General features: G+C 48.9%; 196 protein-coding genes across 196 annotated transcripts; 98 read left to right on the forward strand and 98 right to left on the reverse strand.

Annotated features, from left to right (window-relative positions):
- Nucleotides 1-3,929: 3,929 nt before the first annotated feature.
- On the forward strand, nt 3,930-4,599 carry N7503_002976 (LysM peptidoglycan-binding domain-containing protein; the record flags this gene model as incomplete). Its single annotated transcript, XM_057062523.1, has 3 exons — nt 3,930-4,083; nt 4,190-4,396; nt 4,463-4,599. Coding segments are annotated over 3 exons (498 nt in total), but the record flags the coding sequence as incomplete, so codon positions are not given.
- A 3,493-nt stretch (nt 4,600-8,092) lies between these two features.
- On the forward strand, nt 8,093-9,742 carry N7503_002977 (MFS transporter; the record flags this gene model as incomplete). Its single annotated transcript, XM_057062524.1, has 2 exons — nt 8,093-9,370; nt 9,440-9,742. The coding sequence occupies 2 exons, from the start codon at nt 8,093-8,095 to the stop codon at nt 9,740-9,742; spliced, it is 1,581 nt and encodes a 526-aa protein (XP_056923439.1).
- Nucleotides 9,743-10,296: 554 nt separating this feature from the next.
- N7503_002978 (Cytochrome P450) lies at nt 10,297-12,097 on the reverse strand (the record flags this gene model as incomplete). Its single annotated transcript, XM_057062525.1, has 4 exons — nt 10,297-10,623; nt 10,696-11,662; nt 11,723-11,910; nt 11,975-12,097. 4 exons carry the CDS (start codon nt 12,095-12,097, stop codon nt 10,297-10,299), a joined length of 1,605 nt encoding a protein of 534 aa, XP_056923440.1.
- Nucleotides 12,098-12,570: 473 nt separating this feature from the next.
- On the reverse strand, nt 12,571-15,008 carry hasF (Zn(II)2Cys6 domain-containing transcription factor hasF; the record flags this gene model as incomplete). Its single annotated transcript, XM_057062526.1, has 4 exons — nt 12,571-13,015; nt 13,169-13,836; nt 13,917-14,393; nt 14,496-15,008. The coding sequence occupies 4 exons, from the start codon at nt 15,006-15,008 to the stop codon at nt 12,571-12,573; spliced, it is 2,103 nt and encodes a 700-aa protein (XP_056923441.1).
- Nucleotides 15,009-16,121: 1,113 nt separating this feature from the next.
- On the forward strand, nt 16,122-17,000 carry N7503_002980 (uncharacterized protein; the record flags this gene model as incomplete). Its single annotated transcript, XM_057062527.1, has 1 exon — nt 16,122-17,000. One exon carries the CDS (start codon nt 16,122-16,124, stop codon nt 16,998-17,000), a length of 879 nt encoding a protein of 292 aa, XP_056923442.1.
- A 1,303-nt stretch (nt 17,001-18,303) lies between these two features.
- On the reverse strand, nt 18,304-19,732 carry hasE (7-dimethylallyltryptophan synthase hasE; the record flags this gene model as incomplete). Its single annotated transcript, XM_057062528.1, has 2 exons — nt 18,304-18,427; nt 18,495-19,732. 2 exons carry the CDS (start codon nt 19,730-19,732, stop codon nt 18,304-18,306), a joined length of 1,362 nt encoding a protein of 453 aa, XP_056923443.1.
- Nucleotides 19,733-20,242: 510 nt separating this feature from the next.
- Nucleotides 20,243-26,838, forward strand: nrps5 (nonribosomal peptide synthetase hasD; the record flags this gene model as incomplete). Its single annotated transcript, XM_057062529.1, has 2 exons — nt 20,243-20,912; nt 20,963-26,838. The coding sequence occupies 2 exons, from the start codon at nt 20,243-20,245 to the stop codon at nt 26,836-26,838; spliced, it is 6,546 nt and encodes a 2,181-aa protein (XP_056923444.1).
- Nucleotides 26,839-28,033: 1,195 nt separating this feature from the next.
- On the forward strand, nt 28,034-28,490 carry N7503_002983 (EthD domain-containing protein; the record flags this gene model as incomplete). Its single annotated transcript, XM_057062530.1, has 2 exons — nt 28,034-28,192; nt 28,254-28,490. The coding sequence occupies 2 exons, from the start codon at nt 28,034-28,036 to the stop codon at nt 28,488-28,490; spliced, it is 396 nt and encodes a 131-aa protein (XP_056923445.1).
- A 1,658-nt stretch (nt 28,491-30,148) lies between these two features.
- Nucleotides 30,149-31,487, reverse strand: N7503_002984 (uncharacterized protein; the record flags this gene model as incomplete). The annotated part of the gene is made up of 4 exons (XM_057062531.1): nt 30,149-30,638; nt 30,689-31,065; nt 31,120-31,224; nt 31,281-31,487. 4 exons carry the CDS (start codon nt 31,485-31,487, stop codon nt 30,149-30,151), a joined length of 1,179 nt encoding a protein of 392 aa, XP_056923446.1.
- A 2,360-nt stretch (nt 31,488-33,847) lies between these two features.
- N7503_002985 (uncharacterized protein) lies at nt 33,848-34,714 on the reverse strand (the record flags this gene model as incomplete). Its single annotated transcript, XM_057062532.1, has 1 exon — nt 33,848-34,714. One exon carries the CDS (start codon nt 34,712-34,714, stop codon nt 33,848-33,850), a length of 867 nt encoding a protein of 288 aa, XP_056923447.1.
- Nucleotides 34,715-36,938: 2,224 nt separating this feature from the next.
- On the forward strand, nt 36,939-38,792 carry N7503_002986 (Ytp1 family protein; the record flags this gene model as incomplete). Its single annotated transcript, XM_057062533.1, has 3 exons — nt 36,939-37,206; nt 37,262-38,586; nt 38,637-38,792. 3 exons carry the CDS (start codon nt 36,939-36,941, stop codon nt 38,790-38,792), a joined length of 1,749 nt encoding a protein of 582 aa, XP_056923448.1.
- A 2,369-nt stretch (nt 38,793-41,161) lies between these two features.
- On the forward strand, nt 41,162-42,389 carry N7503_002987 (glycosyltransferase family 32 protein; the record flags this gene model as incomplete). Its single annotated transcript, XM_057062534.1, has 4 exons — nt 41,162-41,440; nt 41,491-41,646; nt 41,703-42,062; nt 42,114-42,389. The coding sequence occupies 4 exons, from the start codon at nt 41,162-41,164 to the stop codon at nt 42,387-42,389; spliced, it is 1,071 nt and encodes a 356-aa protein (XP_056923449.1).
- Nucleotides 42,390-43,419: 1,030 nt separating this feature from the next.
- N7503_002988 (uncharacterized protein) lies at nt 43,420-44,746 on the forward strand (the record flags this gene model as incomplete). Its single annotated transcript, XM_057062535.1, has 4 exons — nt 43,420-44,009; nt 44,077-44,217; nt 44,282-44,582; nt 44,636-44,746. 4 exons carry the CDS (start codon nt 43,420-43,422, stop codon nt 44,744-44,746), a joined length of 1,143 nt encoding a protein of 380 aa, XP_056923450.1.
- Nucleotides 44,747-45,930: 1,184 nt separating this feature from the next.
- N7503_002989 (uncharacterized protein) lies at nt 45,931-46,735 on the reverse strand (the record flags this gene model as incomplete). The annotated part of the gene is made up of 2 exons (XM_057062536.1): nt 45,931-46,648; nt 46,704-46,735. The coding sequence occupies 2 exons, from the start codon at nt 46,733-46,735 to the stop codon at nt 45,931-45,933; spliced, it is 750 nt and encodes a 249-aa protein (XP_056923451.1).
- Nucleotides 46,736-47,274: 539 nt separating this feature from the next.
- Nucleotides 47,275-47,898, forward strand: N7503_002990 (uncharacterized protein; the record flags this gene model as incomplete). The annotated part of the gene is made up of 1 exon (XM_057062537.1): nt 47,275-47,898. One exon carries the CDS (start codon nt 47,275-47,277, stop codon nt 47,896-47,898), a length of 624 nt encoding a protein of 207 aa, XP_056923452.1.
- A 94-nt stretch (nt 47,899-47,992) lies between these two features.
- N7503_002991 (oxidase ustYa family protein) lies at nt 47,993-49,054 on the reverse strand (the record flags this gene model as incomplete). Its single annotated transcript, XM_057062538.1, has 6 exons — nt 47,993-48,195; nt 48,249-48,321; nt 48,368-48,398; nt 48,451-48,547; nt 48,603-48,761; nt 48,814-49,054. 6 exons carry the CDS (start codon nt 49,052-49,054, stop codon nt 47,993-47,995), a joined length of 804 nt encoding a protein of 267 aa, XP_056923453.1.
- Nucleotides 49,055-50,530: 1,476 nt separating this feature from the next.
- On the forward strand, nt 50,531-52,097 carry N7503_002992 (M20 family metallo-hydrolase; the record flags this gene model as incomplete). Its single annotated transcript, XM_057062539.1, has 4 exons — nt 50,531-50,694; nt 50,759-51,076; nt 51,140-51,967; nt 52,022-52,097. 4 exons carry the CDS (start codon nt 50,531-50,533, stop codon nt 52,095-52,097), a joined length of 1,386 nt encoding a protein of 461 aa, XP_056923454.1.
- Nucleotides 52,098-52,826: 729 nt separating this feature from the next.
- N7503_002993 (serine hydrolase domain-containing protein) lies at nt 52,827-54,038 on the forward strand (the record flags this gene model as incomplete). Its single annotated transcript, XM_057062540.1, has 1 exon — nt 52,827-54,038. One exon carries the CDS (start codon nt 52,827-52,829, stop codon nt 54,036-54,038), a length of 1,212 nt encoding a protein of 403 aa, XP_056923455.1.
- A 2,816-nt stretch (nt 54,039-56,854) lies between these two features.
- Nucleotides 56,855-58,554, forward strand: N7503_002994 (sugar porter family MFS transporter; the record flags this gene model as incomplete). Its single annotated transcript, XM_057062541.1, is given in 3 exon segments — nt 56,855-56,949; nt 57,041-58,013; nt 58,024-58,554. The coding sequence occupies 3 exon segments, from the start codon at nt 56,855-56,857 to the stop codon at nt 58,552-58,554; spliced, it is 1,599 nt and encodes a 532-aa protein (XP_056923456.1).
- Nucleotides 58,555-60,447: 1,893 nt separating this feature from the next.
- Nucleotides 60,448-62,131, reverse strand: N7503_002995 (putative FAD dependent oxidoreductase; the record flags this gene model as incomplete). Its single annotated transcript, XM_057062542.1, has 5 exons — nt 60,448-61,245; nt 61,296-61,442; nt 61,492-61,765; nt 61,818-61,943; nt 61,998-62,131. 5 exons carry the CDS (start codon nt 62,129-62,131, stop codon nt 60,448-60,450), a joined length of 1,479 nt encoding a protein of 492 aa, XP_056923457.1.
- A 619-nt stretch (nt 62,132-62,750) lies between these two features.
- On the forward strand, nt 62,751-64,028 carry N7503_002996 (TauD/TfdA dioxygenase family protein; the record flags this gene model as incomplete). Its single annotated transcript, XM_057062543.1, has 3 exons — nt 62,751-63,194; nt 63,253-63,794; nt 63,845-64,028. The coding sequence occupies 3 exons, from the start codon at nt 62,751-62,753 to the stop codon at nt 64,026-64,028; spliced, it is 1,170 nt and encodes a 389-aa protein (XP_056923458.1).
- Nucleotides 64,029-64,442: 414 nt separating this feature from the next.
- Nucleotides 64,443-65,639, forward strand: N7503_002997 (calcium-dependent phosphotriesterase; the record flags this gene model as incomplete). The annotated part of the gene is made up of 1 exon (XM_057062544.1): nt 64,443-65,639. One exon carries the CDS (start codon nt 64,443-64,445, stop codon nt 65,637-65,639), a length of 1,197 nt encoding a protein of 398 aa, XP_056923459.1.
- A 609-nt stretch (nt 65,640-66,248) lies between these two features.
- idi1 (isopentenyl-diphosphate delta-isomerase IDI1) lies at nt 66,249-67,223 on the forward strand (the record flags this gene model as incomplete). The annotated part of the gene is made up of 3 exons (XM_057062545.1): nt 66,249-66,489; nt 66,597-66,935; nt 66,988-67,223. The coding sequence occupies 3 exons, from the start codon at nt 66,249-66,251 to the stop codon at nt 67,221-67,223; spliced, it is 816 nt and encodes a 271-aa protein (XP_056923460.1).
- Nucleotides 67,224-67,477: 254 nt separating this feature from the next.
- N7503_002999 (DUF202 domain-containing protein) lies at nt 67,478-68,335 on the reverse strand (the record flags this gene model as incomplete). Its single annotated transcript, XM_057062546.1, has 2 exons — nt 67,478-68,006; nt 68,238-68,335. 2 exons carry the CDS (start codon nt 68,333-68,335, stop codon nt 67,586-67,588), a joined length of 519 nt encoding a protein of 172 aa, XP_056923461.1. The 3' UTR covers nt 67,478-67,585.
- Nucleotides 68,336-68,966: 631 nt separating this feature from the next.
- N7503_003000 (MATE family efflux transporter) lies at nt 68,967-70,977 on the forward strand (the record flags this gene model as incomplete). The annotated part of the gene is made up of 2 exons (XM_057062547.1): nt 68,967-70,112; nt 70,171-70,977. The coding sequence occupies 2 exons, from the start codon at nt 68,967-68,969 to the stop codon at nt 70,975-70,977; spliced, it is 1,953 nt and encodes a 650-aa protein (XP_056923462.1).
- Nucleotides 70,978-71,248: 271 nt separating this feature from the next.
- N7503_003001 (uncharacterized protein) lies at nt 71,249-72,165 on the reverse strand (the record flags this gene model as incomplete). Its single annotated transcript, XM_057062548.1, has 3 exons — nt 71,249-71,956; nt 72,018-72,109; nt 72,162-72,165. The coding sequence occupies 3 exons, from the start codon at nt 72,163-72,165 to the stop codon at nt 71,249-71,251; spliced, it is 804 nt and encodes a 267-aa protein (XP_056923463.1).
- Nucleotides 72,166-72,572: 407 nt separating this feature from the next.
- On the forward strand, nt 72,573-75,335 carry N7503_003002 (ATP-dependent RNA helicase DBP10; the record flags this gene model as incomplete). Its single annotated transcript, XM_057062549.1, has 1 exon — nt 72,573-75,335. The coding sequence occupies one exon, from the start codon at nt 72,573-72,575 to the stop codon at nt 75,333-75,335; it is 2,763 nt and encodes a 920-aa protein (XP_056923464.1).
- A 3,040-nt stretch (nt 75,336-78,375) lies between these two features.
- On the forward strand, nt 78,376-80,082 carry sclB (uncharacterized protein; the record flags this gene model as incomplete). The annotated part of the gene is made up of 2 exons (XM_057062550.1): nt 78,376-78,939; nt 79,030-80,082. The coding sequence occupies 2 exons, from the start codon at nt 78,376-78,378 to the stop codon at nt 80,080-80,082; spliced, it is 1,617 nt and encodes a 538-aa protein (XP_056923465.1).
- A 2,304-nt stretch (nt 80,083-82,386) lies between these two features.
- On the forward strand, nt 82,387-83,961 carry N7503_003004 (uncharacterized protein; the record flags this gene model as incomplete). The annotated part of the gene is made up of 1 exon (XM_057062551.1): nt 82,387-83,961. One exon carries the CDS (start codon nt 82,387-82,389, stop codon nt 83,959-83,961), a length of 1,575 nt encoding a protein of 524 aa, XP_056923466.1.
- Nucleotides 83,962-84,789: 828 nt separating this feature from the next.
- N7503_003005 (mitogen-activated protein kinase HOG1) lies at nt 84,790-86,253 on the reverse strand (the record flags this gene model as incomplete). Its single annotated transcript, XM_057062552.1, has 9 exons — nt 84,790-84,826; nt 84,879-85,062; nt 85,113-85,191; nt 85,253-85,609; nt 85,661-85,760; nt 85,812-85,855; nt 85,905-86,034; nt 86,100-86,147; nt 86,198-86,253. The coding sequence occupies 9 exons, from the start codon at nt 86,251-86,253 to the stop codon at nt 84,790-84,792; spliced, it is 1,035 nt and encodes a 344-aa protein (XP_056923467.1).
- A 1,014-nt stretch (nt 86,254-87,267) lies between these two features.
- Nucleotides 87,268-90,374, forward strand: N7503_003006 (cleavage polyadenylation factor subunit CFT2; the record flags this gene model as incomplete). The annotated part of the gene is made up of 2 exons (XM_057062553.1): nt 87,268-87,416; nt 87,482-90,374. The coding sequence occupies 2 exons, from the start codon at nt 87,268-87,270 to the stop codon at nt 90,372-90,374; spliced, it is 3,042 nt and encodes a 1,013-aa protein (XP_056923468.1).
- A 241-nt stretch (nt 90,375-90,615) lies between these two features.
- Nucleotides 90,616-92,612, reverse strand: N7503_003007 (uncharacterized protein; the record flags this gene model as incomplete). The annotated part of the gene is made up of 7 exons (XM_057062554.1): nt 90,616-90,706; nt 90,764-90,835; nt 90,886-91,530; nt 91,581-91,758; nt 91,816-91,931; nt 91,985-92,385; nt 92,466-92,612. The coding sequence occupies 7 exons, from the start codon at nt 92,610-92,612 to the stop codon at nt 90,616-90,618; spliced, it is 1,650 nt and encodes a 549-aa protein (XP_056923469.1).
- Nucleotides 92,613-93,277: 665 nt separating this feature from the next.
- On the forward strand, nt 93,278-96,573 carry N7503_003008 (Sec23/Sec24 family protein; the record flags this gene model as incomplete). Its single annotated transcript, XM_057062555.1, has 6 exons — nt 93,278-94,576; nt 94,626-94,723; nt 94,783-95,123; nt 95,190-95,627; nt 95,686-95,877; nt 95,939-96,573. 6 exons carry the CDS (start codon nt 93,278-93,280, stop codon nt 96,571-96,573), a joined length of 3,003 nt encoding a protein of 1,000 aa, XP_056923470.1.
- A 1,871-nt stretch (nt 96,574-98,444) lies between these two features.
- Nucleotides 98,445-98,990, forward strand: N7503_003009 (putative extracellular thaumatin domain protein; the record flags this gene model as incomplete). The annotated part of the gene is made up of 1 exon (XM_057062556.1): nt 98,445-98,990. The coding sequence occupies one exon, from the start codon at nt 98,445-98,447 to the stop codon at nt 98,988-98,990; it is 546 nt and encodes a 181-aa protein (XP_056923471.1).
- Nucleotides 98,991-100,498: 1,508 nt separating this feature from the next.
- N7503_003010 (putative ABC efflux transporter) lies at nt 100,499-104,466 on the reverse strand (the record flags this gene model as incomplete). The annotated part of the gene is made up of 3 exons (XM_057062557.1): nt 100,499-101,187; nt 101,236-101,349; nt 101,463-104,466. 3 exons carry the CDS (start codon nt 104,464-104,466, stop codon nt 100,499-100,501), a joined length of 3,807 nt encoding a protein of 1,268 aa, XP_056923472.1.
- A 1,289-nt stretch (nt 104,467-105,755) lies between these two features.
- N7503_003011 (HpcH/HpaI aldolase family protein) lies at nt 105,756-106,857 on the forward strand (the record flags this gene model as incomplete). Its single annotated transcript, XM_057062558.1, has 5 exons — nt 105,756-105,823; nt 105,889-106,009; nt 106,098-106,226; nt 106,300-106,642; nt 106,703-106,857. The coding sequence occupies 5 exons, from the start codon at nt 105,756-105,758 to the stop codon at nt 106,855-106,857; spliced, it is 816 nt and encodes a 271-aa protein (XP_056923473.1).
- An 806-nt stretch (nt 106,858-107,663) lies between these two features.
- On the reverse strand, nt 107,664-109,626 carry N7503_003012 (Zn(II)2Cys6 transcription factor; the record flags this gene model as incomplete). Its single annotated transcript, XM_057062559.1, has 3 exons — nt 107,664-108,868; nt 108,941-109,029; nt 109,103-109,626. 3 exons carry the CDS (start codon nt 109,624-109,626, stop codon nt 107,664-107,666), a joined length of 1,818 nt encoding a protein of 605 aa, XP_056923474.1.
- Nucleotides 109,627-116,568: 6,942 nt separating this feature from the next.
- Nucleotides 116,569-117,909, reverse strand: N7503_003013 (camp independent regulatory protein; the record flags this gene model as incomplete). The annotated part of the gene is made up of 1 exon (XM_057062560.1): nt 116,569-117,909. One exon carries the CDS (start codon nt 117,907-117,909, stop codon nt 116,569-116,571), a length of 1,341 nt encoding a protein of 446 aa, XP_056923475.1.
- Nucleotides 117,910-125,314: 7,405 nt separating this feature from the next.
- N7503_003014 (asparagine--tRNA ligase SLM5) lies at nt 125,315-127,043 on the reverse strand (the record flags this gene model as incomplete). The annotated part of the gene is made up of 3 exons (XM_057062561.1): nt 125,315-126,535; nt 126,603-126,723; nt 126,787-127,043. 3 exons carry the CDS (start codon nt 127,041-127,043, stop codon nt 125,315-125,317), a joined length of 1,599 nt encoding a protein of 532 aa, XP_056923476.1.
- A 600-nt stretch (nt 127,044-127,643) lies between these two features.
- Nucleotides 127,644-130,561, reverse strand: N7503_003015 (RNA recognition motif domain-containing protein; the record flags this gene model as incomplete). The annotated part of the gene is made up of 2 exons (XM_057062562.1): nt 127,644-130,331; nt 130,388-130,561. The coding sequence occupies 2 exons, from the start codon at nt 130,559-130,561 to the stop codon at nt 127,644-127,646; spliced, it is 2,862 nt and encodes a 953-aa protein (XP_056923477.1).
- A 528-nt stretch (nt 130,562-131,089) lies between these two features.
- N7503_003016 (putative histone acetyltransferase (MysT1)) lies at nt 131,090-132,133 on the forward strand (the record flags this gene model as incomplete). The annotated part of the gene is made up of 1 exon (XM_057062563.1): nt 131,090-132,133. One exon carries the CDS (start codon nt 131,090-131,092, stop codon nt 132,131-132,133), a length of 1,044 nt encoding a protein of 347 aa, XP_056923478.1.
- Nucleotides 132,134-132,448: 315 nt separating this feature from the next.
- On the reverse strand, nt 132,449-134,427 carry N7503_003017 (chaperonin-containing T-complex subunit CCT6; the record flags this gene model as incomplete). Its single annotated transcript, XM_057062564.1, has 7 exons — nt 132,449-133,675; nt 133,738-133,911; nt 133,966-133,986; nt 134,045-134,086; nt 134,157-134,178; nt 134,235-134,329; nt 134,386-134,427. The coding sequence occupies 7 exons, from the start codon at nt 134,425-134,427 to the stop codon at nt 132,449-132,451; spliced, it is 1,623 nt and encodes a 540-aa protein (XP_056923479.1).
- A 340-nt stretch (nt 134,428-134,767) lies between these two features.
- Nucleotides 134,768-136,432, forward strand: sik1 (snoRNP complex protein NOP56; the record flags this gene model as incomplete). The annotated part of the gene is made up of 3 exons (XM_057062565.1): nt 134,768-134,931; nt 135,003-136,122; nt 136,184-136,432. The coding sequence occupies 3 exons, from the start codon at nt 134,768-134,770 to the stop codon at nt 136,430-136,432; spliced, it is 1,533 nt and encodes a 510-aa protein (XP_056923480.1).
- A 693-nt stretch (nt 136,433-137,125) lies between these two features.
- On the forward strand, nt 137,126-137,965 carry N7503_003019 (uncharacterized protein; the record flags this gene model as incomplete). Its single annotated transcript, XM_057062566.1, has 1 exon — nt 137,126-137,965. One exon carries the CDS (start codon nt 137,126-137,128, stop codon nt 137,963-137,965), a length of 840 nt encoding a protein of 279 aa, XP_056923481.1.
- Nucleotides 137,966-138,190: 225 nt separating this feature from the next.
- On the reverse strand, nt 138,191-138,872 carry N7503_003020 (COX20 family protein; the record flags this gene model as incomplete). Its single annotated transcript, XM_057062567.1, has 2 exons — nt 138,191-138,447; nt 138,524-138,872. The coding sequence occupies 2 exons, from the start codon at nt 138,870-138,872 to the stop codon at nt 138,191-138,193; spliced, it is 606 nt and encodes a 201-aa protein (XP_056923482.1).
- A 319-nt stretch (nt 138,873-139,191) lies between these two features.
- Nucleotides 139,192-146,079, forward strand: N7503_003021 (DNA polymerase epsilon catalytic subunit POL2; the record flags this gene model as incomplete). The annotated part of the gene is made up of 3 exons (XM_057062568.1): nt 139,192-139,886; nt 139,950-140,089; nt 140,144-146,079. Exons 1-3 carry the CDS (start codon nt 139,276-139,278, stop codon nt 146,077-146,079), a joined length of 6,687 nt encoding a protein of 2,228 aa, XP_056923483.1. The 5' UTR covers nt 139,192-139,275.
- Nucleotides 146,080-146,613: 534 nt separating this feature from the next.
- On the forward strand, nt 146,614-148,034 carry N7503_003022 (serine/threonine-protein kinase; the record flags this gene model as incomplete). The annotated part of the gene is made up of 4 exons (XM_057062569.1): nt 146,614-146,781; nt 146,864-146,954; nt 147,044-147,374; nt 147,431-148,034. 4 exons carry the CDS (start codon nt 146,614-146,616, stop codon nt 148,032-148,034), a joined length of 1,194 nt encoding a protein of 397 aa, XP_056923484.1.
- A 377-nt stretch (nt 148,035-148,411) lies between these two features.
- On the reverse strand, nt 148,412-149,461 carry N7503_003023 (AMMECR1 domain-containing protein; the record flags this gene model as incomplete). The annotated part of the gene is made up of 2 exons (XM_057062570.1): nt 148,412-148,871; nt 148,935-149,461. The coding sequence occupies 2 exons, from the start codon at nt 149,459-149,461 to the stop codon at nt 148,412-148,414; spliced, it is 987 nt and encodes a 328-aa protein (XP_056923485.1).
- Nucleotides 149,462-149,952: 491 nt separating this feature from the next.
- N7503_003024 (phosphoglycerate mutase, 2,3-bisphosphoglycerate-independent) lies at nt 149,953-151,685 on the reverse strand (the record flags this gene model as incomplete). The annotated part of the gene is made up of 4 exons (XM_057062571.1): nt 149,953-150,163; nt 150,220-150,802; nt 150,862-151,599; nt 151,661-151,685. 4 exons carry the CDS (start codon nt 151,683-151,685, stop codon nt 149,953-149,955), a joined length of 1,557 nt encoding a protein of 518 aa, XP_056923486.1.
- Nucleotides 151,686-152,028: 343 nt separating this feature from the next.
- N7503_003025 (mediator of RNA polymerase II transcription subunit 9) lies at nt 152,029-152,562 on the forward strand (the record flags this gene model as incomplete). Its single annotated transcript, XM_057062572.1, has 1 exon — nt 152,029-152,562. One exon carries the CDS (start codon nt 152,029-152,031, stop codon nt 152,560-152,562), a length of 534 nt encoding a protein of 177 aa, XP_056923487.1.
- A 581-nt stretch (nt 152,563-153,143) lies between these two features.
- N7503_003026 (glycine hydroxymethyltransferase SHM2) lies at nt 153,144-154,769 on the forward strand (the record flags this gene model as incomplete). Its single annotated transcript, XM_057062573.1, has 4 exons — nt 153,144-153,179; nt 153,242-153,292; nt 153,386-153,750; nt 153,809-154,769. The coding sequence occupies 4 exons, from the start codon at nt 153,144-153,146 to the stop codon at nt 154,767-154,769; spliced, it is 1,413 nt and encodes a 470-aa protein (XP_056923488.1).
- Nucleotides 154,770-155,616: 847 nt separating this feature from the next.
- N7503_003027 (guanine deaminase) lies at nt 155,617-156,408 on the forward strand (the record flags this gene model as incomplete). Its single annotated transcript, XM_057062574.1, has 3 exons — nt 155,617-155,857; nt 155,928-156,061; nt 156,133-156,408. The coding sequence occupies 3 exons, from the start codon at nt 155,617-155,619 to the stop codon at nt 156,406-156,408; spliced, it is 651 nt and encodes a 216-aa protein (XP_056923489.1).
- A 375-nt stretch (nt 156,409-156,783) lies between these two features.
- Nucleotides 156,784-157,330, reverse strand: N7503_003028 (tubulin-binding prefolding complex subunit YKE2; the record flags this gene model as incomplete). Its single annotated transcript, XM_057062575.1, has 4 exons — nt 156,784-156,840; nt 156,897-156,957; nt 157,011-157,206; nt 157,273-157,330. The coding sequence occupies 4 exons, from the start codon at nt 157,328-157,330 to the stop codon at nt 156,784-156,786; spliced, it is 372 nt and encodes a 123-aa protein (XP_056923490.1).
- A 171-nt stretch (nt 157,331-157,501) lies between these two features.
- Nucleotides 157,502-159,205, forward strand: N7503_003029 (AAA family ATPase VPS4). Its single transcript, XM_057062576.1, has 4 exons — nt 157,502-157,957; nt 158,062-158,397; nt 158,457-158,907; nt 158,969-159,205. Exons 1-4 carry the CDS (start codon nt 157,662-157,664, stop codon nt 159,188-159,190), a joined length of 1,305 nt encoding a protein of 434 aa, XP_056923491.1. The 5' UTR covers nt 157,502-157,661; the 3' UTR covers nt 159,191-159,205.
- Nucleotides 159,206-160,001: 796 nt separating this feature from the next.
- On the reverse strand, nt 160,002-163,761 carry N7503_003030 (putative spindle-pole body protein (Pcp1); the record flags this gene model as incomplete). Its single annotated transcript, XM_057062577.1, has 3 exons — nt 160,002-160,242; nt 160,308-163,120; nt 163,171-163,761. 3 exons carry the CDS (start codon nt 163,759-163,761, stop codon nt 160,002-160,004), a joined length of 3,645 nt encoding a protein of 1,214 aa, XP_056923492.1.
- A 238-nt stretch (nt 163,762-163,999) lies between these two features.
- N7503_003031 (putative regulatory factor Sgt1) lies at nt 164,000-165,947 on the forward strand (the record flags this gene model as incomplete). The annotated part of the gene is made up of 3 exons (XM_057062578.1): nt 164,000-164,277; nt 164,333-164,532; nt 164,598-165,947. The coding sequence occupies exons 1-3, from the start codon at nt 164,016-164,018 to the stop codon at nt 165,945-165,947; spliced, it is 1,812 nt and encodes a 603-aa protein (XP_056923493.1). The 5' UTR covers nt 164,000-164,015.
- A 3,799-nt stretch (nt 165,948-169,746) lies between these two features.
- N7503_003032 (folliculin domain-containing protein) lies at nt 169,747-171,110 on the forward strand (the record flags this gene model as incomplete). The annotated part of the gene is made up of 2 exons (XM_057062579.1): nt 169,747-169,758; nt 169,815-171,110. The coding sequence occupies 2 exons, from the start codon at nt 169,747-169,749 to the stop codon at nt 171,108-171,110; spliced, it is 1,308 nt and encodes a 435-aa protein (XP_056923494.1).
- Nucleotides 171,111-172,001: 891 nt separating this feature from the next.
- Nucleotides 172,002-173,002, forward strand: N7503_003033 (CSN8/PSMD8/EIF3K family protein; the record flags this gene model as incomplete). Its single annotated transcript, XM_057062580.1, has 2 exons — nt 172,002-172,168; nt 172,432-173,002. The coding sequence occupies 2 exons, from the start codon at nt 172,002-172,004 to the stop codon at nt 173,000-173,002; spliced, it is 738 nt and encodes a 245-aa protein (XP_056923495.1).
- A 466-nt stretch (nt 173,003-173,468) lies between these two features.
- On the reverse strand, nt 173,469-174,865 carry N7503_003034 (small subunit rRNA maturation protein TSR4; the record flags this gene model as incomplete). Its single annotated transcript, XM_057062581.1, has 3 exons — nt 174,718-174,865; nt 174,339-174,660; nt 173,469-174,307 (listed from the first exon to the last, which is right to left on the reverse strand). The coding sequence occupies exons 1-3, from the start codon at nt 174,835-174,837 to the stop codon at nt 173,469-173,471; spliced, it is 1,281 nt and encodes a 426-aa protein (XP_056923496.1). The 5' UTR covers nt 174,838-174,865.
- A 124-nt stretch (nt 174,866-174,989) lies between these two features.
- Nucleotides 174,990-176,750, forward strand: N7503_003035 (putative prenylcysteine lyase; the record flags this gene model as incomplete). Its single annotated transcript, XM_057062582.1, has 2 exons — nt 174,990-175,122; nt 175,216-176,750. 2 exons carry the CDS (start codon nt 174,990-174,992, stop codon nt 176,748-176,750), a joined length of 1,668 nt encoding a protein of 555 aa, XP_056923497.1.
- A 410-nt stretch (nt 176,751-177,160) lies between these two features.
- Nucleotides 177,161-178,913, reverse strand: gua1 (GMP synthase (glutamine-hydrolyzing); the record flags this gene model as incomplete). Its single annotated transcript, XM_057062583.1, has 3 exons — nt 177,161-178,209; nt 178,274-178,761; nt 178,846-178,913. The coding sequence occupies 3 exons, from the start codon at nt 178,911-178,913 to the stop codon at nt 177,161-177,163; spliced, it is 1,605 nt and encodes a 534-aa protein (XP_056923498.1).
- Nucleotides 178,914-179,255: 342 nt separating this feature from the next.
- grc3 (uncharacterized protein) lies at nt 179,256-181,886 on the reverse strand (the record flags this gene model as incomplete). Its single annotated transcript, XM_057062584.1, has 4 exons — nt 179,256-180,848; nt 180,910-181,221; nt 181,272-181,792; nt 181,850-181,886. 4 exons carry the CDS (start codon nt 181,884-181,886, stop codon nt 179,256-179,258), a joined length of 2,463 nt encoding a protein of 820 aa, XP_056923499.1.
- A 241-nt stretch (nt 181,887-182,127) lies between these two features.
- On the forward strand, nt 182,128-183,210 carry N7503_003038 (DNA-directed RNA polymerase I subunit RPA34; the record flags this gene model as incomplete). The annotated part of the gene is made up of 2 exons (XM_057062585.1): nt 182,128-182,413; nt 182,487-183,210. Exons 1-2 carry the CDS (start codon nt 182,193-182,195, stop codon nt 183,208-183,210), a joined length of 945 nt encoding a protein of 314 aa, XP_056923500.1. The 5' UTR covers nt 182,128-182,192.
- A 246-nt stretch (nt 183,211-183,456) lies between these two features.
- N7503_003039 (uncharacterized protein) lies at nt 183,457-185,533 on the reverse strand. Its single transcript, XM_057062586.1, has 4 exons — nt 185,174-185,533; nt 184,680-185,118; nt 183,980-184,621; nt 183,457-183,925 (listed from the first exon to the last, which is right to left on the reverse strand). The coding sequence occupies exons 1-4, from the start codon at nt 185,248-185,250 to the stop codon at nt 183,530-183,532; spliced, it is 1,554 nt and encodes a 517-aa protein (XP_056923501.1). The 5' UTR covers nt 185,251-185,533; the 3' UTR covers nt 183,457-183,529.
- A 1,216-nt stretch (nt 185,534-186,749) lies between these two features.
- On the forward strand, nt 186,750-190,948 carry atg26 (uncharacterized protein; the record flags this gene model as incomplete). Its single annotated transcript, XM_057062587.1, has 3 exons — nt 186,750-188,018; nt 188,079-190,568; nt 190,629-190,948. 3 exons carry the CDS (start codon nt 186,750-186,752, stop codon nt 190,917-190,919), a joined length of 4,050 nt encoding a protein of 1,349 aa, XP_056923502.1. The 3' UTR covers nt 190,920-190,948.
- Nucleotides 190,949-191,362: 414 nt separating this feature from the next.
- On the forward strand, nt 191,363-193,660 carry N7503_003041 (putative C6 transcription factor; the record flags this gene model as incomplete). The annotated part of the gene is made up of 4 exons (XM_057062588.1): nt 191,363-191,616; nt 191,665-192,088; nt 192,141-192,517; nt 192,565-193,660. The coding sequence occupies 4 exons, from the start codon at nt 191,363-191,365 to the stop codon at nt 193,658-193,660; spliced, it is 2,151 nt and encodes a 716-aa protein (XP_056923503.1).
- Nucleotides 193,661-194,210: 550 nt separating this feature from the next.
- N7503_003042 (tubulin-binding prefolding complex subunit PAC10) lies at nt 194,211-195,090 on the reverse strand. The gene is made up of 4 exons (XM_057062589.1): nt 195,047-195,090; nt 194,688-194,928; nt 194,403-194,636; nt 194,211-194,351 (listed from the first exon to the last, which is right to left on the reverse strand). The coding sequence occupies exons 1-4, from the start codon at nt 195,067-195,069 to the stop codon at nt 194,247-194,249; spliced, it is 603 nt and encodes a 200-aa protein (XP_056923504.1). The 5' UTR covers nt 195,070-195,090; the 3' UTR covers nt 194,211-194,246.
- A 112-nt stretch (nt 195,091-195,202) lies between these two features.
- Nucleotides 195,203-196,184, forward strand: N7503_003043 (TMEM199/VMA12 family protein; the record flags this gene model as incomplete). Its single annotated transcript, XM_057062590.1, has 2 exons — nt 195,203-195,472; nt 195,567-196,184. The coding sequence occupies 2 exons, from the start codon at nt 195,203-195,205 to the stop codon at nt 196,182-196,184; spliced, it is 888 nt and encodes a 295-aa protein (XP_056923505.1).
- A 317-nt stretch (nt 196,185-196,501) lies between these two features.
- Nucleotides 196,502-198,073, reverse strand: N7503_003044 (allantoinase alX; the record flags this gene model as incomplete). Its single annotated transcript, XM_057062591.1, has 2 exons — nt 196,502-197,521; nt 197,576-198,073. 2 exons carry the CDS (start codon nt 198,071-198,073, stop codon nt 196,502-196,504), a joined length of 1,518 nt encoding a protein of 505 aa, XP_056923506.1.
- A 1,398-nt stretch (nt 198,074-199,471) lies between these two features.
- N7503_003045 (uncharacterized protein) lies at nt 199,472-201,003 on the reverse strand (the record flags this gene model as incomplete). Its single annotated transcript, XM_057062592.1, has 4 exons — nt 199,472-200,109; nt 200,162-200,710; nt 200,764-200,879; nt 200,936-201,003. 4 exons carry the CDS (start codon nt 201,001-201,003, stop codon nt 199,472-199,474), a joined length of 1,371 nt encoding a protein of 456 aa, XP_056923507.1.
- Nucleotides 201,004-201,372: 369 nt separating this feature from the next.
- Nucleotides 201,373-201,885, reverse strand: N7503_003046 (mitochondrial 37S ribosomal protein uS14m; the record flags this gene model as incomplete). Its single annotated transcript, XM_057062593.1, has 3 exons — nt 201,373-201,435; nt 201,490-201,661; nt 201,764-201,885. 3 exons carry the CDS (start codon nt 201,883-201,885, stop codon nt 201,373-201,375), a joined length of 357 nt encoding a protein of 118 aa, XP_056923508.1.
- A 604-nt stretch (nt 201,886-202,489) lies between these two features.
- Nucleotides 202,490-203,117, reverse strand: N7503_003047 (F1F0 ATP synthase subunit i). The gene is made up of 4 exons (XM_057062594.1): nt 203,034-203,117; nt 202,927-202,956; nt 202,745-202,795; nt 202,490-202,603 (listed from the first exon to the last, which is right to left on the reverse strand). Exons 1-4 carry the CDS (start codon nt 203,068-203,070, stop codon nt 202,548-202,550), a joined length of 174 nt encoding a protein of 57 aa, XP_056923509.1. The 5' UTR covers nt 203,071-203,117; the 3' UTR covers nt 202,490-202,547.
- Nucleotides 203,118-203,252: 135 nt separating this feature from the next.
- Nucleotides 203,253-203,886, forward strand: N7503_003048 (DASH complex subunit SPC19; the record flags this gene model as incomplete). Its single annotated transcript, XM_057062595.1, has 2 exons — nt 203,253-203,429; nt 203,491-203,886. Coding segments are annotated over 2 exons (573 nt in total), but the record flags the coding sequence as incomplete, so codon positions are not given.
- A 1,300-nt stretch (nt 203,887-205,186) lies between these two features.
- On the reverse strand, nt 205,187-207,691 carry N7503_003049 (tRNA methyltransferase RSM22; the record flags this gene model as incomplete). Its single annotated transcript, XM_057062596.1, has 1 exon — nt 205,187-207,691. The coding sequence occupies one exon, from the start codon at nt 207,689-207,691 to the stop codon at nt 205,187-205,189; it is 2,505 nt and encodes an 834-aa protein (XP_056923511.1).
- Nucleotides 207,692-208,038: 347 nt separating this feature from the next.
- On the reverse strand, nt 208,039-209,248 carry N7503_003050 (uncharacterized protein; the record flags this gene model as incomplete). Its single annotated transcript, XM_057062597.1, has 4 exons — nt 208,039-208,419; nt 208,477-208,779; nt 208,856-209,041; nt 209,183-209,248. The coding sequence occupies 4 exons, from the start codon at nt 209,246-209,248 to the stop codon at nt 208,039-208,041; spliced, it is 936 nt and encodes a 311-aa protein (XP_056923512.1).
- A 588-nt stretch (nt 209,249-209,836) lies between these two features.
- On the forward strand, nt 209,837-210,813 carry N7503_003051 (SUR7/PalI family protein; the record flags this gene model as incomplete). Its single annotated transcript, XM_057062598.1, has 4 exons — nt 209,837-209,849; nt 209,931-210,228; nt 210,302-210,484; nt 210,543-210,813. The coding sequence occupies 4 exons, from the start codon at nt 209,837-209,839 to the stop codon at nt 210,811-210,813; spliced, it is 765 nt and encodes a 254-aa protein (XP_056923513.1).
- Nucleotides 210,814-211,631: 818 nt separating this feature from the next.
- N7503_003052 (ribosome-associated complex protein SSZ1) lies at nt 211,632-213,433 on the reverse strand (the record flags this gene model as incomplete). Its single annotated transcript, XM_057062599.1, has 3 exons — nt 211,632-213,193; nt 213,246-213,282; nt 213,338-213,433. 3 exons carry the CDS (start codon nt 213,431-213,433, stop codon nt 211,632-211,634), a joined length of 1,695 nt encoding a protein of 564 aa, XP_056923514.1.
- A 531-nt stretch (nt 213,434-213,964) lies between these two features.
- On the forward strand, nt 213,965-214,789 carry N7503_003053 (exosome non-catalytic core subunit RRP40; the record flags this gene model as incomplete). The annotated part of the gene is made up of 1 exon (XM_057062600.1): nt 213,965-214,789. One exon carries the CDS (start codon nt 213,965-213,967, stop codon nt 214,787-214,789), a length of 825 nt encoding a protein of 274 aa, XP_056923515.1.
- A 1,163-nt stretch (nt 214,790-215,952) lies between these two features.
- N7503_003054 (Rieske (2Fe-2S) protein) lies at nt 215,953-216,507 on the forward strand (the record flags this gene model as incomplete). Its single annotated transcript, XM_057062601.1, has 2 exons — nt 215,953-216,198; nt 216,256-216,507. 2 exons carry the CDS (start codon nt 215,953-215,955, stop codon nt 216,505-216,507), a joined length of 498 nt encoding a protein of 165 aa, XP_056923516.1.
- Nucleotides 216,508-216,974: 467 nt separating this feature from the next.
- Nucleotides 216,975-217,479, forward strand: N7503_003055 (uncharacterized protein; the record flags this gene model as incomplete). The annotated part of the gene is made up of 2 exons (XM_057062602.1): nt 216,975-216,996; nt 217,058-217,479. The coding sequence occupies 2 exons, from the start codon at nt 216,975-216,977 to the stop codon at nt 217,477-217,479; spliced, it is 444 nt and encodes a 147-aa protein (XP_056923517.1).
- A 19-nt stretch (nt 217,480-217,498) lies between these two features.
- Nucleotides 217,499-218,869, forward strand: N7503_003056 (MYB DNA-binding domain protein; the record flags this gene model as incomplete). Its single annotated transcript, XM_057062603.1, has 1 exon — nt 217,499-218,869. The coding sequence occupies one exon, from the start codon at nt 217,499-217,501 to the stop codon at nt 218,867-218,869; it is 1,371 nt and encodes a 456-aa protein (XP_056923518.1).
- A 223-nt stretch (nt 218,870-219,092) lies between these two features.
- Nucleotides 219,093-223,708, reverse strand: N7503_003057 (putative UDP-glucose:glycoprotein glucosyltransferase; the record flags this gene model as incomplete). Its single annotated transcript, XM_057062604.1, has 4 exons — nt 219,093-221,930; nt 221,988-223,083; nt 223,149-223,502; nt 223,563-223,708. The coding sequence occupies 4 exons, from the start codon at nt 223,706-223,708 to the stop codon at nt 219,093-219,095; spliced, it is 4,434 nt and encodes a 1,477-aa protein (XP_056923519.1).
- A 599-nt stretch (nt 223,709-224,307) lies between these two features.
- Nucleotides 224,308-225,636, reverse strand: N7503_003058 (uncharacterized protein; the record flags this gene model as incomplete). The annotated part of the gene is made up of 1 exon (XM_057062605.1): nt 224,308-225,636. The coding sequence occupies one exon, from the start codon at nt 225,634-225,636 to the stop codon at nt 224,308-224,310; it is 1,329 nt and encodes a 442-aa protein (XP_056923520.1).
- Nucleotides 225,637-227,832: 2,196 nt separating this feature from the next.
- N7503_003059 (putative beta-galactosidase) lies at nt 227,833-229,533 on the reverse strand (the record flags this gene model as incomplete). The annotated part of the gene is made up of 1 exon (XM_057062606.1): nt 227,833-229,533. One exon carries the CDS (start codon nt 229,531-229,533, stop codon nt 227,833-227,835), a length of 1,701 nt encoding a protein of 566 aa, XP_056923521.1.
- A 550-nt stretch (nt 229,534-230,083) lies between these two features.
- Nucleotides 230,084-231,950, forward strand: N7503_003060 (sugar porter family MFS transporter; the record flags this gene model as incomplete). The annotated part of the gene is made up of 7 exons (XM_057062607.1): nt 230,084-230,234; nt 230,292-230,360; nt 230,415-230,495; nt 230,546-230,687; nt 230,736-231,030; nt 231,086-231,480; nt 231,530-231,950. 7 exons carry the CDS (start codon nt 230,084-230,086, stop codon nt 231,948-231,950), a joined length of 1,554 nt encoding a protein of 517 aa, XP_056923522.1.
- Nucleotides 231,951-231,977: 27 nt separating this feature from the next.
- On the reverse strand, nt 231,978-233,388 carry N7503_003061 (fungal specific transcription factor domain-containing protein; the record flags this gene model as incomplete). The annotated part of the gene is made up of 4 exons (XM_057062608.1): nt 233,329-233,388; nt 233,092-233,264; nt 232,235-233,040; nt 231,978-232,085 (listed from the first exon to the last, which is right to left on the reverse strand). The coding sequence occupies exons 1-4, from the start codon at nt 233,364-233,366 to the stop codon at nt 231,978-231,980; spliced, it is 1,125 nt and encodes a 374-aa protein (XP_056923523.1). The 5' UTR covers nt 233,367-233,388.
- Nucleotides 233,389-234,691: 1,303 nt separating this feature from the next.
- On the reverse strand, nt 234,692-236,803 carry N7503_003062 (uncharacterized protein; the record flags this gene model as incomplete). The annotated part of the gene is made up of 1 exon (XM_057062609.1): nt 234,692-236,803. One exon carries the CDS (start codon nt 236,801-236,803, stop codon nt 234,692-234,694), a length of 2,112 nt encoding a protein of 703 aa, XP_056923524.1.
- Nucleotides 236,804-237,748: 945 nt separating this feature from the next.
- On the forward strand, nt 237,749-238,466 carry N7503_003063 (ribonuclease P subunit p20 family protein; the record flags this gene model as incomplete). Its single annotated transcript, XM_057062610.1, has 2 exons — nt 237,749-237,821; nt 237,883-238,466. The coding sequence occupies 2 exons, from the start codon at nt 237,749-237,751 to the stop codon at nt 238,464-238,466; spliced, it is 657 nt and encodes a 218-aa protein (XP_056923525.1).
- Nucleotides 238,467-239,216: 750 nt separating this feature from the next.
- On the forward strand, nt 239,217-239,516 carry N7503_003064 (uncharacterized protein; the record flags this gene model as incomplete). Its single annotated transcript, XM_057062611.1, has 1 exon — nt 239,217-239,516. The coding sequence occupies one exon, from the start codon at nt 239,217-239,219 to the stop codon at nt 239,514-239,516; it is 300 nt and encodes a 99-aa protein (XP_056923526.1).
- Nucleotides 239,517-240,575: 1,059 nt separating this feature from the next.
- On the reverse strand, nt 240,576-242,265 carry N7503_003065 (leucine-rich repeat domain-containing protein; the record flags this gene model as incomplete). Its single annotated transcript, XM_057062612.1, has 2 exons — nt 240,576-241,539; nt 241,610-242,265. Coding segments are annotated over 2 exons (1,620 nt in total), but the record flags the coding sequence as incomplete, so codon positions are not given.
- A 1,016-nt stretch (nt 242,266-243,281) lies between these two features.
- N7503_003066 (uncharacterized protein) lies at nt 243,282-243,626 on the reverse strand (the record flags this gene model as incomplete). The annotated part of the gene is made up of 1 exon (XM_057062613.1): nt 243,282-243,626. The coding sequence occupies one exon, from the start codon at nt 243,624-243,626 to the stop codon at nt 243,282-243,284; it is 345 nt and encodes a 114-aa protein (XP_056923528.1).
- Nucleotides 243,627-246,338: 2,712 nt separating this feature from the next.
- N7503_003067 (MGR2/ROMO1 family protein) lies at nt 246,339-246,986 on the reverse strand (the record flags this gene model as incomplete). The annotated part of the gene is made up of 5 exons (XM_057062614.1): nt 246,339-246,462; nt 246,576-246,666; nt 246,732-246,761; nt 246,829-246,855; nt 246,935-246,986. 5 exons carry the CDS (start codon nt 246,984-246,986, stop codon nt 246,339-246,341), a joined length of 324 nt encoding a protein of 107 aa, XP_056923529.1.
- Nucleotides 246,987-247,670: 684 nt separating this feature from the next.
- N7503_003068 (uncharacterized protein) lies at nt 247,671-250,121 on the forward strand (the record flags this gene model as incomplete). The annotated part of the gene is made up of 2 exons (XM_057062615.1): nt 247,671-248,911; nt 248,967-250,121. Exons 1-2 carry the CDS (start codon nt 247,799-247,801, stop codon nt 250,119-250,121), a joined length of 2,268 nt encoding a protein of 755 aa, XP_056923530.1. The 5' UTR covers nt 247,671-247,798.
- Nucleotides 250,122-251,147: 1,026 nt separating this feature from the next.
- N7503_003069 (uncharacterized protein) lies at nt 251,148-252,348 on the reverse strand (the record flags this gene model as incomplete). The annotated part of the gene is made up of 5 exons (XM_057062616.1): nt 251,148-251,470; nt 251,552-251,815; nt 251,864-251,965; nt 252,019-252,189; nt 252,243-252,348. The coding sequence occupies 5 exons, from the start codon at nt 252,346-252,348 to the stop codon at nt 251,148-251,150; spliced, it is 966 nt and encodes a 321-aa protein (XP_056923531.1).
- A 1,344-nt stretch (nt 252,349-253,692) lies between these two features.
- Nucleotides 253,693-254,798, reverse strand: N7503_003070 (HNH endonuclease signature motif containing protein; the record flags this gene model as incomplete). Its single annotated transcript, XM_057062617.1, has 3 exons — nt 253,693-253,835; nt 253,919-254,374; nt 254,456-254,798. The coding sequence occupies 3 exons, from the start codon at nt 254,796-254,798 to the stop codon at nt 253,693-253,695; spliced, it is 942 nt and encodes a 313-aa protein (XP_056923532.1).
- Nucleotides 254,799-255,713: 915 nt separating this feature from the next.
- N7503_003071 (PA and RING finger domain protein) lies at nt 255,714-258,411 on the forward strand (the record flags this gene model as incomplete). Its single annotated transcript, XM_057062618.1, has 2 exons — nt 255,714-258,013; nt 258,069-258,411. 2 exons carry the CDS (start codon nt 255,714-255,716, stop codon nt 258,409-258,411), a joined length of 2,643 nt encoding a protein of 880 aa, XP_056923533.1.
- Nucleotides 258,412-258,852: 441 nt separating this feature from the next.
- N7503_003072 (Short-chain dehydrogenase/reductase SDR) lies at nt 258,853-259,796 on the reverse strand (the record flags this gene model as incomplete). Its single annotated transcript, XM_057062619.1, has 2 exons — nt 258,853-259,241; nt 259,301-259,796. The coding sequence occupies 2 exons, from the start codon at nt 259,794-259,796 to the stop codon at nt 258,853-258,855; spliced, it is 885 nt and encodes a 294-aa protein (XP_056923534.1).
- An 812-nt stretch (nt 259,797-260,608) lies between these two features.
- Nucleotides 260,609-261,912, forward strand: N7503_003073 (uncharacterized protein; the record flags this gene model as incomplete). The annotated part of the gene is made up of 3 exons (XM_057062620.1): nt 260,609-260,690; nt 260,747-260,944; nt 261,059-261,912. The coding sequence occupies 3 exons, from the start codon at nt 260,609-260,611 to the stop codon at nt 261,910-261,912; spliced, it is 1,134 nt and encodes a 377-aa protein (XP_056923535.1).
- A 338-nt stretch (nt 261,913-262,250) lies between these two features.
- Nucleotides 262,251-263,594, reverse strand: N7503_003074 (uncharacterized protein; the record flags this gene model as incomplete). The annotated part of the gene is made up of 1 exon (XM_057062621.1): nt 262,251-263,594. The coding sequence occupies one exon, from the start codon at nt 263,592-263,594 to the stop codon at nt 262,251-262,253; it is 1,344 nt and encodes a 447-aa protein (XP_056923536.1).
- A 388-nt stretch (nt 263,595-263,982) lies between these two features.
- Nucleotides 263,983-264,660, forward strand: N7503_003075 (uncharacterized protein; the record flags this gene model as incomplete). The annotated part of the gene is made up of 1 exon (XM_057062622.1): nt 263,983-264,660. The coding sequence occupies one exon, from the start codon at nt 263,983-263,985 to the stop codon at nt 264,658-264,660; it is 678 nt and encodes a 225-aa protein (XP_056923537.1).
- A 157-nt stretch (nt 264,661-264,817) lies between these two features.
- N7503_003076 (Short-chain dehydrogenase/reductase SDR) lies at nt 264,818-265,898 on the reverse strand (the record flags this gene model as incomplete). The annotated part of the gene is made up of 2 exons (XM_057062623.1): nt 264,818-265,645; nt 265,707-265,898. The coding sequence occupies 2 exons, from the start codon at nt 265,896-265,898 to the stop codon at nt 264,818-264,820; spliced, it is 1,020 nt and encodes a 339-aa protein (XP_056923538.1).
- Nucleotides 265,899-266,937: 1,039 nt separating this feature from the next.
- On the reverse strand, nt 266,938-268,198 carry N7503_003077 (Zn(II)2Cys6 transcription factor; the record flags this gene model as incomplete). Its single annotated transcript, XM_057062624.1, has 3 exons — nt 266,938-267,955; nt 268,005-268,075; nt 268,106-268,198. 3 exons carry the CDS (start codon nt 268,196-268,198, stop codon nt 266,938-266,940), a joined length of 1,182 nt encoding a protein of 393 aa, XP_056923539.1.
- A 508-nt stretch (nt 268,199-268,706) lies between these two features.
- Nucleotides 268,707-270,401, reverse strand: N7503_003078 (MFS transporter; the record flags this gene model as incomplete). The annotated part of the gene is made up of 3 exons (XM_057062625.1): nt 268,707-269,537; nt 269,589-270,045; nt 270,187-270,401. 3 exons carry the CDS (start codon nt 270,399-270,401, stop codon nt 268,707-268,709), a joined length of 1,503 nt encoding a protein of 500 aa, XP_056923540.1.
- A 794-nt stretch (nt 270,402-271,195) lies between these two features.
- Nucleotides 271,196-271,848, reverse strand: N7503_003079 (GPI anchored serine-threonine rich family protein; the record flags this gene model as incomplete). The annotated part of the gene is made up of 2 exons (XM_057062626.1): nt 271,196-271,533; nt 271,623-271,848. The coding sequence occupies 2 exons, from the start codon at nt 271,846-271,848 to the stop codon at nt 271,196-271,198; spliced, it is 564 nt and encodes a 187-aa protein (XP_056923541.1).
- Nucleotides 271,849-272,915: 1,067 nt separating this feature from the next.
- Nucleotides 272,916-277,510, reverse strand: N7503_003080 (ubiquitin-binding TORC1 subunit KOG1; the record flags this gene model as incomplete). Its single annotated transcript, XM_057062627.1, has 6 exons — nt 272,916-273,105; nt 273,168-273,505; nt 273,568-273,901; nt 273,956-274,206; nt 274,288-277,008; nt 277,076-277,510. The coding sequence occupies 6 exons, from the start codon at nt 277,508-277,510 to the stop codon at nt 272,916-272,918; spliced, it is 4,269 nt and encodes a 1,422-aa protein (XP_056923542.1).
- Nucleotides 277,511-279,571: 2,061 nt separating this feature from the next.
- N7503_003081 (putative cell polarity protein (Tea1)) lies at nt 279,572-284,133 on the forward strand (the record flags this gene model as incomplete). Its single annotated transcript, XM_057062628.1, has 3 exons — nt 279,572-279,820; nt 279,878-280,271; nt 280,328-284,133. 3 exons carry the CDS (start codon nt 279,572-279,574, stop codon nt 284,131-284,133), a joined length of 4,449 nt encoding a protein of 1,482 aa, XP_056923543.1.
- A 1,774-nt stretch (nt 284,134-285,907) lies between these two features.
- On the forward strand, nt 285,908-287,472 carry N7503_003082 (casein kinase 1 family protein; the record flags this gene model as incomplete). Its single annotated transcript, XM_057062629.1, has 4 exons — nt 285,908-285,919; nt 286,078-286,150; nt 286,216-287,236; nt 287,376-287,472. 4 exons carry the CDS (start codon nt 285,908-285,910, stop codon nt 287,470-287,472), a joined length of 1,203 nt encoding a protein of 400 aa, XP_056923544.1.
- Nucleotides 287,473-289,045: 1,573 nt separating this feature from the next.
- rsmA (putative bZIP transcription factor (Fcr3)) lies at nt 289,046-290,179 on the forward strand (the record flags this gene model as incomplete). The annotated part of the gene is made up of 3 exons (XM_057062630.1): nt 289,046-289,165; nt 289,238-289,515; nt 289,618-290,179. 3 exons carry the CDS (start codon nt 289,046-289,048, stop codon nt 290,177-290,179), a joined length of 960 nt encoding a protein of 319 aa, XP_056923545.1.
- A 616-nt stretch (nt 290,180-290,795) lies between these two features.
- N7503_003084 (phosducin family protein) lies at nt 290,796-291,762 on the reverse strand (the record flags this gene model as incomplete). The annotated part of the gene is made up of 4 exons (XM_057062631.1): nt 290,796-290,932; nt 290,993-291,348; nt 291,439-291,621; nt 291,725-291,762. The coding sequence occupies 4 exons, from the start codon at nt 291,760-291,762 to the stop codon at nt 290,796-290,798; spliced, it is 714 nt and encodes a 237-aa protein (XP_056923546.1).
- Nucleotides 291,763-291,944: 182 nt separating this feature from the next.
- On the forward strand, nt 291,945-295,183 carry N7503_003085 (coatomer subunit gamma; the record flags this gene model as incomplete). The annotated part of the gene is made up of 5 exons (XM_057062632.1): nt 291,945-292,235; nt 292,344-293,621; nt 293,679-294,026; nt 294,078-294,893; nt 294,951-295,183. Exons 1-5 carry the CDS (start codon nt 292,160-292,162, stop codon nt 295,181-295,183), a joined length of 2,751 nt encoding a protein of 916 aa, XP_056923547.1. The 5' UTR covers nt 291,945-292,159.
- Nucleotides 295,184-296,131: 948 nt separating this feature from the next.
- Nucleotides 296,132-297,418, reverse strand: N7503_003086 (F-box domain protein; the record flags this gene model as incomplete). Its single annotated transcript, XM_057062633.1, has 2 exons — nt 296,132-296,912; nt 296,997-297,418. 2 exons carry the CDS (start codon nt 297,416-297,418, stop codon nt 296,132-296,134), a joined length of 1,203 nt encoding a protein of 400 aa, XP_056923548.1.
- A 765-nt stretch (nt 297,419-298,183) lies between these two features.
- On the forward strand, nt 298,184-299,510 carry N7503_003087 (putative HAD superfamily hydrolase; the record flags this gene model as incomplete). The annotated part of the gene is made up of 3 exons (XM_057062634.1): nt 298,184-298,308; nt 298,377-298,679; nt 298,736-299,510. 3 exons carry the CDS (start codon nt 298,184-298,186, stop codon nt 299,508-299,510), a joined length of 1,203 nt encoding a protein of 400 aa, XP_056923549.1.
- Nucleotides 299,511-300,029: 519 nt separating this feature from the next.
- Nucleotides 300,030-301,745, forward strand: dps1 (putative aspartyl-tRNA synthetase Dps1; the record flags this gene model as incomplete). Its single annotated transcript, XM_057062635.1, has 2 exons — nt 300,030-301,016; nt 301,068-301,745. 2 exons carry the CDS (start codon nt 300,030-300,032, stop codon nt 301,743-301,745), a joined length of 1,665 nt encoding a protein of 554 aa, XP_056923550.1.
- A 691-nt stretch (nt 301,746-302,436) lies between these two features.
- On the forward strand, nt 302,437-303,764 carry N7503_003089 (SIP1 domain-containing protein; the record flags this gene model as incomplete). The annotated part of the gene is made up of 2 exons (XM_057062636.1): nt 302,437-302,663; nt 302,783-303,764. The coding sequence occupies 2 exons, from the start codon at nt 302,437-302,439 to the stop codon at nt 303,762-303,764; spliced, it is 1,209 nt and encodes a 402-aa protein (XP_056923551.1).
- A 54-nt stretch (nt 303,765-303,818) lies between these two features.
- N7503_003090 (uncharacterized protein) lies at nt 303,819-304,334 on the reverse strand (the record flags this gene model as incomplete). The annotated part of the gene is made up of 1 exon (XM_057062637.1): nt 303,819-304,334. The coding sequence occupies one exon, from the start codon at nt 304,332-304,334 to the stop codon at nt 303,819-303,821; it is 516 nt and encodes a 171-aa protein (XP_056923552.1).
- Nucleotides 304,335-304,503: 169 nt separating this feature from the next.
- Nucleotides 304,504-305,704, forward strand: N7503_003091 (Qc-SNARE protein; the record flags this gene model as incomplete). The annotated part of the gene is made up of 2 exons (XM_057062638.1): nt 304,504-305,594; nt 305,653-305,704. 2 exons carry the CDS (start codon nt 304,504-304,506, stop codon nt 305,702-305,704), a joined length of 1,143 nt encoding a protein of 380 aa, XP_056923553.1.
- Nucleotides 305,705-306,029: 325 nt separating this feature from the next.
- Nucleotides 306,030-308,738, reverse strand: N7503_003092 (ATP-dependent DNA helicase 2 subunit KU80; the record flags this gene model as incomplete). Its single annotated transcript, XM_057062639.1, has 11 exons — nt 306,030-306,047; nt 306,095-306,564; nt 306,626-306,837; nt 306,894-307,279; nt 307,334-307,879; nt 307,933-307,993; nt 308,041-308,209; nt 308,263-308,330; nt 308,384-308,450; nt 308,505-308,559; nt 308,610-308,738. The coding sequence occupies 11 exons, from the start codon at nt 308,736-308,738 to the stop codon at nt 306,030-306,032; spliced, it is 2,181 nt and encodes a 726-aa protein (XP_056923554.1).
- A 331-nt stretch (nt 308,739-309,069) lies between these two features.
- On the forward strand, nt 309,070-309,793 carry N7503_003093 (DUF4149 domain-containing protein; the record flags this gene model as incomplete). The annotated part of the gene is made up of 4 exons (XM_057062640.1): nt 309,070-309,101; nt 309,183-309,216; nt 309,289-309,577; nt 309,627-309,793. The coding sequence occupies 4 exons, from the start codon at nt 309,070-309,072 to the stop codon at nt 309,791-309,793; spliced, it is 522 nt and encodes a 173-aa protein (XP_056923555.1).
- A 1,730-nt stretch (nt 309,794-311,523) lies between these two features.
- N7503_003094 (sugar porter family MFS transporter) lies at nt 311,524-313,566 on the forward strand (the record flags this gene model as incomplete). Its single annotated transcript, XM_057062641.1, has 3 exons — nt 311,524-311,911; nt 311,962-312,038; nt 312,094-313,566. 3 exons carry the CDS (start codon nt 311,524-311,526, stop codon nt 313,564-313,566), a joined length of 1,938 nt encoding a protein of 645 aa, XP_056923556.1.
- Nucleotides 313,567-315,041: 1,475 nt separating this feature from the next.
- Nucleotides 315,042-316,262, forward strand: N7503_003095 (uncharacterized protein; the record flags this gene model as incomplete). The annotated part of the gene is made up of 1 exon (XM_057062642.1): nt 315,042-316,262. The coding sequence occupies one exon, from the start codon at nt 315,042-315,044 to the stop codon at nt 316,260-316,262; it is 1,221 nt and encodes a 406-aa protein (XP_056923557.1).
- Nucleotides 316,263-316,521: 259 nt separating this feature from the next.
- On the reverse strand, nt 316,522-318,651 carry N7503_003096 (DNA topoisomerase 3; the record flags this gene model as incomplete). The annotated part of the gene is made up of 6 exons (XM_057062643.1): nt 316,522-317,299; nt 317,353-317,812; nt 317,862-318,031; nt 318,080-318,258; nt 318,313-318,513; nt 318,565-318,651. The coding sequence occupies 6 exons, from the start codon at nt 318,649-318,651 to the stop codon at nt 316,522-316,524; spliced, it is 1,875 nt and encodes a 624-aa protein (XP_056923558.1).
- Nucleotides 318,652-318,902: 251 nt separating this feature from the next.
- On the forward strand, nt 318,903-320,064 carry N7503_003097 (DUF1295 domain protein; the record flags this gene model as incomplete). The annotated part of the gene is made up of 2 exons (XM_057062644.1): nt 318,903-319,271; nt 319,336-320,064. The coding sequence occupies 2 exons, from the start codon at nt 318,903-318,905 to the stop codon at nt 320,062-320,064; spliced, it is 1,098 nt and encodes a 365-aa protein (XP_056923559.1).
- Nucleotides 320,065-320,853: 789 nt separating this feature from the next.
- On the forward strand, nt 320,854-321,162 carry N7503_003098 (YbjQ family protein; the record flags this gene model as incomplete). The annotated part of the gene is made up of 1 exon (XM_057062645.1): nt 320,854-321,162. One exon carries the CDS (start codon nt 320,854-320,856, stop codon nt 321,160-321,162), a length of 309 nt encoding a protein of 102 aa, XP_056923560.1.
- A 430-nt stretch (nt 321,163-321,592) lies between these two features.
- N7503_003099 (ATP-dependent metallopeptidase FtsH/Yme1/Tma family protein) lies at nt 321,593-324,331 on the reverse strand (the record flags this gene model as incomplete). Its single annotated transcript, XM_057062646.1, has 2 exons — nt 321,593-322,380; nt 322,444-324,331. The coding sequence occupies 2 exons, from the start codon at nt 324,329-324,331 to the stop codon at nt 321,593-321,595; spliced, it is 2,676 nt and encodes an 891-aa protein (XP_056923561.1).
- Nucleotides 324,332-325,109: 778 nt separating this feature from the next.
- Nucleotides 325,110-327,954, reverse strand: atrR (transcription factor atrR; the record flags this gene model as incomplete). Its single annotated transcript, XM_057062647.1, has 4 exons — nt 325,110-327,055; nt 327,119-327,480; nt 327,555-327,682; nt 327,751-327,954. 4 exons carry the CDS (start codon nt 327,952-327,954, stop codon nt 325,110-325,112), a joined length of 2,640 nt encoding a protein of 879 aa, XP_056923562.1.
- Nucleotides 327,955-329,067: 1,113 nt separating this feature from the next.
- On the reverse strand, nt 329,068-329,578 carry pam18 (putative mitochondrial DnaJ chaperone (Tim14); the record flags this gene model as incomplete). Its single annotated transcript, XM_057062648.1, has 4 exons — nt 329,068-329,206; nt 329,272-329,325; nt 329,383-329,456; nt 329,528-329,578. 4 exons carry the CDS (start codon nt 329,576-329,578, stop codon nt 329,068-329,070), a joined length of 318 nt encoding a protein of 105 aa, XP_056923563.1.
- Nucleotides 329,579-329,770: 192 nt separating this feature from the next.
- On the forward strand, nt 329,771-330,418 carry N7503_003102 (Ribosome biogenesis protein RLP24; the record flags this gene model as incomplete). The annotated part of the gene is made up of 2 exons (XM_057062649.1): nt 329,771-329,775; nt 329,845-330,418. The coding sequence occupies 2 exons, from the start codon at nt 329,771-329,773 to the stop codon at nt 330,416-330,418; spliced, it is 579 nt and encodes a 192-aa protein (XP_056923564.1).
- A 672-nt stretch (nt 330,419-331,090) lies between these two features.
- N7503_003103 (putative C2H2 finger domain protein) lies at nt 331,091-333,529 on the reverse strand. Its single transcript, XM_057062650.1, has 3 exons — nt 333,261-333,529; nt 332,692-333,170; nt 331,091-332,531 (listed from the first exon to the last, which is right to left on the reverse strand). Exons 1-3 carry the CDS (start codon nt 333,273-333,275, stop codon nt 331,676-331,678), a joined length of 1,350 nt encoding a protein of 449 aa, XP_056923565.1. The 5' UTR covers nt 333,276-333,529; the 3' UTR covers nt 331,091-331,675.
- A 2,576-nt stretch (nt 333,530-336,105) lies between these two features.
- On the reverse strand, nt 336,106-337,244 carry N7503_003104 (putative S-adenosylmethionine-dependent methyltransferase; the record flags this gene model as incomplete). The annotated part of the gene is made up of 2 exons (XM_057062651.1): nt 336,106-336,985; nt 337,186-337,244. The coding sequence occupies 2 exons, from the start codon at nt 337,242-337,244 to the stop codon at nt 336,106-336,108; spliced, it is 939 nt and encodes a 312-aa protein (XP_056923566.1).
- Nucleotides 337,245-338,036: 792 nt separating this feature from the next.
- Nucleotides 338,037-340,130, reverse strand: dspD (putative protein-tyrosine phosphatase; the record flags this gene model as incomplete). The annotated part of the gene is made up of 1 exon (XM_057062652.1): nt 338,037-340,130. One exon carries the CDS (start codon nt 340,128-340,130, stop codon nt 338,037-338,039), a length of 2,094 nt encoding a protein of 697 aa, XP_056923567.1.
- Nucleotides 340,131-343,402: 3,272 nt separating this feature from the next.
- Nucleotides 343,403-345,871, forward strand: N7503_003106 (putative LPXTG-motif cell wall anchor domain protein; the record flags this gene model as incomplete). The annotated part of the gene is made up of 2 exons (XM_057062653.1): nt 343,403-343,915; nt 344,009-345,871. The coding sequence occupies 2 exons, from the start codon at nt 343,403-343,405 to the stop codon at nt 345,869-345,871; spliced, it is 2,376 nt and encodes a 791-aa protein (XP_056923568.1).
- Nucleotides 345,872-346,942: 1,071 nt separating this feature from the next.
- On the reverse strand, nt 346,943-349,518 carry N7503_003107 (Zn(II)2Cys6 transcription factor; the record flags this gene model as incomplete). The annotated part of the gene is made up of 5 exons (XM_057062654.1): nt 346,943-347,801; nt 347,869-348,485; nt 348,551-348,631; nt 348,716-349,014; nt 349,080-349,518. 5 exons carry the CDS (start codon nt 349,516-349,518, stop codon nt 346,943-346,945), a joined length of 2,295 nt encoding a protein of 764 aa, XP_056923569.1.
- A 758-nt stretch (nt 349,519-350,276) lies between these two features.
- Nucleotides 350,277-351,801, reverse strand: N7503_003108 (NAD(P)-dependent alcohol dehydrogenase; the record flags this gene model as incomplete). The annotated part of the gene is made up of 6 exons (XM_057062655.1): nt 350,277-350,357; nt 350,424-350,495; nt 350,551-350,601; nt 350,651-350,953; nt 351,037-351,464; nt 351,591-351,801. 6 exons carry the CDS (start codon nt 351,799-351,801, stop codon nt 350,277-350,279), a joined length of 1,146 nt encoding a protein of 381 aa, XP_056923570.1.
- Nucleotides 351,802-352,323: 522 nt separating this feature from the next.
- On the forward strand, nt 352,324-354,371 carry N7503_003109 (cytochrome P450; the record flags this gene model as incomplete). Its single annotated transcript, XM_057062656.1, has 7 exons — nt 352,324-352,732; nt 352,801-352,983; nt 353,039-353,373; nt 353,442-353,563; nt 353,629-353,912; nt 354,006-354,107; nt 354,175-354,371. The coding sequence occupies 7 exons, from the start codon at nt 352,324-352,326 to the stop codon at nt 354,369-354,371; spliced, it is 1,632 nt and encodes a 543-aa protein (XP_056923571.1).
- A 931-nt stretch (nt 354,372-355,302) lies between these two features.
- On the forward strand, nt 355,303-356,709 carry N7503_003110 (putative secretory lipase; the record flags this gene model as incomplete). Its single annotated transcript, XM_057062657.1, has 2 exons — nt 355,303-355,731; nt 355,810-356,709. 2 exons carry the CDS (start codon nt 355,303-355,305, stop codon nt 356,707-356,709), a joined length of 1,329 nt encoding a protein of 442 aa, XP_056923572.1.
- A 1,823-nt stretch (nt 356,710-358,532) lies between these two features.
- On the forward strand, nt 358,533-362,252 carry N7503_003111 (G-protein beta WD- 40 repeats containing protein; the record flags this gene model as incomplete). Its single annotated transcript, XM_057062658.1, has 3 exons — nt 358,533-358,621; nt 358,678-360,223; nt 360,279-362,252. The coding sequence occupies 3 exons, from the start codon at nt 358,533-358,535 to the stop codon at nt 362,250-362,252; spliced, it is 3,609 nt and encodes a 1,202-aa protein (XP_056923573.1).
- A 2,170-nt stretch (nt 362,253-364,422) lies between these two features.
- N7503_003112 (KH domain-containing protein) lies at nt 364,423-365,662 on the reverse strand (the record flags this gene model as incomplete). The annotated part of the gene is made up of 2 exons (XM_057062659.1): nt 364,423-365,123; nt 365,269-365,662. The coding sequence occupies 2 exons, from the start codon at nt 365,660-365,662 to the stop codon at nt 364,423-364,425; spliced, it is 1,095 nt and encodes a 364-aa protein (XP_056923574.1).
- A 1,440-nt stretch (nt 365,663-367,102) lies between these two features.
- Nucleotides 367,103-368,484, reverse strand: N7503_003113 (alcohol dehydrogenase family protein; the record flags this gene model as incomplete). The annotated part of the gene is made up of 6 exons (XM_057062660.1): nt 367,103-367,205; nt 367,271-367,392; nt 367,443-367,907; nt 367,958-368,054; nt 368,116-368,262; nt 368,339-368,484. The coding sequence occupies 6 exons, from the start codon at nt 368,482-368,484 to the stop codon at nt 367,103-367,105; spliced, it is 1,080 nt and encodes a 359-aa protein (XP_056923575.1).
- A 958-nt stretch (nt 368,485-369,442) lies between these two features.
- On the reverse strand, nt 369,443-369,835 carry N7503_003114 (putative Yippee zinc-binding protein Moh1; the record flags this gene model as incomplete). The annotated part of the gene is made up of 2 exons (XM_057062661.1): nt 369,443-369,676; nt 369,737-369,835. The coding sequence occupies 2 exons, from the start codon at nt 369,833-369,835 to the stop codon at nt 369,443-369,445; spliced, it is 333 nt and encodes a 110-aa protein (XP_056923576.1).
- Nucleotides 369,836-370,831: 996 nt separating this feature from the next.
- ura7 (small subunit rRNA maturation protein UTP4) lies at nt 370,832-373,765 on the reverse strand (the record flags this gene model as incomplete). The annotated part of the gene is made up of 3 exons (XM_057062662.1): nt 370,832-372,355; nt 372,419-372,651; nt 372,709-373,765. 3 exons carry the CDS (start codon nt 373,763-373,765, stop codon nt 370,832-370,834), a joined length of 2,814 nt encoding a protein of 937 aa, XP_056923577.1.
- A 9,959-nt stretch (nt 373,766-383,724) lies between these two features.
- N7503_003116 (G1/S-specific cyclin) lies at nt 383,725-385,052 on the forward strand (the record flags this gene model as incomplete). Its single annotated transcript, XM_057062663.1, has 2 exons — nt 383,725-383,934; nt 383,991-385,052. 2 exons carry the CDS (start codon nt 383,725-383,727, stop codon nt 385,050-385,052), a joined length of 1,272 nt encoding a protein of 423 aa, XP_056923578.1.
- Nucleotides 385,053-389,664: 4,612 nt separating this feature from the next.
- On the forward strand, nt 389,665-391,866 carry N7503_003117 (uncharacterized protein; the record flags this gene model as incomplete). Its single annotated transcript, XM_057062664.1, has 4 exons — nt 389,665-390,168; nt 390,219-390,492; nt 390,565-390,921; nt 390,989-391,866. 4 exons carry the CDS (start codon nt 389,665-389,667, stop codon nt 391,864-391,866), a joined length of 2,013 nt encoding a protein of 670 aa, XP_056923579.1.
- A 688-nt stretch (nt 391,867-392,554) lies between these two features.
- N7503_003118 (glutathione S-transferase family protein) lies at nt 392,555-394,030 on the reverse strand (the record flags this gene model as incomplete). Its single annotated transcript, XM_057062665.1, has 3 exons — nt 393,851-394,030; nt 393,641-393,779; nt 392,555-393,572 (listed from the first exon to the last, which is right to left on the reverse strand). The coding sequence occupies exons 1-3, from the start codon at nt 393,999-394,001 to the stop codon at nt 392,555-392,557; spliced, it is 1,308 nt and encodes a 435-aa protein (XP_056923580.1). The 5' UTR covers nt 394,002-394,030.
- Nucleotides 394,031-399,974: 5,944 nt separating this feature from the next.
- Nucleotides 399,975-400,730, reverse strand: N7503_003119 (uncharacterized protein; the record flags this gene model as incomplete). Its single annotated transcript, XM_057062666.1, has 2 exons — nt 399,975-400,441; nt 400,502-400,730. 2 exons carry the CDS (start codon nt 400,728-400,730, stop codon nt 399,975-399,977), a joined length of 696 nt encoding a protein of 231 aa, XP_056923581.1.
- A 1,035-nt stretch (nt 400,731-401,765) lies between these two features.
- zrfB (low-affinity Zn(2+) transporter ZRT2) lies at nt 401,766-402,824 on the forward strand (the record flags this gene model as incomplete). Its single annotated transcript, XM_057062667.1, has 1 exon — nt 401,766-402,824. One exon carries the CDS (start codon nt 401,766-401,768, stop codon nt 402,822-402,824), a length of 1,059 nt encoding a protein of 352 aa, XP_056923582.1.
- Nucleotides 402,825-403,444: 620 nt separating this feature from the next.
- On the forward strand, nt 403,445-405,253 carry N7503_003121 (Glycerophosphoinositol permease 1; the record flags this gene model as incomplete). The annotated part of the gene is made up of 6 exons (XM_057062668.1): nt 403,445-403,600; nt 403,676-403,725; nt 403,782-403,898; nt 403,949-404,100; nt 404,154-404,522; nt 404,574-405,253. 6 exons carry the CDS (start codon nt 403,445-403,447, stop codon nt 405,251-405,253), a joined length of 1,524 nt encoding a protein of 507 aa, XP_056923583.1.
- Nucleotides 405,254-405,501: 248 nt separating this feature from the next.
- fkbp3 (peptidylprolyl isomerase family protein FPR2) lies at nt 405,502-405,991 on the forward strand (the record flags this gene model as incomplete). The annotated part of the gene is made up of 2 exons (XM_057062669.1): nt 405,502-405,728; nt 405,823-405,991. The coding sequence occupies 2 exons, from the start codon at nt 405,502-405,504 to the stop codon at nt 405,989-405,991; spliced, it is 396 nt and encodes a 131-aa protein (XP_056923584.1).
- Nucleotides 405,992-406,265: 274 nt separating this feature from the next.
- Nucleotides 406,266-407,030, reverse strand: N7503_003123 (peroxiredoxin-like family protein; the record flags this gene model as incomplete). The annotated part of the gene is made up of 2 exons (XM_057062670.1): nt 406,266-406,757; nt 406,842-407,030. The coding sequence occupies 2 exons, from the start codon at nt 407,028-407,030 to the stop codon at nt 406,266-406,268; spliced, it is 681 nt and encodes a 226-aa protein (XP_056923585.1).
- Nucleotides 407,031-408,762: 1,732 nt separating this feature from the next.
- N7503_003124 (cytochrome b5-like heme/steroid binding domain-containing protein) lies at nt 408,763-409,786 on the reverse strand (the record flags this gene model as incomplete). The annotated part of the gene is made up of 2 exons (XM_057062671.1): nt 408,763-409,139; nt 409,327-409,786. The coding sequence occupies 2 exons, from the start codon at nt 409,784-409,786 to the stop codon at nt 408,763-408,765; spliced, it is 837 nt and encodes a 278-aa protein (XP_056923586.1).
- Nucleotides 409,787-410,371: 585 nt separating this feature from the next.
- Nucleotides 410,372-411,523, forward strand: N7503_003125 (PP2C family serine/threonine-protein phosphatase; the record flags this gene model as incomplete). Its single annotated transcript, XM_057062672.1, has 5 exons — nt 410,372-410,419; nt 410,475-410,584; nt 410,641-410,935; nt 410,990-411,092; nt 411,153-411,523. 5 exons carry the CDS (start codon nt 410,372-410,374, stop codon nt 411,521-411,523), a joined length of 927 nt encoding a protein of 308 aa, XP_056923587.1.
- A 1,104-nt stretch (nt 411,524-412,627) lies between these two features.
- Nucleotides 412,628-413,572, forward strand: N7503_003126 (acetamidase/formamidase family protein; the record flags this gene model as incomplete). Its single annotated transcript, XM_057062673.1, has 1 exon — nt 412,628-413,572. The coding sequence occupies one exon, from the start codon at nt 412,628-412,630 to the stop codon at nt 413,570-413,572; it is 945 nt and encodes a 314-aa protein (XP_056923588.1).
- Nucleotides 413,573-414,014: 442 nt separating this feature from the next.
- N7503_003127 (ATP-dependent helicase) lies at nt 414,015-417,050 on the forward strand (the record flags this gene model as incomplete). The annotated part of the gene is made up of 2 exons (XM_057062674.1): nt 414,015-414,383; nt 414,438-417,050. The coding sequence occupies 2 exons, from the start codon at nt 414,015-414,017 to the stop codon at nt 417,048-417,050; spliced, it is 2,982 nt and encodes a 993-aa protein (XP_056923589.1).
- A 1,084-nt stretch (nt 417,051-418,134) lies between these two features.
- On the forward strand, nt 418,135-418,406 carry N7503_003128 (uncharacterized protein; the record flags this gene model as incomplete). Its single annotated transcript, XM_057062675.1, has 2 exons — nt 418,135-418,219; nt 418,270-418,406. The coding sequence occupies 2 exons, from the start codon at nt 418,135-418,137 to the stop codon at nt 418,404-418,406; spliced, it is 222 nt and encodes a 73-aa protein (XP_056923590.1).
- Nucleotides 418,407-421,471: 3,065 nt separating this feature from the next.
- Nucleotides 421,472-423,357, reverse strand: N7503_003129 (cytochrome P450; the record flags this gene model as incomplete). Its single annotated transcript, XM_057062676.1, has 6 exons — nt 421,472-422,006; nt 422,069-422,279; nt 422,331-422,634; nt 422,690-422,730; nt 422,787-422,980; nt 423,035-423,357. The coding sequence occupies 6 exons, from the start codon at nt 423,355-423,357 to the stop codon at nt 421,472-421,474; spliced, it is 1,608 nt and encodes a 535-aa protein (XP_056923591.1).
- Nucleotides 423,358-423,650: 293 nt separating this feature from the next.
- Nucleotides 423,651-425,332, reverse strand: N7503_003130 (uncharacterized protein; the record flags this gene model as incomplete). The annotated part of the gene is made up of 5 exons (XM_057062677.1): nt 423,651-423,667; nt 423,800-424,549; nt 424,609-424,908; nt 424,952-425,185; nt 425,251-425,332. 5 exons carry the CDS (start codon nt 425,330-425,332, stop codon nt 423,651-423,653), a joined length of 1,383 nt encoding a protein of 460 aa, XP_056923592.1.
- Nucleotides 425,333-425,796: 464 nt separating this feature from the next.
- On the reverse strand, nt 425,797-430,200 carry N7503_003131 (DUF3433 domain-containing protein; the record flags this gene model as incomplete). Its single annotated transcript, XM_057062678.1, has 3 exons — nt 425,797-426,658; nt 426,723-427,770; nt 427,827-430,200. 3 exons carry the CDS (start codon nt 430,198-430,200, stop codon nt 425,797-425,799), a joined length of 4,284 nt encoding a protein of 1,427 aa, XP_056923593.1.
- Nucleotides 430,201-431,710: 1,510 nt separating this feature from the next.
- aspf4 (allergen Asp F4) lies at nt 431,711-432,796 on the reverse strand (the record flags this gene model as incomplete). Its single annotated transcript, XM_057062679.1, has 1 exon — nt 431,711-432,796. The coding sequence occupies one exon, from the start codon at nt 432,794-432,796 to the stop codon at nt 431,711-431,713; it is 1,086 nt and encodes a 361-aa protein (XP_056923594.1).
- A 1,687-nt stretch (nt 432,797-434,483) lies between these two features.
- N7503_003133 (isocitrate lyase/PEP mutase family protein) lies at nt 434,484-435,455 on the reverse strand (the record flags this gene model as incomplete). The annotated part of the gene is made up of 2 exons (XM_057062680.1): nt 434,484-435,260; nt 435,321-435,455. The coding sequence occupies 2 exons, from the start codon at nt 435,453-435,455 to the stop codon at nt 434,484-434,486; spliced, it is 912 nt and encodes a 303-aa protein (XP_056923595.1).
- Nucleotides 435,456-436,194: 739 nt separating this feature from the next.
- On the reverse strand, nt 436,195-438,219 carry N7503_003134 (fungal specific transcription factor domain-containing protein; the record flags this gene model as incomplete). The annotated part of the gene is made up of 2 exons (XM_057062681.1): nt 436,195-436,705; nt 436,760-438,219. The coding sequence occupies 2 exons, from the start codon at nt 438,217-438,219 to the stop codon at nt 436,195-436,197; spliced, it is 1,971 nt and encodes a 656-aa protein (XP_056923596.1).
- Nucleotides 438,220-438,977: 758 nt separating this feature from the next.
- On the forward strand, nt 438,978-440,474 carry hosA (histone deacetylase HOS2; the record flags this gene model as incomplete). The annotated part of the gene is made up of 1 exon (XM_057062682.1): nt 438,978-440,474. One exon carries the CDS (start codon nt 438,978-438,980, stop codon nt 440,472-440,474), a length of 1,497 nt encoding a protein of 498 aa, XP_056923597.1.
- Nucleotides 440,475-441,353: 879 nt separating this feature from the next.
- On the reverse strand, nt 441,354-443,126 carry N7503_003136 (OSBP family protein; the record flags this gene model as incomplete). Its single annotated transcript, XM_057062683.1, has 8 exons — nt 443,023-443,126; nt 442,902-442,970; nt 442,746-442,851; nt 442,567-442,677; nt 442,232-442,510; nt 441,927-442,176; nt 441,558-441,871; nt 441,354-441,507 (listed from the first exon to the last, which is right to left on the reverse strand). Exons 1-8 carry the CDS (start codon nt 443,057-443,059, stop codon nt 441,354-441,356), a joined length of 1,320 nt encoding a protein of 439 aa, XP_056923598.1. The 5' UTR covers nt 443,060-443,126.
- Nucleotides 443,127-443,412: 286 nt separating this feature from the next.
- On the reverse strand, nt 443,413-444,538 carry N7503_003137 (GIG1 family protein; the record flags this gene model as incomplete). The annotated part of the gene is made up of 3 exons (XM_057062684.1): nt 443,413-443,924; nt 444,001-444,183; nt 444,262-444,538. 3 exons carry the CDS (start codon nt 444,536-444,538, stop codon nt 443,602-443,604), a joined length of 783 nt encoding a protein of 260 aa, XP_056923599.1. The 3' UTR covers nt 443,413-443,601.
- A 302-nt stretch (nt 444,539-444,840) lies between these two features.
- On the reverse strand, nt 444,841-445,650 carry N7503_003138 (nicotinamidase; the record flags this gene model as incomplete). Its single annotated transcript, XM_057062685.1, has 2 exons — nt 444,841-445,500; nt 445,573-445,650. The coding sequence occupies 2 exons, from the start codon at nt 445,648-445,650 to the stop codon at nt 444,841-444,843; spliced, it is 738 nt and encodes a 245-aa protein (XP_056923600.1).
- A 537-nt stretch (nt 445,651-446,187) lies between these two features.
- Nucleotides 446,188-447,033, forward strand: ssuA (RNA polymerase II subunit A C-terminal domain phosphatase; the record flags this gene model as incomplete). Its single annotated transcript, XM_057062686.1, has 1 exon — nt 446,188-447,033. The coding sequence occupies one exon, from the start codon at nt 446,188-446,190 to the stop codon at nt 447,031-447,033; it is 846 nt and encodes a 281-aa protein (XP_056923601.1).
- Nucleotides 447,034-447,260: 227 nt separating this feature from the next.
- Nucleotides 447,261-450,514, reverse strand: N7503_003140 (putative DNA excision repair protein (Rad26L); the record flags this gene model as incomplete). The annotated part of the gene is made up of 2 exons (XM_057062687.1): nt 447,261-450,361; nt 450,409-450,514. 2 exons carry the CDS (start codon nt 450,512-450,514, stop codon nt 447,261-447,263), a joined length of 3,207 nt encoding a protein of 1,068 aa, XP_056923602.1.
- Nucleotides 450,515-450,896: 382 nt separating this feature from the next.
- On the forward strand, nt 450,897-451,758 carry N7503_003141 (exosome non-catalytic core subunit SKI6; the record flags this gene model as incomplete). Its single annotated transcript, XM_057062688.1, has 2 exons — nt 450,897-451,183; nt 451,251-451,758. The coding sequence occupies 2 exons, from the start codon at nt 450,897-450,899 to the stop codon at nt 451,756-451,758; spliced, it is 795 nt and encodes a 264-aa protein (XP_056923603.1).
- A 413-nt stretch (nt 451,759-452,171) lies between these two features.
- On the forward strand, nt 452,172-453,176 carry N7503_003142 (high-affinity Cu transporter CTR3; the record flags this gene model as incomplete). Its single annotated transcript, XM_057062689.1, has 4 exons — nt 452,172-452,330; nt 452,391-452,421; nt 452,480-453,071; nt 453,140-453,176. 4 exons carry the CDS (start codon nt 452,172-452,174, stop codon nt 453,174-453,176), a joined length of 819 nt encoding a protein of 272 aa, XP_056923604.1.
- A 153-nt stretch (nt 453,177-453,329) lies between these two features.
- Nucleotides 453,330-455,374, reverse strand: N7503_003143 (fungal specific transcription factor domain-containing protein; the record flags this gene model as incomplete). Its single annotated transcript, XM_057062690.1, has 3 exons — nt 453,330-454,292; nt 454,361-455,160; nt 455,209-455,374. 3 exons carry the CDS (start codon nt 455,372-455,374, stop codon nt 453,330-453,332), a joined length of 1,929 nt encoding a protein of 642 aa, XP_056923605.1.
- A 662-nt stretch (nt 455,375-456,036) lies between these two features.
- Nucleotides 456,037-456,673, reverse strand: N7503_003144 (MAPEG family protein; the record flags this gene model as incomplete). The annotated part of the gene is made up of 3 exons (XM_057062691.1): nt 456,037-456,236; nt 456,326-456,618; nt 456,669-456,673. 3 exons carry the CDS (start codon nt 456,671-456,673, stop codon nt 456,037-456,039), a joined length of 498 nt encoding a protein of 165 aa, XP_056923606.1.
- A 1,856-nt stretch (nt 456,674-458,529) lies between these two features.
- Nucleotides 458,530-460,015, reverse strand: N7503_003145 (endo-1,4-beta-xylanase; the record flags this gene model as incomplete). The annotated part of the gene is made up of 10 exons (XM_057062692.1): nt 458,530-458,619; nt 458,681-458,746; nt 458,809-458,897; nt 458,967-458,996; nt 459,050-459,138; nt 459,193-459,338; nt 459,394-459,515; nt 459,577-459,625; nt 459,675-459,715; nt 459,772-460,015. 10 exons carry the CDS (start codon nt 460,013-460,015, stop codon nt 458,530-458,532), a joined length of 966 nt encoding a protein of 321 aa, XP_056923607.1.
- A 1,200-nt stretch (nt 460,016-461,215) lies between these two features.
- N7503_003146 (uncharacterized protein) lies at nt 461,216-462,199 on the forward strand (the record flags this gene model as incomplete). The annotated part of the gene is made up of 1 exon (XM_057062693.1): nt 461,216-462,199. The coding sequence occupies one exon, from the start codon at nt 461,216-461,218 to the stop codon at nt 462,197-462,199; it is 984 nt and encodes a 327-aa protein (XP_056923608.1).
- A 1,840-nt stretch (nt 462,200-464,039) lies between these two features.
- Nucleotides 464,040-464,538, forward strand: N7503_003147 (uncharacterized protein; the record flags this gene model as incomplete). Its single annotated transcript, XM_057062694.1, has 2 exons — nt 464,040-464,353; nt 464,412-464,538. 2 exons carry the CDS (start codon nt 464,040-464,042, stop codon nt 464,536-464,538), a joined length of 441 nt encoding a protein of 146 aa, XP_056923609.1.
- Nucleotides 464,539-465,057: 519 nt separating this feature from the next.
- On the reverse strand, nt 465,058-466,535 carry cyp4 (peptidyl-prolyl cis-trans isomerase). The gene is made up of 5 exons (XM_057062695.1): nt 466,509-466,535; nt 466,114-466,305; nt 465,768-465,937; nt 465,562-465,668; nt 465,058-465,465 (listed from the first exon to the last, which is right to left on the reverse strand). Exons 2-5 carry the CDS (start codon nt 466,262-466,264, stop codon nt 465,279-465,281), a joined length of 615 nt encoding a protein of 204 aa, XP_056923610.1. The 5' UTR covers nt 466,265-466,305; nt 466,509-466,535; the 3' UTR covers nt 465,058-465,278.
- Nucleotides 466,536-467,378: 843 nt separating this feature from the next.
- On the reverse strand, nt 467,379-469,985 carry N7503_003149 (putative cell polarity protein; the record flags this gene model as incomplete). Its single annotated transcript, XM_057062696.1, has 1 exon — nt 467,379-469,985. One exon carries the CDS (start codon nt 469,983-469,985, stop codon nt 467,379-467,381), a length of 2,607 nt encoding a protein of 868 aa, XP_056923611.1.
- A 1,400-nt stretch (nt 469,986-471,385) lies between these two features.
- hmg1 (HMG-CoA reductase) lies at nt 471,386-474,917 on the reverse strand (the record flags this gene model as incomplete). The annotated part of the gene is made up of 2 exons (XM_057062697.1): nt 474,490-474,917; nt 471,386-474,424 (listed from the first exon to the last, which is right to left on the reverse strand). Exons 1-2 carry the CDS (start codon nt 474,820-474,822, stop codon nt 471,386-471,388), a joined length of 3,372 nt encoding a protein of 1,123 aa, XP_056923612.1. The 5' UTR covers nt 474,823-474,917.
- A 1,462-nt stretch (nt 474,918-476,379) lies between these two features.
- Nucleotides 476,380-476,671, forward strand: N7503_003151 (uncharacterized protein; the record flags this gene model as incomplete). Its single annotated transcript, XM_057062698.1, has 2 exons — nt 476,380-476,489; nt 476,578-476,671. The coding sequence occupies 2 exons, from the start codon at nt 476,380-476,382 to the stop codon at nt 476,669-476,671; spliced, it is 204 nt and encodes a 67-aa protein (XP_056923613.1).
- A 661-nt stretch (nt 476,672-477,332) lies between these two features.
- Nucleotides 477,333-478,430, forward strand: N7503_003152 (uncharacterized protein; the record flags this gene model as incomplete). Its single annotated transcript, XM_057062699.1, has 1 exon — nt 477,333-478,430. The coding sequence occupies one exon, from the start codon at nt 477,333-477,335 to the stop codon at nt 478,428-478,430; it is 1,098 nt and encodes a 365-aa protein (XP_056923614.1).
- A 1,327-nt stretch (nt 478,431-479,757) lies between these two features.
- N7503_003153 (adaptor protein NBP2) lies at nt 479,758-480,963 on the forward strand (the record flags this gene model as incomplete). Its single annotated transcript, XM_057062700.1, has 1 exon — nt 479,758-480,963. One exon carries the CDS (start codon nt 479,758-479,760, stop codon nt 480,961-480,963), a length of 1,206 nt encoding a protein of 401 aa, XP_056923615.1.
- Nucleotides 480,964-482,087: 1,124 nt separating this feature from the next.
- On the reverse strand, nt 482,088-484,089 carry N7503_003154 (uncharacterized protein; the record flags this gene model as incomplete). Its single annotated transcript, XM_057062701.1, has 5 exons — nt 483,869-484,089; nt 483,739-483,770; nt 483,552-483,631; nt 483,418-483,499; nt 482,088-483,353 (listed from the first exon to the last, which is right to left on the reverse strand). The coding sequence occupies exons 1-5, from the start codon at nt 483,948-483,950 to the stop codon at nt 482,088-482,090; spliced, it is 1,542 nt and encodes a 513-aa protein (XP_056923616.1). The 5' UTR covers nt 483,951-484,089.
- Nucleotides 484,090-484,635: 546 nt separating this feature from the next.
- On the reverse strand, nt 484,636-486,053 carry N7503_003155 (uncharacterized protein; the record flags this gene model as incomplete). The annotated part of the gene is made up of 6 exons (XM_057062702.1): nt 484,636-485,245; nt 485,301-485,355; nt 485,410-485,546; nt 485,601-485,772; nt 485,823-485,862; nt 485,913-486,053. The coding sequence occupies 6 exons, from the start codon at nt 486,051-486,053 to the stop codon at nt 484,636-484,638; spliced, it is 1,155 nt and encodes a 384-aa protein (XP_056923617.1).
- A 1,153-nt stretch (nt 486,054-487,206) lies between these two features.
- N7503_003156 (uncharacterized protein) lies at nt 487,207-488,244 on the forward strand (the record flags this gene model as incomplete). The annotated part of the gene is made up of 3 exons (XM_057062703.1): nt 487,207-487,240; nt 487,306-487,773; nt 487,826-488,244. The coding sequence occupies 3 exons, from the start codon at nt 487,207-487,209 to the stop codon at nt 488,242-488,244; spliced, it is 921 nt and encodes a 306-aa protein (XP_056923618.1).
- An 815-nt stretch (nt 488,245-489,059) lies between these two features.
- On the reverse strand, nt 489,060-490,059 carry N7503_003157 (Short-chain dehydrogenase/reductase SDR; the record flags this gene model as incomplete). Its single annotated transcript, XM_057062704.1, has 3 exons — nt 489,060-489,282; nt 489,337-489,938; nt 490,018-490,059. 3 exons carry the CDS (start codon nt 490,057-490,059, stop codon nt 489,060-489,062), a joined length of 867 nt encoding a protein of 288 aa, XP_056923619.1.
- Nucleotides 490,060-490,583: 524 nt separating this feature from the next.
- Nucleotides 490,584-492,724, forward strand: N7503_003158 (peroxiredoxin prx5; the record flags this gene model as incomplete). The annotated part of the gene is made up of 9 exons (XM_057062705.1): nt 490,584-490,712; nt 490,772-490,923; nt 490,979-491,033; nt 491,085-491,183; nt 491,236-491,456; nt 491,512-492,197; nt 492,247-492,466; nt 492,523-492,613; nt 492,671-492,724. The coding sequence occupies 9 exons, from the start codon at nt 490,584-490,586 to the stop codon at nt 492,722-492,724; spliced, it is 1,707 nt and encodes a 568-aa protein (XP_056923620.1).
- Nucleotides 492,725-493,146: 422 nt separating this feature from the next.
- N7503_003159 (putative Ras GTPase activating protein) lies at nt 493,147-498,667 on the reverse strand (the record flags this gene model as incomplete). The annotated part of the gene is made up of 3 exons (XM_057062706.1): nt 493,147-494,036; nt 494,092-494,370; nt 494,422-498,667. Coding segments are annotated over 3 exons (5,415 nt in total), but the record flags the coding sequence as incomplete, so codon positions are not given.
- A 2,582-nt stretch (nt 498,668-501,249) lies between these two features.
- On the forward strand, nt 501,250-501,720 carry N7503_003160 (DUF952 domain-containing protein; the record flags this gene model as incomplete). The annotated part of the gene is made up of 2 exons (XM_057062707.1): nt 501,250-501,540; nt 501,607-501,720. 2 exons carry the CDS (start codon nt 501,250-501,252, stop codon nt 501,718-501,720), a joined length of 405 nt encoding a protein of 134 aa, XP_056923622.1.
- A 987-nt stretch (nt 501,721-502,707) lies between these two features.
- On the forward strand, nt 502,708-504,619 carry N7503_003161 (putative IMP dehydrogenase; the record flags this gene model as incomplete). The annotated part of the gene is made up of 3 exons (XM_057062708.1): nt 502,708-502,897; nt 502,963-503,271; nt 503,478-504,619. The coding sequence occupies 3 exons, from the start codon at nt 502,708-502,710 to the stop codon at nt 504,617-504,619; spliced, it is 1,641 nt and encodes a 546-aa protein (XP_056923623.1).
- A 556-nt stretch (nt 504,620-505,175) lies between these two features.
- Nucleotides 505,176-506,359, forward strand: N7503_003162 (uncharacterized protein; the record flags this gene model as incomplete). Its single annotated transcript, XM_057062709.1, has 3 exons — nt 505,176-505,240; nt 505,337-505,689; nt 505,749-506,359. 3 exons carry the CDS (start codon nt 505,176-505,178, stop codon nt 506,357-506,359), a joined length of 1,029 nt encoding a protein of 342 aa, XP_056923624.1.
- A 222-nt stretch (nt 506,360-506,581) lies between these two features.
- rps21 (40S ribosomal protein eS21) lies at nt 506,582-507,970 on the forward strand. Its single transcript, XM_057062710.1, has 3 exons — nt 506,582-506,676; nt 506,943-507,217; nt 507,277-507,970. Exons 1-2 carry the CDS (start codon nt 506,645-506,647, stop codon nt 507,175-507,177), a joined length of 267 nt encoding a protein of 88 aa, XP_056923625.1. The 5' UTR covers nt 506,582-506,644; the 3' UTR covers nt 507,178-507,217; nt 507,277-507,970.
- Nucleotides 507,971-508,283: 313 nt separating this feature from the next.
- N7503_003164 (phenylalanine--tRNA ligase subunit alpha) lies at nt 508,284-509,870 on the reverse strand (the record flags this gene model as incomplete). Its single annotated transcript, XM_057062711.1, has 2 exons — nt 508,284-508,377; nt 508,435-509,870. The coding sequence occupies 2 exons, from the start codon at nt 509,868-509,870 to the stop codon at nt 508,284-508,286; spliced, it is 1,530 nt and encodes a 509-aa protein (XP_056923626.1).
- A 1,232-nt stretch (nt 509,871-511,102) lies between these two features.
- N7503_003165 (uncharacterized protein) lies at nt 511,103-512,441 on the forward strand (the record flags this gene model as incomplete). The annotated part of the gene is made up of 3 exons (XM_057062712.1): nt 511,103-511,892; nt 511,943-512,310; nt 512,433-512,441. The coding sequence occupies 3 exons, from the start codon at nt 511,103-511,105 to the stop codon at nt 512,439-512,441; spliced, it is 1,167 nt and encodes a 388-aa protein (XP_056923627.1).
- A 745-nt stretch (nt 512,442-513,186) lies between these two features.
- On the reverse strand, nt 513,187-513,553 carry N7503_003166 (uncharacterized protein; the record flags this gene model as incomplete). The annotated part of the gene is made up of 2 exons (XM_057062713.1): nt 513,187-513,470; nt 513,526-513,553. The coding sequence occupies 2 exons, from the start codon at nt 513,551-513,553 to the stop codon at nt 513,187-513,189; spliced, it is 312 nt and encodes a 103-aa protein (XP_056923628.1).
- Nucleotides 513,554-514,076: 523 nt separating this feature from the next.
- On the reverse strand, nt 514,077-519,045 carry tcsC (putative two-component osmosensing histidine kinase (Bos1)). Its single transcript, XM_057062714.1, has 3 exons — nt 518,949-519,045; nt 514,659-518,726; nt 514,077-514,581 (listed from the first exon to the last, which is right to left on the reverse strand). The coding sequence occupies exons 2-3, from the start codon at nt 518,718-518,720 to the stop codon at nt 514,555-514,557; spliced, it is 4,089 nt and encodes a 1,362-aa protein (XP_056923629.1). The 5' UTR covers nt 518,721-518,726; nt 518,949-519,045; the 3' UTR covers nt 514,077-514,554.
- Nucleotides 519,046-520,771: 1,726 nt separating this feature from the next.
- Nucleotides 520,772-521,657, forward strand: N7503_003168 (uncharacterized protein; the record flags this gene model as incomplete). The annotated part of the gene is made up of 4 exons (XM_057062715.1): nt 520,772-520,817; nt 520,879-521,021; nt 521,082-521,181; nt 521,242-521,657. The coding sequence occupies 4 exons, from the start codon at nt 520,772-520,774 to the stop codon at nt 521,655-521,657; spliced, it is 705 nt and encodes a 234-aa protein (XP_056923630.1).
- A 1,002-nt stretch (nt 521,658-522,659) lies between these two features.
- On the reverse strand, nt 522,660-524,241 carry N7503_003169 (MCT family MFS transporter; the record flags this gene model as incomplete). The annotated part of the gene is made up of 2 exons (XM_057062716.1): nt 522,660-522,825; nt 522,887-524,241. 2 exons carry the CDS (start codon nt 524,239-524,241, stop codon nt 522,660-522,662), a joined length of 1,521 nt encoding a protein of 506 aa, XP_056923631.1.
- Nucleotides 524,242-526,846: 2,605 nt separating this feature from the next.
- Nucleotides 526,847-528,563, forward strand: sxa2 (putative pheromone processing carboxypeptidase (Sxa2); the record flags this gene model as incomplete). The annotated part of the gene is made up of 3 exons (XM_057062717.1): nt 526,847-527,045; nt 527,099-527,381; nt 527,444-528,563. The coding sequence occupies 3 exons, from the start codon at nt 526,847-526,849 to the stop codon at nt 528,561-528,563; spliced, it is 1,602 nt and encodes a 533-aa protein (XP_056923632.1).
- Nucleotides 528,564-528,971: 408 nt separating this feature from the next.
- Nucleotides 528,972-531,384, reverse strand: N7503_003171 (uncharacterized protein; the record flags this gene model as incomplete). The annotated part of the gene is made up of 3 exons (XM_057062718.1): nt 528,972-531,018; nt 531,097-531,247; nt 531,300-531,384. 3 exons carry the CDS (start codon nt 531,382-531,384, stop codon nt 528,972-528,974), a joined length of 2,283 nt encoding a protein of 760 aa, XP_056923633.1.
- Between the last annotated feature and the right edge of the window lie 1,694 nt (nt 531,385-533,078).

Here is a 533,078-nt window from a genome sequence, read left to right on the forward strand (position 1 = left end):
TCGCTGGACTGCTAAAACCGCTGCCGCTAGTGGCTATGCTATTAGTGGGCTCTATAGTGGTATGACTATATATTATCCTAGCTATATAGAATGAATATAGGGCTTATAAATCTATAATATGCCCGCTGAATTTATCCTTATCTATCCTATCCTTATTATCTAGATCGTACGCGGGCTACTTATCGCTAACTATCCTTTCTAGTACTAAAAATACCTAGAGGGTGGTTAGAGATATATATAAATTTAACCACCCTTAGGTCTAAAAATATAATAGTATTTAACTTATAAAGGGTAGTACCTCTATAAGGTCGTGTTAGACTACTTAAAATATCTAAGATTTCTATAGCTACCTACCTAAGATATAAGAGACCTAATCTATCCCACTATTTATATATTTTATATCTAGTCTACTAGAAAATATAGCTATTCATCATCACTTATCTTAATAGTAATATACTCCTAGTGGCGTTTCTGTGATTACCCCTCTTCGCTATTCCTAAGCTAGCTATATTAACATTTCTATACCACTAGCGCCTTAAATCCTAGGAACTTATACTACTCTAGACTAATACCCTAGAATTAAATCTATTTCGCCTCTATCGCCCCTAGGGCCTCTTTAAGACTATATATATAGATAGTCCTAGCTATCTATGACCTATGCGTAGCCTACTTATTAATAATAGGGTTATCTAGTCTATAATCACGTCTAAACCTACTATATTTAAGGTGAATTTAGGAGATCCCTATCGCTATATAGCGCTAACTAAGTATATTAAGCTTAGTTTATAGGTATGCTTTACTCTATGATTATATTATAACTCTAAGACGTGTGGTATCCTAATGCCCTCTTATCTTAGGCTAGAAAAATACTGATTGGATATGAGAGTCGCTTTAGCGAGTAAATATATTAGCTTACTTTATGAATAGCTAGATTAGCTATAAGTAATAAACTATAAGCTCGCTTACTACTTATGGTAGGTACTAGTAGATAATCTTAATAGAGTTTATTATGCTCTAGGACTTATAGTAGCTAGTGATAATATAAACTAGCCTATATTTAATAAAGATATTCTAATATCGCCCTTCTAGAGTATTATAATACTAGATAGATACTAGTTTAGTCGCGCGTGTAGGCTAACCGCTAGTTATATAGATAAGTAGTAGAATCCACTAGAGGAACTTATTAACCTAGATAAGATATGCCTCTAGTAGTGCTATATTCTACTTAATATAGGGATCACGCTTATACTAGATCGCTAGTGAGACCTCAATAAAATCCTTCTAAAGGGACTCCATCATTAAGATATAGTCTAGTATCTAATATTCGCTAGAGATAGGTAGTAGCTAGCGGTTTTTCTAGTCTCTAAGAAAATTCTAGCTATATTAGTTATTAACTAGATCGTTAATTAGCTAGTGTAGTAGGAGCTAAGGTATCTTATTAGTACGCGATTTATCTTTATCTAATAGAAATAGCCACTCTAGCTTATATTATATAAGCTTAATCTAGGTATAAATAAACTTTATAAGAGAATCTATAGTAAGTTAAAGGTCCTAGTAGTATAGTGCCTAGTAATTATTACTCTAAACTAGAAACCTAAGACTAATAGACGTATTTTAGATTCTTTTACTATAGGTCTAGAGTTAGATAATCTAGCTAAATAGATATCGAACCCTATATATTAAGAAATAAGCTTATATTTCTTTAAGTATATCACTAGGATATTTTACCTAATAACTATTAGTAAGATTAACCATATATTATATAACTAGTATCTATAAGATTTTAACTAAGGTAGATAGATAGGTTATATAGCTAGTAGGCTTATAGTATATTTAGTTCTTACTATTAATCCCTAAAGCCACTATAAAGCTAATTAGTAGACTTTTAAAAAGATTACTATAGAGTTTATAATTAAGAAGTATAATTAAGAGATTAAGGTAGGCTTAGTTAAGGTCTTCTATTACCTAACTAGCTAATATTTAAGTCTTACTATAGGCTTAGGGCGTAATAGAGTTAATTATAGTATTTAGCTTTAAAGTAATTTCTCTATCCTAGAGAAGTCTCTAGTAGAAGGATTAAATATTATTAATAGTACTTAACTAGGATATTATAAACTAATAGCGAAGCTAGATTAGCTAGTTAGGCTAACTTATACAATACATAAAACTTAAAAGCTAGATCTAGATCTAGCGGTAAGTATAGTAGGTTTTAGGGCGTAGTTTAATCTAGATTAGGCGCTCTTAGATTCTAGGATTTTGAATAAAGCTATTAATACGCACCTAGTTAAACTTATTAATATAGTAGGATAAGATCGATTTAAATACTTAATTAATAAGTCTTTCTACGCTATACTCTATAGTAATAAGGATTAGCTTTATTATAGGGTTAGGTAAGGAAGCGAGCTTAGCGATATTAAGGAATTCATACCCTTAGATATACTTAGGCTATTAGGTAAGCTTAAGCTATAGGGAAGTCTCTATCTTATCTTTTTCTATTAGCGTAACCCTATCCTCTATATTAGCGATCTTATTAGAGTAGAAGAGTATAGAGTTAACCTAAGCTTAGATAAATATAGCTTCGTTAGTTTCAGGTATTAGAATTCGCGTATTTAGTAATACCCCTAGATCTAGCGTGATAATAAAGAAGGAACTATAGATCCTATATAGAGTTAATCGCTAGTAGTATACTAGATATAGAGTAGTTAATAGGTCTTTCTATTAATTAGCTTTAGGCCTTCCTTAGTAAGCGATAGAACTACCTAGTTTAGGAGTAGGATAAGCCTCTCTACGATAATTCCTTATAGTACTAATTATACACACTATATATTAATAGTCTTTAACTATATAGTAGTAGCTATAATAGACTTATAGCCTAGGGATTAGTTAGGAGCTTAGGGTAGATAGGATAAAAGGCTTAGTATTTAGATTCTATATTTTAGCCTTAATAGCTTTAGTATAAATCGCTACTTACTATACCCTAGTAAAAGAGGAAGGATACCACTTATGCTTTATAGCTAAATAGTATATAATACTTTAAGCTTCTACTAGATATTAATAGGTCTTATAGATCTAGAACCTATAATTAGTATTAAATATAAAGAGTTCTCTAACTAAATTTATAGTAGTAGTACTTAAGAAGGAGGTAGTAAGAAATTAATAGAAGAAGAAATACTAAGAAGTATAATATAGTAGAGGACTAAAGTCTAGATTATTAATTTAGGGATATTTTAGAAGATAGGGGTTAGCTTATTAATATAATTAGAAGAAGCCCCTAAAAATATAGCTATCTAGGTAAGTTCGCGTTACGATATATAGGCGTGAATATAAGAGCTACCTATTCCTTCCTTAATATAGCGTCTAATGAATACTATAAATAGTATAAAAATTATCGATAAGTTAGTATCTATAGTATATCTATATCTATAGATATTCTAGGTATAAGGGTAGTGGTAGATTATACTATAGAAGCATTTACTCCTATATATATTTCTAATCTTTAAACGATATATTTAGCTTTTAGTAAAGTCTTATTATTCCCGCCCTCTTTATGTTATTTTTCGATGTATTTCTACTCTAAATATATTAAGAATAATAAACTCGCGACTACTAAGAGCTAAAGGATTTAAATAAGGTTTACGGGCTAATGGACACGCACCACGGGTGATAGGTACACGTAAAATGGACTAATCAGGATGTCAAGAAATGCATTGGGGTCGAGTACACTTAACCACTACAGTATAGGGTCTTCCTCTTCCACTGCAATAAAAACGACTACCTCGTCTATTTCGGCTAAATCAACAAGCTCGACAACGACTTTAGCATCATATCCAACAGGCTCCGTAACTGTTTCAACATGTAATAGCCATTCCGTCTCCTTTCCGATATTTCGAAAATCTCCAGGGCTTGAGCTAACACTATGTTCGATAGGCGATGAATATTATCTCGTGAAGTCCGGTGATACCTGCAGCGCTATTCTCTTAGAGTATAGCATCACTATAGCCCAGTTCTATACCTGGAATCCATCCGTCGGCTCTAGCTGCAATTATATGGACCTCGACGAATATTACTGCGTTGGTATCTCTGGTAAATTATCTTAGTTTAACTTAATCTCCCACTTCTCTTATATTTTTTTCTCACGGCTCACTCCCAATAGGTTCCTAAACCACGAGTACATCCGCTAAGACAACAGCGACTTCAGCCACCTCCACTAGCATAGGTATTGGACCAACCCAGACTGGTATTGCCTCAAACTATGTGACATACTATAAGACCCAAAGTGGCGACAGCTGCTGGGAGATCGTAACTGATAAATACCCCTATCTGAACGAAACCCTTTTCATTGAGTGGAATCCCGCTGTGGGGTCAAGCTATTCTATTCTGAGTGGATACTACTACTGTGTGGCGACGATAGATGCTTAGCCTCTGCCTAATATTATCAGTAGCTGTACTTCATACTATCTAGTAGAGAGCGGCGATAGCTATTGGTCTATTGAGACGGCATATGATATCTCGGCAGCGAACTTTGTATCTTGGAATCCTAATATTGAGTCTGACTGCAGTGGACTGTGGGTAGATTACTTTGTTTATGTGGGTGTTTAAGTAAGCACTTAAGGGGGCACCTACTAGTTAGTCTCATTTATATGATTATGGAATCAATACATTCGAAGACCTTAGTTGAACGGCATGTAGGCTATAAAAGCACTCAACTTCTCCCGCCTTGCTTTGCTTCATCTACCTTCGCTCACGTGTTTCGACTTTTCTCCAGGTTATCTTTTAGTATATGAATAAACCTCATTTGCTCGACTTTTACCTTTGTCAGCGAGCTCAATATGTAGCATAATTACAGGATTGTCTGCCAGGATGAACCACCATCGTTAGTAGACATAGCATTACTGGAGAACTTATGTGTATGTTTGCTCAGAATCATCAAACCAAAATAAGACGATATCTTCATGCGACGTGAGGACACTCTGCTCGAAGAAGAGGATGTAGAAGCCCTGGCATCTTAGATGTATGATCTGCTCCATCTCGTCTGCAATATTAGAGTGCTAGATCAAGATCTCCACCAGAGAGCTCGGAAATAGAGCCTCGAGGTGAAACTCGAATGTGCAAGAACTCTGGAAGAAACAGAGTAGGCTTATCAAGAGTAAATGCATCATTTTGGTCTATGGCTGAAACGCAGCGCTGTTGCCGACGCATTATGGATATGGAGAGCTTAAATAGTGATTGAGGCAACGAGACTCTTCCGCGAAATTTTGCTGGATAGATGCGCGGAAATGAGAAGGGTCTCTATTTGGACATTTCATCCGTAAGATTTTTACGAGTATTCATGGATATATCTACGGGGTGGATAGCGTGTTCGGGTCTGGGAAATGTATCAAGAGTCCTCACCGTCACCACCGTTGGGTCTTTCAACTCAAGAGTAAACGGATTAGCTCTATACCACAGCGCGCGAGTCTTAGTACTTAATTATTGCGCAATAGCATAGCGGCAAAATGCGTTCGACTCTTAGTAGCAGGCTTACTTTTAGGTCGATCTGGCTACGCGGTGGATGAATATATTACAGAGGGCTTGGTCCTGCATATGTCTAAGACCAGGAAATCACACTTATGTATATATGCTATTTAGTAATCTCCCAAGCAATAGATCTTTTTGTGCTTATTCCCTCGCGATTATATTACAAGATACAATAAAAGTATATACAGAATCTAAAAGTAGCACGGGGAACTTGAATGCGACGGTATAGCCGCAAAGAGTATAGTACTTATAGCCTAGGGAAACAATGTCTATAAAAACTATATCCAGTATTCATGACGGATCAGATGAAGCAAAGTTTGGTGGGATAGATGAGGAGTAGGAACTCAAAGGATACAAGGACGCTCGTTCTCATATATGTAATTGGTTTCTCGCGCTCAATTACAGATTGATAATATAAATTCCTCTAGCGATTCAAATCTTGTGCTTATGGAGTACAAGAGCAACGCCCAGCCACGTTAGCTGCCAGCAATACGCTCCAGAGGACCAAAGGACCGGCCGCGCGCTATGTGGCTAAGGAAAGCGCCAAACAAATTATATACCAGTCCTTTCCCCTTCGCCATTCCCCGAGCCTACACCCACCATACTAGCAGGGGAGCCCGTCCCAGGCCTCTCTGCCCAGCTATTGACCGTCCAACACCTAGAGTAGTCTCCTATAGAGCCCGCCTTATATAAGACCATAAGCCAACTATCGCATTAGAAGGTCTGCATTCTTCTTAAGATCTATCGTCATACAAACGAAGCCTATACTATAGTGGTTAAAGGCACTCGACCCTAATGCATTCCTTGACATCCTAATTAGTATATTTAGCGTTTAAATATCTAGATACCTACTTTCATCTTTAAGCTCTAATTATAGCAGATTTCTTTTTTCTTAATACGCGTTATTATATAGGAATGCATTAAAGAATAACATAAAGCTAATAGGAACGATTTATAATACTTTAATTAAGGCTAAGTAGATCCATTAGAGACTAGAAATATATTTTTAAATAGTTCTAAGGTTTAACTTACTACTAACCTACCTAGCATATATAGATATATATAAATACTAAATTTATTTATAGATTTAATTAAAGCTCCTATTATTCTATCCTATAGCGGTCCTCTTAATTGGGCTAACCAAGAGACTAAAGTGGATTTAGTATATAGGAGGAATATCAAGGAAAAAGCTAATCAAGGCTAACTTTAGGAGCTAACTAAATATTTAAAAAGCTAACTAATTTATATTAAATTTTTTAGAAGTCTAAGTTAGCTATTAATCTTTCTGATTCCTAACCTATAGGGGTAATTATAATATACTATATTATATCTAGGGTAGATTTCTTAAGTATAGGGAGAAAGAAGTAGGTTAGTATTATAAGAGAAAAGATAGTTACCTATTTTTCTAAGGTAGAAATCATAGGATACCTTAGATTTAGCTAGGCCTATTTCAAAGGTGAATAGGGCCCTATTTTTAGGCCTACCCTAACCTAACCTATTAGGCCTACCCTATTTACCGAAGCCTAGGCTAGTTAAAGAAGCACGGACTAATTAATTAACGCGTTTTATTTAGGGTGTCCCGCTCACTAGAGTGTTACATTAATTATAGAACTTTCTATATTTATTCTATTTATTGGCCCTTAGAATAATCCGACGGCCACCCTCTAAGGGCAAGGTAGAAACCTGCCCAACCCGCGGGCAAGAAGAGCCCGCCCTCCGCCCACAAAAGTGCGGGTCCGTGGGCGGCTCGCGGGCCATTATAAGGTCTAAAAACCGGTATCAAAACGTAGCCGCTGAAGTAATTAAGATTTTAGCCTAGGTCTTAAAGCCCTAGGACCTCTGGTTAGCGAGACTTTTCAAGAATTCGTTTTGCCGTGGTAAGGATTCTCTCTAGCTACAGAACCGTATATATCTTTTTGGGGCCTGGCTGGGCCCTGATACTTCAAAAATGGGGGCCCATTGCCGAAGCCTACTTCATACCTTTCTTTTACTACGAGACTTTTTCCATCAATTTTCCTATTATTGACATACTGAATTGTTCCTACGCTTCACAGAGACAGTAAGGAGCTTGTGTGTGTTGTGGATTCTTACTACTTCAACTGGTGCAACCCAACCGGAACCCCCTAAAGGACAAGCCAGGCCTTCACCAGAGCTGTCATGCTGATACACGCTTGAAAGTGGTATCAAAATGGAGCTCCAGAAGGAATTGGAGACCTCCCAGCGTCGGTTAATTGGCGTGTTTGTGGAGGAATTTCAAAAATTCGATTTACCAAGAGGTTCCAAATAAGCGTATATATAGATGGTATCATTTTGCGCCACCAGTCTACATTCCTCGTACGAGGCAGAAGTCACCGAGCCTCATAGGCTCAGGACCAGCCCTACGATCGCCGATCACAGTCAGAATTGACTCCTGATTTGATCGGACGAGGTGGACTTCGTGCGAGAAATGGATCTCGTGCGAGGCCCCACACCCTCGGCCGAAGTGGGTCTAACTGTTCTAAGCCATAGTTTTGAGGATTTGATTATATACTGCTTGAAGGGAGCTAGGAAATAATTCAGCAAACCAACTTACAAGATGTCCGACATGTACAAAAAAGACACGCCTGAGTCTCCGACGGCATTCAACATGGATGCCCAGAGAAGCAAAGCACCAACACCACGGCACGAGCGAATCAACTCCGAACAAACTACGCAGAGCGATATCAAGGCAGAACTTGGAACTAAACAAGAAGAAACCGACCCTAATGAAGCCGAACAGGTCCGCAGAGGATTTCTCCCGTGGTTATGCTTTATCCCGGCTTTGCAAGATCCCAGGCAATACAACTCAAGGATGAAGTGGTTTTTGACTTCGATCGTGGCGATGGGAGGACTAGTAGTTCCCCTGAGTAGCGGTGTCTTGTTCCCCTGCCTGATTATGATAGCCGACGATATGCACACCACCGAATCGGTTGTGAATTTATCTATTGCCTTTGGTTCGCTCGCGGTCGCCATCACGCCCTTGTGGTGGTCCCACCTGGCCGAGATATACGGCCGTCGACTGGTATATATCTTGTCATTCTTCTTGCTCGGGATTTTCAGCATTCTGGCCGCAATCAGCCCTAATATTGGCATGTTCATCGCCATGCGACTCCTCGGAAGTGCCTCCAGCGCATCCCTACAAGCCGTCAGCGCCGGTACCATTTCGGATATGTTTGAAACACACGATCGTGGTAAGGCCATGGGCGCATTCATGCTTGGACCCATGCTGGGGCCTATGTTTGCCCCCATCATCGGCGGCGCACTCGTCACCCACTGGAGTTGGCGCAGCACACAGTGGTTCATGGTAATCTATGGGTTGGCGGTGTTCGTGGTGATGGTCTTCTTCATGCCGGAGACGGCCACAAACCTCGAAGAGAATTGCCGCAAGTATCGTAATGACGCTCAAAGCCCCACCAAGAAGGTCTTCTACTTCCTCCTGAAACCTATGGAAGCTGCCAAACTCCTCCAGTACCCACCCATCCTCATTACGGTCTACTACACCAGCATCGTCTTTGCGACATATTACCTAATCTGCGTCTCTATCGAAGACACATTCGCCATGCCGCCCTACTCCTGGAGCTCTGTAATCGTCGGGGTGGCCTATATCCCGGGAGGTCTGGGTCTGTTGGTCGGCGCGATCATTGGTGGCCGCTGGCAGGATTATATTATGATGCGAACTGCTCGAAAGGAGGGCCGATTCGACGCTGAAGGGGAGCTGATCCTGCACCCGGTCGATCGTCTGGGCGAGAATTGCCTCCTTGCGGGCATTCTATTCCCGGGAGCACTGTTATGGTGGGGGTGGACGGCCTATTACCATAAGTTTTGGCTAATCCCAGTAAGTCCATTGATTTCATCTCTACCTTCTAGTTGTGAGCAGGAACTAATGTAATCTACTGTATGATAGCTCATCGGAAACTTCTTCTATGGATTTGGGGGAATGGTCCTCACCAACGTGACCATGACAATGCTGACAGAATTTACACCAAAGAAATCCACGATCGGCGTTGCAGTGAATAACCTCATGCGAAACAGTCTGTCGTGTGTGAGTGCAGTGATTGCGCAGCCGCTTTTTGATGCAATTGGCACTGGTTGGTCGTTCACGGCGGCTTGTCTTTTCTGTCTGCTCAGTGGCATTCCGTTGATCCTTCTGCGAATGAAGAGGGAGGAATGGAGTCAAAAGATGAGAGCCACTTTAGGCAGTGAGTAGGAAAGTTTCCTGAGTTTCCGGGGAAGACGAAGGGCGGTAAAAGGAAGCCTGATATCTATCTTCAAGAGTTAGATGACGATTTGTACCGTATTTCGCTATAAAAGAATCATAATCAATCTTCCACTCCGAGTATACGTGAAAGGCTAAGGTATGGCTGCTGGATGATCGAACCATTATAAAATTTCCACTATAATGATTTACAGTACTATCGGTTCATGCGTTTTGAAAGGTTTATTGAATATTTCGCTTATGCTCACAAACCTTTGAAAGCCACCTTGTCACCAAAAATGGTGCCGTGGAGAGAAGCACTTGCGTGATACCATCACAATTTGACTCTATATTGGTGCATTTGCAGTACAAGCTGTAGTACTAGACACTGCCCAACTAAGCGAAGACAAGTGTCCTCTTAACAGGGTCTAGCTCAAACAGTTGATTAACATTGCATCTTGATTTGAATGGACGTGAAGAACATGCGAGGCTCCCAAAGCCGGACAATTTGATTACAGATTATTGAACATGCTACCACGAGAGTTTCCCACACACCCTTTGCCATCTCACAGGTTTCTTGGCTTCATCTGGATATTAGCAAGATACAGGGCAAAAAAGCTTGACTGATCCGTCTTAAACTGAGACCCGTCCTTCGTCTGTCCCTCCAGATCCACATCATACTGTCGAAATAACGCAGTCAGAATACCACGAACCATTTTACCACCTAGGTGAACACCTAGACACTTGCGGGAGCCATATCCGAAGGTGGATAAGTTGTACTTCAGTTCCCTTGCACTGAGGCCGTCGAAGCGCTCTGGTCGGTATTCCTCTGTATCGGGACCCCAGTAGGGGTTGTTGATATTGATAGCGTGTGCGTCAATGACAATGCTAGTCTGTATACAATCGTGGGTTAAATTGTATTCGAGAAAGGGAATGGGTCAAGCAATGATGAGAATGCTACTTACATTGGCCGGAATGTGATACCCTCCTAGCACTTTGTCTTCAGAACAACGACCCGCAAGGGAAAAGGCTAGTAAAGCAGGCCAGATTAGTGGCGGTATTTCAAAATTGTCAGACAGACATGGGTGAAGGAAAAGCTCACCAGGAATCGGCTCCAGCCGGATGGACTCAAGAAAACACCAGTGCATGAAAGTATCCTGTCGCTTGACATAGTCGGCCAAGTTCTCCTTGTGGTCATCGATTTCTTGCTGTAACTTCTTCTGGATCCGCTTGTCCTCGGCAATATGTAGTATGCAACCCGTGATGACGGACGTTGTAACATCCAGGTTTGCAAAGATTGACTCAGTGAACGTGTGAATTAGCTGGTCTTCTGTCATCTCGCCCTTTCGGATATTTTCCCACAGACTGATTATTGGAAGTTCGGTTTCTGTCGCCTTTTGTTTGACAACATCCCGGTTGAATGTACGCCAACGCTGATCAAATTCCCGGATCAGCTTCCACGAGTCCCACGAGTACATCCATTTTAAGGCCCGGCTACGTGTGAGGCCTTGCTCCACGGTCCAGGTGGAGAGGACAAGGAAAATCTGGCCAATTGCCCAGACTTCATCTTTCTGGGCTTGAGTCAAGGGTCCATAGAATGTCTCCATTTGCGTGAAAAAAGGATACCCTTGCACGGCTTGGTATGCATTGACGATGGTCTTCTCTTTGGTGGGATCCAGAGTCTGTGTGGGGAGTGTCTGCACATGCTCGATTGCCCGCTGGAGCACCATTGGGGTGAGCTTTGTCGAGTTTGAGAAGTTGACATAGGGGTCCAGCAGCTTGCGCAAGATCTTCCAGTCGTGACCATTGATCAGCCCAACGGCGTGACCCATGGCGTAATTGAACAGCGCTCCGGATGGCTCATAGGAGAACTTGCTGTGCTCTCCCTTCCCGGAAAACCATGCTTCGACGTCTTTGGGATCAGTGATGACGCTGAAGAAATGGAATATCAGTATTGAATTAATTATCGAATGCGGACATGGGAAAATGCACATTTCAGGCCACACGCCGTTCCAAACTCGGTAGATCGATCCATATTCTGATCTCCACTTGGCACTCATCTGAGAGGGGGCGATGATTTTGCTCCTTGCCTGGCCTTGAGGCAGAACATATTCAGGACCGGGCATCTGCTTCTTTTCCCCGTTGATAGGCTTCACAGGCGATCTGGCGATATAGATAGACTGTTTCCATGATAAGCGTCCGATCCTACCTTCTTGCTAGTTTAGAGCCAAGAAAATCGCTTACATTCAGGTAAAGCGTGACAAAGCGACCACCGAAGAAGTATGCAATGAGGAGAGGCAACGAGACAAACAGGACGAGCCATTGTAGTGTGGGGAGGTCCACCGAAAGAGTCTTTGAAAAAGCCATGGGGTATATAGAGTACTGAAATGACAATGTTCAAGGTCCTAGCTTAGCATTGACGGAATGTGTGTTAATATATAAAGAATTCGGCACCGGGCTTATTTTGGAGCACGAGTTCATCAAGCCTCTTGACAAAAGCACAAGTTTGCCGTGCCGAGTTTATGCGCCGAGAATAGATGCCCATGATTTCATCCCCAATAGAGAATGCCAAGCCGGTAGGAGAAGAGTACTTTCCTTTCCTGCCTTGGTAGATGTCCTACCTCATGTGAGTGCTTACATTGTACGTTTTCCCGTAAATATCGAGTTACACCTCAACATATCCGGCTCACATCCGACGCGTCCATTGAATTCAATCCATTCGTTGACTGCCATCTAAAGTCTGGCCCCAAAAGCACAGAAACAAACCAGGCTATTTCTTACTCATCTCCCACAAAAGAGATAAGAACACTAACCTTCACCTCAAGCCCAGCAATGAACTACTATGCCACTCCAGAAAAGCCCATCGAATCCAAAGCGGTCAAGTCCCCAAGATCAAAGTCTTCCAGATTGACCAATCCCATGAAATCCGCCGTATCAAAGTCCAACCCCGCTGAGCCCATAGGAGAAGCAGCAAAGGATCGCAACATTATAGAGCGAGGATTACCAGATGAACCGGGCCCTGGAGGCTGATGGGTAACGTCGGCAGAAGCGAGACCCTGCTGAAAACGAATTTGATTTACCAGCCAAATGATTGCGGGCCATGCGCCCGTGGTATGTTGGCTCCGGATCTCGTAGATGGCGTTCGCTAACTGAAAACCTCGCTGGCGGAGATCAGCCCACTCTAGAGATTGGAAGCCAGGGCTACGAATCTCGACGAGCACGTAGAGAATCAGGTAGAAGCCGGCGTGGGAGGCTATATGCCATTGAAAGGGTTCGCACACCTTGCTAGAGGTGATGTTACACCAATTCTCTACGGTTGTGGCGGCATCTACGAATATCCTTGACGATGGATGCTGTCAGCGGAATCATTTCTATTCTCCCTTTTTTATAAAATAATGGAAAAAAGCAGGGTTAGGGGAGGGGTAATGAAGAGCTCACTTTCTTCTCATTGCGGGACTGATAATCTTTTCGCGATCTTGTCGAGAGAGTTGAATCCAGAACATGACCCAGAACTTGGATTTCAAGTGGTTGCTCAGATCCAAGGCCATTGATTGCATACTCACCCTCTTATCACAGTATCGAACGAGGTCATCCAAAATACTCTCAAACTCGCTGGCCAGAGTCTCAGCCATGTTCAACAAGCCCTGGAGCTCTGCTGATGCTTCAACTTCGCCTACGGGGTGGCGGAGGGTGGGGCGTAATCGCTTTCGTGATGCATGGGTCATTTGGATAATGCGTCCGTAATATTGAGCAGCGGTGATTCGCAGGAGATATATGGTCATATCGGTGAATTTGGGGGCATCCGTTAGTCCGGCCGAGGGCGCTACTCCTTGGATCAGATCGACATCATCCAGGCTGACGGGTCGACGCGTATCGAAGTCCGCCTCGTGAATTGAAGGCGCAAACCCATGATCCTCTGCAGCGTGAAAATCCAAGTGACAGATTTGCGCCCACAAGCGACGACGTAGCTCTACCTGCACGACGTCGACGGTCCCCAGTGGTAGAGCTAGAGGGTCCCGGTGGAGCCCCTGGACCGTCGCCATTCGAATGGCCAGCCCAGTCAAGGGCCACACCTTCCCCATATCATCTTCCCGATATTGCGCGGTCTATGCAGTTGAAATGGATTACTTAGCTCAATTCAGCGCAAAATTTGGGGCGGTCTTTTTGCTTTCCTTCCGAGACTTACCAAGAAGATCACAAATGCTTGTAAAACCTCGAAGACTCTCGAGGTCATGAATTTCTGTCGTTTCAGAAGGACTTCTGTCCCCGTTCGGTATCGATTTAAGAGGTAGGACTTGTCTGTGCCGAACACGGTGATTGTGTCGGTATCCTTCATGGTATTGACAGCCGCGTAGAAGATGGACATGGCTAGCGGCTCGAAAACATCCATATTATTCGGAGGAAAAGTTGTACTACCGTCAGTCCCGGTCATGACGGGTGTGTGATCATTCTCTAGGGAGTAATGGGAGTGAACAAATGCATCAAAGCGACGGGCCAAACTCGGACGATGAACAATTCTGACAATTGGGTCCACATTAGCCAGGAAAACATTCAGGAGTAGATAGCAATCATTCCGTGTATCGGGCCAGTAGGTGGCCGCGCTAGCCGGAGAAAAATCAGCATCCCAGATGACATCTTCGAGGCTTTCCTCGGGCGAGGATTTCTGAGATTCCGCGAGAACCGATTGTATGTCTTGAAGCTAACTTGCTCAGTATCTCTCTTCATTTGCATGAGCGCAAGCTTCATAGACAATGAAAAAGCATACCTCGGCTGCCATCCAGGCCCAGTGCTTTCCGGAGATAAAGTGGGGGACCCCGTTATCGAGAATTAGTGCATCTTCGTGCGGTCGCGGCTGTGGGGTTGGCACATTGTGGGGTGCGGGCGTCGATCGCGTAGGAGTGAAAGAGTCCAGCGACGCTGGACAATGCTCTGATGCTAGAGATGCCCTCGCTTGTGCCATGAAATTACCAAGACGCTGCAGACCTGGGTTAATTCGGGCCAGGGTGGATGAAGACACTCTGGAGGCACTGCTGGACTTGCTGATCCGGCTCGACTCCGAGGCCATTCCTGGCGACTGAGGCTTTGACACATAGGAACAGGCATAGTCTCCTCGCTCACAAACCAAGCAGTGGGGTTGTCGTCGGTCACATTTGACTTTGCGACTGCGACACGGCAGACAAGAAGTAATGGGACGAGAGAAGCAACTCAGGGCTGGAGACGGAGCGAATTCCAAAGGAGATGACTGGGTGGATGAGGAGTGAAGGGAGGAAGCATACATGACGATTAAAGGAGAGGAAAAATGAGATGCGGCATGGTATGATGAAATAAATGCGCTGGTCTAGGCTAGTATTAAACCAATTACTAACTATTAGTGGCAGCAGCTACCCCTAGTGGTTGAGCTTGGAGTAGCAATGTCTCGAGTTTCATTGGATGTTGCAGAGCCCTGGGCTTCAGGGCTATAAACGAATCTGCTTCCGATCGAAAGCTTTTTCTCCTTGATGTTTCCTGCAGATTCGGACGAAAAATTATTCAAATTGTAGGTAATGGGGGCCAATTACTGCCTCTAGGAACAGCAGCTACTAAGCGCTTGTATTACCAAGACATTACGGCCCCATTCGGACCTATTCCGCTCGGCTGTTAGGTTTTACGGCTGTACTGTATGAAAAGAACGGTAAGTTACAGAGATTACTCACAGGCATTACGTGTCCACCTAATTGCGTTATGTCTCATCAGACTATCTTGAAATATCATTAGTGAGGACCCAGAAGACCGCATGAGTGGGGGGTAAGCACCATTGGCTCGTACGAAGGGATTCAGATGGCGTTCCAAGTGGCCTCACGACTCGGCCGATGCCAATGTTGGGTGTTCCTTGTGGTGAATCCTTCGCCAGTGCTAGGTCGGCGTAGATGTGTCCCACAGTGTAAATAGAACGAGATCACCCATGAGATTCAAGAGCGATCATTACTTATACTGAAATCAGGTATACCTCTTCTTCTTTCAACATGACGGATTTTTTTACTCGTCCTCCGAGCCCACATAGCCGATTACGCAAAGCTTGCAACTTCTGTCATCAGTCAAAGGTGAATCTGGTGTGGATTGTATATTCAATCTGACATGGCTAACGTCTCCCAACTATCAGGTGAAATGTACAGGTGATAGCCCATGTGCTAGATGTACAGAGCTTGACATACCCTGCCGATACGGATATGTGGTTCGAACAGGCAAACCAAAAGGATCCCGCAACAAGAAAACTCTCGAAAAGGCACAGCAGTTACGACAAGAAGCCACGATGAAAGCCCGTCCACTTCATGTACAGCCACATGAACAAGTTAGCAGCAGCAACAGCAGCACGAGTAGTGCAATCAGCGAGAGGGACTGCTTGGGAGCTGAGATGAGCGCCGGAGATGACATGCTGATGCCATGGGACCTGGACAGCAAGTGGACTAGAATTCCTGGTGTAGATGGGACCCGAAAACATAGCGAAATTGGACGAAACCCCGATGAACCAATGGGATGGGAACATACGGACGAGCTCCTTCAACTTCCTCCTCTTTCCGGCACTGATCTCACATTCCTTACAAACCCCCTACTACTCAACGCCAACCAATATGATCTACCTGCTCCAGATGAATTCACTCTTAGCTTTACGAGCATCGCTTCACAACAACGCGCGTACGTCAGCTATCTCCTAGAGAGCATGGCGCAATTGGACAGCTTGATATTAGATCCGTGCGAGCTGGGCCGTTTCGATCGGATAATGCAAGTGATCAACAATGTCTGGGCGACTATTCGAGCCATTCTACAGTGCGATGGTAGCAAACCCCCTTCTCAATTGTTTTCTTCCATGTTGTCGTGTATTCGGTTGGCCTGTGGCTGGTTTCAGTCTAGAGCATCTTCAAAACAGCGAGAAGCTTCGGTATCATGTTCCCCGCCCTCCGTGAACGGCATTGATATTCGATATGGCGAGTATAAGATTCCCCATACGCAGGTCCACGTGATGCACGGACTGCTGATCCACATGGCGGTCCAGGATGGGATCGATCTTCTAAGAGGAATACGTTGCATGTTGGAGAAGGAAGCTTTGACACTTGGTATTCAGGCCAGTGTAGCATCGCTCACACCAGTGGATGTGAATTACTTTGTATCCGTTCTGGGTCACTGTGAAGAAGAGATGATGAGGATCTTGCATGTAGGAAGAGACCTATTGACGATGGATTCGACCTTGCCGGATGTAGCTGGGATAGAGGGAGAAGATTTCATGTTTGAGTAAAAGGGTCCATAAAAGACTGTTTCATTCTAAATTTGTTCCAAAAGAATATTACCAAGGCAAAGATCTTCTCAAACACCTCATTCTTGGCTCCTGGGCTAATGAGCGGGTCTTAGTTCGGGGTGTTACCGCATAGTGGATCCCGGCTGTCTAGACTATTACAAAAAATTTCGGCCGGGGCCAGATGGTTTGAAGGCCTAGTCTAGCCTACTCATCGGGCCAGCCACGTCTTTTGCCCCACGTGCCTTGTACCGACAATCTTGTTTACCAGGGGAATTACAGGCGGTTGGAGGCCTTACTGCAGGGCTGCTTACACCGTACAATGCTCATAGTGCCACGTGGTGGAGAAAGGAATACTTTCGGGAAAATCTTTCAAGCGCCAAGACAAAGGCCACCTGCAGGTGAGTTTCGGGTATCACTGCCCGCAATGTGTAAAGGTTGCACCGGCCGTATTCGGCCCCACCTTATGCGCCAGATCGCGTGGGGAGTTGGTCTTTACCCGGTTGCAACATCCATGATAATTACTATTACAAACCTTATGCTGAAATGGGGAATACCAACCATTCAAGTTGGTTCATCCTAATTGGTTCGCAATCCATACTATTTCAGCAGTGAGGCCTTACTAGATGCACCTACCTTCAGTTAGCCACTCAGCGCCAGTCAGCAGTGATCCAATCAAACCGCCCCTGTGGACATGTGGCTTTCGGGGACCACGTCACGCATCGGCCCGCGTGAATCTTGGTGATCAAATTCGCACGGTCTTGCCCCTTGGATTCTTTTAGGTCCTATTTATCCGGCGATGTATGTATCGAATGTAGTTCGTGTGAGACTGCAACATATTACCCATTACGGATCAAGTGGAGAAACGAGAACCAATCCCCGCGGATTTCAATTCCCATCGCCGCAAATATAGTCTGTTAAAGAAGGCTTTCCGACTGATGAATTCACTGATAAATTCACTGATAAATTCATATACACTGACTGTCTGAAGTTGACGAATGATACTGAGTACGAGAGGCTTAGGTAGCCGAGGTGATTTTTGAATGTCGAAGCCGGGCGAATTCCATATAACGTGAATATAAGAAGAGAGGAGTCTAGCAAAATGAAGTAAAGACCAGCCAAATTTACTGGAAACCAGGATCTTGGAAGTATGGCAATCAGGTAGATGAAAAGAAAGATAGAAAAGAAAAGAAATAGATGCAAGGAAGAAAGGAAACGAAAAAAAACAGGGGAAGTAAGATTGGGGCGAAGAAAAAGGAAAAAGAGCAAACCAAAATTTGACAAAGCAAGGACCCTTAAGCCCTTATTAAACTGCAGGTGAGTAGACCTTAGGACAATAGTAGGCTGTCACATACGGACCCTTATCTTTCTTGTAGGAGTAAGAGACATATGTATGGGTCCCCAGCTCTGTGTCAAGTGAGTGTGAAGGACTAGTTACAAGGCGATTGATTAGTAGCAGCTCCCTAGTGGTAAAGCATTATTAAACAAGAAACTCACAATCTGGCTTGAAGGTCTTTTGGATATGATTCAGCGAGACTATTCCACCCTTGACGACGGAAATACGTCGACAAACCCTGTGCCACTGCCATGTCATTCTTGCCATAATGTCTGACAGGGATATAAATCTGAGGCTCCGGATAAATCTTGCCTGGGCGGATATGGATATTGTAGAGGAAGCCGGCGGTACGGTGAGTCTTGCTTGGTAACGGATTTTCATCCTTGTAATTTTCAGGCACATCCAGCAGGAGGGGCCAAAGCTCACGAAGAATCCGTATACCGGCGATGGTAGTTTCATCCTTCAAACGACCACCAAGGGTGTACACATCAAGCACCTGGCTCAGGGAGGTGTGGGGCGCTCGCAGGTACAGCTTGATTCGGGATTTGTGTGGGTCGGCACAATCCAGAGCCACAGCCTCTGCCCGCACTTCTGGGTGCGACGCCATATATGCCTCGATCAGGGCTAGGGCTGGAGCAAGTGGGGCTTCCACGCGGTCGAGTTTCAAAATAGCGTCGAATATCAAGCGGCTTGGGGAGATGCCCGTTTCGACTGATTTTAGCAACGGCATGATATAAGCCTGCATCGGGGCTTGGCCTTCGCAAAAGCCGAAAGCGAACATGTTTTGAGTCTGGTGCTCATGGGATGGGAATTTGGCCAAGACGGCTGGCATATGCTCGGGGGCGACTAGAAGTTCCTGAGCAAAGTGCTGGTACCAGGTGAGATTGATGCCGAGCCACTCTTCCTTCTTAAGTGTATTCAGAAACCTTTGGCTTGCTAGCCGGTTTGAGGGATCCCGCTCAGTGCCGGCTAGATCACAGATTGGCTCGAAGCCTAAGCGAACGGTGGCCTTGCTGTCATGGAAATTGACACTGACCTCGAGGGGAGAGTGGTCGTCGGTCATGAAAGAGCGCCAGTGGGGCTGTCCATTGGCCTTGGGACGAGGGCCGAGTCCCGGGAGAATGTAGCGATAAATGAAAATCAAGTGCTGGTATTGATGAGCGATGTCGTACTCGGATTTTGTCATGAGGTCCTGGATGGTTGGAGCCACAACTTCCCACCAGAAGTATTGATCTTCATTGGGAAATTGAAGTCCATCACTAAGGATGCGATATGGCGAGTTCTGTAAGACCCACTGAGTATCCTTCAAAGTCACTTCGTCGACGGATACTATGGCTTCGGTCGCCTTGATATCCTTGTGGGTGAAGGTTGTCGCGGCCTGTGGGGTAACGGACAACATTCTGGTCTCTTTGTGGTTTAATCTTTATTTTTTGGAGCCGGTTCAAAACGGTGACTGGAGAGGATCGTGTTCCCAGTTATATTTGATTGTCTGAAAGTTATAGGTACTCTTTGGTAGAGCATGTACTTATAGATGCATGGTTTATATTGAAAGTTCCCAGCCGGGCCCTAGTCTCGGGGCTATTGTATGTAAAACTCGCCCCGAAATTTCCATCCGAACATCCAGATGTGATGTGATCTTCAGACTGCACTAAACTCGGATCAGAACGCAAGCCTCATCTTGCGGGGTGAGGCTCGAGCTGCCCGAGAATGGCCTGCCGGGCTTTCGCGCCGATCCAACCCAATAATTCCAATACGAAACATTCCTTCGTATTCGGACTTGTAGTTTAAATGGATCGTTCATGTCATTCTATGCATTCAATTCCCCTGTTTATAAATAGAGGTGTGCGACCAGCATAATCTCATCACCAACCTCACACCAAGTCATCGACTCTGTTCATTACTTCGCACAATGTTGAACAATGGGGAGATCGACTTGATATCGCTGTTCCAATCATGGGCTGCTCTACACCCAGATTCCGTTGCAATGGAAGATTGCACGCAGTCCGTCACAAACCCACCGAGAGTGACATACCGAGAGTTGGACGAGTGTTCGAATCGATTTGCTCGGAAACTAAAACACAATGGCATTCGATACGGAGATGCCGTTCCTTTGCTTTCTCGCCGCAGCCCAGAGGCTATCATCGCGATATTAGCCATCCTGAAGTGTGGAGCGTGTTATGTTCCCATGGATGCAGACACCTGGGCGCAAGATCGAATACAAATGACGCTGCAACAAATCCAACCACGTTTAGTCGTCTCGACCAATTCAGCACACTCTACCTTTCCGACGAGTCTCTGGAAGGTACTAGATATGCCCTCTTGGAAAGAAGTGCTTGATTCACCCTTTGCTCTGGAGCATCAGACCAATACCTGGGAGGACGTTTCTCAACATGTATCTCAGCTTGATCGGCTGGCGTATATAATTTTCACCTCCGGTACTACGGGAAAGCCGAAGGGAGTTATGGTGTCTATGCGATCGATTACTGCATATTGCAGGGAATGTGACCCTAATCTTCCTTTCAATCTAGCTTGTAATCCCAATTCTCGCGTGCTATGCGTGGTATCCATTGCGTTCGATGGTGAGCTTTCCTTTCTTCTATGTTTAGACACAACTAATGGGATTAACTAGCATGTGTCGGCGTCATCTTCAGTTCCATGACCAGTGGTGGCACATTGGTACTCGCCAATCCGTCTACCTTCACAGCCGCTGCCAAATTATGCTCCGTGCTCCCACTCACACCCAGCATTCTCTCATCTCTGGACCCGAATGATGGATTTGAAAACATCAAAGCTATCTACATGGGGGGTGAGTCCCCCTCGCCAGCATTAATTGAAGCCTGGTCCGGGCCAGGCCGTCGCATATTCAATGCATATGGCCCAACCGAGGCCACTTGTGCCACCCTGCTGAGTGAGCTGTTTCCAGGGGGGCCCATTACTGTCGGTTGGCCGATTTGGTACAGTAAAATTATTTTGGTGGATTCGGATGGAAGGACCACTAAGGAAGAGGGTGAGATCTATATTGGAGGTGATGGTCTCGCAGTTGGATACTATGGCAACGAAGAAGCCACAGGCAAGGCGTTCGTGATCCACGACGGGGAAAGGTTTTACAAAACAGGAGATTTGGCTCGTCTCACCGATGATGGCTTCGTTTTCAGAGGACGAATGGACAGCATGGTGAAGAACCGTGGCTTTTTGGTTTCACTGGAGGCCGAGGTAGAGCCTGCTATCCTCAGCTGTCCAGGGCTTACGGGAGCTGTGGCGATGAAGATTGAGAATTCCCTTGTGGCTTTTATCTCGCCAGCCGTCCATTCGAATAGAGTGAGGAAACACCTCAATGACAATTTTTCGACATTTCTCGTACCTGATACAATCTACGCGCTGGATGAATTCCCCCAAACAGCCAACGGCAAGACCGACCGCAAGCAGCTTCAGTCATTTCATCAAGCCAGGTTGACCGATTCGAATATGGATTCAGCTGTATCACCCTATTCCAGCCATTCACTGTCCCCATTGGAGGCCGCAAAAAAGGCCTTTGCCCTTATTTTGCGCCTACCAGAGCCTTCTACTGGCCCCGACACTTCATTCCTGCAAAATGGAGGCCATTCTCTTAGTGCAGTGCGTCTTGTCTCAGCCCTCCGCAAATTAGGTTTTGCGACATCTGTCACCGAGATCCTTGCAAGGGATACTGTAGATGCAGTTGCCAAGGCCCTCACGCCGCTCATGAAGACTTTTTCCGCTTCGTTAACTTCGAACAAGGGCAACGCGCCCATGACGGATCTTCAACTACGCATGTTGCGGGCAACAATGCAATCTCCAGTTTTGCATTACATCAAAATTGGAATGACATTTGAACACAGGGGTACTCACGCGATATCCAAAACGTTGCGGCGTGTATGGAACACTATTTACCAGACACATGAAATACTTCGAACAACCTTCGATCTCTCAGTGGAAAATGGCGTCCAAGTGATTGATGAGAGTTTTCATCTTGATTGGGACGAAAGCGTTGTCTCGGAAGAACATTGGGATAACGTGTGTGCAGAGGCGATAGATATGAATCGTTGGGACCAGAGCTCGTCCCACGACACAAGGCCTTTATCATCCACACATCTCATCATCATTCCTAGCTATCGAACTCGCCTTATCTGGACTGTACACCATAGCTTGATTGACGGTTGGTCGGCGGCAAAGCTGCTTGGGGACTTGACAACTTTACTAAACGACGGACAGCTCCCCCAGGACTATCCTCAGTTTGGTGATGCTGCCCGGTTGGTCCATGAACTGACCATGGAATCGGATAAACAGGCTTTCCAGTACTGGCGATCGATAGCCCAGGGGTACTTTCCAGCAAAGAAAATCCTCCTTGCTTATCCTCATGACAACAAGTCGCTGGCCAAGGTTTCTGCCCAGGCTGACGTACACGAGTCGCTTGGTCTCCCAGTGACCGCATTGGAGGGGGCTGCGATATACTTTGGCGTTACTTCATCGACAATCATGTATGCTGCGTGGGCACTGCTACTATCTCGATACTGCGACTCAGAAAAGATCGCCCTGGGGGCAGTGGTTGCTGGCCGAACTCTACCGGTTGATGGTATTGAGGATGTTGTGGGACCTCTTATTAACACGTTACCGTTGTGTGTTGATACAAACCAAAGTGATGTTGGTACCCTACTGAACGCTGTCTCGCAATCTCTTTACGGGCTGCTAGATGTGCAATACTCCACGCACGCGCTTATCCAAGAGGCCTGTGCCACCAAGAGCAGTGAGCTCTTTGAAACTGTCTTGGCAATCCAGTACGACTTTCCTACTTTCGGCCCCACAGGCAAGAGTGAGATGGTTCCAACGGAGGTCGAATTTCGAGAGTCGACCGAGTTGCCATTGACCGTGTTGGTCAACGAAGTCGATGGAGTTCTCGAAACGAGACTGTTGTACTCTTGTCACTCTTACGACCGAGATCAGGCGACCAAAATTCTCCAGCAATTTCATAGTCTTGTCCACGCTATTGTGCAGACAGACTCACAAGGTTCGCTTGACGAGATCAATTCACACACTTTCGACGGCTGTGATGAGCCGTGTGCTCGGTTGACAGACACCCCATCCAAAAAGGAGGTAACGGACGCTGACTCTGAAAATTTCGATGGGCCACATACAATTCAGTTGGCGATTCAAGATTCCATCAGTCGCTTCCCGGATTTTTGTGCTGTAGCGACAGCCTGCAGATCCCTCTCATATCATCAACTGGACTGTGTTATGAACATTGTCGCTTCTCAGATCAACGAAGTCACTGCCCCAGGAGATGTGGTGGGAATCATCAGCGACGGATCTATTGAATGGCTAGTGGCCATTCTCGCCGTTATCCAGTCGGGCTGCACATACTGTCCAATTGATGTAAAGCTTCCCAAGGCGCGGCAACACTACATGATTAATTCAACTTCCGTCAAGCTTGTTTTATTGCCGCATGCTAGCATGCGTTCTGAATACGCCTTTCTGGGAGATGTCAAGGTGTGGGACATTGAGAGCCTGGTCACGCAGAAGGCCGCTCGTAAAAACTACGGATATCGTGCCGTTGAGGAGAGCGATATCGCAGTAATCATATTCACATCAGGAAGCAAGGGTGTTCCCAAAGCTGTGCAGCTTACCCATAAGGGTATCATGTCTTTGCTTTCTTCTCCGGAAGGAAGATTATACTCCAAGCCCGGGTGGCGCATTGCACAGACATTGTCGCTCGGCTTTGACTGCTGCGTGCTTGAAGTCTTTTCAGCCATCGGCTTTGGAGGTACGCTTGTCTTAAAGAATATTGATGATCCGCTTGCACACCTTAGCATAGTCGATGCGACAGTCGCGACTCCCTCTCTCCTAGCGACTTTGAGTCCCGAAAACTATCGAAACTTGCAGGTAGTTTTTCTTTTGGGAGAGGCACTTCACCAGAACCTCGTCGATCGATGGCGCCCGGGTAGGATAGTCCAAAACTGCTATGGTCCGGCAGAATGTACTCTTTTTGTCACCTACAAACGCTTCGATGAAGCTGATGAACGGGTGAGCATCGGCAAGCCTGTGGGCCGAATGCGCTGCTATCTCCTCGACAAGAAGCAACGGCGCGTTCCGCTGGGAGTCAAGGGTGAGATCTACATCTCCGGGGTCCAGGTCACTCCCGGATATCGAAATGATGCGGTTCAGTCAGCAGCTGCGTTTCTGCCTGATCCTTTTACCCGGGGATGTATGATGTTCAAAACCGGTGACATGGGACGTCTGTTGCGGGATGGGAACATCGAATACATTGGAAGAGAAGATGACCTTTTCAAAATCCGTGGCTTTCGGGTTGACCTGGGTGACATTGAAGCTTCTATCCTGGTACTTGCCCCAGACGTGCAAAACATAGCTGTCGTGGTGCCCCCTGCAGCGGACCTTCTCCTCGCTTTTGTCACTCCAATGTCTGTCAACATTTCTGTGCTGCAGGAGAGGATCAAAAGAAACCTTCCACCCCATATGATTCCAGCGCGCATAACGGCTCTAGCTGATCTGCCTTTATCACCAAATCATAAAGTCGACCGTAAGCAATTGGCATCTATGAGCATACCTTCAGCACGTGCTATTGTACCACTAGCGACTCCTACGGAGAAGCTTGTCGCGCGCATCTGGCGAGATGTCCTTGGAGAGTCCCCCTTGGCGCATGATATCAGTGCTTCCGATCATTTCCTGACTATTGGAGGCCATTCACTGCTGCAAATCCGAGTGGCACAGCGCCTGGGCCAAACATTTAACATTCCTTTTCCTTTGGTGCTGGTCATTCGACATCCAACCCTCCAAGACTTGAGTCGAGCAGTTGACAACGAGGTTCTCGGTCAGCGTAAGCGCAAAGCAAAAGATAGCTTCCTTTTGATCAAGCCTTCATCAAGGGCAGTACGCTTGCCTGTATCATTCTTGGAAGAAGAATTACTGGTAAACGACCTTGTTTCCGGATCTTCACCCGCAATGAATATTATCTTCGCGACCGAATTCAACAAGCTAGTGTGGGTTGAGGTCCTGGACCAGGCATTCAAGGAATGCGTCAAGGAGCGTGAGATTTTTCTGTCGCGCTATGTGCAGATTGAAGGCAAATATGCCCGGACTCTCGTTCCCACCCCAGCTTCCATCCACCGATTCACTTCGGCAGAGCTATCCTTCGATGAATTCTTAGACGCTGCCAAGAACTACCATTTCAGCCTTGAAAAGGAACAGCCTGTCCAAGCTTATCTATACCAACATTCTACAGGCAAGGTGACACTGGTCATTCTCATGTCCCATCTAATCGGCGACGCCATCACAATTAGCGGATTCATCAAGTCGTTCTCGACCCGGTACAACGCGTTTCAAAATCGAGACCCTTATAACCCAGCCTTCCACCTCGCAGACCTGAGGGGAAAACGCACATACATTGACTGGACAGCATGGTCAATGCCGCAAGAGAAAATCCCAGACGAAGTATCCTCCTTCTGGGAGAAATACCTTGCTAGTCCACCTCTACACGCCCGTTTGAACAAGTTCCATCGGCCAAGGTCCTACAATGGTGGATATCAGTCATGGAAAATCCCGTCTTCTTGTTCTCAGTCTCTTCTTGAAATCTGCACCGACATGTCCATAAGCCCTCATCAGCTCATGCTCGCTGCAGTGGCGATGACAACCCAGAGTCTTCGCCCCAGTCAAGACATCATTATGATGGCCCCATACTCACTTCGCAACGAACCTGGGACCGAGAACCTTGCAGGCTGCCTCTTAGATCGTGTACTCATTCGCGTGCGGTGGGAAAAAGCATATACTCTCCGCGAGTTTCTCCAGTCTGTCCACCAAGCCTCTCAATCAGCCATGGCCCACTTCGTCCCATGTTCAGCCCTCTTCAAATCCCTCCAGCTGCAACCTTCTCTCACCGATTCCCTCGCAGAGATTATGGTGACTTTTCACTCCAAGACAAGTCTCGATAATCCGTTAGACTTTGGCCAGACACTCACCATCCGACCAACCGGCGCCAAATTCCCTCTCTTATTCGAATTTTTCCAAAGCAATGAGGATCAAAATCAAATCTCCATGTTTCTCGAGTATGACGAGGCGATCCTCACCTCCCACGAGAGCGAATGCCTGGTTTCTGCATTCCAACTAGTCTTAACACTCATAGCTGAGCACAAGAACATTGATGAGATTGTGTCGACTGTTTCAAATACTTCCGAGGATGTCCACCCTGTGGTCATTCATGATACTTCGACGAAGTCAGAATCTGATCGGGCTTCGGATCCCAGCTCCTCCGGGACACAGCCACATTATGTGGAAGCTATCCGCGAGGCCTTTGCAACATGTCTTGATATAAATATGGACAGTGTCGACCCGGAATCGTCTTTCTTTGACCTGGGAGCGTCCTCAATTGATGCGGTGAAACTAGTGTGGTTGCTAGCTGAGAAGGATATCTGTATTACTGCTCGTCAGGTACTGTTAGAACGATCTCCTGCTCGCCTTGACCGGGTGCTTCGGTCTTGAGAATTTTCATCATCGGATTTGTGTCTTCAAGGATTCATCCAATTGATACATATATTTATAGCTCTGCCTCCCTTATAGTTTCATATGATGAAGGCTCTCTGTCTCATCCCTAGAACGTTGTACATGATTAGCTTAAGTAATTCTTTTATGAACTTATGCCACGACCTTAGTAAAAGGTCTAACGTAAAGTAGATAGGTAAGGCTTGTACGAAAATATCAATAAGGATTATTTGGAAACATATTACCTAAAAGATATCGTCTATTACAAAATAATATTTATAAGAAGTAGATTACATTTTCTCAAGTTGCGCCGGTACCAAGAACGTTGGTTCTGGTATGAAAAATCCGACTCATCCTTACAGCATGTACAAGAGATTTGGGCATCTTATTGACAAGTTGAGTCGCGGACAGTTGCCAAAGCACTGGTGAGCGATCAACTAGTCGTGAGACTGAGCCTTCAATCTCTGCCTGTCAAAAGATGTCGGGTTCAGGCCAAACGCTATTGATCCATCAAATAATATCGGGGCTCATCTCGTCCTTCATTTTGAATGATTGCTGCCGCATGGTGTTTAATACATCTGGTATTATATTATATACGGTCTGGCCTGCTACGCGATGGAGGTATAGCTAGAGTTCAAAAGAATTAGTTCCCCACTGCCAAGACCCAACGCCAAGCACTAATCACCTAACCATTTCCAAGTTGGATACGCTCTTTCTGCTCCTTTTTCCATATAATTTTGTCCCCATAGGAACATTTCATCATGTGACTCAACAATGATTATAATCATTGGCTAAGAGAGATTAAATCTTGCATCCACCGCAGCGAGGAGCCAGTGGATGACTCGAAACTTGCCACTCGCGGCTAGCGACACTTTCTCCATTAAGAATGGACAATCGGCGGCGATGAAGTTTAAAACACATCAAAACCTGTTCGATAGATGACTAAATGCCAGTCCAGAGTTCCGCGATGGAGATAGTAACTTATATCAAAACACCATGTTATATGGAAAACAATAGAATCAAGGAAAGGTAGCTACGTTATCTTACATCAGCTTACGTCACGTTACTTACTTCGGTCTACGAAATAACTGAGGGGGGGGGTAAGGTTGAAATTTTGACCTTCACCCTTTATTCCTTCTCGCAAGAAGAAATTGGCATTTTCAGGCGGTATTACATTCGGAAAGGCCTCACTAAGATGTCTGAAGCCCCTGAGAGCCAGCCCGTGAAATTCACCATCACTCATTACCGCCAACTACAACACTCGCACGAGGCATTCATCAACTGGATCATCCAGGAGCATCTGCCTCTCGCTTTGCCCGTCTTTGAAAAATACGGGATGATTGTATACAGCCTAGTGAGTACTTATTACTGTGGCTTTTGCCTCTGCACACGACTACATCTAATGGGTATTCAAGTTCGTTACGCCGCCTTCTCTCAACAGTGCACTTAAAAAGGATATTGAGGCGTTTCGACCTACCTGGGATTTTGCTCAATTCGACTGCTTTATTGAATACACGCTTCCGAATGTGGAGACTATCATGAAAGTCATGACAGATCCAGATTGGCAGGTAGCAGTGAAGGACCAGGATAAGTGGGTAGATGTCCCGAAGGCCCTAGTTTCGGTGGGTTACAGCACAGGGAATCTACTCTAACAGGCCTAAATTCCGACATCAGATTATAAATCATTGCGAAAGTGAAGGGCAGATGAATGGTGTTTTGCAGGAAATATAGGAAAAGGACACAGGATGTTACTTTCAGCCGCGCCCGGCCGCCCCGCACCACTGGCATGACAACGATGGTTAGGCAGCCAGCACAACGTATTCCTACCAAACATCACGGATCTCCTTGGTATGAGGAACAATGTACATACTTAAACCTCTTTCATTTCTATCAGTGATTTAGAATGACTATTTATTCAATTTTTTGATGATGAAATTTTAGGTATTAGATAGTGGAAGGAAACGGGTTGGAGGGAGCAACTGATTTTGCCGGCGCGAAAAGTCCATTTAGTTCAAAAGCCGGTCTCTCCTCTTGACTATGAGCTGGCCTCATATGATTGGCTATTTTCTTACTGTAAGCAGTCAGCAACGCATAACATTACCTAGTGAAGGGGGGGAACGCTCGAAGGCAGCACACTCGAAGATGTGCGGGTCGATTCAGCTGTGCAACACAACAACACAAGCAACCGCAGAGTATACAGGATATCCGTGGTAACAGCTATATTTGCAGTATGAGAGAGGTGTAGAAGCGTGTTATTCAGTACTATCTTCGAACTGCTAGATATACTACCCGTACCCAGTATATCAGCGTACTGAAAACCGGGTGTCACAATACAGGTCGGAAAAACCTCTTCCGGTCTATCCTGTGAATAACAGGTAACAGGGGACTCCCCACTACACTAGATAGGCGACGTGCGGGGTAAGCTGGATAGTATGCTAAATCAGACGTATGTGGCCTTACGATATTTGGTCGGGATCCTATGATAAAATCGGAGGTTGCCTTCGGATCTACATGAGAGTCGTTCCCAACATGTAAGTGTCTGACTGCGAATGTTCCAACGGACATGAAAGTCCGAAAATAACGTATCAGACACTCCTTGAGCTAAGCTGTACAGGCGCAGGTCTCATAACCTTAAGCCATTCAGAACAAAGATTTTGACCCAACTGATATGCGCAACAAATTCACATGGCACTCTATCTAGCATTAATAGATGTATGACTGAAATTCTCCAATAACGAATACATAGAAAGCCCAGGATGAACTAAGTTTAGCCTGGCAATAACGGCGTTGCTCGCCACATCAATCATCATTAAGCGTCCTGTTTAGAAGGTTGACACCAATGAAGACAACCTCTCCTACGGAGTTCTCAATCTATAAATTGCCTAAATTGTCAAAGCCCGGACAATGTTTAGCTGCACTATGCTCGCGGAGACGTGGCTCAACTAATTGTTGAAAGGCATTCCAGCGCGAGGGGTACCTAGTTGATACATAATATGCAGATCAGTGCTCGACCATAAGGGAATCATATTCTTCGCTTCTTGTATCTATACAATAGGGATATATATAGATTGAAACCCAGTACGTAATAGTTTTTAACACGAGAAAACGCAATTTAAAGGCTGTCCGTAGAAGATACAGAATACATGACGAGGTTTAAGCCTAGTAAGCTCGCTGAGAGCCCTACGATCATCAGTTTGATGAAGGTGCTGAACATTTTTTGGGCGAACTAGTAAACTGTGATATTTTCTTGTCGACACATTACCATGGTCTCACCATTTGAAGACCACTGAAAAGGAGAAATATTGAAGGCTTATCCCACAATATGCACGTGAGTTTCCGACCATTCAACATCATGTTGCACCATGATATACATCGGACCCAAGTATTCTTCCAGGGTTTTCTTCACTTTTGGAGAATGTTTTGGTGATGCAGTGTTCACAGGAGCACAATGAGTCTCGATCTCAGCACTAGGTTCAACGGATCCAGGCCTGAATATCGAGGGGTCCATAGGCCGTAGCCCATGACTGCTACTGTTACTGCTATTGCTGAAGTGCTTTTGTAACCGGCCAACTTCTCTAGCTCGTTTGCTAGGGTGGAGGCTGGTGCGGATGTGGATTATGTATTCGAGTTTCATCGCTGATTGAATGACGGGTTGTAGGGCGGGGAGGCAGGCGCAGATGATAGCTATACAGGGTTCCAGTGTTGACCAGACGTAGACGCTGGAGATGGTCCATGTGAGATCGATGTTGTTTTTCAGGAAGGTAATGTAGTGTAATCTGACAATGCTAATTGCGCAGACGCTGAGTTCTATGTTAGCAATAAACAGGACTCTGGATTGGAGGGAACACACAAGATACCCAACAGAAGAACTCCAGACACCATAATTTTCTGTGTAAAGCGCATTCTGAGCCGCCATATAACGGGAATCGGGACCAGCAAAATAAGAAAGTCCGTAACAACATTCGATGCTGCGTTGCCGATGTAATAGTTGTAAAAGTCGTATCTATAGTGTCCACCACCAGGGTTCGAGATTTCGCTCCAAAAATATGACACAGGCGATGGGCATGTCAGAAGAGCGATCATGCTTCCCGTAGTCCAACCTGAAGCTAAGATTATGCAGATCCAATAGCTGCCGCTTGAACCAAAGATGCGACGGTAGAACATAAGCAATGATATCTTGACGATGAAAAGCTCGAAGATGTAGATAAATAGGTACGAAAATAGGATCTCAAAAACAAGGGGGAATTAGCCAGGGTCTGTGAGAAGGATGATTGTTCTCACCTTCTTCATTATCATCATATCCTCGACTGTTGTCAACCAAATGTGTTTCCCCATTCCATAGTGTCCTCCTAAAAGCGCAATAGCTAGCAGCGCAATCAGAGGGATCTGGCCAAGTATCAGCTGCCTGATTTGATGTGTCAAGAGGACACGGACCAACTCACAAGTGCGACTGCAACCAAGCAATCATCAAGATGTAGCTTCCGGAGATCCGGCTTCCCCCCTTTCAACCTCACGTAAAATCTGATCATAACTGCGATGACCGCAAGCCCAGACAAGCTGATCACCACCGCGTTATCTGTCTTGGTTCTATCCGCAGAGAGATCCACGCCAAGAGGGGCAGGCCCGATAACCTTCTGAATACTTACCATGTGGGCTCACACTATGGTCAGAGACCATGCAGATCAAGGATCATGCAGACTTTGTAAACTGGGGGCGACGTCGGATAATATAGGCCTCTTGGATAATCTGCATGTTGAAACTATTTGGGGAGTTTCATATTGACTTCAAAAAATCCACCTGAACGGGTCTCCCTCCCCCTGAATTGGCCCATATGGTCAAGTCTTAAACTTTTCGATAGTAGTTTGATCCACAATTTCTCCATATTATCTAGAATATGCTGACACAATCCAATTGGATTGCGAGAAAGTGTGTAAAAGCTCCTGGTTGGGGCGAAGGCTTATCAAGGGAGTCAACAAGTCCGAGAGCTAAGAATTACATGCTCGATGATGAAGTCCCTCGCCTACAACACTATACACATTACGCGTGTAGAATTTCATATTTAACGATACAAAAATTATTTAGGCGCAGATCCTTGGTATTCTCGCGTGTGGGGGCAGCGGTTCCTTCAAGGTGGTGCAAACGATTTTGGTAACCCAATCCGGACGTGGTCCGTGAACTTGTCTCTCTTAGGAAATTATCCCCTTCGGAGACCGTTCCGAATAGAGTGCCAAGCCAACGTTGATTTCTTATCCATATTCCTAGCTGACTAGGCGTAGCCTTGTCAACGCTTTCTTTTTTCCCCACTTCGAAATGTCGGATGCCACCGGTCAGCACTGTCGCGGGGGCCATGTGGGGGGCTAAATTTGTATCCATGATTGTAGGAACAGCAGGACGTTCTAAGCAATCTCTGTCATTCTGTCATGTCCATATCCTTCCATCACCTCGTGTGATTATTGCATAAGGGTATGCCTATGTTGACAGATTATGGATAAGCCGATTGTTGAACTACATTAGACGTTGACTACGTAAGCCCTTTACATGGGGGGCTAAGCATTTGGTCGAGGTGGGCCTAAAGGATGATCTTGACTGATCTTGACGATCTGTCCATGCATACTTGGCTATAGACGTATGGAATACGAGGAGAAGGCTTAGATATGTTACAGACATATGAGAAGGAATGAGATCCCATACTAAGATTTTTGAAGCTGACGTGGTTGGTAGGTAACTGACGTACCCGACCACTTTCACGCGTCGATCTGCGTCGATCTATCCTTAAATCGAACACCACACCTTCGGTTCGCGTCCAAACAAGCTGAGCTCCTCTAGAGAAGGAGAGTCGTATATTGCTTGCTAAAAAAGCTTTTATTGAGGAGGAAACGGTTTTGTACATGGGTCAGCACGTCGTTTTAACATGGCTGAAGCTACGCTTCGACGTTGTCTGCGCGGGACTACACATCGCACAGAATCTCGCATGAATGACACAATCGGAATAGAACACACTGCAGCAACGTATCAGATCCCTATATCTCAACGGCAATCAGCCCCTTCGCAAGCTTACATAGGAGAAAGGGCCATTTTACTCACAGGACGTGTTTTACCCCCATTCGAACGGTCGGCAAAATATGGGCATACTACTGCGCCTAAAGCCACCAAGAGCTAGATTCTTCGCTTCTCATAACCATACAGCTACCAGCTATCAGTCCAAAATTATCCAAAGCAAATTCAAGGGTGGTTTCACCTCGTCAGGCTCTTATTTTGGCAATATGGTATCCTTGCGGAAGATATCTATATTTTTTGACGAGGTTGACCTCGAGATTAGCCTTTATACCAACTCAAAGGTGACTACCTGTGTAAAACAGATTATTCAAAGATTATTCTTATAGCCAGCAAATCGTGAGTGGATAACCGCAATCGAGCCATTGAGCGCTTTAGGGGAGGCGCTTCCACAAATGAGAATCCTCAAACACAAATAACATAATCAATTACTTTTAAAAGGGCTTACGCAAGACTGGAGCTTTAAGTTCACTGCGAATAGGTCAACGAATACTGAAATAGGGGCCTGCGCTGGCTTTTGAGCTTGGTGATTTTGTCAACAATCAGTCGTTAGCGCGGCTAATATCGTGATCTTGTCCTACATAAACATAGAAGCTATCTTATATCTTACCAGTGGACTTTCTATATGTTATTATCGAATATGTTTTCACAAGTGGTGAAAGGCCCCAGAGACCAGCGGTTTGCCAATAAAACTATATTGGGTCCAGTGATTGGCTCAGACCTCGGGAGGGAATGGAAGGAAACAATTGGCGGAGCCATATAGAAATCTGGGAAATATGTAGGCATCGGCACGTCAGAATGTCTCATTTATATCATTAGGATACTTAAAGGCCATAATGTCATAGATGAAAAACAGTGTCAATCATGGCTTTTGATTGTTGCTACATTGTGGCAAATATAATATATGTACATTTTGATCACATCTCACCGACCTTAACCAAGCGTAAGCAATGTTTCACGAGGATCCACCAAGATCCTCGCGGAGAAATAGTAGGTCATCACTATCCTGCCAATTCAGATTCCACTCCATCGGATCCCATATCGAGAAATTGAGGTCGAAATTCGACTCCACCTCCAGCGGATCTCCTGCTGCCATCGCTTCCCTACAATCGCGTTCGGTTTGTGCGGCCGTATGCCGCATATTTGCTTTTATCATGCCCCTGGCAGCAACATCTGCAACATAATTATTGGCCATAAATGACTCAGCTTTCCCTAGGAACGGCGTGTCCTTGTTCCAGTCTTCGTAGTCTATCATGTGCTCGATGATTCTGCAAACCCGTACGCATTGGGACCGTCGGTCATTCGCTGTTTGAGACACGTCCTTTATGAGCGTGAAGGTCTGCCTGATGATATTTCTGATACCCGTCTCATCTATACACTCACTGGGCGCCGTCCCAAGAATGCGTAAGAGGAAGAAGACTGCGTAGCTCGCAGAGCGAAACACATGGAATGTCCCTTTTCTGAGTGCGTCGGGAAATGTAGTCAGCACGATGAGAAGCTGTCTCGCCGTGCTACTGCTCTGGGCGATTATTTCATTCTCTGTGTAGAGTATTCTTGGGAGCTCGGATTTTTTTTGATCGAGAACGTAAGAGTACAGGCTGAGCCGCGCGTCCAGAAGTGACACTTCATCGGCAGGAGACCATTCGCAAGCATATCTGTTTTGTATCATGCAAAGCTCTGTTTCAAAGACCCGCACAAGCGGAAGGGGATCCACTGTGAGTCCGGTGGCTGATGTCTCACATTCTCCCAGGGCAGCCGAAATCTTCGAGGTGGCAAGAGCGATGTGAAGTTGAATCCTCGTAGTCGCTGGTATCCCTGGCATTGATATATTCAGGGCGTGAAGGACTGTGTGGTCGATCCTGATGGAACTTGGAACCCCGAACCTTGCGGTGTGCCTGAAGACCAATTAGCGAGCTTCTGAAAATCGGAAGCGACCCTACCATTGATCTACGATGAAGCAAGACAGCCAAGTTGCCGTCCGAGTTTCTATGTTCCCGATCTCTGATGCCTTTGCAGCAAACAGAAGGAATGGATACTGTGGACGATGCAAACCAAGAGACCGTGCCATAGAAATGGCGACCGCACAATACATTGAAAAGGGCTCCTTGTTCATGTCTTCTTGGGGGAAAGACCAAACACAGAGTAAAAGTAGAGCCTGAACAAGGTAGATGGACCGAGTACCAAGAAGAATAATGTCTGCTACCAATTGCCTTAACAGAATTTGTAACCGTGGGTAGTCGGATACGTACTTGTCCGAGTCTTTGCTTGCAATGGCCAATACACTCCAGAACAACAAAGGTGCTCTTTCGTAGCTATTGAGTATGGTGGCAGGTTCAAGCAACAGCGGGAACCTTGGGTGGAGATGAGAATAATAACTAAAGATGTCGTGAGCGGGTAGAAGAGAAAGATACCACTGGCTTGCCATACTCTTCTAGTAGTTCTGCCACAACACTGGATGTGAGGTTGATACCGGTTGCCTCATGAATAAAACGAGCAGATCTAACTCCGCCAAGGCGCAATTCAGCAGTTATGCTTTGTAGGGAAGAATCCGAGCCAGGTAAAGGCCCATCAGGTTTGGACGACAAGTCAGGCGGCTCATGATCTGATCCCTCGGAATGGGGTGTCCTGTATGCAGGGCCACCTTCACATCCATGGCGGTGTTTCAGACTATGTTTGATTAGAATGAAAATGCCGCACAGGATGAATGGGCACTGGACCGGTTTTACCTTCTCTTGGATATCCGCTTGAACAAAGGGTCAACAGCGCACCGCTCACCCGCCTTCTCACAAGCCGAACAGGATGCAGGGAATCTTTGACTGGCATTGCATTTCACCTGAAAGCATAATTAACTTAACAACCGGCAGCGTTGGCTCCAAAAACAAGAGCCGGAGAGCGTTCCGAATCTTACCTTCATCTGGCGACATCGGACACAAGGAACGCCAGCCCGGCGCGGCTTGATATGAGAGGTCGAGTTTGCATGTGAGCGAGCTGCTGTAGATTGAATGTTCTCCATTCCGATAGACGAAAAGGCGGTGGTCACTGGCACTTCGCGTCCCGTTATCTTGTTGATCGATGAATGTCCTAAATCAGCTCTTTGACAAGCCAAGGTGGTAAGCCTCCATCAACTGGTCATCTAACAAAAAAAAAATGACAATCCAACACCGACAGCAACATGGATGTGTGTGTCTCCTCGACATGACGTGTGTTACGAGTCGATCAGCACCGGTTCCGGCCATTTTCGCTGCATCTAGCGCGAAACCGCTGCCACATCTGATTCGCTGTTCGAACAGGCCCCCACTACACAACTAGCTGTCGCCCAATTTTCGTTATCATTAAGAAGTCAATCCTACAAATAGTAACATGTTCACCATCCACCCGTCACGGTAGCGATTGTACCCTAAAAGTGAGTGTCGATAAGTCTTGAAGAATCGCAGGGTGCTCGCAGTGTATTTTTTACATCGTGAAAACGGTTCCTCAAACTACACGAAACTGAAACACCCTACTAATATGAATATCGATGCGATGGGGCTGAAAAGGAACAGCGAAATGCTTAGATCATCCGCCGTCCGCCGCGTCTTTCGTTATTCCTGCTGCCTCCGAAGCATTGGAATTCAGCGGCCATGAGCGTTTTGTGCCTTATCATATTTTGTTTTAATTATTTTTTCTTAACAGTTCCTTTTTTTGGTTTCAATCTAACAGCCTGTGACGTAGATATGGCGCTTTCTTTGTTATTTATTAATTCATTGCGTTCTGCTCCGCCGAGTCGGATTTCTTAGATATACAGCGACCACACTTATACTTTTATCTTCCTCCCTGTCCTATACTGAATTGAGTCCCAGCACCACAGTAAGTCTGGACACTTGTGTCAGTGCGACCTTGGTGATATTACAGACAGATAGTCCGGCTTCGGAGCGAAATTTTAGAATCTGGCAGCGTCGGTACCTCACAATTCGACAGAGCTTCGATCTTTTGCGCCGATTGAAGCTCTGCCTCCATTTTGAACTCCTTTACCCGCAAGCCTCTAATTCCGTCCCACGGTTTTCGCGATGCAGCTGTTGACCTGGGCTGCCTACGCTGCGCTTATCCTAGCGTCCCTTTCGATCGCCCAAGGGGACGATAAATCAATGGATATAGACATGGCAACGGATAAGGTTATGCACGCTACTTCCAGCGCAACTGCTCCAACAGCTTCTGTCTCGGGTAATTCCCAAAACGAAGGTCACACGAGCTACTTTTCTTATGGTCAGCACTCGAGCACCATCCTGGCCCATATTGCGCTCATGACCCTAGGCTGGTGCTTTGTTCTTCCTGCAGGTAATCCACCCCAAATGATTTGCAAATATCAAAACCACGACTAACTCCGCGAAAGCCGTCCTACTTAGCATTGGCCGCTCGCGGCTGGCGCTCCCGTTGCAGTACCTGTTCCTGATCTTTAACTCCCTCGGTCTGCTCTTCGGAATGATCTACAATAAGCAAGCGCCCGATCTGTACGAGAACAACGTGCACCGCAAGATCGGCTGGATCGTGACATGTGTCATCAGTGCGCAAGTCGCTCTAGCCTGGATATTTGCGCATGCTGGTCGTGGCGATTCCAATCCTTCGCTTTCGGGATCTTTTAATCGCGCCACGTTCCTCCCTATCACTACTGATGAGCACGAATGTTCCTACCGAAGTAGGGATCTACACGAGTGCTGCTGCTCTTGCAATAGCAGCCAGATAACGGAATCTAACTCTTCCATTCGCAACCATGTCTCGCCACCCTGCCAGTCGCAAGCCGAGGACGACGAATTTGAAATGCCCGAGGAGCTTCATCCTAAGCATTCTAGTCTGGGTGGCTGGTTCTACAGCTCTCTTGTCGATCGGATTCTCTTAAACTCCGTGCCCGGAACATTCTCGAATCGTGTCCTGCGCTTTCTTGGCGGCGTGTATAATGTGATCGATCGGACCATTCTCCCCTTTGGCTTTATTGCTACTGCAACTGGAGCTGTTACCTATGGTGGCATCTTCCACGGTAACGAGATCTTTAACGGTCTGGCACACTTTATCAAAGGAGGGATTTTCTTTTGGTATGGTGTTCTTACTGTTGGACGGTTTATCGGAGCCTGGGCGGACTTAGGATGGGCGTGGAACAAAAAGCCTCCAGCGTGTGTTGTCGGCTGGAAAGCAAAGGTCCCTTCAGGCGAGTTTGTGGAGTCGTTTGTCATATGGCTGTATGGTGTTACCAATGTTTTCTTAGAGCACCTGGCCGGCCGAGGGAAAGAGTGGTCTACGGCTGATCTAGAGCACGTCGCAATCTCTATTATGTTCTTCGGTGGTGGTCTTGTCGGCATGCTCATTGAATCCCAGCGTATTCGCGATGCGCTTAACGATAGCCTGTTCCAATCCCTTACCTGCAAGCCTGTAGATGAGACCTGGCAACCTCCAAGGTCACAGGGTGTTCCTCTGAACCCGATGCCAGCTCTTGTCATCCTACTCTTAGGTATGATGATGGGATCGCACCACCAGGACAGCATGACTTCGACTATGGTGCATAAGCAGTGGGGTAATATGCTCATTGGGTTTGCGATTTCTCGCGGAATGACCTATATTCTCCTGTTCCTGCGCCCGCCAACCTCATACCTCCCGGGTCGTCCTCCCACAGAAATCCTGGCTGGATTTTGTCTTATGTCTGGGGGGCTTATTTTCATGCTAAGTGTAATTACTTTCCGCAGATCCCTTATCGCTGCCTTCCTGACATTGAACAGGCCCGCCAAGTGATCGAAGCCATGGAGTTTTATGAGTTGGATGCTATGTTTACCTTTACCGTGGCCCTGGGCTTCACAGCCTTCATTATGTCGTTGGTTGTTCTGACCATCACAATTAAAGCGTGGGCAGTGAAGCGCGAGCGAGCACAGGAATAACGGGTGTTCTCAAAGTGATGGGTAAGAGCGGTGAAAACATAGAAGTTGCCATTCGTGTTTCACGATATGAAACTGAATTTTATATACAAAAGCCTAACTATAGAAAAGGAAAAAGGAGAAGAAAAGGGTGGGAGGCGGGAAGAGTGGAAGAAAACAAAATAAGCTGGTGGATACTGAAAGATTGAACCCATAGCCTTCGACCTTCATGGATAAGTTTGTGCCGGAATTCATGGCCGTAAGCAATTGTACCTCCCCTAAAATAATGACAAGGGAAACCCTCAGGCTCAACATTAATATCAAAAGATCTGAGTGTATGTTGAAATGCTAGATGCAGGACTTTTCAAATGGCCCTATACCAACCCCAGCTAGTCATGAATAGGTGTGTGTAGAGCCAAATCCCTGAAAGGGTGTAGTTCGCGCGACTCAAGTGCACGTGCCCTCTCTTCCTCCTATTGTAGAGAATCGCACACGGGTTTGTTAGATTTTGTCATGCTGTCAATCAAGCCTTAACAATTGGACAGATTACCCCTCACCAAGACCTCAGAAAGACGTAGACTCCGGGTTTCATATTTGTCCAGGCCACTCCATGAACGCAAATAATTGATTGAAAAGAAAACAAACCACCTAATCCTTGGTGAATGCTGCACTTACGTTATCAAAAATGAAATTGTTAATACGATTCAAGCATTTGCAAATCTTAAATTCTGGTTGAGGTGCTTAATGTAACAAATCCCAAGCCAGAAACCATCAAGATCAGAAATCCCAATATCATCCCAAGAACCATCATTTCAACCTTGACACCAGAAACTGAGAACGAAGTTTCAAGATGCGACTAAGACTGCAAGCACCAGAGAAAGGGCTTTTGACTGGATTAATGACAGAATACTTAGAGGAGCATCGATTTTTCGTGAACATATGCGCTGTACTCCAGGGCTAGCCTCAATATGATAGATGAACCCAAGAACCGATGATTGATGATGATTGTTCACCATGATTATCCATTGTATAGACAGCTTTCAGCACGTGGTCCTGCTCGACTATCAGAGGAGACGAGGCATACCTTGTACAGGGTGTGTGGTAGGCAGGAACGATCGAATAGACAGGTAGACATGCTAGCATAGATGTGGTATGAAGAGAAGAAGGAAGAAGCAGAGGAAGAAGCGCTAGTATGTATACAGCGTTTAGTCACCTGATCTTTGATGATAAGGATGGCCCGAGGCTCATGTGTTAGGATCGAGGTCGTTGAGTGCACGCATTGGCGAACCGATCTCATGATAGTTCAGTAGTGTAGATAGAAAACCGTGATCACCTCTTCGTAACATCAGGTCAGTAGGACAATTTCTACCATGCACTAATGGGTAGAACCTTACCAAGGAACTTTCCCCGTACATATTTCGGATTCCAGATGACTCTTCAGGTTTGATGATAAAGAATATTCTTTTCCTTTAGAAGAGAACCGGTCGATGCCCGTGCAGCCAGCCTCGCACGTACGTGCGCACACGATATAATTCCCCAAGGTCTTGAAGATGATTGTTTAAAAGATATAATGAGAAAAAAACCGTTAATGCGACTATCAGTGCGATGCGCATGGCATTATGCATGGTGAAGGCAGAATCAAGAATGCAAACTGCTGTCGCCGACGACAACTATGTGTTCACCCTGGCAGAAACTCACTTTCCCTTGATTAATAAATCCTGAGCTGTCGATACCATAAAGTAAGTGGCAACTTGGATGATAAATAGGCAGCAAGATAAGAAAATATAGCTGATTTTGCTCCAATACTCATTCGGATATAGCGGCAAGTATCCCTTGGCCACTGGACCGTTACATGTACATGTATGCTCTCGGCTTCTCTTTTCCATACCTGAAATCTATTGTCGCCTCTTTAGCTACACCCCATCGCAATACATACTGGGAACTGGGACAGATCAGCGCATTCCTTGGAGCGGCCGGCGTAGCATCCAGCGAACATCCAGCGAACATCTAGCGAACATCCAGCGAACGTCCAGCGAGCATTTAGTCCAATTAATTGACTTCATGGCATTCCTCATTCTTACTTGCCTTCGATCTACTTTCCATTTTTGCCCCTGTGAAATCATTTTATTATCCAATTGATCACTCCTTGTTTATTCAATATCTCCGTTTTCTCTCTTGCGCTCGAGCTTAGGCTCTAATATATTTGCCTCCTTTGACTCTATGTCCCAACACTAAAAATGACCAATCGCTCTTGACGCGACTGTGATACCTTAGGCCCCGGAGCCCCAGTGATACTAGTTCACCAAAGCGATTTGACGAATACGGGCTTTCGGACCAGTTGACTGTCACATCTATCTCCCGACTCCACCACCCATAACCACCTGAACACCATCATGAGGCGCGGTCTTTTGATTTTTCTCTTAATCGACTTTCTCATTCTCTTCCTCCTGATTCATAAGGTCTCGACGCTGCTGTCGCTACTCTTTGAAAATGCCGCCGCCGACGCGATTCACCGCGCCGAATTACCCTTGCCGAACTCCACCCTGATCGAACATCTCCCCCAAATAATCCCTAAGATTATTCACCAGACCTACAAAAGCGAAACCATTCCAGAGGTCTGGGTTGATGCCCAGCAGAGCTGCATTGAGCTGCACCCAGACTACGAATATATTGTACGACCTTCGTGCGACTCGACCTGCATCCGTACTGACAATTGTTCTAGCTATGGACGGATGAAAAGTCGCGCGACTTTATCGCCGCTGAATATCCTTGGTTCCTCGAGACTTTTGATGGCTATAAATACCCCATCCAGCGCGCAGACTCGATCCGTTATTTCGTTCTGGCACACTATGGTGGAACTTATATCGATTTAGACGACGTATATCTTCACTTAGCAACATTCACTTTTATTACGAATAGTCTAACTCTCACTAGGGCTGCAATCGTCGCTTAGACCCCCTGCTCACTTACCCCGCATGGGTGCGTCGCACTGTACCCACTGGTATCTCTAACGATGCAATGGGCTCGGTGCCCCAACACCCCTTTCTTCTGCGTGTGATCAGATTGCTGCAGCAGTACGACCACCGCTGGCTCCTCCCCTATATTACCGTGATGTACTCTACCGGGCCGCTGTTTCTATCCGTCATCTGGAAAGAATATATGCAGGATGGCCCGTCCGAAATGAACCGTGTCCGCATTCTTATGCAGGATGAGTACAAGAAGCACTCTTGGAGTTTCTTCACCCACCACACTGGAAGTAGCTGGCATGGTGAGGACGCGCGTTTCATTTTCTGGGTTAGTATGTTCCGAAGCCCCGGACCGTTTAACTACCACTAACAAGCAAAGATGGGTCAACACTGGATGTTCATTACCTTCTGCGGTATCCTCCTCACCGTCGCCGTCAGCTTCTGCCTCTTCTGGACTTATAGTCGAATTATGCTTTTAGATGCTCAGTATCGCTACCGCTATTCCAAGGTACATTCAGTCATCAGCCCCTTTCGCTTGTTATCCTCGCCCTCGAGACGCGCCGGTCGCATGATTCCGACACTACTACGCAGCGTAAGCTTTGAGGGAGACGAGACCTCCAAGACCTTTTATGAACTCGGTCACCATGATGACTGAAGTGTATGCGATTTTACTAAGACTATATATATCCATGCGGCGTGGGACACGATTCAAGTGTATCTAACAGCATTTAGTGTATAGTATAGTTTTCTTGCTTTGTGGAAGCGGTATATATAGCTTTATCCTCCTCCAGGCCACATATGGTATCTTGGGTTACTTTCACCTAATGTCTGTAATCTGTATTATTTTGCACCGTTCATGTTTGCAATTTCTGTGACTCAGGTTGGGTCCAGGTTAGGTCCGGTTTTCTTGGGTCGTGCTTCTTATCGTGCTCACAGGGCCAGCTCCCGATTGGCACTGGACCCTGGGCATTTGAAATGCCGTAAAAGCGTTTGCAAACGCAATGAAAAAACATGAATCCTAATCAATCCGGCACTGGTATTATTGCAACTATAGTGCTATTGAGGGTTTGAGTAAACTTGCAGCTCGCGTACGAGTCTGGGGCCTGGCCGACGGACACAATGAGGGGGCTGTTAACACGGAACTCGATGCTAAACACTGATAGTGTCGAATCTGCTGTGAGAGAGGAGGGGAAAGACTTCCACATGATTTTATTTCCGAGATACAACAGAACAAAGAAAATGCGGTAGGCAAACTCATTCCTTGATCCAGGAAATTCTTACAACCTTGGAATTCAAGTTTCCCGCATATTCCGCGGGCGCTAGACACATTAAGCGTCGGATGTTCTAATTAGGAAATTGTTTCGTGCGGGAACAAATCAGGAAGTATTTACGGCTTAGTCGATCGTCACAACGATTGGGTTGTATTAAGGTTTGGTCCACCCTGCAAGTTCCCGCCCGAAATACCTGCCAGACATGGTTCATCTTGAGCCCTCAACTGATGTTCGTGCACATGTGGCTGAGCCGACGAAAAAGCAGAACAGAAGTAGCAACCGTTTCGTGGACTTGCACATATAAATAGCCGTAAGGCCGGTCTTCCAGGTTTCATTCCGATCTAGCATTTGAACAACAATAAAAACACATCCCGTATATCCTTGGAAGTCGCTTTTCATCTCCAAATATATATCATGGGACTGATTCGTGATCTCATCGGTGCAGGTCTTGGTTCCGACCAAGTGAACAATGGCTTCAACGGGCCTAAGTTGCCCTTTGCGAACAAAATCAACCGCACATCGCTGTCACCGTCCTCTCGCCAGAAATTGGTTTCTGACGCCCGATATCAGGATGAGAGGAGACCGTACTCACCAGATGATATGCAGAGAGGAATGATAAGACAGCAGAGGTACATTGGTGATCAAGATCGAGCCCCGGTGCTACCACCCCGTTATGAGCCTCCTGCATATGAAAGCGGCCCTCGAGAATGGTACCAAGGACAGTCTTACGATGGCCAACCTTGTGATGGACAACAATATTATAAGCGTCGCGCTGTCACAGACATGAGGTGTCCTAGGGACGCCAAATTTCGCCCAATCGCGCTGCCCCAGCTTTCTTATGGAGATGGCCAACCTTTCCTTCGGGGATATTCAAATGATCTGGTGCGATATGGGATCTCTGAAGGCGAATTTATTCGACTGGTTGATGCCATTAACGTCGCCATCATTCCCAATCCCGAGAATCAAATTTTCCAGAAGGGAGCAAACATTGCTGGCTGGTTTATGTAAGTCACGAAACCTAGCTAAGTTACGCTACATATCTTGTGTTTTGACTAATACATATCTCAACAGACCTGGTGCCGCTTCAGTCGCTCTCACAGTCGGACAAATCGGTATCGGAATCGGCGCAGCAGCTGGTCACGCTTCTATGGTCGCCAAGCACCTTTCAAAGGCCAATCTTGATTTGTTCCTACCTAGTGGTCTGGAGATATGGTAATTACGAATCCCTTTAAGAGAAATCATATCTAGTCTTCTAACATCACATCGTATACTATAGTATTGGAAAGACGAAAGATGTCGACGAAGTGCTCGGTCTTTGTTCATCAACTGCACGACCTCAATCTCTACATAGTGTATCGCCAGAGGAGAGACGCGCACAATATGGTGACTTGGTTGCACCTCTCTCTCGAGTGTTGTCACCATTGGAACAGAGAGGTCGTAGTGACCCTATTGCCATGCTGGGGCGGGGTATCGCCAGTCGAGGCGATCAAAAGAAAATGCAAAAAGTGCAAAAGGAGCTCTCAAAAGGAAGGGGCAAAACCAAGAACCTTGATGCCTTGGAAGGAGGATTGAAATGGGTGAGTCTGATGGGTATCCGCGGTTTACGAATTAAAACTCACATCTGTGGCAGCTCATCGTTCGGGAAGCTTCCGCAAACGCAGTGGCTCACTGGGAGCAAACTCTTGATCAAAGCAATGCTGCCCTACAGCAAGAGGCAAGGGTAGCTGAGCAGCGCAGATAGATTAGGATATACTAAATGGGCGGTCAGGCGTAACTCGATTGGATTTGAATATAGATGATCCCTACTATTGGTACGCATGAGCTGTTTGACTATCAACTTGTAAGGTCTACCACGCCACCTTTCGTCTGATCTTTCTTAAAAGCCTTTCCGACCGGGTAATATTGTTTAAGAAGCACAGATACAACCATATCATCTTTAATTACAAGACAGGTTGATAAAAAATGATATTGGTATGCGTTGCAACGAAAAGAGAGGGGTTTTTGTACTTCAATCTTTCTCTAAATGTGCAATGAACTATGTACGAAGTCAGGCAACATCTGATGGACTTCAAGCATGTGAAAAATCGATTCTATGTTTCACAATTGATACAAAAAATGGACATTCAAATGTCAAACGCCTATCGATAGTTGAGATATGTTATGTTATATGATTTCTATCTTCAATCATTTCTCTAGCTTACACATTTTTTTGTCCGGAAATCCCACTCTCTGGCATGCTCTCCATAATACCAAGTCAATTGGGTGTTAAACAACTATATCCCTAGTATTCCTGGATGGTTAGCCATTGACAATCAGCATCGTAATACTCCTCTTGAGCATAGTTTCTCTTCATGATCGAATTAATATAGAATATTTCCTTCTCTGTTGCTCAACTTAGCGCGTCAGCCTGTGTAGTATATGAGTGAGGAGACATTTCGACTTTCGCAGAATTCATCTTAGACTGATTATGGTAGCGGCGGGGGGCACACTCGTTATTCGCTAAAACATTCTCCCAAGCTTGTATTGACGGCCTACCAATAAATCACCCTAACCAGCTTCTCCGCTATTTTCGGGCTCAGGGACGCGTGTCAAACGAAGGTTCCCCTCACTTCCCGAAAGCCCGGGGCTCCGTCGGTGATAAGCACTTGCTCTACTACGCCACCCGCAATTCGTGGAACCCCGAACTAGTGCTATTAATGGCGCGATCAGCTTTTAGTAGATATCATTCTAGGGACTGGCGAGCAATACGAGCTTTTGTTCATAATACATCTAAACCCAAGACCAGTCACGAGAGAGGCAATGGGGTCGCTTTGTTATATTAGTGAATTACCTAGGTTTTGCTGTATCTTTATGGTCTTGACTAAATTAACGATCTTGTTCTCTATCAACTGCGAAAATCAACTCCCTAGAAAGTAGACACAAGCTTCATCCGACTAGAGATGCCCCGGCGGAGGTAAAGCTGTGTGTGTTTGTCGACGTCAAAACCATCATACAGTGAAAGATGTGCTCATCTGAATCTGCTCGCGGATCAAAATACTTCCCGTTGATTTTGAAACGGTGTTCTTTCAGCCACAAGTATAAACAGTGCTTCACGTGCCACTCCCGACTCATGTAATATGGCTTGGGCTGTAGGTCAGAATAAAGGGATGCCTCGTGGACAGTGAGATTCACTGTCCGGCTTTTATCTGCCCAGTACATCCAACGCCCGTCCGGCCCGTCACCCAATCTCGCGAACTCGGCTGTGAGCTCATCATCACGGCAGCGTTCTGGAAGCCAGGCTGCTGATAACTCATCATAGATGCATCCGTTACTCAGTGCCTCGGCCACGGAGTTTCCGCAGTCGCATGGATGCACTTTAAAGTGCACTGCTCCGTCGTCATCGTAGGAAACCCCGAAAGTGTCTTTTCGCTGCCACGGTTGTTGCAAAGACGAAGCGCGCGGGAAGATGAAACCGACTACTCCGAACAGGGCAAGCCCAATTAGAGCAGTCTGGTAGAGCAAGTAGAGTGGTCGATGAAACTTCACTAGAGGCCCCGTAGAACAAAGGCGGAGGGCATTTTTCTGAAGTGAGTTTTTTTCAAGATCGTGCTCGTCTGCCTTTTCGCTCAATAGCGCCTCCGAAGATTGTCTTCGCTCGAGCGAGCTATCAAGTGTCAGTAAGGTGAATGAGATGGTTTGTATTTGATATCAAGTCTTACTCTGTTATCAGAGAGTCGTTGGTCGTCCTCATCTCGTTGGTGCGTTCAATTTGTCAATCAGGAGAGCGGATGCTTAGAAAGATGAAAAACCGATTACTCGATTCAAATGCTAGCGATGTTTGTTCTAGCCCTCAGCTTACTTGGCATCTTTTTCTGTGATGTTTTAATTAATAAATCAGTAGAGCTAGTCACTAGTCTAGTGCATAGCTGATGCTATGGTAACACTGCTATTCTCCACTTCAGTTTAACCGAGTCGATGGACTAGACTATCTTCATGACACCCCGCATCAAGATTGCTCCGAGCTACATTCATGCATGCCTCATCACGCAACTAGAGCAACGAAGTGGGCTGTTCGGTGGCGACTCATCTATAATCATGTATGTGAATCAACATGCATGATCTAGGTATCTTACCAAATTCTGAAAGATAAGGTATCATTCACGCAACGCTAGGCGACTACTCATCTGCGCAACCTGCTACGATTAATTCATTTCGGATCCATAATCTGTACCTCCTTTGTGATCATCTCAGCCGACTCAACACTTCGCCATTAAATAAAGCCCGGACATCATGGAGAAAGCCTTGCAGGATTATCCTCGCAAGAAGACCAGATGGGAGCTCATTTTGGCTCTGACATGTCTCGCCCAAGCTATCTTTCTGACTGGCTACTTCTTTTCGAGCGCACATGACCACCATCAAACACCTGCTCTGCCGGGCCAACTCACCTCCTGGACTGATTGCGGTCTCTCGCCCAGGGAAGCGAGGGCCCGTAACTGCCACTTTGACTCGATGCTATACGCGTGGATCCCTGGCGAGTGTTTTCACCCAGAGCCATTAGACGAGTACAGGCCCTTCAAAGATCGCACCTGGTATACGGATGTCAATCTTACGCAGCCAATGAGCGATGTCGAGATTGAGGAACTGTCGGCAGGCAACATGCCGATCGCATATACGCACACCTATCACCACGAACATTGTCTTTACGCAATGCGCAAGCTTGCCATGGCCACCGATAAGCGTTGGCTGCTGATTGATGGCAAATCAGCTGACGTGCATCACGCGACACACTGTGGCAAGCAAATTGCTCAATTTGTCAAGGGCACGATCGATCAAACTTTCAGTCCGGGGAGTGACCACCATGCCATGGCACGCTTGCAATTCCCGGGGTGTGTGGCTATGCCGTGGAGACTGTGATCTCAATATTGATGTAGTACATAGTCATATCCGGTCAATGAAGCATTTGGGAGAATAGAATCTAATTCGTTGCAAATAGTTCATTTGTGACATCTCACTCATTCCCTACAGGCTTGACAGCTAATCGTCCCATAGCCCTCTCTTTTGCCCAGCGGTCCAAACGATCAAAGTTTCGACAGGTGTGGGAGTAGTCTTCATCGATGTAGTTATGGCCTAAGCCTGGATTATATCGCGAAGGACTTGGTGTCAGGTCGGCTGCACACATAATAGATTGGCGGATTCTCTCGATGCAGTGATCTAGGTATGTCATTTCTCATGTAAGAATGTATCTGGCCAGAGTCATAACTCACTGGCTTTTGATTTGGTGTCTTCTTCATCGGTGTGACTGTAGTATTCTTGAGACAAAGCGCGGCGTAACAAGTTCTATACTTGTCAGATTGAAACAGACTGAAAGAGAATCGAAACCCACCAGACAGTCCAGTGTCCGATAAACATCAAGACTAAACGCCAGAATTATCAGATTGATTCAAAGCACTGATCCAGCTCACCAACCTGATCATATAACCCCCTTTATCTTTGTCCCACAACTCACTATATTCACCCGGCCACTGAGAGTTGATTTCCTCCTCGGTTGCTAGAAAGATGCCCCCTATTATTGAAAATTTTAGTAACTCGATCGTTGGCTTGCAAGTTTAGTTATATACCGGAGGTCAAATCCTCCCAGGCCTTGTCAATCTCTGGGCTTGGCTCGCCAACATATCGGACCTTAGGTGGGTGGTGCTGGAATTCAACACCCGCATAAGTAAATGATGAGGATCCTGTGAATATGACCTGTTGAAGCTCAATATGCTCTCGCGCCGGTCCTTAGAATAGTCAGATCCACCCACTACCCATATATATCCTCTATAAGCATACCGAAGTCAGAATGATAACCCATCTCGAACCCCTTTTCCGCGTGGTCCTCATGACGGATCAATATCGCAATGATAAGTAAAGCTGAAAAGAAGTTTGAGACCACTAGGGTAAATGTCACTCCAAATCGCCAAAATCGTGGAAAGTCCTGAGGGCTCGCATCCAAGAGGACATCGTTCCGCTCGGAATCGGCATCACTAGTGAGCTTGTCGTACTTAGGCTTTGTGTACGTGAACGGAAACATGGTGGGCGGATATTCTTTCTAGTTATCTTCCCAATCACTCAAAAGTGAGCACTTTGCACTTGAGAGTTTCTCTGGGGTCGGTTTCAAGCTATCTTAGACCTTACATGAGTCTATAATCTCGACATGGTAATTCCAAGATTGCCAACATATGCCCCTCAGTCTGCGCCATTCTGAGTGCGGACTCCGTACTCATTCCCCTGCAGTGGTCTTATGACTCTTTTCCTGTATTTTACTTCTCGCTAATGTTTGAAATGCATTGCTAGCATCTTTTGGTAGATTGGGCGGGGTACAAGCTAAGCTTGATCTGCAACTCAAATCTGCAAAGCTAATTTACATTATACTTAGTTAGGACTAGTTCCCTGGCACCGGAATTAATTTTAATCTACTAATTATGGCCGAGCGTCAAGGCCGAGGGAACGATGTTACCTCATTTCAGCGCTAACAGGGGCGTCGACTAGTTTTCCTTATCAACATCTATCCTCGGGGTCTTTTCCCGCACAATCGTGCATTTCTTGCTTCCTATCTATGCAATACACGCAAGTCTCCAAAGTTTGCGCATCGTGCTCTAATTAGTTACTCGTTCATAGATAGGAATGTAGGACAGGGATCGCCTTGGTCAGGTGCCTGGTAGGTATATATATATCTGTCAAGATTCCAAGATTATCTTTCCAAAAGCCATCTCAAACAAGTTTTCTATCTATCACCTCATCCAATGAAGCTCAACATCTCATTCCTCGCCCTTGCGGCTTTTGTCATGGGAGTTATTGCAGCTCCCACCCCCGCAAATTTCAATGACCTTCCTCTTCCTCCTGTCATTGAAGAAGATACTGCCTCTATTGAATGATTAGGTAGGATGTCAAGAAATGCCCCAATGCCAACGTCCATCTGACTTCTCGTAGCACTTCAAACGCCAAAGGCCCTTCGTCCAAGCTTGGCTAGATGAATTCTCATCAGGCGGAGGTTGATTGGTTTCATGAAACGAACGTCGGAGGAGGCGGTAAACCAGAGTAGCCAGAGTTGGAATAGAATGAACCGCTTTCATGTTGGGAGAGCACCCCATTTATTTCAATTTGAGCAATTCTTTGAATTTATCTTCTTTACAAACCTGAAATCGCTTGGCCTACTGCTCATTTTAATCCATCGTCCACGTGGAAAGCGCCGACACCGTGATGACTTGAAAGTTGACTCCTGACCCTTCAGGCATCAAGTGGGCAAAGTGGGCTTGGCGTGCTTGGCAATGTTGCCGGAAGGCGGTGCTTACCACGTAGTTTGCTAAGCCAACCGCTAATTGGATCTGTCTTTGTCCCCACAGTGTTCATAGAAGGCGCCGAGCACCTCACCCATCCTGGAACCATGAGAATAAATTTTCCGCTTTTTAATGGAAGCTAGAATTATGACTTATATATGTCGAGCAGCCAGCAGTGGCCCTCTCTTGCTGGAATTTTCTCAAATTCGATATCAAGCTTAGCTTGCAGTATGCACGCAACAAGGAGCGTGACTCACACCCTCCGCTTAAGCGCCAGGGGATTTTCTACTGTCACTCGCCGCCAAGCGCCCTCGGGACTCAGGATTAACCCCGATCGATTATGGGAGACATTGCACAAGACTTGTGAATGGGGAGCAGCCCATCGCTATGGCGAGTGTGTATCATCCCTTTTTTCGCTCTCGCGGTATATAGAAGACTAATCCCTAACCCGATTGCAGACAGCCAACGGAGACTGGTATGGCTCGTCTTACACTCACGGATGAAGATGCCCGTGTCCGCTCGTGGTTTGCTGCCGAAGTCAAAAAGCTGGGATGTACACTTTCTGTCGATCAAATGGGTAACATGTTCGCACGGCAGCCAGGCTCACTGAAGTCGCCTGCACCGATGATTGCGATGGGTAGCCATCTCGACACTCAGCCTCGGGGTGGTCGGTATGATGGCATTCTAGGAGTGATAGCTGCGTTGGAGGTGCTACGGACAATGAAAGAAAGTGGGTTCGAGACTAATTACGATGTTGGTATTGTGAACTGGACTAAGTATGATTTCCTTGCTTTGTTATTGTTGACTTTCTCTTTTGACTAAATCGATTCCAATTTTAGCGAGGAGGGTGCTCGGTTTCCTTCGTCCATGTGTTCTTCAGGTGTTTGGGCTGGCGCCATTCCAATCGAGAAGGCTTGGGACTTGCGCGATATTCACAACCCACACGTGACCCTCCGGTCTGAGCTTGAGAGGCATGGATATCTAGGCGATATTCCCTGCTCGAGCGATGAACAATTTGGATATCCTCTTGGTGCTCACTTTGAACTTCACATTGAGCAGGGTCCCATCCTTGAGGAGACAGGTCGATCGATCGGCGTTGTCCAAGGAGCTCAGGGATACAGATGGTTCACCATAATTGTTCATGGAAAAGATGCTCACACCGGAACGACGCCGCTCAGTACCCGCAAGGATCCTGTACTCGCGGCCTCTAAGATGATTGCCGCGTCAAACGAGATTGCCTCCCGTCACAACGCGCTAGTCTCGACGGGAATCTTTAGAGTGCCATCGAATGCATCGACCAACACTCTCGCCACAAATGTGACTTTTACCCTTGACATCCGACACCCGAATGACAGCGTTGTGTCTGCTGTGCAAGAGGAGATTTTCGAGACCTTTGCTACTATCGCTTCTCAGGATGGCAAGGGCGTTTCCTTTGACTGGACATTGGATACAGACTCCCCAGCCGTCAAGTTCGACCAGAACTGTGTTGCATCTGTCCAGGCGGCAGCAGACCACCTCGTTGGTCCAGAAAAAATTATGCTCATGACCAGTGGCGCCGGTCATGATACCGTGTATACTAGCAAGCACTGCCCATCGGCTATGATCTTCGTGCCATGCCGAGAGGGCGTCAGCCACCACCCGACTGAGTATTGCAGCCCCCAAGATTGGTAAGACCTCATGATACTTCGAACATGTATCCTGATATTAATATATGACAATAGTGCCCTGGGTGCCCAGGCCCTCCTTGAAGCCGTGGTGCATTACGATCAGTTCCGGACGAAGAGTGAGAACCCTTAGGATTCAGATTTTCTTGAATACTGTTAAGTAAAGCATCAAGTAAAATGGAGAGTTGTACGTCGATCCTACACACCAACTACAGAAGAGTGAGACTTGTCGAATCCTCAAGTGAGTAGAAATATTTGCTGCTTGAGAGGGAAATTCAACCCCTCAGAATAGAAGAAGATAGGCTGTCGACTTAACATGTCAAATTTATAGCAAGGCGGCATTACCTGTCGATTTTCGGTGTCCAAGTTGCTCTCATTAGGTTTGTAACTTGGAGGGATGTACAACCTCTATTACCAACAGGCGCCTTCATGTCCTTGAGACGAGGGGGACACAAGCTCTCATCTAGTACAATAATTCCCTTGGCCAATTTAATCACAGATTGACCAGAGTCACCGCGTCATTCAATGGGAAATAAGTTGTTAAAAGATATTAATGTCGCGATCCAGGGTAATCTTATTTGGCGCTTCTAATTGGCCTAACGTGCCACGTACGTAGCGCTCGGTCGATCCTTCCTTAACGCCGTGAAGTTTAAATAGCCATAAGCTAATAAACCGGCAGCATAGAACGGAGACGCCTGGAATCACATTTTCACTATTCCAAAATCCAAGCAAACCGCGATAATTCCGAGCCTTTCCTTGTTTATAAGAAAGCGCTTCCTGAACATCCAAAAGCTCTCACATCCAGCTTATACCCAACGGAACAGAGTACCAACTTGAGTCATTTGACCATCTTCTCTCCATTATGGACGATATTGAGACTAGCCTTCACGCTGCTATCAATGCCGGCAAAATCCACGGAGCTGTCTTATGTGCAACCAACTCCGAGGGTTCTTATGTCTTCAACAAGGCGCTCGGCAAGCGTACTCTTTTATCGGGCGAGACGCGACCGCAAAAACTTGACGATGTCCTTTTTCTAGCGTCGGCCACCAAATTGCTTGCCACCATCGCGACACTTCAATGCGTCGACGAGGGGCTTTTGGCTCTCAATGATGACCTATCTTCTATCGCACCCGAGCTCGCCGCCAAGCAGGTCCTGACTGGCTTTGCTGAAGACGGTGAAACACCTTTGCTAGAATCTGCGACTCGGCCGATCACTCTGGAAATGCTGCTCGCACATAGCTCAGGCCTTCCTTATCATTTTCTGAATCCAAATGTCGCCAGGTGGCGTGAACGATTCGCTGGTAATGGAACCGACCGTCGAACGGTTGAAGAGCTATTCAATTATCCACTCGTTTTTCAGCCCGGCGATGGCTGGATGTATGGCCCCGGACTTGATTGGGCCGGTCGTGTGGTAGAGCGGGTGACAGGCTATACGCTGGGAGAACGCATGCAGCAGAAGATGTTTAAGCCTTTAGGGATCACCGATGGCCAGTTCTATCCGGTCACACGCGAGGACCTTCGAGCCCGTTTGGTTGATCTAAATCCTGATGACCCTGACGCCCTTGGTCGTGCAGTGCTCGGTGGTGGCGGTGACATGAACAAGCGTACCAACGGTGACTTCGGTGGACATGGCTATTTCTTGCCAGGTGCCGACTACGTGAAGGTTCTACAATCTTTGCTGGCCAATGATGGCAAGCTTCTCAAGCCCGCCACAGTGGAAAACATGTTTCAGAACCATCTCAATCCCCAAGCAATGGCTAGTTACCAGAGCGCGCTAGCAAGCCCCCGAGGGCCCTTTTTTCGTGTGGGAACTGACCCAGGAATGAAGGTGGGCTATGGCCTGGGCGGCTTGCTGACGCTTGAGAATGTTGATGGGTGGTACGGTGAGCACACACTTACCTGGGGCGGTGGTTTGACATTTGCTTGGTTCATTGATCGTCAAAACAATATTTGTGGCCTATGTGCTGTCCAGGCGGCGCTGCCGGTTGATGTTGAGCTAGTAGGCTCGTTGAAACAATCTTTCCGTCGTGACATCTACCGAAAGTATGCGGCGTGGAAAAAGCAAGAAATCTAGAAATATGTAGATATCCACTTCTTGCGAAATTTGTGCTTACAGAAATAAAACTTGAGCCATGCACTCAGGTGTTATTGCCCATGATGAGCCCCTAAACAAAGATGATTTCTCCCAGACATCCATCTCGACATAGGTACCACTTTATTGCATTTTCATAGATCTTACCAAGGCAGTTCCAACCTTAGTTGTTTTGGCGCCCAAATCATTCAAGCATAGGCGCCTTTGTGGTGAAGAATCTTTCTCCCACTCGGAGGCCCAGGCGGCTCGATGATACTTCCAAGTTTTACGCTGTGAAGCCGCCTGATTCGAGGTCCTCGGTCGACCCCAAAATCGATAAGTCGCATGGGCCTATTTTCTACAATGAATATTCTGAAGCTCAAAGTTGGGTATGATAAAATCGGCATCACAGTACCCTGTGTGCGGAACAAACATAACAATAGTTTGACTATTCTATCTGAAAGGATGATTTTGAGCAAACCTTCCATATGCAAAATGGCAATAATTGCTTCCTCGAAATGAGTGTGCATTATTCCAAGGTAAAGGCTGTGGAGGTTTCAGGTGGTTATCGTACCGAGATAAAAGATAAAATTAAAAACACACAAAAAAAATGCATCATCCGTGAATCGAACACGGGCCTCGTCGATGGCAACGACGAATTCTACCACTAGACCAATGATGCTGGATGATATCAACCAAGAGCCATTGGTGCAATATGACGCAATATTGCAGATTCAAGATCCCAGCGCGTACCAAATTTCCAGACATGATCGTCAATTATGTCACCTCAGCTAGGACCAAACAGTCCAGCACATGAGCATCCTTGCAAGATTGGCTCTCGGTAACTAAGCGAGGCCAATGATAGTTATCTGTCAACGTTCTGAAAATTCAATAACCTCATAATTGACTCACAGGAAGCTTCGGAGCCGCAGAGTATAGGCAAATTATGTAGCTCGGTTGACTCGAACATCCTACTGGTCCTGAAATATACTACGAATTATCGATAGCTTAGATGTCGATTGTTGACACAGGTAGAATCGGCGATGTATAAAGAAACACTCATAGAAGCGGCCACCCAAGGATCTACTAAACTAGTGGCATTGGAGAATGTCAAATACTGGCAAACAACCAGAACAATCCGCATTATAACTTCAGATCAAATTAATCATACATATTGGGGAATCCTTATCGAGACGCCTGGCTTTTTCGCTATAAACAAAGATGTCAGCTCAATATAACGACTGATACCCAGAGTGTATGTCTAAAGACGTACGCTCTTCATATTTCCCCCTTCCGAAGTCTACCTCTACCAAGGGAATCAGGGGTGTGACGTATCGGACCAATCGATAAATTTCCGATCCAAATCTGATGCCTGAACCGCAGCTTACATAGTCACCCACTTTTCTCACCCGGTCACCGGGGCCGGTGACACAGACAGCACCACTCCAATCAGGGATCCCCTGGGATTCGCCACCCGTCGAAAGTTGTCGCAAGTGATGTGTAGCGGGGCAGGTGAGTGTTGAGTCTATTGGGGAAATGCCTTGTAGGCTGGATCTCCGTCGAAATCGACCAAAGGGGAAACCGCAAAGAAGGGGACAAGAAGGCCCAAGACGTCGGCGCCTCGGCATTGTACTCTCAGACCCGAGAAAGTCGATCTGACCCGAATCTGTTTCTGGACCAGACCAAGCTCTTGGCTCTAATTGGTGGCACTCGAAATGTACGGGAATGATATAGTGGTAGTAGTTGTCACCACTCTCGTCAGCGGCTTGCGGTAAGAATCTGCTGGTTGTTTCACGCTATGCACTTTGGTCCTCTGGGTCAGACCTGGGCCGCCTGACCGCAATGCTTTGATCCCCTGACCCATTCATATCCCTTGTGGGGAAAGGCCGACAGATGTGGTGAGTCATTTTCAACCTGGGCTAAAAGGGGACCCTGAAGAGGTAGATTGATGAGGTGTAGGTCAGTGCCATAGAAGCATGGGAAAGTAGTGGTGGCGTCCGGCGCCTACCTTTCATAGGGTCACGCCATCTCTATGGGGAACACACCCGTCTCGTGGTGACTTCCAGCTTGCGTGGTACCACGCGAACGCCACGCGGGACTAGTGAGACGGGAGGCTGGGCAGGTTGTGGTGAAACTCTCTTTTTTGTCGATCGTATACAGATTCGGGGACCGAGTCGACGAGTCAGCATTTTCTCCAACCAGAAGCGAGAAGCCAGCGAGCCGAGCGCATAATCAAGCAAAATTCAGATTTCGCCGGCTTGGCAACCCCGAGTCTCAAATGGCCCAAGCCCTGTCGTCGTGGTAGTTGGCAGAATGTGGGGAGAGAAAAGAGGAAAAAGGACAGATGCCAAGATGTCAACTCCGGAACCAATCATGGTAAAATGCGGGAGCGGGTGCGGAGCTTCGAATATACAGGGGAAGTGTGTAGAATATATGGGATAACCAGTGGAAAGCACACAGGTAAGTCGATTTCGAATTTGAACAAAGCGTAAGGCCATTCCGTGGAACCAAAGACAAAATCTACCAGAGGCTTGATTAGGTAGGATTGAATGAAACCATGAGATGAAGTTGCATGCGCTAGGTTAGAGTAGGAAATTGATAGCTCACTAAATACGCTCGAATGACTTTCGATTGGTTAGAGTTGGACCCTTTGTATAGTTGGTACTTACTTCCCCGCATTGTCTCTACCCCGTTTTTGCCATTTGTCGTTTGTATATCTTCACGTTCCTTCCCCTGTCTCTTTTTCCCCTTTTCCTTTTTCCCTCTCGTCATCTTCTGTTTCTGTAACTTCGCTGTATTTGACATCACCATCACCCATCATGGGGTACGTGGTCGGAAATATCTACGTTATCACGGCAGTGGCCGTCATTGGCGGTGCGCTGTTTGGTTTTGATATTGCTTCTATGTCAGCCATGTAAGTCGTGCGACGCCCCCAGAACCCAGAACAGCTTCGTACTCCACAGTCGAAGATCATATCCACTGACCTCGTCAACCACTTTCCACAGTCTTGGCACCCAACAGTACAAATGCTTCTTCAACCAAACCGGTCGCAATAGTGACGGGGACTGTGGTGGTCCAACTGCCTCCACACAGGGTGGTATCTCCGCGGCCATGCCGGGTGGCTCGTTTGTTGGGGCTCTGATCTCGGGATTCGTCACGGATTATTTGGGTCGGAAGCGGGCTATCCAGACCGGTTCGATTATTTGGTGTATTGGAAGTGCCATCGTCTGCTCATCCTTCAGTATTGGCCAACTCGTTGCCGGTCGTTTTATTAACGGTCTGTCGGTCGGCATTCTCAGTGCCCAGGTCCCTGTCTATGTCGCAGAATTGGCCCAACCCAGCAAGCGTGGCCAGGTCGTAGGGGCGCAGCAGTGGGCCATCACCTGGGGTATCTTGATCATGTTCTATATCTCCTATGGCAGCAGCTTCTTAACCGGTCCCGCTGCCTGGCGTCTTCCTTGGGGTCTTCAGATGGTTCCTGCCGTCTTCCTCTTCTTTATGTTTTTCTTACTGCCCGAGAGTCCGCGTTGGCTGGCTAAGCATGATCGTTGGGAGGAAGCTCACGAGGTGCTGGCATTGGTTCATGCCAAAGGTGACACGAGTGCCCCCTTCGTCTTGACTGAGCTGCAGGAGATCCGTGATATGGTTGAGTTTGAGCGTCAGAACGTTGACGCATCATACCTGGAGCTCTTCAAGGGCCATATGATCTATCGTACTCATATCGGCATGTTCACTCAGATCTGGTCGCAGCTGACGGGTATGAATGTGATGATGCTATACATTACCTACGTCTTTGGAATGGCTGGCCTCTCGGGAAACGCCAACCTGGTTGCCTCCTCCATCCAGTACGTGATTAATGTCGTTATGACCGTGTTCGCTTTGCTCTTCATCGACCGTTGGGGTCGTCGCACCCCCCTTACTGGTGGGCTCGACTCTGATGATGATCTTCATGTTTGCCAATGGGGGTATCATGAAGTCGTATGGAAAGCCCGCGGGGCCGGGTGGCCTGAACAATGTTGCGGAGGAGTCCTGGGATCTATCTGCCGCACCTGGAGCGGCCAAGGGAGTCATTGCCTGCACCTATCTGTTTGTCGCCAGTTATGCGCCTACCTGGGGTCCCGTCAGCTGGATCTACCCGCCCGAATTGTTCCCGTTGCGACTGCGCGGCAAGGCAGTTGCCCTCTCCACGGCCTCCAACTGGATTTTTAACTTTGCACTGTCGTACTTTGTGCCACCAGCATTTGAAAACATCAAGTGGAAGACATACCTGGTGTTTGGAGTGTTCTGTTTTGCAATGACTATCCATGTGTATTTCTGTTTCCCCGAGACTGCCGGCAAGACCTTGGAAGAAGTGGAGACCATGTTCACTACTCCCGGAATGCGGCCTTGGAAGACCAGTGTCCAGTTCCAGCACGTTCGTCAATTGGAGCAGGGTGCAGTTCAATCGGAGAAGCTGGCGCACTTACAGACAGAAACGGCAGGAGAGAAACGCGGCCCTGCGGTGACCCAGGTGGATTGAATCTTTTCTCTTGGGGATGAATCGAGGGAGGCTTTGAGATCACCTCACACATACACTTACGCGTGGAATAATACTGCTTTTGCCCGCATTCAGCCCTCTGGTTACGGTTTTCTCAGAATATTCGGGTTGCCCTCCCAGCTTCCTCAGTTGGAGCCAATATAAGATTGGAATCCTAGTGTTTGACCATATGTTAATGTCTTTCAAACTTTGCCTCGGTGGCACCACTAGTACATAGTCTTGTTATGTCAGCATCAGCCGCTGTTAGACACGACTAATATTTGATCTACTGCTAAGGGCTGAAATCTGCATATCTTAGGGCTCTTATGGATTCAGTGGCAGGTAATTCGAGGACTACGATTGAAGTGATGCTTCTGATTGGCCAAAGCTGTGGACAGATTTGTAGTATGTAAGCAGAACTTCGGCTGGCTAATTAATCAGACCAATGTTTTTGACATGTTGCAACTAAGACCCACTCCCCGCTTGTCAAAATGTCAGATCCACAGTGTGCAACTTGTCGTCAATTAATGAGATTAAGTCCTGCATATACGAAACCTACGTCCTCTAGTCCGCAGTGCAACAACTTACACTTTTTCCTTTTTTGTTTCACCATCTGAGATCCGCCAAGTTCATCGAGTAGATATATCAAAGTACCTTGAAAATCAAATCTAGTGGTCGCCTCTTCAATGGTGTCCATGAAAGTTGCCGCTTTCTAGCAATCTTTCAATATTCCTTCGTCAGACCATACCCCCCATGGCTTCTGTGAATCCGTCCCTCCATATGTGCCGCATCCATAAGGCCACTCTCGGTTCATCATCATCATCTACATCGGGGGCGAGGACATGCTTGAATATCTCCTGGCCATCCCCAGATGATATATTGATTTGTGGAATTCTTGCCCTCGTTCGTCAACCACCACTATTTCATCGGGTAGAAGACGCTTTCGGAGCACAAGTTGCATGTTTCATATCGCGTAAGTGGTGGCATGGGGCTTGACGTGAGTCGGTGATAGGAGAGTCAACAACGCCATCGTATTTGGCCATTCGGGTGGCAACCAGCAATTTCCAGCTGCGTTAGACGATACTTAAAACAAATCGTATCGTAGTGTAGGAAGTTAATAATTAGACTCACCGTTGTAAAATGGTGTGAAAATCTTGTAAAACAGCTGGCCATGAGAAACCCCCCACGATTCAAGAAGTAAGTGTCTGGGATACTGATCTTGAATGGGGTGCTTTAGCAGGCATATTCACACAATGAAGGCCAGTGGTGAGCTAATATGACTTCACAAGACCCTCCAATATATTGACGATTTGACTTGTGATGGATGGTGATATGTTATCTGCCCAGCAAACTCCATGACGATCTAGCCGATTATACTCGGTAGACATCTCGGAAGAAAACAGGAAAAGAAATATCTCAATCACTACCAATTTCAAGTCGGGCGTAGCTTTGTAGTACTTGGTCGGTGGTTAGTCAAGTCATCGCTGAATTAGGTAGCTGCTTGGAATTTTAATACGTAGAGGTTCCAAGGTTTAGGACTTGAACTCTAAAACCATCAGTATCTGCTTGGCATATTTGCGGCCGTGAGAGCTATAAGAAGTGTCTGAAGGCTGATGTATGTTGTTATCTATTTTGACTACCAAGGTTGATGCGTATATCTCCAGGTGCTCCGTTGACCAGATCGAGCCCAAGCAGATGTATAATGACGTTTCGCAATCTCCATTACGTGCACAAGTCTTTCCAGCGATCAAAATGATCGTCAATAAAGACAAGTCTCAGGTATTCTCCTCGTGATGAGGCCATTTCTTTCCTCCGCTACTTGAACGCCGCATCATGGCTCAAGGCTCGACGGGAGCAGATCACTGAGAAATCTGTATAATTGATAGATTACCAGATCTATGCTGACACTTGCACCCCCTGAGCGCCAATTCCGGGATTGTATATCTTCAGGGTCCCTTGGAAGAGTTGACTCAATCGCTCGACTTGTTCCTGCTTTGCCTCCATCCAAGAGCCAGTATGTCCTTCTATCGGTATCAAATTTCGTTTGGCTCTATCGCCATTCACCCAATCGAGAAGTTGGCTCACATAAGCGTCTTCTTCACCCTTCAGCGAATGAAAGTTTCGCCTATATCCCTTTATGCGAATTCTTTCCAGGTACTCTTTTTTCATCTCCTTGGCTGGCGGTAGCTGTGCATTTCCTGAGAAAACCTCCGCGACGGCGATAGCTTGGAATTCAAATAACGTAAATGTAGCAGTATAGAAAGGAATGCCCACGAATACCAAGGTCGGATCGGGGATGTAAAAGATGTCGCGATGCAAATTATGGATCTGTGTGCCATCTGTGACAAGTGTAGAGTCGTCTGCTTCTGTCACAGGCACAGAGCTGTTGTTATACTGGGGAAGGAATGGGAAGGCCATCTGGTAGCCCGTGCAGAGGACAATTCTATCAATATTGTGCAGGATTCGACCAGACTTCAAGTGCACAATCATCGGTAAATGCTCATTGGAGTGATATGGGGACTCGTTCATCTCGAAATATGTGACCTCCTCGATTCTTGAGGCATTTTCGGGGAGTGCAACAGCGGGGATGTCAAATACGCCACCTCGGGTACTTTGATAGATGGCTTGGGAGACAGGACTGATCTCTCGAGCAATATCCATTGAAGAAACCCCACCTCCTATTAGAAGTACATTCTGCTATAGTGTCAGTACTTAAGAGTAATAAGTGGTGTCGTTCTCCTGACCTTTCCTTCAAACCCATCGGCGTTTCGGAATGACTTTGAATGAGTAATCTTCATTGGCCATCTTTCTTTCGCGTGGGAAAGGCCCGGGATATCTGGGACGAGAGGGGTGTGGTAATGGCCTGATGCAACAACAACGGCGTCAAATGTCTATTTTTTTTTTAATGAGTAGTTCTCCAGCTCGAGGCAGAGCACTTACCAGCGACTTGCGACTTTCAACCATTCTCCCCGTTTCACAATCTTCCTTCAATAAAGTCCAATCAACATGCCACTTTTGCTCCTGCTTGTATACCTTGGTGACCAGGGCGCCATAAATGGTCACATCACAGACGCCTGATTTATAGGAAGTATCTTGAATGTAGTCTTTCAAGACGCTATGCTTGACATAATGCGGAGTTCCTTGCGGCCAGGCATTTAGCTTGGTGCGCAGCAATGGCGTTGATACGTTGTTTGTCAAATTTTCATAACAAGGACTAGAAAAGTATCAGTATGAAACGTACAATGGCCAAGTTGGACTTGCTCTACCCTGGTGGTGCATGCAGTAAATCCTGCCTTTCTTTCCCCTCGCGACCATCTTTGACGTACTGCTCCACATCAAGTGGCTTGATTGATGGATATTGGGCTTCAATCGGCACTCGCTTATCATAGAGCCTAAATAATGGTTGGCTTTGATTTTTTGCCTTTCCGATCAAAATGAGTTCCTACCATACTCCGCCTGCTGCTTGGCTTCTTTCAAAGACCATTACCTCTTTTCCGGCTGCCAGTAGATAGGCGGCACTAACAACCCCCGAAATACCGGCTCCGATAACGGCTACACTTTGGATAGAACTGTCGACCATGATGCTTTGATGTGAGAAAGATAAACATTGAGATTTGGTGGGGTTACCACTATTTGAACTACTTCATTCTTCCTATCCCCACTATTGGCCATTATGAAAATTTTCTGACTCAAGATTTCGCAATCCAAGCTAACCATGAACCATACTACCTCCCCTCCTATGATATGTTGGATTACGCACATTCAAGGTCCAGCGACAGAGAAAGCTTTTCGGATGAAACGGCAGTGACTAGATTATAAATCATCCAAAAGTTCGCACCATTTTGTCCGGAATTATGACATTAGGGACTTTCCCCGCCATTAGCATCATTGCCATGGCCCAATTCTAGGTGGCACCAAAATAAATCTCCTCGGGAGATAGATGAGGGGTATGAAGTACTCCTGATTGGATGGGAAGATGTTACAGTTCACGACGGGACTTTGAAATTGGGGTGGACAGAAGGCGTAATGCATTGCGACAATGATGTGCTCGAGGCCCATAGTGTCAACTGACACGACGGGCTTGACATGTGTCTACCTCCAAAATAACGGATAAAAGTACAAAAATATCGCTCATCGTCAGAGGTACTCAGAATGATCGTTTGGTACTTTAGTTTTGAAGAACTTCTTAAACTGTCATCATGGCACCCGCCCCCATCGACCCTCGCATTGTAGACGTTGCGCCGCCGAGAAAAGACACCCTCAATCTACCAGCTCCTGCAAGGGAGCGATTGGAAAAGTCAGTTGTTGATCTCGACGCTGGATATCCCTATCGACCATCACGTCCACTCTATCTGGATGACGTTTACAATGTGCGAAACTATCACCGCGAACATGTAGACCCTGGAAGCCGCGCCGATCCCGAAAAGAAGGCACTCCTGTCCGCCGCTAAGGAAGTGATTCCCCTCACAAGACATATTGGAACCGAAATTGTCGGCCTACAACTCAAAGATCTGACCAACCAGCAGAAGGACGAGCTGGCCTTGCTAATCGCCGAACGGAGCGTTGTTTTCTTCCGGGACCAAGACATCTCTCCCCAGCAACAAAAAGACTTGGGTGAATATTTTGGGGAAGTCGAAATCCATGTATGGCAATCGCAAAACCGCCTTGGGAGGATTTATGAAGCTCACTCTACTCTTACAGCCACAAGTGCCTCAAGTCCCCGGCATCCCCGGCGTATCCGTGATGTGGCCCGCATTGCAAGCCACGGAGACACCAGCCAGCTTCCGTCGACCAGGTGGCGCATCTAGATGGCACAGCGACCTAGTTCATGAAAGGCAGCCGGCGGGGGTAACACACCTACACAATGACACCGTTCCAACTGTAGGAGGAGATACGCTCTGGGCAAGCGGATATGCGGCATACGAGAAGCTCTCTCCCGAATTTCGCAAGTTCATTGATAGCAAGACCGCCATATACCGATCTGCTCACCCTTACCTTGAGCGCAGCAACCCTGAAGCTGGGCCTAAATTTGTGGAGCGTGAGCATCCTCTAGTCCGTATTCATCCTGCAACAGGATGGAAGGCGCTTTGGGTTAACAGGGCGATGACCGACAGAATTGTCGGACTTGATAAGGCTGAGAGCGATGTAATTTTGCGATACCTGAACGATGTCTATGAGAAGAACCCAGATATTCAGGTTCGATTCAAGTGGAGTCGGCGAGCAAGCGCCCTCTGGGATAATCGGTACGTTTCCTTGCCTGTGTTTCTACCCTGTTTCAGTGCTCACAATACAGAATCACCATTCACAATGCCAGTTGGGATTATGAGGGCTCACAGCCTCGCCACGGTACTCGAGTTACCTCCTTGGCGGAGAAGCCACTTTTTAACAGCAGTGCCCCAACTCGGAGAGAGGCGTTAGGCCTATTGGGACCCGAGGAGATTGAGGAGCTGGCGAGCATGAATAAATTGGAGCTGTAGTAAAGATTTCCTTAGGCTGTATGTTTGTAATACAACTGATTATGGGTTTCGTATAGTTATAGTTGTTGTGAGCACCCTTACATTCTGTGTTCTATGTTATGACAAGACTCGAAAGTTCAATCTTAAATCTCAATGCCTGTTCTGAGTAGATCCTCAAGCTACGATAAGATCCAGATTATCATCATCATGAGGTTTAGCCAAATACGTAGCAGACCATAAATCTTCTGATTGGTCTTGAGATCGGGACTCGGTGATCAGGCTTAGCCGACGGCAGGAAGTTATGCCGATCGAGCCTTTCCAACACTTTGATAAAGATTTAAGACTCGGAGACATGTGGGGGACGTAAGCCTTAGGAAATAAATAAAATTCCCTACTACAATCAGCATGTCGATTTTCAATTTTCCGTCAAGGTACATGCTGAGTGTTGTTTTACTGGCGATCGCGATTCCTTATGGACTACGTATCTATCGGATCATTTTCTTGCTCTTTCCCATTGCACGCGTCATCCAACCAATTGAAGATTTCCCATACAATTGTGAGCGCTTTGAGCATCCTCTTCTGGAAGGATGCGAAGATATCTGGGTAGACCATCAGAGTCGAAAGCTTTATGCAGCTTGCTCAACGATCGCAACCCGAACAGGGTGGAGCCCTGGTGGAGACATGTTTAATGTCTCTGCAAGGGACCAACTAGATCACATTTCGGTGATGGATATTGATGAACCTGGATCGGATGGTTTGTACGGAGTTCGGCAATTGAAAGTCGGGACCGCATATAAAGACAGCCTGGATCTACATGGATTCGATGTTCGTCGAATTGGAGATCAGCTTCGATTCTGGCTGATCAATCATAGACCGCCCATGGAGCCTGAGACTGGGGGGCCCTTGGACGCTTTCAAGGTTGGTGCCAATTCGACCATCGAGATTTTTGATCTGAACCAAGCAACAAATACATTGGAGCATTTGAAAACCATTGTTAGTGTCGCAATTGTGACCCCAAATGGACTGGCCGTCGATGCGGATGGAGTCGGATTTGCAGTCACCAATGACCATACCACCAAATCCGGGCTGTATCGGGCCCTGGAATTGCTAGTGGGGGGCGGAAGTGTCAGCTACTGTAATTCGGACTCTGGGGAATGTCAGATCGTCACCCGAGAGAACTGCAATATGGCTAATGGAATCGTCAACATTGGCAATGGACAATTTCTGGTTTCACAATCCGGGACAGGTGTTGTGGTTGCTTATCAATTGCATGGCGAGAGGATGATCCAAACTGGTATTCTGGATCTTGAAGTCCCACTCGATAACTTGTCACTTGACCCCGAAGGTAATATCTTTGTCGCTGCATTTCCAAATGTCCGATACTTGTGGGAGGCGATGCGGAACCCCTACACCGTTTTCTCACCCGCCGCGGTCTTCAAGATCTCACCGCAGGCCTTGCGAGCGGAGAGGCAAAGTAACAAGGAGTTCCCAGTTCTCAAGGTTGTGGAGGACCGAGACGGCAAAAGGCTACCAACGACCACGGTAGCCGTGCACGATGCAAAGACCAATCGATTGTTCTTGGCTGGAGTCACTTCACCCTTTATAGGGATATGCATGATGGGGAGTCTGTAGACTGGACGTCAATGTTTTTCTCTACTTCACTCGTTCTGGTAGCCAAATTATGTATACAAATAAGGGTTTTCAATTAGACCATGCTTTATAGACGCTGTATATTTTATGAGGGCTACCGGCTCTTTGAACAATATACCTAAAAGTATTCAACCTTTGCTGGTCTAAGGGCTAGAAGCTACAGGGCAGCTGGTGGCCGTATACAATTCATAGCAAAATACATGCATACCTATCCGTCTATATCAGCATCAGCCGGTCCATCGTTCGGATTCGATTGTGGAGACGTCTTCGTCTTGGTTTTGCCAGTAGAGGGCACCGGTGGCAGATGCCAGGTAAGCACGCAGCCAACTTTTACCCGGGCCTGGGTTGGTTGTGCAGGCAGTGATGTTTATGGAGTAACCAATTACAGCCAATTGTAGAACGAATAATCAAATCATGCGAGATTACTGTATGAATGCATTCGACATTGCCCCACCCGTGTTGTGATGTTCGTACAGAATGGAGAACGAGTGGCAGATCATTACCGCCCTGAGCACATGGCCCCGTGATACCGCCCGCATTTCGTTTTTTTATCTTCTCCTTGAATCTATAGAGTATTCAATTGCTGCCAAAATGAGTGCGACTACAACAATTACTGCGCCACCGGAGATCACAGCCGACAATGTGGCTACCCTGTTTCCCGAGGTTGACACCTCGCTGGCTCGGGATATTCTACCCACTGCAAACAATAACTCCGCGCGCGAAGGCACTGAACTTGAGGGATATGACGAGGAGCAGATTCGCTTGATGGACGAGGTGTGCATTGTCTTGGACAACAATGACCGACCCATCGGCAGTGCCAGCAAGAAGATCTGTCAGTTATTACAACCCCAACTTTGGCACAAGTCCATCCAAGGAGGGGTAATCAACTACACCAGATAACCAAGAATCAATACTGACATTGCTCTTCCTCCTCCACAGGCCATTTGATGACCAACATCGACAAGGGTCTGCTCCACCGCGCTTTTTCCGTTTTCCTGTTCGATTCCAACAATCGCCTTCTGCTCCAACAGCGCGCCACCGAGAAAATCACCTTCCCGGACATGTGGACCAACACCTGCTGCTCCCATCCTCTTGGAATTCCTGGAGAGACTGGTGCTGAGCTTGATGCTGCCGTGTTGGGTGTGAAGCGCGCTGCTCAGCGGAAGCTCGGCCACGAGTTGGGTATTAAGGCCGAGCAAGTGCCATTGGAGAAGTTTGAGTTTTTCACCCGGATTCACTACAAGGCCCCCAGTGATGGCAAGTGGGGAGAGCATGAAGGTATGTCTGGCCATTGGATGGTGTGAAAGTTCTTTTTCTAACCCGAATTTAGTCGACTATATTCTCTTTATTCAAGCGGACGTTGACCTGGAGCCAAGTCCGAATGAGGTGCGGGACACTCGCTACGTCTCCGCCGACGAGTTAAAGGAGATGTTCAAGCAGACCGACCTGAAGTTCACTCCGTGGTTCAAGTTGATTTGCAACTCCATGTTGTTTGAGTGGTGGAGCCACCTCGGCACCTCAGCCCTTGACAAGTACAAGGGTGAGAAGGAGATCCGCCGGATGTGAGCTTGGCCGATGAATACACTTTGTGCTGGCACTTGTCTCTCCATAAGCTTTCATTTTGATGCATTGGCCTGATACCTTTTCGTTTTCCAATCACCTGCATATTTCCATATTTCGGCACATAAGATCTTAATTCAAGTCATTTGGGGATTACCCCCCCCCCCCCCCCCCCCCCCAAAGGTATCTACCCTTTCCAGAATACTTCGTTGTAGTCTCGTATTATCAGTTCAATTTGCTTGAGCCAGAAAAAAATGTCAATAAAGAAGCTGGATATACGCAAATGCACCGCTAAAAGACAGTCAGAATAGATACAATGCAATGCAACAAACCCAATGTCACTTTCAAAGCCAGCCTCGCAAATCCAGCTACCCCGTTTGATCCGTGGACAGGAATAAGATGCAACTCCCCAGAATCACCGTCCCAACTACCGTAAAAACCACCTGGGTCTTCCAGCCACTTTGAACCAACGCGGCCTTGCGACTGTACTTCATGACCGTGCGCGCGTAATTGGCGAACCCGTTAGCCAGGCACGTGATGCTCAAAACCCAAAAAACGATGCCGAGGGGCAAGGCCATTCGCCGTTCCAGGACAGTGGGTTGTTCTCGGAAATGGAAGGAGATGATGATGGCTAGCGAGACCACTGCCAGATACATGGACAGACGCAGCCATGACAGAAAGGTGCGCTCATTAGCACAGTGATCACGCGCATCTGAACTGGTATTCTCGAAGAGAAGGGCACCGAAGATGGGCGGGGAGCAGAGAATATGGTGTTGATCTTCGACATGGCTATATTAAGTTAATGGGAAATGCGAAGCACGTGCGCGGAGATAACAATCTTGAATAAATTAAGCCAAGCCGAACTTGCAAGCCGAAGTTTTGAGAATGGGAAGGTGAATGAGGTAAGGAGACAGGGAAGGGAGAGATGGATATAGAGATAGAGATAGAGGAAGATCAAAAGAAAAAAAAACAGTGGAATGGTCATGGAGCTCGGCCACAGTACTGGTAGCTTTGACTTACTCTTCCACCAACGCGGGTCGACAATGTGTTGGATTGATAATCGGATTATACGGTCCCCGCAAGCTAAAAGCCGCATTGCTATCATTAGGTCGCGCCATTTCTGCCTAGAGAGAGAAAAATCTTTTGAATGAGGAAATGGAAAATGTGGAGGATCAGGAGACATGCATCAGGTGACAGCTCCAGCTAGACCGCTTTTAACTCGATGACATCACAGCGATCTAAGATCTTCTTTCGAGATTACATGCATGGATACATATGCACCAAGAGATATACTCCCATCTACCACAAGCAATGCCAGATCGTTGTCAGATGAGGGGGTAACCAAAGAACAGTGAACAGTGAATAGTGCACAGATGTGGGTCATCCCAATTGCCGGAGTCCCTCCGTCTTTGAGGTGAACGCGTTGAGTCATTTCAATATTGTGAGAGTCTAACCTTTCTGCTTAGACCTCCCTATTTGAGCTTTGGCAAAGCAATTGGTCAGACTTATAGACCAATCATCCTATCGTCCTATCAAGTTATCCTATCGAACAGCGCTAAGTCCGGCACTAAAACGGTCAAAGTGGTTCTCCCCCCACTTTACATTTCCAAGGTTTCATTTATAATCTTTTCGAGCTTCCCATTCTTCCTTCTCTTTGTTTTTAGGGTTGTAGAGCTTCCCTATAGATCATGGTGAAGGTGCTGTAAACAAGAAAATTCAAAAAAGGTTTTCTTGCCCTCTTCTCCCATCATGCCGCCCCGCAATGTGTACTCCGCGGACTCTGCCGAGCATCAAAGCCCGTTTGGTCGGTCTTTCACCTCCAGTTCCCCAATCGCGGAAGCTGCCATTTCTCGCGACTTAGCCCATTACACCGATGATGATTCCTTTGCCACCGATACTTCAGGGTCCTCGACTGTGCGTCCATCAAGCAGCTATGCCGGGACAAACCCGCACTCGCTGGCCGGGTCTTATCGCCGGCCAGGCTATTTCACCACCGTCAATCACGCCACCACCGTTCCCGCCCACGGCGACTACCAACCCTTGACCCACAGTGAACGTGAACAAGCGATCCAAGAAGAACACGCTTTGTTAGGCGACAATAATGTCATTCCGATCGCGCAGAGACCTCGACGACTGTCGCATAAACTGAGCAGTCTATTCTCTACCTCTCCGGGACAAGTGCACCCAAGTTCATCAAAGCCGTACGGCTCCGTCCGGACCACATCAACACATGGAGGCAGTGGAGCGGCACAGGATCCTACCGAGGCCACAGCCTTACTGGCCTCCGGTGACAATGAGATGGGCCCGGAGGAGATCGATCGAAAGTGGGAAGAAGCAGTGATCGCAGGGTTAATTAACACCACCTGGAAACGGGAAACGGAAGTCATCGCTAGATACTCCCTACCGTTGATGGTCACATTCTTGTTGCAGTATTCCCTGACGGTCGCCAGCATTTTTACGATAGGTCATTTAGGCAAAGAAGAGCTGGGGGCTGTCAGCCTGGCGAGCATGACCGTTAGTATCACTGGAAATGCAGTCTTTTCAGGTCTAGCAACAAGCTTGGATACTCTCTGTGCCCAGGCGTATGGGTCAGGCAAGCGGAAGCTGGTGGGTCTACAGATGTTGCGCATGGTGTATTTCTTGTGGATTGTGACGATCCCCATTGCCGTGCTTTGGTACTTCTCTGAGCATATCCTCGCCAAGATCGTCCCCGAGCCAGAAGTGGCAAAGATGGCCGGTCTGTACTTGAAGGTGGCCCTCCTAGGTACTCCTGGATATGCGTGTTTTGAGAGCGGGAAACGATACCTGCAGGCCCAGGGCGTCTTCTCAGCTTCTCTCTACGTGCTGATTTTCTGCGCGCCTTTGAATGCGTTCATGAATTGGTTTTTTGTCTGGGTAAGTTGACGACTCTTCCTGTACCTCAACAGATAAGGGCTAATAGGGACATGCTCAGAAATTACAATGGGGATTTATCGGTGCGCCCATTGCAGTTGCTATCACGGAGACTCTCCTCCCCATAGGCCTATTTATCTACGCTTATTTCTTTGTTGGCAGCGAGTGTTGGTGCGGCTTCTCCAGGCGAGCTTTCCAAAATTGGGGCCCCATGATCCGCCTTGCACTACCAGGCTTGATCATGGTGGAAGCCGAATGTCTGGCTTTTGAAGTCCTCACATTGGCATCAAGCTACCTTGGCACCACCGAGCTGGCTGCACAATCTATCCTCTCCACTCTCTCCAGTATCACATGGCAGATCCCCTTCCCCCTCTCCATTGCGGGTAGCACGCGAATTGCCAATCTGATCGGTGCCACGCTGGTTGGTGCCGCGAAGACCTCGGCCAAGGTGAGCTTCTGCGGAGCCACGATCGTCGGGCTGTTCAACATGGTTTTACTTTCCAGTTTACGCTCCTATATCCCCAGACTCTTCAGTTCTGACCCAGAGGTCGTCGACTTGGTGGCGCAAGTACTTCCTCTGTGTGCGGCGTTTCAGCTCTTCGATGCATTAGCTGCCAACTGTAATGGCATCCTTCGTGGTCTGGGCCGCCAGGAGATCGGTGGTTATATCCAGCTTTTCTGTTACTATGTCATCGCTATGCCGATCAGCATGGGGACAACCTTCTGGCTGGGCTGGGGGGTCATGGGTCTCTGGACCGGTGTAGCGTTGGCACTCCTGCTTGTCTCTGCAATTGAAGCGATTTTCATTACTCGGATAAGTTGGGAGCATTCGGTCGAAGAGGCTCTGCAGCGGAATGAGCTAACCTAGGCTATTCCGGAGCTTGTATCCAATGATTACCCAGCTGTACTTACCACGAAGGCTTTTGGTGAAGACCCTGTTTGTGTTAGTGTATACCTATATTTTCCCCCTGCTGCCTCCAGAGCTGGCGTTTGGGCTTAAGATTAAAGTCGATATCAGTTTTGCTCTAGAGCAAATTAGAAGTGAGAACCAGCTACGGTCGGGTTGCGACCAGATGAATCATGATATCATTTTAAATTCTACACAATGAGATTATGGAGAACTGCTATGGGGAGGGGAACTAATAGTCGAGGATAGCCCATGTTTCCTCATCCAGCGTAGAAAAGATCAGACCCGCGTTGAGAAGCTCATTGCCGGCCTTGCCAATATCCATGGCAGGAAGGCCCAGCCTCGACGCAATTGTCTGCAAATGAAGACCGGTGGCATCATGGGATTCCGTCTTCAAAAGATTGTACATATCCCTCGCGAAGGGACTCAGGCTTGAAAGGACCCTGTCGTGGCCGTTGTAGTTATCCCCTCCATCCACCCCCGCGCCACCAGCGCCGCCGTCACCACCACCATTACCGCCAGGGGGGCCCCGAGTGAAGAACAAGTGCGCGGCTGTAGCGTCGAGCATAGAGCAGAAAAATTGATTGACATCAGTCACCGGCTGGAGGCTGTGAGCAGCAATGTATCGTTTGTTGCCGAATGACTTGATAGCGCCGAGCACACGGACATATACGCCGAGCTGGATGTCGCCCTTCGTCTCATCGATGTCCATGTACGCCGCGTCAACCCACTTCTTGACCTCCACTCTGCCTGAATAGTCGTCGACAATATATGTGATGTTGGTACTCTGCTTGCTGATATTGCGCACCCGGCCTATGAAAAGCACATTGGCGACATCTGCATTGTCGACCTGGAAGGGAGCTTCGGGGTATGGAGAGGTCGCATCGTTGATCTGCTTAATTGTGACAGGACGGAGAGTCTTGTTGTCACCACCGCCATTCTGATTTCGATTCCGTGTTAGCAGAGTACTCGTACACGTCAAATCACGATTCATTCGTTACCTTGCCCCCCGAAGGACTATTAGTCTCGCCGGACATGAAGCCGCCGCCTCCACCTGCACCCCCATAGGGGTTGTAATTTTTGGATGCACCGTCTGTCATATTTGTCAACACTGGTCAAAGGTACCAATTTCAAGAGTGACCGACCCATGATATGTGTGATTGTGTGTTGTCTATGCGTGCTGTGAGAGTTGCTGTAAAATCATTTTACTCAATCGGGAGCGTGTTGAGCACGCGTCGCGGGGACTTTGTTTGCACTGTTTGCCGCCTAAAGAAACACGGCCTCACCGCCTTTCGGATTTGGAGATTTTGAGATTTTTTTTTTGCGGTGAGAATCGATAATCTTCTATCGCTCTGGAAAGTATTTTTAATATTTCCGGGTTTGGATACAGCCTGGTCGACTTTCTTTTTGATTGACACAGTCTTGTCTCTGTGTTCTTCTTTTAAATTCTCTTCTTGTTCTCCCAACCATACCGATTGATCTGTAACGTCGTCATCTACTTCTTTTTTCCGCCGGATCGGCATCACTTGGGTCTCGACATCCTCAAACCCGCAATAATGCCTCGTCGCGAAGCTTCCCCCGCCTTATCAGAGAATGACTTTGACATTACAAGTGCGCTTTTCCAGAATGACAATGACTCCGACTCCGACTCGGGTGTCGCAAAGTCCCAACAGAAGCCCACCCCGACACAGGACCTCGACTTTCTTGGCGCCGATGATGATGGTGATGAAGCGTTCATTGCCACACAGCAGGCCTCTGCCAACCGAAAAGGATCCAATCTCAAGGGCCGGACTGTGAAGAAAGGTGGTGGCTTTCAAGCAATGGGTCTTAATGGCAAGCTGCTCAAGGCCATCACCCGTAAAGGATTCTCCGTCCCCACTCCGATTCAGCGCAAGACTATCCCAGTGATTATGGAGGACCAGGATGTGGTGGGAATGGCTCGAACTGGTTCTGGAAAGACCGCTGCCTTCGTCATCCCCATGATCGAGAAGCTGAAGAGCCATAGCACCAAGTTTGGAGCCCGCGGACTGATTCTGTCGCCATCTCGCGAACTGGCTCTGCAGACATTGAAGGTAGTGAAAGAAATGGGACGTGGAACCGACCTGAGATCAGTTCTCCTAGTTGGTGGTGACAGTTTGGAAGAGCAGTTTGGACTGATGGCCGGCAACCCGGATATTGTGATCGCAACACCGGGTCGATTTTTGCATCTTCAGGTCGAGATGGATTTGGATCTCTCGAGTATCCGCTACGTGGTATTTGACGAGGCTGATCGACTATTCGAGATGGGTTTCGCCGCGCAATTGACCGAGATTTTGCACGGCCTGCCCCCAACCCGACAAACTCTTCTGTTTTCTGCAACACTGCCCAAATCCCTCGTCGAATTCGCACGCGCTGGTCTCCAGGAGCCAACCCTGATTCGCTTGGATACTGAGGGTAAAATCTCACCGGATCTGCAGAATGCATTCTTTTCCGTCAAGTCTTCAGATAAGGAAGGAGCTTTGTTGCATATTCTCCACGATATCATTAAGATGCCTACGGGCGACACCGAAGTCACCAAAAGATTCAAAGAGGAAGGTCCTCCGTCAAGGTTTCCCAACAAGCGAAAGAGGGATGATGGGAAGTCCAAACCACACAAGGAATCGCCGACTGCACACTCGACGATCATTTTTGCCGCTACGAAGCATCACGTTGACTATCTCTACTCTCTCCTGAAGGAAGCCGGCTTTGCCACCTCCTACGCGTATGGTTCCTTAGATCAACTTGCACGAAAGATCCAGGTTCTGAATTTCCGACGAGGCATTTCCAACATCCTGGTTGTTACTGATGTGGCCGCCCGTGGTATCGATATCCCGGTTCTCGCCAATGTCATCAACTACGATTTCCCCTCACAACCCAAGATCTTCGTCCACCGTGTTGGTCGTACCGCCCGTGCCGGCCAGAAGGGATGGAGTTACAGTCTCGTCCGGGACTCGGATGCCCCCTATATGCTGGACCTTCAACTTTTCCTTGGGCGACCACTCAAGCTAGGCCGTAACTCTGGCCCTGTCAATTTCGCCGAGGATGTCGTGGTTGGATCGCTCCCAAGAGATGCCCTTTCTCGCAGCTGCGAATGGGTCAACAAAGTCCTGGCGGAGATGCATGATATTATTTTGCAGCGCCAGGTGGCGACGCGAGGTGAGAAACTATACATGCGTACTCGAAATGCTGCATCGCTCGAAAGTGCCAAGCGAGCCAAGCAGGTCACGGCCACAGAAGAGTGGTCTACCATTCATCCCCTCTTCAATGACCAGACCAGTGACTTGGAGGCCCAACGGGAGAAGCTCCTGGCCAAGATTGGTGGCTTCCGGCCCAATGAGACCATTTTCGAGGTGCACAACCGACGTGGCGGCAAGACCGAGGAAAATCCCGCGATGGAAACGATCAAGCGGCTCCGCACAACGGTGGATAAAAAGAAGCAGCGCGCCCAGGCTAAGGAGCAATCGGAGTTGAACGAACTTGGCATTGGAGCAGACCAAGAGATAGACTCCGCCGACGAGGACATTCCCGAGGCTGCTGGTGACAACATGTCCGAGGCCGACGAATCTGATCTGGAGGTCACCTTCTCCGCCTACTCTCAACCCAAGAAGAAGCACGACAAACCCCAAGATTCAATGACGACCTCGTTCCAGAATTCTGACTACTTCATGGGTTACACGCCCAACAATACCGACCTCGCAGAAGATCGGGCCTACGGTGTTCACTCTGGTACGAACCAGAACTTCACTCAGGCCTCCCGCAGTGCGACCATGGATCTCAACGGCGACGAAGGTCAGCGTGGGTTTGGAGAGCCTCGATCCACCATGCGCTGGGACAAGCGACACAAGAAGTACGTGGCCCGGCAAAACGACGAGGATGGTTCCAAGGGCACGAGATTGGTGCGCGGTGAAAGTGGTGCCAAGATTGCCGCCAGTTTCCGCAGTGGTCGTTTCCAGAGCTGGAAGAAGGGCAAGCGCATGGGTAATATGCCTCGTGTGGGCGAGGCTGAGAACCCTGGCCTTGGAGATGTCTTCAATGGACCTGGTGGCCGTGGTGGTGGTGGAGGCGGTCCCCGGGGTGGTGGCCGATTCCGGCACACGCAGCAACGGGCGCCTAAGCGCGCCGATCCCCTACGTGGCGATTACGACAAGATGAAGAAGAAGAACGAGGCAGCCCGCGAACGACAAGGTGCCGGCTCGGGTGGCAAGAGTGAGATTCGTTCGACCGACGATATCCGCAAGGCGCGCAATCTGCAACAGAAACGTCGTGACAAGAATGGACGGCCATCCAAGAAGAAGCGGTGATAGAGAGAAATGGGAGTCTTTTGTAAACCTTGATCTATATCTACATCTTATATGTACGGAGATACCACATATTACGTTTCAAAATTCAAAATGTACTTTTTCCCCCTTCAGACTGGTGAAGTGACAGACCCACAGTTGAGCTTGAGCTTGAGCTTGAGCTTGAGCTCTGCGAGAGCTCGTGTGTAGAGATGGGTTTATCCCCGCACCCCGATCCAATCATAGCCGAGGGCAGATCAACAGAAATGACCGTTGGGCTAGAATCTTGAATATTCTCCTCAGAATCAAATTATGGACTAGTTTACCGGCGAATTTCATGACAAATTCCCGGATTTTCTCCCGTGTCATACCACTTCAGGGGAAGAGGAGAATGGTTCGCACTATTGAATCCCTCGTGCATGAACGGGGTGACAGACCCCTTACTGCTCCGCGTGCCGCATGTTCCACATACTGAACCCCCTTGCCCCTTTCAGGAGAGCCGCTCGTCCTCGGCAGCTCCCGTTTATTATGATTGGTTTGTCCTTCACCTGTCAATGACGTTGGGATTTTCCCTGCAGTTTTCAAGGGATGGGCAATGCGCATGCGCTGTGATCATTCTGCGCTTCACGGAGGCCCCGGAAAATAAGGGACCGAACCGGTGTATAGAGACTCTCCCTCCTCAAATCCCGAGTAAGTAGGTAACAGAGAAATGGGAGGGGTAACCAGTGTATAAAGGGGGGGGGGGGGGGGTATCACGACAGGGAAAGCCCCCTCTGCTTATTGATTAACCAAGCTTTCGTCATCGGTATATCACTCTCACGAACCATTGTCGATCTAACCACAGATAGAAAACCCCCCAAGTTGCCCCCCCCTGCAGCTGTCCGACTCATGGTTCATAACCATAAGACTTCCCACGACCCTGATCTGCAGTGTTGGGCTCGACTGTAACAGTAACCCCTTGTACAACGGAGCATAAAAACCAAAAAAATAAAAAGTAAAAAATAAAAAGTAAAAAATAAAAAGAAAAACAAAACAAAAAGGGATCGAGTCGATGAATCTACGGAGAATAATAGAGCACGGTAGTAAACTAGTGGCATATCGATACGGGGAACCACCTGATCATTGGGTTCTCGTCTGGACTTTCTACAGTCTGGACTCTCGGGGGTTTTTATCTTCGTTTATCTTGTTTTGATTTTCGTTTTTAGTTTTATCTTTTTTTTGCCCCTAATTTTTGGTTTTCTCTTTTCTATTGCTTATTTTCCGATTTATTGTTTTCGATTTTTCGATTTTTCCCTGTATTTATTGATTTTCTCCGGTTTAACTCTTCCCCCTGATTCGTTCCTTGGATCCAAAAGCTGGAATTTCCAGGAATTTAGCCTCGTCCTCCCCGAAAGGTAAGACGATGATCAACACCTGATTCTTGTGTGATGGATTTTCTCATGTGCTGTGCCAAGAAGTACTTTGTGCATGCCAAACGGAATGTGCATTTCATTGCCGAGCCCGACTATTGGCAATGGCTGCGGGCGCCGACGTCGATCCGTCAATCCCTCGCCTTGCGTCCTCGGTCTGATTGGTATCGCGCCAAATAGTGCCCCCTCTTGAGGAGAAACTAATTATTCCTCCGTGCCATTATTCATGATTCCCTCTAGGCTTACCCTTTCCATTCTAGCGGGAATCTGATCCCTTTACTGAGAGGTGTCACTGTCACTTTCCCCATCTAATGCAAGCCACTTCAGCCAGAGAACCCCCCCCTAACCCTACCCACCACAACACCCCACGATTAGGAGAACTACTCGGTACAGCTCTGGTATCAATCTGGTTTTTTCTTTCTTTTCCTTTGAGCTTCGTTTTCTTTTTCCGGGCATAGGAGGGAAAAAAGCCAAATCTCTATAGCATAAAACCCAGAAATACTCCGCCCTTCCATCTACTCCACCAGTACCGTACCGTTGGGCACTCCATTATTTGAGAAGATCTACCATGAACGGAGATCAAGTCTATCAGCTACTAGTGTCTTTTTGCACAGACCACTACTTTCCTTCCTTGTACCCAGGACCCGCCCACTTCACTTGGTATAAGCCCTGAAGGCCCGCAGGTCGGGTGTGCTACTCTAAGTTAGGGAAAAGACTTCGATTTCTCCTGGACCGTTCCCTATTCTCTGCCTTGTATCAGGGGAGATCAACGTCCTTATTGTTGGGGTGATCTTTTGAATTCTCAAGGTGAGTTTGGAATAAAAAAAAATAACCCCCATTTCCTCTCCCTTTATTACCTTTTTGGGCTTCATACTGCAATGCTGCATTGAACGTGCGTGAACCGAGACAGGAGGTAAGGTGTGGTTGGGGCCCAAAAAAATGAAAACAAAAACAAAAATGAAAAATCCGAGAAAAATACAAGCAAACCAATATTGACTCCAATGGAGAAAGGGAGAAGAAAAGAAAAAAAGAAAAAGAAAACCCCCCTATGGAAAAAAAAAAGAGGAGACCGGGGGCAAGAGAGGGGCTTTGACAATGGGCGTTACTCCTGCACCTTGATCCTAGCTCGATGATCGACCGCCATCCTGCAATACATCGCCCTGGGAGGGGAAAGACATGCGCGGCTATGAGTAACCCTGCTGTCATGATCTGGAAATCTCCCGCTGATCGATGCAGTCTATTTTCTGACTCCTCCAATAGCGGATCTCTCTAGTAATCGATTATAAGCTTGGGTGGTCCTCGAAGGAGCTGGATGACGGATATTGAACCTTCTTGCCCAACCCCTACACCGCTGACCTTGAATTTTCCCCCTTCCTAGTCCAGGCTGCCAGGGATTCGTTCGTCAGATATGCTGCCCCAAAGTGCAGAACCGAGAGTTAGTGGTCCCTTTTTGTGAGCATCACGCCAATAGAAACCGAGAGCGAAAAGCGCGGAAGCGGAACAGAAACAGCAACAGGGAAAAGAAGAAGACGATTGAGAAGACGAAGACGAAGTACAAGTGGAAGGGGAAGTGGAAGAAGTGAAAGTGTTAGAAGTGAAAGGGAATAGAGGACTTGCTGCCCCGTGGGACTATCCTCGATCTTGCTTGACACCCGATGCAACCACTCGTGCTTCCTCCACCGAGCCTCACTACTGCTCAGTTTGGACAATCCCGGTTCAACTCGGGCCCAGACGGGTTTCCGTTGAATCGACCTTGGTCGACCAATGCTCGAGGGTGCAGCCCACGGGCTCCTCTCCCTCGTCAATCTATGTCTGGCTCGCCTCTCGAAGAGCCCGCGGTGACATCCGAGGAGTCTCGGCCTCGATACCCACAGACTTCTCTACCTGCAGTGACAACAGCTGGGGAAGCCCTCTTTACTACGTCTCAGCTACCTACAGCGATTCAAGATCCTTTGCCGGCACCGATCCGGTCACGGTATGGAGACCCGCCGCCTGTCTTTGCTGGCTCTCCACAACTTCCACCAGGAGCACTGGCACCTCAGTACCCATTACCAGGCTTGGAAACGTCCCTCCCTGGACAGCCAAGCCGCTCACTAGCACCAAAGTCCACCCGACGGACAAAGGCTCATGTAGCATCAGCGTGTGTGAACTGTAAAAAGAAGCATCTTGGATGTGATCCAGCACGCCCATGTCGAAGATGTGTTCTTGCGGGCAAGGCTGTGAGTATCTGACGTTTGATTTTGAAAGTTTTAGATTGCTGTTTTGATGGTAGTTCTTCGATATGAAATAAGACTGACTCTCAATCCAAGGCTTCTTGTGTGGATGTCACGCATAAGAAACGAGGACGACCCCCGCTGAAAGCAGAAGACTCGTCAATTCGACCATATACGACGCACACAGACCATCCAACAGTTCTGGCCGAGTCGCAGTCATCAATGACAGCTCATCGGACTACCTTGCATCGGCCAACATCATCCCGTGAACTTCGACCGATGACCGATCTACACGCCATGGGCTCTCCCGGCGCCACAGCCGGGATGAGAGCACCACGCGCTCAACAGCAGCGCTGGTCAGCATCGGTATTTCCACTAACTCGACCGATGGATCCGGCTTCTGCAATACAGAGCCCTGGAGTTCGGCGACCATTCTCTTCATCTGGTGCGCCGTCGGATGCATTATTGGCACACCCACCGCCTGCCTTCGTTCCCATGACCAGTGGATTCAACCCGGTGATTCAAGCAGGACCTATGCCTCCTGGGATGGACAGACGGTTTCCTGCTTATGCTGGTCCAGCGTTGCCCCCACCAACTTCTCCTCCACAGCATCACCACCCTACAGGAGTTCCCTTCGCCCCATACGCTGAGTCTCCCAGTGGCTCTCTTCACCCTACGATAGCAGACCCCCGATTACCACCTGGACCTCGTGAGCCATACCTAGAATCTCCCGTGCGACTTCCTCCCATCCATCAGGCCACAGCAAGTCCTGGTCCTCCGCCCCCAGGTCCACCACCAGGAGTGCCTCACCATGCACACAGACTCAGCGATCCCTATCCTGGGATCTGGACTACTGGACGAGAAGAGAACCGCAGAGACCCCCGTGCCTCACTCTCATCGCAGAGGCCCATAAACTCCATGTTCGCTCACTCACCCAGTCACCAACGCTCGTCCTCATCCACGGCGGGGGCCCGCGACCCGATTCCACGACACCTCGGTCCGATCGACCTCTCAAGCCCTTTGCAACTAGGCCATTCTCCACCCATTGGAGCTCTTACCGCTCCATCCACCACAGAATCCGACCCTGAGCCTGAACCCCGACCAGTCAAACGCCGCAAAATGGCTTTAGATGACATGGTCAACGGCTAATACGTTACCGGGAGTTGTTCTGAATACCAGAATACCTGCCAAGTTTTCTACCATCTCCTTTGTTTGCATGACTCTTCTTCCCTTACAAATAATCCCGATTTCAATCTCAGCTGCCCCGGAGGCGTCTTGTATTGTATAATTTACAATTCCTTGTAGCAGGGCCTACGAGAGGTGACCGATATACCCTTTCCAGCGTGGCGCTTGTTTTTCTTTCTCGTTTTGTTTTTGTTTCTGTCGTGTATCTCGGTGTGCGCAAGCAGCAGGAACTCTTTGCATTGTCTTCTACATTTCCTTGCGTTATCTGTGCCCCCTCTGAATGGTCTTCTCTTAATGATTCGATTGACTTGTGCAGGAAGACGATTTCCTTTTGTTGCTTTTCCATTCTTGCGAGTACCCCCTATTGTTAGGTGTTTCTGAAGACATGGCAAGGCGTTTCGTGGATTGGCAAAGGGCATTCTCGTGATTTCTCTTGTTTTCCCTTTGTTTCCCTCTCCGTTTTCTAGATATGACCATGTATGCTTGTGGAGAGAGATGTCTTGTACACCAGTGTACAATGAGGAACTTTTTTTCGAGTTCCGGATGTTGTTTCATGTGAGCGCTAGGTTATTTTAAGCTTAAATTCTTAAATTACGTTTCCACATGTGAATTTAATTTGTCACTGGTATTCCCCAGCCTTGTTTGACACGGTATGCATGCTTATCGAGTAGACTCATGTTACCCGATCAACATAGATATTGGAAAACCATGTGGTCCACACGATTTCAAAATTTCAGGTCTGATCATTGGAATGGGAAATCCTAACCAGGACAGCCCATCAAGGTCTGTGCCCTAATTTTAATTCTCAGGAATTTCTTTGAGTTTCATTTCCTGCCTTCGAATGAAGAAGTCTCATCCATTTGTTTGTTCGAACATCGGGACTCGTTGCTTTTCTTCTTGCGTCCCCCTGTCCTTTGTCTTCGTAACCATAGACCTCGCTCCACTCCAACTATGAATAAAAGTAGAATACCACAGATCAAATCTCATATGATTGACGTCCCACCAGAGTCTTCCTTTGTTTTTTCCGGAAATGGAAATCAGTTCTACCGCCGAACTTCGGGTAAATGCAATGGGCAAAGTAACACGCTCACATTCCAGAGCAAACCAAATACCTCTTTTGAAAAGTCACTCCCAAAATGTACGTAGGAAACTGCGGACCTAATATTTCACAAAGATTTCATCGAGCAAATTTTTCCCTCTTTGACACCTCCAGAGCCATGAACTCTGAATGCTGATGCAGGCGATTATTTCCGACATCGAGCCCTCAAAACTAGATCTCATGGGTCTCATTCCGTAAATTACACGTCTCCAGTTGACTTGATTCTGTCATTCGGCTCAAAAGAGCCCTATGCTGGGTTATGCCTTAAAGTTTTTCCGCATCAGGGGAAACATGCTGACTCTCTGGAAGGTGATTATTACAACTCATGATACCCTGGAAATAACCTCTTCACATCACGAATGGTGTAATTGTTCAGAGGTTGATATTCCAGAGTTACCCGGGTGTTGAAGGCTTTGTTTTCAAATCTTGGCCATGAAACCCACCCTCGAGCTGTAGCCTTGTAAGCTATATTTAGAAGCCCAACCTCTGAAACTTTGACATAAGTCTTCACTATTACAAGAGTGTTTAGATTGAGGCTCGCTTTGTAACATATAATCCATTCCTCAGCTTGTGCAGAACCGCCCTTGTGGAGGGTAGGATTGTATCTCCTAGATTATTTGTGTTACATCAGATTTATTGTGAGTTTGAAACATCTTTGTTAACTGTTCTTTCACTTTTTCTCGTCTGAATCTTGCTTTTCTTAACTCCGTTTCGCCCCCCTCGTACCGCTTCTCCCAGGTTGAGGCCATGCCTAGACCTGGACAGCGTTGACAACACTCTTTTCGAAGTATCCCAACCCGCAACGCTCAAAATCATTCGAGAGATAAGACAAATTTCACAGCGATGTAAATTTAATATTAGCACAAAGAGAGATACCGAGTTCCATACTTACTTGGCCAATTTTCTTTGTGTAGATCAGCCCACAGCTTTCTCGGGTAACTAAACTTCCGGGGCAGTCTCAAAGGACCCTGGAAGTCCGGGTTTTGCCAGTTATAAACATCCCCATCTCTGATATTGATCTCAATATTCCTCAAACCTCATTACTATCAACCTTGATTACTTTCGAAACAGTGAGTGACAGTCCAACCCATCAGAATGTTCCATTTCCTTGATGGCATCACGAACCTAACTGGGTACAATAGAAAGAACGCCCAATTCAACCCGGCACAATGCCAGCCCAATCACCCAAGCGCAGACACCCTGAGTCGGAGAAAAACCATCATTCTACAGAAGACTTGCCAGTCAAACGCGTCAAAATAACCTCTGGCCCTAGAAATAAGAAGCGTCCGAAAACTTCATTCATGGGTCCACCCCCTCCACCAAAAGCTTTTCAGAGTCATGATATCAGCCAAGGTGAAGGTCCAGGGAAAAGGTCTCCAGCTTCAGCTCAGATTCGATATAAGACAACGATTCCATCTGACCTTCGAGCGCCTTTCCCATCTCTAGTCCAACCTGCCTCGCAAGTCCTAAAGTCGCCTTCCTTTATCCTCACTCCGGTTATATCATCTCAGTCTACATTTCCGACTGCAATCAGACCTCAGGGGACCATGCCAGGCCGATCAGGGGCAGCATGGCTTCCACCAGCGACCAGACCTCAGGGACCAATAAGAATCCAAAACCCGGGGATAACCGCAGGTGGAGGTCGGTATCCAAAGCGTGGAGCGCCAGCGGAATTCGAAGAAATCCAAAAGTACAAGAGATTCAAGGAGGTACCTCCCCAACGCGAAAAGGGAATGATCACGACTATAATTGATGGCAAGAGTGTAATGCAATTCCGTGCTACCGACAGCCTAGGCAAGCGTAAAGCTTGGCCTGTGGTCTCATTGGGTAAAGAGGGGCCTTTTCCTCGATGGCGGCTGTTCCAACACGTACCAGACCTCCCGAAGGGCAGGAACCTTGCACTCGACTTGATTCGAACACATCGAGAAAGAACGATCATCCACGGGCTCGACCACAATAGCCACCCTAAGTCCAATGATTCAAGCATTGGTCTTGGTATTCTTTACTGGGACTTTCAGGCTGGCACAAAGGACACATGGGGTGGCTTGACGAAAAAGGAGCTGTACGAATTTGCCTATAAGTGCCTCGAGGATGCATTGAATGATTACCAAAGCCGAACCGAAATCCGCCTTTTGCTCAAACAGATGAAATTGAGCGTCATCGCCAATGTGGAAGATCCATTACCACCTCTCCCTGGGCCGCCAAAAGCGAAACTCTTTGGACCCGAAGCCGGAGCTGCGTGGCCGAAAATACCTCCTCTCATGGAAGGTGCTCCCCAGCCCTACTTTGGCAATAGGTATTGGCGTCCTAGTATGGCCATTCGTGATGGTCAAAGCAAAGCCAAGTCTACCGACTTGTTGATTACCAGAATGCGCCATCATACGAAAGGGACGTTGGGCCCCCCTGGTGTGATCAGTCGTTCACGAGATTCCAGAGATAAAACTCCCGGTTCTCCGGCAGCCCCTAGCGGTGGAGAGAAAGACTATAAAAAACTTCCCACGGGTAGGAAATCAGCCCTGAAAGCAGGGGGTACGAGAAAAGAGCTAGGTGGCAAAGCTGCACAAGTTGGTGAGTCGCAATTGCCCTTGTTCGTCGTCAAACTTTCGATTCTCTGCATGTATGACCCTACTCTATGCATCGCCATCGGATCAGTCGAGCCTATATTTAAGGGCAATGCAATTGTAAAAGGTCATGCTAGCATTCCTTACCTTTTTACTTGCTACATTCCCAGCACCCTGCTCTGAATGCCTCTTGGTTTAATGGACATTCAAGCTAACATATATTATCTAGACGAAAAGAGGAAGTCCGATACAGAGGGCAAAGGTGAAATTAGAAAGGACGGTGTAAACTGTGCTGGGCTTATATCAGGAGGGGGTTCCTCAATTGACCCTTCTCATAAGGACAGGATAATTCTAAACCATGAACCGAGCAAAAGTTATTACACCAAATGCAAACAGATCTGTGAGGATCATATGGAGCGTCAAAGATATCTCCCTGCGCCTAAATCAGTTCGCAGAGTGCGGACTTGGGCTGGCTCCTCTATTCTAGCCTCCCAAACAGCGGATCGGAAGTGGAATCTGCCGCAGAACCGTGCTTCAAACAGGTCATTCTTTCCATTTGGAATTGTTTAATGCAAGTTGACACTACTTCATCGGGCATGAAGTTGACCAGAATTGTCAAGTCCTGAGAGTCAGCGAAGAAAGGAGGGAGTTTGGAAGGTTGAGACGGATGGGCTTGAATATTTCTAGTCTTTGGGGAACTAAGAAAGTGTATTGGAAGTTGGAAGTCAGTGATACATTTGTAGGTTTTGGATGCCAAATGTATTGCTTTAGGATCTTCAATGTTATTAGATATGAATTACAGCCTTGAAAGTCAAATTGGCCGCTGGTTTGTTGATGCAGAGGTTATAATGGATAGACCACTATTCGCTCAATCTGCCTAATTTTCTCTCCCCAGCACGTTCCAAGACTTATCACTCTTCATTCGTTGGACTTCGGTTCATCCCTGTGGCCCCGAATCCACACAAGCTGCCAGCAGCCGAGTAAAGACATAAGAGAGAACCCTCCCCGCCATCATGGAGAGGAAAGATGGTTCATGATTTCCGAGTATCTGCTGTTGTTAGCTGTTCTTCCATCAGCGGGGTATATCAGAGGATACTAACATCATATATTTCCACATGTCTACCGAATACTCTGCAGTCACTAAGGTCCAGTCGAATGGCGCACCCGCTACCGGCTCATCCTCTGGGTCATGGTAGAGACTCGCGTAGGGATGTGAAAGTGCTTCAGTGGCACTGATGCGCTGGCTTGGATCCCACACGAGCACCTTTTCCAGAAAATCAAGAGCTATTTTAAGTCAGCACGAGATGATGGATTACGGTCTGAGAGAGACATACCCTCCAATGATGCAGCTTTGAATTTGGTTCTAAATGGCTGCTTCTTGCGTTGCGGTAGAGCCGCAATGCGCTCCATCGTCTGCAGCCACGAACAGGTCAGTACATATGGAACAGGGGTCTCGGCATGGCTAAGAACTTACACCCTCGGCACAGATATGTGGGAGGATCTCTGGGGGTATTGAACCAAGAAGGTCAGATATAATTAAAAATTGATGTGCATGGTCTTTGCCGGGGAAAAGAGGCGTTCCTTCGATCATTTCAGCCAGGATACAGCCTGAACTCCACATGTCCACCTCGACGCCATAATTTTGCCAAGTAAGCATGATCTCTGGTGCCCGGTAGTATCTTGTCGTCACGTAGCCGGTCATCGAAAGCTTAAGCGTTCGTGCAAGACCAAAGTCACAGATCTTAAGGTCGCAGTTTTCATCGACCAAGATATTGCTAGGCTTCAAATCCCGATGTACTACTCCGGCCGAGTGAATATATTTCAAGCCCCGCTGCTAAAAGTCAACCTCAAGATCTCCCGCAGCATTTTAATCGATTCTTACCATTATTTGATAAAAGAAATATTGGATATATTTATCCTCCAAGGGTCTGGACCGAATCACACGGGCAAGATCCGTGCTCAGCAGGTCTGTCACCAAGTACCTATTGACGACTTAGTGGATGGGCATCACAGGTCTGAAGCATCAATCTTACAAATCATCAAAGGGCGAGACGAATATATCTTGTACGGAAATTACCTGTCACCCCGTGGTTAATGATGATCAAAGTTTGAAAAGTGGAGCTTACATTGCCATGTCGGAGATGTCGAAGCAATTTGACTTCTCGAAAACTTCGCTTCGCTGCCTCCAGTGATTGAAAGGGTTCTGCTATTTTTTTGATAGCCACTGCTTGGGTGGTCAGATTATCGGTAGCAGAACTGGAAATCAATCTGTTAGTCCCAACAGGTCAACGACCATGAGGTCCTTCAAACGGCATGCATACCACACTTGCCCATATGTTCCAACGCCAACGAGCCGAAGTGCCGAATACCTGTGAATTATCGTTAGCATTTGAATGCCCGACCGCGTTACGGCACGGACCTGCTGGTGGTGTCGAAACTGCATCCCCCAATCTGATGATTAATAATATTCGCCATGGTCCGAGGGATCCAGAGCCTGAATCAGGTTAACAAGGCAGGTTTGAAAACTGCTTCGCCTGGGTGAATATTCCCACAACTCCGATGTGCCGTGTGATGGCCAGCCGCAGTTAGCCTGAAGCTACCGTGGACTCCCGAATCCGGTTTTTGCGCCAATCAAACTTTCATCTCTGTTCCATCACATGACCCCCGGTAGACATCAGGCACAGAGGGTAGAATCATTAGATTAAAAAGGAACTACATGTGTAGGTATCGAGCCTAGCTCTCTAGATCATCTTGTCTCGTACTTATGCGATTCTATACCATCTACGGAATTGCCTAAGCCACAAAGAGGTGCGGGTCTCGAGTCTATTGGACGGAGAAATTACCCGCCCACTCGGTCAGATTCTTCCATTTGTTTAAAGCAACTTCCAAAACATCATGTTGCTGTTAACAAGGTTTCTTGTTCCAATACAATATGAACCTCTGAAGCTCTTGATTCTATGTAGTGCAGTACAAACTGACCGATTTTCCTATAAAGCTCAGAGGCAATTCTTCCGACTATTGTACACCTTAAAACTTACGGGCTCGAAATTTTAAGCTCCAGGGATGTCGTATATCTATCGCATTTCATGGTAATAAACCAGATACACATGCCACGACAAGCCTAATGCTAGTCCTTGGAGAGACAGGGGAGATCAAGGGTCCAAGGCCTAGGGTCTAAGGCCTGTATGTAAAACATCTCTGTCATGCGATATCACGTGAGCCCGAAGCTACTGCAAACCACACAAACATCTTCCCCGACAGGCACGGGCAGCGACATCGAGAAGCTCTTGTACGAGTTCAACGGTCGTTTCTCCATTGCTTTCATTCGGCACTTACTCGGATCCCTACACAATGATCCATCCCTAACTCACTATCAACCCTAGACCACAGACCATCGACTCGGTTGGACGTGTTCTACGGCGTCGCGACACGCTTGAACAGACGTAGTCGTAGTCGCGGTTGATTCGTTGCTGACAGCACGCGATCACCATGTTTACTTTCACTCCGCTACTGGGCGCGCAGTCATCGTCTTCACGAGCCTCACAGTCGATTCTGGAGCTTGATGGGGGCATTAAGATATTGGTGGATGTTGGCTGGGATGATACCTTTGACACCCGCGATTTGGCGGAGCTCGAAAAGTCGGTTTCAAAATCAAAAATTGTCTTGGTTCTCGTTTCACTAATCTAACATTGATCTCTCACAGGCATATTCCGACACTTTCCCTCGTTCTCCTGACCCATGCGACCCCGGCACACATTGGCGCTTTCGTACACTGCTGCCAAACATTCCCTCTCTTCACCAAAATCCCCATTTATGCGACAAGCCCGGTAGTTGCTCTCGGTCGTACCAGTCTACAAGATCTTTACGCATCTGCACCGCTCGCTGCCACTTTCCTTCCAACGGCGTCGATCTCCGAGCCCGGTGCATCCTCAGCAGCATCTGCGGTGGTATCCGGGGAGCGTGAAGGGAATACTGAAGCTGCAGGCAGCACAGGACGAATCCTTCTACAGCCACCGACCGCTGAGGAGGTCGCTCGCTACTTCTCCCTCATTACCCCCCTCAAGTATTCGCAACCACACCAACCTCTGCCGTCTCCATTCTCCCCGCCCCTGGATGGGCTTACGCTTACTGCCTACAATGCTGGGCATACCGTTGGTGGAACAATATGGCACATTCAGCACGGCATGGAGTCCATCGTATATGCAATGGATTGGAACCAGGCGCGTGAAGGCGTCGTGGCGGGTGCGGCGTGGTTCGGTGGATCTGGAGCCAGTGGAACGGAAGTCATTGAGCAGTTACGCAAGCCGACAGCCTTAATTTGCAGTACCCAAGGTGGTGATAAGTTTGCTCTTTCCGGTGGCCGGAAGAAGAGAGATGATCTTCTTCTTGACATGATTCGAAGTAGTCTTGCAAAGGGCGGCACTGTCCTCATTCCGACCGATACCAGTGCCCGAGTGCTCGAGCTTGCATATGCGCTGGAACATTCTTGGCGTGATGCAGCGGCGGGCGAGAAGGAGGATGTATTGAAAAGCGCGGGTCTTTACTTGGCTGGTCGGAAGGTCAACACCACCATGCGCTTAGCTCGAAGTATGCTCGAGTGGATGGATGAAAGTATTATCCGGGAGTTCGAAGCTGCTGAAGGTGCAGACGCAGCTACTAATCAGCGGACTGGTGGACAGGGCCAGGAGAAAAGCAGCAAAGGTGTCGGGCCATTCAATTTCAAGCACCTTAAGACTGTTGAGCGCAAGAAGAGTCTCGAGAAACTCCTGTCGGAAAAGGGACCCAAAGTCATCCTCGCATCTGATACATCTTTAGCCTGGGGATTCTCAAAGGAGTCTCTCCGTCGGGTCGCCGAGGACCCCAATAATCTGCTCCTGTTGACAGAGTCATACCGCAAATTGGCGCGTGAAGAAAATTCGGAGTCCCCGTATAATATATCCCTTGGAAGTATTATATGGCAGTGGTATGAAGAAAGGCGCGACGGTGTGGCCCTTGAAGAAACTTCTGATGGCGAGTTGCTTGAACAGGTTCATAGTGGTGGGCGGGAGCTGGCCTGGACAGAGGTGCAGCGAGTACCTTTAGATGCTAGCGATCAACTGCTTTACCAGCAGTACCTTGCTACCAAGCGCCAGTTGCAGGACACTGCTCAAGTTCGAGGCGGTCAAGAAACCCTCGAAAACGCAGCAGATGCTTTGGATGATGGGTCTAGCTCTACGTCTTCAGAAGACTCGGATTCAGAACAGCAAGGTCGTGTCCTCAATTTCTCGACCTCACTAGCCCACTCGAACCGAAACAAGTTGGCCGTCAGCGACGAAGACCTAGGCATCAACATCCTTTTACGACGGAAAAACGTCTTCGACTATGACGTGCGTGGTAAAAAGGGACGGGAGCGCATGTTCCCATTTGTGGCGCCAAGGAAGAAGGGCGACGAATATGGAGAGTTCATTCGTCCTGAAGAATACCTACGTGCAGAGGAACGCGAGGAGATAGACATGCAACAACGACGATCGGACGCACAAACGAAGCTTGGCCAAAAACGGCGGTGGGACGAGACCACGGGAACTGCCGGGCGAAGGCTATCTGGTGGTGCTGCAGGTCGTAAGCGTCAACAATTGTCCAAGGATGGCCAACGAGTGGACTCAGGTGCAGGTGATGACTTCAGTCTTGTATCCGATGGCGATGTTGGTGATGATGCGGCGTCTTCCGAAGATGAAGCAGATGCCCAGCCGTTTGAAGGTCCTTCCAAGGCTGTTTACAGCAAAGAGACGATCATAATCAACGCCAGAATCGCCTTTGTTGATTGCATGGGTCTGCACGACAAGCGTAGCTTGGAGATGCTCATTCCGCTTATCCAGCCACAGAAATTGATCCTTGTGGGTGGAATTAAGGAAGAGACTGCGGCTCTGGCGGCCGAATGCAAGAAACTCTTGGCGGCGAAGGCCGGCGTTGACGTCTCGGCTTCTGCAGCAGATGCAGCAGCTATCATTTTCACACCCAGTAATGGCGAATCAATCGATGCAAGCGTTGACACCAATGCCTGGATGGTCAAACTGAGCAATAACCTCGTCCGCCGCTTAAATTGGCAGCATGTCCGCAGCCTTGGTGTCGTTGCTCTGACTGCCCAGCTGCGGGGACCTGAAATCTTCACCGAAGAAGGTGATACCGATGCTGAGGCAGTCAGTAAGAAAATGAAGGTGATTGAAGATGTAGCAGCTGCTACAGCCGCCGTTCCGACCACAGATATTGTCGCAAGGATTGGCGACAAGTCGGACGTGTTCCCTCTCCTTGACACCTTACCAGTTAGCATGGCTGCAGGCACCAGGTCTGTGGCTCGACCACTCCATGTCGGCGATTTGCGTCTGGCTGATCTCCGAAAGCTCATGCAGGCCGCTGGCCACATCGCGGAGTTCCGGGGCGAAGGAACTCTTCTCATTGACAAATCTGTGGCTGTCCGCAAATCGGGGACCGGCAGGATTGAGATCGAGGCTTCAGCGCAGTCCGCTGCCAACCAGGCCACTATGGGTCGCGGGGCGAGTAGTTTCCTCGCGGTCAAGAGGAAAATCTACGAAGGACTAGCGGTTGTGGCAGGTAACTGAACGAATGATATGTATTTTAACATTTTACATTATGTATTTCTGGATCAGGGAAAGCTTTCATGAACATTCAACCTTGGCATCATTTCCTATCACTCGTAATTGTACCGTAATTGAACTGTGCGAGAACTTCTCTGCACAAATTGAACCAGCAATCGCCTTCCCATCTAATCTATATTCTAAAATCGTCAAAATATTAAAATGCATGAAACATCAAACGGATCATGTCAGCCTGCGGAATAGTCTACACGCTGATTTCATGATCTCCCACGTAGTCGTTATCCTCGGTCGGGATTTCGTGAATAGTATCGTTAGTTTGCGGCCCAGTGTATTTGCTGCAGTGAAAGGTCAGCGCTGGTTTCAATGTCTTTTATCACCAAACGACGGCTTACCCTCTAGCTTCAACCCACCACCACACCAAAGCAAACATGGCAATGAAAGCAGCCACACAAACGGCGTAGTTCCTGGTACTGTTATTGGTCACGGTGACTTTATTCTTCAGGAAGATTCTTACATGTTGGCCCTGGTCACAGGAATCTGACTCGGGAAGAAGAGAATTGTGCTGATGAACAAGACCCAAATAATGGCAACATAGTTGATGGGAGCTCCCCACCTGCCCAGTGTGTAGGGACCCTCCACAAACTTGACTCGGGACTTGTAGATCTGGTGAGCCAAGATCACCGAAACATAAGACAAATCGAGCGCTGGTGCTGTGACACTGAAGATCGCCGTCGCAGTTTCAGTGGAGCCGATAGCAATGCAGTTCAGACCAATGCTGAAAACGACCACGAACCATACTGCATTGACAGGCGTATGGGTATGAGGATTGACCTTTGAGAGGAACTTGGAAAACGGCAGAGCGTTATCTCTGGCAAAGGCATATGCCATTCTGGTATCAGCCAACATGGCCGAACAGCCAGTGAAGAACTGCACCAGGATGGCGAATGACCACATTGCTGTGCCGCCTACTTTTCCTCCAGCGTTGAGGAAGATCTGCGCAGCAGGCAGGCCGGTAGGCGTTTTCAAGATACTTTCAAAGTCTGTCAGGCAGAAGCACATGCAGACAGTCAACAGCCATCCGAAGACTCCACTGACCAAGACGGCGGTCTTGATGGCCACGGGGCCTCGAACAGCGGCATCATGGGTCTCTTCCGACATACTAGTTTAAAGTTAGAAAGCATGTCACACTTTGCCTCTCGTAAGACTTACTGCGTAGTCCCATCATAATCGGTCATTGTCCATGCCACAGATAAGAAGCCTAGAAAGAAGGAGAAGACCTTTGAGCCCCACCCTGACCCGTCAGTGAAGTGGGTAAAGACCCACGAGGCCGGCATCTTATCTGGGGTAAGATATATCAGGGCAATACATATCCCGATGGTGGCCGCGACTAATTAGTTGGCATTAGCGCTGACATATCGAGAAGGAGAACAAATATCAATCTTACTATTGATTGGAGCAAACCACAGGATAATCCGATGAAGGGATTTTGTCGTCAAAGAGCAAATGACACCAAGAACACATAGTATTCCAATTGAAACCAACACCGTTTGCAGTGCAGTGCTGGATGGTAGATATTAGCATCCTTTTGTGAAGCACTGAAGTCTATATCATACGGGGAATACGAATACTGCCCATCCACAAGATCCGAGTTCATACTAACACAAGCCAACAACATCTGACTAACGGTATATGCCACACTGGACACGCCCGCTGTCTGACCCAGTAAGTTGCACCATCCTTGAACCCATGAGAAAATGGGGACTTGGTCTTTGGGCACGACATGCTTGGTAACAAAGTACATGCCACCAGCGGTTGGGTATGCGGACACTAGTTCCGCTACGGAACTACCGATGCACATTGCCATGCAGGAGCCAATCAACCAGCACCAAACTGCCGTGGCAGGGCCACCAACCGATAAAGGAGAGCCGAAAGTTGCAGGAACCGAGCCGAGAACCCCGAGGATGGAGATGGCGTAGGAAATGGTTGACCATTTGGAAAACTCTCGTCGTAATTCCTTTCGAACGAGAAACCGAGTTAGCCCAACCCCAGACTGACCTATGTCAATTACATCTGGCAAAGTACGGGCGCGAATACCTGTTTATAACCAATGCGAGCGAGCAGCAGCTCATCGTCATCTTGAATTGTGGCCATTGATGGGTGACCCGATGGGGTGAAATGGTCTTGATCCTGCTCTCCCTTGGATTTGCAATTCGAAACTGGGGATTTCACAATGAGATCCATTTCAAAGGGAGAAAGCAAGTGCAGATCATCAAGATAAGGGAGAGAGGGAAGAAAAAGCAAAAAAAAGGGGGGGAGGAGGGGCAAGCTTAATGTAAAAAGGGAAAGACTTACGGTATATCTACTCGACCTTGGTGACGCCAGATGGAGGGGCTAAGGTCCGATGCAGGAAAGAAACGGTGTACAAGCTAAGCCCACTTGTGGCATACCGGACTTCATACAATAGGAATGAACCGATAAGCGCGAACCAATTGATTCGTGATGCACGTCGGCGCCGAGTCGGGAATGGGAGACATGGATTGGGAGTGAGAAAGAAGATGGTTTGGCTTGCAGGAAGCTAGTTCAATTGGGCATTGGACATGATCTGGCCTATATACACGGATTTTTATAACAAAGCCTTCACGGACTGATAGACTGCATGAAGAGTTAAGTGAAATGAAATAAAATTAGAATTTAATATCACCATGTAATAAGCGAGTAGCTGGAATGATAGAAGTTGGTTGAACTTGTTTATGCTTATTTGTTTGAAACACGTGAACGGAAACACGTAAATCCGTTGTGTAAAGGTGGTCAATCGGGGATATCGTCAACATCGCGGGGTTTGTTACTTCCTTGCCCGTTATGCTCTTTTGGTTATTTTGATCTGTGTCCTCTCTGCATGATTCGCCATGGCCAACCCTTCCCCCTATCACGCTATGGGCCAGGCGGACGAGGACCCCTCTAATCCCCAGCAATACTCGTCTCAAGGTTATTCCGCCCCTCCACAACCTGGAGCTGTCTATCCCAATGCCTCACCGAATCAGTGGTCCGCATATGGCTCCCCACAGCCATCTCAACAGCCATACCCAGGACAGTCCCCAGACGTCGCGTACAATACCGCGCAGCAACCCATGGCGGACCCGAACATAGGGGGTTTGGTCTCTCAGATGACTGGCCTCGGAGTGACAGGAGAAGCAGCAGGAGCAAGAACGCACCGAAAGAAGCATCGGCATGCCCATCATGACATTGGAGCAGGCCCGGCAGCCTCCGCAGCTCCTGCACAACCATACAACCAGGCAATGGGCGCGGAGGGTGTTCAACCCACCTCTCAATTTCTCAACACCGGCTTAAATCAAGCTCCTCGACCTCTGTCGCCAGCCGTGGGTCCTCAATCAGGACAGCCAGCCCCCGGGTTCACTTCACAACCAGGTCTCGAAGGTGGTGCGGGCTCTGTGGCCACGCAGGGCCGCGTTGACCCTGAACAAATCCCCAGTATCCCTCGATCGCGCGACATCCCAGCCCAGTACTACTTCAACAATGTCTATCCGACTATGGACCGACATCTTCCTCCCCCCGCGGCGATCCCGTTCGTCGCGCACGATCAAGGCAATTCATCGCCTAAGCATGCCCGCCTTACCCTCAATAACATCCCCGCAACCTCCGATTTCCTCTCCCAGACCGGCTTGCCGATGGGTATGGTTCTGCAACCGCTCGCCCCTCTAGACCCCGGTGAGCAGCCGATCCCAGTCCTGGATTTCGGAGATATTGGTCCTCCACGATGCCGCCGATGCCGTACCTACATCAATCCCTTCATGTCCTTCCGATCGGGTGGCAGCAAGTTCATCTGCAACATGTGCACGTTCCCCAATGATACTCCGACCGAATACTTTGCGCCTCTGGATCCATCTGGAGCGCGTGTGGACCGCATGCAACGACCTGAATTAATGATGGGCACTGTTGAGTTCCTAGTGCCGAAGGAATACTGGAACAAGGAACCCGTGGGACTGCAGACTCTCTTCCTGATCGACGTGAGTCGCGAGTCGGTTCAGCGTGGTTACTTGAAGGCCGTCTGTGAAGGAATTGCGGAAGCCTTGTATGGCAACATTGACACAGCAGAGGGCGCCGAGGACCCCGCGCACAAGCTTCCAGCTGGATCAAAGGTTGGCATCGTCACTTTCGACTCAGAGGTGCACTTCTACAACCTTACCGTATGTGAATTCTTTGGCCACAAGCAACTTGCCACTGACTGGTCTCTAGGCAACATTCGATCAGGCGCAGATGATGGTGATGACTGATTTGGAGGAGCCTTTCCTGCCACTGAGTGAGGGTCTTTTCGTCGACCCGTATGAGTCGAAGTAAGTTCTGACCAACCTTGAGCCTTGGGTGTCGTATAAAGTACTAACGGTGAAACCAGATCGGTGATTACATCGCTTTTGAGCCGGATAACCAGTCTTTTCGCGCACATCAAGAACCCTGAGCCGGCGTTGCTCCCCGCACTGAATGCCGCATACTCCGCATTGCAATCTACGGGTGGAAAAATTATCTGCTCCTTGGCTAGCTTGCCCACGGCCGGCCCTGGGCAGCTGGAGATGCGAGAGGATCCTAAATTACATGGGACCGATGCAGAACGCAAACTGTTCAGCACAGAAAACCCTGCTTGGAAAAAGACAGCAACCAAGCTGGCCGAGGCTGGCGTTGGTGTTGATTTCTTCCTTGCGTCCCCTGGCGGCGTGTACATTGACGTGGCAACCATCGGTATGTTCATTCACGCATCCAATGTATAATACCTTGGAATCGATTTTCATGACTGACCTATCCCAGGACATGTCTCGGCCACTACAGGTGGTGAGACCTTCTTCTACCCCAATTTCCATGCACCTCGGGATGTCCTGAAGGTGCGGCAAGAGATTGCTCACACTGTCAAGCGAGAGACTGGTTACCAAGCGTTGATGAAGGTGCGCTGTTCCAATGGTCTCCAGGTGTCTTCATATCACGGGAACTTTGTGCAGCATGCCCTTGGTGCCGACCTCGAAATCGGTGGTATCGATGCCGACAAAGCTATTGGTGTGGTTTTCAGCTACGACGGCAAACTCGATCCCAAGCTGGACGCTCACTTTCAGGCGGCATTGCTATACACGTCGGCAGACGGGCAACGGCGAGTCCGGTGTATCAACGTTGTGGCAGCGGTCAACGAAGGTGGTATGGAGACCATGAAGTTCATCGACCAGGACGCTGTTGTTGCTATTATTGCGAAGGAGGGTAAGTTGACAGTTGGGCCCCCAGTTCACTTGTCTTTCATACTAATTTTGCTTTCCAGCTGCATCCAAGACACTCGATAAGTCCCTGAAAGATATCCGTGCCAATATTCTGGAGAAGACAGTTGATATCTTCAGCGGCTACCGGAAGATCTTCTCGGGATCTAATCCTCCGGGTCAAATGATATTGCCCGAGAATCTGAAGGAATTCTCAATGTTCATGCTGAGCTTGGTTAAATCGAGAGCCTTCAAAGGTAACGACTGTCATCCTTTGGTCAATTGAAGCCCTGTGGCTAACGAAGTAAATCTTTACAGGCGGAAACGAATCATCAGACCGCCGGGTTCACGATCAACGCATGCTCCGTTCGTTCGGCTGCACAGAACTCTCCCTTTACCTTTACCCTCGCATCATTGCCATTCACAATTTGCAACCGCTGGACGGGTTCGCGAACGAGCATGGTCAACTTCAAATTCCACCGTCGCTGCGTGCCAGCTTCTCGAAAATTGAGGAAGGTGGTGCCTACTTGGTGGACAATGGCCAGATCGTGCTGCTCTGGCTCCATGCACAGGTTTCGCCTAATCTGCTGGAGGATCTGTTCGGGCCCGGGCATAATTCTCTCCAGGAACTCAGCCCCAACATCTCCTCTCTACCTGTGTTGGAAACGCATCTGAACGCTCAGGTCCGCAATCTCCTACACTACTTCTCGACGGTGCGCGGGTCTAAGAGCATGGCTATCCAAATGGCGCGGCAAGGGCTGGACGGGGCCGAGTACGAGTTCGCTCGACTACTGCTGGAGGACCGGAACAACGAAGCACAGAGCTACGTGGATTGGCTGGTGCACACCCACCGACAGATCAATCTGGAGCTAGCCGGTCACCGGAAGAAAGAGGAGTCAACGAGTGAGGGTGCCTTGGCCAGTCTGTCGGCTATGCGAGCACCATATTGGTAAGCCGTGGACAGCGCAATAGGCCCTCTTGGCCAGCCAAATCCAATCCCACCCACTTCCGGCCTTACGTTGGGCTGCAGGTACCCCTCCCTACTCCCCCTCTTACGAAGTAACGGGGAGGGTCACGCCAGACGAGGAAGGTGACTCAAGTGGCTGATCAGTGGAGCCCATGGGCAAACTGGAAGCCCGGGGACGTGAGACATCGGAGAATACATTTTTTTCTGTAGTATACCAGATTAGTTTGTCATCACTGACAGTGGATTATCTATTATTTATTATTTGATTTCTTATTGGCATCTTGGCATTCACGAACTAGACCCTGAAAAAGATATGTAGTGGCCAAGGCAAAGAAGTGGAAGTGGGTCGAACAGAAAAGCAGGTACCGGATCATGAAGTGGCGGTCTAGAAGACTCTGTGATTCTGGAAGGCAAGATCGACCGGGACTCAAGTGTTGCCCTGTGCCCCTCTATGGCCCCTCTGTGGCCCCCTCTCAAGCCCCGTACTTAACTCTACTTGACCTAGTTCGGCCCACTTCCATATATTAAGGTATTTGGCCGAACGCGGGCCTAGCCCAGGACCAAGAAAGAGCTCGCCTAGGGAGATAGGCATAGAGATATAGAATTCGCGCAACAAAGAAGATTCGTGTCTATAGGACGAGTTGCAGTCAAGGCAATTGATGTCTAGGATCAAGGATCGGGGTTTTCTTGGGGCTTGGACCCCTATCGTTGCCACTTCTAAGTTTGAGTACCAAGAAATCCAGACTCGATCGCCAGGTACCCAAGAAATCTAGCAACGTCAGAGGCGGTGGAGCAGGAGTTTATAGACAAGAATTGGAATTTTTAGATTTTTTAGATTTTTTTATCTGTCTGTGGCTTTTGGCCACCATTTGGAAAGGATCAGGAACGAGATTTGACTTGAGTCATAGGTGGGACACAATGAGGTAATCGGTGAAGCAGGTACTGTACAAAGGAACCTGTGTAATTAGATAAGAATTTCACAACATCAAATTTCCAAATTTTTTTAGTTCTTCGTGTCTATACTCATTTTTCATACTTCTTCCCGTACATTCCATGGTCCAGGATCGCGAAGGGAACAGCGATAGTCCGGTAGAAAAGAGATTTTCCGCTTATGAAAAGCAGAACCGCGGATGCTCGCGGTGAGAAAAATGACGTTCGGGAGCGGTAATTGCCACGGCACACTTGCCTTATTCGGGTCAAACCCAAACTCGTCAAACCACCCAAACCACCCAAACCACATAAACCACATAAACCACATAAACGCTCTTTCCACTTGCCTTTTGCCATTGCACCCAAGCCGTTTCGAATACGTCAAACCTGAGGTCTTCGGTATCACACCGCATTGCAGATACGAGATGAGATGAGTCCATGCCCATGTCCATGTTCATGTCCTTGAGACAGCCGATGCAGAGTATCACAATGTTCGCTTTGCTGGGTACTCTGTATACTGCAACACTCCGAGGCAAAAAAAAACCCTTCCCATGATTCGCCTTCTCTTGGATCCACTCCCATTGCCTTGGGAGCAGGGCTCCACTGTTTCCCTTGACGTGATCCATGGTTCACAATCTGCATGGCTTGCCAGACCCACGTTTTTTCTAGTTGGTACCTATCTGGGGGACTCAGTTGGGCTCAGGCACGCCCGTCCCTCAACTTATAAAAGGGTCCTGTTGCGCCATGTCAATTCCTCATCCAACCCAGTCTCTCTCTCTTTGAAGACATTCATTCTCTATTCAACCCACTTTCTTTTCCACGAGATCGATTCTCGTCACTTTCTTTCAAATCTGTCGATCAGATCATACTATCCAACTATATCCAACCCACTTCAATCTTTTATATACCAAACCCCACTTCATCAACATGATGTTCACCAAGACTTTCGGCCTGGCTGCTGCCTTTGCTACTCTGGCCTCTGCCCTTCCTTCCGGCATGATGGTCAAGCGCAATGACACCCAGCCCGCCAGTGGAACTGTCCTGATCACCAACAACCTGGCTCAGGACGTCTACGCCTGGTCCGTCTCTGATGATGTCGGTCCCATGCAGACCCTCTCTGCCAACGGTGGTACCTACACCGAGGCCTGGAGAGCCAACCCCAATGGCGGTGGTATTTCTATCAAGCTTGCCACGAATCCCGACCAATCCGACGTGCTCCAATTCGAGTATACGGAGAGCGCCGACACCATCTACTGGGATCTGTCCTGCATCAACATGGAGGCCAACTCCGAGTTCACCCAGTACGGTTTCTCCGTCCTTCCCTCCGACAGCGGGAACTCGAGTGATTGCCCTTCTGCCGTCTGCAAGGCCGGTGACAGCGCCTGTGCCGCTGCCTACCTCCAGCCTACTGATGATCATGCCACCCACGGCTGCCCCATCGATACCGGCCTGGCTCTGACTATTGGCCAGTAAATGCGCTCTTTCGATTGGACTGTCGATTTTCTCTTGCCTTGCCGGTTGACCCGAGCACTCTTTCAAGGGTCTTTTACTTTCTTTTATTTATGTCTTTTACGTTGATATTACGATTTAGACTTGTCTTTTTTTTTTCTTTTCTACATGGTCGGTTGAATCGACATGCCTTCTTCCCCAGGCGGTTGATTCCGCCGGGTAGAATGTCGTCACGAGCTATGATTCCTTGATGTTTTTGTTGAATACCCCCAAAATCATGAATATGGATGATGGGAACTCGCGGAGTTTACCGGGAGAGCTGCTTAGACTTGTATAGATGAGGTTGAATTATCAAAAAATCCACAAAATCCTACATTGGAACAATGTTACTTCTACATCGTATATACTGTTCATTGGTACAAAAACAGCAGCACTTCCCAGACCCTGAAACCCTTCCACGAAGGATTACAAATGGGAACCACATGCAAAAATCCAGAGATCTAGAACAAATTCTCTTTTCTCGCCAAGATCATCGGTTGAAAAGTTTTATTCTCCGAAAAAACAAGAACCCAGTGGATAAAACCCTCCACTTCTTTGTCGATCCTCCGCCAGTCAGATCCTGAGCCTAGACCCTGATTTTAACGGGGCTCCAATTATTGATGCATCGCAGTCTCCACTCAGGGTCTGAGTGGCCAATGATGTGGATTTAGGATCTACTGTTCCTGGAATCTGCCCTGTCAAGGCGTCCTATGACATATGTGGAAGTTCGGGGGAATTCCGTATCGATTTCTACTCTACGAGTTCGAATCATTGGTGTTGAACCGACCCACACGAGAGGAGAAAGGCAAATTTAAAAGGCAAAAAAACAGAAGAAAAAAAGGTACAAAACTCAAGATGCCGAATTATCCATTAGGAAGGCTGTGTTGGCCAAGTCTAACACTGTTCCTATGATGTGAACTGTGGTCTGAGCAAGTCTGGATGAACCACCACCCGCTGTGTGGTTCCTCCAATCACACTACAGTTTCATCACGTTACATTCGGTTACATGGTTCAACCCATGAAAATCCATTGATCCAAGAGGTACAAAAACTTTTGCCGTCTCCAGCTCCTTCCGATCCGGTCTTCAATGCGCCAAGCAACGGTCCGGGATGAAATGCTCAAGGTTGATTCGATTCACGCGAGTTTTTGAGGCTTGAGACTCCGGAATTTCAGGCTCCACGGGTATTGGTTATTGGCTATTGGGTCCGGGTCTCTTAGAATTTGGTTTTGGCAATGGTTGTCTAGAAACTCGTGAATTGAGTATTGGAATAGTCAATTGCCGGTGATATACAGGTGTCGGAATTGTTGAGTGAGTTCCATACAAAGACGTGGATCCGGCGACTTCCGACGCAGTCGATCCAGTATAAACCTGGTGTATGTGCAGTGTAGAATCGAAATATCAATCAAATGTGAAAAAAACAGTGGGTATCTGCTAGTGAAGGAAAAAGAAAAGAAAGTAAAACAATAAAACACCAATAAAGACACAAAAGTCATCATCCGCTCTGCTGGGAATGATTCTTTCGAGAAAGGCGCCACTCGCGCCATGTCTCCATCACACGGTGGGATCGCATTGCCTTCAAGAACGCATACGCGATAAATCGGTAGATAATCGTGCAAACTCCAAGAGCCATAATATTCATCGGTCCATTCTTGTCCAAATTGTAGAGCTTTAGCACCTGTTCGCCGGTAGTGATGGGACAGTTCCCGTCCGCAAGTCTCTCCGCGGCCGAGCAGTCAAAATGTTGCCCTTGAAGGGAATAATGTGCCATGTTGGCAACGCAATATTTGACCGGCGAGAGATAGTTGAATCCTTCCAACGCCTCATTGACATTCAAGCTCATAACGCCGGCGAGGGTGCACGCGAGGGATAACAGAGTGGATGTCACATTGACTGCGAAACCGACATGGGAGAATAGTGTGCAAAACATAATCCCTAGCGATTCACCGCAGCTGATCACGCAGAAGCAGTTGAAGGCACCAACGAGAAACATCGTCACCGTGCGCTTCAGATTGTCTGCATAGGCTGCGAGCACGCCAAACACAAGCGCAGAAGCGATCTCGAAGGGGATTTCTATGACCGTGTAGGAGAGAATGAATGTTTCCGCTGAGTAGCAGTTGTCGAGTTCTTCACGGTAAAAGACATCACGCTCGTTCGGGTAGATGGCGATGTTTTGGAGCATTCCTGTTCTTGTCAGTGAGGAGCGTGAGAACACACACGATTTCTACTTACCAACAAAGTACAGCGCCGAAACCTCTTGGACAAATCCCATCCGTGATTGCACTGCAGCATAATCATTCTTGAGCGGCGCAAAGAACAAGGCCATGACAATGGCAATCCCCAAAACTTGCATCGACCGGGCCATTATCAGGGGGGTTGGCGCCGGAAATTGATGAATGACCGATGCAGCACCAATGGAAATGTGATGCGAAAGGGGAGCATCTGCCGACGGAAGCTACCAAGCTCGGCTGGTGTTGCAATGTGGGATGTAGAGTCAAGCGCCAGGGCCGCATCGGACCAGCAAGAGATCAACTTCTGAACGCGCTCGCGAGTGACGGCCTCCCGGTCTGCCTGCTGAAGATCAACCGTAATGAGGTCCAGGACAAAATCCGCTGGATTGGTCGTCTGCGGGCAGTTGTATCCCAGCCCTGCAAAGTGTGGAAGCATTTGTTGCCCCGGTCCGGCGTATACAGGGTATCCGCCTCGCGCTAGAAGCAAGACCTGGGAAAAATGACTGACAAGATCGGAGCGCGACTGGTGAATGGTCATGATCAGTGTTCGACCCTCGGCTGCGAGACCATGTAAGACCTCGATGATGGACATGGCCGTAAAGGCATCCAGACCTGATGTTGGTTCATCAAGCAGCAACACCTTCGGGTCCGTGAGGATCTGGATGGCGATCGTAACTCGGCGCTTCTCTCCTCCGCTAATGCCTTTGACGAGTTCACCGCCGATTAAGTTGTCAGCGCATTCTTTGAGTCCCATTTTAATCAAGACCTCCTCCGCTCGTCGGTTCTTTTCTTCTCGTGTCATCCAGATAGGCAACCGCAACCCTGCTGCAAATCTCAAGCTCTCTCGAACGGTCAGAGATGGCATCAATGCATCGTCGTCCTGTGTGACGAAGGAGGTCACGGAGCGAATCACGGTGTCCGATGGTACGGCCCCATTGTAGAGCATTCGGCCATGGACATGATAATGAGTTTCGATAGACCCTTGCAATCGACACGCTATTGAATTGAGTAACGATGTCTTGCCACTCCCCGATGGTCCCATGATAATATTCAACTCTCCTGGATGAAACGCGGCAGTGATAGGCTTCAAAATCCTCAAGACTTGAGTTTCTTGCCAGGGATATCTACGCTTTCGAATCTCCAAAGCATACCGATCCAGTGAAATGGCCAGTCTCCGCACTTCTTCAGTTGGGCGAATCGCTAGTTTGGCCTTCCCGGGATTTACGTCTGTCTTTCGAGCCTGCGCAATGTCAATCTCGAAGCGATTATACTGCAGTATCAAGCCAGCCAGAAAATAGTGAGCTATCACGAATGCAATAAGCACCACGATGGGTCGCCATATCCAATTATTTGGCATTCCCAGACTGTTCATGATGTATCGTCCGGTGTACTCTTTGCAAGCTGGATCAAGCGGGTCCTGGGAATATGGGCAGTCATAGAACTGGCCCAGGTCAGAATCATCAAGTCCAATGAACTCATTTGCACACAGTGCTCCAAACACGTAAAATGTGTATGCACACCACTTGAGCCACCTCACATATACTGGTATCTGATTCGCTTGAACAAAGTACCCGCAGGCAAATGATTGCACGGTGAAAGATAAATTAGCAACCAGGGTGGCACCGGAAAAGTTCCTTGTCAGGCTAACTGCCACTGCTGCAAAGGTGACGGCAATGTAGTGTGTGAGTAGGGCGAGGAAGAAGAAAATGAAGAATTTTGCCGCCTCAAGACGATAGCCTACCATGAAATAAAAGATAATGGAGAATAGAAGCGGCACAGGTAGATCCTCAAGCGGAAATCGGGCAATTCGGCGACTGAGCAAGAACGCTGGAACACTGACCACGCCTTCATTGCGTTCGCGATCAAATAGTCGAATATCAATCGTTAGTCGATAGATCTCATATAGTAGTATGAGATAACCATTTAGACTGCAAGCCGTATACAGGCTACCTTCTCGTGAACGAATCCCGGCCAGGCTCCCATCAAGCTGCAAGAAGATCCAACCATTGACGACACCCATGCTAATGGCTTCAAGTAAACTACCGGCAACACCAAGTGGGTCTCGAATGGTGGTTATGAAGGTGCGGGAGGTCAAGACGCGTAGTTGTTGGCTGAATGGCACCTTCTTCATTGCTCCAGAGTCCACAGAACCGAGACATGCCACAGCTCCCTGCTTTTTTTCCTGGTGAGGCAGGCCTTTTTCTGGCAGCTTCTGCCATACTTCGCGAAGACAATCAACACGAATGTATGATGCGGCTTCTGAGGCTTCAGTTCGGTTATCAATTGCAGCCAAGTCGATTAAGAATTCTGCGGGGTTCACGAAGGGTGGAATAATATGACCACATTGTTCAAAGTGAGGTAGTGATTCGCTCGCGGGGCCACTGTATAGAGCAGATCCTCGAGCCAGTAGGATCACATTGTCGAAAAGGCTCCAGATCTCAGATCGGGGCGAATGGATGGAGACCAGGATGGTTCTCCCGTCCTGTGCGAGTCGCTTCAGTGTACGTATGATCTGGAATGCACTGGTTGCATCCAATCCGGTGGTCGGCTCATCACAGAATAACACAGATGGGTTGGCCAACAGCTGCACCCCGATACTTGTTCGTCGCTTTTCCCCACCGCTGCAGCCCTTATGCGCAGTCGTCCCAATGCTTGTCTCAGCACACTCCTTGAGTCCCAGTTCCAGAATGATCTGCTCCACGATAGCATTTCGTTCTTCCTGGGTTGTCGGTGGCGGTAAGCGGAGATCAGCCGAGTAGCGTAACGTTTCGCGGACGGTCAATGTGGGGATAAGGATATCCTCCTGCATGATGTAGGCACTGCGAATGCTGTCAATGTCGGCGTTTCCATTGAAGGTAGTCGATCCCGACACCTTCATCTTGCAAGTAGACATGCGGCTAGCCATGAGATTGAGGAGAGAGGTTTTCCCCGAGCCACTGCTGCCGATGATAGCTGTCAAGCTACCGCTTGGCATCTCCGCACTGACTCCATCTAAAACCCGTTTCGAGGTGGCTTCATTTTGTTGACCGCGGATGCGATCCCTCAGTCTGGAAGGTGAGGTCTTCCATAGTGGCGGCGTCGTGTCAAGGTCAATTGAAAGTTTGCTCACGCTGACATGCACTGGGCTCACTGCACGAAGGCACAGGTTATGACCCGCATCTTGAAGAACTTCATCTCGGACTAAGCCTTCTTTCTGGACGTTGGCGTCGGTGATTATCTCATCTTTCTCCATCGTGTATCTGTTGTTTATTTTGGTCAGGCGCAGTGTGGAAATGCATTCACTGGCATCCAGTCCCCATCTGAAAAATCAAGTCGCACTCGGGGAATTGGTGGATGGGAGCGCGATAGCAGAATGATGTGACACAGGCATAGACGTAAACAGCCGGGCTTTCCAGGTGAGTAAAGGAGTCTGTTTGACGACTTGCATTTGTATTTCCCAGTAGTGATACCAGGACCGCGCTGCTCCTTAATTGCCTAGACCCGCAGACCGGACTATAAACTGGATCCGCCCTGACTTTTGTGTTTTGATTGGTTCGGAGCCTATTTCTTCCGTCCTTAGTCAGCACACGTGGCGCCTTGCTTTAAGCGAGGGACTCAGACAATTCCCCATTAGGCAACTTCAAATGCTTTATCTTGTCGTGATTACAACGTATATTACATCAGGTTACATGCCTGGCCCGAGATATATGTCACGTTAGTATCTTGCCGAGAATTGTTCATCCACAACTGTCAGAAATACGTACCTCTTTGTCTACTGCTTAGGGTTCAGGCGTGCAAGAAGCCTTTTGTACTCTCTAGGGCTGTATATACGTGCTGCCATAATCAAATTTTGCCAATTGACAAATACAAATACTAACAACTCTGCTATGCCTATGTGATTCATGTCTATGGCTGAGGTTCATCACGTTCGTTACCAGGAAAGGGATGGACGGATTCCCTGCCAAGTAAATTGCATATTATTGCCCTACATCTAGGTAGATCGGACTGCCGATCCGGCCTCTACCTAACAGTAGATATGGTTGTATACTCATCAGTAGGGCTGAAACAAAGCTGTCAGGAGTCGACATGGTGCTACGAATATGAACGATGTTGTGTTTGTAAATCTTGTCTACTTGAAGTGGTTACTTTGCATTCAAATTGATCAATCCCTGAGACCTCGGAATGAAAATATATCACACCTGGGTTTTATAAGCCTCTGGAACTGGAGTGTTTAGACTGCCAAAGTTCGGGTTTCTCGAACCGCAAACATTTGAGCGGGCCCTCCTGATGGCAACATACCATGCAGAATAATTTCTATACCCCAATAATTAAATATCATGTTAACCTTTCGAGGTTGTCGACGGTACTGGTGTCCCCACTCGGCCCCAGGTGCGGAGTTACCCCGACATCCCGCACTGCACGCGGATGGACACCGAGGTCGGCATAACTACTCCCGAGAGACCCCCGCGTAACCACCCCTCTTCCGATTCTAATTGCACTTTCCTTCTTGATTTTCTCAATATCTTTTACTGTCATTTGAAAATGTCGTTCTCAACAGCCATCAAGTCTAGCCTCGAAGGCCCCTCCCCCGCGTTTGGCTTCTGGCTCACGTATGTTCAGCTCCCTTTGAATACCCCAGAATCGTCACTGATCAATTGAACTTTCCTGGGTGTAGACTTCCCAGTGCAGGCGTTGCAAAGACTATTTTGCATGGAGCTTCAGGATGTTCCACGAAGTTTAGCTGGGTTTTGGTTGATGCTGAGCATGGGTTGATTTCTGACCACCACTACTACGAGGTATGCCCTCATTTCGCGAAACTTGATTTCACAGCTTTGCACTTCGCTTCTCCTCTTTGTTGTTGCAAATAAGACTGACCAAATCAAGCTTAACAATGCCATTGGCTCCGAAGGTGCTAGCCCCATTATTCGTGTTCCCTACGCAGAGGAATGGATGATCAAGCGGGCCCTCGACGCTGGCGCACACGGTATCATGACACCAATGTGCCACTCGGAGGTAAATCCGACAAATATGATAGCAGCAGACTGCAAATCTTAACGGGTCAGAACTAATCCGCGATGCCGCTTAGGATGACGCCGCGAAAATTGTCAAATACGCCAAGTACCCTCCTCTCGGCACACGCGGCTACGGACCAATGTTCGCCCCACACTCAATGCCCGGCGTTAACCCCGGACCCGATTACGATGATGGTGCCAATGACAGTCTTACCGTGGCTGTCCAGATCGAGTCTCGGTCTGGTGTCGAGAATGTGGAGAAGATCGCCGCTGTCCCGGGTATCGACGTCCTTTTCATCGGACCTTTTGATCTCGCTAAGCAGATGGGTGTTACCCGGTGTGGTGAGGAGCACGAGGGTGCTATTCAGCGGATTCTGGCTGCTGCTCATGCGTCTGGAAAGAAGGCTGCTATCTTCTGTATGTTTTCCTAATCCCCTCTTGGAATGATTCCATTTGAGTTCTTACGTGTTGACATAGGCACTGATGGAAATGATGCCCGAGCTCGTGCGGAGCAGGGCTTTGATATGATCTCTGTCATCACTGATGTTGGCGTGTTCCGCACTGGAATGCTGAATGAGCTGAAGACCGCCAATGGCGAGAATGTCACGGGCGGTGCTCGGGAGGGTTACTAGATAGATGATCTTGTTCAATATAACAAGCTGTTAACCATATCAAATGAAATACTCATGAACATATTCAATACTTTCATCTTTTATAGCGCAGCACCTTGCTTTATAGTACATTGCCGACACCTAGCAATGAATTCACAGCAGAACATCCATGGATTCAGATCATGATAACGTGTATGGTAGGTATTTACAGTGATTGGGAATCATGAAGATAATCAGCATTTGAATACTCGTTTAGATATTGAACTTGACAGGAAATTATACTATACAGGGTAGTCCTTAAAGGATCAAATTGACAATACATACAGGACCAAATGGATATATACAACAGACCCAAAATGTCCAAAAATCCAAGCATATCAAACGCCGATCTGTTCAAGTCCTGTCGTCATCATTGCCCAACTGATCTGATCGCGAAACACGACACATGCTTCCAAAACACCGTTTTCTTGCACATCGTGCATATCCTCCCATCGTGCGGTTACCAAGTCGGAATGTACAGTATGCCCCCTTCTCAGAAGGGGGATGATTGACCTCGTTGCCCCTTACTGCATGACACACACCGTCTGCACCAGCTAGAAAATAAATACAAAACTGAGCCCTCCCCACCGAATGCAGATGCATGTCCAAAAGAAAACAAAACGCCGCGTGGGACAGTCACCAAGAAGCAAGGGTCATCATGCTCGCTGTCGGCCCTTCAGGTGACGATAAAAAAAACAAAAGGAAAAAACAGGTCCCCATGACAAGGGTAAGAAAAGTAAGAATGGGGGTAAAAGCGGGTATCAAAAATGGAGTAGAGAAACGAAATTTCAGGTGATGAGGAAATCCATGTTCATGTCCTGGATGATCTTCTCCCAGTCCCAGCTGTCCTCGATCTTGGTGTCCATAATCTCCCAAACGCGAGTGACAACCTTGAAGGCAGGCTCGATGTTGCGGAGGTTGGAATAGGCCTTGAGAGATTCGAAGCCCTGTTGAATCCGTTCCCGCTGCTGGGGCAAGAAGGCTGAGCAGCCCAGTAGGAACAGCGGCATTAGGACGATACTGTAGGCACCTGCATCTTGTGGCAGACGGTCTAGATAGGCCAGACCATCGTCAACTACCTGAGCGATTTTTTCGCTTGGGCGTGAGGGCCGAATGGTGCGGAACAGGTATACCCAGGTTGACTGCCGGTATAGTTGGGCCAAGCACCAGTTAGACGAGTCTTCCTCGTGCGATGTCTTCCAGGTCCGGATGGCGGTGTCGATCTGAACGGCCTCGCTGAGGGTCTGGTAGTCCACTGCAGGCTCGTATCCTTCGTTAAATCGCTGGCGGATTCGGTCTCGGAGCTGAGTAACCTGGGAGATGTAGTTGAATAATCCATCGAACACACCCAAGAACATACCAGCGGAAGCGCCCGGCACAAATTCGGGCATACGCATGGTACCCTGAAGAAGGGCTGGGCGGCGGTCTAGGGAAGTAAGGGCGTTTGAAATGTCGTGGTACTGAAAGAATTCGACAATAAACTGTCGGAACTTTTCATTGCGCGGCTGCTGCGACACGAGGAGATACCTGGCAGCATCCATGTGCGGTCGGTATTCACCATTCGTTTCGCCTTCGCAGATGGTATTCAAACTCAGGGCGATGGTCGATGCAATGATAGGATCTTCCACCAGCAGTTGTTCCTCCTCCGAAGGGGTAGTCGAAGCGGATGACGAGGCGGTGATGTTCTCTTTCAAATCCTGGATCGCTCGATGGAAATGATAGTACTTGCGCTCCCTCAACTTTGGCTCTGGGTCTAGTCCCGACAGGTGCGACCCCGACAGACACATGAGAGAGTGCATCAATCCCCGGTGTTGAGTTGCCATCGGCAGCAAGATCTCCTTGAACGGATTCGAGTCGTCGTTGATGAGAGTCAAGACCCGGCTAAACCCATACACAAAGTGGTCGAGGAAGCGACGATCAATCTCGGTTTCGACGCCATCGATAAGGAGGGGAAGGTTGCGAGGGATAGTGACCAGGGACTGGGTTCGGACAGCTACAGTGGCGGCCTGGGTCAGTCTGAGAATCAAGATTGTTTTGTGCGCCAAGTCCAGATTTAGATACGTACCATCTGCGACCCTTTGCCTTCCACTTTTCCAAATCTCCTTCGGAGGGTATCCTTCACAAACGACGGCGTTCTTCTGGCAGTTCAGACATCTAGTACCACGTCGCATTAGTTTCGTCTGACCCAGGGGAATGGATTTACCCGGCGCTCTCGTGCATCACTCACGCAGGCTTGGTCTCGTCGCATTTCTTTTTCCGGCGGCGACAGGTTATACAACCGGTCTTAGACCGGCCCTTGGTCACTTTGGCTTGACCACCAGGAGTAGGGAGCGGATGCTTGCGTGGACGCCCACGTTTCCGTGGAACGGTCGCGGGAGCACCCGAGTTTTCGTGGTCGAACTCGTTCCCCACTTCAGACCGCTTGACACTTTGAACATCGTCGTCCAACTCTTCAACCTTGGGTGGGATGTCGCTCAGAACCATGTCGTGCGCGCGAGATTCGCCCACGCCCCCATCGGATGACGATTGGAAATTCTTCGATGCATCAAAGTCGGGCGACTGTTCTCCATTCCAGTCGGGTGAGTCGGTTGACGTATCATCGGGACTAGCACCGGTGCTGGCGCTGGAGATACTGCCTCGGAGGGTGTTGATCCCGGATAGGGTGGGGATGTCCGAGCGGGCGGAGCAACCTTCGTCCTGCAGTCCCGATGCGTTCCAACCTGGGTGGATGCTATATGGGGAGTTCTGCATGGACAACATTGAACATGGGTTGTCCAGGGGAGAAGTTAGGCACCGGTGGAAGCCAGGTGGAAGGAAAGGCTATGATTTGCCAAGGGGGGTAAGATGGTCTTTTAATGTAGAGAGGGGAAAAAGAATCCGGAACCGGGTATATAGATGGGGCGAGAGGGGGGGGGGGAAAGTAGAAAACGAGCGACTGCAGGTTTAAGTGGACACCAAAGTTATGGCGGCCGATCAGGATGAAAGATCCGAGGGAAAGAGGGGCAAAAATACTAAATTGGTAGGGGGGAGGGGGAGTTTATTTAAGTCAAGTCGGCTTAATGACAACTAAATCGAATATGTAATAGAAACTCCAAAGCCCTGAGGTCATACGAATTTGGGCTATAGAAGGTTAAACTTTGCATTGCGGGGGAGGCTGCCAAGCATGTTCTGGTGCCCTGATTTGCAGTGAAGAAGCGAGGACTCCGAGACAGGAATTGGAAAAAAAGAAAAAAAAAAAAGCAATTCTTTTCACTGGAAAGATTCTAATTCTATTCCGTCTTGTTTTAGCGTCAAGATCGTCTAGAGAGTTTGACTTGGATTCAACGCTAATGGGAAAACCACACATGACGATCTATGACTATGGAGGATATTCCTTTCTAGGCAGCAGTACACACAAGTTACGTGGTTGTGGTTGTAACGAGGCTCTCGTGCAATAGCAGCATAGGGATTACTCAGTTAAGTGGACTAAGAGGGGGGGGATCATAGTGGGCTTAAAGACATTGATGACGGGTTAGTTCGGGCCAAGCCCCGAGCTTTACCCTAAATGTTAGATCAGTAATGAATTAGTAGCAACTGCACTTGCAGGGCATCGGGAAGAAACCAAGGAAAAGCATTGACATTCCCCACAAAAGACCGATGGAGGCTGCTAGACGAGCCCACACAGCCTCACTGGGGGCCAAAGAAGATGGAAGAAAATAGAATGAAAATTCATGGTTTGGAAAATCCCATGAGCCATCAGGGTAAGCCCGGTTTCACGAACGCCCGGTTAGCTTAGGTACATGATCACTGGGACAATCCCAATCTCCACGGAGTTTGTCGGGTCTAAGCGCAGGGCTTTTTTTGCTTTTTTTGCTTTTTTGGCTGCTTGTCTGGCGTTATTTTCCCTTTTCTTTTGCTTTTTCAAGGTACAGGATCGGCCGACATTGAAACTCGTTACGCAATTTTCCCCCTTTGTACGACGCCAACAATCTGGGGTAAAGTACGAAGTGGGCCAGATCTTCTGGATGGACCAGCACAGACATCCGCTGCAGGGAATCGACAAGGTTCTACGTGGTCGAGTTCCAATGCCTTTCACCGGTAAGCTCTTGGAACTACTCATTTCACCCGAAACTATATTCACTATTGGATTTGATGCATTTACGGGTTTTCTTGGGCTTTTTCTTTTCTTTTCTTTTCTGACAGCTCTATCAAAAGCCCATTCCCGAATCCTTGGAACGTACGAAGTGGATAATTAGTGCTTGTGACTGAACCCAAGGGGGCGGGAATGTGGCAAGTGGATTCTCTTTGCCTGATTCGTGTATAGCACTTGCAGCCCAAGGTCTAAGTACCTGCGGGCGCACCAACACGGTAATGGCTGTCATAGGTCCCTCTTTTTCTGATTATTTATTTTCTCTCGTATGACCGTAAGGAGGGGGAAACTTCGGACACTTCGGCCTTTTTAACCATTTAAACCTAGTATGCATCAGCTGAGGAGGGCTCAGAGGGGAAATCCGCGTTTCAGGCCGAGCGATCCTTGCTAGTTGCCTTGTTAGATGCATTCAAGTCCAGGTACCGGAATTCGCGGGCGCTCGCTCTCCACTTGGTCAAACGACTTATGCAATCGGATGGAGCTGGTTCAAATTAAGGCAATTTCTGTTCCGAGAAGATCGACCTGCAAAGAAAACCGTGATCTGACGCTAAGAAGAGAGGATGAGCCAATCAATGGCTATGATGGGGCTGTCGCGGATTATTCTGTGTTTTTCGTCTCCAGGTTTTTCTTCATTCAGAAAAAAAAAGCAAAAAAAAACAAAGAATAAAACCCAGGAACAATGACCTATAACTTCGAGTGCGGAGGACGCTCTTTGTTGCATGATAAGTCTCCAATATGCCAGGGATGTAGAGTTGCATTTGCAACCACGGGTGACCGGCGGGTCTCAAATGAAGGTTGTTCCCGCCCAAACCCCCATTTTCGTACTATGACCACATGAAAGTAGGTGGATTCCAATGTGGAGCTCTCATCACCCCTAATTATACGTAGGCAATGGAAATTCAAAGCCAAGCCAACTAAGCTCTGATCTTGCAATGTACTGCGCTTTATGCGGATTCCAGCAGAAAACGATGATCCACATGACCTCGTGTACGAGTCGAGTAGGTTTGCCGAGACATCGGTGATCATACACGGGATTGGAGGAAGATGCAGAGGCTGAGATCTTTGACCTTCGACCATCAGCCAATAAGCCGCCCGTTCAAGCGAGATTCGCTCATCGTCCCACAATGTGGATCCTGACGGGCCAGAACGGCCCCCGAGGATTACTTTTTTGTTTTTCTTTTTGGGGCGCAACGCGGGAAAAGAGGCTTGACCCTCAAAGGACGTCGCAAGCAAGCCACCTATAATAGTTCGCATTATACCAACCTTCCACCGCATAAGCATCATCCGTTCACCACTGGTTGGTTCCTCCGATCAAAAACCTCAAATTAGAAATGCAAATCTATTCCATGATCGACGATCGCTTGAGCTATCAATCTAGGAAAACAAAACTGGGACCACCGCTTGAACGCTTGAATTGCCTGACATAACTGGTAGCATATCCGTGCTTGGCTCAACATTTCAACACGGCTTACACCCAACACCCAATGATAATAAAGCCAAAGGTCAGAATTGAATATTGTTATTCAGAAGATTTTGCATCGCCATGACGATACTCATCACCCACACCCAACACTTTCTACACGGACCAAGTCCGAACGACCCAATAACAAGCCAGATAATAGTCAGGATGAATTCGCGGAGGAACCCAGCTTTTCAGGCCTATGGACGATGCCCGCACAACTCATTGCTATCCTTCAAAAAAAATAAATTTAATCTTGTCCGAGGAAAAAGGCGATCATTGCGGTTCATGCACCCCGTACGGAGTATACCGCTGGTAAGGCTTCTGCTTATCCATACAGCCTCGTCGGCACCTTCCGATCGGACTCCCGAGCTGTCGGTTAAAAGAGCTTTGCAGTAGGTGAGCGCCTTACTCTAGATCGATTGTCTCCCATTTGCGCTATTTTTCGAAGCCAATTCCGTTCCGCGAATCAGCCGTGACATTTGATTCACTCCCGGTGAGGAAACTGGACTGGTAAAGAGTTAACGCCTTTGAGTATACTGTAACGCGTGGCGAGAGGGGAAAAGGAACTCTTGTGATCCCGGTCTTACCGATCTCTGCTAATATACAAGTCTAGGTGGAAGAGCGTTTTTGAGGAGCACTTTCAAGGGGCTCTGGAATACTTTCCACTGGTTCCAGATTCGGAATGATCTCAAGTGCTATTTCTTCTAGCTCTTACTAGTTGAACGTGCGCAGGAACGATTGGGTATAGTTCTTCTTGCTTTTGCGAAAGCCACGAATGTATTGCTCAAGCGTCCGGTTCCTCGTTCCAATTGTCGGAACTGCCTAATTAGGTCACTTCAATAGTGCGAATGGCGGAATCGACAATGTTGTTCTATCTCCGCGGTGCACTATTCTTCAAAGCAGTGTTCGCATTGGCCCGAACAAGGTTTATTGATCAGTCTACAGTTTTCTTGCGTCTCAATGTTGAGCTGAAGCCCCCAAGAACCCCGGGGCCAGCCCTGAAGGCTGTCGTAATACTCTACAGCTGGGCGCTCTGTAAGGTCGCAGAGGCGCCCTGCTAGAAGCCACTTCTCGGGCTCTCCGGTCCTTCTGGAAGCTGACGGGGCACGCGTGGAGAGGCCAGAATCGATTCGATCATGTTTCTAGGCCTTGTAGTATTGGATAATAATTGGCTAGAATACAATGATCCAGCCTAACAAGAGGGGACACATAAGCGATCGCTCCGCCAGATTCTCAATCAGGATCGGTGGCTGCATGGTTAGCGCACATCCTATTCGTGGCCTCGGGGTCCCGGCCAAGCGTGATGAGTTGTGCGTGACGAAGCTTTCCCTGGTTTCAGTGGAGAAATCTAATTCACTTGACCTCTCGCAAATGCATAACAAGAGTCAGAAAGTAGGAAGTAGTTAATGGCATTGAGAGCTCAGATTATACCTCGACTTGATCGACTCCGCACCCGTGGACTTTCGGACCGTCATTCCCACCCTACGTCCGAAGTGCGGGCCCTGAGTGTTGACCTAAGAACAGGGCAGCCAACAGCGATCTTGGAAACCTCAAAATTCAAATGACATAGACTTGCATATGCGGGGATCACCCGGTCAAATAAGGCACGACTGGAACTAGTCATCTATCTCTAGCCTTGAAAGTTGTTTCTCATCATGACGACCGAAGTATATCGCAGGGTCAATCTTGGAAGAGACATGGCCTCGTGCCGTGTGGCCAGTAGAAAATAGCATTGGGCCAAGCCAGATGTCCTTTTCCGGGAAAGAAAAGGTCAAAAGTTGTAGGTCAACTGTCATCGATATTTGGTTTGCCAGGTTAAAAGTCCAAGATTTATAAGATATTGCCTCACCACTTTTAGCCCGGGGATCCCGGCTCACGGGTCATGAAGCCAATAAGGATAGGTTTAGCATCGTCACAGCTGGTCAGAGTCGCGTAGGTTTTCATAAATCGCTGACAACATCAAATCAAAAGTCACAGCTCGAAAATGGACAAGTATAAGACCGAGGTGCAGCCCCGAAAGCGATTCAGCTTAGTTTGCACAGCCCAGGGATAGAGAAAACAGCTGAACATGGCCGGAGTTCGTTGTCTAGGTTCCGCAGACGGCATGAGACACCTGTGTCTTTTCCTCTCTTAAATGGAGCTAAGCCAAACATTCGCTTCTGCCAGTAGCAGAGATTGCTGGTCGGAAGAAGAAGAAGAAGCTGGAACCTGCGTTTTGTGAGCAAAATTCCTGCCGTATGGTGGAAAAGAAAACCAGGGGAGGGGAGAAAAAGACCTCTACGCTGATTGGAAGGTTGTTGACCCATGGATTTCGTCAAATACATTTTGAATCCAACAGAGATCTCCCGGAAAATTCCTCATACCTCAGAAGAGAAGGCACACTGTTTGTGACCAGGTGTCACGGTATGGCCGACGACTTGAGTGGCGTATTTGGCAACCGCGAAGCTACTTTGTAATGGAGCAGATGCCTGACTGGACTATGATTAAACGGAAAATGGAAATGTTGACAACCACTGACTCATGAACCGCGCGACATCCCTGAGGGAGCTCACTCGGCACCGTACAACATGGACCTTGGACACATCGTCTCGGGGACGCATTGTCCATTACTGTCATCTACCATTCAGGCACTCCTCCCTCTTCAAGGGATCTTCTCTGACAAATCAAGCCGTTCTGGCTCTTCATTCAAACAGGAAGATCCAAATGACAGGGATCGTTTCTAGCATTATCAAGTCCATGTTTGTCTCCATTCTATTTGCGCCTCAAAGAGAGGCTATTCTTCCAAGAAAGGTCTGGTCAACCTGAACTACGTTCAACATTTCCATGCTCAACATCTCTCTGCGAAAGCACTGGCTAACAAGTCCCATTGTCTAAAATCAGGCTTCCTCGCGCTGAAGTACCCCTCGATACCGGCGGCTGTGTGGCAAAAATATCTAGTCACCTACAATAGCCCGAGATCATCTATATCTATCACATCTCAGGCGCCCCGAACTATGTGCCTGATGCTCTCAAGCAGATACTCCCTTGCAGCCTCCACGATCAGCCTCGTTCATACCACCACCTCCTTGCCAAAATGGGAATCGAGAGCCTGTCGACCGAACTCGACTCAAATAGTGAATCTGCTCAGAATCAACGATGGTAGTAGGGATGACAGGACGTCGAAAATCAACTGTACGGGCGAAGGTTTGAAAGCCAGGCTGATTAGCGGATAGCGGATACATATCCCTACAACAAGAACAAAGCAGGGCCAAGCGAAGGCTGTACGTAAGTCATGACCTGGCGAGATCTTCGCCAAAAGACCGAATCTGAAGAGCTTTTTTTTTCGTCATTAAGCAGATCTTGGGATACTCTAGATGGCTCAGCCATACACACATCTTCGGAAACAACCATGCCGGAGGATGCATAGAAGCCTCCATCCATGGTAGGAGGTATCAGTGCGTCCAAGGAAGCTCCGCGGACAGCGCAAAAGACCATCTCGCAGCAGGACACTTTTTTGATAGCAATGAGGAGACGAAAATGACGAGGACGGAACACGACCACGAAAAGCGCATCAAAGATAAAGATAGCACATCACATTCTCTATTACCTAGAGCTAGCGATGCCCATGACTCCCAGAAACATCTAAACAAATTGCGTCTTGGAAGTAGAGACGAATTCGTCAAACAACCTTGCAATTTTACAATGTTGATACACGTCCCCAGTAGGAGTGAACTTACTTCAGCAAAATCATTGAATGACAGTCTACTTAAAACGCATGTGAACGAACACAAGCTAGTTCATTGACGATAACCGAATACCAGAACCGAATCCCATCCGTGTAGACCGATCCCAATGCATAAATGATGTGATAAAAGGTCCGTGACCCATGACCTGATCATACATGATGAAATGGAAGATAAATGCAGATAGCCCCCGACCAATGCAATGCTAAAAGAAAATCAACGCGTAAAACATAATGGATATCACATGCAACTCCGTTGCTCCGTAAAAATAAATAAGATAAGACAGATTGCAATCACAGCCAAGAAACGACATTCGAGAAATCGACTGGACAGACAGTCTGAAAGAGAATTTTGGGTTGCAAAAAGACTGGGGGTGGCCTTTACGCAGTGAACACACGGTCCAGCTGGCGCAAAGCCCTCATGTCTTCACCTCCAAATCCAATCTTCTCATTAGGAATATCTCGGGGGCCTTCACCCATCGCACCAGGGCGAGCGGGGTTGGGGCTGCCCGGGCCTGTGGGAGGGCCGGTTGAGGAGATTGGGGCCAGAGATGCACTAGCCATGAGGGTTCCAATGCTAGGAACGGTACCTGGGGGACCAGCCGGTTCTGCGGGCTTGGGGGGAGTGCCGATGGGACCGAGTTGTTGCTTCAGCATGTGCGGGCTTTGCGCGATACCGTTGGGCTGTGGGGCGCCAGGTGCGTGAGCAACGCGGGGGGAAGCGAGACGGGGATCGGCCATGGGCTGCCCGTAGCCTCGGGGGCTTCCTTGTTGGAGAGGCTCATGCATTGTGCGAGGTGATCGACCGGGGTAGCCTGGTGGGGGACCCGGAGGAAGGGTTGATTCGGGATGAGGTGGACGATCGTACATAGGTGCACCGTGGGGAGGCGGGGGGAGGGCATGGCCGTGAGCTGGGTGAGGGGGCGCCTGATGCGGGTGGCCATATGGCGGGGGACCATTGGCGCCAGGGACAAGTTGAGGGTAGCCCGGGCCGTAATGAACAGACACTGTTGGTGGTGTGGCCAAAGGTGTTGGAGGCCATGCGTACGAGGGTTGTTGATATGAAGGCGCGTGGGTTGCACGCGGATACGGGCCGATGGGGTGAGGAGTGATGGGGTAAGCAGCACCAGGCATGGGTCCACGAGTTACCACCGGGAGGTTCTGCTGATCATTGACTGTTGACTCCGGATACAGACCCTTCTGGGGTCGAACATGACGGAGTGCGGGATCTGTAGTTGGTTGTTGGAGAGACATGGCAGATGAATGAGCGCGAGCGTAGTAGCTGATCAGATGAAGGTGCTGGCCAGTGGAGGTTGTGATACTGAATGACTGTTTCATCAATCCATCGGGCTTGTACCGGTATCCATCAGGGCCCTCATCAGTGCCGTCACCTCGCTCCTCGTCGCTCCCTCTGCTGTCCGGCGTCTTGCCCGTTCTGGGCATGGAGCCTTGTGAGACGCTGCCACCACCCCGCTTGCCTTCCATCTCTCGATATGTCAGAAAGCTACCGGACACTCGACTGGCGCTCCATGATTTGCCGTCCGTCCATCGGCGCATGCCCGCTTCTCGCTCATCCCAGACGAACACTGATCCCGATCTAATTGACTGCCGTTCCTTCTCAGAAAGACGCCTTTGTACTCGTGGCAAAAGACCAATGCGACAGGCCTCAAACAAAATGATGGCGTCCGCTGGCGTGCGGACGTGTCCGTAGTAAGTCTCCATCCAGCCTCTTAAATCAACCGACGACCCAGATGGGTTAGAAACTTTAACGGCCAGGGTGATTTGACTCTTATTGAAGTGATGATAGCGAGTAGACGACAAGACGCGACGATCAAGTTTAAATTGATCTCTCACTATTATCTTCTCGATGTGGAGCAAACAGATCCGATGTGTTTAAACTTCTCTGGATCCTTTTCTTTAAATTTCCCCGATCCGGAGTGAAGAGGGTGGGGGGAGGGAAAGAGTAAGAGTAAGAGTAAAGTTCCAGTGGAGAGGAGCGGCCCAGCATATAAGAACAACCAGGATCCGAGTCAGTGATGATCGGGTATGGGGTAGGCTGAGTAGTGGATAAAGACCGGCGTTCTAGGTGTGGGTATAGGCCGAGCTTTTTTACGTCACCTAACAGGGTTAGTGGGTTTGTAATTTGGTAAGTCGTTTTTTCTTTTTTAATCTGATTTTTCTTTGAATTCAGACGCCAAAAAGGGAAACCAGACTGCAGAGATTGGGTGTGGGGCAGTGGGTAGGGAAGAGTACAGAATGCCGACAGGAACACAAGGGGGAACGAAAAAAAAGGCTCAAAGAAACGGAGTGGGGGTAGACTCACTTTGGACCCCACAAGGTTTGGAAGGAGTGGGCTTAGGCCCCTCTATAGTTGTCTCAGAGTGAATAGTTTGGAAAAATGAGAAGAGAGAATCTAGGGAAGAAGTCAAAAAGTGGGAAGCCTCATATAAGGGATATATGAAACAGGGGATTGTCCTTGTTAAAAGGGGAACAATGAGGAATCATTAAAAGAAGGTTAAAAATAAGGGAACCGGACAGGTCAGAGACCCAGAAAACGCAACGCCGAGACTTCCATACAGATTACAGGTAATTATTACTATCAACCCAGACTTGATGGAACCAAGAAAAAAAAAAAAAAATAGAAACTAAATTCAAAAATGCAAAATGCAAAATACAAAATTCAAAATTCGGGAAAAAATCCATTTCCGTGTAATACGATAGCCTGGGAAACAGAGTTAAGTGGAGACAGGCAACTAAGGTTGAAAGATGGAGCAAATGACGATCCAAGATGTGATAGGCACAGAGGGGGGAAAGGAAAAAAAAAAAGGGAAAACAAGGAAAAGGGAATTCATAAGTGATTTGAAATCGACGGGCGCTTTATCGACATTTCTCATGCATGGGAACCTTGGTTAATAAGAGATTTTAAAATGATCACAAAAGGTAATGTTTAGTTGTGGCTGGTGTGGCACATGGTTGACCATTGTACATGCTTTGTGACATTACGGAGTACGGAGTATAAAGACAATCAAAGAATAGGGATATCATGCAGCCTAAACTATACGTAAGACCTTAGCCCTCGCTAGCACTTTTAGTATGTAAATTTGGTTTGATCTAGCGGTTACAATCATGTCAGGCTCATGAAGCGATAGGGGGCCGTGGCCCCCCGACAGATTTTAAAAAAAGGCCCTTTTTTTCTAATGACCATAGAGAACAAGTGTTCTGATTCGTCATTCCAATACTGTTCTTGGAAGCTCTTGGAAGGGCCTTGGCTAAGCTTACGGTGGCTTGACAAGGATGGATTGAGTGGGGGGCAAAGACCCAGTAAGGTTAATTCTGAGCCTTGGCTTCACCCCTTCGCAAGGCAGCCCCATTCCAGGTGTGATGAGCACAAGTCATAAAAATGATTTAATTTAAAGTTAAAATCCTAATCCTGATCATAAATACAAGGGAAAGGGAAATTAGAAGGGAAAGCAAAAAAAAAAAAAAAATCCAAAAACAAATTTAGGATAAATAATAAAGGAAGAAGTAATGAATTTAGATTTGAAGAAAATGTGACTGGCCAGTCAGTCATGTACGTACGACAGAGACATGATCTGTGTCAGATGCATTCTTAAGGTGGCGCTCTGATCGCAAAGGGAGGGAAAAAAAGGTGGTTAGTGCGCGCTCATTGAAGCTTAAGCTTAATCCGACACGAGGCCGCTGAACTTTATGCTCGCTTAGAGAGACCGCATCCACTCCGGTCCATTTTCAGCTTCTGGTTTCTCGCTGATGCTTGGCATATGGGACTAGCCCTGGTTAGGCAATACTGGCTTTCTTCTATATTGCTTTAAAATTATGCATTTTCTGCTGGTGGGGCGATACCCTTCACCTTTATTTTGCTGTGAATCCGGCTTTCGTTGGGTCCGGATCTTGGCATTACACGGAGCTCGGACTTTAATTTTTGAGGAACACCGACCTCGTCACCATGGTTTGAATGCCTCGGAGAAGAGCGAGATTGGAAGACTCGTCAAGGCACGAATCAGGGTGACAAGAATGAGGCAAATAAAGACCGAACCCACTTGCCTATTGGCATTTAGCACGGACGCGACCAAGGAAACCATCTTGATTGTCCCCCACCGATTCCAGATTAATGTAACTAATGCAAGTTGTGCGGGTGTATCGGCATCAGCATCAGCCTCCTGGAACTTAAACAGCCAGAAATACACTTTACCTAAAAAAGTATATCGGGATTCGGGGAGATGGTAAAATATTAAAATTGGGAAAAAGAAAAAGCCACAGTGGCCACTAGCATCTCGTGACTCGTACTCGTATCAACGTGACGCGGCCGCGGTTTGGACTTTTAACTACTGAGTAAAAAGCTGGAGCAAGTAAATACATCTGAACACGAGACTGAATTGTGAATTGTCACGTCTTGTTGAGATGTTATTTTTCTTTTGCATAAAACTATCCAGGTCGGAATACTTTGACTTCCGGGTGAAGTACGAAACAAAGATGCCACGTAATGGATCTTCGTGCATTGGTACTTTCTCCGCGAACGATCATCACATCGGCAATAATAATGGCTCGTGGAGACGGCTAGTCGAGAAGCTAACGGGCTTGGGAAGTACACACGACTTAACTTTGTTTCGCACGTAATCTCAATCCCGAAGTCGAGACCTCGTAGCGACTTGCAAGGATTGAAATGATAAGGTTAATGTAATGATAATCAGTTCGTGTTGGTTTTTTGGATTTTTGGATTATTGAATTTTTGTTTTTGTTTTATCCGCGATCTTCCATGGAATCCACCAAGCCCTATCGACCACCTTGCATGTGGCTAAGCTTGATACATAATAACCCTGGGAAGGGAAGAAAGAAAGAGTCATCCGGAACCAATAGTGGAGTCGGATAGCCGAAGCGCCCAGGCACACTTACGAAGCGCTAGGCTGTCAGCGGAAGCCCAATTTAGGCTCTAAATTAATTCTGGTTGAATTAAGAAAAAAAGGAAAAAAGAGCTCGCCTGGTGCTTCCGGGATGAGCTTGCGCACGGGCCGGTCCTGGAGGTCCAGTTAAAGCGTATCGCCAACGGAGCCCGGTTGCACAACTGCCACATTTCACTATAATAGGCTTCGGAGGCTGAACGAGCCGAGCAGCTGATTCTGTTTGATCCATGTGAGGTTCGCACGCCTTTTCCCATCACGAAAGGTCTTTATTATAGAGGTCAATGTGTTCAAATTCGTCCACCGAAGATAAGCTCGATCGCATCCTAGGGCGTCTCTGTCAAACCGTTCGGCCATGGCCTGCATTAGATGTCTCACATGGCGCTGTCTGCAATTTGACATCACCGTGGTGATTTGGACTTCCATCGACCTGGTGGGTGGGAGGTGATGTCGCACTACTTATCTGAGTCTGTGAAATTGAATAGATCCTGTAGATATGGAATGTAAATAGGACGAGGCATATGCAGCCGAGATTATCATAAATTAATGAATCCAGTGCAAAACAATGAAAAACTGTAATAAATTAGTACATATACGGTACACGGGAAAACCGCTAATTAAACATAACCTTTTATCGGCTGTTCAGGGTCCAAGCCGATCCGATCGAGTTCATACTCCGGAACAACGAAATCAATTCAGCATATTCTTTTCAAAACAAAAAAAAAGGCATGTATTAGTACTGATTACGATTGTATGCTATATCATACCCTAAAAGGACCACATGTTACACCCTTACTTGATGTACCATGTGCGAGATCTGTCGAGCTCTGTGCGCAGGCCCCTTGATCGTCCGAATTCCGCTCCATACATCCGTCCTTCCCGCGCCTTTTACTGCATCAGGATAGTATGTCGCATGTATGGATTAATATTGGGGCCCGAGGTTCTACCGCGAGGCTGGGAGCTGACAATCTAAATACTCTACCAACGTAAGCTACCGAATCAGGTTATTGGGAAACCAGGTTCAAGCATTAAAAAAAGAACTGGAAATCGAAAAAAAATTCATTCGGGGTTCTCAGCTCTATCCGATTATCCGAGAAAAACAACTCCTTTCCAAGTGGGTCGGCTCCACTGCTCGCTAAGCATATCGCTCACAACCGCTGATTAAGGCCCTTGCGGGCCAACCCGACAAGTTTGCCGACCGTGGTTCATGAGGCTTTTGCATTTCTGATTACGGATCACCAGTGGATTCCATATGGCTTTTTCCTATTATAGGGCGCGTACGTGCAGCAATATCGGTAACTGCAATACCGAACTAGGGTATGGACTAGGTCAAGTCTTAATTTTTTTCTTGTTTTGGGTATGTGATATGCAGGCGACACAGAATGCGATATATTGCTACCCACTTCCAAGGTAAGCCCTTCTTTTCTAGTCCGTGTCGTTTCCAAGGTGTATTACGAGGCTGTTTTGGTGAGATTACTTTGATAATCTCCGACTCGTGGATCATCTTGCTGGCCTTGGTCAGGATGTAATTGCGATTGCCTAAAAAGCGGATGATCTTACTGTATTTTATTTGGACGATGACGTGCCCTTGCATGGGTCCGCACCCTAGAGCATTACTCAAGATCAACTTTACTTAAGATATGGTTGCGACGGGTACTGTATTGTCACGCATGGTTGCAACCCTGGAAATAAAGGTTGCCAAGGTTTGATTCCGTGAAACGTCGCACGAGCTTATCTCCACTAACATAATTAAGGTCCATGATTTGGACCTGGATGAATGAGGAATGTGCTGGATCATGTCCTCGTCTTTTTTCCTTTGCACAGAGTCCATTTGGTCTATTAGTTAGTAAGAAATAAAAAAGTGTAACCCAGGACGGAGTAACAACCTCTCCTTCCTTTTTTTTTTTTTTTTTTTTCAGCTCTTAGTCAACTCCTATGTGGTTTGAGTTAGGAAGATCACCGTGTGATGGACGTTTATTTCCAATAAGGTCCAAGCCTGGTCGCCTCGCTACTCAGTATTGGCTTGAATGCACCTGGTTGCCTTCCAGGTGATGATAAAACCGGAAATTGCTTAACTGAACCCCTTCTTTCTCCTGCCCTTTCCCTTTCGAAGATCAAGGCACCACCAATACCTCTATCAATTAGGTTGTCCCCTCCCCCCTTTGCCAAGTTCAGAAAAAGGGTCAACGCCCCCCCTCTAGACCCTCCCACACTTGGGGTGGCAACTGTCATCCGCGAGCCTTAAAGTCCTTTTTACTCATGAGAACCATGGGAAGAAAGGGAAAGTGGAGGAAAGCTTCTCGTTTAGTCTCTAGTCTCACACTTAAATCGTTTCTCAACCATAAAATGCCCAAACGGGCGCTATGAGCCGACCGGTGTCTTACACATGAATCAAACATAAACCATGTGGCGCACGGTTTCTTTTTTTGACTTTATGTGTCGGGGAGTTTATTCAACCGAATACGAAGAGATTACGACTGAGACTACGCTATACAGACAAAGCATTACGTAGAAAATATTTGGGAGGAAATACTAATAGCGCATGGTCGACAATGTGATACGTCAGGGATAGTCCCGGTGCATGACTCGTTTTGCTCCCAAGCGGACGAAGCCCGAACATCTTCTGCTTATGCTTAACCCTGGTAAGGTTGGGTCCCCTTGGTCCGCCGATCCTGGCCGCCTGATTGGCATGGGGGTTGATGCTCTGGGAAAGTCTATTAAATTAGGGAAGATGCACCCTGTTTTTGTTCCATTTTTTCCGTTTCCTATTTTTAATTCCCTTCTTGGCGCTCTATGGCATTCCCATCCCGTGAGGCTGTAAGCCCGTAATGTACAGCCACGCATAAATGTTTATTTCCTTCTCACGATACAATTTCTACTTTGGGATTAGAGTATCCGAGGTGCGTATCATAAATAACCAAGTACGAAGAATTACACAAACTGGAGCCTAATCAATGCCGAGACCAACCGGACAAATCCACGCCTACTTTCCAAGCGGTTAACCCGGCCACAATGCCTCGGCATCTGTAAGCGAGCTCCGCAATGAACCAAACAATGATCTCGGATTCAAGTCTTACACAATGGATTTAAGGGGGAACAAGGAATACTTATATCCGAAATTAACGGGACCCACGGACCACGTTTTATGCTGACGGAGTACTCCGCGACCTTCATTTGCTCGCATCCGTCCCAAAGAATACAGTAGCAATCTACTGTGGCGCCCCGGTTTTTAATGTTTGGCTGCGGGCGTCTACTACGCTAGATTGCTTGGCCTTGCTTGGAACCGGTCCGAGTGTCCGAGTGTCCGTGGGCCAGAATCCTTAATACAGGCAGATTTGGGGGCCAAAACTTATGCCCCATCGCGGAGTAGGTCACTTGTGGTAAGTCTTGCGCAACTAAGGCGTACAAGTCGTACAGTAGTGTCATACCTAAAGTACGGATTCGAGAGAAATGAGATTAGCACGTGGTCAAAGAGCGAGACTCAAGATACATGGCGACGGGAGTATATCCAGTCACAGTGCGCTATTCATCTACTTATGTAGCTAAGATAGCAAGCGCGCAATTAGTATTCCGCACATATCCGGAACAATCTAAAGTCGTGTCTAGCCCTGTCTATCACGATCCCAACATTCTCCCTTCGCCCCTAGCAAGGAAATCGCTGGTTGGTTCACTCGCATATATCCCTCGATCTTACCAGTAGCTTCATTCAACTTGTTTCAAGAGTGTGGATTACTACCTGTATCGTGTATCTAGTGCACTAGTCCCACTGTTCCCGTCTACGATCTTTCCGATTGTGGCCCCAAGGTGCTGACATCCCTGTCTCGCCCCCAATCGATTTAGTCTTGAACTTATTCCTTCGCTGTCCGAAGATTCTTTCGCCCCAGCCCCCGGGTTCATCCGGGGGTGGTTTTAGCTTTGGAGCTTTGGTAAATCAAGTCCAGGGCTTAGTTGTTCCCTGTGGGGGGCCAAGGGGCCTGACACTCAGATTCCAATGTGGATGCATGTTGATCGGAAAGGCTGAAACGTGATCTATTGTTAGGTATGGCATTGTAGATGTGATGTTGTCTAAAAGGTCCCTGGGGCCTGTAGATCAGAAAATGGCGGGGCTTGAATGTAATGAGTTGCAAGTTAGAGCATTTCAACATTGTGGTTTCTCTCTATAGTACATTGTTTTAGAAATAGTATACATAGCCCAGCACTGACGGGTTTGGTTAGCAATCAGCCCGGCCAAAGTACCGTGGAAATGCCACAACATCTCGGACGCTAGACACTCCGGATAAGTAGCCCAGGAACCGATCAAAGCCAAGGCCAAACCCTCCATGTGGTACTGAGCCCCATCTTCGAAGGTCGGCATACCATTGAAGATGACTGAGGTCCTCAGTCGGAGAGAGGTGAGGGTAAAGTGGCTCCGTGGGCACATCCTCGGGTTCAAAAGCTCGGGGCTTGATTAGGCCATGTTCGCGCATGTTCTTGATAAGGTCGGGCAGGCGGTGCTCACGAAGAGAGCCACCGGCGACCTCGGCGACCTCTGGGAACAGCAAATCGAAACACGCCACAGTTTCGCTCGAGGTGCTACTCTGCTCCGCATTGCCATCACCAACATGCGAAGGAGCCATATAGAATGGCTTGACAGCCTTGGGATAGTCTGTGACAAAGACCGGAGTGCCTTGGAACAAAACCTCCACAATATACTTTTCATGTTCGAGCTGTAGGCCTCCATCCCAGGTTGGAGGGTATTCGAACGAGGCACCGTCTTCAGCCACTGCTCGCTGGAGCATTTCTATGGCTTTGGCATATGTAACACGGTGCCATGTAGGGCCGTCCATCAAAGTGGACCATCTTTGACGTAGACTCGCCTCTGCTTCTGGATCGGGCTTTTTCCCATCCGGAGATCGGTTGAAGGATAAAACATCTTGACCTGCAGTGGTATCGTACAGCCTGCGTGTCAAATCACGAAGCAGGAATTCCACCTGGCCGGTGAGCGCATCCAAATCCGACATGAAGTTGGCTTCCGCCTCTAGCATATAAAACTCACTCAAATGACGCGGCGTATCACTCTTTTCTGCCCGGAACACAGGGGTCAGTGTCCAGACGTTCCCAAGTTCTGCGGCATAGGCTTCGAGATGTAGTTGAGACGACACTGTGAGATATTTGGGTGACCGAAAGAAGTGATCAGTCTCGGTATCGGCGGTGGCACCACGGGGAAGCAAGGTAAATGTTTCGCCTGCCCCTTCGCAGTCAGAGGATGTTATTATCGGGGGTTGCACTTGCGCAAAGCCTCCATTGGGGTAGGAATGGAAGACGTTGCCCAGCTGGAATAGACATTCGGAACGGAACCGGGCAAACACCGAGTTTAGAGGCGTTCGCAAGCGCAGATGAGGAATCTGGCGCAAGAAATCGGGACTTTGGTATTTCGGTTGGATGGGATATGTCTGCGATTGAGATTGGAACTATCAGTCTGTGGATTCTTCCTGGAGCTGCGCAAAGAAAGCTGCCAACCTCTGGATCCATTTCGCCGGCAATTTCCACGCTAGTCACTTCCAGCTCATGGGTCTGCGTTTTGCCTGGTGGGGAAGCCTTCCATATTCCGGTCATTGTAACTGCAGAGCCTGTAGATAGACTAGAGAGCATCGCGAATTAAATTTGACTGAACACAACCTTGGTCATAGGCAAGAAAGCTTACTCGGCTGCTAGTTCTGGCTTCATCAGTGCCTGTACTAACTCAACGGTAGAGCCATCCGAGACGCCGGCAAAAGCGATCTTCTTCTGTTTGCGAAGAGAACGAATAAACCCATTCACCTTGATCTCCTGGTCTTCCAAGCTGCAGGGCGCACCTTTCCCCGATTGGAGAATTTGAGCACATCGCAGTACTCGAGATTTAGCCGTCGGATTCTGATTGAGTCTGGCGACAGACGTGGCGAAGGCTCGTCGCCATTGCATGGCTGTATTGAGGCGCGTTGCGGTTGGTGGTCGGAGGTTGCGCGCGGAATGGAAAAACTGGGGAGCTGCCGCCTCCGATCGGCTCCCATCCATACATATGGACTGCTTTCTGATAATGTTGAATCCAAAGCGAATTTGATCTCATTTTGAATAAAGACAGTCTTTAGTTGAGAAGCCTTATACCTAGTACTACGTATTCTGCTTTATTTAATGTGCAGTGTAAATCAACATTGGCTCGTGAACTCAGTTGCCCAGGTGTATCCACCTGGGCAGCATATATATTTGGTCGGACTGCCCAGATAGCAAGCCTTTTCTGTGATTGCAGGACAGATCCATTGGAATAATCGGGAACAGGACAGCCCAGGTGGAGAACTACCTATATAACTTTCAAGTAATAAATTGGATTGGACATTGAATCTTCATTGAAAAGCAATCTTAATTCAGTGAGATCGACTGAGTAACTTCAAATTGACGAACCACAAGCCTTGAAGGAGGGGAATTGGTTGAACATGAAAATAAAAAATAAATCCGGAAAATAAAGAATGATTGGAAGAATCGAAACCAGACCTAAGCCTTGGAAAAGCAACTCATAGATGAATATTACTCCTGACCCTGGTGTGCATAAGCTTTCCGCTCCTCTTCAATCATCTCAATGGCATCAAAGAGATTGCCGTTGGATGCGGCAGCATAGATGGCCATCCGAGCCCGACCACCATCCTCAACACTCCCATATCCCATGTCGATAAGAGAAGAGACACAGTCTTCAATCCACGCATCTTGCTTGTCATTGGCACTCGCCTCGAACGGAGTGAATTGGGGGACCTCTTCAACAGGGAAGCTCCCGGGAATACTGTGCTGGGAAGAGGGTCGGGACCGCTCGCGTTCCCTTCTGTCCAGTCGCGCCCACGTGTCTAAATCACTGACGGGACGGGCAGTTGTGCGAAGCGGTTGGCGCTCACTGGCCCGACGTCGCAGACCCGAGGTACCGGTAGCTTCATCAAGAACACGCGGTTTGGAAGTGCCCTGCCTCAGCGGGTTAATCGTTGTAGTGCTTGCACGACGAAGACCAGGACCGGCGTGTCCACGATTGCCTCGACCATGAGCATGGGAAACGGTATGAGACCGGTGAGGAAGATCTTCTGTGAATGCAGGAACGGTATCATGATTATTGGCAGTTGGGTTCATGGGAGCAGGTCCAGGCGCCAGGCGCTGGCGCTGGGTTGCCAAATGTTGAGCTTCCAATTGGGAAACAGGTGGGAACCGACTAATCTCTACCTCCGGATTCAAGTTGAAAGAATTGTTGTGTTCATCCTGAGAATTGGCCTGCTGCCGAGGTTCCTTCAGTATGGATGGTTGCTGAGCTCGTGGAGCAGAGGCAGGCTCGTCAGTAGAGAAATCGATCAGTGGAGACGACACTGCTGCCTCTACCGACGAGGTGGCAGTCTTATCTGCATTTTGAGACTGAAGTGCAACAGTCTCCTTGGTGGACTGATTCGACACCTGGAAAGTGACAGATTTTCGGCGCTTAATTGGTACACTCTGCTCCTGCTCTACCTCAGAGGAGACAGGGATGTTTGAACCTGATCTAAGTTGAGAGGATTGCTGACTGGGAGTATTATCCACACCTTGAATGGGCAAAGCGTCACTGAATTCCAGGTTGATCGCGTGGCCATCAATGTGCGTACCCTGCAAGGCATCCATGGCGGCCATGGCAGGGTGAATCGAAGGGAAATGAAGATATCCGAAGCCTGCATGTTTGCCTGATACGGCATCCAATGGAAGGTCAACTGTGATAAGGAACCCCTTAGAGGCAAAGACATCTTGGATAGTTCTTTCAGTCACGTTGAACCCAACATTGCCAATGAACAAGGTCCTATTCCCAGACTCTCCTGTTTGAGTTCCCATCGAACTCAAAGGAAGATCTACTGAGGGTACTGGTAGAGGCCCAGGTCGGTGATTTGGGGGGATGCCGTTCATCCTCGGCGCCCAAGGAAAAGTTGCACCTAGGTCAGAGTGCCGGGTTTTGGGGGGAGGGGGAGGGGGAGAATGAGCGTGGTGGCCACCAGAGCGAGGTTGCGAAAATTGGTAAGGCACGAACGTAGAACAATAGGGTGGGGGATAATAGGTCGGAGTATATTCCCCAGTTCGTGGTAGAGAGTATGAAGGGTGTGATACAGAAGGAGGACCGTAATGGTGAGAAGAAGTTGAAGGTGAAGGTTGAGGGTAGATAGGCAGAGATGCATCAGCAGTTCCTGCATCGGAAGCCGTAGCATGACTGCTGGATGCAAGTTCTGCCATTGATGCGAGATCATATCCCATAGTCGGTTTCTCATCGGATTTAGCATCCGCGGGATGCGGCTCAGTGATCTGAGGATTAGTCGACGTGGAAGGCATATTGCTTGCACCATTGGCGGCAGAAGTAGAGGGAGTATTCGATCCATCAGATGGGTCATTCATCCCCCGCGGTGCGACTCGTCCGAATTCATGCTCAAAGGCTGCAAATAAAGTTCGACCAACTTCGTTGAACTCAGAAGCCATCATTCGAAAGCCCTCAGCGGCGTTTTCAGCCACAGGCCGCCCTGCATGAATGGCTTCTTCTGCCCATTGTCTGCCATTATCCGCCCACTGTCTTCCGTTATCCGGTATGTTATTGAATGCAGCTCTCACGTGGACTTCAAGTGTAGTGAGCAGAGCTTGCAGTGATGCGCCGATGTTTTCCGGCAGATGCCGCTGGGCATCACGAACTTGACGCTGCAAATCTGGCAGTCTTGTTCTTAGTTCAGATTGAACCAAATTGGCTCCATTAGCCAAGTGGTGCAGGATTTGTGCCGCAAGAGCCTCGGCAACCTGAGGCATTCTTTGGGCGCTGCTATTTGTTAAGGACTCATGGGCAGGCGATGGTTCGATTTGAGGTACTCTCTCCGCAGGCTCATCTGATGAGCCAAGAATACTGGCCAGTTCAGCCTCAAATGCTGCGAGTAAAGGTCGAGAGTCATCACCGGGGGCAGTAGTGGCGCTGAGGTGATCCAAAGTGGGTTCCTCGCGAGCAGAAGTATTCGCTGTAGGCTCAGCCATCACCGGTGCATCATTCTTCGTTTCAGAGAGCTGAGGATCCGGGGACGATTGATTCTCAAATCGCTTCCATAGCTCAGTCACCGAGTTTGACCGACGGATATCAAATATGTGCATCGGCTCTGCTTCATCTTGGGAGACCTGAATAGGCGCATGTCGAGACCTAATCTCCAGGGGCTCATCTAGACGCTGGGCAAGTTCGAGAGAAGACCCAACCTATAGAAGCAGAATTAGCGACATGATTCAAAGGAAACTTTTGGTGTGGAGCCTACAGTAATCTGATCGCCATCATCGTCATCCAGGTAAGTTAGCCTCGCGCGGGGATGATTTGAGGCGAGGTCATCATAATCAGAAGCCGAGATCTGAACTTCTCGAATAGCAGAGGGCCCAACTGGATTGGAAGATGGGGACCCTTGCTGATCTTTGATCTGGAAGGGCTTCATCATCATGAAAAGGTGTGATCTAGCTCACGCGAGAGTGGGGAAGTAACACGGGAAGGATAGCCACGGGATATCACTTGGGGCAAGATGCTTCGTTCATGGAAACCCGCAATTTTAGAGGGGGATTTGGATAGATGTCATGGAATAAATTGATTGCTGCTGCCTATGACAGCTAGATTAATCCTTTGAGGGGGGGCAAATGTTGATGCAAGGATGGGATTCAGGATGATTTCACTCTTGTACATCAGCAGGCAACAGCGGATAAGATAACTAAAAGCTTTCCCCACCTGACCTGCGCTGACTCAGCGCTTGATTTCCGATTCTGTTAGAATCCAACTGGGACTTGTTCTGTTCTTTGGCGAGGTTTTCCTCCTAGGTTTGACTAATGTTGGCCCGACTTAGTTGCCCCCAATTCTGTCCCAAAGAATCCTGGCTGGCACGGTGATGTCAATGGCCGGTCCACTGAACACGCTCCTTGAACCCTAGCTACCGCGCGACATTCGTTAGAACACCTTTCCGCGAACCCTCCCATCAATGTCGACAAGTACTCCCGCTTCGCGACTACAAAGTCCGGGCGACCGCAATCTCAAAAATGTCGTGCTAGGAGACCTCCTATTCAAGCCATGGTACCAGTCCATCTACCCCGAAGACTTGGTCGCGAAAGATGCCGATCGCCTCTATGTTTGTCGCTGGTGCTTTCGATATTCCTGTGACAGCGAAACTTTCGCAGCCCATGCACAAGTCTGTGAGCATCGCACAACACCACCTGGCACAAAAGTATATGACCACGGGGGATATGCGGTTTGGGAGGTAGATGGGGAGCAACATAAGCTCTTTGGACAGAACCTGTCACTATTCGCAAAGCTATTCCTCGACCACAAAACTGTATTTTTCGATGTCGCGACATTTCTCTACTATATCTTGACATTCACCGACCCCGAAAATGCAGAGAACTACCATGTACTCGGTTTCTACTCCCAAGAAAAGCTCTCCTGGGACGCAAACAATCTTGCCTGCATTTGCGTCTTTCCACCATATCAACACAGACAGCTGGGGAAGCTTTTGATGGGAGTGAGCTATAAGCTGAGCGGCTGGGACTCACCCGGTGGATATATCGGTGGTCCCGAAAAACCACTGAGTGATTTGGGCCAAAAGAGCTACAATCGTTTCTGGGCTGAGCGAATCGCAAGATATATACTGCGCGACAAGCAAGGAGAAGATGCTGCCCAGATAACCTCCCACAAACCAAGCTCTCCTTCAAAACGCAAGAAACCTCAGCGCGAAACTCTAACCGTGGAAGAGATCGGTCTCGCCACTGGAATGTTGACAGAAGATGTTATTACTGCTGTCAAGAGTATGGGGGTTGCTCAACCCGAGAAGAAGCGCAAAATGAGTCGGCTTATGGGAGAGAATGAAGCTGAACAGGGCCCTAAGATGTTGATTCGTAAGTCGGATGTCTGGAGTTGGGCCAAGACCCACCATCTTTCACTGGAAGATCCTGTGAGGGAAGAAGGCTTCGTCAGGAGATTGCAATCTCGACATACACCAGGGGACGACGAGAGCAGCGTGGATGACTGACTTGACCTATGGACGCAGTCTTGTACCAATATTTGACTTAATACTGTTTTATGATAATGATAATTACTCCAATGAGGAACAACGATACTACTATGTATTATACGTGGAATAACCGTAGCTCGGATTTTATTCATACCTAGTCTTCCAAAGCTTGGGAAGCTCTACCTGTACAAATAATTATGAGGCTGATATCTTGCAATTCTTGTGTGCATTCTTTTTTTTATTTTTGCTAGTAGACTGTACTTTTCAAGCATTAAGCCCTAGCTCCATCGAAATCTTTACATGAGTTGCCGGGCATTGTCAATCAATGGTACATTACTCCTCCTGAGGGCCAGGTCCACTGGGCTTGCTCATTTGTCGGGCCTTCAACAACTCGTCACAGAGAAGGAGGTTGGCAGCAATGCCAGTGCTGGAGGCGACACAGTTTCGCAGAACTCGGTAAGAGTCAAAGACACCCTGCTGCACAGGGTCCATCGGCTCACCAGTGTTCAAGTCTAGGCCAACAATGTTACCATCATCACACTCTCCCTGCAGAGCGGCCAGAGAATCCTGGATATCATGACCAGAGTTGGCAGCCAGAGTCTTGGGAATGATCAGGAGAGCATCGGCGAAGGCATCAACACCATACTTGGCCTTGCCCTTAACTGTCTTCCGGAAGGCATCGGACTTGAGGTGAGTGGCGCAGGCAACCTGGAAGGCACCAGCACCGGGGATAACACAACCGTCAACAATGGTGTTGTAGACAGAGCGCAGGCCGTCACGAACAGCATCCTTGACCTGAGCGATGGTGTGTGGGTTGGGACCCTTGATGAGAATGGTCACGGACTTAGGGTCCTTGACCTCCTCAACAAAAGTGTACTTCTCCTCGCCGAGCTGGTGCTCGTAGACTAGACCGGCCCAGCCGAGGACATCGGGAGTCATGTCCTCCACGCTGTTCTGGGCAATACCACCGCAAACCAGCTGCAGACGCTCCATGTTTCTCCGCTTGGCTCGGCGAAGAGCCATAATGCCGTTCTTGACAAGGATGTCCAAGCTAAGAGGGTCGATACCCTTCTGATTGATCACAACGAATCCCTTCTTCGGGTCATTGCCGCAGACCTGCTTCTTGAGATCCACAATCTTCTGCAGCTTCGCATCGACGAACTTGCGTTCGCTCTCCACCAACTTGTCCCGCTGCTCGGCAGTAGAGTAGTAGAAGCCTGAGTTGATCTCAGACTTCTCGTACTCCAGGCTGACGTTCAAGGTTAAAATGAAGGCGTTCTCCACCCGCTTAGGCATGTCGGGGTGGCGGGCACCGTGATCCAAAGCCAGACCACGGATGAGCTGGGTGTCCGAGGATGTGCGGTGTTGCATAGTCATGATCTCAACCATGTGCAAATCGGGCTTCTCTGGGGCGCGGTGGATGGCAAGCACGGCATCGACAATGTCAGGGGTCAACTTCTCGGCGAGGGCGTTGTTCAGCTTGGTGGAAAGAGAGGTGCGAGCGACGGAGAGGAGGAGCTCTCGGTCAATGGTGCGCTCGAGCTTGAATTCGTCGAGGTACTGAGATCATTAGGTCAGACTCAAACATCATAGCCGATCATGCATATTGGACGATAAAATACCTTCAAAGCCTCTGTCTTCGCAATCTCATAACCATCGGTGATCACTCGGGGGTGCAGACCCTCCGAAATGAAACGGTCTGCCTGCTTCAGGAGCTCTCCTACGGAGAGCACGACCGATGTTGTTCCATCACCAGTGATATCATCTTGTGCGGTTGCTGCACGGGCAATCATAACCTTCCATCCTTATCAGTGAGGGACGGATGTTCGTTCGGGGGAGTATTGCCTTACAGCTGTGGGGTTTTGAATTTGCTGCTGGATATTAGTATCTCTGTTCTGCAGCACGCTGACCATTAGGGGTGCAACTAACCATTTCACGAAGCAAAACATTTCCATCCTTTGTCAACTTGATCTATTATCGTATCACCGCATTAGATATCTCCATCTGTAGTAATGAAGAGGATAAAAGAGAGATTGCATACTCCGCCAGAACCGTCCACCAGCCTAGAAGTTGTGTCAGCTACATCGAGGCTTTTACCCGCATGGAAACTGTAACTTACATCTTCAGAGTTCCTGAGGGACCAAGATTGGACTTGAGGACATCTTGAAGACCCTCTCCAGCACCGATGTTGACCTTCAGGGCCTCTCCTCTCCGCTAGATGAAATGTTAGTGCGGGCCACGGAGGGGTCAAATATGTGAGAATTGCATACCCGGGACTCCGCCTTTGGGTTCAGTAGCTGAGTTGCAGACATCTCTGCTGTAATAAATGAATGAACAAGAGCTCAGCTCAAACAACAAAGCAACAATATTGAGAATAGGAGGGGAGCTCGTTCAACCCGTGGACAGGAGTGGGCAGGCGTAGCGGGAAGGCGGTGAGGGTGGTGGTTTTTGCCCACAGTCACCGATTCGTCGCACTAGATTGGGTTAGCGGCGAAAAAAAGCTCTTGATTTTCGACTTCTCTTCCGCTCTCTAGAACGACCGCACCAACAACCCCATCGTGTTGAACCCTCACGTCGTTTGTGGGCCCCGGTTGTTGCAATTGATATTTTGGTCAACTAGCGCCTAATACGACCAGAATCTAAAAAAACGACATGGCCGACTACCTTCTCTTCGAGAGCCCTATCGGCTACTCGCTCTTCAAGGTCGCCCTCCAGGGCGATGCCGTGGGCAACCGCCTGAAGGAAGTTCAGGAGGGTGTTAATGATCTTGCCAAGTTCGGCAAGATGATTGACCTCGCCAGTTTCCTTCCCTTTGAGTACGTTCTGAGTCTGGGATTTTCGCCCGCAAATTTTATTCGTCGAGGAATCCCTCGCTAACCCACCGTAGAAACAACAAGCAGGCTCTTGGTGAGATCAACGATGTCTCTGAGGGTGTCGCCTCCGAGACTCTCATTTCTTTCCTGGAATTGAACCTTCCCAAGCCGAGCAAGAAGAAGAAGGTTGTGCTGGGTCTTTGCGACAAGGGTCTTGCTGGAAGCATCAAGTCTGCCTTTGATTTCGTCGACTGCGAAACCGGTGACACCAGTGAGGTTGTGCAGGATCTTCTCCGTGGCATTCGCCAGCACTTCAGCAAGCTGCTGAAGGAGCTCCGTGAGGGTGACATGGACACCGCCCAGCTCGGTCTGGGTCACGCCTACTCGCGTGCCAAGGTTAAGTTCTCCGTTCAGCGTGACGACAACCACATCATCCAGGCCATTGCTATTCTCGACCAGCTTGACAAGGCTATCAATACTTTTGCCATGCGTGCTCGCGAGTGGTACTCGTGGCACTTCCCCGAGCTGGTCAAAATTGTCTCTGACAACCAGCGCTACGCCGAGATTGCCCTTTTCGTCCAGGATAAGAAGAATCTCAACGATGAGAGCCTGCACGACATTGCTGCTCTTGTGGACGATGATAAGGACGTTGCCCAGAACATCATTGATGCCGCCAAGCACAGTATGGGTCAGGATATCTCCGAGTCCGACATGGAGAACTGCACTGCCTTCGCCGCCCGTGTTGTCAGCCTCGCTAAGTACCGCAAGTCTCTCTACCAGTACCTGGTGTCCAAGATGAGCGTCGTTGCCCCCAACCTTGCTGCCTTGATCGGAGAGGTTGTCGGTGCTCGCCTGATCTCCCACGCCGGTAGCTTGACCAACTTGTCCAAGTACCCTGCTTCTACTGTTCAGATTCTGGGTGCCGAGAAGGCCCTGTTCCGTGCCCTGAAGACCAAGGGTAACACCCCCAAGTATGGTCTCTTGTACCACTCTTCCTTCATCGGCCGTGCCGGTCCTAAGAACAAGGGCCGCATCTCGCGTTTCCTCGCCAACAAGTGCTCTATCGCTTCCCGTATCGACAACTTCTCTGATGAGCCTAACACCAAGTTCGGTGAGGCCTTGAAGCAGCAGGTTGAGGAGCGCCTCGAGTTCTACGCCACTGGCGCCGCCCCTACCAAGAACGAAGTTGCCATGGTATGTTCAAACCTACGCCCTACATTTGCAAATAGGCTTTTTGCTAACAATCTTGCCGCAGAAAAACGCCATGGATGCCGTTCTGGCTGGTATGGATGATGTGAATGGCAGCGATGATGAGATGGAGGACGTCTCCCCCAAGAAGGAGAAGAAGGACAAGAAGGAGAAGAAGGAAAAGAAGGAGAAGAGCGACAAGAGCGATAAGAAGAAGAAGCGCAAGTCCGAGGGTGGTGAGGGCGAGTCCGAGAAGAAGAAGAAGCGCAAGCACGACTCCGATGCTGAGCCTTCGAAGAAGAAGCAGAAGGCATAAAAGTGCTTTTTCTTTGGAACTGGGAGTCTTTGTCACGGCGTTGGGATTTCTTTCATAAGTTTTCATATCTGTTCAATCTTGTTCACGACTCGATGGGCTCGGGCATTTGTAAATTATTCGATTTAGGCCATCTTTGGCAATACGATTTGCTCTTTCCTGTGTGTCTGCGCTTCTCATTCCTTACATTTGCATGGCTGAGTATGATCAGATGTTCAACTCCTAGCTGATCCATAAGTATAAGTGTAGTGGTGAGGTTGTCGGCAATGCGGTGTAAGACGCTGGGGTTGATGACTGCATAGAGTAAGTAGTATGACAATATTTCGAATTCTTATGTACCCAAGGCTCCTATGGATTGGTAAGGCAATCGTTGTGAATGTGTATGGCCTGAAAAAGGGGTATTGGTAAGGGCTGACTCGGAAGAATATGCACTCGAACAATCCCTTGGAACCTTGGGGGTAATATTTCCTTTTGTACAACCGCGATTGGTCCCGCATCTGCAGAACACCTACACACCCGAGCGTCAAATGACCCCTCACTCAATCCTGATCTCCGCACTCTAGTATGTGAATCGCTGCATAATGGATTTACCCTTCTAGCCCTGGTTGTTGTATGGGGCGACTTCTCCCACTGTTATCCCATGATCAACGCGACCTCCCTTCGAGATCTCCCTTTATGTTCGTCTCCAGCCCCACGATGACGACAGATCTCCCGCAATACTTCTCGCCCAAGCGCAAACGAGAACCTTCCGAGTCCGACTATTACAGTCCATCAGCATCCCCGACATCAACAAGCTCCATCGTGAGCCTGCAAGAAACTAGGTTTCGGGAGGAGGAGGTCGGGCGCCACAGCCCTCGAGCCGCAGTGGCGGGTCGATTTGGGGAACTAGCGATTCGGGGTGAACGTCTCACAAATCTGAGGCGCCCAAATGGAGATACTTCACTCGAGTCCAGTTCACCACCAGAACAAGGGATAGGCGCCACGGACAAGCCCAAGACTATGCCCGGGGCCTGGCCAGCTGACAATGAGGCGAGTAAGGTGCCTGACTACGAGACGGCACCTGAGCTGTCCACTCCAAATACAAATAAAACCCCCACTGCCCCGGCTGTGTCTCCGTCCAAAAGGGAATTTTTACAGCTGCGCAAGCAGCTTCAACCCAGCTCTCCGTCAAAAAGCCGCAAGCAACGACTCTCGCCCCCTCCTGCCGAGGTTTCCAAGGAAGATCCGTTCACTTGGCATGATCATGAAATAACGGGACACGATCCGACGGATCCCGCAGACGACGGCTATGGGATCAACGGTGTAGGCTTCAGGCCTACTGCGGCGATTGCGTGGGCACGATCTCAAAAGCGGCAGAAACAAGTTGCCGAATGGAAGACCCGTGAAGCACGGGAGGCTCGTGAAAAGCGGAGACAACGACGACATGAGAGCGAAAGCCTGGACAGAGTCCATGGTATTCAACAAAGCTCCATCCCGAAACGGGTCAAGTTTGATGTCGAAGCCGAAATATTTAGCAGGGATCTTTCCCCACCATAGTGCATCTAAAGCATATATAGCGTCAGGCACATGCCTGCGCGTTCAAGGGTGCCTATTGTCTTTTGACTGATTTGGCCCGCACTGATTTTTGGGTGAATTGGGAAAGCTATGATACACAGAGATGATTTGATGACATGATGCCCACACCCCTCACATGGGATCAGAATATACATTTTTGGATATAATCGAACAAATACCGTGACTCCAGCTCATATATGAGCAACGCTACCAGAACTTGTAGTTGGAAGGGTTTGTCCAACTCTTCTTTTGCTTTTCCTCCTCTGTCCGCAGGGCCGCCGCCTCGATGGCCTTTTCCTTATCCCGTTGTTTCTTCTCTTTCAATTCCTTCATTAACTCGACTGCTTGCTTCATTCCGTGCATCTCTTCGATTCGTTGACGGCGGCAGAGCTCATAAGCTGCCAAAGAAGTGACCGCAAATACTCCGACGGCCCAGTTTCCGGCAGACCATAATGAGCGCATCCCTGGACATAAGAGATTAGCTATCGGCGCAGCTCCCAGATATAAAAGAAAAACCAAGGACGGAGGATTGAGACGCACCTCCAAATACACCACGAATACCACCAATTCCAAAGCCGGCGCCAATGCCAGTTAATAACGACTCCCGTGCACATGGTGCTTTGTAGAATGATGAGATTTGACTCATAGATACATCTCCGACCACTTCAGAGTAGGATACATCTTTGGGATCTTTGCCACGAGGCTTGTAAGAGGCATTGGCGAGCATGTTGACCGGCTCTTCGGGGTTGCCGAATGCATCCCATAACTTTCCGACTTGCGACTGAGGGAACTCGTGTTTGGGTTTGGTGGGATCGGTATTGGGGATGCTCGCGGGGAGGTGACTACCAGCCTCCTGGGCAGAGGTTGAATTTCGAGAATCGTCGGCCATGATATTGTAAATGGGTGAACCTTATGATAGTTGACTCCGTTTATCGCCATCCGCAGAAAGGCCAATCGATATCAATATCGCGGGACATGAATTATCCGCCATATGCTGTATTCAGATAGTTATTCCGGAAGATGCTGACTAAGATCTTTTTCACGCGTCAATGGAACGCGGACGCGTCGAGTGCATTACGATCAAACGGACTGGAGCAGCCCAAAACCTAGACCCTTCTACAGACATTGGCTGCAGGAGCTCTCACCTCACTCTCTGCATCGCACCGCGTCTGCTTAACCCAAATCCTCCAACTTGTCCTTAGCGATCCAGTTAATTCCATTCCATGTTCGTCTAACGCGACCCGCCGTGAGAAAAGGATTCTGAGCAGCCCGGCCGGGCCACCAATTTCGCCATGCCTTCGCGAAAACCCAGCAAGTATGGGAACAACAAATACCGATCCGGCGCAGCATCTTCAAATCCACGTCGATCTAAGACTGTCGAGTTCTCCTCCCTTCGTTCCACCGAAGCAACTTCCCTAGATGAGAAATTTGAGGCCATTCGACTGGCCAACAGCATCGATGAATCTCTCGGATTCGCCCGTTTCGAGGCCGGCGAAGCCAGAGCCGGCTGGCTTATCAACATGCGCAGCACCACAATAGAAGACGCAAACGTACCAGGTGGCCGCGCTGGTGTCGATTACTATTTCCTCCAAGACGACGGAGGCAGTTTCAAAGCAACCGTCGAGTATGATCCATACTTCCTCCTTGCGGTCAAAAAGGGTCATGAGATGGAAGTGGAGGAATGGTGCAGGCGCAATTTTGAAGGGTTGATCAAGAGCTTCAAGAGATTAGACAAGGAGGACTTAAATCTTCCAAATCACCTTCTCGGACACCGGAGGACGTTTATCAGGTTGAACTTTGCCAACGTTAGCAATTTGCTTGAGGTTCGCCGCACGCTTCTGCCTTTGGCGGAGAAGAACAAGAAAAATGCGACTGATATGGACGCATACGCTGAAATGACCAGGTTGGTTATGAACCGAAATTGTTGGAAACATCTCAAGGCTGCATGCTGATTAGGATTCTCAAGTGGAACCACCGGTTTCGACCTTTTTGATGACGAAATAATTAATGAACAACGACCTAATGGCAACATGCAAGCGAGTGATTTTATTGTTGATATCCGAGAGTACGATGTTCCATACCATGTCCGAGTATGCATAGACAAGGGTTTGTGCTTTCCCTTTGAGATTGAAGAAGGCTAGTGATACTAAACCTCAATAGATATTCGGATTGGAAAGTGGTACAACGTGGAGTCGAGACAAGGCGTGATATCTCTGAAATGCTTAGAAGACCGACTTACGCGCGCCGATCCCGTCGTTTTAGCCTTCGATATTGAGACAACAAAACTGCCTCTCAAATTCCCCGATGCTCTGATTGACCAGGTCATGATGATCTCGTACATGATCGATGGCCAAGGATTTCTTATCACGAACCGAGAGATTGTCTCTTCCGACATCAACGATTTCGAGTACACACCGAAGCCAGAGTACAGCGGACCCTTTGTGATTTTCAACGAGCCGAACGAACGAGCCGTTCTAGAGCGATTCTTTGAACACATTAAGCTTGCAAAACCAACTGTTATTGCCACCTACAACGGTGACTTTTTCGATTGGCCATTTGTTGAAACAAGAGCCAGTGTCCAGGGAATCGACATGTACACAGAAATCGGCTTCAGGAAGAACAGCGAAGACGTCTATCAAGCTGATTACTGTGTGCATATGGATTGCTTTGCATGGGTGAACCGTGATAGTTACCTTCCCCAGGGAAGTCGTGGTTTGAAAGCAGTGACCGTAGCAAAGCTTGGATATGATCCCGATGAGCTTGACCCCGAGTTGATGACTCCTTACGCAAGTGAACGGCCTCAAACACTAGCCGAGTACTCTGTTTCCGATGCCGTTGCGACATACTATCTGTACATGAAATATGTACATCCTTTCATCTTCTCCTTATGTACTGTTATTCCGCTCAACCCAGACGACACCTTGCGAAAAGGAACGGGAACCTTGTGCGAGATGCTTCTCATGGTGCAGGCGTATCAAGGTGATATCGTTCTTCCCAACAAACACAAGAATGCTGCGGAGGCATTTTATGATGGTCACCTCTTGGACTCCGAAACCTATGTGGGTGGTCACGTTGAAAGCATTGAAGCTGGTGTTTTCCGAAGTGACATTCCTGTCACGTTCACTGTTGACCCAACTGCTATCGAAGAACTCATCCGCGATCTTGACCATGCTCTAAAGTTCAGTATCGAGGTCGAGGAAAAGAAGTCTATGGACGATGTCACAAATTACGATGAAGTCAAAGCCCAGATTTTAGAACGCTTGGTCGATCTGAAGAACAACCCAAGCCGCAATGAGGTGCCTTTCATCTATCACTTGGATGTTGCTTCTATGTATCCCAACATCATGATCACCAATCGATTGCAACCTGATTCTATGATTGAAGAGTCAAACTGTGCCGCGTGCGATTTCAATCGGCCCGGCAAGACTTGCGATAGGAGAATGCCGTGGGCTTGGCGTGGTGAATTCTTGCCTGCTAAGCGGGATGAATACAACATGATTCGACGGGCCACTGCAAATGAGCGTTTCCCCGGGCGGTATAAAAATTCTCCCACAAGGGCATTCAGTGAACTCAGCATCGAGGAACAGGCTGATGTGATCAGAAAGCGATTACAAGATTACAGCAAGAAGATCTACCACAAGATTCATGACAGTAAGACCATGGTCCGAGAGGCAATCATCTGTCAAAGAGAAAATCCATTTTATGTCGATACTGTCCGAAGCTTCCGTGACCGTCGTTATGATTTTAAGGGAAAGCAAAAGGTCTGGAAAAACAAAACAGAGTCCTTGCAGTCATCGGGTGCGTCCGCTGCTGAGATTGATGAGGCTAAGAAGATGATTGTCCTGTTTGATTCGCTTCAACTTGCACACAAAGTCATTCTGAACAGTTTCTATGGTTATGTTATGCGAAAGGGATCTCGCTGGTATTCCTTGGAGATGGCCGGTGTGACCTGTCTCACGGGTGCCCACATCATTCAAATGGCGCGGGAGCTTGTTGAACGTATTGGACGACCTCTAGAACTGGATACCGATGGTATTTGGTGTATGCTTCCGGGAACATTCCCTGAAAACTTCTCTTTCACTCTCAAGAACGGGAAGAAGCTAGGAATTTCGTATCCTTGTGTCATGCTCAATCATCTTGTCCACGGAAAGTATACCAACCATCAATACCAATCACTTACCGACCCATCAACCTTCAAATATGAGACCTACAGCGAGAACTCTATTTTCTTCGAAGTTGATGGTCCTTACAGAGCCATGATTTTGCCAACATCGAAGGAAGAGGACAAAAACTTGAAGAAGCGATACGCTGTGTTCAATCACGATGGCTCCTTGGCCGAGCTTAAGGGTTTCGAAGTTAAGCGGAGAGGAGAGTTGAAGTTGATCAAGATCTTTCAGACGCAAATCTTCAAATTCTTCTTGGAAGGCACAAACCTTGCTGAGACATATGCTGCTGTCGCACGAGTTGCTGATCGGTGGTTGGATGTTCTTTATGAGCACGGTGCCACATTAGCCGACGAGGAACTCATCGATCTTATTTCAGAAAACCGCAGCATGTCAAAGACGCTAGAGGAATATGGAAACCAAAAGTCCTCACCTATCACCACAGCAAAGCGCCTGGCAGAGTTCCTGGGTGAGCAAATGGTCAAAGATAAGGGCTTGAACTGTAAGTACATTATCTCATCGAGGCCAAGAAACACTCCTGTCACCGAAAGAGCTGTTCCCGTGGCCATCTTCTCTGCCGAGGAGAACGTCAAGCGATACTTCTTGCGAAAATGGCTCAAAGAAGATCCTGGTGATATGGACCCCCGCAACGTTATCGATTGGGACTACTATCTCGAGCGCTTGGGATCGGTTGTGCAGAAGCTCATCACTATTCCGGCTGCTCTGCAGAAAATTCGGAACCCTGTGCCTCGGATTGCTCATCCCGACTGGTTACAGCGACGTATCAATCAGAAAGATGACAAGTTCAAGCAGAAGAAGATGACTGATCTGTTCACGAAATCGGAGAAAGCGCCCCTTTCATCGATTTCAGCCAATATCCTGGAACATCGTGTTCAGCATGTCGGTGACTTGGACGAAGCACTAAGTAATTCAACCCAGAAGGTCCACTCGCCTGAGGCCAAGGTGTCTCAGAAAAGAAAGCATCCGGAGGGGCTTCCCAAAACATCACTGGATCCCTTCGCGAGCCTTCCTACCACCATGCCATCAATTACGGACGATTACCAGGGCTTCCTCCGCTACCAAAAGCAGAAATGGAAAATCCAGAAGCAGGCCCGGATACGTCGGCGCCAATTGTTTGGTGACCGATCGAACGTCGCCTCTGATTCCCTAGGTGGCTTCTTCCGCAATCAAGCACAAATGCTCTACATCAGCACCTGGCAGGTCTTGCAGCTGTGTGAAACAGGCCGCCCAGGAATTGTGCGGGCTTTTGTACTGATCGATCAAAAGGTTCATGCACTCAATGTCAAGGTTCCACGACAGTTCTTTGTGAACCTGAAGCGAGATTCTTTGCCTGACATTGAAGTACCCGACTGTGAGGTCGAGAAGGTTAACCATACATTGCCCAATGGTCACCCTTCGGTTCACCTCTTCAAGGTGTCTTTGTCAGAAGACACGTTCCTGGAAGAGGCAGATAAGATGGATGCCCTGTTCCAACATTCCAGTATCGAAGGTGTATATGAGCGAAATATTTCGCCGAGCATCCGAGCGGTTCTTAAACTCGGCAGTCACTGTACTTTCGACGAAGAGCAGCGTGGTGTTCTGGGCGAGGGTCTAGAGAAGGGCTTCGACCTTGCGACATTGCTCCATACTACCTCAGACCAGCCTTACCTCATGGATTCACCCTTGGCGTACCATTATCTTTACCATGTTACTTCTGGAGAGAGACAGGTCTTTGCTCTGTTCTCAACAGCGAAGAATGAGGCGCATATTGTCATTCTTAACCGGACAAGGGATGTTCAAGGCCTGCCGAACGTCGACAAGATTTATTCCGAACTGCTTTCTCGAAAACTACAAGATGGATCCACTGATGAGTCGCAAAATGCCTTCCAGTATCAGGACAAGATCCACTTCAAAACCACCCAGGTGATGACCCGAAGAAAAGCCCATTTGGAAGTGGGTGATTTGGTAAGAAAGCTTCGAAATGACGAGAGTCAACCGACCGTTCTGGTCATCCAGTCCCAGCAGAAGGACCGGCTGTGCCACGATATTCCTATCTTGAAAGAATACCCAACTCTATCTGTGAAGCCTGAAGTTTCAGATATGGATCTGCCTCCCCTTGGCTGGCAATCATTCATCGCTAGGCGTCTTGTCACCCATTATTTGTACCTCTCTGCTTGGATTCAGCACCTGACTCTGCTGGCTCGATACGGAGATGTTCCCCTCTGCAATATGGAGACCGACGACCCTCGGTACCTCATTGATATCTCGTACGCCAGACGACTTCAACAGAACAATGTTGTTCTGTGGTGGTCAACGGCCCCACGGCCAGATCATGCCGGGTATGAAAAAGACGACGTAACAGGTCGACTGGAGGTTGTCAACATGCCGTCTGTGAATGTGCCAAATGCCTATGGGACAGTGTGCATTGAACTGGACGTTCGCAACCTCGCCATCAACACAATTCTCACATCCTCAATTGTTAGCGAGATGGATGGGAATGATACTCTATTGGCTTCCGGGAATGGAGAGGATACTGGCGTGCTGTACTCCGAAAAAGCTTTTGCATCGGCCGGTGCGCATGTTCTCCGAGACATGGTCAAACACTGGTGGACCGAGGCCTGTGCTGGGAATAGCATGGCTGACATCATGGTCCAGCACTTGATCCGATGGGTTGAAAGTCCAGTCTCCTGTCTCTATGATCGATCCCTGCACAACTATGTTCGAATGCTCTCACGCAAGTCATTCCAGAGGCTAATGGCCGAGTTCCGACGAGTTGGCTCCAACGTTGTGTTTGCCAGCTCCACACGACTTTTGCTTCAGACCACCAAGACTGAAGTGGGCAATGCCTACGCATACAGTCAATACGTTTTGAAATCAATCCGTGCCAATCCTTCGTTCCATTTCATCGATCTTGAGATCAGGGAGTACTGGGATTATCTCTTGTGGTACGATGAGTACAATTACGGCGGCAAGGGCTGTCGTGAAGTCGTGGAGGCTGAAAATCAAGACCTCGAGACTGTCATGCATTGGCAACTCAATCGATTCCTGCCAGCGCCCATGCAAACTATCTTCCACGATTGGGTCGTTGAATACATCGAGCTGATGCATTCCTTTAAGCGCCCCGATCTTCAGGATGGCAATATGTCCTCTACACCTCGAATGACGCAAATCCCCATTGGACAACCCAGTGAGAAGGAGAGCGAAGAGATCACCGCCATCCTTGCGGAACGATTCTCCAAACCTCTGAAGAAGCAGATCTCAGGTCTGATTCGCCGCCAGCGGGACGAGATGCTACACCCCGAGTTAGCATCGGACTATGCCTTCCCGGTTCTCCCGGGTGTTTTGGTTGATCCAACCCATGATAAGCGCAATCCATCACTAGAGCTAGTGAAGCTGCTCATGCAGGTTCTGAGCCTGTCAAAGATCACCACTCTTGAGTCACGACTTTTACGCCGCGAACTGCTAGCTCTTTTTGAAGTACGCGAGTTCAGCAATGAAGGCCGATTCGAGAACCCCAGCACCAACCTGAAACTGACGGAATTAACCTGTAACGCCTGCTGTCTCATCCGTGACCTGGACCTGTGCCGAGACGAAGACGTGCTCCCCGACCCAGGTACCGACAACAAAACCCCCAAGCCATGGCGCTGCCCCTTCTGTCAGACGGAGTATGACCGGCTTGCCCAGGAGGAAATTCTTATTGGCCAAGTGCAGGGTCTTGTGGTGGAATGGCAAACCCAAGATCTCAAGTGCTCCAAATGCCAAAATCTCAAGATCAGCGAGTTCATGGAACACTGCTCCTGCAGTGGTACTTGGGCCCCAACAATTGATCTCAAGGAGACTCAAAAGAAATTAGAAGTGCTGCAAAGTGCTGCCAAGTTCCATAACCTTCAGCTGCTTGAGAATGTGGTCGACGGTGTGCTGTCCCGAGTTTAGGGGATGTGGATGTTTAATATTTATGTCTTTTTTTTTTGTTTTATTTTGATCATGTATTTCTTTGACGGGGATTCATGTTCTGGAGTCTGGGGTGTTTATCTGCATGGCATCGGTGTTGGACCAATGTAAATAGTGGAAGCCGTTGGCGATCACGTCGATCTTTCTCCGGCCCATTCACACCCTTTTTTATTCAAACTTCCTTTCCACCTCCCTTCTCGATTTTCCAGATCCTTTCCACTCTATCATCAAATCCCCGCTATATTGATTTTCCCCCGATTATTAACATTCAAGTCAATCTCCGACCGCAGCGGGGTAAATAATAAGGAAAAGCAGTGAGTATCTCGGTTGGCGGGGCTGAACCGCGCGCCTGCGGTCAACTCCCATAGTAGCACACTGCGCATGAGGCTGACTCGGATGATCACAGGACCGTTTTATCTTCGCCCTTTATATACCTTGAGCCCCTAGCCCAGGGTCTGAATTGATCCTACCCGCCGGCACCGTCCTCCACCGCATAAGACCTTTTCCTTCTTTCCAATGGCACAACCCCCGAAGCCTCAGGTTCAGCCATGTCGCTATAAGACCGGCAAGACACTCGGCGCTGGCTCATACTCTGTTGTTAAAGAATGCGTCCATATCGACACCGGTCGTTATTATGCTGCGAAAGTGATCAATAAGCGCCTGATGGCTGGGCGCGAGCACATGGTAGGTTAGACCATACCCACAGCGCTAGATCGCCATGAATGGACACTGGGCAGTTATGCTTACGATGTCGCGGGAACTTTAGGTCCGGAATGAGATCGCTGTACTGAAGAGAGTATCCATGGGCCACCAGAACATCCTCACGCTGGTAGACTACTTTGAAACCATGAACAACTGTGCGTTGCGACTTTCCACACCGTTGTTGGCATAAATGTGGCTGCCTGATTTGACATGGGACTATGTGCTAATCCTTCGTCCCATCTAGTGTACTTGGTCACTGATCTCGCCTTGGGTGGAGAGCTCTTCGACCGCATCTGCCGGAAAGGCAGCTATTACGAGACTGATGCCGCAAGCCTAATCCGGGCCGTCCTGTCGGCCGTGGCTTACTTGCATGACCATGGAATTGTACACCGAGATCTTAAGCCTGAGAATCTCCTGTTTCGTACCCCAGAAGATAATGCCGATCTCCTTCTTGCCGACTTTGGCTTGTCCAGAATTATGGATGAGGAGCAGTTTCATGTGTTGACAACCACATGTGGAACACCGGGATACATGGCACCAGAAATCTTCAAGAAGAGCGGACATGGCAAGCCAGTGTAAGTTGTGACCCTAACCAACGTGGTATCGTACCTTCCCTAACCGAGCTCTATAGCGATATTTGGGCCATCGGTGTCATCACCTACTTCCTCTTATGCGGTTACACACCCTTCGACCGAGACTCCAACTTAGAGGAAATGCAAGCCATCCTAGCAGCGGACTACGCTTTCACTCCACTTGAATACTGGCGCGGCGTTTCTCAAGAAGCCCGCAACTTCATCAACCGATGCCTGACCATCGACCCTAAAAAGCGCATGACAGCCCACGAAGCCCTGCAACACGTTTGGATCAACCCGCCATACGATGACGCGCGGACCGGCTCCGGCGAGGACTTGTTGCCGACTGTGAAGAAGAATTTCAATGCACGCCGCACGCTGCATCGGGCTATCGACACCGTGCGCGCGATTAACAAGCTGCGCGAGGGTGGTGGGTTCATGATGGATGGAGTGATGAGTATTGATCCGAAGCCTGAGCGTGTGAACGGAGCAGAGATTGTAGACGAGGGCCATGCTGCTCCTGCACAGCATGATGAAGGCAGTGCTATGCAGATTGATAGTCGGGGCAATGCGCGTGGCCAATCTGAGATACAGATTCGGGAGCAGGAACGTAGACTCAAGGAGACCATGGCTGGATTATGGACTCGAAACCATGGGAAATGAGCGGGAGCCTCGTAATTCACGAGCAGCAAGTTGGATGACGGTTATTGTGATTCATTGCGTTCCCGCTTGGATGCTTGGTTACATGTCTAGATGCTTGCTTTCGGGGCTACGGCCTTTGGTGCTATAACAGCGTTGACTTATTCGTACATACCTGATCTAAATGCAATGATTGATGAACAGAATCGATGCATCAGCCCATGGGTTTTCTTCGAATTTGCATATGTATTCAACCAAATCATGCAGAGCTATCATACGCCAAGCATATGAAATCCCATGTCATAAATTCTGCTCCCAGATCGCAAAAAGTCGTAATAGTTCATAAGCGACCATGTAGACAAGTTGCATCTAACGAGCAAGTCAACAAGAGCGAGGCACGATCAAGCCAAGCCCAACAGATCACGGCCATCATCTAAAGAAAGCACCCATTTCCTCCATTCCTGCCACTCCTCATACGACGCACTCGCCTTGAGACCCTGATAACGAACAGTCTTGAAATCAGACACCTGATCCCAGGGTTTCGAAGCGCCAGAATCACCACTCCCAACCCGCATTAATCGTCGAGCCATACCGCCAGCGCCGCCGTCCCAGCCAGCTTTGCGCATCAGACTCTCGACAGTCTCTTCTTTCGACCAGCCTTGTTCAACGGCAACGTCAGGCAGGTAGGTGGCACCATAGCGTCTGCCGCGGTGGATGAATGATATTCGGAGTCCGTGTGTGCCTAGGTTCCAGTCCATGGGGTTGGTGCAGGGCTCAAAGGAGCCCAGGAGTGTCAGTGAGCATGATAAAGCAGGAAGAAGGGATTTAGGTATTGGAGAGAAGCGAGTATCGTCGAAAGCCCTATTTTACCAAGCATGTGAGTTTCGTATTCTCGCCTTGATTCGAACCCTTGGGCCCACGTACGAATTTCTAGCATAGGACTTCAGCCCTGACTCGAGCTTTTGCGCTTCAAATGTGCCTATGCACCCACGCAAAGACTTGCTACCACTCCGTGAGATGGTATTCCACGTTACGAATAACGGGTATTTCTCATCAGACTTGGAGTCCGATCCCAGGCTCCCAGACTGGGCGCTTGGGGTCGTAGCGGCAGTAGAGCTAGACAAGAGCGAGTTGGAAGAGGTGTTGGAGGCGCTGGATGAAGTGGATGAGGATGTCTGACTCTGTAGGCGGCTGACGGCGGGCGGTTTCAGACCCTTGGACTGAATACTTGTCTGGGGCTCGTCATTTACGGAAAAAGGCGGACCTGATGCGTCGTCCTCTTCTTCCGTGTCCCAATCCGCTTGGGCTCGGGATCCAAGACTTGAGAGTTTCTTGGTTTGTTCATGCTGTTCCCAGAGGGCTTCTACGGCTGCGAGGTTGATTAGGTTGTGGTCCTCGAAGGAGGAGGATAGGCTTTCGAAGCAATAGTAACACTGGGCTGCGTTGGCCATCTCGGTATGCGGTGGATTTTTCCTTGCCGTTGATTTATCTTCTGCCTCTTGTATGAGGCGGGGTTCCTGGACTGTTGTACTGGCTCAGATCCTTGGAACGACGTGCCCAGTGTAAAGTGACCTCCGCAGGGGACCGACGAGGCGATAAGAGAGGGGCTTATCGGTGGAGCATAAGCCTAGAACAAAGTCGGGGGCGGGGCCAGGAGGGTCTGAGAACAGCAACAACACGACAAGGAAACGAAATCAAGGACACGGAACCACGAGATTTGGGTTGATGACAGATATTGATCCAAAGTTGGGAGTTCCGATAAGGTTCACACGTGAGTTATTACGTGACTCTAGAGGATAGCGAGGAAAGCTAATCTATAATTTCGATTACGAACCTTGGAACTAGAGTGCGTTTGCAACTTTATATAATATGTATCAACATTCCATTATCTATTCATTGATTCATTTTCATAACTCGATGCTTATTTGCGTGAATTTCTAATCTATGCCTTGACCAACAGGTTCTTACCCGTCATCTCGGCGGGTTGCTCGACGCCCATGGCGGCGAGCACGGTGGGCGCAACGTCACCCAGGACACCGCCCTCCTTGGAGAGGGTCCAGCCAGCCGGGGCATTGGCCATAACGAAGGGAACCTTGTTGAGGGTGTGGGAAGTCTTGGGAGTAAGCTTCTCGTTGAGCATCTCCTCGGCATTGCTGTAATTGGATGGTCAGCTTGGAGCAGAGTTGATTCATATATCATGGAGGCTTACCCGTGGTCAGCGGTAATGAAGAGTACGTAGTTGTTCTTCTTGCAGGCCTCGTAGATCTCACCAATGGCCTTGTCGGTAGCAGCAACACCCTGGATGGCAGCCTCGTACACACCAGTGTGGCCGACCATATCAGGGGGTGCGAAGTTGTTCATGACGAGATCAAAGTTGCCCTCACCAATGCGCTCAGACATCTTAGTAGCGACGGCGGCGGCGCTCATCTTGGGGTCAAGGTCATAGGTGGCCACTCGGGGCGAGGGGATCATGTCACGAACCTCACCGGGGAACTGCTTCTCAACACCACCGTTGAAGAAGAAAGTAACGTGCGCATACTTCTCGGTCTCAGCAATGTGGCACTGCGAGAGGTTCTTCTTTCCCAGCCATTCAGACAGAACATTGCCCATGTGCTGAGGAGGGAAGGCAACGGGGAATGTGTAGTCCGTCTTGTATTGGGTCATGGTGGTGAGGGAGATGTTCTTGGGGTAAGGGAAGTCGGGACGCGGGGAGCGGTCGTGGTCACCCAGCAGCTGGGTAATTTCACGGACACGATCCGACCGGTAATTGAAAAAAAAGACGGTGTCGTCATCTAGAGTACCAAGTTAGTGGATCGTATACTTGGGTACCTTTTCTCTTTGGGTGACAAACCTTGGATGCGGCGCTCCTTGCCGCCGACAATGATAGGCTTCAGGAACTCATCATTTTCCTTCTTCTCGTAGCGTTCCTTAATAGTCTGGAGAGGGTCCTCGCTGTCCTCACCCTCGCCGGTAACCAGACCTTTGAGGCCGATCTCGACACGCTCCCAGCGCTTGTCACGGTCCATGATATAGTAACGGCCAACGACGGTGGCGATCTCACCAACACCAAGCTCCTTAGTCTTGGTCAGGAGCTGCTCCATATAGATGACAGCACTCTTGGGGTCGGTATCGCGGCCATCACCGAAGAAGTGGATGTAGACCTTGGGGATCTGGAACTCCTTGGCGACCTGGAGTAGAGCAAACAGGTGAGTGATGTTGGAGTGGACACCACCGTCCGAAACCAGACCACACAGGTGCAAACGACCATTGCCCTCCTTGGCACGAGTGAAGGCATTGACAATGCTGTCCACCTTGTTCAACTCGCCCTTCTTCAGGGTCTGGTCAATGCGAACACTGTCCTGCCAGACAACACGGCCGGCACCAATGTTCAAGTGACCGACCTCACTGTTGCCCATGAGACCCTCAGGCAAACCAACTGCGAGCGAGGAAGCTTCGAGTTCGGTGAAACCCTGAGCAGTCTTGGAGTTGGCCTCGGCGAAGCCAGACATGAACGGAGTCTCGGCCGCGGCGATGGCATCACCCTGGGGAGGGGCATCGGGGTTGGACATACCCCAGCCATCAATGACAACTGCAAGGGCCGCGTTAGCCTGGTATAATTTTGGGGACCTGGGTGGCAGGGCTGATCATACTTAAAGCGACTTTCTGGTCAGCCATGGTGGGGGGTGGAGTTATATTATCCCGTGATAACCTATAGAACCTAGGTCAATCGCTGAGCCCAGATAACAGCCAGCTTGGCTTTGAATTTAAAAGACTGCTTACCTTTCCAAATGTTAAGAAAGGAGGAGAGAATCTGGGGGCAAACAAGGAAGACGAAAAGTGGTAGGCCGGTGAAGGAGGGGCATTTCCCGGTGACGCTTTTGGTTCTCCCGCGACGTCACCGTGCCGTTCCGACTCTTCCCTAAACACTTACCCCAGTCTCGGCTCAAGCTTTGACTGGTTTTCTTCGCGCCGTTTCATTCTTATCCGGCTTCCGATCTTGCCCTGGATTCAGCCCACAATGGCTTCTAGATCCCCGACAGCAGCTACTCCGCTGCCGAAGTCGTCCGTCGCGCCCGAGAGTCCCTCCAAAGACGCGACCGAACCTCCCCAAACCGTGCCTTTCCCATCACCACAGACCTTTGAGATTATTCCACCTCTTCATGGTATTTTGCTTCGCTTGTTATCTCAAAAGGGTCCCTCGGATGGGAGTGGTGGTGCCCCCGGAGAAGCTCCAGGCGGCCTAGGAGCTTCTGAAGCACATCAACAGGACCAACAAGCACCGTCCAGTGGCAACAATGGCACATCCCAAGCTGTTCAAGAAGTTCCAACCCTCGACCCAAATGCTCACCCGCCGCTTGATGTGAAAGATCTTCCTACACAAACCAGCTCCGTGAAGATTCGGATTCAAAAGGCACGGGCGGTAGTGGAGGGACTTCCAGACGTCCAGCGGTCTGTCGAAGACCAGCAGAGAGAGATTGTAGAGCTTGAGGACCGTGTGGCTCGTCTCCGATCTGTCATTACAGACTTTGGAAGCCGTGCAGCAAAGACATAGGGGTGATATCGTGGCTCCCAAGGTTTTCTTTATGAGTCATTGCATATGGAGAACGGGCAGCTACAGCTGGACATACAGCAGATTGAGCCCACTGTACATTGTTCTTCATTTTCCCTTATATTTGTCTCATTTTCTGGTGTTTATGGAAAGGAATACCCAATGTTTTCTTTGTTATTCGTTGTTCGTGGTCTTTTTTTGTTCTCAGCCTTTTTTTTTTTTTTTTTTAAACAGCAAAATTCGCATTAGCCCGACCATTGCGGGGAAAGCAAAATTTGGCGTAAGCACAGTTGAAAAACATAGCAGAAATCCCACCGGGGCACCATCATCCTAGCAATTGAGCTAGATAATTCAATTACTATACAGTCTTACAAGACTACGTACTTTTTTTCTCATAATAAAGTCTGCAGTGTCGAACCCTATTCGGCGAAACTCTCCGATATCGTCGTCGATTCCTGCCTGAGGCCGGTCGATCCCTCCCCTCTACCCCACCAGCTTTTTTTTCTTACTTTTTTACCATTCTTTTTTCCTTCCCTTCCTCATCCTCTTTTCATTCCTCATTCTCCCCCCTTTCACACTTCACAATGTCCACTTACGCTTTGTCTGATGCCCACCGGGCTGTAAGTGCTTCCCCAGGCATAGAATTGAGATCTAGTAAGATCGGTGACTCATGACTTTATAGCAAATGCACGATGGTCTCAAGGAGAGCGATCCTGAGATCGCTGCCATCATGGTATGTCCTCATCAATTGAGACATTGGTTCTTGTAACCAAGACGTCTTTTTTCAATGGGATTATTCCAGATAGCTAACAGACATCGTTAATAGGAGCGTGAGATCCAGCGTCAGCGTGAGTCGGTCGTTCTGATCGCCTCCGAGAACTTCACCTCCCACGCTGTCTTCGAGGCCCTGGGTACCCCCATGTCCAACAAGTACTCCGAGGGTTACCCCGGTGCCCGTTACTACGGTGGTAACCAGCACATCGATGCCATTGAGATCACTTGCCAGAACCGTGCTCTCAAGGCCTTCAACCTCGACCCCGCCAAGTGGGGTGTCAACGTCCAGTGTCTGTCTGGCTCCCCCGCCAACCTGCAGGTTTACCAGGCTCTGATGCGCCCCCACGACCGCCTGATGGGTCTTGACCTCCCCCACGGTGGTCACTTGTCTCACGGTTACCAGACCCCCGCCAAGAAGTGAGTTCTGCTTGATCTTGTCACCCCTGGAGACGGTTTTCTAACATATATCGTCTAGGATCTCTGCTGTCTCCACCTACTTCGAGACCTTCCCCTACCGTGTTGACCTGGAGACCGGTATCATTGACTACGACACTCTGGAGAAGAACGCCGAGATGTACCGCCCCAAGTGCCTGGTTGCCGGTACCTCCGCCTACTGCCGTCTGATCGACTACAAGCGCATGCGCCAGATCGCTGACAAGGTTGGTGCCTACCTCATTGTTGATATGGCCCACATCTCCGGTCTGATTGCTGCCGGCGTCATCCCCTCTCCCTTCGAGTACGCCGATGTCGTCACCACCACCACCCACAAGTCTCTGCGTGGTCCCCGTGGTGCCATGATCTTCTTCCGTCGTGGTGTCCGCAGCACCGACAAGACTGGCAAGGACATCATGTACGACCTTGAGAACCCCATCAACTTCTCCGTCTTCCCCGGTCACCAGGGTGGCCCCCACAACCACACCATCACTGCCCTGGCTGTTGCCCTGAAGCAGGTTGACACCCCCGAGTTCAAGCAGTACCAGGCCCAGGTCATCAAGAACGCCAAGGCCCTTGAGGAGGAGTTCAAGACTCTCGGCCACAAGCTCGTCTCCGATGGCACTGACAGCCACATGGTCCTCCTGGACCTCCGCGCCAAGAGCCTGGACGGTGCCCGTGTTGAGGCTGTCCTTGAGCAGATCAACATTGCCTGCAACAAGAACTCCATCCCCGGTGACAAGTCTGCCCTGACCCCTTGCGGTATCCGTATCGGTGCCCCCGCTATGTCCACCCGTGGTATGGGTGAGGAGGACTTCAAGCGCATTGCCCGCTACATTGACACCACCATCACCCTCTGCAAGAAGATCCAGGGTGATCTCCCCAAGGAGGCCAACAAGCTCAAGGACTTCAAGGCCAAGGTTGCCTCTGACACCGTCCCCGAGATCCTGGAGCTCCGCAAGGAGATTTCTGCCTGGGCTAGCACTTTCCCCCTTCCCGTTTAAATTGGCATCCAACAAAGCCAATAGAGGAGAGGTGAATTTTTATAAGATATGAAAGTTACGAAGAGAGATATGAATCTCTGGCGATCTCGCGAGTTCAACATCAACTATGAAAGCGTTGGAGATCGAAATACCACACGGTGCGTTTTATGGGGTTTATATACAGGTCTGCTTTTTCAACCTTAGGGACATCTGGGTAATTTCTACTTGTTTTTTCTACTTTTCTTTTTTTTTGTTATTCTTGAGCATGTGAAACGAACCACTACATATCCTCCTCGCTTCTTCAACTGCGAGGAGACCTGATTTTCAGGGGACCAAAAGTTCAACAACTGGCGTGTGGGCTTTTTTTTTGCTGTTGGGGTACACCACGTCACTACTCAGCTACTCTCGAAATTCAATACAGCCATTCATGGTTGGACTATCTTCCTACTCGTAATAGTGTAATGGATGCACAGCGTCTTGTTGGTGCTATGTCTACCCAAGTTGAAAACTAAAGGTACCCATGGACCATGGGTCCTTATATAGGGCAATCCCAAACAGCGCTCCCCCAATTCGTACTTCCCAAATGACTTCATCGCCCAGAATCATCGTTTCAACTATTCTTGATTGAGGTGTTCAATGTTACATCCAGTAGCTCGGCCAACTGCGCCCGGCGGCCGAACTTGAATGCAGATCTATCACAAAACATCTGGTATCCTACTCAAATATATCGGGGTTCCCCACCACTCACGAACATGATCACACCGCGTCTATAGCTAGGGCGCGGGGAAACGACCTTGAGAGTCTCAACTTAGAGTCTGTCATCGCAGTGAGAGCACACCAAATGCGATTACAGGCCCCCACTCCACTCATGGCACTTCCGCCTACAGCAATAGCAGCAACACAAATGCCACTAGCTGATCCCGGCCTAATGATCAATGGAGTATCGATAGAAACCCGATCTCACTGGATGCGTCTCGCAAATCAGGCGTTAGGAGATTTGAGCGGCTCCCCTTGCCCCTTTGCAGCTTTTGGAACTGTGATAGTGAACCACACGGACTCTATTGCGGGCGAGCTTATCTGCATGGGCGTCAATGAGAATGGAAAAACAGGTAACCCTTCTTTGCATGGTTAGACAGCTCGATTTCCCACCATTTGAAACATTGCAAATAATATTCATAGGAGAAATCGCGGCAATTACCAACTGCACTAGTATTCTAACCGATCCTCATGGCAAATACCGTCTTACTGCTACCGAGGCGGCAGCGGCGTTTACCGATTTATCTCTATATACGAACGCCGAAAGCTGTCCAATGGTATGTTGGAGTGATATCCAGAACTCCTAGATGATATCATAGTTTGTCGCTGATTCTAATTGTCAATCTAGTGTGCATCAGCGATTCGGTGGGCTGGGTTCCGCGAGTATATCTACGGAACATCGATTGCAACACTGATCGAGAAAGGCTGGAGACAGATCCGTATTGCATCAGTGGATGTCTTTGGGGCCTCTTTCGATCTCCCATATTCATCACGGTTGATTGCTGGTGTTCTTACTGACGAAACGGATCCTTATTTCCTGTGGCAATACGATCCGACCTATCCATGCCCCCGAGGGTGCTCACGAACTAAGGGTGAGACAAGCTGTGCGGTGGGTTCAGGTTAACGCATAGGAGAGCCGCCAAGCTCTAGGCTTGACAGTGTATACATGATCATATACCCATCTTTCAAGGCTTGTCCTTGTCCGGTCACTGCTTTCTGATTTCAAAATTTGATTGGGTATAATTTTGTTCCGGCAATTACTCGCCGAGTTCATACATCATTGAGGGTACACTTGGGCGGATTCTCCCAAAGAGTCTCCATGAAGCAAACAGCCTTAGAAGAGGCGTATTGTTGGTCAAACGCAGCTTTGGACGGAACGGACTGCAATTCAGGCGTGAAACGAGTGGAACAGTTCCAAATCCAGCCGATGGTTGTCCGTTGCCGCCACCTAGCGAGCGCGCTTCTCCTTCCCTGTTGAATATCTCATAGCTGGTATATCTCATGCGGAGGCAGCAGCAGCCTGCTGCTGTTGGACTGCGGATTGGAATTGCACAATCTAGTCGTAGCACATTAGTATTGACCACTAAAGACCCCGGGATCTTTCTAATTCACCTCAGTGCGCTTCTGCTCGGCCTCATCCTGCTTCGTCTCAATCTCTTTTTCAATTCGCTTACTGTATAGCACGAGTCAGCGTCGGTCATCTCTCAAAACCGGGGACACACTAACATCTCCTTCTCAATGAACTCCAGACGACCATTGACGGCCATAACAGCCTCGGTCTTGTCTTGCTTCAGCAACACCGGTCCGACCATCTTAAAAATGTTGGATTCATCGTCTAGCTGGGCGAATTCGCTCTGTACGCCCTGGTTCTCCTGCTGTTGCGACTCGAGCTTCTGGCGGGCATCGACAAGACCCTCGAGCTCTAAACGAAACAAACAATTAGCTATCACCATCTATAGAGTATGATTAAATCATGAATCCTAATTACCGGTCTGCATCTGCTGGAACTCGTCCGAGAGAGCCTGGAGCTTTTTCTGGGCGTCCATGACGAAGGTTGGCGGGGAGGTGGGAGAAGGGAAAACCGATCAACGTCTGCCCGCCCGTCAACAACCTCCCTTCCCCCTCTAACTCCAACTCCGATCCACCACCCACATCGAACTTGTGCATTTTCTCCCCGCACACCTTCATTTATCCCATTACTCTACCATCTAGTTGCTCTGCTCATTCCCAGTCATCGACTCTCGTCTGTGAAGCCGCTGCCTAGAACGAACAACGCCCTTTCCTTCCCCTCTCCATCTCCCCGCTTTATCGCTCCGCGGTTGACTTGCCACGACCCCGAAAACGTGACCAACAAGCCAGGACAAAAGATCCGCCAACATGAGTAACACGGATTTTCTGGGGCGGGCGATTGACACGGTCAAGAAGGCGATCGAGAATGACAATGAGGGCGAGTACGAACAGGCCTATCAGCTCTACTACGCTGCATTGGAGTTGTTCATGCTGGCCTTGAAATGGGAGAAAAACCCGCGATCCAAGGAGATGATCCGTGCCAAGACGGGCGAGTATATGGACCGCGCAGAGAAGCTAAAGAATCATTTGGCTTCGGGTGAGGGTAAACAGAAACCAAGTGCCGTGGGCGCGAATGGGAAGGTTGCGCAGGGAAGTGGGAAAGGGTAAGAATCTGCCTCTACTCCAATCTTGTCTTGAATTCTTGCCTGGTGTTGTTCTGTGGATGAACTTCCATGAAGCTGAAGACTGACGAAAATTGATGGAATAGGAAAGAAGATGACGATAATGGTGAAGACGCAGATGCGAAGAAACTTCGATCAGCCCTGCAAGGTGCTATTCTGTCGGACAAGCCGAATGTAAAGTGGGAAGATGTTGCTGGTCTGGAGAACGCGAAGGAGGCCTTGAAAGAGGCGGTCATTCTTCCTATCAAGTTTCCGCACCTGTTTACCGGCAAGCGACAACCATGGAAGGGAATCCTGCTGTACGGTCCTCCGGGTACTGGTAAATCATACCTGGCCAAAGCTGTCGCAACGGAAGCGAACAGCACGTTCTTCAGTGTCAGCAGTAGTGACTTGGTGTCGAAGTGGATGGGAGAGAGTGAAAGGTAGGCATTCAACTCAACCGCACACAGTCCCTGCAGAATCCGAGGCTAACCGTCCCTAGACTTGTGAAGCAACTCTTCAATATGGCCCGTGAAAACAAACCTGCAATTATCTTCATTGACGAAGTCGACGCACTGTGTGGACCGCGTGGCGAAGGCGAATCTGAGGCGTCCAGGCGTATCAAGACCGAGCTCCTCGTGCAGATGGATGGTGTCGGCAAGGATTCAAAGGGTGTTTTGATCTTGGGTGCAACCAACATCCCCTGGCAGCTGGATGCCGCCATTCGGCGACGATTCCAACGCAGAGTCCACATCAGCTTGCCCGACCTCAATGCACGGATGAAGATGTTCATGCTGGCCGTGGGCTCCACACCGTGTCAATTGACGCAGGCTGACTATCGATCATTGGCCGAGATGAGTGAAGGCTACTCCGGTAGTGATATCAGCATTGCTGTGCAGGATGCCCTGATGCAGCCAATCCGTAAGATTCAAACAGCGACACATTATAAAAAGGTTAGTCAACTTATCCAGTGATGTTGATCAAACCTTTGGTTTACTAAAATTTACGCTCTAGGTCATCGTCGATGGGGCTGAGAAACTCACTCCTTGTTCGCCAGGTGACGCCGGTGCAGGGGAGATGACTTGGCTAAGCATCGAAGCAGAGCAGCTCCTGGAGCCACCACTCATCCTAAAGGACTTCATTAAAGCAGTTCACAATTCCCGTCCAACAGTCAGCAATGAAGATCTTACACGAAACTCAGAATGGACGAAAGAGTTTGGCAGCGAGGGTGCATGATCGATTGGTCCCCCTTTTACATCGTTTACATCGTCTTTGAGTGCCTCGCTTTATCCATCTGTTACTTCAAGCTTTTGAGGTCAATCTTGGATACAAGCCATCCCAAATTCTCGTCCTTTCAGGTTTCTGTGATGTTGGAGGGGGCTTGCTTTGAAGAGTAAGGTGTTCATTAAAAGGCAGCGCTGTCTTCTATTCAGTTTCTTGTTTCCATTTCCGTCTAGTACTTTGGCAATGGCGAGGCGTTCATTGAGCAAATATCCATGTGTTTTTATTTTGAAGGGTCTTCTGTCCAAAGCTCTCGCAAAGAAGCTGTGATCCATACAACTACTACAGTACCTCGATTCTGTTCATAACCCGGTAAATGATGTAGTGGCCCAGGGTAATATCCACCAAATCTCCATATCAAGCTTCTCAAGTAAATCAATTTTTCTCACCATTTCCGCCGAAAGTAAGACTCCGGTATCTACATAAGAGGGACAATCTACTCTTTTCCTGCCAATTTCCTTAGGGCATAGACATGTGCCAATTCAAGGCTCAATTTCTGTTGACGGTACACATTAATAACATCCGAATCACTCCAGAATGACCATGCTCGATGCCAGATAGTACAATATAACAGCATCAGTCCCATTGTTCAGATCAGAACAAGGCCCCAAAAACGCCGAGAGAAGCAAAACAAATCCGAAACAAGACGAAAACAAACAAAAATTGCATTAGTAGCATGGCATGTCGGGGAATCTCTCGTAGAAGGGTTGATGACGCTGGAAAACAGACGAATGAAACAAAGCCATAATGAAAAAGACAAATCAATCTACTGGCCCAGCAAGCTCTTGCCAGAGCTTTCGCGGCGCTTGAGCATCTCACTCTTAGCCCGTTTTAAGCCCTCGCCTAGCTTCTTGGTCCGCCTCCACTCCTGGCCCATCTTTTTCATACGAACAGTCGCGACTACCAGGGAGATGGCAGATCGCAACTTGCCGCGGGGAGAACGCACAGAGGTACGATCACGAGCATGAACACCCATTTCGGAAATCATGCGGAGATCGGCTTCGTTGCTGTATTTCAAGTTATGTCAGTCAAGAGGCACATTGTGCGCGAAGGGAGGGACGGAATAACGAACCATGCTACGCGAACCCGTTCACCGAGTTCCATTAGACCCTTACTCCAGGCCAGATCACGGCGGAACTTCTCCTCACGCTTTAGACGGGCACGAAGCCAGATGATTTCCTTGCCTAGACCACGCATCTCTTTTTCATGTCGGGTCTTGTTGGTCGACTTTCCTTGAGATGCCTTTTCCAGAGCCTCCTCGTAAAGTTGCTGTAGTGTCTCCAGGTCCTTCAAGGCCGTTTCAGCTTTGCGAACACAGAAGCCACGCTCTTCACGGATGCGGCGAACTAATGCTTTCATTTCATTCAATCGCGAGTCTCGTTCCGAAACCTTCAGAGCCAGAGCCTCTGCCTCGATGGTCGAAGACTTGAGTAGTTCATGGAGGTCCCTTTGGTCCTCCTCTTTCATGGCGGCACGTTCCAGATCGCGATTCTTAGACTTGACCTCCTTGAGAGATCGGTGTGCTTCCGCGAGCTGCTTGCGTAGGCCACGCAACTCTTCATTGAGCTTGTTAGAGGGCGAATTCTGTGCAGAGCCGGAGTCGAATTTATTCATGAGGGCGTCATGAAGGTCTCTTTCCAAGTCTGAATTTCGGGATTTCCAGGCGCGCACAGCTGCTTTGTGTTCCTGCAGAAGAACCTTCTCACGCTTACGGGCCTCATCCAGGCTATGACGGAGAACAGACAGATCACCATGTGTGGTAGACTGCTCGTGCTCAGCTAGTGGTTGTTGTGCGAGAAGCGTCTCCAGCTCCTGGATTCGCCGTTCGAGTCGTTGCACCTTTGTCTTGGCGGATGTCAATTCCCTGTCCCGGTTTCCAGAGCCAGCGAGCAACTTATCCTGAAGACGATCGATTTCAGCTGAAAGGCGACCTTGTTCCGCCGTAGCACTTTCGATCTCGAGCCCAAGCTGACCCTCGAGGGTTTCCTTGGCTTCCAACAGGGCACACTTATCATCTCGAAGACGTTTCAGTTCGTTCTCTAAGCGAGTGGTGGTCTTCCGGAGTTCGAGCTTTTCACGGTCAAACCGACTTGTTTCATCGCCACTCTGCGCGCGTTCAACCTGGGTCTGGAGTTCGTCTCGCTCGGTCTCCATCTCAACCAAAGAGGTCCGCAACTCATGCAACTCAACATGAGCTTGGGCAAGCTGATCACGAGCTTTCTGCAATTGAAATTCCATATCGGTTGAACCCTTTTGAGATCGGCCCTTGGCATACTGTTGCTCCTCTGCTAGGCTAGATTGTAATACAACAACTTCGTCTTCCAATGCCTGGATCTTTTCCTTGAGTGATTGCTCCTCGCGCTTGGAGATACGAAGTTCCTCTCGCACAGTAAGAAGGTCGTTCCGTTGTTCGTCGATAATTTGTCTCTTCAGTGCCAGATCGTCACCGAGTTCTTTGATTTGGCGGCTGAGCACAGCTTCTTCCTGGGTATGGCGCTGCTTCTCACTGTCGATAGCATCCTGAAGCTTGTGCTCCTTCCCTGAAAGACTGTGTTCCACTGCCTGGAGTCTCTCGAGCGTTCGCTTGTAGCCTGATGCTTGCTCTTCAGCCCGCTCCTTTTGAGATTGCAATGTGCGCTTGGTGCTGTCCCAACGGTCTTGCTCGAGGGCAAAGTTGCCTTCTTTGTCCTCTATCTCATTCCGAAGAACTTCAATCTCCTCCCGAAACCGGTCTAGCTCCACCTTGTGTTGCCAGCGCAGATTCTGATTATCTTGAGCACGTGTAGTAGCCTCCTCGACTGCTTGTTGAAGTTCGCGAATCCTGGACTGCGCTCGAGTCAATTCGCCTTGAAGACCTCCTGACTCGTCAGTCAGGGCTTGGTGTCGAGTTTGTAGAAGTTCCTTCTCTTCTGTCTGGCGTTGGGCATCATCAAGGGCTTCTTGTAGGCGCATCGCTGTCTGTTCACGATCCCTTACCGCCGAGTCCCGTTCATGCCTGGCCAATTCCAAGTCCTCGCCCAGCTTTCCGGCATTGCTCTTCAAGTCTTGCTGGAGTGTACGGTAGCGCTCTTCCAACTGAGCGACTGAACGAGCTTTGTTCTCAAGTTCAGCCCTGAGCGTTTCGTTTTCTCGCTGCAGATCATGCATATCCACCTCAAGCTGTTCAGCTCTCTCTTCAAGCTGCCGACTAAGTCCCTTTGTGGTAAAAGACTTGTTTGACATCTCGTCCTGCAATTCTCGGAGATCATCTTCAGCACGATCCTTATCCTCCACAGCCTGTCTTGCTGTGTAGGCCGCTTCCTCCACGTCTATTTTCGCCTTCTCGAGACTATCTTGGAGTTCCTGGAGATGCTCCTTGGCCCGGTCAAGCTCAACTTGAAGTTCTGTAGCTGCGTCGTTCTCGTTGGCATTCTCTCTCAGCTCCTCCAATTGCTCATCGCGCTCGTCGATTATCCGATCTTTTTCTCGGACCGCCGCTTCCAAGTCCTCAACGTCGTCTCGGAGTTTATCGATCTCCTGGGATTGCCCGTCCTTGGCCAGTCTCAACTCTTCTCGTAGTTCTCTGATCTCCTTGTCCCGGACATCGACCTCATCGCGCATCAAGTCCATTTCCTGCTGTACCTCCTCATCGGTCTGTCCTCGTCGGGCTTTCTCTCTCATCTCCGCAACCTGTTGGCGGTAATCCTCCAAATCGCGTTCTGCTTGTAGTAGGCTTTTCTTGTACCGAGAGATATCGCGCTGCATAGTTAGCTTTGTAACTTTGAGATCGGTGTTCTCTTTGAGTGCAGTGCTGTTGTATTCGGGGCCGGCTTTTTCCAACTGCTCTTCGAGGTAGTGGATCTTCAGCTTGAGATTCCAGTTGTCCTTGTCAAGCCTGTCGATAATCTACAAAAGTCAGCGCACATTCCCATGATATGCCGGGTAGGATGACATACTCTCTCTTGTTCTTTCAGAGTCATATTTTGACCATCGCCCAGGACGCCTCCACCTCCGCGGCCGAGTCCTGGAAGAGGAGTACTCTGCACACTGCTGCTGGCGGCTTGAGGAAGCGGTGTCGGTTCATCGGCCGTCATATCCTCCTCGTATATATCAGACATGTCGATGGGTGGTAGCCCAGGGGTATGGGCCAGGCGACTGGTGTCTCGCAAGTAACCCGGAGTCTTCGGACCGTCCGCCCCTCGAGTGGTCGAGATATTTTTGAGGTAATTGTTCTTTGTCGCGCTTTTCATCAGAGGCGTAAACTCTCCCCTGGCTGTTCCTGCTGCAGGGAGGTGTCTTAACGCGCTTCTTGTTGATTTGGGATTGTTGGCGCGCGGGGTGCCGAGTTTGTTGCTATCAGAGACGCGTTTCCTCCCATTGTTAAAGCCTTTTATCACGTCGTTGTCCTTCGACGGAGTATGAAATGAGTTCTCCACTGAGTCCAGAGCCGATAAGTGTGTCCTGCCGACGCTGCGAAAGCCGTTGGTGAGATAAGTCGCGTTCCCGTCAATTTCAGTGCGCGGCGTGTCGATGTAGGGGAACGCCATTATGGCGGAACAAAGTGACGGGACGTGTCAGTACCGATTAAACACGCAACCACCACCTTCACAGAGAGCTCAGATATAGTTGGGAAAGCACTTGGGCAGGAACGTGTTGTGTTCATGCTGCGAAGCGTCGGAGACTGTTGATGTCTAGCCGCATTGGGCTTAGCGCGCGTTGCGAGTGGATCCTCGACTTTCGCCGCTTTTTTTTCGAGATTGGCATTCCATGAGGTCATGGTCGCATTGGATCTTCAAACTTCATGATCATGGCGACTGAGGAGGATATTGCGTGGTTTAAATCCACTTTTCGTCCTATTCCTAAGCCAGAGCTCCCGGATGACTCTGTCGAGTACTTCATTTACCATTTGCCTTCCCCCGCCCCCGCCGTTATCGACGAAGCTGCCGAGACTAGGGCCCGATTGCTGGAGGTGCAGCGCACCGCCGCAGAACTGACCAAGGATCTACTCAAAGACTACATCTGGCAACGAGAAGGCTTCCGGCTGGAAACAGTTAAGGATGATGGTAGAGAATCCCCCATAACGAACTATTTTGTCCATTTGACTGATACCGATTGCAGGAATCACCTATCTTAGCGGCCGCACCAACTATGGCGACTCAATCGAAGATGAATGGGTTGTGGTATATCTTCTACGCGAATTAACCAAACGACACAAAGACATCTGGGTTAAGGTTGTCGATGGTGATGGCGAGTTCCTGCTTATCGAAGCTGCGGGCACACTTCCTGCCTGGCTAGAGCCCGAAGTTGCAGACAACAGGGTAAGCTCGAATTGTAGACACTTGTTGAAGATAGGGAAAGCTAACTCAGGCATTCTATCTCACAGGTCTGGATTAACCAAGGAGGTCTCAAAATCATCAAGCCTAAACAAACTCCTGGGAAGCAAGTAACCGAGAAACTCTCCCTTGCGCAGGCACGAAAGATCATCCAGGGCGAACCGGATCGCTTCATCAAGTCCACCATGATACAAGAAGAGGCCTTCTATAGGTTACGCAACTACCCTAAACAAATTTCCGAGAATCTTCATTCAGCAATTGTGACCATTCCCCGCAAGGTCGCATTCCTCCTCCACCAGAAGCCAGGATATATATCGCCAGCCGTGGAGGCATTTTACGTCCGTGATCCAATTGCTTTGCGCCCCCTTCGTGCCAAGGATACATCCGGCCTTACCTTCAAGCCGGATGACATGGTTACAGTAAGCGTCCGTTTCACGCGCGTTGGGTATGCCCAGGTCAAAAGCCAAGAATTTCCCATTCCAAGCACCTGGGCGGGTAAGTTGCCACCAATAGACGAGGACAAAGCATATGCTCGGGCGGAAACCGGAATGAAGCTTGCGTGTGGGTTTGAAATGTTACTCTACGATCCTCACCATCAGGATAAAGCTGCTGTCAGAGAGATGAAGCTCCTCTTGGAGGATGTGGAGACCGGCGACGAAGAGCTACCAACAAACGAAGACATCGAAAAGACATGGGACACAAGAGAGGACGATGAAAAATGGCTAGATATCAACTTCGAGGATCTGGATCGAGAGCTCAAAGGCAAAGGCAAGGGCAAGGGCAAAGAGGGGGGCGGAAACTTTGGTGATGCTGGTGCACAAGAGAACCTGCAACGAATTGTGGCTCGCTTTGACGAATTCCTGAATGACACATCAGCTGGCTTCGATGGAGCCGAATTTGATGACTTTGAAACTGATTCGGACGTTGATTCCGACGATGACGATGAACTCAGCAGTGACGGCGAAGACAAAGATGCATCATTCAACGAAGAAGAATTTGCCCGAATGATGAAAGAGATGATGGGCATGCCATCCGCATCGGGTGAAGGCCCGGACCTCTCAACCCCATTACGCAACCGAATCAAAGAGCTTGAAGCCGAGGATGACGAGCAAGATGACGAGTTGGAACAGATCCAGGAACTCTCTCGGCAGATGGAGGTCGAGCTGAAGAAAACCGGTGTCCTGGATCTGAACGGAAAACAAAAGAAGCTATCACCTGGAGATGATGCTTCTAAAGGAAAAGGTGCCGAGGGAGCCGAGGATGATGACGATGAGAATGTCAATATCAACCTCGCCAAGAATATCTTGGAGAGTCTACAGGGACAGGCCGGTACAGCGGGCCCTGCAGGGAATCTACTGTCGATGATGGGTCTGCATATGCCTAAAGACGATCGGAGCTAAGGATCAATGAGGTTCAACGGAATTTTTCCGTTGCTTGTGAATGATGAATCCAGTCTACGTATTCTCCCTCGCGGCCTTGCCCATCACTTCGGCTACTTTCCTTGAAACCTACGGGCTATGAGACATTCCCCGTTCTAAATGAGTGGTCTCGGGACTCGACCGGTGTACAGGCAGAGCCCCGCTGCAATTACCTAAAACTGAGGCTCCAAAACACACACAGATTGTGACCGGAGAAGCGGGATCAACAAACTTCTTGCCTTTGAGAGTACCTAGGACTCGCCACCAAGACCATAATGTTTGTCTGATCTCTTTCAAAGAGGGCTACTCAGCCAATGATGATGTAACAGAAAGAAATCAGCTCCTATCCTTATTTATATTTCCATGGTTCTCTAGGATGTCAAGCAATGGCCACGTTCCAGGGAACTCACACGAGCAGCATAATCAAATCAGATCTGTATGGTCCCTCGGGGAATTCTGACAAGACTCCACGTTACCCACCCGGTGTGCCTAGAGCAGTAGGTCAAGTAAAGTGTTGCCTCTTAGAGTTTCTCCGGTCCCCACCCGCCGATAATCGCGCAGACCCCGATCGCGAAAATTTTAATTGGGACTGGCTTTTGATCAGCGGACTTGATGTTGTACCATTGCATACTGTGGTCTAGTCATAATAGCCAATGGCTTTGCTTTGTAAGGTGATGCAAGTCTATAACATGGCATGTGATCTGTGCCGTGAAACATGAAAGAGACCATGTGGGGTGAATCTGATCTCAGATGGAAATCCTTCAGCTTCTACAACTACATACAGTTTCCGAGCTCCCGAGGAAGTTACCAAGTGAACACCGACGGGGCCAATGACCTCGGTAATAAGGTCGCAGGGCAAAAGTGGCCCATTTGCCGTGTCCATAAGGAAAACGGCAAGTCGCCTGAAAAGCACGGAGTACAGTGTTCATATTTGGAAGTCGGTAGCCCCGGTCCCCATAGTCTCCATACGTATTATTAATATCGGCATGGCTCGACCCATCCGCCCCTCAGGCCGTTAAGCTGTCGTGTGCCAATTCGTCCCAGCGGAGTCGAATAAAATTAGAAAAGAAAGTGGGAAACGCAAGACACAGAACAGAAACCTCGAACGCGTTATTGTGGGTAGGCGGGTAAGGGAAAAATCGATGGAAAACCAAAATACTGGAGCCGGCTCCATAGCTCCACGGGCTAGCGGGTTCGATTGGGCGACAATCGGTAAGCTAGGCAGTCACCGGATCCATGGCTTCTACAGACAGTTTGTTTTGGAGTTAAATCCCTCATTCATTGTTTTGATTTGGGGTGGAAAGAGGCTTGCGATTTCGGAGTTGACGGGGGAAAGGCATCCTCTGAGTAATGTGCCGGCATTACAGCTGTTTGTCCTGTTGCCTGTATTTTTGAATCATTATCATTCCACCAGTCGATGTATTGTTCTTTAGTGTTTTATATGGTGCTTAATAAATACTATTCCTTCTTTTAGTTATAATGAGGTTATTGAGGTAATATAGATTTCCTTGGAATTGGTTTGGAATTGGTTTGGAATTGGTTCTAGCGTTCCCATACATCCACATGTACCGAACATACGAACGTTTCAACAATCGGAAGTACCCACAGTAGATTATGACAGCGAAGTTTATACTACTTCGCAATGAAGGTTTTACAGTTTAGAAAACCGTTGTAGAGTTAAAAAAGTTGACAAGAATGTCAGACTTGGCACGTACATGTACCTGCATCACCTTGAAGAACAACCGCCACCACACACTTCTACCTTGAGGTAGTATAAGCAAAAAGTTGAGGCCAGAGAGAATCGAACTCCCAACCTTCAGGAATTTCCTAACTGGAATCTGACGCCTTACCATTAGACTATGGCCCCCATTGGTTGATTTTCCGATTCCTTATTACGACTCCTGAACCTACCAATGAAACCAGGTTCTTCAACTTGTTATCCACTTGACCAGCCAATGATAGTTCCGGTAAAGCATGACAAAGAGATTCGGCGATGCGGCACGCGTCGATTACTCGGAAGAGCGATGTTCCCTCCATCTTCCATTTCCCCCCACTTCCTTTAGCCGCCATTGGTTCCTTCAGGGAATGGGGTGAGGGGGGAAACAGGGATCCGGAGCGCGATCGTATATGCCGGTGTATACAAGTAAGACCGCCACCGAGGGTCCTTCATGTACTTTTGAGACTAGTCTGCCTGCTTTACCAAGTTTTGGGAGGGGTTCTACATTCTAGATGCAAGACGAGGAAACAGACTGGCTTACATCCCTGTCCGCGGTACCGGCGACTTATATCGCGGCCAGTAGCCGTGTCCCAGCGGTGTGGGTAAAGGGCTAGAAGGATCGCAGTTGAGCAATCATGATTGAGATGAAATAAACTCCGAGCCCTAAGAGTTGCCGATCGGGGAGGATGGGAAGAGGGGGGAGAATGCGGGCATAAAGTGATGACGTTGCGAGAAGATGACAATGCATGATAGCGTTAACGGCCCCCAAGTGATAATAATCTGGCAAGAATACGAGGATCTTCATTCGAGAATAAGCCAGTCAAGGTTTAGATCCCTGTTGTTGCTAATCGCCCTAAAGTTCGGGATCCTTCTCCTCCTAGCCCCTCCTATATCGGCTAGCGAGGAAATATAGAAAGGTTCTGGAAGTTGGGATCCCAAAACAGAGAAGATCAACAGATCATCGAACCGAAGGGGCCGCAGGAAGGGAAATCCTCGGGACTAAGATTAATTCAGGGTGGAGAGTTGAGTTTCCGGGGACACATCGATGTCTTCCCTGGTATACCCGGAGTCACGTAGCAAATCGGAGGATTGGGAATCAGCCTTTCATGAGTTATAAGTGCTCAATTACAAATTGTATTATCAATGATAATTTCCGGAGTCAATATACCTTGAAACGGAAGGTAAAACATTCAACCCTAAAATCCCAGCCACCGGGGCAAAGGAATTAGAGAAAAAGAAAAGAAAAAAAAGTGATCGGCCTTGGACTGGTCCAGCTGATAGATCGACTCAAGCGTTCAATACAGGCTAAACGCCCCTGTTTGCAGCCACCATTCTTCCTCGGTCCTAACGGGACTAGGACACGGGAACACGTTGGGTAGTCAATTCATCTGCAGTCGGGCCGACTGCTTCACATGCTAATATAATAGAAAAAAAATATTTGTAAAAAATAAAATAAAATAAAAAAAATTAGTTAATTACTGGAGTCGCATAGCACAGACTACTGAATCAAAATCAGAAATGACACGGATATACGAGGTTTCACTACGGAGTACAATCTCACGGGGAACACGGAAAGGGGCCCCAGTAAGGAGAAAAGAATGTGAGATATCAGTATAAGAGTGAACTACGTAGAAGGCTTAACACAAAGAGATAACGAAGTACGGAGTACATAAGTCTGTCCTAGATCCTGGGACTGAAGAGTTTCCCCAACTAATCAGAAAGTGTTCAATCGAGAAAAGCCTCAGTGGAGTCAAAGTGGAGTTGTTCTTTTCTTCCATCGACCTTCCATTCGTCTCAGAAAGGGAGGTTTTCACGAGTCTGGTTGGGCTCCACTCGGCCTTCGACCGAAGCCGACACGGCGGAAATCCAAATGTAACTTTGGTCCGTGGCAAAAGAACCCCCCTTCCTATATCACGGCCTTTTCGCCTTTTGTCATTCCACTTGGCTCTCTCATATCTCGCCCTTTCCCGGGAACCTGGTCTGTGGATATCTCCCCGGCGCATTCCAGCCTTATATCGCAATGATGGCCTGAACTGGTTCTGCTGATCCGCCTCCAGATCCGCCATGGATTTTCTCGTGAGTTCCCTCATTTCCCTCACCACCCCACAGCCATGGCTAAGACCTCGATGCAGCTTTCTTTAACGCACTTCTGTGAAGTGCATGGCCCAACCTCCATCATCTGCTCCCAGGTCACCCCGTTCGCCTGTTCACAATGCCATCCGGATGCGGATCACTCTCCGGACAATAGCCCGGCCAACTCACCTCGCCCTAAATCCCCCAATACACCTGCAACGGCCGATTTCAATGGTTCCAAGGTCGAAAAGATCGAGGATCACCCTTATTTCATGCGACCGCAGCTCGCCTCACCCGAAGAACGGAATACTCGCGCCGGGAGTGTGGACGGCGACACATGCGCCAGCTGTAGCTTGTCTCTCCCAGAAGGAGTGAGCAAACAGCTCCCTTCACCCAGTCGCGACGGCAAGTCCAACAATGGCAGTCCAGTCCTGCGCTCCCGTGAGGTCGTCTACTCATGCGGTAACAACCACTGCGACTCTGATGATCACGCCCCCGACCCTCACGCTCATGCATCACCGCCCGATTCTCTACACTCCTCCTCAGTCGCTTCTGACTCCTCCTGCCACTCGCATATCCTGACCTATCTCTCTCTCCGGGGCCCACCAAACCCCACCGATTACGCACTATTGCGCCGGTCCTCTATCCGCACTCTGAGCTGCGAACTTCTTCCCCGTGGTCTCTCCTCCGGTCCAATTTGCTTCGGCGACTCCGTTGCAGGCTACACAATTGCCTACATTTTCCGTCTTCCCGACCCCATGGCTCGTGGCAAACGACGCAGCTATGCCCTTGTGGCTCTCGCTGGAAAAGATGCCGGAAGGGCATTCCGAGCGTGTCCCGTCATCTGGCGAGCCTTCGGTCGTATCGCAACTGGCATTGTGAGCGCAGCAGAACGATTTCAGGAAGAGGAAAAGAAGCGGGAGGAGCAAACTAACCCTGGAGGCAATCCCGGCGGTCGTCAATTCACACCTGTGTCCTCCTTCCTAACCGGTCGAGCTTTTGACCCGACCGGGCAGCCACGCCGGCTTGGTCAGATCCGTGCGCGCAATTTAGCCGAGATCGTCGGCAATGAATACATTTTCACCGAGATACATGCTCATTTTGTTGCGCTCCTACAACAACTCGGGTCGATGTTCGGCGGTGTTCCTATCTCTGATGAACGCTACGTCTGCAGTACGATGGGTGATGAAGAAACTACTGGCGCTAGCCAGCCAGTTCTCGTCTCCGCCGCCGCCCGCTCAAAGCGTAATTCCACTGCTACCAAGTACGATGGCAACGACATTGATATGTCCAAGTTGGACATATCTGGGCCCAAGCCTATTCCAATTAACGCTCGCCGGTCCGTCGTGGCCTAGAGTTCGTTTCCCACCTTTTTTTTTCTCCGACATCAACACCTTTGAGATACCCCGCCTGCATGTTTTTCCTTTCCAGGCACATTTTACTTGCTTTCTACTCTGCGCTGCTTTGATTGGTTCCTAGCGATTATTTTGATTTTTTTCTTTCTCTCTGCATACTCGTGCTTTTCTGTATGATGGATACGGGGCATAGACTATGGCGTCTCACAGACAGGGATCGGAGTTTTTTTCTTTGAGTGTTTTAGTTTTCTATTCTTTCCTCTTGGATTATCTCCTTTCGCTTGCCTAGCCTGGGACCCTTGGCTTATGGGTTCGGAGGTTGGTTTGTTGATTGGGGAGTTGACGATGCAATGAGGCATTCAAGAGATATGTATTTTATGTATTATTGGACACGATAATGACAGCCGAATCTCGGGCTGATACTTTTAATATCAACTGTACTAGTTATCAAGTTTGAAGCTATTTGATTCACAGTCGACAATAACCCTCGTAGCATAGCTATATCTAGGCGCAGTCTTAATACGACAAATTATCTATCATTATGCAAGGTTCATGCCAGCTGTTTCAAAGAACGAACTGAGACGTACGAGATACACACCTGGGCACATGCCAAACTTTAATTTTCAAGCTAACACATGAAGACCTGTGCAATTTACAGCTCACAGATGGAGATAAAGCTGCGAGGTATTAGTATATTCCTGTATTTCGGTTAAGATACTTAATAAAGTCGTTGAGAAAACAGCAAAATGTAGATTAAAGCAATGGGATATAGTTCGGGCGGAGAAACCATCCCAATATGGTTCTTCCGCTCCCAGGGCCACAATCAAAAATCCCACCAAAAAGAACCTCACAAAGACCCGCCCTCTTCAACCCCCTCGTCAAACCAGCAAGATGGTCGCCTTCGACAAGTGTGAAACCCGACCGGCCAACATCGACGCCATTCTCAATGGCCTCGATCGGTACAACCCCGAAACCACCACAGTCTTCCAGGACTACGTGGTGCAGCAGTGCGAGGACCGGACATTCGACTGCTATGCCAACCTGGCTTTGCTGAAGCTGTGAGTCGCCTCTGATTCTATGCCCTTTTGGACACTGTCCATGAAATCTCCTGGTGTTTATTTGATGAACAATCTTTTTCAATTCACGTTTCCTATTACCTGACAACCCGTCGCGTATGGGGCTGTTGAGAATTTATCGAGTACCTGAATCTACCTCGATGCATTAGCATTGCATGGTAGCACCAGTCCTTAGCTGCTCGCATCTTCAAAACATATCAGGATCGCATTCACTGTAACTGACTCGCGCACTTCGTAACAACTAGCTACCAGTTCAACCCTCACCTTACCCAGCCTGACACCGTCACCAACGTACTCGTCAAGGCTCTGACTGTGTTCCCTTCCCCCGCCTTCTCGCTCTGCCTCTCCCTGCTCCCTGCCCACACTCAGCCTTTCCCCACTACCCAAGAGGCCCAGGCTGCTTCCCAGACCTCCGACTTCGTTGAGTCCGTGCAGAAGCTCTCCCGCCTGTCAACCCTCCTCGAGTCCGCCCAGTACACTCAGTTCTGGTCCACTCTTAACTCCGACGACCTTTACGCCGATCTGACTGCCGATGTTGCCGGCTTTGAGGAGCTTGTTCGCATCCGCATCGCCGTCGAGGTCGGCAAGGCTTTCCGCTCCATTACTACCGAGTCCCTGGAGCAGTGGCTCGACCTCCGCAACCGTGAGGCTCTTGAGAAGTTCGTCACTGATGTCTGCGGCTGGAAGGTCGATGGCACCGCGGTTTCCGTTCCCACCAACAAGGAGAACGAGGCCCGCAGTGAGGTCAAGAGCGAGCGTGTCGGTGTCGACATGTTCGGCCGTGTGATTCGCCGTGGCTTCGAGCAGACCGCATAAGCGGTTCATTGCAATTTTTAACTTTTCTTTCTTTGTTTCTTTTTCATCCTCCGTACCTTCACTTCTCGAACTTGCATAAAAAGAGTTTGAGAAGTAAAAAAAGACATGAGTTCATGACACCTCCGATCCGTGAGACGGTGATAGATTTCGCATGGAGGAGGCTCGGAGATGAGTCGGGATCTGGCGCATCCGGCGTTTCTTTTGTCCCTATTGGAATGTGCTTTATGCTTGAAATGAGCGGATGAAGGGTTGTTGCGAGAGATGTTCATACCATACCTATGCCGAGCCAATTCATCTGGCTCAAAATATAAGACATACCGATCAATATACGTAAATACACATACCTTGAACACTTGAGGGAGCTCAGTAAACAGTAAAAAGCACCCTTCAAAAATCTTATATGTCAAAGTCATGATATCTTTTTTTTCGTATCGAGACGGGCTCAACTCTCGGAAAATGGTATAATCTATTTCATCTCCTCCCACTGCACACCAGCCCACTCCTCTCTCCAACCAGTCTGCCAAAGAGCCTCAGGAGCACAATCCTTCGAGCAGACACCCATAACAATAGTCCCCCACTCCATCCCGGCATCCCCCTCCCCAAGCCCAACACCAGGACGTCCATCCTCAAGAATACTAATAGCATGCGGCACAAGCTGCACTTCAAAGACACGCTGCGCGCCACAGTACTCGCAACGCGGCATATGACCACCTCCAACAGTAGTCACACGGCCAGCCGAGTGCTCGGGATGTAAAAGCTTACCCACCGGGTCAGCATACGAGCAAAGCAGCGGGGTGCCGCGGTACTCGTAGCGCAGGACCTGTTCAGGGTTATGAGAGAGGCGAGTAGAGAACTTCATAAAAGCCTTGTCGAGCTCGGACTCGAATGTATCTTTGAGATCACCGCCAGCACCTTCTTCTTCCATTGGTTCCATTTGCACGTTGTCCGGGACGGTGGGCGTCGATGGCCGCGAGAGGGTCTCGTATTCGGCGTCTAGGAAGTAATTCTGGTATGGAGCCGGGAAGGCGGCTTGTTCGGGCCACGGAGCGAGAGCGCCTGATGATTCCGGTGTGGGCTTGAAGGTGGTGAGAGCGGGGTTACTAGCTGATGGCTCTGGAGACGAGATCCGGACCTTGTCAGCGAAGGATTCGGCGAGCGCATTGGTGGATGATTGAGCTGGGGTTGGGGCAGGAGCTGGAGCGGGAGCTGGAGCTGTGGAGGGTTTGGGCATCGCAAAGGGATTGGCAAAACCCCCCAGCTGAAGAGCCCGGATTGGAGGAGAAAGGATTGGCGTTTGCAGACACGCTGCTCGTCAACGCGGTTGCTCCAAACAGACTGGCTCCTAGGTCCCTGGGCTGCTGGGGCTGGGGTGGGGGTGGTGTGGTCTCTTTCTTTTCAATTTCCTTGGTACCTTCTTGTTCGTTTTGTTGCGGCGAAGAGTTCAGGTTAACCTTGCGAGTTGCGCGATATGCGCGAATACTGCCTGGTTTGCGGTTGCATGGCTTTCTGGGGCAGCCGAAGATATACAGGCGGCGCTCGTCGGTGGGGAAATGGTCGGGCAGGTCACCGTGCAACTCGAGCAGTAGTAACATGGGACTATTGCAGACCTTACAGTTGGCAAATTCACCCGGTGGGGCAACGTTGTCTGCAAGCCATTTCTGTTTCATTCAAGGTCTCTTAGTGTGGTTCTTCTTGGTATGGAACTATGCACATACCGGCCAGCCGCCTAGGTGGCTAACGGTGTCCTCGATAACCTCATCGTCGGCGTAACCGAGAAGAACACCGGTATCGGTAAAGTCCTCGTCGGCACTGGAGTCACTGTCGTAGGGATCCATGGTGAATTGGGGATGTTGGAAAGTCGCAAAACCCCGCTGTTCAAAAAAAATGTTGCGATAAGCGATACGATCGCCCCACATGGTAATATTACACCGTCATTGGTTGCTCCCCAACTTCATTCCATCCCCAACCTCTCAAGGGACTTGTAATCATGTCACTCTTGGGGCCTTGGAGATGCCTTTGGGCTCTGTATGTCCTGAATTTGTTCTTTTCATTTAGCAGCGCAACCCAAAAGCCTTTACAGACAGTCATAGATGCCGCCCCGAAGCGGGTGGCTGTCATCGGTAGGCTCCATAGCCCAGATAGATATCCAATCGAAATCCCATCCAAAGCCCATTGAAATCCCATCGATCAGACCTGCTAATGCCAGTATACAGGAGCTGGAGCTGGAGGCTCCTTCGCCGCATATGAATTGCGCAAGCTCGCAGACGCCTCAGGCATCCCTGTCAATGTCACCGTATTTGAACGTGCCTCGTATATCGGTGGACGCTCGACAACGGTCGATGCATTCGAAGACCCTGCATACCCGATCGAGCTGGGCGCTTCGATATTTGTAGAGGTCAATCAAATCCTCATGAACGCATCATACGACCTGGGTCTCTTCGTCCTCGGCGCAGACTATGCCAGACCTAAGCAGACCGACGACACTATAGGAATTTGGGATGGCTCCAAGTTTGTATTCACAGTGCAAGACACCTCCAGCTGGTGGAACATCGCCAAGCTATTCTGGAGATATGGGCTGGCACCGTTGCGCACTCAGAATCTTATGAAGGAGATTGTGGGTAGATTCCTGAAGCTCTACGAGGAGCCAATGTTTCCTTTCCGATCACTGTCGGAGGCAGCAGCAGCGGTCAATCTAGTCAATGTAACCGCTTCCCCGGGAAATGCATTCCTCAATGCAAACTCGATTTCGGAGTCATTTGCACGAGAGATCATCCAAGCCAGTACGCGGGTGAACTATGGCCAGAATCTGGCGCTGATCCACGGGCTTGAATCCATGGTCTGCATGGCGACGGATGGCGCCGTATCCGTTCATGGCGGGAACTGGAGGATATTCGATGGGGTATTGAAGGCTGCCAAGACCGAGGTCCGGTTGAATACGACTGTCACCAATATCGTGAGAAGTAAGGAAGGTACTGTGCGAGTTACCTCCAAGCCAACTTTTGATCTTGACTCGGCACTATCGGATTCAGATGAAACCGAATTCGATGAAGTCATTATTGCTGGACCGCTGCAATACTCCGGTATCTCAATCTCCCCACCTCTAGAGCGGGTGCCGGATGATATCCCATATGCTAAACTTCATGTCACGCTTCTTGCCTCGCCGCACCGGATTTCATCTCAGTTCTTCGGCCTTGACGACAAAACCTCACCCCCGGAGACAATTCTTACTACTCTTCCCGAGGGACTCGACCTTGGCACCAATCCGAAGGGTGTTGGGCCTGCTGGGTTCTGGAGTGTCAGCACCCTCCAGGAGGTGCCTCGAATCATTATGAAAGATGGCAAGGAGCAACACGAGGATCACTACGTCTACAAGATTTTCTCCCCAGAGCGACCAACCGCTGAGTTCATTGCCGAACTATTCGGGATCGATTACTCTCGTAAAACCTCTAGCTCAGAAATCGCTGGTCTTGATAACTCGACCATCGCCGATCTCCCCAAGAGCGAGGTTAGCTGGTTTCATGAGAAGGTCTGGCATCCATACCCTCTTATGTATCCCCGCGTGACGTTTGAGGAGGTTCTTCTGGCGCCCAGTGTCTGGTACACCAGCGGCATTGAAAGCTTTATATCCACAATGGAGACCAGTGCTCTGATGGGTAGGAACGTGGCTGCGCTTATGATTCAATCTTGGCAGAGAGAAAAGGATGAGAGAGGCGATCAAAGCTCTTCAACTGGAAGAACTGAGCTGTAGCTCGTCCTCCAACGTCAATATTGAGTCTCAGCCTGCCGATATCACCGCTTCAGTATTTTCCTTATCCGAGTTATTGGCTCCCACTCCTGCTTCTGTTTTGTCTGGAAATAAGGTTCAGATATCTGTCTTACGAGTATCAGTACATCTAGCATAAATTTGATATATCACCGAGTCACCAGCAATTGTTGTACTGGTAGCAGCGATAAGTATCTCTGATCAATTCTCAGGTGGTTTACCTGGCCTTGCGAAGGAATGGGAAAATTGAACTCAATTCTTCTATGCACATGAATCATAACCTCGATAAATCTAATCCGATATCGACATGGGAAGGCTTTTCTATTACATCCTATAACCCCTCAACCCAAAAGCTAAACTTGAAAAAACAATAATGAACCATTTGATGGCAATATTTACTCCATCTCGATGGTACCCGGGGGCTTGCTGGTGAAGTCGTAGCAGACGCGGCAGACACCGTCAACCTCGTTGACAATGCGAGTCGAGACCTTGGTCAGGAATTCGTAGCTGAAGGGGTAGGGAGTCGCGGTCATAAAGTCACGGGTGGAGATGGCGCGGAGGAGGATGATGTTCGCGTAGACACGCTTGTCACCCATAACACCGACGGCGCGCGAAGGGTCAAGGGCGGCGTAGGCCTGGCCAATATCGTCGTAGAGACCGGCCTCGCGGATCATGGAGATGAAGATGTTATCGGCCTTACGGGCCATCTCGACCTTCTCCTTGGTAACCTCGCCAAGAACACGGATGGCGAGACCAGGGCCGGGGAAGGGGTGGCGGCCAACAAGCTCAGCAGAGATGTTCATCTGGCGACCGAGCTCACGGACCTCATCCTTGAACAGCTCACGCAAGGGCTCAATGAGCTTAAGACCGTGGCCAGCCATCAGGCGCTCAGCAATACCACCGACGTTGTGGTGGGTCTTGATAGTCTGCGAGGGACCCTTGAAGGAGATACTCTCGATGACATCGGGGTAGAGAGTGCCCTGCAAGAACCACTCGACCTTACCGGAACTCTCGGCCTCAATTCTCCGGGCCTCAGCCTCGAACACATCGATAAACTTACCACCAATGAACTTGCGCTTCTTCTCAGGGTCATTCTCACCCTTAAGACCAGCGAGGAACTCCTCACTGGCATCAACAACAGTCAGGTTGATACCCAGTTGCTCCTGCAGCACAACCTTGACGAGAGCGCACTCGTTCAGACGCATGCAACCGTTGTCAACAAGGACAGCGTGGAAACGGTCACCGATGGCCTCAGTCATCAGCTTAGCAGCAACAGTAGAGTCGACACCACCGCTAACGGCACCAATGACCTGACCGGTGGGGCCAACAAGCTCACGAATGCGCTTAACCTCCTGACCAATGAACTCAGACATGGTCCATGTCTGCTGGGCACCACAGATGCCGACAGCGAAGTTCTTCAGAAGCTGACCACCCTGGGGAGTGTCTATTGACCGACATATTAGTACCATTAGCAAGCTAAAGGCATAGGCATCGAATATAAAACTCACGGGTAACCTCGGGGTGGAACTGGATGCCGTAGACAGGGTCGGACTTGTGGGCAATGGCAGCGTACTCAGAGTTCTGGGTCGTGCCAATGGTGTGGAAGCCCTCGGGAAGGTTGCAGAGCTTGTCACCGTGAGACATCCAGACGGTCATGGCATCCTCGAGACCCTCGAAGAGCTTGTCAACGTGACCACCGAAGCGAGTGGCCTTCAGATCAGCGTGACCGTACTCACGAGCGGTGCCAGCGACAACGTTGTCGGCGTGCAGACGGTGAGCGATCTCCTGGAGACCGTAGCAGATTCCCAGAATGGGGACACCAAGCTCGAAGAAGGCGGGGTCAATGTGGGGAGCGTCCTTCTCGTAAACGGAGTAGGGACCACCGGACAGGATGACACCCTTGGGCTTCCAGGTAAGGTCGGCCAGCTTTTGGGTGCAAGGAAGCATCTCACAGTAGACGTTGATCTCACGGAGACGGCGGGTGATAAGGTGAGTGCTGCAGAGAGGGTGCGCATTAGAAAATCAGGTCCCAATGAGTCAAACCAAGGACCAATCTTGGTGTAATGGGAGGAACCCATACTATTGAGAGCCATTGTCGAGCACCAAAATGGTGTCGAAGGCGTTGTGGGGGATCACCGCGGAGGACATTGTGAAGTTTCAATTACCAGAGGTAAATGATGCAAATTGGTATATGATGATCCTGTAGCTAAACAAGATCTTGAATAATCTGCAGGAACAAGCTCCCCCGGAGAATGCAATGGGGAAAAGAATTTCCAAATTTTATAGAGGGGCAGCCGATAAGAAAAAATTGAGTCAATCGGCCTTGATAGTTCACCGCCCACATGATGAGGGGCAGGCGGTGAAGCCTTATCGATTACAGCCCTAGATCTATACAGTTCACAGTGCACACAATTAGTGGGCTTCTATTGGATATGTATAATTGGTTGAGATGATGATATACTAGGTATATATGTGTGGGATAGTCAAATGTTACCAATCCGCCTCGCTGTCACTGCCTGGGTAGGCCTTCTTCCTCAGTTTCCAGAGGGATTTCTCACGTCGCGCATTAGCCTCACGCTGATGCCGGCTATTGTCTTCTACAACCTTCATCCAGGGCACATTGCTCGCGCGACGGATCCTGTCTCGAAGGAGCGCAAGCGTTTGATTGTGTTGAGTTTGATCAGCAGCAGACTCTCCGCCCTTTTTAGCACGGGCAACAACCTGCTGATAGCGTCGTTCCGCAGCCCGAGCAGCATAGTATTCTTCGCTCACAGCCCAATTAGGACTATCCAGCTGGCCGCGGACCAACATGAGGCTGTGCCCTTGCTCAATAGCCTCACGAATATGTGAAGACGGAACAGGGGTGGAGAGCTCAATCTTCTGAGAATGAACATCCACCGAACGGATTAGTGCAAGACCAAGGCAATTTGAGGCCTTGGGGTTCAATGGGGTGCAGCTCCCAGACCCAGTGAAGAGATAGGGTAGACCCTCGGGTGTTCGGACAATGCTATCGGCAGCAGACAAGGACTCCAAGCTCTTGACTTGAGGTTTCTCTGAGTCCATGTCCATATGGTCAGCAGTAGACTCACTCTCATCCTCTGAAATGTCGACAGGAGCTTTAACTGAACCAGAGGATGAGGCGCCAGTAATCGCATTTGAGGATTCGATCGCCACCAAACCGACAACAGCTCCTTCCAAAACTTCACGGAGCATGTCCGGGCTGATCTGGGAGCCCATGACCATGATACCCAGAATACCCTGCTTTGAACCGGCGTAATCCACAGCCATTGGCCTTGTGCGTGACAGAGGTGTTTCCGACCAAATCGGGTTGCTGATATCCGTAGAATGAGATGAGTGGAAATAGGACTGGATTTGCATTGAGCGTAATTGTGCGCTTGAACGGCTCACAAAGTCGGTTGGCTGGGATGGCAAAATTGTCATCGGGACCCGAGCCTCGTTTGCAGCAAACCTTAGAGGCTCCACAACCTCCTGAGGACCTTTTTCGCTCATATAAACGACGTCAGAGAGGCCAAGGCATTTGACCAACCATGTGGCCACCTCTAATCCCTGCCCGAAGATCCAGCCCGGGTAGTTAACAATCAAAGGGCATTGTGGATACTGTGCCAGCAAAGAGTGGTACTGATCCAGAAGATCCATTGTAGCCAGAGCATAATGGTCAGAATCCTCTTTCGGGGAAGTTGCTCCGATATGATGAGCTCGCAAAATTTTACCATCGCAAGAGTCTAGTGACGGGTGGGTGAATGGAGGGCCAAAGAATGGAGCCCGGAGGTGTGCGAGATAAACCTGTCCCATAGGCGCAAACTCTGGCTGCCCCGGATCTAGGTCAAGGAAAGCAACACCATCGGTATTGGTGAATCCGTTTTCTGTTTCTGGGGCAGGGCTGAGAACATGGTTCAGCAGGTATCTGCTGAAAGTAGACTTTCCAGACGCTTTTGGACCGCAAACCAAGACTCGCAGGCTCCCTTGTCGCTGAGACAGTGCTTTCATGGATGCGCTCCATTTCTTATCAAGATGAAGAGGCCGCAGATGCCGCTTCAAGGGATCCTCTCCCGATGAATAAAGCTGGGAAACATTAACCTTGAGGATTCAAAAAGAGTGTAAAGATCGACTATGGCTGACATACCACTGAAAAAGACCGCCGCGAATTCTTCGAAGCACCTTTCAAAGTAGCTTTATCCGCAGCGGTGTTCTGTCCATTCCAGATCTTCTGATATAACGGAGATACGTCCCGAAGACGAGAGAGGCCACTATTGCAGGATTTGATCTGCACCTCTGCCTCGCCGTCTACACCAGAGACACACTTGATAATAGGCAAGGAATGCGTCGAGGGGGCATAGACCCTATACACCCGCGGAGAAGGAGGCAACTTCGCACCCATAAGGCTGACAACTCCTTGTTTGACCCAAAGGTCATACTGACCCATAAGAGCCAAGTTCTAAATATATTTTAGCGCAGTTCAACTGAGGTTGAGGCCGACAACCCTACTGTCTTTTCTTTGATGCGAATGCATAGAACGCTCTCATCCGCATAGACTATGCTGTTTCTGTTCAGTCTAGCCTTAGACAAGGGGAAATTCTGCATTTCAATTGGTGTTTCTGTGGGTGATTCGTAGCCGTCGGCGTCACCAGCGACAGACGCGACCTCGTCCTCATTCATTTCTTCCGGGCCTTCGACGATGTTTTCGTCCGAATCCTCATTCTCAGATTCTTCCTCAGCTTCCGATACCTGGCTAGGCGTTTCTGAGGGGTTGGCCTGGGTTGCTCTCTTTGGCCGCCCTGTGGTTGTGTCTAAAGCGATTGGCACTTCTTGGTTCTTGGATGACCTTGTCTGGCGACCCTTGGACTCTGTGCCATTCGTCCCAGTCAATTGATCCCCCTCGAGAGATCGTCGCGGTCGTTTCGAAGGTGGTTCTGCAGCCGCTTCAACCACCACTTCGACTTTCGATGCGGTCACATTTTGCGCTTGTTGCTGCCGAGCTTTGCGAGCCGCGATGGCACTGACTGGGCCTAGGAAGTTCCATTAGCGGTGAATTCCGGTGTCAACAAGATAATGGTAGAGTGTACCAGCGCTCTGCTGTTTCTCAGCCTTACGTTTCATCATGGCAGCGTAGCAAGTCAATTTGAGATTCACGGAAGGTCGATAATGCAGTTCCTAGCTGATAAGGAAAAAAGTTGGCGAGTGGCCCGTGCGCCCGCGGAGCAGAAAAAAAGATCCGCGAAACCTCCAATTGTAGTCCCTTCAACGTCGCAGCGACTTTACGGGTTGCGATACAACACATTCAATTGGCTTTACAATTTTGTTCATACCATTAAATCATATATCACCAAGCTCGTCTTTGTGCATCCGAATTCGTGGGGCAGACCAAGCTCGACCACCGACAATTGAGCAAGAACGCCTATAGTCGCCATGGCCGCTTCATCTTCCTCCTCGAGCGACAGCAGCTCCAGTCGCTCTTCCTCTCCTGAGCCGGACAATAAGCAGAAGCAAACTTTGAAGGCGGCATCAAAGACAAAAGACGAAGTTGAAGACTCGTCAAGTTCGTCTGGTTCGGAGTCTGATAGCGAAGAAAGCTCCAGTGACATGGACACTAGCGAGGATGCTCCTCAGGTGCAGACGCCTGCTAAAAAGTAAATTAACTTTTTCTGAAATATTGGCTATCTATATGTTTCATTTGCACGAATCTAACATTTGCTACTCCAGGACAATTGCTATCGGCCCCAAGCCCTACAAGGCTCCTTCCGGCTTCAAGTCCGGAAAGCAGCAAGCCCCGCCATCCTCAACCTCTTCCTCCATCCTCTCCAACCTGAACGGAAAGAAAGTCATTCACATCACAGCTCCGTCTTTCCTCCCATTGTCGAAGGTCAAAGAGATCTCCATGTCCAAGATCGCCAAGGGCCAGCCGATCCTTTCCTTCGACGGCGCAAACTACGGTATCCCGGCTGAATCACTCCGCGAAGAAGTCCAGCAGGGAAAATCTCTGCTCACCTTCGACCAGAAAACCCAGAAATACCGCAAACAAGCCGATAACATCCCCACTTACCACATTCAGGAATTGATGGGTGTACCAGAAGCCGATAAGGCGGCGGTGGAAGCGCTCCGGGATACTGTCAAGCCCGCTCGGCCCCAGCCGAAGCACCTGAAAATGCGCTTCCGGCCTCTCGGAAGCTTGCCTGCTCCGCCCGAGACTCTGGGCTCGGACTCGGAGTCCGAGGCCGAGCCTTCTTTCAAGGTACCTGCTGGGGAGAAGGAGCGTAAGCGGAAGCACCACCACACTGATGGAGATGCTGCCCAGACGACTAGCTTGCCCAGCCGGAAGAAGTCAAGGAAGCACACAGAGAATGGGGAGGAAGAGCAAGACCATAAGAAGTCGAAAAAGTCACACAAGGATGGCGAGGAGAAGAAGCGGAAAAAGGCAAAGGCATGATTCGGTGTTAGGGTTTGTTTATTTCTTGTTTAGCTAAAAGATATCTTCGTTTCTATGACATCAGGACAACTTCAATGTACAATTTCACCCATACAATCTTTGATCTTTCGAATGATACTACGATGAATTCTTGACCGATATTAGTATGCAAGAGAATACTACACGACCATAGCCATTCTAGCATTAAAGATTTATTTCAAGATATGTAATAGGTATCAAGCTAGCGACATCCCAGTGCTGGAATTTGATACACCATTAGCTATCTCGTTCGGCCGAACGCCAAGGTAGAACCTGTCCACCGCAACATCATTACAAACCCTTATTTGGAATGATGCAGGTTGGTGTGGAAATTCTCGTGCACGCTTACAAGTTGCAACTTCTTTCCATTTGCACCAATCACACCACCCTTCTCCTCGTCATCGGAGCTACGCTCAGCAGCCTCCCATTCAGTACCAGCAGCCTTCTCAAGGTTCTTTCCGCGAGTCTCTTTCACGAAGAACCAACAGAAGACAGCAGCGACGAAATCAAAGCCCATGAAGATCAGGAAGGTGTTGGCACCCACGTTGTCGATCATATAGGGACTGGCGAATGAGAAACAGAATGATGTTGCCCAGTGTGCCAGCATGCTGACAGCTAATCCCATGGCACGGATGCGAGTCGGGAAGATCTCGGGCACATAAGCCCACGGCATAGGCCCCCAGGAGCAGTTGTACACCTAAGAATGAGTTAAATGAAGTCAAGAAATAGAAGAATAGGGATATGGACTGACCATGATGTTAAGGTAGAGCATGGCGACCGTCGCCCTTCCAGCAGACGTGACGTTTCCATCAATGGTTGTGTGCGTCTTGTCAACAACCAACGATGTAATTAACATGCAGGTGCCCATAAACACGGAACCGCCGACCAGAGACCCACGACGAGTCAGACGCTCTGAAAGGAAGAAGATGAAAAAGGAGCACGCGATAACTTTCATGGCACCGAATAAGGCAGTAAGTAGCATATCCGAATTGCCACCAGCAACCAGCTTGAAGTATTGCGGCGCGAAGACCGCGAGGGCACTGCTTCCTGTGGCATTCTGGAAGGTGAACAACAAAGGGCCGACAAAGAAGCGCAGGCGGTTAGCAGGCTCGAGAAGCTCGCGGAAAGAGAAACCTTCACGCTCAGCACGTTCCGCCTGCAGACCAAGCTGGGTTTCTGCAAACTCGTCACGAGTCTTCTGGTTGTCCCCGCCACGGATCCACTCGATCGATTTCCAGGCCTCCTCGTTGCGATTCTGGGTTGCGAGCCAACGGATTGACTCCGGGAGCGTGAAAGACAGGATGAATAGGGCACCTCCTGATACTAGTTGGAGACCAACGGGGATCTGCCACTCGCGTGTGGTACCAGAAATCGAGGCACTCTGCTCTACACCCTGTTCTGAAGCTTAGGGTCGTTCCCTCAATACACGTGAGAAGGGGGCAAAGACTTACATAGTCAACCCAGTACGCGAGGAAAACACCCCACGCATACATCCACTGGTAGAAAGAACCACAGCGACCACGGATCTCCTTGGGGGTCATCTCTGCCGAGTACATGGGAATCACCACACTCTGTGCACCCATGCCCAAACCAGCAATGATGCGGCCCACATACCAGGCTGCCAGCGAGTGTGTGTTGATAACCTGTATAATGACACCAAGACAGAAAACCCCAGTTGCACCGATGATGGTCCACTTCCGTCCATACCTATTGGTTATTGGGTAGATACAAGCTGCGGCGACAAAGGAACCTAGCTGCTCCAAGCCCACAGTGAGCGAGGAGACCTTGGACTCGTGCGCAGAAGTGTAGCGAAAGTCGGACTCGAAGGACTTGAAAGTGAGGATACCACCGGCGATACCAGCATCGTAACCCGACAGAAAAGAAGAAATGCTGTTAATCGGTCAGCTCTCTAATGCGGGCCAAGCATATACAGGCTAATACTAACAAGACGATACCAGCCAAGTGATATGCACGCCAAGTGCCCAGACGGGTATTTAGTTCAGGGAATGAAAAGAGCCCCATGATGATCGAGGCTATGGAAACGTGTGGTACAGAGTAAAGGAAACTCTGATGTCGATCCTCAGCCAAGGCGACACAAGCTGGCTACTGCGATATAAAAGAGAAATTTGGCTCGGACCGTGCCATGGTGAGTAGGTACAGGGGTGCATTTGCGTGCTCTGTAATTACGCCCTCTAAATGGAGGAAAGGTAGACATAGGCTCGTTCGCACGCACGAGCACGCCTTAGCGCGAAACGATGATGTTATGGAGCCGACAGGCGAGTTAGTTTGACCGTACCGTATAGCGTGTAAAACGACCTGGGCTGAAAGAATTTAGACCGCGCGTTCAAGGTCAGACTCTATACTACCAGTCACATCTTGGTGGCTGGTTGGGGCTTAATGCCGGTCGGTTGTCGGCTACAGTCAGTCTGGGGTTGGCTTGACGGAGAATTTACCATTTAATAGTTATATGGGGTGATCAAGCCCAAAAGTGATTGCATTCTGGCTTTATCCTTTTTTTCTCTATTGGTCTTGTGATGGTCAAAAGAAATGACTATCCTCTTTTGAGTCGAGGCGAGATGTGTTGACCAAGGCTTAGATCAGGGGATCCACGATGCTTAGCAAATGTCGATCCCCCCGCATATTCGAGTCCACATCCACATCCACAATCTATATGTACATTAAACATTACAGATGATCTGAGCATTGGCCTTTCTACTGTCTTTCTATTGTTTTAGAGGTACACTATAAGATTCTCGATTCGCTTTACAAACCCAAATCGACTACGACTCTGCAGGGCGACATGGTTACATAATCAATAGATCACCTGATGCTGTCACATGCCAGACCACCTGCCTCATATTGTTCTATTTGCATCATTTGCATCAGAATATAATGAAGATACTTGCTTACATACTTGAAAATGCATGCTTACAGATGTATAAGCCTGGGTAGGGAGACGAGACAAAGGATGCGGTGATTTATAGACTATAAGGTTATCCAGTCATTCTATGTGGAAACCACAGACCTGTAAAGTGGAGCATCAGCTCCAGGACTTTCGAAACCAGAACACGGACAATGGAATATTGGAAGGTGTTTGATTTGACAGAACCATATCTTCTTGACCGACTGGTACCTTTTATACTTGTTTTGTACGTTGTTCTTTTGTTCTTTTGTTCTTATAGTCCTGAAAGAAGTGCGGAGTACCTTGGGTGTCTCGGGCATGTATAGAGAGGTCCGAGCTTCCTTGACTTATCGCTCCCGCTTATCGTCCCCATTTGAGGCGTGGACTAGAACCTCGTGCAATCCATCTCATTCTCTCCTCACATGCTGCTATGATAACGTGGATAGCTCGTTGGGCAACTCTTTACCGAAGCCCACCTGACGTGGCCGCCCCCGATCGCCCTATCAGGAGCTGTCACCTGCGACCCTGATCCTAACCTGCCGCAGGTGCAGTCCAACCTCCCAACGTTCTCAAACAGCTTCCAACTTTCATCGATTATAACCCCATATCATCCGTTAAGATGGGACCTGGATTAGATGACGCCAAACGGCGAGTTGATCACAGGATGAGTGCGAGTATGAAAGTTCCTTCGGTACATCGACCATTTCCCGATCGGCTTCCCGAACGCTTCAAGGACGACGCAGATGCCCAAGTGGATTTCACGGCCCCACCCCAGGGAATGGGCTCTCGAGATGGAAACATGCACTATATGCAACAGTCCCTGTTCTCCATGATCGCTGCCGTGGGCTCTCGTTCTGATTTTCGGGCCCGGTTTGACGATTCGAGCGACGAGGAATCGGACGACAAGCGAAAGGAAAATCGGCCGGACCTTGCAACTCGGGAATCCTCATCACATTATAATACCAGTGAAAAACATGGATTAAATCTACGAGATGAAATTGAAGAACGAGGCCGTCGCCACCGCAGAACAATATCGGAGAATAAAGCGGTGCGGAAGCTACCTTCCCTTAGTTCAAAGGATGAGGAGAAGGACATGTCAACTCCCAGTGGTTCGGTTCTCACTCTACCTCTGAGAAGAGCTCGCAGTGCTACGCCACGCGCAGCCCCCGTTCTTTCTCGGATGGTCCAGGCACAGAATCGGTTCGACACAGCGACTGTACCCGAGAATCCACCATCGAGACCGGAAACCCCAAGCCAAGAGCGACCGCAAACCGCAGGCTCTGCCCTCTCCTCACGACTAATGGAGATGTTTGGATTTGAAAGACCGGAAAAGGTCTTGGTCGAATATGCCTGTGCATTGCTGCAAAGTATGCTTCTCCAAGGCTACATGTATGTCACAGAAGGGCACATCTGCTTCTATGCGTATCTGCCTAAAAAGTCTACTGTCGCCATCAAATCCGGCTATGTTTCGAAGCGTGGGCGGAAGAATCCAAAGTATAACCGTTACTGGTTCGTTCTGAGGGGCGATGTACTGTCTTACTATGCCGATCCCTCGAATCTGTACTTTCCCAGCGGCCATGTGGATCTTCGATATGGTATCTCCGCATCCCTTGCAGAGCCGAAATTTGAAGGCGCTGAGGTGAAAGACTTCCAAGTCAGCACGGACCAGCGAACCTTTTACTTCCGTGCAGATAGTGCCACGAGCGCAAAAGAGTGGGTGAAGGCACTCCAGAAGGTTATTTTCAGGTCTCACAATGAGGGAGATAGTGTCAAAGTATCATTCCCCATCAAGAATGTTATTGACCTGGAGGAGAGCCCTATGGCCGAATTTGCCGAAACCTTCAAAATCCGCGTGGTGGACAGTAATGAGGATTTCGCCATTGATGAAGTAAGTATCTTCTTTAAAGCCCAAGAAAATTGTCTAAAAGGTACTGACTTTGTCCTTTAGTACTTTTTTTCTTTCTTCAACTCAGGCCAGGAGGCCTTCGATTATTTAAAGAGTCTAGTGAGCTCATCTCCTGCAAGGAATCTGTCAGAAGAGTCTCGAGATGTAAACACTAGGAAAGTAGAGCCCGACGCAACTGTCGCTGATCTCAGGAGATTGTCGGATGGCCAAATCCCGAAGCAAGATCAGACATCGCGCGAGCGGAGTACAAGTATCGCCGATTCATTTGCCCATTCTGCGGATCAGGGGACAGATTCGTCGCATGTTGTACATTCCATGACCGAAACAACTGAATCGGCTAGTCAAATTCTCAATCGAAGCGATGTTTTCCAATCGCCAACCATGCGGTCCCTACCAAGACGCTCATCTGATGCTGGTGATATTGCTCAGCGGCGATCCGACGATACGGCTCGCTCTACATCTGCTCGACTGGGTTCTGCAGCACGTCGAGATATAACCAACACTCCCAGCCAGAGGTTGACACAGCGCCAACCAGCAAATATTCCGCTGAATGATCTGGTCAAGGCTGGATCGTACCCCCTCCAACGTGCTGCTGGGTTTGCCGAATACCTGAAAAGCAGATCCCGACAAATGAGCAGCTTGTTGGCAACAGAATCCATGGGCTACATCGAGAAGGTATCTGGCATGTGGATAGGTGGACAGAGGCATTATGGCGAGACTGAAGGCGTGATACCAAGGGATCATACAATTGACGCTGAAGAGGAGGAAACTGATGCTAACCATGGCGATCGGTTCCGTGCTCATTTCGCCCTCCCATCGACCGAAAAACTGCAAGCAACATATTATGCTTATTTACATCGAATGCTCCCGCTCTACGGCAAGATTTATGTCAGTGAGAGGAAACTCTGTTTCCGCAGTTTGATCCCTGGTACCCGCACCAAGATGATTCTGCCCCTAAAGGACATTGAGAATGTAGAGAAAGAGAATGGCTTCCGATTCGGCTACCACGGACTAGTTGTCATTATCCGTGGCCATGAAGAACTCTTCTTTGAGTTCAATGCCTCTGATGGGAGGGATGACTGTGCAGTTACGCTCCACCAAAACCTGGAGTCAGTCAAGTTCCTCATGGAGTCAGGCCTACTGGCAGAGGAGCGTGAGGAAGTCGAGGCAGCAAAGGCCGAGCATCAAATGCTCGAAGAGGCTCGACTTGACAGCCCCGAGGAACATGAATCGCATCCAACGCTCCATGAGGGCTCTTCTGAGATTCATCCATTCTTCGACGATCCCCGTGCTTCTATTATCAATTTCAAGCCCCCAGAGCCTCTGAGAATTACTTGTCTGACTATCGGATCCCGGGGTGATGTACAGCCCTATATTGCTCTGTGTAAGGGGCTTATTGCAGAGGGCCACAAGCCAAAGATCGCTACCCATGCTGAATTCGAACCTTGGATTCGGAAGCACGGCATTGATTTTGCTCCCGTTGATGGCGATCCTGCAGAACTGATGCGGATCTGCGTGGAGAACGGCATGTTTACTTACTCCTTCCTCCGAGAAGCTTCTTCAAAATTCAGAGGCTGGATTGATGATCTGTTGTCATCCGCCTGGTCTAGCTGTCAAGGTAGCGATCTTCTCATCGAATCGCCGAGTGCAATGGCGGGAATCCATATCGCCGAAGCTCTTCGAATCCCATACTTCCGCGGATTCACCATGCCGTGGTCGAGGACTCGCGCATATCCACATGCATTTGCTGTGCCTGAGAATCGTATGGGTGGCTACTACAACCATCTCACATACGTGATGTTTGATAATATATTCTGGAAGGCAATCGCTGGCCAGGTCAACCGCTGGCGTAACAAAGAGCTGGGTCTTAAAGCCACAAATTTGGACAGGATGCAACAGAACAAAGTCCCGTTCCTGTACAACTTTTCGCCTTCGGTGGTGCCACCGCCTCTTGATTTCCCTGATTGGATTCGGATCACTGGCTACTGGTTCCTAAGTGAAGGATCAAATTGGACCCCTCCAGCGGAGCTTTCAGAGTTCATCAATCGTGCTCGTGCCGATTCCAAGAAACTTGTGTATATCGGATTTGGATCTATTGTGGTCTCAGATCCTGCTGCTTTGACTCGGACTGTCATTGAGTCCGTTCAGAAAGCCGGTGTGCGGTGTATTCTCTCAAAGGGATGGTCAGATCGACTAGGTGACCCTTCTAGTGCCAAGGTAGAGATTCCCCTGCCTTCGGATATCCTTCAGATTCAATCTGCGCCTCACGATTGGCTCTTCGCGCAGATTGATGCTGCAGCGCATCACGGTGGTGCAGGAACAACTGGCGCGAGTCTTCGCGCCGGTGTACCGACCATCATTAAACCATTCTTTGGTGACCAATTCTTCTTTGGTTCCCGGGTTGAGGACCTCGGGGTGGGGATTTGCATGAAGAAGCTCAACGTCAGTGTTTTCTCACGAGCAATTTGGGAGGCTACGCATAGTGAGCGAATGGTTGTCAAAGCTCGTAACCTGGGCATCCAGATCCGTAGTGTGAGTTATAATCAACCCTCTTTAATAGTCCTTATCGCTGATCAGTGTTTTATCTTACAGGAAGATGGAGTGGCCACTGCTATCCAGTCTCTCTATCGCGATCTTGAATACGCAAAGACTCTTGCACGACAACGCTCAAATGCTTCAGCCACCCCATTTTCGCCAACTCCATCCGCCAAAGCCTCTCCAGATCATGCCGATGATGACATCGATGACATCGAAGAATGGACATTTATTGGCGACGACACTGACAATGACCTCTCAAAACGAGTACGTGAGCGAGCTGCATCGGCCGCATCAGCTGTTTCGGATGTCGATAGAATGGCGTCCAGCATGTTTCTCCCCTCTTGATCATTTACATTTTGGCCAAACAATTCCCAAATAATCCCGTCCAATTTCCTTTATACCTCGTGTGTCTCTTTTTCTCACTTTGGCTGATTCTCACGTCTTAATGATTCGATGTTTTGAGACATGATTTATGATTGCATTTCGCTGTTTCGTTGGAGTTATGGATTCATACAGCGTTCTGTTCCTTTCACTGAGTTGATTGATTTGATACACCGGCTCTTGTTCTTTAGTATTGCCTTCATTAGACGGTATCCTATCCAGCGATAATTTTGATATGGAATGCATTTGACGCATATAAATTTGGCCTTTCACAACATGAAATGTTTGGGATTCGAAATCTAGACAGGGGGGTTGATGACTCATCTACATTTGGCCCCAGGTCAGCGAGGCTGCAATCCGACTTAACCTCGGGTTGCATATCTCACCTGGGCATCCACTCTTGCATCATGGTGGATTCTATAAAATCTACAAACTCGGGGTCTCGAGTGCGCAAGTTCACCAAATCCTGCTCTCGGTGCAGATCATCAAAGCTCAAATGTGACAGGAAAGAACCATGTGTATGTAATGACATCCTCTTAATGATGATCGACGCTGATGTTTATCAGATCGAATGTACGAAACGTGATATGGGCCACCTTTGTACTAAAGATGAACGTCATCCAAGAGCCAAAAGGGCGAATACGGGCCCAAGTCATAATATGTAGGGTGATCCAGCTGATGGCAAATTTACATTACTGACCTCTATCAGGACTAGATCGAAATCTCCCATGTCAGAGACAACAGTTTCAGAGGACACTGCACAAATTCTGGAGGATTTTATCGAGGGAGCATCTCGTTCCAATATCTTGTCTTCAGCCTCTGGATCAACTTTATCAACTCCGGCTCCCGATTACCCTAACCTTTACTGGGAGACCGCAGAGTCTCGGTTGCAAAATGAAAGGGTCTCATTGATAAGAGAGATCACTAATGCAATCCCGGACTCGGAAATGGCTCATCACCTCTATGATGTCTTTGCAACTCGCTGTCAGGGTCCCCTGGGCAATACCTTTCACACACCCACATTCCTGAAGCATGCTGACAGGGTGTGTGGATATGTCACCTCTGCATCGTTCGACTTACATTCTTTCGCCAGTTCTTTCTCCATGGAGAGTCTAGCTTGTTTCCTCATGGCGGTTTGTGCTGTTATATTCCCTACAAGTGATTCGTACTGATATACATGTACAGCTTGTGCTCGGTCTCGCTTTTCATCCCAAGCCAAATATCCTCGGATGGTCCTCCACAGATATGAACGAGCGTGTAGAGATTCTTCGGTCCTCGAATTCTTATTCTTCGATATGGAGATCCCTTGCGTTGCGTTGTCTACGAGGGCGAATGGGAATATTCTGTGCATCGATCGCTAGTTTACAAGCAGCCCTCATGCTTCTACTAGATGGGCAAAATGATAGCTTGGAGCTCGACTCTCTCTTGGTCACTGCAGTCTCGGGTGCTCAGAAGCTAGGTTTGCATCAGCTGGGAGACGTGAAATTGGATTCCTTGACGACCTCTTCTGGTGATGTTGATGTGCCTGTGCATATCCGAACAGAACTCGGCATCCGCATCTGGTGAGTAGCATTGCGCTCTATAGTGAACCTTCACTGACAAATATAAGGTGGGCCCTCGTCCTGCGAGATTGGTCCCGGGGGCATGTGCTGGGATACTATACAATTCATCCCTCGCAGTTTAATACTCGCAGGCCGCTGCATATTAATGACGAGGATCTTAATCTAGAGGGATTTGATAATCACGGATCCATCACAGAACGGCCCCGATCTGAATTCACCATGCTCTCCTACACAATATACGCCCTCGAGATCGCTGCTTTGGTACGGGAGTCCGTTGACCTTCGCAATCCTTCGTCTCAAGCACCACACGAAAAGGCCGTGGCTACTAATCCGAAGATTGAACTCACCAAGGAATACGAAAAGTTGTTGATGGCACTACCATCACACTTCAGACCTGGAAGTGTAGTTGGCCTCACGTCAACGGGTCCCTTGGCAGCGGTACCGGTGCAGCAATGGATGTTACAACAACAACTCTGGAGCTTATTTCTACGGCTTTACCGGGGAAAGATGACTCGCACCAGTCGTGCCACTTGTCAAATCCTCGCACAGAATATCATTAGCAGCAGTACTCAGATTCAAACCCGGTGCACTGTATGTGGCAGCTTATCGATAAACGACATTCAACTCTTCAATGCTGCTGCTGTGCTTCTCATTGATCTGCTTTATACGACCAAGCCTGAAGGTCCAGATGGAACAGATGGAGATCTGAGTCGAGTAATGATCAAGGACAAGATCAATGAGGCCGTTGAAATACTGAAATCAAGATCTGAACCTGAAAAGTCCCAGACGCTGGAAGAAGCTCTATCATGGGGGTTCAATTCGTCTACACAACGAAGTATCTTTGTGTTAGACGCCTTGATGAAGTTTGTTGAGGATTTTAGTGGTCATGAATATGGGGAGTTGGAAACAAGGGAGTTTCTCAAAAGCAAGGTGACTGGTCTTCTACCCACTTTCTTGGAGAGCAGCCACACGATCTCTCCCGGGAGTGGCTTGGACTTTGCCAATTCCATCAACACATTTTTGTCTCTTCCTAATACCCCCGATGATACTTTTGGTGATTTGGATGTCCTCCCTATGCTCTCCAACGACCCTGACTACGATCTCTGGCAGTTCTTGGACTTTACTCCTGATTTCCAATCTTGAGTCGTTCAATACAATTTAATGTTTTCTTTTCCAGGTCCAAACACAACTATTCAATAGCCAATAACTACCTCGAGATCCAGGTAGTCATTCTTGTTGACCGGCGACACACATATTGCCCATAGGGAGCATCGTCATGCCATACTCCAACCCATCCCAGCATGTTAGCTCAGGGGAAGAGCGCCGGGCTCATAACCCGGAGGTACGTCCTACTTCAATTTCCACTTTAGGAATTCAAAATACTAACCCACGACAGGACCCTGGATCGAAACCAGGACATGCTAAGCATTCCATTCTTTTTTGCTGAGCGAGAATCATTTATATTCTAGGGAGAGACCAACGTGCTGCATTGTTTTCTGTTGCAAGTTACTGTGCAGGTATATGTTTGCTTATCCGAATATCCAGTGTTACTGTCAACATGATCCAAGGGCTTCTGATCAATACCTTATAGTCGTCAAGATAGAATCTTGCTCATTGACCACCAATATCACTGACAGCTTTCCTATTTACTCCAGTAGATTTAGGACCTTACATAAAGGCTAGAGATATTGATGTCATTTTATGCCATAGATATAGGAGTAATCATTGATCAACCAGGCCGGGACTTCTCTGTGTCATCTTTCCCATCACCCTTTTCTTTCCGCCGTTGCACCACATCCCAATTGTACACACGAGCCGTAGCGACCTCCAATGTCTAAAAACAGTCAGTCTGATAATCCCACTACCAGGCTCCGAGGAAACATACCGTAATCTGCTCGCGCAAGAACTCCAGGTCCTCATCACAATTAGCCAGACTCAACTCCGCTGCCGAAAGCTTCTCCTTTAACATAGCCTCAGCCTCCTCAAGCGGGTATGCCAACATGACATTAGCACCAAGCCAGAGGTACACCTCCTCGGTATCAGCAGGAGAGATAGAAGCACGAGCGTAGAGGGTATCATTGAGTTCAAAGTTGGTCTCGAGTTCGGAATCGGGATTGGCCTAGCACGAATTAACCCATTGCTCCTTTTGACATCCTGGAACACAACTGACCTCCTTGCGCAGCTTCAAGAACTGCACCATCTCCAATGTCTTCTTGATATCCGGGATCTTATCGCGCAGTCCCTGCCCGCGGCGCTGGCTGTTCACTTCCATGAACTGGTACTTGGAGATCATCTCCTGGAACCGGCGAAGGGTTGGCTCAACGTCATCGCGCGAGGAGACATAGTCGGCTACATTGTCGACAAAGGGAGCGACGGGGATTCCCCGCGCGTTGGTTTGTGTTGTTACCGGGCTGCGATGGAGGGGTTAGGAGATTTTGGACGGACACGGGCGTGCACAAAAACATTGGGAAGAGAGATATGGATTCAGAGTTCAATGTTGACAGCTAGAAAAGAAATCAATATACTTACGCCTTGGATTTGGAGTCTGCCATGGCTGAAGGTGGTTACGTGCAAAGAAACCCAAAGTGGGGAGAGCTTGATTCTCTTTCTGCCCGCGACTTTCTTTCCGCTCGTGTCTCCGCTACAGCTCCGTCATCGCATACACTTCACCACCACATAACTCCAATGGTCCTCTTAATTGCAACGGATCGCATCCTTGCGGCCTTGGAGGCAGTTCCTGCTCCTCGTCGAGAGAAACTTGATCTCCCTTCCTCGTTGGATCTTCACGGGCCGATTGCACACAGCCAGCTCCTGCGCCTATCGAAACACCTCCAGAATGACGCCGAATACAACTCCACAGATCGTGGGATGTCAATGAATAGCCCTACAATTCTGAGCGCCCTCCTGCGCGGCACAAAAGTCTACGTACCACCACCGCCTAAGAAACCCGAGCCTGTATGTGATGTTATCCCAACACCGGACACCTCCTACCTCCAAGACCCATCATCCCACCAGACAAAACATATTTACTAATGCTGGAATAATAAAGTCCCCCGAATATCTCGCCGAGAAAGCCCGCCTCCAAGCCCTAGCCGAAAGACAAGCCTACCAACGCCTGCTAAATCCAGCCTACACCCCGAACCCAGATCACGCAGACCCATACGCCACAAAAGCCGATGGAACACCATATAGCGAAGATACACTTACTCCTTCACTGGTGCTAAACATTTTCCTCTCAACAATCATCACCGGAGCCGCCGTGTATTGGGGCCTAACCAGCTTCGGCATGCCACGTATCCTGGCGTCAATATTTTCGGCGATGACGGGTCCGGCTCCGGGCGATGGAATGGAGGCTCGGGATGCTGTTGGGGCGTCCGAGGCTGTGCGGGTTCTTCTATCATTCTTTGCGGCGTTATCTGTTGCCGTTGCCGAGTCGGTTTTGTATGCGGTTTATCTTGGGAAGGTTGTTGAGGCTAGGAATAAGGAGAGGAAGCTGAAGGAGAAGAAGGTTGTCATTGGACCCGTAGAAGGGGATGATGATCTTGATGAGGGAGTGATTGTTGGTGAAGGGGAGAAGGAGGAAATTTGGGGTAAGGGAGTTAACGGAGGTGTGAGGCGGAGGATGAGGGAGAAATGGGAAAAAGAGCAAGATCAGACTCAAGACTGATTCACTGGAGCTTGTACAGATATTTCGTTTACTGGATGTACATGTACGTGTTTTATACCCATTTCGGTTGAATTGAATCATCATAAATATTTTCATTCGTAGTCTATAAAGCTACAACGCGCTGTCATTACTCTAACGGGTATGAATGCTGTTCATCATTAGTGCTCGTCACAGCGCTTGACCGAGACCGAGATGCAGGGGTGGAAAAATCGAGAAAGGCCGAGGCTGCCAAAAGTCAACTTGTCCCAAACGGAGACAAAGGAGATGCAGGGAATTGAAAGAAAGAGAAAAGAAAAGTGGAGACAAAAACAAGGGTATCAAACCCGCTTCTCAAGAAGCAGCTTTCCGGAAGGGAGCTTCGAGCCGAAGTTATCCTCACGGCTGAAGATGCGCTCACCACGGAGCCAGGTCTCGCGGACCATTCCGCGCAAAGTGCGGCCCTGGTAGGGGGAGCACTTGTTACGGAAGAGCATAGTGCTAGGCTCGACAGTCCACTCAGCAGAGTCATCGAAGACACAGATGTCAGCGTCAAAGCCGGCACGCAGGTCACCCTTGCGGGTCTCCAGGCCGACCTGAGCAGCGGTGTTGGCGCAGCAGAGGCGAACGACGTCTTGCAATGCGTTCCGGGTGTTCACGTCCTCAGGAGAGGGAGTCAGACCCTTGCGACGGCTGAGCTCTGTCCAAAGGATGGGCAGACCTAGACCCACGGAGGAGATACCACCCCATGCAGAGAAGAAGTCGCCCTTCTCTTCCTTGCCACCCTCGATGGCGCCGGCGATGTGGGAAGGAAGCTGCTTCAGATCAGGAGTGCAGGGAGAGTGGTCCGAGACGACAGTCTTGATGACACCGTCAGCAGCGTGCTTCTCAAGCTCCTCCCACAGGCCATCCTGGTTCAGCTGGGAGCGGATGGGCGGGCAGCACTTGTGTCGAGTGTCACCGTCACGCACTTCTTCAGCAGCCAGCGACAGGTAGTGGAAGCAGGTCTCAGCAGTGATCTTCACACCACGGGCACGGGCTTCCCGCAAAATTGGAATAGCCTCCATGGCAGAGAGATGAACAATGTGCAATTGAAGGTTAGGGGCGAGGTGGGCCAAGGACAGAATACTCTCAATGGCACAAGTTTCAAACACTGAAGGCCGGGAGGCCAGGAAAGTGGAGTAAGCCTCCAGGGGTCCAGCCGGGACCGCTGGGGGATCAGAAGTTTGAACCTCATCACCGACGGACTTGGTGATGGGTGGAACCATCTCAGCGTGGAACATGAGTGTTGTGGGCTCATCGGCCAGCTCAATCATTGCTTTTTTGATATCTTCTTGGGTCACAGCAGGGAACTCATCAACCTATTGAAATGGTTAGCGGGTTGCGAGACGGATGACCAAGATATTATCACTTACACCACTGTCAATCAGGAAACCCTTGAAACCACGGACACCCTCGTTCACGAGACCCTGCAGTTCACCAGCATTTCCGGGAATGATACCACCATAGAAACCCACATCCACCCAGCACTTACCCTGGGCAGCCTTGAGCTTCTCCTTCAAGCCCGCCACAGTAGTGGTAGGAGGGATAGCATTCAAAGGCATGTCAATGACAGTGGTCACACCACCAAAGGCAGCAGCCTGGGTGCCGGTGTAGAAGCCCTCCCATTCAGTACGGCCGGGCTCATTCAGATGAACGTGAGCATCGACCAATCCGGGCAAAAGCACATAGGGCGAGTAGTCGGTATAAGGAGTGCCCTCGGGGAATTCCGAGGCAGGAATTACGGAATCGAAGACGGCGGTAATCTTGCCCGTAGTCTGAGAGATGACCACAGTCGCAGAGGTCAAACGGCCGGAGATGACGGCACGCGATGAAGCCACCACGGCAATGGAGGGAATGTTAGCTGTTGCCATGATTTCTTTGCTTCAGACTTGCCCAGACTAAGTCGGTAGCGGCAGTGGTAATAGATTAAGGTGGAGCGGGGGAAAGTATATAAAGGATGGCCGAATAGATAAGAGGACCAATAGATTGGATCGGATAATGAAAGATAATTGATAGAGGGGCGGAAAAGCAAAAATGGCCTTATCTTGAAAGAAGAAAAAGTCCAAAGATAAGGGTATGGCGGAGATATAAATACCAGAGCCACCCCTACAAATTTAAACACTGGGGAATTGACCCACAAGGAAAATTCAAGCGGGTAAAGAAATGGACATGGCGATACCCACCTGGGGAGTCCCACCATGAAGGCATTACTCGATAGCAACTGCTGTGGCTAATCGGCCCTGGTGCGGACCAGTCACCGCCGTCCCAACAGATGCAAGATCGGCCTCATGATCACTTCGACGAATACCCTCACATTTGCCCTATCAGGACGATGAGGGGGTTTCGGGGGCATAGTTGACAGTTACCCCTGGTGAAGATTCCACTGACTTTGACGGTTATCGCCATACTGCGGTTCATAGGAACCATGGTTCACAAGCACATAAAAATTCTGTATGGAGGCGAACAATGGTTGGACGAGCGAATCAGGTATGGATCACATTGCAATCCACCCGATAACGAGCCATCGGGCACCTCCGACGCAACAAGTGCTCGGGCATCGCCTTATCAACGGGGCCCTGGTGCCGGAAAACCGACTTTATCAGCCGCTTACTCGATCAAAACCGCTTCCGACTTGCTCCGCTGCGTTTTTTTTACTCGATCAAAACCTCGAAATATCCCAGTCTTCGGTCTGGCCCATCACTTCCTCCGAAAGCGCTGAGCCTGTGACTGTGCTCTCGGTCCCCTTGGGCTTTTTGCGGCGGATTCCGATAAATGAGGGGCTGCGTTTTCATCGAGTAAAACCCCACTGTGATCGCCTCAAAATGCAAAGGGCGGCGATTTCATTTGAAATGAGATTGAAGGTTATTTGAAAATGATGAAAAGGAAGAGAAGAGTGAAGGTACGGATTGCGGGGTTAAATCAAGGATCAGATGTCATTGCGCCATTTCCCGCCTACTACAACCGATCATCTTCAACTGCGCTCAGATATGAGATCATTGATATCCTGGGGAATTGACTAACATTACAGATCAGTCTGGTGTAAATACCAGCTTGGTACATATTAGACTGCTACATGGGCTTGCAAACATGAAACACGAGCTGATGTAAACCTACCTGAAATTTGATCGTTTATACCTCAAAATCATATTCATTTCTCACTATGGCAATACTTATCTGGCCTGGTAAAAACCGCCTGTAAACAAGGTTCAAAAAAGGCCATGGGATATCATTCTGTGAGGCCATCCACCAAAAGCAGCATTGCACCCAACTTAGGCCGCAGCATCAGTCACCTTCAGCTCATCCATGATCTGGGTGATCTCGGCCACCGAATGGCCCTTCTCTTCCTCGCTATCTGACTTGATTATTTCAGTCTCGGGTGCTTTAACCGCAACATTCAGGTCTTGCTCCCCAAGATCGGCAAATTTATCTTCTTGTGCCGCCTCCGCAGCAACCTTCAGCTCTTGCTGGCATTGAATATCTGCGGCCTGGTCTTCTTCATGCTTGGCCTCCTCGGCGTCCTCGGCTTCCTTCTCATCCTCCACCTGCTCATCCAACCCACGGCGCATATCTTCGTCCATGTCCTCAGCACGCAGCATGACATGCTCTGAATACCCTGGGTCATTACCTAACATATCAAGCCACTTCAGCATATCTCTCCACGAGGCAGGAATGATACACTCGACGTTCAAACCCTCGCCTGAAGAATAGCAATTACAGCCAAACAGCCGATAGCCAGCCATGCGACTACCGAGAGGAGTAGAGGAAAGGAGATATGCGCGGCAGCGTGAGGCCAGGAACGAAGTGAACGACGAAGGATCCGTAAGGGTACCCATGTCGATGTCAGTATGAGTTGTCTGCTGTGGGTCTCCGAGACAGATGCCGGAGACATAAGGCTTCCAGACGTGCCCTGTAGATATTTTAGTAGATAAGAGGTATACTTCGAGGAAGGAAGTACTTACAGTCCTTCTGCAGGTATCTAATCACTCCCAGACCACCCTCGGACATACCGATGATATCGATTCGGGTGTCCTTTTGCACAATTGGCCACAATACCTTCTCGAAGACATACTGAACATGCTGCTGCCAGTCACCGTTGCTGGGAATCTTATTCCGCCAGCTCATCGTGGCCTGGCCCCAGTTTGCATATGGACGAGGGGTTGCAAGCCAAGTCTGCCGGCTGATAGCACGCTGCGAGGCACAGTGCCAGGTCAACTGTCCAGCGTTAGCCATAACGAGGCCAACTTCCTTGTTCTTGCCATCACCGAGCACAGCGTCGGTGAAGTCGACTGCTGACCCCAGGTTGATGCCGTCATGGATGGACCGGTAGGCCCACACGCCGAGGTCTTGCACAGGTTCGCCGATGACAACGATGATGCGGGACTTTTGAGCAAGGTCTGCCGTTGTGAGGATGGGCACGTGGCTTTCATCTTCATTTCTGCCAAGGGGAAGACGAAGGATTTCCAAGCCAGCTTTCTTCAGACGATCGATGATGATCTGTCGGATACAGCCTACTTTTCATATTAGCCAGCCTTGATCAAGTCCAAAATTTATAGATGTTCACCATTGAGGGATTCGCGGAACCTGACATTGAAGCGGTCATTGCGGTTGACTTTGTATTTGTATCCTTCTTCTGGGTTGGCAATTTGACGAATTTGGTCATTGCCATTGATGTAGAAACTGGGATGATTGGTTAGCCGCGATGATAAATGCAAGAAGTCATAAGATATACATACCCCAGTCCCTTGAGATCCACAGGGAAGTCAGGGTCGGGAGGCAGATCCTTGTTCTGCCAGACGTACATGTTGATAGACAAGCTGTGGTGATGAGATGTGATGAGTGATAGAAAAAAGGGTTGTGGAGGTAGATATAAGAGAAGATGCGCAATTGTCAAAGAAGGAAAGGAAGAGAAAGAAAGCAGATAGTGCCTTGTCTCTTGGATGAGCCAAACAGAAAATGCCAGGCTGCACAATGGAACCAAGTAAAGAGGAGCCTTGAAGTTATGTCGTGGAAATAGATGGTGCAAGTTAATAGTAAAAGTGAATAGTGAAGGCGAATAGAGAGAATGCAAAATGATATGGTATGTGCATACTATACAAGCTTCAATTGAAGACACAGAACGCCGCCAAGCCCAAGAATTTCATATCAACCCCAGTAATGATACAACCTCCAATTACCAACTGGCCTTCTTCACACCAGGAAGCTCACCAGAAAGAGCCTGCAGACGGAATTGGTACTACATGAACCAGTCAGTCTAGCTCTTCACTTAGCACTCACAAGGATAACTCACTCGGTTGATTCTGAAGTCCCGGAACACACTGCGAGCGGTACCAGATGCCACACAGCGGTTCTTAATCTGTGTCGGCCGGGTGTAGGCGTGCATCTGCGACAACTGGAGCTGGGCCTGGGCACGGGTACGGCCAGGGAGGGAGGTGTTGCGAATCATGTAACGGAGCGCTTGGCTATTATACCAGAAGACGTCAGATCAGGATCTTATCAATTGGACCCCCGAATGGGAGCCTTTCCAGAGGATGCAGGTATAAGCCCGGGGCAGAATTTCTTACCGTTCGGGCTCGGTCTGCTCGAAGGCCATGCGCTTGTTGTGGTCACGGATCAGGCGGGTGTTGATGAACCCAGAGAGGTTCAGCCTCTTGGGGTGGAATAGGGAGGCGGCAGGCTTCGACATGATGTGTGTTTTGAGCAAAGGTGGAGGAGCTGGGGGAGAAAGAAAGTCGCGATGTTCTTTCCAGGCGGAGTTGGCGAAAACTCCTAATTGGGCTTAGCGTGGATCCCCGATATTCCCACCAAATGGTGCACTTATATAAGTGTCGGGTTGGAAACCACAGGAGCATCTCGAGCTGATCCTTATATCTTCTCCATGGTTCCTCTAAATAACCCCATCGCTACAGATATACTAGAACGGTTGGTGCGCTGTGCGCTGGTTGAAGGTAGACTGATCACCATGGATGGACTTACGGCTATAGCGATCCGGGGGCCACCTTAGAGAAATCAATACCTCCGGAGGGCCCGGTCTAGAGCTACAGAGTGAGAAACTAGAGTCATCTTATATGGAAAAGACCGAGCAACCATTTCTGGTAGCTGCAGACATACATGAATCGCAATCAGTAGTGGTACAGTTTGTGAATTGATCCAAGTCACCCTGCAGGGTATATTCTATATGCTTGGACAGAGGGCAAACTGCCCGCGAATGTAACACAAATTGCGAGTCGAAACCGAAGACCAACAGCGTTTCTGTTCACACCTCCGCGGCCAACTGCTCGACCCGCTCCACCCGCTCCTGCTTCACACCACACCCGGTGGCATCACAGCTCATCGTCCAGAGCTAACTTAGTGGGCGGGCTTGCCGGCGTTGGGGTTGCGGGGGTCGTTCTTGAACTCGGCAGCTAGAAAGAGTCGAGGGTTAGTTATGTGTTTCGGACATGGTTCAAACAGAATCGGCCGTCGCGAAGCACAACATTCATTGCGGTGCCATCTTGGTACAAGTCGAACTGAACCAGAAATTCAGGACGCGCTGGGGAACTCACTGTTGGACAGAGCGTTCTGCAGAGAGTTGACACCGTAGAGCACAATGAGACCTGGAAAGGAGACCTGTTAGAACACTATTCCGTGGCGGGGAGCTCGGTCGGGGCCGCGATTGAAACATGGAATCGGGAATCATTTCATTTCGAATAATCGGACCGTATTCAGGGGATTTGATGGAGCGTACCGGCAGCGAAGAAGGGGGTCATAGGCTTGGCTGTGGAGCAATGGGTTAGTCTTAAGTGCCAGCTGTGGAAACTCGGTGTCGAGTCTTCAAGTTCATGGATAGCATACCGAGAGCGCCGGGGAACTTCTTTCCGAGGAGAGACATGGTGTAAATGGTGCGAAGATAAGGAATCGGAGTTCGCGGGGGTGGTGATGCAGAAGGAAGAGGAGATGTGAAGTTGGAGTTTGCCCGGTCCGACACGCCTTGCCGCTTTAGGCTTGGCGTGGCCGCTTTACCCGATCGGTCCCGACTTGTTTACTCGTTGATAACATGAGCTCTCTTTTAATCTAACAACTCTACACAAAGTCTCCTCTGCTCTGCTTTTCGTCAACATGGCGTCTTCACTGGCCTCCTCCGTATCGTCACTCCAATCATCTCTTCAGCTCCTGGACAACTCTATCACCATTCTGGACGAAGGTGTCAACGATTTCCCCCGCTTGTGCAAAGTCCTTCAAACAACGCGAGTATGTACAAGATGAAAAAACCACTTTGCTAGCGCAAATCTAACAAGTGTTGCCAATTTAGCACTTTGAGCTCCTGCCAGAACCGACCCTACGAGAAGCGCAGCAATCTCTCCTAGATGAAATCACCCCCAGCATCGCCCATCTCCTCTCTCTCGCCTCGAACCACGTCGAGAAGCTAGCTCGACGCGAAGAAGGTCTGAAAGCCAAATGTGATCTCCAAGAAGGACGCCTGTCCTCAAACCCGGAGAATCGCACCTCTGCAAATCGAGTCCAGTCCCAGAGCGGCGCGGCAATGCGGGGTCGTCTGGCAAGCTCGACAGGAAATGCGGCATCCAAGGCGGCGGAGCTACGGCGACTGGTCCAGAAAAAGGAGCGACTCAAGTATGTTGTCGATCGATTAGAGCTACAAAGTACCCAGCGACAACGCCAGTTGAGGAAAAGCATGGCTGCTCAGTGAGCCTGAACTTTTGCTTCACGATCAGAAAATTATGAGTCGATACTGGTTTACCTCGACTACCCATAGCCAAGCGGCCATCAATCAGGAGACGCACTCGATGCGCTACCAACGCAGCTTCGCCTGGTACGGGGCAATGTCTCACCTCTCGCCACACTACGACGATAGTTAGCCAACTCATCGCTGTGTTGGCATGAAGAGCGCCAGAACAACTTCAGATCCCGATGAGCAACGGTTCTTGCGTACCATGCGACGAGAAAACCCCTAGGTTTCTTTGCACCTCGATATGGTGCATAAGCCAAACTTTCAGACGTGGTGGCATTGTGGATCAATGGCAAGGCTTTGGCCGTTGAACTTCTCTAGTGGAATCTAAGGCGAGGGACATTCTATGAAAGGCTTTCTTCTATTAGTGTCACCTCAAAGAATGGAACTTTCATTCTTTATCGGTATCTAAGTCATTATGTGTCAGCAAATTTTTCAATGGAAACTCGACATATTAAACACTCCCTATACCTTTGTGACTTTATCCATCACTTGATAAAACCAAGGGAAATCAGATCTCTTGTATGTTCAAAGGGAACAATGCCTTTGATTTAATCATCATTCATGATGGTCACTCGGCCTCGTTGATTCGGTCATACTGCATAGGAGTTATTTATTCATATAATGCCCAAGAACAATCCTCTGAATCGTCCTCCAATGCCTCTCTACACGCGAGCTACATAAGGATCTTACACCCATTATTCCCGAGATCAAAGCATCCTGAAAAAAAAAGGTCTATATGCTATCCATATCGCAGCTAAGAGTGCTCCGGAAAATCCTATTGGAGGTACTGCTGGATGTTTTACTTTCATGTGTGGTGAGCGAAATCCTGCGTGGCGTAGATCGCTTAGTCGGGATGTTGGCTGTAACAACACTGCGCACATTCTCTACCTTGAAGCCTTGTTGGATTAATACAGTCTTTATGAGCTAGAGAGGAAGACCTCCATTGGCTATAGATAACCTTGGAAGTAAGTGACCTACTCCAATGATCAATAGCTCCGGAAGCGAGTTCGCAATAATCCTAACATATTATAATGGATCCATATTTAAGCTTCAGAGCGAAGAGACTGTATTTACAGTTTTACATAGTGATGTGAAGATGATACCTATTATACATGATCCAATCCCAATCCCGATAATCCTCAAATGCTGTTCACGGTCAGATAGTAGTACAATATGGTCCAAAATCCCAATATCAAATGCGCCATCCAACCAATGCTAGGCAGATCCTTGAGATCGCCAACGGAACCAACTTAGCGACTTAGTGAGTATTCTCAGCATTAAGCTGTCTCTTCAACGCCTGTCTCATCTTCTTCTTGTCATTGTGTTTTTTCCAGCTAGGGATAGTCTCGCCTTTCTTCCGCGGAGTCGGCTCAGGCAGGTCCGAGCGGCTTCGCGCTTCGTCGAGTTCATCATCTTCATCATCTTCCTCGTCGCGCTCGTGCTCCTCTATTTCCTCCTCCTCGCGAGCTGCCTTGGTTGCAGCCCGTCGAGCGAGACGTTCTTTCTTGCCTTCGCCATGCTTGTCACCCAAGTTCAGATTGCGCGGGATACGGGTCTTGGCACCTAGTGCCCAGAGGTCACCCCAGCTGGACTTGCGAGCGTCGCGGTAAGCCTGTCGACTGTAAGAACGCGGGACAGTCCAGCGTTCTATCTTGCCAGCCGGGGTACAGAGATCGAAAATGACATGACCGCGGCGTTTAAGGGGAGGGTAGACCGCACGGGGAAGAGAAAGCGCGTGAATCTTAGACAGATCCTCGGCATCCTCATACCCTTCAAAAGCGGCGTCTGTAACTTCGGCATCCTGTTGGATGCCAAGTTCCTGTCGCATATCTACACCACGCTGCACAGCAAGGTAGCTGAACTTGATGTCTTCGTGGTTGCGGTCCTTGGCTCCCATGATGCGCTGTAGGAATGGAGGTCGGATGTACCGCTGCTCAAAGTGGCAGTAGTCCTTGCGGCCCTTTGAAGGGCCTGCAGGATTGTGCATGGGGCAGGTGGAGTGATTAGTGCAAGGCGCAATGATCATACCGGCTCCCTTAGTCACTGGTCCATTCTCGTCGGGGTTCTCGAGGAAGTTGTTATATTCTGTTGAGCCAGGACTGGAAATATGGCGCTTGAGCAGCATTTCTCGGGCACTGGCAATGGCCTCGAAGCCTTTTTGACGTCCCTTCTCCAGGAGAATAAGAATACCTCCCTGGGGGTTGAGGAGAGCCCATAGCTTCTCCACATACTCCTTACGTTCATATTCTTCTTCGAAGCCGAGGAGAGCGTGAGGCGCGATTATCACATCGAACTGCTTGCGCTTGGGAGCCTCACGCGAGTCATCTATGGTCGGCTTCTCACGTACGTGGAGGTAGTCCGGTAACCGAGGAAGGAAAGTTGTGTTCTCGAGGAGTGCACTTGCGCGGAGACGGAGCGCGTCGGAGCCTGTCAAAACTGTCGATCGGCCATAGGGAATCGGCTGTCCCCTGGGGTGGTCGGGAACCATGGTCTCATATTCCGCGCGGACGACATCTCTCCAGGCCAATATGCCAGCACCACCACCACTAGCATCAAGGACATTCGGACCGCCTTCTTGACTGATAAGGTTGCGAAGCCAGTCTGTCCCGAGGCGCTTCCTTACTTCAACAAGAACACTGAGTGCCGACGCATAAATGCCCGGGTAGAGGACCGCGAGGTAGGCATTGGCCTCCATATTGGCCATGTAATGTTGAGATGCATGGATTGGAATTGGAAGCTGAGGCAGCTGTGCGCGTGGAGGTGCAGTTGTGGTGGAATGAGGCAAGCCTGGCCCACCGAACAAACGATGAGCAGTTTCAGCGACATGCCTGTTGGAGACCTCCGACAAAATGACGGAGATGGGACCAGTAAGAGAGTCTTTTGGTGGATAAATGGTAGAGGGATCCGTTTGGGCTTTGCCCATCTGGGTCAAAGGGTGAGCTCTCGGAGTAGAGTCTGGAACGGCCTCATTCTCAAACTGCTCAAGCATGATTTCGCCACCAAGCTGCTCGGCCACTTCTCGTGTCCGCTGCATGGCAATTGTCTCCTGTTCCTGTTCTCCAACCTCCATATCATAGACAACGGGCACATCGTCCTCATATTCTGCATTTCCCTTGTATTCGACCTCCTCCCAGTTGCCCTCTCCATCCTCGCGGAACAGCTGATCAGATTCCCCCTCGTCTTCCTCTGCGAACGCTTCCTCGAGAAATTCTTGAACGATCGGTTCTCCGTAGAGGCTGGTATAAAGCTTAATCTCTCCTGCGTCTAGAACTCCTTCTGGAATGGTGTCTCCGAATTGCTGTCGAACCAGATTCACCCAGGATTCCGTCGTGTGAAGGTCCCGGTTGCTCATGAACTCGGCCAGCAGGTCGTCAGCGCCATCCGATTCCGCCAAAAAATCTATTTCATCCATTGTTTGCACCATCCTTTCCTCATTTTCACTGATGCGCTCGATGAGTACGTTGATCTGGTCGATCGTGCTGGGTTCTGCGGAGTCGGGTGCCGGGGGTTCTGCGGACGCTGCGGTGGAAGAGTGTCGCTGTGTAGAGGCCCATGGCAGCACCATGGCCCTCGAAACATGTGTCCTGCATGGTCGTGAATTGGTAGCAATCGAGGTAGATCGTGAGTGTTGAAGATCTGGTTGCTGTCGCGCCATCAAGCCCGCAGCTCCGCGGGACTGTCGCGCTCCAGCAGGGCGAGAAGCCCGCAGCAGGTACCTCGCATGCGAGCTGCCGGCGCTTGATGTGGATGGCCTGGACAACATTCTGCCAAGCCAAAAGAGCATACGGTTGGCAAAGGATGCAGGAAAAAGTTGAAAAAAGCAGCTCCAGAAAATTGATGCCAAGCCATCACAAACTGCAAGTCGCTGATTGGCCGGTCCGGCGCCCCATAGAGCTGTTGGACTGATCCACTTTAATCAGGATATGGATCATGAGATAAGGACAAGAGCAGGATTCTAGGTAAATCTCTACCAGGTTCATTACATCAATTATGTAGAAATCAATAATCTTTACCCTCACATTATGAGATGTACAAAGCATACCTTTGAACCTTCTCTATGACTAGTAGGCTCGCGCAACTCGAAGTCATGCAATAGGGTATCTATAAGTTCTATGTGTCGCTCTCTGTATCTTCATTGCCCATAAGTACTCGCAATGCGGTCACCCAGCGCATAACTTCATGCTCCAAAGCTGTCAATTTTGCCATGACAGCCATCAGACTGGGATCCTGGCTTTCCACCCGAACCTTTTCTTTGACACGCACTTCTTCTCCGTGCCACATGAATACATCACCAGCCTCATCATGTGCACGTTTATGGCTCCCAAATATTCGGTCCCGCAGGGAGAATCCTGTCAAAGAGATATCTGTGGCGAAAGCAGACGGAGTTTGCGTAATAGTAGTGCTCTCCAAGGTGCGCAGAAGAAGAACAAGCGCGGAGTCGGCAATGGAAAGGTGAAATGAGACATAGGGCGGAGGCGGAGGATCAAACATCTAGGGATGAAAGTCAATCAATAGAAAGAGCTTTAGGTTGGGATGAGTGAGACTTACATTATCGCTAGCACTGGCGTCCCACCAGTTGCCTCGCACGTCCCCCTCCCCCTTCAGCATCTGTCGTGCCTCGCTGATGGTCTCATGCAAGAGATGCAGCTGGCTGAAGATAAATGTCGCATCAAGAGGATTGCCCGTATATGTGCTCACATCCACAATGTCCAGACTCTGGTTGACCAGGTTTCGCACCGACACGAGCTGCTGCAGAACTAAGCTAGGAGCTTCGGGGGATTGCGACAGAGTCAATCGGGTACTGGGGCTGCCGCGTGGAGGAGGTAGCGAGGGAAGACGAAGCTGAATATCCTGGCAGCCACAATTAAGTGAGCAAATTCATTCCGAACGTCCTAATAGAAGAACAATGGGTACGGTCGGCACATACCCCTTTGACCACCTGCGTGCCGAGGCGCGTCACGAAACCTTTGACATTTTCTGATCGCAATGACGAGAGAACCAGAGTAGAACCCGGTTCTTGTGGTGCGATTAGAGCCGCGCACTCTTGAAGGCCTTCTTTGAGGGAAACAAGGGATTCCTGAAGTGATTGGAGGAGCCACTCGAGCTCACAGGCCTAAGGCAGAAGAAAAGAGACATGTGTTGGCATCAGATCCACACGGGTACGATCAATGAGGGGCGATCTCATTTTTGCGCATCCACCATGGACTAGGTCCACTGAGTTGCATCACTCCGTAAGGGTCGGGAGTTGACGTACCAGCGCCTTATCGGCCTCCCGATTCACTTGATCGGGGGGCAGTGGGGGGTATGCCCAAGTTGCCATGATGTGAAGCGCCACAAAAATTGGGCCAGTATAAACTTTCGGTAAGGAGAAAAAGTCCAGGCAGAAATGAATTTTGAGTTGATCCACGTCACTGAGGGGAACAAGTCAGGGAGCTGCAACGTTGTTGCTGGTTTAAGTCTGTTGCTGCTGTTCGTCACTTCGTCATGGACCGCCAACGCTAGACCAAATAGGGTCTAGCTGATTACTACATCAGGCTAGCGCTCTATAAAGTGGACGCTAGCCCTAAAGCAGCACAGCAAATCAGGTGCAAGCATGACGTTATGATCCTCGTTCAATCTATGAGTGCGATGATGCTCACACCGTACAAGAGGGGAACCCGGATGGGCCCGGCTCTGAGATCAGCGTTCCTTTTTCTGTGACTCTTTTTCAACTTGTCTTCTTCCTCTTCACTGAGAAAAAAAAAGGTCTCCCCATTCCCTCAATCTCGGTTTCGACCTGCGCGCATTCCCTATATAACATCGGGCAGCAAAACCGAGCTGTGATACCTCACCTCAATCCCATAGCGACGAGAAAGAAACTTCTTTTCTGACAATACCTCCACGACCCAGCCCAGGGACACTATACACCATGGGTTTCAGCAGTAAGTTCTCACCACGTTCTTTTCACCCATATGGATTATACCCGTTCTATACAGAGACAATTGGATACTAATGAGCCATAGGAGCTACATTGGGCTTCTTGGGCCTGTTCTTCATGGCCAGCTCCATCCTGCTCATTTTCCTCACACTGCTGGGCGGTGCTCGTAACTCGAACCCGTTGAACCAAATCTACTTCCTTCAGGCGGATACAAGCAACATCCCAGGTGCTCCATCCACCTCGCGCTGGACCTTCTGGAATGTATGCAGTGTGACGGACAATGGCAGGAATGACTGTGGCAGCTCGCACCCAGACTTCCCATTTGACCCGCCACGCGCCGACAACTTCAACACTACTACCAATGTGCCTCATCAATTCATCGGGTACGTAATGTGAACTTGGCGCATAGGCCATACATCAAGTCGAACTTTGTTTCTAACAATATTCTTATTCTAGAACCAAACACTACTACTTGACTTCCCGGTTCATGTTCCCGTTCATCATCATTGGACTATTCTTCGCTGTCGTCTCGCTCTTCACTGGCCTTCTGGCCATGTGCACTCGCATTGGCAGCTACATCTCCGGTTTCCTCGCGTGGCTTGCTTTGACTTTCCAGGTGATCACGACCTGTCTGATGACGTATGTTTCTCCATATACTAAATTCTCATACTTGCTTGTTTACTAATCTTCACATTAGTGCTGTCTTCGTCCAGGGCCGCCACGCTTTCTCGAGCAATGGCCAGACCTCCAAGTTGGGTGTCAAGGCTTTCGCGTTCATGTGGACCGCCAGCGCATGCTTATTTATCTCCTGCCTGTGCTACTGCCTCGGTGGCGCAGTTGGCCGCAAAGATGGTAGTGGTTACAGCGGACGCAAAGAGCGCCGCCGCGGTTTCTTCTCCTCCAACCGCTCCAACAGCGTCCATAGCGAAAAGAGGGAGGATGCCCCGGCCACTACCAACTACGCGTAAATGACTTCTTGCCGGGTTTAAGCTGGAAAACATATGGTCTTGCAATGGCCAACACCACTCACGTTGACTATTCAATACTCTCAACGTCGAGTTCTGAAACATGCTATTTCAACCCCGTACACGATTTCCCTTCTGCGTTGATACTCCCTGAGATATACATCGCGTTGGTGTGTATTTCTCTCAACCTGCTTTAGCCTCGTTGGTCTATGTTTTGAAATGATTTCCTTCTGTTTCCCTCTGATGTACAACTAATCCACTCACTTGATGCGGCACGAACTACTCACGATCGTTACATTTACACCCTAATCGATTGCAATCTATATTTCTTTTTTTTTCTTTGTCATTTCTTGTCCAATGAATCGTTGACGAGTCTCATGGTTCAAATTCTTTGTTCTGGGGTTTGATCTGATGTCTTGTCTTATATGCCTCTATTTTAATTGGCTGTAATATAATGTGTTCCTAAGCTTCACCATAGCAAAAGATTCGAAAGTTGTTCACTTGAGCGTTGATGTCTTGTTTAGTAATGTAAACCATAAACCACAGTTAAGTTATCTAGGAACGCAGGAGTCGCCCAAATGATTGTTAACCCCATGTTACTACGCATAATGGATCAGATGAAAGTAGAAAATCATGTTCATTGGTCATTTCCAACTGAGAGTCTATATAGGAGGAAATAGGACGGGGAAATAAAACGAGATAGCAAAGGTAGCGTGTGACTCCAACGAGATAATGACGGGAACATCAAAAAGCCTCTATCAATCATGCATGCATCATCACACCATAAGAAGATCGGATTCTTTTTTGAGGGGGAAGTTGATCTAAGCAGAGCCGTTGATGGCACCACGGACGGCGGTCTGGCCACCGACCTCGCGCACGGCAATCTGGAGACCCAGATCGGGGTTAACGTGAACCATGACCTCGACCTTGCCGCCGGCCTTGACGCCCTTGACAGCGAGCTCGGCAACGGGCTTCTCAGTCTTCCATACAATCTCGCGGATCTCCTCGTCCTCATCCTCGTCATCGGAGAAGTCAGAGTCCTCGTCATCAGCGGGCTTCTCCTGCTTAGGCTTGGGCTCAGGCTTGGTGACCTTGATATCGCGGGAACCCTCGCAGACGCGGACCAGAACGTCACCACCCTCCTTGGGGACGGAGTATTGGGCGATGCGGCGGGCGGGGAGAGCGGTCTCGGAGGCAATGAGGGGCTGGAAGGAAGTCTCGCTGCCGGAGGTGAACTCAACACCGATGGCCTTGGTCAGGTGGGGGGTAACGGTCACCATGGGGTGGATGGACTGCTCAACATCCTCGTGGTCAAACTCCTGGACCAAGGAAGCCTGGAAAGCGGCACCACGAGCGGCCAACTCAGAGGGGTTGATGGCGGAGAGGTTGGTGGAGGGGGCCAAGATGGAAGTAGTCTCGGGGAAGATGTTCTGAGCCAGCTGGGCAATCTTGGGGGTGTGCGAGGCACCACCGGAGAAGATGACCTCGTCAATGTCAAGAACATCAAGCTCGGCCTTCTTGACAACCTGCTCGATCAGGCCGGTGAATTGAGCGAAGACCTTGCTGGAGAGGAGCTCGAAGCGAGTGCGGTTGATGGTGGAACCGTAGTCAATACCAGCAGCCAAAGACTCAATGCTCAACTGAGCGTTGGCGCTCAGGCTGAGAGCCTTGCGGGTACCCTCACCCTCCAGCTTAAGCTTGGCGAGACTACGGGCATCCTCGCGGGGGTCAGTCTTGTGCTTCTTGACGAACTCCTTGGCGAAGTGGTCAATGATGATCTGATCCAAGGAAGCACCACCGAGCTCGTAGTCGTGAGCAGTGGCCAGGATGGTGTACATGCCGCCGCGGCAGGCAACAACGGCGACGTCGGAGCGGGTGCCACCAAGGTCAGCGACAACGACCAGCTTGTCGGTGACAGTGGCCTCGGGGCGAGCGTCGTAAGCCATGACAGCAGCGACGGGCTCGTGGATCAGCTGGAGAACATCAATGCCGGCCTCCTTAGCGGCAGCGACGAGAGCCTCGCGCTGAGCATCGGTGAAGTCGGTGGGGACGGTGATGACAGCGGCGTTGACCTGCTTGCCAAGGAAATCGGAGGCAGACTGCTTCAGGCGGCGGAGGTGGCGGGTGGTGATCTCGGAGACAGTGACAGTGTTGGGCTTCTCGCTGGCAGTGTCGCGGATGGTGAAAGCCACAGTGGACTCGCTCTGCTGGGGGTGGGCGGAAGCGTGGGCTGGGGTAGGGTCGATGGACTTGAACTCCTTGCCCAGGTAATCCCGGAAGTAGGCGACAGTGTTGGAAGAGTTGCGGATGAGCTGGGCCTTAGCCTGGGTACCGTGGTACTCCTCACCGTCGATGTAGGAGAGGATGCTGGGAATTTGACGGTCTTGAAACGGTCAGTCTCTTGAATAGTTGAACATAGGACTCAAAAAACATACCTCCCTCCTCGTTTGCAATAACCTCAGCCTTGCCCTCCTAAAGCTATTTGTTAGTTTCTGGCGAATGCTTCCCGAGCAGTATGTGAACGTACAGGCGAGATACGGGCAATTGAGCTGGATGTGTTACCGAAAGAGATACCGATAGCGAAGCGCTCTGCCTCAGCAGCGACACCGTTTGAGTCACCCATTTTGATTAAGTGTGTGAGAAAATCCTAAATTGAAAATATAGGAAGAGAATCCGCGACACAATGGACGTGGAGAGTTCAGAAAGAATGACCGGGGAATGAAAATGTCTCGATGGAGGGGGAGAACCAAACCGAAAAATTTGAAGATTTTCGGCGGAAAGTGGCTTGTGCTTATCGATATCGATTGTGGCGGTACAGTCAATCCTTGATATACTCGCGTCCCAAGATTGCCACATTTATTATATATCGTAAAAAAGTCAAATTATATGCCTAAATTATCAAGCGTATCATCAGATTTATTTCTCCTAGTCATTCAGGAAGTATTCATCCTTGTCTTTCACTTTTCACCAATTGTACCGCCAGCATTGTCACCCATCACGTGTCGATAGGCCGATAAGCAGTTTTCTTCTGCAAAATCCCAAGTCATAGCTTTCCCCTCCATAGCTGAATGTTGAAACCCACCTATTTCACTCTGCATCCTGTTTCCCTGTCGATAGAACACCCTAGGAAGCTCTCCAATCTCTGACCGGCATCATGTCGACCCCCCTCATTCTGCTTCCCGGCGATGAAGTTCCAAAAGATCAACTTCCACACTCCAAGTCCAACAACCCTCTCAAAGTAGGCCCTGGCCTCCGCCTGTTATCACAACCTTCGGCGAAGCCTACCTCATCAAATCATGTTCTTACGGCAACACAAGCTGGTATTCTGACAACAGATGCCAAGCGAAACAATGTCTCCATTCTCTCCTTCTCCAATCGCCGTTACATTCCCGCCATGAACGACCTGGTCATCGCGCAGGTCCACCACTCCAGTGTCGATTTCTTCCACTGTATTGTTACACCGCACACCGCACACGCACTACTGGGTCAATTGTCGTTCGAGGGCGCAACAAAAAAGACAAGACCGCAGCTGAAGCAAGGCGATCTGGTTTACGCACGGGTTCTGTCCGTTGGCGTTGGCGCTGGCGCTGAGGTCGAAATTACTTGTGTGCATCCGGCAACTGGAAAAGCCGAGCCGGGAGGTATGGGGCCTTTGAACGGTGGCATGATGTTTGATATTTCCACAGGTATGGCTACCCGATTGCTTCGGGCTAGCTCTTCCTCTGCCGATGAAACCGAGGGTGTGGATGGTCTTGTTGTTCTTTCTGAGCTTGGGAAGAAACTCGAGAGCATCGGAGGATTTGAATTGGCTGTTGGGCGCAATGGGAAAGTCTGGGTGGACTGCTCGAATGCTGGGGAAAACGAGGTCAAGGCTACAATTGCCATCGGGCAGTGTTTGCAAGGAACAGATGAGCACAACCTGAACCCGACGGATCAGAAGAAGCTGGTCACAAAAATCCTTAAGGCCATGAAGTTATGAGAACCAGTGACAATGGTCTGATTTGAGGAGTCTGGGTTTTGGAAAGGTTATTTTCTTCCTGGTATACCATGAGCAATATGTACAGTAATTTCTGCATCACACAAGCACTCTGTTTCATCAAAGAACTTACAAGATGTTTTTAAGCTTGTATCGCGGTAATCATCAGTCAGAGGACTGTCATCATAAGGGCAGTGGCAATCTCAACTTGACGTGTTCCACTACTGTTGACGTTCAAAATTTGCCAAATCTTGCGCATCACGGATACATGAGGTATCTGGAATGATAGAAGATGGGTTTGGAAGTAGGAAAAGATGGATAGGGGGTTATAGTCGACCGCATCGCGCCTTTCGAAAACAAATGAATCGTGCCTTCTGTGTACATAGTTAAGACAAGCAAGACAAATCATCATTGTCCGACGAGCTTCTGGACATACCTAGTACCACACACTATCTCCATGGTAGATTCAAAATGAAGATGACATGCGTGCTATCCGTTCCTATATCCCTGCACCGCTCATTGGGACAATGAACTAAAAGGAGCGCCAAGAATGTCAATTATGAGAATTTGCATGAAGTGGGACACCGATGCTTGTGGGCTAAGGAGAAATTGAAGACCCGGCAACTGATTCCAGTCTTGAAAGGAGATCGATTGTGAATAGAGAAGGTTGGAGTTTGATGTTCTTGTTACTATATGATGACATCTACTCAGATGAGGAGCTGGGGCTATTGATGTATGAAGAATTTGAAGCTGGTTTCTGTTTTTATCATACATTGATTCTTCGTGACGATACTATCATAGTAAAATCAGAAGGGTCTACCGTTAGATCGTCTAAATTCAAGCTCAAAGATAGGGTCTGTACAATGTACGTACAGGGTCCGGAGTTAGCATATACTGGGTGAACAACATTCCAAGATTAATGGGCCCCGCCAGTTCCATAGGGGAAAAGAAAACCACACCAGGGCCAATTGCTTCAGACAGTATTCATATACATGAGGTTTACTGTCGACATTGTTCTGAATGTTGAGATGAAGAACATGTCAATCCCATAAAGGCGATGTTACGTAATCTCCTTGAAGCATCGGCAATCGAGACTCGGATTCAGGAACCCGGAATTGAAAGTATCAACCTCCAAATGCTCCAAGACACCAAATGAATTCGAGGACATGAATCCCTTTCAGCAGCAAAAGGCCGCTAAGGCCTGGCACCGCATTGGTCTTGTATCCTCAATCCCGGAACTCGAGAATCACGACGGCTATCGGATGGCCCCAAAATGCAAGGCTTTCATCATTCCCAAGGATGGAACCTCAGACCCTCAGGCTCCAGAAGAAGCGGATCTGGACTTCTCGTTCAATTTAGCGAATCAGGTTCTTGTTTTTAAATATCAAGGGAAAGTCCATGCCGTTGATCATGTAAGCGTTGACAGATACCTATCTAGACGTAGTACGAAGCTGATTATTTTAAACTAGCAATGCCCGCATGCAACCTTCCCTCTATCCCAGGGTAAATTGTTCGACATTGAGGACTTCGGTGTCAAGCTCAGCACCGGGCTTACATGTCCCAAGCATGGCTGGTCTTTCGATATTTTCACCGGCAAGGGAGATCGAGGCAATTACAATCTCAAACTCTGGGAGATTGATCTGCGAGAGCCTTCTTCAACGGTCGAGACTTCTGATGATGACAAGGAAGTCTGGGTGAGACCTAAACAGCGAATTGGTTGATATGATCTATCACTTTTCGAATGCCCCCACGCCTCGAACGAACAATTCGGTCGGCTCCCATTTGTGCATCATGATGGCACAGTTTTAGGAGTTGTGCCAATCAGTACAGCAAGTGCCCAATGGCGCCTGAATTAAAACATGATGGGTATGCCCAGAGAAATCTGGGCTGCCAGGCTGGTTGTATAGATATCGAACATTTCTGGATGATTGCTAGGTAGAAGGCCGGCACTTTTATTGTATATAGCAATATTATTCGCACATAACTGAACTTCTGCGCATTGACATATCAAAAGTCTTATCGATGGAAGCATGCATGTAAGCGTGCCTGCATTTGATATTCAATACTTTAATGCATGGGCGGTGATAGGGCGGTGTAGTATTCTGCCATGAGGCCAGTTGATTTTTGGATGTTCTCGACCTGCAGCCTTTTTGCCTGACGCAGCGAGACACCGACTCCGTCGCAAAGGATGGACCAAGTCGATATGGAAGGTATGCCATATACAAGGTCTTCTCCCTTGATCGTTCCGTCACTTACTTCCACCTCCTCTAGTGGCCCCATCGCCCCAATTTGAGCCCACCATGGACGACGCAAAGAAGAAAAAGAAGTCGCGCAAATCCAAGAACAAGGATCGCTCCTCTCCCGCGCCTATTTCAAATGGTCTAGCATCATCTCCTGGTCGAAGCGATGATTCTTCGCAGGAGAAAAAGCGAAAGCGGGATTCAGAAGTCGGCCACAAGAAACAGAAGAAGCACAAGCTTGATTCGACACAAAATGGGATGCAAAACAGCGACTCCTCTGTCAATTCCACAGTAGATAGTCAGGCTCAGTCCAGCGAACCTGATATGCCAGTAAAGACCCAAAAGTCCGCGACAAACGGCCTCGAGACTCCCCCCTCAAGTTGTTGCGCCTGTGGCCAATGGCACCGAAACCACCACAAGCACAGGGAAACCGAGGAAGCTCCGTGGGTCTAGGATTGGTGGAAAGAACAACATGAAGGTTGGATTCTTCGTCCAGGAAGAAGTCGCGGCATTGGAGGCTTTCAAAATCTCGTTCTGCAACACCCATGGGTTCTCAGATCACAAGAAATTCGACGAAATGATCCAACATTCCGAGCGCGATGGCGGCGACTGGCCGTGCCCAGCAGATGTGTGCACCAAAAGCGAATTCTGGAACCAAATTTACGACCTCGTCCCCGACCGCGATCGGCGATCTCTGTACCGATTCATGCGGCGGCACTTCCAAGATTCAGCTCAGAAGCCACACGAATGGTCGGCAGAACAAGACAGAGAGCTCGTCGCACTCATGAGCCAACACAAAGGCAAATGGGCATACGTTGCCAAGCTTCTCGGCCGTAGCGACGACGATGTAACGCAGCGCTGGAAGAACCAACTGGAACACCGAGGAAAGATGAACCGAGGGAAATGGAGTGAAGAGGAACTGCGCTCTCTGCTAGACGAAGTCCAGAAGGTCTGGAACAAGACTTCAGCATTGGACGGTCCTGCTGCTGGAAAGGATATGTATGAGTTGGAAGAGAAGCATCTCCGATGGGGCGTTGTTAGTGATAACCTGAACAATGTGCGATCGCGCCAGCAATGCGCAGACAAATGGCGCAAGATTCGAAGATCTGTTGAGAATATGCGTGCTTGTGGGAATCCTGATGCCGTGTACGATCCTATCGAGGCCGTCAACAAGCGCACTCGATGGGGTTCTGGATCTGTCACCCCGAAGAGCACATATTTAGTCGGTGACGATGACGATGAAGATGGAGACAGCAAGGGTGGTAACGGAACACCAGGACCCATCAATGGCCTTGGTCTCACTGTGGATGATTCTCAAGCACCTGCTTCAGAGAAGAAGCCATTGCCAGAGGCACCAGCTTCTCCACAGCCGACCGCTGAGCAGGACTCGGAACCCGAGCCTGAGGCTCACTCTCCCGTCACTTCCACACAAAATAGCCCCGAAAAAGCAAGCCCAAAACAACGCAAACAACTCGAATCCGAAGATCCAGCTGTGCTAGACGACGAGGCAGAACAAAAGGCAGCTAAGAAGGCTGAAAAGGAGAAGAGGAAGAAGGAGAGACGCGAGAAGGAGAGACGCGAGCAACGCGATGTTAATGAAATTGTGGCAGCAATTTCAGGGAGCGTCAAGAAAGAAAAGAAGGACGATAAGAACGACAGACCCCGCAACCCTCTTATCGATAAAGCTGGACATGAAGCTGAAGCAGAGCACGCCACTCCCACGCCCTCAAAGAAGAAGAAGCGCAAGTCTATGGCTACTAACGGCGCTGCTACCGATGAGCCCAAATCTCCCGAGTCTCACAAAAAGAAGAAGAAGAAATCGACTCAAGAAATTGCTAAGTAACGGGGCTGGTTCTCCGGCTATGGAAAATACTAGGGTGATCTAACTGTGAATGTGAACGTCCACTGGATGTGTATGTTACGATGTATGTAAGAATGAGAATCCATGGATATGCAATGGCTGTATGAACGTCTTATGCAGCAATATTGAACAAAAACTCCAGTTCCACAATGACTCATACATGCAATAATCTGGGAACAAAGGCTGGAATCCCAAAACAAACTATCTATAGCTCATCTTTACCCTCTTCGTCATCTTCCTCTTCATCCTCCATCTCAACACTCTCGCCCTGCACGGAATCAATCTGCTTTTCAGCAGCAACCTTCTTCGCCAACAAAGCAATTTCATCATCATAAACCGTCCATTCAGGAACCTGCCTTCTAGCACGGTCCAACTTCGGTTCCTTAGTCAACGGATTATTGCATAGATCAATAGTCCTAGCTGATTCCAAATCCTCATCAGCACACCAAGTCTCACACCATAACCACTCCTGCGGCAAGCTGTGAATAGGAATATGATGCTGCATATGATTAGGAAGGTCCTGGTCAAGGTTGCTCAGACTATTCGGATCAGCCGAAAGCATCTGGTATTGTCCTCTCAATCGATCACCAGCAGCCAATTCCCTGAACCGGTTGAGATCAACGACGTACAAAGCCGAGATGTGATACGGTCTTCCACGGAGGAAATTACTCCAGTAACCCTGTTTCCAGAAGCGGAAGCCCTCCATTTCGGTCCGGGAGTCGCCCATAGGCGTGAAGCCATAGGGCGCACCTTGTAGGTCGTGGGTAACGAGCTCGTACATGTCTGTTCGGACGATCTGGTCCGCATCTACAAAGATGACTTTATCCAGAGAAAGTGGGAAAAGGACATCCAGGAAAAGGATTTTGTAACCCCAGATTTCGCGCTGTTTTTCTGTTTGGGCGCGGAGCCAGTGCGGCCATTTGTAGGTGACCATTTCGTAGGAGAAGCCGTATTCAGCGGCGAGGTGAGGGAGGAAGTCGCGGAAGGAGGGGGACAGGAATTGCTCGATAAACCAGAACTTGACTGTGTGCTTTGTGTGACGCATAACGGAGACCATCATAATATTGAGCATCCGCTCGTAGAGGTGGCCACTTGCCACGGAGAAAATATTGATGTCGGCATGTTGTTCTGAGGACTTTGAGCCGACACCAACGCTGGAAAGGACGCCCTGGGCGAAACTGAATCCCTTTGATACGAGACCCATGGCGGAGCCGGATTGCTGACCTGTTTCTAGGACGTCTTCAGTCTCGTAGCCTGGATTACGGGAGAGGCGGGGGAAGAGAGTGCGGCCCTGGAATGATAGTAGGGTGACTTCGTTGCTGAAATCTTCGGAGCCACCGACGCTTTCGAGTTCGAAGATTTTCTCGCTGCGACCGGGCTTGAGGTTGATTTGCCAAAGACCTGGTTGTGCCTTAAATTGGAAGTAGCCTAGATTGGCCATGATGAGGGTGTCTGCAAAGTGAGGGTTTTCCTCAGTGCCCAGGATGAGCTGAACGCCGCGAGGTGGAGTCTTGGTAGTAAGATCACGCGAGTGGCCCTCAATGAGGATATGCTCCAAAGCATAAATAGCATCGACATTGGTGTCACTCTTGAGCGAGCTCAGCTTGATGTTATCCAAGTCATGGATGGAATCCTGAGGCGCGACAAGCCATGAACTAGGCACATCCATGCCCAGGGTGAGCAAGGCCTCAACAGGAAGCCCGGAAAATGAAGCCTGGGGGCGGGACAGAGCTCCATCGCTAGTAAATTTGGGCTCTGACTCGAGAACGTAGCGGTAGAATCGCTTGACAGGTAATTCCTTGATCTCCTCTTTCGGGTTGAGGAAAATCTTAAGCTGGACGCCGGCCAATTCAGACAAAACTTTGAGTATAGGTAGCCACCTCTGAGCCATTTCGGATGCAGGGTCGAGAACAACAGCAACATTGATTGAGGGGTCCTCGGAGTTGGAGACAGTGATCACAGAGTGATCTGTCCTCCAGCCATCAGACACATCCAGTCTGTAATCGGGTGTGTTTTCAAACATTCCCTCGGGAATATCCGAGGTCGTCGACAGGGAGACCAATGAAGTGAGCTTGGCAAAGTCAAGTGGTGTAGAGACCTTGGCATCTAATTTAAGGTTCTTTGCAGCCTTTGCAACGGGATCGATGCGCTTGCTGTGCTCATATGCGACCAGCTGAGCCAGGTCGTCCGCACCAATAGTGGAATCTCCGAGGAGCACTACTCTTCCATTGACGATAAGACCCGATCCTTTCAGCTTGAAGCCAAGCTTCTCAATGAGACTCCGGTGCATGGCGAAGGGGGCCTTGTTGTCCAGGTCTGGATCCATGGACAAATCATCCAGTGAGCTAATCGTAGCCAGAAGCTGCTCAACACTCTCACCTTCAGTAAGTGACTTTTGGATTTTGTCGAAGTTGGATACTCCTTCAGCATCGACGGAACCACTGTGTAGAAGAAGAATGTCTACTTCATCATGCTCTTTCCGGAAGCTCAGGACATCAGCCAACAACTTCAATCCCTGCGCCGACTCAAAGTTCGCCATAACAATAATGTGCACAGTCTCAAGTACATCCTTGTTAGATGCGATACGAGGAACATCAGCCAAGGCTTCCGAATCAGATCCGAAAACACTAGCAAGATCCACAACCTGTACACTCTTGGGGTCTTCGGGCATCAAGAAAGTGTTACGTCTCTCAAATGCCGTCGCCAAGAAAAACTCAGGTAGCCAAGCGGTCTCTTCGAAGACTCCCTCAACAATGCCCTGCTGAACCAATTTCAAATCTCTGCCGATCTGCATACTCATCTCCTGCATCCAGTTGCCCTCACGGGAGATCGGAACTCCGTTGACCAGGAAATGAGGGTCATCGAGAACAAGGCTCAGGCGGCTCTGGTACTGGCATGCACGGTCTGCGATGGCGCTATAATGTCCATTTTTTTGCACTTCCTCTAGCGACATGGCTTCCTTATCTGCGCGTGGCTGCCGCTCCTTGATCACAGAAGCGAAGACAGATTTATCCGGATTCCCTGTCTTCGATTTTGAAGCAGACTAAACAAAATCAACATTAGTGTCAAGTAGAACATTAGAAGATATCTGATATCTGACCTCTTCCAAATATTGAATAAATGCCGAAAGTCCAAAGACGTCCTGAAGATAGTGCGCCACCTTAAGCTGCGCGATAGACTCTGGGGACTCCGCGGTAGGCACCAAACCAAACCTCACAGGAATCCCGCGCTTGATGAATGTAAGAAGCTGCTGGAGAATCAACAGTATATCCTCTGATTTCGACAAATCGACAGGAACGATAACATTATGCAAGTCGCGGGCCACCGGCGGCAACTGGCCCGGGTAGGCATTTTGGACGTATGCCTCCAGGCCACCAGGCCATTCCTGGTACCTAGAGTCCTTCTCAAGATTGTTCAACCAGATAATTACCTCGCCACCCTCCAATTCATCACGGTAATCGTATCTCTGCGAATCATCATCTGCGTGCGACTCTGCCAGCTGAGGGTGTGACAGAAGCTTGACAGCATCCTGAGCAGACAAGCCCAAGCCCCGGAATTTCTCGATCAACTGGCGCTCCCCACGAAGGTGGTCGAGTAGAGAGAAAGCATCAATTTGGCGCTGGTCAATCTGGACACCGTTGATCCACATAAGATTACCACCCGAGGGAATCATGCGTGCCCGGTTGGCACGCACTTCTTTCTTCAGCGGCACAGTAGCGTTGTGAGCAGCCACTACAGATGAGTACTTTGGGAAGTTTTGAGAAAGCTTGATCAGTGTATCAAGCGGGCTCTCGCTGCCCATAACATAGGCCGCGGTGTTCCAGCCCAATCTCGAAACTTCCGAAGCGGAGAGAGGCCGCAAGTCATCTGGGGATTCTTCCTTCAATTCTTCCAAAGAGTCTGCCAGCTTGTTCTCGCTGTCTCCTCGCTGTTCGGCATCTCGATCATCGATGACAATATAATCTGTTCGTTTCAAAGCCAGCTCCACACCGTATCCTGGTACAAACAAAGGACGAGAGATCGAATGCTGAGGCGGCCGGTAACGCACGCGGTATGAGATTTGCCCTTCTTTCGCCATATCGGTCAATGTTTCGTGGAATTCCTTGAACATGGGGGCGGAAATGTCGGCGTAAAGTACTGCAGGGGGTAGTGATGCATCGCCAAAGACTCGATCGAACGGAAGCTCTCTAGGATCTCTGTGAAGGTAGTAACACCCAAGGTCAGCCATAATCCAAACAATCAATACCCATTGTACACATACAAGTTACCCTGGACATCCTGTTGTGCACGCTCCATGGCCGAAGAACAATACTGCTTGCCATCGGAGTGAACCCAAACCGGACATACTGCGTCCTGTGCCACCATCAACGAGTGCTGAACAGAAGTGTTATAGTATTGGTAATGCGCCTGGATCCTCGGCGCAGATGATCGGACCGCAAGCGACAGTTTGAAAGAGGAGAGGGCCTCGGCGGTGCGCAAGTGACCATCTTCATGGACAACCTGCAAGAAGCGGTCGTACAGCTCCTTCTCAGTAGTGGTATCTTCAAAGGTTCCGTCGGCGATACGATCGAGTAATGGGAAATAGGATGTGGAGTTCTCTTCTGCGGCGGACTCACTATTCACACATGTTAGTCTTTCCTGCGCCTGTTGACATTATCGAAGTTCTTCAACTTACAGTAGCTCCACAAGGTATGGTGATGCATCGAATGAAGCTTGAAGGGCGACGTTCACAGATGGGCTAGCATTGGCTACCCAGCCTGGCAATACGGCGGCGATGGCAGCGTACCAACGCCATGACAGGAGGGATTTGGAGGTCCGCATCCTGCTGTGGGGAGAATCAACAAAGTATAGGTATAGGGACCGGGCCCCGTGGACAATGACGTGGATCTCTCTGTTTGGGATTGAGTGGAGGACAGTGGAGATACAGATTGAAAGAGAGATAGTCTGACGACAGAGCCGCTCACAATACCGCGGAGATTCCCTGTCGATCTGGACACGTACTATCTTATCGCTTATCGCAGCTCCTACGGTACACAAAGCGGCAGGCCGTTCTCTCTACGTAATGATACTTGCGATGCTACAAATCAAGAGTGGCTTTTTGAATCATTTTTCATTTTTATCTGATTTTCAATTGAATCCGGTTCAATCTCATAGGCAGCTTGCTGCGACATTTTTTGTAAACCGTAACGACATTATTTCGTAATAGAACCCACGCGCCAGACTTTTGCTTCCGATACCATGCAATGCCCACGCGCCAAATAACTCCGAGTGAAAGAACAAGAAAGAAAAATACACGATCCCACCATATGCAACCTGGCCTTTTGTCCATGGAGACGCCAAGAAATGTGCAGCAAAAAAAAGAAGTGGTTACATATGAAGTCTGGGCCTCAGAGAGAGAGACGCCGAGTCAAGGATGCGCCTCACTGGGCGTGGATGGCGGAATCATTTGCTTGCGACTTCTTGCGGCTGGTGGCTTCGCCAATCAGACGGCGGCGCTTCTGCTCGTCGATCTCAAAGAAAGAGCTCTCGGCATAACTTTCCTGGCTGCTGGGACGAATACCAAAAGTAGTGGTAGACTTCATCTTCTTCAAGTTCTTGGTTTTGCTGCCGAGACCCATCCGACGAATCTCACTGGCCAGGCGCTCCAGGGCCGAACCGGCAGACTTTGTCTGGGTGGGGCTGGGAGCTGGGAAGTAGGGAAGAGGCTTCTCCTGGGGGGCATCCTCCAAGCTAAGGTTGCTGGTGGAAGAAGCAAAGCTGATACCCGAGTCAACCTTGCGACCCTTGGTACGGTGGGCCGATTGAGGAGATTGAGACTCCTCCAGATAACTCGGCTCATGGATCAACATGCATTCATCAATGATCTCTTGAGCCATTGTCAGATATTTCTCCACGGAATCACGGACAATAGGCCAGCTGGAATCCTCGCCCTCGGGGGCGCCCTGCGAGATAACCGGCTTCAGTATAGCCGTGTTACCGTCCTTGCTGACAGCGTTGATCCAAGTAAAGAACCCGGACCGCTGCACCTTGAGAATATGGTGGGTCAATTGCGAGGTCGGGGTTGGGCTTTTCTCCGAGACCGGCGGGAAAAGAGTGTTAAGCATGGCGACGTGGGCGGCTTTGTTGGTGTGGTCAAGAATCATTTCGTTAAGGAGAGTCCAACGACGCAGGCCGACGTAGATCTGGGTGTACAAAGCTTCCATGTAGCGTCCTTTGCTCTTCATGGTCTCCAGCCAGGACATGACTCCAGGGAAATTCAGGGCCAGCCCGGAGTGAACAGGGTCTTCGACATCGGCACGGCTGATACCTAGACGCTGAATGGCATTGTACATTTCCTTTTTCCAGCGGGCATCAAGGTCCCGCAGGTAGTCCAGGGCAGTCAATGCCTGGGGGAAATCGACCTGGTCGAGGTCGGCAATCCAAACACGGCGCAAAAAGGAAGTGAGGAAAGCCGGGGGCAGGGCGCAGGGCTGCGAGGGCAGGCGAGAGATTTGGTAGATGAGCTGCGAGCGAAAGTCGGCGCTGGCGTCGATGGAATCGTCCGAGCTAGAAGACTTGGAGGAGGCGGAGTTGCGCGGGGAAAAGGCGGACTCCTGGGGACGAGTGGAGTTGGGGTTCTTGGCGGGGTTGCAGTTGATAGTGTACATGGTACGAAGAGGAATCTCATAGGAAGTCGGGTATCGCAGACAGTGATCAAAGATCCAGGTCAGACCACGACCGTTGGGATTGTCCAGAGGTGATTCAGACATGATGGGCAAAGAGTGATGATGGGATTGATGTTATGGAGGAAAGAGTCAAAGAGCGGAATCAAGCATAAAATAGTAACCACAGTGTTTCCAAGCGGGCTGGGAATTCCAACCACTTTGCGTTCTTGGAGTGATGCTGAGCAAGGTATGTAGCAATGAAAACGAAAGTACGCGACACCGGATCAAAAATGAAAGGTCACACTGTGCATAATCCGCCGGGGAATTGGCAAATCAAGTGGCTGAAGTGTCTTGAGAAGAAGTGGTTTTCGATACCCTTGCAGATATGATCTAAGACGCGGCGGAATGATTCGATCTCAAGCAACCTAGGCCAGAGACACGTGAGACAGGGAGAAAAAAGAATGGTTGGAAGACAGAAACAAAGTGGAGAAAAAAAAAAAAGAAGGGATGGCAGGAGTTAGAGGATGGAGAGGGAGGAATGGAGATGAAGAGGGGGAAATCCACGATAATTAAGATCATGGATATCTATGTTCTGGACCACGGGAGTGGAGCTCCATCGAGGTACACAAAGTACGACTCCGACATTCCGGTTCCATGGGTTTCGCCCGTTTCTCAAGATCCACTATGCATCCAGCCGGGATTGAAGAGGAAAAGACCACCGTTGGCTTTCCGTCTTTCCGTCAACTCCACTTTCTCCTGCCGCTAAACCGCTTTACTCCTTCGCTTGTGCCTCATGTGTCCGAATAATGTGCCGATGGATTCATACTCGTGTGCTTGATCCTTAACCCCTCAAATTAATCCTTTGACATCCCTGTCCGGAGTCCGGTAATCAAAGGGAACCAAAAGGGAACCATTTTGAAAACGCCGCACACGCCTCAGACGCCTCACGCGTCCACGCATGATTCCCCCCGGTGGCCAAGGCAAAATTTTCCAGCATTCACCTGATCTACAGTACAAATATAGATCAATTGACATTCGTCGAGGCATAAAACGTCTCTCATTGTGGGGTGGACACGCAATCGGGGGAGCCGAGCCTCGCAACGCCACTGCCACCCCTGCTTAACAAAGCCGTTGGAGGAGTCAACCAAGAAAACTCTGACAGGTATTCCCCAAAAGGACGTTCCAAGGTTCAGCTTGATTATGTGCATCGCTAGGTCATTTTTCTCAAGTGATCGCCCACAATAAACAACCGCAACCAGCAGACTGATCCATGGAACTGAAATGTCATTCCCCGCCCCAATCATCGCAATAATAAGTATCGGTTGTGGGTCGTTTCAGATCCTCTAATTTGATTTGGGGCCACCTCCGTACCCAAATCGACAGGTTCATTCTATGCAGTATGATCGATCTAAGCATTTAATTAACTCGCTACAATCGATTTGGAATGTACTTTTGTAAAGAGAAAAAAAAAAAAAAAAAATCTTCATATCGTGGATTGAACCAGAAACCCCAACTCAGCACCCTCGTGGGGTCTTTCAACAGGACCTTCCCAATCCAGCAGTGGGCCCAGCTCCGCAATGTGTCCAGATCTGATCGTCATTCATTGTTATGGTGATTTAATTTCTTGAGTGGAGACGACCCTGTCAAAAATCACGTTGCCCGACTTGAGCTAATCATCTTAGACGGCGATCATGGCATCATGCTCCTGGAAACCGGGACGGGCTTAATTCCCAAGCGAGATGCTCGAACACCGCGATCGTGGGCTCGAGTTCGATGAGCAGTTCGACTCAGGGGAGGAGGTCCGTGTGATTTTACCTTTGCCTTTGTCTTTGACTTTTGTTTTCGTTTTGATTTTTGCCCTGTCGGAGATTGTTGGCCGAGGCACTCGTGAAACTACAGAGCTGATGCAGAAACTTTTGCCATCTGCCCCGGTGGAAGGATCATCCATTGGGAATTGGACGAGTCCCATTAGTTTATTGATTTTTGGGTCATGTGTTGCCCCGGTCCTGCGGCATAGGTTTGACTTTTGACTTTGACTTTCTCCTTTCTTTTGACCGGATGGCCTCCCTTTTAGGCATCTCGTTCCAATTAATGGGGCCACGGAGATCACGGTGAAGGTGAGGCTACCTTATCGGTATCGCTAGGCTACCGGACACCTGCATAGGCGGCATTCTTGTTTTACGCGCTTGCCCTTGCGAAATCCTCGCGGCAAAGACGTTGCCGTGTCGATCTTTTTAGTCTACAGGTGCCCAAGTGTGGAAACAAAGAAAGACAGATCCAATGAGAAATCAAGTTCTACCTTTACACATCATCCACCTTCTCAATCGAGTACACCTCCAACTCGGCAATCATGGTATGAGCAGGCACGGTCACACAAATTGGGAAGCCGCCGTAGTCCGGATCTTCATTGGGCATCATAGCAAAGATCCCACTGCGCGTCTCATCTCCGTTCAACACCCGCAGCGGACGCAGTTCCCCCGTTTCTTTGTTCACCACCTTTTCCCGGAAGCGCAGAAATCCCGTGAAACTGGTCGTCGGCGATAACGCCCTTGCCCGCACCTGGAACCCCCACCCAATTAACAGAAACCGTGCTTCACCAAGATGGATCACCATCCCAGCACCAAGACCAGGCTTCCCAAAGACAAAGCACCGCTCGATAGTGATCTCATATCCACCCCAGCACCTGACTACGGGCTTCGAGGAGTCAGCACTGCCCCCGTCTCCCGAGATTTCATCAAAGTAGAACCCAACAGAAGAGTCAGGACGAGTCTGCGCCTCAAGCACAAACGGAGATACAGACTGTAGCAGGCCGTAATGCCTAGTGAATGGATTTGTAGCGGGCACTTGCGTGTCAATCCCAAAGGGGGACACACCCATAGCCTGATACGAACCATAAGCCACCCAGATACGTCTCGCACCGTACTCATCACGCCGCTGCTCGGGGATAAACAGTGGCTGATTCCGGTGGCGGTACTTGCGACAGGAACTACTGTAATCATTCAGATAGACATCGGGCGCGATGAAGTCCAATGACGGAGCAAACTGTTGCCAGATATCGAGGACGTTGCTAGTGCCTCCTCCCGACGGGTAATCGCCTGGGTTGCCGCCTCCGCCGACTACAACGGGAAAATCGTTGTCGCCGTCGACGTCTACATAGTTTTGCCAGACGTTTGTGTAAAGTGGGAGTGGATATGCTTGTTTACCAGTTGCAGCGACTTGGTTGACGTATTTGGCGTAGTGATAAGCCATGAAGAGCTCGTCCGTGCGTGGTCCTTGACCAAAGACCTGGGTCCATGTTCCAGATGGGTTCGTTTGTGATTTGAGGTGTGTTAAATTTGCCTTTAGGTCTGTGTGGAGATTATCCCAATCTTGCGCCAGGAAGTGCAGGAGGTCCAGTGGGACTGGTTCATTGAAACGCTTCTCTGCGGCAGCGGATCCGTCTCGAGAATCACCGAGTAGACCTGTCTCATTCTCGACCTGTACCATGAGCACTGTCGAGTGTGCACTGTCCACCTCTTTTAGATGGCTCAGAAAGCGTCCGAATGCCTTTGCGTCTGCCTTCGGACCTTCCTCGTGGAAAATTGATAGGACGTCACCGGTTTGTAGCACGCCGCCGGCTTGTCGCAGCTTTGCTCGAGGGAATCTTTTGGTGTTTGTCTTGACCCATGGCGGGACATAAGTCGAGATGCCGTTCTTGAATGAACCAAACCATAACAGAACAAGATGCAGCCCATGCTTCCTCGCACCTAGGATAACCTTATCTAGCTCGGCGAAGTGGAACTGGTCCTCCACAGGCTCGATATCTTCCCAGGTGACACACCCAAGCACGGTATTGACATTCGTATCAACAAGCTTCTGCCAAACAGAATCCATGAATTCAGCCGAGGTCATAGAAGAGTTCTGCAGCTCAGCAGCAAGGGCGAGGAACGGCTTGCCATGAACGATAAGCTGCGTCGCGGACTCCGTGCTTCGAAGGTGAGGAATTTGGGTAGACAATGTCATTTTGCAATTCAACTCAATACAAATGTTTCTGTTTTCAACCTTTGGAAGACAATAAATAATATAGATTGAGCTGTTATGCCAGACACTCAGTCCACCTCTTTTATATCTGCTCCCTTCTACCCCTCATCGTACCCCGCCGTCGCAACAAGCAGTGGAACCATACAGAATGAAATCTGCCATCAGCAGGGATAGAGATTCCAAGACCACGAACCAGGTTTGATAATGAACGATTGGCCAATATCCCGCGCGGGACTTCCCCTCAAGAAGATGAGGATACCGAGCTGCGGGAATGAACGCTTGCTATTGGCTGATAACCCGCAACATACCATGAGGCGTTTCTCCGCAAATACTTTACCTTATTCGGAAGAAAACCGGGGTAGATGAGCATATGCTACATGCCTGGAGGGTTCAATTCTGAGTTGGGAGACGTATGCTTCATGGTTTAAATAGGGCTTCCTAGCCGACATGGTTGGTCTCTTGGTTAATTCTTTCTACATTGCTGGAAATAGTACTACTACGACTACCTCGATAGATACGTTGACTTATCAAGATGGACGACAGAGAGACTCCCAAGGAAGGTAAGGGTATGGCTAGTCATGTTGAGTTCACAAGCCATGCTCGTGTGGACTTTCCAGAAGTCACCTGGTGGAAGCATCCTGGGCTGCGGAAACTATACATTATGATGCCGATTCTATTCCTCGGTATGTGAGTTCCACTATTTGATGGGTTAATGAGCTAGCTAAGATGTGTGTATCTAGGATCCTCAACAAATGGATATGATGGCTCCCTGCTGAATGGTTTGCAGACCATGACCCCATGGGAAGATTGTAAGTACATCTGGTGATTTACAAGGTTCCAAAGGTTCAAGGCTAACTCTATAGACTTCAACAACCCCAGCGGCTCGACACTAGGTCTTTTCACCGCAATTCAGAACATCGGCGGCTTCTGCTCATTGTTCTTCGGTATCCAGCCCTCTTCCTCTTTGTCGCCCCCAACTGATTGGAGATCACAGCATCATACACGGCCGACATTTTCGGGCGCAAAAAGGGAGTAGCCATTGGACTGGTAATTATCTTTGTTGGAGCTGTCATCCAGGTTGTCCCATCCGTCAACTCCAATATGTTCCTGGCAGGAAGATTCCTTGTGGGTCTGGGGTAAATTGACCTTTTCGTACAGGGTGACCTAGGCACTAACATTCTTAGGTCCAACATAAGTCAGGCATCCGCACCGCTGCTTATCACGGAACTGGCCCATCCTCAACACCGCGGGAGATTGACAACCATGTATAATACACTGTGGTATGTGGGGGCGATCGTTGCGGCCTGGACTGTCTTTGGCACAATCAAGTATACATCGGAAGCAGCTTGGAGGATTCCCGTCGGTATGCAAGCGGCCATGCCGGCTATCCAGTTCTTCGGCATATGGTTTGTTCCTGAAAGCCCTCGTTGGCTTTGTGCGAAGGACCGCCCGGAGGAGGCGTTCGAGGTTTTAGTCAAAGTAAGTTCTTGAGTTTTATAGCAGTGACCAGTCTGATAACCAGTGATCTTGGCAGTATCACGCGAATGGAGATAGACAAGACCCATTCTGTGCATTTGAATTCCAAGAGATCCAGGACACTATTCGCTTGGAAAAGGAAAATACAGACAATGGGTGGATGGTGCTAGTTCAGACCCCTGGTAATCGCAAACGTCTATTCCTCATTGTCCTCACTGGGTTCTTCTCGCAGTGCTCCGGTAATGGTTTAGTGTCGTACTACATTCACGACATCTTGAAATCCGTCGGGATCGAGTCCTCATATGACCAGTCAATGATCAATGGTGCTCTCACGGTATGGTGTTTTTTGATCGCAATCGGCACTTCGGCTTTTCTTGTGGATCTTCTCGGCAGACGAATGTTGTTCATGATCGCTGGCGTTGGAATGTTGATAAGCTTCAGCATCTGGACTGGGTATAATGCCTTCCCCAGCTGAAGTGAGATATGGCTAACTCAGATGCAGATGTTCGGCAGTATATGAGAAAACAGGTGATCACAGTGCTGGGAGTGCAGTCATTGCTATGATCTTTCTCTTTTATGGGGCAGCCGGGTTCGCGTGGCCTGGTCTGACGGTCGCATATACTGCTGAGATTCTTCCCTTCAACATCCGAGCCAAAGGTCTTACTGTCGCAATGGCCGTTACGGCGGCATCGTCGGTGTTCAATCAATACGTTAATCCAATAGGCCTGGAGTCGCTGCAGTGGCGCTTTTATTTCGTGTATATTGCCATCTTGGTGATTGAGTGTTTCTGCATTTGGTTTTTCTTTGTGGAGACAAAAGGTCCGACTTTGGAGGAAATCGCAGCACTCTTTGATGGGGAGAATGCCAACGTGGCTGGTAATGAGCTGACGCTCCGACCAGAAACAAAGTCTGTGAATCCTTGAAGGACTGGGTATCCAATCTGATCATTTTTAACGTTCTGGGCGAAGCATTGACAGAGCATCACTGGCGAATTTTCCACGTTCTTTCAACTCGACGGTGGCTAGCTGTCCTACCTCACCTTCTATGGGTAAAGCATGCTGCAGGAGGAATTTGACTATCCATCTGTCCACTGTATATGTCTTGTCCATAGTTCGCATACAAACTTTTTGAAATGTAAATAATCGCTCCATCTGTATTGCATTAGCTCTTGCCAAGTTGAACCAGATAAATTTTGCTGCAGTCTCACCATCAAATCAACGCCAGGCCAGTATTGTTTCAGCTTGAGCAGAGTCTCAAAGTTATTGAACAGTCTCTTTCTAACATCAAGTTGCTCAGCCTGATTCCCGAATAAGAGGGTGTGGAGCAACGCAGATGATGATACCACAGTCATATGTGCCACGATGAGATAGACCGCTTCACAGTCCGGGGTCTCTTGAGAAGATCTCAGCAGGTCACTGAAAGATGTCGCATGATATTTGCAGCGAGCTACAAACATTGTTCGATTCACATTCGGAGAGGCTTTGACGTCAAAGTATGGGAAATATAGAAGGGTTGCATAGTGGTGGTATCCTAGATGGAGAGCCACGAACGCTCGTCCAAGACCTATCTGAGCATGTAGCCTCAAGTTTTCGGATGTGAATTGTAAAGTGGGTGGAAGGTCGTGGACAAAATGCTCGAATTTTTGTGCCAGATTTTGGGTTATTATTTCTGCTGTTCCTTCCTCCAACAAGCCGTTTGCTAACTTCTGGTGAAGATCTTGAATATGGCCGAAGATTCGAGCAAGAATCACCATATGGCCCCAAAGACCAGGCCCTGAATGAGAAATACTTCCAACTTTTTGCCCTGATTTCAATGACCAAAATTCAGTTTCAGCCATTGGTAAGCGATGTTGATCATCATGGAACTGTCTGGGCAAATTGAGCCCTGCAGAGGACCACTGGTCGATCATATACAAGGACCACCAAGTTCTAACCTTGATCTCCTGAGTAATGCTATCTTCTGTCGTATTTGACTCTGGTAAATGAAGAATGTGTGCCATGCGAAATGCAATGCCTATTTATGTAGAAGTTAGTCGCTGGTCTGGGAGAATAATGGCCAACTCACCAAAGAAAATGCCCTCTGTTGCAGACTGTGCTTCAGCGCCGCACAGATTACCGACCAATATACTCGCATGGATGTTATCCAAACATGGAACATCAATGTTCATCTTTAGAAGATGTTTGGCTTTCGAGAAGAATATATCTGCCTTCTGACGCACCGTTTCCTCATCAGACAACCTTCCAGGGTTATTCAGTGGGCACCCATTTGTTGGTCGGGGGGATTCATTTCTCGGTCACTTACCGGGCTGCAAGTGCCATAATTCCATATAGTACCGCCATCGGAAGCGACCCATTGCGTACTCGCTCTTTCAGTAGCGCTGGGTGAAACAGGGTATGCGGTTTGTCATGAATGCAACTCAAGTAAAGATCGACCAGTCGATCTCGAACATCATCTGTCAAGCCCGGAACTTCCAAAGAGTGGATATCACTGTCATCTGCAGGGACTGGTAAAATAGTTCTCTGCGGCTTCTGTTTTTGTTCTGTGAGGGAACAGGGTTTGTTCAGCCTAAGGCACTGTTGACAGGACTTCCCCGCTTTTTCCGCTGTGCACCTGCGCTTGCCGACTCGACAATGTCGACAAGATTTGGATATTTTCATCCTGGACACAAGGTCGGTTCAGGAAGATAAGTAGTTTAGAGTCTGGTGTCAAGGAGATTTGATGTATAATGTCGGCCACTTATGTCCCATGTGGGGTCTCGGCTATTTGCACTTTATCCGATTGATTCCCGATCGAAGATACCCTTCAAACTTCGCTTTGCTATGACTTCTACTCCTGTTTGAAGCTCGAAGTCTGTTTTATGTTTATCATCTTGGCCCGTCTCAGATAAGAGTTTCACGACCTGCAGGAAACTGGCGTTGAGTATCATGGCTGAACAGTATGTTGCGGGAGCGAGATGCGGTATTTTCAGGAAGAGGGATAGAAGCAATATTGAGACTCTTCTGTATCTCAAGTAGGAAGGGGAAAGAGCAAGGGTACAAAAGGGGATTGTTGAACGGGTGCAGCGATATAACCAAGTATGACTTGTCTGATAGGCACATTCGTACTGTAACAATCCGCTTGTTTTCGGTTGCTTTCCATATCATTATCTTACCCACAAGCCTACCTAAGCTCTTTATTTCTATTAAATGGGGAAATGGTGGGTGATAACAGCAGCTACTCCATAAGAATACTGTATTGTAGTGACAACTATTATCAACATGCTCTACAGTGGTGCCAAAACCAGCCCAGTCGCAACTTACAATGTCTGGTCTATCTCAAGACTCGCTACGTTCCAGACCTTACAAGACATAGTTCTGAAAAGAATCAAACTCATGCATGAAAAAAAAGATTGAATACACAGTAACGCACTTGACAGACATTTATACTATATCGAGAATATTTCTTCGAAACCAAAACAGAGTAAAACAATGAAACAGTCTTGACAAATAATGCCTTCTACGTTTTGCTGCCTTTTTCTCGGAGTTGTCTTTAGATCTGGCTTGCCTTATCACTCAGTAGAGTCATTTCCTCAATCACAAGACAAACAAAAACGAAAGCTTTATACTCTGATCCTGATTATTCCGTGAAAGAGACATTTGGAAGGGGACTATTGAGTAGGAGGCCTCTAAGAAGTTTCGAGTGGACTGCGAGATTGAACGCCGACTCTCTTGGCATCCCGGCACTGCTTGCAGCTCTTTGTGATGGGCCCTCCGGTCTGGAGAGGTTGGAACTGGTCGATTGGCCACTCCTTAAAGCAAGATTGGCACTTTTTTGAGGAGGGTTGTGCAGGGTCAGCAGCTTTTGCTGGGCGCTCGCGGCGACCTGTAGCAACCATTTTCTTGGCATTCGCAGTTCGGCACTGCTGGCAGGTCTTTGTTTCGGGCCCTCCGCATTGAGCAGACTGAAATTGGTCCAGTGGCCATTCCTGCCGACACCGCTTGCATGTCTTTGAGGTGCGGTCTGCGGGGTCAGCAGTAGGCTCTTCAACAGGAGGCTTTTCAGCGGCCTCGCGGGCTCTTGTCGCTGGCCGCTCCCATCCATTAGGTACCTCACGTTTCCCCGTTGTCTTTTTGGGCTCATCTGGTGATACCTTTGCCTTTTTTGACTGTTTTGCAGGTGGATCAGGAGCGGGCTTTTTAGCAAATCTTCCACGTTCCCCACGAGCTTGAGCAGACTTATGCTTCGGTAAATCCCGGGACTTTTCTGTTGATTCCGTGGGCTTTGTCTTCTTTGCAGGCGGTCCAGGAGCGGGCTCGGTAAGAGCTGGCTCACGAGCGCGCTTCCGAGGCTTGTGAACAGGCTCACGGTAACCCTCCGGGGGAGACTCAGAAAGTAATGGCAGGGGGTGCTCAGCCCCAGCCTTAGGGAGCGGGTCATCAATATACATATCATCCGCTTTCTGTCTGTATCTAGGACCTTCAGGGCTGTTGGGCAGAATAGGAGGCCCCAAAAACCACTGCTGGGGACCGTACTCAGTAACAGGCCCAGGAGCTGCCTTCGGAAGTTTTATACGCTGAGTGACTGAACCCGCCTTGGGAGTCCCAAGCACTGGAGGAAGGGTAGGTCTAGCTGGAGGAAGACCAGCTCTAGGACCAGCCCTAGGACCAAGTGAATTGGCTATCCGAGGCCGGCCCCGGCTCGACATGCGTTCTTTTCTCTTGGCATATTCAGGCTTGCCTATAAGGTCCAAAGACCTACCTTCAAGAGGAGGTGTGGAGGCTGAAATCCATTCAAGATCAAACCGCATTTGAAGTATTGTTGTGTCTTCTTCCTCATCTTCAGTATACCAAGTCACAACTCGAGAGATTTTAAATCTTCCTGGACATGCCCCCAAAATCATGTAGACCACAACTCTACCCATATATGTTCCGAGTAAGGCTCTATATTCCGATGAGCCATGTCTCCATTCTTGCGGCTGCAAATATGTTTCTCGGTCGGGTTCGTCTTCGGTTGGGAGAAGGTTCAACTCCTGGTAGATCCTGGCAACAAATCTGAGGTCACTCGGGTTGGCTACTTTAGAGTAATAGATAGACTTTAGGGACCCCATTCCAAGACAAAGATATTTGTATACGACCGCCATGATCTCCGACGTATGAAGTCCCCTTCTACCTCGATATCGGAACATAAAGTATATGCATAGGATACCTTGTGTGACGTACAGTTGCCAATTATTCGACTGTTGGGGCTGACCCGGAGCCTGTACTGGCTGCGTTACCTCCACAAACTTTGCTTTGATGTCAACGTTACTAATGAGACCCGATCTTTGAGCATCCCGTGCAACATTCGGTGGTAGGGTCAGATCTAACGGTTCGTGGTTACAAAGCCGGACAACGTCATCTGCCACAATCTCGATAGGTTGAACAGGACAGGGATCCCCTGGGGTATCAGCGTGCTCAAGCCACCTCTGGAATCTAAAGCCCCTTCTTTCACGCCTGCCCCACCTGTCCATCCGACCTGGGCGTGGCTCATCGTCGGGGAAGGAAGAATCGGTCATCGGCTCATCCAACGGGTTCAGTGATAAAACTCCATCCTCGTCTGGAATGGGGCCTTCCGTAGATCCTGTAGCTGGTGCAGCGCTGCCTGCACTAGAATTTGTCGAACGGCCATTTCTGGACTCTGCACTCGGTGTGAAAGGTCCAAGTTCCAAAGGGTCGAAAGGGTCAAGGGGCTCTTCCGGCGGAGGTGGACTTTCGTGATCCGGAAGACATTCCTCGTCATCGTCACGCCGACCACCCATTATGCTTTAGGATACTGTATAGATTGTGGGGTAAATATGATTCAAAATGCTATATACACGAGAGTGCTAGCACCTACGTTGCCTTTATATTTCGATTACGAAAGGAGTCCTCAAAATTAGTATATTTAGAACATTAATGCCAAGGTCATATAATGAAGGTGCAGTAGGTGTTTCCAATGGTCAGAAATAGTAGCATTGACTTCAAAGACTTCCATTCTGATGTTGTACTAAGACTAACTGACTCAGGCATTCAATTGATGATAGCGGCAGCTGAAATAACAAAGCAGCCCAGGGTTGGGATAACCTTTGTTAAATTGACGAACATCGCCTCTTCATTGACATCAAACATGGAACTTAAAAGCCTCGCTCATGAGTGTCAAAGTGTAAAAGTCTAACACTAGTGTGGGAATAAAGATTTTGATGTTGATCCTGTCTTGGTTTCGGGATCTAAATCTGTTTCAACAATGCAGTCGAGTCTGCATGACCCAAGCCTCATTCCAAGCCCACTCATTCTTTGTTACAAGTTTTGGGGGAACATTTTCACATTTCGTAGGAGGAGCTTCATTTCTCACTGAGGATCCCAACCAAAGTGCAAAAAGCACTGTTTCAACTTCTACTAGTGCCTTCAGATTGGCTTGTTATGGCGAATCTTTGCGGAGGCTTTTGCTCTAACGAGTGACTCAGCAATATGGTTGTGGGTTCATTTGTTATCACTGCATTCTCATAGCTGCCAGGTCATACTTCAAATGAAAATTCGATGGTAGAATTCAATGTGAAAGAAGCATTAATAGAGATATAGGCATAGGCACAAGATACATGGTGATTCTAGGGATGTATATGAGTGGACCCACTTTTCGGCGCTACCACTAGCGCGATATACCGCCCGGCAGAAAAAGAGTGATAAGATCACCAGTCCACAACATTATCCCATCAAACAGCTTTAAGATGGGTAAAGGACCGTTGGAGCGACAGCTCCAGTTTGAAAAGCAGAACAAAGATCTTGTCAAGCTACCAAAATGTGTGTATTTATTTCACCACAGACCCTGCATTCAGCTTGGACACTAACCGCCGGCTTATAGACGCGAAAGTTGAAAAACGCCCTATCAACCACCCCCCAGTTGCCTCTCCTTATGCAGGAACCTCTGTGCCAAAGATTGTCTATGTCTCGACTAGTACACCCTTCATGAGTGCCGTGAAGCGCGTCCAGAAACTCCTTCGCCATGCCGAGAAACGCGCAACAGCCAACATCGATCTTGGAGACACGCGCAAAACAGAGCAGCAGAAGCTTGCGGAGTTGACCAAGGCCGCGGATAAGCGAGAAGAGATTTTTTTAAAGGCTACGGGGAGAGCAATTGAGAAGGCACTCAAAGTGGGCAAATGGTTCGAGGAGAAGGAAACCGAGTATGTGGTCCGTGTGACTACCGGCAGTGTGCTTGCGGTTGATGATATTGTCGAGGATGAGGAAAAGAAGAAGCTGGAGATGCAAAAGGAGCAGCAACAATCGAAAGACGAGTCGCTTCCTGAAAAGCAGGACCACGAAACCTCCAAAGCCGCTGCGAAGAAACGAAAGCGCCAGGCCCCTGCTGTATCCGATGATGCTGAACTTCCTGAGTCGCGCACCCGTTGGGTCAAATCGGTTGAGGTTGCCGTGAGTCTCAAATGAAGAGACACAAAGAGCCGACACGCATACTACCACTGTATGACTATATCTTGTAACGATACTGTTAGGACGATCACAACCGTCCAACTGAAGAACCCCGACTCGAACAGCCTATCAGAAGCCATACAGCCTTGATTCTCATAGGTGCTTCAGGCTAAGACCTGCCAGCTAAGCTCAAGACCAGTTCAGACACAGCTCCCCAGTTCGCCCATGACACAGCCGAGACACCCCGATGGTGACTTGAAGAGTCGACGCTCTTGCCGGTTCTGGCTCATGATGGATGAGATCAATGAGAAACATGAGACACCGGGCCCTCATGTCAGTCTGAGGATATCCTCGAAGGTCTATCAAACCTTGTTGGGCATTGATATTCTCCGATGAGCAATGTTCTTATGAATAGCTTTCCCAATTCAAATCTACCTTGAAAGAATCAGACTCCTCCCTAGGAGTGACAATCAAACAAGGGTATCTGAAATAAAAACAATGCGAAATCAAGTAGTTGCCATTCTTATTTCTTGGATACATACCACAGTCTGAGCTATCTCACATTGATACCTCTTCACCATCATCATTCAAAGCAGCTCGGCTACAACATTTGAACCCTCGACCTCGGAGGCAGGGGGGCTTCCAAGGAGCTCTGCTTTCCCCGGATGATCCCCAGGCAGCTTCACCCGCCTTCTAGCCGATGGTCCATGCGGCTCACCAGGACCCTGCAAAGCATAGCTATTCCGTCTCTTTCGCCTTTGCATCACTATGACCACAAAAACTACAATGAAAATCAAACCTCCAACGCCAGCACCGACACCAATCCCAGCCTTCGCTCCTGTGGATAGAGAAGAGCTCGATACCGAAGTGGCGCTAGGCGCTGCTGTACTTGTAGCTTTCCCAATTGTCGTTGAACCGGAAGTTGACGTAGGTGAGACCGTTAGATCAGTGGTCTGGTACATCAACTGGAACAGCGGAGCATTGACTCTAACAATGTCAACCGTCACAATTGACACGGATGCAGAAACAGAAGCAGAGTCCAACGCCGTCAAAGGGACAGTCAGATAAGAGAACCCATTACTCGTCCCTGAAGAGCAGTATACAGCCGGGAATGAACCAGTCGAATAATCCGAGTAACACGTCTGAGCACTTTCAGTCCCATCCCAATTATATACACAAACAAAACCACTAGACCAGATTAGTTCTACTTGACCCTAAATGCGAGATCAAACATACCTCGGACAACATCCCACCGCAGTCTCAGATGAGACTAACGGATATTGGAACGAGTACTCCGTTATTCCTCCATGCGTCGCATAACAAGCAGCGGAGTATCCTGTCGGACATGAGATACCCGGCGAATAGAATCCCCCGCCATTGAACGCTTTTCCCGTCAGGTACTCGTCATTCGATTGCGGGGGCCAGCAGGCGGGATTTTCCTGGACTCCTTGACTATTGAAAGTGTTCGTGCTGCATGCCTGGGCCTGCCAGGCTGTTGAGCAGGTTTGGCAGTCTAGGACTGCTATAGCGCAGGAGGACGGGTAGATGAAAGCGGTTGTAAAGGGGCCGATATTCGAGCGCGTGGATGTTCATGCAGACATAATGGAGGTTCTTTTTATGCGAGTGCGCTGGTGTCACCCGTGTGGAATGGAACTATATAGCTACTAGAGCAGTGGAATCGGTGATTATTGAGAGCAATGCCTTGGTCTTGGGAACTTGCCTTCACGGTGATGTTGGTACAGCCGAACAAATTCCCCCCAGGAGGAATGAGTATATGGGGTAAGTACTAACCTCACCTTCCGCTGCAACGGTAAACAGAGTTCAGCTCGCTAGATCTAATACGTGCTAGGAGTCCAGCCGCGACCTGGTGAATCTAGTGGAAAGTCTAAATCTAGGTATACGAAGTCCGCACGCCACGCTACTGGATGCCTGAGGGGAGTATTCTAGCATACCACGGGTGATGTCCTCTCGATAGGATTGTTACTCTGTATTAAAAATATCAACACCAACTTCCATGGAAAGTTGTCATAGCCACAGGGAATAAGTGATATGGACACCGAAACCTAATACATACAACCCGAGATACAATATGGGTAAAATGGACAAAGAAGTAATAATATACACCTCCTACTTTGGAACACAGACCCAACTGCAGCCAAAGCGTTTGAACGGCAACGGGCGAAGCTTCTCACCCGAAGCCCGCGCAAGCTTCATGCCCTTTTCATAAGGCGTGCAATCCCACCACTCGAGCCATTCCGTCCGAGGAATGATATATTCCTTCTGACATATGGAGCACTGCTGACCACCTGCTGCGCGTATTTTTTTCACCTGCTGCATCAATGGGATCACCAAAGCAGGGAACTCTGCTAGCTCTTCATCGGTGACGTGCTCGAGGTCTGGAAGTTTGCATACAGCTCGGAGTGCGACTTCGCGCAAGGAGGGAGCGGTAGGGACCGGGTCCGATGATGGAATCATCATATTTGAGACTAGGTTCTCTTCAATTGGTCGCCCTTCCATGTCCAGCCGTGTAGTTGGGCCGGTAGCCACATGAATGGTAGTCCATGCCTCAGCTGGAGGAGAATCCTCGTAAATGTCAAATCGAGGGGTTTCAAGGGTAATTTCTGGTTCATCTTGTTCAGAGTCGTATTCGTCGTAAGGTTGGTCTGTGGTCTTCTTTTCGGGTTCGCGATGCCATTTAGCAATGGTGGCTTCTTCAATTGAAGGGAATGGGTTGGGATATGCGGTCATGTGTTTCAGCTCGCCATGCTGGAGTAGGCGTAGGAGCTCCCATGGCAAATAAGTCAGTCTGTTCACAGAAACATTCAAAACCTCCAACTCCTTTAGTTTCTGAACTGTGTAGGGGATTTCGTGGAGTTCATTGTTCCGCACACTGAGGACTTTTAGGCCGCTCAGCTCAAACAACTCATTGTGGAGTTCATTTAGAGAGTTTCCAGGAAGGTAGATACTGAGAAAAGGCTGTAGCGAAGAATAAGCATTTTCAGACAAGGGGGCCTGCTCTACGGAAGGCAACTTCGTCAGATGTTGTAGAGGCCGGAATAGACCTGACGGGATAATTCTGAGGTTAAAGTTCCTGGACACAATGTTAATATCAGACTAAACCAAAGCACCATTTCAGGATCAGATTAAAGAAGGAAACATACCCAAGATCAACAATATCCTCCCCTTTCTCTAAACAATCATTCACCACAGACCTCGCGAACCGCTGTTCCTCCGACTCGTGGGGTCCCTTCAAAATTGGCAAAGGAAGAACCGGCGGTGCAGCCTTGCCACTGGGAAGCAATACCAAAGGGCCCTGGGCAGGCTTCCCCTGAGCCTTCGGATCAAGCACCGTCTTCAGGAGATCCTCGCCCCAAGGACCATCCTCGGATGGAAAAAGCGAATCAGCACCCGACTCATCACTCCCCATCCAAACACCACTATCGACATTGCGCTTCTCCTTGAAGTCCCCCCTTTTCCTCTTCGAATCAATCACCTGTTCCCCCCACCACGTTCCACGATATCGTCTCTTCCGTCCAGCCCCCATTGCAGGCGCATGATAATTCTCTAATCCCGACGCGGGGATATCGTCGCTGGAGAATAACGCTGGATCACTAGATGGCTGACTGGAGCGGTCATCGAAGCGCGAAAGCCGACGCGCTTTACGGAATGATGGTGCAAGCGACGTGGCGGGGGAACCGCTTGCGTTTGCGCGGGCGGGCGATCGGTGCCGGATGCGCCGCGGCGGGTGGGAGGGGAATCTCGTTGTCCATTGCGAGAGTGATTGTCGCGGGGCAGACGAGTCGCACCTCGGTTCCCTCTTAGGTCATACAGAGGTGAACAATGCGTTGGAGCTTTGGGGGGTTGCGACGCGTTGTGGAGCCCGTGTGGAGGCGGGTGTCAACAACGCGCGATCAATCCGCGATAAGTATGAAAGATAAAGAGAATCCCGAATCAACTCAAATGAGCTATTTAATTTGAAGGAGATGTTCTGAAAGAGAAAAGTTATATATATATATAGAAGAACGGATTCGCGTAAGATAAGATCAGATCTAACGGCCCAAAACGGGTATCACGCGTGGGCGCACGGCCATTGAGTTTATCAGTCGACCTCGGAGCTCGCGGCAGTCAGATCGGAATGTTGGAATGTTCGATCGGCATGATCTTCGTCACGTCAACTCTATACACTTAGTGATATTATTGGGCATGGATATAAAGATGGTCTTCACGATCCCCAGTTTTGCGCCCTGGATCCTAATTATATCACAGTAAGGAATATATGGGCGCGTAGACACGTGGATAGGCGGATAGGTTGATAAGATGGTAAATATTTATTTTGGAAGTATATGGTATATACGGGGAAAAAAGAGTTTCATATGGCGCCAAGGGGATGGGTCCAGGTTTCAGCTTCTGAACAGGCGTGTTGTTGATGTGCCAGAGTAAGATAACTCCGGTTCAAACACACCCTTGCTGATGATATCCCGGAACACAATTCCCCATACACAAATATGAACAAAAGAATTGAACAATGGGGTTGACAGAAGAAGACATCAAATCGTGTCCAGAAAAATTCGTTAAAAGGGGGTATTTGAAGTGCATAAAACCGTTTCCTCTCCGAATGAGGTTCTCCAGTGAACCATGAGCCGTAAAAATAAAAATTTGAAGTGAAGAATCGAAAATAGAAGTCCAATAAAAGGTAACCCCGGCTCTGCTGGAGACAACGGCGAAGAGTAGAGTCACCGAGCAATCACAGAGTCAAACCAAATGGTTGTGGAAGTTATCACAACTCAAGGGCTGCTGAGGTCGTTCCCGGTGCTCTTTGATGCGTATAGGCGATTATAGGGCCGCGCCCATAATCAGCGCAAAGGATCCAGCGACTAGAGCAGCGGGCATACCAACGGCCACGTTAACAGCACCGCCAGTCTTGGTGGCGGAGGTAGCAGCGGCGGTCTTGGTAGCAGATTGGACAAGAGGAGTGGAGGTCATAGTGGCCATGCTAGAGCTGGGGGTGATGCTAGCGCTAGCGCTAGCGCTAGCACTAGGAGTGGCAGTGACCGAGTGGACGCGAACCAGCGTCTTGGTGATGGTCATTGTTGAGGTTGAGGTAGTCGTATCCTCTGCGACAGCGAACTGGGCTGCAGCCAGGCAGAGGAACGAAGTGACAAAAGCCTTAATCTGCATTTTGTCGAATTGGGATTGATATTGACAAGAAAAGTTTTCGTCTGAGAGAATTGAAGTCGTACACAGCAAGGTGTGATCGATTGAGATGATAATCCACGAGTTAAAGATGGATTGCAGAGGTGTGATGACCGTTACTGAGGCAAGTACGAATTTGCAGCGGTTCCGGGTGAGAGATTGACTTTGAGCGCAAAGGATTGGGACTCAAAGGGATATAGGGTAAAGATCGTGGGATAGAGCGCGGCTCAAATGGGGCCAGATGGCATAAACGAGGGACTTGGGTAAAGAATGACTGGGGGTGAGGAAGTTTGCAAGGTGCCTAAGAAGGAAGAAGGAGGAAAGTATGACAGGGTGCGGTATGCCAGACCTAAATACGAAGGCTAACCTGGGGAAGGGGCCATTTGGGCACTGTGGCGCCAAGTTAGATTTTTCTATTGTTTTGTTCTGGATGGACTGACGATCCTATTGGATCAACGGGGCACGCGAGTCTGGGACTATCCGAAATAGGGCGGTCCAAAATCGAACTATGGGGCCTAAGCAATCAAAAAACCCTAATTACCGTGACTAGCGTCAGGCACAGTAGGGTCTGGATCGGTGGAGTGGCACGGACTCCCCCATGCGAGGGATTTGGGGGATGCAAATTCCAATCTGCGTCGCGTCATAGGGGAGCTATTGAATGCAGTATCACTTGTTGACGGTCTGAGGGTGTAGACGTGGAGCACAATGTGGGCGGTCCTAAGTTGTCGGGTCCGAGGAACAAAACGGTGTGCAATTTATTTATCCTTTGGAGGCTTACTCTCCACTATTCAGAGGGAGGAAAAGCCCGAAAGAATTCCCCCTAAAGGGTAAAGGGATGTCATAGGTGATGTTGCAGCCCTAAATCCGAAATAAGCAGTTCAATGGACCATTTCCAGGCCAACAATGATTGACCCAGACGGACTCCCGGAGTAAAATAAAATAACAAAATAAAAATAGAGGAATTAAACCTCTGCATGTTTGGGACATGTTTCCGTAAGCGCTGATCCTAAAATGAGGATGTTCTCTATGCATCTGAGGCAGACCGTGTTTTCAAAATTGCCTGTGTTACCCCTGGCGTCATGAATGCAGGAACGGAAAACACGGATCTCCTCCGGACTGGAAATTTGTGATTCGCTACTCTGGCTTTGTTCTCATCACCTGCACCCTCGATGTGGATTGGCTAGCCACGGGTTTAGCCGAGATTGGCTGTAGAGTTTGTCGCTCTTAGCCTGGATTGGGGGGCGACCCGAAAGTCCTCCCCTACGAGCACGAGGCGGACTTTTCCCATGTTGTGAAAGGTTGGCTTGGCAAAATCCACAGAGCGAAACGGGAAATTAAGAAATTGGGGCTCTCGGAGTGACTTTCGTGCCTGTTCCTGGCGGGATCCATGGAACCTTTTTCGAGCCATATTCCACCAGATATGGATCGGCCTTTTCACCTTCCTTTCACAGCGAGTTAGTGATTTGGATACACGGATGAAGAGAGTGTGGGGGGAGCGAGAACTTGACCGATCATCCCGTCCAAAGTTTGGCCTGACTCTAATTGGCTTGATCTCCTTGCAGAACACGTTCGTTCATCTGGGGGAACACATGTTCTTGGGCATACACATCCTTGTCGATGTGGCATAATGCGGTTGGATTGTATGCGCTCTGCTTGATGGGTCCAATCGGCCACCTCGGCAGATGTTAAGCAGAGAAGGGGTGAATGTTGCCAGGCCCCGTTTGCAAAAGTGACGATCGGTGGTATCACCGCTCCGTGGACCGCTTTTCCGCATTCTTCATATAAACAACCAGGACAAGACAGGAAGAGCTCCAATTCATTGGGCTTTTGAAATGATATATTTGGATCTGTAGAGACTTGACTTGACTTGAAGCGCTGTAGAATTTGTAAAATGAGAATAGAAGTGAAGCCACTGAGGAAGCCTATGTTATAGGTTCGTAGAGCAGTGTACCTAAATATATTTTTGTGCCAAGTATCGACCTCAACCCTGAAAGCTTGAACTTCTGAAGTTGGGCCTCTTCTTGAATAAGCCAACTAGTTTATATCAATGATGCCCGACTTGGGCAGGAGAACTAGAAGTTGAAATGTCTACAGAATAAGTTGATATATATGCTCGATGAATTGGCATTTACCTCCGGGAACAACAATATACCGACTACATCTATGTACCTCGGTAGATGTGGAGTTTGACAACTCAATCTTGAAAGGACAATGACATCAGATGTCTACTGTGCGACTGCAATCTTGGCGTACATAATGATACTGTGGAACATATGTATAATGTGTCCCAGCGTAATGTGTAGAGTAATGGTACATGAATTGCGCTGATCGAGGCCGGTTGGGCAGACCCTGAACTATGGTCGCATGAAGTGATTTCTTCAAAATTATATCTCAGAAAGTCAGGCCATCAAACAGCAAGGATACCATTACAACGAAGTCTGGGTTGCTGGACACCCACCAAACAAGGTAGCATACCCCAGACCCGACCGGTACCTAGTATTTACATGATGAGCTGGATAGCTTTTGAATATCCAGCCCGGCCCGATTTCGACGCAAAAGCCTTGCGCTCCCTAGACCTTCCTCCCTCCAGCTTATCGGAACCGCTCAAATAAACTGCTTATATCGTACAAAATGCATCCCCATCGATTTGATCGTGTCGCATGTCCCTCTGACATCCCGGGCGGGGCAAGGGCAGATTTATTGGCGCATCGAGCGTAGGGAGGTCTGGCGAGGAAGCATCATCGGGGGTCCCTGAGCACGGAGCCAGAGGTCGTTGCGGGGTCCCTCAGAACGGATCACGCTGCCGATGGACATGAAAAGACTGGAGAAGAACATAATCAGCATGGGTTTGGGGTGCTCTGTGGCTGAGGACTACTGGTAACCCAGCAAAACAAGAAATTATGCCACTGTAATAGATGTAGAATCAATACGTACCCAAACGTAGCACCGGAACCCACCATGTACTTGCCCAGAGTGCGCATCACACCGTTGGGACCAGCGCCGTGCTGGAGGATGACCACAGCTCCTAGACCATGTTAGCTTCCCAATTATATCCCGACATACCGCCCATCAGGTCTATATCAAACGTACCACCAATGAAGCCCATGATAGCTCCGACAGCTAAAGACCGAGTATCGCATTAGTCGAAGCACTTCAGTAGACAGCTAAGCGTGATATATGCACATACTTGAGCCCATCATGGCACCCATTTTCACTATAGAACAAGTTAGCTCCCAATCAATCTTAACCCAGGTATTGCGCATTGTAGTAAATCAGTGTGAGTGTTGACATACTCTTGTCAAAGGTCGAAGGACCGGCTGCGGGAGGACCAGCAACAACAGGCATTTTGGAGGATGTAGTTAGAGTGTTATGGCGGTAGGATGTGAGGTGAAAGAGCACACGCAGCTCAAGCTTAGCAAAGCTGATATGTTTATAATAATGCGCCTCAAGTGCAAAAGTAATTCGCAAGGGATTCGGGAGCTTTTTCAAACGAATCGCATCACTTTCACGTCCGTCTCCGCTTTGGTCACGTGCCTTTAACGGGTGCCACACGTGCACTGCACGTGATCGTATGCCTGGGGCGTCGATGGTGGAAGGGGAGCAGGAGACCATGATCCTCCTCTCCCGTGGAGTTGTTCCTTATGGCCTGCCATCTTGTTTGATTTCTTTCTTCTTAAAACTGCTATTAGGGCAGTTTTCGAGCCCGTGGCAAGGCGGAAGTCCCGTCCTGTGTTTCTTCCATTGTCCTGGGGCAGTGAGACACTCGGTCGCTGCTCACTTTTCGGCAAGACCTCACACGCCTCCCTGGTCTGGAGCACTGACTATTCTGACCCCCCATCCGCGTTTAAACTTCCTTGAAACACTTTGAACAGGTAAGTTCAACGTTCACTACATTTGACAAGGTAGTGGGTGGTTCAAGTCTCACGAGGGTCTTGAGGCGGCCAGTAAATTGTTGGAGTGAATCGAGACGCTAACGCGACCGTTCTGAAGACGTCGGACCAAAAACAACAGCCCCAGGCGCGACCAAATAAAGCAATAGATACTTATTGTCATTCATCTATCGAAATCCCTGAGTGTGACGGATTCCCACGCGCGCGATCGTCACTTTCTGCTCACCACGTCATACTGTGCTGAACCTCTCCCCGGTGTCGTTCTCCATGACTGCCGTGGTATCTCCTCCTAGTGTGCAATCGGGCTCTCGCTTGGGATGGTACAGCACTGGTAACGGAGGACAAGGAGCTCTGTCTTCAGTGGACGACGAAGTATCACGGATGTTTATGCAACGGAAGCCGGTTCAGCGCTCAAATTCCTCATCTTCCTTGGGGTCGACAACCTCTACGACCACGGTCATCACTACTCAAGATCCTAATGCTGGGCAAGGTTCCACCACTGACGGTACTTGGTCATCGAAGAAGAAACCCGCCAGAAGTCCTTGGCCCAGCTCCAAGTCAGAACCGGTAGCAGGTGTCACCAACACACGATCCCAGGCAGTCCCTGCATTCCTCTCAGGGCCAACTGCATCATCTACAATGTCCGCCATTCATCAACCACAGTCCATTGTCCCATCACAACATATGCTCCAGTCCTCGCAACAGAATGGCATTCGACAGCAGCCCAATGGGTCGGCAGAACCGCCCGCCATCTTAGGGTTGGCTCCAATGAATGGCACTTTCGAAAAGAAGCAAATCAATGTCCCTTTCTACCCTGAAGTTCTTCGAATTGGTCGACAGACAAATGCGAAGACTGTACCAACTCCAGTAAATGGGTTTTTCGATTCTAAGGTTCTGTCTCGGCAACATGCTGAAATCTGGGCCGATAAGACTGGAAAGGTCTGGATTCGGGATGTGAAATCTTCCAACGGCACTTTCGTGAATGGCCACCGGCTGTCTCCGGAGAACCGGGAATCAGAGCCACATGAGCTGCGCGAAGGTGATACTTTGGAATTGGGAATTGATATTGTGAGCGAGGACCAGAACAGCATTGTTCATCATAAAGTTTCGGCTAAAGTTGAGCACGCTGGCTTGTATGGGTCCACGCCCAATATTCTTGACCTCAACTTTGGAGACTTGGACCCTGCCTCTGGGGGTGGTCTGCTTCCATCTCCATTGAGTCAACCACTATCACACCTGCGAGGCAGATCTGGTAGTAATGCGAGCAGCCGCAGTGCCCAGAGCACCGCTAGTACCCAGCTGAATGCTATGCATCAACAAAGGCAGATGAACTACTGGAACTCGCCTATCTCTGTCGAACAAGTTGTCAAAAGACTCACTGTATGAAATCTGTTCCTTGCTGTTATGATTATGAGTTGCTAACAATGTCGTTCAGGGCGAATTAAAACAAGCCAAACAGCAGTCCATGGACCTTCGCCAGACTGACGATTTTTTGACAGCCATAATGAAGCCAGGCTATGCCGAGAAAGAAAAGGCTAGTAAACCATCTTCTTTTGAAAGTAATGGTCCTCGTCAATTGAATGGACGTCCCAAAATGCCTCGCGTCGACTCGTTTTCCCGATTCTCAGACCCGCCCGCCCCTCCTCCCCAGCAACCGCTTCCCGAGAAACCGGATGCCCCTCCACGAAATGCTGCCGATTCCTTTTCGCCTTTGAAGCGCAGTGACACGGAGAAAACAAAGCCAGCTACAAGTTCCCCTGTTTCGCGGGACTCGAGCCAGATTTTAAACCTCATCGAGGCACTCTCGTCTGCCAAGCGAGAAATTGATACGCAAGGTGCCCGTGTCAAGGAACTCGAGACTCTTGTTCTTCAAGAACGAGCCGCACGCGAGTCGGCGGAAGAAAAGGTCAAGAATCTGGAGTTGCATATCATGCCAAAAACCAATGGGGTTGTCAAATCCGAGGATGGTCCTGCGGAACAAGAATCGGCCATCAAGGATGAACATGACGACTCCGAGGAGGTTCAAAAACCCAACGGCTCAACTCTGCCATCCGAGGCTTCTGCCGCGCCTGATTCTCATCTGCCAGAGCCTACTGCTGTGGACACCACCCAGCTTGAGCATCGGTTGGAAACGATGATGCAAGAAATGGAGGAGATGAGAAAGCAGATGGCTTCGTTCAAGGATCGCGCCGAGAAAGCCGAGGAGGACAATGTCGAGTCCCGCGCGTCTTTGGCGGAGATGATTGAGACACTCCGCCGGGAACGTGCTGAGAAGGCCCTCGTTACAACCCCTGGCCCCAAGTCGGATCCCCAAGGCCATGACCAGTCAAAGAACACTACTGGGCAGGCGCCCGCGATTGAGAATGGTGCTGTGAATCCCGATGAGAAGGGTGGTTCGTCTGTGCAGCCTTTGGATCCAGCCTCTTCAGACGGCAAAGAAGTGAACGCAGCGGCTACCGGCATGGCCACAGAATATCGCCGACGTCAATTTTTGCACGACACCAGCCCTTATGCGTCCATGGTTGGTGTTGTTCTTCTTGGAGTCGGCATCATGGCCTATCTTAACGGGTGGCAAAAGCTGGAAAAATAAATAATACGCTTTGGCTGCTGCGTCTGCACTGTTTGACACATTAACGATTGTCCTTTTCCGAAAAGTCGGCGCCCTGGAGCACCCTGGCATGATTATTTCTCCTGACGACTTGATTCCCCTGTATTTCTGGGCCTGGCCTGCTGCCGTGCAGCGTCTAGTTGCCTGATTCGTTTTGGGACTCGGCGTTAGTTCCCCTAGTCGTCATCTTGCATACGTTGCATACTCTGACTTTCTCTCTTGTCTTTTTGTCTCATGGTTTTTAGCCTTATCTCCATTCGCGTCAATCATGACCCTTGACGACGGATGTCCCGATCCCTCACCTCATCCTTGTTGATGCTTTCCTTGCCTTTACCTCTCTTGTTATGCCCCCCTGTGTTTCTACTCCATGCCTCATCAGCCTAGCCCATACAGTCTTTTGCCTCTCTCATTTTATGTCTTGTTAATCACGAGCCTTGGTCTTAGGACTTTGGCGAATATCTTCTTTTATCTGTACATGATGGAATTATTAGGGATACTTTCACGACTACACTTATCATTGTAAACCTTGAATGTATGTTCTCTCCCGTATTACTTTTCTTATTATAAGTTATGGGTTTTTGCATAGACACGATAATGCCTGCCACATAGGGCTTATCAAGGTCACTGAAGACGTCATCATAATCATCACGAACACCCTAGAAATCGTGAACACGGGCATAAACGTTAGCAGATAGCAGATACTCAATAACCACCCACTCAATAAATAAACCAGCACCTGTAATATGTAAGAGCTGTCATAAATTATGTTTCGGATATGTACATTACAACCGTTCACTGTGTTTTGAGCGACAGTCAAAACCAACCTTTAGATTCCAATGAGAATTACTTGATACCAATTTATTGTAAAACCATGATTCATACCCGACAACATATAGAAACCATCGTTTGAGATTCGATACCCAATTTGATCTGTCAAGAAAAAAGAATTCAACTCAAAATACATTGTCGACAACACACAAGTCATGAAACTGTTCATGTCAATACCACCTAATTTCCGCGCTGATTGCCCGTAGCATTGCCCTCGTAATCTGAGCTGCGCACTCGTGGATCAAGCTTGTTAAGCAGATTCGAACTGTGGGGACCAGAAGATCGTCTCTTAGGAGCATCAGCTGTATTATAGCTGCTACCTCCTGCAGCACCACCACCGAAGCCCTGCTTATCCATCTCAGATTCAGATCGCGTCTCCATTTGGCTGGGCATGTTGGCAGCTGTGGATGAACGGGTGTTATATCTGTTCGAGCCTCCAAGGTCGTCACCGTAGTTTGAGTTGTAGGCACCTGTTTGGCCGGTGCCGGTGGTTGCACGGTTATCTGTTTTGAACTTACGGTTAGGATTGAAATTTATAGAGGGCTGAATGCGAGGTGGGCGGGGGGGGGGGGTTGAAGTCTTACCAAACCCACTGTCCATCTTGTTGGACATCTGTGACTCGCCAATCCCGGTGTTCATGGGATTCGAGCCATAGTCTTGAGTAGCTGACCCATAGGAATCAGTGTTCATGCCCGAGCCAAGGTCTCCGGCGCGAGTGTTTGAACCGTAGGTTTCAGAGCCGATTGGCTTCTGGTAGCCGGTGTCATAGTCTTTGGCTTTGTTGGCGGAGTCGTAGGTGTCAGTCCCCATGTTGCCCATGTTGGATGAACCGTAAGTGTCACCGGTATCTGATCAATGTTAGTACCCTGATCTCTCAAAGCCGACGATCAACGAACCCTGCATTCTGTTGGCCGTAGAATCTTGAGTGCCCATACCCATGCCGGTAGATCCGTAGTTGCCGCTGCCTGTGTTGGTGGATCCGTAGGTATTGCCAGTTTCTACAGCGCAAACTGTTAATTTGAGGATTAGAAATAGGCAAGAGTGTTCCAACCTTCCATTACGCCGGGCATCTTAGTACCACGCTGCGCACCAGTATCGTAGCCACTGGTACCATAGCTGTCAGAGCCCATGGGCTTCGAGCTGTAGTCGCCGGTGGTAGTAGGGTCTTGGGCATTTGTGCTGGAGCCCCAGGTATCACCTTGGCCATAGGTATCACGGGCATCTTTAAAAGGTAAGTAGCTGGCCATATTGTCAAAACATATACAAATAGCCTACCATCAACCTTCTGTGTCACATGTGACGAGTCATGAGAGGATCCCTTGTTTTCAGAATCATGATGACCGGTAAGGGCATCCTTCATTTTATGCATCAAGTTCGACATGATGAATGATATGTATGGAGTAGGGCTTTAGGTAGATAAAAAGAAATAATACGTATTTGATCGTGAAAGACGAGCGAGTCAAATGGCAAGTTGTTTACAATGGAGAGACAGCAGAGATGAGGGGCTTTAAATTCTAAGAATTTGTCTTACACAGAGTGATTGTCAATCGCTGGTCGTGGTACTCAATCCATGACGACACAACACGGGATGGATAAAATAGCAACCACTGAGATCGGGTCTTTCATTGTTTTCCACATGGGCTGCTATGACGTGCCACTGGACTGATGCGGGGATTAGTGTACCAAACAACAAAGTAACACGACTCGTGTCGTCCATCGTCATGATCTCGCACCTCTCAGCCATGTACGCAACCGGACAAGGATATTTAGAGTATTTCTGCAATAGTCATGTGAAGTGGAGAGCTAGAGGTGAACCAGGGCTCGATTGTTCTCTTGCTATGGGAGCGTGGCAATAATCCCAGATTGTCGCGGGCTATTTAACTGGCTGGTTCCAGACCTGTAACTTAATCCATTCCAATTTTCGGAACATAAATTAGTGAAATATCTTGGCATAACATTCCTTTAAGGGTTCTAGAACGTTTTTTGGTGCTACTGATAAAAGGTGGGAAACCATAAACTTCTATTGCACCACTTTTCTACCGCTGTACACCCTTTACATGTCTTTTTACAGTATGCGTGAAAGATTCAGAGGTGCACTAAATGTCAGTTGGAGAACCAGTTTCAGGAAATGTTTCTTGTTGCTTACTTTTTGCCGTCAACAACGATATACATGGATACCTACCTATTATGGACGTGCATACATCTTCATCTACGCCCCCCTCTTCAAGGCGGAAATAGCGTGCAAGGTAATTAATATAGCCCAGAAAAAGAATGAAACAAAAGGGCTAGACCTTTGGTAAAGATGCGACCGCTACAAACTGGCATCGGAAAAGTCAGAAATGCGACTTTTATATTCCAGTCTCTACCTAGAATCAAAAAGCCACTTCCTTTTTCACCTCCACTTTGCATAAACACTCAAGCAGCCCTCTCGCTGATTATGTACTTGATGTTCGGATCATTGAATCGATATTTCTTGGGTCGTTTTTCTTTCGGTGGTCTTATAAACTGTGGACTTCTTGTGTGAATGCTCTCAGCTTCGGTCTTCATTTCTACCAGATTGTCCTCACTCGAATCCCCGTAATCAGACCCTGAGATACTGTCAGATAATTCCGCATCCAATATCGGCCAACGTGACTTCACTTGATGTAATACTATCTCCAAGAGCGCTTCATTCGAAGCCCTTGGGAATGGACGCCATTTAGCTCCCCTTGATTTATCGTCATGATCAAGCTCCTTTACTGAGACCCGTAGCATTGATCGGGGGATATAACATCCGGAAGTACTCCAGAATAGCTTTTCGGGTTTCCATCTCATTTTCGATATTTCTCCTAATCCTGAGCAGTTGTGTTGCCAAGCTGATCTCAGAGTCTGTACACAAAAGCTAAAATACAGATAGCGTGCTGCGGGGCGGACAGAAGAGCGGAACACTAGCTTTCGATCGTTCAACTGACCGAAGGTGAGTTTTCGATTTTCGAACGCACCGAATATGGGTCTTTCGTGGTGAGAGCTTATAGACTTGTCCCGAAGCTCCCATGTTGGATCCATGACTTTGATTTTATACTCGAGGTCACCACATAAGATTCTTGCGAGAAGCGAGTCGGAGATGCTAGGGACGATTGCCAGTTTACCAGATCTGAAGTGTTCTTCCATGGACCTCGACATCAAAAGACCATTTTGGGCCGAGAATAGCTCCAGGGAGCTTTTCTTTCCAAAAATTGCATCCATGGTTTCGTGTCCATGCATGTAAGAGAAAAGCTGGACGGCAATGACGTTGTACTCATGCTCCCAGCTGCCGAGAATTGGGCACCAAAGCCAGGGCTGGCTGGAATGTTGGGCTTGATATTGTTCAATCAGCTCATCACGAAAAATGAGCTGCTCTGCATAGTTATCTTCGCCCTTCACTTTACCTATACATACATTGGGTAATCTTGTCTTGGTAAATAGTTTTCGTACGCTTCCACACCGGGGATTTGGGTTAGACTCTGCACGTTTAACGTATATCTTGCAGCTTTGCTCTCGAGCACAAATTTGCTCAATGATGGCTTTTGCTTCCTCCGTTTTTTCCCAAGAGGTTTCGTCACCTTCAAAGAAATACAGTGATATCTTTCGCTCCAGTTCAGATCTTTGGAGATAGATTGACTCTACTCGAGCGGCCCGTGCCCAGAAGCTGGGATCAAACGGCCCACATGACTGCCATGATTGCCATGGTTGACAGAATCTGCTAATTTGCTCGTCAATGGCCCGCTTTTTCTGCTTCAGGATAGTAAGTGATTCATAGTCGGAGTCAAGAGATTTGACGCATTCAAGCTCCCGGCTTGTAACTAAATTCATGATGGAATGCTCCAGGATAAAGATTTGAAATGTGAATTTGAGATGTGTAGATTGAGAAGTTCCAAGGGAGAAAAGAGTAGAAATACTGGCATTGGGCTTGTATACTTGGGGCCAGAACGCACTAGTCCTGATTGGGATCGATAACAGCCCAACTGGGACTAGTACAAGTGGAGAATGGATCACGCCCCAGATTGCATGAGTACATTGATATCGCATCGCATTTGTTATTTGTCATTTGTCGCATCTCGTGCAATAGATTGTCATAAGGCCACAGCAGCTATTTTAGTGCGAGCCGAAAAGTTAAAGTTAGGAAAACGTCTGAGTTGTCTTGGCCGTGATGATATGATCGGCATGAATCGAATCCTCATTGAGAAAACTCCATAGGGGGGGAGATGTTCTACACCGAGAATACCCCAAACATCTTGAATCCATTTGAAAGGATAACAACAGCATTGCAATTTCCTTATATGTAAAAGCCTCGCGCGGGGTAGATCAAGCGCCAGTGTCAGGTGATTCTGCCGCCTGATGGCCTCAGGAACCAACATGACAATATCGCGATGCCGTCACTGCCTTGTTTATGTAATCCATCAGTTCACTCGTCCCCGTCTCCTTCTCCACCTGCCTAACTTTCTATTGTGCTTCTCCTTATCTCCTAAAGTCCCCCTTTGTTGATCTTAGGGAGCTCAGGCTGTGACCGTTGGTTTCTTCTTGACCTGCGGTGCTACTCATTGCTCCCGATGAGTGGCAGCCTGCTTGTTTGACGCCAACCGTTGGATTGGTAGATTCCGACCCGTCAGCCTTTGTCATACAACACTCCTGGCATCGTCCCTCGCTCCCCTCGAATATCCACCTTTCCAGTCTAACTTTCTACACTTTTCTTCTTTGGAAACGTTGTGGTTCACACATCTGCCAAAGATGCGGCCACCACGCCTCCTCGTGGCGCTCTTCTGCCTAATCTTCTTCCCTATCTTCGTCACCTTATTTTCAGCGCTCTCTTCTTCTGATGTAGCGACTCCCACTACACTCACTGGCCGGCAGTCCGGACTGCACGCCCTGTTCTCATTTAACATTCCGACCTCCCTGTTCCCCCCATCGGCGATCATCAGTCTGACCGATGACAACTCAACCTTCTTCCTCGCCCGCCCGGCGGCATTTGGTCCGCTACTGCCTAGCAAAAGCCTAAGCGGTCAACTGTGGGTAGGCAGTGGATTTGGCGAAGGAGGGCTGGCTGCCGGCGTCGAAGGGGAACTAGGTTGCTCTGATATCCCTGGCTGGGGTGAAGGAAACGGCCCCAAGCTGCCAGACACCTCCCCCAGGGGCGCAGACCAGAAATCCGGCAAGTCCGGAGGTGGTACAGTAAAAGAGGGGGCTGTTTCACAAAATACACGGTCACCATCGCAGCCTGAGGGCTGGCAGAATGCCAAAGATGATACCTCGACTCCCCCCTCATCGAGTGACGGTACTGACGATCACCTTCACCACCCGTTACCCGAATCCAGTGGGTCAGAGATTGGCGCAAACCAAAAGCACGGAGACTACGTACAGGTCAAAAAGTCCACCCATGCGGACATTCAATCGCTACAAGAAACCGCGGAGATACAGGGCAAAGTGGTGTTGCTAAGCCGCGGTGGCTGTGGGTTCCTTGAGAAGGTCAAATGGGCCCAACGCCGCGGAGCTATCGCGCTGATTGTTGGTGATGATACTCGTGGTGGTAGCCTAGTTACCATGTATGCACGGGGGGACACGTCCAATGTGACCATCCCCGCACTTTTCACTTCTCATACGACCGCCCACCTTCTTTCATCTTTGATACCGGCGCACTCTGGCGCAAATTCTGGCTTGGGCGAAGCCCTTAAATCTCTACAGGCAAACCTTGCTGGCAAAGCCAATGCGGACTTTCAAAAAGCTGCAACCACTGCGACTGCGACCGCAAGTTCTACGCCCACGTCAACGAAGACCTCAACGAAAGAACGCCCCACGTCTGCGACGAAGTCTGGCGCTGGGTTCTTCCGTACCTTAGGCTCCTTCTTCGGGCTGTGCAATAAGTTCGGTGGTCCAAGGGGTGTCGAAGAGAGCCGACGTCCGCCGAGCAGTGGTAACATCGATTGGATGACCTGGGATATAACCGAAGGCCGAGTCGACCGCACCAAGAGCTCCTTGTCTTACAATAGCCGGAACCAAGGCAAAAATGATGATAAACTGGATAGCAACAAGGTTGGACTGGTAGCTGACAGCTTTGAGGCTGATGATTTTGTTATTGGGGTTCAAGATTGGAGGGACCCTGACTTGATGCCTCCACGAGGCAGCACTCTCCCGACGACAAGTACTACTGCAACCGGGAAAGATGCTTCGAAAACCTCCGTCCCAGGGTCAGAGGCCGTTTCCTCCAATGTTCTGCGTGGTGGTAGCATCACCCCCGGAAGTGGAGAGTACCAAAGTATCGACAAATCTACCGGAAAATCCCGTGATTCGGCGACGAAAGACTCCGGAAAAGATGCCCATGCGACTAAAGAAGAAACCAAATCATCTGAACAGGGCTGGTTCGCCAGTCATTTCGGCTGGAGTGATGAACAGATGCAGGATGCTCAACCGTCTGCTTCGCCTTCCATTCAGAATTTCGTTACCAACCAGAAAACGCAAAATGCGGCACATTCTTCAAACACACCAGCTACCATGTTTTCTGAGCATGAAGGTCTTTGGGTGACTTTGACACCCACAAGCATGTCAACGAGCCCATTTTTCGATACCCTTTTGGTTCTCGTGATCAGTCCACTCCTAACACTCACGGTGGTCTATGCGCTTCTGCTTCTCCGATCACGCATGCGACGGCGCCGCTGGCGTGCACCGAAGTCTGTTGTTGAGCGCCTTCCCGTTCGAACGTACCATACTATCTCCAATAGCTCCTCCTCCTCAAGCTCTCCGCGTCCATGCAGCCCTGGAGCTGCCTTACCGACTTCTCCTCTCCTTAGCAATGATTGCCAATCGAGTCCATCGCGGCCAACCCAATCGCGGTCTCAGACCATTGCTGGGGTGACACTAGATTCTGGATCCCACAAGGACGAGAAAACAACTAGTTTCCAGTCGGGCTCGATTTTATGGCGACGTAAGTATACCGGTAGACAAGTGGAGTGTGTTGTTTGCCTGGAAGAATATATCGATGGACAAAGTCGAGTGATGAGTTTGCCTTGTGGCCACGAGTTCCACGCCGAATGCATGTAAGTGGCCATCATTGCATTTCCAAATAAATAAAAAAGCAACTAACAATCATAGCACACCTTGGCTTACCACTCGTCGACGAACCTGCCCTATCTGTAAGGGCGACGTTGTACGTTCGATGGCCCATTCCCATGGCGACGATGCTCACTTTGATAGCGAGCAGTCCGCTGGCCTTGGAATCCAAGAGGTGGAATCTTCCGTTGATGCATCATCCGCCCCTGTCCTCATTACGGGTATCAGCAACGACGCTTCTGATGTCGAGGAGAACCGAGGTCTTCTTGGAGGTCAATCAGCCTCTGCACCTCAGGCAAGCTGGAGAAATCTAGCGTCCCTGAGTCTGTCTGCTCTTAGCGGTGATACCATCTGGCACCAGGCTCGTGCCGATCGGAATCGCTGATTAAATATTCTTGCTTTCTTCTTGTGTTTATTCTCTTTCTTTCATCCTCTCCACTTCGTTGTGGAACCTGGGTTTGGTTCTTTGACACATGCTGTATTAGCGATCCTTTGATTCCCTTTATGACTTTGACTTTGCGGGGCGTTTAATTGGTACATCTCGGAGTGCTGGGAGGTGTTGCAAAGCATCTGCGAGCATCATTGAAGCGGCTGGGACATACCGCAGGTCGATCGTTTCAACATCTCTTTTCTTCAGTGGATGAACATCCTACCAGATACCATTACTTTTGGGCTTTGCTGTTGCATTTCTCCCACCAATACTGTTTTATGACTACAAAGTATGTGGTTTATCTTGGATTTGTCACGGTTGCGCAATGAAATTATAAATCTGCATCTGTAACGATTCTTAAGACTCAGAAGTGCATAGAGTCCTACCCTCTCACATCTACTGCGGGTCCAAGTGAACGCTACCGCAGACCTCCCCAAACACCTCCAAAGTATGTGCGTGTTGATCACGCACCAACTCAAGCCGCGAAAGCATATCACGGCCTAGCGCTAGGAACCGCTCCTGCTCATGCCCAGCACCAGCGCCTTCCCCCACAACGATCTCGTAAATTGCCTTTGCAGCTTTCTCCTTGTCACTATTCGCAGGAAATTTCCCCATTCCAAACATTTGCATCATTTGCGCGGCAGCCGAGCCACGATAATCGTCAGGAAGCGGACCCTGCGCAATCGTCGAGGCATTCCCAATATTCGTGTTCAAGGTACCTATCCACACTGTCAAAGGGCGGATATTGAAAGGAGCAACCTCCTTGGCTAGCACTCGTGTCGAAGCTGTATTACACAAAATTAGACACAAGATTCCATAAATCAAGTTCAACAACATTACTTACTATCCAGTGCAGCCTTTGCCGCAGCATAAGCGCCCATACCATCATATCCATCCAAGGCAGCTCCAGAGCTGATGTTCACGATTATTCCAGCTCGACGCTGTCGCATACCTGGAAGCACAGCACGAATGAGTCGCTGTGGACCAAAGTAGAGCGTTTCCATCTGGCCGAGCAGGTCCCCGTCTGCAAGTTGCTCCAGGACACCGAAGGTGATTACGCCAGCATTGTTGACAAGAACATCAACATGATGTCCATTTGACTCGAGAGTTCTCATTAGCGACACGGGGGCACTTGGATCATCCACATCCAGTTCATGCCATTCTCCACCGTTGTTCTTGACCTCTTCAACCAGATCGGGTGTTCGAGAGGGTTGGCGCGAGGTGGCGATCACGATATCTCCGTGAGCTTGAACTATGCGTGTAAGCTCAAGGCCTAGGCCGGAGGAGCAACCTGTTATCAGCCAGGTCAGAGGACGAGTGGGCTTGGTGTATGGGGACATGGCGAGGTATGTTGAATCTACGTAGCTCTGTGTGAAAAGAAGAAGAAGATGTGGCTTTGTGATGAGATTGCAGAGGTATTTATGGTGTGTGATTTTGGAGTCATCATGGACTTAATCCACTCGCTCCGTTGGTAATTCTGAACAACTCCAAGAGTAAGTCCGTACAGTTGGAGAGAGTAGAAACAAGGGCACGGATATAAAAGCGGGCCTCGGACTTACGTGTGAATTGTCAGATGCACAGACCTGATCTTACTCCAACCTCTAGATCCAGTGATCGCTGGTTTACAGTGCCCTCTCAATGTTTATGGAACCAATTTGCATTTAGTCAGCTATCCAATTAAATGCGATTAGCAGGAGCCAAGCTGATTCAAAGTGGGCTTATTAATCGTGCATGCTCAAGAATCAGGCATAGACCTAGACTTGGTGCTAGTTTGATTTGATGCGTATAGACTTTCTGTATAAATCAAAAAAATCATGAATCATGAAAGGTTTGGCCAGACTAAGCTTGTATATAAGAGCTTGAATAGCGTTTAAGGAGTATAGAAGTGTCCAATTAACCCCTTCCTCCAAATTGTCGAGAGTTGGAGTGCTCTCGGAAAAGAGCGTGCCCTATAGTACGTAAATGGGAGTGAAGGCGTGCGATTTCTATGCAATCTGGTCCTCATTCCTTGTCGTTTTGTCTCTCTATTTACTTCTTTCTTTTCACTCCGTAATCTCTTCTTCTTCTTTCTCCCTATGTTTTGTTCTTCTCTTCTCCCACAACTCTTCTTCCACAACTCACAACTCACGACTCACAACATCCCACTTGCAACATGTTTCCTCCTAATGAGGGAACACGTCCCCCAGATAATCCTAGCAATCAGTCTCCTCGAGGCCCACGAAATCGTCGGTCTTGTACGTATCCTGCCCAGTCTTGGCTTCACTGTTTATACCTAACAAAACTTACCAAGACTACATTAACCCTTCACGAGGTTTCCATGACCATCCTTACTCGGGTTTCAATGAGCAGCACGTCTATCCCCAGAACCAGTACCTCAACGTCTATTCTGGCCACGATTATCCTGCCGTTATTGGTTTCAGTCAACAGCCTCCCCCGGTTTACCAGCAGTACTATCCCACTTATGATGCTACTCTAAATGGTAACTTTGGTAAGTGCCTTTGATAACCCCTATCCGTGAACATGATATTCTTACCTTGAGAAGAAACATACAGTACTGACTATAATTTTCCATCGCATTTGACTGACAAAACATTTTCAACAGGCCCAGCTCAGGAAACGAACCTGGGACAAGCCAATACATTGGTAGCTTCCCTTCTGGTTCCAACTGCTGTGCCATATGTGCCCCTCTCTGAGAGACAGCACTGGCAACAGCCACAGGGTTATGATTCACCCATTGCTTCCTCGGGGTCACCATATCGCTCTCCAGCACCCGCGTATGGCTCTCCCGAATATGGTTCTCCCGCATATGGTTCTCCGCAACGATATGTCCAAGCAACTGCCCAGAGTCAAACTCCCAAGCGCTCCACCCTGAGAGCCACTGCTCCGCCATTCTACCCTGCTCACATGCGACAGAATGCAGCCTCGCCCCCACAGGAGGAGATCGAGGAAGCCCCGATCATCCAGCAGAGTGCTCGTGCCAAGATCTACGAGCAGATGCCTGTGCCTGAAAACATGGCACCCATGAGAAAGAGGAGGACTCGTGGAGGAGGATTTGTGAACAGCAACCAGCGTCCTGAAGTCGTCATTCGTGAGTGCAATGGCCAGAGCAGCTCTATCCCATCCTTGGTTGCTGACGCAAGACATCAAGCGGTAATTCCACCGCAGCGCTCTAAGCCTCCGAGACGTCGTACTCTTGCAGAGTGCCCGGTGCAGAGCCTCACTCGCCCCTCTGTGGGACAATGGAAGGAGTTGGAAGAAGACGTGCCCGCTCAACAGGGCTCCGAACGACGTGCTGCCAACCCACGCCACTTTATGGAGGATGTCCCTGAATATGACGAGTCGCCTCTTCGTCCTCGCGAGAGGGATTCGATTTCGGAGTTCGAGCTTGCCCGTACCAACGAGGAAGCCTATGGCCGATTCAACCACCACCATGGCTCTCCTGCTACTGGGCGCTGATGCTCGAAGATTCCGGCCTCTCAGTTTCTTGTTCGTTGCGTTTCGTGTCCGTTACAATTTTCATCCCGCCGTAGATTGCGGTGGCTCTCAAATGTACTTGACTTTCAATATTTCTGTAGTTAAGCATCATGATGAAAAAAAAGATGAAAAGATCAAAAAAAAGATTAAAATTCAATTGTCTATCATTCCTATCCCAGCCTGAATGTAATAAATCAGAAAGTATGATAGGGTTTTTGAGGTCACGAGCCTGCAAGTCCAACAAGCCTGATGTTGATCTTGGAGGCTCTACCTCATTCCCATTAGCGAGTCCATCTGAGTATGACCTATATACACGTGGCTCACATTCTCGCTTTGACCTTCCACCCAGTCTTGCAACCCCGAGACACGACAAGTAGCATGCTACCAGCAAAAACACTGGCAGCAGCAAAGCATTGAGCGTACAGGTAGCTACCATTACCACGCTGCACCAAAGCACCGGCAATGGGGGACCCCGTCAGCGCTGCAAAGCTGACTATGCTTAACACCATGCCAGTCCGGACTCCAATCTTCTTCAGATCAGATGTCAACGATGTCAAGCTAGCCGGAAACAGTGACTGCAGACTCGCGGCAAAGATTCCATAGAAGACTGAGAAAGCATACAGCTCTCCCACCCTTGTCACACTGATCCAACAAAACAGGATAATGGACGATATAACAACCACTGGAATGAGAAGATTGACTGGACCTGTATATCTGTCCGCCAGGATATTTGGGAGGATTCGCGCAAAAAAGCCAGCACCATTCATGATGAGCAGCAAATTGATTGATGTTGATGAGTCAACCCCAATTACCTCTCTGGCATAGCTGCCAACATAGAAGAAGGCAACATAAAGCCCCCAAAACATGAAGAATACTCCAACAGTGAATATCGCGTATGACGAATCTTGAAAGGCCGTCCATTCCACAAGTGGCCCGCCTTTGCGTGGAGGCACCCTCTGCTTGAAGAAGATAAATGAAGGAAGCAACATGCCCAGACTCAGGAACCCTAGGACCCGCATCGTCCACGGGAATCCAATCCGCGGCAACAGCTGTCCAACAATAGCTGGGAAGATAAGACCACCTGTGCTAGAGCCGGCAGCAGTAACGCCAATAGCCAACGACCGATTCCGAGAGAAGTAAGTCGACACCAACGATAAAGTCGGACAAAACATCAGTCCACTGCCTATGCCGAGACATAGTCCCTGTGACAGAAACAATTGCCAATACGTCGTTGACAGGGAAGCCATAAAAGTCCCAAGCAGATTGAGGAGGGCACCTAAGCCCCACACAGCTTTGAAATATCCAGCATCTGAAGCTCGACCAGAGAAAGCGGCAATGGAAAAAAGAAAAAAGGTCTGCACACTTCCAATCCAGGAAATGGCCGATGCCGTCTCATTGAGCATTTGGGTATAGTGTGTTTGGAATACGCCGAACGCGGTGACATAGCCCCAGGTGTTGCAAATTGTGAAGTGTGACCAGAGAATCTGGCTCCAGGCTTGGAAGCCTCCATCGGGAGGCGGGCCGTAGTCCTTGTCTTCGTGACTTGTTCGGATCAGGGATAGGGTTTTGTCGAACAGACTCGAGCTTTGAGATGCTTCTGGTCTCGGAGGGAAGGTGGAGGTAATTCCTTGCTCGACCTTCGAAAGGTCTTTCTCCGACTCCATTGATGAACAGATTGGTAAATTGTAGAGTTTTTTTATGTGCGAATCAAAACTCTCTCTCTTCAAGTAATGTATGAGCATTTAGTAGTTCGAGCACGAGATATTTTGATTACATACCGGATTGGGTGATCTTAAGATTAACGAGCATCGAGACCTTTCCCATCGAGGAGACTTGTCTGACTTTTTTCACTTTCCCTAATTCATTGGGAGCTTTTTTTAAATAGTAAAACACTGTTTATAATCTTCGCTTGGCCTCGGTTCGGATTTGTCGGGATCAGCGGATTTGACGGATCGGCGGATTTGGCGGAGCGGAACAGCCCCACGATTTAAAGTTTAAAGTAATATAAAGTCGCCAACCTTCCCAGATCTTAGTTTCCATCATAATTTCAAGATGGCAGACTATACCTATACCTACTTTCGCGTCTCCAAATCGGAAGATCTCATTACCTCCGCTCACCAATACAAGGACCTACGACTACGGGCCCTGAAACTCTCGCCTTCTTCTTTTGCTTCTACCTACGACCTTGAATCTACATTACCCGATGAATACTGGATATCCCGTTTGACACAGACCGGAAGAGAGACATTCATCTGTGCTGCAGCGCCGACGGTGAACCCCAGCCAAGCTGAGCCAGAATGGGTAGCACAGGTGACATTCTTGGGCCCTCAAAGCATCGAGGACTTCACCCTTCCAGCGGAATCGGGCCAACCTATGCCACTCTCGGATGAGGTCGAGGAAAGATGGCAAATGCTTGCTCTCTTCACCCAGTCTACACACCGTGGGAGGGGCATCGCGAAAGCCCTTACTCGAAAAGCGCTGGACTACCTCGTTTCCTATCGAAATGAACCGAAAAATGTTAGCATTCGCCTTATGGTAAAACCTGGCATGATGGCTGTTGTAAAGTTTTACCTGCAGCTTGGGTTCAGTGAAGTGGGGAGCTCGTCCCTCGCGGAGGCGCTTATTGCGAATGGAGACCGGGAGCTTTTACCGAACGACTACCTGCTACAGGAGAAATATACTACGCGCAAAAGCCACCTTATGATTAAGCAGATCTCAAGGGATGAGTAGTGATGGAGGAGGCATGGTGCAAGGGACAGAAACGATGTATTCAGCATAATCTTTAGACTTGGTGACAAACCTTGGAAGCATTAATATAAAATAGAGTTGACTGCATCCTTGTCTTTCTAGGAAAATAGGCAACACATACAGCTGTGATACTGGGAAATTACACAAAGGGCTTCCACTGCCGCTCACACCACTCCCAAAACCGTGTTGGATATCCAAGTCCCCCATCCTCGGCTGAAGTCATCGCCGCAACGATATCTCGTCGTGGGCAATCCTTGTCCGGTCGAATTCTTCCCCAGGGAATAACATAGGCGCCATTGTTCTCAAGGGTTATCTCAGATGATAAGCCGGCGTATAGCTCGGTATAGGCCCCATACTTGGCCTCATAAAGCAAAGGGCTTATAAAAAACATAGCAATCGCCGGAGTCCCTGCATAGGAGCCTGCATTTAGATTGCCTGGATTCTGTACCACGCTCACAATGTTCTCCTGATCGAGACGGTATCGTCGGGCCAACTCGCGGCCCAGCATCCAGGTTCCCACCTTAGAGACAGCATAGTTGCGAGTACGATCTTTGGTACCCGAATCTAACATGGTGAAATCAATCCCATCTGCCGGCGAGGCGCCCTCCGCCAAAAAGCTGGAAGTCCACACTACCCGGACTGATCCAAGAGGTGTCTCGGGCGCTGCTGCGGCCGCCCGTAGCTGGGGTCGCAGGAGCTCGGTGAATAGCAAAGTTGCGATACAGTGCATGCCCACCATAGCCTCGAATCCCTGGGCTGTTGTAGCACCGACTTCCACTCGGTTCGCTCCAGTTCCTGCATTGTTCCAAAGGACATCGAGCTTTGATTCTTGTTGTGCGAAGGTAGTCGCCGCCTTCTTGACTGATTCCAAGTCGTTGAGGTCAAGATGGAGGAACTTGATCTTACCAGGCATCGTCGGTGCAGGTTGAACCTTCATAATGGATTGAATTGCGGTTTCGGCACGCTCCTGGAGAGCCATGTTAGCCCGACGGTGGAGTCATGGCTCCAAATCTGGTTGGGTAACTTACCTTCGATCTTGATGCCATGTAGATGGTGGCACCGGAGCCATACAGGATCTTGCATAATTCAAAGCCGACGCCTGCATTGCCGCCTGTCACGATAAAAACCCGACCTTTCTGCAAAGGCAGCTCTTTCTCAGTGAAGGCCGCTTTAGGGGGGAACCACTGGGTACGCAGATTCCGAAAGGAGGCAAGCGACATGGTGAATAGGTGATTGAATGCTGATATGCCTTACATAGAAGGTTTTGGTGCGCTTACATGTCCTTCCCAACCATTATGTAGCTTCCCGAGTGGGGGCCATACGGGTGGGGGCCGTACGGGTGGGCTTTATCTGTTCTTGTTTCCATGTACACGCAGCCCGCACGAGTCAGTGGCTTCCACTGGCAGGGATCATCCGGAGCTGAGACCCCCGGCCACAGGACCCACCGGATCAGATACATAGCTGTTCCCTCCTTTTGTTATTCGTTGGGACAAGAGCTACTCCAATCCTTATAACGTATAAGACCTGAGACTAGTAGTTGCTGATAGTCGAATCGCTACTAGTTGGGCAACGACGGTCATAGTTTCTAAAAACATTGAAGGCCTGCTTGTTGTCTGAATTATCGTGCTTCGCCTCCGTTGAAGCTTCGTCTATGATATTGAGTCTACATACAGTCATCCTTGGGCGTAAATCATCGAGGCTTCAAAACATAAACGAAGACCACTCCATAGGCCAATCCCAATTTTCAATATCGGCAAGGAGATCTGAAAATAGATCCAATTGCTCGTTGCCACTCGAGTAAGGCTCTAAAAGCTCCAGATTCGGACAAAAGCTCAACGGGTAAGGAAATAGAGAAAGTATTTCCTGCGCCATCTCTGTAGTTGGTGTGGGCGCCGAATTCGGGGCATCAGGGGGGAGTATCAGATACACTAAACGCGCTCGCCCCTGCATGGTCAATTTCATCGATCCGCCGCTGCACCAATAACACAGCGGGGTGTTTCTCGCCCATTTTCTCCAGAACCATGCGGCTAATGCGTTTCTCGTTGACTTGATTCGGAATCTGTTCATCCTTGCTGAATGTTCGTGGTATTGAAGCTACCAGGTTTGCCCAAGCGTGAATGGGCAGGAGAAACGGAGTGCCTTCGTGATAAAGGATCTCTTCGTAAAGCCGTGAGATACATGATGATGCTACAATAGAGGCACATTTCAGCAACGGACTGTTTTCTCGACGGCCGAGAAAGCAGGTCAGAATGATGGTCATCAGGTAGAATATGTGAAGTTCTGCGACTGCTCGATTGTGTCTTTTTCTGGTCTCTTTTTTTCATCAAAAAGGTGTAACTCAGGGGGCAAATTTTCCCTCCAGATCCTGAGCGACTCAAGCATTGTAAAGACCTGCGCTTGCGAGGTATTGTCAAACTTTCCCATTTGTAAAACTTCTCTGAGCTTCTGACAGAGGAGTACCATCTCACAAAAGAAATGAGCCTCGGTATTCGGCGTATTAAAATCTGCGACTGTCGGTAGTCGTACATTGCATTCATTGAGTGGAAACATTCCTGGGCGGCCTGAGCAGCCCATTTGCATGGTATCATTAAGAAATAAGTACCACCAAATCCTCCTGATTCTTCCAGGGTCTGCGAACTGTAGATATGCACTTTCGTTATGCATCTGCAATTGAAGAGCGAGTCGAATTGCCATTCCAATCCACTGCCACGGATTATCTAGAGCGACTCCATAGCCTTCGTGCATAGGGAAAGAAGCTAGTATACACAGAGCACTTAGCGTATTGAGTGGAGCTGGATCATGATTCAGGAAAATCAACGTCTTGACCCGTTTATAGATCGCTGACGTGGACCATTCAGTGGGTCCTTCGGTAGATCGACGCATGCCACTGCCTCCGAAATAAACTGATTGTCGGAGCAGAAGCGAACTTTCCAACTCCTCTTGGCCCCGATCCAGAACAGGAGCCATGTGATGAAGCTCACAGAAATAGAAATCTGCCAGGGCCTGCGAAACGACAGGTGGCGGGCAGTGAGCTGCTTGAGTTATCTGTATTATAAGCTCGGCCTGCTTGGCTTCATTGCCCTGCGACGAATGAGCTTGGCTTTCATGTTTTGTCATTGAGGCCTGGTGAATATTGTTTCCAAGTACATTCATTGACGAAGGCGTCAACTGCAGAGGTGTAATTGGGTTTGCTTGGGCTGGCGAGGCATTCGCATGAGTGCTAGGCATAGCCAGTGAAGCACGAAGTGATTTTTGTTTGCGTGATCCAATGTGCAGACTATGCAGTCAGCACCGTCGATATTAGGGGAGACTTGGGTGAGCTATACTGGCAGTCACGCCCTTCATGTTCGCATCTACTGCAAATTCCACTTGGTCGAGCCTCGAGATCACAGCGGACCTAGAAGGCTGTTAGCATCACTTCGCTTACTAAAAAGGGACCGCGATTGACCTTGCGACTGTGGCATCGCACACAAACTGCCCGTGCACGGCTTGACACATCCTTATCGCGTCTCCTCGGCATATTCACAGCAGCAAGCCTCTTTCTGTTTGTAATGGATTTTCGGTTGAAGTGCTCGGGCAACGAGGCTGGCAATGCCGAACATGTTATGTAATCACCTTATGTTATGCTCGGCACTCGGTTTGTACCTTAATCAAATGCTCGGCGATCTTGATCAAGATACCATCCCATTAAGCTCATAGCTTTTTAAACTCTTCAGCATTTGTTTCTACTTGCTATAGTATCCATCTAGACCTCTAGTTTTTGTACACCACACATAAAATGGCCCGTCCAAATGGCCCGGTCCAGTTGACCTTCTTTCCACAGGAATTGTACACATCAGACATCTACCCCCTATTCCCTGGCTGAGCAGGTTTATCGTCCTAATTCTTGCCCTATCAGAAGCGATCGTGTGGGATTCCTTTCTCGTAACTCTGAGCCTTGGTAGTGAAGGTAGTCATCATATGCAATTTTAAAAAAGATCTAGTCTATAGGGTATCACAAAAAGTCTATGGGTATATAACAAAACGCATCAACGAAGCTCCACCTGGAATCGTGGATGAGTTCGAATCATTGCTCCGTACCTCACAAAAAGGAATGGGACAAAGCACATAGCAAGCGCAATGAATGCTAACAGCGAATTTCCCCATCCCAACCCAAGCGCATCATACATTGATGGACCAGCCAGCGGCAAGACGGCACCAAAAAGCGAGCGCAGAAAAACATTGGCGGCAGTCACGGATGCAGCGTAACGAACATATGAATCGACCAAATAGGCACTAACAGTAGCAAAAACAGCCACGAGACCGAAACCGAAAATGGCAGTACCGATAATCGGCATGATCCAGTGAACCTTCTCCTGTGCTGACCATCCATACCAGAAGAGCCCGACCGGAATGGCCCAAGACCCGTACAGCATTGGCGGGAGACGCGATTCCGGTGCGAAACGGCCCTCAGCTGAGTGTTTGGCTGCGATTTTGTTGACTGATTTTCCAACGATGAGTAGACCGAGGGCACAGCCTACTCCAAAGCCAAGGTAGGCTAGACCCGCGAGACCCTGGCTGAAGCCGTATTGGTCTTCGAAGATGGACGTCATGGTGGTGAACATCAGGTAGAGATATCCATAGGTGATAGCGGCGAAGAGCGCCATCATGAAGACAATGGGTGAGGTAAAAAGCAGCTTGATGGGACGCGAAAGAGCAGAGAAGAAGATTTGACGAGGTAGCCTAGCCCCATTATCGAAAATAGAGCGAAGATTGGGATTCCCAGTTTCTTTGCGCAGTCGTGCTGCTTTCCGTCGCAGTAACACCGGCGCGTAAGACTCTCGGTAGCAGAATACTGAACCAATCAGGATAACACCAATCTAGATCTCATGTTAGAAATTTCGAAACCCATGGAATGTATAGAAACATACGGTAATAGCAAGAACCCAAAATACCCATCTCCACCCCTCAGCCTCCACTAAGAAACCACCCGCAACAGGCCCTACCACCGGTCCCATATACGGGCCCATCGCCCAGATGGCCATGACACCGGCACGTTTCTCCTTGTACACCATGTCAGCCACGGTGCCTGAGCCGATTGTCAGCGGACAAACACCCGCGATACCCGCCAGGAGCCGGAAGACTAGAAGCTGAGGTAAGCTTTGCGAGACGGCACATGCGATGGTGAAGATCAACAAGAAGATATTGCAGGTGTGGTAGAGGGGAATGCGCCCGTATAATTCAGATAGCGGCGCTATCAGGAACGGACCGACAACATAACCTAGGACGTAGATTGACACTAGGAATGAGGCCATCATTGTACTGTCAGAGCCAAACTCTTTCTGGATATCTGCTACACCTGGTGTGAACATTGAGGAGGCGAGGGGGCTATATGACTTGTTAGCGAGTGCATTCCAATAGTTGAAGGTTATGGTCGAAAAGAAGAAGGGAATATGTGATCCATATACTGTACTGCTAGGTAGAGTGTATATAAAACTTGAGCTGGAAGCCTTGGAGATAGGAACATACGTCATGAATGTGTTAATAGCCATGAAAATTAACTGTCGCCATTTCTTATAAGAAGGCCAATTAAATGGGTTTTCAGGATCATCAGGACCATCCCAATCGACCAGATCAGGATCACGATCCTTTTCCGTGACAACAAGCTTCACAGGCGGTGCTTCGATATCTGTTTTTGCGGACAATTCGACTGGATCCATCGAATTTTCCGGGGCTCCACCCATTTTTCTTGACAGGCTTGGCAGATTAATGCTACTGTACACAGCATACAAGGTTCTTCAAGGCATTAGACACAAGTGTATATGATTTGGGATGGCAATTACTTTATAAAGTAAGCATTGATCAGGAAGAAAAAAAACTTCCCCCACTAATGCCATGTTTCTGGATCATGCTAAGCAGATATCACGGCAAAATCGGCAACTTAGCCTCAAGGGGAATAATTGGGCTCGGTTAAGCAGTTTCTGAGCCTCGGAAAACCGAAGAGATTACTTATCGCTGCCGACGGGCTCCACTCGATCCACTTCAATCTTGATCTATACCACCTTCAATGAGAAAGCAGGGAAAAGACACTGGTTGATTGGGTACACATATTTTTGAATTTAAATATACCTTCGATTCCAGTAGAATTCATCTCTTGTAGCTTGGAATTGCCTCGAGATAACCACCTCTTCTCCTCTCCAGCCCCACCTCTTCTTCCCTGCATACTACCACCGACCAATCACAACTAAACCCGTGCCTAAGACCGTCGTTTACCCCGCTAGTCTATGCAGAGACCTATGCCCAAAAGTATACGTACCACAGCTACCTGACCCGATGCCCGCACGCCCCGACTATTACCCTCAGTCAAAATACAACGGATAGGGACAGAGAGAGAAACAAACGGATAGCATGAATGCAAACATTTTAGTTAACAAATCCAAAGTCATACATCGTGAAATTCCTTGCACAGCCATTAACGCATCCAACCCATCAAGTGGTAGACTATCATATATAGCACCTTCAAAATAATTATAATCACCTAAAAGACCAACATACCAACAGCTGCAACCCCGATAAACGCAAGTGGAGCAGGGGCAGATGTAACAGCACTACCACCAGTAGAAGTCGAGGTAGATTCAGTAGCATTCGTAGCCCCAGACGCCATAGCAGAGAGTGTAGTAGACGGGTAAACCGTAGCAGTAGGAGAAGAGGTAGCCGTCGTCGACGCAGAAATATTAGAATGGATCTTGAATCCGGGCGAATAGCTAAAGGTAGAGATATCGTTCACCCGGGCAATTTGAATGTAGTACGTTTCATTGTTGGAAAGGCCGCCTGTTACATTCCAAGTGTGGTGGCCCAGGGCACCGTCGATCGTGGCTGTATATATCATTAGTACACATGCCGGTCTTGAAAAGTATAGAAGTTGACAAGGTGGGTGATGTTGAAAGGGACTTGGGAAGACGTACTGCCAATGACTGCCAGGGCGTCAGTAGAATACTCCGAATTCTTCTGGCCCATCAGCATGAGATTGACATCGCCAGATACTGTAGAATGCCAGTTGATGTTGTACATAGTGCCCGCCTGGAGGACTTCTCCTTTGCTTGGTTTGGTAATCTCATCGAAACTGACGTCGTTGGAGAAGGCTGTACAGCATACGCTTGCAAGTAGAATAGCGTAAGAAGCAAACTGCATTTCGAGTAATTGTTATGTTCTAGGGTCAAAATGTTCGAGTGAAATTTGGAATGTGTAAGTTGAGGAAAAAAGCTTGGTGGGCCAAGGAAGCCGCTTGAACATATAAGATTTTCAATCATTGCCTGCCTACGACCGATGAAATTAGAAGCGGGGGCCATAGAGGAAGATTGTTCATTTACCTGCGTCTGATGAGGCTCATTTCATTCCTTCCCCACTTTCTCGAGGTAAACACGGGTGGGTTGGGGGCCAGGAGCCGGGGACCGGGCGAGGATTTGCAGATTTGCAAGTTTGCTTCCCGAAATGTATGGTTCAGTGCCTAGCTTAGCATACACGAGCCAAGCGTGTTCTCCACATTACTATGTTCTGGATCCTATTGGGTTCTCATCGGGCTCAAGGTTTGATGTTTTGATATCACTCCAAGACTGGGTACTTCATACAGGGGTATGTGAGAGCCCAGATGATACTACCAAATGATGCAATCGTGCATTTACGCCCCTCACATGAGGGTCACGAGTGTGGTTTACAGGAATAATTCAAGATCAAGAAGAGAAGTATGGATTGTATGAACACATTAGTGCGTTACCGCAGAATGATGAACAGGGAAGAAGAAAATAAGACCGTCACCGAGGGGGAACAGAGACTGCGATAGTCAGCCGAAGCAATTAGTCGCATGTACCCATGATACCTCATCTTCAGACTTCGTGTCGATCCACATAACCAAGGCGGGATATTCAAGGCTCAAAGAGAATAGCAGGAAAAGAAAAGGGCGCAGAAGAAAAAAGCATCAAGAGAAAATATGTTTCGTATCGTGAAAAAAAAAATTGAACAAGATCGCCCGATTAGATGGAATCGAGCGACCAGCCCAAGACACCAGTACAAGAGAAAGCAAGGAGCGCCCATGTATCATTGTTCGAGTCGTTGATTCACTGCCGTTGCCGTAGCGAATTGCGGATGCAACTAAGCACCATATTACAATAGACTGCCTCAAAGGTGGCAATAGAATTGAAGTTGGGGTATGAAGAAACACAATTCGCTAGTCTTGGGGAACCCAGGATCTGGACTTGTGTCTAACAAGAGACAAGATTGATGTGATTATCATTCAGTGCCGCGCAGGCAAGCATAGTGCGATGCGGGTGGAATGCAGTGGTGGCAATGGGCGAGGCGCGGTTGTGGTGGAGGAAGCTGGAATAAGGTTCAAATGTAGAAAGGTATGTACCATCGACGTTAAACGTCTTCACCTCATGGCGGTTTGTACCCCTGAATTGAAAGTCAGCTACTCGCCTCAACACAAAGGAAGATATCGAAAACAAAGAACATACATGCTGAAGACAGGAGCGTGCTCATGAACGCTCAAGGTACGGAGAGTATCCTTAGTGGCGTAAATAGTAGAAAGCGCATCGTTCATACGGAGGTCCCAAAGGCGGATCTCACCATTGCGACTACCCGAGATGAGCTCTCGGAAGCCACCACGCTGCATATGAACGTTGGTGATCCACTGCTTGTGCTCACGCCAAACTTTGACCATGGATGTAGTAGGCTTCAACCGCTGATCAAAGACGCGAACAGCGCCATCACCAAAGCCAGCAACAAAGATATTGCCAGCCACTTGGTCTGAAGTCAATGATGTGATGCAGGAGCCGGACCGTGCAGGAATATCCTATTGAAGAGATCCGTAATTAGAATCCATGGATAGGACAAAATGAAGACACTTGAACTTACGTTGGTGCAGACTTCGGTAGCTGCATTCCACACTCGAATCACCTTCACATCACCTGCCACCAAGGCCTTTCCTTGCCCTTGTTGCCAGTCAAGTACAAGACCCGCGTTGCGGTTGCTTGGTATCAAGTCAGGCAACGCCCGGAATGCTGTTACGACCTCGATGCCCCTAGCAGACTCGTAATTACGGAACAGCTTGAGCACGCCGTCCGAAGAGCCCGTCAATAGGAGGGCCTGGTCATCTTCGTTGATATATCGAACTTCGTTGATTTTGGATCCGACTGGGTTTCCATTCGAGAACTGATTGAGGCGTTTGTGGCTCTGCCAATCCCAGATACTGCAAGCAATGGTTAGTAACCGGCGAATACAGCCATGGCCACCGAGAACTTACGCAATGGTGTCCCGATCGTCAGCAACGGCGATGTGATCCTCGAATTGATGAAAGCACATCCTCAAAGGTTGACTGCCGTTTGATAACAATGCAACCGAATTATCCCATCGACTTGTGCCTGCCTTTCCTTTGAGGGGTTGGGTTTCTGCAATAATCTTCTCGTTGCGACCACGCCTCCAGAGGCGCTCGTTGTAGTCGGAGCTTCCAGGCTCGTCGGGCTCGTTAGGTTTCATCTGGGGTTCCCGGAAATACTTCTCAACAGTGAGTACGGGTTCAGGGTTCATAATAATCAAGGAGAAATTAGGGATATGTTCAAAGGGGTCTGTATTTACCTCTGTTGACCAGTCCAGGAATCTGCTTTTAAGGGGGATAGCAGGGATCTCCTCTGAATCTATAGGCTGGAAGCCGCGCGATGTAGGTGTAGGGGCCAGGTGATAGGCGGTGGCGGGAGCGACATGGTCGTTTACTTCGGGAGGTCGGGTCCACTCAGGCGGAGCACGGCCACGGGGAGTCATGGGCATACGGCTCTTGGTGGGCGAAGAAGGAGTATTACTTTCGGTGGACGGATCTCCAACTCCCGAGCCAAATGCAAGATTTCTGAGGGAGGCAGCGTAGCTTGCTGTACGCTTGAAACCAAGGGATAGATACCCTTCCTGTTTGGAAAGTGTTGTGTTGGCGGACGGCGGCGTAGAGGGAGGAGCTGTCTTCTTGGCCTCTGAACGCTCAGCTATCTGGAGCTTTTGCGACAAACGGTAGGTTAGGTCTAAGATCTCGATTCTGTTTTTATCAGCGAGAGCCGCCATGGGCGACTCCAGAAGGATGAGGTGGATATAATCAACGATGATACCGGCACCTTGGGCGATTTCAGGGTGCGGGTCGACAGAAATAATCAAAATTTGTTTCCAGAGAGTACCGAAGGTGGTGTTGCGAGAGAGTTGGGGTGTCTTAGCATCGAACTCCGAAGACGTCTTCTGGAATTCTGCTTGAGTGGCCGGAGATGAATCCTGAAGACGGCGCTGGAGAGACCGCTTCTCATTTTGAAGCTCTTCATATGCTGCCACTAAGAACTTGTTCTGATGACGCTTGACGAAGGTGGAGAAAAACACGAGCAGCTCTTTTCTGACAAGGACACTCCCATCGGCAGCCATAGGCAAGACTGCTAAGGCTAGTGACTCTTCAATCTGGGCAACTTGATCCGTCAAATCTGGAATCCCAATGAAAGTGGTAACCGCGTGCAACATTGCAGCGCGAACCTCTGGGACAGGATCAAAATTCAGCTCGCAGAGTCGCGCGGGGGCTGCGCATCGAATGCCCATCCATTTGGCTTCTGGGAAGTCACACCAAAGCATACTCAGGCACAGACAAGACCATTGCCGCAGCAGGGGGTTCTCAACATCGCCGAGATGTCTCAAACACGAGTCAAATAGTTCACCGGACAGACACACGTTCTGACCCTGCGGATAATTCTTGCAGAAGATGGAAACAATGAACGCACACATAGCCCGATGCTCACTAGCATTTCCAACAGGGATGGGCGAAGCAGGGTTCAAGATAGAGATGAAATAGTGGATTCCATTATCCTTGAGCAGATCATTTTGAACGGTGTGATCAACGGCCATAATTCTCGCCCAGATGAAAACCATGACTGGCTTCAGTTCCTGGGCAGCTGACTGCAGCAGTTTGACAACGTAAGGGAATATGCCGATGCTAAGGGCAAGGTGTACCGCCCACGGCCCCAAATCCAAGAACTTGCTAAGCAGAATCAATGCACGCAGACGATGTGCTTGACTGAGAAGGACTTGCAGCACAATGGGAAGTTGGTCAGGAGGCGTTTTCTCCGTAGGCCCGGATGATAGATAGACCTCAAACGCAGTAAGTTGCTCAGCAAAGAAGGTAGAGTGCTGGTACTCGTATTGGCGGCGGCCTTCTTCTTGATCAATCAAAGCGGGAAGCTGCGCTAGCACCATCTCCACGGCGAGGTCCCAGCTCTTCCAAAGTGGATGATGGTGGGTCTCGGGGAGTTCGGGTGAAGATATTGGGTTACATTTATACGTACGCATGATGCGTTCGCTCAGAAGGAAGTTTCTGAATAACGCCGCAACCATGAGATCTTGCCGGAAAAGCTTTTTGAACAATGCACGAGGAAGGGTGTTCCACGCAATCGTGTCGGTGATCGCGGTGAAGATCCAATTCAATTCACCAAGAGGACTGCGCCGGTCTTGGAGGCGACCTGGGACTCTGAAGTCATCAATGGAAATGTCAGTCCGCAGGGGGTTCTGTAGAATGAAGAAACGTAGCGCAATTTCAATCGGGGTTGTCAAACAGCAGGTGAAAAGATCGGCCGGCAGATCTGGGTTGGTCGGAAGAGACTCGTTCTTCTGGCATGCCGCAAGTAGAATGCAATCACCATAGTTCTGGACAACGGCATTGGGATCTCGTTTTTTCGCTTCGATGTTCTCTTTCTCATGTTTTTCCACAAAGGTATGGAAATTTTGGACAATGTTGCCCGCATGCGACACGTCAAAGACGAAAAGACTAGGTCCAGCCAGCCAGGATTGGAGATCATACAGAGGCACCGGGATGTACTGTGTATAGTTCTTGTTAAAAACCCAGATCTCGCCTGATTGGGTAGGCAAAGGAACTCCATGGCCATTGTAATGCAGGAGGACCCGCTCATCCTTGGCATTCCGACGTAGGGAGATGCAAAACTTCTTAGTCTCATCCACGGACGGGTCCAGGTATTGCTTGTATCTTGTCCGAAGGCTCAGCGTCTCGTATTGCTCTTGTAGCTTCTTGCCAATTTGTTCCATTATCTTATTTTGACCGCCACCCGTGGTTGAGGTAGGATCTACCCAGCATTCGAGCTTCGAGGTCGGGTTAGTCTTGACCACATCGGGAGGATCGACACCAATGTTCAAGCAGATTGCTAATGCGGCTGAAACGGTCTTTAGTCGGTCTTTCATCCTCCAATCCTGACTGGGCCAACTCCCCACAGGGTCTCGGGGGATGCCATTTGTCTCATGGCGTTTCTCGGTGAAGTACATATAAAAATTCTGACAATTCCCGGCATTAGTTCAGACGTACAAAAACTCGGCTTTGTTTTCATCGGTTTCAGCTTACCGAGTGCAGAATCTTAAGATATTCGCTGGAGGTGTATTCCTCCTGCCATCCGTGTCGCATGGCGAAATCTTCCTCCTCCTCCCCAGCTATCTTGTCGAATGTAACCCGGCTTGGGCCATAATCGCTTTTTGCTCGCTTCAACATCGCAGGTCGACTGCTTTCTGATCTGCGAGGGGACGGCCGCCTTGGCGGCTCATCCGGTGATAGGGCCGCATTATCGCCGGCTGAACTCGTGGGTCGAACAGGGGGTGTGATTGATGGCTGCCTCTGTTCTACGGTGGTGAATGAGCGATGGTGGCTGGATATTGGTGCTGGTGAACGCTCGCGGGTGGGGATAGTCGTTTCCAGGTCCGGACCGAACGCAACTCGAACTGATTTATTGCGGCGGGGTTCAGTGGAGCCATTCGTGGCGGGGGTTTGGGTAGATGGTTCCATTTCTGCTGTAGGGTCCCTCATGTTGTTGTATCGGTCATCGTGTTACTTGAATGAGAGTTAGGACGGCGGGGGATGGGAGGTGAAGAGCATGGGCAGCTCTGAGACCTCCCAGATGCCCAAACTAGGATGAGGGTCACAAAGATTTAGGAAGCCCCCACGTTCAAAGAGAAAGGCAGGAAATCGCAAACTCCGAGACAAATCTCTCAAAGCGCCTCGCAATTAGATCAGATGGAGGAAAGCCAGCGATCTAGACGCACGCGGCAACGAGGCTCGGTGCCCAGGTGCTGTTCGCCGGATTATCGGCATCCCCGCCCCCCGGCTGACTAACCGCAGCTCTGACAGTTGAGCTCCAGCACTACAGCCTTGAACATCCACGATGAATGGTTCTTTCGTCTTCAAAACGATGGTATCCTGGTCTTCCCTCTGTGCTATCTTTACGGCCTGCTCTAAATATTCGTACTCATCCGACCTCAGCGCTTCAAACTAGTTGGATGTTAATTCTCAACGGTTATTTTCGGGGTATCAGACCATGACGGGACAAATTTCTTAGTTGCTTGTCATCCTAGCTACACTGGCCAACCTCCTTGTATGAAACCTTTCTATTCACAATGAATTGAAACATCTTATTTATTGACCGAGACTGAAATTAGGCCTAGGTAATATGATATCAGGTAAATTGCATGTTATGATTCCTCCCTGCCGAGATCAATGAACACACTGTCTCAGACGGGAGATCATGATGTACACGGTACATTAGAAGGTTTCACTGGAGGTAGAGACAACAAGCGCAGTGTAATCAATACAGGTCATCAGGACTTTTAGAATGAACCTTCACAGATCAATAGAAGAAGAAAAAAAGTCTAACTACTCGAGATCAGCATCCCTTCCGTGGTGTAGTCAGCATACCGTAACCGAAACGCTAAACTTCGAGAGCATTCCCTGTTTATCTCGACTCGTCTTTCTACTGTTTACTTTCAGATACTGATAAAAAAGTATGAGAGACTAATAAAAATACTGTTCTTTGTATAGACTTTATGTGTAATGTGACGTAGACCCCTTTCATCCTGCGTGGAACCTGTTCTGGATAGGTTCTCTGCACGTTGTGGGGGGTGGATCGCCGTGTGGGCTTTCGGGGGCGTGCACTACAACAATTGGCGGTTGCTTCCTCTACCGAAAAGCCAGCCCCGCGGCTTAATTATAGCACGGATTCTGGAAAGTCGAGTTTCATGTTTCCTACCCTTGTACACTCGATTCACAAAGAATTGGGCTTTTGTAATAGGTCCCTACATATGCAGAATAATTTTAACATCATAGAATACTTCATTTCCCCCGATGTTTACCCCGTATCTCATTCCTATTTATCTTGGAATGGTGGCTCCAATGGCGTTTATTGAATGGTCTCTTTTCCCCAAATCTTTCTTTTAAGTCGTATGCAAGATAATAAAAAAATCAAAGGATTAGCACGAGGCAAGTGATAGCCACAATTCCCACTTCTCCATGACGACCGGGGGCTGGGAGACATGGAATGTTGACACACAAAGACCGTTGGAGTGGTTGCTGCCCCTGAGTATGCAGCCTGTTCCCCATACACTAAGACTAGTTCGATTAGACCATCTCCGCCAGGGAAATTGAATCCTCTCTTCTCATCTTCGCTTTTGTTTGGCCCCCTTTTCTTACTTATTTGCTGGCCTTTCTTTTTGCTTTCTCGAAAGTCGAATCCCGGTCTTGATGTCCAGGATCGTCAATCGCTGGTCTCGTGTTTGATCCCGCTATCCCACCCAACCCCTGGCCTATTATTTTTTTTTTCCTTGGCTCGGTGGATGGAACACCTTTCTACGGTTCCTTGTGGTTCCTGGTTCCGGACTCCACACCATCTTTGAAAACACACGCTGGTCTCTTTCGGTCGCTCCTTCAATCTACATCCACCTCTTCCGATTACGCCGACCAACAATCCGGTGCTGGGGCTCCAACGAACGCAATACCGGCGCCGGCGCACCAGAATTCCGGCCGCAGAATTCCACCCCAAATTGCGCCGTGAACGACTGAATACGACTCTTAACGATGGCCTTTTTGTTTAAATCCAAGAAAAACCACCAGGGGGGTGCGCTTCCTCCTGCGACCAGAAACGTCCACACCTCTGAAGGTGCCCCATCCAATGGTCCGTCTGCTATGACCAATGGGGTCAAGGAAGGAAGCTTCTCTCAGACCCCCACCCCCAGCAGCAGCTACAATAACTCCTTGAATTCCGCGGCGAGCCCCACGAGCCCAGATCCCGTCAGACCGCGCCAAAGAGCGGAGTCCGAGTCACAGGTAAGCTTGCCGGCTGGCAATGGTGAAATGGCAGTTCCTGATGAACCCTCTTTTCAGACCCAACGACCACAACAAGGTCCGAATGGGGCCCCGCAGAGCCCTAACTCTTCCCTCTATCCCTGGTCGCAACGCCGCCTGAACTTCACATCCCCGCAAACAACACCATTCCCACGTTATGGAGCCGCCATCAATGCCGTTGCGTCCAAGGAGGGAGATATCTATATGATGGGTGGACTAGTGGATGGGTCCACCGTCAAGGGAGATTTGTGGATGATCGAGAGCAGTGGTGGGAGCCTCTCCTGCTTCCAAATTGCTACCGTCTCCGAAGGCCCGGGACCTCGTGTTGGTCACGCTAGCTTACTGGTTGGGAATGCGTGTATCGTGTTTGGAGGAGACACTAAGATCAACGAGACTGATGCATTGGATGACACACTATACCTCCTAAATACTTGTAGGTTTCTTCCGCGTTTCCCTTTGTCAATTTGAGCTAATATCGACCGTTTCTAGCTTCTCGACAATGGTCTCGTGCGATTCCACCAGGACCTCGCCCCGCTGGACGGTACGGTCATACTCTGAACATCCTTGGCTCGAAGCTCTATGTGTTTGGTGGTCAGGTTGAAGGTTTTTTTTTCAACGATTTGATTGCGTTTGATTTGAATCAGCTGCAAAACCCCGCAAACAAATGGGACGTCCTAGTCCAAAACAGCCACGAGGGCGGACCTCCTGAAGGTCAGATCCCTGCGGCCAGAACCAACCACACCATTGTCAGCCACAATGACAAGCTTTATCTGTTTGGAGGAACCAACGGTGTGCGATGGTTCAATGATGTCTGGTGTTACGATCCTCGTGCTGGCGCATGGGCCGAAATTGACTGTGTCGGATTCATCCCAACTCCGCGAGAGGGTCATGCAGCTGCTTTGGTTGGTGATGTGATGTATGTGTTTGGTGGCCGAACCGATGAGGGAATCGACCTGGGTGATCTTTCGGCTTTCCGCATCTCCTCTCGACGTTGGTACTCCTTCCAGAACATGGGGCCGGCACCATCTCCTCGATCTGGACATAGCATGACAGCTTTTGGAAAGCAGATTATTGTCATGGCTGGTGAACCTAGCTCCGCTCCTCGTGATGCGAATGAGCTGAGCATGGCATATATTCTCGATACATCCAAGATTCGATACCCTAATGATTCAGGAACAGCCGAACGCAGTGCTGTTGCAAACGGAAGGAAAGCCAGCCTCGACAAACAAGGACCCCCCTCTGGCCGAACATCTCGAGAGGCTCAAAGTGCCACGCCTGACCAGTCGCGTCGTGGCGCGACACCGTCTCGCGAAAGCTTGATCCAGCCCTTGGGTAACAGATCTGGCGACTTTGGATCCAATCCCAATCTCGGACCGGGACCGGGCTCTCGGCTTCCACGTGCTTCAATTGCGCAAGCGCCTTCTGGCCCGCCTCCCCCGGGACAGGCTCCTTCTCCTGGTCCTCGTGCCACTGGCCCCCAACCTGCGATGAATCCTCGCGCCAAGACCCCAACGAAGATGGATCGTGGGTACACAGGCACTGTCGATGTACGGGTCGCTAATGCCGATCGAGGTACAGAGTCTCCAGTGGCTAAAGAACTACCCCTTGATTCCCAGGCCTCCAGCGGTCAGCGTACGCCTACTCAACAACAGCAAAAAATAGCTGCTAAGGCAATGGAAGCTGGCGAGGCCGCTCCAATGATTACCACTCCAGGCCGTCAACGATCATTGCGTTCACATCGGCAACGTGGATCAATGGACAGCGCAGAAGAGTCTGTTCTAGGGCGTCAGGTTAGCATCGATGGTTCTATTGAGGCTCGAAGCTTCCGCAACTCCAAGTCGTTGGGTGACGAACCTCGCTCACCCAGGCTGACTCCGCACCAAGAGGCCTTGATCAAAGAGCTAGAGTCTGCCAAGGCACGGAATGCCTGGTACGCCTCCGAGTTAGCCCTGGCGAGAAAGGGGGGCTATGTGCCGAATCCTTCCAGCAGTCCTGCTATCGACGAGCGTGCAAGCGATTCATTGAATGACGAAGACCGCCCGCTAGTTGAAGCATTTCTAGGCATGAGAGCTGAACTAGCTAAAATGCAGGCCACAGTTGACAGACAAGCTGCCATCGCGTCCAAGCGCATTGCAGAAGTGGAGCATCAACGTGATGTAGCTGTCAGCGAAGCGGCTTATTCTCGTGCTAGGCTCGCTGCCCACGGCGGCAGTCAACGTGGAACCCCGCAGCCCGAGGTTTCTCGGGATGGCGAGGATGGCGAACGCCCAACCGACATGGGTCGTCGTCTTGCATTGGCTCTGGCATCCCAGTCTGAACTCAAAGCTAGACTCGATGTGCTGACTACAGAGCTTCAACAGGAGAAGCAGGCTAAAGAGTTGGCAGAAGACACCAACGAGGCTACCCGTAAACGCTTGGCAGAGCTTGAGATGCAGAGCAACGCTCTAGAGGCAGAGAATCTACGTGCTGAGCTGCACCAGGCGGAAGCTTCTTCTCGGGAAGAAGCACTATTGCGTGCGGAGGCTGAAGCCTCATTGAAGCAACTCGTTCTTGATAAAGAAGAGCTTCTCTACCAGGTTGAAGAGTATTCAGGCCGTCTGGCTGACTTTAACAACAATTTCAGTACCCTGAAAGAAGCGGTTGGTGCCTCTGCTGCAAAGACCGCGATTCTCGAGAAACGGTTGGAGGAGGAAAGAGAACGCCGGGAAGGCCTGGAGAGGAAGCTTTTGCAACTCCGATCCGAACATGAGGAGCGAACCACCGAGTTGGAGAACACGACTCGCCGTCTACGTGAGGCCGAAGAGCTGGCTGAGAGCCATGCCAAGGAAGCTGAAACCCACAAGCTGGCTTTCGTCTCAGGTCTTGAGCGTGCTGGGTCAGCTGATCTCGATGCTTCGATCCGGTCTCGCGCTGACCAGCGTGTGGCCGCCTTGGAGGCCCAGATTGAAAGATCTACAACCTTGGCAAAGGCCAACCAGGCTGCAGCTGATTCTGCAACTGAGAAGTTGCGCCGTGCTGAAGAGCGGATCGCTGGCCTTGAAGCTTACCAGGAGCAGGCTAGCCGGGAGGGACTTCAGCTACGCCGACAGCTGCAGACAGCCATGAAGGAAAGCCAAGCCGCCATCGCTGAGAGCAGGGACTTGAAGGGCCAACTTGATTCTCATCAGCGAGAGGCTGGTGCCTTGAATATTCAGCATGCAGCTTTGAAGGACCTACTGGGTGAGCGTGGCGTGAATCCCGACACTCGCCGGTCACCCCGCCTCGAGTCGCCAGGGTCCCGCTTCGGCACCCCCGAGCAGACCCGGTTGCGCGAGCTGGAGCAACAGCTTTCGAACAGTATGAGGGCTCACGATGATCTGAAATCTTCATTCGAATCCCGGGAGCAAGAAGCCGACCGGGCGTTCCGAGAGAAGCTGGAGCAGCTTGAGAACGACTACCAATCAGCCGTCCACTACGTTAAGGGCACAGAGAAAATGTTGAAGCGCATGAAGGATGAATTGAGTCGTTACAAGGCTCAAAATGCTAAGATGCAGTCTGATTTAGAGATTGCCAACAAGACCATTGAGGATAGCAATCAATCAGGCAGCTCAGCTGAATGGGAAAGTGAGCGTTCTCACCTTCAGAAGTCCATCGCCGATCTCGAGCGGAACACCTCTTCTTCAATTGAGAATCTGGAGAGCCAAGTTAGCCAACTGAAGGACCAACTTGCTCTCGCTGGTGCTGAGAAAGAGAAATCGCTGGCTGAGCATGATCGTATTAAACAAGAACTGATGGCTACTGCCGAGCGCACCCGTGCCGAACTAGAGCAGTTCAAGCAGGAAAACGCCCACCTGGAAACCCGGGCCTCCGATGCAGAGCAGAAGGTGAACATGCTCTTACAACAGGTTGAGACCTCTGTAGGTCACTACCGCCGCCAGTCCCAGCTCATTCAAGGTCCCAATGGGATTTCCCGAAGTCTCAGCAACGCCTCTAGCAACACCGCTGGTGGCCGAGGACGAGCGGACAGCAATGTCTCGCAAGACTCTACCGCCTTCCCTGATAACCGAGGCTCCATGGCTCTTGACTCCCTCGCCAACGAGCTCGAGACTCTTCGCAGCCACTGGGAAAGCACTAACCGCAACTACCGCCTCAGCAGCCAGATGGACATGGAGCGAACCCCTACTAAAGAGGACAGCCACGGCCCTGCCATGATGAACGACAGCCTGGCGGAGTGGCGTCGGCGCCTGGATGAAGAAGAGCGCACTGGCAATAAGCCGAAGACTATGGCTGGCACCGGTGCGGCCAACGTCATTTAAGCAACTTTCCATTCTACGACCATGTGTTCTGAGATATGTCCTTCTGCAATTCTCTGAGCGCTTTGCACATGTATTTTGCCACTTTCTTCCTTTGTCTTTGTAATTTGCGAAGCATGATCCTTGCATGATACGAAAGGTTCCCTGGTCTTTACCATCGTTTCCGTCCTATTTTTGTGATTTGAATTCTTTTCCTCCGATCGGCCATAAGGGACGGGATTCCCTTCGTTTGTTTTGCTTTGGGATGTTCTTTACTCCCGCCTGTTCTCCTACTCCTGCTCTTTGTCTCTCTTTATCCCCTTGTTTTTTTCCTTTTATACCCCGGTTTCCCGATGTTTATTGGACTCTGGCTGTACCATCAACACATCCATGAATTCGCCGTCTACTAATAGTCAGAAATTGTCAATTATTCTATGAAGAAGATCCACGTTGCTTTTCCAAGCCCAAGCTCATGCCCAGAGCCAAGCCCTCGCGTATAAATTGTAAATGGTAGTAACCTGAAATCCAGGAATGTGATTTGCTCGCCCTGCTACCCCGGCTGCGGTAGGTCGCATTTGGCCCCATGCAGCAGACGTAAGGCCACTGGGGCCAAACAAACATTACCACGGCACGATCCAAGTCTGGTCAACATCCGAGGTTGGGGCCCAGCCGAAACATGCTAGTGTAGGAGTGTCTGAAGTACCTTCATTGGGCAGTATTAGGGAAAAAGACGATAGAGATGTGGAAGGGACCATGTTCAGGGTCTAGATCGGGAACCAAGTGTTGTATATCGGGATCAATGGGACGCCAAGATATTAATAGAAATCATGCAAGTACCTATCACCTACTTAAATAGACTAAGGTACCCCAGCTAATCTGCTAAAGGCAACTTTCAGGTTTTGCAGCCCAGTGTCAGCTGAGCGCGTATACCGGATATCCGTACATAAGGAAAATGCCGAGCCCAAATCTCATTCAAAGCACCATGTTAGACTTCAATTTCCAAAAGAAAAGATGAAAAACAATTTCATCTAGTATTTGAATAAAAAAGATAGTAAAAACAATAATGACAAAAGAACCCCCTACTAGATTTTCATAAATTCGCGCAAAAGTGACGGGGCAGGTACCTCGGGCGTCGCACGAAATCCCTAGCGGCTCCCTGTACTCTGCAGGTCACTGTTCAGCCACCTGCCTTTCGCTAATAAAATTATTTACCTGTTCACCGACTTCCCCCCTCTTTCTCTCCTTTCCCTTCCTCCTCATCCCTCTTTAAGGTGTTTAGTCCAAGACTCCTTTGGACTTCTCTGCATCTTCTTTTCCTTCTCCTGACTCGGTTCTGCCCGTGTCCCACTTTCTCGTCCACATCCCCATCTATCCGGTCGGCTTCTGTACGGTCGGCATTGGACATCTTTGATCCTTATCAGCGTTCTAGGTATGGCCTTATATCCCCTCTCTGATTTTGATCTCATATCTCTTCTTTGCCCTTGCTTTCTCGTTCTTCCCCATCCTGCTTCCTTTTCTTATCCCTTTGTCTGCCTGTGAAGGCCCAACAATCCTCGTGTTGGCCACATCTGCCCCGTTTACGCCTTACGCTTGAGGCTAAGATAGGCAACCCCCCTCAATCTCAATTCTTTGCTTTTGACCTGTACCACCTTTCATCGCCCACTCTTTTCCCTATCCCCTCGGCCACCTCTTCATATTTTTCCTGTGAACCATCTTCAGACCCCGCTCTAACCAGTGACACTGATAGCTTTCAATCATTCTGCACGGCTAATCGCTGTGCCACTACAATTCATCCAAGATGACGACCATGGTGAGTGCCCAACCTCCCCCAACGACCCCTTTTCCCGTCACATCCCCACGCTCCTGTGTCGATCATCGCCCAACCCGTTGGAAAGGGGCTACTTAACTAAAAAACGCGTCAAACTCGCCTCCGTCGGGAAGGTCACCAGGTGCTGACATCATACACAGGATTTGCGTGTCGGTAACAAGTACCGCATTGGCCGTAAGATCGGAAGCGGCAGTTTCGGTGACATCTACCTTGGTATGTATCTTATATCCAATTCTGATGGTCCTCCTGCTTGGCAGGGGCTGATTCTACCTTGTTAGGCACAAACATTATCTCCGGTGAGGAGATCGCCATCAAGCTCGAGAGCGTCAAGGCCAAGCACCCCCAGCTCGAATATGAGGCTCGTGTCTACAAGTCTCTTGCCGGTGGTGTCGGTATTCCCTTCGTCCGCTGGTTCGGTACTGAGTGTGACTACAATGCCATGGTTATCGATCTGCTGGGCCCCAGTCTGGAGGACTTGTTCAACTTCTGCAACCGCAAGTTCTCGCTCAAGACCGTTCTTCTCCTCGCCGACCAGCTTATTTCTCGCATCGAATACATCCACGCCAAGTCCTTCATCCACCGTGATATCAAGCCCGACAACTTCCTCATGGGTATCGGCAAGCGCGGCAACCAAGTTAATGTGATCGATTTCGGTCTGGCTAAGAAGTACCGCGACCCCAAGACCCACTTCCACATCCCGTACCGTGAGAACAAGAACCTCACTGGTACTGCCCGTTATGCCAGTATCAACACCCACTTGGGTGTCGAGCAATCTCGTCGTGATGATATGGAGTCTCTCGGTTACGTGATGCTCTACTTCTGCCGTGGCTCCCTGCCCTGGCAGGGCCTGAAGGCTGCTACCAAGAAGCAGAAGTACGACCGCATTATGGAGAAGAAGATGACTACCCCCACCGAGGTCCTCTGCCGTGGCTTCCCCAACGAGTTCGCCATCTACCTTAACTACACTCGTTCGCTCCGCTTCGACGACAAGCCCGACTACTCCTACCTTCGCAAGATCTTCCGCGATCTCTTCGTCCGCGAGTCGTTCCAGTACGACTACGTGTTCGACTGGACCGTCTACAAGTACCAGAAGAACGCCGCCATGATCGTGGATGCTACCAAGAAGGACAAGGATGAGGAAGCCGCCCGTCGCCAGGGTGCTGCTGCTGCTGGTCCCATGGCCGCTGGCGCTGCCGCTAAGCCCAGTGCCATCTCGGGCCAGCGCCGCAAGGTCATCGACCGTGGCACCCTCGACAACACTCCGGACACCAACCGTGCCGTGGGAGGAAGTGACAGGATGTGAGTACTTTGAAACCTGGTTCCGAGTAGGGAACCCCTTCTCCTTTTCCCTCTTGCGTTTGGTGTTTTTCTTCTGTGACGCTGGCGTGGAGGACCCTTTAGTTCTGAATCTGACTAATCGCATAGTCTTCGGCATTAGGCTTCGTTCTGCCTCGAAGGGCGCTGCTTTAGGTGCTTATGGACCTTCTGGTAGCCGTTCGAAGCGGGACGATGGGACTGGGGCACAATGGTACTAATAGTGGAGTATTTGCGGAGAGCTCTGGGGTTGTTAGATATAGTTCCTTGTCTCGCTTCCCCCCAGTTTTCTCCTGCATGCACACAACAACCTTTGAAGAATCCCGGGAAACCCACCGTCAACTCGCCATGGACGTGACTCCTTGCACTCGACCTTCTCGGATTTCTCTTTTCTTTTCTCCTTGGATCTCCATTCATTTTGCAATCTCTAACCGCCCTTCTACCCCGTTCTCGATCATACTTCGACTTCAACCGTTTTGATCCCTCAGTGTTTTGTCTAGCTACCATGGTGGCTTCGCAATCCTGACGACTGCTTTCCCCTTTTCGGATTTTATGTACCCGCTTCCTCGGGACAACCGATCAGTCTCGAAACGTTATTGATATGGTGGCTATTCCTACGTCTTCCCTCTTTTCGGTTCCATGCGACTGCTACTTTCCCTTTCAACAATCTCGCAGATGACCGGATTGAGGCTGACGGAGATGCAAATGACGGCGTCAACCCTGGAAACAGAACATTTATACTACGTCTCTGTTGCTTCGATCGCTTGCCTTGGAATTCTCGGAACTCGCATTCACATGCGCCTACCTTCAATTTGTGCTCTCATCACCCCCCCCCCCCCCCCCTTTAACCCAAATTGCTTTTTTACCTTTCTGATTTTTACCCCTGCCCCCTCATGTTTGAAATCTTTATTACTGCAAATCGACGCCGGATGGGGACGAGGAGAAGACTGCTACAGTCTGGAGGATGGAAGTGGTTATTAGGGATATGACTTTCTTTGAAGATATCATGGGCCTTTTTGGAATTCTTGCCTTGGGTCCTGTGCAAGAGTTCTTCGGGTGGCCTATGGTTGTTCTCAGAGAAGAAGGTCTAGTCTCGATTGGTAAATGGCGACGGAAAATGGATAGGGTCGCTTCCGGGGAGGTTTTGCGTCGATTTGCATGTTTTATGTTTCTAGCTTTTTTCAATTTTGTCATTCCCAACTGCATACCCAATCCCTAACTATTGCATTCTGAGCTTGGAGTGTTGTCTACCTCTACCTGGGTATCAAACTGCCGCTTTCAAAGTCAATGGCAGGTCCCGATCAGATACTTGCTGACATTCGCTGGGGCTTTTCACATCCAATATCAAAATAGCATTTACCCCCAACCTGTTTCCATGGATTCGAAAAGTAATCGATCTAAATACTCTGTAGTGTCTCTTGAGTTTGCAGTGAGATCATCGAGTCGATTTGCCTCCGTTCTGGGCGCTCCATGCACGGGCCAGACTCCACTCGGTCGGATAACATGTTTAATAATCCTGACGTGAGCTTTGGGTGGAAGAACTATTCAGAAAATACATTAGCGTTGAATTTTCTATTAGTAGATATAGTGAGGCCCTTAAATTGGTAAATGTGGCGTGCCGAGACGGCTCGAATCTAGGGAACAGTATCGGTCAGAGTCCGGGGTCACAAAAAACCCATGAAACCCCAACACCCAAACTGAAATCTCCATCCGTACGACCATCATCCTCTCCGGCTCCTGCCCTTCCTTTTCTTCAAAACATCAACAAACCGGCTCTTCTGCTATCGTCGCATGATGGATTACTCCAATTATGCTGGCCATCAATCCCAGCCCTTCTCGATGTACGGGCTGCCAACCCCCGACCAACAACCACCGCCCCAGACTGACGACTCCCTACACGATCCATTCTCCATGGTATTGCTCCGATCAACCTCCTATCTCATGTACAGATTACTAATTGAAGGGAACTCTTCCCCTTGATGATAGCAGCAGCACAATACATATAACCATTATTTCCCCGGGCTGGAAGGCTCCTTGCGCATCGACCCCTCATCTTTTGTCCCGCCGCCACATTCACCACCAGACTCTTTCACCAAACACTCTGTCTCGAGTAACGATTTTGGAAACAATTCAAAGCTAGATCCGTCCTCGATCGATGGCGATGAAAACCATTATGCAGATACTGGTATCGCCCGCAGCAGTAGTGAGGAGAAAGAATCCATGACTCCGGCGCAAAGCAAGCGCAAGGCGCAGAATCGTGCAGCGTATGTGATACGGTTTCCTGCATTTATGTTCGCGAAAGCATCATGCCCAAAACAGAAAACACCCGGGATAGCAGAGGACTAAATTAACAATATCGTATATAGTCAACGAGCATTCCGCGAACGAAAAGAACGTCATGTCAAAGATCTCGAAGACAAAGTCAACTCCCTGGCCGAAGCCTCAAATACCCTCCAAGCCGACAACGAACGGCTGAAGCGCGAACTCGCCAAGTTCGCTACGGAAAATGAGATTTTACGAGTAACATCCGGCTCTATGAACGGTGGTGGTGGCTCTCACAACCCCGGTATGCAAGAGCAGCCCACTGTCACCGGTCCCATGAAATACTCTCCAACAGACTTCTATTCGACTTTGATGCCTGAGGGGTCTGGGTGGGGTCCTGCTCCAGGGAGTAGTGCTACTGCGCCGCCGGCTTCGCATCGGGTTATGGTTTGTCAGATCACTGGCGAGAGATTGCTTGATGCGGGTGCCACGTGGGATCTTATCCAGAGGCATGCTCTTTACAAGGCGGGACAGGTGAATATTGGGGATGTTGCAGATCGGTTGAAGGGGATGGCTCAGTGTAATGGGCAAGGTCCTGCTTTTAAGGAAGGAGAGGTGATGAGGGCTATTGAGGCGAGTGTTGCGGATCGGGACGAGTTGATCTAAGATTCCATCTTGCCTTGGCCACTTTCTCTCTTTGGTCGAAATGACGAGTCTATGTCTTTGGTTATTAAGGTACTGATCTACCTTTAATTTGGCGTCTTTTGATTATTACGCTTGGAGTCCTTGGGTGCTGGAATATATGAAACGATTGGAATTAGCGGGCGATGAATCTACCTGCCTGTAAATTGGGATATCACTGATGGTTAAAAATTTTCTTTGAGCGCTTTTTGGTCTAATTTTATGTACTTCATCTTGGATGTGGACCTGTCTTGTTGTTGTTGGTGCAGAAACTAACCCTTGAAATGAGTCCCTGTACTGATACCCGAAGACTTAATATATCTTGCATTGTCAATTTGATGGATACATGGGTAATCAACAACACTCGAGTGCCAAAATCCATCACCATAATCCCCATCCTTATATGCATTTTGAAGGATTGTTCATCAGCCTCCAAATTATGTGATTTTCTTCTTTTCGGTTTCGGTTCCAAGGTTCTTCAAATTCCTTCCAAAGTCGTTGCAAAGGTAAGGATGGTCTCACTTTGTTTGAGCGCATTTCATAATGTACACACATCAAATCATAACATGGGTTAATCGCATAGAGTCAAGCTCAAATGCAACTAATCCCAATCATCATCATAATCCTCAACGTTGAGGTCATCGTTCTTAGACGTGTAGTCATCTTCGTCGGCATGCTTCTTGAGACGAACATCACTTTCCTTCAGCGCTCCAATCTCAATGAGCAGTTGTTCCAGATCTATCCATAAAGTTAGTTTGAAGCCCTCTAATTGAATGTGTATCAATAGTGAATAGTCACCTTCTAGCTTAGTCCGCACACCCTTCAGTTCCCGCAGAGTCACCAATTGCCTCCGGATCTCAGTATCCTTGTAAACAAGAATAGTGGGCGTGTTCCGCTCTGGATAACCCTCGATACACATGTCGGCGCGGATCTCGCAGAACTTGATATCGCCAAACTTGCTCGCCAATTGTCGCCAAAGCTCGGTCAACACACGAGACTCGACGTTGGCACCCTGGGAGGTGAGATTGACTAGGACGAATGCTTCTTTTGAGGCTTCGGTAACTTCTCGGCCATAATCGACTTTCTGGAGGGGGTAGACCTGATTGAAGTTGCTGGTTTTCTGGAGAGTGTGGAGTTCGGCGAGACGTTTTTGACTGTCGCTAGGGGTTAGTACACGGCCTTGAAATAATATATATAATGTTGTTCATGAATATCGAAAACCCAGAAGATTGTCAAGAGCCTACCGGTATTGCTCGAGGAAGCCCTCGTCCTCCTCTTCCTCCAGTGCGTCCAGCTCATCGAGGTCCTTGTCCTCCAGACGGTTCTCATGTGCTCTGTGTTGAGCCGCGATCAAGGCTTCCTGAATCAATGGCTCTGGGTCTTTGGGTTTCTCGGGAATGATTCCATGTTGGCGGAGGATATCATTCCTAAATATAGCATAACCATAGTTAGACCCTGTACACAAATAGCTCCAACCGAGCGGGGGGGGGGGATGCGGGCAGGATGCAGGTAGTGCTAATGGGACTGTACCATTCAGTATCCTCGTTGGGATTGACTTCGACCTCCATTATGAATAAAGAGGAATGAAGAACTCAAAGAAATTGTCCTCAAACCTATGTAGCAAATAAATGTAAGAAAGAAGTTTGAATAGGCAAAGTATCGTGAGTCCATGATGCCACCTGTTTGCAGTGTTTGCCCGGGTCAGCCAAACACACGGAAGGCCACCATTCAACTTTACTCCATAAACAAGTGATCGTGGAGCTCGAGGTTGCGATTCCATCACCACCTCTACTCCCTCCTTTTTCTCTCCACACCTTTTGACTTCATTGGGGGTGCAGGTTACGCGAATGCAGTAGCTGCCTACACCGCTCTCCCCTGTTACTGTGTTCTTCCTCCCGTTGAATCCCCGACTACCGATCGATCGCGAAGTACATTCCGCTGGTGCAATCCCAGCACCTGGGCAAAATGAGTTACATGAAGAAGGATGAAGATGCCGATCAAGTCATGATCAAGCTTGATCGGACCTCCGTATTCCAAGATGGTACGCCAATCTACAATGGCAAATGGCCATGACCCCTGGCTATTGCGGCTCACCAATTCCCCCTCCCCTTGCCCAACGGGCACCGGACTAACAGACCAATTCTTTTAGCTCGACTTTTCAATTCCTCACCGATCTCGCCGCGAACATGCCGTACATTATTGACCAAGATTGCGGTCCTCGTCTTCACTGGGGAGCAGTTCCCCACAAACGAAGCCACGACCCTGTTCTTCGGCATTTCGAAGCTGTTCCAGAACAAGGACCCGTCTTTGCGACAGATGGTGTATCTTATTTTGAAGGAGCTCGCCAACACCGCGGAAGATGTGATTATGTCGACTAGTATCATCATGAAGGATACCGCGGTCGGAAGCGACGTCTTGTATCGAGCCAACGCTATCCGAGCACTGTGTCGCATCATTGATGGATCAACTGTGCAGGGTATCGAGCGATTGATCAAGACCGCCATTGTCGACAAGACCCCTTCGGTCTCATCAGCTGCTCTGGTCTCCTCCTACCACCTCCTCCCCATCGCGCGCGACGTTGTCCGGAGATGGCAAAGCGAAACCCAGGAAGCTGCTTCGTCTTCTAAGCAATCGACTGGCTTCTTGGGCTTCTCTTCCGGCTCCCAGGCTCACGCTATCTCTCAGTCCAACTTCATGACCCAGTACCACGCAATTGGTCTCTTATATCAGATGCGTTCCCCTGACCGCATGGCATTGGTGAAGATGGTGCAGCAGTACGGTGCAGCTGGTGTGGTGAAGAGCCCGGCAGCTTTGGTGTTGCTGGTTCGTCTGGCCGCCAAGCTGGCGGAGGAGGACCCTGGTCTCCGAAAGCCTATGGTGCAGATGCTGGATGGCTGGCTCCGTCACAAGCACGAGATGGTCAACTTCGAGGCCGCCAAGGCTATTTGCGAGTTGCGGGATGTCACTGATGCTGAGGCCTCGCAGGCCGTTCACGTCCTACAGTTGTTCCTGTCTTCTCCTCGATCGATCACAAAGTTCGCCGCTATTCGCATTCTCCACAACTTCGCCTCGTTCAAGCCGCACGTGGTCAATGTATGCAACCCCGACATCGAATCGCTTATCTCAAACTCCAACCGTTCTATCGCCACATTCGCTATTACAACCCTACTCAAGACTGGTAACGAAGCCAGTGTGGATCGTCTCATGAAGCAGATCTCTGGCTTCATGGCTGATATCACCGATGAGTTCAAGATTACTATCGTTGAAGCTATCCGCACATTGTGTCTGAAGTTCCCCAGCAAGCAGGCTGGCATGTTGGTTTTCCTGAGTGGTATTCTGCGTGACGAGGGCGGTTACGAGTTCAAGCGTACCGTCGTGGAGAGCATGTTTGATTTGATCAAGTTTGTTCCTGACAGCAAGGAAGATGGTAAGTTTGTTTTGCTCTGTGTACATCGGGGTTTGAGTCTAACGGTAACTTTTCTAGCTCTCGCCCATCTTTGCGAGTTTATCGAGGATTGCGAATTCACTAAGCTGTCTGTGCGTGTCCTTCATCTGCTTGGTGTTGAGGGCCCTAAGACTTCGCACCCCACTAAGTACATTCGTTACATCTACAACCGCGTTGTTTTGGAAAACGCCATTGTCCGTGCCGCTGCCGTCACTGCGTTGGCCAAGTTTGGTGTTGGTCAGAAGGACCTTGAAGTCAAATCTAGTGTGCATGTTCTGCTCACCCGTTGCCTTGATGACACTGATGATGAGGTTCGCGATCGTGCTGCCCTCAACCTTCGCTTGATGGGAGCCGAAGATGCCACAGCTAGCGCTTTCATTAAAAACGGTAAGCATCCCAGCGACAATTTTGAGTCACTTTCTTTACTGACGACTTTAGATTCTATGTACTCCCTTTCCACCTTCGAGCACCAGCTCGTTATGTATGTGACCTCGAATGACAAGCAGACATTTGCTACGGCCTTCGACGTTGCTTCCGTCCCCGTTGTCTCCCACGAGCAGGCCTTGGCCGAGGAGCGGACCAAGAAGCTCACAACAGCCACACCTACCCTCAAGGCTCCTTCAGCCGGTCCTCCCAAGGGCAAGTCGAACGGAGTTGCCGAGGCAGCTACTGCTGCTGCTACCCAAAAATACGCCGAGCAGCTCTTGCAGATTCCCGACATCAAAGAGTACGGTACCTTGCTCAAGTCCTCCGCGCCTGTCGAGCTCTCAGAGAGCGAGACCGAGTACGTTGTCACTGCTGTTAAGCATATCTTCAAGGAGCACATTGTTGTGCAGTACGATATCAAGAACACCCTACCCGATACTGTCCTCGGAGATGTGACCGTGATTGCCTCACCATCGGAGGATGATGTGCTAGAAGATGACTTCATTATTCCCGCTCCCAAGCTTATGCCCAACGAGCCTGGTGTCGTCTATGTCGCTTTTAAGAAGCTGGGTGGCGAGAACAGTGTCCCCATCACCTCCTTTACCAACAACCTCAAGTTCACCAGCAAGGAGATCGATCCTAGTACTGGCGAGCCAGAAGATGAGGGCTACGAGGACGAGTACCAAGTGGAGGACCTCGAGCTTACCGGCAGTGACTACGTCATTCCTGCATTCGCTGGCAGCTTCGACCACGTTTGGGAACAGACTGGTGCTAATGGCGAAGAGGAGAGCGAGACCCTACAACTAAGCAACATGAAGGGCATTGCTGGTATGTCTAAAATCATTTACCCCGATTTCTCGAAACTTGCTAACAACCTACTACCAGATGCCACTGAGCAACTCATTTCAGCATTGTCACTCCAGCCCTTGGAAGGCTCCGATATCGCCCTCAACAACAGCACTCACACTCTCAAGCTTTTCGGCAAGACAGTTTCCGGCGGCAGAGTGGCTTCTCTCATCAAGATGGCCTACTCCAGCAAGAGCGGTGTCACGACCAAGATCACGGTCCGGGCAGAAGAGGAGGGCGTTGCTGCCGCGGTGCTCGCATCTGTCACTTAATGTCTTAACTTATTTTCCTTTTTTCTCTTTATAGCAAATTGTAGTAGACATGAGGATTTGGTTATTTTTTCCTCTTTCTCTTTCCCATTTTCTCCTGTCGCGAAGAAGCCTGCTATCCTCTGTTTCTGCTACTTTCTCACTTGTTTCCTCCACTGTGCTTCTTGGCGCGATTTTGTTGGTCTTGACGAGTCCCATGAAGCTCACTACAAAATTGGAGGGTCTTCTCTTTTCCCGGTCTGCTGTCCAGCCTTGCTGTAGTGCTTGTTCTTTCGCTGCTTTTCGGTATCTCAAATAGATTGGGATATACAGTGTGCATGAAAAGCATTTCTATTTTTGCCTATTTGAACCTTAGCTCTATCTCCAAAGCCGTAGATAAGCAGAGGACAATATTGGTTTTGGAGAATGATAATTGATTATCGTATTGATTGAAAACCACATTGACGATATTAGGCAAGGCGTAGCATATGAAAGTCAGAGTATTGATATTATCGAGTACATACCCAGGTAAGTACTTAAACTAGGCTACTCTAGAATTTGAAGGTGATCAAGGAGTGACACTGGGTCAGCTTCTTTTTTTTATTTTTTTATATTTTTTTTTTACTGAGGATTAGGAATACTGATGAATATCCCGGCTGGGATAGAACGTTGCCTTGTATTTTGACTTAGATCTAGCTAGACGACATGCTCCCGAGGTCTTTGATACCAGGGAAATCAGGTACAGCAGCAATACATTCAGAATTGCAACTACTGCATGATGGGAACCACATGTGGTCAGTGAGGTGTTCGATTATACTGTATATCCTTGGTCATTTGATCTATGGAAAGAAAAGGCAATATAAGTCATGTTGTTTCATTTGATAATTGCACTAAGGCATTCATGGGTATCTATCTTTATGCTATGCTGGCGCTAATTCTAGACCGTAATTCATCCCACGGCTTGAATAAGATTCATTTCTGAACTTGAAATCCAAAGCCCGTACCCAACTCATCCAGTTCTTTGTCATCGACATCGTCCAGGTGACTAGTGACAAGCTCATCGAGCTTTATTGGATCCACGCCATAATGTTTAAGGAATGAATGCGGGGCTTGAAAAAACCACAGGTTGCTCAACGGGCCTGATTCGAGGGATTTGGTAACGGCGTCGCAGAAGTTATGGTGTATGGGGTACTGCACACCGTACGGGCCGACAGTTTCTGTCAGTATCAGGGATCGAATAGACAAGGCTGGCATTCCGTCTTCAAGCATTAATAAGGACCAGATGAGGCCGATGGGCATCTTGATATGCTCGAGGGCGTCCAAGTCATTCAAGACACTCGTGCTTTCATCGAGATCCACTTTGTCGACATTGCAATCCGTTTCAACAATAAAATCCGTCAAACTGTATTGGAAATTATCATTCAACAAGATATTGTTGATAAGCGACACGGTCACGTTTTTGCAATTCGACAGGACCAATTCAGTCACATTAGGTGGCCAATCAAAGTATTCCATTAGCTGAGGGTCAATTCGCCCGCCGATTTTCAATCTAGTGAGGGAACTAGGCCATGTCCCAGTGGTGGGCAAAGTTTGAGTAAGTGGGATGTAGATGGGTAGTGAAAGAGAGCGGAGATTCGCGAGCTTGCTGACAGCCTTCTTGAGCTGTGGGAAGCTGAGTGAGGAATCGCCCACTCGGCTCAGATCCAGATATTTGAGGCTCCGGCACTTGGTCAGGGATGCGAGGGCATTGAGACTTATCACTGGTCAGCTAGAACGTTCACTAGAACATTCCGGTTCGGATATATTGGGGTTAAGAAGTGTGGGTTTGATTACTCACGAAAATGAGACCCGGGGCGCTGTAAAATTGACTAGGTTCTCACTAGCCTTATTCAGCAATCTTGCAGTAACACTGTTCGAGCTTTGGTGAACCAATTGACCCAGGTTCAACACATGAACCATTGAGCCCAAGTCAGACTTCGTCTTGTTTCTTGCCTTGGTTGATGGACATAAGGTTTTGGTAAACTTCATAAACCTATTGCCGTTCGCGACACTAGGTTCGCGATAAAGTGGCTCGATTCCCACCGAGTACCACTGATGGCACACAAGACAAAAATTGAACAGAGTGCTTTGTCGTTTCAGTCTGCCATCTTCACGGCGATTGAGTGTAAGCGAATCCCCGTAAGTCTCAAGGTCGTACACATATCCAGCAATGATTATTAAAACTTCGGTGGGGAAGTAGTTGAATCCCATAGAGGCCATAGCGAGGGTCTGATGTGTAGTGTGGTAATCCGAGGCTTGGAGATGAAGTGGAATAACGGGCCAGTTGATGCTTGTTGTCGATTACAGACACAGAAGCAAGACGAGATTGTGGGACATGACTGGGTTTGGCTTTTCAGTTTGGGTAAATAGCGAAGTTGGCAGAAGATAAGCAATGGATCTTTGGAAGAAGAGAAGGTAAAACGCGAAGTTGATAGAAGATAAAACAATGCAGTTGGTGTTCCATGAATTTAAAACCCGCCCCACTCCATGATATTCTGCCACACTTTCTGCCATCCTGAGCTTGTATTCTCTAGCTAAATCGACTTAATACGTACCTGTATGGCACCATGCTGTACCACCGTAGATCATCTAGAACGTTCTCAATAATGTTCCCAGTGATTTCTTGGTAACGCTGCTAGTATCACTCCTAGTTACGCTCCCAGTAACACTCTTACTTAACACAAGCAATAGCATTATTGATTTATCAATTATCACAAACTCTCGAACAAAAGAAATTCTTATTACATAGTAGTGTGTCCTACACTGAACAGTTAGCTATTTAATTAAGTAGCGTGCTGCGTATTGGTAAGCTACAAGCTGGGTAACTCTGGCGGTATAACAAAGCGGTCTGAAAATGGTTTCAAACTCATGAAACGCCACTGGGAAAGCGGAAGCAAAGTGGGGCCGCATGAGTCGGAGATGATATCACACCTTTAACTTGCCCCCCTGTCAACCTTCTCCAACTTCTCACCCCAATAACACAGAATGAGGCCTCAACCTGCTTGGCGCTCTTTTAGCCTGCTGCAGCGACCATCGCGCTGCAGTATTGGCCGCCGCACAATTCAAACAGCCAGCCCTGCCCGGGTCCCCAATTTTGCTTTTGCCTTTGAGTGAGTAGGGATGATGATGTATGCATACAGCTACAGTCTGAATCGCCATGTCTGACACTCTATCTTAGTATCGATGGTGTCCTCCTACGAGCTTCTAAGCCAATTCCTGGCGCTGCCGACTCATTGGCTCTCCTGAAACAGCAAGGAATTCCTTTTATCCTCCTCACCAATGGCGGCGGTAAACACGAGACAGAACGAGTGGCTGAGATCAGCGAGAAGCTGAATGTGCCCCTGGATGCGGCTGATATTGTACAAAGTCACTCTCCTTTCGCCGAATTGGTGAAAGGGCCAGATGAGTCAAGCGCGCTGGAGAACAAATGTGTTTTGGTGGCTGGAGGTGATGGGGACAACTGCCGGCGCGTTGCGGAACAGTATGTGGTCCACGTACACACATCGGGACCATTGATTCTCTAACAAATCGCTCTAGATATGGATTTAAGAATGTTGTGACACCCGGAGACATCTTCATGGCCAATCAATCCATCTGGCCATTCTCTAAGAACTTCTCAGACCACTACAAGACATTTGCCAGACCTCTTCCGAAACCAATTGACCCCACTGATCCGAAAAAGGGGCTGAAGATTGACGCGGTCTTCGTTTTTAATGATCCCCGGGACTGGGGCTTAGATACACAGGTCATTATGGACATTCTGCTTTCACGCCAGGGGCATGTAGGTACCCTGTCGGACAAAAATGGACAGATTGACCTCCCCAATCACGGGTATCAACAGGACGGCCAGCCTCATCTATACTTTTCAAACCCGGATTTATTCTGGGCAGCCGCCTATCCCTTACCCCGTCTTGGCCAGGGCGGATTCCGTGAGGCACTAGAGGGTGTCTGGGCTGCTACCACAGGCGGACCGAGCAAGGGCATTGAACTAAAGAAGACTGTGATTGGAAAGCCTTACCAGGGAACCTATGAATTTGCTGAGCGACAACTGCTTCGGAATCGGACCAGGATCTTTGGAGGTGCAGCTGATCTCCCACCTCTAAAACACGTGTATATGATTGGTGACAACCCGGAGTCGGACATTCGGGGTGCAAACTCCTACCGCAGTGAATTCGGAAGCAAGTGGCAGTCCATCTTGGTTCGCACTGGAGTTTATCCTGGTGGTGAGCCTGCTTGGACTCCTACTACTATAGCAGATGATGTCCAGAAGGGTGTACAGTGGGCACTGAAGACCTCCAAGTGGTCTTCGTGATTTTCGCCTACATTCCAATGAACATGTGTCATATGCACAGCACCTGGTTTGGTTTTATGTCAATGTGAGCATAAACACGGCGCCTTCACTCATGGTGTATATATTTTGAGTCTTCATGTTTTGTAGCAATTATATTATTATAGACTTCTGAGCGACGAAATGTACAAACATTGGAAATCAATAGCCGTCTAGTTGGGTTGAGCTGCAACCTTGACAATCTACAGCCCTGGCCCCAGCAAACCTTAGGTATTCTCATTCATTGGTCCAACCTCGAACTTCCTAACAGTAGGGCGCTACTTAGTTATTATGGGCAGGAGTATGACTTGCATATCACGTGACAAGCACCCCTCTTAGGGCTTAGGGCATTTTGCGGCCTGCCGCGGGGTGACTCAAAGTGTTGACTCAAGTGGATTGCCGTGACGAGATATCAATCCATCTTTAAGGTAATGAAGCTCTCCACTCCGCTCCTTTCACCTTGGTTATCTTAACTCGGCCCCACTGACTCCTTGCCTCAGCATCATGGCGGACTCTGAGTTGCCCACCCGTCCCAAGCCCGAGGAGACCCCCGCGGCCGCTCCCGCCGAGGGCGAGACCAAGAATGCTAGCAAGAACGCTGCTAAGAAGGCCGCGAAGGAGAAGGCTAAGGCTGAGAAGGCCGCTGCACGAGCTGCCCAGGAGAAGGCTCAGGCCGCCGCTCAGGAAGCCAACGACACAGCTAAGGACCTCTACGGCCCGCTCCCCGAGACCGAGGACGTCATCTCTTCCACCCGATTCAGCCAATTGACAGAAGATTCTTACGAGAAGGAGGTCACCGTTGTCGCGCGTGTCGACAATGCCCGTGTCCAGAGTGCCAAGCTGGCTTTCTTGATGCTGCGCCAGCAGGGTCAGAAGGTCCAGGCCGTCATTGCCGCCGCCGAGCCCATTTCCCGCCAGATGATCAAGTACACCGGTGGATTGAACGTCAACTCGATCATCCAGGTCACTGGTATTGTGAAGAAGCCTGAGATCCCGATCTCCTCCGCGTCCATCCAGAATCTGGAGCTCCACATTCGCAAGGTTTACATGATCTCCGAGGCTGCGCAAATGCTGCCCATGCAGGTCAAGGATGCTGAGCGCCCGCCCCCTACCGAAGAGAAGGAGAACGAGGTTGACGAGTCCGGTGCTCCCATCGTTACTCTTAAGACTCGTCTTGACAACCGAGTTCTGGACCTCCAGACCGAGACCAGCCAGGCTATCACCTGGATTTCCAGCGGTGTTGCAGAGCTCTTTGCTGAATACATGATCAAGAGCGGCTCGCGATGGATCTTCACTCCCAAGTTGGTCGGTGCAGCCACTGAGGGTGGTAGCAACGTCTTCGAGGTCAAGTACTTCAAGCGCATGGGTTACCTGGCCCAGAGCCCCCAGCTGTACAAGCAGATGTGTATTGCTGGTGACATGGAGAACGTCTTCGAGATTGCCCCAGTGTTCCGTGCCGAGGACAGCAACACTCACCGTCACTTGACTGAGGTATGATCACACCGCAAAATAACGAGTATATCATTGCTAACTACGTCGCAGTTCGCCGGTCTCGATTTCGAGAAGACCTTTGAGAAGCACTACCACGAGGTTTTGGAGTTCGCTGAGGACCTGCTGGTCTTCATCCTGGGTCAACTCAAGGCCCGCTACGCCGCCCAGATTGCTATTATTCAGAAGTCCTACCCCAAGGCCGGTGACTTCAAGCTGCCCAAGGATGGCAAGGCTCTGCGCTTAAACTACATGGACGGTGTCGAGCTGCTGAAGGCCGCTGGCGTTGACATGTCCGAGCAGGAGCGTTTCGAGAACGATTTCTCCACTGCCCAGGAGAAGCAGCTCGGCCAGATCATCCGTGAAAAGTACGATACTGATTTCTACGTGCTGGACAAGTTCCCCATGGCTGTCCGTCCCTTCTACACCAAGGCCGACCCCAAGGATGCCCGCTTCTCTAACTCTTACGACTTCTTCATGCGTGGTGAGGAGATCATGTCCGGTGCTCAGCGTATCAACAACATTGATGAGCTGGAGGCATCCATGCGCTCCAAGGGTCTCGACCCCACCCAGGAGGGCTTCGAGGATTACCTCAACGCTTTCCGACAGGGATGTCCTCCCCACGCCGGTGGTGGTCTCGGTCTGAACCGTATTGTTATGTTCTTCCTTGGCCTGCCCAACGTTCGCTTGGCATCGCTGTTCCCTCGTGATCCCCAGCGTCTGCGTCCTTAGAGGATTGCTTGTGTAGATAAGAGACGAAAAGAAATGCATTTATTGGGACGGTTCTTTTGAGATTAGCGATTCTAGTGTGCCCGGTCATTGTAAATTCAACAGTAGATTAAAATCTGCCTTGGATGAGACGTTTTGCATGGATAAGATAATCTAGCCCAAAACAATGGTCCATGTTCGTTAGCATGTGGAGGTACAGGTGCATGACGGCCCCACTTACGACATCTAATGGAGATCAGATTTAAGCTTTCGACCGCAATGTTTAATTGGTTCATTGGCGCTTACATAATATCGCATGAGAAAGTATTTTGCTGCCATGTAATGGATTGTAATATTATCGTAGGCATATGTCCAGATAGCTACTGATTCACACCGGTTCTGGAATTTGAGGTTGATTAATAAGTGACATCCACTGGTCTACCTTTAACATAAGTTTGAAATATCAGTATATATCCCAGCTCGAATGAAGCTTTATCCTGCAAGTTGGCTTGCATAAAGCGAGCTCATATGCTATTTTCTATCAAGAAGATCAGATATAACACTTTTGTCTGAAACACAATTCCCGCGCTATGCTAATGTGTTGTCTGTAGCGGGTTGGTGAGATGAGGCTACTAGATAGATAAAGATAATGCGATAAGCCGATAAGAAATCGATAAGCATCGGAGCTTCGCGACTTTTCCTCCTACACACCGCAATGCCGGACAAGCGAAAAGCAGCGATGGCAGCCCCCTCGTCCAAACGGGCTCGCATATCATATGATGATGAAGGTGGCGAAAAGTCTTCTGTGACCCCTTACGAGAAACCTTACAGCCATCCAATCTACGGCCAGAAAAACGCGTTCCCAGGTCTAGACAATGTCAGCGAAGAGCTTTGCTACGACGATGCAGAAGATGATGGGCTAGGATATCTACGCATGGTCCGGTATGTTTCAATTCTCTTGGTCGCTTCTTGCCTGCTAAATATCATCAAATGCACCCCAGTCCTCTACCCCTTATATGCTCTATACAAAACATAACCTGACAATGCTGGTGAGCTTCTAGATCCGAGGCGAGCGCGCTACCTTCAGTCTTTGTCGCAAAGACCCCAAAGACAGATGATACACAGCCGATCAGAAACTCGATTGCACCCGACACCAAACCATCCTCAGCCTCTTTTCCTCATGGATTCTTCGATCGCGAGCATGCTTATGTAGCTCCGCCCGAGAACAAAACCACGCCCTCAACCCCTCCAAGCACATATCCTGAAGCTCAAGCTTGCTACTACAACCTTCTCCGACATCGTTTTCTGCTTCTTCGATCTACTCTGAAGTGTTCGCCCCCAGCTAGCGTAATCGCCGGCCTCGATGACAATCACCCAATTACCCTTCCCCGCGGCGTCGAAGCCGCACGCAAGGAATGGAGACGGCTAGTCATGGCTGTGGAGCCGCAGATGGCTCAGCTGGCCTGTATGGACCAGACAAGTGTACTCGGGGTATTGCAAGTGATGGCACGACTGATATCTGAAATCTTGCGGGGTGGGGACGCCGAGAAGATTCGACGCATCGGTGCCTGGGCCTGGGGCTTGCTGGGCAAGTGTCGAGAGATTGGAGAATTGTCCACGGAAGAGGTAGGAGACATCCGCGATATTGGGAAACGGGCAGCGAAGATCTTAGAGAAAATCCGAGAGGCGGAGGAGAATCCACATATGGAAGGCGAGGAAATGCCAGATTCGGATTCTGGAGAAGACATACAGCCAGAACTTTTGGTTCCAGAGAAAGAACCAGAGGACAAAACGCAGCCGGAGCCCGTAAACGACGCCGATGTGGATATGTCTGATGCAATTGACACCGAGCTGGAGGCAGCCAAGGCACGGTTACAGGCCAAGGTACAAGGAAGTGCGGAGGATGAGCCCGCCAGTGCAGACCAAGATTGCGTGGCTAAACAGACTCGCGCCCTGCTCGACATGATCATCACAGTGACTGGCGAGTTCTTTGGCCAACGGGACCTGTTAGACTCACGAGAGGTCTGGGGTTCATCTGTATGAATAGTTCGATTTGAGAGGAAAATGATACCCCTAATTTTGGCAATTTTGCTTTAATCATGATCTTCTGGCAACTACCGCGATTTCATACGGCGTTAGTCCGATATCTGGAAATTCCAGCTTCGAGAATGTAGATTGGCGAAAACAAGGCTCATAGTCAGGCCAATCGACCCGCGGTCCAAGCCAGAGGATCAATTCTACAGCGTTATCACCATATGTGGCAAGATACCTTGTGATCAGCTTCGGATCGCGTGGGTACACAAACATCCATGCTGCAGCCTGCTGGGCAAAGGGATATAGACCCCATGCGCCGCTGACCACGTGCATATCTTCTTCGGGGATATACCGGTTGACAGTCGAGCTCACCTCCACGCCCTGTACAGATACATTTTCATTGCTACGAGCAAGTAGATACTCGAGCAGTCCAGACCCACTGCCGATCGAGAGCGTAAAGGCGGGCTTCTTGGGGAGCAGTGCAACAATAGAGTTGATGAAGGTGCTGGAAATGGCCAAGCAGCAATCGGGAAATCTTGTAGGTGACGATGACAGCTGATTGACAGTAGACATGTCCATGATGTTTGCGATATTCACAAGCTCGACAGAGGAAGTGGTGTTCAATGTTCAAAAAAACAAAACAATTTTGATGTGGGACTAAGACCGATTCGGGTTGCGTCATGCGGGTAACTCTCCCTCTTATCTCTCTACAGCTTCTCCAACTTCCATCCTAATTACAACTAACGCTATGGCGCCGACTGTAGAGATTGCTATACCCACAACCTCTCTATCCCCAACTTCTCCCCCACACACCGTCTACCACATAACTCTCCGTCTCCCGCTCCGCTCCTTTACCGTCTCCAAGCGTTACTCCGACTTCGCATCATTTCACAAGACCCTCATCAACCAGACCAATGCCGAACCCCCAGTTCCACTCCCAGCAAAATCGTGGTTCTCAAAGACCACCTCCAACGACAGCTTCCGCGAAGAGCGCCGCATCGGCCTAGAAGATTATCTCCGAGCGATCAACGAGTCCCCGGACGGACGTTGGCGCACTTCACCAGCGTGGCGAGCATTCCTCAACCTGCCATCAGCAGCCGCCTCCGCATCAACTAGCGCAGCCAGCTCCTCAACAAGACTGCACGCCGCAATCACAGACCCTGGCAATGCATCCAACGCCCCAATCACAGACCCCACCCTCTGGCTCGACTACTTCCGTGATCTGAAGGCCCACCTCCACGATGCCCGACTAGCACTCTCCCGCCGAGACCAAGAGACAACACCGCAGAAACAGCATGAGAGCTCAGCACAGGCAAAAAGCAGTCTTGTCCGTGCAGGCTCTATGATCTCCACCCTCGAAGAAGGTCTCAAAAACCTCAGCGGCCGCGGTACGCAATCGAAGAACTCCTCTACAACTAGTCTCGGCGATGGCGAGCTCCGTCGTCGAAAGGACCTGCTTATCAACGCCCGTAAGGAGAAAGAGGGGTTGGAAGATCTTTCGCATGCTATGGCGACCAAAAGCAAACTTGACCATGCGGTTGCCTCGATCCAGGATAAAGAAGCGCTCATGAATGTGGGTAATGGAGACTTTGGAATTAATAACGGGCGACGAACGCCTGCGAAATCCGGACGGGTCCTTGGCAAGGAGACTGAGCGCACGCGCGAGTTAGATAATGAGGGTGTGCTACAGTTGCAAAAGCAGATGATGCAGCACCAAGATGCTAGCGTTGAGGAGTTGATGAAGATTGTTATTCGGCAGAGAGAGCTTGGGACGGCCATTCACGAGGAGTTGAATGTGCAGAACGAATTGTTGAAGTTGGCTGATGAGGATACTGATCGGTTCGTCTCTCTCTTCCCTAGCCTGGAGTTTTGTGTGGTATTTACTAACTTATTGCAGTCTGAAATCCAAGCTCGACATTGGAAAGAAGCGGATTGGCAAGATCTCCTAAGCAGAAGATTGACAGCATATTTATTTCTTGTTATCTGACGATTTATGCCATATACATACTGGGCATGTTGAATCACGTTCTCCATGAGCGTTCATTTGGTGCATACTGCGTCCTTCTATTCTTGATTCCCAGCACGGGCGGTTATTTTAATTTTTCGGACAGACACTTGGTTGTTTATTATTTCTGTACGATCATTTCAAATAAGTATATTGACTACTCTTCACGAAACTATCGTAGTAGACAAACAGCTATGATGCAGTAATCTCGCTCATGTAGCAGATTCGTGGTAACAGCAAATTGACACGGATCACAGGTGGTATCTAAGTTAGGCAGCAGACAAGAACTATAGAAAGTCAGCATATTATCCAAAATTCTCAAGGATCAACTCACCTCATTCGCTTCATCCTCCGTGACTTCAGACCTCTCTGACACACTCTGATCAATAAGCCCCAATTTACTCTTCCGAAGAAGCCACCACAGTTCTTTTCGATCCCCACCAAGCTCATCGGCAAGAATCTTCTTCTTCAGACCCCGTAGAAGCTCATTGTAAGCCGCCGGCTCTTCATATTCGATCAGCTCCTCACGAATAGTTCCCAGTCCCTCGATAACCCGATCGTAATTAGCATCGCCAAGACTATGCTTGATCTGATTTTCGATAATAGTGCCCATCTGCTCTACAGCATCAAGAATAGCCTCGACGTTATCGGCACGCGAAAGCAGCTGCTTAAATTCAGGTATGGCGTTTTCTGAGGAGATCTTGGCGCGTTTAGGTTCCAGGTTGAGGAGAGCATCGACATCGAGACCGGAGAGGGGTTTCTCTGTTTCGCGGTTGCGTTTGCGGCCTTTTGTTTTGGGTGGGACTAGATAGGTTGATTGGGTCAGTTATTCTTTGTGGCGATGTGCTTGCGGAGTTGAACTAACCTTTCTTGACATCTGCTGCGGAGATGAGTTTCTCTAATTGCTTCTTGGACTTGTTCACTAAGCCCTCATCAGGACGAGAGAATCTAGTAAGTTGCTCTGATACTTCGCGGACAGGGTCATCGGGATGCACAGCGCGCCATCGCACCGCGGCTTCAATGCGATGCAGCTGTGGAGAGAAAGAGTGCTCAATCGGGAGCCCTTCGATTAGATCTCTGAGTTGAAATTGGTTAGCAATGTCTTCAATATAAAATGAGACAATTCGACTTACCCGTCGTCATCCTTCAAGTCTAGCTCCATACTGTCTACATACTCATCCATTGCCTGCTGTAAGCTGGTGCTTGGCAGGTTGCGGTGCTCAGTGACAATCTTCCCGGACACGGTGACGACCTTGTCCAAGGGCGGGAATCGATATGATCGCACATCTTCTGCGAATGGAAGCTGAACTTCCAAAAGGCACTCATAATCTGATTCGATTGACGGGGCGAGAAGTACGAGCATGGGTGGCTTGGCCTCCTTGGTAACTAGTCGAGCAACGGCATAGCTATCTGATTCCCAAAGTGCATGGATAAGCGATGATAACGCAAGAGTGGCTTTATCGTGAGCTTTCTGTGGGATGATCACATTGACGTTGGAGATGTGCAGGTACCGATCGTACTACATGGCAATGTTAGCGTTCACATCTAGAGATCAGTCTATCAAGGAAAATACCTTGTCATCTGCGACGAAACCAATAATCTCTAGACCCGCAAAGGTTTCCAATGTTGTAATATTCTCGTCTGTCTGGCTGATATGCACAGCCGTGCGTCCATACTCATATCCCTTAGCAAGGTCATCGCGCTCCACATCGGCCTTCCCACCGGGGACAGATTCGTCATCAATCTGATATGTTCGGGAAGTTCGGACGGTGGTTAATGCATCTTTTTTGGTATCCCGTACTAGAGATTTTAGCTGATCCGCTTTGGTAGTAGCGGGCCCTGATTCTCCTTGTCCTGGCTCATCGCCATATCGCAGGGCGAAAGAGCTGGACGTTGGAGGTTTGGCACTGTAAGTTCTGAAATATCGTTCGACAGGGATGCGGAGCGCCGTTTCATAGTTCTCTGCATCGCCAAGCGAAAGGAAACCTTTGAATGATGGCATACTTCTTGTCTCTTTTGGACGAGGGATGTCTAATTGGGAGACAGCTTGGTCAAGGGTGCCGAAGGCGCCATTTGGACAGTCTTCGACAAAATCCCGAAGCAGTTTTTCATTCGCAGCCTGCGGTTGGGATAAGCGCACGAAGCCAGTGAGGTGCATGTAGTTCTTTTTACCTTGCGCTCGCCCTTATCTTCTTCTTTCACCCCCCAATCCGCATCATCAAAGTCAGGGCCACTGAAGGTATTAGCAAAAGTCCAGCGAGGCAAAATACTTCAACGTACAGGACAGTCAACTTGATATTATCCTCTTTGATCTTATCCTTGATTGGCTCCAGGTCCTCACTGTTGATTAAACCCGTACCATTCGTCACGAGCACGATTTCCCGTTTGTACTTAAGCTTCTTGCAATAAGTGCTGATCATTTGGATGGCAATCACAATGGAAGAGAGAGCTTGCGATATGTCAATCTTAAGCTTTCATAACTGTAGGAGGCTCTTTACATACCATCGCCCTTGTAGGTACGACTGGGCTTGATTGCATCTCGCAGTTTTCGAATGTCAGGCATGAGAACCCTAAAATAGTTGACATTAGTTAGTCGCCTAAAGCCTCCATGATGGAAACATACTGTCCAATCTCAAAAAGAACGGAAATGTTTTCGAAACTATCGTCCTCCTGGAGATCGTTTCTAGTCTCTGTAAATGAAATAGATTAGACCGAGGCAAGAAAGCTGTCGATTGAATCATTACCATCGGACCGCAGGGCAACCACTCCTACCGTGGCAGTCTTGCGACCTGTAGAGACCTGGCAACAGTGGTCAGCTTTGATCTTTTCCTAAATGAATGGTCACATACGGTGGTGGTGATGCGATCCCAAACATATTGCATAGCCCAGTCAAGATCGGTAACGGAGCGGCCATTTCGACACTCCCCCATTGACCTCCCCACATCAACAATATAAACGGTAGCTTCCTTGTCTGCCATTATGAAGATGTGTTTGGAATCAAGTTCGCGTGGGGGATTCTGCGAGGCAGAAGTCCAGCAAGTAGAACAGGCAGACGCGTGATATTGCCTTTTCGGTCTAGCGCAAACGCGCGCACATGACATCATCCGGTCCCGTGGCTGTAACATAAAGTGCGTGTATATCATACTTTCCACAATTTTAGTGCGTGGAAATAATTCATACACGAATCTTATCGCGTGGTAATATGCATCGTACCACCCAGCTTCTCCACGCGTCCCTCACGTTCAAACTGGGACCTAAATCTTGTAGTAAAGCTTCATCCATCTCTATTCTCCCGGAACAGATACCATCATGAATGACCCTCGTCCATACCATGTCCTCGGGTACGTCTACCCCTCAGCTATGACAGAATATGCAAAGATGCATTATCCAGTTGGAAAAATAGACTAACATGTTATGAGCAGCTACGGCACCCTTTTGGGTACCCAATTCTTCCAGGTGAGCCGAATTTCAACTTAATAACAAACTCGCACCCGATGCAAGCTATTCAATCTGCTAACTCCGTCCCAGTCCTTCGTTGGTGGAGTGGTCGCATTCCGCGCCTTGCCGCGCCCCCAATTTGCCAGTTTGCAATCCGCCATCTTCCCCGTGTACTTTTCACTACAGACTGCGCTCCCAGTAGCTGTAGCTTTGACCGCCAGCGCTGGTGGTAGTGCCCTAGGTCTTTCTGGCCTCATGGCCCCTGAAAACCGCTATAACACTACGCTGCCCCTGGCCGCTGTTGCCATCGCTGGCCTGGTTAACAACGTTGTTCTGCGTCCGCTTACTATCAAGACTATGCGTGAGCGTAAGCACCAGGGTATGTACTCATGTTTTTGCTCATAACAGTACTTTTCTGACTTGTGCAGAAACTCGCGACGGAAAGAAGAGCTATGACCCTGCTCCTCACTCCAAGGAGATGCTGGCTTTGAACAAGAAGTTTGGTCGTGTGCATGGCATTTCTAGTCTGATTAACATGGCTGCTTTCCTTGCCACGATCTACTATGGTGTCGTTCTGAGCAAGAGACTTGAGTAGGGAACTGCTACAAATCTACCTGGAACCATGGGGAGTATATATCGTTTCGATTATTTCTGATTAGCATTTTCATCTAGTGTATATTTGAAACCACGCATATGTCCTCACTTAAGTAGTCTTCCGTACTCTGGACTTCCAAAAGGTTTTTGTCACGACCCAGATTCCTTGCACCTCATTGAGCTTCACCTATGTCCACGAAGGGTCGCGGAGGAAGGTCACTCTACGGAAGGCGGAATGTTCTACGAATACAGCCATATCACATTTGACGTCTGTCAGATTACTTTCCCGAAAACCCTGAATGAGATCCTTGCAGAAGGTACAGGGATACTGGGGGCTGCAGTTCAAAGTCCAGCCATTGTTTGGCAAGCAAGCAGTTCCTAACTAAAGTGTCTATTTGGAGAGATGGAGAAATGCCAGGGAGAAGGCTTAAGAATTTGAATTTCGGATAGAGGTTAGTCGCCAAGGATAACTGATTATAGTGGAAAACGTAATCTTGCTATGCTATCGAGTCACATGTTCAAGAGCACGTTGGAGTATAATCTACCTGTAACTAATCTAGGAATACAGTACTGTTGGTCTTTCTTTGGGATTCGAAGAGTATCACACATGCAAGGACCTCCAAATCAAAAGGGTAAAATGGAGCGCTCGATCAGCTCTTGGCATGAGAATCCCAGTCCGTGCATCGAATCAGATACGCGGAGGCGAATATCATCGATGCCACAACCTCCATCCCTGCTTCCTGTCTCTTCTAGTCCGAAAGTCTATATTCCCGGCTTTGACGGAATTGCGGGGTCATATTAACCTCTGAGGGGCGACTCCGCAAATCAGCGGGAGGCGTCACGGCTTTTGTAGCCGTAAGCCACTAAAGCCCCAAACGGTCTAATCCACGGCGGCTCTCCACGGAATAAAGACTCCATACGTGTGCTTAGACAGTGAATTCCAGCCCGGTCGTAAGTGGCTTGATAATCCTTGGAGAGCAAAAGCAAGTTCCTGTTCGATCTGACTCAAGTTGCGGCCTCAGACAGACCCATTTAGATGTATATTTTCCCACAGCAACATGACGTAATATATCTTCTCGACCATCTTGATAGGTTGTCCCAGCGTTGATCGTTTCCTGGGTCCTTCGTATTGCTTCGAGTGCTTAACTCTGACTGGCACGGTGTGACTGGGATTATTTGGGCAAAAAATGAGATACAACGCTACCCACTCAATTTCCGATGTTATTGGCTTTCGTCCGCGTGGTGGTCCACTCTATTAGGCCCACCCCCATGGGGATACTCCGCATTGGGGCGTACCCGATGACAAGGGGCACGTCCTCACTCTAGTTCCCATGAATTCTCGGTTCATTCGGCTGGGGCTGACTGGATCGATGACCCGGATGAAAAGAAAGAGATTGGTACTTTAAGCCTTACTGGGTAAAGGCGCGGTCCATGGATTCACTAGCATTTGACGCAAGTATTTTCCCATTTGCGGCCCATGCCGCACCCAATACTATAGAGGGAAAGTAAGATAGATGAATATTGACTGGGGTAAGCTCTGTCTAAGATGTCAGCACTTGTCCGAGCGCAGGAATCATGAGCAGGAAATAAAAGGCGTGCTTCCCCACAGCCCACTTTTCTTTCTTATGTATGACCGTTTCCCACATTCCAGACTTTTTGGGATATCGTTAGCTTCATTTCCAGGCTGTGTGAAGCCATTCTAGATCATTGGTTTGCCAAAACTCACCTAATATGAAGGAGGACGAGATTTTGAACTCCTCGCCGGGGCTTAGTGACAAGATCGAGGACCCTCCTTTCTATGAACACAAGGAGAAGAGAGATAGTGCACTTCAGGACCCACTCAACGACCTCGAAGGCCGTGGGCCCAATAACCTCAATGCCGTCTTCCAAAACCCCTTGGCTGGCATCCCTCGAGAGCAGTTGTTCAAGAACGTCCATGAATTTTGCAGCAAATTCGATCTCCTAGAAGACCTCGAAACCTTTAAGAAAGGCGCTCTCGTCTCGCAAAATCCCGAGACAGCAACACAATTGCCTGACCTCAATGAGTTTGAAAGGGAAGCACTTATTCGAGAACATACGCACAAATGGCATCAACCATGGCAGCTATACTGGCTTGCGAGTAGGTATTCAGTGAAAAACATTAATGAAAGTCAACTGACCATGTCCTAGTTATGTGTTCACTAGCTGCTGCTGTACAGGGAATGGATGAAACAGTCAACAATGGCGCACAAGCTTTTTACCTCAAGGTAATTGAAAGCATCCACCCATGCTGCTGAGATTGGGAAGCTGACATTTAATTAGCGATTTGGAATAGAGAACAGCGATAATCTTACGGGCCTTGTTGTTGGAGCCCCATACCTAGCTTGTGCTATCCTTGGCTGCTGGCTTACCGAGCCCCTCAACCGATACTTCGCCCGTCGCGGTACCATCTTCATTTCCTGCCTCATTGCAGCTATTGCCTCCATCTGGGAAGGCGTCGCGAACTCATGGGTAAACCTGTTTATTGCACGGTTTGTTCTTGGGCTAGGAATTGGCTCGAAATCGACAACAGTTCCCATCTATGCAGCTGAATGTTCGCCCGCGCCCATCCGGGGTGCCTTGGTTATGATGTGGCAGATGTGGACAGCATTCGGTATCATGCTGGGCAACATCATGGGAGTGGCATTCATGAGCGTTGGAAATGACCTCAACTGGCGTCTGATGCTTGGATCTACTGTTGTTCTTCCTTTGATTGTGTGTGCTCAGGTCTACGTGTGTCCTGAGTCCCCCAGATGGCTCATTCAGCAGAACAAGATCCACAAGGCCTATGTCAACTTCAAGATTCTTCGTCCTACAGAGTTGCAGGCTGCAAGAGACTTGTACTACGCCTATGTGGGTGTGGAGTTGGAGCGTGAGATAAACAAGGGCAAGAACTTCTTCTCCATGTTCTTGGAGCTTTTCACAGTCCCGCGGAACCGCCGTGCTACGTTGGCAAGCTGGATTGTCATGTTCATGCAACAGTTCTGCGGTGTGAACGTGATTGCTTACTATTCCACCACCATCTTCGTGGATTCAGGCTACAGTACCTCATCTGCACTGCTTGCATCTATGGGAACTGGTATTCTCAACTGGGTCTTTGCTCTTCCAGCCGTGTTTACTATCGATACCTGGGGCCGTCGCAACCTTCTGCTCTTTACATTCCCCTTCCTAGCCATCTTCCTCTTCTGGGCAGGCTTCTCTTTTTGGATCGATGCCAATGATGGCCACAAACGAATTGCTATGGTGACCACGGGCATGTATTTGTTCGAGGTGTTTTATTCACCAGGTGAAGGACCTGTTCCGTTTACCTACTCCGCTGAGGCATTCCCTTTACATGTACGAGAAGTGGGCATGTCATGGGCTACCGCTACAACTTGGTGCTTTAACTTTATTTTGTCTTTTACCTGGCCACATCTGTTGACCTCGTTCAAGCCTCAAGGAGCCTTCGGATGGTATGCTGGGTGGTGTATTGTTGGGTGGTTCCTAGTTCTGCTTTTTGTCCCGGAAACCAAAGGTGAGACTCCAGTGCTTCTCTCGGCTTATGGGTATCTACTAATGTATTCTTGCTCAGCTCTCACTTTGGAAGAATTGGATCAGGTTTTCTCCGTGTCTACAAGGAAGCATGCTGCGTACCAGATTAGGAACACTATCTGGCATTTCCGGGTGTGGATTCTTCGCCAGAAATTGGAGCCTCTGCCCAAGTTTTACCAGGGCGCTGAGCATCTTGCCGAAGTTGGTGACGCGGCATCTAAGTAGGCAACTGTTTGATTTATTTAATATCTTTGAAGGTCCCGTGGTATTGCTGCAAATTGATGGTGTCTGACAACTAGGGTGTCAAGTATTTAACTTCACTGCGAACGAAGCTTATGATTCTATTATAATGAACTATGTAATACATTACTTGCTCTCTCACGTTTCCTATTTTGCTGGATTTGCCGTTCCAACACTTGGAAGCAGCTCCGCTGAATGCTAGGCGCTTGACCCGAATGGATCCGGAAGAACTGCGGCGCCGAGGCCTAATCCGCTCTAGCGCAAAAACGGAAATTCTCAATAAGTTCGACCCGCGCCAATTTCCCCTTCTTCTGCTTCTCTTTCCTCTCCATCTACAGTTTACATTACGATGTAAATCCATTGGGACTCCACTTTGTGGCTTGCTGAGGGTTACTCGAATGGCTTCGTCCTTCATGGGTTTCTTTCCGTTCCCGGTCCTGGAGAGTAAAGTCGCTTCTCTTTCCTAGACACTCTCTATGCTAGCGCTGCCCTCCGCGGGAAGCCTTAGGGTGTTGGTTGGTGAGAGGGCGTTACAAATCTTACTATTTAATTCGATATCTTATGTGTATCATGAAATTCAATCACCTCTTCGAAAGAAAATCACGTATCCTATCTCAGGAAGAAAGTCACCGAATAGGCCCGCTAGATATGAAAGACTCGTTCCAAGGCTAGCCTAGGTCTATCTAGGCTAGTCGCGGAGGTGTCGTACCCTCTCGGGAGGAAGAATATAGTGTAACTCCTAAGTACTGATTGGGGCAACTGCCGTCAGTTGATACACAGGCACGTCTTGTCTCACTATCACTGCAGGAGCGGACAACAACTAGAGAACGTCTAAGACACTTCATTAACTACCAATAAATTCGTAAAACGGCTATCAACAAGCCGGAAGGAAAGACTCAACTACATTTCATACGAAATTGAACTATTTAAAGAGTTTGCTTATAACTACCTCCGGGACTAGCGTAGGTTAGTAGCCCTCTACAGTATCCGTTTCAAATTGTATAGCTTCGTCACATACATTGCTTTGTTTACTATTTGCAAAACTTGCACAATGGGTTCAGCATAGTCCCGACAAACACGGTTGAGTACAGATGAGGACGACCATCTATACCTCCCAAGGTAGCTTAGACAATCGAAGTTTCATGTTTGCCTAGTGGCCTCATGACTCTTTGTTTGTATACGATATAATTATTCCTTTCTACCAACTCATAACTGCAACTTCTCAATCTTCCAGCTTCCAACCTTGTTGTTTCAACTTTATTTATCTTTTATCTCTGCGAAACCATCACTATGAACTGGACAGTCCCTATCCTCGTATTTCTGACAACCAATCTCTGGGGCCTCTACGGGGGATCCCCTATACAACAGTCCAACCATCCCGCTCTATTCTAGATCGCACCATTGGCTCTTTCCAAGTGGCTAGTACTGTGTTCACTCTGGGCCAGACAAAGGAACACTTGATGAACAACACGTCAGGAAATGAAACCGGAAACGGAAACGGAAACAACGTGCGTCCCACTATACCTGTCTCACAGCTCACCCAGGTCCTGCGGTACTATTCAGAATCGTCTACCAATGACATGAGTTATACCAACAGCAACACGGTTGACCTTCCCATCAATCAGCTAAGCAATCTTTCGTCGGTACAGATATCGATTCCAAACGTCCAACCCCCCAACGACACTCCTGTCCCTCCTCTCAGCTCAACAAACGAAAGAGACTTGATCGCATTTGTACTCATATTCTTTGGCATTGCTGTCTTGCAAACAGTAATTCTTGCCGAAATCAGTCGACCTCAGCAAGACCTACAGCTTGAAATGAGTCACAATATCGTCGAAGGCCGGCGAGAATTTCACGAATTTCTGACGTCTACATTCCCGAATATATTCCAAGCGGTCCTGGGAGTTCCCCAAGAAGTCCAACAAGGCGCCCGGGAAGAACTCCAATATATACACCGAAGCATTCAAAACCTCCAAGACCTCCCACAAGATTTCGTCCAGCTCTCTTTCGACCTCCGCGAAGCCATCCAAGCGCAATTTACCGAAATGTTCGGAACTGTGGAAAAAGGCCTACAGAGAGGATTTGACCAGGTCACGGATGACCTCAATAAATACCAGGCCGAATTCAGACAGACCTGGGCACAGGATGGAGTCCCGCCTCTGTCGCGTGCAAACACCCCCGAAGCGGGCGACCAAGATATATTCTGGAGGGAAACCTGGACGGAGATGAAAGATGATTTCAAACGGACAGTAGAAGGTTTCAATAGAAACCTACTCATGCTGAATGTGGTTATCGATGCTTTCCATGACCAGTTCCAGAGGCTTCCGACTATGATGGCTGATGAACTGACGAGGGCATTCAAGGCGGAGATCAAAAAGTATGAGATTGATATCAAGATTGAAAATGCGAATTCAAGTGCAGCTGTTGATACTGATCGATTGGCCTCCCTGGCGTCGAATTCGCGGACGAACGGGACCGAGATGGATCTTCAAGAGAGTCCAGAGAATCCAATCGTTTCGGGTCATCGTGTGCAAGAAGTCGAGACGGGGCCGGAGGGAAGTCCTGAGCTGCCGAGATCTGAACCACAGGGTCTTCCTTCGGACGAACCGGAGTTTGAGCATTCGGAATTTGTACTGTCAAATGCAGTAGATGCAGGTTTGCAAGTCGATGGAGCGGAGTAGACAAGTCGAAGTTGGAGCCAGGTTCAAGTCACATTGGTATTGGTTTGGAGGGATGTTCAAAATATTTGAAGTGTGGTGGTTGAGCTGGGCATGTTCAATTTTTGCTTTTATTACTGTCTTTGAAAAGAACGTCGACATATTGGAAACTTGGAAAACTGAGGGGTATCTTTATTATTGTTTTAGGTATTCCTAACATATAGCTAGAATTAAAGACATGAGCGAGTCTATGAGACTGAGAAACCAATGGTTATAAAGCGGCTTAGTCGACGAGATATTTCCGACAAGCAGCCTTCAACATCTCAATGCGTCTCTGGGTATGAATAAAGACCTCCCGGTACATATCAAGACTCTGCTGTACGACTTCCGATTTGGTCTTTGTGCCTGCACAGACCTCAAGCATTCGCAACTCCATTTCCTTCCGTAGAAATGGCTTGCTAAGCGAGATACTGTTCGGAAGGCCTGCAACAACATTATCGTACCCCTCAACCAGGGCGACGCCCAGGCGAGTCGGAATGAGCTCTTCAACCGAGGTACGACCACTTCCTCGCTTGTTCACTACGACGTATTCACGTTCTTTGACCTTGGCAATATGCTCTGCCATTGTTGCATCGGTACCAATGCCATTTGCATCCATCAACCCGATGAGCTCTGGTTCTGTCAAGTAGTTTGGCGCTGTGGTTTTGCCTTCGAAAATGTTCGCTTCGGTGGGCACAAATCTTTCTCCGTACTCAAATTTGGGTAGCTGTTGACTGCTCTCCCATTTATCATAGACGTAAACATCGAGATAGTTCCTTTCCAGAACAAGCAGACCATTGGCGTGGAAGGATTCATCTCCATACATGATCTCAATATCTGTGCTTTGACCTTTTGCGTCGTCGGAACAACAAGCGAGGAACCGCCGGGTCACAAACTCATACACTTTTTTCTCGTTGGCATTGAGCGAGCTCGATGAGACCCAGCTTACTGGATGGATAGGGGGATGAGCCTTGTCGTTATGACGACCGGACCGGGGCGTTCTGAATTTCCCATCGATGAGGCTGGAAACATTGTTAGCTGTGTTTTAGAAGGGCATCTGTGAGAGGAAGCATACTCTCGAGCATATTGACCCCATTCGGTATCCGGGAACTGCTTTTCAACTAATTTCTTCAGGTCAATGGCCTTGTCAAACTGGTCAGTTTCCGTTCTTGGATAGCTGATGAATCCCTTGGTATAGAGGCTCTCGGCCACTTTCATGATCGTTTGACTGTCAATGCGAAGGTATCGACTGCCCATCATTTGAAGGTCCACGGTTGTCAAGGGCAAAGGCCGCCACTTGCTTTTGGGCTTCTGGGCCACTTTTGTGACCTTGGCCTCCTTTGCGGCCAAACAGCGCTCTAACATCATCGTCACAACTGCTCGATCGAAGAGATGAACACGTTTCCAGAGGAAATTGACTTTCTTGCCTTCACGTTGGAGCATGACTTTGATGCCCCAGAAGGTCTCGGGTTTGAAGTTCTGTACCCGTAGATACCGATCGACTACGAACCCCAATGTAGGAAATTGACACGAACCTGTAACATATGAGACACCACACCATTAAAGAAGTAGGAATGGACAAACCGTAGCTGATGACTTTCTCTTTCAAAACTGACGCTACAGCTTGAAGTTGAAGGGTCTGTAACCGAGTGAACGCCGCTCCAATACGGAGATCAAGCTCGATTCTCGCTGACACGGCATTGGCTTGATATTCATCAAGATCTACTGGCTCCCGAGCAGCACGGAGAACGTGACTTTCAATTTGTTAGATCAATGTGTATCAATCTTCGAATGGCACTTACGCTCTCTCTGTATTGCTGAACTTGGCTCGCTTGACCTCGATGCGTGCGTTTCCACTTTTGGCTTGATTGCGGACTTCGCTACCGATGTGCTCTCCTTCACGATCACAATCGGTCCAGATGAATAGGGCTTTGCTGTATCTGGCTTGGTTTCGAATATTTTCTGCAATTGGCAGCTTGTCCTACAATGAACAGTTAATGAATAGAAGCCCGGTGGAAAGCGATGCTCTCTAAACCTTATCAACATCCTCATTGACTGGAGCTTCAAATAATACAGAGGGCGGGCATGACTGCCAGCCCTTGTACTGTCGTTCAAAATCCAAGCCCGTGAGGTGGCCAATCACACTGGTCATGGTGACGGAGCAGTGTCCCCAGGGGTCACCAAAATTAAAATCAAACTCATAGTTCTTGACATATTGATTGCCGCGGATTGCGTGCTGCATCATGTTATCAGTCGATGATCTTGTTTATCCTATGGAAACACTTACAGTCTGAAAAGACCCTCCGGACATATGCGTGGCCACTGCACGCGCAATGGCCGGCTTCTCCGCCACACACAAAATCTTGCGCGCCATGACGCACCATACACGGTCAGACGAGATCGTCCATGGGAAGTCGGGGTGGCATATCTTCTGGACGGAAGATGTAAATTGCTTTGGGACGCGAGGAGTTAATGCCTGAGGCTAACGCGCTGGTGATCGTCGCCTGAGGCAACGGCAGCTATACCCGATGAGGTAATCTAAACATTAACGTTTCGATTCCTCTCTATTCTTTTTCCCCCCGAAAACAATTTTGTTCAACAGTGTTGTTGTATTATACTTAGAGAATGTCGGATCTTCCTCTCCCTAAGGTTGAGTCCCTGGCGGACTGCGCCTCTTTCCACTTAACTGTGCTCCCCTACCTGACGCAGCTGCAATGGCTCCCCGCCAGCTTGCGCGAGGCGGGCCGGGATCTGGAGAGCTTGAAGGCTATCTACCTCGCCACCAACCCCTTGGTTTCTGCGCTTGCATTAGGCACAGTCCTTGCTCACGTTTTCTTCATCGCGGCCGAGATCAACCGCAACTACTCGCAGGTGGATCGCTTTTGGAGTATCCTGCCCGCTGTGTATAATGTCCACTTTGCCATTTGGGCGCGTCTGTCCGGCATTCGTACCGAGACTTTGGATACTATCGCTGTTATCAGCGTCTTGTGGAGTGTATGTGCACACCATCGCCAAGACTCCCTATTCCCACATATCACTAATGACATATCATCATTAGGCTCGTTTGACCTACAACTATTGGCGCAAAGGTGGCTACACGATTGGCTCGGAGGATTACCGCTGGCAGATTGTGCGCTCGCAGGTTAACAACACCTTCCTCTTCACCATTTTCAACTTCGGATTCATCGCCTTGGCCCAGTCTTTGCTTCTCCTGCTCATCACCACCCCAACTTACGTCTTTATCGTCGCGGCCAACAGCCAAGCAGGTGAGGCCTTCGGTCTTGCCGACCTCGCCTTCTCTCGCGCCGCCATCTTCTTCATTGCCATATCCTTCTTCGCCGACCAACAGCAGTGGAACTTCCAGACTGCCAAGCACGAATACCTCACCAATGCGCGCATCCCGGAGCCCTTCAAGGACCAGTACACCCCTGAGGACTTGGAGCGTGGTTTCGTTGTCAGCGGACTCTGGTCGTGGTCGCGCCACCCCAACTTTGTCGCCGAGCAGGCTGTCTGGTTGACCATGTACCTTTGGTGCGCTGTCCGCACCGGTAACTACTTCCAGTGGACTGGACTTGGTGTCCTTGGCTACCTTGCTATCTTCCAGGGCAGCACACGTCTGACCGAGAAGATTAGTGCGGGCAAGTACCCTGAGTACAGCGAGTACCAGGCTCGCGTTGGCCGATTCTTCCCTCGCCTGTCTGTGGAGGCCAAGAAGACCGGGTCCAAGGGTAAGAAGGCTGCTCCGGTTGTAGCTGAGCAGGACACCGAGGACAAGAAGATCCAATAAACCGGGACATATAATTCATATATGGCAAGCTTTAAGAATTGCTATTGATCTCTTCCATACTAATGTGCACACGTGCACTTGTTTGTTTATTTATTTGCGTTTGCTTTGTCGAAAATCTATGATGAAAATCTTCCAACGTTTCTAACCTGGCTACTACGCAAATCCCAGCGTAAGATCCGAGTATTTCACGAATAGGTTTCTGACCCAGTGTCAAGCTTGTGTTTCACGTCTGCAGAAAAACTCACCATTAGCACAATCAATAAGCGAATACTGGAAGCGCGAGGTCTGTTGCGATATCGGGTCTAATGTGCTCTGAAATCAAAGGCCCGGGCATCAGGTAATATTTCTCGAAGTCGATACCAGGGATTTCAAGGGGTTCATGCTGACAGTAGCGATGACCGCCATTGCCTCAGCATCCCTGTCTGACATTTCGTAGGTAGAACTATAGATACTATGGGAAAATGCCGCAGCGGGTAAAACGGCAGCATTTGGGGTCAGATGATGAAATGCTTCTTGAAATACGAGAAACCCGTCGATCACACTAACTTTAGAGTTCAGAGTAACATCAATCGCGGGTTGACAATCCTGACTCCTCATATATTTAGTTATAATCAATAGCTGTAATAAGGTGAGCTCGAACAGTTCGCGTATCTAATTGTGGAAGATCTATACTAAACTCATTTAGACCAGTCATCCAAACAAACCACCAACATGCCGAATTCAAATTCAAAGCAAACCAAAGAAGTTCCATCCTGCTTCACAGATACTCACGGCATAATCACATCAACAATGAATGACCTACCAGGCTACAAAATCAAGAACGTCCTCGGCACCATCTACGGAATCACAGTCCGAACACGCAACTGGGGCGCTGATTTAGGGGCTGTAGTCCGATCAGCCGTGGGAGGGGAGATCCGCTTCTTCACGAACTTAATGTATACTTCTCGGGAGGAAGCAATGGAGAGATTGGTAGGGGAGTGCATGAGTCGAGGAGGGAATGCTATTATTGCGGTGAGATTTGATGTTGCGAGTTTTGGGGCTTGTTCGCAGATCTGTGCTTATGGGACTGCTTGTGTGGTTGAGAAGATTGAAGACTAGTCCATCGGGATTACTGGCTTGTTCTTTCTGGGATGAGAGACGACAACTGGATATTGGTCCGTGGATGTACCATATTTGACCTTTAGAGCTGGGTAGGAAGGACTGCATACAGTGCAGCAGCTTCAACAAAAATGAAAGCATATAATACATGGACTCTTAAGAGATCCAAGGCAAAAGGAGATCAATTTCTTTACATTTATTCGCGACATGGTAAGGTAAATGGAAGAGATTTATGAGATAGAGGAGGGATCGAAAGGGAGGACTGAGGGGGGAGTAAGGGTAACCAAAAGAAAAAAGAAAAAGATGCAAGTCCATAAATACAAAAAAAAATCAAAGGGACCGTGATATCACGCCCTACAGATTGACGAAACGGCCTTCCCAAAATGCAGTCCAATCGGTACAAAAAAAATCTTCTACTTCAGGCCATCAATCAAGGGATAGGAGTTTGGTCCCGACCATCCTTGCCCAGAGTCTCCTCAGGGTTCTGAGTAGGCTCAGGCGGAGCGAAGGTCGCACCGCCCTTACCATCGAAGTACTTAGCGAACTCGCTAGACTCGGGGTATGGACGAGGTCCAAGAAGGCGGATCATATCATCACGACCGAGGACCTCCTTAGACAGAAGCTCTTCAGCGACGATGCCAACTTCATGCTTCTTCTCAGTCAGAAGATCGTGACACTGCTTGTAAGCCTCGTCGATGATGCGGCGGACTTCGGTATCGATGTTGCGGGCTGTATCTTCGGAGAAAGGCTTCTGGAACTGCTGTCCTTGGTCTTCCTCGTAGTGGACAAAGCCAATCTTCTTCGACATACCGAACTTGGTCACCATAGCGGTGGCCATGCGGGTAACCTTGTTGAAGTCATCGCTGGCACCGCTAGTCACTGTGTCGAAGTGGAGCTCCTCGCTAACACGACCACCAAGGGTCATGGCCATGCGGTCCATGAGTTGGTTGGTGTTCATCAGGTAGGTATCGCCATTAGCCGGGAGGTACTGGGCGTAACCAAGAGCGCCTTGTCCACGGGGGATGATGGAGACCTTGAGCAGAGGGTCGGCCCACTGGAAGTACCAGCCACAGATGGCGTGGCCAGCTTCGTGGTAGGCAACAGTGCGCTTCTCCTGAGGAGACAGCACAAGGGATTTCTTCTCGAGACCGCCAACGACACGCTCGATGGCCTGTTCGAAGTGCTTCATAACAACCTTGTCCGCGTTTTCACGAGCAGCTATATATTACGTTAGCAAACGTTTCCAGCTAATAACAACACAAGGACTACAAATTCACTTACCAACGAGGGCTGCCTCGTTAACGCAGTTCGCAATATCAGCACCGGCAAAGCCAGGGGTAAGAGCAGCCAGGCGGCCTTCCAGGTACTCCATGTTCTCGTCGGTAACAATCTTCTTCAAGTGGACACGGAAGATCTGCTTGCGGCCATCCATTGTAGGACGGTCGATGTTAATGTGACGATCGAATCGACCAGGACGCATGAGAGCTTTATCAAGAACATCAGGTCGGTTGGTACCGGCCAAAACGACGACCTGCTCGGAAGTGTTGAAACCATCCATTTCGGTAAGAATCTGGTTCAGAGTGCTTTCACGCTCATCGTTGCCACCACCGAAGTTCTGCTTAGCTCGGGACTTTCCGATTGCATCGATTTCATCAATGAAAATAATGCAGGGAGTGTTCTTCCGGGCGTTGGCGAACAGGTCACGGACACGGGAGGGACCGACACCGACAAACATTTCGACGAACTCAGAACCACTGACACTGAAGAAAGGAACGCCAGATTCACCGGCGGTAGCCTTAGCAAGCAAAGTCTTACCAGTACCAGGGGGACCAGAGAGAATAGCACCACGAGGAATCTTAGCACCGAGTCTCTGGAACCGCTCAGGCTGCTGCAGGAAGCTGACGAATTCCATGATCTCGACCTTAGCCTCGTCCATACCGGCAACATCGGCGAACTTGATCTTGATGTCGGTCTCCTGATTGAACTTCTTTGCGCGGCTCTTGCCAATACCGAAAATACCGCTCTGACCACCAGCACCACCGCCAGCGCGACGAGAGAACCAGTAGATACCAGCGAACAAAAGCAACGTAGGAGCGAAGGTCATCAGAGCACTGCCCCAAGAGACCTCATCGACATAAGCAACGGGGATACGTTCATGAGTCGGGATACCAAGTTCGTACTGAGCCTGCTCCAACTTCATCTCGAAGCTGTCGACAGAACCAATGCTGAAGTATACAGGGCCGGGGTTTCCATTTGAATCGGGGTATGAAGCAGCCAAGGCATCACGGTTGGGGTCAACTCGGACTCGGCTGTGGTTGAGCACAGTCAACTTCTCAACAATGCCCTTTTCAAGGAAGTTGGAACGGAATTCCTGCCAGGTGATTTCACGACCACTGCTCTCACCAGGGAAGAAGCTGCGGTAGATGTAGTATGTGACGAGTGCGGTGACGGCGAAGGCGGCGGGATCGAATCGGAACTCAAACACCTTTCCAGCGGGAGGTTGTCCTGGTTTCTTCTTCTGTTGTTGTCCCTTCTCCTCCTTCTTTTCCTGATTAGGTTCTTCCTTGCCCTTCTCTGTCTCCGAGCCAGATTTCTTTTTCATCTCCTCAAGTTCCTTCTGGACCTCCTCGGGAGTTTTGTTCATCATACGAGCCATGTGCTCATTGGCTTCCTTGCCGGCTTCCTTGTTGGCTTGCTCATTGGTATACTTCAGCAAAAACCGAATCATCCGAAGGTAGTCCATCAACGAAGCATCGCGGTGTCTGTCAATGAAGGTTTTCACATCGTCCGGTAATCCATCCCGCATCAATTGTTTCCGCATCTCTTGAAGGGAGGCATGCTGTGATTCAGGCAAACGCCCCTCCACATGCTTCACGAAAGCATCTAGATTCTTCTGATCTTCTTCAGACAGGACCGACTCCGGCTTCTTCGGCTCCTCGTCTTTGCGCCCATTGTTCTCGGGCCCGCTGCCACTTGGCTGAGTGTTCTGGGACTTGTCGTCAGGGCCTCCGGGGCCGCTAGTGGCAAAGGTTCGAATGCGGTGAGATGTTATGAAGGAGGAAAGCCGTGAGGAAGGCACCCGAGCAGATACCGGTGTGCGACTAATGGCTTCCGTGGCTCTCCTCGAGAATCGAGCAAGGTTGCCAGGCCTTCGGAGGAAGGTGGCCATGGTCGAGGAAAGGGGAGCCCCGAGGGCTATGAGGGCGGGGGGAAGAGGTGATCAATCGAGGTCCGGTGGAGTGGACAACGGCATGCAATGCCTTGAGCGATTGAGGGTTGCGGTGGGAAGCTCATGACGAGCTGCGGCTTTCGGCATCGGTTTTTCTGCCGTTCCGGTGCTGAGTCATTTGGCCGGGGCGGTACCCACTTTAGACTATAGTATTCGACCGGATTCCCCTTCACCCCGATTCTTGGATTGATTCACAATATTAGAGATTGAAGGCTGAGAGGAATGAAAAATTTATTGAGATTGCTCTTCTTTGACTGGATGAAAGAGGTACCAAAAATTGAGGTTTAGTCCTGTGATGACAAAGCGAAAGTGAAATTCAATGGCCGGAGACCCTTGTCTCATATATCCAACCTCAGCGTACGATAATGGCAAATGGTAAACGATAAGTACAAGCATGCATATTTGTTCAATTCCTATTCGGCATATCTGGCATGGATTGGAGACTATCTGTAAGCACATTCTGGAGGAACCGATCCTGCGCCCAAGCAGAATCATAAAGAAGTATTTTTCAATGTACATGAAAGGGGAGATATGTAAGCAAGCATGAATGAGTATGTAGTGGAGGGTTTAGAACGCCTGAATAGCATCGGAAGCTCATAAAAGAGAAGAAAATAACATAAAACATTAGATCATCCCGCTTGAATAACGCCGCAACAAATGCCCATGTACAACCCCATTTGTTTTCGGCTCGATACAAGTAGTCAAGCAATGTTCATGATTACTGCGGAGGCGGTTGACCATTACCCTCTCCCGCTTCGAAGATAGGGAAGTTGGAAGACATGTCCGCCCAATCCCATTCGATCGTCATCGGCATCTGCCATAAATCTTGTGGGACGAATGGTTGCTGGAAAGGAGCCGCCATATTTGGGTTTGTTTGCCCGAAGGTGCTTTGCTCACCGAATTGGACATTGTCCAGCTGGTCTGGACTGAGCATTTCTGAGAAACCTTGGCCATACCCAGGGATCGGGTTATTAGATATACCGGTGTTCGAAGGCAAGGAAGGATCTGGGCCATAGCTCTTGGCTGTGTTAGGTGAAGAGGTAGGAGCGGTGGGGTCGTTGGTAAACATGGCTGGTGTGAAAGGCGTTGATGAGGGAGGAGGTTGAGGTTTGCCGGATGGGGAGGTAGTGGGTTGGCCTCCATTTTCTTCCCGGGCTGAATCATCATGTGCATTCTTCCGCTTCTTGCGGGCATGAGACTCTTTCTCGGCCTTATCAAGGACCACCTTGGCAATTCTTTCGAATTCGCCACAGAGAGAGAGCATTCGCTTGATGCTACCGTTGGACTCGTCAGAGACCAAGGTGGACAGGAAATTGACAACGACGTTCATCAACTTTACGTCCGATCGAGCACGAGCGTCGCTGGGGTTCTGAAGGATATTGGCGAAGAGGGTCACAAGAGCAGACACGGGATAGTAGAGAATCAACCAGACACAAGCAAAATCGCCCTGAGGGATATATTTGATCAAATTGATCGATGCCCTAGCCGCAGTCACGCAAAGAACTGCGGAGAGGAAAACTCTAGGGTTCAATGGTCGGGCATTTAGACCTTGAATGGCGTAATTGGATAATCGACTAGTCCAGTAACCGTGGTGCACGGACATACGATGAATAGTGGTCAAGCAATTGTAGTATGAGAACTGGAGGACCACAACGTGGAGTATGAGAGGACCGTGGGTGGCTTGAATCTCATGTTCTGGGCGGAAATCGGTGGGGATACTGTCTTTCCAGTCTTCGAGTTCTTTATCAAGCTCTCCAATGGTGTTGAGCAGTTCACCGTCAGACTGTCGTGATGCCTTGGCGGAGTATAATTTCTTGTAGACCTTGCTCTCGATCGTGGCAAACTCACACAACGACCTAAAGAGGTTGAACTTGCCTATTCCGTCGGCAAGTGGAACATTACCAACGTTGTCTGGTGGGTCCTCGCTTGGTAGCTCAACGTTCATGTCATCGTCATCCTGTACTGGTGGTCTGCCAGATCGTAGGCAGAGATCTTTGTCAAGAGTGTAGGCAATCCAGAATACTCTCTTCCGCTGCTCCATTTCCACTGGATTCAGCCCGAAGCCCGAGCCACGCTTATGCAAGCCAATGCTGTGTGATAGACGAATAGCTGCTGCAACCAAAAAGAAGGCAGGCTGCGGGTTTGGTGTACCTTGCAAGAATAGCGACATTCCCAGAAGTGCTTGGACACTCAGAAGATCAGTATTTCGCATCGTCAACTCGGTCAAAACACCCATGGCATTCTTCAGGTACAGCCAGGCCTTTTTGTCTTCTTCATGTGGTACTAAGTTGCTCATCACTCGGAGTCGATGAGAGATGGCGAGCACAACGTTAATACTCGCCCACCACCCAGAACCTTCGTACGGGTCGCGAGAATATTGTCGTTCTACCAAATGCATGAATGTTGCCTCATGGAAAAGAGGGAACATGCAATTGAAGTTCTCGAAGAAATCCTTGAATAAAGAGAGAGCTTCCTCCTTTGGAGGCAAAGGCTTGAATACCCTCCGCGCAAAGATGTCGCTAAAGATCTCCGGCTTCCAGTACATCCACTTATTATCGTCAACATAGGCCGATGAGATCATTTCTTGGAACGAGGTATCTCCTGTCTTCTCGTTGACCCATTGAATACCCTTTGGCGAAAAGATTGAGAACCCAGAAGAAGATCCTAAGGTATGCAGTGTTAGTTATGGTGTGCCCCATCATGAACTTCTATAAAATTCCCACATACCGATATATCTAGTCTCTCCACAGTTGTTGGTGACCAATGAGCACATCATATCCGACAGCGCCTCCACTTCTGTTTCGGACTTTTGTGAATCAGGAGATGTGGCGGCGGTAGTCCGTGGACTAGATTGAGAATCCATGCGGGGGGTGGTATTGTGCGATGTCACAGCTTGCTGGGTTGCACTCGGGGCAGTAAATTGATTTGCGTTTCTCGCCGCGTCCAGGGCCATTGTTCGGTCGGCCAGTCGTTTCTCCAGTGTACCCAAATCTGTCTTCCCATTATCGCCTTCGGATAAAAGCCCAGACAGTCGCAGCAGCGACTCCATGCGGCCCAAACGGTTCTCTAAGCCTTCAATGTACTTGGCTCTGTACACGACGTCAGCCCTATTCAGATGTCGGGGGAGGGGGTCGGCTTAGTTTATTGTAGTGTGCCAACTTACCCTTTGGGTGGATTCCTTTTCTTTTCTACTTGTGTGAAGATACAGTCGGTCTTATAGTTGATGCAGTGTGAGCACTTGGGCATCTTCCCGTCGCACTTGATCTTCTTTTTTCGGCACATGTCGCATGCCTAAGGTGGGGAATAGAATCAGCTCTCTGTGGACCAAAAATGTAATCTAGAGTAAGGAGGCTACGTACCCTTGCAATGCGTCGCCTCTTCGCATCATTCGCATCGTTGCCATCATCCCCGCCTAATACCGAATCGTCGGGGTACAGAGAACTTCCAGGAACGGACATTTGCGAGCCATCATGAGGATAACCTCCATAGAGCTGGGATTGTTGGTTCATCATCATGGGTTGCATGTCAAAACCCATGCCGTCGCCATCCCCCAGGCCATCCATTTTTCCTTAGGTTCGGGGACTCCGCGGGGTGGAGTCCAAGAGAGGGCGGTGTCAAATAAGTCGAAGCTGCGGGGTTCTCATATGTCTCGGAATAGTGTTTTATCCGGAGCTTCCCCTGAGGTTGAATGTCGGGGGAATATGTAGACTCTTGGAAATTGATGACGCATTCAGGGTAAGCTTGAACGGTTGGCGCGAATAGGCGCGAAGGGTGCTGTGAAGGACTCTGCCGTTTGAGTGGCTTAGTTTAGTCAGGACCCGGCTGAGTCAACCACACATTAGCAAGTTTCGAGCTTTGAAGATCTAGCGCATAAAGCTTTACCACGCTAAACAGACAAAGAATTCGTGCTCTTTGCTGCCTTGAAGGAGATTAGAAAGTATGAGCCACACGGATTCCGTTAAGTCCGCTCCCGAGCATGTGGGCTGTGCGGTAAATTGAAATGTCCGTCCTTTTCGCCCGGCTCCGGGAACGGGATATATTCTTCCCTTTAATTCACTACTTGTCCATCCGGTTGTCCTCGGACAACGTGGAATTGAATTGGCCGAGTGTAGAGACTTATTGAGCCCCTAATTTCCCCAGTTTCGGGAGATAAATTAGTGTGAAATCCGAGTTCGACTAGTGGGGTGATACAACATCCGCGTTTAAACTTTGTCTGCAACTGTTCTTTTTCACCGCGTGTTCCAGTTCCAAGGTTGTTCTCTTTCTCGACAGAGCAGAGATCGGCGGTCTGTTGAGAATTAAGCCGTACTCGGCTGATTCTTTAATCTGCGGCATTTCAAAGGACGGCAGTCAGGTCTATCAGACCCAGTACTAGTACCTTGTTGAACAGTATGACTACATACCTACCTACCTAGGCAGGTATACCGTATATCCGACGCATCATTATGACAGGATCAATAGTAAAAGTACATTGAATAGGAAGAGTGGCGATCTCATGAGAGTATATCACAATAGTGCATAAAATACAAGCAGATCAAAGGGATCCAGGGACCCCGATCTGATAAAGAACCAAAAACTCCACGCTATGCACCCCAATATACAGTCTCGGTCTCAATTTGACACTGCCAATTTGATAGTCCGAGATAAATCGCGACAAGTCATCAACTCAGTCGCATTTAAGTGTGTTTATCGAGGAACTCCTTGGCCTCGTTGATCTTGGTGGCCAAGTAGGGACTGCCGCCACGATCGGGGTGGTTCAGCAGCATAAGCTGGCGGTGCTTCTTGCGGACCTTGTCCTTGTTCAAAGTTCGCTCACTGTAGATTGCTGCAGATTAGTCTGTGTTCGATCGGGCATCACAGAATGAGTCAGAGAAACGTACGGAAGTTCGAGGATCAGGGAGGCTTCGCGCTTGTTCATACGGGGCTCAAATCCTCTGTACAGGCGGTTAGCAAACCATGACGAAAATGTATCAGGAGCAACTTCAACGAACCCCTTGTAGAAAGCCTTTCCAGCGGCATTCAGACCACCCTGGGAGCGGCGGTAGGCGACCAGACCGGCACGGCCCTGCAGACAAAACAGTCAACAACCCCATCCCATCACTCATCTATCCAATCGAAGGTCCATTAAAATCTTACCAAGAAGGCTGCAACACCCACACCAAGTCCAACAGTAAGAACGGAAGCCATTTTGTAGAGTGTTCTTCGCGGATGGCCAAAGTTTCAACTGGTGGTTGAAGGTCGGAGAGATCGCGGGATTAAAAGTCAGCGCGCAACACCCGATTAGGTTTAGCGCGTTCTCCTCCACGGCGAAAGCTTCAAGAAAAAAAAGTTCTGCGTATCAAACTTGAACAATCAACATCCTCCCCGCCCACCACAACCATGCGGTAAGTCATTTCACCTGATTTTTCTCACCTACCAAATAAGAACCTCCATCTAATTCATGTTTCCTATAGTGTGGAGACCTGCCATTTCTGCTCTCGCCCCGCCTTCCCGGGAAAGGGCATCACATTCGTCCGCAATGACGCCCGACAATTCCGTTTCTGTCGGTCAAAGTGCCACAAGAACTTCAAGATGAAGCGTCAGCCCCGCAAGTTGAAGTGGACTAAGAGTCACCGTGCCTCCCACGGCAAGGAGATGATCGTCGACTCTTCCCTGGTCCTCTCCCAGTTCGCCAAGAAGCGCAACGTCCCCGTCAAGTACGACCGCAACCTCGTTGCCGCCACCGTCCAGGCCATGCAGCGTGTGGAGGAGATCAGACAGCGCCGCGAGCGTGTGTTCACCAAGCGTCGTCTGGCCGGCAAGGTTGCCCGCGACCGCCAACGCGAGGCAGACCGCAAGGTCGTCGCTACGGGCGAGCACCTTATTCGCAAGGAGCTGCGCGATCGCGAGGAGGGTGTGCCCATGGTTGCCGAGACCAGCAAGACTGCCAACCGGGTCCACGGAGAGGATCTCATTGCTGCCCGGCAGAAGAAGAAGACTCGCCTCTTGGTGGATGGTGGTGCCGAGGAGGAGATGCAGCTGGATTAAAGAGATTTTCGGCACTCTTTTTTCGCTTTTCTAATTTTTTTTTTATTGGGTTCCCCTCGGTTGCCATTTTGTTATGCTTCGACCGCTACGACACGATCTTACGGAGTTGGGCTTGCATTTTCATTGTTGTTGTCACGGTGTTTTTCCCTAAAAAGCTATCGATATCATCTGCTTTACATACATCCTACAGATTAGCAGCATGGAAGTTTATTCTAGAGTCATTTGGGACTTGTCCGTAACCTTGGTAATTGTAGGCATTAACTTGAAATCTGGTCTGGACTCCTTGAACACAACTAAGTCAATCCCCACCTGGATTATAAGTCCATTCGGCAAGTCGCTACAATCTGCTCTAGGCCCATTCCCACGGGCCCGCCCCACCATGCGAATGATAAGTAGTGATGGGGCGGTCATCTTGTAAAGCATGTGGAGACGTGCACTAAACGAATTTTCTATCTATACGACCACAAACATGCGCATTTTGTACCACCTGAGGGCAATTCCTGTCCTACTCAATGTATGGGTAACTCACGAAGCCTTGACCTGGGCTTCGGTAGCGGTATCTACGCCGGCGAACAAAACCCAGTATAGGTTGAACAAATGCGATATATCCGTGCCAAGATTCGACTACTGATTGAAAATTTATTGTGATTTCATGGTGTATATTCATTGTGTGTCCCGTCCAAGGGTCATTGAGTACACATGGGAGAGCATGAGAGAGCGTGAAGGAGGCTAGGAAAACGATGGGGAGAGCGGACGAGAACCACACCTGGGATATAAGGTTTCAAAACGGGACGAGGTATATGTTCGAGCAAGTGGGAAAAAGAAAGGAAAGAGGACGAGGACGAGAGAAAAGGGGAGGTATGGGTTATGATGAATATGCGCCGGCCGATTAGGTAAGGCCATTTATGATGTTTCCAGAACAAAAAGGAAAAGAAACTTGAGCAGCGGAGAAAAAGAAAGTGAAAAGAACAAGCGGGCCAAGGAAACATGATACATGGGCGGCAAGGTCCCGAAAATCTTTAAGCACGCTGTGCGAGGAGGAACTTCTCATCCCAGTTCCGTTCATGATGAACGAACTCGGGAGAGTGCGGACCTTCATTATGCAGCATGCTCGTTAAATGTGTAAACAAGAAGGGGTTCCCAAATAAAAACGCTCAAGCGCGTACATTGCGTCGTGAAAAAAGTCGTCAGGTTGCTCAACATGAGAGCAAGACGACTTGAGATGGGTGCGTAGCGGAAATGCAGAAATAAAGCCAATTATTCCTCCATGCGTCCAAAGACACCATCGTCATCATCGTCCGCAGGTGCAGCACGGCTGCCAAAGTCGACATCTGCGTTGCGGCTGTGACGACGGGGTTCAGATTCCTTGGGTCCGATTCGAGGCCCACGCTCATCCGACACCTTGTATGACAGTGACGGGTTGAACGAAGCCGCGGAAACTGAAAGGAAGAGATCGGCATTGGATTCTCGTCGGTAGGCCTCGTTCATAGGTCCCGGCTGGGACAGACGCGGGCTCTGGTTGTTCGGGTGGCTACTCGAGTCCAGGTAACGAGCCGGCAGCGGAGGAACAGGGGGAACATCCGGTGTCATGGAGACAGGTCCTGTTCGGGGAGTTCCGAAGTTGCACAGCCCAATCGCTGCTGCAAGGTCGGCCTCATCGTCATCGTGCAGTCGGGTGTCAGCGGTGGATGGGCGGGTATCGATGCTGGACTGGCGGAAATGAGAGAAGGTAGGAGAGTGGAGCGGAGCACTCTCGTTGTACGAGCTTGAGGGAATCGACTGGTAGGAGCGGGAGAAAGCCGAAGCGTTGCTAATGCTGGGGCGCTTGGTCCAGTTGGCCGGCATACCGGACATCTCAAAATCGTCTTCCTCCTCCTCGTCAATCGGGGGAGGGGTGGTCTCGGCGGAGCTGAGTCCATCGTGCACATCAGAAGAGGCGTCGGGCGATCCGGAGGAAACTTCGGAATCCGCTTCGGGGCAATGCTCGTGACATTGCTCGGGACCGTCCTGGTTCATGGTGACAAGCACCGTGGCAGCCTCCAACAGTTGAACCTGCTGATGCTTGGAGATAAGTAGTTTCGAGGTAACCGCCCATGCTGGGTCATGTTCCCACCTATACCACAAATAAACGTCAACTGACTGTCACTGAATGGAGTAAGTGAGGAAGGGGAAATGCCGAACGGGAGTTGAACCACGAGGACCTGCACAGAGCCGACATGGCGCAAACTCCCGTTCCAACAGGAAAACGGCCGGGCGGGATGGGGGATACACACATATGCTTAGACAAGCAGCTGCCATGCTTATACCCTTTCCCGCAGCGATCGCAGCGGAGTTCGGCCGGGACCCGCTTCCCCTCCTTAGATTGAGCGCCTTCGCTGGCTCGGCGGTTCCGGCCCTTTAGCGCCTTGCCATCATCGGAGTTGCTGGGGGAGGCTTTGCGAGCGACCGGAGGCTCCTGGCTAGGACTGTTCACGCTCCGTGAGAGGTATGAACTAAATCCTGATGCGCCCCCAACAGAAGTGGATTCCATGCCTTTGCGGCCCCCAAGGCTGCGACGGTGCGCGGCCATAGGGAGAAGCGCGGACTCGCCCTCCTTCATGGAGGCCGCAATGGCGGCGGCGGCATTGGCAGCCGCTGTAGTGACACTCTTTCGACGCGTCACACGGTGGTTGGCATTGACCGCACCGAGAGAGATCGAGTGGGAGTGTTGTCGTTGGGTTGGGTTGGGGAGCGGACGCGAGAGGGACAATTCCTGTGCGGACCGGGGCCACATCATCAGTATGGGAACACCACAACCCAGGAAGTTTCCCAGGCCCTCCTCAGGACAGGAAAAAGGTCATACCTTGAACGAGGCCATGGTGAAGGACTTTCTGGCAATCGACGGATTTTTTGAAAGCCCTTAAAGTTGTGAAGCGGGCTCAATTCCGAGTGGAAATTGGTAGAATGACGCGGAGTGGGTTTCGGGCGTGAGTCAATCTGGGCTGTGCCGAGCGATATAGAACACGTAAAGGTGAATGGAAGAGGAGATAAGAATTCCGAACGATAGCAAGGAGAATGGAAGTGGAAGAGAGAGAGAGTAAGGTAGAGGTCAAAGTGAGGAACAAAAAAAAAGTTGTAGGGGTAAAAAAAAAGAGGAGAAAGGAAGGAGAACTGGTACAAGCCATCCGGTATGGTGTGGCCCACCAAAATCGCTCATTGCGCTTTGCGGGGGCCTTTCCCTTTGAGCATGCGGGGGGCGATCTTCGGTAACACCGTGGTTTTTGTTGTATTGGGTAGGTGGGTTCTAGATGTTTTTACGTACTTCTTCTTCTACTCTTTGCTCCTATATTTCGGGTTCTATTGCTGGTGATTCTATTCAATCTTCAATGTGCGTCGCAAGACCTAGGATGATGCGATAACCATGGCTCCACTTCGCTTCTGCGATTCCGGGTCACAGCTGGACCTGAGTCACTCATACTAGCCACTGACCAGCAAATGACATCAATCAAGTCCTCCTTCTTAGGTTCCCTTTCCCCAGTTTCCACCAAACAGGCGCCTAGGAGTCTAGGAGGCTTTATAGGGGCTCTATAGGCAGGATGGTTCGCAATGCCCTTGGTGTGCCATACAGGGCAGAGTTCAGGGTCTTCCCGGTTCTAGGACTCCCAGGCACCCATGGATTGCAGCAGGCAGAACACAGACAAGAACTGGATTTAGGATCTCGTTTCAAGTCCGGGCAATGTTTGGATATCTTGTTTCCTAACATTCATCAGTTAAAATGATCTCGAAGATGAAGAACATCTGTTGCCTGACGATCACCCGCTAGGATCACAAGGGGGAATAATACGTCTCAAGGGAAATGGTTTCCTGACAAAACAAGACGGATTGCGCTCAGGTACCTCTCACTAAGTCACTAGTGTCCGGCCAATCTGCGTGGGTAATAAGATACCTGTTATACGAAAAGACACCAATGATGGAACGGACACGATCACCTGCAGCGATATCGACCGGTCTAGGACCTGAGTGGAGTGGGGCCAATGATGTCACCCGCTGATGAGAACCCGGTATTGGAGTTGGCTGTGGACACGGGGCACCTGATAGGAGAAGTCACCTGATCCCGTGACTTTCTGACTTTCTGACTTTCGCACCTGACCGTTTACTTGTTACGGCGTAACATAACCGAGATAGGATATTACCAGTTATGGCCTCCGTTGGGGCCACTTTATGAATGTGTAATAGGTTACATAACATGTACGGAGTAAATTAGGGAATTCTTTGAACCTATTTTCGTCCACTTACAGCCATGGACGATCAGATCTCTCTGGCCGCCTCAACCCGCACTAGCGCTGCCGGAGGGGATCATTACTCCGAGCGGGCATGGTCCAAGCTGGACTACTACAGTACTAATATTTTGGCCCCCCAACCCTTACCATGGAAACAAGACATTCTGGCACATACCCGAGGCTTGCGGCATTCCGCACAGAAACATGGGTTCCTGCGGCTGACAGAGCCCGATGTCGATCTTCACAAAGAAAAGGCGCAAAGGCAAAGAACCAGAGGAATGACAAAGAACAAAAAAAGAACAAAGGAAAAAGAAAAAAAAAAAAAAAAAACAAAGCTTCGTGAAACATGTACAAATTTAGAACTGCTGAAATTGGTAACTCAAATGTCTCGCATGCGATCTGAAATTCCCCTAAACCCAGTCCATTACTCCGTTCTCCGTACTCAATTCAATATTCTATATTCAATGCCCTGATCTCCACTATGACATCCCACAAATGAAACCCACTTTTCTATGATAAGAATAATTCTATGACATCTCCAGCGTCCAATGATATAGATATCTGATCTTTAATTAAAAAGTACACCGAGATAGCAAATAGCTAAATAAATAACAAGAAAAAATTAAGAAAAAAAGCAATCATGCCATTATCTAGCAATATTACTAATTAATCTAATCTGCTTGCCAATGGCAACTCCCCCGCCACAATCCCAATCCCAACCCCCGCACTAGACGAGGTCCAAGACCAAGAACCGAAGATGAAGCCCTAGCTCCTATTTCCCCACCTTTCCGATTCTAGCCATAGCTCCAAGAATTCGGAGCTTCCACCCGACACAGGTACGCCGTACTGGTATTTAGGTATGCATTGGACACGAGGGGTAGAACGTGGTGAGAGCTTGGCGTGTGACTCGTCTTCCCACTTTAAATTCAGCTGTCTCCTTGCTGGTTGCTTGCAATCAATTGAAGTGCTCGATTCAATTGGGGGCACATATACTGCTTCCTGGAGGGTTTGGGCGACTGAGTAACACAAGGGCACCCGGAAATTTTTTTGGCGGAGTGCCACTAGCATAGAGAGTGAGGAGTAGGTCAGCTCCCACATACCTAACTAAATATAGTGGGGAACCCCCTCGAGGAGAAAGCGTAGATATTGGCGGGCTAATGTGCCGAATGGTGTCTAAGGAAAAGGCTGTGTACCCGTTAGATGTCACCGAGAATAGAGCAGTGGATATACTAAATCCTGAGGTCGCAACACATACTCCAATACAACTCCTGTGATGGGTGAATCCTGCTAGTCTAATTGTGTAGAGGTTAATCTGTTTCCAAAAATCACTATACGCAACCGTTCATTCGAAATAAATCATAGAAATATGCTTTCCTATATACGCAAGCCATGCAAAAGACAAGAATCTATCTAATATTCCAATCAGAGTTATCCAACTCTCTGAAAACAAACCGTACAAACCCCTTGCCCCTCCTGTCCCCCAAATCTGAACCGCGGGTACTCCACACGACCCCAAACAACCAACCGATCCTCACCAGCACCAGCCGTAAACCAAGCAACCAATTCATCCTCCGTCCAATTACAAGAAGTAACGACCAAAAAGCCCCCGCGCCTTAACAATCGTCTCGCGATATCAGGATACCGTTCACAAACCCTCGTTTCCTTTGCATCATCTGCTAACGAGATTGCATCGAAAGTACCCTTGTCAAGAACGATATCAAAGCCGCCCGCTGAATACGGGAACCAGGATAACACCTCGGAATCCTCAGATGGCGGCTGGACAGCTAATCCCTCGGGTGAAAGAACAGCTTTCGAACCAAGAACATCCCATTCCTCGAATTGAATCGGAGATGGCGCAATCTGCACCTCTCCTCCCTCCCCTTCTCCCTCCTCCTCATCAGACTCATCCTCATCCTCAGAATCAGTCCGATAAGCAGAATGCCCCCTAGACCTCTGCAGCTCCCTCGCCAACTCAACACTAAGCGGCGAATAATCCACGCCAACCATCTTACCCACAAAACCACCCCGTTTCTGTAGTAGTGCAAGCATGCTCCCGTTTCCGGTGCCCAGATCTAGGATAGTCGGTTGTTTTTCTTCATTGCCGCGACGGAGTGTATTCTTCGGTGCGAGTGGGAATGAGCGACGCGTCAGGAAGCGGAGGACTTTTTCGGGGGCATTGTGTTCTGAGAACCAGGATGTGCCTGGGTCATCTTCGTCGTTTACGTCTGAGTCTGAGTTTTGTTCATCTTCCTTGGGTTCGTTTGTGGTTGAGATGTGGGCTAGGGTGCGCGCGTAGTAGGTTTCCCAGCTGATTCGTTAGTCATGTAATGAGGGTAGGAGTTGGCTTCAAAGGGGGATGCTTGTTTGAGGGTAATATGCAGGCAATGGAGTGGGTATGAGCTGGGTTATGGTTTATTTGGTGTATGGAGGGGTAGATAGTGATGCGCCGGGAGATTTTGAGCTTGATCGGCTGGTTTAGCCAACATTGACTGGGGTCAATTCACTTACTAGTCCTTTGAGCCTAGCTCACTAGGTGAAAGATAGGTCGGGTGAGCGTCTTCGGCCATTTTGTGTTGGGATTGAGGGTGTTGAAGGGCGAGAAAATTTGTGATGCGGAGATGTTCTTATCGACTATCACCCCGCTCTCACTCTACACAGATGTATCGAATATATGGGTCTACTATGAATGTCTAATTTACGTCAAACTTCACATCTACTAGATTTACAATGTAAATAATGAGCTCGAAGCTGTCCATTTCTATTAAGACTGCGCACAGGGGGTATTTGTCGTTCGTTAATCCGCCCAAATCCAGACACCATATTGGTCCTCGGATAGACGGACCACAAAACAGGAAATAAATCAAAAGAAATGAAAAAAGAAACGAAGGCTTGTCATTGACAAGAGATCACAAAATGAAAAAGGTAGCGAAAGGTGTTTTGGTGGCCAACCCAATGTAAAAGGCCCAATCGTCCTCCGAAATAGTATTACAGTTATTGGGTCGCGAAAGATCTTGTCTTTGCAAGTATCCAAATGTTGACGCAATTTTCATCCGAGATGACGGATATGAAAGATGATGAAAAAGAGAAATAATAGCGATAGAGGCTGGGTGATGGTTCACTCAGGTGGGAATGGCGAAAGATGCGAAAGGCGATGAGCGACAGCAAAGCCTGCTTTGGTCATGGGATCATCAACCCAGTCTAGGGGTATGTGACTGGAAAAAGAAGGTCGGAAAAAAGGTGGCCGAAAATTAAAAGGCCGGTGAAATGAATGATCCGCAAATTAGGGATCGTAAGACATGCAAAATGTCGGGTCGTGGAATCGTTGCAGGCCCTGTTCTTTTGGGAACAAGGTAATAAAATTACAGGAACTCGTCAATGTTCCTCATGATCATGCGTTCACCTCCTGCAGGAGGGGGAGGAGATCTGGGATCGGCTATGTCGTTGGCATATTGCGCAGCGCTGGGAGCGTCTGCAACGGTATCAATGCCTCGAGGAGGCACAGAAGCAGGTGGAGCTAAGAAGCCTGAGGTTCTCGGTGAGAACAGACCAGCGTTGGGTGAGAAGAGACCACCATTACTTGGGGCGTCGCGCACGAACACATGGGTTTGGACGAGGGGATCACAGCTGTTCACATTACGTGGAATACCTCTAGGTCTCCCAAACGCAGGCTCCACAGACTGGAACTTTTGCCGGAATGGCAACGGACGAGGGGATAGGCTGCGCTTCGGCGACCGATTCCCGTTGTCACTAGTCTTCGGACGAGACAGGCGTGGGGGTGGTAGTGGAATAGACAAGCAATCCACAGGAGGTGCTTGTGCCGAACCGTGGGAAGGAGGCTGAGGAGTCTCTGCCAATGCTGCTCGCTCCTCATGAGTGAGTTGAGGCTCCGAGCTTCTTCGATTACCGTTCTTTGACCACCACTCGTGAGGAGCAGGGCGGGAAGGCGATCCGCGTGTCAAAAGACCTCGGAAGTCCGTAAGCTGGTAAATGAGGCTCATGTTCGGGCCCACCCATTGGCTGCGTCCCTTGACCGCTTCGTACATGGAGTTGAAGTCCATGTGACGATTCTTGTACAGACCATAAGCGATAACCAAAGATGCTGACCGACTCGCGCCCAATTGGCAGTGAACGAGCACTTTCTTGCCCTGAGCGATCCGCTCATCAATCAGCTCACACAGCGGAAGGAGGTCGTCCAAGATCTCAGAGTTATGGTCCCAACCGACGTGAATATACTCTGGCGGAGCGGATTTCGGGGTGGAGGTAGTAGGGGTCGCAGATGCTGAGTCGGGCTGGAATTCGAACGCGGACTTGAAAGACATCTCTGACATGGCAGTTTGAGGATCTTCCATCGAGAATCGCTTGGATGCCATGGACGCGTTGCGCCATGTGCTCATCACGGTGTCGTTCCGCTCGCCTTGTGTCTTGTTGAATGGGTTGCGAACTTCTTTCGCAACATTGATAACCACATCGAATTGCGCCGCTTCCTCTGCGTTGGGTTCCAAGTAAAGGTAAACGCCAGTGTCGTGAATCCGAATGGGGCCGTTCGGGTACCCGCGGTCCTTCTTCCGGGTGGACTCGCGTGAGTCGATGTGATCGTCCTCTTCTTCTAGACCAGGGAGAACGCGTCGAGAGGTAGTCTCTTTATCTGCAATAGAGGCCAGGGAAGGAGCAGTATCGAGGGAGGTGCCGGAGAAACGACGCGTGGTATGCGACATAGGCCGAGGAAGTTGCATGCCACCTTGTGGGGCAAACGAAGGTGAGCTGATCGAAGCAAGTGAAGGCGATGACTCCGCATGTCGTAATGAATGCTGTCCAAGCGAAGGAGTTGGAGGTACAATGTCGGTTCCAGTGAAAGATTTGTTGAATGTGGGGGTTTGAATGGTGAGGTTCGCGGGACGCCGCCGGGAGCTCTTGGGGGGGAACTGTATCGGAGATGGTGGGGCAGAAAGATGTTTGGACGATGTCTCCACCAGGGATGCGGTGGCAATTGGGGGTCGCGAGTTTGTCGGTGGTGGCATTCGCAAGGACAAGTTCTTCAGATTCCGGGCTCGACGATTGGGCGAGTCCGGACGCACCTGGGGCGCGGACAATAACCTTGAGCTGTCGGACATTGTCGGACGCGCAGCAACTTCGAGAGCACGAGCCGGGGGCGCCAATTTAGGGTAAGACAAGGACATGACCGAGGGTGATTCTGGGGAGGAGCTAGGAGAGATATCCCCGCCCGAGGGCGAGTCAAAGGGAGAGATGGTGGTGGTAGGTGAGGATTCCGTGGAGGCGGAAGCGGTAGAGGATATACTCTCGCGATGGGGACGAAGACGTCGCGAAGAGAAATGAGCAGAGGCTTGGAGATGACAGGAGCTTTCTTCCTCGTACTGGGGTGGCAAGCCACCGTAGACGGACATAAATGAAGGAAACGAGTCCGGGAAGGACGGTGGACTGGTTTGTACCGGCATGGTTCGGGAAGGAGGCGTGTTTAAAGGTGAATCCCAAAACCCACTAGATTCGCACGTAGCCACAGAAACTAGAGGGGCATTCGGATCGTCTTTTGCTACCGGCGCAAATTAGGATCTTTTTGGTTCTTTTCGGTGTTAGTGAAGTTATTCCCCGTCGGTGGACGCAAGGGCTGAAATCAATGATCTGCACACCGCGAGACAAATGCGCAGGCACGAGTCACATTGCAGATGAAACGAAGTAGAGAAAAGAGACATACCAAGCCACCAGGTCTAGTAGTTTGGGTATGAGATATAGCGAAGTGAGGTGTAGTATGTATAGTGGCGGTAGTGGTGGTAGTGGTAGTGGGTGTGAAGTGGGAGCCAAAAGTAAGATGTTCGAAGGAATGACAGGAAAACAGGGACACGGAATCCGAATTCAAAATGGGGGCGGGGATTCGGTGGATTCGGGGGGGGGGGGGCCAAGTCTCGTTCCTCCGGGGAACTAAGAAAAAATCAAGAAGAAGGTGTATATCCCCGGAATATAGGGAAGTCGAAAGGGAGAGAAGTAAAGGGAGGAAGAAGTTTGGACCCTTACTGTTTTTATTTAGATGTTCTGATACATGTTAGAGATGTCCGATTTCAGGCCCACTGTAATTATCCTGTGGATCAGGGAGGGCCCCAATGGACGCCCGCAGATCCAATCCTTGGAGTCCAGCTGTATACCTACCAATCAGACCGTCGCCAGCTCTAATTTTAGCCGCCGGGGGCGTCGTTGCGTCGGCGTCAAATGCACGTAAATGAGAGGTCCTTGCCCTGAAGCACACCAAGCTACGGTAACTTGACGTAATTTTCATAACAGTACGTACACTATGCCGTCTAATCTCGGACATAATCGATGGCGAAAGTCGAAAACAAAATGAGGGAAAAACAGCATCTCGGGGTCCACTTGAAGCGTCCCGCCCAGCTGATGGGGAAAGGAAATTCATTTCTCACATGTTTGCGTTGGAGGGGGCATCGCATGATTATTGGATCAAAATGCTCCCCGATGATTACATACGTGATTAGGGTATAAAGTGGGGAGTTACGTGATCCACCACTACAGTGGCAAGGCCTCTTTGCACGGCAAAAGTGGAGCAATGTGCGTGTTGAACAAGGCGCAGGCTTGATTCGAGAAATTCCAAATTCGGTCCTATCCGACCCGTGCGCACGGCTCGCGACACGGGTGAACCATTGTGTACCAAGGTACAGTTTCATTATGTCGAGTGTGTTTTATGTCGAGCAGAGTGTACACAACCCTAGGATCAAAATACAACAGAAGACTGTGCGTTTCAATTTTCCACTTTTCTGACTTTCTTACATTCTGAATTTCTCGTTTATTCTTCTCACTCTTCCATCTGAAACCCCGGAACTCAATGGATCTGGGTTGCCCATTCTGAAACACACCAATCCCGCACTAGCAGACGCTAGTGCCTTCTTGGCACAGGCACCCCAACAGCCTATCGCACGCGCACTTGTCAGGTCGATACCTACCACTTTCGGCCGATCACCTTACTCAGGGCCGCAGCCTATCTTCAAGGTTGAAATTCCAGCCCATGAGGTCATTCCAGAACTTCTGCAAACCGCTTATCACTGCCCATCAAATATACCTTTAGACCCCCAAACTTGGGGGGAACAATGGAATATCAGCGGATCTCTTGTAGGGAAAAAAGATCGGCCATTTTTCCACGTGGGAAGCGTCAGTCTGAAACTTGGTGCGTTCCAAGGTTTCCAGGTTCCAAGGTTAACAATGGAGAGTCTATCCCCAGTTAATCGATAGCGCGGTACATAGGGCACACTCTACGTCTTATCGATTTAGTCTGGGATCTGCACTGGAGTAAACGAAAACGCGCACTATGTAGTCTGCTCCGTACCTAATATATCTCATCGCATGGATATTGGAGAGGAGGATCAGGTTCGTTTCAGACAATATCGGTTCCTGAACTTGACCTCCTGTTTCATGATGAGTGCATTCTAAAAATAAAGACCCCCTGACCATAGCGGCTGACGTTGGCTCTCGTGTTTCGTGTTCAAGTTTTTCATGTGTTTCGGGTCCTGGAATCTGGTTTGCCACTGGTATGATGGACAGGGGGATCTTGGTTCATTAGCCAACCATACCATAGCATCTATGTCTGTATCATATAGATGCTCGGCTATCAAACGTCCCCCGCAACACTCTGTAACATGCTTAGTAACGCACAGAGTATGTAACCCTTCAAGTCAATCCCTATTGAAACCTTGGGAATGTTTCGTTTCATCACATCCATGGTTGTCTCAACTATTGATTCCTCCCTCATTACGGAGAACTTGGTCACCTTGCCACAGGGCGGCTGTTCGCTTCATGGAGCCTTTCAGGGCTAGTCCATCACGGCGCCACCGACTGGCAGAGCCCCGGACCACTATGGGCCCTAAAAGCGTGGGACCACCCAACAAACCTTTGAGAGCTGAAAACCCCATGAACTCATGAGTCAGGACCCGGATCATAGCGGCTCTAGGGCGGTTGGCATTCAAAATCAGATGCTAAATCCCGACGACTTCCTTGTGGTAGCCAATGAAAACCAGTCTTCAACCTATCTCCATCGACTATGGAGCCCGAATCGGAGCCCTCCCTTCCTGCAACCACCATGTCAACAGTGGTAACCCAGTGGATTGGTCAGGAAGCCCACATAGTACAGTAGGGAAGCCATGCTAGTATCGTCACTATTTGGATCGACCACGATTTCCCCCATTCCACGTGGAAAAGGAAACCCACAATGTTGGGAAGTGCTGACAACCTTCCAAATTGAATCAGATCCATCGAGTCGGCTATCCCATGGTTCATGAGGTATGGTTCCACGGGTCGCTGCATTATTTGTTTGTTTGACAAAATCAGTCTAGCAGCACATGTACGTGATTGACAGAATTGCCTACATAGGACTAGACCTGTCATGTCTATTCTGACAGGGATGCTTAAGTATAAGCCTCATGAGACTATTGTTTTAGAGCTTCTCTACGGAGTCTGTAGTATGTGGATTGCAATAATTAGCTGTTTTGAATGTTTAATAAGGGTCCACGTTAAGTTGGGCCCAAATGGGGCTCGTCCACATCTGAATTTTCCCAGCCATTTGTATATTCAATTAGATTGGAAGCTGAGATGAATAAAAAAATTCCGTGACATTGACTCAGGGCTTTCCTCGTGCTGGGTTCTTTGTTTGCCTGCATGATGATGCAGCAGTAGTTTCCCCAGAAATCCCGTCAAAGCAGCGGTGACCCGAGTCATGACCTTGATTCAATATCGCAAAGCAAGAAACACCTGTGCTAGCGTGGACAGTCTGGACGATAGGGCCAGTGCAAGCTCTCACATTCGGTCCAAGCCTAGCCCCACTGCAACCACTCGTGAAACGCCCGCTCCTGCCACTCTGACCCCCAGGAGACTGCAGTCCCAATCTGTTCCAAGCTTCTTTCCCAGCCTCCAAAATACAGTGGAACGTCATCCTTCGCCTGGTGCGATCGCGATTCTTTCTTCTAAACCCAATGCCGCGGAGCCACCCGACCAAGATCTCCCCTCCACGCTCCGCCCTCATGTAAACGGCGTCATGCCATCGAGCATGGCTTTCTCCGAAACACGAACGCTGGCGAGTGGGCATAGTCGCAGCTTGAACGCAGCCCCTCGCTTGTCCGAGTCCAAGGGCATAGATGAAAACAGACCTAGAAATGATGATGTCTTCCTAAACATCGCAAGGACCGACTCAGGCCGCAGAGACTCGCTGGGACGGTCGGACTTTCGACGGGTGAGTTCCCCGTGTTTATCGTCGCGCCCGTGATTCTGGCGCGACCCCAAACCCCTCCAACCCAAGAGTTGGTGCTGACGACAATGTCTGTAGTCTCGTTTAGGCCATTCCAGTGGGAGTTTACGGTCGCCGACCGCTCGCGACGAAGAACATACCCCTTCCCCAGATCATCGCCCCAGTAATTTTGACAGCCCCTTGCATTTGCAAAATGGCTCTACCCTCTCATACAATCCTGTCCCTCATTCACCAGCCGCCTCGGCTCATCCCCTCGATGATTCAAGTCGCTTTCGCTACTCCAGCCTGTCAGGGGCGCGATCTACGATTGGCGCACCCCGAAGCCGACTCAGTCGCACCAGCCCTGAAACCTCCCCGCGCTCGCCAGCCGTGAACAGGGAGCACCAGACTCGAGAGCGCGCAGCTTCGCTACATGAATCCCGCCTCTACCGTAATTCCGGCTTATCTACAGTCAGGGGCAGTCGGCAACCATCCACCTCAGAAGCCACGGAACGCGCCCTAGACGACGTGGAGAAATCGCGAGCAGATGAAAGCGAATCCAATCTGTCAACAACGGCGCCCTCTACGGTCTGGGACCAACTAGATGACTTGAAATCACGTATTCGCAAACTCGAGTTGACTGGGAAGCTACCCCCGTCGTCTCAAGCCGCCATCTCGGGGGCCAACGAAAGACCGCGAACTGCAGCAACTACGATGACGGCCGTGTCTACCTCCCCCAGACACTACCGTAAGGCTAGCAGTCCTTCCATGGAGGCGGAGACACCTGTACAGAACCAGGTGCATCCTATTCTGCAGTCGGCATTGGCCAAGGCCAAAATGGTCTTGAGCAATGACGTGTACGCGGCGCTAGAGGTGACGATCACGGATGCTTTGGCTCTTTCTACGACGTTGGGTGCCAATACAGCTCCGTCAGGCTCCGTCTCGGTGGTCAATGGAGGATATGGTTCACCCGAGCGTCATGCGCGCCGCAAGGCCGACAGTGTGTGTCGGAGTTTGACTGAGCTTTGCATCGCTTTGACGGATGGAGAGCTCAAGAGACGTCGGCCCTCATCGAGCCAAGGCACAAATTCGCAGCCCCTACGGGCAAATGGTAGCGAAGTCGAGCCATCGAGGCCAACATCCTCATACCGAGCCCCCAGTCATGAACCAGAAAGTGTCGAGCGACGCCCGAGTACCAACCGCATGTCGAGTCGTCTCGAGGCGCGCAGAGCATCTGTAGCCAATCCCAGCCCAGGATCGATCACCGAATCTAAACCAGCCCAATCGCCAAACTTGCCTACCCCACCAAGTCGCCTTCACCGCATCTCTACCTCTCTCCGCAGTCGCAGGGTACCTACCGAGGATGCGGCCGTGGAGACCCCCAACCCCAACAGCCGCTCCCTTTCCCGCGCTATGACCGAGGTCGCTACTCCGACTCCTGCTCAAAGTGTATCGCCACGACAGCGATTCTCCTATGGCCACTCGGCAAATCGCTCAGGCTCTGGTGCTCAGCAAGAGCAAGGTCTTGGGCTCACGCCTCGCTCCCCACAGTATCCACCAACAACCCCACAGGCCCCGGTATCACAACCTCGAACGCCCTCTACATTATCCCAATCTGGCATCCCGACCCATACCGGCATTCCATCTCAATCTGGCATCCCATTCCGTCGCAGCTACATTACGCCTGGTGTCTACTCTCCCGCAACATCGCGTTCCAACATTCAGGCCGGATCCCGACGATATGGTCTTTCGCCCGGGATTGAAGAAAGCCCCGGGTCCTCCCAGCTACAGCCCTCGCAGACCCGTATTAGCGTTCCATCTGGAAAATCAGTCACCAGCTATACACCCATCCAACAACCCCGCCTGCGAACCAACAGTCTGGGCAGTCGCAAATTTGCTCTGAGACGCCGTTCCGCAGTTATGCTTGACGACACTGTCAACCTCGACGACAGCATTGACTAGTCATTTTCCAATTTTTCTGCATCTGTCTGCCATCATGCACGCCCACTGACCGACTCGGTCCATGTCCATCGAAATTTTTACGCAGCAACATCGCATCTGTTTCCATCCGGCGATTTCGGCTTCTCGGCGTTCTCTTTTTATTCCTAGACGCTCTGCTAGTGTATGCATACGGATCAGGTCTGGAGTCCTTTGTTGCATTATCCACCATACCACTCGACGTTGATGCATCGACGAATTTCCTCTGTTCGATTTGAGACCCACTTGGCCCATGGCCTTTTCTTTTCTCATGTCCATGTCTCGAGTGTCACTCATTCAAACCCGGATTGATTCAAGGAGTTTGATTGACCATGTACAAAATCAACCATCACCGGCGTCTCTGTTTCTTTGCATCTGTACATTTTGTCAACCTGGTTTTCTTTGACCAGGTATTTTATTTCTCTTGTTTAGTGATGTGAAGCGTGGAGACATGCTTATATGGACGAGTTTCTTTATGAACGAATGAATGAGATTTCAACAACCTTGGAAAGCAAACCGTGTAAAGACCGCATAAATCGTAGCAAACATCTTCTTGGGCGAATAGGCTCCAATACCTAGCTTTACGGACTTGATCTCTTCTGCCGGGTGCGACTTTCAATTCCAGATGCTGCCGCTTCAAATGAGGGCGCTCAGAGCGAGACTCACTAAGTTGATTAGAGGCCCAGCCGTACTAGTCACGTCGACATTATTGCTGCCATATAATTTGTGAGTCATTATAAAGATTGACTATCAAGCTTGCTAGTTTTTCAGCTTTGCAGGAACTCGTCATTCCTGATGGGGAAATATTAAATTGAATCTGAGGAACTAGACGCTCTTTCCACTGTGATATCCGAGATAAACTTTACTAGCGATCTCTCTTTTACTTATTCGAGGTCTCACTTCACTATAACACACTAATCCAACCTAGGATTATTTTCCGCCATCCTTGTATCTGGCGACGCACCTTCAAACGTGCTCATATCAACCGGGGCGGAAAACAACGCAGAGAAACCCAAGAGACTCCAACGCATTATTTCCCATTGATTTGTTCTTGCCTCATTCCCCCAGTAGGCCTATGTTGCCCCAGAGCAGGTCAATTGAAGCCGCATCCCTTCTAGATATTTGGATGCTATCCTCATCCTCGCTCGCCTCGTGCACCTTGTCAGGGCTGAAAGTATCGAAACAAGGCGCGCAAGTTTCTTCATTGATACGGTTTTCGAGGCGCCCCGCAGCTTCTGGGGTATAGTAATCTATATTTACCACGTCTTCAGGTACCCTTTTGTTGGGGTAGCTATCAAGTGGATATGGAGTAGTTGTCAGTGTCAAGGTTGGACCAGAAAGGGTTTCCAAAGGCGAAAAAGGCTCTTTCGATGAAGTTGCCGACAGGGTTCCTATAGATTGCAGGTCCTCGAGAGCCAAGTGACCGGTAGACATTGAAGTATCCACCAAGGTAGTAAGCTGGAAGTATATTGCTGGCTGAAGCTGGAGTAAAGAGAAGCCATGTAGGGGCTGTAGGCCTCTGGAATGCACGCTTGTTGCAGTGCGCAGCGTGTCACGCGAAACGGAAGTCTCAAATAGGCAAATAATATCATTCACCCATGACGCGACATGAGAAACGTTGTAACGTAATTCATACTGGCGATTGAGCTCATTGTAGATTTTTAAATCATGTGCCGGGTTCTTGCGGCCTATTCTGTTGCCACAAAATCGAAGGTCGAAGCTCAGCACAAGCTGGGGTAACACAGTGTACGCTACGACACTGATAGGAAGATGCGCAGCCGTACCATCAACAATAAAACGTTTCACCATCTCGTTGATTACCCCAACGGCGTTCATTAGATCCGGTAAGTTCTCCTGTCGTTCATGTTGAGGAGCTTGGAAAGAGATGAGATGATACAGTGCTAAGCGCGCGGTCCTATTCGGGAACAATATTAGTCTGATAGCCCCGAGTATTTTTGAATTCAAGCGTCGCTGGAGCTTACTCAAAATACACGCAAGTCAGTTGTTTATAGAATGAGATGGACGGATGACAGCCCGAGTCTTGTGAAGATGGTGGAAGCATATGGTTGGCTTTCCAGTAATCAAGTTGAAACTTAATCTCGTTGATTTGCACCGACTCAAAGGATTTCCGCAAAGATTTGGGCTGGTCTGGAGGATAGACCGCCATTATTAAAATTGTCAAGGCAGTGACAAGCCGACACTGGCTGGTCAAGACCTTGGAAAGCATCACTTTGGTCTCAGGATCGTAAACTTCAGAGGCGTGAATTTCTCTAGAGAGATCCTCAAGAAGTAACGGGCAGTGGGATGTAGTGTCAAAGTGCGATGGAAGAATCTGAAGAGGCCGCCTCATGCCCAAGGCAATAATTCTGTCACGAATAACAAGACACCACCAGAGCCTTTTCAGATCAGACTGCTTGTATTTACCGTTAGATGGACAATGGTGATAGACATGTGCATCTGCCGCACAAGCTTGTTGAATTGCGAGAGTGAGCCATGTGGAATTTATTAAGTGATCTGAGGCAGTGCTTTGAAAGGTAAGCAATGTCAAAGCTTGAGAAAGACACAGATGATCTTTCTCAACCCCAAAATCGTAGAGAAGCTAAGCCTCATGTAAGCCTTCGCCGGAATAAAAAAGCTCAAATCTATGTATTAGATCAAACTCACCTTCGCACGCCGATATAAAGAGTCTCGCACGCCACGAATCGATCCAGCCCCCCATTTCCGAGCATCAGTCAGCGAGACATACTTGAAAAATGTCAATTATGGAAACACCAAACGGGCCAGAAGCTCCTTGGGGATCTCTTCCAGATACATTGGAGGGGAACTTACACTGCAAGCAACGAATAGCATAGCCTGAAAAGTAAGTAGAGAGAACTTAGACTCCCCTGGCTTCCTTTGACGAAATGCCAGCCAAAAGTCTGCCTCGTCCACAATTGGCAAACATGGGTGCACGTAGAGGAAATAATGGGCAACGAGTGTTTCTAGAAATGATTCCACGGGAATGTGAAAACATTTTTGGGATTCCAGAAAAGCCACATCGGCTGGCTGCAAGTTCCGCAGGTTTGGGACTTGTAAACAAGGATAGTAATTGAAGAGCAGAAGTGGGCCGCTGGCATTTTCTGATTCATCTTTCCGACAATATTAGCGGTTCGCCCTGATTCCCGTACATGCGCCTTGGATGTTGGACACCTACTCAACGCGGACTGGAGTTGGGGTTTGTAAAGGTTGGAGAATTCATATGAGCTAGCATTTCGGCTCATCTCCACAAACGGAGCCTCAGTAGCAACAGTAGTAGGTCCATAAGATCTTCCTATGTCGTCCGCTGGAGAAGTGGGGCGGCTACTCATTTGAGTGTCGGTTATCGCAGGAATGCGTGTATGGTCCTGGTTCTCATTTACAACCGAAAGCCGATCAGTATCGACCGCTTGGGTGGGTTCGGCCGAAATTCGAACGCCTCTTGGTTTTTTTGGACGAGTGACACATTCGAAGCCGTCCAGTCGACAATTCGTACAAGGGTGTCCGCAAATTGCAACATTACATCTCACTTTGCGGCGGTGACAATATGAGCACGCAATGCGTGCCCGAGGTCGGGTGGCTGGAGATGAAGCATTTCTCGACACAGATATATCCATTGGCTCAATGGATTTAGTGAGTATATAGCTGGTAATGTGCGTGGTTTGATTGAAAAATGACCGACGGCGCCATCACAAAATTCCAAATCAGCTTCCCCGCATCCCGCATTTCGATTTCCCCACAGGGCTCGGCACGGGTCTGCCAACCGGACGAGAAAGTTAATACGGAAGGTTTGATTGGCGAATTTGTGCATATCTCAGTAAATATTCCATGCATTTCGGCACCGGCTCTTCAGGCATCCGAGACTTGCAGGAACTGGATATTCGGTGACATGATTCTCGGTCAAGCGAACGGTCAACTTCAAGGCAGTCAAGACCTATAGAAAGATATATGTATATATAGGTGATGATATCTTATAGTAATATAACAGATAGCGTATCTAAAAACAGAAGTAAATATTCTACTCTATATAGTCAAAGTACTAGTGGACTTAGGAGTATCAGAATCCCAGAAGTCTCCAATATCTGACACCTGGCAATACCTTTTTTTGGCTGACTTGAGCTACTTTCTTTTGGGGAGTATTTGCATAGCCAGATCACTTATTGATTACAGTAATAGGGGGTAGCCAAAGAAGTTTACGTCAAGGAGTCACGTCTATCTAAGCCCCTTTTCCATCTTGACCTATGTTTCGGGTTTATTCAAATCTACTCATGCCGGAGGAAGACTGAATTTCGAAGCAAATGAATAGTACTCTAGTAAAGGGCATAAAGTTTCGATTCTAACGTTGGTAGAACCTAGTTGAAGCATGCGGTTCATCTCAGCATTGGTTCCACAACAAGACTGGTTTGACTGAAGATCCTTCTTTCAAACTATTCAACGCCAGTTCGTAATCGGCAGCCTACGCATAGCAGATAAGGTCAGCTCTGCCTGTGCCTATTGAGAAAAGACAGGGTGATCGACTGACCTTGAAAAACTTAACCAGTTTGTCAATCGGAAACTTGCCCTCCCGATACCATTTTATCATTTGGGGAATGGCCTATTTTCTGTCAGACATCTTCGAATGACAAGGATATTCTAAGAAGAAAACGAACGATTTGGGGGACGCAATCCCCTTCAATGCATCCCAAGATCGCGCGGCCCGACTTCGACATAATCAGTCATATGTATAAGCCCTCATATTTTCAAACTCACATTTATGTGTTCGATGACTTTGACACCCAGAGTATAACTTGGAGGTGGTATTCCAACAAGCACTATCTTACCACGTGCAGTTGTGGATTGAATCCCTTGCTCGATTAGACCAGGCACTCCCGTCGTTTCGATCACAACGGAGACTCCTTCCGCAAACAAGATTCGAGTTGCTTCGTCCAATGTGGTGAAAGATGAATCACTTGTATCCAGTATGTGTGAAGCACCAAGTTCTTTGGCCAGCTCGAGACGAGCTTTGATCCGATCCACAGCGATGATAGCTTTGCAATTCCTGATTTTGGCTGTCTAGAGATACAGGAAACTGTTAGTGTCTTGAACTAAAGTGATGGTATTTCAATATTAGCGAGGGAAATGCGAGGAAAAAATACCATCAGAGCCCCCATTCCAACAGCACCCAGGCCTATGATCATGACCGTTTCAGCTATACCCGCCATGGCTATATTCTGGACTGTACCCATTCCCGTCTGGAATCCGCATCCCAAAGGGGCAAAAAGCTCTAGTTCATGATCATGATGCAGAATTTCCTTGGCATTGACAATGCTTGCTTCGCTCACAATGCTGTAGTGGGCAAAGCTGGATTGGCCAAAAAACCGAGTCCATAATCCTTCTCCGCTTTCCCGTACTGACATCAATTGCCCACGGCCGGCGTAGTTTTCCTGTGCAAAAGAATTGCAATAAGCAGGGTGGCCGCTCTTGCATTGTTCGCAGGAGAAGCAGGCGTGGAAAGACAGCAGAACCGGGTCTCCGACCGCGACGACATGTACATTCTTGCCAACATCACGGACAATTCCTGCACCTGTTCCACGTTTAGCAAGCGTAACTAAAGATATAGCCCCCCAGAAGTGGTGGATAGAAATGCACCAACTTGAGGACTATTCGAGACTTGAAATCAAGTCTAGAATTGGTTTAGTGAGGGTAATACCTTCATGTCCCGGCACCTTTGGATAACTGACGCCAAATTCACCTTGCGGCACGGAAGTCAACACAATGTCAGTATGGCAAATTCCAGAAGCACGCATTTCCACAAGAACTTCGCCATCACCGGGTGGGTAAACATCCACATCCTCTAATGACCACCTCACAGTTAGAGGTTGCGTCGGCTCTCGAGCAATAACAGCTTTAGAAAGTATCATGGTATAAGTTAGGTAGGGCTCAGTTCATATTGTTTGATACCATTAGGCGGACTTTAAAGGACTCGTTTGCTCTTCCTCCGCAAATCGTCCATCATTGTGGGGTAAATCCCGGTTTTCACGACTAACCGCGGAAACTCGGTAACTGCGGGTTATTAGATAACAAGCATGAGAAAGGGGAATAAAAATCTAAGTTTCGGCTACAAAGTATGCTCGACAACAGTATTGTACTCAGGATCCTGTGGACGAGTGAAGTGGCGCTAATCAACATTAGCGCCTCGCTATTTCAAAATCCCCGGGCGTAGCGGGTCTGGGGTAGTAAATGTGGGGTAGTGGGCCAGCTGACGTCAAATCAACTTTGTACACTGATCAGATTACCGAGTGCCCGCATTTCTGAGATCCACCCGAGCCGTCGGCTATGCACTACGCTGAGAAGGGTCCTGTGTGGTTCACGATATACTTATATATTTCTTCTGAATTCGAGTGTGATCGATCCACACCTACAGCCATCAATTGTCCAGAACGATGGCAACCGATCTTTCAACCACTCTTCCAGCCTTTGCGGCATTCAGCGGTATTACCGCTCATCTACTTCTATATCGCCATGGGGAATGGGATGTCAATGCCCCCAAGCTGGTGGTTATATACATAATCATCTTGTTGGTTGCGGTGGCCCTGGAGAGGGCGGCAAACAACTCAGGGCTTGAGCTTGGCCCAAAGCCGTGCGCTGCACAGGCCATGGGCTATCATCTCTTAGGCTTGTATGGCTCCATGGCTTTCTACAGGGGTTTTATGCATCGTCTGTCTCGATTCCCTGGCCCATTTCTTGCCAGATTGTCAAATTTCTACGTTACTGCATTGTCCGCCCGGAAGCTTCACCTTTACGAGGAGACAGAGAAACTGCACAAGAAATTTGGGGATTATGTGAGGCTAGGTAAAGAAATCGTCTGCTTTACTTCATCTCTTGCGTGACTAATCAAAGGCCTCACTTTACCAATTCAGGCCCCACGGAGTTATCTATTGCCGATCCAGATGCAGTGAAGGCATTATACGGCCCTCAAGCAAAAGTTTCTAAAGGGCCTTGGTACACAGTTTTGGAACCCCGCGTCTCTCTTCAAATGGTCAGAAACAAGCAGGAGCATGCACGTCGAAGAAAGGTCTGGGACCAGGGCTTCAGCTCTCGAGGTATGAGAAATGTTTGAAATATTGTACTGATCATGAGGTCTAATTTTGATTACAGCCTTGCGTGACTATGCGCCCCGAGTATCACATTACACAGAACTACTCATTCAAAACATTCATAGCGAGCTCGGACGCCCCATGGATGTATCTCGGTGGTTCAACTACTATAGCTTTGATGTGATGGGTGACTTATCATTTGGAAAATCATTCGATATGCTCGTTGACGGCAAGGACGCTTATATTTTAAAACAAATGCACGCGGATATGAAAAATGTTGGATTATTCAGTCATCTGACTTGGTTATTCCCATTTTTCAAAAGGATCCCAGTGTTGAACACGAACTATCTGAAATTTTGGAGTTGGGTGGATAAGCATGTTGAGGAAAGAATTCAGGTGAGCCATATTCCGTTGGAAGAGCCCTGGAGAAAGGAGAAACAGTTTCTTATAAATGACCGAGGCAGAACTCTCCAGATCGTCCTGATGTCTTTTCCTGGATTCTGGAGAATTATGAGCAACATCCAAAGACAAAACAAAATACCCTCGACCTCCACGGTGATGCATACCTGATCATCGTAGCTGGCAGGTAATTCATCACTTTATACACTGTTCCTCCACCGACAATAGCTAATCACAGACCTCCAATTCAAGCGACACCACAGCCGCGACCCTGACGAACATGTTCTTTCATCTGGCTTTTGACCGGACGTTATGCGATAATCTTCAGGCTGAGCTGGATGCTTTGCCAGACTTGTCTTACGACAGTCTAAGGGGAGCCAAATTACTTGAAGCAGTGATTAATGAGACACTTCGTCTGCATCCTGCAGTGCCATCAGGCACCCAGCGCAAGTCTCCGCCTGAAGGCATGACTATCGGCAATACCTACATTCCAGGAGACGTCATCGTGTGTGTACCAGTACACACATTATTCAGAGGTATCGACATTTTTCCTGACTGTTCACCGTCTTCAAGCACTATTTGGCCAAGGTCGAACTCATAAGCATATTGCCAGTACTGACAACTGTTAGATGAGCGCGTCTTTGTACGCCCAAATGAATTTTTACCAGAGAGGTGGACGACCCACCCAGAGCTTGTCAAAGACCCATCTGTGTTTATTCCATTTAGCAGCGGTAGGTCTAGTGCGATACCATCAGCCGAAAATTGGGTTGAGGATATACTGACCCGGTAAAAACTTAGGGCCATACTCCTGCGTCGGAAAACAACTTGCATTGATGGAACTTCGCCGAGTGACTGCAGAGATACTCACCCGGTATGATACCGCATTTGATGGAAAGCAGACTGTGCCCGCATTTTGGGATGGCAAGAGAGATACATTCACGCTTGTCACAGCGCCGCTATGGCTCGTATTTAAAGAGCGGGAAATGCGTGTCTGATGTTGGCACGCAAATCGCAAGGTCATGGAATGAAATCCCAAAGCTTCCACATCACCTACTTATTAGTGTATTAAGCTCGTTTATGTCTATTAACGGAGAATTTTGGATCCCAATTTTGGACCACGTAGTGCATTGTGTTGAGGTTGATTTATGGACTGTTGACCCCGACGCTGCTCAGGGTGATTACGTAATACTACCTGATCAGGTCTGATCATTTCTCTTCAGTGAGCAATAACAGCAAGGTCGGAGCATTTAACCGTCAAGGGGGCGCCAAGAAGTGACAGAGAAAATCTGTTTTGTAGGTACAGTCTCGCTCAGTGAAATATTTCTAGGTCACCAGGCCACAAAACAACAGCGGCAACGATTTGTGTTTAGCCGGCGACTACATGTACGTAAACGGCAACAAGTGCGCCATTGCAACAGATCTGTGAAGACCCACTTCCAGGGTTTCTAATAAGCACTAAAGCATTTGTGGGGGCCATGTGAGCTTGCGAGTCTGCAGTGACATAAGCGTCGGGGTTCGGACATAAACCCCGTCCAGTTCAACCTGCATGAACCACCTTGGAGTACGTGCTTGATTATTAGCTCTATCAAATGTTTGAATACATTTAAGTGCTGGTAGATTGATTAAACATCTGCAGCTCGATATTGCAGTAACTAAAGTCCCATTTAACTACTTATATGACATCTCGGAGAAATCAAGTGGATCATGTGCATAGATCGGACCTCCATCGATCCAAGATCGACACTCGCAGAAGGATTGTGATATTATGCAGGACGAACACATACTGAAAAGCCTAGTGGGTTAGCGTATCTGACCTATCGGGAATAAGACAAGCAACAGAATATCGTAGATATTCCAAGCTTTGAAAGTATAAATAGGTGATTGTATTCTGCAAAATCAACAGAGCAGTAGAACTATACCGACAAAATGAGGTCAACTCTCCTGATCACTGCATTCATCTCCCTCTTTCCCTCCGTTTTCCCAGCTGCTCTCGTCCCACCATCGCAAGATCCCTTCTATGATCAACCCAACAATATAAGCACCTACGCAGCCGGAGAGGTAATCCGCTCTCGCTCCGTGGATCCCCAGCTCGAATCCCTACTCTCTTTGCCAGTCGACATCTCCGTCAAAGCCGTCTCTCAGTTCCTTTTCCGAACAACCGATAACCTAGGTGATGCTGCAGCTGCTGTTGTCACGTTGATCGAGCCCCACAACTCCGATCCAACAAAACTAGTGGGATATCAGACATTCTACGATAGTGCAAATGTGGATTGCAGTCCTTCCTACACACTTCAGGCAGAGAGCGAAAGTCTAGTCAACTTACTCGCAGGCAATGTCTCGGAAGATGTCCCATTCGTGAGTGCCACACCAACTCACCTCCACATATATACCCCTTCATATGTACATAAATCTAACCACACACCGGGTATATAGATGGTTGGAGTCTTAAACCAAGGCTGGTGGCTCTACACAACAGACTACGAAGGCCTAAAAGCCGAATACACAACAGGCCTCCAATCCGGCTACGCAGTCCTAGACTCCACCCGCGCAGTCCTCTCCGCCGGTCCTGCCCTCGGCCTCTCATCATCCCCCAAATACGCATTATGGGGCTACTCAGGCGGCTCCCTAGCCTCAACCTGGGCAGCAGAACTACAACCCTCCTACGCACCCGAACTCAATTTCGCCGGCGTAGCTGTCGGTGGCACGGTCCCGAATATCAGCTCGATATTAGCGACTATCCATGACAGTACTGCGGCTGGGTTGGCGTTTTCGGGTATTTATGGAGAGTCGAAAGCTTTTCCTAATATGACTGCTTGGTTGGAAGAGAATCTTCTTTCGGATATGAAGGAGGAATTCTATTCTATTGCGAATGGGTGTTTAGCGCAAGCTACGGCTGCAGGTGTGGGAAAGGATTTATATTCCTTTTTCAATGGGGGAGAAGCTGCGTTCGAGATGGAGGTTCCGCAATCTATTTTCCGGTGGTCGGGGCAGTTAGGTGTTCATGGCATCCCTTCCGCACCGCTGTTTATCTATAAGGCTGTTGGAGATGAGATTAGTCCTGTTGCTGACACTGATGACCTTGTTGCGGAGTATTGTTCTGCTGGGGCTAGGGTTGAGTATCATCGGGATTTGGTGGGAGATCATGAGACTGAGGCTATCTCTGGTTCGGCTAGTGCGTTGGACTGGTTGAATGAGAGGTTGGCCGGGGTCGAGGTTGACGATGGGTGTATAATTGAGGATGTGGCCCTTACTTCGTTGAGTCTTGGGAGTGTGGCTTTCTTCGGGGAGGAGCTTTATTCGATCCTTGGGTCGATTTTGGGGGCGGAGCTTTGAGTGATTTAGATGATGTTGCCTTTTGTGATTGATTGTCTATGTGGATTACCTGTTTTGTAAAGAATGACTTGACCCAGCATACGGGGGGCATGACTTGATCAGGATAGGACCGTCGGTGGATGCCGATCAAAGTAACAGTTTGTACAATTGCCGAGCTACGTATACAGCTATATTCGAAAACAGATTCCCCCTCGAATAGACACGCGTTGTTTCTCGGCCCGTACCCGAAACGACCCTAATACGAATTCTACTGTAGCTAGGCTGTAAATAATACCTTTCTAAACATATGCTCGTTTTATCTCCAGTACGGCTGTATAACGTATCATAATACATCTTCACACGAAACTCGATTACCCCCCGTACTGGTGTGCCCCTCCATAATCCATCCCTCTTGATCTCTCAGCCCCAAAAAAAATTCATCATTCTGCAAAATAACATCGCCCGCATAACATGGCACCGAGACTATCACCCTCTAAACTAAAATTTATTCATGATATAATACTAAGCCAGTCACTAACCACGCCTCAAATGGCCGAGGCAGCAGACTGCAGCGAACGCACGGTCAAGAATATCCGCAGAAACCTGCGACAGTTCGGAAACGTCCATGCCCCTCCAAATCGTGTCGGTCGGAGGCGAAGCATAACGCCCCTAATGATAGAAGCGCTCTGTGAACATCTGCTCGAGAAACCCGGTCTGTATCTCGACGAAATGGCTGTTTTTCTTTGGGACGAAGTTTAGATGCTAGCGACAACATCAAGTATAAGGAGGGCCCTCGTATTTAAAGGTTGGTCCAAGGAAACGAGTCAACAGAGGGCCAAGGAGCGGAATGTAGAGTTGCGAGAACTTTATCTGCATAATCTTTCGGGATTTGAGTTATACCACCTGGTTTACGTTGATGAGTCTGGGTGTGATAAACGGATTAGGTTTAGGCGAACGGGTTGGTTACCACTTGGTGTATCCACTGTATAAGTGTCGTAGTTCCACGGGGATGAGCGGTATCAAATACTACCTGTATATGCCCAGGATGATATTGTGCTCTCTCGCGTTTTTCGCGGGTTGACGGATGCCGCTGTGTTCGAAGATTTCATCGATTAACTTCTTCGGCACTGCGGAAAATGGCCGGAGCCGAAGTCTGTCCTGGTCATTGATAATGCATTATTTCACCACTCCGAGCGTGTTGCGCAGATGTGTGCCCGTGTAGGAGTCAAGTTAGCCCTGGAGTTTACCTACCTCCGTACTCACCAGACTTTAATCCAATTGAAGAGTTCTTTGCTGAGCTTAGAGGCTTTATAAGGCGGAACTGGAGTTACTATGCGGACGATCCGGACCGGGAATTCTGGATCTCTCTTAAAGGATGTATCAACCAGGTTCGGGCAAGAGAAGATAGCGCTAGAGGTCATTTTCGGCACGCCGGCTTGACCATTGAGGATTTATATAGCTGACTTCTCCTTCTGACGGATACCACTACATTATCTAAGCGAACAACATTTGAATACAAAGTCTAGTCAAAATCACCATTCCTCTTTGATTCCTTGCTAAATATGTCTAATTTCTATACTTAGAGGTACTAATTCCCTCCTGTTGGAATCTATACTTACTCGAATTCAGGTTGACCACCTTGTTATAAACTATTTCTTAAAACCTTCTACACTAACTTGAAGCCATATTTTAAGATATCAAAAGGACAAGGCTAAATATTCCGATCCTATTCCGGTCTAGCGCTAGTCGATCACCTGACAATGAAGCTGTAAGGAACCCCTCATTCAGCTAAGCGACCTCCGCCTCCCTCGAGCGCCCATTACGGTATCAAATTTGCTTCCATCATGTCATCCGTCACTTATGGTGGCACAAACCATGGAATCCAGGTTGGAACCAACAACGGCTCGGTCACGGCAGAGTTCCACCAGTGTAGGTTCGATCGCGTATCTCAGAACCTAATGTCATGAGGCTCACACATATTATAGCAAGCACGCCAGAAGACATCAATCGATTTTGCCTACGGAATCTACGCTGTCCTGATTCGTTAGTGGTGAAACATCGCTTGACAGAGACCAAGGACAAGTTACACCGCCAATCGTTTGAATGGATTCTTCAGGACCCGCAGTATCAGAGTTGGCGAAATGGACAAGAGATTTGTCTGCTTTGGATTAAGGGCGGTGCTGGGAAAGGAAAAACCATGATGTCAATTGGTCTTATTGACGAGCTTTCAAGAATACAACACGACTCCACTATGGTAACTTATTTTTTCTGCCAAAATGCCGACAGCGAGCTGAATACCCTTGAATCAATTCTGAAGGGATTGATACTAAGGTTGGTGAATCAGCAAATCAAGCTGACAGAATCTCTCCGACGCCGCTGGGATACTAAGAACGACCGCTTTCATGATGATGAAGACGTTACCTCGTGGAGACACCTCTGGAACATCTTTTTAGAAATGTTGGATCGGTGTACCGCTTCGAGGATATATATCATTGTGGATGCTCTTGATGAGTGTCAAGACGGTGGCATGGTCGACTTCTTGAAACTCATCGTCCGGAATGGACTGGGTAACCCCGCCAAACTCAAATGGCTCTTGACAAGTAGACCATTAGATAGCGCAGAGCGAGCCTTGTTAGCCGGAAATGATCAGGTGCAAGTCAGTCTAGAGCTCAACTCAGACTACGTCTCTGAGGCTGTGAAGGCTTATATCGCTTATAAGGTGGATGAACTTAGTCTTTATCGCAAATATGGGCAAGCACTAAAAAGCGAAGTGAAAACCGCGCTTTCTGCAAAGGCTGAGGGTACCTTTCTGTGGGTGAGCCTCGTTTGCAACAGACTAGAGAGTGTCCACCGAGATAAGGCATTGACTACGATTCGGAATTTGCCGCCAGGTCTGCATTCCTTCTACGATCGGATACTAAATCAACTAAGCGAAGGCGAGCCAGATGATGTCTTTAAGTGCATGCGACTACTCAAGGCGATGATGCTAGCATACCAGCCTTTGAAAGTGGAAGAAGTGTCTAGCGTGACTGGAATAGCTGACGAAGACGACGCCATCGAGATGACAGTCAATCGCTGTGCTTCATTCCTTAGAATGCAGGAAAACAAAATCGAGTTTGTTCATCAGTCTGCTCGGGACTACTTGGGAGGGGAGAATGCACAGCCTTTGCTTGACCCACATAAGCGCTTCGGACATTACGAGATTGCACTAGGCTGTCTGTCTCATTTAGCCAAAAGGCTGAAGGTCAATCTTCTAGACCTTCCGCGACCTGACTCAACTATAGAAGATTGGAAACCGCTGAACGACGGGAAAAAGAAGGTACAGCTATCTTGTCTGGACTATGCCGCTACCTTTTGGGTGCACCATCTTGAGGATATTGAGCGAAGGTCAATAGTGCAGAGCGCGCTTATTGAGAAGGGCCTTGTTGGGATATTACTACACTCGAAATTGCTTGAATGGCTAGAATGCCTTATCCTATTAGGCAAGCTACCAATGGCTATCGAAGCGTTTAAAGCATTGGTGAATATAACAAAGGTCAGCGTTTGATGTTGTTCAACCTCTAGGGACTCCACTCACAAGCTTAACCTAGGGTGACCATTTAGCATCGGCACTTGTGCAGGATGCCAACCGTTTTTTGTTGCAACATTACCAACTTATAAATTGTTGGCCGTTACAGATATATAGCACTGCTATTATCTTTAGTCCTGAATCGAGCGTCGTGAAGAAGAACAATTTAGATCGAATTCCGGCATATTTAAAGAATGTTCCAATCATGCAGGGCACTTGGGGCTCCCTGATACGAACACTAGAAGGCCACTCAAACTCAGTCTGGACTTTGGCCTTTTCACCAGACGGCAAGCAGATCGCATCAGGCTCCGGTGACGATACCATCAAGCTTTGGGATACCGCCTCAGGTGACCTTCAGAAGACACTAGAAGGTCATAAATATTGGGTCAATACTGTGGCCTTTTCATCAGATAGCAAGCAGATCGTATCAGGTTCTGACGAAAAAACCATTAGGCTTTGGGATGCCGCAACAGGTAACCTTCAGATGACACTAGAAGGCCACTTAGAGTCAGTTAACACTGTGGCCTTTTCACCAGACGGCAAGCAGATCGCATCAGGCTCCAGTGACGATACCATCAAGCTTTGGGATACCGTAACAGGTAACCTTCAGATGACACTAGAAGGCCACTTAGAGTCAGTCAACACCGTGGCCTTTTCACCAGACGGCAAGCAGATCGTATCAGGTTCTGACGACAAAACCATCAAGCTTTGGGACACCGCCATAGGTGATCTTCAGAAGACAATAGAAGGCCACTCAAATCGAGTTAATATTGTGGCCTTTTCACTAGACGGCAAGCAGATCGCATCAGGCTCTGATGACAATACCATCAAGCTTTGGGATACCGCAACAGATAACCTTCAGAAGACACTAGAAGGCCACTTAGAGTCAGTCAACACTATGGCCTTTTCACCAGACGGCAAGCAGATCGCATCAGGCTCTAATGATAATACCATCAAGCTTTGGGATACCGCCACAGGTGATCTTCAGAAGACAATAGAAGGCCACTCAGACTGGGTTAGGACTGTGGCTTTTTCACTAGACGGCAAGCAGATCGCATCAGGCTCTGATGACAATACCATCAAGCTTTGGGATACCGCAATAGATGACCTTCAAGAAGACCACTCAGACTGTGTTAGGACTGTGGCCTTTTCACTAGACGGCAAGCAGATCGCATCAAGCTCTGATGATAACACCATCAAGCTTTGGGATACCACAACAGGTGACCTTCAGAAAATACTAGAAGGTCATTCATATTGGGTTAGGACTGTGGCCTTTTCACCAGACGGCAAGCAGATCGCATCAGGCTCTGATGATAACACCATCAAGCTTTGGAATACCATTACAGGTGACTTTCAGAAGATACTAGAAGGCCACTCAAGGCGGGTTAACACTATTGCCTTTTCACCAGACGGCAAGCAGATCGCATCAGGCTCTGATGATAAAACCATCGTGCTTTGGGATACCGTAACAGGTGACCTTCAGAAAATACTAGAAGGGCACTCAAGGCGGGTCAACACTGTTGCCTTTTCACCAGACGGCAAGCAGATCGCATCAGGCTCTGATGACAATACCGTCAAGCTTTGGGATATCGCCAAATACTTTAAAAGCTCCTATTCCCTTCCAGGTCTTTTCGCTAGACAATGCAAGCTGCGACACTACAGAGAATTTCAAACCTCAGAGCCGGTCGTTAGCCTAAACTTTTCACCATGTAACCGGTACCTTGCAACAAACATTGGACCTATCATGCTTGAGTGTATTGCTACGGACAAACAGGACAGAAGCCGACATTCTTTGCAGAGTCTTGATTTCCGAGAACAGTGGATATTTTATGGAGAAACACCCTTCTTTCGGCTACCGTCCGGTTTTCTGCCATCGTCTTTAGATGTGCAAGGCGATCAGGTTGCTATTGGATTGCGAAATGGTCAAGTTCTGAGCTTGAATATTGATCGACACATTTTGCAGTCAATGCTAGACGCTCCAGTTAACATTGAGTAGGCTAGGTAGGTAGAAATCTGGCGAGGATAGGAGACAGGCACATTGACTGCTGGAAGCGTTGCAAGGTCAAATACAATTTTGTAGTCTATACAGGCACTTTGTATATCTTTTTACGTTTCGATTAGGATCTCGTTAGTTATTGTGATTATTTCTCTATCTATTGTTAGAACTATCACGAAAACCAAATGCGCATTCAAGTATGATACGAGAGATATATTACTGTATTCTCTATCAAGGAAAACCAGGCCCAAAAGCGACAATAAACCGCACCTAACGCCGACACGCTTCTCTAAACTAGCTCCAGAACGGGTCAGAACGGGTATCACGTTCTTCACATTCTCAGCCTAGTCACGAATATTTTCTACAAAACTTCGGGCGATTCTGGGTTGAATTCCTTTGCCGACGAAGAAATCTGGGTTTTGATCCATGTAGATATGCTCAAGGTCAAACCCATCTGATAGCGTTACGTCACATACTTGTCGAAACGCTACTTTGAGGGTTTCATCAGATACAGTTAATGCAAGCCACTCACCATATTCTTTCACTGCTATGTCTTTGAACCCCGGGATCCTTGATAGACCTGTATCTTTCTGGGCTAAGCCAATACCTAGGTAGTAGCCTTAGGAGCTATGATATCTAATCCGGCGGGGTGGGAAGGGAGAACGTTAATGTTAATTAGTGGATAAGGCGTTCCACTCGCGGGAACGTTACCCCCTTTCCGCTTTACTTTTTCCTCCCTCTACTGCTCCTCCATATGTAGTTCCTCCCGGATTTCATTAGGAACATCTTGGTGGGTCTCTAGGGCACCACCTTTCTCTACATAGGAGACCAAGCGCCTCGATGTTTATGTGCGAAGTTGTTAATGCTTTTTCCCCATTGGGTCGAGCCAGCAGTAGGGGCCTAAGTGGCATGTAGCTAAATCATATTTCATTAAGTCATACACATAGCGTCAAATTGCTTTCTGACCACTTGCGTTTTCTTTAGCATCTAGCTGCGCATCTCGATCTTCAAGCATCCTCTCTGTCATAGAAGACCTACCTCTTTTCTCCCCCTTCCGTCCAGTAGATAAAGAAACACACTCCTCTACGAAGTTAAAACAGATCCTTAACGTGAGTCTCTTCCCTCGACCGAAGTGACTAGACTATATCTAAAGCTGTTTCTCGATGGCAGTCCAAATAATATCGGTCTTGTTGAACCGCTTACGTGCCGAGAAACACCGCGTGAGTGTCCTTAGGGGAATTGTTTTCGAATTCAACTGTACTTCGAATACCTGATTCGAACTGCACGTAGATCCACCAGGTTACTGAGCTTTGAGTCAGGTCATCGTTTGCTTGATCATAGTCTACATTCTTGCAACTCAAGACTGAACTGTTCTACAGTAGAAATCTACAGCAGAACAAGATTGACCATATCATATGCCTATCCATGGCAGAGGTATCGTCTTTTGAGAATTTAGTGTAAACTCTGGATATGCGGTGACATGTCCCGGTCACTTTGGACGTAAAATATTGGGAGAAACAAAGGGAGCAAATGGAGATAAAATAGAAGGGCGGATTGAAGACGAGAATTAGGAGAACAGGAGGTATGAAATGGTTTTTTTTCGGGTTTGAGGAGTTTCGGAAAGAGGCGCAGACTAGGAAAGAATAGGGGCGAGCATTGCAATTAGGACATGAGAAAGGGGCGGACGAGGAATCAAGGCTATGAATCATAGTCCTTGGAGAGATGATTTGATGTTTAGGAGGTAGGAGACAAAGCGGGAAGGAAAAATGAGGAGGCAAGAGGTAGAGACCGGAGGGAGAGAAGCCAAAGGAAAAGGTATGCGATATAGTAGGTGGGTTAATCGCGTGGGATTTTGGCGAAACGAAGGCTGATCTCCGAGGTAAAAGAGCATACGATAAGTAGACTCGAGTGAAAAGGCGGTAAATCTTGTCGAGCTCAGTCGAACTGCAAAGACTATATCCAACTCCGAGAACATATCGCAGCAACTTTGACCTCGCGAGTCGAGGCATAGGGGGGAAATCGGTGAACGGGAATCAAGATAGAAAAGGTAACGCGCTTGCACATGACCGTCGCTGATCATGACCGACAGTCTCTGAAGTCATAAGGTTCAAGAAACGCAAAAGGAACCGTGGAAAGCGGTTCCATTCAGACTGCCAGTTTTAGACATCCTTTACTCCTGGGGGAGCTGGTGACGGCGAGTCTTCTCGGCCTCGAGGTTCTCGTAAAGAAGGTAAAGGGCCTTTTCGTTGGCCTGGGCACTGCCCATGATGGTGAACATGCGCTCGCCAGTCTCATCATGAGGAGCCTTGGCAATAGAGATGCGGGCTCCAGAGCTGCGGCGAATCTCGGTAATCTTGGTTCCAGCCCGACCGATAATGCAGCCAACCATGTCCGCGGGGATGCTGATGTTTTGGGTTTGAATCTCTTCGCCATCCTCGGTAGTCAGAGGGAATCCACGAGTACCAGCATCGGAGTTGGACCGACGGTTGTAGCCACTGTTGTCGCTGAAGTCGGCGCCGTTGCCGGTGCGGTTGTACTGACGGCTGGCGTAACCATTGCCGGCCACCGGGGCGGCGTTGCCGTTGTTGGTGAGGGGCTGGGAGCCAATTGTTGCGCGCACAGCGGGGTTGTAGAGCACAGTGCCGGTTCCACGCTGCCAGTCATCAATCAGACACTTGCCAATCTCCCAGACAGCCTTGTCAATACCATCGGGGGTGCCCTGCACCTCCACAATGCGCTCAGTAGACTGAGGAAGCATCTCCTTCTGGGCGACCATCCGCACGCCCGATGCATCCTGGATGTGCTTAATCTTCAGGCCCTGTCGTCCGATGATGGTACCCATCTGGTTGTGGGAAATAAGGAGTCGCACGGCTAAAATTGAAGCAGTTAGCAGCTGTCCTGATCTAGTTCAAACGCTCCACATCCACAAGGAATCTGCAAAGGCATCTCCCCAGGGTACGAATAATCTCTCGATGAGATTCTTCAGCCCCAGGTGGGGAAAAATCGAAGTACTTACGGTGGGTCCCATTGTTGGAGACAACACCACCCATGCCCATTTGCGGGGCTCCCTCCAAAAGACCCTTGGCCACGATCGCATAGGCGCGAGCAGTGCCTTGCAGGGGACCAGTGACAGTAAGAACTCGGTCGTGAACACCAGGAACGACCTTGCTCACACCAGCTTTAACGCCGGTCTGGTCGCGCAGGTCGGCAACGTTCTTTCCAGCCTTGCCAATGATAACACCAGCCTCCTTGGACGAGACGATAGCACGCAAAGTCAGCATGGACGCCGCGTACTCCTCCTCGGTCTTGGGGGTGGCATCGATGTCGCCCTCGGGGACATCGTTGAAGGTGTCGGGCATGGTCTCGTCAACCACGGGTTGGTGAGATTCGGTGGTATCCATAACGTCCATTATTTATGCAGAAACGGGTGAAGAGTCGGCGTTTGAGATGGGGGGTTTTCGGATTCAGATGAGTTCGGGAGTCAGACGGTCGCGGAAAAGAGGGGAGCTTCACTTAGTAACACCACGGTCAGCTTCTGCGGGGTCAAAATTGCAGCGCACATCACGAGTGACTTTGCGCGATCACAGGATACACGGTAAGAGCCAGTTTCGGTGGCAGAAGACTCCAACGTGGATGAGTAGCTTACCGATGAGGGTCCGAGATTGAAGTGGAGAAATCAGCGGAGGGGGGGGGGGAAAGGAGGGGAGGAGCGGAAATTCGGAGAGGGGGGGGAATGGGAGAGGAGGAAAAAGGGAGGGAAAGGAGGACGAGAAAAGGGTGGGAGGGAAGAGAGTTGAAGAGATGGAGGGGGAGACGTCGTGAAAGAGTTGGAAGAGGGAATGTGGTGAGTTTAGCGGAGACACCAGTTGACCTTGGATACATCATCTCTCCACCCAATTATATACATCATACCTTCTTCACCAACCCACCGGGGCATGGATACTGTTCACATCTAAACCATCCACAAGCTTATTTCAATTCGACATTTGAAGGATTCAATTTTCATTCCATGTCATTTAATCCAGCCCTGGAGTCCGATTAAAGTCGCACCGGATCATCTTCCTATCTCGGTCACCAGCCCATCATACCCACTATACCACCCCCATTGTGCATTCTGAAAATTTCAGACTGAGTCAATAAATTCAACCAGATACTCAGATTTGACCTACGTCCTTCTTGATCTCTTGGTAGCTCATGTTTTGGTGTTTCAGCTCGTGCGAGAGCAGGCACACGACCAAGTCGAGTTGCACGGATATGCAACTCTTGTGGACCCCCAGAGAATCCCCATCTTCAACGATTGGAAGACTAGGTGTCAGTCTTCACTCACTTGGCTTTTTACAAATTAAAACTATACTTCAATAGCTCGATCAGCTGGGACGAGAGATTCGAATGGGCAACCTTGGCCGGGCCCACATTGACCACAAAGAGTCCCAAGGAAAACCGTGTTGAACATGACACTATACCTGTCATCATTATCAAAACCCGTCAACAAGATGTCATTAATGAAAGCTAACCTGATCTTCCCCTGACTGTCCGGGTGTGGAGAATGTTTAAATGCAAGGAACTGGTCTCCCCTTGCTTTTGCGGGGTTGAAGAACCAATGAATTCTGTTACTAATTAAATTTCCCAGCTCCAGAGTGTGGCCATTCAATCTCAATATAGATTTGGAATTTCCTCGATACACTACCGAAAGCTAACTAGATGACCCCTCTAGATAGCCGATTTTACACACACGTCCACGCTAAATCAACCTCTGCAGAACCAATTCCCGGCCAAACCAAACCCCACACACCAACCACCCATCCGATACTCCATCATGCACGTAATTTCGTAGAACTTACTGTCCAACCCTACTGGTCAGGCAAGAAGATAACCTTCTGAACCTTCATAGCATTGAACAGCTCATATGCCTCCACAGCCTGTGACAGCGGCATCATCTTCTCAGTCATGAATCTGCTGGTAATTAGCAAACGTCCATATACTACAGATTAAAAAGGAATGCAAAGGAATGCACATACCCCAGCTTATGCTGATTTTTCTTCAAGATCTCCAAAGCCTGCGGTGCAACCGATCTCACGGGGCACCGGCCCATCTGAACAGTAAGGTTCTTGTTGTAGGCATCAGCACCACCCCAAGGAATCTGCAAAATCGTCAGTACAATGCACAATCCAAAGACGAATATCATCTCACCTCAGCATTATGAACTCCAACACTGCTGATAGTACCCCAAGGACGCAAAAGATCATAAGCAGTCCGCAAAGCAGGGCTCAAACCCACAACCTCAATCACAGCATCAGCACCCCGGCCGTCCGTCAACTCCAGAACACGCTCATCTAGAGCCTCACGGTCGGTCATAAAGTTCCACGGTTCAGCACCAAGCGACTTCGCAAGCTCAAGTCTCGAAGGGACAGAATCAACAGCCAGAACATGCTTAGGCTTGAATTCGAGTGCGTTGATGAGCGCGCAAAGACCGACAGGACCACAGCCGATAATGACTACGGTTTGCTCGGCGATTTGCTCAGCTGTGGAGTTCTTGAATGCGTTGCTAGCGGCAAAGTAGCCCGTTGGGAAGATATCGCCCATGAGCACGAGATATTTGTCGTCGACACCTTCCGGGGCAATCATTGCGGAGCCCTCAGCGTTGGGGATTCGGATCTGAAGTAGATTAGCCTGGAGTAACTCAAGGTAGTCAAGGTGAAGCTTACATATTGAGCCTGGCCACCGTTCAGGACCTCACATCCAAAGAGCTTGCTCTTCTCGCAGCGAGAGGAGAATCCTTGCTTGCAGTAATAGCATTTGCCACTGATATAGTATTAGCATCATCCATGCATCAGAGTAGAACCAATGCCAACCCTATACATACCACGAAGTTGTGAAAGCGCTAACAACACGATCGCCCATCTTGAAGCTCTTAACCGCACTGCCAAGCTCAACAATCTCACCCACAAACTCATGACCCATGATAAAGCCCGGGGAAGCAGGCTCAACACCACGGTAAGTGTGCAAATCACTACATTAATCAATTAGCAAAATCAACCAACCCTTCATCTAATTTTTCGGATAGATATCTCATAGATCAAACTCACCTTCCACAAAGCGCCGTATATGTCGCCTTAATCACCACATCCTCAGGATCCAGCACAGTAGGAATAGGCCGCTGCTCCACGGCAACCTTGTACGGCTCGTGGAAAACCACAGCTTGCATCATACCGGGGGCAGTAGGGGCGGCCATTTTGAAAGAAAAAGGATCGTATAGACTTGAGGTAGATGATTACGAAAGCTGGATTGGAGGGGTAAACTCCGGGTTCAACCGAGCTTAACGAAACGTCTTCTGCTGAGAGAACGGAGCTCTGGTAGTTCCGGGTGGTCTTTGTCAAAGAAATCGCAATTGAGGATTTATTTGCGGGTCCCGTTACGTCTTTCTGTGCGTGGTGGGTCTTCGACGGCTAGTTGATGGGGTTGCCTCGCAAGACCGGATCGTTCCGAGGTCAAGGTGTTCTGGGTGTGCTTAAAGACTTGAATTAGAGACCTTGCGATCTATAGTATTTGGCAATGAGGGGGCATTTAAATAGCATTCACGCGGTGCTGTGCTGCGAGCACGGAGGTGGTTTAAGTTGGGCATCAGCGTCATAGATATGAATACCTAGGTATCGGAACCGAGGCGAGGGTACATATATGTATGAGAATTTGACTTTATGTTATCAAATTTGACTGGCGATTTATCAGACCAGCATATATGATGATTAACATAGTACAATTTAGCTAGACTTTCAACAGAAAGCAGTCGAATTTAGCTGTCTATAATTCAAGGTTGAGTAGAGATTCGATTATAAACTCGAAGACAAAGATTAAAGCAAGAATTCAATAGCCATAGCGTAAGTAGGATGTATCTATAAAACATCTCCTTGCGCCCAAAGCCTGCCTTGCCCTGCAATAAGCGGCTCATCCTTGAAAAGGGCACATCATATGGCAAAATTCAAGTGCTCCGCGCAACGCCTGTCAGAAACACCAAAGCTGGCAAAGGTTGAAAAGCAGACCGGCTGAATCAATCAATCATCAATTTGGCAGCAGAAATATGCGGTTATAAGAAGAAAGGCAACGCTGATCTGATCGCAGGAGGAATGGTGGTATCGAAGGTGGTCATGATCGTGTGGGTTGGTCCAGGAGGTATGGAGATCGTCATTGTGCATTTAGCACACGATGCAGAGCAGTTCCTCCTCCAAAATGAATTTCCCTTCTTTGTATTTCTCGCTGGCCTCGTATGCTTTGTCGTACTTCCATCCTACGGTTTCGTTGCACTGGCGGCAGGTGATGTCACGTACGATATGGCGGCCGGTGGTCATGCTACGCTCCACGGCGTCGGACTGGTTGACATTGACGACCATGTTGAATAAGTATGCTTTGCCGTGTTGGCCCCGGAAGTTCTGTGAGAGAGAAAGGGTTAGTGGCTGGTGGAGAGCGACACTTTTTCTTCAGTGACTCACCCGACTTATGATGTCGTTATAGTCTGCAAGATGTGTCTTGCATGACTTGCAACCAAAGATCTTGTTGGAAGTCAAGTAGATATTGTATGTGAGACCCATGGTGGCTGTGTTGGGTTGCGATCGCTGGTAGGGGGGTTTGTCAAAGGACGAGATTCAGAAGTATAAGGTGGTTGAGGTCAGTATTTAAAGGTGATATTAGGCAACAGGTAGGCCTAAGGCTAGAAACACGTCCGCAGAATCCGGCTTATGTTGGAAAGCTCTAGGCTGTCACGGAGGCTCATGGGGTATCCAGCGCAACTTCGGCCGGCGGTGCTGGGTCAGTGATGCCCGGCCCTCAGCTCGTTTCGAGAAGACCAGCCCTAAGACCCTCCAGAATATCTTCCACCCCTTTGGGTATTCGATCGTATGGAATCGTCGTCCTGCTCTGACCAGAGAGCTAGAGGATGAGGGAGGGAGGTCACGTCGGTGCAGTTCGGATGACGATAAGGTCTCCGCACGATAAGATCGGAAGACGAATTCACGTGTAGGATGAACTTGCGGACTTATTGAGGGAGAGAGGCGTGATTTATGATATGTTTCAGCTTCAGGAGCAAGGAAACCCCTTACTCTCAAATGTGAAAGAACTGTTGAAACTGGGTAAAGTCAAGTTAGCAAGTAATCAACCTCAGGCAAAAGCACCCCGCACCGGATTCGGGCTAGATCACCTGTTTACTTTGACACCTTAAGTCATTCCTCTATTCGTCAAGCATGAGAATACACGAAGATACATACAAATTGTCCTTCTTTTGAGCAGTCTGGCCAATCATTGCGGTTCTGCTATAAAACAAGACTAAGTATAGTACTTGCCCTCAACCCCCTGTACATCAAGTCTCGCCTCAGCCCCTCAGCATGACAACAAGGTTAAGCAACCTACAGCAGATTTCTAGGCAAATCATTTACGGGAATACTGCATAATGCATAAGAAAAACCAGTATCTATTTTGGGTAATGACAAAAATCCCTGTACAAAGCGCCAGTCAAATGTGCTCCTGCATGCTCTTCCATATTACACAACGGTCGAGACGGAGCCTCGACAAAACGACTCTTTTTAAATATTTCACTCGTAATCCTTCACATAGCGACCAGGCAACTCAACATCCCACAGAGGCCGCTCAATCACCGCCACTTCTAGGCCGCCCGCCTCGTCACCTGATGTGGTGTTGAGGGGCACAATACCAAAGATGTCACGGTACTTGTAAGTGTGCCACCAACGCCGCGCAACCTGGTCATTGGCGACCACCAATTGCTTTTTCGGAGTGTCGCCGAGCCCATTGACGGTTGGCTTACCCTTGGCTCCCTTTTGTGGGGTATCGGGCTGAACGACTGCGTCACCACGTCGGAGACGGGCCAGTGCACCTTCACTACCAGCCGCGAAGGTCTCATCGTATTCGTATGCCTCATCATCATCTCCTAGAGTGCGCGGCTGTTCCGAGTCGAGTGAGACCCACTCGCCCTGGGACTGGTCGCTGCCAACAATCTTGCGAACCTTGGTGCCAAGGTGAAGATCCATCTGTGAACGGGGAATCCGATCACCAGCACCAGTGTTGGCCTTCTTGCGGTCATTTTCAACATCCTCGAGGGGATCGCGCTTGCGCTTCGAAGCCTGGACTAGCTGGCCAGAGGACTTGTTCTCGGCCTCGACTTCCTCGGAGGATGGGAAATCTTGCTGCAGGTCAAACATCCACAACCAAGAGGTTCCGTACAGCCAGAGCCGTTCACGGCCCTCATAGACATCCCACATGCAGCCCATGGCACGGTCTTTCACACCCCGGAACTCGGCTGGAAGGTAAGCCTTGGGGTTGCGTCGTGACCAATCCGAAAGCTTGCCACTAAGAGCCTCGAATTCGATGAGTTGATGCTCGCTGGTAAGTACCATCAGTCTGTCCTCGGCGGATGTGTGGTTGGCACCGTTGGTCAGCGCCTTTGTCTCGGCGCTTTGTGGGCGGAAGGACAGAAGGGTGATTCCTGACTTCATCCGGGGGATGGGAGACTCGGAAGCAGCCGTGCTCCAGCGCTCTCCCTCAATCACAATATCTTCATCTTCGTCATCGGAGGACTCGTCGTCAGAGTCGGAGGCTCCGTTACTCTTAGACTTGCCATTTGTAATAGGTTCGGTCGCAGCACTGAGCGCCCAAGTATCCACACAGCCAGATAGATCACCCGTAGCCAAAATCTTGCTATCTTCGGAGAAGACAACAGTCCGAATAGCTCTCTCATAATCACCCAGGGTACCATGGGAAACCTTCTCGTGTCGTACATGACGTGTGGCACGCTTGAGATGCGCAAGTTGCGGTAGTACCTGAGGCTTCTCTGTGGCCGAGGAGGCTGGCTGAATTCGTGCCACATAAACATCGCTATTAGGACGGATCACCGAGAGCCACTTGCTATCGGCGGAAATAGCGACAAGGCGTGCGCCTGTGGAGGAGAGGGACTGGGGGGTATCGATCTTCTGTATCCGCAATGCCCCCTTCTCGTCACCCTTGCGACGACGAACGGTAAACAATTTCACATCAGAGACTGTAGCAATAGCGAGCAACTTTCCGTCTGAAGATAATCCGGCAGAGGTAATGTTTTCTTCGCCCTAGATGGAAGATAGTATCAGCATGGTCCAATGTCTCCAAAAGAATAGGCTGTGAGATCTTACCTGGATCATAACCTTTCCTACCAGTTTGTGCCTTTGACCATCGAGGGTCTCGTGTACAGAGGCCGGGCCCCGGGATACACGCCATAAGCTGACTTCTCTATCCCAGAAGCTCATGACCAAACGAGAAGCGGGCGAGGAGGTAAGTTGAGGGATCTGAGGAAGGTTGGACAATTTTCGGTGGTGTTCCTTTCCGAATTCGCGCAGTGGCAAGACAACGGGAGTTGCATCAGGGCCTGCAAAATGATGTTAGTATCAGGCATATAGATAGGTCTGATAGAAGGTCTACATACCGCCAGACACGGCAATGCTGATGTCTTTTGTCTCGTAAACCGCGAAAGTCTTGACATCATGCGAGTGGTATCGTCGGTGCATAAGCTCAGCCCAACGAGACTTCTTGTCGCCCTTATCACCATCCTGCTTGCGGTAAACGACTGTTCTCTGATCGGCACCACCGCTAATAACTGTATCGCCATTTGAGCTGCAAGCCACATCAAGCACATCTGCCAAATGACTCTGGATCCGTTGAATAAGAGAGTAGTTCTTGGCATCCCAGAAACGAATTTCACCAGCAGAATCACCGGAGACAATTGTACCATCCGGAAGACACTTGACCGACCAAACCAAGAGTTCCTTGGAACCACCCGTAGGGCCCTTTCCAAGCGAAATCGTCCTCAACTGCTGACCGCTGCGAATATCGAACAAACGAATAGAGCTGTCGGCGTAGCCCGCAACAATGGTGTGACGGTTCTGGAAGGTAACGCTGAGCACACGGGCTCTCTTGGTGGAAGGGCGCATCAAGCGAAGGAACTTCAAATCATTGTCCGCGGTAGACAAGATCACAATCGAGCCATCTGCACATCCAGCAGCCAGGTGCTGCCCTGTGAACTCTCCCTCAGCGGGAGGCAGGAATTTTCCGTCCTTGCCTCTCTTTGTAGGCTGCCAGCGGGGCTGGGCAGCAAGACACCAGATTTCTCCATAGTTTCCGCTCGAGTGACGCAGCGGACGTCCCTGCTCCAAATCCCACTCAGTCACGGCCGTAGAGTACCCAATGCTGAACAGGCGCAGTTGGCCAGGCAACTTGGCACCATCAGGTCCTTCCTCTTGGGGATCCAGAGTCCAGGTCAGTCCCTCAATGCTGCGGTCCTTTCCTCCACGAAGCACAGACTCCTGGAACCATGCGCCGCGCAACGGATTCCAGATCTCAATGTCGCCGTTCGCACGGCCGATAGCGAGTCGAAGGGTCGGTACGCCTCGTCCGGCGAGATCGGCGGATGGTGGGTGGGAAAAAGCAAGCGAGTTGATCGCCTGGGGATTGTAGGAAACGAATCGACAACGGTGGATATCCATGGTGAAGACTTTTGGGCTTTGAAGCCTAGGCGCTCTTAAAGATTGATATTAAAGACGGATGAGAGCACAGAAGTGAGTTTTGAGGTGCGGGGGGAATCAATTCAATTCAATTCAGCTCGGGCAGCGATGCAAACCCTTACGCACTCATCTCGAACAAAAATTGGGAATAACGTGCGGTGTCGAAGCTGGACCTCTGATGCGCGATCACTTTTTTTTCCGTAGATAAATTTTAGCGGGCCGGAATATCTTGGCGGAGAGTTTATGTCATGTGATGTGGGTTCTCGTGCCTTGTGAACGAGGCATCAACAATTTGTATGCTAATATAGTCCTACCCGCGACAATAATCGCAGGACTTGTGATTGTTGACCTCTTGCTGTTGTGTTTGATCTTGTCAGTAGTACAGACTACAGTATATATTCATGGCACTACTCAGTGTTGTGGTCAACTCAAGTAGTGCTTAAATGCTTCATAGACTGAGAATCTCAACAAATCTTCATTAGATGCTAAGTAATCCGTACACCTACGTAGAGAGAATAAAGACCTGGAAATTAATACAGGTATCAAATGTTGAAAACCGTTCGGAATGCGTATTCAAAAACCCAGTACGATTGAAATGTGGCAAAAACGATAGGCCTTGGTTTTTTCCTTCGCTTGCAGTAGCAGAAGCGAAAGCAGGATTTCCCACCATTTCATAGCTTAAAAGGCTGTCAAAACTGTTATCAGAGGGCCATATATAGCCAGACCTTGCTGATCAAAGCGCCGCTCGGAGTAGTTCATGCTTAGATCCAAATTAGGAGGGCAATTCGGCAAGACTATTGGATACCTGACGCAATCTTGGCATGTCGGCTACCCAATGTTGGGTACAGTTCCATATCCCGGTCGCTGGTGGCGTAAACAGGGGTATATCACTGTTGAATGTTGAACGCCATTGGGGATGGAAGAGGGGCAACGTGTTCTGTCATGAAGGGATCTGGCAGCGACTACTATCAAGCAATGCGGAATTGTATGCGACAGGCTCAGCTGGATGTATGACGCCTCCACGGGTGCGTGGCTCATATCCAATCCCGTACTGTTGCTTGCGACCGGCTTGAAGATTCCATATAAGGGTTGCTTGCATGCAGGGCCCGCTGGAGAGGTGCCACGTCAGAAGCATCCCCATTCGTCCTTTGACAGAACTGTGGCTGGTTTTCAGGTGGTCACCCCGAATCATGCATTTATTATGTATCAGACGCCTGGGCTAATCGAGGGGTTGGGGCTTCTGATAGGGTGTGCCACACTTTGAAATTGCCGGCCACCTGCGATCGGCCCTGCCAGAGATCAGCAGGCGACGCAAGACAAGCAAGGTCAAAGCTGACGGAAATTCAATCCGATTGTGATTGGCCCGTTCTAGCAGATGTGCATGAGGGGAAGAGAGGAAGTGCTTTATCGTGTCCACACAAGCTCCGTCCTTCGGGGGGCTGCCACGGAACCAAGAATTGAATGGTTAAGTCCGGCTTCTTGCTTCACTTGCAGGCATGTTGATGCGATGTGGCTGACTAGGTTGGCTTGGGTGGTTTTCATTTGCTGCTCGGTGCTGCGGGGTGATCCTTCCACCCCCGTCAGCATGGGCTCGGGCGCACCAGAGTCGACGGGCTCTCCAATAAGCCAGTCAACCGATAAGCACTGGATTTCAACATAAATATGTTTTGTGTCAAATTGGCGCGATCGAGGCCAGACACTCCATGATTCATGGTGGAGGCGGCAAGCTGAACTCAATTGAAAGACATCTTCGTATGCTGCCTTGATGAGAGTTAAATTGCTAGATCCACATTTCGGGCTGAGCTGGGCCACGATCTTGGATCTGAGCCCCCGAGCTCCCCCGCTTGGAAGGATGTGATGTCCCGTAGGACTGACCGGCTCAGAGAAAAGGTTAGGGTGCCAATGTTGCCAATTGTTGATCGAACGCGTACCAGTTGGACACTGAAGATCTCATAACATCGAGTGCCGAAATTGGATCTGAAGCAGCAGGGGCCCATCGGAAGTTAGTGAACTCAGAATCAAGAATATCTTGCAGCTAGCCTGTCATCCTGCCATGGTAATCCAGCTTTAGCCTGAACCTTGGAAAAACGGAAGGGGCGTAGGACTTCCCCCGTCCAGGTCAGGGTTTTGGACAAGTTCGTCGGTAACGAAGAGGGGAAAAGCCTCCGGATCGGCATTAATATAAAGGTAATGTCAATCTGACGCGATCGCCGAATCAGCACGCGTCGAGGCGACCGGGATTCATGCTAAGCTGGAAATCAAATCATTGTCCGTCGGCCCCTATACGGACGGTGGCCGAGACGCTGATGCATATGCGCTGTCCATAGTTAGATAGAATATGATCAGTAATTAGAGAGCACTTGTGGTCTCACGGAGGCGGGCTATTTCACGAGATCTATTGGAAAATTGCAGTCGTTTCTGCAAGTTAGCCTCAGCCACGAAGACTAACGCAAAGTGTGGGACGCGAACTGGTAATGACGGCATAGATTCCAGCCGAGGTGGACACTAAACCGTACACAGAAGCTATGGATCGCCCCCAAATTCAGGCTGGATATGATCCTTGCACTTGCATGGAAAGCTAAAGATAGAGAGATTTCGATCAGGTTCTTGACGTGCGCGTGTCCTAGCCCTCTCCGCCCAATTAATTCCTTTTTCAGACGCGCATGTTAAGTAATCGGTACTGTATACAGAAAGCTCCGAAGTGGAGCTTTTTGTTCTTTACGCGGGTATTCTCCACTCCGTTTATTAGTCTAAACTATGTCCGGTTTAGCGCCGTACTGGTTAGCCTTACTCTTCCGATTGCCTTTCGTGTTCAATCGGACTCATCTTGTCAGGAAGCAGGGAGAAATGCAGTGAAACCTGTTCAAGCTGACGTCCTCTTGTTATTTGAGCTAAGCAAGCCATTGATCATGCCAAATCAGTTCCAAAACAGGTGTAGGATCTGATCTATTGCAATCTGCAAAGTAAAGGGGCGGGGAATAGGGGAGGTCAAAAATACCCTAAACCCATGGTTGAGCCTCCACCCACTTTACACATAGGCCTTACCGAAAGAGGACATATTGTCTTGACCATTTGATTCGCGTTGCTAATTAGCACCACTCTTATTCGCGGTGGGGTCCACGCGAAGATTTTTGCCTCTTGACAGACGTCTAACGTCGGCATCTACTCCCTTGCTCAAACAGATATTGAGTTGGTTGTTAGATATCACAGTTTAGATACAGATACATGATACAGCGGTCTGCCATTGCCAACGAAGAATTTTCAGGTCCGCAGGCAGGAGTTTCCCAAGTGCTGAATTGGTTTTACTGTATGATGCAAGCTTGACGCACCTTGTCCACGACCCCGGAACCACTCTTAATTTAAGGAAGCCCGAACAGGAAACATCCAACGTGGTGGGGTGGTTCCCGCTGAAAAAAAACTTCACGATGCAGAACACTCCGCAGAGGGGCAGCAAAACAGAAAATTTCTCACCGGTCAAGTACGTCAAGTACAGTCAAGGTTAAGTACATTGTTCGATACTTTCCAGTTGGCAATTAAAGCAAACATGTATAGGGATCGATTCGTAAGATAATTTTGGGGCCGAAGGATTTGGAGATGATCCCATATAGAAACATGACATATCAAAAATAGTAATATTGCATGTCGAGAATACAGCATTTTCAGCTTCCTTTACTCAGTGGTTAGGACGGTCGTAGAAACCCGGGACGCCGACGTTTGTGTACGGTACCCGCAACATCCGGTCAATTGCCACTTGTTTTTCACGTCAAAACCAGTGGAGTGAATGTCAATTCAGCGGGGCGAAGGCCACATAAAGACCGCTTCAACCTTGAGTAAAACCGGCGAAACACGCTTAAAATTCAATTTCTGCGACCTTTACCATGGTTTCTATTCCGGCACGGCCCTGCGAATAAACCATTGTTGAGACTGTGGAGTCATGATTATGTACATGGGCGCGACTTTCCATGGTTGAGGTGTTAGAGACAAAATATACTCCAATACCGTACGCATTTCTTGGTATATTTTTCTGCAGGTCTCGGATGTGATCGGTGGGTAATGAACAAACCAGTTGATATATACTCGGGAATGTAATAGAAACTCACCCGCTAATGTCGGTGAAAGCCACCAGTTGACATACGCAGAACTTTAGGTATCATGCACAAAGACAATCACAATGAGGTCAATGACTCCTTGGAAATGTATCGACAAAAGTCCCTGCAGGCGGTAGATCAGATCGATGCAGCAATCCGAAACTCTACGAAGTACCGAACTCCAGATTGCAATCTAAAATGCTGGAAATAGCTGAAGAATTCCCCCTTGTCACAGGTATTTCAACCAAATTACAATAGTCTGCAATTTCTGCAGGTCCAAGTTCCATATAAACGTGGGAGAGTGAAAGCAAAGTCGGAGTGTTTGCTGGGACTACGCAAGGGAGGAACGATCTATACCTCATGTCTCTACTCCGGTGGGATCTCGCAGCAACAGGAGAAACCAACCCAGCACCAGCAAGTTAACGGTGTGAACCGGAGATTAAAGCAATCCCTAGCTATTACCCCCTCGATAATCATGCATTTCCTGGTTGGATTAAGTTCCATCCCATGCTACGTATAAGCTTGACACCTGAGTGAGGGGTGGATCAACTCAACTCCTTTCAAGGTAAGCTGATTCAAGTAGATTCCTCAAGCGGACAGATCAATCACCGTTATCTATCCACTGGATAGTCAAGTTACTAGTAGCAGAAAAAGGAAACATCCCCACGCATTTGTCACCTTATCTACATGTACTCCGGCAAAGGACTCCGGGCCATGATGGTTCCAGACTCCGAATCTCACCCACCGCTATGCGCGCGCTTTAACGCATAGGTCGGCAGGTTGAAACCCCGTTCATACCAACCACACGTAGCACAAAGGAGTGTCGAAGATACTCCAAGTACAAAAATAGCTACGCGACCATCTTGCTCGCTCTCGCTACCCCTTAAAATGAGGAATGGCTACAAGATCGGGTGGGCGCATCGGAACATGTGTCAGCAGTACTAGTTTCCAAGCCATCCGGGCAGGTCGCCATGGGGACCTCCTTTCCGAAGGAACTAAGTACTCTCCGCGGATTCATGTTCGCCTGCATTGGTGCCCCGTAGTGCCCACGTAGTGCATACATTACGTTCGGGTTTCTCGGCCCCAGTCTCTGCGTTAACCCCTTTCCCCTTTTCGCGACATGTTCTTGTGCCTGGACCTGGACCTGGACTACTTTACCAAGATGCCGTCTTATCCAATAATTTCTATAGATCGACAGTATCGTGTCAGATTTTTCTGGGGTTGATTCAGGGAGTTAGTCTTCAGACTGGGGGACAGGATTCCCGCAGGCCTTCTGATATTAATTAGCGGTGGACTGGTCCACCGGTGCTTTATTTAGAAAACGCGCACGTTGGGTTCTCCGATCGTAATGATGACTCCGGGGCAACTGTATTCGCATAAGATTAATAGCACGAGCTCAATATTAGGCATAATTCTGTACGGTACTTTTGGTATGCATGCTATTTTTGCGCGGCAAAAAGGAAATGTTTGAGGGCCGTTGAAACATGTTGGCCCCTTGTCGCTCCAAAGTACCTTGAAAAAAAGGATTGTTGAAACTTGATCGGCATCGCTACATGCTAGTCTCGAGGAGAAGGCTAATGCATGTTCGTTTGAGTAGTTAACGCAGCGCAATTTGCGAAATGGCGCATTCCACTACGAAAGTGGATTAAGTAGCGTTGCAACTGTATAAGATTACCCTTAATATCAGGGAAATAGGATCGACCATACTCCGTATGGCGCGTCCCTGGCATGCCATGGATACCAACTTTTATTGAACTCAAGTCACTGCAATGAACCGAACATGTTTGCGATCTGCTTGTAGTCGTGTACACCATTCAATTGCCTTATTTGGGAATCCCTTACTTGAAATTGCAAGTAGTACAGAGATGCCGCCCTTTCGTTCCTTTTTTTGTTGCCTGACTTCACCCCAGTCACCACGAGGCTGGATTCCCCGTTGGCAAGTGGAGATTGCGTCAAGATCAGTGCATCCTACGGGTTCAGCGCCGAAAACCATTACGCATTGGATCTGCGTGCCTGAGCGGTTTGGGGTGGCGAGCTACACAGTCCAGTGCTGCATGGTATTGGCCAAGATCTATAGGACACAACTGCATCAAAAGTGTCGGTCGCAAAGACTCTAACACAATTGTAAAAACGGCCAAATCGCATAATAAAGCCCATGATGTCCATAGTGGAGTCCCGACACATTACCCAGTGGCTGAAGTTTAACCCTTCAACCTTACTCCATACAGAGCGCTTGTAGGGGACGAAGCAAGGGGACCCCCGCGTCAACCCGTAAAGCGCAGACGTATGTGGAGCGACCAGATAAAAGACTCAAGCTATTGGCTGGGGGGTGACGGGGAGAATTATGAGACCTGACGTGCATAAAAATCGTTCTGGAAATGGAAGGGGATGAGTCGACCCAGCCATCTCGCCATTACAAACTTTATCTTAGGATGCGAAGCTGGGGACAAATCAGGTCGATGAACGGGGTTCCACGGGCGGCAGAGACGGAGAGACCCAAGTTGCGTGTACCACGGAGATAGGGCACGCAATCAGTTGCGAAATGAGCACTATGGAGCACAGAGAGTCAAATCAAGTTCCATGGGGCAGGATCGGGGAACGTGGGCCGGCTGTAGAGAACCTGCTTTGATGAATGTCTAAAACTCCCCACATGGAAAAGACGCAAGACAAAGGAGGCTCGGGACCGAGGTGGACTAGACTATTTGGGCAGCCAAGCCAGTACCCACAGCGCAGCTGAAGTGCGCAGGCTGAATGAAGTCAATGGCAAGGTAATCCTGGGCATTGGCCAGTCAGGAAGTGTAAGGCCGCAGACCCTGGAACGCGACCGTATCAGAGAGAGGAACCGGTCGCTAGGCTAGCCCCTGGACTATGACGGACCAACGAAAAGAACCGATACGCGGTACGAGTTCGATCAGCAATTTGGGGCCGGAACTGAGTGGTCGCGCGTCCAGTATTCTGACTTGCAGTTTTAGCTTCACGGTTTCAAGGAGAAGGCGACAGAATACCCATGACCAAGGATAAACAAGAAAAACCAAGGATTTCCCTAATTCCGAGAAATTGATTAACAGTTGATCAATCTCCTTTAGAGGGGACGATCTTAAGACCAATAGTGTCCCACAGGAGCAAGTGCCGTATTGGGCGAATTTCGAGAAAGGTGAATCTTGCTTTTAAGTGGTCCCAATACTCTAGTTGTTCTAGCTTTGTATACTACAAAATGACTGGGTCGCGGCTTCCGGTTCAAACCTTGGAACATTGAGTTTGTTCCTGTATACTTTGTAAGTGTAAGTGTAAGTAGTAGGTTTCGGATATCTGATTTACTAGTGAAAGCAAGAGAAAGTTTGCTTGCATGCCAGTTAATCTGAAGTCGATACATCTCGTTGTAATGGACCCGGTTTCCCACGCGAGCAAGGGCCACCCCAGGGCTCAGGCCACAACTCCTTTTTGCTGTCTTAAGGGATTACTGTGCTGGTTAAGCTGGAGGTTTTCCTTCTAGAAATTAAATTCAAAATAATTGAAAAATAAGTCGAAAATATATCAAATTATCTATATGCTATAGAGTCAAGATTACCAGAACCTCCTTGAAAGACCGGTATGAATGCTCAGGGCTGGGGTGGAGTGGTCGGTGTAAACCGCAGTAATACGTGAGATTCTGGGCTCAGCGACCACCGCCCAATCTCCCTAATGTACCAAGTACAAAGACTCCTTTTTCAAAAATTGGGTTAATCAAATGCAAGTTAATTCCCTTGGGGGATTCAAGACGGTTTCAAACGATCCAAGTCTCGCACGCACAGTGCGTCCTTGCAGGGCCAGAGCCGAAATTGACCCCCGCCCTTACCAATACACGTATTACCGTAGTTCAGCCTCCACCCGCGAAACCTCGTCATGACCGTACCGCACAGCTAAAGCTGCTTGGTACATCTCCGTGTCTTCTCTCTTCTTTTCTTTCCCACACCCGCCTGGAGAGAGAATCATCAAATTCCTCCTCCTTGTACTCCTCCCTCCCCTTCTCTTCTTCGATACCCTTTTCTTCTTTCTTCCCTTTCCTCCCTCCCCTTGCCAATTAGTGGAGAGCACGGAGTACTGGTCATTCGGTTGAACGTTCCTGACGCCTCAATTTGCACTGGCACTCCTGTCGAGTCGAATCCCCTCCTCGAACTCCGACGATCCTCCCGTTCTCGACGTTTGTTAGCTCAAACGGCGACCCTTTCGTCCGATCTGTCCCGCGGTGCCCTCCTGATCCCCGGACCCCGACGATACCCTCCTGGTCCAGCTCCTACCGGCTAGACGAGCGAACAGTAGGGACAACCTCTCGGAAATCTTTCGAATGATACAGGAACCTCGTGTTTTCTGTGTCTGATTGATTTTTGGGCTTGTTGAATTGGGTGAGTGCAGATTTTTTTTTTCTTTGTTGCAATATGGTTGTCCAGGCCGGAATGTCGAAATCCCCCGAGATGGAAATTCAGACAAAACGATCTATATGGCGGTGCACTTGAAGGAATCACAATGGGACACTATTCACTTAAGAATGAGTTGGGAAGGAATAAGGGGTCAGGCAATCCGGATCAACATGTTGAAATGATGTCCTATATGTCCAAACCAGGACACCTGGAATATCATGATACTCCGAACATCTCCATATCAATCAGGTTGAAATATGTCCCAGGAGTGAAATCTCGACATTCGTGCATGGAGAAAACATTCGTGAAGGCTGGCAGGACTTGAGGGGACTAGGGAACCATGGGTGTCAGGGGGGATTATATGGCAATGGCAGGTAATGCGGAATGCAATTCTCCAGGGTTTACTTGAAATCCACTGGGGCTGCCAGGCTTAATATTCTCCTTGACGTGCCCTGTTCCTTTGCCTGTTTAAGGTCGAGCTAGGGGGTCATGAAAATCCTATCCGGGGTTTGGACACATTCCGCTGCACAACTATCAACACCTGGGCAACACATACTTGCACTGGTTTTCATGCTTTTTATTAGTGATCGTCGATTGAACAACTCACTGACTGATTGAATCTAGGACCGGTTCCATTTCTCTGACTTTTAAGTGACTTATCCGTTTGGATGATTCTCTGAAAGCCGTTGAACAACCCTTTCCTTCCTACTAACCCTTTTGATTTTTTCAAATCGACCTGGAGGTTCATCCTGAACACGTTAACTCGTGAAGTGTATGTTCAGATCCTTGTTGCACGTTCTCTCCCCTCCCCTGACGATCAACTCCCCCCTACATAGGGTTGTCCCACATTCCGCAATACAGGACCAGGGGTGAAGACGTTGACTCGTGCTTCATCTCTCGGACTGGTATCCTACAGAATCTTAATTCATCGGATCATTCCTGCGTGCTAGCCTAGATGCCAGACTCGCCGTCGCGGTAAGGGTTGCATTGTACCCTCTACCCGAAGGCCTTTATCTGGGTCAGTATACTCCAAGGAGTTGCGTGCCCTTATATCTGGCTGTTCTCAAATGCGCTTGCTTCCCTTTCTCTTCATTCCACTTATTCATTCTCTACCTCGTCTACTTAATTCTAATTCCTAATCACCTGGTCGTCGGTGTCATTCGCTAATTCTTAATTCCGCTCAACAGCTTTCAATCTTTGAAGACTTCCTCCCGGCTTGTCTTCTCAGCATCCCCAGACTATTGTCTCGAAGCTGGTCCACTCTTTAATCATTCCAACTACCATTCAGTCATTCATTTGTACTCCCACGTCTAATCAGACGACTGTCATTCTCTTAATCTCCGTCGTTTCCTGAAATCCCCGACATTTCAGGTTCCTTCATTCGGTATTCAGCAAAGCTAATCAACTCTCGCCTCGTCCTTTTTTTCTCCGGTTTCCAATACACCTTTGATTCACTATGGATTACATGCGCCCCCGGTCCAGCTATCAACCTTGTGATACGTTCTTCGTTGAAGATGACTACCGTATGCGTGCCGAGAAGCAAGCCAAACAGGAGCACGAGAAGCTCGTTGCTCGTGAACGGCAATATGCTATCGCGGATCAGCTGTCCAGACTCGCCAGCGATGAGCTTCGGGACGATGTCCTGAGCCATATGATGGAAATGGATGTGAGTAGCCCTATATGATCAATTGAGTGTTATGTTGCTGACCTAACATAATCCAGAGCCAAACGCTACCGGACGTTGAATCGATTGATATCCAGACCGAAATTCAGTGGTTTATGCGACCGTACCTTCTGGACTTCCTCATTGAGGCTCACACTGCATTCCAGCTGCTGCCGTCGACATTGTTCCTGGCCATCAACCTCTTGGATCGTTACTGCTCCAAGCGTGTGGTCTACAAGCGTCACTACCAGCTCGTTGGCTGTGCAGCCCTCCTCATCGCCGCGAAGTACAACGACAAGAAGGATCGGGTTCCAACCGTCAAGGAGCTGAAGTCGATGTGCTGCTCTCTGTACGATGACGATATGTTCATCCAGATGGAGTGGCACGTCCTCCAGACCCTTGGCTGGACAATTGGACACCCGACTGTGGACAGCTTCCTCCAGATCGCTGTCCTGGATGAGCCCTACGACCCCGAGGTGGAACACATGGCACTTTACATCTTAGAGATTGCCTTGTTCCACCGTGACTTTGTGTCAAAGCCGTCGTCAGAGCTCGCCCGGGCCGCCCTGGCACTGTCGCGCTGCGTCCTCAACCGACCCCAGCCTCGTCACACTCACTGGGCCTCCCAGTACGATTCGATGACGCTTGTCGGTCTGTCTCAGCAGCTCCACCAGCCTTCTGCTGTCGTTGCCCGGAAGTACGCCTCCGCCCAGTATTCCCGTGTTTCCAAGGTTTTGGAGCACTTCCTCAACCGCCAGGCTTCTTTGGCCAACTACGCCCGTTGCACTCCTCCGGTCGAGACTCCTGTGGAGTCCAAGCCATACAATGGAGAAATCGGTCTTGCCACCCCTCAGAAGTCCCAGCAGTTGACTGTGCCCCATGGCTACCTTACCCCACCCATCACACCGGAGAATGTGGCATTCGCACAAACGCAAATGGCCACTCATCCAGCTGTGAACACCTGCTCGCCGTCGCCAGCGCCATCGTCTGAGATGCAATACATGCCTACCGACGCTTACCAGCAACAGGAGGCCATGTACATCACTCAGCAGCAGCAACTACAGCAGTTCCCTCCACAGCCTCAGATGGTGGTCGACCCGGTTTATGCTGGTATGATGTAAAAAAGGCGACAGAAGAAGCAGCCTCCCAAAAGTGTTTTTGGCGTCTTGCACATAATTCTTCGGTGCGCCCTTTAATTTCATCTTGACCGCATAGATTATTTGAAGGAGTCTGCTTTCGTGTTGGTTCGACTCGGCAAAGAACACCCTAATCCTTCGCTGTCGACCACCACTATCTCTCGACCTTTGACCTCATATCATTCTCCCCCTTCAGCTTTGCATTCGGCTTCGGTCTACAGATCCGGAGTCGAGACCAGCCTTTTTTTTTCTTCTTGTTCCAAAAATTGCATACCCTTCCTTTTTCTTGTTCCCATATTTCTGGGTCATCATCTGCATTTTTGATCTCATTCCACATAGCATTGCACGAGCGAGCCTTTCTGTTTACCATCCGATTTGATTGCATTTGTCATTTCCCCACCATTTCGCTTCTCATGTCGAGGAATCTTGACAATCCTCGACACTATTGTTCCCTGCTGCGCGCCTTGGCGCTGCGCCTTTGCATCCAACCACCCACCCTCGACGATCTTTCCGCAGCACAGCTGCTTACACAAACCCCCTTGTCAACAATTACCCACCCCTCAAGAAAAAAAGCCTTTAATGTGTCTAGCCTTTCGCCTTGGGGTTGCTTGCAACCTCATGGGTGAACTATTACAATTTTTACGTTGTTGATAGGTCACAGGCCACAAAAAAAGCAAAAAAGTGAGAGAAAATCTGCAAAAAAGAAGTATTGCGGTCTCTGGGGACTACAGGCTTCCGAGACCTTAAGATTGAAAACATCCCCCCTTTGCCCCCTTTGTGTACCTAGTTTTAACTGGCCCGTTGCCTTGTTCGCTCTTCACATTTATGAAGAGCGCAAGGGTAGTGCCTTGTCTTGATTCTATGTGGATTCGAGACTGCCACCTCCCCACGAATGATATCCAATTCAGTGGAAATTTTTTATCTTAACCTTTTTTCTCTGTAATTTTGTTTCTCGACCCATCAATAGATGTAGTCTTGTTCCAAGCTTGATTATGCCTGGTTCGTCTCAAAAATTGTTAGTAGGGAAGTCGTTGGCACACCTCACCTCCTTGTTGCGTAGGGAGAGACATCTGAAGTCCTAACAGACACTTGGGCAACAGGACCCCTCCATTGATTAACCCTTTGGTCCTATCATATTAGTTCTTTGCTGAGATACATATATAAACGCTGGTCGCAGGACAAAGTGCATAATCAATCATGCCTACCTGCATGTTGGACGCTTCCATAGGTAGCGGAATATTGTATATCTCTCCACATATATATATCCATCAACATTTTGACTTTGAATTTTCATCGGGCCCTTTGAAACCTTGATTTTTTTGAAAAAGACTAAATCAAAGATAATGTCTACATACTCTTCCAGGCCTTGGTTCCTAATGAATCCATTTCATTTCATTATCTCAATACTAAAAGTTCTAGTCCAGACCGAATGTTGCCCACTTCCAAGAAAGTTACCCGTCCCTCAGTCTTTCAAAGTCATCATTTATTTAAGTATGCAATGTAAAGATAAGCCTCCAAGGTACACATAAAATATGATTTTGCGGAAGCTTATATTCTTCCCGTTAGAATCTGGTAGATTGGCTCAAAACTCACGGGCGACTGCCAAGCCACCCTTTCCCTGCACGATCGGGAGGTCCCGAGCAAAAAGCTTATGCCTCTAATGGAATCATGTCGATGTAGCAAGAATGGGGGCTTTTTTCTGTCAAAGTCCTTTCATATTCCTTCTATACTGGCTAGATCGGATCTCTGCTTCCGCCAACTGATCTGGTAGACCTGTGTTGTGTTGATGTCCTGATTAGGACTAGTGCATTCTGTCCCATGGTACTCAGGCTTCACCTACGCGAATCATCTTCTTCCTGTCACTACCCAGTATTACACTTCGTACCATGTTCTATTGCTTCTATTGAGTTCGCATAACATGTTGGTAGGAATGAAATGCACGCACACAAATAGTATGAGATGAATGTCTCTTACGAACTTCCACTGGTCATTCTTTACTAAGGCGGTGACCAATAAGAGGGATAACCCCAGTAATTAGATTATACACCCCTAGATTAGTGCCTTAAGGGCTTTGACTGCGTCGCGTTCTTTGATTGGGGGGTGTTGTTTGAGAGATCATAATACCAATGGCTTCTAGTACCGATCTTCTACTAATTACGTCATTTAACGAGTGTCAAGATATGAATACTTTAGACTACTTAAACCTTCAGGAATAGCCTCTCCTGCATATCTACAGGACAAGTGATAGACACTTTTCATATCGCAGAAGCTGGCAAAGGGCTTATAGGAGTCCTCTATAATCTCACGCGTGATCACAGGAGGAAAACAACCTCAACAGGATATAAAGGAGTGACCTTGCCACCTGGGTAGTAACTCCAGCCCGGGAGGCTGGAGGCCTAATATGGAGAAATGGTGTGTGGGGCTATCTACTACATTATTATATCACCAGTGCACGTCATGAACTCGCTGAGAGCAGTAATACCTAATATATCCGCCTCTCGCCACGTACTTTTCCCACTCACCCGCCATGTTGATCATACGAAAAGGTCGAATTGCATTAGCTGGGCAGCTCAAAATTCACGTAGTTGGAAAATTTCCCCTAAACAAGAGGGTCAGCCCTCAGTTGCACAGATCTCTGAATATCAGGAGAGAGGGTAGACTTTAGGATCATCGCCCATCCAAACCAGACACGCATGCATAGATAAAAACCTGAAATGTAGCATAGAGGTCCATGAGGAAAGGATCCGATTAGCATGTCATTCTTTTTTACTTTGGAATTTGCGTCAAAGGATGAATACGGATGCGCATTGAGAATTTGACGGCCCCAAAGATGTTATAAGAGGAGTGTTGGTTCCAGGTACATGTTCTGTAGTTCACAAACTATTCTGCGAATGAGCGCTTATTCCTCAAGCTGTCTTTTCTTAGCTTCACAAGTATCTAGCCCATATATTTCAAATCTCGTTGCTTCTCCAACGACCAGCTTACAGATTGTCGAACCCCAAGAGCATCGGCCCAGATACGATCATCGTGGGTGCCGGATTATCTGGTATCACAGCTTTATATGAGCTGCGAAAGTTAGGTTCAAGGTGCATAATCCTTGAGAAGGGCTCCAATATTGGCGGAGTCTGGCATTGGAAGCGCACGAACGCACTCTGGTGTTCCGTCCTATGAGCTTCCTATGTCCGAGTGTCATCAAGACTGGAGCTGGTCGAGTAACTATCCTGAATATACGGAGATTCAGAGGTATTTCGATCACTGAGACAAGAAACTTGGGATCAAGAATCATGTCTGCTTTAGGGTGACGATCACTGAGGATGGCGAATTTGGCATCAACGTTCCGGAAAAAAGGCCAGGTGATTTCCTACGAAGTTGCTTAGCAAAGCGCAAGCAGATACTTGGCCTTAGCCATCCAAATACTTCATATGGATCTTATATAATGCTAGTGGAATGCAAAACTGAGGGGAAAGTGATGGGCGAGGAATATGAAAATTCCAGACCAATGTGGTGAAGCTCATTCCGAATCTCCCTCTACAGATATGGTAGCGATGGTGAATAGGACAGGCATGGTGAAAGACTCGAAGATGGATGGTATAGAAAGGGGAAGGGTCCTGTTTCTCCTTCACAATATGCATCCACCAAGGCTTTCGCCATGCCCATCCTATTCACCATCGTTACCTATGGGTCTATGGTAGCCACAGGAGCGCAACTTGACATACAATTAAAAGGAACAGAGTATGGATCAATTCTCAGACGAGTGAGGAAAAACCAAGAAAGATATACCCAAAAGCCTTCAAAGAAGCGGTTCTCTCCGGCAAGCACGCCGGTCAAGATATTACTATTCAAAGCAACTTACAGAGTCTGTTACTTCTATCTCGCAGAAGATTCAAAGAACTTTCAATACTGCCCCACAGACGACTCAATATGCACAAAGAATCTTCGAAACCACGCTAAGCTCAAAGAAACAATGGATATAGCTCAATTCCTTTCAGCCCCACATAGTAAAGGAAGAGTAACAAAGCGAACCGAGTCGAGACCCAGACGTTTACTACCCCACCCAGACTTGGAAAGTCCAAGCCTCTCGGCGTTGCCGGCATACTATACTCCGCTGCTTTTGGCTGTGGACCAACTATGACAGTGTTGACCGCTATCGCCTTCAGGCTCTTTCAAACCCCCACATGATTTCAATATTCCAAATATGAAGACGTGCAATTTATCTGTTTTGTACAATTGATCCTAGTGGACTAGGAACTATAGGAGGCCATCTCAGAAATAGTAGAAACGCCTGAGATCCCGGTTCTTTCGATCCCCAGAATGATAACATCGCTCAATATTGAATTGGCCATTTGTATGAAATGAGCACTGCTATTCATATTCTTTTTAGTAGGTCCTATCTTCGATCTTTACATTCCAAGGTTTAGAAAAAGCTTGTCCCTGCCAAGAAATGCAATCTTTAGCGAATCCAATTGATATGGCAAGATTTGCCTCGGCTAAATACACCCTCAACGAGTCATGTAGTCTCATACTCTTTCAACTTGGAATAAATAGGGGGAAATAAATGGGTTCCTGCTTCATCAATATTCTGTAGCAATTGAGCATCATGCAGTTCTTTGCCAGGGCAGCTGTGCTGGCTGGGCTGTTCCACACGGCCGTTGCCGTGCTCCCAGAAGTAACCACTGTCACGGCCACATACCTTGAGACTGTCACCTATACAAGCACCTCCGATGTCGCGATCACATCCATCACCTCAATCTGTGATGTCGGCAGTGCCGGCCCAGCCGCAACATGTGTCGACACGGTCTGGTCCTCAGGCACCAATTACTACGAGGCAATCTGTACCTCTGCATCGCTCGCAGGTGGTACAACCCTCGCCGCCTTTAACATTTTTAATTTCGGATCATGCGACCATTACCGTTCGGTATATGGCGGCTCGGGGCTTAATTTCGTGAATCTCGGTGCTATCGGCGAGTGCTTCATTCTTTATGGTACTTACCATTTGACAACGGCGGCATCGACCTACCAAGCCCTTGAGAGATTCTCCACCAATCCGTGCGAACAAACCGTAACGGCTGTCTCTACTGAGACAATCATCAACACCTCCGTGGTAACCTATACGACTCTATACACGTCCACGTTTCCCATTTCAACATCTAGCCCAACTCCGACTCCAGCTGCACCCTCTTCGTCGTTAGCTGCACTCTCTTCGTCGTTAGCTGCACCCTCTTCGTCGATAGCTGCATCCTCTTCGCCAGCTGCATTCTCTTCGCCAGCTGTGCCCTCTTCGTCGCCAGGTTCATCCTCTTCATCGTCTCATTCGAATACCGTTTTGTTCTCATCGCCATCTTCGTCGCCGTCTCCGCGCATCGTCTCCTCTTCTTCTGCATTTTCTTTAAGCACCCGTTCGGCTTCATCAAGCGTCTCATCCGCTGTATCATCTATATCAATATCTGCTATCAGGCCCTCAACTTCTGAGCCGATCGCGTCGTTCTCCAGCAAACAGCAATCTGTTGCGGTCTCCGTGTCCAGCAACCCTCGCTCTTCGGTCGTGTCATCATCTGTGGTGACTCCGTCTTCCTCCAGCATACAGCCGTCCATCTCAGCCTCCTTGTCCAGTGTCCCTCGATCTTCGGCTACGTTATCATCTATGGTAACAAGGTCATCTCAGGCCCAGGGTTCAGCTCCGGCCCTAACTTCCTCACCTATATCACGAGCTATGACAACCGCGTCTTCTACTCCAAAGTACTCGGAATCGCCATATCTTTCAAATACGCCAAAATCGATTTTTGTTTTACCCGCGGGATCTTCGAGCCTTGCTCCAGTGTTGCTACCCTCGGGCACGCCTGCGCAATTTTCATCTGTTACTCCTTCTCCGCTGGGATCTACTACTTCCACAATTTTGAGCACTCGGACTGCCACGATAACAGCATGCCCTTCCAACGTCGCTGACTGCCCCGCCTCGGTAAAGAGCTCCTATGTTACGACCGAGACGATTGTGGTATCGACAACCGTCTGCCCCGTAACTGAGACTGCACACGCTACCTCCACTGGCTCTGACTACTCTGTAAGCAACGGCGCTGGAGAAAGCCAGCCGTCATCGGAGCAATTGACTACTTCTACAATTCTGAGCACTCGGACTGCCACCATAACAGCATGCCCTTCCAGTGTCACTAACTGTCCCGCCTCGGAGAAGAGCACCTATGTCACAACGGAAACTATTGTGGTTTCTACTACTGTGTGCCCAATCACTGCTCTTGGAACGATTCCATCGAGCGTTCCTATCGGTGAAGCTTCTGGGAATGCAGACCAAGCTTTTACCACCTTGATCGGCACTGAAGCAGCTGGAAACTCTGCATATGTCTCCACTAGCGAGTTTTCTGGCGCTGAAGGCCAAGCTTCTACCACCTTGGTTGGTGCTGAAGCAACAGGAAGTCCTGCAGATGTCTCCACTAGCGAGGTCTCTGGAGTCTCAGGCCAACCTTCTACCATCTTGATTGGTGCTGAAGAAATCGAAAGCACCACGTATACTTCTACTAGCTCTACTGGCCATGGAGACCACACAACGTTTACATTCAACATGCTTAACGCATCTTCTACTGCTTCAACCAAGGCTTTGACTTCGAGCCTGCCCTTGCCTGAAACAAAAGTTTCCACGTCTTCTCGCCAAAATGCCACAAAGACCGCAACTAATTCTGCTATAAGTGCAGTATACACTGGCTCTGCTTCCCCTACATGGAAACTACAGTCCTGCCGTCACTTTGTACTATTGGCCGCTGTTTCTGTTGTTCTAACTGTCTTCTGTTAGATTTCTCACTTTTGTAAAACAACCCATGTATTGACAAAGTGTGTCTCTTTTTCTTGTCAGATAGCTATATTATAACTAATACTACTTACTGTAATACTGAATGTTTTCCTGAGTAGGTTTTTGAGTAGATGACGCCTAGCCAGCTCTTCGTAGTGTGCGGGGTGCCCAGTTGATGAATTGACAGGGAAAACGGCTCTTGGAGACCGATCACTTGCCACAGGCATGGGGGCATCTGTTTGAAGTTTAGCATAGATTGATATTGAGAAAGGGTATCATTATGATTTCACTGGGAGTGGGTGGGTCCGTGTCTGCTCACTTGACTGATAGAAGAGGATCATGTCATCCACGTTCTTTATTTATATTAAGAACTTAGGTCAGATGACTGCTTGTTAGTCCGGAAGATGTTCTTGAGGGAGTGGAGCTTATGTATTTATCATTTGAAAAAAGTCAAGTCAGCCGTGGAGAGAAAGAATGGATGTAGTGATGTCAGTAAGTTTATTTTATAGCGATGTAGGTAAGCCTCTGGCTCTACGGAGGATCCCGTTGAAGAGAAAAGAAATGCCTGAGATTGGTCTATAGTACACTTTTATTCAAGATCAGGTCTCGCTGGAAATAGTAAAACATGCATCCCTCAAATGAGGTGGGATGCCCGCATGGCAAATGCTATCGCTTCGTTAACGCTGAAGCCTCAAAAGATACCCGTGTCGCCCAAACTACCCAGGAAGTCACCCGCCTGTCCTGGGTTAAACATTTCAAAGTCCTCATCTTCCTCTTCCTCCTCGCTCTGTGTGGTCACCGAAATCAAACCAGCATGCAACATGTAGCCCACTAGAGCGGCGGTACCAGCCACAACAGTCGCGATAGACACATACATATCCTTCTTACTGGCATCAGCAAACATAGACAAAGCATTTCTTTCTATCGGGTTCAGCTCCGAGTCTTCTGACTCCGCTTCTTGCTTCAGACGGTTATTCATCCGGATATCACGCAAGAAAGGCGTGGAATCGGCCAATGTAGCGAGGAGAGTACTACCGACAGCAGCGACAGAAAGACGGCCTGGAGCGCGCCAGGGCAATGATGACGGAGGAGCCGACAGTGGCGCGAACGCATGCGCCACTTCAACTGGAGCTTGACCGAAACAGCGACGGCGCATACGCTCCGTGTAAGCCGACAGCAGCGGGGCCTTAGCGCGCATAGATTCATGGAGCCAGGGCTGGGTGAGATCGGGGATGTGCGAAAGGGAAAGATAGCCGAGGGCAATGCAGTCCAGACTAGCTGGAGAATCGGTTTCATTGGCTGCGAGCAAATAGGATTTCTTGCCCAGCATAGCTTCTAACGGTTCGAAAAACTCTCCTGTCAGGGCATCAATACGGAAGTGGTTTTGCTGGGCTGTTCGGCCCAAGAGACCCGACACGGTTTCGCGTGGCGACTGGATGAAGTTTTTCGGGATTTGACCGGTGGCTACTGCAGCCGACTGCTTTCGTTGCCGTTCTTCTTCCATGGCCTGGAGGTCCAAGGACGAGAGGCCCAGGTGCTCGGTGCGGGCCTTGGCGGCGCTGTGCAGTTTCGGTGGGAAGATCCATTGATTTGGCCATTGGAGGAGGGCACCGTAAGCGGGCGATGTGTTGCCGTTGTAATTCTGGCTGCTCACGTACAGGGAGAGGTCGATAAGAGCTTGGCCGCGGGATTCGATGAAAGAGGAGAATCTGATCATCAAGCAAGCATGTTAGCTTCTCGTTTCACATTTATCTGATGCATGCTTATCAAGACATACGCAGTGTTATCGGCCTGACCTGCATCGGTCAAGTCCCGATCCAGATCCCATTCCCCGTTCGAGTATTTCCGCAGGTAGTCGACGATATTGCGGAACCGGCTCACCCAGACTGATCCATTCTGAAGAGCGGGCAGCTCACCTGAAGATCACCAGTCAGCTTGTTTTATCTCATTGCGACCCGCATCGAGTTCCGGCGAGCACGTCACTTACCCGTAGGGGAGACGGAGGGATCGCTGCTTGCGACAAGCTCCCACGAGTCCTTGGGGAGGGTCAAAGAGCAATATGCGATGGCAGCCAGACATTGCGCCTCAATTGAGGGCAAATTAAAGGCTGGGCCCCACACATGCAGTTGCAGCTTCATTGTTGGGTTGCTTGGATAGAGAAGGGCGGCGCGGGCGAACTGAGCCCGCGAATCACGTGTGTTTACGGCATGTCAAGTGCATGATCTCCATTCTTTTAATTCGGAAATGAACTCCGCTTAAGCTCATTGATGGATTGTTTGACGGAGCACATTAGTTTGATCTACTTATGTATTTATATTTTGTGGTCGACATGCCAACTGTCAGTTCTCAGTCAGATAACGTATACTCCTATTTTATCCAGTTGTCGAAACTCGTCCCGAGGTCTGCTCTACGGCAACATTAAGTAACATAAACTAAAAAAATTATAGAGACTCAAAACCTTAGTTTCGAGACCAGGTGCTATGATCTAAACATGGTATAATCCCGAAGGTCTATGAGAATTCCGTCGACTATCTCGTATTTTATCTGAGACAACAATCCTCCGGTATTAGAAGTCAGTTTTGCGTTTCATCCCAGGCAGACACCAAGACATAAGCTGAGTAGCTCTCCCCAAACAAGACCCCATTTCCGACCCAACCAGCCATACAGCCGCGATAAGAGCGGTCATGATATCACCACACACGTGGCTGCGCAAGAGCCCCTTCTTCAGCTCGAGCACTGACCAGAACCTCGGAAGAAAAGAGGAGTAAGACAGCCTCAAGGAGAAGGAAAGCCAATTAGAAAAAGAAAGTTAAAAAAAGCAAAAACTCAAAGCCTGTTTCCTTGCGGGGCGTGCTCTCCACCCGAAAGCTGGGAATATCAGGAACGCATAAGATCGCAAGGCTACACAAGTGATGACGCCGAGACAATTTAGTTCGACCAACGGCTTTCACGGATGCTAGCACGCCCAGGAACCTACTTACTCGTTTAGTTAGTATTAGTCCGGGCCTCACAGCCCCGCTGACACATGGGAGATAGACACTAGGCAACAAGGCAATAAATGACCACACTGATCTGACCTGACCTGAAGCGAACCCAGGGAACCTCATGGGAAACTGGTCGAAGAGTGGAGAGGGGCAGGAAACCCGAGCCCTCCAATCGCGATCCATTCCAATGACTTGGCCATGGGTCTCAGCCACTCAGCGCGACCAACATAGCAAAACCCGCCGATGCGCTCAGGCTCCGGTATCTCGAGCCGGAATTAATCATGAATCATGATGATTAGGGTCTCCACTTTTCTAAGGGGCCGTTTGTTACCGGTGATATATTGTTGGATGCGTTGTCCCTGCACGTGGATGGAAGTGGGAGCCTTGAGTGTCATGACACCTGTCGCAGATAACGCCATGCATGTTCATATCGCGCTTCTGCTATTCTAATCAGTAGCTAGAAGTGATGATTATTTTCAATTTTACGTTTTGGGGGTTTTGACTTTAGATTATTGTATCGACTGCGCCACGAGGATCGGGGCGGGATAAGGTGGGATGTAGATCGGACCACCATGATCGACTGTGATTAAATGGATAATATCATCTACCGAGTTAACGAGTAAGATGCATCCGCTGGATCCGAGTGCTATTTCTCCGTGACTGCAATCTGTCATAGTTTTGTCAGAACACCGTTAATTTCAAGGCATCCACGTTTACGTCAGGCCGTTTGACCCGGGCAATGGGGCGTTGCTTCGCTTCGCCTAAATGTTACTTACAGGAACCCTACGCAAATCAACGAGGCAACGGCGTTGTGGAAGTACTAGTGAAACAAGCGGGGGCAGACTACCCGTTTCATCCTTACTGCAGCTGGAGGCCAAGAAAATCCTGGGGAGATAATGCACGACATTCTCGAAAAATAAAGATAAATTGCTCTGGGGTATATTAAGTCTATGATACATGCCGTTGATTCAAATGCGGCCCAATGCGGCTAAAGAACGAGATGAAAAAAAAAAGAAAAAGAAAGAAAGAAGATTACAAAGATTGAACCAATTCGCGCCAGTCATGGCATGCAAAACAAGAAAAAGAAAAGTAAACAGATGCGGAGCTTCACGTAACATGACGCAAAATTGATCGTAATGCAATCTGGTTTCCATGAAACGGTGCTCGAAAACGATTCGTCAGCTGCATCTGCAGGGAGATGCATCGTTCTCCGCATCTGCGCGTCAAAGCCATCAAAATCTCGCGAATAGATTGAACCCCGCACGGGAGATAAGTCGCGAAACTTGAAACGCTCGAGGCAAGAAAGAGTCGGAAAGAAAAAGGAAAATTAAAAATCCAAAGTGGCTATGAATGCGAGAGTCGGGGAGGAATCTAGCGCCGGCGCTGAATTCCCCAACCGAAGGAAAAGCAATATGGGCCCCGGAGCTCGTATTTGTTGGAGCTAGCTTTTATCCTTCTCTGGGGCGCGGGTCGGGTTCTGCTCTGGTCTGCTTTGCTTTTTTGGCTCGGTAGAGCTGGCAGGGAGAGGAGAAAGAGGAACCCGGAAGGTGAGCGCCTTGGTGGTTCGATACATTGTATCGGAGAAAGGGCCGGGGATGCGGAAGATTAGGGTAGTTTCCGAGAACAAAGAATCGTCAAGCCGAAACCAGGTCGAAGTCGAGGTCATTCATTTCCATGCCGGAGAGAGGCCTCCCAAGTGTCGTGGGCGGAAGTTCGGATGAACAGGCGCCAGAGTCATCACGGTCATTGGGGGTCTGATTTATTTCGGCAGTGGAGGGAGAGGGCCCTTGGGTGGAGGACCGGGACAGGGAGGGAACTGAGAGGAACCGACGGAAGGCATTTTGTGTTGTTTGGGATTGTATTGTGTGGTGGTAGGAACCTTTGAAATAGGTATAGTAGGTGTGGTAGCTTGGGAAAAAAAGTCTTGGTGTAGAAGGTGTGATTCTTGAAGGAGAAAAAAACGGAGGAACAAGTGCTCTTATAGCAGATCTCAAACAGTATTACAGTAGGACTAATTTACTAGTGCACTAACCCTTTCCAACGAGCATCCCTGCCATGAACAGGAGGCTGAGTATCCACTTGATCTGACGTAGGAATTAATTGCGATTAACTTGATGAATAATGCAGCCCCAACCGGAAATCCAATGGAAATTCTCTAGTTTTTCTAGAAGCTCTCCACTCGGGACTCCCGTGTGGCGTTGCCTGTCGTTGGTGAACCACTAGTGGATTGGGGTATAGGGGGTGGATTAAACAAAAAAAAAAGAAAAAAGGGAAAAAAATGAGACACCAGTCCTGATCCAAATTTCCCGTAGTCTGGTATTTTGACTTCTTTTGCTTTCTCCTCATTTTAAAAAATCAAGGTTGATGCGCGGCCTTGTATGAGTTCATTTAAAACCCTACATGCCCTACGCTATACTACATTTACCAGTTTCACGGGGTTCCTACCCAGCAAATAATCATCCGCATGAAACCACGCGACGTGACAACTGGTAATGGGCAATCTCCCGTGGCTCCACCAAGTCTCCATCAGCACCGATGCGGTGAGCGGAGGGAACGGAGGTAGATTTTTTATTTAATTATGGCGAAATTATTCAAAAATTCTCGTGCAAGTGCAACCCCATACTGTACGGGACCCGTTTATCATGAAAGTCAAAAACTCAAAGAAAATGGGCCCAAGCGGTGAGTCAACCAAACCACCGGAATAACCAGATCGAGGGAGTAAGAGAGGAGTCCAGGGTCCATGAATACACGTGCGGAAGTGTCGATCGTAAGATAAAGAAGTTTACCAATGGTCGGTTCGTATTGAAGGGCTCGTGGCGCAGGGGCTGAGTCGCTGATATGACACGTCAACATGCCAAACATAGTAGATAACGAATTGTTTTGCTTTTTTATTATTACCATATATTGTGTCATTATATTCAATACTCCATAGATAGTACCTGATTCACATACAATTTATTACAAAACAAGGGTTAACAGTTTCCCATCGGGACCCATCGTAGTCCATGGTCCATACCCGTAGCGCCCAACAAATAGAGTGCGGGTGATTATTGGCCTTTATTCTGGAAAGCAGAGTTCCCCCTTTAGCGACACCCGCGGAGGTTATTTTAGCAAGAGCCCTAAGTGGTCCTAAATTTGAGTCGTGCGCACGGAGAACACAACCGAATAATCTCCGCTAATATCAACTGTGGCTAGTGTAGAAACTCGCAAGACATCATCTGCAGGATCCTAGCGTATATCGCATATCATAATTTTATTTTCGTATGCCTTGGGGTAAGACAAAGCGCAAAGTATGTACGTAGGTACGTGCATTACTGGAGATGGATGATCGCCTGCAGAGTTGTATCAGGCAATCCAAAAAATTAGGCAGTTCGTCACAAACGCAACCCGGATGATCACGTACATCAACTGGGGCACCTGGGGGATCGGTGTTTCAAGATGATGGGATCGACCTGCAAAAGTGTGGCGTGGTTCCATTGCGTGCTTAGCAACCGATTGCAGCTGTACCTTATCCAAAAATGATTACGCATAATGATGTCCGATCTCCAAATTGGAGACGTCACACAAAAGTCTCCGGTATCCCCGGAAGGTTGCGATCTCCGCTCCCGGAATTCTATTTGCCTGGGAATATTAATTAATGGTGAATAAAATATCTTGACAAATAGAAGAATCCTACGGACCACATGACTACAGCCCTATATGGTATGGTATCAGGAACGGGATTTGAAACGGGACCTTGAACCTTGGAAAGTGGCCACAGACACGGGTACCTGGCATAAGTTCGCGGGTTAAGCGGTTCCCACATCCCCAAAGCGAAAAACACTAGCATGTGGAGCAAGAGGGTGGCGACAAGGGACAGCAAACGGGAAAGTAGCAGGGGAGAGAAAAAAATTGGACACGCTAACGAGTTCCAAACTTCAATAACGAGTCGAATCGGGTATGGTCAGGTACGAAAGTCTCCACTGTTGATGGGGGGTATCCATCCGTCGTTCCGCACCGTTGGAAACAGGTGTGGACCTCGGGGAAAAGGAGTGCGTACGATTGGAAGTCGGAAGTTTTTTTCCTTCTTTTCCTTTCGAGATTGTGGTTCAGCGGGTTTGTGAGTTCTGATCCCTTCCAGGATTTGGGGAGATCTCCTCGTTGAATTGCCGTTTTGGTTCGGTATCGGGAACCGCACGTGGCGATACCCACGAGATCCACGATTTGTCTACATACCCTTACGTGTAAGATAGTCGGTCTGATCGCAAGACATTCGTCACCGTCTATGTTGTGATTTCATTTCTATCCGACTGGTCAGGGGTATTCTCTGCTGTACTGTAGATTGGCCAAACTGCCGTGTACTGTACACAGACACCCCGATATGCCGTGGTCACGGGAGGAAAGTGGAGAGCACGGGTGGTTTCACATTGAGCTCCACTAGATACTGCTGGCAGCCTTCTGAACCTTCTGGAAAAAAGCCGAGGTGACCACATGCGACATGCTTGGAACGGTCCTAGAAGAAATCCAGGTGGAACTACAACGTCTTGCTGAGGATAAACATGGGAAAATCTAAATTATGTCTTGATACTGCAGAGTTAAAAATCGCCAACCAAATCAAGACATGCAAACCAAAGATATCGTTGGCTGAGGAGCCGGGGTGTGATGTCTCATGATGCGCGTGTGCATCCATCCTAGACCAGCCACAACTGTAGCCGAAGATCTATTCCCTCCCGTCAAATTGTAATCTGGACGATTCTAGAAACCTTGCCAAATGGTATCTCTGCCACTTGCGTAACGGAATCCCTCACTGACTCACTGGGATTTACCCGGATAAGCTGACTGCATCCCTATGGCGCACTGCAGCGGCCCGTTCGTTGATGACCAGGGCATTGGCCGTCGAAATGACGCGTGTTAAACGGCATATAGGCCAATGATAAATGGCCTCACCTCAGGAATGAGGTCTCTGCGCGCCATTTATAGAGACAATTTTCGGTAGGGCTGCAACTCTGCAATTTGGGTAGGTATGACAGGAGGCCCTGTGGCCGATCACGCCACCACCGCAGGTGTCCGTGTAATGCGGAGAAAGCTTGGTCATGTAGGATTTCCCCTCTACCATGTTTCAGACGAGGAGCCTGAAACCAAGGCACCTCAATCCTCATCACCTTGTGCTTGTGTCGAAATCCATTGCTCCATCAACGGCTGCTTAGGCTCCGAGGTCGCAACATTCGGTCTTGCCTGGTCCCCCTTGCGCGAAATGAGCAGACACAGCACCCATCCCGAGATATTGAAGCTTTCGTAATGTGTGCTGAACCCCAGCTTTTTCTCATCCTTATTTTCAGTCTCCATCAGGTCCGAGGCCTGTCTCTTTCTCTTCCGCGATGATAAATCATGGGGAGCACTGCCATTGTCGGTCGCTTCGGGAATATCGCGCAAGTCAAACTCGGGATCGCTATCACTATCGATGACTTCTGGGTTTGCGGCATCGGCAGCTCCGAGCATTTTCTTTGAGTCTTCGTTCTCTTCCATTTTCCCCGCCTGGTCGAAAGTTTTATGTCGCGTTAAGAGGGAATGGCGGGTGCGCGATTCGCGAAGGAAGATACCGACTTCGAAGTCATCTGTATACCGTGACTTAGCTCAAGCCACTGTGCTCACAGAGAACCGGGAATCAAAAATACCTTCAGCGATGACATCCTTGGTGGCCTTGCTCTTCTTTCGAAATAACCGTCGTTCATTCTCTTCCCGCAGCTTCGGCAACACCAACGGTCGAATCACGTCGAAAACGCGTGGGAGGACGGGATCTTGAGAGTTGAGAAGCCAGCGATTGTCAGACGGGTTGTCTAAATATATTCGACATTCCAGCACAGAATATTTACTGATGCGTAGGTAGCGGCGGATGGGAGCCATGGTGACGTAGATCTAGGGATCATGAAGAAGCTCGGGCGGCGCAGGTGAGCTCATGAATGCCAAGCTTCGCCCCAGATGCTCTGATTGGCGACCGGGTACAATGTCCATCATCCCTGACAATTATATCTCAACTTGGACCTAAAGACTCTGAAAGCCAACTTCCTACACGACTTTGGCCATGTCTGTCACTTGCAATGACCTGCAATGCGAGAAACTAACCTACCTCCCCTAATAGTTATAACCAATGTAGTTGATTACGTGATGGCCAACCGCCGCGAACGGAAAGGGACTGACCGTCCCCAAGGTCCTCACCCGCGCTCCGGAAGATTAGGTACTGGGTACTTCTGAGCCCACCACAATTTATATGCAACGCTAAGTACCTAGTACCTAATCCACGCTACAGCAACGTCTTTCCACCCCCAAGGTCCCCATGGATCCCACTCTACTTCCCCGCTGGGAACCGGGCTATGATTTCGCAGATTTTGATCAATCCCTATTTTCAGCTTCTCTTTCATAGCCTGAGCCTTGATCGTCCAATCAATCCCTCATTATTCATACAGGAACGACGATCTGTGTGAGTTCGGCCACCAAGGTACTCACCACCTCCGGGGACGAATTCGGAAAAACCAGTACTCGAATTGGTCAAGAACTGCACAAGGGCATCGCCAAGAGAATTGGGTGTTTCTACTTGTGGTCTCATGCTTTAATACTCTGCAATCTCTGCATTAGCCTTCAATTGTCGACAGGCCAACCTGGCTGTCTTCTGCGCTAGTCTGAGGACCTTGGGGGTTACGGCCAGTGCAGCCAGCATCCACACAAAATTTGCAATCAACCCCTCCACGTCAAATCGACTCGCCCACTTTTCTCACAAGGTGCTCATTGTCGTTCGATCTGATTGATCCTTGTCGGCAAATCATTCGATCTCATTGATTCCAATAGGATTTACCTCATAAGATCTAACGTCGAGATCTTATCTGGGATCCACATTCCCGGCGATTTGAAGAGCCTCGACCAGATCCTTGTCATATTATCATTATGGACATGGAAGCTTACAACGCCGTTCTCAAGCGGGATACCTGCTCGAGTGGCAATGACTATGACGGCCGCATGGGCCTGCGAATCTCTTCTATTTTTGTTATTATGATCGGATCCACCTTTGGTGCCCTCTTTCCTGTCGTTGCTAAGAGATTCAGCAAACGTGGGGGTGCTCCCTCATGGGCCTTTTTCATCGCCAAATATTTCGGATCCGGCGTTATCATCGCGACTGCTTTCATTCACCTACTAGCCCCAGCTGAGGAGGCTTTGACCAGTGACTGTCTGACTGGCATCATCACGGAATACAGCTGGGTCGAGGCTATTGTCCTAATGACGATCGTGGTTCTTTTCTTTGTGGAATTAATGGTGATGCGTTTTGCTCGCTTCGGTACCGGTCATGTGCACGATGAAGAGGGACACTCCCACGTCCAGATCGAGGCCGTGGTCCCAATCACTCAGGAAGTGAGCCAGAGCAAACACTATATACCGGGAGAAGATCATCTGGGTCACACACGTGAGCACCACGACGCCGACGATGATGAGAAGGAGAAACAGGCGATCGAAGACTACACCGCTCAGCTTACCTCGATCTTCATCCTGGAGTTTGGAATCATCTTCCATTCTGTGTTCATTGGTCTCACACTCGCCGTGACCGGAGCCGAGTTCGTTACTTTGTACATTGTCCTTGTCTTCCACCAGACCTTTGAGGGTCTGGGTCTTGGCGCCCGCCTTGCTCAGGTCCCCTGGCCCAAATCTAAGCGCCTCACGCCCTACTTCCTTGGTATGGGCTTTGGAATTTCGACCCCCATCGCCATTGCTATTGGTCTCGGTATTCGCCAGAGCTACCCACCGGACTCGGCTAGGACACTCATTGTCACCGGCGTATTTGACTCCATCTCTGCTGGTATTCTCATCTACACAGCTTTGGTCGAGTTGATGGCGCACGAGTTCATGTTCAGCGCAGCTATGCGCCAGGCCCCAATCCGCGATGTGCTACTCGCCTTCCTGCTGCTGTGCTTAGGAGCTGCCTTGATGGCACTTCTTGGTAAATGGGCATAATCTTTGATGCTCTTTTACTTTATTTTAACGACTTGCAATGACTACCAACCAAAAAAGGAGACAAGTGTGTCCATGGACATACTTCTGGGTGTATCCCCTGAACATGCATATGATACCCATTGGTTCACACTTTGGCGTTTTTTTACTTAGAACGGAGGCGCCTGATTTTGTACCTCGACCATTTTGTACAGCGAGATCTATCAAAATTCAGTTAATCAAATCCCTTCCAAAACATCCTTATCAATTTCACACGCGACAGTATGAATCTTATTCGCAAGGCAGCATCAAAGGATCACACCTGCATCATGCCCATCCCCGCATTCCGCCAATCATTGCCCAAGCAGGACGAACGTGGTTGACACTGGAATGTAGATCGGTCCCAACACGGTCATTTCTTGACCTGCGCCATCCGCAAAAGGTTGCCTATCACCGAAGCTTGGCGTGTTAATTAGACCTGTGCTACCTTGATTCGGCGATCACAAGATCTCCGCTCGGATTTAGCTACTCACAATTTAGTCTCGACAAGGATCACACTATCTCTTATTTTCCGGTCTCCTCTTTTCCTCTTCTGCTCTTTGTTTCTTTCTCCTTCTACCATGGATATCCCTGCTAACAGCAAAATGGCGACTGGATATTCGGTGGACGTGATTGCCGGACCTGAGTCCAAGTCTGATGCAACCAAATCTGAGGTTCAAGACAGCGTTGGCCCACTCGATGCCGATCCCTCACGCGAGGTCTCGAAGAAGCGTCAAAGCTTGTCCGATATCTTTACAATTGTGGGTTGAACCGAACTGGACTCATCCCACGCTCTTACTGAGAACATGACCACTGATGTCCTTGCCTCTGAGTAGTTCGCAAGCGGTTTTGCGCTGATCAGTGATGGATATCAGAACAACCTCATGTGAGTCTTTGCTCTCAAGTGAAGACTATATCAATCAGCTCATGTTACGCTCATAGGACCATGACCAATGTTCTTCTGAAGAAAGAATATCCAAAGGAGTACACATCAACTGTGAGCACTCGTGTGTCTAATGCGCTGCTGGTCGGTGAGATTATCGGTCAAGTTGTCATTGGGTAAGAGCATCTACGAAAGCTATTGGGATGTCTTTTTGACATAGGATCAGTTTGACTTGTGACTATCTCGGTCGGAAGACCGCCATCGTTTTTACTACACTCATGATTGTCATCGGTGGAATCCTCGCCACTGCATCTCATGGAGTTACCATTGACGGCATGTTCTGGATGATGACAGTGGCGCGTGGTGTAGTCGGTTTCGGTATGTTCATCTCCCAAACCCTGGCGCTCATTGCCAATGCTGACCTGTCTTAGGTACTGGCGGCGAGTACCCTGCATCGTCAACATCGGCCTCGGAGTCTGCCAATGACTTAATGCCCAAGCACCGTGGCCCAGCCTTCATCATGGTGACCAACTTCCCGTTGTCTTTCGGTGGGCCATTTGCGGTGTCGATCTTTTTGATCGTACTGATAGCTTGTGGGCAGTCCCATTATAGTACCGTGTGGCGGGTATGCTTTGGGATTGGATGTATCTGGCCACTGTCCGTCTTCTACTTTCGAATTCGGATGTTGAACTCGGCGCTCTATCGTCGTGGTGCTATCAAGAGACATGTTCCTTACATGCTCATTCTCCGGTACTACTGGAAATCACTGATCGGAACCTGCGGTGCCTGGTTCCTTTATGGTAAGGTCTACAGACTACCCAATGACAAGTGTAAACTCACTCCTCGTACAGACTTTGTCACTTTTCCGAACGGTGTCTTCTCAGGCACGATCATTTCATCCGTGGTCAAGAATAGTACAATCCGCTCCACAGGCGAATGGCAACTTCTACTCGGAGCAATCGCCCTCCCAGGTGTCTTCCTCGGCGCTCTCCTTTGCGACCGCGTCGGACGCAAAAACATCATGATGATCGGATTCAGCGGATATCTCATCTTCGGATTGATAATTGGCTGTGCCTATGATAAAATTACCAAGATCATCCCGCTTTTCGTCGTCTTCTACGGACTAATGCAGAGTTCCGGCAACTTTGGTCCTGGAAACATGCTTGGTTTGCTCTCCTCTGAGTCGTATGCTACCGGTGTGCGAGGAACGTGCTATGGTCTCTCAGCCGCGGTCGGAAAGGCCGGTGCCGCCATCGGAACGCAGGCCTTTACGCCTATCGAAACTAACCTGGGCAAAAAATGGACGTTCATCATTGCAGCTATTTGTGGCGTTGTGGGTATCTTGGTGACTTATTTCTTCGTGCCCGATCTCTCGGGTGAGGATTTGCGAATCCGCGATGAGACATTCCGTGCGTATCTTGTTTCTAAGGGGTGGGACGGTGCAATGGGTGAAGACGATCTGCAGGCCGCTGCGGACCAGGGGATCTCCCCAGCGATTGCTCATGAGAGCGCGCCCACCAAGAAGGGCTGATTATTATGGCGACCCCCCAACTTAATGACTAATGGCAACTGAAAGACTGGAATACTTGCTTAGATTAGATATGAAATGAATTCATGGGAAATAGAGTATCACAGATTAATCTACCGTGTCCACCCAACTTGATAGACCCACACCTCCGCACCTCCAACTCCGCCCACGTTTCCTCTCCAATCCCCTCTCCCCCTTCCACTCCCCAACTCCCAAAACTCAACCCACCTCCCAACCCAACACAATTCACAATGCGTCTCACAACCATCCTCCTCTCCCTCGCCTCCCTGGCCGTCGCCGCCGAGCTCGGCATCGAAGTCACCCACAAGGTCGAGTGCGACCGCAAGACCCAGAAAGGAGACAAAGTCTCCATGCACTACCGCGGTACATTGGCAGCTGATGGCTCCAAGTTCGACGCAAGCTACGATCGCAATGCGCCATTGAGCTTCACAGTCGGAGCCGGCCAGGTTATTAAGGGGTGAGTTTTGGAAACAATTGGACCTGAACCCTTGGGTCAATTGAGTTGATACAACTTGATTCGTTCTGTTCACTAACTATTGCTCTCAAATTAGATGGGACCAAGGTCTCCTTGATATGTGCATCGGCGAGAAGCGCACCCTCACCATTCCCCCGGAGCTTGGTTACGGCAACCGTGGTATGGGTCCTATCCCCGCTGGCTCGACTCTGATCTTCGAGACTGAGTTGGTTTCCATTGCTGGTGTTAAGAAGGATGAGCTGTAAATGTTTGAAATGTTTATATGATTTATTCCTCAGGGGCTTTTGTGATGACTTTCTTAATGGATCTAAAATCCAGTCTGGCTCGTTGTAGACATGATACCAACACTGTTTTTCCCAAGCCGGATATCTGATCTGGCTTGACTATATTAACATGAATCTAAAATCCCGAAAGCTTCATGTCTATCTGAATTGGTGCACACATCATCTATAACCAATAAACCTCCCATAAATCACACGCAGCATAATACCAAAGAATGTCACAGCATGCAAACCCAACTTAACGCAGTTCATTCTTCCCCAAAACCAACCCCTCCGGATCGATAACCTCCCTCAAACCCTCCATCGAGGTATGATTTCTCACGTCACCCATCCTATGACACCAAGTAACAACCTTGCCCCCATCACCACCAGGGCCGGGCTCAAAAAGAAACTCACCCCCATTCTGACCCGTAGCACCACCCTTAAACATGAGCCCAGTACGCATGTGCTTGACCCAGTTCACAAGCGACTCCGCAACAACGCAAGCCATGCTCTTGCGGAAGTACTGAGGACGTGCACCCATAGCCCTAGAAACAATCATATCAAGCTCCGTGTATATCTTCATAGTCGGGTCGGCATAGATGGGGAATGGACATTTTGTTTGTGTGACATAGGAGTCTATTAGGCCGGGGTCTCCGAGGCCGATTATGACGATGGAAGTGGGTGTTGGGAGTTTTTGGAGGGAGGCTGGCTTTATGTTTGAGAGGGCAGAGACGAACTCTCGGCAGCTCTATTGACATACGTTAGCATTTGCATTTGCTTTTATGATTGGCAGGGTTGAAAATAAGCATGTGGTGAAGAAGTATGAACATACCCCACAGAAAAAGTGGCGGATAAAAACAACAAGAACACGCTCATCGGACTCGGGTCCGTCATAGATACTTTTGAATGTGTGTTTTTCTCCCTTGCGATCTAGGACCGTAAATTCGCTGATTTTGTCAAGTGTCTCTGCTGACGGTGGTGTATTAATTGCGACGTCCTCGACATCTTCAGTCTTGGCCATTGTGGGTGTCAATTCGTCCGGTGTTTAGCTGTCGGATATGGGTTTCTTCATTCACCTTGATGACAGGTAATGGCAATGGCAACGGCCATGGCTAATAGGGGAGAGTTCCGCTGTGACGTGTACGAGAGCTGAAAAGCGCTTGGGCCACGATCTGCAGATCATCACGATTCAGATCGCCAAATTTGTACACTTCAGCAAAACTAATGTACAATAGTCGGTGGGTTTTTGTCGAATGGGTTCAATGATTTGCATTCCACTTCTCAATGACCATTCCTAGATACCACTCAAATTTCTCAATTTGAGGAATACAGTGTTGTTCTTTTCCTTGGCTTTTATATCCAGACTACGTATCACAAAGTCAAGATGGTGGCTTGATCCACTATCGAATACACCAAAGACCCTTGAACCTAGCCAGCAATATTGGCTAAATAAATTCGAACTTTATTTTTCGCAAGATAAAGTGGACAGTAGCCTATAGTATCTTACAACAGGTATTTTACATGGTGAATAATTGAATTCTGCGGTACACTCGAATCCCCTGCAAAACAGTACACAGGAGCGCCGAGAATTCAACAGTATACGAGCGAATATCATTGCACATATATGCATCAATAAATTTACGGCAAGTGGGCCGATATAAGACAACGAATAAGAAAACGAGCAACATAGCCCTAGTGTTGCCTTAGTAGTGTAGGCAAATATACAGATAGAGGTACATGCCCTGTGACATTCTTGGCGGATAGGTCAGCTATGGGGCTAGTGCGATTGTTCGTCCCAGATAGGCTTTTGGGGTCTGCAGAGTCGCCAAAAGAAGTTATTCTTAAGTCCATGGTCGATATCGAATGCTTGGTGGATTCAAAGGAGGAGGAATCGAAGCCCTTCTTGTATGAGGTAGTAGAAATGAAGTTTAAAACAACATAGACGAGCCAAATGAGGAAGAGCCAAGACAGAATGACAAAGAGATAAATGGGAAGGAGGGGAAAATCAAGAGATAGCAAGAGCTCGCTCTAGTTGTGCGGCTTATCCTAATTCAGACGCAGCTCTACGCATTCTTTGCTAGCTACCTGACTAGCTTGGAACAATTTCAATTCAAAATCGCCGAAGTTTTAGCGTAAGACTTAGTAGATTATAACCAAGCATTTCTTTTGTCGGGCCAATTGACTAGTACATACAAGGTATGCACTCCGTACGCATACATTACGTAGTTAATATCGGTCAGTCCACTAGAATTAGCGAGCAAGCTGTCGAGGACCAGACGGAGGTCGGTAAGAGTAAGACCCACCCTAAAGGCTTGATTCGGACTGGTCTTTATTATGGTGAGTTATGACTAAATTTTAGTTTCACTGTTGTTTTGGATAGCTGAAATGCAATCTAGGTTTAAGACATTATTCGTGGCCATTCCGAGATTGCATGTCAAAGGGAATTGATTCTATTTGTACAGTAGCCATAACTCGAAGGATAACAAGGGTATTTGCAACTGTGGGGAATATGATAAAATGTTCAAAAAACCGTGCAGTGGGCTGCACACATACAAAGCCCGAGTCTAGTTTCGCAGGGTTGGTGTGCAGAGAATATACAGAGCCCGCCAATGTATACAAATCTATATCCTTCATCGGGCGAATCTTGTCGCGGATAACGAGTCAGCGCAAGTATGAGCCATGGCGTCTCGGTGCAGACGCAGGCCAGTCTCCTAGCCAAACCCAAGTCCACTTCGCCAAGGATATGGGCCAACTCAATCCATCGCATCCAAAGCATTCTCAGCCTGGGGATCATTCTCAGATACCAAAATTCCAACCAAACACTCACTCAGAATGCCATCCCAATTGACCCAAGGATGAACCTCCTGAAACAACTTCGCCGAGTCTTTCCCTGCTCCCCGCAAAAGTTCACCTTTTCCACCGGGGTGATACGGAACATAGGGACTAATATTATACACCTTGCCCTGATACGAAGTCCACGCATCGCGACCCTTCCGCCCATTCTGCATTTTCAGCATAGAAGGCGTAATCCGCAGGTATCCGGGCGGGACATCCTTGCCTCGGAGCTGGTTGTTAGGTTTCGCGGCGAGTGCAGCCCAGTCAAGAGGCGAGTATCCTGGCTCGAGGATAACTTTCTTGGATGAGGAGGATTTCTTCAGGGATAAGGGTGTGGGCGCTAAGGTACTGCTGCTTAAGCCTGTACTGCCCGTCGGAGCAAGACGCGCAGATGCCGCTGAGGACAGTGGTGTGCGTGGCGAGCTGCTCATGCGCGGTGGCGCGAGGCCTCCGGGGGTGCGGTTTGGTTGGGGGGGTTTGACGGGGGCGCAGGCCAGGGGGTGGAGGCGGAGGCATCAGAGATGAAGTATTTGGAATGGGCTTTAAGGTAGGTGGAGCGAGAGATGGCTGTTGCTTTGTCTCTGTTTCATTGCGACCGAGTGACGCTACCTGCGGTGTTGATCCATTCATGCTAGGTTGAGCGGGTGGCTCGATCGCGACACGGATGTCGGAGTCTTGGAGGTTCAGTGTAGGTACAGTAAGGACCGGTGTAGGAGGCTCTGATGTTGATGCCTTGGGAGTAGTTTGCGGGCTTTCTGTCTGTATCTCAAAGGATGGAGGGGCCGCGGGGCGGTTGTTCGGTTCAGATTCGGATGAAGGAGACTGAGCGTCGGGCTTGGAGTCCGGAGTCGGGAGAAAAGGAGAGTTCCAGGTTCGAGGAGGATAGCGATAAAGAATGTATGCGGTGGTTGCAACCAATGTTACCACGCCTACCCAGCCCATGCCGGACTGACTTGTAGATGTGTGGAGGATTAAGGGTCTAAATGATTCTGATCATCTTCTCCCCGATTCGCTGACGGTGAAAGTGGTCTGTGCGCCACGATGATCTATGTGGAAATGCTTAAACTTGCCTGGTTTACAGTGAGATGATTCTAAGAGGATGTACAAACCTATTACATTTCATGAGAGTCGTTTCTTCAGTTTTTCATCAGACAGGTACTATCCACTGGGTACCCGAGCAATAAAAGACATATACGATGTATATCCCACTCAACCTCTATGGAGCAGAATTGAGAAGGTATTTCAATATTGATACCAGTTTTAGTGGTCAATTTATGGGGAACAATGGTATGTATTAACGTATATATAGAAAGAGAGAGAGAGAGAATCAAATATAAGGATAGAACCTTATGGCAAGAGGCGTTCATGATGTCAGTCCACCATCACTGGAAGGCGACGAATTGCCGAAGCTCAGTTCAACAGAAGACGTATTTTCTCTCTAGGACAGTTTCACACAATCAATCCCGAGGTAATTAAACGGTCTTTGCACCCAAGGCCGTGAGGGACAAGCTAGTCCGGGAAATAGTCATGTCCACGTCCGACGAAATGGTGCTCTTTGACGCCGGAGCAGGTCAGGTACAGCCCCAATAGTTCAACAGCTGATCGGCCAACTGATTACTTTGTGAGGCAGGCCCAAGGATCAAGGAAGTATCAGGAGGATCGATGCACGGTCGTCCTGCCGGAACAGTTCCCCGCCAAAACGAAAGAGAGGCTAGCCTTCTTTGCGATATACGATGGGCAGTAAGGAAACCTCAGGGGACAGTTCATCACCTTCCTGATTTTGACTGGATATATAGTGGGTCTGCATTGGTGGCAGAGCACGCCAGCAAGAGGTTACACCACCTCTTGGCTACGCGACCCGAATTGGAGACAGGGGACTACGTAGCAGCCCTCAAGGCTGCGTTGGCAGACGAGGACGCTCTGTTGCTGGAGCGATTCAACAGTGATTCAGCCGAGCCTGCAATCTCCGGATCCACTGCAGCTGTATGCCTGGTGAACCTCACCCAGGGTGAACTGATCGTCTCCAACCTAGGCGATTCACATGTTATTCTGGCGGAGAGAGATCCCAAAACAGATCGTCCCTATCATATCGTGCGGCCCCGAGATTTACTGCAGGTATCATAGGTGGAAAATAACACATACTAGCGCCGACTCACCGAAGAACACAAGCCCGAAGTGCCCAGGGAACGACGACGTATCGAAGAGGCCGGGGGCGAAGTCACTATGCGTGGTGGCACAGCGCGACTCGGTAAGTATACGATTAAATACATTTACCCGTGGCCGAGAAGAAGATAATGACCGAAGATAGGATCTTTGAATATGTCGAGGGCTCTAGGAGACTTGCAGTACAAGAACCCTGTCAAGGAGGAACATGACCCAGATTCCCGGCCCGGTGCACGGCGCGGTTCGTCGTCGTCGGCCGAGAGCTTCCTGTCCAACGACCCATTTACGTCGCGACGAACGCTACAGGCGGACCGACGCTATCTGTTAGTGATTGTATCGGATGGAGTCAGTGATAGCACCGAGGACGCGGCCCTGATTCAACACGTGATGGAATTGGCGATGCGGGGGAGGCGGGCCAGTGAGATCGCACAAGAGGTTGCCACCAACAATACTCTGCATATTAAGAGTGATAATGCCTCTTGTGTCGTGGCCATGTTAGACGGGCAGAGATCGTAGAAGATCATATGGTAGCTTCGGAGATGGTTCCTTGTATAGTTTAGAAGAAGCCAAAAACTTAATAAAATGTACTTCTTGAACTGGAACGGGGGTCCACCCTGGGTCCCAAGTTGTGTTATGCATGTTGTGGACCACTAATGGTGCGGGACGGAGGATTCTGCTTATCCGGAAGAAGAAGGTGGTTTTCGATCTTGTGCAAATCTTGCTAATGTCTTCTGTCCTTCTTATTTAATCCTAGAGTCGAATCAGACTTTTCCTATGGTGCGACAAGCACGGATTTTTATTTTTACTCCTTTTCTTTATATGGAACAACTCCAAATACTCCGATGAATAAAAATCTTCCAGAAGTGTTTCCCCACTCCGATAGCGCTTTATCGGGCGGTTTACCTTTAAAGGAATCTTCGCTAAGTGGCGTTTCCTCGTGTCGCATTCGTATACTACCCTACCTCGTCTATGCACGATTCTAGAGTTTAATCTAGAATCCATTCTTATTCTATTCTGGAACTTCCATGAATCATATGTAGTTTGTTCATAATCTGTCCACGTCCTGTTCAAATTTCCTTATCCTTCATCGAAAATTCTGGATAATCGTTCTCCCTCTGACTCAGCTAAAATTCGATCCCTTTCACCCCGCTTGACAAGGTTATCTCCACGATGACGACAAATACCAATTAAGCAGGCGGATAAGTTGTTCCAAAGTCGCTTCGCTCCGTCGGAGTGGACCGTCATCCCTTGGCCGCCACCAACCAACGCCTGCATAGCGTCTGTGCCCTCATTAACGTGTGAACGAACCCCAGAGGCTCCAACAGGGGGCTATCGGCGGCACAATCTGCAAATTCCCCGACAAACCTGATTAGGCAGGCGATGAATCGGTTCAGGTGGGGATCTTCGATAGTCAAGCAATGAGTAAGATTCGGCACTAACCACCTTCCCTAACGGTCAGTTCTGAAGAGAATCTCGCCATTTGAGCCTGGACCTCCGGTTCCAAGTAAAAAAAAAGCCCTGTCCCGCCCGCTTTCTTGTTTTCATACTTCATACATTATTCTCGGTTTCTCTTCTCCAATGAGTTCAACAAAGACTCACACGCATACCAAATCTGCCAGCATGGCTTGGAGTAACTTCCATGTTGGAAAAGACTGTGGCCATGTCAAATGGTCCCGAAACATTACACCCAAATTGACCGTCTCATCTGGCCAGACTGTCACATTTGATGCCATTGATAGCAGCAACGGCCAACTGACACCGAACTCGGATGCTTCCGCCATCAAGACATTGGATCTCAATATCGCCAACCCTGTTTTCGGCCCGATCTATGTGCAAGATGCTCAGCCCGGCGATGTCCTAAAGGTCGAAGTGCTCAACCTCGAAGTCGCCGACTGGGGTTGGTCTGCTATCATTCCCGGATTCGGTCTTTTGGCCGACGAATACACAGAGCCTGAGATCAAGATCTGGTCTCTCGACCGCGAGAAGGGTTACGCTCAGTTCAAGAACGTGCGGATTCCTCTCCGGCCCTTCCTCGGATGCATGGGGCTGGCCCCTGGTAATGATGAAGAGCTCTCAACAGTCCCTCCCACAAACCACGGCGGCAACATGGACTGCCGTGAACTTAGCGTCGGCTCTACTGTGTACCTACCCGTCCAGACTGCCGGTGCCCTCTTCAGCTGTGGTGACGGACACGCTGCTCAAGGTATGGGCGAAGTCTGCGGTACTGCCATCGAAACCCCCATTCGAGCTACCCTTCGTTTCGAGGTCTGCAAGAACCAGCCTTGGGTGACCGCGCCCCAATACCAGACCCCACCTCGCTCTCAAATACCCAACCCACTCCCGGATCTTGGAACTTATGGTGCTCTCGGAGTATCGCCGGACTTGTTCCAGGCCGCGAAGAGCGCCACACAAAACCTCATTCAGTGGTTGGTCTCCACTAAGGGGCTTACTCGGAGCGAAGCTTATATTCTGGCAAGTGTTGCCGGTGACTTGCAAATTGCGGAAATTGTCAACGTGCCTAACTTTGAAGTCTCGATGAGTGTTCCATTGGGTATTTTCAACTAATCGGTGAATAATCTGGAGGAAGTTTTAGGAGGTCGCGATGTGATACCCAGTACTTGGATGACCTGTTCTTTTTGTAAATATCATCATGCCATGCTTGGGCCTCTGAATGCCGTGTCATATGAAGCGGAGTGATGGCCCAGATACTAATAATGCATCTAAAGAATTCATGACTATAATTCGATTGAGAATTTAGTATAAACATTGGAATGAGTAAATGTGTCTCTAAACAATAATAAACCCAATTGCGACCGGGAGAAATTAAGTATGCGAAAATGCTTTGTTTATCCCTTCCATCATAAATATATCCCCATAAAAATGCAAATCATTTAAATGTGTAATGTGACTGCATAATGCATGCTCGTCACATGACAGCGCGTGTTGTCGCGTACTCGGGAACCAACCAAAGCGGATCCTCCCCATATTCTAAAAGAGGTCATGGATCATGGACCCCATCCTCGATGGACTGAATTCTGCCCAGAGACAGGCAGTCACATCTTCTGATCCCATTCTACAAGTTCTCGCGCCACCCGGCTCCGGCAAAACAAAGACCTTAACAGCACGCGTCGCGTATCTTCTCTCACATCATGGGTACTTACCTCAAGAAGTTATTTGTTGTACATTTACCATCAAAGCGAGTCGTGAGATGCGAGAGCGTCTCTCAAAACTGGTTGGAGAACGAGTGCAGTCGCGTTTGATTCTGGGTACCTTTCACTCTATCTGTCGGCGATACCTAGTCAAGTATGGATATTTGATTGGTCTGAGGAAGGGGTTTGGAATTGCGGACTCGGATGATAGTCGAGGTATTCTCCGGGTATGTCAAGTCCTCATTCTTCACTTTGCTGTTACATTGCTCATGCTGCGATAGCGTATCATCAAACGACTGAAGTCATCTATTGAGGTCAAAGCTGCACAAGGTCGAATCTCCCGCCACAAGGCGCATGGACTTGGACCGGATGACCTGGTCGGGCGAGTCAAAGCTGAGGAGCTGGAGATTGTGGATATCTACCGCCAGTATGAATCGGGACTTGCAGCTTCAAATCTCTTAGATTACGATGATCTGCTCGTGAGATGCGTGCAGCTTCTGAGAGAACATCCAGATTGCGTGTCAAACGTGCAAGCGGTGCTCGTCGATGAGTTTCAGGATACGAACATTATTCAATATGACCTAATGAACCTTTTTGCGTCCAAGAATCGGCGCATCACGATTGTCGGAGATCCTGATCAGAGTATCTATGGGTTTCGATCTGCCGAAATCCAAAACCTAAAGCGAATGCAGAACCGATACTCGAACACCTCTGTTGTGCTTTTGGAATCCAACTATCGCTCCTCGGCTTCAATCTTGAAATCTGCCCAGGAAGTCATTGAACAAGACACTGCGCGTCCAGACAAGAAGCTACAACCGACTCATACACAAGGAACGATGCCTGTTCTAAGGAAGCTTCCTAATGCCAGTGCTGAAGCGCACTGGATGGTTCTTGAAATCAAACGATGTATGGCCATGACAGGCGGTGTTCTGCGCATGTCCGATTTTGCAGTGTTGCTGAGATCTGCTTCATTATCAACTCGGATCGAAACAGCATTTGGGCGAGCAGGTATCCCATATAAGATGGTCGGCGGTCGCAAGTTCTTTGATCGGACAGAGGTCAAGACCCTGATCAACTATATGAGGGTTGTAAGTCATACTGACGGCACTGATGCGCTGCTTGGTATTATCAATGTTCCACCCCGGAGGATTGGAGATGAGACGATAAAGCAATTGACCACTGGTGCGGAGACAGCCAACATTCCCCTTTGGACCTTCATCAAAGACGTTATACAAGGCCGCCGATCGACAGAGAAGAAGCTGCAAAAGGCAGCAGAGCTGGGACTTTGTTCGCTGATGAAGTTGATCGATGCGTCGAAGCAGAAGCTCCAAGAATGTGAAGATGCATCGGCACCGCGCGTGCTTCTTGAGCACATCACGGAAAGCCTTTCGTTCCAAGAATATCTTGTGAGAACCTATCCATTGGATGAAGATGGTCGCTGGGCGAACGTTAAAGAATTGATGGGCCAAGCCAATGAAGCTGCATTCTCCACTGACGACCCGGGTCAAGAAGAGGATCTCCCTGAAATCGAGGGAATAGAACAACAGAAAGTGCATGCTGGCGAAGAGGCCCTGTCTCGTTTCCTGGCCAATGTTGCCCTTGCAACTGAGGCGACTACCAAAGACGAAGGGGAGCAGGTAACAGAGAAGGTCACCATCTCCACCATTCATGCTGCTAAGGGGTTAGAATGGCCAGTTGTTTTCATACCCGCCGTATACAATGGAAGCATCCCGCATTCTCGAGCAGAAGTCATCGACGAAGAGAGGCGCCTACTTTACGTCGCAATGACCAGAGCTCAAGCGTTATTGTACATGAGTTTACCACTACGGCAGCCTCGAATGGGCGAAGGAGAGGATTCATCTACCACTTTGACATCCTTTCTTCCCCCCAAACTGATCAAAAATAGATTTCGTCTGATGGGGCCTCAGTTACTGGAAAATGTTGTGTTCGCTATTGCTGATATTCTGCGACGACCACGACCCGCCGTGGAAGACCTGTACAAAGGACTGGGATCCCTTCCGTCAACACTGGATGACCAATGGACAGCTGAAGGTGAAGAGAAGAACAAGGGCGGCGATTTAGAATGGAAAAAATCCCTGGGATCCGACTTGGGAGAACCCAACCCTAAGAGACGCCGTTCGGACATCAATCAGCCGACTACTACCACATACATGTCAGCAGGCGGGCATAGCATGGGTAACTCGTCCAACTTCATGGTCCCTACCACGCTCAGCTCCGGATTCTCGTCTGCTCGTGACTATATCACGGCCAACCCGGAAGCTGGCCTGGCAACGACGGAAACCGCCAAAGCTGTTACGGAAACCGCCCCGGTCAGTCAGGCGACAAAGGATACTACACGAAAAGACGGACTTAGCCAAGCCAGTATCTCAAACTTCTTCGGTGGGCCAGGATCCTCCTCGAAGAAAACCTCCGCCCCATCCAACTTGCCGACCCAACCAGCCCGACGAAACCAGCTGACATCACAAAATCCGCGGCCAGGCTCCCAGCCTGTTCCGCCGACGCTGTCTTCCCACCGACTCCAACCACGACCACTGCAGCCTACGCGACCGGCCTTGGATACCGCGGAGCCTAACAAATACACGTGGCTGGCGGCTCCGTCCAGACCTACGGTGAAACCTGCCCGGATGCTGACCCAGCCTTCGAATGGAAACAACACAGTGGACACAGGGACCAGGGCGGAAGAGATGAAACAGGAGAGCTCCACTCGCGGTGTCCAGTCAGTGACATTCCATACGACTACAATGACCACTGTTCGGCAGCAAGCCCAAGCTTCGGGGCGACGGACATTAGGGATCCGGCGGAGTATGAATGGATGGGAGGAGCGGATGAAACGGGACGGCGGGGGCCAAGGACGTGGAGGGAATCCAGACTAGAACGATTAACATATGATTCTATTTTTCGACCTCTCAACTGCGTGAGGACCCAATACACGTCTGGCCAACTCATTGCAATAATGAGTAGAGTGGAGTAGAGATGCGAATGGGGTTGACCCGTAGGCTGCCCAAGCAAATGGCTCAGGGATCCGCAAGGAATCTCGGTCTGCGCAGTGACGCACATCGGTACGAAATGCAGACTACGGGAGTACGGGGTATAGAGACAATCAAGCCACTGAGTTATGCGGTGAATGCTTCCTTATGACCCATTGACAAGGTCGATCATCCCGGTCCCCATATTTCTATTGGATCAGACTCGCGCTATCTATAGGTATCCGCAATGATCAACTTTGCGGTACCTGAATAATTCGGGGGAGGGAATTCTGGACCCAAGTGGAGCGGGAAGTCGGTGAAGGCCCCTGGATCATTGACATCACAGAGTCTCGATTCAGGACAAGTTACGTGGGCATTGTAATCCCTGCTTTAGAGCGGTGAGGCTGAGGAATTCTGTACATGAGGGATACACGATGATACGCGCTAGATACACCGACTAGGATGAGATCAGTTAGCTTGGGTAACCAAGACCCTATTTCTGGAGGAATGGCTGACTCATCATTATTGGATCCACCCGTCGTACGAGTTCGTGTATGACATACGAGAGGCTGATTGGCTGCCCTGCTTTCGGGTTGGTGTCACGACCAATCATGGACAATCATCGATACTAGATGGTTACCAGGCACCGAATACGTCAAGGGGGTGATCCATTCCCTCTCAGAGCTCCCTGGCGACGATACGCTTCTCCGGCTTTGTAGATCAGATGCGCGCTCAATTGGGAATGGCCCGGGGTATACAAAAGGGCCGGTCTGCTGCTACTTCCATTTTGACTTCATACTAATCAACAACCAACTCAACCAACTCGTTCAACTTTGTTTTATTTTACTTCTATCGTTTATATACTGCCTTTCTTCTTGGACTCGTTTGCTCGCAGTTCAACACTGAGACGGCATCATCCCATACTTTATTCGCTACGCCATACATCCATTAATTCAACCCTCCTACCTCTTTACTCTACTTCTTCTTTACCATGCCACACAAAGTCACCAACGACTCAAATTCCACTCTAGCCAGTAGAGGCAGTGGTGATCAAGTTATTGCTACAGAAGTCCGAGGTATGTGTCGATCCATCTTCATTACACACCCTTGTCCACCCGATCTCCAGATTCAGCCCGGCTAATGCAGACGCGTCCAGTAACCGCCAATGCCGTCCGCAAACCCCCGGTTGTCGTACACAACAAAGGCGGCCAAATATACGACGAAACTCGGCCATCGGACTGGGACAAACAACGCTGGAAGTAGTCCCGACTGCACATGCAGCGTCCAATTCCTCCAGCAGCAGCAAGCCGGTTGGGGCGGGAAGCACTAGAGACTAGACTCTGTCTATCTCGGAGTTTCTCCTTTTCCCCAACTTTTTATTTTATCCGCGCGGCTTCCACGGCTGAATTGGACATGGCCTGATCTGGTGAACGTGATCGCCAAAAAGAGAAAACAACTTTAATCACGAAAGTGAGGCGGTGATCGACCAAAGACGGGAAAGAAAATTAATGATCTCGCGTCTCCCGAAGTTACGCGAGATTCATATTATCTGGTCTTAGACCACTAGATTTTCCATTCCCCCCTTTTTCTGGAGGTCCATTCCAGCTCCGAGAAGGGATGGACGCCTCTTCGTCACCGCCCGTCTCCAATGATCTTCGCCCCTGACCCGATTTGGCGAGTCTAGCCCTTTCCACTTCCTTTTTTTGAGCTTCGGGTCCATGTCCAATTGTTCACCGAGCTGCATGCTTCTTCCTGCTGGGGGAATTATTTGCTTTTTCTGCATTCTTGCCCCGGGTTTTCTCCTTCCCCGAGAGAGCTTGGGCAGGAACTGGGGAAGGGGGATCCACACGATCCCCTGCTTTCCATTATCTGCGCCCTTGTATCATTATATGCGGAGTTTATTGGTTCTGGTGTTTGGGTCTTTTTTTTGCTTTTTCTTGACGCCCGGAACGAGATTCTGGCGTGTGACATTCCCTTGAACACTCCGTCGGGGGTTTTTGGAGTTGAATAACCACTTGGTTCTTTCTTCTCTCATCCCCGATCTTTCCTATACCTCTTACTCTCATCTCCTCTCCTCTTTCCTCTCTACCTTATCCCCTTTCATTTCGCCACCCTTCACATCTTCTTCGATTGTCATTTTCCCGGGGTTCGACCACCGGGAGCTTGACACGTGTCATATTACTGTACACCCCCTCCTAGCAGCACTGCTGCAGGATATACGCCTGATTGTCCTCGCACAGAGGCCTTCTGACCTGTCCTTTACTGTTTTTTTTTTCCGGTTATGCATAGCGTGGGTATTGGGGTTTGGGTCAATGAGCGAAATTCGATTCGATTCTGGAATCTTTGTTTTTTACTACCTTACTGACTGATTTAACTATCAATTTGTCTGAATTGAATCTTATCTTTCACCGCGACTTGACGTCTGTGGGTTTGATCTATCATTTTTACTTTGTTTACTGTAGACTGGTACACGTGATATATCTAGATCGACCTAACGAATAAGCAGCGAAATTGTACACATGACGCGCGTTGATCCGATTTGGGAGTGAGGCTGGTAGAGTAGTTACGATTCCAACTATACCTCCGAACTCTTCTTTAGTCCTCAAGCATATATCAGAAACACGCTAGTTCTAATATGGGATGAGGCGCTCACGCTTTCCAGACCGCTTCTAGTACTATAGGAAAACAGTACAGAGTACTCCATACATAGTCACTCTGCCTCCCAGACCGCTCGCATAGAATGCATAACAACGATAACAGATTGTGGTGCTCAATCGAGAGCCTCCTACCGTATCGGTACACGATGTCTGTCACCTATTCCCACCCAATCCCGTCAGGCCGTTCCGCTCGCTCCGCAACCCGGTGGCCCCATCCTTCCTCGTTTTGACCAGACAGCAGTGACTTCATCCTTGGGTACCTACGCCTAATTCTCCGACAATTATGCAGGCTTCTAAACCTGCTTGTGTACTAGTATGGGGAGTGCTGCACGCCCAGATGATGACAAATCAAGCCAGACTTTTGAGGAGAGTCTCAAGACATAGTCTTTCTATATCGATACCCAAAGCGATCGTCTAATATCCCGACATGCTATAGACCCAAAGTCCTTTGTTACTTCTAGTTGGTGACCCTCCCGACTTGGTCAAGGCCACCTCGTTCGCTCCAAAAAAAAAAAGGCGGCCTTCTCATTAGTGGCCGTCAACTTGGAGGACTTCCGAAGGGAGTAGCGATTTACAGCCCAAGGTCTTACCCGGGTAACTCCTATCAGCAGTTGACCGTCAGGTAGATGTGAAGCTATCAGAAGACTCCCACTTTTCAAACTGGTCTAGAGTCCAGAGACTTCCTGCCCATGACTAGGGAAACCATATGTCAATTCTTTACTTTGCATGGGCATATAATCTATCTGCTCGATTGATTGAGTTTCTTGATCATTCTGCTGAAAATGAGCGTCATATGGTCTATACTACACAGGGGGCAGGAATTACACAGACGGATAAGCAGTGCCTGATTGAAACTGATATCGACGATGCCTGGAAGAAGAAGCCAGCAAACCAACAGCCTCGACTTGGCATTCTTTGGCTTGGTGCAATTCTGACCGACATAGCAAATGCCGTCTTGCGTGATATACGACAAAGAATGGTGGCTCTGGATCTTCTAGCTGCTGCTTGCGCCAGAATACCACAGACTTTCATAACTTCGAAAAAGGATAAGGCAATTTATTAAGTCGCGCTGATGAATGCCGGCTACTGTTCAATACCACCTGCGAAGGCCTCAATTCTCGACCTCCAATATGGCCTTGGAAGCCTTTCGAATACATCAAAATTGTCGATACCAAGCTTCAAATCCGAGAGCACGCTCAATGTACCTCTCACTGCGTAAAACGCGTACATTGGAAACGGGCTTGACAAGCAACGGCTCAGTTTAATTTTCTGGAACAAGTAGTCAGCCTCCTCTTCAGGTATCGGCTTCATCCGCCAACAGAACATTACCTAAACTTGAAAATTATGACTATGACTTCTATTCTCAGTCCCTTTTCGAAGTGTACATACGTGGGATAATAGAACGGTCCAGGTCGACTGGGTACTCCCGTAGCGAAAGACACATATACAAACATTCTTGGTTGAGTCTGGTCGTGGAATGCACCGACGACGCGGAATCGGACTCGGGAATACGGCGAGATCTAAAGGAGACGCACATTGAAGATTGGCTAGAAGACCTTTAATAGCTCTTCAGTCAAGTCAAACCGTAAGGTAAATGTACTACATTCTAAAAAAAAAAAAAAACATAGTGTATGGCATAAAGGTCTTCAGAATTACTGAATTTCGAACTTCCTACTTCAAAGAAAAAACCATCCCCTCGGCGTCCACCTTAATATCTCCCAGCATATAACCCTCCGCCTTAACAAGGGGCCACCCAGTCAAGATAGTCCGCTTCACCTCTTCACTCCTCGGAACAAATCGAAGCTTACTCTGCTTCGGCAAAGTGTTTACACCCCCAGCATAAGCGGCATCAGACACATCTACATGGCCAACCTTACCATCCTCGATGGGCGGAAGGATCTCAAATGCCCATATGATACTCGCGATCGTAATAAACAGACTATTCTCTGCCAAGTGCATCCCAGGACAGATGCGACGGCCTGCACCGAAATCAAAGTGGATTTGCTGTTCTGGATAAGGACTGGCGACGTAGACGCCTGCTTTGAATGGATAATCCAGGTATCGATCTGGGATGAAGTCGTCGGGATTTTCCCAGCGTTTAGGATCGAAATGAAGAGCGTAATGGTTGATTGTAACAACTGTTCCAGCGGGTATAAAGTAGTCTTTGTAAACAACGTTGGCGGTGGTATAATGGGGGGTTCCGATACTAAAGCAGTGAGCGCTAGTAAGCGTGGGTATATAGACTGGGAGAAAGGTTCGATCTCTTACTTGGTTATAGGCCGAATCCGCAAAATCTCTTTCACACAAGCCCGGATATAGGGCAGTTTCTCTTCATCGTCAAACGACGGGAATCGGCTTTCACCTACGACCTTCTTGATTTCGGCATAGGCTTTTGCTTGAGCTTTTGGGTATGCTGCGAAATACTTCACGCAGGAATTCAAAGCTGAAGAGGTCGTCTCTGAGCCCGCTTCAATCATTGCTGGTATTTAATTAGCTTCATCATCGAGTCTCAAAGTTCGTAAGAACATACTTCCAGCCACGAAACTGGCTTGCAAGTCACTGATGTCATTCTTCTCATAATCCGATTCAATAAAGCTCTTGACAAAGCATTCCGGGGCCTCATTCTTCTTGATACTTCTCTGGAGATCAGAGAAGTATTTCATCCATATCGAAGCCTGTCGCTGGAAGGATCGTTCAGCTGATTCCCGCCACCACTGCATCCAGACAGGAAGCTTGGATAGAGGTGGGAACAATTCCGCAAGGTATTTTCCCGGTTCTGCGGCTTCGCTGAAGTCCTGCATTAGTCCGTAGATTTCACGGATATCTTCGCAGTCCTGGGATTATTAGTCGAACCTTTAGTGGTTATGATATACGTGGGGATTGTATTACCCACTGAGGTATTCGTCGTCCATATGTTGATGTCATCACCACTTAATAGAATGTCAGCGTATGTTCGAGTGCCAAATTGTGACTGAAGGGTACCGACCAGATGTTGTGTATCGACGAATATGCATATAGAAATTTTCTTGGTCGGAATTATCGGTACAAATATCCCAAAGGAGTTGTTTCGCTTCAAACTCCTGCGATGGCTTGAAATTATCTGATGACTTGGGTGTCAAAAGTTGGTGGACGATTGCGCGCAGTTTCCGCCATTTCGGTGTATACGGCATTAACAACATTCTTTAGAATGTCATTAGCTACCTGAGATAACGAATATGAAAGTTGATAACGTACCGCATGTCCCCTGAAATGAGGTCCGAGAGAACTGGACTTGGAGCACGAGAAGAGGTGTGTTGGGATTGTTTGTTGAAGATTACTTTTACAGCTTCTGGGCTGTTCACGAAGACCCAGTTTTCCCAGCCGAGTCGAATCTGGAAGAGCTCTCCGTATTGTTGAGCCCATTTGCGCCACTCTCGCTGGGGGTATTTACTCAAATCCTTCAGCCTTCCGGCCTCAGGAACATTACGAAGGCCTGTTGGTGCCTTTTTTGAGGTAAAATAAGTTGTCACTAAGCAGATGACAGCAGATGCCACGATGATAAGTGTTAGAAATGCCATGTTGATAGATTCATACGGAGATGAGGAGATGTGGGGTTATGTACTCTATATATGTATTTATATGCGTGGAGATGTGGGGTTATGGGGTTATGGGCTTATGTACTTTCGGATGTTTGCTTATCGACCCCACTCAGGTGGCCTGCATTACACAAGTACCTTCACTAGCTCCACTTATCAGCTGAAACTCGCTGTTAAATAGGTGATAAGCTCTACTTTGCTGAACAAGAGTTTGGACAGCGACTTGTTTCCTTCCTCCAGTTATCATGCCGAAGCTAATACACCAGAGCATAGAATTAGTGATCACTGCCAACTAGAGTGAGTGATTCACCTTTGGTACGAAGGAAGGCAAATCAATGCAACAGCAGTAGACAAAACACATATTGCAGCTAGATAAACGTTCAAGGTTAACAATGAGCAGATGTCAATGGCAGCGGAAACTTACCAACGACGCAATTCATCACATAGTATCCGAATTTCTCGTTGAGTGTTCCACCCAGAAGAGGCCCAATACAAGCACCCAATGTCCAAGCAACACCGACAATTGCAACAGCGCGTGACTTCCCACCATTGGGACCAAATGCCCCAGGATACTCCTTTTGGAGCTCACTCATAGCGACTTCTCGCGAGTCAGTGAACAGCCATGAATAGGAACTCCAAATGCTCAACATACCTGTAGCTTCAATCATCCCCGATCCATTCAGAAAGGTAGTCTGAAATCCAATCAAAATCATCGCTGACACATATATAGTAGATCCCCAGGTCTCGACATCAATGGATGGGAACTGCGCACTACCCGGAACACCCAAAAGCCAAAAAAGCGGAGCTAGAGTAGCGAATCCAAAAGCAGTTGGTATCCTCGTTCCAAAGCGATCCTTCAACCAACCTACAAATGGGGACATCGCCAGACGAGGAGCCTGGAGACATGCGAACATGAAACCGGACTGCATACCACCCCAGCCGAATACGTCGCGCACATGCAGGGGGATAGTAGCGTTGAAGGAGGTGATCAAAAGGCCGAACACAACGCTAAGGTATACACCAGCGACGAAGTTGACCTTGCTAAAGATGCATCGGTAGAAGTTTGGTATCGTCTTGGGTGCTGCATAGGTCTCAGATTCCTCAGTATGGGTGGAGAGGAGAGCCGATCTTTCAGAATCCGGATTCTGCTCGGTGACCGAGTCGCCAGTGGTATCTGTAAAGAACATGTCAAAATTGGAGTGAGCCACCTTCAAGAAATACGAAAGCACGTACCTGTTTCCTCTCGCTTCTTCTCCACCATCAACAGACGAAAAACCATATCGATACCGAGAAGCAAAAAAGCACTCGTCCATGCTACCCAGTACCCTTTCAGCTGAAGGAGGGTACCAGATACCATCGGCCCTGTCGAATACCCCAAACAAGACGCCATAGAAATCAAAGCATAGGTCTTAGCAGTATTCTCAATCGAAGTTACTTTAGCCACGGTCGTGTATCCCGCCACCCACATGATACTACTAGCAACAGCCTGTACAGATTGGGTGATAAACAACACCGGTACTTGTACTTCATCAGCTACTGACGATAGCATTCTTCAAAAAAGGGTGCCCAAACATACAATATAACCCAGCTGCCGTCGCAGCAGTATTCATCATAATAATCCCCAATGCCGAAAGCAACCATCCTCGAGTCGAGGTAGACTTATCCGCGAAATGGGCTAGCGGGATTCGAACGATGACGTCGACAGCCGCATTCTCAGCTAGAAGCCAAGAGATTGTTCTCTGTGTGCGGGATGGGTCTAGGCCTATTCGAGCTTCCAACATGTATGGAAGAATGGGAACGATGAAGCTGGCTAAAAACGTATCTGTTGATGGTTAGCTCTCCATTTTCTGTTCAGTGGAGATAAGGGCTAAATACCGGTGAAGAGCGCCGCAATCATTGCCGTGATGGTGAACCACGTTGAGGATCGCCAGGATTGGCCCCATGCTGATGTGATCATGACGAACGATAATAATCTTGTAGGTGTAAAGTGCGTCTCCGGATAAGATACTTGAAGTGGAGTCATGTCTAGCTGACAGAAAAGCTTGTGATAAGCGAAATCCAAAACATTTACCCCCTTGCGTGTGCATGCTCGCAGCCAATAGTAACCACAGGAGTCGGAACTCGCAAAACTTCCCCAAGTGCTTCATAGCTTTCACCTGGTCGACAACGCTTCCACGTAGGGACTTTAAGGTTTTTTGTTACTTGACTTATTGATGTTATTCGGACTTTGCTCTGGTTCTTCCTACGTTCTTTTCAATTAACAAGCATTGTCAGTCTTCGAGTAGTCTGGTTGCGTTAAATTGACGCAAGGATGTTGTTATACAGATTCTTGACAATTTTTTGTTTTATTTCTATATTGACAATCCTGGAGTCGTTGAACGACTTCATAGTACTATAATGCCCTCGTGCAGATTATATGCACTATATATTTTCCTCCCCATCCCTAACATTCCAAGTACTGTTCCTCTCTTTGGAAAACTCCGGCTCAGAAACCCAATGAACACCAGGCCCCTCTCCATAGCTCTCCTCCATTTCAATACCCCACCTCAACCCTCCAGCCTCATCAACAAACCAGCCCAACCGCGTCCGTAACCCTTCATAATCACCCGCCAACAACTTCCCTGACTCAATCTCCCGCACCACCTGCAAGAAATTTGCACTCCCGGATATGAGTACCAGGACATCACCTAGACACTCCACGTTCCGAACCAGACCACCGAAGTACCGTTTCTGAAGAACCGCCACGATGATGGTGGAGATGATTAGCCACCCCAATATACCGACACTGAGCCAAACGGCGACAGCATTCATTTGTAGAAGCTCGACGCGCTGGGAGATATGAGCTGCGACTGTCCTGTTCGTATGCGAAATGGGGTGCATAACATCCTGGTACTCCGTAGCCGTATCGGAAGGTATATACCCATCTTCTAGCTCGATAGCCGGCCCAAGTGTACTAGGAAGACTTGCGTTAATCTTCTGGTATGCCCAGCCGCCTGTGCTGAGAGAGACATTGTTGCTGACGAAGTGCTGGAAGAAAGTCGTGAATGTTTTCTGTGCGAGCGTGGAGTATGTATCTCCGTTCAGTAATGCTGAGGGGTCTTTCCCTGCCATACTGTACATGGAATATGTCATGAAATCCATGTTCAATCCGTTGATCTCGTCGCGTATGTTGTATGTGTTGTCGGTCAAATCTTCTGTGCTATAACCCCCTACGTGCTCGGCGCCGCCGAGGTGGAGCGTGTCGGCTGCTGTGAGCATTGATGCCATGAAGAGTCGACCGTAGCTATATCAAAGACTTTAGCAAATTTGTTCATATACTTGTCTTGTCTGAATGGGTTGCAATGTACCTTAGTGTTACATTGTAGTAAAACATTCCCGTCTCCCGACTGAAGCGAGTCTTGTTGTGTGGCAAGAAATTATCCGAAAAGGCCTCTGTCAGTTCTGTTGGCTGGCTAGTGATGCTGAAGGTCTGAATCTCGCCGTTGGCTGGGTTTACAATGATATCTGCCTCGGCTGACTCGACAATTGGCCTGCAATTCATCATTGTGACGGACGGAACCTCGGGAAAGAGTAAGTCTGCATCATAATAGCCATTCTGATTCGTATTCCGCTTAATTCCTGTCACTGCGTTTCCGTGAACCCATTTGGCCGTGAAGTTTCGCTGCCAATTGCGCACTGTCCAGGTTGCAGGGTCGGTGTTTGGGGACCAATAGCCAATCGCTATACTAGGGTCCCATGCGCTACTGCTTCCATTGCCACAGCATACTATCTCAGCTGGATTGACGAAGACGGTTGTGCAACTTGGGCAGGTTGATATGTTTTCAGATGATGTGATAGGGAGAATGGCGCTGGGGAGTTTGCTGTATACTGCGCCGAGCTGGTAACCGCCTTCGAGATCATTTGGGATTGTACTCGCATTCCAGACTGTGTGGTTGCTTAGATCCGTAGATGTGAGCCAGACTGAAAGGTTTGTCAAAGTTTGGGCTGGGTACTCGGCACATTCGATACGGCCGCGGACAGCTGGTGTTGTCAATGAGATGTTCTTTGTAGGCCCGCCGAGTGTTTCATCAGAGGCATCAAGGTCGTTTGGTAGGTTGATACGGTCAAGATCATTTAGTTTGACAGGTACAAAGCTCCAGCCATCTTTACTCCATGAAGGCTCAGACCCATTTAGTGTTAGTTGGATGGCTGCCGTGTACATCCAATGAGACGAAAGGTTCGTATACAAACCGGCAAGGACAGTTCCTGCATAATCATTTGAAGAACCTGGGTAGTATGATTGCGAAGTACCAAAAACAAGCGGAATGTCCCGAACTTCCAGTGTTCGGTTGAAGGTGATGGCTTGGGTAATATTGCCAGGACCACGGTCGAAAAGAGCCGACATCGTAGTCGTGACTAGAAGATTGATGTTAGGATCGATAACTAGCACATCCCAGTTAAGGAAAACTTACATATTGGAGAAAGTGAGCTTCCAAATGTGAGGAGGGAGAGTAGCCAGTGTCTGTTGAGCGCGGCTTTCACACAAGCCCAAAGCCAGAACGAGGACTGATACGATAGCCCAGCACCACGAGATAGTTGTGGGTTCTCCCTCGACATCTGCAAGTATGGTGTAAGGCGACGGAAGTTTTCGTCAATAGCACCCCACCAGAGGCCAATTCCTGTGGCTATGAGTGTTGGGATCATGGAGAATGGAGCGACGGAAGCTATCCCATTACTGAAGAAAGAGGCTTGAACTTGGTAGACAAATGCCTTTTCATAAAGTCCCACACTCTCGGCAAAGTGATAAAGCACAACAATGCCAGCAATGACTGCGCCAAGAAGCACCACCAGCCCCAATAGAGCAGGCAGACGAAGTAAAGCCGGTGTTCCATTTTGAGATTGTGTTGTGTTGTGCTTGATCGTATTGTCAGGATCGTTTCGACAAAGTCCATAAGAGTCAGTACTAAACCACTCCCCTTTGAGTGTTTCCTCCATATCTTTCTGCGATGGCTGTTTGAACACCTGAAAGTCTGATCTGACTTGAGGATTATTTGTAATCAAACGAGCGGCACCTGTCGTCGCAGCCGGGTCTTCTGTCAAGTTCAATGGCCTGCGGTTCAACTGCGTAGACCACCAGACGAATAGTACAAGGAAGAACGAGATGGCGAATAAAACTCCCAAAGCAATCGCAGCACCAGGCTGAACAACGACTCTAGATTCAACATCGCGGACTACACCTTGCATTGCGGATTTTTGAGAAGCTTCTTGGTGGCTTAAAGCTGCCTGTAACACTTCACCAAAGTACCGCTGTTTTGCCTTGGACGCAGAGTAGATCCAATCTGGATCGTTGACTAGGGAAGTCATGTTATAATCATACAATGCACCCAAGAGTATAGTGGGTCCTCCGAGCATCGCAGTTTCTGACCACAGGATTGAAATCATATAAGTTGGCCAATCTGAGTTCAGCATCATTCCTCGAAATTCCGTGGTGTTCACAAGTGTATCAGGAATCGAAACTTTCTTTTGTTCAAACTCGGTTTCATTATAGGTGATATCGGGATCATCGCCCGTCAGCGCAACGGATGTCGTGACGTTGGCCATGTAATATTTCGTCTCACACAGTTGAGCCCCATACTTTGCATTCGCGGACGTCCACGAGTCGGTAACGATAATAATCTCTTTACCATCGCATTGTTCCGTGTGGTTAGTGCTAAACACCGTCTCAACGCCACTCTCCAGTTCCATTTCTGCATAGTAGAAAGTGGAAGCGTCAGACCAACTTCCACCTCCCATATTGAAAAAGTCCTTATCCGCCGACAGTCCGTATTCACAGTCACCAGACGAAGACCAGATAATGGATATAGACGGGACCTTTTCAACACCTTTCGTGTATTGTACAGTCTCATTTGTTTGAGCTTTGACTGACATTGCTGTACATTCGAGCTGGGATTTAAACATCATGGTGTCTGCCTTCCATGTTTGAGAAGTACTCGACGGCAATGAGGTTATAGGCGCATCCTCCAAACTAGCCGGCCAAAAGGGTAGAATCGTATAATCATCTGTGATCCAAGGCGAAGTGGAGACGTTTTGTAATAGATTGGCTATAGTTCGAAAGTGTGTCGACCGGTCTGCATCGATCGGCAGAGGAGAGTTCGTGACAGGCATAAGAGTGAAAAAGTCGGTCGACTTAGAAACCACCACGTCGTCGGCAAATAAATAAGCGGAAGAAAGAGAGGAAATCGCCATGAACCCAATGATATTGAGAAATGCAGCGCATACCAAAACCCAGCTGCGTCTCCCATGCTTCTTCTTGGAAAACCCATCATACAACGCATTCCACCAGGCTCCCGGCGTCTTGAGAATGCTGGACATCGCCATTGCTCCTTCAGTTCGAGCTAAGCGAGCATATATTTCGGTGCGCTTAACATCATCGAATAGTATAGCAGTCATTTGGACGTACACGACAGCAATCATGGTTGGGCTGTATCGCCATCCAATCAGCAGAGCCGAGGAGCCATCATCAGACCCTAGACCATAGCTTGTCGAAGACTTCCACCAAAGCAAGAATGTTGTTAGGCATAATCCAAGACAGAAAAGGCTAAGTATAGCCAAATAAATATGACTAAATGAATATGGCACCCAACTCGGTGTCCAAACCGTGGCTTTTTCATCCGGAGTAGCAGGTCGCGGACTGATAGTTCTGCTAGAAGAACTGCTCAAACTCGAAACATCTCCATCGCTTCTGCTTATCGAGATAGATCGACTAGCTGGGACATTAGATGAAAAATAAGAATTGTTGCCGAGGAGATCGCGATCTTCGTGTGTATTATATTGCCGTGCTGTCATATTCGAAAATGACCACCAGATGTGCCTGCCCAGCAGCTCACAATCAGGGCATATAAGTTAAGGAAAATTATAATAAGAGCTGAATATGATCCCGGCATCGCCATGCTTATTATATCGTCCCGCGTGAAATGATCATCCCGAGGGGCTTCTTCCTAGGCGAGGGTGAGGGTCCAGATGCAGGGAAGCAGGGTTATGAGGCGAGACTATTCCATCTTAGAGATGGGGGGTTTACATGATCCAATGAAGATATCAGATTTAACGCACTTCGACAGAGAGAGGGGAGACGCGGGATGGGCTGCATGCACTGTGCGAACTTGCATATTGGCCCCCACCGGAGCTTTTGCCAGCGATTGCATCCGTCTTCTCAACCCTACCACCTCCACAAATGGCGTGACATAAAGCTGACCATTCTCCGCATTCAACCATGTCAAACTCAGACATTCAGACATTACGAATCTCCCAGGCAGATTAAAAATTGGTAGAGGGTTTATTCGGCAAACAGGCGCACCAGCGGGCCCATCCGTCGTAGTGGATGCTTAGCCTCTCACGAGCCCTCAGTTAGCGCCCGGATATACAGACCACCTGAATACCCACAGCACTAGCAGATTTATCCACAATTATGCAGCTAGAAGAAGTCCAGCGTTTTGAATAACCGCTGGCAGGCTACAACCCTGTCAGTCTATCATTCTAGGCTCAGTTTTCGCCGCACTGGATGTGATGGGACGTTTGCTATTGCATATACACTAATAGAAACAACCCCGCCATATGTAATTATAAGAGGAAGCGCTTTTCTTCGTTCAATTATTCTTGCATACATTTTTCTTCCTTCCGAATGGTCTATATTTTTATCAGTCTATTCTTCAGCTTGTCTTCTCTTTCATTGATCCACGTTGCAATACTGGCCATATTTGGTACTACACCATGGCCTATGAAGTGATCATGGCTTGTTTCAACAAGTGTCACGACTTTTGTGGTACAGAACCGTGCACATTTTAAGGTTGACTGAATTCTGGTTCAGCAAATCCCATCAAGGCACTAATGTATTGCCGTCTAACATGAAAAAGTTTGTTACTTCGTCTTGTGTATCAGCCCGGCGCCAGGTATGTCACCTTCAACCATGAGGATCTATCATATCTGACCCGTTACAGCAGCTACATAGATGACGTGTCTTAGATGGCATCACATCAAGGCTATTAAAAATTGTTGCCAAAATATCTAATGTCCAAGGACTGAAATGAAGAGGAATAAACAAAACCTGAGACTGGAGAAAAAAAAACCATCGATATGAACTAACCCACTTGGTATATGTACAAAGAATCATAAAAAGGAACACAGATCATACAGGGTATGTATGCAATTCCTTGGAAAAGGAAGGGTCCATGGAAGAGCGGCCGAGGCCGAACGTATGGGTAGAACATGAAGGAGCCACCGCCGGCTAGGAATCATTTGCGAAAGAATGGTAAGAGGATAGAGAAGAACACGCTGACATCGAAGTAGGACCGTTGAGCATTTACTCGGACCAGTCAAGCTGGACGACGAGACGGACGGCACCAGCGGCCTGGGAGACAGCCAGCGAAGGGTTGCCCTGGTCAGCACTGGTGTAGGCGTTGAGAAGGCTGGCAAGACCAGTGGCAATGCTGGAGCAGCTGGCGCCGAGGTGGTTGCAAATGCGCATGCCCTGGACATCAAAGCCGGCGAGCTGGGCAATGATGGAGGAAACATCCCAGCCGGAGAAACCGTCGTTCTTCTCACTGCTCATATCGAACTCACCCCAGGTACCGGCCCACTCACCAATGAGAGAGACGGGAACAGATCCCTGACCAGCAGACCAGCCACCCTGGGAGTTGTCATCGATGGCGACATAGGCGACCTCACCGGGAGCGAGGGTGAACTCAAGAGCCTTGTTGGGGCTCCAGAAACCGTCCATCTTTCCACTGGGACCGTAGGTGTTCCAGAAAACAACGGACCAGTCATCGCTGTTGCTACCCTCGAAACGGATAACGTGCTTGTACTGGCTGGCCTCGGACTCGGCGACCTGGATGATGTTGCTACCCCAGGGGCTACCGACGTTGCCAACGTAGTCCCAGTCGAGGGAGCCGGTGGACTTGCTAGCAGTCGAGCCACCGAATCCAGAGCGAGAGTATGAACCGTCGGAGGGGGTCTCGTACCAGGTGCCGCTGCTGGAACCGCTGCTGGAGCTGCTGCTGGAAGAAGTGGAAGCAGCAGCAGAGGTAGTGGGCTCAACTGCAGCGGGGGTGGAGGTGGTGGTAGGCTGAACAGTGGTGGTAGGGGCGACATAGATGGAGGTTGAGGTCGAAGTGGAGGTAGAGGAGACCACACCAGCCCACTCGTTGATCCAGGACTCGAGAACACCATCGATGGTGGCATAGACCACATCACCAACAGCACGAGCCTTCAACTCGGAAGCCATCTCAGCGGCAGGAGTGACGACCGGCGCCGGGACTTCCTGCTCAACCTCCTGGGCGACGTCTCCAATGTGGGCATGAGCATGGCGACGCTCATGGCCGTGAAGGCGAGCGACGGCCGAGCCTGCGGACAGGGCCGTCAACAAAAGAAGAGAATCCTTGAACTGCATTGTTTTCGAAAATGAAAGTGTTTAAAGAGTGACTGAGCGAGAAACGCTCGAAAACAGTTCAAAAAAAGAATGTGTGGGATAACGGTGCCCTGGTGTATGGAGAAGGAGAGAAGGGGAGGAGCGAGGGTTGATATTATTTAGTCTTGGGTCGCACAACCTGGATCAGGGGCGTGCTACCTTTGATTGGCTTCACTACTTGTGGTTCCTGAGCCCGATTCACCCATTGATCAGGTTTAATTGGTTGAACCCACAGTGGATCTATGGGCCGAGACCCCTGACCTGGCTGCAGACCCTGTACTTGGTACCTTGGTCATTACTGGTACTGCGGCGGAAGGTTAAGTACATTGTACCTGACCCGTCCCTAGCTTGGAAGCCTTGTTTACTCGTAATTTCTTCGTTCTTTGATAGCGTCAAAGTATATTAACATTCACTACTAGACCATCAATTCAATCGAATATATGTCAAAAACGTGTGGGATCGGAATGTGTTCTTGGAATGTTCACTTCAGACCCTTAAATTAAAAACCCTTAAACCCTTGACCCTGAACCCTTTCACTTATCCCCATCTTCAAGCAGCCACATCGCCAGGTTCCCCACAACAACGCAACCCAGACCAATCATGCTAGCCCCAAGCCCTGTCTTACGTGTCTCCGGCCAAATCCCTCGGAAGATTGAACACGGGTCCATGCAGGGTACCTGACTTGTGATGTCAACAAATCCGAGCTCTACACGACATATCCAACTCATTTTTACGCGCCCAACCGAGCAACACATCTCTTGTGTAAACCAGTCACTTCAAAATTGACGGTGTATCGGGCGCACTGGCCTAGGCCACAACGATCGACCAACGGGGGGCGATAGCGTCAGGGCTCCATCCCCTAGCCTGGCAACTGGGTCCCCTGGAAGGGGCGAATGATACCAAGTCCTGTACACCGATATGCAGCGCAGTGTAAGGCCCTAGAGCCTGTCTCCCAGGATCAGAGAATCAATAGAAATTTTCCGGCTCCACCGTGTTGAGCCTTCCCTCCACTTCCGACTGGCGAAAAATTCTTCGAGGCAATCCAGACTGACTGGGCGTCTTGGCTAGCGTGCCGTTTCGGAGTTGAGTCCTCTCTGTTCATTAAACTTTATTCTTCTTGGGCCATATTGGCGTTCCATTATATTAACATAGATTAATAATGACCATTATGATGGTCAAAACGGAAAATAGCTATTTCTGGAGTTGTTTGCAGGAACAGTCGGCTCGAGACTGAATTACAGGATCCGGTCTCTCGTCACTGATCCCAGTGACACAGAATTGCTTACTGTGCGATTGACCGCAATTTCCGAAGATATCAAGCTTCGGCAAATTAAACCTGCGCAGCCAGGGGTCAGGGCGGCGAATCCTTGGTTGAGGCGGCGATCGGCGATTTGTTCCACTGGTGCTGACCACTTCTGAAACGGCTGATCTAATCAGTTTTGGTGTCACTTGGACAAAGCGTCTACTTCGTGTTTATTTATTTTTATCACCCTCAAATCCAGGTGGCTGAACGATCTTCTACAATTTTCATCAATTGGTGGAGACGTTACTATTTACAGACGCGGCAGAGCGCTTCGACGCTCCCAGAACAAAGAGATAAACGAAATATCGACCAGGCAACTGAGTCAAGCTACACAGCCATGGACAATCTATACCAAATAGATGAGATCTACCGCAAGTCCACGCCACCGTCAAATGCAGCTCCACCTGCGTCCGCATCCAGCTTCACACTCTCATCCAGCCCGCACACCCGGAAGAGCATTTGAGGCGTCAACTCCTTATCCAGACCAGGCAAACCATCTCGCTTCAGCTTCTCCAGCCCCTCCCGCATAGCCATAAGCGCAGGCCCAATAGTCGCAAAAGGAAAGATGATCATCTTGAAACCAATCTCGCGCGCCTCAGCTGCCGAGATCGAAGGGGTAGACCCATGCTCAACCATATTTAGCACCAAAGGCCAAGGCGCAAGGTCTCGCACCGCCTGAGCGGCCATCTCACGGGAAGAAATGCCCTCCAGGAATCCCACGTCCGCTCCAGCATCGCGCGCGGCTCGGAGTCGAACCAGACTCTCCTCGTACCCCTGTCCCAGCAAAGCGTCCGTGCGCGCAATAACCACGATATCGCTGCCAATTCGCTGGCGAGCTTGCACCGCAGCCCGGATCCGAGTTGCGTAGGTCTCTGTGTCGACTAGCAGTTTTCCGGAGAGGTGACCGCAGCGCTTTGTTTGCACTTGGTCTTCGATGTGGAAGGCTGCGACGCCGGATCGGGCGTACTGCTCTGTTGTCCGGGATACCATGATCGGACCTCCGTAGCCTGTATCGGCGTCGGCAATTAGCGGTGTGGAGGGGGAGAGGTTTGCGATCATCTCGGCGTTGTTCCGCATATCGTTAAGAGTGCAAATGCCCAAGTCTGCTTGTCCGTGGACGGAAGCTGCGGTGCCTGCACCGGTCTTTCAAATGATCATTAGCTTCGTCCTATTAACCAGGAAGATGTTGACACCAATACTTACCATGTACAGCGCATCGAATCCAGCTGCAAGTGCCATACGTGCTGACATGCCATCATACACGCCTGGAGCCACAACGAAGCCATTAGGATCCGCGAGGACCCGTCGTAGATTGGTAGCACCTTGGTTAATCGTCATGACGTCTGATAACACTGACTAGATTCAAACGGAATAGCGTCGCACTAATTGATGAGTGCAGTGCAGATAGAAACATGAGACAGAAATAGAAAAAGCCGGGACTCCTCTACTTATCACATTTTATATCTCGGTCTGAAATCCACGTGTAACCCTCTTAACCTTTTTTTTCTTCACCCCCACCTCTAATTGCTCTTGTTCGATGATGCGCGCTCCACTGCCGTGCCGAGCCCGAGCCCGATACCGGGCTTATGTCATAGAACTCGGCGTTTTTGCCTCCTCGCCGAACCAATACCGAGTAGAACTGAAAATTGAACACGGCGTTCAATGCCGAGTCTAAAATCGGTAAAATTCTGATTATTACAGGGGTTTAATAATGTATGTGTTGACAGAAATTTGCAATGGTGGCTGCTCATTCGGGGTTTTGGGTTGGAGCGGGGTATATCTCTGAATCAGTAGTGCATTTTGGGTTGATTTTCATGACTCGAATCAATTAAAATTACACACTAGGGTCAACCTTATCGATTACAGGTATATTATGATATACTTAAGAGCAGGGGTATATGCATCTTAAGGTAGAAATTAGTACTGTTTAAAGTACCTGTCTGCATGATCTAAATTACCCACTGCAGTTGGGCTGGATTGTGGTGGCAAAGACCGCACTGCTATACTTGTATTCCAGCTAGGAGCATGTCCAATTAAAATCCTGTTTTATGCTATATATGCATTCTATCTAGCCCCCTCAAAAAATTGGTGCCAAATATGGATGCCACGTCCTCAAGTCGAATACTTTTCTAACGGCCTCGACATCCAGCGTGTTTGGTTCATAATCCCAATTCATATCTTTGGGTTTCGTCGTATAAGTACCCGGTGCCTCACCCTTGTGAAGTCGAACTAGAACCTTTAATTCGTTAGAGAGCCCAGTCTCATCCCCTTTGGAGTATTTAGAGCTCTGTGTTCCCTTCTTCTTGCCGTAATTTGAAACACTGAATTTGGAATCCCCGAGGTCTTCAAGACCCATTTTCCTGCGGTAATTCAGAACACAGAATTCAAGGATCTCATCCACGTAGGCGATCATCTCCGCCTTCTTATATTTATCGACTGGGATGTCGTGTTTGAGGAAGATCAGGATCAATAGAGCACACTGCTGGGGGGCATAGTACTTTGACTGGAACCAATAGTACGGCTCGAAAGCTGGGACTCTGCAAAGGTGTAGGAAGGATTGCAGATACTTCATGCATAAGAAGACGATGCTAGGAATGATGTTAGCGCTTCGTGGTCAATGTCTTGCGGTAGATGAAACTTACCTGTTCCAAGAGACTGTCCTGAAATTGGTGTTCTCATCTGGGGGCGGAAGAAGTGTTTTTTGGAACATGATCACCACCTCTAGCTTGAGCAGTGTGATCATCACCCTATACCACGTGCTCAGCACACCCACCAGTGGCATATCGTCCTCGTAAGCTTCAAAGTGGGTTTCTGGGGTTGCTAAGGCTAGCAAAACGGGAATCACTCCTTTCTCAGGACAGCCTTGTACACGGATATCTTTGCTCTCGCGGTCGATCATGTCAAGGTGCAATCGAATGCGCTCCATATTGAATGAGACGAACCATGTAAAGGTCGGCGAGGTTCGGGATTCTCTGATCAAACCACTCTGAATGAACACAGTCTGACTCCAACATGAAGAATATGCCATAATTAAAGATGGGGGATGCTCTGACTCGTCGACGGACTGCTTGACTGGCGGACGCTTGTTTTCAAGCGTCTTCCTCGAAAGACAGGGTAGCAGCCCACTTGAAAGACTTATTTGCATGTCTAACGAGACTAAGTGCCACCACACGAGTCGTGGCATGTCTCCCAAGTTGGCCAACGTTTTCTTATCATCATCATCAATACCCATGCTCTGAGCCAGACGAATAGCTTGGCTCACAAAGAGAGCGGATTTCAGAGGGGTATGTTCGGTGAAATGATGAAGTAGGATTGATGCAGCAAGACTATACATAGTGGGGTGTTCCTCATGTTCACACGCCTCCAAACTCCGAGTGGTAGTATCTTGGAATATAGCCATGGCTTCTTTCCGAGTATAAGGATACTCCTTCATAACATCGGATTTCCAGAATGCGTCTGGTGCTGCTGCCGCACCTGCAAATAGAAGAGCCTGAAAAGCGCAGAACCATGTGGGATCGAAAACCAATCTGGCTGGTACCTTGTCTTCTTTGCTATTGATCCCCTCCCAAAAATCATCATAAGTCATATAAAAGACGAAGGAGTTTACCACAGTAATGATTGGTTGCACACTTATCATAAAGGAGCGCACCAAGGCATCTGATATCGCCAATGACGGGAGAGATTCACGAACTATGGCCATACAGTCGTCCGCCATATCTTGATTCGGTCGCCCTTCATCGAAGAATGACGCAGAGATATTACCCTGACCATTCACAAAGCCCCAGAATGGCGTATGTAAAAACCGCATTCTCATGCGATTGAGCAGGAGACAACCAGGTGGGAGGTCAATTTCTTGCGCTGCCTGACGCTGCGCATCAGTCTCGGTCGTCGGCAGATTGCTCACTAGCAAACTAGCTTCATTTGCGTGGGGTTTGGAATTTTTCTTCCGATTGCTCGGCAACGGCTTATTTTCGGTTGGGGGTTTAGGCGATGCTTCTCTCTTCACAGGGGGTTCTTTTAGATCATCCGCCTTCACCGAGGGAGTAGTAGGACCAGTGTTCGTATCTTTTGTGTCGGTATCATAAACACAGGTCTCGCCCATTTTCTCGCATCTTGTGCATTGTGGTCGTTCTTTTCCACATCGAACATTGCAATTTCGACATGAGACACATTTAAATGTTGGTCGTGGTCTTGAGACCAGGCTAGTTTTTGGTAACGGCATGAATTGTGATTATAAATTATGGCATGCAAATCTGGAGTAACGAATCTCGAAATGTTGTGGCTGCGGATTTGTCACATGACATTTGAAAAAAGTGGAGCATGAGGTTCAATCTGACTAAATGCCCCACATGTCATTCAAGAGAATGTTACATATGAGAGGTCATTCAAGCGAGATCTAGCTGGCTTCATATGAGTTTAGATGGGATCAATTGTAATGCTCATAAGCTCGTCAGCCAGAATTTCGAATGATCTTACATTCAATACCTATGGATCAATAGGCCAGGTAGCTGAGCAAGGAGGATATCTGTTGGAGCGAATTCTGCCAAAGGGACAAATGAGAACCAGATGAGGAATGTGATTGAAATAGAACCAATAGAAGAGAGCCAGCAGGTAGGTCCGTTGGGTCCGGTATGAATCCCAAGGCTGTATATCAAGATATAGCTCAAGCTTGTACTCCGTTGAAATGAAATCGGAATAGGCAACGCCCCATGGATCTGAAATCCTTAGTCATCGAGCTTCTCGAACCTTGAAACTTCGATCTCCCAGACATTCAACCTCGAGTTCACCTTTGATCCTGAAATGCGCCCGTCAACAGACTAGTCCTCCCTCCCTCCTCGAATTCTCCCTTTCCAATCCCCGATGGCTCGCCCCTCCGTCGTTCAAGAGTATGCCGCGCCCTCAACAACCCTAAGCCTCGACCACAAGGTCGTCCACGAGCGCCAACTCTACAACGTACCGCGCCCGCAAGGCTACCGCGTGTCATGGCACGCCAATCCAGCCGTGGAGCCACACCATTTCGGCCAGTCACACCCCATGAAACCATGGCGCCTCACCTTAACCAAGCAACTGGTCATGGCATACGGGATGCACCACGCGATGGACCTGTACCTGTCGCGAGCGGCGACATACGAAGAAATGGCCGAATTTCACGAAGAAGACTACCTTGACTTCCTGAAACAAGTCATGCCAGGCGACATCGACAAACCCGAACAAAGCGACAACGTGATCCGCTTCAATTTCGGCGATGACTGCCCCATCTTCAACGGCTTGTACAACTACTGTTCCCTGTACGCCGGCGGTACCGTCGACGCAGCCCGCAAGCTCTGTAACGATCAATCCGAGATCGCAATAAACTGGTCTGGTGGTCTGCACCATGCCAAAAAGTCCGAAGCCAGCGGTTTCTGTTACGTGAACGATATCGTCCTGGGCGTCCTCCAGCTCCTTCGCCACCACCCGCGCGTCATGTACATCGACATTGACGTCCACCACGGCGACGGCGTCGAGCAAGCATTCTGGTCCACAGATCGCGTGCTGACAGTCTCATTCCACAAATACGATAAAGATAATTTCTTCCCGGGTACCGGTGCCCTCGAAGATACAGGCCCAAATCACCCACTCAACCCGGGCGCACACCACGCCATCAATGTCCCGCTTAACGACGGCATCGACGACGAAAGCTACATCTCGCTATACCACGAGGTAATCGGTGCCTGCATTCGCAATTACCAACCCGGCGCTATCGTCTTGCAATGCGGGGCCGATAGTCTAGGCTGCGACCGACTCGGCTGCTTCAACCTTAACGTCCGTGCCCACGGCGCCTGCGTCGCTTTCACAAAGACATTCGGATTACCCCTCCTCGTCGTAGGTGGTGGTGGCTACACACCGCGCAATGTCTCTCGGGCCTGGGCGCACGAGACATCCATCCTTATAGAAGCGGATCAGATGATCGATACGACAATTCCTGAGACAGTAGCGTTCCGCAACCATTTCGGACCCGATTACTCTCTCTTCCCGCCCTTGTCTGAGATGCGCAAACTTGATAATAAGAACACCCGCTCATATCTCAATGATCTGGTTGAATCTGTTCATGAACAGCTTCGCTATATCAAGGGTGCGCCTAGTGTGCAGATGAGTTTCATTCCTCCTGATATCCTCGGATTACGGGAGGAGACAGAGAAGGAGATTGAAGAGCAGACTGCATTGATGGAAGAAGAGTATGAAGAGCGGATGGGTGGCTCGGCTGCTGCGTCGAGTATCAGCCCTGCTGCTTCTGGCTCAGCAGGTGCCATACCACGCGGGAACAGGCGGCGAGATCTTGAGCGGGGAGCTGGGTACAGAGGCGAGCTATATTCATGATGTTGGTGTGTTATGATATTTTATTCCATGGTGTTCTGGGACATGGAGTTTTGAGCGTCTATGTCTGGTTGAGAGCCTTAATGCTGGGTTGTTTCAGGGAGTTAGACCGCCTTCTTGTTTTTTATCGTGATATCCCGGGAGAGGAATTGTACAGTGGTATAGGTTAGACAAAACAATTCAATTCAATTCATAAATGAATACATCCAGGAAGTTCCCAATAACAACCCCGACGCACTGTATATAGCCACCCTGTCTATCATAACGAGACTTGACCTTGATCCCAAGCTTCGTTCAATTATTTGCTTCGTGCCTCACCTCAGTACAGATTTTCAGGATTTTTCTTCATTACGATACAATGCAGCACAAGTTAAACATTACGACGTACCTCACGCCTCCTTCAGCTCAGGCAGTTTCCAGAATATAATCGATATAATCGAAGATAATGAAGATTCATATGTTATTTCGGAGGCGCTTTCTTGGTACTTTTGTTTTGTCTTTGGTAAAATTCAGCATAAAATCGGGTATCCAGCAATGGTGCGGCGTCGTGACCGGGAAACGCTTGTGTTGAACATGGAATATAAGGAGGGATGGGACAGCGTCATGCGGTCATCGGTCGGGGGAATGGTGCTGGGTAGTCTGCGCAAGTTGCCCAGGCGTCTAGTAGACCCTCGGGAGAGGGCTTGGGTTGAAAGGAATTTCGAGCGATTTGGAAGGGGAAGAAGGTTGCAGACGAAAGCTCTTAATACAGAGGATTCTGGCTTCTCATTGCTTCTCCTCTGCATCTACGAACGTCTCTACCTCATTTGTTCGGGTATCTTTCCGTTCCACAACCTCAGGCCTGGCTGGTTCCATTTCGGACTCTGTTGTTGTATGGCGGCATTAGCTGTGATATCCTTGGGAGCCGCTGGCTGCGCTTTGATGCGTCGAAGCACTGTATGGCGGGATCTGGAATTGAGATGACTGTTTCTGACCTTGGACGATAGGCGCAATGGCTAGGATTTGTTTCTTGGCAAGTTCCGGGTCGTGAGAGTCGCTAATTCCAGGTCAATACGGAACGGTCAGTTCATTTTCATCAAAACTTACACCTCGGCGTTGATGATCCAGTCAAGGTCTTCATCTCCTTCTTCTGGGCCACCGGGACCACCCTTGACAGCGCGGAACAGGCGAGGTTTCCAATCAACGCCCTCATCGGCGCGCTTGGCAGCTTCCTCACGTTGACGGTCTTCGATCTTGGTCTTCTCGTCTGTGGCGGCTTCGTGATTCCGGGCGATGATGGCCTGAACGGTGGAATGCCATAGACGCTGTGATTCACGCTCTCCCTGCTCTTCGATTGGACGAGCAATCGGCTTCGAGTGCTTCGCGTGGGACGCATCAAACAAAACATCCTTCTTGTGGCTCTGTAATGTAATCAGCGAATGGTGTAATCAAAGTATACGCGGGTACAGAACGAACGTGGACATCCTTGACGACCATCTCGCCATTCCACATGCCGGACAGCTCATATAACACCTCACCGGTCTTTTCGTTCTTGATAGTTCCTCCAAGAGCATTATAGGTACCAGAGAAATAACCCTTCGTCTTGAACTCAATGTCGGCCACCAGGCCGGTTTCCGGGCATCGGACATAGCTGTGATCTCCAAGCTCATACTTCATCTTACCGAAAAGAATACCGCGGGCATACATATTCGGTTGCGTCAAGATACTAGAAATATCCATTAGTACCCCGCATGCAGTAACTCCAGCTTCAGCAAACGTACTATTTCTCGCCCTTCTCTTTGTTTGCGCCGCGGTTCAACAGTCGCAAAGTCGCAATACCTTCCATCAAGCTAGCGGCGGAGTTACCAAGGAATTTACTGCGCGGCTTGAGAGTCCCATCGATCCGAATGTGGTGCTCCGGCGCCATAAAGAAGTAGCTCGACTTGGGCGGGTGATGCGAGGTCTGCTCGGAAATATAGTATCCGCGCGTGCCATCAGGATAATCCCAGTAGCAGGTAAAGGTTTCGCCAAGAATGGGGTTCAACGGCTTCTTCACCCCTCTGTATGGTTGACGTCAGAGTGCGATCGGGACAAGAAAACGGTGCGGGCAACGTACGGAGGCTTAATATGCCATCCACTCAGATAGAACTTGACCACAGACACAAATCGCTCGACTGGATCGTCAATAGTGCTCATGGGAAGGAGGGTATCGGGGTGGGCCATGAAGCTAGAAGAGACGTCAGCTTCTGCAAGGCCAAGCGCCAAGGGCCTAAAGCTGGGGAAATTAGTTCATACTTGGTGATCCGCTCAAGCATCGACCGGGGCTCTAGAATGAAGGTGGGCAGGACGACACGACTCAGGTCGGCGCCCGGTCGGAGCTGGGAAATAATGTGTGACAGGACTGGATCTTGTTAGTGGGCTTTCTGACCGCGGAGGGTTCGGGGACATTACCATTTCCCTGGTCGGGCTCGACGATCTCTTCGTCGCCGCTAGCTGCAGATTCATCCACGGATGATTTACCTGGAAGTACTTCAGACATGGTTGTTGGGATAGGGTAGTGGAAAGTTCATACTGGCTAAGGAAGAACGGCGGAGGTGCGGAACCGGCATGACTGCGTTCGGGATGACAGAAAGAGTAGGATGTTGTGGAAGAACAACTCTAGAACACCGAGTGCATTCGAAGGAAATAGATAACTGAAAATCGAGGAGAAAACTTGGAAAATGACAAGATGTCCTCCGTTGCGACTAAAGACAGAATGAGATAGTGGAGAGTAGAAAAAAAGAGGGAAAAGTTTTTAGTAGAATAAGGTAAAAACGGGCTTAGACTTGAATCGGGCAGTGACGTCGAAAGGCCTCACTATAGACCATAAGATCTACCCCATCCAAACGCGGAACTTTCTGGGGATTATATACTGGAGTTATAGTCCGAAAGTTAACTCGTCTATTAATTCTATTGTGGTAAATCCCTTCCAAGCCTGAGCTTCGCCTCTTCCCAACACCTTCTATTGATCCATCATGAGGGGCACGTCTTGGCGGAGTGGGGATCAGCTTCGGCACTCGAGGGCCAACACAAGCAAACGATATGCTGCAGGTTTTCTGCACTGTCCATAGATCCACCCTGTTCTTCTCCGATCGTACCGGGCCCCATGCAATCATACCCGTTCTATTAGCGGCTCGTCTCCACGGGTGATCTCCCTCACAAATGCCAGATCCGGTCGATGGAGCATGACGTGGAAATGTTCGACCGCGTGGACTGATTTGAGAGACTTCCAGTTTTTGAACCAGACGACCTGTTCAGCCGCCACCCGAGAGTGAAAGGTACGCTGCACATATTGATCGATCGCCTCTCGTGCCTCTTTTGTGAGTTCCCCGGAAACTGGGTCATCTGGCAGCTCAAATTTGGTCCATACTACCAGGTGGATTATGTCAGTGTCAATGCCGTAAGGCCAGTCGTTAAATAGGATTCGAATGTCCTCTGTACAGAACGAGGAACCTGCATGTCAGCCAAACAATACTCGTGACTAGGACAAACCTAGCAAATAAGAACATACCGCTAAATTCAAACATGCCTCCTTTAGGCTTCATATTCTCTGTGTCTCCATCGCCCCATCCTAATCTCTCCTTGACCACGAATCGCATCACCGATCCATACTGGGCTTTGATGTAGGCGGTGTATTCCAGATACTTGCGTAGATCACTGGGCACGCGTTGGAATCGATCAATCCGGTTCGTCCCTGCGGACCAGAAAGCCGCCAGTCAGCAAAACAAAATGGCCCCAAATATGCACACTAATAGTAGCAGCTCCACTTAACTGATGATTTCTTGTACTGTATCCCAGTTTTGCCGCTTGTAGTGGGTATCCGACATGGAAAGACACTGTATGTTCTTGGGCGATTGGTTCTGTAGAAACTTAGGGCACTCAGTGGTCCACTGTGATTGGGGCACGTTCATTAGCCAATAAGGCAAGTTTTCGTGGTTGAGGTTATGATCGAGGAGAAAGCGAGCGGGCGAGTCCGCGTCCGCGTCAGTTAGTTTCTCGTCGAGCGCAGTGACCGTCGCGGCTGGCGTTGAAGGCTCGAAGTGAGGCATCTTGAATGAGCGTAAGGCAAACACGTCCTTTAAGTAGCTTGAGCTCTGTAGAGTGTGTTCTTCGAAGCCACGTCACCGTGCAGTAGCGTTGGGGAAGGAAGTTGGAGAAAGAAGGGGTCCTCCAGAAAAACGTCTGTCTACCAAAAGTAGTTGGTATTGTCGATCAACGGGGTTAACTATCCCGCCGAATCCACATGAGGTCCTTGATTGGATTGCAAACCAATAAACCGTTACGGACCAGTTTATATTTGTGGAAACCACCCTTGGAACCGTCTGGAATTCTATGTAAAAAGGAGGCATATCTATGCGACCGCTAACTTCTTGAGGACCGCGTCATCAGCATGGATCACGGAAACCCCCGCGATAAGAAGCTCCTCCTTAACTAGCTCCCAACCAGTAGGAACAACACACTTCGTTCCCTCCTCGATAAGCCAACTTCGAAACCCAGCCTTGACCGCATCAATAGCTGTGCATTTCACACAATAGTCCCCTGCCAGCCCGACGACAAAGACATCCGTCACCCCCTTAGCCTGGAGCTCAGAGATAACATCCACCGTAACCGAGTGCATTGTGACTGTCGGATCAATGTTTCCAAACGCATCGGCAAATGCAGAGTACATCTCGACCTGCGAATGTCTGCCTTTCATCACCACTAGATCAAATAGACTGGCATCAATCTCGGGAATGAGAGCGGCGCCGGGGGTGTCCTCCACGCAATGGACAGGCCAAAGCTGCTGGGGTTTTGTTTCAGGCTCTTGACCAGGAGGTGGATGGGGATTCGTCATTTCCACAAATGACTCAAACGGTCGGTTATTTGGAGGCGGGTGATTGCTGGCGAAGGAGATGTGGTCTGGTGGGTGGTAGTCTTGGGTTGCGATACGGGACACCAATGCGGGTTGAGCGAGGAGGGAGTTGATCAGAGGAGCGATGGACCGGCCATCTTGTACTGCGAGAGAGCCATTCTGTAGACGCGCATCGCAGCTTGCGCATCAGCACCAAGCTTCGAGCTGTTAGTTGAGCTGTCATTCACTCACGGGTGGACAGAAGTCTTCCTGCATATCAACTACGATCAAAGCGGGCACAAAAGGCCCTTCCTCAATTTCTGAGGCCATCTTCGGGAGTTGAAGGAGTGGCCTGGCTGAAACTGTAAGATCCAAGGTTGTCGTAGCTTAGCTCGGTTCGAAGTGGGGGGAGCTGGTGGCTGAGTCAGCACGATGGTAAAAAGGCGAAAATCACCAGCGAAATCGATCTTGCTTCCCTTCTCTCCTTCAAGGGCTACGGCCCCAACGATTTCAACACAGTAAAACTCCAGAACTGGATAATGAAAGACTATTGCAAGGTTAGTGAATAGTTATGTTTATTCAATTGCCCTTGTTTTATGTGATGAATTTTTATTTATTGGAGCTGTCTGAGCTTTTGCTATGCGGACAAACTCTTTATACGCATTTTATCTGAACCACCCTCTATCTACTTGATTACTTGATATCATAGAGAAAGCTCTTGCTAACGCCAAGAATACAGTCAATCACAGGAGATAGTAAACCCAACTTCAAGCCACCTTGATCAAAATTTTTTATTCTATTTGCCCTATCATCCCAACTTAGTCTCTCCATATCATACCTATACCTTAGGTATAAATAATCTCCACCATGGCATATGATCCTCGCCGTGTAAACACGGGAAGCACAACTCCCCAGACTCCTCCACCTCCTCCCCCTCCACCACCCGAGTCTGCCACTCCCGAGATGGACACCCAGGCCACCCAAGAGGGCACAGACAGCTGGAAACTTAAGTTCTGCACTGTCTGCGCCTCAAACAACAACCGGTCTATGGAAGCACACCTCCGTCTCTCTGCCGCACCCACTGCCTTCCCTGTCATATCCTTCGGCACCGGTTCCCTCGTTCGTCTCCCCGGTCCATCCATTACACAGCCAAATGTCTACGGCTTCAATACAACCTCCTACAACCAGATGTACGAGGAGCTGCAGTCGAAGGACGAGCGCCTCTACCGCAACAATGGTATCTTGAACATGCTGGACCGCAACCGAAATCTTAAATGGGGCCCCGAACGCTTCCAGGATTGGGTTCCTGGCGCGCCACGCGTGGATCACGCCGCGAAGGGGGATAAGGGCGCACAGGGTACAGAGGGAGGTGTCGTCGACGTCATTATTACTTGCGAAGAGCGCTGCTGGGATGCAGTTGTCGACGACCTGATGAGTAAAGGCTCGACTCTGAACCGGCCCGTCCATGTCTTCAATGTCGATATTAAGGATAACCACGAAGAAGCATTACTGGGTGGAAAGGCAATTCTGGACCTAGCGAACCGACTCAATACGGCTGCTGTTGCGCAACGCGCCCAGCATGGGACTGAGGGATGGGAGAATGGGGCTGGTGCTGCTCGAACGAGCTTTGATGAGAAGGTCCCCGAGATTCTGGCGGAGTGGCAGGAGTTGAATCCTAATCTGCCGGCGTTGTGGACACTGGCGTGGCTTTAGCCTCGATTGTGATGTCTGATACCCCTAATTCATGTGGCGTTTGTCACTAGTGATCATAATACAATACATCTGAATTTTGTTCGACTAGTACATTGTAATTGATTATTGATAGTGCATCTTGAGGAAAACAAATGGGGTATCATTGCGTATTCTATATCAGCGCCAGTGCTGCTACGAAGAGCAGCCAAAGATCCCGCAGCAAGAAGCAAATTTTCTGTGAGCTTGGGTCAGGAATCATGATTCATCTCGATCTTGATTCGCTGGACCTTTCTGTCCTCGTCCTTGATATGTTCATCCTTGACCATTCCGTCCTTGATATCCTCACCCTTGACCATTCCGTCCTTGATATCCTCACCCTTGACCCGTTCATCTTTGATGTGTTCGTCCTTTATCTTTTCGGTCTTGGTCTTTTCATCCTTGGACAATAATACATCCCGTCGTTCCGAGTACCATCGATCAAGACATGCTCTTCGTTCAGCTTGTGTCATGCTTTCAACGACAAGTGCAAACTCAGTCGCATCAGCAAATCCCAACCGCCGTGCCATGCTGCAAAACTGCCGACGTTTGACACCTTCCGGTGGATGATATTTGAACCGAAACGGCGAATGATCCGGCTGGCGGGGACGGGGTGTTCGTGTTTGGTCGTCATCTGGTTGCATTTGTGATGATCCCTCGAAGACTTGGAAATCAGCACCCGGGTCATTGTTGACCTGCTCAGCCTGACGACTAAGCTTCTCCTCGACACGGGAGGACCCAATCACTTCATTGTTGAGGTGAGTATATTCCACTCCAGCACTGGAGAGAATCGCTTGGACTGGATCGTGTTTGTGTGGGGTGTTGGGAGTACGAGGTTTAGGACGGTCATCTTCTCCATCGCCGCGGATCATAGCGGCATATTGGCTCATGGTTTCGTCTTCGGACTTAACAGGTCTGTCACCAGTGGCATCCTCATCCTCCTCAAAGTGGAAATCCATGACCTGAACACCGGCTCGACTTTCAGCGACATTAGTTTTGTTCACGATGTCACGCAAGACGACGTTATCAAATTGATACGAGAACAAGTTTTGCATGCCGAAGATCTCGCCCTTCTGATCTTTTTGGTCTTGGACTCCCTTAAAATATCGCCTCTCGGAGCTAGCATTGTACCCGATTTCCGCCTGTTGCTGTTTGTAGATTTGCCGTGCGTAGACGATCTCCTCGATGGTGCCAGCGGAAACAAGACGGAAGACCTCGACATCACGGACTTGTCCAATGCGGTAGGCCCGGTCTTGGGCTTGAAGATCATAAGATGGATTCCAGTTCGGGTCCACGACGACTACCTTGTTGGCAGATGTGATGTTCAGGCCGACACCACCCGCTTTGGTAGAGATCAAGAAGACAAACTGCTTAGGATCGGAGTTGAACTCATCCACCGCCAGAGCCCGGTCTTCATACTTCATGGAGCCATCCAGGTAGCTCACATTGTAGCTGGTATGTGTGAATAACATCTGCAGCATCTTCAAGAGACGTACACTATGCGAAAATACTAGCACTTTATCTCCATTCGAATGCCACCACTTGAGCAATTTACGGAGAACCTTCCATTTCCCGCAAAATTCGGGATTCGCGTAGTTCATGATCGAGTCCCGAGAGCGATATAGATCTTCCCATTGATCGGGGAGCGCGATCTGTAGCATGTCCTTTTCCTTCTCTTGTCTCTCTTTCGGGTCATTTCCCTGAGGAATAAGAAGGGCCAGGTGATTGCTTAGTTTTTGCAATACTGCAATTGCAGGGAAGACGAGAGCTTGCCAAGTTTTATCCGTACCATCCACAAACTTATGGCAGCACCAGCCTGCTTTTCTTCTTTCTCCACAGTCGCATGGGTCGGTGGAATTCTTGATGGACTGTACAATGTCGCTGTCCAAGAAATTTTCATATGCCTCTGCTTGTGACCAAGTTAGAGGGCAAAAGACTACTCTATCACTTTTCTTCGGCAATTGATCTGCAATCAAAGATTTCATCCGCCTGAGAAAGAACTGCGGTAGCAAATTTTCGACGAGCTTCTTGGCGGTTCTTCGGGCCTTGCTGAGTTCGTTCACAGTTGCATTATGTGACTGTCCAATCTTTAAAGGTTCTGCAATTTGGGCTCTCCATGTTGTCACCGGACCAAGCACACCAGGGTTGGTCCAATTCAGTAGAGTCCATAGCTCCTCATACCGATTTTGGATCGCTGTGCCTGTCAGACCAATACGACATAAGGCGTTGATCTCGTTCATAGCTATAGTCGTTTCCGATCTTCGTTCCTTGATTTTATGGCATTCGTCGGCGATCACACAATCCCATTCAATGAGATTCACCAGCCCCTTGTTATTCACATAGGTGGTGTAGGTGGTGATCATGATTTCGGCCATGCCCGATCTCACAGATTCAAGGGGGATATCCTTGCTGGCGCCATGGTAGACTTCAATTTGCCACCATCCCCATCTATTCAACTCGGCAACCCAGTTTGAGATCAGGGTCCCAGGGCACACGATCAAGGTGCGTGGGTACCATGGTTTGCCAGCAGATCTGCGCATCTTGCGCATTCGTTTTCCGTCGCGTTCATCACCAGTCTTTCCGTACGCTGCCGTCAGGAATGCAATAACCTGGATAGTTTTCCCAAGGCCCATATCGTCTCCGAGAATTCCACCTTTCTGGTAGATAAACTTCTCGTGCATGAATTCCACTCCCTCGACTTGATATTGGCGCAGCCATTGCGCAATCGGTGCGGGGATCAAGCCAAGAGAGTAGGGTAATGTAATATCCTTGTATTCACGAACGGGGGTTCTCCCCGGAAAAGAAGGCTTCTCTTGTAGATGCTCGAGGCGCTCATCATCGGAAAATTCTACGTCCTCATAAGAGGGTGGCAGCTTTAGTCCATACTCCTCAAGGTGCTCCTGTCTCCGGTCAAATTTCAGACGACGTTGCTTGACATAACTCGGGAGCGTATATTCCATCAAGTCGTCATCGGATGATACTTCGCCATATTGCCTCAGAGGACGCTTAGGTCTCAATACTGTTTTCTCGGGTTTAGCAAGACCAACGATCATGTCATCAGCCGGTGTTTCTCTCTTGGGAATCTTGGGAAGCTTTGCTTTGCGATTTGCAGCTGCAGTTTGTTTGCGCTTGACAGACTTGCGATCCTTGAACTTCTTGTATGCCGCTTCGCCATCATTGAATTCATCATCGCTTTCACTGTCAGATTGAACTTTGATTGGAGTATTGACTGTGATACGCGAAGGGGTATCCAGAGTATTCGGTCTGAGAGGCGTAGAACATTCTGATTTCACGTTGGCAGAATTTCTAGCTTCTAGAATGTAAGCTGCATGTCGCGCGTCTGGGGATGCAAGTACATACTTGGGACGGTTGAGGTGGGGGTTGAGTTCACATATCGCGTCACTTCCAAGTCATCGTCGTCCGAGTCAATGATAATGATCTCGAAGTTTTCTCCGCGATTCTCCATTTCGACAGCATAATCGAAGTTGTGTAAGAATAATGGTGTAGAGGTGGTTTTAGGCAGAGGCGGGAAGGCGGAGAAGAAAGGCGGGCGATGTCATTCCCGATTGGCGAAATGAAAAAAAAGCTCTCTGATCATCTTCTTCTCCCCACACGAGCTCTGCGCTCTACATTGTCGGTATCACCCATTGGGCTTAAATTTGAGCTCCAATACTGTACGCGATCTCCAATCCAGCTTTTCCTGGTCGTCTCCACCGTCTAACCTGCATTGACTGACCCCTCTCCCATCACGCAGGTTACTAGACCAACCAAATTTTGGATATCTTGTCGCCATAGTGGAGGATTAATTCTTTTGAGATAATTGAAGAAGACGAAACTCATTCGCAAAAATGCCCCTCGATACCTCTACGACATACCCTCTGACCCGGCTGCGGTTGGACGGTCGCCGATGGAACGAACTACGCCTGCTCCAGGCTCAGATTTCGACCAACCCCGCCAGCTCCGGTTCATCCTACTTGTCTATGGGCAATACTTCGATCATGTGCTCGGTTCACGGACCCGCAGAGGGCCGCCGAGGTGATGCGGCAGGAAGCTCTGGGGCTGTCGTCGAGGTAGATGTTAATGTCGCCGGTTTTGCTGGCGTGGATCGCAGACGACGAGGTGGAGGAGGCGACAAGTAAGCTCCGGCCTTCTTTATATGCATGGCAGTAGTAGGGCAATAATGCTAACTCATGCCCTTACAGGACATCCTCGCGCATTGCGGTCATCCTCCGTTCTACCTTCCAATCGCATTTACACACTTATCTCTACCCGCACAGCACCATCAGCATCCATGTCTCCGTTCTCTCATCCGATGGATCCGTGCTTGCTGCCGCAATTAATGCTTGCACTTTGGCTTTAGTTGATGCCGGAATTCCCATGCCTGGTCTGCTCTGTGGCTGCACAGCTGGCATGAGTGGAAGTGCCTCGACGCCCAAGGATCCCCGCCACGATGAACTCGACCCCCTTCTGGATCTGTCTCTCCCTGAGGAACAAGAGTTACCCTTGATGACCATCGGAACTACCACTGTTGTGCCTGGGGGAGAACATAACATGGACGACGACGAAGAAGAGACTACTGTAGCTCTGATGACTATGGACTCCAAGTTGCACAGCACATACACCGAGACTATGTTGGCTGTAGGTATCGACGGATGTAACCAGATTCGGGAGCTGCTGGAAGGCGTCATTAAAGGATCGAACCGGGGATGAAACGATACAATACCCTTTGATATTTTGCATGGGCGGCGTCTAGGAAAATGGGGAGAATGATGAAATTCATGTTTCTGATTTGAAAATTACCTATATTGTCAGTATTTGCACGGCGGGATTATCTGCTCAGTTGCACTCAAGAACTCTTAACCAGCAAAGCACTCAAACTCTATACTAAACGTAAAATATGCTCATACATTACCCAATCGGGACGTGTGACACTTCCAACGTTGTTTACGACCACGGGTCTTTCTGTTTACTTTCTCTTCTTCTCTTACTCTTGTCGCACGTTGCACATTGCATTTTGTCCTCCCTTCTCGCCGCTCACAATCAGACAGCAGTGGCCGTGCAGGCTTAACATTTTCTTCATTCCCTACAGTTCTGCGAGACTATTAACACAAGAAAGAGTCGCCATGGAGAAGACTATGCTCACTGAGACAGGACCCATGCCTACTGGGGGCCTTGGAGCCATACCTACTGGTATGCTTCCTGGTATGCCCAATATTCCCGACATGCAGAACATGACCAGTATGGGCAGCATGGGGGATATGGACCTCACCTGCAAGATCTCCGTTAGTCCACACTTCTTATCTGCTCTCGAAATGCTGCAATTGAACTGACACATTGCTTAGATGCTTTGGAACTGGTATACTATCGATGCCTGTACGCTGCTCATTCATAAGCCACCTTACGTTTGTACTAACCAAGCTTCGTCTATCAGGCTTCCTCTCCAGCACCTGGCATATCCGCTCCAAAGGTGCATTTGCCGGCGCTTGCATCGGTGTCATTCTTCTGGTGATGGTTCTTGAGGCCCTCCGTCGTGCTGGCCGAGAGTATGAATCCTTCATTCTGCGCCGAGCCCGTCTGCGCCACATGTTCCTCTCTGTCTCGTCTTCTGGCATACCAGCTCGTCGGGGCGTCAACCCAAAGTTTCAGTGGTTCACAGGCTCACAGGGTAATCCAAACCCCCACGGTATTGACGACGGTCCGTCTGGTGAAGATCTTATCACACCTGTCAAGACCAATTCTTTGCGTCCCAAGACCTCAGACGTGAACAACGAAATGAACCGTGATGTTATTTCAGGGGTCGATGGCACCTCTCACAAAATCGGCCGTGCCAAATTTGGGCCTTACCGCCCATCGCCTATGGAACAACTTGTTCGAGCTTTGTTGCACATGCTGCAGTTTGCCGTCGCGTACTTCATTATGCTGCTTGCTATGTACTACAACGGATACATCATCATTTGTATCTTTATTGGCGCTTTCCTTGGGTCACTCGTCTTCTCTTGGGAGCCTGTGTCGCTGAGCAAGGAGTGGGTTTTGTTCCTATCAACATCATCAGTTAGTGATACTTTGAAGGCTGACACTTTTGCTCTTACAGAAACGATGCCACTACGGTCACCAAGTGCTGTGGTTAGTCTTTTGTTCAATGATGAACAAGACTTAGTCTCTACAAGAACACTGGGCATGCGAATACGTGGATGAGGATCTCCAGTATGGGAATTAATCGATGACAACTACGCGTATCGAAATCAGTGGTGCAAGTTGTCTGACTCTTGGCTCTTATGTAGTTAGGTACACATTAGTCTTATCTTCTTAGCTCTCAAAATATCCGGCCAGTTACACATCTCCCCATCTAAGCCACTTTCCTCTCTCTTGGCCCATATCATCTCAATAATCTGCTTAGCAACAGAGGCAGAATTCAGTCCCGTCATCGCAAAACAAGACTCAAACCAGTAAGAGAAGAATATCTGTGTCTCCGAATGCACAGCCTCACAAGCTGCAATAAATGCCGGCCAAATAAGCGTCGCCATATTCTCACCTCCTAACCCAGCCTCATCCACCCGAACCCGTTCAAGAAAATCCCGCACAGCCTCCACCTCCCGCTGAAGCAACGAAGGATCCAAATCATTAATTCTCCGATGAAAGAAAATCAACAACGCAGTATACATTGCTCTAGCCCGTGGCTTCCCCTCAACCTGACTTTCATCTTCCCAATTAGTATGGCCATCACAGGAAATCAAAAGAACCCGAATAGCTTTTTCTAGCGCTTTAGCTCGCATCCAGAAATCTCTTAAATTCAACACCCCCTCTTCACTCTGATGCAAAGAGATATCCCTCTCGTTCGCTAGCCGAATCACTTGCGAGAGGAGCATGAGGAAACTCTCGGCAATACCATATATCTTCGGGAATAGTGTCAAGCTCCAGCGACCTGGTATAGCTAAATGGAGATCTCGCTGTGCGACTGCTGGATCCTTCTCCATGGCCATAATGTTTTCTGAAAACACAATGTTAGGGTAGATGCGGAAATCACTGTAGGGCATCGTCTCATCAGAGAGGTTAGTTCCCATTAGGGTTGCGCTCAGATTATCGTTGATACTGGTCGTCTCTGCCATGATGCGCATAAAGGCGTAGCAGTGGTGCAAGGCTCTGCGCTTGGGTGACAGGGTGGATGCCTTAAATCCATTTATGGAGATGAACTTCTCGGCTTGGATTAGACAGGATAAACGTTGCTCGGCATCTCCTTGAATCATCTGTTCAAGTCAAAGGTCAGTTGTGTCCAGATGTGAAAAACTCAAAAGTTGTACTGTTGGTGGCATACATAAGCAGTTGAGAGACTCAATAGTACCATCAATATATCCTTGTACTTGCTGGTCTTTTCGGTCGAAAGACACAACTCTTCCATGCATCGTAAGAAATATTGCTGAGACCGCTTCATGTATGTCTTCCCAGTTGCTACCCAATTTTCAGTCGACCTGGTCGAATGATTTCCCATATGAAAGGCACTGGTACTCAATAGAGCATTCAACAAAGCCAGTTGTGCATATGGGACACTTCTGTTTGCACTGAGGTCACTCAGTGCGCTGATAGCACAAGGCATGATTAGATTTAACCATGGCGCTTCCTGGCCAAAGCCGAGAGGTGAAACTAGTGGGACAATTTTATCCTTGTAATGCGATAGAATCGACCAAGCTTCGATGTTATTACTGAAAAACGTCAAGGGGGTCTCGATCTGGGGTGTTGTGCTTAACCCTAGCTCAACGTCTTCAGCATTGGATGTGATAAGACTCCAGGGGTGCAAACTATTTGTCTGTTCTTTTTCCGGATTTTCAAGTATGCTATCAATGAGTTCAAAATCCAGTTCCTCTTGGCTTGTTATTTGGTCTAGCCCTAGTATCCAGTCATCCGATAGCAGTGGTATGTCTTCGTCACTGGGGACCGTTTCTTCTGATATGGGGGTCTGCGCGAGCCTAGAGACTCCAAATGGACCTCTGAAGAAAGAGAAATGCACACTTTCATTTGTCATGCACTCGAATCTCTCTATATCGAGCAAGGCTTGTGTATGGTCACGTCCAGGTAAGGAATTGATGACTTCATTGCTCATGTAATGGCGCTCGGACTCTGTACAGGGTATTAGAACGGAGTCAAGATAGACACCAATCGACATACCTGTGAAGATTGCTCGACGATGCTTCGCTGCATTGTTGGAATTTAATTTGCGAATATCTTGCTTATTATCGTTGACAAAAGTTAATCGATGCTGGCGTCTATTGGCCTGCGTATACTTCTGCAGTGCCAAGGGTTGGTAATCTTGAGACAGTTCTCGGGGCTGCATAACATCCGGAATGAAGAGAAGTTGTTCAGTGTCTTCATCAGATAAGTAGTAGCTAGGTTGAATGAAAAAAAAAAGGACATCGTGACGGTGCTATCAAGCCCCTCAACTCAATTGATAATGTTGGTCGGAAAGGGCATGCGATTCCGAGCAATGCGGGGTCCACCCTAACGAAACCAACAATGTAATTTTTTGGGCAAAATTGAATCAGAATAATGCTGGAGTTACAGTTGCATACGAAAGAGCTGTCAGAGACCTTAACAGCTCCCTGTCAACATTTGATAATCATTATGCTCCGTCGTTTACATATGGTCAAATCAGGACACTGACCCTGGGCCGCTTTGCCCTGGCTTGGTTTTGTTTGAGTGAACTTAAGCTACGTTTCGACTCTTACCCGGAGCAAAATCTTGAAATACTTTCTAGCAAAAAAACCATAGCTCTACGCTTATCAACCCGGACCTCGAGATAGAATCATTACGGCGTCAGGAAATCTATCAGAGCGGTTGGCAGATGGCGATGTCGAAATCAAATCGAAATCGAAAAAGACTCGAATCAAGGTGTTCGCTACGACGGAACATGTGCATATCCACGCCTTAGAGCATATATCTCATGTGTATAATATTTCAATATCTCATGAAGACCGAGAGAAGACGGCGCTTCACTCTCTACAGCTTCTTGCTGGCCTGAACCAGACCATAGATGCAGCTGATGTTGCCAGACCACCACGCGACCGAGCGAAGGTAGCTGGTAGACTTGGTAGTAACGTTTGAGTAGAGCACACTATACACAACACGCGACACTGAATACCAAAGACCGATGGTGTTGATGGTCTCGTTGGGAACGCCAGCGAACAGCGAGATCAAAACTGCGTTACATAATCAGTATTCCATTTTGCCGAGGTTCAGCGGTAGAAGCTGCCAAAGCTTCAAGAGTAGAAAGGGGTGAAACACGTACTTGCCGCCACAAACAAAGGGTACCCCTCTTGAGCATTGGCATGGGCAGCCTCCCGACGCTTCAGCTTGTTGAGTGTGCTGCGACTGATTTTACCAGCCTGGACCGCTGCCTCGCCGTAGGTGGTCAAGTCATCGCGGGGACAGACGTTGTTGTCGATACCAAGACGAAATTTAGCGCCACGGTTGCTCATGAGACAGAAGGCCCAGACCCAGTTGGCGATCAAGAAGCCAGAGGCGTGGTTGGCGGCTGTTTGGCCAGGGGCGGCACGGAGGCCGATGGTGGTGAGAAGGGCACTGAGGGGTCATCAGCTTCAATTATCTACTTGGTGGGAAATCCGACTCACGACATTGGTGATTAGTCTTATGTGTGGTTCAAGTTGAGGTTAGGGGTCTGCTTTATAACTGCACATGGCAGAGCGAGAGCGAGGGACCGAGGGATGAGATCATGTCCGCCGATCGGATCCACTTTCAACAGTCAGGTTGCGAACATGAGATCACCTTTCGTTTTGGCCCGATGCATCTTAATTTGCACTCAAAAATGGGAGGTGATCTTAATACAAGTTTGGTCTCGGGCGCGAAACGAGATTGGCACCCAAATAACGCGGAGCTAGCGCGATTGATAAAGTCCGTGAATATATATGTATAGAAGGCGTTGGGGCGCGTTCAACTTCGATTCGCCGATATCAGCAGGCGCTGATGTTGCTTCCAAGGTTGTCCAGGTATGTAGCGGGAGCCAAAGATCGTCGTTTGAGGGGACATGGCTATACCAAACCGTGTTTTGACCAGAAATAGCTTGCTCGATCTCTCGCGCGGATCCTCTTGTCGAAGCTCGCTATAGGGAGCTTGTGGATTGTGTGAGCACAGACCCGCGCAGTACACAGTCTCAGAGTCCCCACAGCGTGGGCCCTCGATGTGTATAAAAGTATCGATCCGACACAAGAGAAGCGATTGTTGATGACCATAAAGTGCCCTTCGCGATTGACCACACTGTTGTTCGGGATCGGCTCAGTCTCGGAGAGAAGGACTATCTCCACGAGGTGGTCTCGGATGGTGGGAGCTTTGAGCCACTTGTAAACACAGTTGAGAGCGGACACTGCTAGACCGTGAACGACAACGGAGAAGAAATTAGCCAATATAGAACTGAGATGGGATGGCCATGGGTATTTATGAATAGTCAGCCCAGGCTCTTTATGTAGAAACAAGTCCGTCCATTAGAGACATTTAAAGACAAGAAAGGAGAACCTAGAGGTGGCTTGTAGAAGGCAAGATGGTCTGAGTTTATCTCTGCGCATAAACTATGATCTTATCGATTTGCCAAACTCTAGCTTACCTTATGACCGCCAAGAGAGTGGGAGTGTCTGTTACGGAGAAGATTCGTTCTTGAGAAATACTAGAGAACTGTCCAGGAAGAAGTGATTGAGCGTGGTGCTTGGGCATATTTCCCAAATTCGGTCTACCTCTTCTAATTGGCAGATTGAAAGCCACATCCAGGCTAAATGATAAATTGACGACGATCACATGCTGGCAAAGGAACGAAACCATATCTAATTCTACCGGCCATGGGTGGAGATCTTGCGAGACAACACCTGATTGACAGGAGTGACAGCCATGGCCAACTGCATGAAGTAGACCCACCGGGAAAAGACCCTGTTTCAACCAGAGCCTCTTCGAACACGGGCATATGACCTGGAATCCACTATTTGGTTCAGGTTGATACGCCGGTTGACGGGAGCTAAGGGGTTGGAGTTTGTCACGCCAAGAAGTGGAGAAGTAAGTGCCACAATCGGGAGTTGTCAATGTTTTAACTACCGTAAGACTTGCCAAATCAGGAAGCTCGTCCGATGGAGGTAGTAGTCAATCGAGCTATCCCGAAACAAGGGTCCAGGACAGGCGCAGGGTGCTTCACATAGATTTCGATTTGGTCTAGCTCAGCCTGGTGTTCCAATTTAGATGCAGACTCTAGACACGTGTATTTGATATCCGAACTAATCGGCTGGCAATATCAATATCAATACGAGAAGATGTTTTGAGGGGGTTAACAATGTGGCATTGTTTCCATTTAATGAAATAACAAGTGATCCCCTAGAAGCCTAGTATTTCCTGTCCTTTCGATCCGGATTCTCTATATAGATTGGACACTCAATGAAGTGTAGCCTACTCAGTAGCAGACTTCGCCATGTCAGATAGAGATCAAGGGTACTGCAATCAAAGGGCATTTGCGATAGCGTTGTATGCAGACTTGGGGTTATAGCTCCCATCAAAGAGCAATGGGCTGGAGCTGGACCGCCACGAATCCTGAAAGGAATATCTGGTATCAGTATACATAATTCCTATCTCTTTGGAACCGGGCACTTACCGGGTCGGCGACTCCCCAAACAGTGATTCCGACACACTTCGGCTGGTTCAAACAGGCGTTGACAACCTATGGAGATAGTTGTTAGTTGTGAACTCAATTGAGCTTGCCCTGGAATGATGGAAACGCACATTGACATAGTCAGTAGAGCTGGCACCAGCAATATCAAGCTCAGTGATAGCAACCTCCGTCGTGCCTGCACTGGCAAGAGTGTTCAGAGCTGTATAAGGCCGTGAGCTAATGTTCGGTCGATATGAGGCAAGGGGTACTTATCCAGCGACTGCTGCACCGGCACCGGCACCCAAATGAGTCTGAGAGCCTAGAAACGAGTGAGTGGTCATATACGGTGAAATTCAGTAACAGCTATCTTACCAATTCCGTCGATCGGGATACCGGCAGCAATCCATTTCTTGACATGACTGACCATTCCAGTCGTCTTAGAGTAGGAGGCGGAATCCAGGCTTCGCAAGATCAGGATATATGCAGAACGAGAAAAGCTAACAGTTATAACTCACTTGTAGTCATTGATGTAGAGCTTTGCATTTGGGTCCGCAGCACGGGCTGTTTCGAAGGCGATCCTAACAAAGTCTTCTCCAATCACATTGTAGAAGACGCTGTTACGTAGAGATCCATCTTCGTTGAAGATCTCGTTCACAACGTCCTTGAACAAGTTAGCGATATGCCTTTGTAAGAATGAGGTTACTGAGTTCACGTACCCAGGCGTAAATCTTGCCCTTGTAACGGTTCATCACCGTGGTAATGTGGTTCTTCATGACATTGATCAGAGTTGTCTTGTCACTGATGGAAGAGACCCATGACGGGAGCTGGGAGTGCCACACTAAACGAGTTTAGCTTTTCAAAACCTGGCATGCTTGGGACCTACGGATTTCAGCACTTACCGAGAGTATGACCACGAATCAGCTTTCCATTGGACTGAGCAAAGTTGACCTAATCTCTATTAGAACCACACAAGGGGGCAAAAAGGCTGAATTCATACCAGATAGTCCGATCCAGTGAAAGAGAATTGCCCTTGGCTTGCTAATTTCTGACTTAGCTTCTTATACTCTAAGTACTTAGTAAATGGCGATACTTACGCTCAGTAGCATCCCACTTCATGCTGTTCTCCGGAGTCAGTTGACCGAAATCAGCCTTGATGATTGCGGGAGTCTTCGCGTTCTTGTTGAATGTGTACTGATCACCAATGTTTCCGAGATATTTCTTCCCATGAGCCTTGAACTTGGTATCAATGCTCACAGAGGCCTGTCGGGCTTCAACAGATCCGGAAAGAGCTTGGCCAGCGAAAAGAAAAGCCAGAGCGGCTGCTTTGATTTGAACCATTTTGGGAATCGCGTCGAGGTCTTCTCTTGAGAAATGGAAATAATAGTGATGGAAGATGTAGAAGATGAAGACCGTTTGGAAGGGTCAAGGAGACTATTTATATTGGCAATTGCCAGCTTTTTATGGGAAAAGACAGTCATAGTTGAGTATTAGATGACTCAATAGAGCCATTTCCCCCGATATGGTGTGCCCAGGTGTATCATCTATGTCTACCACTGCTGCGGAACGGATGTTGCCTATTCATCCAATATCCTAGCATTTAGCTCAATCATTTTTTGCCTAAATTACTGCATAGCTTTAGCCTAGACACGGACAAATCACTGATCTCCCTTGGAGCCGGTAGGTCCACTGTAAAGTCTAGCCCCTCATGTAATGATGAAAGGACCATAAAGCCTTGGCTGTTCAAGGGGAAGGCTTGGCGGCGAGTGGAAACGAAATCAGGGTCCTCCCGTGTGGAGACAATGGGGATCGATGATACTTTGGCGGTCATCGAACCCAATCATCTTCGATTTCGCCAACTTGGGCTTGACTCGGTTTCACATACGACATGTTTAGATTCATGTTCGGCTTCCCTTGTCAAACACTCTGCCGAACCTCCAAGGGTTATTTCAACATACTCTAAGAAGACATAATGTGTAACCTACACATACAGATAAGCCATCAAACCGGAGATGTCTGAAGCTCAGTGGGTCTTAAAGTGAAATAGCCTTGGTTGTGATGTCTCAGTGTAATTTGTATCCATTGAGCGTTGCCGTCGGCACATGTATGGTCATAGTCCATTTAACCAGTCTCAAGGGACATGTCAAGAACTAGACATGTACAAACTTTAAAATAGCCTGAAGAAAACCCTGGAATGATCACCTCGGTGCGGGGTGCATGTCAGCTTCTGTTTCCAGAAAGGCAAAGATCCGGTGGACGAGTAGTTCTGGCTAATGTACTTTATCCTTGATCAAGTCTTCGAGGGAGAGAAAGGATAAAGGGAAATACTAAACGTAATTTGCTTTCCACTTGAAACACAGCGGAGCTTACTTGCGTGTGAGAAATGATTGATTCCATATTTCTTGGCTGAATAAATCGATCTTTAAGCTGCACTCCGATGCTTTAAACACGTTTGCCCTCCCACCCAGATGTTTTGTCCTTCCTGCTTGCAGAGTTTCAATCACTTTCCAATAGTCATCACAGACGAAGATCTTCACCACAATGATGCTTCTCAACGCGGAGGCTGGCCTGGTGTCATCTGTCTTGTTGTTACTTGCATTAGTGCCAGCTGTCGTCGCTGACTGCGCACTCCCGTCGACTTACAGTTGGACATCCACTGGCCCTCTCGTGAACCCCAAGTCTGGATGGGTGGCACTTAAGGACTTCACCAACGTGGTCTTCAACAACAAACATCTTGTCTATGCATCAACTGCCACCGCAGCTGGCAGCTACGGCTCTATGAGCTTCAGCCCCTTTTCCGACTGGTCTGGTATGGCATCTGCGAGCCAAAACGCAATGAGCTTTAACGCTGTTGCTCCCACTTTGTTCTACTTCCAGCCAAAGAATGTCTGGGTCCTGGCCTACCAATGGGGCTCGAGCACCTTTACTTACCGAACATCAAGTGATCCTACCACCAATCAATGGTCATCGGAGCAAGCCCTATTCTCTGGAAAGATCGCCAATTCAGGCACTGGTGCTATCGATCAGACCCTTATCGGCGACTCGACACATATGTACCTTTTCTTTGCAGGAGACAATGGCAGTATATACCGCTCTAGCATGCCTATCAACAATTTCCCAGGAAATTTTGGAACGAACTCGGAGGTGGTTCTCAGTGATACCCAGAACAACCTATTTGAGGCAGTCCAAGTCTACACTGTCAAAGGCCAAAACAAATATCTTATGATCATCGAGGCAATAGGATCACAAGGGCGGTATTTCCGTTCGTTCACCGCTAGCAGTCTCGGAGGCTCGTGGACGCCGCAGGCAACGAGCGAGAGCAAGCCGTTTGCCGGAAAGGGTAACAGTGGTGCGACCTGGACCAACGACATCAGTCACGGTGATTTGGTCCGCACAAACCCTGACCAAACAATGACTATCGACCCATGCAACCTCCAATTCCTCTACCAGGGCCGAGACCCGAATGCCGGTGGCCAGTACAATGCTCTTCCGTACAAGCCAGGTTTGCTCACTCTGAAGGTTTGAAAGAATCTGTTGTTACAATGGAGCCTTGAGAAGAGCTTGCGGGAGTTTCAGGGTGATTACCCTGTGTATCCGAGCGCATGTAAAGAAGGGAGAGGGTTCTTATTTGAGATAAATTGCGATAAATTGCGGCGGGTGAATATGAAGTCTCAAACCGGTACTGGTACTACTCTCTGGCACCATTGAATATAACAGAGGGGTGCAATTACAGGTTGACTTCAGAAAGTATATCATCGAGGTAGAATTGCCTAGATCAAGGATCTGAATCAAGTACTATACACATATAAAGCTCATTATCTGGCCCAGGAATCAGCATCCAGCCTCTAGTCGGTGCTTGGTTCCGATATGGCGAGAGAGATTATCTTTTCGCATTGGCCCTTTCCGTCCGTTCACGGAACGGGCACAACGGGGATAAGGACAAAAGACCATTCCTTTCCAATGGAGCACTTTATCCTTATGAACTGTTCCCATATGCCGTGTGAGGCCTTTTTGGGCTGTGAACACCCAGGTGCATGCGTTCATAGAACACTTGAAGAGGCGTTTATGTGTGATTATGTGCTTACTATTTGATCATTAGAACAGTATTGGGACCATGAAACGGTATCTAAAGGAGATGAAACATACTTTGGCGGTACGAGATTTGGACGATCTCTTTGGCAGCGCGGACGCTGTAGCGAAGAGTTTTCGACTGCCGCGGGAGGCGAGGTAGGCCGCTCAGATCTTGATGAGGTAGATACCACATCGGAAACAAAATCTTCTTCTCCTATTTGCTCATTTTGAAAATAATCTTCTGGTTGTTGCAGTATTTGCTGCTGATGTTGCTCTCCATCATAGGTTGTATCAAGGGACTGGGGTTGGGGCTCGAAGGGAAATGGACCATTACCCTCGCGGGATAGCCACGCTGGATCAAGAGTCCCAAGTTCGAAAAAAAGTAGTTGTTGTTGATGTTCAAGATCGGACTCTCGGCCGGTGACTTTTAGTGGCGCTTCTGGTATGTGTCTTCGCCGCGGAAAGAGATGAAATAAGTAGCTTCACCTTTTTAACCCCAGTATACAGGCCGACCACTGATTGGATGATATAGAGAAGGTAGGCAGGAAGCCCAGCCTTTCAATTGGAGCAACACAGAGAAGAAAACTCTTTCAATGAATGAATGAAGAAGAGAATGAAAGGACAAATTCAAATGCGCGAAAAAGGAATGGCAGTTACAGCGGGTGAAGTAATGAGCGAGGATGACAGGCCCGCTGCCCCTGGGGAAGAAAAGAAAAAGAGTTTACGAGAGGGACTCACCAGCTCTTTATGCCTTTCGAGTGGCACGCTCAAAAAGATAGGCTAAGGTCGAGTATGTACGTACCTCTAGTACATGCATGTAAGTACCTCCAGATGGTATCAGCCACCGAAGGGGCCGTGCGAGGGGGGCCTCAAAATGCAGTGTCCTGATTGGCGAGTATTGACCATATCGCATGTCGACCAGATCATCGAGCAACGGTTTCGCCTTTTGACTTAGAAGTTCTAGGCGGGGAAGATATGGATTGGGCATCGACAGGGCCGATCAGAAGGGGGCCTCAAAATGAAGAGCTGTAATTGAACAATCACCTCGCCCGAAACCACCTCAGTTGGCAAACTTCCAGATTTCAAGGCTAGAACATGCACATGGTCATCATTTAATGTCTAGCGTACTGCAACTCGTCTCAAGACCAGACTCCCTGGATCAAAGGCGGATTGATACCGAATTCGATGAAATCGACCTAAAGAGCATATAAAGGGAACCTCAATCCTCGAGCAGAAAAGACATCATGCTTATTTGAAAGACGAATACAACGATCTCAGAAATAATTATCTCACAATGTCATCTATTTTCTGTTGCTCTTCTCCATCGCCGTATCGACCGGCCAGTCTTACGCACGAGACCAAGTTCAGCCCATTTGTCGCTTGGGCGAAGAGATCCGAGTCATCTCCCTCTGCTGCTTCAGCTTCGTTCTTTCAGAATCCTAATAACCCACCAGCCTACGCAGTTCAGTTTGTTCGACAAGTCAATTTTGGTGCTATTGAGGCCAAGAGATATTTCATTCCTAACCCCGAAGCCAGTGGGGGTGGACCCGAGTTTGTGGAAATCACCGAGCAAGACTTGATCGCTGGAAATTTCCAGAAGCTCAACTCGTATGTTCAATAAATATTTGATATCTATTGGGACGTATAGCAAGCTCATTGAACATAGTTACAAGAACTTCAAGTGCACCACGCATAACAAGTTCTTCGAAGTCAATTTGTATCAGAAGGATCCGGTTAATCAGCACCACTGGCGATTGAATATTGCTCGACCAGCTAGTGATATTGATTTGTGAAGCTGGAAAGTGTAATTAAATAGCTATTTAATTACCAAGGACTTATGACTCCTGGCATTATTCGTACGGTATGGTCTGGCAGATAGATGGCCCGTTACTAGATGATGCTAGCGAAGTATGTAAGCTCTAAGAGCCACTTAAAAGAATGTACCTAGTATATATCAAGTTGAAGGGAAGGAAAGAGGAAGATCCATATTGACCAGGTATATAGTAGCAGTAGTGATGGAAACGAGGTTGCAAGGTGTTGGCGTCAACCTGCCATTACGGTGATGACCTAATAAAATCCCAGGCACAGGAACTACCGGGCATGGAGAACGCGATGGAGACGAGGTGATGAATATTGACCTTTCATCCTGGTCAAAATGCTGAAAAGGCCATTAGATAGGCTTAGATCCAAGATCATCAGATTGGCAAGATGGATGGATGTAATTATATGGGGAAGATGGAGAACATCGGGATTGACTTTATAGATTACCAGATTCGGACAGCCACGTGGTGCCCCACATACAGGTACAGGTACAGGTACAGGAACATGGTCTTACAGGTAAACAAATGATTTTTTGAGTCTCCTGTACAAGGAAGGTTGCATGACTAGCTTGGTACACTGTCTAGATTACATCGCGCGAAAAGGACCACCATACAAAAAGACTCGCCAGTTGCACTGCACTACTGTCCCGTCCAGAAGACATACGCTTAAAAGAGACAAGACCGCCTATATCAGATCATAAAGATCTGATAATTTAGCACTCACCGCAGCTGACGATAGTGGGCTTGACAGCGGAGCGGACGGAGCCGGAGGAGGAGCCAAGGGCCTCAATCTCCTTGACGACGTTCATGGAGGCAGCGTCAGCGACCTCACCGAAAACGACGTGCTTGCCATCGAGCCACGAGGTGACAACGGTGGTGATGAAGAACTGGGAGCCGTTGCTGCAGAGGAAGAAGACGAAAAGTTAGGAACAATTTTCAAAGCGGGGTCAACAGATCTGAGCGCAGCAGCAAGGCTGACATCGCCAAGTAACTTACGTGTTGGGGCCAGCGTTGGCCATGGAGAGAAGACCGGGCTTGTTGTGCTTCAAGGTGAAGTTCTCATCGGCGAACTTCTCACCGTAGATGGAGCGACCACCGGTACCCTATTCAGAATTAAACAATTAGATGAGGTTCAATGGTACTAGGCATTCAAAAATAATCCCCAGACACAGCAATTGGATGGGGAAACGAGAGCTACTTACGTTGTGGCGGGTGAAGTCACCACCCTGGAGCATGAACTGGGGGATGACACGGTGGAAACCGGATCCCTTGTAACCCTGGCCCTCGGACTTCAAGCAAAGCTCACGGAAGTTCTTGGTGGTCTTGGGGACAACGTCATCGAAGAGCTTGAAGTTGATGCGGCCAATCTTGGCTATATAGGTAGTCAGTATTGGATTCCAATTGAATTAAGTACCCCATAGGGACCAATTGGTCCCGGGGAAAAAAAGGGACGTGGCATTCAATGAAATGAGAAAGGTGGAGGGGCAGATTCTGGTTCTGCCCCTCCAATTTTCTCTTGTTCTCAAGAGAGGGTTAATCATGACTTACCGGCAGAGGTGCCGACGGGGGCGTACTGAACATCGAAGTAGACCTGAGACATGATTGCGGATGTGGATGAGAATGACCGAGTGGAAGGATGGAAAGAGCAATTCAGAGAAGAGAAGAGGGAGGGTGGGGTTGACTTGAGGCGGCAAAACATGGTGAGGGGCAGAAACGGAGCGGAATAAGTCGGTGCCGAAACTACATGTAGGTTAGCTTCTGCGGCATACGCAAGAGACCATTTCCGCATTTCCGTGATTGGGTGACTCAGGCATGTCATTCAAGGATCCAGGTGTTCATAGCACACCCTTCTTTTTCCCAATCACAAGCATGAGATATGAGATATGCCATGAAGCATAGGCACGATTGGTCTCTGTGTTCACAAGAGCAGAGTTAATACTTACAAGTTCTAGAAATACAAGATGGTGAAGATGATGAAGAGCAGAAGCTATAGGGGAAAATCGCAGCTTGGAAGGTAAAAAAGCCGCCGGGGCTTCATGATTATATAATCCCGGGAGGTTCCTTCCGGGGAAGCTAGACCGCTTACATAACTAGTTCATGCCTGAGGTGGATATCTATTTACTCGAGATTTACAAATAGTTCAACCGGCGCTAAGATTGTTGCAGGTTGAGATTAGACTTGAGATGAGGGTCAGCGTGCCAATTAATGTGCATTCAAATAAACGGAAAATTCATCTCGGAGTTAACAGAGAGTTTATAGGTCAAGATTAAAGTTAGAGAATTAGCGTTCTAATTAATATGCATACAATAAATGCAAAGTCAAACGCTGAATTATTATGGTTTACAGATTGAATCTACAGATCAAGATGAGAGTTGGAGTTGCAATTCAGTGTTCTTATTCATGTGCATAAATGCAAAACCGGCGCCTCTATCCAGGGACCGTGAGAACGAGAACCAAATCAACAGCAAAGTAACCACCTCAGAAAAGTCGAGAGAAAAGCAAGGAAAAGTAATAGATCCGAAGATCACAATAGAAATACAACGAATATATCCAATTCAAAAAAGGGCAATTCAAGGAAAGGAAAGAATGGAACAAAAAACCATGAATGCCACGCGTACCAGGACATCATTTCGACATTGTCGGCTCGTTTGCCACAGATGATAGTCGCTTAAAAGCCAGAGAAAAGGTGAAAGGATGGGGTTTGGAAATATAGAGGTGAGAAATGGAATGTAAAGCAGGAATTGGCCATGGCCATGTGCAGACACGGATGTGTCAAGAAAAGAAGTCAAATCAGTCAAGTATCAAATCAATCATCACCGGAAGTCATCGTCTTCTGCTTGCATCAGGGATTCCAGGCGCTGTACGAGCTCCTTGGTCTGGCGAGCAATCTCAAACGCAATAGGAGGTAGTAGGTTGGTCACCTCGCGCACTTGCTCGGGGGTAGTAGCATGGTGGCCTTCGGCGGCAGTGGACATAAGCCGGCCGCGGCATTCATCAAGGGCTTGGACAGCTGGTTCGGATTGCTCACGTAGAGCAACATCTCCGCTGCGATCATGCATCAGGTGTTCAGTGGCGGAGACTACGTTTGTGACCACGTCTCCGATGGCCGAGACGTGGGTCTCGACGCTGCTCAGTTCCTGCTCGGCACGGATACTAGCAACCAGGGCCTGAATGGACTGAACCATGCCATCGGTCTGGTCCTCAACGTAGAGCTTCAGCTCTTGGAGTTCGTGGTCTTCTTGCGGTGCTCCGTAGTAACCGTTGGTGTAACCGTTCTGCATGGCAGGGTGGTCCTGGTCTGGTGGGCTGATAGCACTGTATTCAGAGTGGATGCTGTAGCGCTGTTGACTAGCAGTTGTGCTGAAGTAGTCTGGGTACTTCTCCTGGGAAAAGTCCACGTCGGCAACCTCCTCCAGTTCCTCTGCTGGTGAGGCCTGGATTTTGACCACCCGGACCAGCTCCACGACGGCAGTGCAGAGATGCGAGGCGGCAGCATCGAGGAGGGAAACAGGAGAGAGACCATTGGAGCCGGTGAAGTTACGAGCAGCAGTGATCATATTGTTCGCAGTGGCAGACACTCTGGTTTTGGCCTTCATGCGTAGAGTAGCCGAGCCATCGGCTGGAGGAGGTGCCTGGTCCGCGTCCTCGATCATGTGGCGAACAGCAACGATAACAGCCTTGACTTTGTGGGACACCTCCTGGGCATCCTCGCAACGTGCAACGCGAAGCAGCTCGTCAATCGACAGCTGGAACTTGGTGACATGAATATCCTTAATCACACCATCAGGCTGCACCATCTCATGCTCCTTAGCAGCAATGCGGGCATCGGTTTGAATGTCTGAAAGGCCACCAGACGAGGTACGGAGATGACCCTGCTGTGCTTTCGCCTTCGCATAGCGATTTTTCCACTCATTGACTTCACTTTGAAGTCTCTGAACATCTTGAGACAATCGCTCCTCGTGTTCCCAATTGGAATGACTCTGGGCTGTAAGAGTCTTCATTTCCATAAGAAATTCAGATGCCTCACGCCGCACCTCAGTGGTAATCGCCTGCTGCTGTTGCAGCTCGCTTTGAAGGCTCTGATGCTTGATTTCCAGATCGGCATACCGAGCCACCAAGTCCGGATCTCCGGACTCCCGGACAACTTCATCAAGCTGGTGACGAAGGTCCCGTTCCAGATTATCATGATCTGCCCGAACTCGATCAAGCTCAAGCTGCAGTGAATTATTGAGGTCCTCGGCCTGCGACACCTTGCTCTCCAAATCCTGACGAAGATCGTCCCATTCCTGACGTTCACTGTGACTGACCGCTGATTGATCGGAATCTTGTGAACGGGACAGCTCCTCATCTTTGCAGCGAACCATTTCCTCAAGCTTTTCCACTTTTTCTTGTAATGCTGACACCTGAGCTTGACTGTCCATCAATAATTTTCGTTCCCCTTCACCGAGAGTTGTAGTTGTCGCCCGTCTGCTCAAGACCGCATCTAATGCAAATGCATCACTCCGAGCATCATCGTCATCTTCCGGCCCCATATCGTCGCTATCTTCAACCATCGTACTCTTATTCGGGACCATGGTGTTACTCTGGAAAGACCGAGGGAAAGGTCCATCTCCATTCATCCCAGGAGGCGGTCCTCCAAGCGATCCCTGTCGCGGCGGGAATGGGCTGGGTGGACCACCAGAGGGATAACCCCGACGACTCCCCGGAGGACCACGAGACTGCGAGCGACGAGGATCCGGAGGCAGACCAGGCGAAGGACGACGACCGGTGAACTGCGGGAAACGGCGCTCCAACTCACAGAAGACATCAGTCGCGAGATCGCGAAACCGCTGGTGCACAAGCGACGCGAGTCTCTGACGAGCATGATTCCGTTTCTCGTGGAAGTTGGTACGCGGAGGAAGGAAGGTCGGTGCGTCAGGACGGGGTGGACGGCCGGGAGGAGGCGAGGCTTGTTGGCGGCGAATAAGTTCATCGTAGACATCGGTACTCAGTTCGTGGAACTGGGTCGGTGATAGTCGTAGGAGCTTGTCTCGGGCTTTTTTGGATCGGCCGTTGATGCGGTCTTCGCGGTAAGTGGCGCTCAGGAACCGCTTGAACGTCACGTAGTGCTGGTGTAGTATTTCCTCCATCTGTCTGCGTCGTCGGCCGCCATCGCGCGGATCATCGCCCAGCGTTCCAGAGCTGGACCTCGCACCGACAGAGCTGGGCGGAGATGGGTTTGCGCTGCCCGGCAGCGGAAGACCGGCGCTGTTCGGACTCAGGGGAGTGCTAGGGACGCCGGAGGTCGGGGGTGTGGCTAGATTTCCACGGGAGGAGAACGTAGGCGAAAAGGGCGGGTCCGACTTCTGGTATTGATTGATGCCGGACCAGTCGCTACCATCTACGGAGACAGGCGACATGGCTCCCGAATTGCCATTCATATCAGGGTCGCAAGGAGATTTCGACCCCTCCCAACACTTTTAGTCGATATGGTTAAGGCCTGGTTTTCAAGCTAGGGAATATGGGGGAGGGTTGGCGAAGTCAGACACATCCACGTCGTCAACCACACAGGACCCAGTTTTATCTCCTCCACCGATCTGGAAGTCTGAAACGAAGGGAGGCGCCGAAGGGGGAGACCCGAGCCACCAGGTTGGAAAGCGTGAAGAGAGAGTTGAATACCCGAGTCCGAAGGAGTGTAGGACTTTGCGAAGGTAAAATAAAATTATGAAAGGGGAGTTCGACCAAACCTGTGTTTGGTTGTCTCCGGAGTTCCCTTACGGGGGACCCGCTGGTCCTTACAGTGTGGGAAGCCAAGGGCAAAGTAATAATTCAGGAACTAATAAGCAAGCCAAGCCCCAATCACTCTTCTTTCATCAGCACTCTATAAGGTTTCCATTTAATCTTCTCTACATGTTCTTTATAGAGTTTTCTTATCCACGAACCAGCTCGTGCCAAAGCCCATTGTTGAAATGACAAGTCAGAAAAGAGGAAAAAAGGTTCCGTACTAATTTGTACAAATTTCAGTATTAATACATAATCCTGCCAAGTACACCAGGCACACAAGCCACAAGGGGCTGAAATCACATCCGGGGGGGCCGCGCCCCGTTGTGGCCCATCCTTGCAGAAAACATGGACTCTATACAAGATACTGAGATACGACTGGTTGCAAATTATGACAAAAAAGTCCAAACCTCATATCTGATTTCAAACGATAACCTGAGAATGCTTGCATGGTATATGCATTAGGGGGCTAATAGTTTGAATTAAGGGGGAGAAGCCCTAAAAGACGTTCAGGAGTTCAACAATCTAGACTCTTTTAGCCCCCCAGACACTGAAATGATACAATACGAATACGAACTACTGTAATATATTCATCTAACCAGTTGGTATATTTAATTCCACTATACCTAATGAAGACATAACACAACCGAAAAAAAAAGTGAACTGAAAAAAGGCTGGCTTTATGGGTCTTGCGACCAGCATGTCTATCCAAATGGAAAGAACTAAATACAAATTGTAGAACAGGGCATAGGTCGTATCCGCTGGCAGCGGTTGCTTTTAGATTTAGCCACAGAAGGACTCGGTAACCGAGTAACTGATCTGCCAGCAGAGAGAACCACCGCTGGTGTTACCCAGCTGTTTATTATTCTCCCCATCGCAATGGAGCCAACTGAATGACTCTCTGGTATGGTAGAGACATGAGATGCAGAATCAGATGTGCAGGGGCCGAGGTGGCCTCACCGAAAGTCCGCATCAGAGGGATGGTATCGAAGGTGACATGGAGAGGAAATATATGAGAATCATTTCCGCGGGCCAGGGGGAGAACTGGGCGCGTCGTTGCTTATTTAGAGGTCATAGAGAGACCGCGGGCAGCTCCCACGGCGGCCGACACGGGGGTCGACGACCGAGTTGGGGCTGCACTGCGGTTATGGGCCATGTGGGCTTTGACAAGGTGTCCAGCGGCGAGAGCAGAGCACAGACTGAGCTCACCAGCGAGAACAGAGGCGGCGATGATGCGAGACAGCTGGCGGGCGTTCTCACCGGGGTTGGTGGGGTGGGCTCCACGAACGCCAAGCAAGTCGAGCATGGCACCCTGGGCCTCAAGGATAGTACCACCACCGATGGTACCAACCTCAATACAAGGCATCGAAACAGCGATCTGGAGATCACCATTGTTGTTCTTCATGGTCGTAATACAACTGCTGCTCTCAACAACTTGAGCAGGATCTTGACCAGTTGCCAAGAAAATGGCGGCGACAATATTGGAGGCGTGAGCGTTGAAACCACCCAGAGAACCAGCCATAGCACTTCCAATCAAGTTCTTGCTGATGTTCAACTCGACCAGAGCACTGACATCGCTCTTCAAGACGCTCTTGACGACATCTCCCGGGATAATAGCCTCAGCCACAACCGACTTACCACGGCCATCAGTCCAGTTGATGGCGGCAGCCTTCTTGTCGGTACAGAAGTTACCGGACAGGGAGATGATGGACATGTCATCGAAACCGCACTCCTTGGACATGACGTCAAGAGCCTTCTCACAGCCCTTGGAAATCATGTTCATACCCATAGCGTCACCAGTGGTGGTCTTGAACCGGATGTAGAGGTAGGTACCAGCGAGAGCCGTCTTCAAAGTCTGGAGACGAGCGAAACGACTAGTCGAGTTGAAAGCCGAGAAGATGATGCTACGGCCCTCTTCCGAGTCGATCCAAACCTTAGCGGCGGCAGCCCGAGCCAAGGTCGGGAAGCTCACGCAAGGACCACGAGTCATACCATCACCGGTCAACACAGTCACGGCACCACCGCCAGCGTTGATGGCCTTGGAGCCACGGCTGGTAGAGGCGACCAACACACCTTCGGTAGTAGCCATAGGGATGAAGTAGTTCTGGCCATCAATCTTGATCGGGCCAGCAACACCAAGAGGAAGGGGCAGGTATCCAATAACGTTTTCACAGCAGGCACCGTGGACCAGGCCATAGTTGTAGTCCTGGTAGGGAAGCTTGGAGTGTTCCAGGGAGGCAGTAATCTCGGAGGTAGCGGGGGTGCGAGCGACAACAGCACGGCGAATCTTGACGGCACGAGTGAAAGCATCCACGCGGCTCATCAAGTTCTCGTCCTCCATACTCTTCTCCAGAGCATATCCAGGGAGCTTACCACGCAGGGATAGGTCGATCAATTCGTTGTCAGTGAGATGGGGAGCACGCTTCTCCTTCAGCATCAATTCACATTCGGCCGCAGTGCGAGTAGACTCCTGCTCGTTAGGCTCGAACTTGGGGTAGACCTTGGGAGCGACGGGTTGGGGAGCGGGAGCCGGCTCGGGCTCCTTGATGCTCCAGCGGGCGGCATTGAACAGGTATCCATTGAGAATGATGCTCAAAGTCAGGGCCGCAATGATCCACTTGCTGATGAACGGGTCCTCCACGCTCTTGAGCAGACTCTCGAGGACCTTGCCACCAACGGTGTCAAGGAACTGCTCAGTGTACTCGATATCGAAAGCACCGGTCTCCTCGCCCGCATAGTAGACAGAGGGGTACTCCAGCTTGTACTTGATGGGCGAAAGAATAGTGACCATGGTCTCCTGTCTCTGGCTCTTGGCAGTAACGTAAACAGCATCCAGACCGTTCTCAGCGACCTTGAAGGGGTCGATGGGAGTAGGGGCCATAAAGTTCGACAGACGAGAGATCAGGGCACCGTTACCAGTGTTGCGGAAAGGAATAGCCGACAGGTTCACGACATTAATCAGAATCAGACCACCAACCATGAGAATCTTGAACCGACGAACATTGCTCGACTTGATCTTACGACCGAAGATGCTGGTATCAGCATCGGTACCGGTCGAGCCCACGTTAGGCCAGTCGTTGCTGGAAGCAACGCTCTCAGCGACGCTGTGAGTGATGCCATCTTCCTCAAGGGCCTTGCGCAGAGCCACATGGCGCCGAATGCGAGTGATCTCAAGCTTGATGCAGAGAATAGTGGTGTAGAAGGTAAAGAGCAGCACACAGTCAAAGAACAGAATCCAAGCGGCCAGGAAGCAGAATTGCTGAAGACCACCTTGCACACCAGACGCAGCACCCAGAGCCAAGAGACCAATCTCAATGCAGTAGTGCTGGATGATCTCGAAACCTTGCTTCTTAATGGCAGTAGCAATCGAGTCCTGAATGGAACCAGGAGTGCTGGAAGACAGCGGCCGAGGAGCGGCACCTGGACCAGGGCGACGGCTATCCACCGATGCTTTGAGAACGGCCCGGGTGAACATGATCGGCTTCTCAAAGCCAATGGTCACGACCAGGAAAGGCAGACCCTCGGAGAGCAAAAGGAGGTTGATTGGCACACCGAGTTTGGTAGTCACCAAAAGACCGAAAAGGAAGGCAAAAGATCCAGAGATGAGCACAGTAGCACCGAGCCAGAAGTTGGAGCCCAGACGTCTCATGGAGAAGAAGAGCGACAAGAAGCTCAGGTGCATCGAGATGTATCCAAGGGTCATGATAACAATGTCAATGGTCTCAGCATGCTTGATGAGATCCACAAAAGAGCTCCATGCATCAGTGAGCCACAGCATGACGGCAGTGCGGGAACCCGCAGCACCACGAGCGGCTTTCATGATCCACTTCTTAGGCTCGGCTTCGGCGCCATTCGCAGACGGGTCCTCAATCTCCTGAACGGACTTCAAGAGATCCTCAATCTGCTCAAAGGGAACGGTGTAGGCAAGAGCCGAGTCATGGGAAAAGGCCGTGAAGAGGTTGGGGGTGTAGGGGACGGAGTAGGCAGAGACGTTGGCGGGGACCGGGACATTGACGGCGGACGGGGCAGAATCGGCGGTGGAATCGGGGAAAATGAAGGTCGATAGGGCCAAGTGGTTGACAGCAGGCTCATTGATATCCTGGTTGATCGTCAACTCGATGTTCCGGTGTTTAAGAGCGGGGGGGGGGGGGGGGGAAAGCTTACCTCCGAGTTCACCCAGGTGTCCTCCGCTTGCCACTTCCACGAGGTTGACTCGCCTAGTCGCAAACTCCGACTGCCCTGGAGCAGAGCCTCAATTTCCACCTGACCGGCGACATTCCGAGGGTTTTTGGTATCCAAAAGACTACCTTCCAGGAGACCCACGTAGGTCGTACTGGCAAGCAGCGCAATCACCACAATGGTGTGGATGGGGTGTACGCAGGCGCGACGCGAAATGGCTTGCAACCCAGAGGTGATCTGGCGGCGAATCCAACTGGGTTCGACATCCTGAGTCTCCTCCGTGGAGCGCAATCTCTTGGAAATCAGTGAGGTAGCCATGCTGCCTGTATCTTGGGAAGCGGTGTGGACGTCTGTTGAAGGCGTTGAGAGTGTTTATGAGGGTCCGAAGGGACCAATGCCTTCGTGAAATACCACAGTGGTATGAATCCTCTGGCCTAATCCGACAATTCGCTCTGAAAGATCTTAGAAATCGTTAGATCTCCTGCCCCATGTGGCACCCAAGGCGGCGTTCTTGCACTGTAGTTCCCTGAGGAACTTTATTTTTTTTTTCTGATCAGCGACAGCACAATAGGTAGGGGGGATTGGAGCATACCGAACAAGAAAAGGAAAGGGGGAAAGCGAGAACACAGCGGTGCTCTCGATCAGGAGTCGCGGTATACGGAGAAGAAGCACGGGGACCCCCTGAAGGCTGCAAAATAATTGAGATCCTGGGTCCACGCCGATGGAATTAAGTATCCCCGGTGACGGGAGTACGCCAAGCCACGACGGCGCTGTGGAGATTCCAAGGTTTGACGGCCAACAAAACGAATTAAACCAATTTTCCAATCTCCAGTGGATCAGATACGAGAGGAATATTACAGGAAAAACTAGTTAGTTTTCCAGCGAAGAGTTGGAGGGAATAGGGGAACAATGAAGTAGGGACAATCAACAATATGAAGAGACCCAGATGGGGCAAGCACGAACACTTTTAAACTAGTGCAGCTTCTAGGGTCGATTTGACTTTGCTAGCTGTGAAAGCTTCTTGAACTTCGTTGATCATGTCTATATTCTTTGGGTTTCGATCTGTATCATTTCAAGATTATGCAGTGTTACTATATGGCAATCATTCCCGAAGGGGTCATGTACATTACTCCCTACCTATGAGATAAATCACACCGCAAAATGATGGTTTGCATCAGGATACCGTCCGAGTAGAATCATTGAGTGCGCAGTTTGCCCGCTTGGGCGTCAGGTAAAACGCCATGCAGAAAATTTGCAGAATTTCAATATTGTGGGTTTTTTTTCGCTGTTCCCGAGTCCCCGAATTTACCTCCCGAGAGAGATGATCTGTACTTCGTACGAAGTACCCACTCTGCGCTTTTGCTTTTTGCTGAAAGATCCATGCCGAATTTATTCCCAAGGTCTCAATGACCGTTTCATTAGTCCACGTCAGCACCCTCACCGAGAGGACTCCAATCCTTCTCTCCATTCCGATAATCGCCGGTCTGCAAGTGTCGCGACCCTGTTTCTAGCCGACCAGGTGGAATCCACTCGGTGGAGCTGACGGAGCACCCAGATTCAATCAGATAACTCAAGTCAAATCATGAGTCTCTCTCACCCGGCAGGTCCGTGGTTTCTCTCCACTCGTCCACAATGGGCTCCGTAACCGAGCTCGCCAAGCATGAGAGAAACTCAAGATAAGATGGCAAGTCCGACGGAAACGACCGAAAGTCGTTTTTTCGGAGGAATCGGCCTGCCAGGAAGCTCCACTGAGGGTCGAATGGTGACAAACGGGATGAGAGAAGAAAGAAAAAGAGAGATGATGCAGATCTCCAAGCTAGAAGTGTTGGTGGGGGCTTTAGCAAAAAATTTTCAGCTGTACGTACATGACACTTGATGAAGCGGTGTCGTGTGAAGGAGATTGGAGCAAACTTCGTCAAGGCTATGAAGGTTGGGCGGCACCACGCGCAGCTATCCGAGCTGAAGATTATTGCGGCTGCTAATAAGTACGATCACTTCCCGATCATTTTCCGACCCATAAAACGTCAAGATCTTGTATGTTGCAGATCTTAGTGTAGTCTTTCAATTTTTTAGTGTTGCAGGATTCTCCCTACCAACTTCAAGGTTGTACCAGGGCGAGGGCGCTACGCGCCCTTGGCCAATCGCCGAGCTCAAACCTAAGATATAGTGTATAACATACCGCAACTTCTCTAAGCGCCAGGAGTAACGGGAAGTCTCACCAAAATATCTCCGCATGATGTGAGGCAGATCCCGTCACGTCTCCAATCATCTCATCCAACCATTCGCTCGCAGCTCAACTCTTCAATATCTCTTGGCGCTGGGCTTTAAATGCTCCGACAGATTTAGATTGTTTCAAATCTGACGTCTGCAAAGAATGTTTGTTTGGGTTTGCTCCAATTAGGCGCATCGCTGGGCTCCTACTGTCCGTTGTTATTCTATATTTGCGACGGGTTTCCCTGGGTCGAAATGCCTGACACTCCTTCGTGAACCAGTAAGGCCAGTCTGTTGTAGACTGTTGCCTTGTCAAGAAACCCTTGAAACAATCTTCAAGGCCGTTTATCCTCTTTGTGCGTATCAGTATGGTTCAGAGTGAATGACCACTGTTTGCATTCGTCCATTGTTACTTTCTTCATTCACTCCTTTGCTACAAATAAAAGCAAACCACCAACTGCCTTTCGTCCCAGTAAATACCTTTCTTTACACTCTTTGCCATATCTTTTCCAAGGCAACATACTCGACACTGTACCGCTGGCCGGTACTTGCACGAGTCTGCAAACTGAACGTGACATCTTTGTACCTTTCAAAAAACATTTAAACGACTTTCTGATATGTTTCTCCAAGCCCTCGCGACGCTCTCCCTCGTTGCATGCGCCAGCGCCCACTCTTGGGTAGAGGAGATCAGAGTAATTGCAGAAAATGGAACATTTACTGGAGCAGCAGGGTACGCCCGGGGAAATTACCTTCGCACAGCTGCAGGATTCAGCGATCTGACAATGACCTATCTGATCCCTCCGGACGGCCAGGCCAATGTGACAGTTGTCTACGACAGTACAAAGTTGTGCAAAGACACCCAACAAAACCAAACACAAACATCCGGAAGTCCTCGACTGAAAGCCAATGCCGGGGACGCGATCGCACTCCGCTATCAAGAGAATGGTCATGTCACCCTACCCTGGAATCAACCAGGCAAACCTCCAAACCGAGGCACGGTGTATGTCTACGGAACCACGGAGCCTAAAGTCGGTGAAACCCTCAACGATGTCCACGGCGTATGGAACTGGAACGGCACAGGGGGCGACGGACGAGGAACACTTTTGTCCGTGCAAAATTTCGATGACGGACGCTGCTACCAGATTAACACGGGCAATATCTCGGAGTACCGCCAGGTGAAATATCCGCACGAGGCCAATCAGCTCATGGGTGCTGATCTGTGGTGCCAACAAGATGTACAGTTGCCGACGACTGCACCAACTGGGAAACTGTATACACTTTACTGGGTATGGGATTGGCCCACTCGTCCGAGTGCTACCGATGGATACCCAGATGGAAAGAAAGAGCTCTACACTACCTGTATCGATATTGATATTGTGGGCCAGGCTTCGAGCAAGGTGCAGGAAACGGATGACTACACAGAAGGACAGAGCCTTGATAGTGCCTCAATAGAGTCGGAGTTTGATGATTTGAAAAACGAGGACGCTGTGCAGCTGTCTGTTACTGCTGCGGTATCCACGTCTACTTCGATGATGCAGGCTGAGACTACTAGTTCCTCTGTTGATCCTGTCTCGACGATGCAGGCGACAAGTGAGTCCGCGGGAGCTACTGTGACTGTTACCGTTGGTGCTGTGACCGCCTGGCGGACGGTAACAGAGGTGCAGGTGCGGACGGTGACGATTGAAAGTTGCCAAACGACGGAGGTGGCCGGTTAAGGTTCTATTGATTTGTTTCCCAAAATCTCCATAGATCATATGATTAGAGCATTAACACCTGAGCCCTGGAGGCACATTGTGATCAACAAGGCTTTTTTTATATATACTTTCGTATTCTCTGTCTTTCTTTCTTTTCTTTTTCCCTGTTGTATGCATGAGAGGCTCAACTGCGGACCTTTGTGATCCGATCCGATAAGATCTATGGGAGCCAATCAACATTAAAGAATACTAAACACTATTAAGTCATCACACATGTCTAAAGTCCCTTGATATCAATTAACATCATAGAATTTAGACAAAAGGCTCACATTGGCCTGACAGGAGAGAGAGAAATGAAGTAGATCTGGTTCCATAGTAGAAGCGCGACTTCCCAAAGCATCGAAGCGTAGTTTCCTAATTTGGATTAAACCCTCGATCTGAAACACGCTAGCACGTGATTCGATGACCTAAGCCCCTCGGAGCTTCAATTCACACTTGCGAAACCAGTCGAGATCGATTCTTTGCTTGCATTTCTGACCTGCATATGGTTGTTGGAGTGTGTTAGGCTATCCCTGCTGCAGCCGCCGACCGAACATCCCCGTACCTGCGCTGATCATTGACCCTCAAGGGGGCTTTAAGATAGAAAAGGTATGCCCCATCTCCGATCGCATTGCATATGAAGACGGTGAAACTGGACTGGAGATGAAAGGAAGCAAATCCAATCTTGGACATCCTTACTGGTCCAGATCGGCTAAACCTGCAAGATTCTTCACTCTTGTCATTCGGCGACATAAGCGCTGTGTCCGGGTTCCATTGATATCTGACACACTTGCAGGTTCGGCTATATTTAGCATTTGCCCTCGACCAACTGCGGGACAACAGTCTGGAACAACCACTGTTCCGACTCTTTCCCCTCAAGCATTCTCTCTATTTGCGATTATTTCCCTGGACTCCAATCACCGTGGGGTCCAAATCCTCTCGTGACTCGGCTCCCTTCCCCGCCTTGAGTCCCTTCCCTTCCTTCGATCTCGGATACCCACTCGGGGGTCCTCGTGTGTCCGCAATCCGGTGGTGGTTGAGAGAACATCAGAGTGCAGGTGGTGGACGTGGTGTGTGCGTGCATTACACTTAGTGTATACGGTCTCTTGCCCGAATCTATACCACTGGGCTATTTTGGGCGGGAATTACAAGTGGGATCACTGTCGGCGCGCCATCCAATCGCAATGCCAATTTAGGATTCATGCGACGCGGCTAAATGAACCCTCCCCATATCCCTTGTTGACCTCTTTCGAATCGTGAACTTTCATCGTCCACTCAATCCTTTTGGGGACATCCCTGCTTGTGCAAGATGACCTCCACGAACGCCCCGGAGACAATCTCCGCAGACAACCTCGCGGTCCTGCCCCCCATTTTGACAGATGCCACTGTCAAGCCGTCACCAAGCGCTAAAGACCGGTTATCCACATACTCGAATGTCTCCTTCCAACATCGCTCGCGACCGGGCTCCCACGTGTTCCCGCTCTTCCATTCCAGTCTGCCGTATACTCTTGTTCGAGACTTCGCCTACCCGTCGATCCATCCCATGCACTATGGTCCAACTCCCCTGGCCTCTGGGGGTTCCACACCAGCGAGCGAGTACCGCCGTTTGTCTGATCTGCCGGGCTCGTGGGATACCTCGCGGGGTCCGTGGGCTTCTGGCCCATGGAGCAACGAGACCAGCCAAAACCCTGGCCCGGTTCAGGGCCATCAACAATTGCCAGCCATGTCATTTGGAGACGGGCCCCCATACAGTGAAGATGAAGATTTGCACAGCCCAGTGGTGACAACGGCGCGCCAGCGAAAGAAGTCCACCGGTACCGGTTCAAATGGCATGACGGATGAACACATGGCGGAGGCTGCAGATCGCGGCATGTTCATTAGCACGAACCCTGATGGCAGTGAGACATATTACGTCAATGGCGATGATGCAATGGATGATGGTCCCGGTGGAGAATATATCACATACCCGATCAACGAAGGGCGATACTCTCATTACGATACCCAGCAAGGCCATGCACCCGACGCCGGATTTGAGTCAAATGAAAACGGAGACCGGTATGCGAATGATTATCAGTTCGCTGTCGGTTGTCCGGACGAGGAAATGCATGGGAAGGCCGTGGCTCTTTTCGATTTCGCCCGCGAACACGAGAATGAGTTGCCTCTCACCGAGGGCCAGGTGATCTACGTCTCCTACCGACATGGCCATGGCTGGTTAGTTGCCGAGGATCCAAAGACTGGAGAGAACGGTCTTGTCCCCGAGGAATTTGTGAGGCTTCTTCGAGACATTGAAGGGGGTTTGACCTCGTTGAACGGGGAGCCTGCCCTGGACTTGACAGAGGGCAGCGCCTCGATCGACATGAGCGAAGATGATCGCACTTCAACACCGACGCAGAGTGATCCAAAGGATGCCAATGGTGACACTACGATGAGCCTCTCCACTGAAGCCACGAATGAGCCCAGTCAGCCAACTGGTCGTTCCGCTGGTACCCGTACAAGCATGTTTTCAAAGACCTGAAATACCCGCCAATCCAGGGGCGGCTTCATTGAACAGGGCACCATGAGTTGAAATACTGCACGGCTCACCCATTAGAGTCCTGTCTGCGGCAAGTCTCTATTGGCATTAAAGCCTGCTGACGAACCTCCCTCTCCCCCACAAAGGTAGAGTTCACAAACTCCACCGACAATTCGCTTTTATGGATTTAAATTCCATTAATTGGCTATTATACCCAAGCAAATGGGAGAGAGGAGAACTGGCTCTCCAGATCCAACATATCTGGACGCATTAGGACCTCAGGTCCTAACCTTGAACATCATTAAAAACACTCCTCAACCACATACCTTTCTTCACCAAAACGCCCCCGAAACTCCGACTGACGAATGATTCCCCAACCACTACCCTTCTACTCTGATATTTCTCACGATTCTCATTTCGCCTTTTACAACCCATGGCTGGGCTTTGCAAAAGCTATCTACGAGGGCTACATGATGGAAAATAATTCCCTTTTCTCTTCCTGTTAGCTTCTCGCCCCCCTCGCAATTTTCTGTATTCCGTCATACATTCCTGTTTCTATCCCCATTTAAACCCATCGCACTTGTATCTAGCTTCCTTCAGCGCAGGCGTTGTCCTAGCATCTATTAGCATTAGCATAATGCCTCTTCAACCCTAGACCAACTATTCTGTTCACCTAGTAAATTAAGCAAATGCCGTCTCATGGCCTTGTAAAGATGTTTGATTTAGTACTCGGGTTTCCAAGGTTGCAGCCATAGTGACTTGTATGATAAATGGACATTTTGAAACTCCAAAAAGCGAGGGCAGTGCCATGGATATATAGTGGACATTGACTTGAAACGGCACAATTTACACTTGTGGATGGAAAAGAGACACGAGCTACCAAAAGTTCGAATTTTGGGCATGATGAGAAGAAAAAGGAGAATTTTTTCAAAGGAGCTTTGCTAAAGCGATGGAAAATTCCGTAAGCACGAGCCAACGTACAAAATAAAGCACAAGGGGGTCTTTCAAAGGGAACAAAATGTAGGAGCATAAATGAGTCTGGAATTATGAAATGCCGGATTCTGTACTCGGTAGATAACTAGAACGAGAATTGATCAATAAGCCCAATGGCCAGATTGGAGTTAAGATTAACCGAGCAGGTCATCGAAGGCCGAGCCGCCCTGTTTAGGCTTGGATGGGGCTGGAGATGGGGCAGCGTTTGCGCCCCAAATACCGGCGCTGGCCTTCTCTTTGGCCATGCTAGCGAGGTTGGGGCCCTTGCTTGCGTTCGCGTTGGCCTTGCTAATACCGGCGCTGGCACTGGCAGTGGACCAGAGGGAGCCAAAAGCGTCTCCGGATGACTTGGCGGCGGGCTTGCTTGCGGCAGGGGCCTTGGAGGAGGAGATGGAAGAAGTAGCGGTGTGCGAGAAGGGTTGCGAGGGTTGGTTGGTGTTGGTGGAAACGGAGGTGAAGTAGTTGGGGGTGGCAGCTTGGAAGCCCGTGGGTTTCGGGAGCTGTTGCTGCTGGATTGAGGCAGACTGCGAGACAGGAGAAGTGAGCGCGCTGTGAGTCGGAGTGTGGGGTGCCGAGGTGAAGCCTACAATGCCATTGATATTGGCACCCTGGGACGCTGACACTGGTTGGGGCGCTACGAATTGGGTGCTTGAGGTTGTGCTCGCCGAGACGGGAGCCGGGATGGAGAAGTTCGAAGCAGCTGGTGCTGGTGCCGGAGTTGCGGACTGGAAGTCATCGAATTCGTCATCGTCGGCGGTGTTGTCCAGCATGTTCAAGGCACTTCCGGCGGGCTGCTTACCAGCAGCAGTCGAGGAAGTGGTCACAGGCTCATCGTCACCGAAATCAAACAGGTCTGCCACGGGGGCGGGAGCTGGCTCTGCTTTCTTCGGCGGTGCCCGCTTAGTGCTGGTAGGAGCAGCAGTTTCCCGTCGCTGGGGGCTGGCATCTCCCTCGTCGTACTCATCGTATTCGTCGAATCGGTTGGCCTTGTTCCCGTTGTTTCCGCTGTCTTGGAAGTCACTAGAAGCGCCACCAAAGCCACCACCATCGCCGTAAACACCTCCGCTGTATCCACCGTATCCCATGGAATCGCTTCCAAACCCTCCATAGCGGCCAGAGCTTCCAGAAGACATCCCGCCGACATTCATTCCACCTTCGAATCCACTGAACTTGTTGCGGTTGGATCGGGCCTTTTTGCGCTCAGTGCGAATCTGATCCACGTCGCCCAGCAATTTCACTAGTTCTGAAGACCGGTTGCGCACATTGATACCCTGGTCCTTACCATTCACATCAATATAGTGGAATTGCCGGAGCATCCGCAGAAGGGACATGTGAGATCTTGCGTCGTCCACCACTCGTTCGGATCCGTTCTTGATCAAGAACTCAAGAAGCTGGAGACCCTATACATTATAAAGAGCCGAGGTCAGCCGTTGATATTGATATCGCAGGAGCACACCAGCGTACCTTGTAGATCTGTCGCCACTCCTCCGCCGCTTTATCGGTGAACCGCTTGTAGATCATGGGCATAATCTCATTAAGCAATTGGCTATAACCATAAGCGTCTACTTAACCAGAGCCTTGTAAGCAGTAGCACTTACTAGCTGTTAGTGGCATTGGCAATCTCCTGCATCAACGTGGTCGAAGCACCCCATGGTTCATTGTTTGTGGCTTCCCGAACCTAGATCGAGTAAGTAATATGTCACAGATATATCGAATCGAGGATCGCATAGTTCGAAAAGTCATAGTCTTCACGAGGTATTTGCGCGGAGGTACCAGGATACGAACCTTGGCTTCTATTTCGGTATAGTTCATAACGGCTATGACGAAGCGGTCAGTTCAAGGGTTCCCAGAATTGCGAAACAAAGCCGAGTCACATTCAATCGCAACACTGTCGGACTAGACGGATTCAACGCACCATTTTGCACCTTGCGAACACCTGCCTTGAGGTCATACAAGGTCAGGTTGCTGACCTGATCTTTGAGGTTGGAGAAGTCCATGGCGAGGGGCTGTAGCTGTATCAAGTCGGAATCGGGATGGGACAAGAAGAGGACAAAGATATAGCGCGGCTAGATAAGCCGGACAATTGACTAGAGAAGAACAAGCGATCCAAGCCCGCCGGGATTGATTGTGAGCGAGGGTGAGTTGGTTGGAGGGGAACGGACCGGTTTCCAGCTGGCCGATTACACGCGCCACGCAGTCACGTGGCAGCCCCTGACCCCAGCAACGGATGTATAGGTGGGCCACTGGATCTGTTTTAGATACTTGAACAGTAGAGGAGAGATAGTTGGACAATAATGGCTCAGAATGTGTGACATTCCTATCTGACTGCTTTTGTAACTCTAAACATCTGAGATTTGGAGACTTATAACAAAAATCCAGACTAAATATCGAAGCTCCGGGACATATCCGGGGTAGAGAACCTTGGAATACAAACACATACTACCTAGCCTGATTTGGCGGAGGGAACTTCCAATCAAGGACGTCTGATAGCGAGACTTCTTCTGAGACAATGGATAATTATCTCATGAACAATCAAGTTAAGAACATAGTAATATAGAATGATTTACAAAAATAAAAAATTATTAAATCGCCGTGCCCAATCCACCAAGACCAAACAAACATTGGAAGCACATGTGTATAGAACATTGATAAAATCCGGGGAAATTGCCGATCAAGTTACATTTAGCGTGTCATGTCATGGGGCATGTCTCGTCTTTCTCCCTGTTCCTCTTCCAAACTTAATTCGGTAGTCACCTGAATGGAGAACTTGTCGTGTTGCTGGGCACCGTTACTTCCCGGTCCAACAGTAGCGACGCTCTTCCCACCAGGATGAAGAATTGGCCTCTCACTTTCTTCAGATGAGGCTCTCTTCTGTGTGAGTCCTGGGATGGTATTCAGTTCCATGCTCTTGCGGTTATTACTGCGCTCCGCAAAGCTAATACCACCACCTGATTTGTCGCCTCGGGAGGCGAACTTATTATAACCACCAGTGCTGTACACGTTCTTCGATCCGGAGTAGCTTGAGAATCCGAGCCAGCTCGCACCACGGAATAACGGCTTGATACCTGGGAGCGAGACGACGATTGCGGCGACGAAGGATTCGCGGTCGGCCCAGCGAAGGGCAATTGGAAGGTTGCTGATGTCGCCGAGGGAGTAGTAGCAGCGGAGAATGGTACAGATAATGATGAAGATACCGGATGTGAACATTAGGGCGAGAATGATCTTGCGTTGGAGGGGGACCTGGAGTTTGCCAAGTATGAGGACGGGAATGACCATGATCATGACATCGGACCTGGGTAGGGTTGAGTCAGCTTAAAACACCCAAAAGAGACATTGAGTGAGCTCACATCACATTGAGCACAGCTATAACCACGTAGAGTGGTTGGCGGAGAGTGCAGTTGTCTAGATATCTTTTAGCCCCCCGGCAGATTGTCATTTAGAGTGGGATGTCCTTACCTCCTGCATAGGGTTTGATTTGCCAATTGTGAGTGACAGGTGTGCAAATGCAGATATGTGTAAGTATACACGCTAGCCAGCTGACAATACAGAAGCCCACTGCTGCTAGCACAAGCCTTTGAGTGCGTAATCCTTGCCTGTAAAGAAACAAGTCAGATGAAAATCTGGGGAACAGAATAAGTATGACTAACGTGAGCTTCCAGTAAAGGCAAAGTAGAACCCCTTTCAAGGACCAAAGATAGCTGATATACCAGATCCAGTTCGTAAAGGCCAGCTTAGAGCCCAGAGTCATCAATGCAATTTTGCTGTCTGGCACTTCCAAAGCGGTAACTGCATTGAGGCCAATGTTGTTGCCATACAACCCTTTTTTGAGTTAGTATATGTCAAAGAACCATAATAAAAGAACAACTCACCTAAGAAGTAGATGATGACTGTCTGCATGGTCCAGAAACTCTGTAACGTGGTTAGCAGACGTTCAACCATCCAATGGGGGCGAAACGAACTATGGCTGCAACTGCAAAAGCATCATCTAACTGCAAGCCTCTGAGCCCTCCAAAGCTAAGCCGAGCAATCATTCGCAAGAGCAAAAAGCTCATGCCAATGGCATACTCGACAAAAGTCTCGACGTTCAAGCTGCTCGTCATCGTGCAGGATTGACACAACAGCGTTTAAACCATCAAGGACATCTACAGACGAAGATGGAGGGGAAGGGGATTCAAGATCGAAAAGAATTCACTTTGAGGGGAATTTTACTACTAAAGGATGGGTGTGCCGCCCTCGGGGTCTGAAATTGCATTAGATCTACCAGGAAGACAAGAATAGGAGACATTTTCGCCTAGTGATTTTGCACCATCTACTCGGAACAATTACACAGTGGAGTCCCGTTGGAGTCAACTTGTTGCCCAACTGTCTGCTTTGCTGATCCTTTTTGAAATAAAGTGACAAGGTTCGGCTAGGATTCGTCTAAAATTTTGTTTTTTCCTGTCAAGTTTACTTTCATACTCCTGTATCTGTACATCACATAGGGTGTCTCGTGGTTATCGACGATCTTCGTTTCAGTGTGCTCAATAGGAACTGCTGGGGAGCGCTAGCTCACGATTCTCGATGCAAGGGACAATGCATCTTGCTTGAGTGGATATGAAAGAAGAATATTCTCTTTGAATCGATGTTGCACTGTCCAGGTGTATACTCCGTACCATACGATGTACTCCGTATAGAGTTCAGCAAAAGTACCCTCTTGCCACAAAATTGGAGTCTGACACTTGGAGTCGATCAAAGAAGAAAACAGAAATCAATCAAGTGGCAATGAACTTATCAATCATGCTTATTTCGGAATGCTAGGCTTCCATGATTCGTAAATCCTGCTCCTAGATCCCCACTCACACGAGGAGAAAAGTCGACACCCGCGGGCCGAGACCTAAATTGCTAAGAAACCGGGCGTTCAGCCACGTCAAGCCTAGTGCAAGCCCATTTCAAACTCAGATAGTGATATCAAACGACGGCTTGAGCTTCCTGAAACCTCGGGTTTTTTCCGCTGTATAAGTGAGGTGGCCTGCCGTGGTGGATGCCTTTAGTGTGAACAGCAGGATCAGTTGTGGAGACTTGTAGGCTATCATTACCCCATATAGTAGTGTAGACAACAATCATACAGTACCATTCAGTACAAAGCTAAGCCCACACTTGAATGAGTGTGCCCAGGTGATTATTCATAGGACCTGGATTAATGCAAAAGGGTCGTAGATTCATTCACAAATTACAACGTACATCGCGGGGTACATCGTATAATTATTGTCCAACATGACTACCAAAGTTGCTTTGATCACCGGAGGTGGTAAGTCAAATGAGCTAGTTACGATGAGTATAAATGAGCCTCGTGCTAATGATCCTTCCAAATAGCCAGCGGCATGGGCTTGGCCGTTACCCGGGAACTATCCGCTCGCGGAGACTGGGTTGTGAACATCCTCGATATCAATGAGACCGCAGGAGCAAAGATTGCTCAAGAGCTGCCCCGAGTCATCTTCCACAAGGCCAATGTGACCAAATATGGGGAGCTGTGTGATGCCTTCCAAAAGTCCTTCTTAGACGGTGGTAACAGACTCGACTTCGTGTTTGCCAACGCGGGAGTGATTGAACGTACCAATTTCTACGCCCCGCAGCCACCCACTGAGTCGGTAGCACCACCACCTGAGCCAGATCTTTTGCCGATCGATGCGGACTTGAAGGGAGTGGTGCTCACCACTTGGTTGGCACAGCACTATTTCCGTCTGTCGCCTCACAAGGGCCGCGATGCAAATGTAGTGATGACCGCCAGCTGTGGTGGGCTTTACCCCTCCTTTTACTCTCCCCTTTACTCAGCAGCCAAATGTACGTTGATTGATCAGACTGAATCTAAAATACTAGGCTGATATTTTCATAGTTGGTGTCGTTGGGTTCATGCGCTCGATTGCAGCCAACTTCCGTGCCGACGGGATGCGCGTTAATGCCATCTGCCCCGGCATTGCACGCACTAACCTTGTTGACGAGAAAGGATGGGATAGCTTCCCCCCAAACCGTTTCGTCAAACTTGAGACTATCACTCAGATAGTGCTTCAACTAGTGGATGGTGGTAGCCCCGCAGGCCAGGGTTTAACCGACACATCCGGTAAATCTGTCGCCGCGTCCAAGCTGTATGGACTCGCAGTGGAGATCTCAGACACGGGCTTCTATTTCCGAGACCAGCATGATTTCTGTGACGAAGGAATGCGTGAGGTCATGGGAGCAACTGAGCTTGACAACCAAGTCGACGGTGTTCTAAATGAGGAAGAGACAGTCGGTCAAATCAGACGTTCTATCTAAATGTCAAGCTTTCACATACAAGGATGAGAGACGAGGATAATTATGCCATAGAATCAATAGCGTCATTTCCAAAATCCCTGCAAGCGTGCCACATCTTCAAGGTAACCGTTTAACCACGTGAAAAGGAGAAGTCCCTGCTGCAAATCCCGTCGGCGATTTAATTCGATCTCACAAGTCCCACAGTTGCCCCGAAGGATTCTCAAGGAATGGATATTGGCCCATCAAATTTCGCATTCTCCACCCAGCGGATCATTGTCTTTGGGTTGAACGGACGGTCCGAACCCGTACCGAATTCTGACCGACGCTATGTCCCGTCCACGGCCCACGAGTTCTCATCCTTGCTTTCCCTCTACGCACGCCGGTGGCGTACACCGGTAAAGATCCGCTACTGTAATTTCAATGGTGCCGATCACACTAACGCTACTAGATTTTCCATATAGTTTAAAGTTCGACGCTAAAGAGGTCACCAGACGATGGCTGTTTACTCCACCCAAACTTCAGGGAAGAGAGGTGATAGAGCGTACGAAGCACAGAAAGAGCATGCATTGTTCATGAACAAGTCCTGCTTGTCCATAGAGGTCCACTAGACTCCGTACAAGATATATATACAGCTTCAAGTTCCACTGGCAATTCCGAATACTTTCTCTTTTCATAGTGTAGCGGGTTTGTAATTTAGGAGAGGCTTAGCAAAGTCAATTTTTTTTTTTCTAATGAGGTGTCTCTGATGAAGCTAAATCTCCAATTTGACCTACTGCATTCTTAAGCGCTTGAGATGACCCCAAAACAACATCGCCAACATTCCAAGATTCAAAAGTCTAAGGGATTGCTCCAGGAAGTCCGGACTTCTCACCGTGCATCATCTCAAACAAGGGCTCCCATACCGTAACAGCCCGCTCAGTTATACGACCGTTACCCGGCTCGGGCATTTGGTAGTAGATCAATTTCTCGGCCGAACCCTCAAGCAGTTGCCCTGCCATACCAGTTGTGTCTTCCAAGAAGACATCATAGGCCTTCAAGATCGTCTCAACAGGAGTAATACTAAGAACACAGGTTAGATCTCTTCCAAATTCAGAAAAAAACAACCCCACTCACCATTCAGGCGAAACAGCCTCAATCATCTCGGGAGGAACAATAGGCGTCTGCACAATACCCGGCATAACAACATTAAGCAAAATATTTTCCTTCTGCTTCAACAACGGAGCAGCACCCCGAACAAACTGATTGACTGCCGCTTTAGTCCCACAGTAAACTGGATAAGACTCGTGGGGAAAGACGCTGCCAATGCTGCTGGTTATAATAATCCGCCCTCCAGGTACAGAATTGTACCGCATAAAATGCGTAGCTAGCTGCGTGCAATAAACAACTCCCTTGTAGTTGATATCAACAACAGACATATCCGGTGCTGGGGGAACATCGTCAATGGACTTGTTCTTCGAGTCATAGATATAGACGGAAGACTTGTCGACGATTCCCGCATTCACGCAGACAGCATCAATACGACCCCAGAGTTTGAATACTTTTTGGAAGACCGCGACTGAGTCTTCATATTTTGAGACGTCTGCTGCAAAGAATTCTGCGTTCTGAGTATTGAGCTCCGATAGAAGTTGCGTTCCGGCTGCTTGGCGTCGGCCTGTACAGGCTAGTTTCCAGCCTTTGGTACAGAGGCGTTTGGCTAAATCGGATCCAATACCCGACTAGACCATTTGGTGGTCAGTGAGTAGTTCGGCTAAATATCGATTTTTTTTTGCTTTTCCTTTCTTCTCTTTCACTAACCGTGGCTCCGATGATGATGGCGACACGGTCTTCTGAGGCCATTATGTGCGATTTGCAAGATTTTGATATGGAAACTTGGACAATGATAGAAACCACTGTTCTTTTATCCTACGAACTGTGAGGGGTAAATATCAGACCGTCGTAAAGCCGGATCTGTGGAGCTATACTATTAGCCTCGGACCAACGCTACTGTAGAGGGACGCAGCGGGATTTGAATCCCTTGCCAATCATTACTTCGGGTGGTGATTGACCAATAATGGTTTTCCAAGCTTACGGTACCCGCAATGGGACTACTGTAAGTAACTAGGTGCAGGACAGTGGAGCAAATTATTAGTGTTGTTTAGTGTAAAGCAAAAAAAAAATGAAAAACATGAATCAGAGCTTACATACTTTGCATCCATTCTTGTCAGGGGTTAGCGGGGGGACAAATGCAATGATAGGCTTTGGATCAGCAATATTGCATTAGTTAATCGGCCAAGTTACTAGCAGCTAGAGCTTTTGTGCATGTGAATGAAAATCTAATTCTCTCTTTCTCTCCACCAGTCACGACTGTTGAACAGCTCATCATGACTGAGGACAACGAGAAAGATGCGGCCAGTAGCCCCGTGGCTGCCTCGGGGCCAAGCTCTCTACCTTCTGACCATGAAGAGGTTGAGCCTCCGGTTGTTGCCTTCAAGACCTGGATTGTTGCATTGGTAATCCTCTACATACCATCTGTCGCACCACGTCGCAACTCTAACGATTGAATCTATAGATCCTATCATGCGGCTATGGTCTCTCCTTCTGGCCCATCCCCGTCGTGTCCGCGATTGGCTCCTCGGTTTCAGCAGATTTGGGAGACGCAAATGGATACATCTGGTTTGTCCCGGCTTGGACAATCTCGATTACTTGTTCCTTCCTACTCTTGTATGCGCCCCGGCTATGGAGGAATCCTGGCGCACGAGATACTGACATTTTGCAGTGGACCGAACACAGACCTTTTGGGCCGACGCTGGTTCCTTGTGATGGGCAACCTGGTACATATCCCAATCGGCTTTGAACTTATGCGCAGCTACTGATATTCGCAGGTTACCTTTGCTGGTCATATCATCATTGCCTCCGCCAAAAACACCAACCAAATCATTGCAGGACTGGCGGTTTCTGGATTTGGTGGAGCCAACTGTCAGGTCAGACTACATCAGCCACTCGAGCAGTTGATGAGATACTGACCCCCTACAGATGGCTGCATTCGCTCTTCCTGAGCTCTTGCCAAACAAGTGGCGCCACATCGGTGTCGTCTTTGCTGATATGACTGTGTACATCGCAGTCATTGTTGCACCAGTGACAGCCCGCTTCGGCTATGAGATGAACACCTGGCAGTGGAACTTCTGGGGCGTCGCTATTTTCCAGGGTCTTTCCTTTGTCGGACTTCTTCTGCTCTATCACCCTCCCAAGCACCCGTACGTTGATATTTCAGAAAGCTACGGCTAGGATTAGAACTAATCATACACACAGTATCGGTATCTCCTACATGGAAGCATTCAAGTCCATGGACTACTTGGGTGGATTCCTCTTCGTCGGTGGTATCGTCCCCTTCCTCATGGGTATCGTCTGGGCCAGCGCCTATTCCTCCACGGACCCACACGTCGTGGCAACTCTGGTCGTCGGAGCAGTCGTCCTCGTCCTCTTTGCTCTCTGGGAAACATACGGCAACCTCAAGTATCCCTTGACACCCACCGCAATTTTCACCAGCTCCTACGGCCGCGACTTCACTGCGCCGGTGATCGCGCTTGGAGTCATCAACATGTTCTACTACTCATCCAGCATTCTGTGGCCTCAGATGATCACTGTGTTCTATACGAATGGCGGAGCTGACTGGAAATATGCTGTTGTCCTTTCTCTGCCGCAGGGGCTGGGTATTCTTTTCGGTGCTCTGCTGCTCACCTTCCTTGGTAGCTACCTTCGTCACTGGCAGTGGCAATTGACCATCTCGGTATTTGTGATGGTGTTTTTCGGATCTTTGCTTGGCCTGGTTTCACCTAACAACAAGGGCATGATGATTGCGTTCTTGTTCCTTTCTCAGGTCGGTTTTGGTTGGGCAATTTATTTGAGTATTGCTATTACCCAGATGGGTGTTGAGCAGCAGAACCTTGGTGTCAGTGGTGGTATCTCTGGATGTATTCGATTTGCGGCTGGTGCAGGTATGTTGTTCCTCTTCTCGTTGTTCCTCGTGGTACTAATGTCTGTTAGTTGCTACGACGATTTACGAAACTGTTTACAGCAAGACTTTGACCAAATATATGGAAAAATTTATCCCAGCTGCTGTGACTGCTGCTGGTCTGTCTGAGTCTAAGGTGGAAGGACTGATGTCTGTGGTGTCGGGTGGTGCCTCGGCTTTGACTTCCTATAGTCCGGCCGTTGCTGCTGCCGCCGAAGCCGCTCTCAGTGATGCCTACTGCAAGGCTATCTTGTGAGTTTTCCAAATGAAAAAGTCCAAAAGTGAACATTCGCTGATCTAAGGTTTAGTGTGGTGGCAATGGTTTCCATGGCGTTTGGTATAGTTGGCCTTATTGCCTGTCTGTGCTGCAAAGATGTCGATTCGAAGATGACCAACAAGGTACGACAGAAATTGCTTTGTTCGCTTTCGTTTCTTATAGATATTGACTCCTATTAGATTGAGGTATACCTCGAGAACACTAGTCTCGCGGAGAGAAACACTTTCCACTGAGCTCAACTCGGCCTCCATTGCCAATTTTGGAACCCATGAGGGCTGGGAGCTCGACTGTCCGACACTATATTAATACATGAGGCTTGGTCTTCAACATTGATGGATTTGATGGAATGCACATGCAGGGATAAATATGGATATAGTTGTTAATAGCAGGCAGGACCCTTGCCGTTACAGATCACGACATTTTTAATTGATGAATGTATTTAAATAGACCATTGATTGAATGATTCTTATATTGTGTACATGCTCATTCGGGTACTAATGTAAGAAGCTTGACGCTATCGCTATTGGGGGGGGAAATCGATACAAAAAGTCCCCAGGTATCTGAAACAAACAAAAATAGGGGAAAAGTAAAAAAATATGCCCAAGAATATGCCCAATCCCATTCATCCCTCATCAAATCCGTAATCATGAGAAGCTTATTCATTGTAGAACTTCTTCATGATCAGATGCAAGAAAAGGTTCACGTTGACCCTCATCTGCCCGTCAAAGAAGTCCATGAATTGTGTGTTGTTGAATTGAGCCTGTAATAGGTCATCCAATGGGACCTGGGCATTGGCTCCAGGAACCATCATGTTGCCACTACTACCGTCAATGGTGAACACACCGACTTCGTTACTAGAAATTGTCAAGTCCACCCGGTCAAATTGCCGATCAGAATAACCCTTCCAGGCAACCAGCACGCCACGGTCCGCCAGGTTGCGGGCAGAGTATTTGTACGATCCGAACTTGAAAACCTTGCCGGATTTTTGAAGTTCCCGCTGGTGGTCCCATTGCTTGGTGAATGGCATCAAGAATCGCTTCTTTCCCTTCTTGTTCTGAAGAGTAATCATGGCCTGCTCAATGTAATCGTTGTAGGTCTTGAGTTGTCCCTCTAGATAGGAAGCTTGGTCGCTTAGACGGTTGGAAGTCAGGCGCGCACCCTCCAATTCGCGCTCCCGCTGGATTCGTCGACGGTGCTTCGTTCGAATGTCGATAGCGATGGCGTTCAGGAGATCCTGGTAGTGGTTGTGGCGGCTGATCTTGCCAGCTTGCTCGAGGCGGAGAATGTTCTCCAGGGCGGTACCCTTCAGCTCCGAGTAGGTCATCGAACCGATATCAATCAATGTGCTAGCCTCGGAGTAGGCACCCCGGCGTGGGTTGCCTGTGCTCAATTCTTCTCGAACCAAAGTATCCCAGCGCTCTTCATCTTCTTCACTGGGTGTCTTGAGCATGATATCCATCAAGTTGGTACCACTTTGAACTCGGATAATGTAAAGAATGCATCTTTTGGTCTCCATAAACAAAGTCTTTATGGCCGCTTCCGGATCTGTGGGTTTTTTTTAGCCGAGTCGTAATGGGTAATTTATCAAGAAAGCCCTTACCTTCAACCTGAGCCAGCTTGGGATTGAGTGTGAGATTGATCTCGGTAGAGCTGACGCTCATCAATTCATTCTCGTTGCTCTTCACGTTGCCCAGATCCCGGACAAGCTGTTTAAGGAAGTCATCGGGGTGTGAACACATGCAGTCAATTTGTGAGGCGACAAGTTGGTGGATAGAGAAAATGTCGGACATTTTAATGTACAAAGTCGGTTTGGCTTTGGCGTAAAGATCATTAAATTCATCAATGTCGAAGTAGGCTTCCGCATCCTGGACGGAAATCACTGTTTAAGGTTAGCTCGGTGAAAAGAAAAGAACATGAGTTGTAAACTCACTCTGTCCCCAAATGCGCCCTAGTCGTTGTATTGACTCGCCGATGTAGGTATTCAAAGGTTGAAGGTAGACATTTTCGGCTGCTCCGAAGAGTCTACCAGAAGCGACCTGCGCAACTACCTTCGCGATTTCCCCCAGATTTCGCTTTTGCTCTTGAGTCAAACCACGATCCACCACACCATACTTCTCTGGCTCTAGTACAGCCGGCTGGAAATAGCTTTTCCATGCCCAGTGGCCTACCGTCTGAAGAACAAATCCGGGGTCTTCATTAGGGAAACGGGCAAGCAAATTTTCGTACATTTGCTTGGTCAGGTATCGGATCCCAAATGGCATGCGGTACAAGAAATCTTCGAGGGCAGCAAAGAACTGGTCCGCAACATCACGCAGATCTTGCAAATTCTGAATGAAAGTTTCCCGGGTTTCAGGATCTCTGATTGCTTCCTCGCGAGGAAGGTCTGCTGGTCGTCGACTTCGCTGACCTGTGCGAAGCTCCTCGTTATTGATTGAAGAGCGATAAATCTGGATCGGGTCACTCTCAAGATCGAGTTCACGATTGTCAATTACGGATTCCTTGACTACCGGGCCCAGGACATCACGCATGAACTTTCGGTCCCGAGGTGACTTGGCGTAGGAGCTGAACAGCTTGTTCCAGAAAGAGTGGCAGCGCAAGAACTCAGACAGTGTCGCGAAACCTTCGATATCCTCTTTGACCGAGCGTGCGAGAAGTCTCACAAGGTAATATTCTTCCCGCCTCTTCTGTGAGTACCCAAAGAGGCCCATCATTAGATGTCTGATTCTTTCATATTCCTTGTCTGAGGTATTGATCTCGCGAAGTCGTCGGAACAGTCTTGCCAGATATTGCGATTGAGTCTGTAAAAGGAAGAAAAAGACCTGGTACTGATCCAACTTCCTTCTGGAGGTTTTGTTCAGAGCCTTCAGATCATACGGATCTTTAGAAGAGATGTCAGTGTTGGACAGCAAGTTACCAATATGACCACCGAAGTGCTTTTGGTGTTTGACAACTTCATCAAGTGTGATTTTGTTCTTGACCAGTAGAGCAATCTTGATGTCCAGCTGGCTGATGTACTGCTCTGCCATCTCGTTTTGCCGGACTTGTTGAACAACGACCTTTCGCAGTCGTTCGAACTCAATTTCCTCGTCAAAGTCAAAATCGCTATCGTTGAGAAGGTGCACGAAGCCCTTGACTGTTCCAACAGGTGGATTCTTTCCACCCGTCAAGCTCTTGTACGCACGGCCTTGAATGCGGCCGCGGATGACACTTTGAGCCTTGATGACTCTCTCCATGTTCTGATTGTAATGGCGGCGTCTCTCCTCGAAGCGGTTTCGGACGATGGTGCCGCGAATGTGTGCTTGCAAGTCAGTGATGATGTGTTCCTCATCCTCCAGGTCAGCAAGCATCTCGCCGACCTGAAGCCGAACAATCATGGCCCGAGCCAGGGCTTGAAGCTCAACGACTTCCTCTTCGTTGTCTTCAAGGTTATTGAGAATATCACCGACTCTCATACGCTCCAGAGCTGCGCGAGAAAGTGCTTGAATCTCCACAACGGCATTCTCGTGTTCTTCCAATGCTTTCCGTTCGTCATTCCGGTGCTTACGCTGGATCAAGCCTCTAGCCATTGACTGCACATCCAGCACGGTACTCTCAGAGTTCATGAGCTGGTCATGTTGCGATTGCAAGAAGTCTCGCAGAGCGTTGGCTCTCAGTATTCCCTGCATGGCAGTGACTGATGAAATATGCTGCGCTAGCTCACCGCGGAGAACTTGATTGCCCTGTCTGACTGTGGCACCGCGTATTATCGCTTGGAATTCAATGCACTCACTCTCCGATTTTGACAGAGCATCCAGAAGTTCCAAGTGTCGTTTTCTCGCAGCAAGTGCCCTAGCACCTGCTTGTAATACGGTGACAGCGACACTCTCGTTGTGGAGCGAAGCCTTGACCTGAGCCATATGCTGGCGAGCAAGGGTACCACGAATCACAGCCTGAAGTGACTGGACTGGACTGCTAGTCTCCTCAATTTGCTGTGATTGTACGCTCATCTGCTTCCGTTGCAAGGAACCACGGATGGCTGCTTGAAGGGCGGTAACATCATTCTCCGCTGATCGGGTGTCTTCATATTGATCGGCAAAGATCTTGCGCTGAAGGGAACCTCTAATTGCAGCTTGCAGGGCAGTAACATTGTTCTCAGCAGACCGAGTTTCATCAAACTGGTCGGCAACGATCTTGCGCTGGAGAGCACCCCTTATTGCTGCTTGAAGGGCAGTAACATCGTTCTCTGCATATCGAGTGTCATCGTATTGATCAGCGACAATCTTTCGTTGGAGGGCACCCCTGATTGCTGCTTGGAAATTCTTTATTCCGGACTCCTCTTTTCGCATACGAGTCTGCAACAAGTTTGTCTGGGCTCGCGACTTGGAAGCCCGAATAAGACTCTGGAGCTCAAGAATGTCACACTCTTGGGCTTTGCGAGACTGCATATCACCTTTCTGGCGGTGACGAACAATGAATCCCCGACTGACTGCCTGCAGTTGAACCGCAAACTGACGCATCTCAAGTCGATATTGGCTGATTTGGCGAGCCCAGTCGCCACGAATACGTGATTGCAATTCAACCAGCAAAGGCTCGAAATCCCAAAGATCATTCATCGTATTTCCAAGCTTGAGGCGCATCATGGCTCCCCGGATCTGAGACTGGAAGTCAACAACTGCGGCTTCGTTCTCGTGTAGCTCGCGGTCGATTCGCTCTTCCTCCGACTCAACAGGTTCGGGCTCGGGTTCTGGCTCTGCGCCGAAGTTCGCAGCCATGCCTGCAAAGCTCGGCATGCTGACACCCGCCTTGTCAAGACCTTTTTGAGTCTTTTCAAGTTCGTGGTGTTCAAATTCAAGCTGACCAACCAGGTTGCCCATGCGGAAGTCCAGCATGCCATTTTTAAACAGCAACCAAGAAAGAGCATGGATACAGTGAATGACTTTCGGAAGATTCTTCTTTTCGTAGAGGTCGATGAGCTCGAATCGAAAAAGCTCCGGTAACTCAATATCGTCGAGAAAGCGGAAAAACAAGGCAATGTTGTCTGAATGGCGATATTGTAGCTTTGGGTTTCGAAAGATTCGCAAAGTTCGGTCAGGATACATGGCCTGTACCACCTCCGCCAGGGTCACACCATCTCTCAGTGCCTCCTCCAGCTGAACAATTGGCGGGATTTCTTTTTTCATAACCTCTTCAATCCACTCTTTCGCCTCGCCAATATGACACAGGTACTCGTACGCTTGTAGAAATTGTCGCTGTTGATCCATCCAGTTCCCTGCTGCCCATGAGGACGCTTTGGGCTTTTCTGGTGATATCGCGCCATTTCTCCCAGCCACTGAGTCAGCTCGCTTCAATCGTCGCCGACCCTGTAGACCAATCACAGATGCTGTTGCAGACGCGAGTTGGAACTCCTCGCCTTCACCAGATTGAGCGAACTTGGACAGCGTTCTGAGATGGCGTGTGGATGATTTTTGGAATGTTTCGAGTTCTGGGGTAGAGAGAGTTGTCGTAAGTTGAGCTGGACGTGGGCTTCCGGGCAGAGTCTTCTGAGGAGATGAAGGGCGGGAAGATCCTGGAGTTGGAGTGGGCGACCAGTGGCGAGGCGAAGCACCCAGAGGGGGTGTTTGAGGCTCAAATGCAGGCGATTTATACCGAGGCGACTCATTTTCCTTGAGGTGGGCATGAGGCAACTCTGGGGTACTCGGTCGCATATCCTTCAAATACTGTTTCTCGTCTATGGTGTGGCTGCGGGTGTGTCGATAGGCGCCAGCCTTCGAGGGCGTTGGATTGATGTTAGGCGCCTGTTGTAAGGGTCGTAGAGACCGGCGAATATTTTCATAAGTGCTGCCAGCACTTTCCGAGATTCCTCCGTTTGTTGACTCCATCCTGACTGCGCTTGCCTCACTCTTTCCTCGGTGATGACCTAGGTTGCTCTGTATGGACGCATTGGAAGATACCGTGCTTGTCCGGCTTGGAGTAAATGAACTTGATGCGACTGAGTAGGCGGACGAATTGGTGGACGCGGTTGACCCGTGTCGTAGTGGACTCGATGACTCCACGAGGAAATCCGTCTGGGCTCGCTTCAGCGATGGGAATTGACTGGACATCACTATTGACGTTGCGACAGGAATGCAAACACCGAAGAAAGATTCTTGTGCTCGATAGACCGCATCCCTGCTTCGGTAACAGAAGCGGGGTGTGGTGGCTGAGTCCGAAATTGGAGCAATTCAGATGTTGTTTGTATCGGAACGGGCGGTCGGAATGTGAGATGAACGCGAATTGGCAACGGCGCAAGTGACGTGGAGCGATATCACTCCCGAGTTTGGTAAATGCAAGAAATATGACGAGCAGAAGATCTCGCAAGTTTCGGCTCCAGGGACCCTCCGATGATGGAACTCTTGTTGACAGTGGGGTGAGAGGAACAGGGCAGGAGCGAACCGGCATTCTCCAATTCCCATTTGGGACCCGTCCAAAACAAATCTCCCGATATGGACTAGCGCAATCAGCTGATGCCGGTCGATCCCTCAGCCATAGATCACGTGTTATCAGCACCCTTCTACACTGGTTGCGTATTATTTGAGTTCAGAATTCATATTGTAGTCCCCTGGTGCTATTCAACATTGTTTCTAATTTGCTTCTTTTTTACTTTCAGCATCAAAATTTGTTATAAAGTGTAGCATAATCTACAGTGTTGGCGACAGTGACTTAGATCTATGCGGGTTCGAATGTGGGCCGTAGTCCCGTGCGACCATCTCAAACATCTTGTTCCCATCGACAAGAGAAATCCACACACGCTTTAGTGAGGAAAAATTTGTGCCTAAACACTAACACATTAGTTCCAAGCAACACTATTGCTGGCATAATGTCCATAAGAATCATCTCTCCCTCTTTTCCTCTGTCTCTACCCCAACACGTTTCCTGCTATCTGAATGGACCTAAATCGGCTCCCGATTCAAATCATCGTTGGAAGTCGTGCACATAAAAAGACCTGTAATCATATTATGGCCTAAAGATTTAAAGTATTCACTTCCTTGAATCCAGAAAACTCCCTTCAAAAACTAGAAATTGCGATGTATTCCCGAAATTCCAGGTACGTACTACAACAGATTACGATTCCCGAATATATATAGGGCTGCCCATAACGTTAGTATTTGCCATCCGCCTTATGGTATGCCCATATAACAATGAATGATACCTAGGTAAATAAAACTTGCGCAACATGGATGGATCTAAAACGTCCTAGAAAATAATATGATGTTGAATTGATTTCAATCGGAATGCCCAAGGTCATTGTATAACATTTCCAGAATTGAATGCGACTGATTTGGAGGATTGGTTGTCGGCTCATGCCCATGTGCCGAGGCGAAAGTGCTGACCCACTCCCTCGGAACCTTCCTGGGAAACCTCAAGACGAGGAGTACAGGTACGCAAGTCAGTATCCTACTGTCCTTGAGAACGACTCTTGGGGATGCAATCGTAAAGTTTTTTTTATGTTGAAAATGAAGTGAAAGGATTTGCTCAAAACCCCGCTCAATCCATCTCTGTTACAAGTATTGTGAACGCCATCAAGAATTGACAGAACAATAGGAAGACATATATTCATTGATAAAGTTTTGGATTAGACGGTATTCCCTAACCTTGGAAGCTTGATCATCTCTTTGTATTCGTTATTTAGCACGCAAATGCTTCAAAAATAGGCAGCCCTTACAATTGATTCCCCAAATCCCTTCATAAGCTATGTACGTTGTCACAGCAAGCCTGTTATTCCGGCCCCAGATCGGTGAGGCCATTGCAACGTCAAAGTCTGCCCATACCAGCTTATCTGGGCTCGAACAAGGAAACAAATATGTGGGACAAATGTCTTTGGTGAACGCCAGCTCTGTGCACCTCCTCCAGACCCTCAACTGCCTGGGAGTAGACCGCATCTGAGTAATTGACGCATTTTATGCTCTGCGTATTTGGGCGGTAATATAGCAGTATAGCTCTTAGCTTAAAATCGTCTTGGGCAAAATATTGGAGAGCAGGATAGAATGCAGTTGGACCTATTTAATTGATGCAGCCATGGAACTTCCCAACAACGCCAAGGTCATAAGCACCAAAATCAAAAAGTTGCCTGTATTCATTTGATTCGCAGCGAAATCGGTTCCAGATACGACCCTTCTTGCTATATCCAACGTCGCCGTTGTCAAGAAAAATTCCAATGCGTACTTTTGTCCGTCCAGATCATATCACATATGGACCATCCAGATGAGATCGCGTGAAACTCTGATGTCTTGGTTCTGGGGAACTTGGTTTCCAGAAAAGTGGCGCTTCTTTGATGCATTGCTGTCCTATTGGGAGTGATATCTCCCCCAGGAAGCGTGGAGCAGGTCGAACCATAAACACCGAGTTAACAGTGGCCTAGGCAGATGATGATTATATAATATTAATATCCTTTTACACCTCAATGCATTTCAATTGACTGCTATAGATCTTGATATGCAGTGTTGAACTTTAATGCTTAACGGCGAAGTTCAAGAGCTGTGGGGGTTCATGTTTGACGCAAAGTCTCAGGGCGTGAGGTAAGTGGCGAAATTGAGTTATGGAGTAAGCTTTGCATTGAAAAGAAGAAATAAAGTGGTCATATTCAATATTTTGTTTCATGGTCTGAGAAAAAAAAAACCATCAAGGTTAGCGCAAGGATGAAAAGCGGATAAGCAGATCTGGCGCGGGGAAAAGCAGAAATTAGCATTCGTTACGGCCGTTGGCAACCGTCTTCCCACTCCATCCCCACCTCATATTCAGAATGGCAGCACTCGATTCTCACCCCCGCTATATCTACAAGATTGTCCCCTCCGCTGCACCGGTCAGCGAGCCACTCCCTGAGCGCTTGCCTGTCAGCCAACTGGACCAGGACTCGGGATTCGTCCATCTTTCGATGGCGACTCAGGTTGCCAACACACTCAAGTTTTTTTTCAAGGAGGAGCCACTGGTGTATATTCTACGTATCGATTATGAACGTGTTAAGCAAGATGTCCGTTGGGAGTCCCCCGACGGCAAGGTGTGTGGTCCACGGCCCGGAGAAGGCTTATTCCCTGTGAGTCAAACTTCTGCCAGATATATATCACGATAGTCGCGAAAACAATTACTAAATAAATTCAAGCATCTCTACAACGGCTTGAAACTTGGCAAAGATGAAGTCGAGAGTATTGCAGTTTGGCAAAACGAGGATGGGTGGAACAAAGCCATCAACGGGGCTGAGACATGGCTCGTGTAGTAGCTGTCCCTATGCACGGTTCGGTTGCCATTCTTCCATTCCTCTCCATCTCTCTCTTCACCTTCTGCTAGGTGTACAAACAGCAGTTTTAGTTATAAAAAGACCTCGGGATGATGCCGCTTGAGATAGAAGAACCTTTACTACTTTCCTATTACATTACCTGTCTGTGTGTAAACAAGCGATCAGCAACATGACCTAGTAATCACAGCCTTGCTGGCACACCTAGATAAGTAATTTGAGGACTGAATTGCATAAATAAATTCTCGCTGTCATTTCCAAGTCACGGTCATTGTACCGACATGGAGCTATTAAGCTCTGCCGGGTGCGCCGGGAATCGGCCCGCAGATTTTCTGCAAGAGCTGCATAGGATGCCGCGGTAGTACCACAGCCATCAAGTCGATCCCCCACAGAGCCATTCAATGGAAACCATCAAAATATAGCCCAGAAAGATGCTAATTGTCATTTCTGAAAATATCTTTTCTATTTTATAGTACTACAGGCCTAGTGCAACCCGGTCAATGACATACACTGAACGTTTGAGCAGTATGATAATACGCCTATATCACAATGTATTCGTTTAAAATAGAGGCATTGCACCTGGATGCATCCACTAAGCCTACCTAGTACAGTCATCTTTTACCAATACTACCCTTATTAATCTCAGCATGCCGTGATATCATTTCTAAGCAACGGTCATCTCACCGCCCGCCAGAATCTCGTTTAAGAGCCAATCACGACACGTGACTGTGAAAAAAAAGATATCGCGCTAAACCGCGATAGGGAAGGCGCCCTCCCGGCGTGGCCGTGCACGGAAAAAAGAAAAGGAAGCTTCTTCGCTCGAACTTTTTTTTCTTCTTCTTTCTTTTCTTTGGGAAAGCTGGACTCTCTCCATCAACAGAAGGTTTCTTATCTGTTGATTTTATACCCCTCAATTCTTTGTCCCGTTTCATCCTCTGATTTCAGATATACCTTCTTTTTTAAATAATCATGCCTATCACCATCAAGGAGGCTGCGCCCGGTGCCGCCATGAAGGCTGAGATCGAGGACTTCACCACTGCCCTCGAGGTTGTGAAGACCTACCCCACTCGGGATGGTCTGGATGTTGACACTCTCCTGGACTCCGACAAGCACGGAGCCCTGACTTACAACGATTTCCTTGTCCTGCCCGGTTACATCGGTGAGTCTGATCATGGCGGGGTTCTGATCTGAGACGAAAATTTTTTCTAATATATCGGATAACAGGCTTCCCCGCCTCTGATGTGACCCTGGACACCCCTGTTACCAAGCGTATCTCGCTGAAGGCCCCCCTTGTGTCCTCCCCCATGGACACTGTCACTGAGCACAACATGGCCATCCACATGGCTCTGCTCGGTGGCCTCGGTGTTATCCACAACAACTGTGCCCCCAAGGACCAGGCCGAGATGGTCCGCAAGGTCAAGAGATACGAGAACGGTTTCATCCTGGACCCCGTCGTCCTCTCTCCTACCGCTACCGTTGGCGAGGCCAAGGACCTCAAGGCCAAGTGGGGTTTCGGTGGTTTCCCTGTCACTGGTAAGTTTTGCTTTGCATGTTTTGCCTTTTTTCAACACCTTCCCATTTGCATGATGAACAAACCTTTCATTTATAACTTTCGTTCCACTGGGAGCGGCGAGAGCTGCATTGTAGAGAAACGTTTTTACCTGATCATTCTTTTATTTTTCACCATATTGAGTCATTCAAGTTGTCTTGCATCGACGCTAACATCAATTGTCTGACAGAGAACGGAACCCTCCGCTCCAAGCTTGTTGGTATGGTCACCTCCCGTGATATTCAGTTCCACAAGAACCTTTCCGACCCTGTCACAGCCATCATGGCCACTGATCTGGTCACTGCTCCCGCCGGTACCACCCTGGCTGAGGCCAACGAGGTTCTCCGTCAGTCCAAGAAGGGCAAGCTGCCCATCATCGATGCCGATGGCAACATTGTTTCCCTCCTGTCCCGCTCGGACTTGATGAAGAACTTGCACTACCCTCTTGCCTCCAAGCTTCCCGATTCCAAGCAGCTCATCTGTGCTGCTGCCATCGGTACCCGTGAGGAGGACAAGGACCGTCTCAAGCTTCTCGCTGAGGCTGGTCTCGACATTGTTATCCTGGACTCCAGCCAGGGTAACTCCTTGTACATGATCAACATGCTCAAGTTCATCAAGCAGAACTTCCCTCTGATTGATGTTATTGCTGGTAACGTTGTTACCCGCGAGCAGGCTGCTGCCCTGATCGCCGCTGGTGCCGATGGCCTGAGAATTGGCATGGGCAGCGGTAGTGCTTGTATCACCCAGGAGGTTATGGCTGTCGGCCGTCCCCAGGCCGCGGCTGTTCGCAGCGTCGCCTCCTTCGCCGCTCGCTTCGGTGTTCCCTGTATCGCTGACGGTGGTGTCCAGAACGTTGGTCACATCGTTAAGGGTCTGGCCATGGGTGCCAGTACTGTCATGATGGGTGGTCTCCTTGCTGGTACCACCGAGTCCCCTGGCGAGTACTTCGTCAGCAACGAGGGCCAGCTCGTCAAGGCCTACCGTGGCATGGGCAGTATCGCCGCCATGGAGGACAAGAAGGCTGGTGGTGACAAGAAGGACACCCAGGCCAGCAACGCTGGTACTGCCCGTTACTTCTCTGAGAAGGACCACGTCTTGGTCGCTCAGGGTGTCGCCGGTTCCGTCCTGGACCGCGGCTCCATCACCAAGTTCATCCCCTACCTCATTGCCGGTGTCCAGCACTCTCTGCAAGACATCGGTGTCAAGAGTCTCGAGGCCCTCCACGAGGGTGTCAACTCTGGTGTTGTGCGCTTTGAGATGAGAAGTGCCAGCGCCCAGGTCGAGGGTAACGTCCACGGTCTCCACAGCTACGACAAGAAGCTTTACTCGTAAGCTCCAAGCTTCTTTGAAATGTTGAAAAATACTTTCCTACTGTGAATGTGAATATGACTGGGATGTCCACACGACGCCACGTGGACTTGGAAATAAAAAAAGGGGAATATGATGAGATTGGAGTTATTATTATCTAAGCAATAGCTTTTGATTTAATGAGAATACGTACATTTTTCAGAACAATACTTTTCTATCTCTGTAGGGAGTTATAGACTTGTAGTACTTCCAAGCATAAAGGCGAGGCACATGGCGGGCTAGCCCGATGGGGATAGGCACGCGGGGTACAGCGATTAGCCTAGGCTCTCGGGTCATTTGCCTTTGAGCTCTATGTAAACTACCAAGGTTCTCCGCACCATCTTTAGCAATGTCATATATTGTTTCCGGGTGTTTCAGCAAGCGATTGCTAGCCTCTAGATTAACATATCCAATTGCCCTTTCGACTCACATATCACATTCACCAGTCTCGCGCCCCTTGACTTTACTGCCAAGCAACCGACGGAATTTAACCAGGAACTACGCGACTGCAAGTCCAGATCCTATATCTCAAGCCCAAACTATGCCACGGTCAAAGGCTGAAGTGGGATCGAAGAAGGAGGTGGCCATTCCCCGGCCCAGTTCTAGGTATGCAGTCTCCAGCCATGCCTGTTTCTCCGCATGACATCAATGCTTTCCACGGGAAAAACAAGAAAAGCACGAATCCGGCTAACAAATACCCAGCGTAATTCTCGTTTCTCCAAAGAATGAGATCCTTCTTTTGCATCGTGTCCAGACATCTTCATCTTTCGCATCTGCCCACGTCTTCCCAGGTGGGAATCTTTCGACGCAGGACGGACCATGTCCGCCAGCTGATGACCATGCCGTGCACGATGACGCACCTCATTACCGCAATGCGGCTATCAGAGAGCTTTTTGAGGAAAGCGGAATTCTTCTGGCTAAAGATGCGAGTACTGGAAAGATGGTCGTGCTAGACGAGACCACCAGAGAGCAAGGCCGACGACTAATTCATCAGAACAAAGTCACTTTCGATAAGTGGCTGAAACAGCAACACCCGACCGCTGAGCCAGATATCGGTTAGTATTGAATTTTCCATTCTATATTCTCATAAGACCCTCGCGACTAATTTTCAAAGGTAAATTAATCCCGTTTACTCGGTGGGTGACGCCTACAAATGTCCCCAAACGATACACTACGCAGATGTATATCTATTTCATGCCATTACCCGTCAATATAGAGAAAGGGTTACTTGATGAGCTACCAGCTGAAGGGGAGCGAGAAGAGATCCAAGTCCCAACTAGTGATGGCGGCATCGAGGTTACTGAGGCGCAATTCCTTCCAGCTTCGGAATGGCTTCGTCGGGCACAGGCTGCGGAAATCATTCTTTTTCCTCCACAATTCCTTCTCTTGCATTTGGTCTCTAGTTTCCTTGACCAGGAGCCCCGGTCGGGTGCTTCTATGGAAGAATTGGAAAAACGCCGAGCAGCACTCGTCGAGTTTGTTTACTCGGGGTCACCAGCTTGGACAGACAAGTGCATCTCACCCAGAATGCTTAAGATGACTGAGGATGGGCGGTCAGTTTTGGCACTCGACAATGCTGGACCCGAGTTGAAAGGGTCTGGTCGGCAAGGCGAGCCAGATCGGGTTGTGGTATTGAGGTTTAAGAAGGGAAGTGCAAGGGAGGTGTCTGTAGCATGGAAGAAGGATGTACTAAAGGAAGGGAGGAAAGGAGAAAGCAATCTTTAGATTTATTAATACAATAAATGTCACGGCGTCATCTTGAAATGAATCGGAAATCGGACGTGTATGGAGAATTCTGGTGTTGCATGCCAAGGATGGTATTGCCACGGCTGAATGGGCGGGGAATGACTAATACCACGACCCGCCGTATCCAACCACGCCAGCCCTCGACAAATAGTCACATGACCCACACAAACCATTTTGGATCTTCAATTTTATGAGCCACCCAAGTTCCATCCACCTCCAACCTCACCGTCGCCCGTCAAACCCCCCCATACACAACCCGCCAAAATGGAGAACGAGAAGGGAGAGATCGTCGATCTGTACGTGCATTCGTCCCTCGAAATCGCTTCCCACCAAAAAACTCCCCCGGTACCCTGAAGTCTGGCTGTCGGCAATCGCAAATCCCTCCAACCCACAATCAGGAATTTCTATTCCATTGGCCATTGCACGGGGAACGCAAAAACACACCTGAAAATTATGCGCTGCGAACGCAAAAGCTAGACGACAGGGTCCCAGGATTTTGAGGACCGGATCAGATTCGATTCAAAATTGAACAAGAGGAGCCAGGTACTAACGTCGCCAACAGCTACGTGCCCCGCAAGTGCAGCGCCACCAACCGCATCATCAAGGCCAACGACCACGCCTCCGTCCAGATCTCCGTCGGCAAGGTTGACGAGAACGGTCGCTACACTGGCGAGAACAACACCTACGCTCTGTGCGGTTTCATCCGTGCCCGTGGTGAGAGTGATGACTCCTTCAACCGCCTCGCTCAGCGTGACGGATACCTGAAGAACGTCTGGGCTGCTTCCAGCCAGCGGTAAATCGCTTGACTGCAGCGGATGTTGACGGGTTGATATGATGGTTCGTTCTTCCTTCCAATACAAGGCATTTTGATCATGCAACTAACATGCTTCTCACAGACGAACTGCGGCTAGATGGTCCAGGTTCGGGGATTGGTGATGGAAAAAAAATCAGGGAGTTGGGGTAAGGCTACGGCTACCTCTCCTTCGGCCTGGAAGTTTCTTTTTTTTAGTCCCATGGAGAAACCCTGTTTTCCTACTGTCCTATCTATCGAAATGAATGGAATCGACGACTTTAATGGGTCAGGTTTTTTCTCACCGATTGTTCAATTACCCGAGGTTTTTCCACGATAGAAGGTTTCCCGCCTAGGAAAAACGAGGACTCCCGCCAACCTTGCATTCTTGTGTTCCCAAGGCAAAGCAAAAAACAAAAATGCCCAAAATGATATTCTTAAACATTTCAACCCCTTCTTCCCTAGCCCTTATTTCCTTTCACCCTTCTCTTGCTGGTTTATACCAGTCGGCATATCAAGGCCTCCTCACCCTTGTAGACTAGGAAATCGGATCGTTCACTCGTTCTGTGTTCCCGACGTCTGCTTCCATGAGCGAGGGGGTAGAAACAATACTTCTGTCGCCGTATATTATGATCTCCGCCTACTGAAGAGCCACTTTTGCTGAGTTTCATGCACTGGGGCACAGATACGGGTGGGACATCCATATCTAGAACTTATGGTTCAATATGATTCGAGGAATGTAGTAGTAGTAGTAGTAGTAGCTCCGAGATTGTGACAGGTGTGGTTCCTCCAATGGGGTCTGCAGTTGATATACTTTGTCATAACCTTGGACCTACTGCTACTGCTACTACATATCTCGAAACAAGTATATATTGTTTTTTGAAAGTAGAAACGGTTGAAAAGCATTGATAGCTCAAATATATATAATCTTTTTGCTTCATTGCTCCTCATCATTGACATGCAATATGTCTTCCACGTGAACTCATAATATCAGATCAAGCCGCCTTGATTCGAAAACCAAGGAGCCTACACCAGCAAGGCTCAAAACAAAGGGTTCTTATCTATTGACATTCATCTCTCCAACTCTTGCAGAATGAGAAATTTTTAACATTTTTACTCCTTCTCCAGACGAACAGCCGGGTTGGACTCGATGAAGCCAAGGTCAACCTTGTGACCCAAGAGCTCACGAATGTTGCTGACGCCGTACCTACATATTCATTAGTAAAGAAAAATCAGAGATGTTCAGAGTATTAGTTCAACTCACTTGATCATAGTCGGTCTCTCGAGACTCAAACCCCAACCGTAGACCTGCATGTTCTTGGGAATACCCATAGACTCCAGCATTTCAGGTCGGAACATACCACTGTTACCGATCTCAACCCACTTACCCAGACCCTCGTGGTAACCGAAGATCTCCATACTGGGCTCAGTGTAGGGGTTGTAAGCAGGCTTGAAGCGCAACTGGTGGATACCCATCTTCGCAAAGAAGACCTCCATGAAACCAATCAGACCACCAAGAGTCAAACCGAAGTCAGCAATGACACCCTCGATCTGGTGGAACTCTGCCAGATGGGTAGCGTCGACAGCCTCGTTACGGAAGACACGGTCGATACTGAAGAGGCGGGCCGGCCGCGGGTCAGCGGCGAGCTTGTGCAGCATGTACGCCGAGATAGAGGTGGTGTGGGTACGGAGGACAAGACGCAGGGACTCATCCGCATTCCACGGGTAACGGTAACCGATGGAACCGAACTTGCCCTTCTCGTGGACGTCGTGGACGTTATCCCAGTATTTTTGGTAGTCGAGGGGCTTCGCAGCCTTGGGGAGGTGAGGGTCGTTGGCGGGATCCTCGCGCGGGGGATCAGCGGTCAACGGGTCGGCGATGTAGAAGGTATCTTGGAGGTCGCGGGCAGGGTGTTGCTGGGGCACGAAGAGAGCGTCGAAGTTCCAGAAGCCAGTCTCGACGAAGCGGTTTGTGGGCATTTCGGTGAAACCCATCTCGAAGAAGATGTTGCGGAACTCAGAGCGCACCTTGTTCAGAGGGTGCAGGGCACCAGAGGGGGTGTGGGCACCCTTGGCGTTGAAGTTGTATGGCTTCAGCTGGACAGTCTTCCAGGCGCCGCTGGCAATCATCTCGGGGGTGAGATCGGTCTCCTCCTTTACGAACTCCTTGGCGTACTTGGGGCCCTTGGAGAACTTGTAATGGATGTCCTTAGACAGGGTGACGAGCTTCCTTCGCTTCAAATCGGCGAGGGCCTTGGAGTCGTCGAGAGTCTGTGTGCGCTGCACGGTAAGAAGCTGCTCGCGGGTCTCATCGACGATGGACTCCTGAGTAGCCCGCAACTTGTCATTGTCCTTTTTGATCCAGCCACGCTTGAAGCAATTGCCCTGGCCGACCTTGGCATTGTCTTTCCCCACAATGCCTGGCAGGTCACTAATCTTAAGACCATCCAGAGCGGCGACGACAGCGGCGAAGACCTTGGCCTCGTGACTGCCATTGTTGGCGATCTCCTCACCCTCGGGGGTGAGCACAACGACATCCTTCTCCAGAGTCTCATACTCGATCATCTGTCGCGAGCCAAGGCGGTCCAGCGCACTTTTGATATTCAATGAGGGGATGGAGGGGTAGGCTTCGTTGGAAAGGAGGGGCGCATCGGACTTGGACAAGGAGTCCAGAATCTGGGCAGTCATATCGGACGCCATGGCTGCAGATGTATCCTGCAGAGGATTTGGCGGAAGCTGTGCAGGTGGTGGGGTAATCAGTCTTGCGGTGTCCGGCCAAAATTAACGATGACTCTTTTCCCAGTATATCCGGCGGGGCAGAGCGACCACCTTGAGTAAAATTTAATCCACAGAATGACAACAATGTCTATGTATTATCATATCTACGTCAACATCAATAACAGCTCGCGTAGCTCAGTTGGTAGAGCGCGGCACTAGTAATGCCGAGGTCTTCAGTTCAAATCTGGACGTGAGCAGTTTCTTTTTGCTTTTCTTCTACTTTTTGCATTTTATTTGATTTTGTTTGCACCTTTTTTTTTTTTTCGAGTTTCGATTGCGTAAATTTGTTTTGTTTGCATTGGAAAATTTTTGTCTCGCTTAGCGTTAGCGCGCCCGCCGCAAGTATAAGTAGCATCTGTCGCCCCGTGGATTTTCTTTTCTTCAAGCGACTCTACGTTAGTGATCCCTCCCCCATAGGATTCCAACCTTCACAGGCTTGGATTCTATGAATCACCCTCATGAACTTTCCACTAACAACCGCACAGTTCAAAGAATCACTTTAGAGTAGACGTCCTCTTCTAAGCTCTTTAAAAGAGCCACAGAATCTCCACCCTTGCTGATGACTTCTATGTCCTCGATGCCCTAAAGTGAAGCCTTTTACTCCCGCCTCGACTTGTCACGCGTGCTGCTTGCAGTGTCTGCGTTTCAGGTCCAGGGAGTGGTGATGATCTTGACCTGGTTCGGTGTCTGACTTCGGTCGGCTGGGCCTGGTGGGTGTCGAGGAGGTCTGAAAGGTTTTTAATCCTTCAATTTCTTCATGAAGATTTGTTGTGGTTCAAAATGGATGAGTTTGTGAGGAGTTCACCTCCCCATCAAGGGAACCGGCAATGCCGGGCGCTTGGAGGGGAAACCGATCCCAGTAATTACTAAAATGCATATTTTACCTAAATTTATATATACCTTATCTGGTGGATTCCATTCCTAGATCTTAATTTTCAGTATTGGAAACCTTTGTGGACATTGCGCGGTCACGTGCCACGCGGGCTCAAGTTCACCTTACCGCAAATCATCTGTGTATAGCTTTCTTTTGTATCGAGGCAGGCTACACACTACCAACCAAGCGATCAAGGTTGAGCAACTGCACCTCTGCAATCCGTTTTTCCTTCAATCGTCTCAAGCGAATACTTCGACTTTAAGCTTATCTGCGAATCAGTATGAACTCGCCGACTCATACTATTGACCCAGACGGCGAAGTGCTGTTAATATTGCGCAATGCGAACAGTCCTTTTGCACACTCGGATAAAATGCCATTCACTAGTCTGGACTCTAAGATCGTTCCGTCACTGTGCGATAGCGCCCCGATTACTTCTGAAGGAACCGAGAAAGAGCCAGAGCTGAGTGTCCAGGAGGAACAGAGCAAGGAGGGAATGGAAAGAACTTCTGAGCTCATTTCGCCAAATGAAGAGGCCACTGCTGAAGAGCACATTGATGAAGAGGCTGCTACCGAAGGGCATCTCGCTGTATTAGCGGTCCAAAATTGCTTGCGTATTAAGGTATCTGCGAAGCATTTGATGTTTGCCTCGCCGGTTTTCAAAAAAACACTGACTGGTGGCTGGAAAGAAAGCATGAACTACTCTCAAAAAGGCTCAACCTGGGTCACTGCAGACGGCTGGGATATTGAAGCATTCATGATTGTACTTCGAGCTATTCATGGCCAACACTACCTCATAGCCCAAAAGCTGTCTTTGGAGATGCTCGCCAAAGTTACCGTTATAGCAGACTATTATGAATGCAAGAACGCTTTGTATCTCCTGAAAGACATGTGGATCAAGAACGTGAAGGGAGACATTCCTACGACGCTTTCTCGAGATTTGATTTTATGGCTATGGATTGCCTGGTTTTTTGAACTTCCTGCCCAGTTCAGTTGGTCAACTTCTATGGTCATGTCACAGAGCGACAAACCGATTGATATTTTGGGCCTTCCGATACCAGGCATTGTCATAGGTGAGGGTAGACGAATGCTTCCGAGTACTTGAAAACTAATATATTTACAGCTTCAATGAATGTAGGTAGAGAGGCGGCTATCAACGACTTAATTGCCCATCTTCATCAAACACGCGATGCTTATTTAAACAACACACGGGGTTGTTCTTTTGAATGTCGCTCAATCATGTGTGGAGCGCTTACTATACACATGCAGTCAAGCAACCTGCTTCTGCCGAAGCCTGACACTCCCTTTCCCGGCTTGAGCTACAATGGTCTTGTGCAGACAGTGCATAAATTCAGATCGCCAGCATGGTACAATGCGCCCAAGACTTACTCTACGCACGCATGCTTTCACTCTTCTTTCGAATCCTTGTTTGCGAAACAACATTATCCTCTAGAGGGCTTGGAACTGAAAAATTTCACTTTTCACGATTTGGTAAATCCATGGTGTTGTCATAGTTATTTCACTTTCATGTTATTCAGCATACGTATTTTGACATAGACCTTGAGACTACTTGTGCGTAAGATTATGAATACACACGATAATCCTCTTCACAGGTGCCATAGCCTTGAGGGCTGTTTGATTGCGTCCAGTCTATAGAGTAATCCCGTGGACATGTCAGCAAGAATATAATCTAGACATGTCTCATGACTTATTCTGCCCTATAATATTATAAGCGCAATCCCTGTAATGTTCTAAGTTCTCTCCTTCAAGCGAGCGTATAAACTGTCATACAATCAAGGCAGAACATACCTACCAACACACATCTGATGATCACCATTCATGGCAGGACAAGCAGGATTACCTTCGGCATGAGCAGTCAGTCTCCGTCACAACTCTGCCCAGTCATTCTTGAAGCAGCCAGAGTTTCCGTAAAGACAGCTTGTGTACTCACAGCCTGCTCCGACGCGGTATTGGCAGTTCCAGCTACCGTAATAACAGCATGAGCACGCACAAGCGGAGTAGAGGTAAGCATCGAAGAAGATTAAGCAAACCATCGCATATGAAGCCAGGTACCTCGTAAAGGCTGGCCAAGTTCAAGAAATAGCACTAAAACAAATACTTACACCCGAAGCCGTAACATTGGGATAAGCCAACTGCCGACCAAAAGCCTCCGAGTTTACTATCTTATGACTACATTGACTAGTATACCAGCCGTCATTTCAAGCACCTGCTTGAATCAGCTGCACATGGCAATAGCGAGAATCCTATGCATATGTTCTCTTTATCTCCGACCCGGCCTCTTCAGTCACAGAAACGACAAATCCCAGCGTTTCTTGTCTAGCATTGAAGCGCGTGTCTGAATAGGGCCTAATATTGAAGGCGGTGGTAACAAGCGGTAAAGGCGGTCTCGGACTCAATGGCCTGGGGCCAGGCATAGTAACTCACGATCCATTCACGATACATATAGAACAAATTACCAGACCCATATCCCATATAAAACCCCTTGATCTTCACATTTGGACCGGGCGTAAAGATACTTTCACTCTCAACTTCAGTCTGCGCACATTTGAAATAAAACTCGGCTTCACCGTACATCCCAGCACCATGAAGAGCAACGTGCTCAATACGCACAAGATACTGTCCAGCAGGTACTTCAGTCGGAAACGTAAAAGTAAAATTTCAAAGACCCATTACGCCCAAATTTACCCCCAGAGCCAAATCCGTGAAGACTCATACTGTTTGGCGACAACGGGTGCCAGATGCTCCATTTGCCTAATCTGTGCGTAAATTGTAGGTCTGAGGAGTCGCCTGGACATGGTGGAAGATTCGCGTCTTGGTCGAGGCATCTCGTTTCTCGTAAAACCCGGCTCGTATAGGTGCATATTAAGAGTCATAAGACCGACCAGTGATCCGACGATCTCATTCACGAATTATGAAAGTGAAATTTTGTGGAGACGAAGTCCCGAAGTCCTTTTTAATTTCATGTTATTATCCACTAGGCAATTAAAGGGTCTACTACAAGCACTGCCGACAGGGACTACCATATTAGCCTACGTTCTAAGACTTTGCCGTGTTGATCAACTGGTGGCTTGAGTTTTGTCTTCGTGTATTGTTCTCAGTGCTTTCAAGTGAAAAGCATGAAGCTTTAGACCCCAAATTCCACAAGGAGAAAGTCCTGCATTTAGGCCTGAATTGAACCACACTGAATAGCAACCATAAGATAGAAGTAGAAAAAACCTGGAATAGGATAATCAGCACCCGAGGCGCTCAGTCTCATGCATATGGCTCAACCAAAAGGAAGAAGCAACTAAATACAATAATACAAGATAAAAAAGACAAGAAATGTCGGCACCGAAGCCAGTCGTCGAGCGAGAGAATAGATGGCAAATATGACGACAATAAATCCGGGGGGTGGAATGAAGCACCCCCCTACAAACTCCTCCCCCAGTCATCCACTTGACTGTGCCTAATAGACCTAAGCCCACATAAAATAACAATGCGCCAGACACCAGAGGAAAGGATAAACGAATGCGGTAGATGATAGGGTGAGAGGGATTTGATGACGTTGAAGAGCAGGTGGGTATGAGCGAGAACGGAGACAAAAGGGATGAGGTTTCTTTTTCAATGGAAACAAAGAAACACTCCAAGACTCATATAGACAGGGTATCAAAGGTCACATCGAAGCCATCTGACGAACTCTGCATAGGAAATAAATGTTCATGATATGCAAATAGATCAGGTACTGTTGGATCGCAGCAGGGACTGTGTCGACAAAAGGTTAGCCGGTCTGGTCCGTACAGTGTAAATTTTTTTTTACACCACATACATGCTCAACGTACCCGATCATCGATCATCTCTACATCATTGTCCTCGACAGGCCCGGGACTGACAGCACTCCCCCGGGCGATAGGACCGGAGGTGGTGACTGCCCGAGCTTCGAACCCAGGTCGTGGGGGTGTTGGCAACGGTTGCATCTTTTGTGAACGCTGTTGTTGCTGATTCTGGTTGTCGGGAACGGAAGAGTGGATAGGGTGCATTTCTCCACTGCTGGAGATACGAGACTCTTTGCTCTTCTCCAGTAAGGAGCCACCAAGTGTAGCACACTTGAGGATGGTCTGCATCATCTGGTTCTGCTTGAGCGGTTTGGACAAGTACTCGTCCATCTGAGCTTGAATACACTTCTCACGGTCACCTAACATGGCGTGGGCCGTGAGGGCAATGATCGGAGTTCGCTGGAGACCACTCTCACGCTCGTACTCACGAATCTTGCCAGTAGCTTCGAAACCACCCATGACTGGCATCTGCACGTCCATAAGAATAACGTCGTAGCGACGCTTCTTGACAGCCTCGACTGCCTCTAGACCATTGCCGACAACAAAGACATTGTGGTTGTGCTTCTGAAGTATCTTCACTGCCAGTTGCTGATTCACGTCATTGTCCTCAGCAAGGAGAATGTCGAAGGACCGGGAGTTGTCAGTGGTAATGGGGGTTGAGCGACCTTCCAGTGCTGGAAGCATACCATTGCCAAGATCAATTGGCTGGCATGGTGTGGTCATATACGAACTGATACCGAGATCCAGAGCGGACTTCAAGCTGACACAGACCAAAGGACAAACCAGCACAATCGGAATATACTTGAACTCATCAAACGTCCGCAGGATACGAGCCGTATCCACGGAGTCAACAATGATAACGTCATATGCGTGACCAGATTCCTTTCCGGACGGATCTTGAATCTCCGGCGGAGGAACATGCTCTTCGTTGCGTACAACTAATGGCTCCAATTCGATTTGCTTGAGCATCTTCATAACATTAGAAGCCTGTGTACCGTTCTGTCCCTTGTCGATGAATAGAACGCGGTGGTTCCGGTAGGGCAGGAGTTGCGATGCAATGACATTGATAGATTGATCGGCGAGCTTGACGACGCAAGTGAAGTGGAAGGTACTGCCGTGTCCATATTCGGATGTGACCCACACATCACCACCCATCAGGTTGACAAGACGCTTGGAGATAGACAGACCAAGACCCGTACCACCGAAACGCCGGGTGGTGGAGCCGTCGGCTTGCTGGAAGGTGTCGAAGATCAAGTCTAACTTGTCCTCCTCGATACCAATACCGGTGTCAGATACTGAAAACTCGAAGGCATACTCATTTGTTGTGCACTGCTCTCGGTCGGATTTCCGAATGGTGAGTTTGACCTCGCCGTGCTCAGTGAACTTTATAGCGTTTCCAACCAAGTTCAGGATGATCTGGCGTAGACGGAATGGATCACCGATCACATAATCCGGTACAGTGTTGTCCACTTGGTAGGTCAGGCTCAGGAACTTCTCATTTGCCTTGACAGCCAAGGTCTTGAGGGCATTGAAGACGGTACCCCGCACGGTAAACGGAATGCTTTCAATGACCATTCGGTTCGCTTCGATCTTAGAAATATCGAGTATATCGTCAATGATGGTGAGTAAGCTGTTGGCCAGGTTGTGCACCACATTCAACATCTCACGGGTATAGGGTTTGAGATCATCGGTATCCAGGGTCAACTGGGTCATTCCAATGATACCGTTCATCGGAGTTCGGATCTCGTGGGACATATTTGCCAGGAACTCGGATTTTGTGCGATTGGCAAGTTCGGCAGCCTCCCTAGCGGCTGTGTTTCGCTGAATACTGTCTCGCAGGTTGGACACCATTTTGTTGATCTTGCGCTTGAGCTCGTCCATCTCTCCAGAGGCGTTGACGGTAATAAGTTTGGTGAAATCACCATCGGTCGCGGCATCTGTGATCTCACCGAACGCACGCACTTGAGATGTGAGGTTTTCAGCCATAGTGTTGACGTCCTCGGTGATTTCTTTCCATGTTCCAGCAATCCCCTCGACGTTGGCTTGTCCACCCATCTTACCATCAACACCGACATCACGAGCAACCTTCTTCAGTTCTGTGGCGAACTTGGCCAGTCGACCCACCATGTGATTGATGGTGACCTTCAGGGTGAGAATTTCTCCCTGTGCGTGCACCTCAATCTTCTTGCTCAGATCGCCCTTAGCGATAGCTTGTGTGACGTCTGAAATACTTCGCACTTGTGATGTCAAATTTTGCGCCATGGTGTTGACATTGTCGGTTAGGTCTTTCCATTTTCCTTCCACGTTATCGACCTTAGCTTGACCACCGAGGGTTCCGTCGGTACCGACCTCACGGGCGACCTTGCTGACCTCGAAGGCAAACGTGTTAAGACGATCCACCATGCCGTTGATGGTACTCTTCAGATCAAGTATCTCGCCTTGTACGTTGGCTGTGACCTTCTTTGTCAAGTCGCCCTTAGCGACAGCCGTGGTGACATCGGCAATCTCACGCACTTGGGTGGTCAGGTTGTTGGCCATCCGGTTAACATTTTCTGTAAGATCCTTCCAAGTGCCTTCGACATCATTCACAGTGGCCTGACCTCCCAGTACACCATCTGTACCGACCTCCTTAGCAATTTTTGTGACCTCCTGGGCAAATTGTCGCAGTTGGTCCACCATGGAATTGATAATGTCCTTGAGTTCAGCTATTTCTCCTCGGCAGTTGGCTTGCACCTTCTGCGTCAGGTCACCCTTGGCGACAGCCTTGGTGACGGTTGCGATATCACGCACCTGCGTGGTAAGATTATTGGCCATGGCGTTAACATTGACCGTAAGCTCGTTCCACATTCCTTGTACACCTTCGATCTGTGCTTGACCTCCCAGCACACCTTCTGTACCGACATCACGCGCGACTCGCGTCACCTCTGTTGCAAATGTTCGAAGTTGGTCTACCATGGTGTTGATCGTTTGTTGCAGTTCCAGAATTTCACCCTGAGCACGGCTCTCAATCTTCTGGGAAAGATCACCGTGGGCGACAGCCGTTGTCACAGTAGCGATTTCTCGCACCTGGTCCGTCAGATTTTTGGCCATAATGTTCACGTTTTCAGTGAGTTCCTTCCAAATTCCATGAACGCCGGTAATTTGAGCCTGTCCACCTAGTATTCCCTCCGTGCCGACCTCACGGGCGACACGAGACACTTCGCTACCAAATACCTGCAGTTGGTCCATCATAGTGTTGATTGTACGTTTGAATGTCGCGATTTCGGGGTCCATTTCCAAGGGGTGAATCTGCACCTTCATCGAGAGGTCACCGTTGGCGACCTGGGTGATAATGCCGCCGATTTCTCGCAAAGCTTTCTGGAAAGCCTCGTTGGCCTGTTGGTGTTTCCGTAATTCACGTTCCAGGAGGACGACGTCCTCATTCTCGACCTTGGTGAGGGCACGGCGGGTGTGTTCCTCCTGCTTCTGCAACTCATCCCGGACTTGGGCGATAATGTCCTTCTGGAAGCTAATTTCCTCGGCCTGCTTCTGGACGTGGTTGCGCAGAATGCTGATATCCTCCTCTCGAACCACGCGGGTCCGCCCGTTCTCATCCTCATCGTCGGTTTCGTCGTCGTCAAGGTCTCCGGGAGCTTGCTCCTCGGGGCCTGAGGGGGTTCGTTGTCGCCGATCGGGTTGATTCAGTTTTTGCTGCTGTGTGAGGCAAGAAGAGTCAGAACCTTGACCGGACGACAAGCGATCGAGCCCAAAGGTCCACAGAAAATCAGGGTCCTTCTCGTTTGATCCGAGAGCAGACGGTGTGGTCTGCTGGGGGTCGTCGGGGAACTTGTGATGACTGACAGCTTGGAATTCCAGGTGATGCACGCGACGCACCAAGGCCTCCAACTCTGTTTCGAAGGCGGCCTTTGCAGCGGTGGGTTCTCCAGGCAATTTGGACCCTTTCGCGCCGTTTGTAGGAGGGAATTCAAAATTGAAAGGGGGCGAAGATGAGCCGGCGGTAGGCTCATCTCTCGCCAAAGACTGCAGCACGGCAGTCGCGGCCGCGAGAGTCTCGTCCGCGCCAGCCATTGTGCCCTGGGTCCGGATCAGCGGTTGAACACAGGAAGTAATTACGACAACCGCCTGGGTCCGGAAGGTGGACGTTGCAGGCTAGGGAGGAAAGCCCCAAACGAAAGAAGAAAATTTCAAAAGAACCGATGAATGGGGGATAGCCATGTCGTACAGCCCCATTGGGGAAAAAAAAGGGAGTTCGGGCATTGAATCGATAACGCGTGCGGCGCAGAATGGGCAACTTACGGGGACGAGTGACACACAAGTTCCAAAGGGTTCGGTTAAGACGACATGAGGTGATTCCAACAAAAATTCGGAGACCAAAAACAAAAGAACCCGAGTCGTTCGGGGGATGAAAGGGAACCTTTGGAGTCGAAGTTGATCGGGAAGGAGAGGGGGGAACGGGTAAGGGGCGTTATGTAAGCAAAGGTTCTTTCTTTTTTTCCTTTTTTTGCGGGGGAAAAGAGAGTTTTTAGGATGAATAAAGGAGCTTAAGATGATATACGGGGTTCTTTGATCTAGAAAAAAATGGAAATAGAAAAGACGAGGGATTAGGGAAAGAATGAGGCTTTGATTTGAAGCGATGCAGCCAAAGGCGTCAAGAGGGGAATAAGGCAGAAGATTTCGAAAGGGGCTATGTGAAAGCTACTGAGCACGCATGGAAAATACCCTCTCACTAGGTAGTGGATTGTTTCTTGGGGCCCATAATTCGTTCCTCTTTTTTTTTCTGTCTCGCTACGAGTCCGTACACACACACTTAAAATTGGTTCACTAGTTCACTAGTTCAGCTCATATCAGAAATTAAACGAGCCTTCTCCACGCACTGATCCTAGGATATATAGGGTATAGGATCAGAGAAGAAGGCTCGTTTCATCTTAATCCGCCCCAACTGGAGAAGATTAAAGCGGGTTATCGAAGGAACTCCGGCTCAAAAGCGTGATGATCGCCATCAAGGTTGGTCGATCCCATACTTTTCTCCAGTTTGGCGGGTTTCTGGTTTGTTTGAGTTCTCAATAGTCTTCTTCGAGCTCTCCACCCGGAGAACCCTCAAACTTCCGTAAAACCATAAGCCATAAGCAAAGAAAGAGAGAGAGAGAGAGAAAAAAAACGAGGAAAAACCCGTGGGTGATTGGTTTGGCCGCCAATCAACGGGGAATCGGGGATGTGTGGATGGATCCAGTCCGAACCTTAAGTCTCGTCCACTCAGAAAAGTGGACTCAGCCCTTTTCAGTTGTCTCGGGAATTCTGCGTCGCATCTCTCTTTCGCTTGAAAAAAGACGCTCATTACCATTGGTCATGGGCACCGGTGGAGATTGCCCTTCGTTTTTAACGTTCAACGGTGCCTGATCACTAAGGTGTTGCCGTGTGACTTGGAGCAAAACTGGTCCGAAGATCCGACGCAGCTCTTCACCGCATTCTTCCCTTGAATGTCTCTGGATTTCGAACGCAAAACCCACATTCCCATCATGAACTGAGGGGTATATTGCAGACAGTGGCGAAACAAAAATGTCTTGAACCAGTGCACAGAAGGCCTAAGCACTGGGCACCGACCTCGACCTGCGTATCGATAAGCCGTTAACGCATAGAAAAGTCATCCAGACATGACACGGATAACGAGATATACTCAACATGTGGTAATCTCATGTGGCCCCGGCACAGAAACGGCCTCGTCAAGATAAGCTGCATAGCAGACACGCTATCATCCAGGTCACCGGGTCATAAGATCAGCATGCCTGTATTAACTCGGCGGGGTAAAGTGCAACAGGGTTCAATCACTGATTGTATCAGGCACCTGCTGATATGCCTGGAATCTCAGGTCTACGTACAGAGGGTACATCTTCATGCGGAATTTTGTCTAATTCAGTCTCCTGGGGTTTCCCAAACACTCAAGCCTGAAATGTTCTAGCAACTTTATATCATTACACCGAAAATCCAGCCAAAAAGAATTTCACATAGATCAGACCACCAAAACAAAACCCAAATAAGATAGGTGATTACCTATATCAAAAGTTTCCAATTTTACCCTCAACAGCAACACAACGCCCTTTCCATCACACCCTGTTTCTCACATGAAAGCGGAACCCAGTCCCGGTCGTATCAGTTGTAGTCGCACTCGTCAGTATTCTTGTCACGTTAAGAGTACTCGTCGCATTCGTGTGAATACTGCTCGTGTTAGCGAACGGCGCCGTTATATTCATAACCCCTATCAACTGCCGTCGCACTATACCGGGTGGAATCGCCGCTCGCGGAGTAACTGTGCTGCCTGGTCCAGCTCCAGAAGCCCCAGAAGCGCCACCGGCCCCGGGCCTGGTTGGTAGTGTATGTAAGGTACTGCCTGTAGGTCCGATGGCCGGGTGTGTGGTGCTGCTACCGATCAAGGGTGTTGAGCTTCGAATCGGGGGCGTGGGGGATGGTTCCAGGGGTGACGAGCTGGGCCTTGCTGGGTTGGCAGTTGAAGTGGCTGTGCGATTGATGGAATGTGGTCCAGAGCTGCTGGGGTGAATGCTTGGGGCACTGCTAGATATCTCTCTGGTTCCAGATCCAGATGGCCCTGTGCCTGCAGATGAGCTGGGACAGCTGCTGACCGTCACCGTTGTAGTAGAGACAGGGCACGCAGCACACAGTCCGCTTGCGAGGGGGCAGATATCCGCGCTCGAGGCCGCAGCAGCACGTGAGGAGGAGGATACCTCGTTTCTTCCCCCGCTGGCAGGAGTCGAGGCGCGACAAGAGCTCGATACCTTTGTAATGACTGCCGTGGTAGTGACATCACGCCCTTCTAAGTCGGCCAAGTCACGAACGGCAATAATCCCATGTGCGCCGACGGGGACAGTCCCCAAGAACACCCAAGAGGCAGCCAACAAGGCCAAACAGCTCTTCGCATACATTCCAGGTATGATAGAGTGGGGATCTATTCAGAAGCGAATACCAGAAGAAGGAACCCTCGATCTCTCTTAACCACGGCTTTGAGATCTCGCCGATGACCGATTGGTTGATAAGAGAAGCACGTAGGCCCACGAAAAATACTTGATGAAAAGGATCCCAATGGGGAGCGGAAAAGAGTAAGAAAACAGCCGCCGACTGCTAAACAGACGCAGATCGAATCACTGGTGTTACCACCCTTGAACCTTGGGCAGTAAACAGGATATCGATTTTGAGCTTGATATCAAACAATACCAAGCAATTTCACCAAGTTTGCAGGCGAACAAGATAAAGAAGAAAACAGATTATACGTGCAAGACCGCGTAATATGTAGCGCACTTTTAACTCTTCGAAAGTGATGAGCGCTCGATGTCATCGAGATCCCATTTCGGGATTCGGAGCCTCGACTACTATAGGTGTTTATTGGGTTTGGGCTTGACCAGCCCTGTACCTCTGTGGTTCCGTGGATGCCCGTAGGGTTCTGGCCGCTCTATTGAAATCCTCGGAAGCTTAGTCCCTCCAGGTGGTGGATCTATGTACCATCATCGTGACTATTTGCTTTGAGGAAATGGTTTTTTCGTCGGAGAATATATGCGAGGGGCTTTGTGGTCTAGTCTGTCTGATGTCGGTAAGAACCGCCTTTTATCTAGTTGTTGTGTGGTTTAGCTAGTATAAGGTTGACTTCTCTAGACGACCTTCGGAGTCGTCATCCGGTATTGGGACGAGGCTGGTGAAGAGCAAGTCGGGGTAAGTCTTGTCAGTACTAGCAGATAAAGGTAGATGAGAAAGTAAGGTAATGGAATCTTATTAACAGAATCAGGCTATGTTCAGTCTATATCGACATTTATTGTGTATGTAAAGGGCTTTCTGTGTAGTCACTTTAGCATATTGGAGTGACCACTAGATTAAGGTCACATGCTTAACGCTCAATCTTTCAGTGTCGTCAAAATAAGAGAAAAAAAACTTTTGTTATCAAAAACCTTTTGCGTCTGGTCATCAAGTCATGCTGAGATCATGAGGTGGAGGGGTGTTCTGGTTTTAGTAAATCGCCAATGGCTTACGCCATCCGACTTGAATAACCTTGACAGCCGTGCAACAGATCAAGCCTGCGGCATAGCAAACGGTAGTGAACGCAATAACACCCCAGTATTGTCCGTTGCAGCGGGCCAGGATTTCACCAGCGATAGGCATACCAGTCAAAGTACTGTGGCAAGGTATGTCAGTTCGAAGTGTACATTACGTCACAGATTGAATAAAGGACTCACCCAAAGCTTACGATGGTGTAAGCGGTAGCGTAATACCGGCCGTAGTTCTCGGTCTTGCAGAGCTGCCCGACACAGACAGGCGTCAGGCTGATGTTGCTACCACTAGCAAATCCGAAAAGTAGTGCATAGATCACAAGTAGAGCCAAGCTGTTTCCAGCAGGAAGCCATAGGCATGCGTTGCAGAGCAAGCAGAGAGCCACAGTAGCGATTAAAGTGTTGAAGCGACCCAAGAAGTCAGCAAAGAATCCGGGCAGCCACCGTCCAAAGAAGGAGCCCACGTTCAAAATAGCAAGGATCTGGTATGAAAATTTGCTCGAGAATCCCTCGGCAAGTGCGTAGGACGAAATATAGCTGATGGGAATGAAAAGACCCCACTCAATAAAGAAGACGCTCGCAGTAGTCAATGCAAATCGAGGATCGCTGAAAATACGGAAGTCGGGCATAATGTTCTCCTTGGAGAAAGGCTTCTGAGGAAGTCGAGACTTAATCAGGAGGTTCGCTATAGACAGAGCAACCAGACAGATCAAAGCAACAACACGGGTTGCCCAGCCCCATCCAATCTTGGGGAATAGGGCCTCGAGTATAAGCGGGAACACGATACCTCCAATTGAGCCACCAGTAGCCGCAATACCGGTCGCGACACCACGCTTCTCGTAGAAGAAATGGCCAACGGCCGAGATGGCCGGAGTGAAGATGAGAGAGGCTCCCACACCACCGAGAACGCCGACGACCAGCATGAAATGCCAATACTTAGTACAGAAACCGAGGAGGATGATAAAAGCCATCTCACAGATCGAGCCTGCGAAAACGAGAGCTCGCGGACCACGGGCATCGAACATGGGGCCAATTTGAACACCACAGAAGAATGTCAGGAAGGCGAACATGCCGAAAATCCAGCCGACGTCGCCGGAGCTGTAGTCTTTCAATTGATGGTCCTCAATATAAGCCTGGAAAGTACCAATGGTGTTGATCAAACCAAGCGATCCGAATAGACCGAGGAAGCTTCCTAGCACCACAAGCCATGCCTCTCTTCCACCCTCGGGGTAAACGTTCCCCTCTGCATCTGTCGTTACCCGGCTCATGGGGTCCCTACGAACAGATCGTTGAGAGGGTGCCACTGTGGACGCTGTTCGATGGAGATCATCGTCCTGGTCATGCCCGGGCTGGTCGGCCTCCTCCGAATAGACCTGCTTCTCAGAATCGGCTATATGGGTCGCAGATTTCTCTTCCCCGAGCAAATCAGTCGGCACCTCATCAGTAGGCGTGTTCACGACATCATGAGAGCGCGAAATGAGGCCGGGTGCATGGTCAGCAGCGACATTTGATGTGCTGGTAGGCCCGACCTCGGTGGACATTCTATGCGTTAAAATGAGGCGGTGATATTTTCCGAAGCTTTTTTTTGGCGCTAGTGGGCAAACTTTTTTTGGTTGGTGGCTTTCAGATGGACATTTGTTCGTGAATATGAACTGAGAAGGAGCTGGGGGTGTCCTCAAACGGCCGAGAGGGGTCTGCTATTAGCAATTAAAAAGTCGGAGTCATGAAAGCCAAGAAGACTTGAAAGTGTGTTCATGGTGCATATGCGGTATCATTGGTTCTGAGAGGTTCGGGAGGGTCTTCTAGACCCCATTCAGAAGGTTAAAAAATTTCCCATGCAGTCGGCGATTGGTAGGCGGGTGTGTTCAAGTGGGTCGCCCACCATGTGGTTGCCCGCGGAATAGTACTTGCTCCTCTCGCTATAATCGATTGCTATAAATGAGTGACTTGACAGGTCATCTTAGTAGTTCTGAATCAATGCCGGATTTTTTTGGGTATTTTCTACTTTCTTGCGCGTGCAGAGTACAATGCAGATGCTGCAGGTATTCCGCAAATTACATCACATCGGAGAAAAAGCCCCGTGCAACAACTCCGCTTCCGGCCACATGTTCAGGCGTTGTTGGGCATGGCATTCCAGTCTAATGTAAACAATAGATACTGGGTTGCAAGCGGTCAATATGCAGGCTCTTTTATAGGCTCGGGTTTCGCTTTAGACCCCCGAGTCGGAAGTCTAGTACCGAGATCGTGACAGGGCATCATCCATAAGCTGGGGTTGATTGCAAAAAAATATATATTCCCAACTTCGAAATATTCAAGCTCGTCAAATAATATTTGGAAACGAACATTTAATATTTAAAGTGTCCTATACACCATTGGGGCCTGTGAGCCTTTTTAGACAGCCACCTGGAGAAACATCACTATGAACTAGTCGCCGATAAGTAACAGCTTGACCATCATGGGGATCGCATTTAAGGTTTGGGTAGTGACATTATCAAGTCAAGAATATATAGCATATTATTATGACTCATCTCATCAAATGGGCTTGTGGTTTAGTGGTATAATACTCCCTTAGCATGGGAGTGGTCCGGGGTTCGATTCCCCGCGAGTCCATCTTTTTTTTCGTTTTTGTTTCTCGTGGATCGGATCGAGCAGACCGTGTCTTTGAGGCTATATTCGGACCTATCTTTTTAATTACCCGTTTTGATTCCCTAGAGATGGGCACATCGATCGGGCTTGTAATGGTTGCTACCCAAAATGAAGCTCAACTCTCCGCATCCTGCTACCAAGCAGGTGGTCGATCGCGAATAGAGAGAGAGAGAGAGAGAGAGAGAGAGAGAGAGAGAGAGAGAGAGAGAGCAGAGAGATCTGTTGATCAAACAACCCACCATTAGCTACGCCCCAGCTGGCTCCAGCTTCAACATTGTTTCTTTCGGCTGGTCATTTCGGCTTTAGAGATTCCAACGACATATTGGTAAATAATGGTAGCTCTCCTAGCCTGGGTTGTGTTCCATCTCCACGAGACCTCCTAAGGCGTATGGCCATCACAACGAAGTGTTAGATTTTTTAATTTTTTTTTTTCCGTTAAACACATCTGTCATTAAATCAAGGCAAGCTTTCTGCAAATATATGTGCAACCATGCAATCTTATCGTCAACTCGATATCCCTCGGCTTACACCGGTCCATCAATCAATAAGCCGCACGCGATAACAATATGCAAGCCCTTATCTCGCAATCAGCCACAATCATCACCTCACGGTTCAAGCCGCTTGTTCCCCTGAGATAAGACAAAGCTTACCCTCCGACCGTTAAATCATATTACTTTTTTGAACCAGTTCGTGCAACCCAAGGTTCAGGTACCATCGTTACTGCATCTACTTGGCTCTCTAGCTATCCCCGCGTTTCATACCCGGCGGACCGAGATTGCAAGGGGCTTTGATAACACACCACCATCACTACCCAAGGTTCAAGACGCGCACCCAATATTCATTATCTACACTAATCTCGCTTATGTTGATAGCTATGCCGTCTCCAAAAAAAAGCTGGGAATTTCCTCACGCCACCGCCACCTATGACCTACCCGAGCGGGGTATGGAGATTCTAGCGTAGAAGAAGCTGTTAGCTGATGTCAGTGCACGAGGGGAGAGAGATAACCCAAACCAATTGCAGAGCACTGTAGCATTTCCTGTTCTACAGGACTCATCATCGGGCTTATGAAAGCCAAATTTGCCGGAATCCCGTCGCTGTCCCGAGAAGCCCTAATTTATGTATGGTTTGCCTGAGCAGCTACTGATGACGAAATCAAATCAAGAGAAAATTGGCATGACACTGTATCTTCATGCCTTTGAAGTATGACAGAAGAGTGTTATTTGATCCAGCCTAATGAGTAAAGACAAGCGTAGAGACCAAAAACAAACAAACGCTGATCACGGTGAAGCCGGGAGATCTGCAGGAGTGTTTTCCTCTCCCGGAGGGGCGGGGGATTATGTGGAGACAAGAGGCACACTTTGAGTAGTATCTGTGGACCAGGTTGCCCGTGCTGGGCTAATTGAGTCTCTGAGCTGCCCCCAACTATTTAACTCGGGATCCTCGCTCCTCAATCTTGATATCCAGTGCAGCTAGTTTGCATACCCTTGCTAGCTCTCAGGATGCAGATCAAACCACTTCTGACATCGGCTCTCGTAGCCTTGTCATTAGGCGCCGATACTGTTGTCGCGTCCAAACATGGCCGCTTCGCACAGCTGTCTCGTGCCCCAATGGAGAAGGCCAAAAGGGCTGTCCAGGCAACCGTGGAACATGTGGCCCGATCCGCCAAAAAGTTTCGCTTCTTGAGCAGCAAGTCTAAGCGTGAGCATCATTCGTATAGTTATTCTTCTGTCAATGAAGCTGACCAGTTTTAGCATACATGGTTGACAGTCTTCCCGAGGTCAACTTCGATATTGGTGAGATGTACTCGGGCTTGGTGCCAATTGAGAAGGATGATCCCGAACGTGCACTGTTCTGGATTTTCCAGCCCACAATTGGTGAACCTGTTGATGAGATCACGATCTGGCTGAATGGCGGTCCTGGCTGCAGTTCCATGGAAGGCTTTTTGCAGGAGAATGGTCGTTTCGTCTGGCCGCCCGGTACCTATGCTCCCGTCGAGAACGAGTATTCCTGGGTGAACCTGACCAACATGCTATGGTGAGTATTCTATTAAAGCCAATGAAGGCCATAGGAAAGCGTTAATATTGATTTTCATACAGGGTTGACCAACCAGTCGGAACTGGGTTCTCCACCGGCACACCGACAGCTAAGTCCGAGGAAGAAATTGCCCAAGACTTTGTCAAGTTCTTCAAGAACTGGCAGGAGATCTTCGGAATCAAGAACTACAAGATCTACGTCACCGGCGAGAGTTACGCTGGTCGCTACGTGCCGTACATCTCGGCCGCCATCCTAGACGAGAAGAACAAGGAACACTTCGACTTGCACGGTGCCTTGGCTTATGACCCCTGCATTGGCCAATTCGACTGGGTTCAAGAGGAAGCTCCAGCTGTGCCCCTCGTGCAAGCCAACGCAAACCTATTCGGTTTCAACGACACTTTCATGGCCGAGCTTGATAGACTGCACAAGAAGTGTGGGTACGCAGATTTCATCGACAAGTACTTGACCTTCCCCCCACCCGAGCACCAGCCACCGAAGTTCTTCAACTACACCGCCGATGCCGATTGCGACCTCTTCGACCTGATCTACGAAGAAGCATTCGCGGTTAACCCCTGTTTCGATCTGTACGAGATCCCAACCATGTGCCCCCTCTTGTGGGATGTGCTAGCATTCCCCGGCTCCCTCGGATACCTTCCCGAAGGAGCAGAGGTCTACTTCGACCGCGCAGATGTCAAGAAGGCCCTCCACGCCCCCAACATTACCTGGTCAGAGTGCTCCGATGAATCTGTCTTCGTGGGCGGCGGAGCCGGACCCGAGCAAGAGGGAGATATCTCCGCAAACCCGATCGAGAAGGTCTTGCCGCAGGTTATCGAAGCGACTAACCGCGTCCTTATCGCCAACGGTGACTTCGACATGGTTATCATCACGAACGGAACCCTCCTCTCTATCCAGAACATGACCTGGAACGGTCAACTTGGCTTCCAGAAGAAACCCGAGACCCCTGTCAACATCAAGTTGACTGATCTACAGTACGCGAGTGTTTTCGCTGAGAACGGTATGACCGGTCTTGATGGTGCTCAGGGTATTATGGGTATTCAGCATCATGAGCGTGGTTTGATGTGGGTTGAGACTTTCCAGTCTGGTCATATGGAGCCTCAATACCAGCCTCGCTCGTCTTACCGTCACCTCCAGTGGCTGCTTGGCCACACCGAGGAGATTTAGAGATGAGTTTGTTTAGGTAGAAGCGGTAAATGTGAAATGTGAACATAGAGAAATGAGTGAGCGGATTCAAAGTCTCTATAATTCTCGTATTTAAGGGCAGACTTGTCAATATGAATGTAACAAATCCTTGCAGCACTATTCGAAATCGGCTTCCATGCCTTCACCAATATAGAAATTGCTTCTGAAACCCCGAGTGAATACGGGTAATTAGCTTAGACGTAGGACCTAATCCGCAAAAATTTCTGAGTACTCAATGCCTAATACATCCATGGACATTACATGCGTTAAACGCATAGTTTCCGATCGTACCGAACTGAGGGGAATCAGCAAGTACATTATACGACAAAATAAGATGAGCCCTAGCAATACACGATGAACAAAACGAGGATACGGTAAGTTGACCAGGTATTAATGACGACTCCCGGCTTCCCACTTCGACAGCGTTTTGATATTAGATACGGTGTGAGGATGAGCGGGCCCTAGAACTTGTAGCTCCTTCGCCACGCAGTTCCTAAGCAGATCGACTGCTTCAGCATGGCGATCGGTATCTTCCCAGATGATGGCTAAATTAGCCATGCTCGTCAGTGTATCAGGATGGTCCGCGCCGAGCTTCGTCTTGCCCATCTCCATAACGTGCACCAGGAGCTCCTCGGCCTCCTCCAACCGGCCTTGCTTCTCATATGTCAAAGCTAGGTTGTTCATGCTCGTCAGCGTGTTAGGGTGGTCCGCGCCGAGCTTCGTCGTGCCTATCTTCATAACTTGCACCTGGAGCTCCTCGGCCTCCTCCAACCGGCCTTGCTTCTCATATATCAAAGCTAGGTTGTTCATGCTCGTTAGTGTATCAGGATGGTCCGCGCCGAGCTTCATCTTGCTTATCTCCATAACGTGCACCTGGAGCTCCTCAGCCTCCTCTAACCGGCCTTGCTCCGCATATATCAAAGCTAAGTGACTCATATTTGATAGCGTGTGACGATCTTCCGCCCTAAGCTCCATCTTTCTCATTTTCGCTACCTGTACTTGGAGCTCCTCGGCCTTCTTCCACTGGCCAGCAAGAAAATAAGCCCTTCCTAACTGGATAGTGCTTGCAATGGTCTCCTCATTTTCTTCACCAAGAATTTTCACTCTTTGTTTTCTCGACCTTAACGCCATTTCCCTTGAATCCGCGAAGCTTCCGATTTCTCGCGTATACCATGCACCTTTGAAAAGTAGTGAAGCCCATTGCCTAAGACAGTCTTTGGATTCTGGCTGCTGCGAAACCGCCAAAATAACATGAGGCAAAAGCGACCGGCATTGCTCCCAATTTTCATGATCACCGGTTGGGAATTCGTGATATAGATTATTAATGAACTTTTCTTTCCACTGCTCGAGCTGGCCATGGGTTTTCAGCCATGTGCGCACCGTTAATTGAACGAGTCGATGCATAGTGAGCACTGTGTTGGATTCTCCAATTGAAATCAGCGAATAGTCGCTTAATATTGCGATGTCGTCTTCAAAACTCTGTTCTAGGTCAGATTCAGAGGAACTATTCTCATCCCCTCCACTGGGACAGTCCTCATCCTCTTGCCCTCCACTAGAAATATCTGTAGCTATTTCTAAGTCTGAACTCTCAGTAAGTTTCTGCGTTTGCTGAACTCGGAGGACACTCTCCTGAATTCCCTGTCGGTCGAAAAAGCTCATAAGAGATAGAAGGCCCGCCGCTGAAGGCCTTACATTTTGGATATAGTTAAAGGATATTTGCCATGTGAGTAGAATGGAATTCTTGGCATCCCAGTCTCGGGACAAAAGTCCTGCTTCATAATCAAGCAGCCGCATCGCAGCACGGTCACTTTTCTGGATTTTCTCCAGGTATTGCAATACTGAGCAACGGGACTGATGTGTAATATAGCCGGCGGCTTGTATGATAGCGAGTGGCATTAATTCGAGTGCCTCAACCAGCTGCTCCATAGATTCGCGCTCCGTAGGTATGTTGAGCTTCCTCTGCAGCAAATCTATTGCTTCGATTTTCTCCATTGGTCGCACTTCTATGAGATTTCTATGGCCGGCGATTTCCAATCCTACCATTCTGCTGCGACTTGTGATAATGATAAAGCCATTTGAGCTTTGAAGAAGAGGCCTAAGTGGTGGCTGAGTTGTGGTGATATCATTGCTCAAGCTAATTGTCTCCCGATTCTGACTTCCCTGACCGGTCGATGAAGGGTTGCGAATGAGCCCATCATCATCAACATTATCAAGGATCAGTATCCATTTTCCAATCGTTTCGTCTTGCAACCAATTCCCGACAAGTTGGAATATATCAACGTTGCGATCCTGGCGTCCGGGTATTTTGACTCGATCTGCAAGGTCACGGAGGCTTTTCTCGCAACGGGCAGCGTTGCTCGCATGGACCCAGAAGACCCACATCTCCGGTGACTGTCGTCGCACCTGGTGGGCGTACTCGATAGCAAGTTGGGTTTTTCTATTTCAAAGTTAGAAACCAGCGGCCTATAACCGTCTCGTGTTGACCAACACGTGATAGTTACTGCGTGGCACTTACCCGACGCCGCCGAGACCGAAGAGTACTATCTTGCACCCTGGAATCAAAGCTCTCTCGTAAATTTGGTCAATAATTTGATCGCGACTGACAAAGTCGGGGTCAGGTGGGAACGGCACGGTCGATAAAGGGCTTGGACGGGGCTCCGGTTGTTCTGGAGCGGTTAGTCAGTCAGATCTGCGTAGTACAGTCTGTTGGGAGCTCACCTGTTTGAACGTTGATCACCCCATTATTGATCCCCACTTGAGATCCTGAATTTGTATTTCCATCGTCAAATTTTATAGAAGCCATGTCTGGCATGAGATCCCGTTTTGAAGAGAATTGAGAAAAGAAACAGGGTAAGCCTAATGATGTATGATTGCCCATCCTCAGCCTCACCATCAGGTGACTTTAGCGCTAAGACTGCATCTTTCATTGGCTGAAATCGCTCATAGAGGGATATGTATATGTAAAGTCATCGCCTACATGTATATATGTAAGCCTTGACAATGTTTGAAAGAATGTGAGTCGTTCCTACCTTACTTTAACACATACAGCAACATGTATTACGGAGGCGAAGGCCAAGCTAGAAAAGGAGGCCAGAGTACGGGGAGACTGAGAGGCAAAATGAGCTGCATGAGAGATTTAAGTTCAAACCCTTGCTAATGTACAGGACCCCGGAATACTTGGAATGATAGAAAAGCGACAACCCGACTGTGGACGCAGAAATTGAATAGTCAATATATGAGCCTACTACTACCCCACACGTCGAACCATCTTGACCTCCACAAAACCATGTATGCGACCCGTCTCTTATGGTAGCGACAGTAGTGTAGCTTTTTAATCTCTTGCTTTTGAGACTTGCCGCCGTGCTTGTATAGATGATAGCGGATTATAATTTCGTGTTTCTGGTAGGGCGACCGCATTAGTGATGGCCGTGAGCGATGAAGTTGGGCATGACGGTTTCGAATATGTCATTTTTCGTAAGGTCGTATTATCGAGCCCAAGGCTGGCTGTTCCGGCTGGTGGAGACTGCGTTCCTCAAAAAGGCGAAGATGATGGGATCGGGAATCCACGCGGGGCTTAGCAGCTCCTGGACCTCTTTGTATGCTTTCCCCTAGTGGCTTAGAAATGCCTCACAACTCCCCTCAGGACGACAGAAATATGACGTCCATGTGTTGTATCTCTGGGTGAAGGTTTCTTTGTTTACCGAGCCACAGAGATCTGCTAAGATTCTCCACATTTCCGAGTCGAGATGGAGGCAGTTGGGACCTCCATTCAATTGACGGCATTCGACCCGCTGGGTCCAAAGGTGCATTCAAGAACGTCGAAATATATATACATATATACATCAGTTTATAGATATAAATATGGATATAATATATGCTGGTTATTCATGCAGCAATTATCAGGCCTGGAGATGCCGTGATTGAGTATGGCGCGCCATGAGATGGGGGACGCCCTTGGATATAGAGACATAGATCTAAGCTTTTTGATGGATCTGCTCCGCTCTCTCTGGAAGGGCGTGCGTATTTTCGATGTTGATAATGGGCCTGACAGAACATGACCGGCAAGACGAGTCATGATTAAGTAGGATATTGCAACTGGTACGGATAGGGAAAAGGGAAATGTCAGTGAGAAGACCCCGGGAAGCGCGTTATATCAAGTTGTCAATTTACTCACATGAGCACGGGTAAGCCTTTCAAATAAGGTGCGCCATCATGCCGAAGCCAGAGGAGGGGTACATCCACAGTAAAAAAGGTCGACTTTGTGTTCACAGTTCAGCGTGATATAGCCAGTAGCTCAGCCTGATGTCACAAGTATGATGTGCCAAGACTGAAAAACAAAGGAAAAATAATCTGTGGTGGAGGAAGAGTCCAGATGGAGCTGGAGAGAGAGAGAGAGAGAAGAAGTGAAAGAAGAGTCCTGAGCAACGCCTTTATACCCAGTTGCTGCCTGAACGCCTTTCAGGCAACATGTCTTTCTACGGGAAGAGCCACATCCCA

This window comes from Penicillium pulvis, assembly GCF_028828015.1.
Source record: "Penicillium pulvis strain IBT 33274 chromosome Unknown contig_1_segment0_segment0, whole genome shotgun sequence".
Classification (NCBI taxonomy): domain Eukaryota; kingdom Fungi; phylum Ascomycota; class Eurotiomycetes; order Eurotiales; family Aspergillaceae; genus Penicillium; species Penicillium pulvis.

Bases quoted from the DNA above. Each gene is read 5' to 3' on its own strand.
- N7503_003029 (XM_057062576.1), top strand. From the start codon at position 157,662: ATGAGTAACACGGATTTTCTGGGGCGGGCGATTGACACGGTCAAGAAG. The intron at 157,958-158,061 runs GTAAGAATCTGC...TTGATGGAATAG, and splicing joins GCGCAGGGAAGTGGGAAAGG to GAAAGAAGATGACGATAATG. The intron at 158,908-158,968 runs GTTAGTCAACTT...TTTACGCTCTAG, and splicing joins CAGCGACACATTATAAAAAG to GTCATCGTCGATGGGGCTGA.
- N7503_003039 (XM_057062586.1), bottom strand. From the start codon at position 185,250: ATGGGGCTCTTTTCATTCCCTGAACTAAATACCCGTCTGGGCACTTGG. The intron at 185,119-185,173 runs GTTAGTATTAGC...ACCGATTAACAG, and splicing joins CACTTGGCTGGTATCGTCTT to CATTTCTTCTTTTCTGTCGG. The intron at 183,926-183,979 runs GTCAGTCCATAT...ACTCATTCTTAG, and splicing joins TGCTCTACCTTAACATCATG to GTGTACAACTGCTCCTGGGG.
- N7503_003042 (XM_057062589.1), bottom strand. From the start codon at position 195,069: ATGGCAGACTCCAAATCCAAGGC. The intron at 194,637-194,687 runs GTCAGTTGTGTT...AATTCGTGCTAG, and splicing joins TCTTGAAGCTGCGCAAGGAG to GCCAATCCCGATTCCGAACT. The intron at 194,352-194,402 runs GTATGTTTCCTC...GACTGTTTTTAG, and splicing joins TCTTGCGCGAGCAGATTACG to ACATTGGAGGTCGCTACGGC.
- N7503_003047 (XM_057062594.1), bottom strand. From the start codon at position 203,070: ATGTCTCTCCTCGGAAAGAAGTTCCCCGGCGCTCTCG. The intron at 202,957-203,033 runs GTATGCTATCCA...ATTGCTCCACAG, and splicing joins GAAGTTCCCCGGCGCTCTCG to CCAAGCCTATGACCCCCTTC. The intron at 202,796-202,926 runs GTACGCTCCATC...TCTCCTTTCCAG, and splicing joins GACCCCCTTCTTCGCTGCCG to GTCTCATTGTGCTCTACGGT.
- N7503_003103 (XM_057062650.1), bottom strand. The intron at 332,532-332,691 runs GTGTGTATCCCC...TTTGTGGTATAG, and splicing joins AGCTGCTTGTCTAAGCATAT to GTGGGAACATGACCCAGCAT.
- cyp4 (XM_057062695.1), bottom strand. From the start codon at position 466,264: ATGTTTTGCCGCCTCAAGTCAACCCCACCCTCCCTCTTCTCTTCTCTG. The intron at 465,938-466,113 runs GTAAGTCATGAT...CTACCTATATAG, and splicing joins CCCCGTCGGCACCTCTGCCG to CCAAGATTGGCCGCATCAAC. The intron at 465,466-465,561 runs GTAAGTTACTTG...CTTCCTCTGCAG, and splicing joins GCCAACGCTGGCCCCAACAC to CAACGGCTCCCAGTTCTTCA.
- rps21 (XM_057062710.1), top strand. From the start codon at position 506,645: ATGGAGAACGAGAAGGGAGAGATCGTCGATCT. The intron at 506,677-506,942 runs GTACGTGCATTC...CGTCGCCAACAG, and splicing joins AAGGGAGAGATCGTCGATCT to CTACGTGCCCCGCAAGTGCA.
- tcsC (XM_057062714.1), bottom strand. From the start codon at position 518,720: ATGGCTGGCGCGGACGAGACTCTCGCGGCCGCGACTGCCGTGCTGCAG. The intron at 514,582-514,658 runs GTACGTTGAGCA...TTGTCGACACAG, and splicing joins TAGAGATGATCGATGATCGG to TCCCTGCTGCGATCCAACAG.